At 38.3% G+C, this 576,716-nt stretch overlaps 5 protein-coding genes across 14 annotated transcripts; 3 read left to right on the top strand and 2 right to left on the bottom strand.

The window, feature by feature from the left end:
* The first annotated feature begins 24,969 nt into the window (after positions 1 to 24,969).
* VCL (vinculin) lies at positions 24,970 to 87,209 on the top strand. The gene is made up of 21 exons (XM_059821035.1): positions 24,970 to 25,230; positions 47,892 to 47,962; positions 54,276 to 54,426; positions 56,360 to 56,468; positions 59,966 to 60,088; positions 60,365 to 60,525; positions 66,348 to 66,438; positions 67,779 to 67,926; positions 70,035 to 70,188; positions 71,205 to 71,380; positions 72,574 to 72,764; positions 74,829 to 75,028; positions 75,529 to 75,657; positions 76,685 to 76,834; positions 77,394 to 77,502; positions 78,499 to 78,801; positions 79,247 to 79,371; positions 79,696 to 79,881; positions 84,917 to 85,120; positions 85,750 to 85,854; positions 86,578 to 87,209. Exons 1-21 carry the CDS (start codon positions 25,063 to 25,065, stop codon positions 86,722 to 86,724), a joined length of 3,201 nt encoding a protein of 1,066 aa, XP_059677018.1. The 5' UTR covers positions 24,970 to 25,062; the 3' UTR covers positions 86,725 to 87,209.
* Positions 87,210 to 91,256: 4,047 nt separating this feature from the next.
* Positions 91,257 to 108,836, bottom strand: AP3M1 (adaptor related protein complex 3 subunit mu 1). The gene is made up of 9 exons (XM_059820960.1): positions 108,797 to 108,836; positions 102,057 to 102,332; positions 101,160 to 101,331; positions 98,707 to 98,844; positions 96,681 to 96,766; positions 96,166 to 96,299; positions 95,289 to 95,496; positions 93,719 to 93,863; positions 91,257 to 92,410 (listed from the first exon to the last, which is right to left on the bottom strand). The coding sequence occupies exons 2-9, from the start codon at positions 102,327 to 102,329 to the stop codon at positions 92,310 to 92,312; spliced, it is 1,257 nt and encodes a 418-aa protein (XP_059676943.1). The 5' UTR covers positions 102,330 to 102,332; positions 108,797 to 108,836; the 3' UTR covers positions 91,257 to 92,309.
* Positions 108,837 to 109,260: 424 nt separating this feature from the next.
* On the top strand, positions 109,261 to 410,570 carry ADK (adenosine kinase). Of its 5 annotated transcripts, none has more exons than XM_059821173.1 (11): positions 109,261 to 109,340; positions 125,142 to 125,216; positions 146,005 to 146,058; positions 191,546 to 191,624; positions 248,959 to 249,131; positions 254,700 to 254,808; positions 325,753 to 325,923; positions 360,976 to 361,011; positions 367,910 to 368,024; positions 391,117 to 391,203; positions 409,865 to 410,570. In XM_059821173.1, the coding sequence occupies exons 1-11, from the start codon at positions 109,288 to 109,290 to the stop codon at positions 409,987 to 409,989; spliced, it is 1,077 nt and encodes a 358-aa protein (XP_059677156.1). In that variant the 5' UTR covers positions 109,261 to 109,287; the 3' UTR covers positions 409,990 to 410,570. The 5 variants fall into 5 exon arrangements, with proteins under 5 accessions (XP_059677156.1, XP_059677158.1, XP_059677159.1 ...); XM_059821175.1 differs by lacking the exon at positions 109,261 to 109,340 and adding an exon at positions 115,268 to 115,281; XM_059821174.1 differs by lacking the exon at positions 109,261 to 109,340 and adding an exon at positions 118,229 to 118,270.
* Positions 410,571 to 445,368: 34,798 nt separating this feature from the next.
* KAT6B (lysine acetyltransferase 6B) lies at positions 445,369 to 549,732 on the top strand. 6 transcript variants are annotated; one of them, XM_059821021.1, is made up of 16 exons: positions 445,369 to 445,989; positions 494,476 to 494,584; positions 500,857 to 500,972; positions 501,131 to 501,212; positions 502,221 to 502,353; positions 505,909 to 505,964; positions 507,760 to 507,881; positions 510,864 to 510,979; positions 513,005 to 513,146; positions 516,216 to 516,377; positions 518,876 to 518,969; positions 539,766 to 539,997; positions 542,158 to 542,317; positions 542,921 to 543,187; positions 544,439 to 544,742; positions 546,600 to 549,732. In XM_059821021.1, exons 1-16 carry the CDS (start codon positions 445,369 to 445,371, stop codon positions 549,089 to 549,091), a joined length of 5,208 nt encoding a protein of 1,735 aa, XP_059677004.1. In that variant the 3' UTR covers positions 549,092 to 549,732. The 6 variants fall into 6 exon arrangements, with proteins under 6 accessions (XP_059677004.1, XP_059677003.1, XP_059677002.1 ...); XM_059821020.1 differs by having other exon boundaries at positions 505,909 to 506,291; XM_059821019.1 differs by having other exon boundaries at positions 505,909 to 506,840.
* Positions 549,733 to 556,317: 6,585 nt separating this feature from the next.
* DUSP29 (dual specificity phosphatase 29) lies at positions 556,318 to 571,900 on the bottom strand. The gene is made up of 3 exons (XM_009817929.2): positions 571,716 to 571,900; positions 561,615 to 561,835; positions 556,318 to 556,565 (listed from the first exon to the last, which is right to left on the bottom strand). The coding sequence occupies exons 1-3, from the start codon at positions 571,898 to 571,900 to the stop codon at positions 556,318 to 556,320; spliced, it is 654 nt and encodes a 217-aa protein (XP_009816231.1).
* Between the last annotated feature and the right edge of the window lie 4,816 nt (positions 571,901 to 576,716).

Raw genomic sequence — 576,716 nt, 5'->3', positions numbered from 1 at the left:
TCATGAAAAATCATTCTGTACATTTCTTTTCATCAAAGCACCCATGAACTTGGTGTTGGGTGCCCTCTATTCATGATTCAGTTCTCTCAAGCTGCATGATCAAAAAAATTCTGTGCCTAGAAATCAAATAATCTCCTTATGTAGGTGTTATGAATATACAAAGACACACACATTATCAGACTGTTTGCCTCTTTTGCTTTAAAAAATGGGGGAGGGACAGGTTCAGAGCACTCCAGCTAGAAATGCTTTCTGTATATCATTGAATAGTACACTTGCACTCACCAAACTCAGACTGGCGATAAAAATAACCCTCTCTTGAAGAGCAGACGTTAATTTATCTACTAGGGTTTCCACCTGTTAACATTTTTCAGAGAGGGGCCCTGTCTGGAAATAACTCTGTATTTCATGACGAACTCTATGTGCTTTACTGGACAGAACCAAGATATGACTCATTGCTCTGAGATGTGTAAAATATTAAACCTGTTTCAGCCGTGGAGGCTTAGACTTGTCTGATAATAGACAGCAGTGGCAGAGATGAAAAGAGACCACAAAAATCTGGACTCTTGAGATTTTTATTTTACCCGAAAGAAATGTTGGCACTCTGAGAGTAATCCCAAGAAATGTCACTGTAAGGAAGACAACACTGAACAGGAGCATCAGGCTCTGCTTTCTAGAAGATAAGAAAATGTTTGCATCAGTCTACAGGACATCCTAGTGATCTTTAAGCCATGCTTCTCCCTCCTGATGGTCACAAGATCATACTAATGATCACTGGGAGAATCACATTTTCTGATCATTGGGGGATTTACTCATGTGTTCTTGCATTACAGGTTTTGCTCTTAGGCTCTTCTCAAGTTACCTGCAATAGTTTTGTGAAAGATTTCAAGGAGGGGAGGGAATGGATATATAGCAGGACATTATTTATTAAAGGATATTCCTATTGCCCTAACCATCATGATACTAAATCATCATATCAAATAAAGCAGAAGGCTTATTACTGAAACAGTAGTCAAAATCAACTGTTCCCTGTACTGTGCTCCCAGTTCTTGCCTGTCTTTTCAAACTTTTATCAACTGACAATTTTTAAAACTAAATGAAAAATTTTTTTCAAGTTTACATAAGGTTAATATTACATTCTCTGTCTTTTTCAGCATTATGTCATGACATTCTAGAATTCCTTGAGTCAAACTTGTCTGAATTTAAACATTATTTGGCTACTGGGGTCATAAAATCATGGCAGTTATATATCAGGGAACATATTAAGGGCAGAGATTACCATTATCATTGAAAGATAAGACAGGCAAAGTAACTGCAATATTTTGGGTAACTGTACACTAATTGAGGACTAGTATTTTTTTCCAAGAATCAGAAAAAAGGTGCAGTACAGATAAGCATCGCATGATTAGGTCTTGCTCCTGCCCTGATAATACTGCAGGTAAGTTAAATGTATGTATACAGAAGAAGAGCTACAGCAATATATAACCATTCATTTAGTGAGTACTGCTATGAAAGGTAACTGAAAATGTTTTGGTTTTCACATAAAAGATTCCATATCAAAGAGGATACAGTAGGGCTTGAGAGTGGGAAGAAGGATTTATTTATCTTAGGAGTGTGGCAGCTCAAGAAAATTTCCTAGCAGTGTACAACAGCAAGAATCAAGAAAATCACTAGACAGAGCATAGTTTAGCTGTATACAATTCAGTGAGGAAGACAGGAAACTAGATGGAGGGCAGCTTTGACTGTTAACAATTCAGAAGCTACACCATGACAAAGCGGAGATTGCACCAATACATGAGCTTAACCTTCACTCCTCATACACATACTGTTTCTTACAGTTACTAGCAGTCTGACCTCATCAACACTTGCTCAGCTTGATACACAGTGGGGGTACTGATCCATCACTTGTACAGAGCCAGTACAAGGTCTTAGCACCAGACCTATGGCCTACTGAGCGGTTGTGTGGTGCCAAGTCTTGTGAATTAAGAGTCAGTTCCTGAGTTATCCTCGAGGGCTCTATTCACTGTACCAACGAATCTAGGAATTGTTAACTGATGCCCCATTTCCCCACCTTCCATTTTCTTCCCTAAAGTAAGAAATAACCTGCAACCACTGTGACACACAGTAGCTGTGACAGATAAACAATTCACTTTAACGTACAAGAGACACTACAGCTCCAGCCTATAACGTTCTGGCAAAGATACTGGTATCAAGACAGCATAGCTTTCTAAATGGGACTACAGGCTATGCTGTCTCTGCTATTTGATGATCATTCCTGACCCTGAACTAGTCTTTAACATTGTAGGGAAAAATATTAGCAACTAAAACTTCAGAAAGAATTCAGTACTGATATATATACTCTTTCACAGGGACAGAGCATGTCAGCACAACAACAAACCCTGGCGAAGCTTCTTTAATAGATTAGCTTGAGAGAGATGAAAGCATCATATTTTTGTTAACAGATAAAGGAAAACAGGAACAAACTGAAATTTTAATATCTCTAGCAGCTATTCCCCCAAGGCTTTTCTCAGGGGCAGGAGAGTTCATTTGTGCATGTGCCAGTTACACAGCCAGAGATGGCTGAGTGAAACAGAGGGGAGAAAAGGGATTCTGCTCCATGTAGCTATCACACTTCGATGAATTGTCTTCTTGTATGACTTACACGGACAAAACAACAGAAATCCAGGTCTTTCCAAACAAACAATGCAAAAAGCCTCACTCAAGGAACTCTGAATCTGCCTTTAGTTTCCCACAAAAAAACAGCAGCTTTATACTTCCGGTCTGCATGTCTTATTTTAGATTACGGAAAGTATTTTCACAGATCACTTAGTGGGATGAAAAGTTAGGAATTGATGCTACAAGATCCCAAATCTCTTTTTTCCACTAAAGTAAAAAACATCTGATGGTCAAAACCTCACAGATTTAGTTGCTGTTAAACTGGATTTGATTTTGTTTTATAGCAATCTTCATCAGCCTTACAGTTTTTGAGTCCTTCTCCTATTTTGTGCATGACTGCTAGCAAGTTTGGATTTACAGATTTCAGAAATACAGAACAGTTCTGGCAACTATGGTATATCATGTTGTTATAACAGTTGGTGGTTTTCAAGAGGAAGCTTGCAATAAGGAAGCACTACACTTGCAAGAAATCTGGAAGAAAATGTTTGGTGAGTTGTCTACACATGTTGCTAGAATCAATGGTTGTTCAAAAGATTGTAGCAATCTACGGATTCTGTAAAATAACTCAGTGTCCTATGAAATTTAAATTACAACAGCCTCCTCATTGCTGATGCTCTATTTCAGATAGCTTCAAGCCAGAAACCGGGCTAAGTTTGTGTTTGAATACGCTACAGCCGATTTCCCGAGCAAAAGACACCTGGTTCTTTCTATACTAAGAGTTTCATCACTTCTGAAAGTGCCAGTTAAAACCCAAGCACATCTGTTTGGGGTTTTTGTTTGGTTGGGTTTTTTTTTTTGGTTTTTTTTTAAGGAATATTCCAAACCAGATTTATGAACACTGGTGAGAAAATTTGGCATCTTCTGCTTTTATTCCCATAGTACCTGCACATTGTATGCCACTCTGGGAAAGTGTTCTCTATTCTGGCTTCTGAATAGCTACCAAGGCTTCAGATAGACAGTCTTTACAAAGATTCTCATGTTGCAAATTTCCTAATGTACTTGAGCTCTTTACTGCAAGGGATTAATGAACAGGAAGAAAACCATCCCCTGGCTTTCACTTTCTAATCAGAATTTGCAGCAGTAGCTGTCAGAAATTGCATTTTATTTACAAACAGATGAGATTTGAGATAGCTACCAAGGTGCAAAGACAGAGCGTTGCAAAGCCACTTCATAATCCCTTCCCAGAGGCAAACTGCACTTTAAAACAGTTCTTTAAAAAGTATGAACTTTCTTAAACCACCAAATGGCCTGGCACTTCAAAGAAATATTTCCAAAAACCATCATAAAGATGGTCAATTGTTTCTACAGAAGTTTAGCCATTAGCTTTCCACCATCACACAGCTCCAAATTAAAGATGGAAAGGGTGATACAGCTTCCATGATAGTTCTCTGTAAGGGAAGCACCGTAGAACCTTCAAGGCCCCAACCAAAACCACGAACTCCTGCAGAGGGAGAGTTCATATTTATGAACTACAGCATCCTGGTCTGAAAAGCTCATTTCCCAATCTATATAAGGTATTTTCTAGGAGCCATCTCTGAGATTATTAAGTCTCAGAAGCAATCAGAGTACCAGTAACTTCCTTTGCAACAGATTTAGAGACATTATCCATAGCACAAAAATATTCAACATTAAATAGAGGAAAATTCTGAATCCCTTCCAAGGCCTGTACTGACCACTGATAAAGATTAGTCCAATGCAAACTAAATACATTAGTAAGCTAGCACATTTAATGGGGACAACAGAAAGTAAGTCAGATCCTGAAAAGTCATGTAGTATTGTAATTAAGTGTAGTGTTGTAATTAAGTGTTGTGACTCAAATTACTTTCTGGGATTTTAGAATTAGAATGCCCCATTTCTGAGGTTTTCTCCCCAAAATAGATATGGGAATTAGACATATTCATTTAAGAGTTTGTATACCATTAAAGAACTCAAGGCTAGTTCTCTATTAGTAATAGTAAGGCTAAGCAGAAAACTTACAAAGTTTTAGAGTGAGTAACGTTGAATGCTGAGTTAGTGGGTATTAGAAAATGACCTACACTGATGTAATGAAAGCAGGTTTTTTTCATCAGATAATAAGCAGACAAAATTATACCTCTCAAAAGAAAAGGCTAACAACAACACTCCAGCCTTCAAACAAAAAACACTACTGAGCATCTGAACACACTACAGTCACAGGGGAATTCCTTTAAAGCTTAGCTGGCTGACACTGAGGCTTGTAGGCATAATGAGATGAGTTGTCTGCATTAGTATTTTGTTTTAAAGTCTCTTCCACATCACCATGTCAGGTTCAGGAGAAAGCTATAGTCTAAGAAGTACAGATGTGGGTGGTGAATTTGTTTCAGACTGTGAGTTAATAACAACTAGATTAGCCAACGGGCTAAATGGGAGTGATGATACACACAGCGTGAAGGGAGCCTGTCTCATGACCTGTCACTGAATTCTCAGTGATAGCTATGAACTGTTCTAGTATTTCTGAACAGATTAAAGGTGACTGGTTTTTAAAGGGGATTTTCAATTAGCTTTCATACACATGATTAATTTTCACTTCTTTTTAAAAATCTTTACTCCATATTAAATAATTTCAACTGAGAACTCTTGTCTCATTCACAATGAGTTGCACACCTTGGGGTGTTGCTCTTCAAAAACTTGACTTCAGGTCACAGCCCACATTGTTAGAATCATAGAATTATTTAGGTTGGATGAAACCTTTAAGATCATCAAGTCCAACTGTTAACCTAGCACTACCAAGTCCATCACTAAACCACGTCCTTAAGAAACACATCTACACGTCTTTTAAATACCTCCAGGGATGGTGACTCAACCACCTCCCTGGGCAGCCTGTTCCAATACTTGACGACCCTTTCATTGAAAAAATTTTTCCTAATATCCAGCCTCAACCTCCCCTGGTGCAACTTGAGGCCACTTCCTCTTGTCCTATCACATGTCACTTGGGAGAAGAGACCAACACCCACCTCGTTACAACCTCCTTTCAGGTGGCTTTAGAGAGCAATTGGTCTCTACAGCTACCTGAGGCTCCTCTTCTCCAGACTGAACAACCCCAGTTCCCTCAGCCGCTCCTCATAAGACTTGTGCTCAGACCCTTCACCAGTTTTGTTGCCCTTCTCTGGACATGCTCCAGCACCTCAATGTCCTTCTTGTAGTGAGGGGCCCAACACTGAACACAGTCTTCGAGGTGCGGCCTCACCAGCGCAGAGTACAGGGACACAATCGCTTCCCTGCTCCTGCTGGCCACACTGTTTCTGATACAGGCCAGGATGCCGTTGGCCTTCTTGGCCACCTGGGCACACTGCTGGCTCATATTCAGCCGGCTGCCGACCAATAGCCCCAGGTCCTTTTCCGCCAGGTAGCTTTCCAGCCACTCGTCCCCAAGCCTGTAGCGTTACATGGGATTGTTGTGATCCAAGTGCAGGACCCAGCACTTGGCCTTGTTGAACCTCATACAATTGGCCTCGGCCCATCAATCCAGCCTGTCCAGATCCCTCTGCAGAGCCTTCCTACCCTCGAGCAGATCAACACTCCTGCCCAACTTAGTGTTGTCTGCAAACTTGCTGAGAGTGCACTCGATTGTCCAGATCATTGATAAAGATATTAAACAAAACTGGCCCAAATACTGAGCCCTGGGGAACACCACTTGTGACCAGCCACCAACTGGATTTAACTCCATTCACCATAACTCTTTGGGCCCGGCCATCCAGCCAGTTTTTACCCAGTGAGAAGTATGCCCATCCAAGCCACAAGCAGCCAGTTTCTCCAGGAGGATGCTGTGGGAAACGGTGTCAAAGGCTTTGCTGAAGTCCAGGTAGACAACATCCACAGCCTTTCCCTCATCCACTAGGCGGGTGACCTGGTCATAGAAAGAGATCAGGTTGGTCAAGTAGGACCTGCCTTTCATAAACCCGTGCTGACTGGGCCTGATTGCCTCGTTGTCCTGTATGTGCCACATGACAGTGCTCAAGATGATCTGCTCCATAACCTTCCCCAGCACTGAGGTCAGACTGACAGGCCTGTAGTTCCCCAGATCCTCCTTTCAGCTCTCCTTGTAGATGGGCATTGCATTTGCTAACTTCCAGTCAACTGGGACCTCCCTGGTTAGCCAGGACTGCTCATAAATGATTGAAAGTGGCTTGGTGAGCACTTCTGCCAGCTCCCTCAGTACCCTTGGGTGGATCCCATCCAGTCCCATAGACTTGTGGGTGTCTAAGTGGCGTTGCAGGTCGCTAACCATTTCCCCTTGGATTGTGGGGGCTTCATTCTGCTCCCCACTGCTATCTACCATCACAGTGGACTGGGTACCCAGAGAACAACTGGTCTTACTGTTAAAGACTGAGGCAAAGAAGGCATTAACTACCTCAGCCTTTTCCTCATCCTTTGTCACAGTGTTTCCCCCTGCATCCAATAAAGGATGGAGATTCTCCTTAGCCCTCCTTTTGTTGCTAATGTATTTATAGAAAAATTTTTTATTGTCTTATGGCAGTAGCCAAATTAAGATCTAGCTGGGCTTTGGCCCATCTAATTTTCTCCCTTGTCTTTACTGAGAGAGTGGTGAAGCATTGGAACAGGCTGCCCAGGGAAGTGGTGGAGTAACCATCACTGGAAGAGTTCAAGGAATGTGTGAACGTGGCATTGCGGGACATGGTTTAGTGGGCATGGCGGTGTTGGGTTGATGGTTAGACTTGGTGACCTTACAGGTCTTTTCCAACCTTAGTGATTCTGTGATTCTGTGATTCTGTGATTCTGTAGTCCTCCTGAGTTGCCTGCCCCTTCTTCCAAAGGTCATAAACTCTCCTTTTTTTCCTGAGTTCCAGCCAAAGCTGTCTTTTCAGCAAGGCCAGTCTTCTTCCCCACCAGCTCGTCCTTCAGCATATGGGGATGACCTGATACTGCGCCTTTAAGATTTCCTTCTTGAAGAATGTCCAGCCTTCCTGAACTCCTTTGCCCTTCAGGACTGCCTCCCAGGGGAGTCTGTCAACCAGTCTCCTAAACAGGCCAAAGTTTGCCCTCCAGAAGTCCAAGGTAGCAGTTCTGCTGACCCCCTCCTTACTTCTCCAAGAAGCGAAAACATTTTGTGATTGCCATGCCCAAGACAGCCTCCAGCTGCCACATCACCCACAAGTCCTCTGTTCGCAAACAACAGGTCCAGCGGGGCACCTTCCCTAGTTGGCTCACTCACCAGCTGTGTCAGGAAGTTATCTTCCACACACTCCAGGAACCTCCTAGACTGTTTTCTCTCTGCTGTATTATATTTCCAGCGGACATCTGGTAAGTTGTTGCAACACTGCAGATCATTTGAAATCTATGGCATTATCTGGTCTGTTCTAGCTACACAGAAACAGTAAGCCACAGTTGCAGCTTTTGGTGTTCCTGCACAAGGTAAACTCACAAGGAAAAGGGACAAAAAATACCACAAGCGGAGATTACTCTAGGACTGAGAAAAGCACAAGATTGCTGTCTCTCTTACAAGACTGGAGGTTGTACTGTTTCCTCTACATCAGTGTCTGCAGGCCTAATTTCAAATAAAGACAAGGCCTTTGTGTCTTTGCAGATGACAACATGTAAATAAAATCATAGTTTACACTGCTTTACTGACTTTTTCATGGTAACTATATACAATTTCCACTGCAAGAAGAAATACTTGTCTTTCTGCTAGCCTTCTGGTGTGCCCAGTTCTTCAGCAAATAGAAAATTAATATTGTCCCACATGAAGTGGGCAGACTATTCCTAGAATTACTAGGGGAGGGGGGGATAAATGATCTGCTAGGAGAAGTTTACAGCTCTACTCTGTGCATTGTGACAACTCTGTAAATTGTTAGCAAATGGGCAGCACTGCCTCTGACTGCAGTTGAGCCATTTCCCATCAGGGTTTTAAACATAACCAAGGGGATATGCTCACCTCTCAGGAGAATGCTAATAGCAGTTTTGTAATGCTAATAGACTATTGTTACCAAAAAGCATGTTCAATGTCACAGACTGTATAAATTCTGCCTCAGAGGCCCATATGAGCTGCTTGTCATCTCCCAGCATGTCTGAAAGCTCTGGAGACTCTAGAAGATGTTCTGGAAGATGTTAAAACTCATCAACCACACTCATGACTGAATGGGTATTCCCCAGCTTCCATCATAGTTACAAAGCCTCCCATACATTACTTATTCCTTTGTGGCTCTTCGCAAAGGTACCTCATGCACGCCAACCTCTGTGCAGTTTGCTAATCACTTTACTGCAAAAAAGGTGAGCTAGCAGAGACTGTGCACTATGTTTTACCATATTACTACTTATTGAGGTCAAACACTGGTGACAACATCTATAGCCAAGATAGTATCTGGAACTTGTATAGTAGAAGCAATTTATTTGCTGCAAGAAGCTGGGTTTAGTTTTAAACAGACTAAGTAATGTTCAGAGTGTTTATACACATAGTCCAAGGACAGCTTCTGCTCTACTTCACAGCTTCCTTTGCAATATCCAGGAGCACCTCTGGACTGTCAAGAGTTTAAGTCTAGACTGAATGTGTTTGGGAATAATGTGCACGAACCTAAACATATAATTCTGTTGCATTAATCCTCCAAGTTTCTTCAAAATGAAAAGCTCTGGTAATGCTGAAATGGGAAAAAAGTTTGTGGATTTTTTTGCAGGTCACATAAGTTCTTTGAAGTTCAGGGGTGAAGTCCTTGCTCTGTTAAAATATGTGTGAGTTCTGCTACTTAATTCAGTGAAACAACGATTTCAGCAAAGTTATTTCCTTGCATGCTTAGGACTTGGATAAAATTTTGCAAGGTCGGGATAAGTACTTAAGAAATCTGGGCTGAATCATAGCTTATGTAGAAATTATGAAAGACTGAGGTATAAGCTTAGCTTTTTTTTGTGTGTGTGTGTGTGTATGTATACAACTAGTAGCTAATATTAAGTATTCTCCCACATGTTCAAACGTTCCTAAAAGCATTTGAGAGACATGCAGATGTCTTACAATAGTATAATTACATAGAGTAAATAAATCATCCCTGTGTAAGGAAGCTATAACCATGCCAAACATTTCAGGAATGGGAATGTGGAGAAAAAGAGACTGTCAAGACATAAGTAGCATCACATCCTCTCTATCTGGAATCTAACATCTAAAGTTAAGAATTCAAGAGAATGGATTCTCGGCTGTGCATATTACTGGAGCTACAGAAATTCAAATAATTAGCTTGGGATATCCAGAATCAGCAGAAGAGAACCAACAGTGTACTCAGGTGCTAATTCAGCACTGTATCCAAGACCACTGGCTGAACCCCATAATAACATTAAACTGGGAAGCTAACTATAAGACCACCTCTTAACACATCTGAGTGCATTAACAGTAAGGCAACATTCAATTGTGTAATTACTGTGTTCATGTCAAATCACATAAAATAAAAGCACATAGAAACAGTGCTCTCAAATGGCTCAAAAACAGCCGTCCACAGACTAAGCCTAAAAATACCACTTAGCAATTTCCATGCACTATTAAAGAATGAAAAAATGTTTATCTTTAAACAGTTTCAGTTTCTTCTTTTCTAAAATAAGGACTTATTGTATGCCAACCTCAGAAAAGAGTACGACACATTAGCTAATATCTAACCCATCCTTTGAACAATACATAGTGCTGCATGAACTTGCAAAGAGCACCAATAGATATAAGTAATACCATTACTTGCGGAGAAAACAGAACATCGACAAATAGGGAGATCAATCTACCAGCAGATAAAGTGATATTACTGTTACTGCTAAACAATACTTTCAGTTACTTAATACTAGTAATTTTTGGTTGCAAAAGATAGGAGTATTTACTGTTGATAATGACAAATCATTATGTGTTGTAGCTGTATTTCTTATAGACTCCAAAGGGAGTGCGAGCTCAGCAGGTTTTTTAAGTCCAAATACTTCTGAATGTCATTTTGCCAGTATGTGAATCACGCAGCCTGTAAAAAAGACTACCCTAGTGGGATTTTCGTATATAGTGGCATGCATGCATTTAAATTCTGACCCAGCATATACTATTTCATGGCAGAAATGAGCTTGCTCAACCTTTCAGTTTACAAGAAAAGTAACAGGAGAAATTCACTGCCACATTACAGGGATGAAAAAAACCCCCACTCCCCTACCTTGGGTGGGAATTCCTAAGTAGGGTTTCTTACACCTTCCTCTGAAAGTGTTAGGACTGGCCACAATCTGAATGGACTTGACAGGTTGGTGGTCTGATCTATATGACAACTACTACCTTCCTATGAAAAGTCTGTGTAAGTATTTGTGCTCCTAGGAAGATGGAAATAGGAAGTACTTTCTATTTCTTGTATCAGATAAAAGTATCTTTGTTTGCTTCTGGAATACTAAGAAGTCTGAGCTCAGTGTGGCTGTAGGGTGCTAGCTGGGAATGAAAAAAGAGAAAAGAGAAACAGCCTGGAGATTTTCACGAAGCTCTGGAGCATTCCATGCATGTGGAAACGTTTGCAGTAGCATTAGCGGTAGTGCCAGATTACCTCTTCTCACTGCAAAAGCTATCTTCCAACCATAGCAACTGCAAGAAAATACATTTCTAAGGTGTCAGCTGCCATCTCTTTAATTTTGCAGGCCAGAGGGGCAGTGCTACATTGTTTCCCATGTATTGCCCTGCTTGAAATTCTGCCTACAGAGAGCAGAAGTGGAAACAGCGCAGTAGAAAAAAACTCCTTTGATTCTGGGTGGGGTGGGAGGGCCATATACTGGATATGGAGGGAAGAAGCACAGTTCTCCATTCCGCAGTACTATCAGCTGCATGGTTAATTCCTGGAATGCTCCTGCAGTGTCCATACATTCAAATGTAAGGTGAAAGTAAGCTGTAACTTAAGAGTATTTAACATGTTTTATTGCAGGCTCAAAGCTGATTGTAGGCCATTATCACCATTTTAAATATAACTCAACTTACGTTTGCATGTTACTTTTAAGTTATTGTATTATCAGTAAAAAAACAGTAATTTTATCATCATGGCTATTTCTTTCCTTAGGACACGTTTTTTGTCTCAGAGTTGAACCTTTCCTAAATGACTGTTTACAAATGAATGTCATTGTTATCATTGTTGTCGTCTTCTTTTCTACTCTTCTTCTTTTGTCTTTTCTTTTTTTCTTGTCTTGTCGTCTTCTTTTTTTCTTTTTTTTAAATATATATTGGCAGCTTTAGATGTTATCACAGAACAACCAAGCTCGGGAGACTATGGACAGGTGCTGGGCAAGATTCTTTACATAGCTCTTCTGTGACAAGGTACCTCAACCCTTGGCCTCTGGCACCTGTTGTTCTTCTGGTCCTGCATTTACCAGGGAATTCTCTCTGCTCTCTGCATGTCCACACTCTGTCTTGCTCTACTCCTGGGCCTCCCAAATTCTTGCCTTTATGCAGCTCCTGCAATTCCAATCCTGGACTGGAGAGACCCTGAGCAGAATCCAAGCTATGCAAATTCAGCGTATTGGGTTGTTTGTGGGTTAGGTGGGATTTTTTTGTTTTGTTTGTTTGTTTTTTGTTTTTGTTTTATTTGCTCTTTTCCTAATGTTCTCTTAGAGACACAAGCCAAGGTCAGGCCTGGGTTGCAACTCTACTCCTTTCCACTTTGTGCGCGATGGAGAGAGCAGAATGGCAGCAGCCAGGATAGGGTGTTTTCATTTCCTCCTTCCCTCTACAGTGGTGTAGGCCCTTGCATGATTCAGTATGACCTGCAGGATTTCAATGCAAAGGCCACAGACTCCCACTCATACAGCATCTCTGTGCTTATCTGCTTGCACCCACTATTAAAGGCTGTGTGAAAGAAGTAAACACAGGCCTCTCACTACTATAATCAGCATAACCGCTTTGGATTTTTGCGCTGTGTCATAGGTCATCTGTGATATTATTTCTTAAAAAAATCCTTGTGTTCTTTTTGCATTCACTTTTTTTTTTTTTTTTTTAAGAAGAGTAATGACACTTGTTTGCTAGTGTGGAATGGGACATAAATTTTCTTAAGTAAAGCCTATCTGCAAATACAAATCCACAAATCCAAAGACCGTGTTATCTGTTGTGTTCCCCAGCTGATCAGTGTTGTGGACATAATACTCTCTCTTTCACATTCCATGTAAGAAAGCCCTCACGTAATGCCCTTTGTTCTTGTACTGGCAGGTTTACTTTCTACCATAACATGTGGCAATTAACATTTACATCTTGCCTTGGCATTGGACATTTGACACACAATCAAAGGGGTCCCCAGACTGTTGGAACCAGGAGCTCTGGAGGCCCTTTCTATAACCACTTGAAAAGTACTTGCTTTTAGGGTTTAAGCCATGCAAATCCATGAACCATGACTCTCTTTGTAGTTCAGATATTAAACTGATGTTGATCCCGTATTTTGCAACTAGACAACTAAAAGGAGAACCAGACTCCAGTGTCCAGCAGTGAAGGTTACTGTGTTATCCCCAGGATTCTCTCAGCTGCAAGATTCGGAAAGCAACTCTGCCGACGTGATACGCTTTGTAGCCATCAAGTACTACAACCAGCCCTCAGAAACACATTGCCCGTACAGAGCTTTACTGACAATAGCTAGTGCAGCATAGGGCCTTCCCTGCTGATAGTCACATTTGGAAATACACTTAGTGATATTATTTTTAACTCTTCCTGAAAGCTATGTAAGTACTGGTTTCCTACAGGAGCTGAAGGAAGCTGATCTCCCAAGGGTTTTGCGCTGTGGATGCATAAACTGTATCAACTCAGATGTAAGGAGATTTCTTAAAATGTTTTGCTTCAGTTTAAACCCATATTCTTCCTCTCCTTTACTATTACTTTGAAAATAAAATATAGAAGGCATGCTTCCTTTGCTAAATGCTCATTGTCATTTCATGGACAAAATAACATCTCCTCCCTTCAAGAAAGCTCTTAGATACTCAAAGCAGTCCTCTCTGTAGAATGCTTATATGATTTTCCCAAAAGAAATTTTCTCCCTGTCTCAGTCCTTTGTTCAGAGTCTGTTTTCTTTACCTCATTTTCAGATCTAATTTTCCCTGGGTTTCTATTGCATTATGTTCTCTCTGCCCTCTCTCCCAGTCTCCAAGAGAAATGCAAACCTAATTAAAGACACATGGAATTTTTAGGCTATGTTAGTTAGAGACAGTTAGAAATTGGAAAGAAAAAAGGTTTGCATGAAGCCATGGGAGGTTGTTTCCAGGCTTCTTTTTTGGAAGACAGATGTTACAAGTTTATTCACAGCTTACATAAAGGAGATGTAAGGATTATATCTCACAGGGAGTGTCATAAGCATGTAAATAAAGTGCATTGGAGTACTCAAATGGGTATCTTTAATAAACATACAATTTTTTTCTCATAGCTCATGTTTTGAGTGTTAAAAGCACTCATGGCAGTTAGAGGTTTGTCCAGGAGGCAGTCTCTGCCACATGACCAGATGCAAGTGCACCCCATGACCTGACCTGCAGCTGTGCCTCTCAGATCACCGTGACCACGGTTGTCCATAGGGTCAGGATACGATGATGCAGCATGCGTTTTGTTTTCCCTCACATTATCGCTAATTTTGAAATAGGAACAGTGCTGTGTTTATACAATGTGTATCTGTGTTGTAACAGAGATGAGTCAATTCTAGCAGAAGAAAAGCTCAGTCACACAGAAAAGAGGAAGTAACAGCAACAGCAGATAACAAGCTACTTTCATATCACACATCATCATCCTGAAGTTTCTCATTACCCTGACACCAATTTCGGTCCTTCTTTCTTGATTTGAGGTGTTAGAGCAGAATCGTTTTACAGAAACAACATAAAGATGCACAGCGTCAGACCATGAGTGTCATCTAGCGCACCACCCCAACTCTGACAGTGGTCGACAGTAGATGTCCGAGTACAAAAGTGGGGCAAGAATAAAATAACAATTCCCAAAGTACACATGTCCAGCTGAAAAATCTAAAGCTAATGATCTTCTTGAGCTGGAAATAGTGTCTCTGTGTTTAATAGACCCTGATGGGATTATCTACTGTGAATTTGTTCAAATAGCTTTTGAACATTTTGGACTTTTGAACTTTGTTCCATATAAACTTTTGGAATTAATAACATCCTTTTATGACAATATAGTGAAAATATATCTCTATGAAGTTATAAGCACTTAACATTCAGAATCCCTTATTTTGTCATTCACAGCTATGGATAGCACATACTTAATTTTTTAATCTCCAACTAAAGACTGAGCAGTTTAAGCATGTACTGTGAGGGAGAGTCTTTTACGTCTTTGCAAACTGTTTTTTGGACTCCATGATCATGTACAGGGATGGAAGGTGAAAAGCAAAACCAAATCGGGCATTAGGGTTTAAACATTTTGAGGGGTAAAATACATCCTTCAAACAGCAGCCAAAGCAATGTCGTCTTACAGAATAAATTCCAAAATTTCTGCAGTTAGACAGAAACAACTTTATCAATGTTGCAACATTTCCTATTTTGGACAGCTCTGAAAACTACTGGTGCAATTCAGTAGCACTCCTGCTAAATCCTTCACTGATGGCACAGTAGCTTAATCACTATGACTCAACTTTAATATTATGATCCGAATTCGAAAGACTTGTGACTTGAAATTTAGGAGTTCTTCCCACTACAACTTGCACATGGTATCTTTATTTTGGCAGTAGTGGTAGAGGAAATGCATGAAGGCACACCAGAAGTTGTTTGGAACCTGCAGAGAGAAATGCTGATGCTTTTGCCTAATGACATATAAATAATATACTCTCATATATACCACCCTAAAGAAACTCTAATTCAATTGTTCAGATAGCAAAGTCAGTTTCAGAAGTTTGAAACACAGTGCAATCAAACCTCTTTTGCTAAGAGAACACATGATACGCCCTTTCGGCAGTATGAAAAGAAGATCAGAATCTTCTACCTCCACCTTCATCTTAACAAAGTCTCCCAGGATGAGAAGCACTCTATCTCTTCCATAACCATTCTAGCCTCAGCTATTTTTCTAGAAAATTCACAGCTGTTTCACAATGAGTAAAGGAAAGCAGCCTACAAATGATTTTCTGTCATAAAAAGCCCACCTCCATAATAGGGCTTTTCTAACGGCATTCCAATTCATAAGACATTGGCTTCATTTTCCTTGTTTCCAAAAGCCAGTTTTATACTCATCCTATCAAAAGGTCCTAAACTTTGGCTATAAAGCAGCCAGTAAGGGTACCACTTACAAAGTTTCTGTAAACAGTGACTCACTAGCAATGTGAACCACTTTGCAGCCCTCTACTCTGTCAGACTTCCCACTTGCCCTTGCTGGTTTGGCTCTGCACTCCTCTGGTGGGTAGACCACTGCTTCTCTATGTACTTGGCTGACAGGCAGCTACCGCTACTTACAGAAGTCAGAAGCCTTGGAAATCTGCAACAGCTAAATACAAGTGAATCTACCAACTACTAATTAGAACCTATTGTTCCTCTACTTCATGCTTTTTTAAAGGTCCTCCCTATGTTAAATGTTTATTAAAGGCTCGTGTTAAGCCTTTGAATAAGGATTTGTGGACTGTGGAGTCTAAATATTAGTAAATTTAGTTCTGTTCAGAGAGTCTGTTCTGGCAGAAATTCAACCAGACCTGGTAGCAACCCCCACTAATCTCACAAGCGTTCTTCTCATGATTCTTCCTGATAAATTTGCAAACCCAACAGAATGGTATTGGCAGAGTATGGTTACACATTTGGATTTGGGTCACGTGCACTATTACATACTGAAAAATGGAATGGGAAAAAATAGCTGCACTTCTGTTGTTCAGGCCATAGACAGTTAACATTCAACAATGCTTCTTTCTGCTATCACAGCATTTGTATTTCATTCCTTTATTCTGACTAAAGCACTACAGCAGTCACCTTTCTGAACAAATTCCAAGAAGGTTATGTACTCCCAACTATTTTGTGCTGAGGATGGCTTCCCAGGCTACTATGGCTGCTTCTCTTCTCCCGTATTTGGAAGTTGGCCTGCAGTATGGAGATCCCTTGTGGGTTTCTGTTTAAATTCCAGAGTCACTGTTGCACATTAGCATTTCCTTCAGCTGATGTAAATCAAATACAGTGCGAGTGAAAAATGTGAGTATAGGCTTGGCTAACTGCTTTGCAAGGGAAACTGTCATTAATACAGAACGTTTGTCTCAGGAGAAAATGTTTCACAAGCGCAGCATACTTTGCACGGTGTGACATTGCTGAGGCTATTGACCCTCATTTGGCAGCAGCGTGCACACACTTTACCACTGTATACCACATATAATTGGCAATGTTGACACAGTATGCAACAGTAAAGAATGACACAGTTGCATGGAAAATATTGTTGCCTGGTATCAGGGGCATTTTTCTGTGCATGGAGCCCCAAACCTAAATGGGAATTTCATTTCACCCGTGAAATTTTAGGGCATCTGCAGCAAACTTAGTAGCCCTTAATTTTTGCTTCTCATCTTCCAGCAGCTCCAAGACAGCAGAAACCAAACATCTATTAGTTTCAAAAAATGTTAAAATCTTTATTAATCAAGTGTTATTTTTTTGTCAGTGGACTGAATACATGATATCATATGGAACATAATACCTTAAATAGAAATTATTTTAGAATATTTTAACAGAACTAATAGTTTATAGCCAAGTTCCTTTAGGACAGGGTTTATGAACCTCTCATTCCTACCTCTGAATACTCACATGTGTAATCGGGCAAAAATCCAGTCCACTAACACTTGACCCCTACAGGAAAGTAAGGCAAAGCACAGGGATCTCCTCTATGAGTAAAAGGTTCACAATTTAATTCTTAATAGCTATGAATCTAGCTATAGAGGAGACTAAGAGAAAGAGTATCATGTTTTCAGTACACTTTAAAAAGACTCTAAACCAAATCTTATGGACATAACATGTCATCAGAACAGTTTTTTCAATCCCAGAAGTGTTGCATGGATCAATGTAATTCTGGATTCTTCCCTTTGCAACAGGATAAAACTCTCACTACAGTCCTAATGATCTTTAAACCTGTGAGTGGCACAGTGTTGAATACACACTGCCCTTTCTGTGACACCACTGTATTTTTATGAGGAACAGAACAAAATGTATACATTCACAGAGCAATCTCACAATGAGTCCTACTGAATTTTCTGCAAGTACAAGGGCCCATTATGTGAAAATAACTGTAGGTTCAGGATCTCAGGGCAGGAAGAAGGATGTATTTTTATATTAGGTTAATTTTCTTTCTTTATTGTAATTACTTGAAGCTCCTCTGAGGTCTGGGACACTAGAAGAGTTTTAGTCAAGATGAATTAATGAATATGGCACAGATAAACTCAAAAGTATGTCAATGTGATTTATTCTGAGGATTTGTATTTCCACTGTATATGGAAGGAGTTTATACATATATACAGAAATTTGGTGCTATCTAGCACTTTCTTTTTTAAGTATTGCATAATTTGGCCATTTACTACTTGCTGATAGCAGCAAACTCCTATATATACACTAATACAAAGTCACAAATCTTTAGCATGCATGCTAAATAATTATTTAAGCCATAAATAATCTATGCAAGAGTTAAAGATCTTCAAGGCTACCCAGTAAAAAAGCAATTACATACATGCATATATTCAAAGAGTTCATTATTACTAAATATACTATTATTTAATTTTAGCCAATGGCTTTTCCAGAAGTCTTGGCCAGTCCAAAGGCTTTGGCTTTGAGGTGAATTGGAACATACACAAAATTGCAGAAACCCCTGAGCCTGTGCATTCTGCAGTAGAGATATAAATAATTTGTGAGACTCCAAACCAGCAAAACACTTAAAATTTCAGACTAATCTTACACTTACCAATACACACATGCTTTAATACTTTGGTAAATCAAATTCAGTATGAGGAACTACCAGGAAAGGAGTTGATATATATAAGCACCTAATATTACATGGGGAAAAAAAGCCAGCAGAGCTGAAACAGGTGCTGATAAACACGTAGCCAAAAAAATGCAAGTATTGCATAGGTCATCTTATAGGCTGATTTGGATACACGGGTCCTTGAAATTGAATTGAACTTAATTACCTGCAAAAATAATTAATCAAGAATGGACTGAGTATCAAGATATGTTCTTGCAAGGGAGATCAAAAAATTTGAGAACTTACTGTATCTATCTCAGCTGAGGTATTTGTCCATTTCAGTGTAAATTAAAACAGGGAAGCTTAAACTGATCAACAAGAGTGATTTAAACCAACCTTCCCCTTTTTTAAGGAAATACACAAAGAACATACAAGAAGTCAGTTACCACATCTCAACTGGTAGATGCAACAGCTCTGTAAACTACTTGATCACAAGTCTTACTGCTCCCAAAAAGCATGTCCTTGGAAAAGAATCACAGTGCAGCAAAGGCCATTTAAAGCTGAATGACAATATCCACATGAGGTTTAATATTCATAACTTAAACACATGTAACATCTTCAGTTTATTTGCCTCAATTTCCCTGTGTTCATGTGTAGACATGACCATAAACTGTAACCAAAATTAATAGTGGTAAAATTAATGTCTCTGTTCAGATTGTTAAAATGGTCACATACTGTGAATAAAGCACTTGGATTGTTTGCCAGATAGTTATTTATATTGACAAGCTCTTAGCCAGAATACATATATGCTCAGAACACAAGTATACATCTCTCATTGCCTAAAAATTTTGTTTAACAGAACACTGCCATAATAAATGTAATACTTGGCATATATAGAAAGTGGTTTTTGGCTTCAATTCTTTTTTCCTTTTAGTGGTACTCATCTATTCAATCAGAGTCAAGCTCCTGAAAATGACCTATTACCTTTTGAAAAATCAAAGTCTATTGTAGGTTCATAGTAATGTTGCCACAAGAGTAGAAAGATCTTTTGTTTGCATTTACTTTGTAATTTTAACTACATATTCATTATCATACATGCTTTACATATACATGATCATATATTCTCATATAGAATTTTTCAGAAGAAAAGTAGGAAAATCTGTTTTTTTGAACCTCGTTCCTAGTTAGCAACTTGTAGGATAAGCATTCCTATATATATACAGATATATATTTAATATGCTCATCTTTCTTTTCTACACGTTTTATGTTCTTAAAAGCATTCCTTGAATTCTGTTGTTACAGTTGTACTACTCCATGATAAACCACTTAAGAATGCAGTGCAGTTGGCACAGTAATGAAGATGAAAAAATAAACAAAATTTGCACTCTTGGTTTCCCAGTAGGTGATACATAGTTGTGTAGAACTTCTAGCAAGAAACTTCTTGAAGGACATAGTGAATTGGTAGCAGCATTCTCTGCAGATCTAAGCTCTACTATGTTTTAACATGTCACACCTATAGAAGGGCAGCTAGGAACCAAGCAGCCTTGTGTGATGAAACAAATTTAGTATTCAGGAGATGACTGACAACTGTGATTTAAATTTTCCCATCCTAGATAGGCTGCTCCCATCTAGCTCAGATAGCGACCGGGGATGAGTCAGCATAGAAAAATCCTGAAGTGTTGGTCTTGTTGCAGTTACTAGAAGACAGCCAGCCAAGACCCAGAACTAAACAGAACCTAACTTAGTTTCATGACAGAAGTCATCTTCATAATGGCAAGGCGCATTGACAGACTATTATGGTGAAGTTACACTGTCATACCTCCTTAGTAATCTGCTCTTTCTTTCCCCTAGGTTGTCATTTCTTAGGTGTGAAATGTATTCTTTCTGTGCCAGTCACGTACACACTAGAGGTATCAATACAGTAATACCATTCTACAACCCATGACAAATTTAAGATTTATGTTTAAGGCAGACATTACCACAGAAAGAAAAAAAGTGTCTACTTTTTTTAAACTTCAATCATCCAGTGCTTACTCCTTGGATTACCCAAAGTTAATGGCTTGATAAGAAGGAGGTGCAGAATGCATTGACCTCACAAGTCTACGTCCACTGATCAACAGTAGCCTCCAATCATCCAGAAGACAATAAAAAGAGACTCTAATCCTTAAATTTGAACATATGCTTAAATCTTCATAGGAGCAAGACAGTAATGCAATCCAGTTTATGCAATATATGATATGGCATTTCTGTAAACTTTCTCAGGCAGCCAATCAGGTGCTACTCAGAAAAGTTAGAAGTTGGTGCAGTGAAAGAACAACATCAGATCATGCCAGGGAAAGTGATCAATCACAGCCAAGTGCATTTGGCTAGAAAACCTAATCCTTCTCTGCTGTGGTACATAATACTGAAAATAACTACTGTAAAATGTAGGTTAGCACTTGGAGCTAACCAGACACATGCACGTCAATAAAGTGTTCATACTAGCAAAACACCTTATAATTACAGACAACTCCAAGCTCACAAAGCTCTTTGAAAACAGTTCTATTCCACTGCTCCCGCCACTTGCAGCCACAGCGCCATGTAGCCCAACCGCTGGATACAGAACTCTCGGAAAGATACTGTGGAAGAGGCTGCATTGCAGCTACATTGTTTGTAAGCACGTGGTGTTCTCTCTTTTTCTACCAAAGCCTATTACTTCTGTACTCATATATTTCACTTACTTCAGTGGAAGTAAACAGAGGATTTCTTTGCTTCATTAAAAGACTTCATTATGTGTGAGAAAAGGAGAATTTGTTATCTGATCAGATAGACAGAAAGACATTATGGCCTTAAAGTCAATGGACATTTTTGTAAGCAGAAAAGCCTGCTGACATGAAGTTCTTAGCAGAATTGGGTTTAACTGGACTCACCTGAGTTCTTAGGAAATAGTAAAAGACATGGAAAGAGCATCTTTAAAGCTAATCCTTTCATTCTAACCACTTTAACTGATTTGAGATGCTAGTCACCACTGTTGTGCTACTAATAGATACTGCTTGTTAACAATGCTAAAATTCTGAGTGCGCGGAAAGGAAAGGAGGTTCAGCAGCTCTTTTTTTCCTCAGTGGGGAATCCATTGTTGCATGTGTAATACCATACTGGAAGAGCACAAAAGAATTCATACATTTCCACCTTGGGCTCAATAAACAGAAAATATTGTGATCAAATCTATCATTACTTTCTAACCATCTGTTAGGACCTGGAGAGTTAATGAAACTGTATAAACTGGAGAAGCAATCTCACAGCAGCAGCATCATTAATGTATAATTACAGACTGAATAGTGCAAAGGGCAAAAGAAACTGATTTTTTTAAAAAAGTACCTGCTGCAAAGCTGTTGTTCATATGACATCAGTGCGACAGATCTGAATACTGCAAAGGAAAGAGAAAACACTGTAAAGGTGGTACTTAAAAAAAACCAACAAGAAAAGCAGTGCTACATGTATTGCTGTTACTTGCATGGAATTTTGCTGGATGTGGCTTCAAAAGTTAGGTAGCCACAGCAAAAGCAGGCAGGGAATTTCAGTGATGGGCCTGCAGCACAGTCACATAGTACAGACACTAAAAATTGATTTTTGCATGGGCAAAAATTACACCAATATAACCCAAATAGTGAAACAAACTCTTAATACCAACACCCCCCCCCCCCAAATACAAACACACATATTTTAGCCCTATAGATAAGCAAAGTTTCAGAAGGCTACCAAAAATGTCCATCTATTCTGTGGTTTATTTTGCCAGTCGTAACTATACCTATTAGAGCCAACAAGACAGCCTTTTATAATGATAACACTTTTTTTCTTTAAAACATATGCATGCACACGCATATTTCAACCAGAACTCGGTATACAAGATCCCAGACTTAAAGCAATTATTTTTAATCAGAGAACTTAGCTTATTTGCAAGTCCCAGAAATGACTGAATACATGGTTTATTAGGTTTGCATACTTCCACAAAATGGAAGTTAGCAGATTATTAGCTCATAACATGGACTAATTGCTTTTTGTAATTCCCAGCTGCTGCACACTACTATCCAGAAGGATTTTTATGTGTGGACATCATTACTTATCCATAGTATGCTAAAGAGGCACTGCTGGGAATGCATATACTAGAAATGATAAGTACAATGCTATATAGCCAATAGCTAACAACATAAAATACTCTTATGATGCATAGTTCAAGTGACTTAATACAGTCATTACTGCTGAGAGGCTGAGGCTGATATTTTAAGTATGTTTTGAATGTCAATAACATAATTTGATCAGCTGTTATCAAGCCTACAGGTATACCTCTTTCCAAACAAAACTTGATTGTACAACATGGAAATTAGTCACCTGACCTCTACCATTGCAGATTGAATAAATACACACAGGTAACCACAATTCCCAGCATAATAAAAGAAAAGAGAACAAGAAAAAAAGAAATTCAGAGCTAAAGGTGTTGCTGAGATTTCTAATCTTGCACAAAATCTTGTTTTCTTAGCTCTTTAGGCCTACGAGTTGTAACTATCCCTATAGCTCCAACAATGACAACTCTGGTACTAGAAGTTATAAAGGCAGATCCTTTTGCACACCAGAAGCCTTACTGACCTAATTGCTCTTTCAATATGTCCCTGTGTCTGCTGGTAGGACCGGCTGTGTTCAAACACTGCACAGAAAGCATACTGTTTTCTCTGAAACATTTAGGAGTGAAAGCTAGTCTGACAGGAACATTGATTTATAGCTTAAAATAGCAGCACTAGGACAAAGAGAAAAATACCCAAAAGCCAGTAATTATTTTCCAGATCTAATTCTGTGCTCATGTTATCAAGGAAAGGAAGAAGTACAGACTGCAATCCTGTAACTCCTTACCCTCATGCTTTATTTTATTACCATGAGCACTACTAATGTCACAAGAGACACTGCACAGGCAGCACCGGAGAGCAGGCAACATAGCACTCTAAATGAGCTCACACCCTAAGTTTTATTAAGGCTGGCAGTGGTATTTGCAGGCCTCAGGACAGCACTCTTGTAACTAACAACGCTGTAAGGTGGCGGGGAGCGGGCCGCTGACCGTTGGTGGCAGGCGAAGCAGGCCGCCCCCCAGTACCGAGCAGCGGGGCCCCGGCACTTCACTCCCTCCCGGCGGAGCAGCCACCGGCCGCCGTGGTCCAACATCAGCGCTGCGGGAAAGCGGGAGTTTACGTTACTCTCTGGCTACGGTTTGTATTCCTTCTCCCAAAATCGTGTCGCTCACCTAAATGTATGTAAACGAGCTCCCGCCCGGGCCGCTGCTATCACCAGAGATTATAACGGTAAAAACCGTAAGTCGCGATTCACTTTCCCCTACTTGGCGCTCCCGGCCCGCCGCCGCCTCAGCGCCCCGCCGCCGCCCAGCACCGACCCCAGGCAGCGGGCCGCCTAACAGCTCTCCCGACCGAGCGCTGCCGGGGCGGCGGCCGCTGTCCCGCCGCGTCCCCTCAGCCTCAGAGGAGCGGCCGGCGGGGAGCGGGGTCACCCCTCCCCTCTCTCCCCCTCAGGCCAGCGCGGGCGGGAAGCCGCCCCTCCCTCCCCCCCCCGCCTCTTCTCCTCAGCGGGGGCGGAAGCGGTTGGGACAGCGCCTGGGGCGGGCCGGGCCGGCTGCGGACGCTCTGCGGAGAGAGCTGTGGGGAGAGCGCGCGCCCGTGCGCGGGGGGGGGGGGGGCGCGTGAGGGCGGCAGCCTGCGCGGGGGGAACAGGTCGCGGCAGCAGGGTGGCGAGCGCTCCCCGCGGCAAGCCACCCAAAACAGCGACTAGGAACAGGGGGGAGCGGGCGAGGGGCGCCACCTCCCCTCGGCCACCCCCTTCCCAGTTATACCCAGCCACACGCACCCCAGCGGGCGAGCTTGCCTCAGCCCAAAGGACCAAACTTCTGCCGCCAGCAGGGCGTGGCACAGGAATCCCGCCACCCCCCTCATCGCCCTCTCCCTCAGCCACTATCCCGGCACCCCGGCCTTAATCGTCTCCTTATATGGACACGAGAACGTCTGACGTCATCCCAACGCTGGGAAACCAGCGCCCGCGCAACCAAGCTTGGTTGGAAAGGCGGGTGGTGCGGTAAAGGCGGGGGGGCGGAGAGGGAGGGAGGCAGGCAGGCAGGCAGGCTCTGGAATGTTGATGGACGTGGCGTTGCGCCACTGGGAGCGGCGGTCCCGTCTCGGCCATTGGGCGAGGGCGGCCGAGGGGGCGGGAAAGCGTGGGAGGGGTAGGTTGTGGTGGTTGAAAAGCCGCCGCCTGGCCGAGGAGCGGTGCCAGTGCGGGGTGGGCGCTGCCAGGCGGAGGCAGGAGGGCGGCGAGTTCGAGTCCCGCCTCCGCGAGCCGCTTCTCCGGGCTGCTGCAGTCCGTTGAGGGGCGAGGGGAGGTCCGAGTGGTCGTTTGTTTTTTCTCTCCTTCCTCATTTTTCCTCCTGCGGGGAGGCCGCCGCTTTCTCTGTGGGGCGCCAGCCCGCAGGGACAGAGTTTGCTAGGAGTTTGTGCGGACTTCGGGCCCCGGTCCCCCGCCCCGCCGCCGCCATGCCCGTCTTCCATACGCGCACCATCGAGAGCATCCTGGAGCCGGTGGCCCAGCAGATCTCCCACCTGGTCATCATGCATGAGGAGGGGGAGGTGGACGGCAAGGCCATTCCGGACCTCACCGCCCCCGTGTCGGCCGTGCAGGCCGCTGTCAGCAACCTGGTGCGGGTGAGTAGCGGCGGCCGGCCCGCCTCCTCCGCTCCTCCTCTCGGGAGCAACTTCGGCCGCCGCGGCCAACTTCGAGGGGCGCCCGGCCGCCCCGGCCTGTCGCGCACAGGTGCGCGGGCTCCCCCGCCCCGTCCCCGGCCGTTGGCCGTCCGACCGGCGCCCTGTAACGGAGCGGCTTCCCCGGCGGTCCCGCCGGTAGCAGTGGCCGAGGCTGGGGAGGGGAAGGGGTTAAGTTGGGAGGCTTTCTGGACCTCTGCGGCTCCTGTCTGGAAGCCGCCTTCGGCTGTTCCCGCCCCGGCCGGCGACGGAGCTGGGCGAGCCGTGCTGGAGAGCAATGCGTTGTCCGGAACAGCGAGTTCTTCACCATCTTAATGGCTGAAGAAGTCTGCCTTTTCCCCACCCGAGGGACAACATCACGTTGAAGTGCTGTAACTGTTGCTGTTTATACCGTCCTCTCCACTCAGTGCGGAGTGCACCCTGAAATGTCTCACAGATGTCTCTGATACGCGGTCTTGGAAACTCCTGTTTTAAGTGTATGCACTATAAAAGGCGAAACACTTACTTAGGGTGACCCTATCCTAAAAAACAAAAACCAAACCCCAAACCTCCAAGGCATTTGATACTGATTTTGGTATTGGTGAAGGCTGGCAGTTCGTTATCAGCGCAGGAGCCGCGGAGGGACAGACCTGTGGTTTCTAGGCAAAGTTTGGAGTTGTAGTTTGTTCTGTTTTACATAGCCTCGGGTGTGAGTTACTGTTTGCTTGTGGGAAGCTAAAGGTGACTGGAAATCGGCTTGAACTTCTCGACTTCTTGAAAGCAGCTATACATAGCATGTCTCTTTAAGATGTGAGTATTATAAATACGGGCATTTCAGTCTGACAAGTGCAAATGACTAATGCATTTGAAATGTTTTAGTTGTATTAGTACTTTTCCTAACTAACTGCATCAAAGAATAGCAAACTGTTGCAAGGCAGAAATGTGTTGTTTGACCTAGAAAGCACTGCGATGTTGCATACTCCTCTTTTTCGTGAAGGATTACCTGGTAATGCTTACCTTACACTTCTGTTAAGTTCATTTACAGATACTCTGAGTTAACTTTTGAATGCCAGATGTTACTTGCTCACTTTGAATCCTGTAAAATTCTGAAGTAATTTGTGGCAAGTGGTATGCCTTGCCAGCAAACGTTACCTTAAAATGGAATAGTTAAATACAGTTAAAATATTGTGTCACTGTTAACTGATGTATTAACACACTGAAATCGTGAGGCTTGTAGATATAAGAAGCTGTCAAGATAACTAACATATGGGATGCGTTTATCAGATTTCAGCCTGTAGTACTTGCTACTGCTAGAATAACTTGCCACTTTAAAGTTTTGCAGTTCACTACAGTGTAACTGCAACTCTTGGTCCCTGTGCCTCCATGAATTTTACAGGATGTACTGTCTGGAATGCTTGTGCTTCTTGCTGACTTTAGCTGAAACTCTTGTTTTTATGAAGAACAATCAGTCTACAGCCATGAACTGATGTAATAGGTATATTGGCTGTAAGAGTGTGAAGTCTGAGTGTATGAAATACTTTTCCTTGAAAGGAAGACTTTAGAATTATGCTTTGCCTCTCTGAGCTTAGCCTGTACCACTGGGTTGTGATACAGTGATACACCCCTCCCACCCCCTTACCCCCCCCAAAGAAACCTAATCTGATAAAGTAGCATTTATTAGAGAAATACAGAAACAGAATTACTTTCTTTCTGCAGCTTGCTAATGCCAGCTCTTCTTTCATTTTGGACTGTTTTGAAAGCGTCTGGTTTTCTTTTCTTGCCTGCTAGCTAGATAAAAGGAAAGACTGTTGAACTATTTTTTTCTGTGTTAATTCACAAAGAGCAAATAGCAGTGGCTTAATCTGAGGTGGTACTTACAAGGAAGGTGTCCTGATCTGGTAAAATACAGCTTTGATTACATTAGGAAAAATACAGAATTAAAGTCCTGTTTCCTGTCTGGAGCTGTGTTTTCAGTGCATCATTTTGAAGTGTAAAGATGATTTGTGAAACTGCAGTTTCACAGGAGCAGGAATATTTGTGCAGACAGATTATCTAATTGCGAGCCTTCTGGTGGCTTCACAGGTGACAGCAAAGATGGAATTGTTAGTATAACCAAGACAGTAATGTAGCTGCTAGCTCTCTGTGTTGCTTTCTATCTGCTGAGGGTTCTTTGTGTAGCATGAGTATCACAAAGCGTACATGATAGTAAGTACTGACCAGCGGATAAGTTTTTCAATGGTAACTTGTCATACATGGCAGCACCATTCTCTTGCTCCCCGGTGTATAGTAAGGACTCCACTTTTGGACCCTAAGGACTCCACTATTGCACCATAAGGTGCAATATTTAATTCATGTAACTATTGCATCTGTAAGTAACTGCCAGTAGAAGTGTTGGAAGTGCCGAGACCCATTCTTGTGCAAGGCCTAGGGGAAGTGGGCTAGGAAATCAGAAATGGCTATGAGGAAGGAACCACATGCAATAACTTAAAAGTCTATTTTGTTGACATTACTGAGATGGAGTTAATGCAATGTACTATCTCCAAGATGGAACAGAGGTTGATACATATGAGAGTCTTAATTTAAGACTATTAGATGATTTGAAAGGGAGTCATTCTCCTACATAGCTTGACTACAGACCTCTATGTGAGACTTTTTCCTTCAATTTGCTATTCAGCATGCATTTCTGTATTTTCTGTCAGAAATGGATGTGCTGTATTTTAAGGTTTGCCTGAAGCCACCTTAAGTTTTGTGGTTTTTTAATGTAAGGTTTGCATACCCAACACCACCCACTGTAGGGATGCTTTCTTGCAAGAACCTAATTGTAAAGTAATCCTAGGTAAGAGAAAGTCCAAGTCATTGTTGAAGTTAATAAATAATTAAATCTTTACAAGTTAGTCTCTTTCCCATGGCAAATACCAAAGACTTAGTATTATGCACTTCTGTGTTAGTTCCCAACATGTAACAGTTTGATTCTACTGTGCCTTGAATATTCTGTTAGGGGATAGATTTTGCAGAACAATACTCAAATTGTTTTGAAGTAATTTGATGAAGTTTCTTAACTGTGAGATAAGGTACATGTTGCCCATGCAAAAATTTTGCATGTAGAGGTAAGTGGCAAAGCTTTTTTGCACAAAAATAACCTTTGACTGGAGTCAAGAATTTGAGGGAGAGCTTTCAGGTTAATATCACAAGATAAATAATGTACTAAATCAGTCCTTTTTTTAACTGAAGGTACTAATGTTTTTATTGGCTGATATTTGGAGTGGATATGTGCCTCTTATGGGAGGGTTGGGGTTTGGTTTTGTATTTCTTGTAGCTAAAGATGTAACACTGGAAGACAACAGAATTGGTTGGGGGGGAAAACAGTCAAGCGCAATAGGTAGGGAATAATTTGAAGCTTGCTAAATATAGTGTAAGTTTAGTGGGCAGTGAAATAGAATTCAGAATTCTAGCTGGTCAAACTTCACTGAGAGGAAATTAACCATATGGTGGTTTTCTTTTTTTAAATAAAACATTCATGAAACTTTTAGCCTATTTTTAAGAAGAGAGATTTTTATCAAAGATTGCTAATGGTGATACAGAAAACTTAAACCTATCACAGGCATTATATAAAATAACTTCATGGAGGAGAAAAATCTCTACTTTGCAGTAGTGAATTTACAAACATTTATGTTCAGAGTAATGTTATTACTGCCAAACAGAGAAAGCAAATTCTACTCTAATATTTGAAACTCCATTCACTTACTTTGTTGTACAGATTCTTGGCTTTCTGTTGATGCAGGCATAGCCCACTCTTGTCACTTTTCTCCACAGTGGTTTCGGACAGAACTGCTTCAGGGCAGAGTGGCTGCTGCTCTGCCAAATGCCTATAGTAGCATGGGTGAAGCTGCTGAGTTTGACAGATACGGGAGTAATTCTGTGCATGAGAATCAAGGTAATAGAGGGGAACCTGAGAGGGGACTTAAGTACATGTAACTTAAATACTGGAGCAGGATCAGCAACTCAAGGAGATGCTGGCTTTTCAGAGGCTGGGTTGTTGAACCAGGTCAATGCTCTGAAAGGTCTGATCTGCTTTACCTGAGACCAAATGCCTGACCATTACCCTGTCTTTCTGTCCTTGATTTTGACTGAGCTTGAGCCATCTGAGGAAAGTGACACTGGTGTACAATGCTCAGAATGAAAGATTTGTAAGACACTTAAGGTCACAAACAAAGTGGCTGTCATCTTTCGGAACAGAGATCTGCTCCGAAAGGCCAGCATTTGTCTAGGTGATGATGCAGCTTCTGCCTTTCCATTGTCCATGCTATAGGTGCTGTCCTTTTGTATTTGAATCTGTATGTTTCATAAGTCTGCATGCATCTGCTTTCTATTACATTATTTTTTATGGGGGAAAATTGCTTTACTCTATTAAATTGTTAACTATCACATTTCTCAAGAATGTAATCTTGGTGGATGTTGTGATATGCCTTTATTTGCCTACTGAGGTTTGGAGGCTTATGAAACTATACTGACATCTTTCTGCATCTGAGGCACCAACCACAACTAGCAGGTCAGGCTAATCATCAGTAAGGGTCCCTTAGCTTTTAAGCACTATTTTTAAAAGTAAATAAATGCAGTCTAGAGTAAGATTAAACTTAACTGGAGGTTGTACTTAATGAGAACAAAACCCTACAGCACTGGGTCAAACAGTCATTTGTGTAAGAGGTTTTTGTCACTTCCTAAAGTTGTGAGGTCAGTCTCTAAACTACCACCAGCTGAAGCCCACCACAACTAAAACCACACAGATTACTCACAAAACAGGTGAACTTTTATACCTGTACTTAGGCAGTGACATCAAGTTTGAAATAAACCAAACGAAAAACTCAACTGTGAAAGAGGTGCATTTGGTGTAGCTATAGCAGCTGTCCTATCTCATCCTAGTGAATTAAGTAGTAATTACCTGAATCAATTCTCATGTTCTGGGTGCGTATCCATGGCCCTCTGTCAAGTGAGAAGTTGCAGGGTCATGCAGAAAGAGCTGTGCATTTTCCCTGGACAGGCTATGAATTGCCTACCAACACCTGCAAACCACCAGCTTGGAAAAACCATCAGCTTGGAAATCACTCATACAAATGAATTAATGACAAATGCAGCCTGCCTTGAAAGCCTTGTCATGATTGCAGCAGAAGTCAAATACAGGGCTGAACACTTAGAATGAAGAGAAATGGTCTGACTGTTGTGGAAAGTGGATGGTAAAACAGCTTCCTCATCCTTATGTTTTCTTCTGGCGTAGCTGACTTGGCTGTATCTCGGGGTATACAAGAGAGGAGTGAGCTGTTGAGGACAGCTTAGTGTTTCTCTTTTTTGAGAGAAAAATTAGCTTACATAAATATTGCATCTTGGAAAAGGATAGAAAATAAAGGAAAAATGTAAGCTTTTCCCTTGCGGAATTTTCTGCACAGCACAAAAGATGGCTCTCAAGGGGTTGTAGTAACTTTCTGAATTTTTTCTTGACATTTAACTTGTCATGGGATATGTATAGATCTGTGCCTCCCCACCTCCAGTTTATTGTATTGGAATATCTTTAAGCTGAAAGAAATGGGTTGTTACAGCAGCTCATCTGAACTCTACAGAACTTGAAAACTTAGTGACAAGTGAATGAGAGTACTAGAAGAGCTCTGATCTCATCAGAGAGTAAGTCTTTCCATTATAGGTTTCTAGGTCTTGTCTATGTGTAGTAGAAACTTGTGAATAGTGTTAGCAGAGAGAATGTTTTTCAAATAATAAAAATTTCTTTCTTGTTTGAAATGGAATGTTCTACTTCAATGTACCTGCCATTTCTTTGGGGTAATTTACCATATTGTGGGAACTGTGGCCATATGCTCCAAGGAAGTGGATAAAACCCATTAGGGTGTGTGCACGGAAGGGACAGGGGGAAGAGTGATTAATGATTAATCAGACAGAAAGCAACTCTGTAATAACAAAAGCACATCATAAACTTCTTTCTTGCTTTTATCTGTTAGGAGTTGTCTTTACATTAAGTGATAAATCAGCTTCTGATTTGAATGGAATAGTCTTTGTTCTATTATTGTGTTTGGAGACTTAATTTATACCAGTCTATTCCATCAGCTTTAAAAGGAATCTTTTGTTCTCTGTTCCTTTAAATGTGCATAGAGATGGTAAATGCCTCCATTAGTAATTACATGCAGCTTGCTTTTTGGGCATAAAACCTGAGAATATTATTGTGGAATGGATAACCTTAAAGTGGCAGTTGGACTAAAAAATTCCATATGCCAACAATATGGTGTATACCACTCCTGCTCTGGAAAACTTGAAATATGCTTTCTGCTGCATAAGTGAATTACACCAGTGAGGGAGGAGTTGTTAAATCCATATTAAGGGCGAATGTTTAGCAATTTCTTCTTGTTCCTGACTTCTTGTTACTTTAGAGTGTCCTGTAATTTTGCTTTGTGCTTTGAAACAAGAAGATACTCTCGATATGGTAGTATTGGACTGTAGATGTGGAATTCTTTTATATTTTAATAAAACAACAAACCAAATAAAACACAGTTCAGTATGTTTTGCACTTAGAAATACGTAGCTTCAGAGCATAAGCAGGGTAATTTACAGGTGTTGTCCCTTTCCCAATATAGTTGAAATTTGGATTGATGAAGCAAGTCTTTGAGAGAACTGGGTGGGGTGAACCAAGCAGTGGTTTTAAAGATGTATTAGCAAACATGTGGTGTTAATACTAGTTACTGGAAATGATGACTGAAATCACTAACTGGTTGTTGCAAATGCTAGGATATGTTTCTTGTTCCAAGTCTGCTAGAATTCTTAAATAAAAGCCAAATGACACTTTTTGGCCGATTACTTTTCCAAAGGAAAGAATAGGCCAATCTTAGTCAGTCCTTGCCTTGAGTACAGCTTAATTTTGGTAGTGGCTTCACATATAGCTAAGACTAGCTTTTTATCCCTACTTCTGTTGTACAGCTTGTATGTGTTGTTCCTAAGCTCTTGTTTCTGACCGCGTTGTTTTACTAAGTCTTACCGGCTTTGTGTTTTTTCACTTCAAATATGAACTCAAAGTATCTACTGTTATTAATATCCATTTTCTGCTGCCATTTGTTACTCTGAAAAGCAAGTCAGACTGGCAAACTATACCTTAAACATTGCAGTGTAATGTTTTTTTTTTCTTCAGTGACACAAATTCTATTCTGTCACTTCCTCAGTCAAATGCTGAAAAGCAATTCTTGATACAGAATTTGCATCTGCAGACATGGTTCTTAATGCCTGCAAAATGATATCCTTCCTGGCATTTATCTTTAAACACAGCAATAGGAGCTCTTACTAGGGAGCATTGTTATCTAAGTTGAACACTAAAGTATATTCTCTGTAACTATGTAACTGTTCTAAGTGAATCCACTAAATTAATTGTAATGTTTAATTGTATAATTTCTTCCTTAATTTTTATGACATCAGGCAAGAGAGAATTAACCCTAAATAATGTCCTGTAATTGGAGCCTGAAGTAACCAACTTGTGTTGATGCATGGAAATGCACCTTAGATGAATGGTTATTCCAACTATCTGCATTTCAGAAGACACTTTGTGAATACAGGATGACTTGCTGCATGGAGAGATGAAATGATAAAGGCTGGATCTTCTTTTCAGTTACAAATATTTCACCAATAAGCATCTCCTCAAAACATGAGCCTAGCAGCTCAAAACTGAATTGGGGGTGGGGGGCGGAACTCTATGTGCATAATGTTTGGAAGTAGGTCTAGTTAGTCTCTGTAGTAATTTCAGGCCCTAGTGCATTTGTAAGAATATAAAAAACTGGATAGAGAATCAGTGGAGGGGACAAACCTATCCTTTGTTTACTTTGCCTAATAATTCAAGTCTACTGAGGTATGACTTCTACTTGCTCTTATCCTGAGACTAGAACCAAAGTTTTCTGTGAAAACATGCTGAACAAATACCTTATTCTGAAGTAAATAATCTTCTGATGCTTCAGAATAATTATTTACATTATGAATAATGATCAATGGATAACAATACTGGTTGTTGAAAAGGGAAGAAGGAAAAAAAAAACCCCTCAACTCCCAAAGGCTTTCCATGATTACTGAAACTGTCAGCTCGTATAGACTCTTAAATGATGATGGTCATTAACTCTTTCTCTCACTGAGAGAACATGTGTTGGAACAGTTTCCCAGTACCCTGACTTCATGGGTAGGGTAGGAAACTGATGATTAATGTCAGTGTTCTCCAGTAAAGAATGGAGAACAGAAACAAGCTGTTCCTGTAGAAAACTTGTGTGTCTTGTTGCTGTTGGCTTAGAATTCTTATGAAGAGACCTTTTGTAATAACCGCATTGCATTTTCCGTCAGTGGTTACACCCACAGAATAGCGACTGTAACCTGATCTTCTTTCACTGAAGGTAAGTTTTCCTTGTGCCAAACTTTCAGTGTGTCTTGGGGACCTGGGATTGCTGAAGGCAGATGTTCTCAGTAAGGATTGTGGTAAAGAAGGTATTGAGTACTCTGGCCTCTTCTGTGTTGTCACCAGGCCCCCCACCTATTCAGCAGTGTGCCCGCATCTTGCCTAGTCTTCATTTTTCTGCTGCTGTACTTAAACAAGCATTTTTGTTGTCCTTCGTCTCCCTCACCACATAGAACTCTAGATAGACTTGGGGATGGACCCCATCCCTGCATGCATGCTCAGGTAGCATCTCTGTATTCCTCCTGAGTCACCTGTCCATGCATCTACCTCTGTGTGCCTACTTCCCATGTCGGCTTTGTCAGGAGCATTCTGTTCATCTAGGCAGTCCTCCTGCCACCTTTGCTTAGCTTCCTGCTCATCAGGGTGAACCATCCTGAGTGAGGTGATCCTTGAAAATCAACCAGCTTTCCAGAACCTCTCTTCTTTCCAAGACTGTATCTCATGGGATTTCTCCACGCAGGTCCCTGAAGAGGCCAAGTCTGTTCCTCTGAAGCCCAGGGTCTGATTTGTCATGTTTCTTCCTTTCAGGATTCTGAATTCCACCATCTCATGGTCACTGCAGCTAAGGTTGCACCTGATCTTTGCATTCCCAACCAGTTCTTCCTTGTTTCTTACAGCAGAGTGCCTTCTCTCTTTGGCTTCTCAATCTGTATCTATCTACTAATGAAGGATGGTATTTAGAGCTTACAGTGTGTAAAAGTACAGTATTCCTCATTGCAGTGGAGGTAAGCAATTTTCATATTAAACTGATTTTCTGTGATGGCCTAAGAAGGTTTGACTTGAGCCACTGTCATACCTGGTCCTCAGGTAAATATGGTGCATAAACAAAATGCCAAATAACAGAACTAAGAAAAAGTACTGCTTTGGGTAGTTTTACAGGCTTAATGCTCAGGTATCTTCGTGTATGTGGCTTAAAATGTCTGGGTATGCTGCAACTGTTCTGGCCTCATTGCTCTGCAAACTACAGTTGTGACAGTTTTCATTCACTTGGTTAGGATACAGTAAACCCTGTATGGTAATTCCAAAATTGTCTAAACTTTTAACTGTCCTAAAAGGTACAGATTATTTCAAGGCAGTCTCAGTTCGGGTTAGCAGTGGGCAAAGACCGAAAGCCTTGTTCTGTAATGAATGTAAATGCATTTGCAGTTCATGAGGATATTCAGGAGTACTTGATATTCTTGTGATGGTGTTTATCCAGCATTGCATCTTTTTAAAGTAGGTGATGGAAAAGACTGCTTTTGTCTCTTCTTTTTAATGGACACACTGATGGCAGTACAAGACTGTTCTTTTCAATGTTTATCTTCTGTTTGTGGGAATAGCAAAGTATAATGGTATTAAACTTGAACTGCATTTTAGTAGCTGAGTCTTTGCATGAGCTACAGAGACAAGCCAGTCCCTCCTTAAATGCTGAAGCGTGCACAAGAATATAATTTCTTTAACAGGTGTAGTCACAGAAGTGCCAAAGTAGCAGTATGAGATGATGGTTATTTCTGTAACCCCTGAATTGATGACGAGCGCTCTGGCCTCTGCTGGGTAAGTCACAAGTGTCACCTTAGCTAAGGCATTGTGTGCTGGCAAACAGTAATGACTGTTCTCTTCAGTCTTTCATTTTTTTAAATTCTCATCAAATAGTTGCTATATAATGTAAGGAGCAGGTGTATCAAAATGTGAAGCTTATTAAATGCTGAACCAAGAAAGTCCATATCAACTTCCTTGCCCATTTTAGTCTTTCAGCCATTTTCTGAATATCAGCTCTTCAGCTGCAGAAGAGTCTGAAGATTCCTCCTGTCAAGCAGGGAAGCTATTAAAAGCTGTCATCTGGAACTTCAGTTATTCCAGCTGAGTTGCTTCCTCTGCTGTCTTCAAACCTTTTCCTGAGTTTAGAGGAGGCTGCATATTGCAGCTGTTTTTGAGGAGGGAAGCATTAATAAAACTTTCTTTTCTTATGCAGGCCTTGTTTTGTTTGCCTGCACAATACTTCCTTGGAAGGAGCAGAAGCAGTCTTCAACCAGACTGACAGTACATATGACAGCCAGATAACTTGTAAGCTGCAAGAGTTTTTGGGTGGATTTGGTTCCTGGTGACCACAAATTTGGTTAGGTTTTGAAAAAGTTGACTTCTCATTTACAAGTAAAATATCATTTGTTGCCTATGCACAGATAGGTTAAACTGTTAATCTCAAAATGGGATATAGTAGTGCATGACTGAATGAAACAATTAGTGCCAAGGTTTAGCTGTATGCAAGCTGGCATGTTCTTTTATTGGATAATATTTTATCCTATTTAAACTCTGTGGAAACCTTGTCAGTTGCTAACATATATCCATGTAGTCATCTAAGCTTGCTTAGGAGAGGTTTTTAATACTGAAGTGTGTCATGTACTGGATGTTTATCTTAAGTGTTATCACTATAAAAAGTGCTGCTTCAAGCATCCACTCAGAAGTTACTGGGAAGGTTACTTTTTTGGTTATCTACTTGCTTTTAAAAATCTTACTTTTTTGTAACTTTGCTCAAGATTGATCTCAAAAGATGTTTCCCATTTCAGCCTCCGAATGTGTGTCCATGTGTCTAAATATCCTTCAGCTAAGTCTTAAAGCTGATTTGGTTACAAAAAGGTCATAAAACCACTCAATACTTGCAATAAAATTTATTCTCAAGTGTAAAAACACTCTTAAATTACTGCATAACTTTTAAGAGGTTTTAGGTAAGAGAACAAGTTAGTAAACTGACTAGTGTTTGTTAGACTACATTAAAAATCACTTTAAAAAGCCCTGCTGTCTTTGCAGCTTTTACCGCATAATAGTTGTGCTGAATAACAGAGATAAACAAATGGAGTTTCTCTCGAACTCCAGAGTAGTGGTGAAAAGGTCACTTTATTTAGCTTGCCCTGATAGAATGACAAAAAAATTTGATTGTGAAGGGCTAGTAACTGCCAAACAACTGACTTAACTGTAGCAACTGAAGAAGTGCTGCTTGATTCTTTGTCATGCTTATAAAAAGTTCCCTTTTTCTCAAAAAAAAAAAAGGTGGGGAGTGGGAAGAATAGGAACGTCAGTAAATTTTAGTTGGGTTTCAGCTTGACTTCAATCTTTCCCTGAAAAAAAAAGGGTAATAGCATAGAATTCATTTTACTTCTCTTAAGTTAATGCTGGACAAAACCTGCATTCCTTAGGTCTCTGACTAGACTCCACTGGCACTTGAGCTGTCAGACCAGCTGAGCCCAGCCCACCCCCCATGTAGCAGGAAGGAATGTATTTTTCTGTTGATCTGATTATTTTTTATCTTCCCAGCTTGACATCAGTGATTATCGTAGTTCAAAGCTATAGAATATCAAGTGTTTTATCTCTCAATTGCAAGCTAATGTCTGGCATAACAATTTTGCTCTGACAATCTGGAAGGGGGGGCAGTTGAGGTCTCTGACCTGTGTTCCAACTACTCAGGATAGTGAAATAGTGAAGAGGTTTTACAACCCTGAAGCAGTTACTAACTGCTACAAACAGTTGTTGCTTAGCCTTTGTTGTGGCAGATTTTTACAGAGTTGTCTTGCACTTTTTTCTTGCAAAGAGCAAACTTTCCTGCACATGGCTTACTAGTTTTAAATATTTTGGTGATGCTGATAGCTAACCTTGTTACTGTGTGGCAATGGAGGAAGTAAGCCATGAGGGGGTTTGTAAACTTGATGGATCTAGCTTCTGCTTTCACAATTGGGTGTAATACCTCTCTTCAGACAGGCTTTCCAGACAGCTAGTTAGCTGGCCCCAAAACTTGTATTTCTGTTTCATATAGTATAATGGTGCTCAGCAGAGTGGTTCTCTTCTCTTCCATTGCTTTTAAATTTGGAGCAACTTCCTCAAATAGGACAAAATGTTGTTGGGAACAAGTGTAGCTTCCTGTTATAGGAGATGCTTTTAGTCAGATATGCAGCAATACTGCTGTTTCTCTTTTCAACCGCATTCTTGTAGCAGGTAAAGGAACTACATCTCTAAATGTGTTTACCTTACAAAGATTTAAAGGATTTTTCATTAATTTCTATTAAACTTATAAAAGGATTTAAACAGTTAAAAATGGTACCTATAACTTCTCAAAGTGGTAGCAATTATATACTATCAAGTGTTGGTAGCGCTTTAATATCCTTATTCTAATGCGGAGTTGATTTTGTCAAAGTTCTTCTAATGTGAGACAGCAATGGTCTGCTGATATATGTGGACTGCATAATATTATGTATTTGTACAGCCCATGGCACAATGGAGCTCTAAAATGCTAACAAATTCCAGTGAAAAAACTTCTGGTTTAAAGAAGTTGAATCTTCTGATATCTCCTTGTGATTCAGTTTCAGATTTAAAGATTAATTTTTAAGCCAAGTTTATAGAGGCTTAATTCTGTACAACTTCAAACCTAACAGTGACTAGGATTATTCCTTTTGTATGCAAGAGGTGAAGCTAGACTTCAGCCAGCTTTGCCAGTCATGGGAACTTAATAAAATAAGCCGTTTTAGCTTAGATACTTGTATGTACTGGATTGTAACCTTAAAGTTGCTTGCTTACAGTACCTAATCTTCCCCCTTTGTTTCAATTGAGAATAGTAGTAGCTTCATATTACAGAGCTACACTGAGAGAGTCTGTCCATCCCATCAAGCATGTTCATATGCTACTGTCTACAGTAAGAGCCAAACAAATCCATTGGTACAAAGAAAAGTCCTACAGGTTTCAATATTATGTGAACTAAGCTTTCTAGTAAGGACTGCAAGAGTAATGCTTTCATAATGCTTTAACTGGGTGAACACAGAGAAGTAGAATGTAATGTATATTAATGTTAGACCTAAGCTTTGGTTTAAAGTAGGCTGGCTCCAGCACTGTTTTGGGTGGAAACAGGTTTTAATGGCTGAATGTAGACTGTAAAAGTGGTTAAGAGTAGATGCTACTCAAGATGGCATGGAAGTCAATAGTTGTTCTGAGTGAGAATTTTGATGATTTAATTTATTCTACAGACCTAATTACCCAAAAGAACCACTGACAACTAGAAATTAGTTAGATTATACCACTCCTATTGGTTATGTCATCCTGTAGTAGAAGATTCTGACTACATTGGTAATGTCTGCTGCTGTGCTATACTTTATTAGCCTTTATCACTTAAACCTCTTCAAAGAATAATTTTCTCAGTTTGAGTCAAGAAATAAATAGCAAATGCTGTTGAAAGTAATTGTTTTTAAAGCCTTTTTGGATGTGAAAAGTAGTTTGTTATTTGACTGCACAGCAAGTTTTATTAAAAACTAATTTAAACAGCAGAGTAAGTCTTCATCTAACTCGGAACAGACATTTCTTTGATTTTTAATATCCTCTATCAGTTATTTCTACTGAGTGGCTACTTTGTAATAGTTTGCAAATTCTTTGTGATGACTCTGCACATAAGTGGGTTGTCTTCTACATGCTGAATTTCTTGCAGAGCTGATATAAGTGGTCACAAGCGCTGAAGGCAAAAATCAAGCTGGGAAAAAATCAGTTAAGAGTGTCAAACTAATATTAAGTTTTTAATGGTGCTGTAAATGAGCACTGTCCCCTGGAAAACAGCCCACCATTTCTAGTCCTTATTCTTATTAATGTAACTAAATATTGTTGTAGCAAATTAAGACGTTCTATTTAACGTGTGAGCAGTGACTTACACCATTAATTTACTGTACACTTGAATTAACTGTTAGTCAAGTAAATGAGACTCTTATGAAAGACAAATTGTCCAATATGCTACAGAAGGTGAATAATCACTATGAAATATGATGTTAGTACATATTTTGCTGGTGAAGAAACACTGTGGGAGGGCTTGTGCCAAAAAGTGACTGCTGCGAGTTTCTGTTGCTTCAACCATGTACTAGTGCAGACACGAAGATATTTTTAATATAATATTAAAAACTCAGTGAAAAATGTTACTTTATCAATCAAGCTAATTTTAGATGAGTATGTTTCCCTTGAGGCAAACACTAGGATTAAACGAAGTCAACGAGGGATACAGCTCTGTCTAGTTCCTGCATTTGCAGGTTGACTTAAGTAGATAGATTAAGGTAGTATCTCTTGTGTATTCCTTCTCTACCTCAGTACATTGTTTAGCACTAAACCCATTTAGTTTTTGTAACCCATCAAGGTAATGGAAGTCATACTCGCTTGACCGGGCTGCAGATAAATAAGACAGGCAGACGAGAACAAGTTCAGTAACTTGAACCTGTCATGGGAAGAGGTGGTGGGAGGTGGTGGTGTTGGAATTGTCCTAAGAATTTCAGAATTGCTTAGAATGAAGGGTGGTTTCATGACAGTGGCTTTAGCAGAATAGTTACATTTTATAATATGTTAAAACGCAGTGTCATGTAAATGGTGGGGTGGTGAGCATTCTTCTGTTTATCTACTGATAAATGTATTGTGCTTATCAGGTGCTAAAAGTGAGTCTCTAGGCTGATTTGTTGTGTCTTACAATCAATGACGATTTGTATTCCTCCTCCCACTGCTATCAGAGGTGTTCAAAACTGCTTTTTCTTTCTCATGCTTATAAATTTTGTCTTCCTGCAGGGAACTGTTACTGTCTTGAACTTAGAAAAAATTTTATTACTCTGGAACCACTGATGATCTAGGAGGGAGCTCATAAGGGAAGCAGTGCTGACCTTTCTTTCTGTGTAAGAGTGAAAATCAGTGTTGAACAGTCTGGTATTTAGAAGTCAGTACAAGTTTTCATATAACAAATAAAAGATACTAAAATTCAGTGTCTGGTAGCCAACCTACATTTCCAGTTGTGGTATATTAAAATGCCTCATGTAGTTAACAATACCTGTCAAATTAGCAGTGTTTTAAAAAAGTAAAATGTCTCAAAAAGTGACAACAGATTTTGTAGTTAACTAAATATCAAAGTGAAATTAAGGCATTTATAGTGGAAATCTGCCTAGCACCTGATTTAGTAGAATCTTAGAAACTTGAAAGGAAGAAACTTCTCTACTGTTCTACATCTGAAACTTACTCAAGAAGTAACAGAGAATACATATTAATTTGTCTTTTCTTTTTTCAGCTCCTTGAATATTTTCTGTGTCAACATATGGATAAGTGAAATACCAATTTAATAATATTCTTACAGAGACCACCTCCAACTTCGTTTGTCATTCTGATGAGTGGTAAAAAACAGCCTGGGGAGAAAGTCTGTTACTACCTATGTGAAGCTATAACTTGGGTTGGTTTAGAGACTCTGTGCAGTACAATATTTATCTCTATATTAGAAACACAGATTCTCACAGGCCACTCTGCTATATCTGGGCAGAAATCTTTCTTGCGCTTGATATGATTTATGAACTTCTTATGGTGAGACTTTTTATGACTCTGTTAGTAACAGAATCAAAAAGCCTTAATCCTAAGTAAGCTTTCTAGATACTTCTACTTGACTTAACACTTGGAAGGCTGGGGGGACAGGATGCATATCAGTTACTGGGGGAGGGGATAGGGTGGGATCCTTACCAACCAAAATTCTAACATGCAGATATTAGCAATTGTCAAAGATGATACAAACTTACCAGCAGCATCATGGTGTTGGGTGGTTGCTTGCTTTTCGGACAAGCACCTGCATAAGGAGAGAATTTAGCTCTATGATACCACATGTGTTATCTTTTAGTACAGTACTAATCTGTGTATACATCTGCAACAGATCTTATGTTAAGAGGTGCTCTTAAACTCTGGGTACATGGAAATGAACCGGAAGAGCTTTTGGAGTCTGCATGCAGTTTGGTACGAGGTGCTTCCTTAGACTTTCTTGTAAGATAACAGTAGCTAGTTGCAGCTGTGAATCTCGTTTGTAGAGGACAATTGCTGTATCTTATTTTTCCCGGTGAGTTTTCTATATGCTCAAAGGTCAGAGCTGACTTATGTTATTTGAATGGACTTATAATGTCTTAAGGTAGTTATAACTCAGAAGTACTGGTTTAGAAGAAGAAACTCTTCTCTTGATAAAAGAACTAATTTCCAAATTATAATAGTTCTGTAAAAAGTCTCGCATAATCATATGTGCTTTTGTTTCCTTTACATTAAGTTATGTGTCCTGTAATTAGCTAAGCCATTCAAGACTTAGCTCTGTACTGGTAACAGAGTTAGTAGACAATAGCAGTGTGAATAAAAGTCTTTTGGTACTCAAATGATGTCACTTTTTGGTTTCCATATGGTTCTTGTTTCATATGTATTTCACTTGGACAGCAGGATTTCCTTAGCCTCAAGCCAATTGAATTTGTCTTAATTGCCAGTGTAGACAGGTAGGTCAGTTTGCTGCTATTATGTACCAGATGGCTCGAGTGTTCTAATTTACTTGACTTATTGCCAGATGACTTTGAAATTACACTTTGCTATGCCTGGAATGCAGTCTCCGGAGTAATCATGAGAAAACCAGGAGCCAATATATGGCTTTCATATTAACTGAAAGGCAAAGTAGATAGGCTCTTTTAGGTTCATGCCTGGCTTGAAGGAAAAGTGGTCCTGTTGACTGATGTTACTGGTAGTATATGTGCATTGTTTGTTTGGCATAAACTAGAAGCAGGAGGAGAATTCAGCTGCGTATTTCTTTGCACTTATTTATCAGTCTCTGGTTGTATTGGCCTATTCCCCTACAGATAAATAGAAAAACTTACAGCTTCTTAGAACAGTGTTAAACTCACTAATTGCAAGTGACATAACAATCCCAATTATAATTCAAAGCAAGATGAGAGTGGAATGATGAAGAAATTGCAGATTTGATTTGTTAAATGCTTCCAAGAGAGCCTTTGAAGGAAAAAGATATTTTGTGTTTAAAAAAAAAGTTGTATTATTGTACCTTGTTATAACTGACTCTTTTCAGCCTTACTGGATAAGAAGGATTAGATTATGAGGAGTAACCTATAAACCTGTTCTCTTAGATTTTTCCAAAACACTTCAACATTGCTTGTCTCTTCTGTTCGCAGTTTGCATAAAGTTCTTTCTTTACTGGAAGCTGTCTGTTATCTGATGATGATTTTTGAGTGACATGTGAAATTTAGGCGTGACCAAGAAATTTCATGATGTACTCTAAAGCTGTTTGACTCGCACCTGGCAAAGTTTTATGCTTTGCTGCTATGCCAGGATGTATGCAATTCTGTTTTGCTAACACTTACCACATGGATTATGGTAGCTAAGAGTCAGGGCATGATAAAACAACATTCACTCAAACAGCTGTATTTCAGAGAAAGAGCTGACTGAAATAGCTTGAAATGCCAACAACTGGATCTGCTTGATACTGTAAATAAAAACAGAACATGGGTTGCAATCAAAATAGTGTCGCTGACAACAATGAAGGTAAATAGCTAAGTCCTGTTTGCTTCTCTTTAGCTGCCAGAGCTCCTTCCCAAGCGCTTTACATGTAATTTGGCTCCAATGACTGTTTCACAAAGGGAAAACTGAACAACTGTGAAGTAGTTAATGAGCCCATGCCAGTCTTGAACCCACTGAGACAAACTTGTCTCTGAACTCAGTTTGAGATAAAGGACCTGCTTTCTAGGCCTTCAATGGACAAGCCTTGTGGGGAGGGACAAACTCTATGAAAGGTATAAACCACAAAACTGGATACCATTAACTTCAGTCATCATTTCCCTTATATTGTCATGCGTAAGACTCCCTCAGTCTGTCACCTGAATTCACAATGCTTTCATGAAGATATAATTCTCTCTGCCTATGTTGTATTTTTTAGTCTGCCCTGAAATGTATCTGTGCCAGCAAGGAGTAGGCATAAATTTGGTGTAACTTTAGCTTGCTTCTAGCTCTGCTTGATGGATTGTTCATAGTCTGGAAATCTAGGCCAGTTTTACTTTCTCAAAATGCAGGGTGGGGGGGAAAGGACTGGCAACTCTGTTTTGAGATGGATTCTAGACATGGATATCCAATGTAGAAACTGCTGTCATTGTAGAGTTACAGCAAATACTTCAGTTTATTTTTTCAGGACAAACATCTAAAGAAACTGAGAAACAAGTTGCAGAGAACTTCATGGAACTGCAGTGATGTACAACAAATTTCTGATGTGATATTTAACACACTCCCATTGTCATGTCACTTCCTGGAAGCTTGAAAACATGAAAGAATGCATAAACCAGCAACTGGATTTTAATGTGAGATGGTTTATGGTTAAGTTGCTCTTATGCCATACAGACTAGATCACTTTGAGTGGTATGGAGATTTGTCAAGCAAAACTCAACCATAGCTTATTCCTTGGGAGAAACTTGGAGCTCTGCTAGTGTTACAGCCAGGGCTGTATGGTTCATTGGATGATGATGCAGGAATATTCTTAGGCTCCTTGCTAAAATGACAAATGTTTTAAATTAGCTTCTGGAATATTGCAAGAACTAATTCTTCTAAGATCTTCCTTTTTAACTGGGGAAATCATATAAGCTGCAAGAAAAATTTCTCTTCTGGCATTTGGCAAATTGTCAAATTGGTATTACCAATATAGGCATTCAGAAGAATCTTTCTTTAAAAAGAAACAAAACCACCCCCAAACAATAAACTTTGGACTCTCACCTTAAATATTTGAGTGTTTTATTCTATATGATATATGCAGTTGTATTTAACTTCTAGAAGTTAAGACACCTAGATATTACTGAGTGTTTGTAGTGTCTTTGTGGACCTTGTGGGGTGCTTGTGTCTTGTCTTTCCTGCAGTAGAAGCAGACATGGCAAAAAGTTGCAAAACTGGTTTTAAGGAAAAACCTCAGCCTGATCAGAAAGTTTTCCTCTTGCTTTTCCATGGAGAAAATACTCCCCAGCAGGAAGCTTTAAACATACTTATCTTCTACTAATCAGTGGCAGATAAGAGTAGATGAGACCTACAAGCAACATTAAAAGCCAAAAGCAGCAGGAAATCTCAATCTTCCCCTGGTTCTTCTAGCTGCATTCCTAGAAGGCTTTTCAGTGGCCATATATACCCTCTGACTTGTGTGTGTCCCATTTCCTCTAAATTTCTAGACTTGTCAGCCTCTTGTTCACTGTTGTTAAGTAGCAGGGAGCAAGCAGGGAAGTAGCTCATTCTTTATCTTGATTCAACTGATTTGCCTCTGATCTCCCAAAAAGTATAGAAATTAATGTGGATGGGTAGAAGTTGTAACTATGAAACGGTCTTGGGAAGTTTTGCTTGAGAGCTTCCCTTCCTCTGTGCTGCTCTGGGCAGGTACAGTGTTCAAGAAGTTATGGTCTCTTTACTGTGCTAACCAGCGCAGTTCCTTTGGAACCACGGGTAATGGCCACTTTAGTATTACTTAAAAGCTTCTATTCCATGGAGACTGTTGCTTCCCAGTTAGTTAGGGAAAAAGTATCTTAGGTAAGAATATCTGAAACCCAAGTAGGAATTCTGTTTTTTCCACATGTATACTATTGGATAGAAATAAAATGCAGGTTTCCCAAATAATTGTTCTGTATTACCATGAAGCTTGACAGCCTTCTGCCTGAAATAGGGAATGTGTAGATATTACACCTTAAGGAAAAAAACTTCATTTCCTTGGTATTGGAATATGAAGAAGGTAGAGGTGAGTGAATATCTACCTTGTGTTATACTGCAGCATGTCTGGAAATTGCTTAGCGTATGTAAAACTCAGTCTAAAGAAATCGGATCTTATTAAAACAAAGTAAGAAACAAAACAAAAAAAACCCCTAACCACAAAGCTAAAAAGGAAAAACCCACAAAACTCTCTTGGGGTTGTATATTTTTAGTAATGACTGTGGCTTTACGTTTTGAGACTTTGCCTGTTAAATGATATGTGAAGTACGTTCTTTACATTCCATCTCTATACCTTTGCTACAAATGCAAAGAGCAACTTCCGGAAAGGTTAATAGCTATATAAATATGAAATGCTTTTGTTTGAGCCACAAGGTTTTAAGTTGAAACAGATTCAGTGAGTGTGTGCTGTATTGGTGCTTAAAATATGGTAAAAAGTCCTTTCTTCTAGAAAGGTAGGGGATCTTTTTAATTGAGGCATCATGGGAACTGCCTGAAATCTTGTGTCCTGTCTGTGTGCTGTATGGTGCTGAGGATATTGGAGGAATGAGTATTTCTGCTTTTTGGTGGACTTGGAAGAGAAATGATCTGGTTTTGCGGTTTAGGATAAAGACTGTTTCAGGGAAGCTTTGAGGTTAAAACTCCCCACAAAAAATGGAAATGGGAATTTACTCATATTCTATGTTACTTTCATTTGAAGACTGAAGATCCTAGCTAGGCATAGCAAAGAATGTCCATATATGTGTATGTATAAATATATGAAGTGCGTATACAGTGTATATATATCTATAATTAGTTGATAATTCTTCTTTGAGTAGTGAACTTAGCTATATCATCTTGTAGAAGAGACCTCTGCTTTCCCACCTGAATGAAGAAATGCTTTTTGTACAGTCTAATAAAACTAAAAAGAACTTGCATCAAGTGTGTAACTTGAGCAGAAATTGTTTCTTGGTTGTTCCTGACTGACTGTTCAATATAAAATAGCAATAATGATTATTAGAATGACTTTCAAATTGAAGCTGCCTCCCCCATTGTAAGCTTTATTTTTCATGCATTCTTTAAAACCTGTATATCCTTAGAAATATTTTTTTAAATAAACTGAACTATATGCAGATTGGTACAGCTGCAAGAGAAATAAATCCTGAAAGCAATGGGTTTTTCTCCCAGTGGTTCTCTGGAAATAAAGTATTACTCTTCATTTTTTACCTGGTGACAGCCTCTGTCTGAAGGATGGGTAATCCAAAGTTTATGCAAATTACCCCTTTTCTGTGTCATCTTTATCATGCATGTCGTGCATGTGTGCATACAAACATGTGAGAAACAAACTGTTTCATGACTGCAGTGGAAATAATTAGAACAAAGCAGGCATAGTCTCTGGTGGGTCATGTAACCCTGTCCTAAGAAACAGGGCATAAGAGAGACTTTTATAAATGTGCTCCTGAGGCATTGCCATGAAGTTTAGGAGTCAAAGCAGCACTGCAGCACTGTGTACTAGGAGGGAGTATGGCTGTTAGTGAACCTACAATGATGATGAGAGACAGAAACCTGTCATAAAATTAAAGATCTTTAATGTCCTCTCTGCTCTTCCCTTCATTACTTATAAATATTTGTGTGACTACTTGTGAGTGTAGTACTAATAAATTAAAAAAACCCCCTAAATGTAGGCTAGGCTGACTCTGTGTTTGAACCAAATAAAATACTGGGGCAAATTTACTAATGTAAAGCCCCTCTGAAAAGGACCAGACTAGTGAGATGCAGTTTTTGGCAAAGGACATAATGGTGCTTCTGGAAGGCTGTACAGCATTAGAATTGGCAAGTGCTATGCATACTGGCACAGTACAACTTCAGTCAAAAACCAGTAAATCTTTAAACACCAGCTGATGAGGGATTTTCAGGGCTATCTTGTCTAGCTTGAGCAGGCCTGGCAGCTCTTAACACAAACTAGTGTCTGGGTTAAAGACCTTCTGCTTTGTGATGCCTTTCTGAATAGCTTATTCAGCTGGAAAATACAGTGAACAAAGGAGCTGGAAATATTTTGTCAAATTGGTGATCTCACAGTTCAGAGAGCCACTACCAATTGTAAAGACTTCTATTGTATAACACAAGAGCTAGTGTATAGAAAGCTCTAGATCTTACTTTATCTCTTTCTTTATTAGCTTCTGCATAATTACTTTTGCCTGAAGGGTGGTGTGAATGTGGATGGTGGGGTGTATTCTCAGTAATTAACCACACTTTTCTAATAGACTAGGTTGAATAGCAAAATGGGGGTAATTTTTAAACTTTGAACTTGATTTCTGACTTGTGGTGATTAGGAGGGACGGAAGCCTACAGAGTTCACAGGGATTAAGTTTACAGCTAAGTGTAGCAGTCAAATAGTATTGTTTCTATGGAGAGTGGGAAGAAGGAAAAGTGCCCCTCCCCAGTTAATTTAGTAGACATGTTGGTAGGAAACAAAGTATGATTTCTAAAGCATTAGAATAGCCACAGTATATAGTGGTCTCAAATAGATACAGCAACAGCAAACCTAGTGAAAGGAATTGTCATTAGTACAAATCAATTTTTTTGTTGCTATTTTGCTATTTGTTTTCATCTAGGCTTTACAGTGAAATTCTGAATCTTAAGTATGACTTCTTTCTTTCTCCTGCAGGTTGGAAAAGAGACTGTGCAGACAACGGAAGACCAGATCTTGAAAAGGGATATGCCACCAGCATTTATCAAGTAAACTCATTTTATTGTAAATCTTCTATTGTAGGTACAGGAAACCTGTTCCAATGATAGATCATTGTTATTCATTTCTGCTGTACAGATTATAAAATACTCTGTTTGAATAGTTCTTTGGGGTCTTGATGCTGACCTTCGTCAGGAACGACCTTTCTGCCAACAGTGACTTTTCCTGTTACAGACTATATATACGGGTACATATCTAGGGTATTTCTTCGTTTAAAAAAAAACAAACAGAGTAACAATGGTATTTACCTATGTGCAGTTGTAGTTTTGCCTAACAGTGTCAGAGATAACATAGTGTTCTCAATCTTTTCTATTAATTTTGTTGGTGGAAAGGTGTGAATTTGTCAGTGTAGGCAGCTGATGCATGATATAACTGCCTGGAAAGCTAAAACATTTAAAGAGGAGTGACTGACACTCTTAATTCCATGGCTCGGTGTCAAGGACAACTGACTTTATCCTTCTGCTGCCTTAAGTCTTAAAAATCATATATCACTTCTTGTTGTGGAATTGCCAAGCTTCTTACTGCCAGCTGACAAACTTTCACTGAAGTGGCTTTACCCTACAACCTACTGAATATAGTGACTGCTTTATTACTGTTGTCCAGCGTGTACAGAATGACTGAATATTTTACTGTATTCCCGAACACAGAACAGACAGATAGTTGCCTCAATGCTTTCTTTTTTTGACCAAGAAAATACTAAAACGGAGAGCAGAGATGATGTCTAAAGAGAAAATTTCTGTTAGGCAGTGAAAAAGGATTTAGTTTGTTGCATTGTAGGTTGACAAAATGAATGATAAAAAAAATGCCTAGGGCCAGGTGGTATTAGTGTAAGAGTACAAGAATGAAATACCTGAACTATTAGTGAAACACAGTCTCTCACTTGAGACCACCTGGTATGTCAATCAAGGTAATGCTACTGCCTGAGAAACTTTCTAAGGGAATCTGGGCAACAGAAGGTCTATAGGTCTGACATACCTTTGGAGCAAATGACTAAAATTCTGTACTAGAGAAGAGAATTAACAGATCCCAAATACGTATATGATTTGCTTTGGGTGAATTGACTGTGTTTCTGTGGAGGGAACTTCCGCCTTATAAATCTGTTGGTGTTCTTAGAAATATCACAAATAGGGATAAGGGTAATTCAGGTGATACAGTATATATTGATTTCTAAACTTCTTGGCAAAGTCTGAAGGCTTTTAAGATAATGAAGTAGCCACAGGGTAATAAGAAAAGTTCTTGTATGGAAAAGAAAATTGAGAGGAAAATTTACATGATTAACCCTAACAATGGTGGGAGGTAACCAGTAGGGCTCTAGAGATCTCTGCTGGGACTGTGCTTTTCACCATGCCCTGGAAACCAGGCTGAGCTGTGAATTGAAAGTACTTGCTGATGACCCGAAGCCCTTACACAGGGTAGTGAAATTAATGGATGACTTTGAGAAATTACAGCAGGACCTTATTAAACTGAGTGACTTGATATCAAGTGTGGATGAAATTATTTTGAAAGATCAGAAATGATGCTCACATGGGAGAGCAGCAGGTCTAGCTTCAGATAGGATGATTGACTTTGAACTGACCATTACCAATAGTGAGCAAGGTCTTGGAGCTGTGATACATTGGTGGAAGAATCCCTTATATGCTCAGTAGTGGTCAAAAAGTGAAATAAACGTTAGATTTATCAGCAAAGGATGAGAGATCAAAATGTCACTGTATATTTTTCGCCCACGCGTTGAGTACTGCATGTACTTGTGGTCCCTAAATTTTAGAAAGGCTGTAGTAGAACTGGAAAAAGCTCACAGAAGGACTTTGAGAACAATTGACGGTCTGGAATTGCTTCCGTATAAGGCAAAACTAAGTAGGCTGGAACTCTGCAGCCTGGGAAAGGTGACAGAGTGGATTGGGGCCCTGACAAAGGTCTAAGGAAATATGAGTTACATGGAGAAGATGGAAACTTGCACTTCTCTTCCTGTGCAAGAACTTGATGGGGGCATTGCTTTAAGCTAGTAGTCTATAAACGAACAATAGGGAGAGCTTCTTTGTGGTAGCAAGTTATGTAATGTTAAAATTCTTTGTATAGGTTTGGAGCTTAATAGATAAGTACTTAGAGGAATCTATTGTGGGTTATCAAACAGACAAACTGCAGGAAATCCCAAGAACTGAAAATAGCTGGAGGATTGGAGACCACCCAGAGGGAAGTATGATAAACGCTTATCCTGTTCTTAACCTTCCTTAGGCATCTACTTTTGGAGACAGGATACTGAGCTAAATGGGCCTTTGCTACAATCCACTACTGTGTTTATTTTGCTGTGTTCCTGGTGTGTGATCTTGTTTGGGTGTAGAGGGGTTTGATTTTTTTTTTTGAGGGGAGTATTTATGTATTGAAATGAGACCAAAACTTTTTTCTTGCCTCTTGATGAGTTGTATACAAACATGTAATTTTGATTGTGCTCATTTTCTAGGCTATGTAGAGTTTTTAGTTAATTTCCAGCTTCTTGTTCACCTAGACAAGTAAGGGATTAAGTAAAAGATATTTTTAATTGCTATACTGCAACCAGTCTTTGGTCAACACTTAACTATTTAAGTCTCCACAATCTGCTAAATTACTGTAGAAATGTGATACAAGCACTGCTGAATAGTACCACTTTATGCTGGGTGCAAGAACTTTTTCTGCAGCAATTCATGAGTGCTTGAATTGTGATACAATGAAAAATGGGAAACAAAGCTGTCTGTCACAGTAATGAAACCTACTTCACATAGTACTTACTATCCTACATGCAGTAACATGAGTTAGGAATATCATCGTTTATGGATGATAATCTATTGCATTTGTTGTTTCTGTGTTCATCTGGCGTTTATATCAAAATGAACTAGTACATGTTAATAGTTCCTTGTTAACACTATGGAGAGTATTGTCACTGATACCTGTGTTGTAGGGACAAGTGACAGTCATAGGTGAGCTGCCAAGGGAGTCTTACCTGTTCCTGCATTAAAGGGCAGGATTTGGATGCAGGAAGTGAAACAGATGAAGGTTGGCTTTTTTTCTTTCCTGAGAGGAGAGGTTTTTGTTTCTAAAATGTTAGTTCAGGAATTAGCAGTCCCTTAAAAAGGAATGTCCCAGCGGAACTTGTACTGGCACATGGATGGTGGGATAAGGAGCAGTGTGCATGTGCTAGCACTGCATTCCCTGTCCATATTTTCTCCATTCAAAAGGACCACCAGTCTTGAGGGAACCACTCTTGGAGGATGAGGGAGAAGATCTGTTTATTCTTTCAAAGACTTGGGTTTTGGTTTGCCTGAGACTGGCATTGAGGTTTCGTAATGAATATATATGATGGTAATCTGTAAAGTTTTTCAGTAGGACTGTGATTGTGCAGCAAAATAATTTGGCTGCTGAGAAGCTATAATGCATTTCTTTGCTTGCTACTAACATAAACCACATTGGAACTATTGACCTAGAGTTAAAAACTGCTGTGTTCTTTATCTTAATTGTCTTAATCACCAGGGAGTATGAGTAATGCATATAATTTACATCAGATGTTTTGCAATGTGTTCATATTGCTTGTTATACTTCTCTTGTAAAGAAGGAAAAAAGCTGTAATGTCTAGGCAAAGAATAGCGTAACACCTGATTTGATTACACAGAGAATAAAAATTTGTCTGTGTTTAACTTGCACATGCAAACTCATTTAACAAATCAAGCAGTAATGCTATTCTATATGAACATTATTTTGGTAGCCAAGCTGGAGCTGCATTGCTGGTAACTGTATTAACAAGTTAATGTTAATGTAAAATATCTGCTTTTTAATTTATATTTCTAGAACTGCATGTAATCTAAACTGTAGTGAGTAAACTCACTACAACCTAAGTGATTAGAAGTTGAAACGAGCATCATGCAAGCATCAAAGGCATTGCCTCGCATTTTTGGGCAGGCATCTCTGGGAAAAGCAGAGCTCAATCCTAAAACCTAAAAACTAAAATGGTAGTTTAGCATAAGCTAATTTTTTACCCTCACATTTCATAAAGAAGACACTAACAGGAATGAAGCTGATTGACTACCAAAAGTAGTATGGTTGGAAATATCATGACCTGTGTCTTTTCCACAAAGAATTTGGCTGGTGTTAACATAGTCTTATTGTAATCATGCCTCAAAAATAAATATACATTTTCTAATAAAGCTGGGTTTTTTTAGGTTGCAATATAATACAGGGATTAGAAAATTCACCATAGCAATGAACTTCTGTTAAAAACTTTTGAATGGGTTTGATTTTTGTGACAGAACAAGCAGTTCATTGCAGAGAATATTTTCAGTGGTCTTTTGTTTTTTTTAATTAAAAAAGTGGTTGAATTACTTTTTCCCCCAAATTCTAATCTTTTGTTTCCTAGCATGTATGCTTTGTAGGGGATGGAGAGTGTCTGGTTTTTAAACCTCACTCTGATTTTTTTTTTGTACATAGTGCACACTTCTGAAGTCTTTCAGATGCATTGGGAAGACATTGTACCAGTAAAATGCAAGTTTACCTTTTGGAGGTTCAACTCTAAAAACCGTAAAAGAAAACTTTGAATCTTTAGAAACTTTATTTTTGTTAATTATGGTGACTTCTGGAGTAATACACATTCATGTTAATTCCTTTGTTTACAAATGAAAATGCCAGCCTTGAGATAAGCATTAGTATTAAACAGATGACCATGAAATTGAACTGTAGGAATTTAAGTATTTCTGAGCCTATAGGTCTGAGATGGCTGAATAGGTGATTTGTTTAATCCCTTTCTTGGCACAGTTGAAAAAAATAAATTTGAGAAGCAAGCGTGGAAATCTTAATTTAGTGAAGTCAGTTGACTTTGATAATACAAGTAAGTACGTTGCGTAGTAATGAGCAGACCATTCCCAGTTTCTGCGTTGAAGTTCTGCTTTATTTTCTTACTCAGTTATGAGTTACCGCCATCTGATGCGCTGAGCAGATGTCTCACTAAAGAGCAGGTTATGATAAGTTCAGCTGGCCCAGTTTGATCTGCTCTAGGGAGCCATTAGCTGAAAACTTTACTTTCTGAAAAAAGTATGTTTTCCTGTAGTAAGTGTCTTATTTCTAGTATAGTTAAATTTGGATGTAAGCATTAAGGTCTGCCATTTGTGTTAACAAGGAATGTAGGGGAGAAAATGGGATAACTGTGCAACTTTGCAGTAGTACTTAAAGTATGATAGAAGAGTGTGTCCAAGTGGTCAGTAGAAAATGGGCTATATGACAAGCATGAAAAAGTTGCAATAAGAGATAGTATTGCTGTAATAAAAGGGTTGAATGTTTGTTGGAACCTCATGTAACTTGAATGAGCACATGGCACTCAAATGCATAGAGCTTATGTACTAGACTACACTTACATTTCTGTCAAAGAAATAGGAGAGAATGGAGGAAAGTCACAGTCAGTGTAGTCAATAACTACAATTATGAATAGCATAGCTAACATGGAAAGGAAGTCTGAATTTTATATTTCTCTAAGCTGTCATGAACTAATTGCAACAAGAGAACAAAACCAAAAGCTTTTCAGTGTTCCAGTTCTTGACATTTTAAAATTGTTGTGTTAAATGGCTCGATGGAACCTAATTTCAGAGCTCATTTGCTTATTGTAGTACCTTCTGTGTTACTGTAATTACATACTGTATTATCTTGCAAAGCCTCCTTTCTGTTTTTAAGTGTGGAATTGCAAACTGCATTAGAAATTCATACTTTATCACTAAATCTTGTGGCTATTTAAAATGCTATTTCTGTCGTGACTGTTAACAGACTCTGAAGAGCTGGACTACAGCTTCGAAGAGCAGGGCACAGTGTCTTGGTTTTCTTAATACTATGTTCTTTTCTCTTAATATGTAGCTATCATTTAGTATTTATTAATAGCAATTGCTTCTTGAATGACAATGCAATGCAAAGGCTGATAAAAGTTAGCAATTACTTTGATTGTGAAGTCCTAAAAGAATAATTGTTTTGTTTCCTGCCCTCGTCACTAGGAATGAAGGGTGTTTTTGCCATGTTGAGACCTCTGCTTAATTGACACTATATTGACTGCTGTACATGGGATACTTCAAACATGCAATCTTGCAATGTAGGGAATGACTTCTGAAAAACTGTGTCATACAGTTGCTGGTTACTTGTTAAAATAAATACAATAAATACTCTTGCTTTTTAAACTATAAAGGTGTAGAATGATCAGTTTGCTTGCAGTGCTTTAAGTAGCAAAGTTAAAAACAAATCTAGCACTTTCTCAAGTGTGTCAGACAAACTAATCAGTAAGCTTTGTCTGATGACTTCCCACAGAGTGGAGAATGCCTGCACCAAACTTGTTCGGGCAGCCCAGATGCTGCAAGCAGATCCTTATTCAGTACCAGCTCGTGACTATCTGATTGATGGATCAAGAGGCATCCTTTCTGGAACGTCAGACTTACTTCTGACATTTGATGAAGCGGAGGTAGGAATCCCAATGTGACTGACATAAGTATCTGCACAATAGTATTAGTTCAAATACCCACCCAGCTGAATTAGCTAATCTAAACTATTGAGTTAGATTAATGTGGTTTCGATAGTTTTAGCTTGATTGGAAGTATATTTTGCATTACTTCCTGTCAGAGGAGATTAGGCTTGTTGCTCTGCTTTGTTAAGAGCATCTTTGTGTGACATAATCACAAACGTTGCCTGTGATTATTCCTCAAAAAGGCCAGATCCCATCAACCCTGTCTTACATCATACTGACACTTTTCTGTATTCCCTTCACCATACCCATTATTGATCCTTATATTCTCTGTATCCCTTCACTGAAAAGCCCTAGGCCACTTCATAACACGTCTGCCTGACTCATTAGCTGTGGCAAATTAATTGGCTTTGTGGCACGGGAGGTAATGCAAATTTGGACTGTCTGGCTGGTTAGCCAGAAGATGTGTTCTGAGAGATGTAACAGTTGCTACATTTTGGCTGCCACACAAGCCAGAAAGTGGCTCAGAGGTGCTGTTTGTCCATCCTCAGATATACAAAAAAGCTAGAGTTGCAAGGAAACTTAAAAAGGAGGTTTTGAGTGTCTTACATTTGAAAATGTTTCTTTGTTACAAATCTCAGTTACTCTTGTGATCCTCTTTATGGGAATGTGGAGTCGTCTTTGTTTCTAAATAGCAAATATCATGCTACTATGAGGAAATGAAGGTCACACACTGTTAGAAATGCTGATGTTAATTGTAAATTTTACCCATGCAACAATCTGATCTATTAAATTGTGTTACTCTTCCTGCTGTTCTGAGTAGTCTAACGTGGCGTCCTTGTCTCATTTAATCAGCTCATGCTACTGTTAGCATGTTCCTCTGAAATGAGAATGCTATGGGATTTCTCTGTGGCACTTGTGATTACACATTATTTTAAGTGGTTTTTAATAGATACTATGAAGTGTTATAGGACAGAATTGAAAGGAAGTTAATAGCTTTTAATCTCCCTCCTTCCAGTGTTTAGGAAATGAGTTGACTTCTGTGGAGTTAATGCTTCATTGAACTAGTCTCTGACAACTGCATTTTAATGAAAAGAAAAAATATTATCCTGGCACGATTGACTTTTCACAAATACAAAACTTGGCATGTCTCTGTCCTACTATGTTTCAAGATAAAGTAACTGGGACAAAAATCAAATGAGTTTTAGAGGAAACTATGATCTGTTCTAGGGACTGAACACTGCATGTGATTGATACAAATTAAATGTTAATTAACTCATTCTTCAATTATATGTAATGGTGTCAGAAACAATGCAGTTGAGGAGGTTAGAAGATTGACAGAGAACTGTTTTGGAATCAAGTATGAATTGAAAAAGTTAAGCTGAGCCAGATGACCAGAGGTAAATAAAGTAGTCTTCACAGATTTTTCTGGAAAGCTTCAGATGTTGGATCTACCTTTCCCACTGGAATGCTGGATAATGCTTTATGCATACGTAAAGCTGTATGGTGAATAATGTTTCCTCTGAAAGCTTGGGAGTCTGCTTTCTATGCAGTTTTGCTTTGTGATTTAAGTTAAATATTTTTGTTGATGAAATTGCAATGAAAAACTTCAAGCATGCCAGCATACTTAAATGCACTTCCTTATAACCTATTTTCTCAATGCTATCCTTCATTTATCATACAAAGTGAAAACACTGGAAGTAGGATTTTGCATTTCTGAGTAGTGGGATGCTGATTAAATATTGTCTTTGTCAATACAGTACTCTTGAGTAATGGCATTGTGGGTAACTTAATCAGTATCCCAGAGCTTTGTGATTGCCGATATGTTGTGTTAGCAAATGTTATACCTATTCTGTTCTAATAATAGGCTTGCATTTCTAATTCAAGTGTAACTTAGCTTCATCTAATAAATGATGGAATGTTCCTTTTTTAGGTCCGTAAAATCATCCGTGTCTGCAAAGGAATATTGGAATATCTGACTGTGGCGGAAGTAGTAGAGACTATGGAGGATTTGGTGACATACACAAAGAATCTAGGGCCAGGTTTGACTTGCTACAGCCTATCATAAACATACTAAGTAGTCTTTTCCACTACCTTCCCCCCCACCCCCCCCAGCACCTTCCTCACCCAAGTTTTGAGTGCTTGGACAATGATAAAGCAGTTGCTTTGAAAGTGTCTGTTGGAAAGAATTTTAAACTAGAGGGTGAATGATTACTATTTTCTTATTCACATTCTCTCTTAAGAATGCAGAAGAGTCAAGGTGTTGGTAAACGATAGGTACTACACAGATGGTATGTACGGTACTTTTCCTATGCTATAGTATATGAGGGAAGTAAGTATGCATTAGTAAGAGTTAAACAAAAAAATTGAAAAAGCTGTGTAATTAAGCACTCACAGCTATGAAGTCCATTAAGCTGATAAAACGTCTGTACTAACTGAGATGGTTAGGCCTAGCAGGAATTTCTGGGAGTAGTATAAGCTACATATCATATACTAACATGTTAATGAGGTTGCAGAAATAGCTGTCTTGCAGTATAATACAAAAGCACAGCTGTGAAAAATTCTTTTTGTTTATTATTTGATGCTCCTTCACTACTTGTTACTTCATGGTGTTAACTCACACTTTCACTGGTGGAAGTAAGAGATTGGTAAGCGAAGCACTGGGTTGCTAAAGAAGAAACCTACCATTAATCTCTGTCATCTACTACTCCAAATGCTTCAGCAAGCATAAAGTAGTTTAGGTATTTTAACAAAAGCATTCCATTAAAATCTAGATGTTGTAGTGGTAATGTAGGAAGATGTTGGAATTGAAGTTACACTGAGCTAAAGAATGCTTAGATAAACAGAGCAGGAATCTACTAAGTGCTTTATATATATATAAAAATAAGAATACATATGTAGTGTAAGAATAACAAGCTCATAGATGAAATGACTAGCAGCTGTCATGGCACAGAGCGTATTTGTAGATTATCCTGTTTTTATTTAACGTGTGTATACTTTACCCTGTTTCTAAATGTGAAAAACTATAAGTTCCGTATGAAGGTATAGTGTTCTCTAAATGTTTTTTTACAGCCCGTGAGAAGTTACCTTCAACTAAATAGATTTTGACTCATTTTGAACAGGAAAAGATGAAGCAAAAAGGGCAATCTTCTCTTTCCGTGAAACTTGTTCTTTTACTTGGTGTACAATTTCAGTTTCTCTGTGGTCATTGTCTTCTGTGTCTTTAAAATGGAAGTTGCCTCAAACTTCAGTTTCCTCTATTTGGCTCAGTCACAAGCATTTGGGACTTTTCATTGAACCTCACAGACATAATTTGCTGTTACATGTTTATGATAGAGGTAGTAGGTGTTGGGCAAGTGTCTTAATTTCTTAGAAGTGAGATGTAGGCTTGCACCTTTATTGCAAATAATCTTCTCTAAACTCATGCTGTTCTGAATAAATAGCTAATCTTGTGCTTCTGGCATGCTCTAGAAGCACTGTCTTTGCCTGAACTAAATGTTGCTCGACACATACTGTCCATGCCCACAAAACTTTTTATGCCTGTAGTCCTTGTTCCCTTCAGCTATATCAGTGGACACCTGAACCTAACTGTTAATGTGAGCACTATATAAATAACAGGAATATTAGCATGTACACTTCAACAAAGTGCTTACAGGTTTTGTGTTGGAAGTAGAGAAAACATGATTACCTATTTAGGCTTTTGTCATTTGAAAGGAAAGGTGGTTCTGTACAACTTACTCATCTATGCTGTCAGTGCGGGGATTCTACTGCTTTTTAGTGTTTTAATTAAAGCTCATTTAATGTTTTTGTTATATTAAGGTGCCAACCAGAAGAAAAGTAATTCAGCCAAAGAGTATACAGCTTTCTTTAAGTTTTCTCCCCTGTGGGAGAAAGAGTGGAACCACAACAGCACCAATTTACATCAGCTTAAATTTTTATGAAGCTAAAAAATACCATAGAATTGTTTAGGTTAGAGAAGACCTTTAAGACTATCAAGTCCAACTGTTAACCTAACCCTGCCATGTCCACCACTAAACCATGTCCCTAAGTGCCTCATCCACAAGTCTTTTAAGTACCTCCAGGGATGGTGACTCAACCACCTCCCTGGGCAGCCCGTTCCAATGCTTGACAACCCTTTCAGTGAAGAAATCTTTCCTAATATCCAGCCTGAACCTCCCCTGGTGCAACTTGAGGCCACTTCCTCTTGTCCTATCACTTGTCACTTGGGAGAAGAGACCAGCACCCACCTCTCTGCAACCCCCTTTCAGGTAATTGTAGAGAGCGATAAGGTCTCCCCTCAGCCTCCTCTTCTCCAGGCTAAACAACCCCAGTTCCCTCAGCCACTCCTCATAAGACTTGTGCTCCAGACCCCTCACCAGCTTTGTCGCCCTTCTCTGGACACGCTCCAGCACCTCAATGTCCTTCTTGTAGTGAGGGGCCCAACACTGAACACAGTATTTGAGGTGCGGCCTCACCAGTGCTGAGAGTACAGGGACACGATCGCTTCCCTACTCCTGCTGGCCGCACTGTTTCTGATACAGGCCAGGATGCCGTTGGCCTTGGCCACCTGGGCACACTGCTGGCTCATATTTAGCCGGCTGTTGACCAACACCCCGAGATCCTTTTCTGCCAGGCAGCTTTCCAGCCACTCATCCCCAAGCCTGTAGCATTGCATGGAGTGCAGGACCCGGCACTTGGCCTTGTTGACCCTCATACAATTGGCCTTGGCCCGTCGATCCAGCCTGTCCAGATCCCTCTGCAGAGCCTTCCTACCCTCGAGCAGATCAACACTCCCACCCAACTTGGTGTCATCTGCAAACTTGCTGAGGGAGCACTCAATCCCCTCATCCAGATCATTGATAAAGACAGTAAACTGGCCCAAATACTGAGCCCTGGGGAACACCACTTGTGACTGGCTGCCAGCTGGATTTAACTCCATTCACCACAACCCTTTGGGCCTGGCTATCCAGCCAGTTTTTTACCCAGTGAAGTGTACACCCGTCCAAGCCATGAGCAGCCACATTTAATTCTTTCCACACTTCTAGAGCACTGAAATATTTCTAGCAGAACTGAAGTATAAATAGATACAGTTCCTGAACTCTGGTAAAACCTCAAGGCAAACAAATAAACCCCTGATGTTTTCTTTTTCTGCCATTCACAATTAACAGTTTCATCAAATTTTAACAGAAAAGGAAAAAAACCTCTGTAAATTAGCTTCCAGAGTTCATGAGGTGACTTCATGTCCTAAAGTAGTCATTTCAGCTATTTTCCTATTTTATTGTTGGGATTTTAAATCAAGAATCTTGAGGATTCCATTCTACTTTTCATAGTGGCTAGGTTTTGAAACAGTGGCTTCTCTGAAGCATCTGGAATGTGTTTTAAGTAACAGCTGCTAATATAAAAATTAAGTTTTAAACTTCAACATAGTTGTCATAACTCATAACACTTTGTTTTTGTTTAGAAAGCTCAACTGTTGCCAATTAGACTTCAATATTACATTTCCTTATTTATGACTATGCTCAATTACTTTAATCTTTAGGAATGACGAAGATGGCTAAAATGATTGATGAGAGACAACAGGAACTAACTCATCAGGAACATAGGGTTATGCTGGTAAACTCCATGAATACCGTGAAGGAGCTATTGCCAGTACTTATTTCAGGTATTTTCAGCTTTAATTTTTAGTATCACTCTGAATTGCTGTCTATTTTGAGCTGGAGTTTCAATGTCTTAAGTTTATTAAAAATAATAGCCTTGACATTGCTTCTGTACTGACTGCAAATAACTGTGCTTCTTGTATTACAACTACAGTCTCTTAGAAATAAAATGGTCCATGCAAAATAAAATGTACTACCTCTGTACTAATACAATAGGAGCTCACCTTCAGCATTGATTGTACCTTGCATGTACCTTTTCCTAATCTATGGTATTTTCACAGCTATGAAGATTTTCGTAACCACGAAAAATTCGAAAAGCCAGGGAATAGAAGAGGCATTGAAAAATCGCAATTTCACAGTAGAGAAAATGAGTGCTGAGATAAATGAAATAATCCGTGTATTACAACTCACTTCCTGGGATGAAGATGCCTGGGCGAGCAAGGTACGTTTCACACCTACATTTGTATATAGAAGTCTAATTTTTATCTACTGTGTTGTACACTTCATAAATTTGTGGTTTTGAGACTGAAATATGCATTTGTGCATCAGTTTTGTAACACTTTAATCTCATCATATAATCTCTTCAAGGTCAAAGAACATCTTCAAAAATGATTGTATTAATGTATCTTTCAGAACTAGCTTTCTCAATAAGCTAAGTTAAAGGAGTGTGGCATTTGAAGGTGGGTCAGTGGCTACATAATCATATTTGACAGAGGGAAGTTAGGTAAAAAGCTATTGTTTTATATATTAAACTGGTATTGTAGCTAGGTATTCATAAGTGTGATTACCTGAGATTTTTCTCCTAGATACTACTAGAAAAGATAGGTTGCTGTCATATTCCTTATGCAAAAGGCCCGAAGTTGAGAAGTTTTGGTCAATTTTTGGGGATCCCTCCTTGAACACTTCCTTCTTTTCCCCTGCCCCATTTTTAGTTTGGACATGGGAGTAAATTTCAAGTGTTTGCCTATCTCAAACAAATACATGTTAGATTGAACAGCCTTTCTGGATAAGTATGATGTCTGTGAAGCTGGCATATGGACAGTATTGGTTCCCTACAACTCAGTGTTAAGCTGTGCAAGTGACTGCAACCACCTACCTGGAGTTAAGTGATACCAGCTGAAGAGACTGAAATGTCTAGCAGGCCATAAAGCAGGTCTGATAGACAGAATTGTAAAAGTGTTATTGTGGGCTTACAAATAAATGTAACTGCATAACTGAAATTCCTGCCAGTTTTTTGAATACCTTGAAGTAAATTGCTGAAGGGATTTTTTTAAGGTTTAGTGCTATGAGCAACAAGTAACTGTAAATATAGTTAAAGAAAACATTGAGACTTGAAGGCAGACTTATTAACAAAAGAAATCTTGCAGAAAATCTAACATTGATGTAATCTAGGCATTAAAATCACTTTGGCCTATATTGTTTGGCACTTGACCCTTAGTTTTTCTTTTAAGTTATTTTGTCACCATCACTTCCTTATTATGACTACTGTATGCATCTTTGTTTTTGTTCTCCTGTTTCTTACCCTTTTCTCACCTTTAGAAGGTAAGCTTTCTTCCACACCCTACACCTCTACCTTGTACTAAACCCAAAAAAGCATGTATGTGGGATTTTGTGCTGTGTGCAGACTGTGTGCTGTGCAACTTCCTATTTGTGTGCCAGCTGCGACACCATACTTACGTATATACACACGGAAGTTTTAAAAGGATCTTAATAGCTCTGTCTAGCTACATGTAGAATTGGCTGTCACTAAGAGAATGGTAATTGCAAGCTGAACTGCATTAAGACTGTCTTTCTGAGTCTCATTAGAGTTAGCCCAAGATTTTAGAGCACATTCTTGCTGAATGCTTTTGTGTTAATTTATGTTACTAGTCTCTAGCTACAAAAAAAACTGTCCAGTCATGCAGGAGCAAGCTTTCTGCATGCCCAGAAAGCTTTATTAAATCACGAATTTTTTCCATTCCATAGTACTTAACCAGCAGCTTTCCTTCAGTTCAGATGGTTCGTGTTCTTCAGGTCTAGGACTAAAACTTCAGTTTTGTATGTGCATTTTTTCAGTTCAGTTTTATTTTTGGATTTAAGCATTCCTGTGTTTTACGAAATACAAATACAGTTTTGTTTTATTTTACACAACAAATTTGGAAATTTTTGTGGTAAAAAAATGACTTGCAAAAAGTTGGCAATTTAGTCTTAGGAAATTCTTGCTTCTCTTGCTAGTGAGGCAGATTAATAAAGGATTTTATAAGAAAATAGTTGGTGTATTAGCAGTATTTCCAAATGGAAAATATTTGTCATTGTGTAATGCATAAATACGTTGTGTGGACTAGTATAATCAAAGTATCATTCTGTTCTGAGTTGAGAACTTCTTAATTGTATTTGTTTTTTGAATTAAGGTATGCAGACTATTTGGAACTGTAGCACTGGGCATTAAACAAACATTTATGACAAAGAATTTGAGTTGCAAAATGCAGTGGGATGAAGAAGCAGGAACTAGTTTGCTAATGGCCACTTATTACAGACCTTTTCCTGTATTTGCGCATATATATATATATATAAAATAAAATGGTTGACTTACTCATGATTTTTTTCTGGGAGGGAGAGGCAGGAACTCTTTAATTCTACCTGAGATCACTGTTGCATACATTTTGTGCCTGGCGGTAAAGGGAAATATATTTTCCTCATGCTTTTCTGGAGCAAAGTAAGGTGTTTTTGGGGGTGCACAGCCTGGAATTTTTATCTGTGTGGTACATGCTACTGTTGATGTTGGAGTTTATTTTATGTTTTTATTCTATCTTGAATTGTTTATATGTTGAAGTATCACAAAATCTGCCTAGAGATAGTGGAGAATGAACAAGTGTATGGAGCCAGAGCTGTAGACTTTTTTTGTAAACTATTTTGTTGGTCTTTCTAGACTCTGAAAAGCACATTACTGTTACTAGATTGCAGTAATATATGCTTGCACCAACACTGGATTTTTTAAAAATGTATTCTGGTTTAGAATTGAAATACTGAGCAAATACCCATCTCTAACAAAATCTTGAAAAAAAAATCTATTTCTTCCATTCATAGCTTTGTACCTTTTTTCCTTGAACTTTTCATTTTACAGAGGAGTTTAGCTTTCTTTTGTATATTCTTAGATTATTTTTAAATAAACTTGAAGTAATACTCAATTCAAACATCTTCCATTTCCATAGAAATGGAGGGAGGTAAAAGTTGTAGGAAGCTGAGAAGCACTTAGTTTTTTGCAGGATTGAACCCTGGATGGTGATGAAGCTATCTATTCTGGCAGAAGGCTGGCTTTGCCTATTTCCTTCAACATTACCTTCTTTGGTAATGAAATGCAGATATCGCTAGACTAGACCACTTCATTGAGTCAGAGGTTGTGTTTTATATTCAACAAGGGATTGTGCAGGATTTATTTTGCTCCTTTCCAAAGCAGTGCCAATACCACCTGCTCCATGAATAATCTCAAAATTCTTGGTACTGGCAGAAGTGATGCATAAAGGTGTCTTGAATAAGTGCCCATTTGCTTTAAAACTGATTTGCAAAAAGCCAACTTGCTCTTTTCCCTTCAGACAGTGTTGCCATAATTGTTTAACTTAATTAACTTGTTTATGTCTTCTGGAAAGGTAATAGTGCTGCTTTTGTTAATGAAATTCCTTTTGCCAACAGGGGGACTGTGGGAAGAGGAGGGAAAGAACCCTTTTTTGCTGATAAAACTACTCTATATGAAACTCTTTTGCAGGATAGCTGTAGGATTTTTTCTTTTCTTGCTTTTAACTGATACTCTGCTGGCAAATCCCAAAGAGTAAAATTTTAAACATACTTAGCTATTTAGGAAGGAACAAAGCATTTAAACAGCTCCACAAATCGGGAATATCAAGACACTTTCAAGCAGTAAGACGTTAAGCAAGTTGCTTTGTTATGTTTAAATTTAATATTTCTACTTTTGTCTTCCTGCTTTGGTGGCACCGGAGTTGGTGGCAAAGTCCAGACATCTCAGGATTGCTACACATTTGTTCCTTGCCAAGTATCTGACACCAGACACAACTGTGGCAGAAACAGAAGTGCAGTACCAATAAACCTAGTTAAGGATGTGTTCTAACTTTCTATTTTAAAATTACTTGTCTCATTGCAATGAAAACTCCAGGCTGAAGCTGAGAGGGATTCATTGCCGGGGCAGTTTGAGCTGTGAAGATGGGAAATCTGTGCTTTAAGAATAGTTGTCCTTTAACACTTTGACTGCTACATTAGATTTCACCAGCTACTTTTAAATAAGAAAAGGCGACAGGGTTTTGCAAACATGAGTGCAGAGCCACATGGCATGGTGAGATATACACTGCAGAGCAATCCAGTTATATAGCCTTCGTATGATAGGACAGATGGATCCTGTTACTGCTTGGGTAGTGCTACCAGTTACATAATCATGAGTGTAGAAGCTAAAATACCCTTGATTTTTGTCCTCTGACATAAGACTTAAGATTCAGAAGCTTCTATATAGTTTTGCTGAAACTGAAACTCTGCAGGCAGCTGAGACAACACAAAAGCCTGCGTTAGTAAAAAGGCAGGGGCAAAGACAGTTTTCCCAACATTCTCCATTTCTCAGCCATCCCCCACCTATCATCTCATCAACACACTAAGCAATGTCTGTTGCCTTTTTAAAAATTCAGTTCTTTGCTTCATATTATTTCTGGATAGACAGGCCTGCAGCAGACCATTCATTCCAAACTAAAGTAGCTTCAGCCCATATATAAAACAGAAAACTGTAACACCTACCTTCACAGCTAATAAGGTTTTTATATACACTTGAATATTTAAATGATTATTTACTTGTCTCTTGTCATATATTAAATGCACAATTATCAAGCGATAGAGAAGATGACTTCTAAAAGAATATGCCCACCTCCCACCCCTAGCTGCATACCCTACCCTTTTGAAGTTTTTTTGATTAGGTTCTGACCTAAGCTCTGAGACCCAGTTTCTAGATTTGAGAATCAACCTTCCAGGTGAAAATTATTCTACTTTAGGTGCTCGCTCTCAGGCTGTGATTCAAGAGTCCTTAAAAATATCCAGCAGTGTTGCATGACCTTTTGGAAAGCTGGTTGCTGAATTATATTGTAGCACCTTATGAATAGTTGACAGACCAACATACCTGAATAAAAATGGCTTAGATGCCAAAATGCTTACAGTGATGTATCTTTGAGACTAAGCACACAGAATGAACAACTGCACAAAAATGTGGCAGTTCTTTAGTGTTGTCAGGATATCACATGCTGTGCCAGATGCTGATTGTTGATGCTAGTAGGCTCCTCTTCATCAGAGTTGAACATGGACAGTCCAGTGCAGTTAACAGTATGAGAGCCAGGCTTCTTTTCATCATCTGTGTACTAATCATGGGTTGTTAGATACATTTCAAATTATTTCCATGACGTGGTAAAAAGCTATTTTGGCTTTTTCCCAACTTTCTACTTAAGGTACTTGTTACTCTTTTCACTGTCTTTCATTTGTTTAAGATAGAAAACTTCTGGCCTCTAGTGGAGAGATGACACAGAACGATTAGCAGAGTATGCGGAGAAATGGGAACTGGGTGGTTTTATCTCCTCTAGTCAAAGAGGTGTTGGGTAATAGCAGCATAATAGTCAAAGAAGCAGCTTCTCTGATGCTCCTGGCAGAGAAGTTCTGAGTTGAAAACAACCACGTGTGATACATGTGTTTGTCTCTGAAGACATTAAACTCCATATTTGAGAATTCCAGGAATTAGCTGGCAGTCTATTTTTCTGCAAATAGTAGCTGTTGGACGTTAAGCTGCAAAGCAGGGGAAAAATGCAGATGTGTAACCTCTTACACAGAAGTAAGTAGTAAAATTCACTGGCCAGTTTCCATTTCTGAAAAGCTTACTCTAATCTCATTGTTAAAACTTCTCTACGTGCCCTGATGTACATTGAGGAAAAAATGGAACTAACTCCAAGATGTGTGCTTAGAGCTCTGACTTCGGAAATTAAAACACTAGTAAATAAAGGAATAGAAAAATCACTAAAATTGCATGCATATTTTCTGCATTTTGAGTGAAATGAAAATGTCTGTCTTAATTGGAAAGAAGTTATTATGACCTGCTAGTTTGAAAATGGGTTTTGAGCTGCTTATATGGATGTTTCTGTAAGTAGACTGTGCTTTATAGAACTTCTGTCTGCTGTGGCTGTGTTGACTACTTGTGCTTTGATCTTTTTTTTTTTTGAGAATCATTTTGGTGCTTTCTCTTTTGTAAAGGACACTGAAGCCATGAAAAGAGCTTTAGCCTTAATAGATTCAAAGATGAACCAGGCAAAAGGTTGGCTGAGAGATCCAAATGCACCTCCAGGTAATATTAAAAAAGCACAAAGTATTTTGATTTTTAAAGGTCTGAATAATTCTATTGTGTAAAACCCATATGTATTGGATCATTCAGAGGGAGCCTGTATTTATTTCTTTCTTTAGATACTGGAGTTTTATTAAGTTGTGTCTAATGACCTGGAAAGCTTTGCTTCTTTTCAGTTGTCTAAATTTACTCTGTAAAACATACATTGTTTTTCTTTGGATTCCACTAGTAAAACCAAAAAACCCATAAATTGCATTGAACAGTATTTAACTATAGTGGTTGCTAATACTTAAAATCCTTCCTTACGTATTTTCAAATTTGTGTAACTTTAGATTTGCCTAAGTAATCTTTAATCATTTTTCTTTCAGTCTTGACATAAACTTTTTAACATGAAAATCTGCCATAAATACTATAACAACAGTCACCTTCATTTATATAAAGGTTTTGCCTTTGTATGCATCTTTAAAGCAAACAAGACCGGATAGAGGCCTTTTCCATTTAGACTTTGATAGACCTTATTTGAAAGACTTCCTCTGAAATTGAAGCCGAAATAATACAGTTGTAAAAGTTGGAAGTGAATTGTTATCTGTGAAGCTGCTGCTTATACTATTTCTGACCTCATTCCCCTTGCCATGGTCAATTCCAGAAACCTCAAAATTATTTTCAAAGCCTTCTGTCATTGAAACTGACAATTACTGAAATAAACTATTAAAAATTCAGTAGCTAAGGACAAATGCAAAGATAATTATAGAACTTACTGCAAATCAGATTTTACTGGGTGCGCTACTTTGAACTAACCTCCTATGTTTGTCATCTTGAGTGTCCCTTATGGCAGGACTTCTTTGAGCAAATTTCATTATTTCATGGAGGAACTAGTCCTTTATGGGTGCTGGCACCTCCACTATCCATAATGCTGGAGGATGGGATCAGGGTGGGTTGCAAGTCAAAATGTTGTTCTTGCATCTTCTTTAGCCGAAATCAAGTCAGATTTGCAACTGGCTGAAGTTAAGGCTACATGAATCTTGCCATGTTGCTCTTTCTCTTCTTAGCCTGAATTACAGATTCTATAAATGAAGTATTTATGGAAATTAAGCTACGATAGCAGAATGATTAAATGACTTGAAGTACATGGCACAAGATGCACATCAAGGCTATGCTATATTGTTTCAGAAGTACTGTCCCATTATGATTATCACATTTGAAGTTTATCTCATAGATTTTGATAAATGTATTTTTACGGTTAAACCTAATGCAGTTAATGTGGTGGGTCACGATGAGACTAGCAGTTTACTTGTACATGTCAAGGAATGTCTTGTTTGTTTTACTAACTGACTGCATCTTAGGGGATGCTGGTGAGCAAGCAATAAGGCAGATCCTCGATGAAGCTGGAAAAGCAGGAGAACTGTGTGCAGGCAAAGAACGCAGGGAGATTCTGGGAACATGCAAAACGCTGGGCCAGATGACTGATCAACTGGCTGACCTCAGAGCTAGGTAAATCTATTACTTTTAATGGACAATCTTCCAGTACTATTAAAACAATTTTTCTGAACTTGCAGTTGTGTCGCTTCCTGACCTGTAGGAGAGCAGGCCAGTAGCTGTTTTCTGCCTTTTTTACTTCAATCTCTTCTCATGAGAATAATACGTCTTAATATGTGAAATCTTAATTATATAACATGATGAGCAAAATTGCTCAAGTAGAGAATTTGGAGTTTGTTTAATGTCGAATACATAACCTTCCTCCAAATTAGGCAGAAATGAAATTTTAAATTCTACTGTTAAGTCTGTTCCCCAAGAGGATATAGCCCAATGACTGTAAGGTACATGAATACTCTAGTCTTTAGGTGTTTGTTGGGATGTTAGACCACAAGCAGTAGTTGTTGAAGTTCTACTGATCTTCATGTGCATTTCTTGTATAGAGTTTTTTTAACCAGAGCCCTTTATCAGTTTTCTGCCTCCTGATTAGAAATTGGTTATTCTTTCACAATGGTGTTTTGAATTTAAGGGGTCTTTTTTAGGTAGCAGATGAGTGTTTACTATTTTCTTTGATGTTGGGTACTATGGCCTTTTGTTCTTTGCCAGAAAGTAGGAAGTATGATATTCCTTTGTGAAGGCATGAAGATGATGAGCTAAGAAATAACTATTCCATATAGTTCGAACACTATAGCCCAGTTTCCTTTGAGTATAAGGAATTTTTCAGCAGCTTATCAATGTAGTAGATAGTTAAGCTAGAGTGCTTTAACACTGGTTTCTTTATTTTGTTGTATCACACCTCCCCACCCCCAGAAAATACCCTACCTGGAAACCCCAGAAAGCTATTCATTGCAATCCTTTAGGGATATAGGTAATGGTTTCCTGGTATAATATTTTCTCTTAAATGTTAATGCGTCTTTCAAATTGTCAGAAAAAGCAATGCAAGTCAGGAGTTTTTTATTAAAAAAAAAAGGAAAAAATTAGATGTGTGCAAGCTTGGAATGTTTCTTTAACTTATTTCCATGAAGAGTTGTTAGTTTCCTATATAAAGGCTAAAAATCTTCAATTGGATTTCCAGCTGATTGACCTGAGAGAATGTAAGAGCTTCTTTGTGACAGTTTTTGCACAGAGCGTTAGAAATTAGGCTAAACTCTTTACTCTTTGTGTAAAGCAGTGGCTGGTGTCAGCTTTGTATTGTTTGAAATTTTTGGAGGTGGAGGAAGAGACAGGACTGAGATTTATTAACAAATGAGTTACTTACATGCTGGTTTAATATGTAAATAACCTCAACTCAGCCTGTGAGAAACCAGCTATAAACAAACATATTGAGACTCTGGCCTGACTGCGTAAATACACTTTAGCATCTCAGTAGCATGCTTATCATCCTTCCGCTTACTATGGTCTTTTTAAAGGTCGTAGTTTGGTAAAGTTAACATGCTCAGAAAGCTTTCCAGTAGTCAGGTTATTTTGGAATGGCGTATGAGATTTCTTATGCAAAACTAATGTTCTCAGGCATAGGTATTTGAAGTAGTCTTTCTATCCAACTTTTAACTCCTAAGCATTTGAACAAACAGTGGTAGTGCTGCAAATTGTTTTCTACAGTCCTGTAAATTTGTATCCTTTTCACCATTTTAAGAAGTCTTACCAATAGCTGGTAACATTTTATCTACTTTGTCAACATGATTGAGGCAACTAAGACATCTTATTTTCACTTACAGACTTGCTCTCCTCACTTAAGTACGGCAAGACATAAATCCTGCAGGTTCTGACTGACTGCACCAATCTATAAATGAGGAGATAACAGGCCTTGCTCTGGGTACTGTAATGGAACTGGATCCCCAGTTAGTCTTACTTTGTGACGCTTAAAATGTTCATTCTTCTGAGGATGCTAAATGTCAAATTCTGGAAAGGGGAAAATATGCTCATAGTTTTAAACTCTTCTTGTTGTGGTGTTCCTCCTTGAATTTGGTTTTTTTTATTTTCCCCAGGAAAAAACAATCTGATTAAATACTGTATCTCTTGCAGTTACTGCTGGGAATGGTCATAAATAGTTTTTGTTGCCTCTTCATTAGAGAAGAGCTTTGTTCAATCCTGAGCTGAATCTGTGACGCTTTTTTTGTCTTGGGCAGAGGACAGGGTGCTACACCCATGGCTATGCAGAAAGCGCAGCAGGTGTCACAAGGACTGGATTTGCTCACTGCAAAAGTGGAAAATGCAGCCCGCAAATTGGAGGCCATGACAAACTCTAAGCAGGCAATTGCTAAGAAGATTGATGCTGCTCAGGTACCGCTAATGATTTCATAAATACTTCAGAACATGAATACTTTACTTCTGTTAGAGCTGTTACACTGAACTATTGTAGGTGTTTCCAAACACAACACAGTTACTTCTTAGGAAGAGCATGTAGGGGATACTTGCTTTTACATGGAAAAATCTTAAATTCAGTTATTTAGAGTGCTGTGAGTTTTGCTACAGCTTATGACATTGTTTTTCATAATTTTTTTAGCATTGATAAAAATTTCAAGGTTGTGAAATTAAAATGCGGAAACACTCTAAATTTGGATATAAACTGATCTTATTAAAGAAGAGAGTAGAGGAGTTTCAAACGGCCCAGATTTACGTGTGGGTAAAATGAGAGCCCTTTCCTTGGGCTCTGCTTTGGGAATGGAGTTCAGGGTTTAGCATTTCATATTCATGACAACAGCAAACCAATGTTAACGAAACTACTTTTTCTTCTAGTTGACCCTTTATTTTTGTAACTGTTAAAATCTCCCTCAATGGTCAGCCTATTACCCAGTGATGATGGTCATCAAATAATGAACCTTCTGTATATACCTTATCTAAATGTGTATATAATTTGTATATATGTATGTATATAATGTATATAATGTGTATAATTTTATATAAATGAAATTATAATGAAACTTTTTAGGAAGAGCTCTGTAAAGAATGTGCACAAGAGCATCCATTTTCATTTTTCTTCTGAAAGGCAGATCATGAGTCTCTAAAGCCACTAGTTAAATTTTAGTTCTGAAAAAACTGTTGGCAAACACTGGGGAGAGAGAGAATGTAAAATCTTTGGGTAGACTCCATCTAGTTTGACATCTTTTTTTCAAAGCAGAAAATCTGCCAGACAATAGAAGAACTTCATGGTATTTAATAAACAGAAATTGCTTTTGAAAAGTATTTTCCCTTAAATAAAGTTTTGAAAGCTGTATTGATTTTTATTTTTGTTTAAAAGTCCTATAGAAATAATATTACTGTTCATCTTCACTTGTATGCAACTTCTTTCTGTTAAGAATTGGCTTGCAGATCCTAACGGGGGCAGTGAAGGAGAAGAACATATTCGGGGAATTATGGCTGAAGCAAGGAAAGTTGCAGAATTATGTGAGGAGCCTAAAGAAAGAGATGATATCCTTCGTTCCTTGGGGGAAATCTCTGCTTTGACAGCTAAGCTGTCGGATCTGCGACGACAGTACGTATTAATTTTATCACCATTAATTCATTTGAAAGACTTCATTTGCAGTTCAAAGTGCTGAGCAAAATCAGAATATTAATGATTAATTGGGGAATATATTTTCTTCCAAGAACTGGGAATGGACATCTTATACTTCTGAGTTTCTATCCTGCATTTAGTAAAAATCGAATGTTGAAGAGTTGTTCTGTTCCTAGGGGGGGAAAAGCTAACTTCCTAATGTCCTTTAAAAAATTTGATTTATAAAATATGGTATCCTTTTTAATACTTCAACCTAATGATTTATATTGCAAAGCCCAACTTTCCTCAAAAAAAAAAGTAACTAGAGTTGTATTATCTAGAAAATATTTTCTTTCTACTGCCTATGGAACATTTGACAGGCAAACTGAAGCCAAAAGTGAGCTCCTTTGTACTGTTAAAGCACTTCAAAGGAATGAAATAATGTGAAATTTAAGTTTGTTTATGCAGACAGATCTCATTACTGATTTTTGCTGAGCAGTTTACTAAATGGCAAGGTGGAATATCTAGCACTTAAATCAGTGTCAGTGTTCTAAGCTGTAACTGCAAACTATTGAAAAGATAAGACTTTCAGAAAACCATTACCTTGGGTTCAGTGGTCAACTGCAAATGATATTTTTGTATCAGTTTTGCAAAGAGAATGCTTGAGAATGGAAGCGGAGAAACAGTTATTGTATAAATTGTGATCTTCGTCTATGGCCACTTGCAATATGGAGATGAAAGTTTTTCTTTCTTCATTAGTTAGACACTTTAATCAAGTTTTCCTTGAGATTTAGTTGCTGCAGGTCTTAATGCGCTACCTCTTTTCAAGTTTATGTAGCCTTGGGTCTGTTGCTGCTTACTTTTCTGCTTGTAATCTGTGTAGCATTATTGCAGTTGCTCATAAGACAGCCATGAGTATGGGAAATCAAAGTCATACATCGGTATTATCAGTGACAGTATGATGCTTTCCCCCACCTCAGTGCTTTGTTGAACATGGGTAATACCCAGGTGCCACAGCAGAGAAGTGTGAGGTGGGGATTTATGGATGACAGATCTGCATTATTTGCTCTGAGACTCAAGTGTCAAATTTAACCTTATTTAGAAAGATGAAGTACCTTTCATTGTGTCTTCCTTTTGAATTTGGGACTAGCTGTAAATGATCTTTATGTGACTATACTTTTTTTAATCCTTAGTGGGAAAGGTGACTCTCCTGAGGCCCGTGCGTTGGCTAAGCAAATAGCTACATCACTTCAGAATTTACAGTCCAAAACAAACAGGGCTGTAGCAAATACTAGGCCAGTTAAAGCAGCTGTCCATTTGGAAGGCAAGATTGAGCAAGCTCAAAGATGGATAGACAATCCTACCGTTGCCGATCGGGGAGTAGGTAAGTGTTTCCATGTTTCCTTCCCCTCACAGTTTTATGGTTAAACTTGTAAGTAATTTTTATCACTGAAACGACTGATTCTGGGATACTGTTATATCTGAGCAGTGCAACTGATAACAATGAGTGGAAATGTGCCTTACAAGTAGTATAACTGCAGACCTTTAATACCTCTTTCTTGCACCTTTCCCTGTCTGTCAAGATAACTTCTGTTGTGTGAATAACCAATGACAGATCCTTGAATTAAAGATTTAGTGATGTGTTGACAGCTTATACACTTGTGAAGGGCAAATTTATATGCAATATTTTAAACAGAATAGTGGAGTTCTATGTTTTGACACTCTGATGAGCAAATTGCACACTGAATGAGATGACCAAGAGGGCAGTAATAGGTCTCATGAGATGTTTTGGCAGGGGCTGAAAACCTTAATTTTGCTGTTTCTCTTGAACATAGTAACCTGTGAGGTGGTTGGCTCAAAGAAGCACGAAACCTAAACTTCTTTTACAATTTTTAATTCAAAAGAAACAATGGTAACTTAAATCCTGCTTGAAGTCTGTAAGTGCCTAATTATGAGGCTTGCATACATACCGAAAGCTTGCTGAAGGAATTGAAGTTTCTCAACACTGGATGTATACTACAGTATTTCATAAATTGCTGTAGTAATACATACGACAAAAATGTGTGTAGAGATGCAAGATGTTGCATGTCCCATAACTTCAATGTTTCTAGTTTAATGAAGAAAAATTGTAGATGTAACACGATGTCATCGTTCAATTTTTTCATTTAAATGTCTTTCATTTGCGTTGTCCCTTGGCAGGGTGCTTATAGGAAAGGTATATTGAGAATATAAATCAAGGTTGTGCTCTCTTCAGTCTGGACATCACTTCTGGTAGAATTTAGCCTGGTATTTTCAGTGCTATGATAATGTCAAACTACTTCAGTGTTCTCTGAAGTAGTAATGACCATGTCACAAATAACTCAGTGTGTTTGCAGCACCACTTTGGTGGTGTTAGCTGCTACAAATACTTACATGCAGTCATATTATAATTTATCCTAGCTAAGTGATGGCTAAAATCATTATAATTGGCAGACACAAACTAGGCAAGATGTATTGACATACTAAACTGGTGTGTCAAGTGTACTTGCTTGGCTGCATTTGATTTATGCAAAACAACAATTAAAAAATATCTTGGGACAGTCCAGCAGCACCAAACTTAGCTACACTAATAAGCTTTCTAAAATGATGGTGGCAGTGCTGAGTGATTCTTGGATAGTCAGGTCCTGTGACAATTTCATTCTAAGTAGTTTTGAGCTTGATCATGAACTTGGATTACTTGTGTGTTAGCATTGGCTTAAAATGATTCTTTTGTAGGTCTTTAAAGGACTTTGTATATGATGACTTCTTTTAAAAGAATACTATTGTATTGAGGAGCATATTCTTGTGAAAGAACAGGAAGCTTCTATAAGTGAATGAAGGAAATCATCCACCCTAAAAATTTTTTTACAGAAAAACTTTTGACACACTGTGGAGGCTTAATAAGGATTCCCCCCACCCCCAGCCCTGCCCCCATCCTGGACACTTGACATTTGTTACCCATGATTTCTGGAATCCTGGGAGAGGGTATTCTGCTTTTTCGTTTGTTTTCTACTTGGCTTTTCTCCTCCTCTTCCTGCTCATCTTCTAATGACTTGTAATGATGTGAAGATGAATTGCAGTACTTGGAATTTGCAAGTGCTTTCTATTGAAATCAACAGATTAGTTATGTAGGAATACCTGATACCTGTAATGGTTAACTTCGGTCAGGCCACCACAGTTATAAAGGATGCATCTCTAACCAGAGTTGCTGTAATAAGCAAAAAGAAACTGGTGAGAGTTTAATTCCTCTATGGGTTTGAACTGCAATTGCTTAATTATAAACTGCAGAAGATCCTTTCCACTGCCCAGAAAGGTGTTCTTTAAAAATCCAAGAATTCTGAAATGTCACTTATTTCATAGTGCATCTGGTTTACGCTTTCAATTTTTTGTTCCACTGTATATTAATGCAACATGACTTCTTTAACTGTAGGCCAGGCAGCAATTCGGGGTCTGGTTGCAGAAGGTCGTCGTTTAGCTAATGTCATGATGGGACCTTATCGTCAAGACCTGCTTGCCAAATGTGACCGTGTAGACCAGCTGGCTGCTCAGCTAGCTGACCTTGCAGCAAGAGGGGAGGGAGAATCTCCTCAGGCCAGGGCAATTGCTGCTCAGCTTCAGGACTCACTGAAGGTAAAAATCTGCTCTTGTGCATTGAAATGCATGATATGCTAAAGTATTTGCACTCCTCTGATAAAGTGTTTGTGTGTGGGAGGCAACAATAAAAAAAGTGCAGCAAAAATCGCTGTTGGTTTAGCTGAAATGCTTAAAGCAAACTTTCTACGAAGTCCTTGATACCGTGCTGTAGGGATTACTTCTAAATGAACAATTTTCGAAGTTAAACCAAAGTCTTACTTTAAAATAAAGTAGTATGTTAGGATTGCAAATTTCAGGGGCAAGGTCTCAAATCGTGCTGTTCATAGCTTCTGATGCTGCTTCAAGGAGTGGTATGTAAGCTTCTGGTATTTCAAATGATGTAAAAAGTGATTCATTGATTATGCTTTTAAGATAATTTTATCTTAATGGCTGCCATTGTAATGGGCTTTTTTGTGCAAGATAAGTTTTTAGGGATTTGAATCCCTACAACCTTAATATTCCTGTATCATGTGCTAATAATTTTCCTTCTTTTTAAGGATCTTAAAACACGGATGCAAGAGGCAATGACCCAAGAGGTTTCTGATGTTTTTAGTGACACTACAACTCCTATTAAATTGTTAGCAGTAGCAGCCACTGCTCCTTCTGATGCTCCCAATAGAGATGAGGCAAGTATACCCAGGTGGTCTTTTTCCCATGTGACACTTAAGTTATTGCTTAATTTTACCTGAATTGGTATTTTGAAAAATGAATCAGTATTTTTTTTTTTTCCTCAAGCTTGTGATACATGCTTACTAATTCTGACAGCATAATGATTGTCATGCAAACTTCTCTGGACTCTTGGAGACTGTAAAATGTGCTGTATATGCCTGGAAACTGTATTGTCTCTGACTGAAGTAAATGGCAAAGTTTTCTCCCTGTGATGTTTGTACCATGTTGCCTTTAGCATGCTAAGAATTCTTGTGCAAAAATCACTGACACACTAGTTAGTGGATTGTATATATCAACATTATGTAAGCTGATTAAAATAGTCAAATTCATGCCAGGACTGATCAACAGATTTAACCTGTTCTCTTGCTGTGTAATGCTTCCTGAACTTCAAAGCTACTAGCTGCATGTGAAGTATCTGAAACTCTGTGGCTGGCAGCTCTGTTTGGCTAGTTGATTTGAACATGATCAAAATGATTCCCAAGGCCTTGGGGAATTTAGCTTTGTGACAGGATAGCTTTTTGTCAAAGTATTCTGTGCCTTGAATAACTAAGGACTGTGGAAGGAGGGATTTTTTTTCCAATGTGAAGCTTCAATTTTTAGGTTAAAACCCTGTATTTCTCTTCCAAATATAGTTACTTTTGGATTTGAGTTTGAAGATTAATGTCTATGAGCTAAAATAGTTTAAAGACAGTATTTGTTATAGCAGTAGTCATCAGGAAAGCAGTGTACTTAATACCTCAAAACTATGAAGTGTGGTAGTATCCTTTTATTGCCCAGAGGAGTTAGTGAAGAAGAAGGTCTGGTAATGTAAAGATTAAAAAAATTAAATAGCTTCAAAGCTTTTGTGTCCTGTTGTACCCTCTCAGGAGATGCACTAGGTGTGAATGTTATGAAGGTGTCTCTGGTATGTGACACTTTGAAGAAATCATGTGTTCTTTAGGGAAGTTATGCTTTTTTAATGTGTTTTTCTCTTCTGACAACTAGGTGTTTGACGAAAGAGCAGCAAACTTTGAAAACCATGCTGCTAGGCTGGGGGCTACAGCAGAAAAAGCAGCTGCAGTTGGAACTGCAAATAAAACTACTGTGGAGGGCATTCAAGCAACAGTGAAATCAGCAAGGGAGCTTACCCCACAGGTTTGCTTCCTTAGTCTCAAAGGGCTATTAAAAGGGCTGGGCATGACTTCTGTGGAATTTTCTTTATGCCTCTGCTGTTAGAGAAAGATGTTAACACCAGCAAGGAACATGGTGCTCACACTTAAAACGGGAATGGCAAATATTTGTGTATATGATACCAGGTAGAACAAACTGATTAAATTATGTGTCTTACTCTTCAACTTTTGGACAGAAGAGATAGTGACTTATCCTTGAAACAAAATTACTCGGAGGCTTAGTAAAATGTGTAAGTGCAAAAAATGCTCTTTAACGAATGTACTTTTAGTGCTTTCAAGAAGTGTTTTTAAATGATAAACACTTTTTGATATATAAGCATGTAATTGAATTACTAGAAAAAAGTAGTTTTGTCAGCAAATTCCAGAAGCATTGTAAATCTTCATGCAGCTAGATCTTGAGCTACAATTAATGAACTAGTATTCCAAATGACTTGTCCGGTCCTGAAAAACAAATGTATTTTCAGAAATGTGTGATGTCATTATATACTGATACTTCCATAATTAAAAATGCTTTCCATTGGCAGGTAGTATCAGCTGCTCGTATCCTCCTGAGAAATCCTGGAAATCAAGCTGCTTATGAACATTTTGAGACCATGAAAAATCAATGGATTGATAATGTAGAAAAAATGACAGGTAAAGTAGGAATTTTTGTTGAAGATTATACTTGTTGCTTACTAGCTGGTATAGATTTTTTCCCCATTCTGTTTGGATTGATAAAACATGCATAGGAGTAATGACTCACTAAAAATAAATTAAGAGAAGTAGGAATGTGCTCTGTGACTCCAGAAATAGGTATACGTTACAGCATAAACAAAATACCTTGCTTCATAGGTATTAATTTTGAACTGCAGGGGATCAAATTTGGCTTTAGTTTTTCTGTGGGGAAAACCGGAATACCGTTATTTTTTATTGTGATTGCTATTCTAGCAATGTATCACTGTAGCAACTTAATTTTTTTTCTACATAATCTTTGTATGTTGAATGAGGACAACTAAGTAAGTGCGGGCAAGAAAACATGTTTAAAATGATGTAACAGCGTGATGAAAGCAGTGAATAAAACAAAGCTACTGATCTACTGAATCTTGCTGAGACACTTAAATGTTTCAGTCTTTCCAGAGTGCAGATCCTTTGCACTGGTGTGCTAATCTCCTGACTGTATACTACCTCCTTTTCCATCCCCATAATTAAATTGTGGGTATTATAAATCTTACTGCCTTGTCACTATATATATCACAGCACAGCCAGAGGGATATTTCCCTTTGAATGAATGGGAGATGTACAAAAAGTACTGAATATGCTTAAAGAGATTTGGTGGGAGAAAGGAAGCTCTGCTGCATATAGTGTGTAAGCCAGTTCTTGACTCAAGCAACATTCCATGGTAGATGAGTAAGAGCTTGGGATGCCATTAATGGAAGCAAGCCTGACCACAGTTATTGTGATAGAGGTACCACATAATCAGAAATAAAACTGCAGTAACACATTTGGCCTGATTTCCATGCCCCCTTCTGCCCCTCCCCACCTCCCAGTTTGGAAATACTTACTTTTCTGGTCGTCAGCAGTCTCTGGAATACTAAATATCCCTTTCCACGGGTGAAACTAGAATACTAATGTGTTTAACTTTTATTCTAGGGTTGGTGGATGAAGCAATTGATACTAAATCTCTGTTGGATGCATCAGAAGAGGCTATTAAGAAAGATCTTGACAAATGTAAAGTTGCGATGGCCAATATTCAACCTCAGATGCTGGTAGCTGGTGCCACCAGCATTGCTAGACGAGCAAACCGCATCCTACTGGTAGCAAAACGGGAGGTTGAAAATTCAGAAGACCCTAAATTCCGTGAGGCTGTTAAAGCAGCCTCTGATGAGCTAAGCAAAACTATATCGCCAATGGTAATGGATGCTAAAGCTGTAGCAGGAAACATTTCTGATCCTGGTAAGGATTCAGTCAGCTGATTTCAAATACATTTTTTTTAATGGCTGAAGATGATGTGAAGTTGTACTTATTTGGTTTGTACAGCTGTATATCCCCTTTTATGCAAACTTTGTGTACACTTACATCCCAGAATGGTGAAATCAAGGTCACACTTATTAGAAATAATATCTAATTTCTTTTATTCTAAAAGTTGTTCTGGAAATTACTTTGGCTATTGATGGTGACTATTACTCAGCCCAAGCTTTATTTTTTACATGTTGCTTATGACACTAACACTTCAAACATGTAAATCCACTGTAAACATTTTGGCAGTTTTAAACATGGGTTTTTTACATATATATGTGTACTTGGCACAGTATGTTATAGAAGTAATTTTTTCTTGGGTAGTGTTGCAGTTCTAAATATTACAGAATGCTGTTAAACTGGTAATGGAATTTTTGTTCAGGTTTGCAGAAGAGTTTCTTGGATTCTGGATACAGAATTCTGGGAGCTGTGGCCAAAGTCAGGGAAGCCTTCCAGCCTCAGGAACCAGATTTTCCCCCTCCTCCTCCTGACCTTGAGCAGCTTCATGTAAGTGCAGCATAGTTCGTAATACAATACACAGTTGTCACTGACAACGTGTGCATTGCACACTGAAATTACGTGAGTATATTTTTATTTGTTAGAAATAAAATGCATTGTCTGGCCAGCCATGCATATAAGTAGCCTTAAGTCTAAAAAATACCAATCCAGCTTTTAGAAGAAGAGACTAAAACATGGTATTTCTTTAACACGGAGCACTTGAAAAACTGGTAAAAGGCATGAGCTCATGCAATCGTGTCTTGCCATGAGACCATCCTTTACTCAATCTTTGTACTAGTTCATTGCACTGAGTAAGGTTTTTCCCTTTCCTAGCTGACTGATGAGCTTGCTCCTCCAAAACCACCACTTCCAGAAGGTGAGGTTCCCCCGCCCAGACCACCACCCCCTGAAGAAAAGGATGAAGAGTTCCCAGAGCAGAAAGCAGGAGAAGCTATTAATCAGCCCATGATGATGGCTGCTAGGCAGTTGCATGATGAAGCCCGGAAATGGTCTAGCAAGGTAAGAAGTTATGTGTCTTGTGCTAAAAGGAATATATATGTTTTATTTTTTTTTTAGTATCAGTGTGTTTGGTCCAAAGTCAGTTGTCTCAATTACAGACAACAGTCTTTTATAAACCAAATAGTAAAAACACTGCTGTAGGAAGAATTAGAAACCGTTTCAAGTTTAGAGTGAACTAGGGTCAACTGTTCCAATACTCAGAATGGCTAGAATGCTTTACTAACGTAACTCTGTGAACACAAATGGGCTTTGTACGCTAAGATGTTTGTGATCCTTGATGCTAGTATTGCCTAGAGAGCCACTAATACTTATGCCTTTCTAGGCTGACAAGTTGATTGCTATATTTAAGTGACTTTGAAGATGTTGCAGATGCCAGCTGAAAGAATCATGAGCTGGTTTGTCTTAATTCTGGAAGGAGCCGCAAGTTACTTTGCAGTTAATCTGGTGCATTTATAATCGAGAAACTGACCATATATAGATGGCCTGGTCTCATTCTTTTTTTGTACTGAGTCACACTCGCTGTCAAGGCCAAAATCCTTCATTTCCTTACTATTTCAGTGCTATGACAAAGCAGTGTGAACTCGTCAGTCTTATAAATGCTAATATAACTTTTTTGCTTTCCCTTTTTTTTCCCCAAAGAGCTACATTTTTCCTCTGGCAGCAGCTGAGTAAACTTCTGAGAATTTAGGCTTCTGCAGGTATAAATTAAAGATCAGAATTTGGCTTTTAAAATCTCCAGTTTTTTCTCCACCAAATTAGGTGGTGAATGTGAAGATAAACTTGAATAGCTTACAGAATCAAATTCAGTGATTTGTGCTTAAGGAACATCTGTTTTGGAAGTACAGACAAAATACGAAAGAAAGTCTGCAAATCTGTTTGAGTGTCTCTTCCATAAAATGAAAAGCTCTCCTTTCCCCCATACTTCTGGATATACCAAATACAGATTTACATTACTAAATGGGTAGTGCTGGAATGTAGTAGTCATCTCAGAAGGTAGTTTTGAGGCCTAAAGCCTTAATTTCAGCTTCCTAAAAGTGTTTTGATGTTTGAATCCCAAAACAGGTAACTTAGCAATACACAGTAGCTAATAAAATGCTTTTACTATATACATAAAATTACCTATATAGACTATATACATTCTAAATTAAATAGTGCAACTGTTCAAATATTTATCAAAGCCAAGCAGCAGGCCTTAAAACTCCTTTCTGATTATGAAAGAGCTCTAGACTTAGTGTGTTTAGATGATAAAACACTGTTTTCATTGCTATTTCTTTAATTTGAGACCAACCAACCAGTAAGTTAGCCTAGCATTTGTCCTTCTAATTCTTTTTTTAGCAGTCCCATTTTTAGCAATAAGAGTACAGTTATTCTGAGACTTTGTTTTTGGGGGAGAAGTTTTAAAAACATTTTTGTAGTCTCTGAAGTCACTTACTGGGTGGAAGAGGGATTGATGGACAGTGCTATTGAGGAATATGGGTTAGACCTAGAAAGACAGAAATACAAGGTTTTGCTCATACTCAATCACAGTAGTCTGTGTGTCAACTGCTTTCTGCTTTTTTGCCCAGTTACATTAGTCTATTGGTACTTTACCATGTGTTACGCTTGGGGACGGAGGGCGGGCAAGTACTTAAGTCTTTAAAATTTTGATAACATTCTTCATTCTTGTAAGATTAAAATCACTTTGTTTTTTCTCCTCTACAAAAACACCTCTTCACTGAGTGGATTCTGGGCTTTTATGTAGTCCATTTTATTTTTGCTTTAGTCAAAGAAATAGTAAACTTGTAGAATGTTTTTGTATTGAAATGCTGATGTATTATAAATGTCTGTATTGTTATACCACTTAACCTCTTCCTTGTGATCTATCCTAACACAGTATATTTGCTTGAATACTCTTTTTTCTTGAAGGTAATGGATACAACATATTGTGGCAAAACAGTATCATATGCTTTATAATCCTTTTATTCTACTAATTCTGTTTCAGTCTTTTTCAAGAACTGTAATATTCACAGCACTCATAACATTCAGTATCGCCTCCTTTCATAATCCAGTTTTGTTCTTCATGTTATCTGTGGTACTTCAATACTCACTCTTACAGTGTCTCCTGTCCCACGTATTTTTTTTACTGTACAGCAAGCAGTGTCAATGATTTTTCTGTGATCCTGCTGCTATCTTTTCTTATCACATATGTGTGAAGGGTTTCAATACAAAGCTTTCTTTCTGCACAAATACCAGTCATCAGCTGCTGTGCCTGCTTCTATGCAGTAAAACCAGCTTTCATTGAAACAGAAAATTCATTCATTTCACCATTGTCTTGCCAGAAAAATGTTGTTCTGCAAGTCAGCCTCTGTAGAAGCTGTATGCTCAGATGAAAAATGTTGCTGCATCTTTGAATTGTAACTTGTTAATATTTTTGGTAACTTTGGTTCACAGGTGAAATGTTTGTTTCCTTCTGCTAATCTTGTATTCCTTCCCCTCCTCCCTCTGACCTGATCCTAGAGCTGTCTTGTCAGATCCTGAGAGACCAAGAGGATGTTTTGGTCACTAAAACAGCTCAGTTCATGCTTTTCTACCAAATTCTGCTTCTTGTACTAACTGTCCCCTGTTTCTCCACCCTTGCTGCCACCTGCAAAGCCTGATGTGACTGTGATTAATGAAGCGGCTGAGGCTGGTGTAGATATAGATGAGGAGGATGATGCAGATGTTGAATTCACTCTCCCCTCTGACATTGAAGATGATTACGAGCCTGAGCTGCTGTTAATGCCAACCAATCAGCCTGTTAACCAGCCCATTCTGGCTGCTGCTCAGTCTCTACATCGGGAAGCAACCAAGTGGTCTAGTAAGGTACTCCTGAGTTTCCCCGGGGACTGATCCGTGTGCATCCAGCCATTTGGAACGCTGACACATTTGCATCACTCTTGATCCCTGCTGGGCCCCGCCATTCTGAATGAATAAGTGTGTCTGCACTTCATTTTAAGGACTGAGAGTGGCTTCACAAGTTTGCTAGATCTGTTTGTTCAGTGCTGGATTGAAGCTTGATTTGGGTCACTTATTAATACTCAAAGGCTTCCTCTCCCTTTGCATCTGCCTGTTCTCCTTTGTTACGGCAGTTCTTAAATTGTAGTAGGGATTGCCTTCCATCCCCTCCCTGTTCTTTTTTCCATTAATTTGGGCTACCTAGGAAGCCAAAGTTAATGGTTTCTTAATGACTTCCAGATACAGCAGAGTATACAGCATTCAAGAAGTCATTTAACATGTCTATTATGCTTTGCCTCCATTGATGCCATCAGTTAAAATACCTTCCAACAAGGAATGGCTTTGTATGGCAGTGTTTACTGATGAGGACTGTCTGCTGGCTTGCACTTGGCTGTATTGTAAATGCTGGTCTTGAGAGAATTCTTTTATGAAGAAGCTGCACTGAATGCTGTTAGCTGCTGAATTGAGATTGTGTTTATATGAAACCAGTGGAAATCTAACACGAGGCCAGACATTCACAAGTAGCCTGTGTCTTCTGTCTAAGCACAAATGTTTGCAATACTGGTCACTTTTTTAGCATGCTGCAAAAAATAAGGTTGGTGTCCCATAACAGACAAAGGTTAGGGGGGTTGTGTATGTTTGTGTGTGGATATATTTATGTAAATAGATATACTAAACTATTTTAATAAAAAGGGCTTTAAAAATGTTCTTGTCCTTTTCAGATTCTGATGCTTGGATAACTTGTTAGAGGGCTTCGTAAATGACACTGGTCCTAATTTCTTGATCCTCCTACGTGAAAACATGGAAAACCTTTGTGTTATGTCATTTGCATCCTAACTGGTTATACTAGCAAACTGTTTAGCTGTTAGGTCACGGTAACAAATAGTTCAGCTTTTTGTGTTACCTTTATCTGTAAAATATCTGGGATATCTTCTTTAATTTGCTAGTAGTGAGTCATGGAAGTATGTGCAGAGGGATAGAGATTACATTTCCGAAGTTGGGTTCTCGTTGTGTACTCTTTGCTCCAAACTTCATTGGTCATTAATTGTGGAATCATACAGAGGAACGAGTGTGCTAATACTTAAACTCACTCTGCTAATATTTCATCCACACAGTAGGAATGCTTCATGGCACCAAATAGTTCACTTCTGTCTAACAATTTTCTACAAAGTTGAATCTAAATATACTAACAGACTACTAACAATTGATCATCTAGGTCTGCTTTTTCTTGCCCTAGGTTTCTCTCTGGAACAGTTTATAAGAAATGGTTTTGCCTTGGTCATACTTAATTGACATGTTTCAAATATTTCTCAAAGTACTTCTGTGACTGTAATTTTGATGTACTTACTACAAGAAATCTGGATTTTAATGTAAGAAATATCACTAGATTATCTTTTGACCTATCAAGTTCTCTCTTGGAAGCTTTATTTTAAAGGGAGAGATTTTGTCAAAAAGGAAGATTTATTTTCGAGGAATAACTTAAAAGAAAAAAAGTAACAGTTGCATCTCATTTCCATGTTACCTGTGACAAAAGTTTTGTATGTTAGATTCTCTTCCATTTGTCTTTTAGCATTATAGCAGCATAGCTGATGCTTTAACAACTTCAGTTTCAGATGCCACTGAAAATTTTATGCTCAACTGTTACGACTACACTATTTAACTTGATTTGGTTTAACAAGCTACCTAGCACACTTTTTTAATTTATAAAAAGCCTTTTTTAGGAAATCTGGAATTTCAAATGCTAATAACATGCTTTATTTTAAAACCTAGCCAGCAGAGCAGTAACTCTCATTCCATGGACAAACTAACACTTTTCTTTATCACTTCTTTTCCAGTTTTGAAGCAAACTTTTTTCCTGAGTGTTAGGAATAAAAATGACAGAAACATGTAATTAGTAAAGATCTTCCCTGTTCCTTGAAGAAACCTCTTCTGTGTTCACAAACGGTTCTTCCATCCTTAACTTCTTGAAAGGGTTGCTACCAAAATGTAGACTGCTGTTCAGTTGTGACTTCTGTGAAGCTTCTGTCCTGGCATGAATACTGACTCATGTTGTTCTCTTCAGGGTAATGACATCATTGCTGCTGCTAAACGAATGGCGCTGCTAATGGCAGAGATGTCACGCCTGGTGAGAGGAGGTAGTGGAAACAAGCGTGCCCTTATTCAGTGTGCAAAGGATATTGCTAAGGCATCAGATGAAGTCACTCGATTAGCCAAAGAGGTAGCAAAGCAGTGCACTGACAAGCGCATTAGAACAAACCTCTTGCAGGTAATGAGTTAACTTGTAAATGCCTCAAATACTTTTTTCCTTTGTTCCTCTCTTAGTGTGAGCGAGCACAGGAGTTATGGTAGTAAATCATGTGTATCTTTTCTTGGCTTGTAAAGTTTTGTCAGGTTCTATGTCTGTTTTTACATCCCATGGTTATATATATTTTGTAAAGTCAGGATTTGTTTACAGGTGAGTGGAAGATGCTAGTGTCCAGAGATGTTTTGAAAAATACTGTGCTATGAACACTGGTCTGTCCTAAGCTTGCACTGCTTTGTATTTCATCTACTCATTCCTTTGTATCAAAGAATAGTAGAGGAAATATAACACTCCTTAGTTTTTTCAGTCTCGGCCAAATGTACGTCATCCCATTCTTAACCAAGCGGGCCCTTGAGGAATATCTGGAGGAAAGGAAAAATATTGGCTCCATCCCAAAAATTCCTAAAGCAAGTAAAATAAGGTTGAAGTATCCTACCAATATTTGTCAGAAAGTCTTGAAGGTTGTAAGATCCCCCTATATGCTTATTCCTTATCTAATAGTAAAACAAAATCACAAAGTTTATCTGAAAAAACAATAGATAATGTATTGGTTCGGTTTACAATGTGAAGTGTTTTTTATCCCCATTCCTTAGGTCTGTGAGCGAATCCCAACCATCAGTACACAACTCAAAATTCTTTCCACTGTCAAAGCTACCATGCTAGGCAGAACTAATATCAGCGATGAAGAGTCGGAACAGGTAAGAGGTGTAAAAACCCATGGTAGTGTGGAATTGTTGATCGGTTTTATGGGGAAAAATATACAACATATGGTATCAAGATGTGCTCTGGAAACTCAATGTCTGGAAGCTTACCTCAGCTGTTTAGTGAAGATAATTTTAGTATAGCAGCTTGGTTTCTGGCTCAAAAGCTACAGTTTAATAGAGGAACATCAATCCTTCCCAAGCCAAAAAGCTCCTCTGGTTCAAATATTTATATGAAAAACTTCTTAATCTCCTTGACTTCACAGCAAGAAGCAAGCTAATGAAGGAACTTGCTTCTACGAAGACAGCAGGTTTGACATTGGAGGAGTAGTAGCACCCTCTGGTGGATCGTAGTGAAAATATTTATTCTCCAACAGCATCTTGAGTACTTGTCTTGCAGTTCTGTGGGCTTCCAAATGTGTGTTTTCAGTTGAAGTCCTGCAGTTTTGGCTTCTGAGGGAGATTATTCTACTTTGAGACACTAAGCTTGTATTCAGATTTTGCACAAAGATACAGTGAGAAATGGGAAAGTCTTGCTGTGAGTCAGGGTAATGCTTGCTAGTTTCCAGAGACTAGTTGTTTCATTTACTTCATAGTTTAAGTCAGCAATTGACTGACTTAATGCTTGCACTGGGAGTCCTCATGCATAATGGATTTCCATGCTACTGTCCTGAACATGGTATTTACTAATACATGGGAAATTTTTCATTTTCTTGACAGGCAACTGAGATGTTGGTTCATAATGCCCAGAATCTCATGCAGTCTGTGAAGGAAACTGTGAGAGAAGCTGAAGCAGCATCCATTAAGATAAGAACAGATGCTGGATTCACTCTTCGCTGGGTCAGAAAGACCCCATGGTATCAGTAAACACTTGTCACATAAGTATTGTTTTCTGTAACATAAAATGCCTTTTTTTGGAATCAGAAGAGATATGTTAACAGCAAAAGGTGCTGTATACATGAGCTTCAGATTAGCTTATGCTAATGCCCCATTCTAAGGGTATGAATTATAAAAGAATGCATTTCAAATGTCTTTGGGACGCATTTGATATCGAACACCTCAGAATTGCTTCCAACAGTAGACAGTTCTTACCTTTTATTTTGCTTTTGAAGATTGTCTTCATGAATTCTGTACTCCCAGAAGCACATTTCATTTATGCACTGTATATTCCAGTAGTTTCCATGTGACAATATAAAACATGGACCTCACTTTAAGTTTGTGTTGAGAGTCTAGGACACTATTGGTTACTTGGCAGTTTTTTAGGGACAATCACTGATATAGGAACATTCAACTTAGCAACAGGATTTTAGCTGGCTGTTCTTAAACCATGTGGAAATGATAGAAGGTGTGGGGTTTTTAAATAAGGTGGGGGGGTGGGCGGGGCCAGGGGCCAGCAGAACAGTTGTAAATTGACAATTAAAATTCCATGTCCACAATGATATTTTTGCTTTTGATTTTTGCCTCGCAACAGTACTTTAACAAAAACTGGAGCTGTCTTTGTCACCCTGTAGGTAGGCATTCCAGAACTCTTGTACTGTACTGAAATGCTTTGCAGTGGATGTTCGTGGCACACTGTTGACAGCTTGAGTCTTATGGCTGGAGACTTTAAATCATGGAATTCTTTCTTGCTTGCTCAGTTCAGTAAGGTATTGAGCTGAAAAGTCCTGGTTCTCTTAAGCTAGCTGCACGGCCAGGACCAGAAAATGCCACATGCTGGCTCTTTTCCTTTTGAAAACCAAATGACCACAGGCAACTATTTTTTTTTTCCTCTTCCCTCCATCTAATGTTATTCCAGCCACTCAAGGTAGAAGTTAGACGATATTAAATTAAAAAAGACCTTTTGCCTCAATGCCCTTGTTTCCAACAATGCATAAGCTTTTTGAAACCCAAGCACTACAGGGACATGAAACCCTTTGTAGGTAGTCCGATGGCTACCAGCAAATGGTGGTTCCTAATGCTAAACATACTAGGATATTTTTACTGTTTTGGACATTTGGAGTTTGGAGTCTCAAAATCTTTTATCAAGTTCTAGTAATAGTGACTTGAACAAAGTATTACTGTGTCTTCAAAAAAAAACCCCAAACAAAACCGCAACAATAAAAACCCACAAAATACCCCCACTCTATTACTAAAATAGACTTGGGATGCTTTTATCCTTCCATAATTGAACATGCCTTCATATATATATATATATACACACACACATTCATTTAATTGCTCACACACATTCATTTAATGGCTCCATAGTCTCTTTTGGCATTTGACAGAAGGGAGAATTACTCTTTTGAAGGAGTCTCTGTACATTTGCAAGGAACATTTGCAGACTTCTGCCCAGATCAGCACTGACCTCATGATGCCCTTTTAATTTACTAAAAATTGTTGCACGATGAAACCACCTTTAATACAAATGCTCTTGTGGAAAAACTGCTCAGTCTTAACAGCTTGAAGAGACACACAATATAATCAGCTGTCCTTTACCTGTCTGCAACAGCTATTGTACAGTTGGACTTTCTCCCCTCCACCCCCCCTCCTTTATTGCACTGTTATCTAAAAAGGGAAGTTAAACTGATTATAATACATCTGCCTCAAACTGACCTTAGCAAGAGAAAGCATGTGTTTGTCTTTAATTCACTCCTTGCGTCTGGGTATGATGAAATATGTGGTACTTAGGATCTTTCCTTAGTATTCTCTTCCTGTAATTACCTGCAACAGGAAGAGGAAGGAAGGGGTGCCAGAGCCTTAACCTGAATGTCTTGCATTTGGTTGGTTTATACCAGATTTTTAACATAATTTTAGTGTAGTAATTTCTATTTAATAGTAAATAACACTGAATAGGTAGGGGTTATTTTGAAGGGATTTTCTAAATAGTCTTCCTCTATTACTTTTCAATGCTCCTCACATTTCCTCCCCTCCCCCCCCCCCCATTCAGGCTTCTCTGTGAGACTTTTTTAGCGTCACTGTTTAGTTGCTTGACTGATATTAATGCAATATAACTAATGCCTTTAATACATAATTGTTCATGCCAAAGATCACTTTTTGTTTATTGAGGACTGTTTGCAGGAAAGTTATGAATCATGGTTGCCTTTGTTCTTCCAGAATGTTTGCTATAAGTCCTTGAACTGTTTTGTAGAAGCTAAGATACTTGTCCACCTTATGCAATTACTGCTTTTTGGAACACTATTGGTCTTCAGACCTGAAATGCAGCAAAAATTTGAAAAAGACCATGAATGTCACTTAGAAATGTTTTACCACTATAAAACTTTGTTTATAAACCAAAATGTATTGTCTAATGTTTTCAACCTTTCTTTGGTTCTGTTAAAACAATAAAAATGCATTTGTACAAATGTCAGCTTGTGAGTATTGATAACGGAGCAGTGGATAACACTGTTAACAACAAGAAGAGAAAAAGCTAAAGCAGCAGAAACACTAAAGCAAAAGCACAGTTGTTTCAACATATTCTGAACACAAAGTGCAAAGTTCCTCAAACAGGAGATTAAAACAAGTTGTTTCTGTCTTTTTGTGCCCATAAAACGAGTAATTAAAGACTTTACTGGAAGCTGTGGTCCAGTGGGAGAAAACAGGAGTTTTTCCAGAGGCCTGGTGGTCTTCTGTTCTAGTAGCACCGACCAAGGTTCTGAAAACTTGAAACAGGATTCGCCTGATCCTGTCAATAAGGGAAGAACTGCCCCTCTGGCCAACACATCATTAATCTGAATTTTACTTAACAAATTGAATGCAAGGGCGATTAGCATGGAATCACTGTCCTGTTTATTTCACTCCTTCACAGTAAGAATTTTTTTACAAACACTTTTTCTTGATAAAAATTTCTACCAGCACACATAATGTTCTGACTTTGTGAAACCAACGTTTACTGGTGCTGTAGGACTGAACGTAGTCCTACAGTGCCGGAAGGCATCTGGGATTTAGTAATAATAGGTAAAATTCAGATTTCATACTGTCCACACAGTTCTCTCCGTATCTGAGAGAGGATGAGAACCTGAGAGACTATCAGCTTTGTCAGCCCTCCCAGAGCTGGACACTTAGAGAAGGGGAGATCAAAAGTTGGCAGTACTAATTCCTCCATAATGACATCCGCTGATTTCTTAAGCTGTACTATTCATACAGGTGCTGGTGCAATTTTTTTAACAAGGAGAATACAAACACAGCCCCCCTTCTGCAGATTCTGCAGTTGAGTTTCTTGTGTTTGGAGAAATGGCTGGAGCCAGCTCACCTACAGCAAAAGGTGTAAGCCTCACGCAACAAGCACCATTTCCCTGACAAAAACCATCTTCATGCTTAGGGTGGTTTCCTACCAGGTGAGCGTAATTCTTCTTGACAGTGACATCTGGTGGTGTGCTGTGAAGTATGGATCAAAGCTTTTGCAGAGACACAAGCTTTGTGCATGCTTCCCTGGTGCCCGAGTGCCAGAAGGTTGGCAAGGCTTGTTCTGTAACATGCTTGAAGGGAAGTGTTGGTGTTAAGGCTAGCCAGTTTTGGTGTTGCATTATGTTCTGTATCAGTAATGGTGTCAGATGCAGAGGGCAGCTCTAGCTACTCACACTTAAGCTTAGGATGTTATCCGTTACATCCAAAGACAAGACTTTGACTAAAATTACTGTAACAGAAGGATGCCATTTGCTGAAACATGGAGCAGGACTGTAGGATGAGTAATGAATTAATGGATGTTTCTCTAGTTGAAAAAGGTAGACTAGAAGGTTGGTAGCTTTTAATACCCAGGGTTGTGTCTACACAAATGCAAGGCTTGCTTGTAAGTGCTGGTTCTTGGAAGTGCTGTTTTATCTAATATACTATAATTTCAGAAATTCAAAATGGTCATCGTTTGGGGCCAAGTTTACCCTACTGATATTACCAAAGTTACCAACAGAGAATATATGCTCATTTCTTTTCTTCCTGGCTTGCTGCTAATGTTCAGGTGGGTTCCCCTTCCTTTTTTCTGCCTGGATCATTTTTTGTCCCAGTATTTGAAATTGTAACTACTGAATGACTTTAGTTCCTATTCTTCATCTGAAGCAAAGTTAGCACTTATTCATCAATTTGTAAGCTGAACAGGTTAGGGAAACAAAGATTCTCCAGTATCCCACCCTTCGTCATGTCTGAACTTTGGTTTCTCAGCCTACTATGTACTGACGAAATGCGTGGTTTGAAACCTGATGGGTACTGTGGAGCATGTATTGGTTTATGGAGATAACAAGTTCATGCTGGTGTGTAAGGAAAAGTTTAGTCAGCTTTGCATCATCACTGTTCTGTCTTTGAAATGTCATAATTGAAACATTGATTGTCCTCCATATAAAAATAGGAAAGGAAGCTTACCTGCCATGTTCCGAAATGCCCTTTCTAAACTTTAAATAGCTGCACAGTGATCAAGTTCTGTAAAGATGTAGCAAATAATCATTGTTTAATTGTATATCAGATGTCTTCTGCCTAAAAGCATCATGAATAGTTTACAAGAGTGAACATTTCACAGGAGAAGATGCATTTGCAGTAGAGTTCCCTTTATTTCACAACAGTAAAGCACACAACCATTAAATACACTTGACACTTCTACTGTGCTGTCTAAAAAGCTACGCTCCAATGTACACATGGCACAAATCTGGTGGCATCCACTTCGAACAAGTGGAACATCTAAATCAAAGCAAAGACTTCACATAAAAATAGATCTTACTCTCTGCAACTGTATTCTTAAAAAAAAACCAAACAAACAATGATGGTGATGAGACTGAATGGAAAGAAAGGGGATTACTGAAGCAACAATCACCTCCCAGATGTAATGCAGAATGTTATTTTTATCAGCTCATCTGCAGATGGCACAAATGAAAGCTGATTAAGGCAAATGCTTCTTAAGAAAGGCTGTTTCTTGTAAACAACAAGGAATTTTTTTTTCTTCATCAAAAGCTCTTTCTCAGGAGTGACACTTGCTATGTCCCAGGCCCCTGTGGGACCCCTGCCCTCCTCGTTGCTGCTCTCTATTTCTGAAGGGATTACATGATGCTTTGAGGAATGCTGGCTTGCAGCTGGCTGTGAGAAGAGCTGAGCTTTCTTTGCAGGTGGCTGCAGCAGCAAAAGGTGCCACCACAAGACTTTTTCAGTAACCTGTCGGGCCTTCCTAATGTGCTTGGCCTCTGGGCTTTGGTATCTGACGGCAGTGTAGTGTTTGTGACGTTTTGTGGATCACCTAGATCAAACTACTCACCAGCACAACAATTCAGTAAAAAAAGAGTGAAGGTGTATTAGAAAAAAAGTACCTTATTTTAAAGCCATATTAAGAAAAACTAAGCTATGCTTTCATCTTAAGAGCTGCTGTGCACAAATGCTTTGATCCCAAACTAATCCGTGTCTATTAATTAATTGGCACCTAATTAATAGCAACATAAGTCACTAAGCAGTCAGTTTTTTTTTTAAGGGGAATTTCCTCTTGGAAGTTGAGCATCTTCTCATGTCCTGACTTGGAACTTTCCTGCTTTTGTAATATATTTGACACCTTTAAAAGGCTTGTATTTTTCTCCATACATGTCTAGGCGATTCACTTTCAGTCCTGAAAAATACAAAAACAAGTACAAAGTTAAAAGTAGAATGCTAGAAATCATGTCAGTCTGTTTAAAAGTCCTGCTTTCTTGAAGCATGTTAAGATCAGTTAGGAAGCAAATTTTCCTTCCTTTCACAAGTTTATCGGGTTTGAAACAGGAGAAAAGACCGTTCTTGTCACCTACTCTTAGCTGCCCTGGCAGAGTCAACAACTTGTTGCTGTTCCACTCAGTGAGCTAACATCCTCCTTCCAAGGGAGGAACTATGGAACAAATGAGTCTATCTTCCACGGCTCCTGTACGCTGCACTCATTTCCAATAACACAGATGAAGCAAAGGACAAGTTTTAGAATTCTTTTCACTCTAAATCATCATTGCAAGGACCAGCAATCCCTGTGCTATTAATTGAGGAACACCAGTAGCTATTAATTACCTAACAGTTTCAGGTTGTCCCCTGCTTTCTCATAGGTCCATTATCTCTGGCATCCAGCCACTGGATCCACTATGTTTTGCTAAATTTTAACTAGTGGGTTGCAAGTTTAAGAGGAAACTGCAGGTTTCTGTTCTTACACAAAGACTAACGATTATTTACTCAGCAAAGTAGTCTAAGAAGCGAAAGTACCATAGCTTTGTACCTACCTAGAAAGGTAGTACATATACTACCACCAATTTTCATCTCCTGCCTTCAGTCATCCTCTTTCTTTCCAGTCTTGGCTCTGTTAGGGTCTTAATCCTGCAAAGTTTGCTTGCAGAAGCATTTTACACATGGACAACTCGCATGATTTAAGTGTTCGCAGACTGAAGCCTTGTTTGCTTTAAATTTACTTTTGCACTTACCCTACAGACTTACTTCTGATTTTACTTGCAGATTGTTTTGAAGATGATAAACTAAGCAGCTCCAGAAGGAAAGAATAAGAAGGGCGTTTTTTAAAATTAATGGAGGGGTTTTGACCACTAGAAAGGGCTTTAGTGATATAAGGCTAAAGCAAGTCAAGAGTAGCACGCTAAATCATCATCCATCACTCTTCACTAGAAGGATAAATTTGCATGTTTAATGCACAAGTCAACAAAGAAAAATCCATTCTTCTCTATGCTTCTTATAGTCTTTCTTGAGCAAAACAATTGGGAATTCAGAATTCCCAGCAAGGCAGTCTTCCAGCAAGGGTAACTGTCAGGTTTGGGTAAATCAGACTTTACCTTCTTGTACCAAGCTGACTTCAGATCAGGACCTCCAATTAAAAGACTAACAGTTTCCCACTTCATTTCCTACTGCTACTCATTCCGTCAGTACCAACTTCACGTCACACCCCCCCACTCACCTGAAATTGCAAGCTGTTGTATCTTAAACTGGATGTTTAAACTTGGATTCTCCTCTGGCTTGGGGGCTCCAGACTGCAGGTTCACTATGCCCTTCAGGTTTGGTAGCTTTTGAGGGGTAATTTTGCCAACGTCCCATGTTAGCACCTTGCCAGGAAAGAGAGAATAGTAGCAATAGCTTTCTAGGACAGAACCTATGAGGTCAAGTTCATGTCAAGCTTTTAGTTTGCAGACTGGGTACAGAAAGTAGCCTGGTAGCTCTGAGAATTATCCCACTGGCTGGGAGATGGCATGGTTAGGGCTCCCGGAGGTATGGTGTCTTTTCTTCCCAGCATTTCTTTTGCCCTGTCAGTGCTCCTTAGTTGGTCTGTGCACTTAATACATCTGGTTCCCTTCGTAATGGTGATTGTTCCTGTTGTCAGATTGGGTCAGCTAGATCCATGAAGCAAGCAGAGTAACCAGCACAAAGGTTGTAGGAATTTAAACACAGGAATGAGGACAGGAGCGAGGCACTTGGCAAAAGGAGATGTTTCAGCTACAGTAACTTTCCCAAGGGTCACTTGTTTCCCATTGATTCTTACACTTTAAAGAAGATACATGGAACCAAGTTGGCCCTTTACTCACCCACAAAAGGTCTTACTTTTTTTGTTGTTCTTATGATAAACTGAAATGTGTTGATAAATGCAGAAGAACCTCAGGTCTCCCTACTTCTACAAACTTTTGCAGTTACAATCCACCTAGTTATCCCAACTCCTGATGAAAACACAGTATAATTTATTTCTGCAGAGAGGAAAGGTGACTTTAAGTGTTTTTGGTAGTAGTTTTGTTTTTAAAGGATCAAGGTCTGTTCTTTTTGAAACAAAATGTTACGTGGAGAACTTTCACTTACAATTCAGATCAATTGTTGACTGAGATATTCCAAGGGCAGCAGAAAGCTCAGAGCAGGGTGTTAGAGCCAGCAGAATGGTTTGGCTCAGACTGCCTTTCAGCAACATGGTTCCCAGCTACTAAAAAGCTTCAGGAGCTTTAGGAAATTTAGGTGTCAAACCCCAACTCAGAGGCACGCAAGCAGGACTCCCAAGACACAGTCTCTCAGACTGTTTGTTTTCCTTCCTGTGTGTCTTCAGGCAGATCTTATGGAAGAGTTTTTTTTCCTCATATCCTGCTCCCTGTTTTTCTGGCTACTTATTTTCAAGTCTACTGCATTTTCTCCAGATAAGTATGTTTTAAAGAACATACATAGGTTGGTATATACCATCGCTGAAACCACCAGCAAAATACTGCTGCATCCACTAAATAAAAGTATTAGGGGGGTGAAGGACCAAGGGAAAAGAGAGAAAGGAAAGGGAGAGGGGAAGGGAAGGGAAAGGAGACGGATAAAACCAGACATCACAACTGATGTGTATCTAAGTTTGAAAAAGTAAATTTTAAAGAGAAGATTTTAATTCATAAACACATGCTGAAGAGAAAGTTTTCTGTTAAGTGTGGAACACTGCTCCAGTGCTCTGCAGTATGTAAGACTTGTTCTAATGTTGCCTTAGATATTTAAATAAATAAAAACTTAAGACTTACTTTAGTAACTGGGTCAAATGTATAGCTGCCTTGTGTAGCAGTGAGGTTCATATTAAGTACAGCTTTTGGCATGTGAACTGTCATGACAAGGCCTTCTACTGTTTTCCCCATATTCTGTTTTGGTCCAATGGTAACATCAAATCTTCCTGAAGAACTATTTTCCTTAAAACTGATCATGTGTTTCACATATACAGGAATTGCCACCAAGCTGAAAAGAGAAGACAGTAGCTGAATGCATCCTGGCTACTTCTCTGCTCGTAAAAATACAGCTCTTTCTCATAAATAGGTCTTGTGTTTCTGGCAGGTATTCAAGTTAGAACCAGTTTGTTTCAAAAGTGAAAAGTGATACTCAGCTCTTCAACATCATTGCTGAAGTGATTTTATTAGCAGAGAAATCACAGAAAAAAAAGATTTTCTTCCTAATCACTTTACCTCCACCTGTTTATTTTTTTAAAAGTAATCTCATTGAGCCAATTCTCAGAACAGCCACTGGTCAAATTGGACTTAGTTTGCAAGTATCTGCAGTTTAGACTTTTTTGCTTTGTTCTTCTTATGAAGATCAGAGTCCTCTATGTATACAGAGACTTAGCCACAAAGCCATCTAGCAGCAACAATGACTACCAGGAAAGAATAGCCCTATATTACTGTCATGTGTTTTATCTCACTGAAAAACGGTTGCCGAGTATCAGCAGCTCACTGAAAAAATCGTTTTCTTGATTGAGTAGGGACAGAGCAACAAATGAGACAAAACCTGAGAACATGCATTTTAGCAACAATGGAAATTCCCCCCATAACAAGGAGAAATCTGCAGTTACTCAGATGGAAATGGTAGATGGTACATCTGATGGTACATCAGTGTGTCTAAACGCGAACGTACTTCTGTGAACTGACGCGGTAGGAGATCAATCTGAAATTCCCATCGGGAGGAATAAATGAAAGGACTCTCTCAGACTCCCAGCGTTTGAATCGAATACATGGATGGAAGCTGACGTCATCCAGCAGCCGTGGGTTCTGTAAGTAGTGGCAAAGTGGTAAGTGAAATCTTATCAAATATCAGCAATTTGAGCTAGCTACTGAACTCTACACAATTCCTATTTCTTAGACTCTAAGTATCATTCCTAGCCATTATCTGAGACACGTTACTGAGCTAGATGGATTTCTGGTCTCACTTGGTTCAGCAGTTCCTGTGAGTGTATTTTTATGTACAGACAAAAGCCATTCCAACTACTGAGCAATGCAGCAACTTCTACAATATAATGCAAAACTTGTTATGTTATTTTTTGTATGTGTAACACATGAAGTAGTGATTGGACTCTTAAAATTGTTCAACTCTGATCATTAAGAAAAATAAATCCTGCGCAATTAAAATTCCCAAATATATGCTAAATTTACCATGAAAGAAAGAGAAAGATCTGGCATTCCTGAGAGCTTAATACACGAATCAATAACACCTTGTATTTCTGCAAAGACTGTGGAACCTGTGTGGAAAAAAGAAGAGACACTTAACATTATTATCAAGGGCCTAACAAACATTGTGAAGTGCAGCTAGAGGGCATAGATGACATTTGCACAACGCTCAAGAACACGCCAAGCACAGACAGGAAAGGTCATTCCAGTTACCTGTGGCCTGGGCAGCTTGCTAAAATACATGAGCCAGAGCAAACAGCTTGTCCCTAATCAGCTAATTATACTTGTGCCAGCTGTTACACAGGACTTGTACTGGATGTGCTTGAACTGGTTGCCAGCAATGAGCAAATAAGAATTTCAGAATATGCAGACTCTGAATCTTCCTTCTTTTCATCCCTGACCCCTGTCTCCAGAAAACTATCAAGTTGTGTAGTGGTGCAGGGAAGTTGAAGCACATCACAAAGTCAACATCAAGACACAGTAAGTTTCTACTATAAAGCTCCAGATAACCTTGGCTTTCAAAAGCATGGCTTGTTTAACAGTGGGATTACATATTCATCTTGACGTTAAATAAATCCATAAGAAAAAGAAAACCACCCCAAAGCAAGAATACCAAGCATCTTACCCAGGAAAACATTTCCTCAAATGCTTTATAAGGACAGAAAGGCACGAGCAGGACTTGACTAATTAGCCCTACAAGCAAAGGTTATTTTAGAAGATATGTAGAAATTATTGCTGATCTAGTCAAGGGGAGGGAGAAACTGTGGGTTAATACTTTGCCTGAAAAGAAGGGATCCTGTTTCAGATGAAAGCAGTTAACCATATCCCTATGAAACAAGATAACAAGGGGAGCAACCTTATCTACTTTTGAGTCCTAGTGAAGGTTAGGAAGAAAGATTCCTGCATTGCTAGTCCCCAAGGGATCAGAGCAGAAAAGAGTAGCCATGACTACTGCAGTGGATCCTCAGTAGGAAATTTAAACACTTAGTGGACACTGATTGAGCTTGAAATACATACAGAAATACAAACATGGTCTTGATTGTAACTCCTCAGACTAAGCACTCATACTACTCTTGGGAATCCTGTTGAGCTAGGAGAGTAACACAGCCGTCAGGGTGTTCTGACTGTGATTGCCACCTTCTTTTAGTTTCAAGATGGCAAGAGTAAGAGCTGCACAATAGCTATTTATGACCATCGAGATCAACGGTGGCTAAAATGTTTGTCAAATTGGTGTATGGAACCAAAACAACATTTACAACAGCACCACTGAACGAAGAAATCAGAGATTTGCTCCCTGCCCCATACCACCACAAAATGGTGTCATGCAGTCTTCAGCTTTAGTAACTGATGGCCCCAATAATGAACAAAACAGCAGGCTCCTGTCCGCAGCATAGCAGTTATCTTTTTGGATCAGTTTTTTCTACTTCTTGGCACTGGCAACATTTACACAAAAGTTATCGGATTCCTCCTCAGAGTTAAATCTCAGATTAAAGATTTTTGTATTTGAAGATATCATGTTTCATTTACAGAAAAGAAAGGAGTATTATTATGCTTCATAATATCTGGCTCCAGTTTATATATAAGGAAAACAATACTGTCCAGCTATTTTGCACCAAGTTTTGTCTTGCTATCAGAAGAAAGCTTATGAAAGCTTTTGTCTTGCTCATTTGAGAGCCTACGAGGACCTCAATTGTCTCATGACATTTAAAACTTCAACTATTTTTTTCCATTTATATCTCTTAAGAGATAATCAATATACAAACAGAAAACATCTAAGTACAGAATATTTCTTGTGGATGTTCTTGAAACAGCCTAGAGCATGTTGCTATTTTAAGATGAACTGAAGAAATACATTTGGCACGTCATTTTAAATTGTATATTTCTATTTAAGGTATAGATTCATGTATATAAAACACACGCAAAAAAGTGGTTGGACTGTATTCTCTCTAAACATCAGCAGCTAAATATAAACACATTCAACAAACAAAAATGAGTTTGCAAAGCATCTTACCTGATTTGTCTATAATCGCATCAATTTCTTCAATGACATCAAAATAGGCTTCGTTGTTTGTGTATTTTACCCCTGCTCTGCGCCAGGGAATGTTGGACAACTGTCCGGTGGGAAGTGTGTCACCCACATTACTACTGCCTTAAAAATGTAAAGGAACTCAAAATCAGTAATGAATTACAAGAGGAATGTTTCAACTGCCAAAATTAAGAATCAAAGCAAGATTTGCCCTCAGGCACTGCAGCCTAGAACCTGGCCCACTAAAATGTCATTCATTAGGTGATGGGAATGCACTTTGAGGATGTGTCCAGACTTACTGTTTTCAGACTGTATTTTGCACAGCAAAATGCAAGGCCTAAGTCAGCAGGAGATTTGAGTGGGAGTAGGTGTGGGGCTAGATCCTGCAAAGGATTTCATCACTACAATTCAAGACATTACAGCTCCTTGTGAGGGCCTTAAGCATGCTTCCCCCCTCTCCTATGAGTTTTAGCTGGCTGCCTTCAGGGCTGATTTACTGTAAGAGTTGTTATGAAGAAAGACCTGGAAGAAGCCTTAGGGAGGGCTCCCACCCCTTTTGCTTGGGAGCTGGGCACCCTTGGTACCCATCTGAGCTACCTTGCAGCAACATGACAGCCACGTCTACACACCTGATCACGTGCCAAATCGATCCGGATCCTGGCCCATAGACTTGATTTTCTGGCTTGACCTGTCTTATCATGATGGACTTTCCTAGCGATCACTGAGCTGTAGATGACCCTGTTATCATCTGATCCCGACCCTGACCCTGACCTGTTGGCTCAACTTCTGGGCTCCTTAACACTGATGCCACTGCCCCTGCCTGCCTTGCCGTCACCCTCGGCTCCTGGTTCTTAATACCACCCAGTGTGAGAAAAGGGCTTCCTGAGCTACCTAGTTATAAAGTAAACTGATGATTCTTTAAAAAGGAAAAAAAAAAAATCTTATCACTTCTGGGGCTTAGGTGACTGATCTTGGAATCCCAATATAGTGGAAACAACTCCTTCTGCTCTAAGTAGGTCTCAGGACAGAGCCACAGCTCAGGCTTGCTTGTATCCTTTAGCACAATGAATGTGGTAGTGTGTCCTGCTGTGTGAGACAGCTTCTTTGAGAGGCTGGCAGGCAGCGATTATCATTTCTACACAACCTGCTGGCAGGCAGAAAAAAGAAGTTTTCATTCTTTTGAGCTAGTAAAATAACTCACACAGAAACCACCCCCCCTAAAGTCTACCCTGGTGCTATAACACATGGGGGAGGAGTTGCAACCGTTTCCTCACTCGCACTGCATCTCTGAAGGGGACCACTGGCCGTGGCCATGGCTTGTGTCCCTCAGCAGCCTTGCAGGGTGCAGCAGCGCTACACAGGCTGGGCTGCCAGGCCAGGTAGGCAGCAGAGCTCTTAGGCTGCCATTTCCCACCTGCTCAGTGTTGAGCTGTTGCCAGTGACAAGATGCCTGCCACCCTGGACAGCCACTTTAGTCTCCTAGGGAATTCTAATAAGGCTTTAGATAAAACAAGAGGGTTTGATGCTGCAACTCTTGGCTTCAGGAGTCTTAATTCCCCTTACACTGGTGCATCTAGTCCATTAACATCATAGATATTTTTCATAAGTATAACTACTACCATCCAAAACCACATTTAAAAAAAACCCAACGAAACCCCAGAAATTAAAACTGATGAGATTTATACTCAAAGATTAAACCACATGTGCTACCTCAAAGACCAGCTCCTCTGAGCACTACCTCTGTGTCGCCCTGCAGCCCACCTACTACCCTTCTCTAACACAACGTACAGGCGAACATCTCACATATCTCTGACCCCATGTGACACCTCATGGCATACTTCCCTTGCACCCACTTGCCAGACAAACAGATTCCACCACCTCAGCTGACAGACATTTGGCTCTGTCAGTGCAAGACATACCCATTTACAACAGCCTGAAACCAGCTCTGAACTTGATGGATGGTGGTAGGGGTGGGGAGGAGGCTGAGGACAGGCTATTTGTTTCTCTTCATGCTATCTGTTCCCAGCCAGCAAGGATTTAGTAGATATCTGTTATATACCTTTCTATAATGATTTCCTATAAAATGCATAACCTTCTCCAATGCCCCTCAGTTATTCAAGGCTTGGGGCTAGCTCTGTACCAATCCCAGAGCACCTGTCTCCAGTATGTGCTGTCCGTGCTGGGAACTGCTATTCCTGAGGGACTTCAGCAGCTGTGGCTGGGACCAGACAGTGCCACTGGGGATATCAAAGGGGCCAGGCATAAACTGCAAATAAGGAGGAAGTTGCTTTTATTCAACTCTTCATTGTGAGAAGTGGCAGTACAGTGGCCTCAGCTTACAGATTCACATCAATATGATACTATTTTTTAGCTATGAAGCATGATGGGGCTTTGTTTTTAAGCAGCCAGTCACCACTGAAAGTTACTTATTTTCCTACCTGTGATGGAGTTGACAACGGAGCGCAAAATTGTGGGAGGCTTAATCAGCTCCTTCAATATGTTAGATTCTGTTGCCAGTGGAAATCCATTGTCTAACATTTCTTCTAGAAGTTCATACACAATAACTACATTGTCCTTAATTGCAGTCTCAGAACATTCGCCGAAGTAATCCTAAACAAATCAGAGATTACAAAGGAGAGGACTTTTTATTCCTGTTAAAATGCTTTGCAAAAGTTTGTTTGTTTTTTTTTGCTTACAGAAACCCTGCAATATATCAAGGAATTTTAGCACCTAAACTGACTAGCTACTTCTATAGTCTGATTGCATCATATGTTAAGGTTACTTTTATGATCCAATTAGAAATAAAGACAGCGTGAACAGTGAAATTAATGTAATCTGGTTTACAAGTAAATATGTCTCAAAGGTTTTGCCACTTGTGAACATTAACATGTCTTCAGTTAGAAGACTCTTTGTAAAATAAGGAGACTATCTTTTGGCAATGCCAAATCTTCATAGAGGTTCCTTTATTTACAGTATCTGTGAAATAGGTTGCAAACTGACTCATGCTTTGCATCTCTTTCCTCTCTACAGAATGCTTCATGACTGCATGCTCCTTCTTGTTCATCTATATAACATGAACAGTACAAAAGCTTACAGAAAAAAGCATTTACAAAGTGGGATTTGGGTTTTAGTGCATATGCGCTGGTATCTATAAATCAAATGAATACACAAAATATACCTTTTTGTCCTTTGTACTCTATAAACGAGTGCTTGACTTAAAAATTGCAAAGGGGAAAGTCACTGACAGGAGGGTTTATTACCTTTATTTAAAAGAAGTTTATACAAAAATTCCCTTGGAATGATTTCAATTTTAAAATTATTTAATGGTGACAGACCTGGAAAGTATCCGCTACTCGGTGTAGAAATTCAATTACAAAGAGTGGTGGCACTTCTGTCTGTATGACAGACACAAAGAAGATTTTATCCCGATAGATGCTGATGAGGTAGTGATGTGGTGTTGAGATGACAGGAGGCACATTCTCAACATCAACTGCTTTCTCCTGAGCTTCAAAGAAATAATCACACACAGATTGGCTCACAACGCTCTTCCAGTGCTTCTCCAAGAATATATCACCAGAACAGTTTATAAGAAACAGGCTGTGGATCATTTTCTGTTGGAAACACATTCAAAGAAGTTAAAATAAACAAAAGGATATGAGGATTGACATTATTTCTTCTCCCAGATTCCCTTTCTTACAATGGTTATTTTTTATTAACACACACTGTGATTTTAAGAGAAAAGACCTGCTTTGCTGCTTTTCTTTAAATTGCATTTTCTTTATTTAGAGGAATGTTCCACCACAAAGTATTTCACAGTGGATTAAGTTGCTAACATATATCGCAATGTAAGCAAGAAGGTAGCACCTTTGATTTCCCCTTTCATCCCTATTTGGTATTTGTAATTTATTTCTTAAAGAAAAGCTGACTCTCATGAGTTGGCACTCACTTAAACATGTTTGGCAACGTGTAAGGGTAACTTATACATAAAGTTTCCTATGGCAGAGGCATTTGCGTAACATTTACACACATAACTAAGAATTGCACTATCTTAAAGATACAGCTCTTTAGCTTGTCAGCTTTCAGCTATTGAACTAGAAAAGTGTTTTTTATTTGCTGGCTGATTAGTCTTTTACTTATGATCTATGCCAAGCTGCACTTGGATAAAGGGTTGGAATTCATTAAAAGTACACAAAACCAGGAGTTTAAATCTGGTTTAATGAATAAAATTGCCTCAAATGTGCTTGACACACATGAAATATGTTTATATAAAATGTTTTACACTTAAAAACTACTCACTCGTGAAAAAGGGGAGTATGAACCGCAGATAAGGAATGTAACTTTTTTCTTATCTCTTTAAAGATTCACAAATAACATGCTTCAGCCACTGATCCTTCATTCTGTTCATGGAACAAGAAGCTTATCTGCCTTTTTTAAAAACTAATTCCGAATCTGTTTCTCAACTTTCAGGGAGACAATAAGTGAACTAAGTTGTTGATTCAAATGAATAAACTATTTTCTCCACACCTACAGAAGAGACAAATGCTATCAGACTTCAGTTTATCTCTTTAGCCTTTACATCAGACAGATATAATACTTTGGCTGACCTGCAGCATAACCATCCCCTGACAAAAATACAGTCCAAGTTTAAACTCGGGCTTAGAAAACAAAACAAATTGTAACCCAAGTACTGGCTCCTCACGGTGAAGTTGATCTGGTACTTATATCCTGCATAATTTCATTCTGTAGTTGAAGAAGCTGCCCCTGCCACTGGCTATTCATCCCTTTTGCCTTCCAGGTATTGATTTGAGCAGGTCTGTGGCTCTGCAATTACCTATATCAGGGAACAGGTCCAGCCATAAATTGACCCAGAAAAAGGAGTTTCTGGTCAGATCAGCTTCCTGATGCAAGTTATTACATTTCCAGAGAGTGCTACAGCTGGCGCAGAGGAGGTGGTGGAAATGGGCAGATGATAGCAATGGAGATATCCTGAACTGAAGTTTATTTAGCCTTTGGAAGAATTCAAACATGACTGGAAAGAGTTACTGGGCATCCACACCTTGAAACTGGAAGACCACCATCAACTCTGCATGTCTAAGAGAAGCCAAACACATCTACCAAAAACTTATCATAGTTTTCATTAATTTTAGGATGTTTGGCCAGGATCATGCCATAAAATGCAGAGAGAATTTGCTCCTTTGCTAATGTTAACTCTGGCACACAAATGTGAAGATGGCACAGAAGCATCTAGATGTAAATGACCCAGTCCCACAGAGATATTAAGGAGTATAAACACTGTATGATTAAGCCTCATTCCAAAATACTGGAATAAGCACTTAGCTCCATCCAGAGTGAGCTCTTGTTGCTGTGTCTGAATCTAAACTACCCAGAGTACTAGGCTGACCTCCCAACATACTTGTAACACTGAAAAAATGGTCTGGCCCTGTAGATCTTGACAAGACAGAAGTACTGTCTTCCAAAGCTCACCAGAGAAGGTGAAGAAGGGCTACTAAAGAAGGTAGTTAGCTGCTATTTCCCTCCACCTAAGTCAGCAGATGTGGGAAGGGAGCCAAGGTCCAGCTATTCAAATTCTAAACTCCAGCTGCTCCTTCACATGCATGACAGCGATGTGCTCATCTTCACCTGGGCCTTGCCAGGTCTTAGATACCTCCTGCTAAGAGCACACTGTCGTTGGTGGTAGACACAAAAAGACCAATAGTCAAAACATGGAGAGAAAAATCCAACTAAGCCAATATGGTATATAAGAGGAAGTTCTTTTGGAAACTGCAATTGCCAATTTGCTTAAGAGTGGGTAAGGAAAGAAAGCTACTAAGCATTACTGTGTGTTTCTACTGTATCTCTCTTGGACCAAATTAATCTCTAATTTAGTTTGTTAAAAAAACCAGACAATTTTAATACTGTGAGCACAGTATTCTTATAAAGGAGCCTTGACACAATTGCTTTAATCCAGTTTAACTAAACATGTTCTGAATTTAGCCAGCGCTGAACATTAAAACCCTCCAAAATCTCCTGGATAGTCACACAACAGTGGCAAATATAATCAACCACTGAATGTCAGTATTGTTCCACACCAAGGCAGCCCAAACATATGAAGGTGATCAGCTATGAAGCTTAGAATAGTTCTCTGTACATTTTAATATGGATACAATAGCATATCTGTTAACAAATGTAAAACCCACTTCCTAGTAAATGCACACAAAGCTGCATAGCAGAGTTTCAGTACAAGCAGCACCGGTAAGACTCCATTTCCAGAGGACTTGATCTACAGCCTGCTCTGGAGAAGCTATGCTGGACTGCAGGCAGCTTTGGACAATACTCTGACAAAGTACATCAGATACATGTGACTGAGTGTTTTTAAGCCCTTGCAGTTGTCCTGCTATTAACATTCATCCAGATTCTATTGATCAGAAAAGATGGCATTTGTCATGATATACTTTTAACAAGCACAGCAGTGCAGCAGGCCAACATAAACACTACCTAAATACATCAACCTCATTCTATTGCGCCAGCAGCAAGCTCCTGGCGCACGAAATGGCTGGGTTAGCAGGGCCTCTTCTTTTACCGCAAATTCCACTTAGGATATTAGACCATGACTTGATATGCAATTGAAGGAGGGCACGGGTAGCCAGGAAGGGTGGTAGCGTTGGACCACTGCCCCTGTTTACTCATCTGCCCCAAGCTGCCCAGGTACTGGCTGCGTCGATATGAGTGTTTGTGTGGCCTCGTGGTGAATTGGAGTAGCCAACCAATCCAGGGGACCATGCTTGTCAGATTACAGCTTTACAGTATCTGTGGGAACTGCGCAGTAAAATCCCACCTAGCCGACTACCCTATCTTCTGGGTAGGAAGACAGGGATTACAGGATTTCCCATGATACATCATTATTTTGCTTGTAGCATAAGTGTTGCCTTCAAAACCCCTCATGTACTCCTTTCCTCCTTCACAAGTTTTAGCAGGACACTAATTTGCTGCTAATTTGAAGTGCTCTGGAAAATTGAAGCGCTCTCGTTGCAGCTTAAGTACAGAGCAGGCAGACCCACAGACACAAGCCCTGCCCTGTCAGTCAATGGGCAGCTCAGTTTGGATGCTTCCCTGTGCCAGTGCTGACTACAGCAAAGAAGCTCTTACAGCAGTGGGGACATCAGTCTATTATATGCAAGACTAAGTAATTTGATTTATCCCCCACACTGTCAAACAATTGGCATCAGTCAATTAAAGCTGGATTTCATGTTGGGTATCTTACAACTGGTACTACTAAAAAAAAAATCTTATGTAAGCCATCATTTAACAAAAATTACTTAACAGTGCTCCAAATACTGAAGATTTCCCTGCTACTCTATTTTTTGCATACCAGATTTCATTTCAGACATGTAGACATCCCTGAATTCATTTCTCAGTATACTGCCGCCTTCTATCTCATCAGAACATTAGATTTGCAAAGAAAAAAAGATTAAAAAATGCTGAACATAAGAAATCAATTTAGTAACAGTAAGATTCCTCACACCAATAGGTCAAGTTAATACTTGTGGCCAAACAGCAAAGCATGTTAAGAGCTGCGACACTTTGAGGGTAGAGTTCTTGAATCAAAGTTCGTAAGTTTAAAAAAACAGTAGCAAAAGAACACCATCAAAATTTAAGAATCATGAAAGTACCTGTGCAGCAGCGTACACATACACCACTTTGAGATGGCAGCATAAAACCATTCTATGTAAAGTACTGAAGGTGTGCTTCTAGGACTATTTCAGAAGGACATGCCTCCCATCTCTCTGCTTTTAGACCTACCTAAGAAGCAGACTGAAGACATACATGGATTATTATTTGCATCTTTAGTCCAGATCAAGCCATTCAAGCTCATTTTCAGTAGGCTGACAGCCTTCCATACTACTGCCTGACTGAAAGGAATCTTACAGGCACTGCAGCAACAAGCAGCCCAGCAGAGGTTTTGCAACTTCTTCTCAGACTTCCCATCCTTGCTCTGACACACAAAACTCAATGTGATTCTTTGTAGCCATTTCCATCCTACCAGAATTTGAAGTCCTCACAGAAGGACTAAACATTACAACTAAGGCGCCTTCAATACCTTGTTTCCAAGTCTGCAGCTTTTCTTTTGACTAAATCTGGCTTTTGCAATGTTACTGTTTTTTCAATCTCTTGGCAGAGAAACATCTGGACTGAAGTCACAGCAGGCTCACAAGACAAAAGTGGAGCTCATTGGCAAGAGGGAGAGGCTGCGAGCATGGGAAAAAGACTGATTGCACATGCTTGTCCTTAGCTACAATTAAGTACTCGAAAACGTAATTAATGCAGAAATACTGTTACCAGCTGCTTTTCTGTAACACTGAGTTACAGTCAAAGCTCTGAAAATGAGGAAGTGAGGAATTTATCACTGACCTCTGCAATGCCCTTTAGAGCTAGTAATAATTACTAAAAATGGCTCAAAATGGGACCATCACTGGGCAATGATTCCGCAGCTTCCATGTTTCCTGCATTTGGCATAGCTACTCTGAAGAATGGAAGGATTAGTGGGGGTGGACTGTCTGAGCCTCTGTTATGTATTTGTGGAAATGAACTTCTAGTGACAAGCGAATGGAAAGTAATCAAATGCTTAAAGTAATCTGCTTGTCCCATTTTTTTTTTTTCCAAATCCAGGTTTGCTTGTGTTTTTGAGTTAGCACCCTGTAACATACCACAGATGAAATCCGAGACATTTACAGTGAGATACCATTCAGATTTTTTAAAAAAAAATAAAGGAGAAGCTATGTACAATTCAAACCTGCTGGGAACTGCCAGCGGAATCATCCTCATGGTTGGCATAGTCAGTTCTTTTGTAAAACATCGCTTCCATCATTTTACCTCTTGCATGAGTAATTTAATTTGCTTGTGTTTTTCTTGCAAAATAGCTTTTCCTCTCACATACTGCAGCTTGCCTTCTACGAACATGAATTTTCATTATTCAAGTAGAATTCTTTGCCTGATTGTTTACACAATAGCTACAGTAAATGGTGAAGCTATTCCTCCAGTCTGATCAACATCTAATGGGTACAAATCATTCATCATACAAAAAAGATGGTAAGTGCATTGCTACTTCAAAGCAGATTAGCACTGAAACAAAAGAAAAAAAGCAACAACCTCCACTCAATTGCCCTGTTAGGTACTGAACAAGGCAGAAGCGATGTGCAATGCACAGTGGTGGATGATAATGGATTAATTTCCAGCGCGTATTATGCAAATCTACAGTCACAGGGCCCCTTGCTAATAAAGCAAGTACAGCATGACCAGAACCACCATGTTTGCAGCAATGCTGATGAAGAAAGATTCAGGCGACCTGGGTGCTACACGTCCTGCAGCCCCCTCGGCCCCTCCCGGTGTGGCTTTGCTGCAGGATTTGCATATAGCCTTGAATGGCAGTTCCTGCACCATCCCTCCTGCAGGTCCTGTGCCATCTCCCCTAAAAACTAAATTAAATTACCTCCCTGTGCATAATCCCTCCTTCTCATCACTGCTTATCGTTTTAGAGTAACCTATGTAGATCCCCCTGGGACTGGGATACCGATCCCAGGAGAGCCCGGGCCGAAGGCAGGCCCGCCGCTTCCTCGCCCGCCCTCCCGCAGAGACCTCGCACACCCCCAGCTCTGCCAGGCGCCGGCCGGGCCTTCGCTCCAGCACAGACCGCGCTGTTCTGCACAAGCACCAAAGCCTAGAAAAAAAGGGTTTTTTATTCAAACACGGAAATAATTTTGTATTTAAATGGACACGGAACAACGGGAATGGACGCAGGTAAAACGGGAAGTCTCGGATTTACGGGGCAGTCTCCCGCTACTACTGCTGACAGGGATGTCACCCCTGTCCGACTCCAGCCACCCAGAGCCGCCGGCGGCTGCCTACGGGGCCGGGCACAGGAGGCTCCCGCCGGCCGAGGGTCCCGCGACTGCCGCCGAGGCGAGGCCCGCCCCGCCACGACGGCCGCCGCTTCCCCCGAACACGGAAACCAACGCCCCCCGGTGTGGCCTCCCTCAGCGGTGCGGTCCGCCCCCCCCACCCCCCCGGCCCCACGTACCTCCCCCGGCCCGATGCGGCCCGCTCGCCCCGGCCCGACTCGGCCCGTCCCGCTCGGGGGCAGCGGCCAAGATGGCGGCGAGGCCCGGCAGCGCGCAGGGCCGCCCCCCGGCGGAGGCGCGGGCGGCCGGGGCGCTGCCTGCGCCGAGTGGCGAATAACGGGCGCCCCCCCGCCCAAGCCCCGCCGTCCCACTGCCGCGGCCAGCCGCGGCCCACCGCCCGCCGGCGCCCCTCGGCCTCGGCGGTAGGCAGGGAACGGGGGCTGCCTCCAGGCGCTAAAACCACCCGGGCGGGCGGCGCGGCGGCGCACCGCTGGGCAGGAGCGGCGGGCGGCGCGGCCTGCCCTGCCCTGCCCGTCAGGCGCCCGGCGCGGCCGCCCGCCCCGCCGCCCCCGCCCCCCCGGTGGCGGTGCCGGCGCGGTCAGCGGGGCGGGCCGGGGCTGGCGGGCGGGCCGAGGTGAGCGGAGCGGGCCGCACGCCGCCCAGCGCGAAGATGGCAGCGGAGCCGCAAGCCAAGAAGCTCAAGCTGGAGCAAAAGCAACTGAGGTAACGGGCGGCGGGGAGGGGCTCTTCTTCACGAAGAAGCCCCAGCGGATACCGGAGGGTCGCTGGGTGCCGCCGGCGCTGCCCCCGGTGGAGGACGAGACACGTGCCGCCGCGGTGCGCGGTCAAAGGCACGCCAAGAGGGTCCCGCCGCGCCGGGGGCGCCGGGCTGGGCTCGCCCCGGCTGGGCGCGGGGCGGGGCGGGCGGCCCCGCCGCGGGACCGCGCTCCCTTCCCGGCGGCGCCGGGCGCACGTGGAGGCGGGCGGCGGGGCCGTCCCGCTGCGCTGCCGCCGCCGCGGCGCCCCGGCTCCTGCCGCCGTCGCCGTCCTGCCGGCCGTCCCGCGGGTACCGGTGCCCGGCCCCGGGGCTTGCCCGGGGCCGCCGCCGGGCTGGACGCCCCGCAGCCGGGGCAGCGGCGGGCGGGAGCGCTGCTGCCGTGCGGCGGGAAGCGCGGGGACCGCGCTTTGCCTCCGGGTCGGGGTCGGTTCGTGCAAACGCGCTTCTGAGCTCCTGGATGGGGTCGTGCGGTGCAACTGAGTGCTGCCCGCAGCTACAACAACCAGCGCTTGAAACAGAGCTTGGGTTGTCTTCCCCGGCTCTTCGTCTTTGAAAATGTCCTCTGAAAGCCCCGATTCATACCCTTGAGGGGGTCTCCGTCCCCGTGAGACGGGAGTGTAGTTATCTAAAAATCCTCGTCAACAGAATCATTTTCTTTAGGACGCGTGGAATATTTTTAAGTGTTTTCATACTGAAATTATCTGTGCCATTTGCTATACTTCCTTATTTGTGTGATCACTGTATAATACCACTGACAGAACACCATCTGACTGACGGTCTGCACAGAAACAAGTCATTTATTTTCAGATGTCATAGCAGAAAAATACAAGGTTTCTTCATGCAGGAGGCACGGTTAAAATGAGTACTGAGAGCGCTATAGCGGAGCTTTTGTTGGTGCAGTTTCTGGTTTGTTTTCTCGGGATTATTCAGACATGAATATAATTGTATGATTGCTGATCTCCTTCCAAGTATTCAGTATGTGAAGAGGATTAATGACATAAGGCTTGAAAGGTCCAAAATTACGTTGGCCATAGCTAATAACTTGCTCAAATATAGCATAAAAGAGATGTACTTTAGTACTGAGATGAGAGCAGTCCCTTTCGGTACTGATGTCCTTACTGAAAGAACTAATCCTATTAAATTTGTCAAAGTCAGGGTACTGGCTCCTTTGGCAGCTGTGCGACTTTTCAAGTCTAACGGTTGAGAAGCTCAGTTGCAGGTAGTGGCAGAGGAGAAATCTAACTGAGCTCTGAAAGCAAATAAGTGGCAGGCAGCAGTGTAAGGTTGTAATTAAAAAGCAACAGTTATTTCCACGGACCTTAAAGCAAGGTGGGGCAATAAACTGGCAACTGCAGTGTTTCCGTTTATAAAGCTTGTTAGAGGAAACGGCATTTTACCTGCTTCCAGCCGAAACATGAAAATTAAAAAAAATTGAGAACATTATTGGAGTACTGAGTTAAAAATGTAGAGGATGTTTACAATGGAATGAAAGGCCACATAGACATGCTCTGGTAACAACTGATTAAACTGAAAATAATACTTCTGTATTATTTTATGTACATGTATATAAAATGGGGAGTGTTGTTAGAACTTGTGTACTCTAATTCTGTTTCAAATTTTTTCTGTGTGAAGTGTAAACTGGATGCCAGCTCTGTTTCATAAGAGGAGAAATGCCATAATCAACTGGTGATCAAATAAAGTTAATGTATGCTGTGGGCCACAGGTTGGACTCGTGAAGCGGGTGAGGTGGTTGGACTAGATTTCGCAGACCTCTGCACTCATTTGCACGTAGTGGCAAGAATGCTGTGGGACTTTGTCCCGTGTTAAGAGCCAGTACAGAAGGTACCAGAATGGTTGAGGTTCCTTCGCTTTGTTGTATTTGTTCTGTTGTTAATGCAAAGCACTGCTGCATATGCTTGGGCGTATTGGAAACAGTTAACCTATGGATTAGAAAATAAATGAAAAATCACTTGAAAATTTTGGGAGATAATAACTTCATATTTGTTATACCAAGAATTAGGGGAGAATTCCTTGTTCTCGACATCTAGATCTGAGACTCTCCAGCCTCTTCAGAAGACGATGTCCAATGGACTCGACAAGGATGGTCTTGTACTTTACTTATTCTCCCATACGGTATGAACCTGAATCTTTCCTGTGACTACCACGAAAACTATTTGAATGTAAAAAATGACTTTAAGAATTACATTTCACTCTGTAATATAACCAGTACCTTGTCAACAATAACAAATGTTTCCTTCCCCTCTATTTTTTTTCATAATTTTCTCTCTCAAAGTGGCATCAGGGAGGTTTCATGGGTACTTTTTTTTTTTTTTTAGTCCATTTTGATCCTTTTAGGCAAAGGAAAGCAAGTATTGCTCTCTCATGAGGTAGGCAAAGCTGATCGGGTTCAGCTAAACTTGTTTGAAAGCAGTACAGGATGGCTGGCTTTTGCCACCCAGTGAGCAGAACACAAAACCCGAGACCCACACTAGCGTTCCTAGCTCAACAATGCGTTGTGCTGACATTAATCTGCTGGGCGGCAGGTTTTGCATTGTCTTTATTGACGGGTGCAAATCCCCACTAAAACCAACGGGCTTTAGGCAAGGCCATTAATGCGTGCTGCGTTGTTTCGGGCTTCTGACTACATCTCCGCTGTGTGAAATAAAATATCATTGTGTGTATAAACTGTACTGTTCGAACAGAAAATAGGCTTGCAAAACTGCAAACGGCTTGTCACCGAGTGGTAGCATTAACTTACTAGAAACATCATGAGGTGTTACTTTAAAGGAGAATTACTAAGGATTTGTGTCCTTTTATGTTTGGTTTGGTTTTATCTTGGAAGTCCGTAAAAACCGCAACCGGACTTCTCTTAACAAACTGGTACAGTTACGAAAGAATTTGGATATTCTCTGAGGAAATGTTTGAGCTTATATGTACATGTCTGTATAGAAATATGCATGCGTGCAGAAGAAAAAAATTAACAAACTTGTGAAATCCTCTGCTGTGAAGTCCCCTCTGCTGCATTATGGCCTTCTGGTCGTTCTGCAGCTGCTGTATTGATTGAATAGTCGTGACGTGGCTGGCTGTTTGGACAAATCAGTTTATCTACATGAAGACAATGTAAGCATTGAATTTGACAAATACTTCATACTAAAAGTACAAAGTACAATATTCCTCTTCTTCTGTTACTATTAGACATCTCTTCCTTTTCAGAATAAATTATCAAAAACTCTGTGGGTAATTGTTATCAGAAGCAGTCCTTTGTCATTACTGTCCTACTAGATTTTAGGCAGCTTGATACTGGTGACTGTAAAAAAAATAGTGCTAATTTAATGCATTTTTAATTTTCTTAATAAGCTGGCTTTTAATTTAGCTTATTCCTTCACCAGCTCTCTACAAATGACAGAAGATTCTGAATATTTTAAATTAGGTGTGACAAAGCTTTCAGTTAGAATTTAGTAGATCGTTTTTCTTTCTCTTTTATTATCTCTGGCTTTTGTTTTAAATGTCACCTCACTCCCCATTTGTATTCATTTCATTTTCTGTCTTCATGGCTTATACTTTTCTCACTTTCCAATTTCTCATATCTGCAAATATGGGTAACTTGTTCCATGTCAATACTCTTAATGGCCTCTTAGTAGAAAGAAAGATCTGAGACTCTAGCACCTTGCTGCATTTGCTCCCAGAAGAATAAAAGCAATAGACTTTTTCTTCAGATGGATATTTAGACCCTTGTAGAAAGCAGACAAACATACTTTTGAAGACACTAGCAACAGACTTTGCTAGTTTTGCTTTATTTAGGACATAACAGTAGCAACCTTCCTTTCAAAGTCCTGTTGACAGAAATATATCCAAAATGGGAATGACTTGCAGCATGGAAAATACCTCACTCTTACAGTTCAGGTGCTCATTTCCATTGTTCAGATATTTAACTCTCAAATTACTGTTTAGATTGACATGCATCTTCACCTGGCCTTTGATTTAATCTTGCGGGGTTTCTCACAGCGTGTGTCAGATTTCCACAGTTTTGTGTTCTTGTATCAGAGAAGCTTGTTATGGTGTTGTCATCCTTTTAATTAAAGTAATTCCTTGCTTTACGGGAAGGAGTGTGTAACCTGGGGAAAGAGGAGGTCGTGGGAAGGCTTTCTGCTCTGGACCATGAGTGTGGCTGATGTCTCTTTCTTTCGTTACTGATGTTACCTGCAGCCTACCTGGCAGAAGAGTCATACTGACAACGATAGTTTAGAGATAATAGTCTTTGCTGATATCCTGCAGAAACGCACGCCTCTGACTTGGTGTGCTGCCTCCCTGAAGTCAACAGGACTAGTCTTGTCCTTAGATTGCATGCTTGATTACCTGTGGGAGGGGAGCCAGTGCAAATATGCCTATTTCATCATGAACCTTGAAGCTCCTGTGAATTTTTCCGAGATTTGTGAATTCGTTCTTTTTCAGCTAATGAAACAGCTTGTGTAGAATTACTCATCTAATTGGATCTACTAATATTACTTATAAACAGATGAGGAAGATGCCCGAAAGGAGACTTGAGTAAATGTAGAGATAGTTGAATACAGTGTCAATGCAATAGTGTGAAATGCGTTTTCTGTAGACCGAGGCCTTGGCTTATTCTGTTATTGCTGAGGTATATTTGATGTGGAAATGTTTGAAGCAAAACTCTGGCTTGTGAGTCAAGGTTGTGATATTGAATTTGAGTTGTTGCTTGCACAGGCATTGTACGCAAGTATTTCACAAAACCAGTTTCAGAAGCAGGGAATGGGTTGCTATCTAAAGGTCATTAATTAGTATTTGCTGGCAATGTGTTGGAAAACCGTATCTTCTTGAAAAAAGTAAACTGAACTTGCAGATACAATGTGAACACTGTTTTCTCAAAGCTGTTCATGTTCTATTTATATTAATTGCTTCTTAAATAATTTCAATGTACATACTAATATTACTTATATAATAAATATCAAAGCATTTTGTGTGAAGGAGAGAAGTCCTTGGGTATTACTCAGAACTCAGCAAAGGGAAAGGGATTTTTTCCATTTTGAACTGTAATCGTTTCTGTAATGATTGTTTGACCACAGTCAAAGCTGTTCCACGCTTGAAGGATATGGTAACATAAAGCTACTTTCTGGCTTTCTGCTACCTTGGGATTTCATTTACAGTGAAAGATTTTTGTGGGTTTTTTTTTTCGTTGTATGTTCAGTGGTACAAAGGAGTCATAACTGTCTCAAGGGCTAGGCTATTTGACTAGAGTAAGATAGAAAAAAAGTATAGCTCTCTGCAATATGATGAAGACTTAGCAGATTCATAGACTTTCCTTTGCTCTTACAGCTTTGTAGTCTGTGAAGCTGCGTTAAAAGAAATGGGATTACGCTATGGAATTTTAAAATAATAAAAATATTTTTAATACTTTGCTAGTAGATCCATACAGAATAAAAATACATCTTATTTTATGTTGCAAAATATGAAACTCTCTCTGTAGAAAAGTTTTCAAAACAACCACTATTCTAGTAGAAAATACACACGAGCGCTGCAAAATGCTATTACTGAAAGAGAATTTGTGGACTTTCTGCTTGCTAGTCCCATTTTATAATGTCTGCTGAGGCTTTTATGTAAAAGGTCATCCTTCCGTCTTGCAGAGATAGAAGAGCGGTCAGTTTATCTAAGATTAACCTTAGTTTTGTACTTTGAAGAAACTGAGTGAAATATGAGGGTTAATGGAGACTTTCTTGTTTATGTATTGTAAACTGGATGATTTATACCAAATATTTGTGGTGTAAAACACAACACATTAGTCCAAGGCTAAGGCCTAGATTGCCTCTATCTTGGATACACAAGTTACAAATGTATAAAATGTATAGTTTCATGGATGACTTCAATAAAGTGCAATTTTAAAAGTTCTCACATGCTTACCTGTTGTTATATCAGGTAGGGGTGCAGTTCACTTTTAATTCATACGGTGCTTGAAAGGAAGCATTTTAGTGAAATCGTCTGAGGAATAATTGTTGATCACACGTAAAGGAACTCATATGGTCATGAAGATCTCTTCCTTACTGTATAGTAACAGAAGCAGTCAAGAAAAATTGTGGCTAGACCCTGTCAGGTGTGATATATTTTTAGATGCAAAAGCTGTGAATTCCATATTTCTCTCAGGGATTTCTGAAGCCAAAACATGTGTGAAAGCACAGGTCAGCTGCTCCACACAAGCAGAGCAAGTTTGGAAGGTGTCAGGGAGGCTGAGCAAACTCAGGCTGGCTGCCTACCTTGTGCTGTGACTACGAGTCAAACTTGTGGCACAAGCATCATAAAGTTAATCTATGAATGACCGTAAGCGATAAATGAACATTTTTGCAGGGATACCCTGGTTGCTGTTGCTTCACCTACATGTCAGGACATCTAGAAATTCCCTGGCAAGTGACCAAAAAACCCATAGTGGTAGGTGATGCCTTGAAGACGTCAGTAACAGTAGAACCTGCGGGTATGCGATAGTCCAAGCAAGATGATTGGGCACTTGGGAATAGTTGGAAGTTTATAAAGTGCTATTGACAAATGCTGTTGAGGCGTCATATGTGCTATTTCATGAAAGGCTGTTTAATTTTTTAGAAAAACACCCTTTTGATCCTATCTTGCTGGACTGGTCAAAAGAAACATTTGATGGGACCTCATTTGGACTCTAGCTTAATAGTCGTGCAGTTGTATGTTACAAATTATTGTAAGTATAGATCATGTTAATGTATAATACCTATTTTCCTTTATATATTCTTATGTGCTTGTTAAAGCCAGGCAATTATTTATGAGGGAATCTACATCTTTATGTTTTAAACCTGGATTTATTATTTAAATTACAGTGATGGGACCAACAAGACCAAGCTGTGTTACTACTGTTGTTACATTTGCCTGTGATGGGGTTCTCCTCTCCATTTTCAGTTACAAAACAGATGTTTGGCTATTAGGCACTGAAATTGTTAAACTAGGAATAATCTATTGTTCAACATGAATCAGGGGATATAGCCATTATAGATCCAAATATAGTATTTACATTTTATTAGAGTTCAAAATCCCCTGTCAGGATTTTGGGACCTGTTGTGCTGTGTGTTGCAAAAGTAAGGGAATGGATGTGTTTCCCACTCCAATTAGATTGACTTTTCAAAACCCCTGATACACTGTAATAATGAGAATTTTGTAGGTGGTGATTAAGTTTGGAGAACCTGGGGAATTTGTTCTACATCAGGTATTGAACATAAATGTTCCTGTTACCTTCAAGTGACACTATAGGTCCTCGGGCATCGTGAACGTCTCAAATTTTGGCATCTTTCTTCTGACACACCCAAAAATCAGCAAATAGTTGAAAATTTTGGCTTTAATTTTTCTGAGTACAATATTCCCATTTTGTAGATGAAGAGGAAGGGAAACTAAGGCTAATAACCACATGATTAGGAAGTTGTGAAGTTTAAATATTTAATTAGAGGTGACACAGCAGCACTTAACACAACAACGTGGGATTCGCTTTTGGCAAAAACAACCCCTTCTGACATCAGTTTCATGAATCAGTGTTCCTGGTGCTGGTAAGTGAACAAAGTAAGTGCCAAATTTGCACAGGGTAGCAGTAACTTTGACAGCCTAATGAAGAGCAAGCGAGTCGGATGAGCGAAGAATAGGAACCTGGCTTTTCCCTTACGGCAGTTCTGCTTGAATGTCAGGCAGACAAGAAGCAGGTTAGGCAATGAAGGGCTGCCCTTTTTTCCCTGCAAAAGGTGGCAAACAGCCCCACGTCTCATCGGTGTCTCCACTCTCGCCCTCTGGCAGGTTGCAAAGGTAGAGTCACCTCCGGTAGCTGCGTTCCACAGGTGGCTGCCAGGCGCTTCAGCAGCCGGGGAACAAAACAGACCTCCTCTCCGGAACGGAAGGGAGAGCCCGCAGCCCCGTGGCTCGCCAGCCGTGCCCCGGCTCCCGGCTGCGCAGGGACGCGGTCCTCTGCGGCTGCGGGGGCCGATGCCGGGCGGTGGCGGCCGAGGAGGAAGGCTTCACAGGAGGTCACCCGAGGCGGCGTTAAGGTCTGACCCAACACGCAAATAAAAAGAGTGAAAATGCGTTCTTGTCGAGCGTGTCAAAATCGCCTGTCGGGGTGGCGTCGGTGAGCAGCCGGGGAGGGCGAGCGGTCCTGGAGCGGCGGCGGGTGGACGCCCGGGGCGGGAGCGTGGCCGCTGCCCCGCGGGGCAGCCCCGGCCGGGGGCGGTCGGGGTCCCTTTGGGAGCGCAGCGTTCCCACGGCGCCGTGACAGCTGAGGGACAGCGATGCCAGGGGCTCCGCTGGCCATCTTTAATAGGCGCAACACGGTAGAACTCCGCACCTCTGCGATACCTCCACTGAACGTTTTTTTTGATTAGCACTGGCGACCATAATTGCCTCCTCAGGCTGGGGGAGGGAGGTGACAGGAGGAGGAGGTGTGTGGGAGGCGCGTGCTCTCTGCCCGTACCAAAGATGGCGGCCAGGGAGCCCGGTGCACCGGGCGGGCGGCGCCACCCGGTACCGTGAGCTTCCGAACCGGGGGGCGCGGCCGGCCGCCAGCGCCCCAAGGCCGCCGCCGCCGCCTCCCGGGGCTCCTCGCGTCCCGCCGCCGCGGAGGGCCCGGGCCCGCCCCCGCCGACCGCCCAGCCAATGGCGTGACGCGCGGGCGGGCGGGGCGGGGCGGTGGCGCGCGGGTGGGTCGGCCGAGCCGTGGCCGCTGGCTCAGTCGCGGCGGAGGCGGGCGGCGCGCGCGGTGGTAGGCGCAGCAGGCGCAGCTGCCGGCGGACGCCGGGCGGAGAGGCGACGGCGCTGCCAGCGGGGCTCCGCCGCGGGCGGGCGGTCGGGGAGCCATGCCCACCCTCAGGTAACGTCGAGCCCCGACGCGGCTCCCGCAGCCCAGCCTGGCGCCCCGGGGGAAGGGGCGGCGGGCGCTGATGGGCTCCTGCTGGCGGGGCGGGGGCGCCCGGCGCGATACTGCGCTGGAGCTCGGCTCTTTCCTCCTTCTCCACCCGCGTAATTTTAGTGTGTGGGGTACTGCGGCTTCGTTCCCTCTGTCGCTTCCTCGCTCCCTCTCTTTCCCTCCCTCCGCCGCGAGTTGGTTTTGCCCCTGCACGCTCCCGCCCCGCGACCCCGGGGCGAGGAGGGAGGGAGGGAGGGAGGGCCGTGCCGGTTCCCTCTCGGCCCCTCAGCCCGGCGGGCCGCCGGCGGGGCTGGGGGGTCGCCCGCTCCCTGGGCGCGCGGAGTTTATTTCTGGCGGGCAGGTGGGCGCGCGCCGGCGTCGCCAACGGTCGCCCGGCTGTGGGCTCGCGGCGGCGCCGGGTGATGCCGGCCCCGAGCGGGTCGCCTGTCCGTCTGGCCCTGGCGCAGCCGCTCGCCCCTGCCCAGGCGAGAGCCCCGAGGAGCGGTGCGCCGCGCTGGGCCGGGCTGCCGGAGGTGAACCGCGGGGCGGCGGCCGGGGCATGGCCGGGGGTTTCGTGCGGCGTTGCTGTGCGGCGGTGCCGCTGTCAAAGGCAGCGCCGGGGCGCGGGCGGCCACCTTCCGTGGCGGGGTCCCACCCCTGGGGGTGGGAGGATGGATGTCGTGGGACTCCGGCAGCCGCGTTTGAACCTTAAAGCATCGCTGTAGTGTGCCATGACTGGAACCTAATTTGAAATGAATCCCAAATAACGAGGAGCAGGGTAATAATAACAGGTTAGGCTCTTAGTAATCTATTGGAACTGTGCTGGTGTCAGTTTATCAGTGGTAACTGAAGAACGACAAACCCTTAACTTAACGTTCAGTGCAAGGAATTATTGTGACCGATTTTGCTTCCTAAAACGCTTCATCTTAAGACAGGGTGGTATTGTGAAGTGAACTGGTAACCTTCATCATGTAGTTATTTTGATCAGTCCTTCAGTTCCTAAAGAAATGCCTGAAATTACAGATCCCGAGTTCAACGAGCATTCAAGATGACTCTCCCGTCTCTTCTTTCCACCCTCAAAACTCAATGTATCAGATATCACGCTGTTTCTGACTGGGGAGTGCAGACGGTAACTCTCTGAAATTGCAGTAGTATCCCATTATTGGAGCTTGCGGAGTTAGCCCAGTTGCGTAAGGAGCTCGGTAGTGGTGGAACAGTTTTTTTTCCTGCGGCAGCCTTGCTTACATAAGGCCAAGGCTTTTAGGCTTGACTTCTAAGTTGGAAACTGTGAATGTGTCACTCTAGAAGACTATGAAAGTTTCATAATGAATGAGATCTTCACTGAAGATGCTCCTCTAAGTCAGTATGTTAACATGTAACTCCTTAGCCAAATATTTCCTTTACCTAAGTAAGGAAAGCATGTGAGCACTCCTACAGGCTACTTGTATGTTTAAGGTCTATATGCTGAAGTGATTTGCTGATGAGTCATGCAAGGGAAACTGTCTGAACTCTAGAATCGTGGAATAATAGTTCTGAGGTACTTAGTGTCAGACGAGTTATGGTTAACAGTAAATGTCGACTTACATTTATGCTGCGTAGGTAAGTGGGATGAGAGAATGATGTTCTTAGTTGAGAGCTTATAGCTGTTCAAATGCCATGAACCTGGTACGATTGCTCTTTTGTTTTAACTACATGTATAAATGATTTTTGTTAAATTCAAATATTGTGTTAGATGAGGTTTAGCTATGTTCCTTTGTGACCAAAATGTATATGCTGAGAATAAGCTTAGAACATGCCCTGTTTGGCCTTACTTTTACGGGTGTAATCAAACCCTATAGAAATACTAACATTTTAGATCTTATGAAACCATATCTTATGTTTGTAAATGGAAGACTAGGCATATAGCAGGCTGTCATGCAATTGGGACACCCAAATGTCTCAGTCATGTTTTATTAAGGCTTTCTGACTGTAAAATGTCTTAGCATAAGAATTTAATATTAAGTCTACACTATAGCTGCACAGCAGTATGGGGCTGTTATAGAGCAGTAAAAAAGGTGAAATTTTCAACTTCGCTTCCTTTACTGTTAGTTACTACTATGCTGATGAGAAAATTTTTGCAGCAATTAACAAGAAAAAATATGAAATGTTTTTTAAGAAATAATGGGATATAATTTTTTTTTTTTAAGCAAGACCATGCTGGTATCTAAAGGCTCAAAATATTCCTCGGTCTCTGTGCCAGTAACTAATAATATACTTTCAGTGATATTTTGATGCTGCTCTTCCACTGAAGTGCACAGCAGCATGGTATGATAACAATATTGTGTGATAGTTAAATACAGTACTGCTAATGTTCAGCAGCCAACTTGAAACACGACCGTATTTTTAAAAATGCCTGCAACAGTAGAGCATTAGTAATTAATAATCATTATGTTGGATACAGCTTTCCAGATCATTCAGTTACGGTTAATTTTGTTGACTTTTTAAAAATGATTGAAGGGGTAGCTCAGTACTGATGTGGCGTTTTTTTGTTTGTTTGGGTTTTTTGTTTTGTTTTTATCCAGTTTGGTTTTACTTCATTACTTCTGCAACTTGTGATAAGAGTAATATGTGAAACACTGACTGTTTGTGAAAAATCCATCATCTTGGCAATCTCCAAACAAAATGGCATAATTAGCAGGTGAAGATTTATTTATATTTAATAAGTTACATTGCTTGAACTTATAATTACATCTCATTCTTCATCTAGTCCAAAGTTAAATGACAAAGTCAAAATATATTGCTTGTTGTCAAGAGTTTAGAATGCAAATGCAGTGTACATCCAAGCTTTCTGTAAAGTAAGTTGCCGTTGTTCCTGTAGTTTTGCCCGCTAGATGGACAGCGTATTTCTGTGTCCGAACAAGTTTTAGATTTGTATGAACACCTTATTCTTAGTTCGGAGTTTAAAACATATATATACTGTACATATATATATGTACTATGTGCGTATGCATATATACACACACACACATATACTGACTGTGTATAGTCAACTATATGCCCTTAATTTGTGCAGGTAGAGGAGCTGTCGCTTGTTTCTTGAAGAGCTGAGCCAAATGTTCTTTTGCAGTAGGTTAGTCGAGTTAAGCAAGAACATCCTTCTCTAATGATTAGATAACAGTACTCCTGTGCAAGAGAAGGGACTGGAGAGAGTCAAGGAGGCTGTGGAGTACTTAAGTGTTTGTTCTGTGTCTGTTGCAGAGATGTATTTCCCAAATAACCTATGTATTGTGAAATCTTACATTTCTGGAAACTATTGCTGCTTCCTCACTATGTTTTACGTCTAGTTGGCCGGAAATAATCTGTGAAATTTTAATCAATGCAGGTGTCCAGTGTGACTGAACAGTAAACATAAGGCCAATAAGGTTCATGTGTGCTGCTGAAAGTGTTAAACTTGGTGAGACTGTAACAGTTTAATATCTCAGTTTCTTGCTCCGGAGACTTGTAAATTTAGCATTCTCCAGGATCCTAAATATTATGTTTAATTTTATGCTTTTACAATATGTGGCTTTACAAAGTATACGTGATTATTTTCTTAGTTTTTATTTTTAGAGGAGCGAACTGTAGCCAAGTAACTACTATATCTCATGTTGTGCCCCAAAAAAGCACAATAGTGTAACAGTGCAGATACTTTGCAGCCCCTCAAGAAGGGAAGGGTGATTTGCACTGCACTGAAATGTGGCCAGTTTTGGGTTAATCAGGTTGCACATGCTAAGGATTTACACAGCCAAGTCTTTAATAGTAGAAACGCTGGACTTTCCAGGTTGTGATTCACAAAGCTTGTATTAGAAAATGCTGATCACAGTGGTGATCTTAAATGTCTGCTTAAACTTGTTGAATTTTTAAAATTTGTGACTTGGAAAGAGATTGTTTAGACTCTTGCTGTTTTGCCCAGAAAGGTATTTTTATCAAACACAGTGTCAGTTAAGGAATGACAGAACTACAGTCTCCAGTATAAATGGAGTGTATGGATTTTTCTCCTTTTTGCCAATGGAATGTTAATATCTAGTTTTAAGCATGGAAGTTCTAGTACCTTGGGACTTAGTTAATACATTTAGCTGAAACAAGCAAAAATGTAGAAATGCATGTTAGTTGAAAACACAAGGCTAGCTATTTGTATGTATTAGCTCATGGGTTTAGATTATTTGCAAAAATAAGTTGAGTGTTATAACCTGTGTACCTCTCTCTTCATAGAAATCAAACAGTTAAGGTACTCAAAGTTTTATGTGTTTGAAAAGCTGTCACGTTCTGCTATCCTACATTTGGTTGTGAGAAACAACTATGCTGAAGTTGGGGAGAGTTTGCCCCGAAGTTTCAGGGGAATATTTCTGAACATACACTTACTAGTCTAGTGGTAGCTACCTGGGCTTTTAAAACATACCATCCCAGATGGCACCCTGCTACACAGCCTCTGGAATACTTGATGGGGATGATTATAAAATACTGTGGGAGAAGGAAGGCTTTGGGATGGAACAGGACTTGTTGCATGTGATGTTAAGAGCTGCCTGGGTTAAATGGCACTGAAAGTGCTAGTTTCTGCTGCTGCATTAGGAGTTTGTATGCATGCTATTGGCTTGCTAGAGCTTCTGTGTATGTTAAACCAGTACAAAGTTGCTCTCGTGCTGCTTGAAGTATATTGACCAGTATGTTCTGCAGCTTGTTAAATGTTTGGTAGCTTCTATTTTGCTTTTCCATTGAACAAGGTAACTTCTTCATACATAGTGACCTCAACATGTCAGCTGTGTTTCAAAGAGTTTTGGAAGTACAGCTGCTGTTCTCTGGCATACCATACACTTAAATGCTGATACTTGTCTTACGTAGAAGTTATCCATTATATGCATTGTTTTCGTAAGTATAGATATAAAATTATTGATGTGTAGAATTTCACAGAATGTGAGAATCAGCTAAACATCAAATACAGGAGCATACAGTTTGGGACAAATCTGCATTGAGCACTTTTAGAATTTTGACTTGTTCATTCATTGTCCTGCAATACTACTGATGAAATATTTAGTTTTTAAAATGGAAAGAATGTCCTGTCTTGGGGCTCCAACTGCAATCCCCTTTATCCTTATGTCGTTGTAACTGTCATCTGTCTCTCTTCCTTCTAGCTGGGTATAATTTATGGTTATGCTATTTAGAATAATTAATACTTCTTTTCATACTGACAAAAGTATTTAGTGAGTCTTACAGGTTTTTACTAAGCAGATGTTACCTATATCAGTTAGGAGCGAGCTGGATTTCTGGCTCTATCTTCACAAAGCAGCATCTTCCACATTTCACTTAGAGTGAAATGAGCTGTAAAGGCCTGTCTTTAAAGCTATGACAAAAATAGGATACTTAAAGCATGGTTCACTGTGTCTCAATATCAAGGTTGTTAATCATGTTTTCCACTTCTTCATTTCTGGACTTCAGAATTTAGCATTTAATGGAGGCTAATGTGGCATCATAAAGAGGAAGAAGTTTGGCTGTGTACTTTCGGCAAGTAGCTTCAAATTTGACAAATGTTTGTCAGCTAAGGGCTTTTCATAGCAGTTGTGAGAGGAAGTAAATGAATGAGTTTCCAACCTCTGTTGGACACAATTCATGAGATCGTTCCATGTCATCCCCTTTTTGCTTGTTTTGTATTCTTTTTTATTATCCTGCTGAGTAGAAATTAATGAAATCTATCATTTAGTAGGCAGATGTTGAGTCTCCAAAACATTTATCTTGCTCTAAATGGGCCAGAACAATTGAAAACTCACTCACTTTCTTTGAGATTCAGCTGACGCTGTTATGCAGCTTTGGATAAACTGCAGATAAACTTTAGCTCCAACTGCAGTGTTACAGTAAGTACTTTTTGGGGGATGGAGAGACAGGGAATATGCTTTCTCTGCAAATAGACATAGTAAAGAGGGAGGTGTGTTTGGTGGTCATACTGAAGCTACCTCAGTGGCTAGAGCAAGGGCTTGCCTTGCCAGCTGGAGGCAGCAGGTGTTAGCTTAGCAAGGAATGTGATGGGTTTGGATGTAGTTTTAGGCAGCCTTTGAGAACAGCTGCATTCACTCCTACTTGACACTAGGCCATGCATCTAATCCTTTCATATTACTGCATTATCACCCAAGTGCTGTTCAGGAAAATGTAACACATGGTTTCTGAATTAATCTTAAAAAAAAGTTAAAGCCAGCTCTTTCAGCTGTTTACAGTATCTTTGATGTCTTGTTTTTATGTGGCAGAAGTCATGGTAATGAATCTCAAACTGATTAAAAAGTATGTACATTCTTATCAGTAGATGGCTATGCTGTTTAAGATGGCTGACAATGCAGAATCCCTAGTCTCTTAGTTTCAGTTTATTGAAACAGACTTAATTGTTAATAATTGGTCAGTAGCAGAGTAAATCCAGCAACTAAGTCTTTTCAGTGAAATTCTTACAACCCGCTCTGATGCTTCCCCGTCTAAAATCTGGTATTACAATCTGAATGCAATCCTTTAAAACTACAGGATGTGGCATGCAGCTCTAATTCTTTATCTGAGTGAATGATAGGTGAACAGAATCTATACCTTTATACATTCTTGACTGTTTGCAGTCTGTGTATTGATCAAAGATGATTATTGTAGGATGATACTTCACTCAAATTTGACTCTCTGTCTGTATGCCAGGTCTCCATGTGACTGCTGTGCTGGGCAAAATGTGTAACTTTTTGTTCCTTAGCTGTATCGAAGAAAAACTTTTCTCTCTAATAAAAAATGTCTTCAACATATTATACTAGGAACAGTAAACTAATGCTAAGCTAACTTGAAATAACTGATTCTCTTACAGTGAAAATGTCCTGTTCGGAATGGGAAATCCTCTGCTTGATATCTGTGCAGTTGTGGACAAGGACTTCCTTGACAAGTAAGTCTTGATTTCTTTTTTCTTTAATGTCAGTTTTGTTTCCGGAACGATGCCTATAAATAAATGGAGGACTACCTGCTTGTGTAATGCTAAGTTTGTGCTGATCTCTGTTGGATTCTGGCCTTATGCTGAAAGAAGCCAACATTGTATCAGTGATTTGATGTTCTACTATATGAAGCTGTGATGTTGGTGTCAATGAAAGACTTAAGTGTTTTCATGTGGTTTTGGTATTTATTGTTTTCTGTCAATTGTTTACTCTAGTCTCTTCATGCTGTCTTTGCTAGCCTTTAACTGAAAGCAATCATCAATGTCAGTAAGATGTCGGTAGCTTTTTATGACTATTTGTGTGCTACTTCTGAGGTAATACTACAGCGCTCTTTTCTTTCTTCAGTGATGACTTTGGGGCAAATAAGCCATTTCTGTAACACGTCAAGAAAAGTTGTGCAAGTGTACCTTTTTTTTATATTCCAATTTATCAGTCAAGAACAGGACCACTTCTTATCATGTGGTCTGTTATCTTGCTTAAGCCTAGTTGTTACGCTACCATCCATATAACCATATCGCTGTATTGCTGTTTGTGTATTGCTGGTGGCATTAAGCTTAATCATTCTCTGATCAGCTTAGAGATATGTCTTTTCAAGAGGTGTAAAATATAGTTGCTCTTTTAAATCCTTCTGCATGAGCTTACTTCTAGTTGTTGTTGCCGCTTAGTTTCTCTTGTTCTCAGGTGATCAGTAAGTTGATTTCATCTTTCAGAGTGCTCACAATTCTTTCTTTAATTTTTAAAGTGTTAATAATTTTTTTCTGTAGTAGTTCTTTTAGTTATTAACGGGTATACTGGATCAAGAATAAATCTTACATCACCGAATAAAGAACAGTTGCAGAGTTTTTATTTGTGAATGTGTACTGTCAGCTACAAACCTTTTGTTCTGAAGCTTTTAATAATAATAATTTGTTTTGCAAGAGATATATTAAACACACCTTTAGATAAAACTTGAGTGATAAGTGAGAGCCTGAATATTATAAACTGGAGGCAAAAGACAAGAATGTAATGGATTGTATCAGTCTCAAAAACATCTGGAACTTGGAACACTCAAGGCATAGACTTGACTTCTGAAAAAGTAAATTATTCTGATGTAATTCTCTGCCTTATGTCTCTACTGAAATAACTTGAAAACCAGCCTCTGAACATAAGTAATGCCCCCGCCCCCCAATCCAACAATACCCCCCAACTAATCCTTATGAATTGCTGTCATAAGAGGTGGTGGGATCTATACTGCAGCAGTGAAATCCTGCAAGAGTGCATTGTGCTTTTCACTGGACCCGACAGGCTCTGCAGAATTTAATTTAAAAATTAGAGATCTTATGTACTCAAATTTGAGTCCTGTCAGACAAGTTAAATTATTTCCTGGAACAGCCTATGCTCTGTGAGCATTTCTTTACTGCCAAAATGCCTTCGTGGAGTATTGCGTCATTTAAAGCAATAAGCAGTCCTTCGACAATAGTTTCACAGGGCACCTGCTGGTGGTGTGATAGCTCCCTATGTGTAAGTGTATGCATAGTAGTCCATTTAACAAACAGACAAGCGTGTTTCTACTGTAAGTCCAACTACCTTTTGCAGTACTCCCTGAAATGGGAATTAAATCCCATGCTTCCTCAGCTTGTGAAGGGAGATAAAATAGCAAACCTAGCTATAGAACAATGGCTAGAATAAAGTTCTCTATTCAAATGCTGCAGGGAAGTGCAAGAACATAGATATTTCAGGACTGTGAAGCATTTGATAGAGAAATTGTTGATCATACCAGCCTAGTCTCTCTGTTTTTCCTTGTCAAACAAGACATGCATCCATCTCTAGCCACGTTGTGTCAGCTCTTGGTATCTTGGCAGTGATCAAGTAACTCTGGAGTCTGTGTCTCACCTCTTGAACTGGATGACTGGATGGGCGTGTTTAATGGGGCCATCAGGCCAACTGGGCTGACTTGAGAAGGTAGCTTAGCAAAACGAGGAAAGAGTTTAGGTAAACACCCATAAGAATTTTATACATTTTACTTCTTCAGTGTTTCTGTTAGTTTATCCTCCTCTCTTGTATAACCAGTATTAAGAGTAAATACCTTTGTTCAGAATAAAGGACTTAATGTTGCAAGTTTAATCAACGTATATTGTCAATGAAATGAGAGAGTATTAAAATGAGACCTGTAACCATATTATTTTTGTAATTTCTCTTAAGAAAATGTAAATGGAAACAGCGTAAGATTGTGTAGGAAGCCTCAAGTGGTCCTTTTAACAATATTTAAGTGGCCTACAATTCATCTTATAAATAAACCTGAAAATAAATACATAATGCAGTCCTACCCCATGCAGATTCAAAACAGCTTGCTGCCATGTAATACTGGTTTGAGGAAGTTAACAGTGTTGGAGGGTTGGGTGGGTATTTTTGGCTTGGGTTGTTAGCACAGCCATGTCACCTTTCTTTCAAGGTGGATTTTGGCTTAATCTGTGCTCCAAAGTCTTTTGCTCTCTTGACAATTTTGGAAAGCTTTAAGCCTTTCCTAGCCCATTTCTAGGAGAGGTGATCTTAATTTATATCACAACAGAACTTCACAGTACCCATCTGAGCTTTTTAGACGACATCAGCAGTTTGGTGTTACCTGAGCCAGAGAAACTTTGGCCTCTGTCAAATAGTTATGTTTTCTGGGTCACATTTCTTACCTCTCTTCAGGAAGACAGTCTAAAAAAGTGTTAGCGATGCTGATGGCACTGTTGAAAGCTGGTGATAGCCAAACCCGCTTCAATTTCTGTTCACAGAGCTGGAGAGCAGCCTTGAAGTAAATATAATCCATTGTATGTCCTCGGTTTTTCTGAGTATCTGCATGAAAGAAATACCAGAAATGTTTTTTTTGTGTGTGTCTCCTTTTAATTTGCATTACCTCCATAACCTAACAGTAATTATTTTTGTTTAATTTTTCTAGGATATAGATACTTGCTCAAAGAGCAGCTTTTTATGGGTGGGAGGGGGAAGAATAGAAAAAGGATTGATGCTTTGTGGGTGAATTGCTAACTATAGCTACGCTAATCTGTGAAAGTAACTTTGCTACCAGGTATTCATTAAAGCTTTTGGAGTACTTGGTTCTATCTGTGGCATTTAACAGGAATGATTCCTTTACGTATTGAATGTGCAACAGGCATTTAAGACTAACTTAATCTACACTACGTATAGTAAACTCTAATAAAGCGGGCAAAGAAATTATGATTAACATGGCAATGACATTTTAAGACACCATAGAAACTCAGTCCTGCTGACTCCTGTAAATACTCCAGTGTCCTGCTGTTAAAAGTTATGAGATGGCATCTTTCATTGCTCCCCCTAGAGCACTCTGTTTTGCAAATATTTAGCTTTTGACATTCATCTAACTATAGTTAATTTTTAGGCTGTAGAGACCTGGTCGTTATTTGTCACGTCCAGTGCAGTTCCAACGGTTGAAAACTGTGTATTCACAGAATGGACAAATCTTCTCTTGCTGTTGTCCAACACTTGGGTCTATGACTGCATGAACTGAGGAGGTGGAGGGAATCATTATTGACAAATTCATAATGACAGAATTATTGTGCTAGTCTTGGAACTTCTAAATATGTGAAAACCTTGTATCTTCCCTAATTAGCCAGTGGGAAGGTGAGGAAAATATTTGTAATTGCCAGCACCTGTATAAGCATGTAAATATTTTTCAGCCCATGGTCTTAAAAAGGAGTGTAGATATAGGGGAAATTATCATATGTCTCCTATTTCTCGCATCAAGGTTAAGGATGCTTATTGCTTTATTTCACTCTATTTTCTGGGCTCTTGACCAGAGCCATGATCTCATGAAGTGAGGTATGTTTACTAGTCTGGATGCCGAATTCCATTATATTTGTCATCTCCAGACTGATTATTTGATCACCATCATTGTCCAGGATTACAAGATGCTATTTGATTTACTTATCGGTTGTCAAAGCAGCCAAGTCTATTTCTCCTTGTGTGGGTGTTCTGTTTTTTTTTTCCTCCTTAAAATAAGGGTCTATGGCAATCTTTGCACAAGTTCGTTGAAAGCACTCAGTAAAGGTCTGTAGTTTTTAGTAGCTTTCATGCTCTGTATCATCTGCTCCTTAGTTCTCTTCCCTGCCTTCTCTGTGACACTGTTGTAAATACAAACTATATGTAAACCAAGAAATGGGTTTATGTTCTTTTTACTCTTTACTGGAAAAACAGGTTTGAAGAAATAGGAGAGGAAGAATGAATGGGGTCTTTGAAATGTGTTTGTGTTTTGGAGTGGTGGTGATGGTTAATGTATGAAAAGAGAATATCATCACACTGAAGGAAGAAATGCTGTCATTTTGATCTGTAATTTCACAAGTATGGGCATGGATCTCCTGCAGTGTGCTACCAACTTGTCTGCAGCATTGAAAGTGGTTGGGTCATTACTGGAGATCTACTGGAGATCCCAAGCTGCTTGCTCATTCTCTGCCTTACGTCACTGCAGAGTATTGTTGGAGGGTGATGGATTAGTTAGGCACAAACTTTACTAATAGAGCAATGTTGACATCTGGTAAATTAAACTTTCTTGTTTGAGGCTGTTTTAGTGCTCGCTCTGATGGAAGTGAAGATGATATACATATTCGATCTTTTTTCCACTCTTGCGGGGAATTTGGGTTGTAAATTAGGAAAAGGTTTGAGAAGCAGCTGAAATTAAAAACATCTGCTTACTTACATTAAATTTAGGCTGTTTCTGTATAGCTGTGGCTTTAGCCATTCTACCATGTGTTATTCTCAACGTTTTCAGTTTGTTACCTTTGCTCGTAGCTGAGAGAAGCCTTTGTAACTTCCCATAGCAAAAAAAAAAAAAATCAAAAAACCGCTCATGCAGTTAACTCTCATGAAGTGGTTAAGGGTCTAAATAGCTTTCACCCAGTTAGAAGTGATTCTTTGTTCACCAAACTCAGGTTTCAACACAATCGTAAGGCTTCAATAGAAAACAAGCCCTTCCCCCAAAACACATGCTGGAGTGAGCTTCAGGACTGAAAAAGATGAGTGGTGATTCTGTGCTAGGAGGTTGCAGTATTAAAGAATGCACAAGCTGCAGGTATGGACTTTGGTGCCAGATTTAAGTGGGAGACAAAACCCCCAGACTTCAGCTTTTTCAGTTTCACTAATGTGTTTAGTTTGACTTTGTGTGCTTCAGCAACCCTTTGGGACAGGTTAATGGGTTTTTGTATTGCTTTGAGTTGGGGATTGTGTTATCTGTCTGTACAGTGCTGAATGTATGGAAAGTACATAGTAATAACTTTAAAACTTGTTGTCCCTGAAAATTTACCTTTTTTTTTTTGGCGGGGACGGGGAGATAGTTTACTATATAATGTTCCGTTGTTTCAATAATCCTTGTGAAAGATGGCTACTAAAAGTATCTGTTGCATTGGCTCATTTGGCAGAGAAGCTGAACAGCTGAGGGTTCTTTATTACCTTGTGTTTTGAGCTGTACCTGTAGAAGTCAATTTAGCTTATCTCAGGGTCTGACCATAGAACATTGTTGAAACTGTTAGGCCAAATTGCATCATCTGACTGCTGGTAAATTATGAAAACCTTAAGTATTTGCTTGCAAAAACTTAAGGTGATGATGGCCGTCTTAAAAAGGTCTTCTCAGTACTAAAGTGCCTATAAATTTGGTAGCATTCCTGACAACATAATTAGAGCTTTCTACAAGCCTGATAATTTCTCTTAGTGTGTTTAGTTAAATGTGTAGTTTAAATGAGTGAAAGATTTTAGTTAAGCTCCATTTGGAAAAACCTATTTGAAAAACTTTTACGTGAGGAGCTGTGATGTTTTCAGAGTATACTGAGCTTGAGCAATGGTTATAGAAGAGCTTGTAACTGCTTATTTACCTGTAAAATAGGATGTAACATGTTAATGAATAGGAAATACTCCACTCCGTGTTACTTCTTCCCTTTATTGCGTGTTGTGTTAACTTTCTTAAATACTTAATAATAAACTGCACATTTTCTTTTAGTTTTCTATTTCTTCAGAAAACTTGCTAATTTAATACATGTCAGTAGAACATGTCTAGTTCTTGGATTAATTGTTTTCTTTAGAACAACCTTGAGACACATGACAAACTGACACAGACACACAGCTTATCCGTGTTTTCCCTTCAATCCCAAGTAAAAACTTGTTTAACAAAACTTTGGGAGTTGTGTTACAAGGCAAATTATGAAATACTGTGTTCCATTTGCATCTTCAATGCAAACAAGGAACTTTAAGTGAAAGAGCTCTGTGAATTAAGTGTCTCTGGTTTTAATTAGGCAACAATATTAAATGAAAAGACCCTTGCTGAAGATGTCTTTGATGGAAAAAGCTGGGTTTCTCAGTAGAGAACTGGAGTCGGTCTAAAACCAGATGGTAAAACTTTCTCTTTGGAAGTGGTACTTGCTGTTTGTACTGAAGAATTTTTCGTCTTAGGTTTCCTGATTGCACAATTACAAGATGGATTTTTGTTTACGATACAGTAGATAAAAATCGTGATTTGTGTTCTGAGTGTGGTTGCAGGCATTCTTTTTAATTACAGGGTTACAAGATGCGATTTTAATATTGTTTTCCATTCCCATCCTGCTTCTCCAAGCCAAAATTTCCAACAGCATAGGAAAGGCTAGAGGTTTTTTTTCTAGTTACTATAGTAATATAGTGAAACAATTCAATCGCTCGTGAACTGAAGAATAGAAAAGTCCAGTCAAAAATTAACAATTATTTGTCACATTCTCAGATTTTTTACTGTAGATGAAATTGATTTGACATCTCTTAGAAAAGACAACTCTTTAACTGTAGCATTTTGAAGTAGTTGGAATACCTTCAGCTTTTTAAAAGCTTCAGTTTTCAAAAAATTAGATATTTTAAGTAAATTATAATGCTCATTACTGCTTGATTGGTTTTGCTTTATTCAGGTCAGGCAATCTGCAATCTCAATAGCTTTTCTTCCCAAGTTTCATGTAACAAGATGAGAGGGATTCTATCCTTCCCTTGAAATTAAATACTAATTTTTAACATTTCTTTTTAGTAACTTGCTATTTCATCAGGCTATTCCTGAACAATGTGCAAATACCGTGTCAGTATTACTGTTAACTAACCTAAGTTACGAGGTGCTTATGCTGCTGTTGATCCCTGATACTATGCTTGTGCTCTGTGTTACATGACCACGTCCAGACCTGCTCTGTGCTTTGTCTCTTCTTGTCCTGTTGCTTTCCGGACTGTTGGACCTGTGGTCTCTGCTGTAGCCACAGGGAGAGGGCGGAGGCAGCCTGTCTTCCTCTTAATTACTGGTGTTCTTGTTTTCCTTTAGTCAAGGGCTGGAGAAGGGTAAACCAGCTGTTTAAGTGCTATTTTACTTTTTTTTGTCAGGGCAGAACCATCAATACTCCAAGTTACTGGAGACCAAGTCTGTCTTGTAGACTTAAGGATGTCATGAAGCCTGCAGTACCCTAATAAGTTCAGATTAAATGCAGAGCTGGGGACAAAGATCTTTCATTTCACAAACCCTTGATTTCCCCCCTTTAATAGGATAATAGAATATTTCAGTGAAAGTGTTGTGTGTTCTTTTTTTAATTATTATAATGAGATTCAATGATGAGTTCATCAGTCACTGGTGTAGATGTTTGTGCTGTGTGTCCTGCTGTGCTATTAGATTCATATTTTGAACCTGTGCCAAACCCTATAAAACAATGCTCTATCTTTTAGGACAACTCAAAAATTGCACTCAGAAAAGCTCTGTGTCTTTGAAAGCTGCATGAATTTTAACATAAAATTATCTTAATTTTTTAGTTCTACTTGAAACTTGTGGGTTTATGTCTGTCTTATTATCAGGTGAAGACTAGGGACCTATGGCTAAACAATTTCGGGTGATTATTTTTCCAGCTTGCTCCAGTGATTTTTTCCAGCTTGCTCCAGTGATTTTTCCAGCTTGCTCCAGTGATTTTTCCAGCTTGCTCCAGTGATTTTTCTTTTCCTTGCCTTTTTTTCCCTTGTCATGAAGTGACAGCAAAAGTGATTAAGTTTCAGTGCAAGAGTCTGAGATACACATGACAAAGCGTAAAGGGGAGCATATGACTGCCTAATATGACAAGCTGTAACAAGTAAACAGTAGCAAGAAGTTACGGAAATACAAAACATGGATGTTTTCTTCAATCTTGGTGGTGTTGAGGCTATCTATTTAGTGTTGAGGCTGGTTCTTACTCTTTTTGGGCAACAGGAGCTTCCCGCTGGTAGGAAGATAGGCGATAAAGATCACGGTGAAGTCATGCTTTTGCTGTAGTCAGGAAGCATACAGTCATCTTCCTTTATGAGAAGTGAAACTATGACCAAATTCAGTATGTGACCCCTCCAAGTAAAGGTGGCATGCAGTCTCAACTATGGGTACTAAGCTAACAGAAAAACAAAAATGGTACATTCTGATGCAGATGTTTCAATTCCAGTGTCTCTTAGGTGGCTTCAAGCTAGCATACCTTACGTATTCTTTTTCAAGACAAGAACTGTAGTTACAATGTAGATATTTTAATTTCTAATATTTATATTTCCCTGGCCTTCCAGTAGAAGAGACAAAGTGTTCCAGAATCTCATGTGTCTCTTGGGAACTTTTTTGTAGAGTTGCTGTGTGGAAAAGAGATTGAAGACCTTCCCCCAAATCTGATTGCTATAACTTCATTTTTGCAAGAGTGTGTTCCAGTGTATTTCAGTGAAGATATTTTGGTTTTGAATTGTGCTTGTAATGTTATGTACGGAAGTACTAAACAACAACTGAAGTACTAAACAGAATGCAGTTGTTTGTTGGTCTACATTAGGTAAGGTGTTTGGATGTGTATCTTGATTAGATATGGTTTCTGTTTCCATGTCTGTGGTATTTTTAATCTAGATTGCAATTCCACAAGCTTGGAGTTGTTGAAATCACATTTCAGAGGATTGTGGGCTGGGAATTAGCTATCTTCTTTCGTAAAGGGGGGAAAAAAGCTAATCTTGCCACCTTTGCAAAAGTTAGCTTGTGCAAAATTCCTGATTTCTTTCTTTTGCAGCTTTTGTGCTAGGGACATGGCTAGCATATATGACCTAAAGCAAACTGTAGAGTTGTATCAACATATTCCACCATTCAAATACCAAATTAATTGAGTAAGTTGCTTTAGTAATTGCTAGCTTTTTAGTGTTTTGAAAGCACCAACTACAAATTCCCCCTTTACTAAGAACATCTGAGGTGTAGCTGACTTGTTTTCAAAAGTAGGGCATTTCAAGTTTTACACGTAAATTGGGGTAAAAAGTTAATAAAAAGTCTAGCAACTTTACAAAATAGGAGGATATTTTGAATTTGAAATTCTTGCTGACTCACAAAATTAGAAATGCTCAAAATATCTTTTTCTACAACCAGCTCTGGAACAAAACTGTCATTCAGCCAAAGCAGGAGGCTCTTTTGGGCTGTAAATGGCAGGAACTGTCCAAATACCTCAGTCCCTTTTTCCTCTGCCAGATCCATGGATGTCTGGGCTTGACATTGCAGCTACCACTGTGGGTGAAGGGTTAAGATACAAAACAGTGGCTATGGCTAGAGGCGAAAGGGAGGAACAGTTCTTCCCAGAAGCAGTAATTGCTGTTCTCGGTATGTCTGATTCTCTAGTGGTAGCAGAGCAAGGAGTTTATCTCTGAAGAGCTCTTCCCTGAATCTCCATCTTGGTAATGCTCCTTCATTTTTTAGGATGAAATTAAAATTTTCAGTGTAGTTAAGAAACCTTCTCTGCTATTTTCCATATGCTACTTTTTTCCCATAAAGCTAATGCCTTTAGTGGCTTGGATAAGTTCCTTCAGCATGGCTGGAATTTCACAGTAGCTGCAACACTTGCCTGTAGCTTGCTGTTTGCTCTAGTCAGTGTTAAAAATAATTTTTAGAGCAGGCAAATTAAGGCACTTGCACTCCCTGACAATTCTCTGTTTAAGTTTCTGTAAGCTGAGCTGTCCTGTTAACAAGTGCTCAGGTGCAGAGACAGATGATGGAAGAGATCTAGCTTTTCGGCAGCATGAAGACTCATTTAGGTTGCAATAATAGTATGGAACTGATACTTTTGCCTAGCCTGTCACAAACAGAAAGACATCCATAAAGTTGTGTAACAGGGAAATGGAAGACATCTTAAACTATGTTTTTAAAAAAATAAGAAAAAGTTTTAACTGGTATGTAAGACTCGCTGTTAGTTTCCTTATGATTACTAAATGGAGCAATGCATTTTGCATTAAATATGATACACCAGTCTTTTTCTCTCTGTCCCTATGAATGATGAGAAGGTCAATTCTTAGCATTTTAAAGACAATAAAGTGTTCAACATGAATCAATATTCAACACAGCTTCAGCACTTCCAGTATCCTCCTTTTGGAGGATTTTATTGTTTGAAAGTAATATTCTGGGCTGACTTTGTGGTTTGAGTTCTTCACTGGAGAATAATTGTCTTTTGCTGTGTCTTAATTGATTTTTATTGATGTGGCATTTCTTTCTTTGTACTAGAGATATTAATTGTATTTTAGAAATTCTGTGTTTTTTTCTTTTAGAGATAGAGACAGAACAGATCTAGTATGATGACAAAGTTGTAATTCAGTTATGAAATGTATTGCATGTTGATGGAGCCTAACACTGTTGTTTTATGTTTTTAATGCTACTGTCTTTGTTAGTTTGTCCAAGGTATTAACCTGGATTTTATTATAGCAGTAGAGCCTGTTGAACTTCATCCTGACACCAAAGCACATTGCTTTACAAGTCTGCCTTTTCTATAGAAGAAATGATGAAGGATTCGTTTTCAAGTGCAAGGAAGCTCAATTGAGTAGCTGGCAGTGCAATTCATACATGGCATACAGAGAGTCTTCATGTAGAAGAAATCATTAAACTAATCTATAAATCTAGGCAGGAGAATCTCAAGGTTGCATCCACAACCACACTACTCTGCCTTCCCCAGATGATACTTTGTTACAATTTCCCTCTCAAAGCAGATCTCTTTATGTGGCAGTGAGGTATTCGGGGATTTTCAGTACTAGTGCTAACAGGATCTGTTGTAGAACTGGTACTAGTTGGTCCAAACAATAAAGTGATAATAGCAAGTAATTGTGGGTAGGAAGAGAACAGGAAGCCTTCAGTTCATTACTGTTTGGATTATGTACATGTTGCTTCTGTTGGGTTTTTTGGTAAGTTTTTATGCAAATGAAACTTCAATGCAAGAATGTGAAAGCTCGTTTGTGTTTATAACCAAAATGAATTCAACTACAAGCCAATGTTTATTTCTGGTTGAAGAAAATCAGTATGTAAAGGTTAGGTTAAGATTTCAGAACAGAAGCAATGCAAAATAAGTGGTATGACTAAAGAAATGGTTTAAATATTGAAGGCTCAGAGGAATAACATTAAAAGGATATGTTAAGGAGTTCAGTCTATAAGCAGAACTGCTTATAGTTCTGCACAAATGGAATTAATATTTCATTCCTTGATGAAGTTACATATCAACCCAGTATATTTCTACCCGTGTAATGAATAGAGAATTCAGAGTACTAATTTCAAAAAAAAGTACAGAGTGTGTACAGCTTTTTAAAAGGTGCTTGCAGTCAGATATTTCAAAAATTATTACTGAGAAAACATTTTTCTTTAGCTGTATACTGGACGTGTTTAGATGTCTTAAATTTTTAGCTCACTAGTTTATAGTTAAGAAAACTGTTTTGACAAGGCTACTACTACATGCTTAAGTCCAGAGTGATAGGGCTGACCCTATTAAATGATCATAGTTTTCCGCAGTCTGGTGATTAACAGGCTTTGAACTTTCCTGGCTTTCTTAATCCCTTTTAATCATTTAAACCTATTATTGTTTTGACTTCAATTTCAAAAGCCCATTAAATCTGTCTTACAATATTAATAGCTGATTAAAGTCCTGATTTCCAACCATATTATCAGTGGGGAGTCTATTTTATTACACTGAAATATTTAGAAACAACTATTTAGGAAAATGTTGGTCAAGGCGGGGGTGGGGGGGGGAACAACAAAGAAAAAACACCAGAAAAACTATACCTAGTAATGTTTATATTTAAATTAGTGATCATATCCATGCAAGAAATTGGGAAAACAAAATGCTTCTAATTTATGACATCAATAACTGTATTTCTTTTTTCTTTTAGGTTTCAGGAGTGTAATTTTAGGTTAATTCTGTGTTGAAATTTAAATCCATCTTTCATTTGCATAATAAGCATTGTGGTAAAAAAAAATATTTCTGCTAATATTTTTGGGATCCCTTTCACCCAGAAATTGCAGGGTTTTTCTTCTGAAAAAACCCGAGGTTTATACAGAATGTGATGCAGCCAAATAAAGCTCCAGTCAAGTAGTACACAGGGACTGGGTACTAATAACTGGGTAAAAATGAAAACATCAGAAATTCCTCCATGGGTTCTCCAAGATGGTCCTTCATTCTCTCAGCCCTGACATTTCTATTCAAGTAGCAGTGTTTAAAGTCTGGAATTGTTTTATAAATGAAGTGGCCAAGATCTGTGGTTTGAGTTGCACTTAAACTTTTCCTTAAGCAGATGCTTTTGTTTTGTTAAGCAGTGTAGTTCTCTGCCAGGACAATGCTACATGTTCTTTCCCTAGCTGGACTTGATTCTTTGCCATTGATAACTATGAAGTAATTTATCTTCAACAATCTTTAGATAGAAGTATCTTAGCCTTCTATTGCTGTTTTCTCATGTCTCTTTCCCATTACCACTAGTGTGTGCTTTACTCCTATTTCTGTTTCTTGTTCCCAAGCTAAATGTTTTAACTGCGTGTTTTTCTGTTTGAAAATGGAAGGGGATGAAATAATTAGTGAGGAACACTGCTCACTCTGCTGGGTTTTTTGCTCATTTTTTGTTTTGTTTGTCTGCTCTTTCCTATTTCTATATTAAAGTAGTTCACTGATGTCTTCAATGCTTGACGTAAGTTGGAAGCTCAGGTTGAGTTAGTTGCAGATTGACACCTGGTTTCCTCTCTCTCCAAGTTACTACTCTGTGGGATGCCTTACCCCTGCCCATATGTTTATTCTTTTTATTTACCTACTTGGCTCTGCATCTGTCTGTATTTTGAAGTTACGGTGTTTGAACGGGTTCATCTTACTGTCTGCTAGAATGTTCTGTTGTTACTACATATGCTTACCAGTCTGCTATCATCTGTGGATTTCATCAGTAGCTACTGTACTTAACTCTAGATCACTCATAAATGTGTGGTGTAGTATTGGGTTTAGCGCTGATCCATGTTGAAGTCAATCTGGGATGTGCATTCTCTCACAGCCCTAATACTTTCCTAAAGGAATGTCTGAAAAGTCTTCTAGGCAATTTCATCTTTTGGTATAAGTGGACTATTGCAAAACTTTTATAATTTTCTGGAAGAAGGTTTTCTTTGGGATTGTATTGCTATCATGCAGTCCCTCTTTAATCTTTCAGTTTTTCAAGGAGGAGATTCTGGACATGCATTTTGTATTTGGCAACAAAGCAGTATCTACTCAGTAAGGATTTTTTCTAAAATTGTCTAACCTGTACAAGGTCATTCTAGAGTAATAGTGAAAGATGATCAGCTGTCATTAAAACCAGAAATAAACATAGAAGCAGTCCCTGTTTTGCTGTCAATTTGAGGCCAAGAAAGAATGTGAAAAAGTAGGTGGGACAAGCTACCCTGTTATGGAATAGGAGAGAGGCTAAAGAGGAGAGAAATTTTGATGGAATGGGGAGCGTGGTGCCTTTCAGATGGTGAAGCTGAGAGGCTATAGCAAAGCAACAGAGGAATTTATGGGAAAAATGAAAAAGCAAACATATTAAACTTGCAGAATAAAAACAGTGCAAGTCAGGCAAGAGACTGAGACGTTTCAGGATATGAATCAAAGCCCTTTACTGTTGATGTTTTTTTTAATGGGGGGGAAAAAAGATGTTTTAAAACAAATATTTGGACTAGGATGTATGTATGTGCCAGTTACACAAAACTTTAATTTTGGCATCTTGTCTGTGATGAATTTGGCTGCTGAATTTATGTATAAGGTGTGGTCTGGATTGTGGTTTTTTGTTTTCATCTTGATTTAGAAAATGCTCAGCCCCTTGGATCTGGCTTAGCAAGCTTAAAGTAATGATCCAAACAAATACAAGTCATCATACTTACACTCCATATTTGTGTACAAGAAAATATTACTAAGCTAATCAGAAGAGTAAGGCTATATTAGACTTCACTAAAATTTCCAAGCCTCTGTAGGCTTGTCAAAAGTGCAGAAATACTGATTTGCTTTGAGTAGTATTTCACTACTGTAGGAAAAGCAGTTCACTTATTGCATTTGATCTCTGTATAGATCAAGTCAGAAGAAATAGTTAGCCATTATGGTAGTGTTACTCATTCTGTCTGATAAATCGCAGATGAAAGTTGAGAAACAGGCTGACCTTCTATACCCATTCCCCATAAATCCGATGTGTTAGAAATATTTTGGGAGCTTCTGTTGGGCTTGCTGTGTGCATCGGTCTGTAAACACTCATGAAGATGGACTGTTGTAGCAGGTTCACACATGGCTGGCTGTCTGATCCGAAAGATCTTGTGGGATGTGTTGACTGCATTTGGTAGAGAGCAGTCAATACAGTCTGAAAAAGGACATGTGAGCACCAATGTTCCGCAGGCTGGTTGTCCTAGTTTTGAGATAAATAATTAAGAAATATGAACAGAAAAAGGACTGCATTTCTTTTTTTAGAACAGTGAAAGTAGCCTTAACATCACTTGAAAGTTGAAGCAACAGAATTGCTGAATCATTTTTATGGAAACTTCTTTAGATTAATCTGAAATACAAGATGACTATACTGAAAGTCCTTAAGGTTTCTCAGTGGTTTTGTTGAAAGTTTATGAAGAAATGCTTCTGCAGAGTTCTCTCTTAAAAGCTATTTTCTTTTATTCATGAAGCATAGCCTAGTATAGCATAAATTCATGAAGCATAGCCTAGTATAGCATAAATTCTACTTGTCTTGTCCAGTTAATACAACCAACATGCTTTAGGTCTCTGACAGAAATCGCACTCTATTCCTTTTTTTGGATTACTTTTCTGCAAAGTTCAAAGAACATGTTGGAAATATACCCTTTCATACATTCCATTTTTTGTCAGTCTGGGAAATACTTAAAAAGGCAACTGCAGCAAAGCGCGTCAAGCTTATGGAATAGGAAAGCCCAAGTGCTTTTAAAGGGGAGCAAGGTTAGTCAGAGCCATGTACTGTGGCAAAAAGTTTGTATTTATTTGTACATCAAACAAGGCAGAGGAATGTCTGTACAAACGTATGTTTGGAGCTTCCTAGGGTGCTTTACTGTCACAAGTTTGTGTTACTGAAATAGTTTTAATCTTTTTTTTTGTGCTGACTACTCACATTGATGGTCAATGCAAAAGAATTATTTTCTCTCCAGTGTCTTGTTCCTTCACAAGTACTCTTGAAAATATTGATGAAAATATTACTCTGATATTTATACAGTTTTTTGTACCTCTTTGTTTCTGGGTAGTATGCATGATGGAGATTTTGTCTTGGCTTTTTGGGCCCAAGCAGCAGTGTATACACCTGTGCTGACTTTTTCGTTTGATATCTGTGCAATTTTTAGCTGTTGTTTCTATTTAAGTTTTTGCTTAGGTTGGTGGATTCAAGTCAGAAATTTTGAAAGATGAATTAAGTTTGAAGCTATAAAGATCTATTGCCATTTTTTAAATCTGTTTGCTCATCACCAGTTTTTATTTTGGGCCTTAGGGCAGGTGAGTTTAACCAGCTTTTCAGGAAACTCTTGTTCGTAGAGCAAGTCTGAACTTGATATTAATTTGGATTTTTTCACCAGTACATATTTAGCGTAGGCTGTGTTTTCTTCTTAATTTGGTTAAGGCTTTGTAAAATTGGATGCTGCCTGAAAGGAACCATGCCTTATGGCTGTTTGTTACATTAAGAACGTCATTGTAAAAATGCTGACTACAGTCCAAGCACATTAATTTTCGTACTCTCTCATATTAGTTGCTGGGAAATAAAGCGTTGAGTTGTAGGATTACCATTTCAGAAAGATCTTTAAAATGCATTGCACAAGTCAGAGTTGAACTTACAGGTTCTAGTATGCTTAAGAAATGAAAAGCAGACACTTAATAAAAATGTTACATTTCTGCAAAAACTGAAGTCGAGATGATGAACTTGTAGGTGAATGCTTGAGAAGTCGTCCACATGCAAGAGGAGAAGAGTATGCCGCCTTCACTGTTTTTTGTTTTGTTTTTTTGTAGCGCAATCACCAAATAGAACGTGTTGGTCAGAGTTGTACTTGTAGCTGTTACACACAGTAAAACTCTTCCAAGTGACCTGGGCATTTTTTTAATAGAGTATATTTAGCTGTACATACAGTCAAATTTCCTTCTCACCATTTTGTCTCTGTGTAATATCTGTCCTCAGAATGTGTGCAATAATCTGGCTCTGTGCTACTTCATTTTCAGGTTTGTGGAAAGGGAATATATTTAAGATGAATGTAGTTGTGAATTTATAATTAAAGTTTCAGGGGGCTAAGTTTGAAATTATGTATGTATCTGCATGTACGTAAAATTTGGTTCTGGAAACATAACAATTAGGAAGGAAGAAAATAACATGAAGTTCAGATCTGAATTCTGGTAGAGTTATTGTTTGCAGTAAACAAATGAGGAAAAAAGATTGAGAGCTTCAGGAAAGCTTTGTCTTGGGAAGTTGAAAATGTCCTTGATAATTACAATTCAATTTTTTCAAGATTTTTCTAATTGAAATATATCCCCAGTTTGTTAATGTTCAGAAGTTACGGAGATAGGGACTAATGGGAGGCATCCAAATCATCTTGCTCAGTAGGCTAATTTAGACTTCCTGTATCACTAAAGGACAGAGAGATGCTTTTGCAGAGTGTCAACTGGAGTTTGGTCTTTGTTTCTTCATGAATTGTAGTGGGATTATCTTGCTCATTTGTCCTGGTAGGTTAAATAACTAAACATGCTTTTTTGTAACCAGGTTGGAAAGAATACTGTTTACTCTTTTCAGTGTTGAGATTTTTTTTTTTAATCTAAAGCAGTGTGAAACTTCTCATTTAAATTGCAATTAGAAGATGGATGCTAGAATAATGATCTCTTAGCTCCTATCTGCAGCTAGGTCACTTGAGCTTTGATCAGAATAGGGTATGTTGGAGTGACTATCATAGGATGACATCTAGAGGTTATACTAAAAATGTTGTGGCTTAAGAAAATCCATAATCAACTGAGTTTGGGGAGAAAGCTGCTGTCTTCCATAAGTGGAAGTTTTACCCAAGGTACAGTCAGCCTATCAGACTGTCAGAAGCCGTCATCTGTGATGCTCAGAGGCTGGGGGGTGTGTATCTGGGCAGGCAGCTGCACCAGTTTGGTGGAAATATGCAGCTGTGCAGTGTGATAATTGCTGCAGTTGGGGTGCTTTATCTGTCCGTCTTCATGATTGTGTGCAGCTGCCATTTTGAAGGGGGTGGCTGGAACATTGGCTATTCTTCCAGTAGATTAAATGTCCGTGAAGGCCATATCAAAGTATTTAAATGTATAATTTTTGAAATGTACTACAGTTTGTTTTGACATTTACCTACGATCTTGCCATAGAGCCTTGCATATTTTTATTTTTAGGTCCCTTTTTTGAAATAAGATCTTGAGCAGTGATGAAGACACTACTAACACTTTGAAACTGTATCACAGTTTGGTACTGGATGGTTAAAAAGATTAATCATTATTTAATGTGCTAGGATGTGTTGAACTTTTGAATTTCACACAGCAGAAAATAGAAAAAAGTGGAGTTGTGGTCCCTTCAGTTCCTTTGCCCACTTCCATAGGATATTTGCTTCTCTTCTGCTTATTAATTTAATACCAGGCATGTCAATGTATAATACATGTACAGTATGTTGTTTTGGTTGCTTAGATGGTTTTAAATGTGCTTATTTTAAATTTTTTGACTGCACATCTTTAGCTTCAATTTTGCGTTTAGTATCCTTGGCTCCTAAGATGCTTTTTAGAGAAATTCTCCCAAATCTAACCTTCATCAGTTAGGAAGAGCCAACTGGTGCTTATCAATCTTGCCTACGAAACACATGTTGCGAAATATTATGTAAGCTGTTAACTGTGCTAGTCGCACATTCAAATTTATTAAATACTTCAGCAGCTGTGTATGAAATATAATATGCATCCTGTCTTAATGCATAAAGTACTAATAAAAGTTTGAACTCTACAAGCATGACCCTTTGTGGGAAATTTTCTTTGGCAAGTTGCTATCAAAGCAATATCTTTAGGGGTCATGGAAGAAAATTTGAAAAATGCTATTTTCATGGTGAAAGAAGGGGTGGTGGTGGTGAAAAAGATTAGGCAAGCTAAGGTTCACCAAAGGAATGATTCTGCAGACCTCGGGGATAGCAACTGTGACCCTCCTGCACCCCTCGTGGTATGTCAGCAACGTAAGCGAGGCGAAAATCACACATCTGTTAAAACAGCATTCCCATTATGTTACACAGTTAATGTTGTAGCTGACTTACTAGTCTGAGTAAGTAGTGAAGGGTTTTATTTTTTTTTTCCTGTAAATAACTGTGGGTGTCAAATTGTGGTTTAAAAAAAAAGTGAAGGAACAAGGAATCTGGAGGCTTTAGAAAGTTCAACTACAGGTACTATTTCTATATCCTCAGCAGATAAAATTGTATTCAGTTCTAACTGAAGTAGTCTGATTTCTGGTCAGAGGAAAAGAATGCAGTGTTATTTTTAGTGAAGAATGGTTGTGACTTTATGCGGGTATACTTTTTTAACGGGCAAAATGGTCTCCATTTACAAAAAGGATTGCATATTAGCCAAGAGTGTATCTGTCTACAACAGGCAGATCCTTTTAACAAACAACCTTAAATTTCATTTTAAGTAAGATTGCAAGTTGCGTAAGAAGAGTTAGTGTTCTTGAACTTCTGAAACATGTTCCTTTTTAGAATTTCCCGGTAGCCCTTAGCTTTTTCTCTGATATATTAGTACTTGCTATCAATTTGCGGGACATGGTTTAGTGGGCGTGGTGGTGTTGGGTTGATGGTTGGACTTGATGATCTTACAGGTCTTTTCCAACTTTAGTGATTCTGTGAATAAAATGCTTATTAAGACATGACAAACGGAGATATCAGGAAGGTGTAGCAGCATCATGAAGAGACTGATATTGGGCTAGACACTTTTTCATTAAGGAAAAAGAGCCTGATACTGTTCACTACAGAAAACATTGATTTGAAAGTAAATTAAGATCACCACAGTTAAAATTTGTGGCTTATAGTTTACCATCCTACCAGTCTTTAAAGAAGACTTGGCAATTAAACCAGGTGACCTGAATTTGTTATTGAACAGTGTGTTACAGTATAGTCTGCTTGCTGTAAGAGTCGAATGCAAACCCTGCATTTAGGAGAATGTGGGTGGACTCTACTGTATCCTGATTAGAAGTGACTCCATGAAGCACTGAGCAGCGAAGTGGGTAAATGGATGCAAGTCAGCATGGTACTATGGCAAATAACCTAAGGCAGTCTCTGTATATGTAAACAAGAAAAATGGGTCAGTCAGTTTGTGTCTTGTATGTTTGAATGCAGCACTAGTGAGCTTGAGAATGTGTCTGGGGTTGATGCTTGCATTTTAAATGGATGCTGAAAAAACAAGTTTCAGGGAGTATCACCAGAAAGTGCTATAAGGAATAGAGAACATACATTGTATCTGTTTATTTGATAAAAAAATCAATTTGCAAGATAGCTTGTGTGTAGTTGGTTGGTGACCAGAATCTTTCCTCAGGAGGAGTAATTTATAGTTCTGCAGTTGATTGGAGCAAGGAGCAAAAACAGAGGGCAAAGGGACAGTGGGAACTTCCTGCAGAATTATCAGATGGATGTTTGACTTTTAGCTGCTTATATTATGTATGACTGTTTTACAAACCAGTCAACCAAAAGAAAAAACCCAAACCCCACAGAAAACCATAGCACTTAGATTTGTGGAGTATTTTGAGATGGCAAAAGATGTTGCTCTGAGGCACAACAAAAGCGAGGTCACTTCCTAGATGTTTTCCAAAGTGAGTGACAGTACAGCCTGCAGCACGACTAGTAGAAGCCTGTGCTGGGGGAGACTCGGTTCCTTTTTTCCCTCTGATTCAGACAGTGTAGGCAACCTGTTCTGTTAAATTGCCTGTTAGGTTAAGCTGGCAAAGAAAGTTTCTTCCTTTCAAGCTGTCGCTTTCATCAGAACTTGCCTGTATGGATTGCAGAAATTTTCCTAAATGGCCTGTTGTTAATGTATATTTTGTTCTATAGAATGTTTTTGGTATTTATTATAACAGTTTTATTTGGTACATGGGGAAACACTACAGCCAGTTTTAGTGTTCACATTGTTTGTATCCCTCACTGTCATGTTTTGTCTGATCCAAATTACAAGATAAATGTACAGTTTATGGTATGAAGTGCAATGATTTTGGATATATAGCAAGCTAAAGTATCTGATGTCATTTGAAGCTGTGGTATAAAACAAAATTTTTCTGTGATGTTAAGTTTACTTTAAAAAATAATTAATGTAATAAATTTTTTTGAAAACTTTGCTGTCTTTGCAATACCTGAGGTACCTGAATCAACAAATATTACATAGTTTAATAATTTGCCACTTTGAAGCTATAAAACTACATTTATGGCTATATTCTCAAAGGAGTAACTGCTTTGTGTTTTGTGTTTTCCCCCCCCCCAAGGTATGGGCTGAAGCCAAATGACCAAATTCTGGCAGAAGAGAGGCACAAAGAACTGTAAGTTCTTTTACGGTGATATACATGCATGTTATATGTATTTACTTTTCTATGTATATACGTATCTTATTATTAAAGACCTGAAGCAAAAATTTTGTGTTTGCATAAATAGCTTCTGCTCTTCAGTATTGCCTACTATAAATTACACAACTTGTGTGAAAATTAATTGTTGCAAAAAAGATTTAAATTTTTTTCATTAATTTATTTAAAAAAATTTGTTTCTTAACTGTAGTTGGTACACATGCAATTTAAATGTCTCAGTGTTCATCCTAGTTGATGTTTTATGTATGACAGTGGTTACACTAACAGCTACTGCCTGCCTGCAGTATGTCTGTGTGTAAGTGAAATGTTTGTTTATATCTGGCAGAAATGAAAAGGAAGACTTCTTGTTCAGGTTCAGTGTTGATTCATTATTTTAATTTGCCTACTTGTGTGATCTCATGGCCATTCCCACCTTCAAAAATTCTCATCAACACAGTTGGGCTGTTGTGTGAAATGTAGCTAAGAGTCACCAGTGCCCTGTCAGTTATATTGAAATATTGCCTGTTTTGGCTAATTTGATTTTGTAGCCTAAAAACTCTTGTTCTGGGGGAAAAATATGATCCATTGTTGAATGGATCATTCTTTCATCTTACAGGAGAACTAGCCATAGGAAGCTTAATGAAACATTGTATTAACAGCATCTTCAATTATTTTGCTCCTTCATTAAAGACGTGCCCAAACCAAAGAAGCTTGAGGTTCACATTTATGGTGATTTTAGATAGTCTTCCATGTTCTGGCAAAATAGCCTTTATTTTTCATTTTGGCACACTATGTACTAAAATACAAAAGCTCTACATTTGAGTTGAAAGCAAATACTGGGTACTGTGCATAAGCATGTGTATATCCATTTGGAAAATGCAAAGTAAAAAGGTAGGTATTGTCTGCATATTATCTAGGTGTGGGGGAGGGGGATTCTGAGTTTGTATGCCTGGTTTTGAAACCTTCGGTTTTTATTATTTTTTTTTTTTCCCCCAGTTACGGTAGGTTTTAAAACAGATACTGAAGTTCTCCAAGTTACTGACTTTTGAACTGTATACATGTTTTGGAAGTGGAGGGGACTTACCAGAGCTTTGGTATGCTTTCTGTGGTGACTGATTAGTTCAGTCAAGAGTTACCATATTAAATGGGAGAAAAGTACTCACTAAATAAAAGATGGCACAATTGGAACTTTCCTGCTCACTTGTATGTGTAAGCATACAGGTTATATAAAAGCAATGCTGTAATACTCTTTATTTCACAATTTCATTTAAAAGTTCGCTTATTCTTAAAGCTCTTCATTATGTGAAGTAATTGTCTCTTTTATTACTGCTGGTTTTAATTCCTGCACATTAATACTACTGGCTGAAGAGCTATACTCAGTGCATGAACTCCAGTTTTCTTCTTGCCTCATTCACTCACTGTTCTCCATGAGCTGCCTGAAAAACGTTCTATGTAAATGTTCTCTCTGCCATCCCTCAAATCTGTATTATGTAACTGCTTTTTTTGAAGATAGATAGTTAGTATAAAAAACTGTAGAAAATGCTTCACTTGTCAGCACTTACATAATTTTATTCAGTGCCTTCTCCATGATGACTACTTCAATATTTATGTAAGAGTTGTACTTCCAAATAAGATACAGATTTTCAGGATTACTTTCACACCTCTTCCTTTTAGGATAGAGATAGTGGGGAATTTGGTCCCTTTTGTGTGCATCTCCATGTTTAGATATGAAAAAAAGGTGTTTTTCTTTTTTTCTATTTTAAACTTTCAGCTCTTGCACGTAATTGTGTGTTTCCATTATTACACTAGCATTGTTTTGCATTATTTCATAGTGCCCCGAAAGACTTGCTGAATAATATCTATAGCTGTCAGGTTTTTCCTTGTTAATAGTCTGGATATTTCTCAGTAAGGTCATAGGTTTCAAACAGTAAAAGTGTCTTCTGGTAATGAAGATTTAAATCCTTTCAAAAAAGAATTATTTGCTGAAAGCCTTAGTGATTGAATTACTAGCCAAATGAAATATCCGTGTTCTTTAAGAGAATGGAAAAAGACATTTAACTTACACTTGTACATTATAGTAATGTACCTGTGACACTAAAACTGCTTGAACTCCAGGCAAAAGGCAGGCAAAAGCAGTTGCCTTTGATCGGTAGGTAAGATTGGTTTTATGCAGAGCACTCTCTCTAACGACAGAGCACTTGTGGACAGCATAATTATGATTAACCCATTGAATGTGTTAGACCATTTTAAAAGATATAAGCTATAAGTATTAAAAGTACTAGCTAGTTTAACTAGGGGTTAAACACAAGTTAAATTACATATGGTCTGTATTTTGGACAGTACAAGTTGTACTGTGTAAACAAGCTTTATTTGCACAATAGATATTGATTAAACTGAACCTTTTGATGTGAGGTATTTCATTTGAAGTAGTTTAAACATACTAAAATTCTGTTTGACCTTTTTAAGTATGTTGCATATTACTTAATTGCATATTAGTTACTGACATGTTTACAGCACAGTCACTTCTTAAATGGAGCGTTGAACTCCTTTAATTAAATAAAGTAAATTTAGTAAAACTAAAGTTTTACATGAATCAGCTGCAATAGAAACCTTTCTTAGGTTTTTCATTGTTATAGCTACAGTAGCTCCTGAGATGAATTATATGCTGTTGGTTATAATGAGAGTTTGAACATGCTTTTGCCTTGACCTTGACATCTTGAATGTCTCTGGATACTTGACCGGGGAAAAACTCTCGTAGGTCAGTGTCACGTTGTTTCAGGACAGATCTTTGGAACTTTTCTAATATGATCTGTGCTCTTCTTCTTGGACCATGTTAACTGTACAGTACAGAACAAATTAAACAGTGTTGAACCTCAGCGTGATTTCAGTCCTTCAAGGTAAATTCTCCAATTTAACTTACAGATAAGTTTTAGATACTTAACTATCATTTTCTGATATTTAGATAGGCTTTCATATTTAAAAGCAATGCCAAATCTAGGGAATGGTGCAAGACAATGTACCACTAGGGTAATTGTCACTGACTTGGTTATAAACTTATTCTTAGATTCAGTGCCCTTATAACTAAAGGTATTCTCCTGAACCGGTCCTAATGTTTTTAACTCAAATACGAAGTTAGACTCTACATATTCCTGTTCAGTGCCAAAATGCCCCTGCTTAAAATACTTTATCTTCCAGTCTTTGACATGTCAGCAGCTTTTATATTGACTTACCTAGTAAAGAAGACTTCTTTTGGCATTTTTCATCTAATAGTACCATGATGATTTTTCTGATTGTCAGATGTCCTTCAGTTTCTTAGAGATCACTTCTAGTAGTTGTTCTTCATAGAAATGTAAATTTTATTCAGTAATAAATGCCTTATCTCCAAAGGTAATTGGGCCAGCTACACTCTGACTTGGCTTGATCCTGTTGTCCTTGAATCTTAGTTATCTGGAGAGATAAGTACAGCCACTAAGACAGACTGGAGTTGGTTTACAGGCATGGCATCGTACTTAACTTCTATTTTAAGAGCTAAGGTATGAAAGATCACTTTTTTCTGCTTCCAATTCACTTGGACTGTAGCAGCCTTTTAAAATTGTCTTTTCATTAGTGTATACTTTTTTTTATCTTAAAGGAATTTGTCATCACTGAAGTTGTAAGTTGATCCATATATACATTCTTTTCAGAATTCAGCTGGAAATATCTACCACACCCCCCACCCCCCCCCCCCCCCCCGCCCCAATCAACTCCTGACTGCACACCATGTGGAGGTCACTGTCCTGCTCAGCTCAGCCAGAGAGTGGAATGTGTGGAGGGTCCTTAGCCTGCTTCCATGTAAAATTAGCAGATGAGTGCAAACCATCTTAATTGATGATCAGGCCAAGCATGCCAACATTGTAGTGAATCAGATGAACAGTCATTTCTTTGCACTGGCGAGTTTGTTGTTCTGCAGTGAGAATAACAAAGACAGGGGAACAGTGGTACCTTCAGTTTGTGCAGGTGTTTGACAAGGTAGGCATACATTTGTGGCTGATGAGATATCCTGGAGATGCTTCCCACCTCCCCCAACTCAACTAATCCCCTGTAACTTTGAGGAGAGGGAAAAAAAAAAAAAAAGATTTTCATCCTGCAAGACTGCTGGGGAAACTTGGACATAATAAGGTTGGTGAGGCCTTAATGTTGCATATGTTTTTCCCCTTCTGAGAACAATAAATAAATATAAACTCTGAGAAAGATAGAAATATTTCTCCTGACCATTTGTATAGTCCTCTTACAAGAGTTGCTCCTATTTTTAATTCTCAAATTGGACTGAATGACTTCAATGAAAGGTTATATTAACCAAGTATAGACCTGTGTGTCTATAGACTTGGGTGCATGTGTTGTTGCCTAGGCTGATTTTTTTTTTTTTTAAACTATGCTTCCACATCAGAAGTGAGGAGAATAAATTTAAGCTAGCTGCAGCAAGCGATGGCGTGTGATCTAAGTTATCTTGATATTAAAGTAGAAACACTTAATTTGTTTACCCAATGCCCAATAGAGTCCATTTTCACTGTGTAGAGTAGTGTTGGCAGAGATGTTGGGCTTTTTTAGTAATATTCTCTTTTAGTAAAATATGGGCTGTAGCAAAATCCTGGTAGATTGACTATCTTGTATGAAAAAGTGACTATAATATATTCATTGTGAGTCTAAAAAGCATTGTTCGGAGTTTAGTGGTACCACTGAGTCTGGAAGCAATGCTTCAGGACGCTTGTTTTCATACAGCTTTGTTGGTTGTACAATTTTATAAACTCTTTTGTTTAAGCAGTTTTGGCTATGATGGAACACTTATTTTGGATGTTAGTTGAAGGAAAAAGTAGGAGATGTGGCAGTTACTTGGTGCTCCACAGCCACCTCTGCTTTCATAATCTATCTTTTTACAGAGATAAAGGCCATAAAGAAAGAGGAAGAAGATAAATATAAGCTTCCTTCTCTTCAGTCAGCTGTTTGTGTTGCAGTCAGAAGGGAATGCAGATATGTTGCTCTGCTGCAAATTTGCTGAGACGAATTTATTTAGGTATTTCATTCTTAGCTGCATAGTTGCTTTATGAATACTTCTTAAAGTGAAACTGGACAAGGTGGGGAGAGAGACTCTTAAGCTTGAGAACAGCTATTTGGGTGACTGAAGTTTTGAATTATCTGTATCGTCTGGGGTTTTTGTGTGTTCTGGTTTTGCTTAGCCAAGATGTATATAAATGAGTCTATATATAAGTGAGTATTGGAAGGGTGAATCTTGGAAACAGAGGAGGGTTGTTTGGGGATTAAAGAGGGCCTGTATGATGCTTGGGAACGAGTAGAGAAATTTACAGTAGGGGTTTAGAAGTAGCCTGGGTATGTTAGAAAGCTAGAGGATCCAAAAGGGATTTGAACCTGTTCATTGGAATTTGGAGTTTGCTTGTATTTGGGGGGTTTACCATGTGTAAATCACTATCGTAAGACTTAAGTACAAAAGCTAAGGGACTCAATCCCAAACCCATTTACTATGCAACCATGCCTTATTGATGGTTCAACGTGCAGTGAGAGAGGCGTGAATGCTGGGGAAATAAAGGGGTGCAACTGTCTGTCTAATGCTGTTTGGAACAACCAAACTACAGTATTTTGTGCCACTAGATGGTGTAGCATTTATTTAACAACACTTTCAAAAATCCTTCCGTATATATTGCTTTTAGGATTTGGTGTCCTGTTGGTGTGTAGTCTCTCTAAAATACCTTTGTTGTTAATCTACCCTGTTCCCCCCCAAACCTAAAAAAGAGGGTAGAAAATTGTTTTGGGGGGAAGAGATGCGATAATATCAGAAATACTAAGCTTTTAAATCTTTTGTTGGCCTACTCAACATATTCTGACAACATAAATGATTTGTATGGTTGGAGTGATGCATGAACCTGCTACAGACGTCTGTCAAAGCTGTTCAGTTACTTTTTATAATACACCTCACTTGTAATTACATTTGAGTGGATTAGTATATAATATGAAATGTCATTTGGCAATGAGGTAATGTGGAAAACTGTTATGGCAATAACAAGGTGCCCAGCTTTATGAAAAAGCTTACCAACTCTCATCTTTACACAACATTATTTTAGATTTCCTCCTCATTTTTTTTAGATCAAGCTATCATACTGGCCTGTTTCTTGGTGTAGAGGTTTGTATGAAAATGTCAATTAAAATGTCTACTGTAGAATTGATACGCATTTTTAGGAAATCTAATATTTTTAGAATGGCTACAAATTGGAACTTCTACTGTTTTTAATTAATAAATAGTAATTTAGAATGATCAGTCTCTTAAGTTGCCGCCTTCTCCCAAAGCAACTATAAATTCTGTTGTATATTGACACTGATTGTTCTGTGACATGTAATCAAGCACTTCTTTAAGCTTTCATTAAATGCTTGGGAATTCTGTGGAGAAAGAATCTGGACGATGTGCTGTGGATATTTGAAAGGCATGTAGATGTAATGGAAGAGATTGATGGTTAGGAAGAACTCTGTGCTGATCTGGAATGCGTTTTGTTAATCCTGTTCTTTGGGTTGTTGGCTCCCTCTGTAGAAATTACTTTAAATTGCAGTTTGATTTCTCTAGAATTGTTTTATCACTTCTGTGGTATATATGAAGGCTTGACTCACATGTACAAAAAGAATGATTTATGGTTAGCTACAAAATTTCTATTATAGATTCCTCCTTCTATTTTTCCCTTTAGTTCTCTGACTTCCCACCCCCCACCTAATTCTTTTGGATGCAGCACCAATGCAAATCAGTGTTAACACAAATAATCTCAGGAGTACTTGGTAACAGACAATACTGCATAAAATTTCCCAAAATTAATAATCTAAATTATAGCAGAAATGTGCTTGCCTTCTTTGATGGAGGCAGTCTTTACATCTGCTTAAATTTAGAATTATAAATTGCAAGTGTTAATTATATTGTATAATTTCATTTTGCATCCTGTTATTGATGATATGAAATAAGTAATCTGCAGGTTACTTATACAGGGTGGTAAACATTTTGGATCAATAATTTAAAACTGTGCTTATGTATCAATACAGTATTGTAGTTAAGCCTTCTGCCTCTGTTTACATTATTTTGTGTATATAGTATATTAAAGCAAAACTTTGCAATGTATCTTTATAGGCTCTGTTAGAATATTCTTTATTGTTAAGCAGCTCTTGGAATTTAGCGTTGATTCATTCTTATGTGACACAGTGATTATTTGATATAAAATAGAAGAAAACTTCTGATAATAGCTATGGTTGGCAGATAAGAACAAGGCTTATGTTCCTCTGGGGAACTTGATTTTATAGCCTGAGCTGTGCGATACAACGCTTTGATGGTAGTGGGAAGGAGGAGAGCTGGAGGGGAAAGAGAAGGATGGATGTGAAAGTTAATGGAGAATCCAAAATATTTTGTGTATGTGACCTATGAGAACCCAAAAATGAAAGGTTTAAAAAGAGCTGCTAGAGTATTGAAACTTAATATGCTTAAATCAAGTTATGGAAGTTCCTAATGTCAGATTTATTGTTCTTCTGTACTCTTGCTCTTATGCGACTTAATCTCAATATTAATTTTTCTTCTGTTATCTTCAAGAGATGTTTTTCAAGTACCTGTGTCATCTACTTAATCTATCACTACCCTATTATAAGTGGTACAGCAGAGATAGCAAAAGATCCACCAAGGGAAAGATGTTTTGGAATATTCCAAACTGTAATTCCGGCTCAAATTTGAGAACTTTCAGGAGCTCTCATAGTACTGGCTATTGAATTAAATTGATCTTTCGTAATCATTTCTTAGACTCTGAAAATTTATGCGGGAGTAGATGGATTGACATAGACTTGCCTGGCTCTTCTATGTAGTGAGCTAAGATGAGTTACTCTTACTCTTTCTGATAGTAACTACTTTACTTAGTATGTACTGTACATACTTTGTTTAAAGCAAGGAAATACATTTTTGCTTTTGCTGTCTGTTACTGAAATCACCCTCAAGTGCAGACTGAGCAGGTAGCCCATGGCACTAAACCGAATGCCTGGGCTTCGAAGGTTAAAGTATTCTGAACTCCTGTAAAGGGAGTGTTCATATCAAAGGCTTCACAAACAGCACAAAATAGTTGCGCCCTCTTTTTCCCCTGGGATTCATGTTTCAATAAATGCAGTTTGGGCAGTCAGTGAGGCATGATTATCAAGAAGGAGACTTTTCCCTCACCACTTCTCTCGACACTTTTATTATTTTACAACAAATTCAAAAATGGTGTGAAAAACGGTGTTAACTGTATTTTGCATTGACTCCTGGTATGCATAAAGTGCGGTTCTAATACGCTAGTGACATGACTGTGTGCAACCACTGACGTATTTGATTTGAATATGCAGACTAATTTTTCCATAGTGCTGCATATTTCTGTCACTGTATTGATTTCATTCAGATAGAGGATGGGGTGCATACTTACAATAAGATGCAATCTTAAGCTGCAGAGCATGCAAAATCTTCTGGGATTGCTATTTCTTAGTTAAGGTAGCTGGAAAGGTTTCTGAGTCTTTGTTGCACAGAAGTACACAATTTAGAATTGGTCAAAATCTATCTTTAGAGTATTAGTTTGTGTTATGCAATGTAGCACTAAAATTGAGATTTTCCTAAAATTTAGGAATGACTAACTGGTCATTTTACTAACTTGGAAGATATACTGTCTATCTTAGTGTCTCTTAGAAAGAGAATGTAAATAAAGATATTGCTGTGGGATGGTTTTGAGCTGTCAGAGTAATTAATTTATGCAGCTCTTGCAGTCTGTCTTGCAGCTTGAAGTATTTTGAGAGATAGAATGAGAGTTTAACTTAACACGGGATTTTTAGGTCATTCTTTTACTGCACTACTTAAATGTTGTATTTTGCTCTCAGTTCTCTGGAGACACCACTAGATGCAGGAAAACAGTTAATACCTGCCTGAGCATTTTATGAAATTACATTAATTTCATAGATGTAGTGTGTATGGAGGAGAATCTGTAGAAAATATTCTCTTGGAAGATCCTTTTTAAATTCTGGTTTTGTTCAGATTTTAATGAAATACACATCAAAGCTGTTGAAATTGTGGCAATGTTTGAACGGTCCAGAAAAGGGACATGTGGTCGGTACTGGTTTTGCCACAAGGTGGTGCTTTATGTAGTAGCTAGCTTTGTGGCAATTAATTGAAGGCTATAGTAAAAGATGTAAAAAGTCTAAAGCTTTTCACCACTTCAAAGTAATTCGCAGTGCACTGTTTTCTCTTTCTTTAAATACTTCTAAGCTTGGGATGAGGAGGCTTACTACTTTCATAGAGGCTATTTAAAAACAATGAAAGTAAGAAATGTACATGTTGCACATCATGTGCATGCATGGTTTGAGCTTGAGATAAGATGCAGCTGAGTATAGCAAGCAAATTGTGGGGTTTTTTTTGTAATGCAGACCACAAAAGTATTTGGTGTTCAGAATACTATGTTAAAAAATAATGTTATAATAGACAAAATTGCAAAACCCGGAATGATAGTTTAATTATCTCTTCTCTAAACTCAGTTTTGTTTTGTGGGTTTTTTCTTGTTTTGTTACTGGCATGATGTGGTTGAGGCGATGTGCTTCAAAATCATTCACGCGTTGCTGGTATGATTATCTAAAAGCTGGCCAGTGCAAAAGAAAGTAAAAATATGAATAGTTTAGTTTATACTCCTTTTTTGGATAATCCTAAGAGTAGATGGAGAATTTAATCTTTCAGTATTTCTGCATTTTAATGAAAAAATCTACTGTAACACAAGATATGCTGAAACTGAATTTTCAAATGAAGACATCTTTAATTTGATTTTTTTTAATAGGTTCGAGCTTTTGTGGACTCTTAGAGTTTTAAAAATAAACTTATTGCTTAATGGCACCTCTGTGTGCATGTTCTGTTTAAATGCATAAAGTATGTAATTTATTGTTTCTTTATAACTCCATCAGAGACATAGTCAGGATATAATGCCACTGTTTCTCCTAAATAATCAGGTAATGAGCTGTATTGTGGTGTAGTTCTGTTGTTCTCGGATGTTTGTGTGCTTTCCAGTGAATAACATGGCATATACTTTTCCTATGCAGGGACTTCAATTTCCTCATTTAAAATCTTTTTCAGTGAGACTGTTTAGAACTGAATTGCCAGAGAAATTGAACTGATGTCCTATTGTAAAAAATGCATGATCACATCAGATATTCCCTTTCCAAAGCTGCTAATGCAACATAACTCTCCACTAATTTAGCTTTAAAAGTATCCTCATTTACAGATGTAAGGCGCCTCAAATAAAAAAAATAATATAATAAGCTGTATAGTTTATCAGCAATTGAAAGACAGATATGTCTTTGTTGTCCCCTGCAGTCTTTTCTGGGTTAAGCTTAACCCCAAGAGTACCAATTAGTGCTCAGTGTAGTGGATTCTGCTATTTTGAAGGAGGTGATCATCTATGAGAGCAGATTAAATGGCTTGTGTGAAAATAATTTAGTAGCTGTCCATTAATTGCCTTTCCTTTCATAGAACTTTAGAAAAAGACCTCAAGAGATCATTTAGTTTCATTCCCCTAATCCAGCTAGAGATGCATCTTTGTCACTCCTGGCAGATATTTGTTTAGCCTCCTCTAAAGGTCTTTGGAAATAGTAAGATGTCATGTGGAGACAGTGCAATCTTACTGCATAATCTCTATTGGTGTGCTGCTTCATTCCCACTGAAAAGTTCCCCCTCCCCGCACTAAATCTAGGTTTTAATCTGTTCTGAATACAGTTCAGTTCTATTAGCTGTCCTATTCTCCACTGACACAGAGAACAGATTATTCCCTTCCTATTGGTTTTATTTTTATATTCTCAAGTTTGTCCTTTTCTCCTAATCTGTAGACTGGAAAATGCAGGATACCTGTCTTCCTGCAGCTCGCATCATCTCAACTGCTTTCCTCTGGTCTCCCTCCAGTTGTTTTAGGTACTTCATGAAGTGTCTTGCCAAAAATGGGATGCAATCTTCCAGCTGTAGCCTTGCCATATGTAGTGTGGAATTCTGAAGGCATCAAGTTAAAACACATTAAACTCAAAGCTGACAGAGTGCAGTATTCTGAGAAGGAGTATTGGGAGTGAAAATATTTATTTTTAAATTTCTGTATCACTTTGGAGATGCTGGTTGGTATGCCTTAGAACTAAAAATTAGTTTGTTATTAACATTTGGATTAATTAAGAAACAACAAAAAAAGCTTAAAAATCACAGCATCTATTACTTCATATGTTTAGGATTTAGTTTTTAAAGTTAAACAGTAACTGTACTACTAATTAACCCCTATTCAAACATGACTGACTTCCCCCCCCCCCCCCTTTTTTTCCCCCTGAGTGAATGAACTAAGAAAAAGAAAGTAGATACTTTAAACAGTTCAGATAATTGACTCTCAGAAGTCCTCTGGATACATTACATAAAACAACAACAAAATAATATTGCATGTTTAATTCCCAGGAGTGTTTCTTTGTGACTCAAATTTCTAATGCGGCTTCAGAGAATTGAAAATTGCTGTTTTGGAATGGCTGCTAGTTTGTGGTGGTGTTGGGAGTGGATCGTTCTTCTTTGCCTCCTGGTAAACAGGAGACCATGAGTTGAAGGCGGTTTGTCATAATTTTCAAATTGGAGTGATCAAAGGTATATATAATTTATTTACGAAGAACAGTTCTTTGTACTTCTGAAGTATGTTTTATGGATGAGCCTTCCTGTTACGAGAAACCACAGTACAAATTTGGCGTTCTTTTTCGTTACAGAAGTTTACCTGTGCATCAAATCTGCTGTAAGGGCATGAAGTGGCAGAGGGCTTGCAGGATGAAACACAGAACTAATGCCCATAAGTCAACTAAACAGCAGAGAAAGAACGGTGAAAAGGGAGTTGGATAGGAATGCATGGGAATGGGATGGGGAAAAAATGGCAATGGTTCTAAACTGGGGAGCCAGAACAGTGCAGGATTGGCAGGAGAGATTGGCGAAGAGAACGTGTGTATGTATATTTGCTAGGGTAAGGTTCTGGGCACCTATGCACCCTTGTAGGCAAAAACATAGAGGAGGCAGAGTAGCCTGTTGTGTGAAGAAAATGTTGAGACTTAAGCCATTTTATTAGTGTGATGGAAGAGAGCACTTAGAGTTGACTGTCTGATTTAATCAGGACATCTAGAACCCCCTGCTTAGCAGTGTAAGTATGTATGTCTGGTATGGATATGCGGTTTTACGTTTGCAGGGAGACAAGTTTGTGTCTTAGTGTAAAGCTGATTTGCATTCTTACTGATCTTAAACAGCCTTGAAGACTTGCCGGGAAATATCTCATCTTCTGATCTACATACTTATATAGCTCAGTAATCATTGTATATGGGTGTCTCAGACATTTAAATTGATTTGTTCTTGCAGCTTTCTGTTAGATAAGATTGTAATTTTATGGATTTCTGGCCAAAGCAAGTAGGGAACATAGCTGGCTCCAAATTGCATGGGAAACTTGCTGCAAATTCAAAAGCTGTGTGCCTTAACCACCGAGCCATCTGCTTATTCTGAAGGGGGTGTCCTGCCCTAATACCACACTGACTGTATGATCAGATGGCCTTGCTTTACAAGAAGTGGAAACAGCAACTGACACACACTGCAGCTTCTGTCCCTAAACCAGTGATCACAGATGGAGGGCAGCTGCTGCAAGGGATTCAGTGGTACCTTCTGGTCACATGAGTCAGCTGGTGCAGTTGCAGCTGCAGATGCCAGTGTCTCAGCTGAGCAGCTGAAATGGATATACATTATTCAGGCTGGTGCAGGAGCATGTGGGAGGTGATGGAGATAAACTTCCTGTGCCAGTCAAGCATCTTAAGCACCCTGCCCCCAGTACATGTGGCCTGGCGTTGTCTCTTTAACTGATGTAGCTGCCTCTGATTGTGAGGGGAGTAACAATAAAGCTGCAAACAATGAGAATATAAGGGTATTAATTAATGTCAGTTATTAATTTCTAATATCTGCATAAACAAAACTGAATATATACACACATTCTCCTGTCCTACTTGTCCTAGATTTAGGTCAGCAGGATGTGTGCAGGTCTTCTATTTGACTATCAAAGATGGGAAGATAGGATCACAGTCTTCCACTGTATTGGAAAAAGTATTTAGGGAAATTCAGTATTAGTACAAAAATGTGTTGGGTGTTTTAAGTTGAAAGTGAATAGTTAAAAAAGCTATGCAACTACAGTACTTAACACTGTGCTTTTAAACTGTAGTGACAAGTTACCTTACAGATTTTGGTGAAAGCTGAGATGGGCTACTCTCATTTGCTTCTGAACTCACTTAAATAACTTTTCTAAAATAGGTGATCTCTTCTGCTGACACTTCTAGCATTCAGCAACAGTGAAACACATCTGTATGCAACAGTGAATAAGCTTACTATTATGTTATGCTGGCACAGTCCTGCACAGGTTTCTGAATTTTAATAATTAAAAAAAATTTTAAATTTAATTTAAAAAAAAATGTTTTGGGTTATAGTCCCAGCAGCAGCTATAGGAATGTTTTGAAACAGCAGCTTTCTTAAAACCTCCCAGTGTGTGAACTTCCCACCTCACAATGAAGAGAAAATCATGCCATCATAGTTGTCTAAATACATGTGTTAGTGGTTGGTATTTATGGGAGTCTTTCTGAAGTTGGAAGATGTGCCTGTGTGAAGGATTGGACTGAACTACTAAACTGTGTGTCTCTATTGTTTCTATTCTGAGAAAAACACCCTGCAAATGTCTTTAAAACCAGTTCTTTATCTATTCCTGTCATATTGGTTACTGCAGATGGCAATTACTCTACAACAGCCTTTTTTCCCTTTATTTTCTTTCATGATTTCTTTCAGCTCTACCATGAGTAGAGGTCACCCTTCTGGTACCCGAAAATATAAAATTTTCTGTTTTCTGAGAAAATAAGACATCAACTAAATGAATAGCAGGGAGAAACTTAACTGAATATGAATTAAAAAAATAGAGGGAGGAATGAGCAGGCCTAAAATACACAGAGAACAGTTGTTTGGATTTTTTTTGGGGGGGGAGCATGTTGGTTTTTTGTAGGGTTTTTTTTAAATATATACTGAGAAGACACTGAATCATTTTCTACCTAAAAAGCAGTAAGAAGCTGCCTAGGTCAGGGAAAAAGCATTTTCAGCCTTCAGTGAATATATTAGTAGGATTTCAGCATTGGAGTAAACTTGCGTTACAGATCTTGTAAATATTACAAGTTGCAGAATCTTATATTTGATACTTGAAGTTCAGTGTTGTTTTTAGACAATTATTTGTATGTGCAGTTGTTCTTTTCACACTCTTCACTAGTACTGCATTTCCCACCAAGATCCCTATATTCTTGTGATGCTGGCTGCTCAAAAAACTGTGATTAGAAGTGGAAAAACCCTACTTAGCTGTTTTACAGTTGCTCCAGCAGGATCACAAAAGTAAGTGATGAACTTCTTAAAGGGAATATATTGCCACTGGGTGGTGCTATTGTTATGTTATTCAACTTGCATTCTGTGATAATGTGGATGGCATGAAATCTCCACCCCTGTCCTCCCCAAAGATTTTTGTTAAGATCTGTTGCAAGAAAATCCTGTGTATACAGGTCACAGTACCGATGGGAAAATAGTCATCCTTAACCAGTACCTTCACAAAGGTTGGGCAAGGGTAATTCTGTCTGGTGTGATCTGTATTTGAGCTTTGCAGATGAATGTTTAATACAAGTTTGGATGAGAGCCTGCTGCTAGGTGATACAGTTGTTTTTACGGAAGGTGATGTTCTTGAGGAATGAGATATATTTGAGCCAATCAGCTCTGTGAAATCTGCATATTCATAATAGATCTAATTATCCAGAAAGAGATGCTGAGTTACTGAAATTGTCACTTTGAATGGTTTCCTAACAAGGGGACTCTCTTTTAAAACGGCAGGGGTTACATAGTTAGCTACCTATTACATTAAAAAAAAAAAAGTTTTGACTGTTTTATGCAAATATACTGCATTACCTCGTATAAATGAGAAGGTAAATCAGCTTTTGAAAGCCCTTCATGTTTTTTGAGGGGGGAGAAAGTGAGTTCTTCTTATAAATTTGCATTTCAAGAAGTAAATAACTACTTGAAAAGGTGCTTCTTCTAAAGATTGCAGTTTGATAAGCTAGAGATTTGAGAGTTAAAATGGCTTTAGAAATTTTTGAAATTCATCTTTGACTATGCTGTGAACAATTGGAAATGTACTCCAATTTTCCTATAAGCTGGTTTAAAAAAGATTTTTTTGTGCTTGCTCTCTCTCCCTTTTCCATTTTCTTTCACATGTTTTGATCTGGCCAGAGCAATTGGAGTAAATTTTTTTTTAAAAGGCCTGGGAGAGGAGAAGAAGGGAAAGAAAAAAATATCCCCAGAACCTAAGAAAACTATTGCTGCTGTCAGTCCTGACTTCAGAAGAAATGAGATTTGGCAAGACACGATCTTGTGTATTGGTAGTTTATCTCTTTTACCAAATTAGCTATCCTATATCTGTCTTCTAATAGTTCTTAAGCTCAGTGGCCAATATCATAACCATATTTGACAGGGCAGCAAAAATGTGTAGTATAAGTTACTTCAGGTTTCAGGCAAGTTAGTGGCTTGATAAAGAGAGTCCCATGGAGGGAAAGGTGGGTAGAACTTGGAGATTATTTGCTCCCAGCAGCATCATGCTTAGTTGCCTGGAACAGCCTGTGGGTACTACCCTGTTAACCATGATGCAGGGAACCCCAAATCAGCAGGTCCTCCCTTTTCACTATCCAAACAGCTAGGTTGGAGGAGGTGGGAGAAGATGAGGGTGGGAGGGCACTGTGGTGGGACTTCAGGAACATGACAGAGAAGTAGGGCTATTGGGGTAGGAACTATACAATATGCTTTCTTAAGAAACCAGACTTCATTATTTCTCTGATCAAAAAGCAGGTTTACATTCAGCAGGTATACCTTTCAAGAGGCTACTTGTTGGATGTGCTCATTACTTATTGAAATCAGAAGCTGTTTGCTTGCTCCATCTGCACCTGGAAGACCTTAGTTCGTTTATGCTACATATGCTACATCTGTCCTGGAGTTTTAACTTTCATTTTATTACTTCTACTTTTCGAAGATAAAAGTAACTATTCTTTTTAAAAAAAAAAAAAAAAAAATTTGTTAGTTGTCAGACAACCTGTTCCAAAGACTCTGTTCTAGCAGGCATAGATTTCAGTCTGCTGCTTTTGGTGCAATTATTTCATATGCTTAGTGTTCATTCTTCTCCTTTCTGTCTCAACCCATTAACTTTTTTACTGTGTTTATTGTACTTGCTGTTGTAGCTGTTAGCTCTATCTAGCACAGACATTGTCGATGGCGACTTAAACTTTTGAGAAAACAGTAAGTATATACTCATAGAAGCAATGCTATGTATCTTGAGTTCTCTGAGAGAAGGCAATTCTCTTCCTAGACCTCTGCTCAATAACAGGTGTTGGGATGAGGCAGAATGAAGTTAGACTGTGAGGAGCTGGCCTGAAGGGCAGAGAAACTATTTCTGTGAGAAGTCTTGGAAACTATTCAGAGTCTTAGGGAGATGGTGCACTACTATTGGGTCTAACTGGAGATCCTTGGTGCCCGCTGGGGAGCAAGAGAAGGTGCAGGGAATCCCAGCTGGAAACTGAAGTGCAGCAGTTTGCCGGGAAGCTGGACAGCATACTTTGGAGCTTGGTGTGAGGGTTTTTACAACAGTGATAAGTGGTATTGATCTTAAAGTGTCTGTTGGGCTAAGGCTATGGGATGTACTTACTTGAAACAGGCTATCTATGTATAGCTATGTTGTGGGTGGTAGAAGTTGAAAAGAAATCCAAAGTATTAGGCTAAGTATGTCAAAGGCATAATATAAAAATAATTGTGAATTAATGCATCCACTTCTCTTGCATAGAGGGTTGAAAAGATGAAGAGATTTAATTCTAGTTGAAAATCCCCTTTGTTATTACTCAGTTCCCTGCATGGCAGCTGGTAGAAATGTTTAAATATTTTTAATAGAATATGTAACTCTTCCCATTCGATACAAGTGAATGGGTAGCTAAAGGTACTGTTATTTTTTTCAAATTTCCACTCTCCACTTAAGTTTCTCAAAATCCCTTGGCATTCAAAAAGACCTAAAATGCTTAAAAGTAAGTACAGTAAAGATCTTAACTAATATTAATATTATTGCATCTAAAGGCACAGCAATGTAAGCTGAATGACTCCTTTTAGTGTGATACATTTGTATTTCTTCATCTTTTGAATACCTGAAGATGATGTGTTTCAGAAATTAAAAATGAAAAAAAAAACACTTTGCATTCTTTGTGTCCATCTCCCTGGGACAAACTGAGATCATGTACAAGACTGAATACCTGCAAGAACCTGTGTTCTCGAAATTGAAGGTGGGAGGCCTTCTGTGGAATGTTTATTGGATGGTGTCATGTCTGTGCGAGTTAGTAATGAAATTTGATTAATATATTCTATGATTTCTTTGATCATACTTTGTTTTACATCTTTTTGTAAGATCCCTATAAAATAATCTGTCATTTAACGGGGGGAAAAAAGCTGACATTGTGTATCTCTAGATTTTTTTCAAATTCTTCATGTTACATGATAGAACCAAAAATGAATTGTCAATACGAAAAAGTTTCAGTAATTGTTATGAAATTTATGAATCACTGTAGCTAGGTACATGATTCCAGATACACCTCAGTTTTCCAGGTTTTTTTTTCCTTCTTGATTATCGGGTCTGCATGTGAAAGAGTGATTACATTCTATTATGTGACTGATACTATGCCCTCCGGCTTCTGTATGAAACAGCTAAGCAGAATTATCACTTGTTTGAAGGAGTATGAAATCCTAGATACATTCCCACATGGAAGACTCATGTTCAGTGTGTCATAGGTCTGTCTCACTTAAATTCTTATTACTAGAGATTCATTTTCTGACTGTAATGAGGTAACACATCACAAACTCATGTTTCAGTCAGTGTGATTGTGAATATAGATAGGGTGTTCAACAACCAAGATGTAGTAGTAGCATATGTCTTTTTAAAATTTATAATGTACAGTAGTCATCATAGATTTTTATAAAACACATTGTTTCAGAGCATCCAGCTTCATTTGGTAAATAAAGAGAATTCTTTAAAAGACACCATCTGTTCAGGCCTCATGTTTTTGGGTCCAGTATCTTAGCGTAGATTCATGAATCTTCTGATTATTAGAAGTCCCTTCTCCAACTTCTATCCAGCTTTCGGTTTATTTTAACCTTTCTTTCCCAACTATCAAATTTTTTCTTGTCCATTCTCTTACGTTAAAAGCAGTTAGAATTCAGGATTAGGCATTAGTGCCCCATGTTAGCTCTTTGGTCTCCTTTGCGTCTTGGGATACTATTCAAACTCTCTGTCTTGTAAGAGTGAGAATCTTTAATAGGTGCATTTTAAGGAAAGGCAAAACTGTAGCCTTTTATACTGCTCCTCTGATGTCTTTTTTCATGTATCCTGAATTCTTCTTCATCTATTCTCCATTTCACAGTTGAGTTAAATCTGTAAGCTGTCTTTAATTTGTTATCCTGTTGTTCCACTCTTGCAGAAAAAGATGGGGGACTGGAGTTGTCCCATTTCAGTCGTGCTATGATTGGTTCCTGTCTGTGGGAGCTCTGCCTTTCACTGTGGGGAGAGACATGTGCAAGTATAAGGGTGTGAAAACCTTGGAGTTCTGCCAGAAACAGCTTGCCTCATATGCCATCCTCTTCTTCTGGTGTAAAAACTTCAGTGTTAGAGGTGTTGTCCCAGACTTGACAACAGCCTACAAGTATCTTGATAGGGAGAAAATGCAGAGTGTTGGAGAGTGTTTTTTAGTATGAAAGAGAAGCAAACCAAGATTAAACCAATCTGGGAGTTTAAGACATGCAAACGGATCTAAAATGAAGCATGCTGAAATTGGCAAGCTGGTTGAATGAAGGAATGAAAATCCTGCAAGTGGTATCTTGATGATTATGAAACAAATTATTTTTCCTTTTTAAGTCCTTAATAAACTGAGGCAGGGTGGAAGCATGTGCAGATGTTAAATTTTGCATTAAACCCCTAAAGCTGCAATGAGAGGGAACACGGTATGTAAATTTCTCATGTTACATCATGACTTGTCTCTGAATACTTGGCGTTATTTAAAACAACTTTGCTGAATTGGATGAACTTTGATCCTAATGAAGAACATTTGATCATATTAAGTACAGACTTCAAACTGGTGTTTATCTTGAAGAAATGTTTGGAAGTAAGTATTATGTGTATATCCAAACAATCTAAAATTGCTATTTTTAGTGTATTATACGTTGATATGCAAATTTCTGTTAGTGCAAGGAGTGTATTTACTGCTTTCCAAATTGTGCTTGATGTTTCAGTTTCTTTTATCAGAAAGCAGCATTCATTTTATGGACTTTCTTTTCCTTCCTGCTTTTTCATCATGCAAATGCAGGTTTGGAATGAGCCTGTATAGGCTTGCCCTTAAAGGATGCACAGTGCTGTTAGCCTCACCCTTTCTGGTGCTGGTAGAGTGGCAAGTCATTTACTCCAAGTAACATAACTTGGGGACAGTCCCTGCTATAGCCTTATCTCCTCTGTGTACTCGTAGTGGAAAGGTGAGATTATGTCTGTGTTTTTGGGAGAAGAGAGTAAGTATGTGGTTGTCTGAGGTATAATGCTACAACAGTTGGTTACTACAGCTCTGGACATCAGTCTTGTTCGTGTAAATGCTGCTTTTTTTATTTAAGTAGACTGTAGGTTACCTAAGCCAGTCAGTGTTAGTACGTAAATGAAGGGTGCTTAATTAAACTGACTCATTGGATTTACATACAGGAATAGTAGTTGGGAAGATGGATGTTATATGTAACCCTGCTGTTTTTTTAGGAAATTAGCCTTTGAGGAGAAGACCCTTAGCTAATCTGGATACCGTCTGGGCAGATTGAGTTGATGTTCATAAATACATTTATGTTAGTGTCTAGTTTGGATTTCCTCTACTTTTGGATTGAATCTTCCAACAGTCCCCACTTACTGCACTTGGCTTCACATTGTAGAGTGGTCTCTGAACACGTGAACTGAATTCTTTTTGGGCAAAACAAAAAAGAAGGCATGCTCCAGGAGCATAGCTTATCTGCCCCAACTGCTGTGAACTCAGGCTATGGGAGTAGGCAAGAGCTGGTCTGAGATAGATAGAGATAGGTATATATAAATATGTATTTTTTATATACATATATATTTATATGAGCTTGAAATTATTTTTAGACCTAGGACTTCTTGGGGCAATGCACTGTCTGTCGAGCTATCTGCATAGTTATGATGGCATTGTTAAACCTTTCAAATATAGGGCTGCTAAGCTCATAGTGGTTAATGTACACAGGAAACTTTTGTGGTCTTTGAAGAAGAAGCAGGTGAAGACATGGTGAAGAGTTCATCACTTGGAAAAGAATAACCACTAATGTGGGGTTTAAAGATAAGAGAAAAATCAGGACTGGACTGCAATGCATGTACTGGCTGCTAGTAATGCTTGTTTGTTTGTTTAGGGATGTTGCCATACACTTAAGACTTCATAAAAAGTTTGCTTTTCATAAACTGGAGTCTGGAGTAGTAATAGCTGGTTGCTCCCCTTTTTGCAGTTCAAGATAAGTTTTACTTTTAGCCTTAAAGGTGCAGTTGAGAGAGTACCTGTTTTTTCCTGGAAGTGAACAGTATCAGTTTACCAGTCTATAGGGAAAAGCTGTGGGATGTACTGATTGGTGTTAGCTTATGTTTAATTTTGTTTGAATTATATTTTTTGTTACATTCCTCCAGTTCTTTAGGATTTTGCCTGCCTGCATGCAGGACAGACTTTCCCTTCATGTGTGTAACTTGGTTTTGCATATACATCTCTTAAACTTGTTGGAGGTAATGGTAGTGGTAATACTAGTGCACCTGGATTTGAGACAATATAAAATTTGAGGCAATGAGATACAGAAGAACTTTCTGAGTGTGGGTCTGTTTTGGTTTTCACGTTCTTGGGTGTTCTGGGAGATGGTGGAGTCCCCTAGGTCATCTAACACATTTCTTAATGTTGCAAGAACTTAAGACATATTTAATACCTTCCTTCTCCACCATTTTTTGTTGATCACTGATTTTTTTCCCCCCACCCCATCTATGGCAAACCTGATATTTTGTTGCTTTTGATAGGATACAGTTCAGGCTAACATTAGCAGGAAGGTATCCTAGTGTGGATTTTGGTCTGTGAAGTGTATGTTCTGTGGCCAGTCTGGATTATCTGTGGTTGCCTACAGCTATGGAGAGTATTGTACTTTAATTCAAATGGTCCACATATTCTTGTATTGTTTTGTATTTGCATTTTTGCCATTTAGTGATGTTTTGCTGCCTTTAATAATTGTAGAGTGCTGCTTTTAATAATTGGAGAGCAAGGCTGCCTATCACTAAAGGTACTGAAACAGAATTACCTTTGCAGAACATATTTTTAAAAACAGCACATGTAATGCAGATTTCAGGCTTATTTGCCATGGCAGCAATAGCACAAACTGTTTTTATAGAGACTTCAATATCATTGCAGGTTTTTTGTATCATTTGTATTTTTAACTTCATTTGCACAGCTTACATGTCAGAGTAATTGCTGCTTGCAAAATCAATTAAGTAAAACAAAGTTCACAGATACTAAATAGCAGTGCAACATGGAAAAAATTGTTCATGGGAGGAGCAAAAGAAAGAAATGGTATAGTTCTGTGTTTGTACCACCCAAGTTGTGAGTGAAATAAGCAGCCTTGTTTGGGAATTGCAGCCTTATGAACCCTTGACATACATGAGAGAAAGTGATGGGAGTTTTAACAGAGGGGAGGAGGAAGTTGTTAGATGATGCATCTACTGTCTTCTCTGAGGTTTAGTTTTTTCTATATACTTACTTTAAAGCCTGTTAATTCATCTTCAGATTTCTTGTACTGATAAACTACTAGCCTGTTCCTTTGGGCTTGGTTTTGTGAGTTCTGTTTTGAAGTTAGACTTGAGCATCTGGACTGAGGCCTGATTCTCTAGTGTATAGGATCTAAAACTTTTTGGATGACTGTATTCCTCAGCCTGAAATGGTTTTGTTTGTTTTGTGTGTCTAGCATATCTTGAGTTACCAGTGAGCTTGATTTTCTGGTGAGTATTGTTACTGTATCGCTGTTGAGTGAGAGAGAGAAATCAGTTACATTATTAAACTTCTGGAAGAAGTACCAGCATGTATGGAATTGTCAGTAGACCAAGCATGAAAAAATGGACCTACTTCTGTGGATGTGAGGACATTGATAGTATGTTTGGATCACTGTGGTGAAGAGCAGCACTTTGACCTTTTATGTGCTGCTTGTGGGTTAAGTTTCAAGAGGTTTTGGAGGTGGAGGTATGTGTCTTGGGTGTGGGGTTTTTTTTGTTGTTGGTTTTTTTTGTTTTTTTTTTTTTTTTTTAAACCTTATAGCTGAGTGTTCTTAACTTGCTTAAATTGCTGTGGTAATCATGGTGAGGTCATTGTAAAATCCATTTGTTAGCCTTTCAGGGGAAGGATGTGCATGCTTATTGTAAATTACATGCATCAAATTGATTTTGAAATTGGACCAATAGTTACATTGATTTAAAGTGCCAGAAAATTGATCCAAATTTCATAATTTAAAAATGGAACTAGTTTCTCTTACTTATGGCAGGATGATTTATTTAGAGACCAACTGGAGTATGAGTACTAGTATAATAAAGTTGATAATGGAGAGGCGGCAGTGCTGGGGAAAGAAGTAAAAGGGCTATCACAGTTTGTTCAGGGAATAATTTCAGTGTAACCCATTGAAAATCAAACATACCTGAATATTTCTGGATTTCTTGTTAAAATGTGTCTCCACATAGTGTCACATCTTTAACAATTGCATTTCTTCCCTTTTAAGTATGCTTTGAAGCTTTAGTTGGCAAGCATTGTGTCTATTTAATGAAACCTTCTAAATAAAAGGCGTTTCCAATTGTAATGAATGAGATGGTATGCTAGCATAATATATTCAGAAGATGATGTTGAGTAGGAAAATTCAGAAGTTTAGTATAAAGTAAAGTTTGACAAGGTGTCAGATACTACAGTTACCCTGAGAAGCAACAGTTGGGGGAGGCATGTGAAAGTAAAATTTGAACTCTGTTTTTCTTTCTAAACCTTTACAAATGGTGGAACTATTCTGGGTAAACTGTTAATTCTGTGGCTAGTTTTGTGGAGCCAGCAAATACAGTTAGGCCATGTTGAAATGTGCATTGTTTGTGTTTTGAATCAAACAAAGTGAAATTGCACAAACTTAGAGTACAGCAGTCTTGAAGCAATGTAAATAGCAGATTACCAAGTGTATATGACATGGACAAATACTGTTATGTTACAGAATATTTTTAACCACTTGAGGCAGTTAATTGTTTCCTCAGATAATCAATTAATAGTAAGAACAAATGTATTCATTTGTTCCTGTAAGTTGTGACCTCTGATCCATAGAGTCCTCTTAAACCTTAAACATTTCTGTGTACAACTGAATTTGAATGTCATGGTACTGAGCTTTTTCTTACTTTTCTTAGATTCTTACAGCTGTGAAGAATAGACCAGGATTTGTGAATGTCCAGTTTCTTACAGGGGACTCATGCTAACAGTAATACTATACCTTACTGAGACTAGAGGTTTCTTAGGACTGAGCCTTCTGGAGGTGCACAGAATAGCATCCTCCATTAATGGTCAAGGAAATGTGAGGGGAGCCTGAGAACTAATTAATTCTGCTAAATATTTTCTTGATGTTGAAGGGTACTGGTGATGAATGTTTTGAATTAACTTCTTATCAGTCTCATCATTTTGGTGTTTCATTTTGCCAAAATCATGTTTGTTACATGGGCTAATGAAACCAGATAGTTATTCATGATTATCTTAAACAGAAAACTGATTTTGTGTTTATTCAGTATGAATGGATTTGCTGAAAGTCTTCATAATAAGCATACAAAAAGTAAATCAGAAATGATCAATTGTGATTATTACTACTGAATTTCATCATAGTCTTAATAACTCATGTTTGCAGAGAGCAACACTGGTGCTAACCTGCATGAGTAAAAAAAAGTCTAAATTAGATAAACTGTTAGCCTATAAAAATATTTAGGAGGGACCAGTACAGAGTTTGAGGAGAGCAGGGGGAGGGGAAAAAAAAAAGATGATGGGGGGGTGGTGGTGTTGTACCTTATTGTCTTGAAGCTATTGAAGCTAAGTACTTTGATTCAGAGACTCAGGTAATGTGTGGGTTGTTAGACAAGTTATGGCAGTCCTAAACCTGAAACAATTTTTGAAATGGATTAAGATATACTCACTTTAACTTGTCCAAGCTAAATTTAGCAGATGTAATGAAAGAAAGTTATAGAAACAAGTGAAAATGGGAGCAAAATCTTAGATAGAGATATTGAATTTAGTTCTGATAATAGAAAAATACTGTAATTATTGATTATAGTAGGCAAGTAGGTGAGTTACATTAATGTGTTTGCTTAAATTTTATGTTTGTTAAGATTCTGTGAGAAAGATAGCAAGTATTTAGATAAAACCAGTGGAAAGATGCTTTAATATCAGTAGTGAATAAAAGCAAGTGTTGGGAGGGCTGGGGGTGGGGAGGACCAATCAATGTTATTAAAGCTTTTTGACTCTTCTTTTGTTGTTAATTTACAATAAAAAAAATTAAGGTTTAACTTAAAATCATGATTTATGTTTATCTGTCAAGTTGCCCACTGGCTGTTTCACTTCCCCTGCTTGGTATTCATTAAAATATATAAGAAAATGATTTTTAAAAAAATATTTCTACTGTTTGCTAAATTTTTTAATGGTTAAGAAGGTAAAAATAACTTGACTCAAAAATTTTGTTTATGTAGTAAATGCATCTTTAAAAAAAATAGCATTCTAACTTGCACTGTAAGTAGTACCATTAGTAATGAACATCATAGAGGGACCTGACAATGTATGAATTATTCACTGGTAGATTATTATATCTTTGTTGTTAGCATGCAAGATAATGAACATAATTACTGTGGCAGGGTACTCAGGGGAATGTGCAGTTCTTCCCTCCGTCTAGACTGGAGTTACTATCTAAAAGAGTATTAAGAAAATATGGATGAGGTCTGGTAGTTAAGTTGCCGCTGCTTATTTCCTTCTGCAGCTTTAGTGAATGCGTATGCTTTGTACACTTTAATCTTAAAGGTGTTTTGTGGGTTTTAGGTGGGTGTTTTTTTCATTTTTGAGAGTAGTAATCATCTTTCTGTTCTCAGTCTGGCAATATCGCATACTGACTAAAAGGATTTGATGTTTAATTGTAGCAGCATTGTAGATTTACCCTCTTCTATTAGAATGGTCTATTATAGTAAGTTAGTATAAACAGTCTAATTGCTTAGGAAATCCAGGGTAAAAGGTTAATCAGCAATTTGCCTTTCTTTAGAGGACTTAGCTTTTTATGATTTACTTGTCATAAAGAAATTTGCAAGGCATTAGTTCGTATGCCTCTCTAATCTATTGAAGCTGTCCACCTGATCTTAAGTTAAGCTTTTTTGATGAACTGAGTACTTCTATTTTCTGTTTTATATTATGATAAGGTAAATTATCTGTAATAAGCCATCCTAATTAAAGTTGGTAAATCTACAGCTCTGCTCCAATTACACACTAATCAATTATACACTAATTTAATTCTACTTAGCTTGATACAGTGCATCATTAATCAGTTTCAGGTTTAATACAACAAATCTACTGTATTAACCAAAAAATTGGTGCATTCAAATAGGGGGGAATAAAGGAAGACACAATGCCAAACAGTGTACCTAAATAATTTCTTATCATTAACGTGTTACAAAAGACTTCATTTTTCCTTGGGGAAGTATAACTGGAACTAGTTCGTTCTTTGTGAGCAGATTATTGTTATGAGCTGAAAACACTGATAATATAATATATTTAAGCAGATCATGGTGGTGGTTCTGAATGCTATATAGGCAATTGTCTCACTTCTAATGTTATTTAAATGATTAGTTGTATATTAAATTTGCCAAAAGTTGCAATGCCTTTGGTGGCAGAACAGTAAAAGCCAGTGGCCAAGTAGATGTCATTCTGTTCAGACTTCTAAAAGCTTTACCCATATATAACTTTTTGCAGAAGTTTAACTTACCTGCTGTTCTCACCAGTGGGACTGCCGTTTTGATGGGCTCTTATGTGCAGGAAGGCTGTCTGCATGCTCTGTTTTCCTTCTCCCTTTGCAAGGCCTAGGAATGACTCAAATCTGCCACCTGGAGAGTTTTCTAAACGTTGGTGAGTTGCAGGGTGCAGTTCACTTGAAAAATACAGATGCCACACAAAGCTAATACAGTTTCCAGAAGTGCTCACAAATAAAGACATTAACCAGACAAATAGAAAAATTTTAAAAATAGAAAAGACAGAGACAGCCCAGCAAACAAAAGGAGACAAGGTCTGCAGATGAGGTTACTCAAAAACCCATGTTCCTTTCGTAAATAGTTTAGTGTAACTGAAAAAGGGTTGAAGGGGAGTAAGGGACTTCAACAGGTATTTCATAAAATAAGACACTAGGTAGAAACTAAATTGAATAATAAATGAGGTTAAATTTTACTACTCAGAGGAAAGTATGATACGTTTTCAGATATCTTTGCCAGAGAAAATGCAGGAGGACAATTAGGTTGTGAAGAAAAAAATTGGAAACCATTACTGGAGAACAGGAATAAGAGAATACATGGAAAATCGTCACTATCCTCACGCCTGCTGTTCTGGATAACATGCATCTTTAGAAAGAAAGGGAACTGAAAAAGAACTTTTTGTGATTCTGTCTGTTCAGGTACAAAAAAAATCACCACCAGGATTTATTTTTCTCTTGCTATATATGCTCTTGGTCTGTCCATGTTCAAGATTTCTTCTGATTAAAATGCATATTTAATAATTCTTAAATCCAGATGGTTTTCAGTAAAGGCTTTGGAAAATATACTTATTTGTCTTCCAGGGTCTTAATTTGAGGCTTGTTTGTGAGGCATTGAAGATTGTCTGTCACTGCCATTGCTGTCACATTCCTGTCTTAAACCTACAAAGCATATTAAAAAAATCATGCGTTCAGAAGATGAGCAGCAGCTTCAGTTCACTTTCCAGGAGATTTGCAAGGCAGCGTTTTAAAGCTCTTTAATTTGTAAAGGCTTGATTTAGCTTAATAATCTTTGCCAGCCAAGTTTGACTTCTCTGTTATAGGATCTGAAACTGAACTGAGGTGGGGGAAAAAAGGTCTTTGAGACTTCTATGGATATTGTATATTTCATTTCATGTCTTCAGGATGTATCTTTGTCCAGTAATATCTTGTATTTACATTTTGGGGAAATATTTGTCCTTTCTACAAGTTAAGCTAACAAATGTGCAGTCAAACATCCGTTCCAATAACCATGTGATGATTGTCTATGAATTTTTTTTTTTAAACACAAGAGTTGGGGAGTGTTTTCGGTGTGGATGTGCCTAATTATTATCTCTGAAAGTGATTTAAAGTAGTCTGCCTTGTTTTATGTTAACACTGACCAATGACATTTAAACAGGCTGTTATCGCCATCTCCACTAAGGTGACAGTAACTATCAGCTGTGTGATTGTCTTAAATTCTTCAGTATTGGTAACAAGTGTGCATCTCTATGCCAGTGGTCTTTGGTGATGTGATCATACACTATTTTTTATGTAGAACTGTTCAGAGCACAATATGAAAAGAACAGTGGCTGTGTAATAAAAAGATGCCGTTGTCTATGGAGCATCATAGACTGTGGAGGATGGGATATGTGAAGATGAATGAGAAGAGAGATAGTGGAAAGTGAAGACCGTTTCTTTACAGCAGAATTGAATAATCTGCTGGAAGATTGTATTCAAGTCTTCTGTGTAAGTTTTCTAACTTTCACAGGTGATTTTTCTTCCAAGTGTTTGACTTGTGTTCTTAATGTGCTGAGTACATACAACTGTAAGTAGATGAATGGGAGTTATACTTCAAACATATTAGGTACTAGATAAACTTGGATACAGAAAAAAACTGGTCCTAACCATAACAAGTTGAGCACTCAGAATTACCATATTTTTTTACCTTTGCTCCCACAGAAAAAGAATATTGTTACTTTTAATCTCAGTGAGATCCTATGAAAATAAATTTGTTTATACCTGAATACAAGTGCTTCACTGTAGACACTTAGGTCGCAAAATACTGCTGAGAAAGTCAATAATTCTATCTTCATAAATGGGGTATATAGAAGGTGTAGGGCCACAAGCTGAATAGGAAGATGAAATAGAAAGCAGCAGACACAAGAATGAGCCAAAGTCTTATTTCCAGCTTTTCCTAACGTTAAAGTGTTTGACTTGGAACTTGAGTGATTTTAACATAAGGATTTTGTGCATCGCTAATACATATGTCATATGTTTTGTATAGCTCTCTTTAGGGTATAAACCCATTTTGCGTTGTGTGGTAATTTGAAACTTTAACAATTTGCTTAAAGTTCATCTGTTTCTACATTAGAATAGATCAGTCAACTGAGAAATCTACAGTCTTAAATCTAGGAAATAGAAATTAACTGAAATGTGTTGGATTTTTTTGTAGATAGATATATATATGTAATGTTTGAATCATGGGACATCTAATAATTGTGTAATATTACCTGTTGTCTCAAAATACATGTTACATATCGTATTTTAATGAATGTTTTTAACTCTGCTACTAATTAGTAAAGGAGAACAGAGTTACAAGTGCAGAAAAAGAAATGAATGAAAATCAAATTACTATATTTTATTAATGAGGTGATAATTTATAATGGTATAATTAGGTTCACAGTATATAGCTAGTTATTCCAGGAGTGGTTTTTTTTAAAAAAAAGCATGCACACATGCATAACTTATGCTGACGCTCTTAGGTATGTGCCACTGTGCATGAGAATATTCTGTATAGCATTCCAGTAGCTCTTATTGCAAGTCATTGAAAAGTAGCAAGTGATATGTCAGTTCCACAGTAGGAGTTTATATTTGTGTGATATAAAGGCAATAGATAAGTCATGATCTGTGCTAACTTCCTACCATCTATGTTTATGCAGTAAAAAAGCATATGTACTTACGTCCCTAGTTCTATAAGGAAGCAAAATCTTTTGTGAAGTCTGTCTTAGTTTTAAGTCGCCTTTGTGACTGATGGCTTGAAGTCTTATATTTTCAAAACAAGTATTTCTAAGTGTGTGAAGAATGTTACGACTGCTGCTAAAGTTTTCTTATGTTTTCAAGTATTTTATATTCACGTACGTTGTTCGTAATGGACTTCTATTTAAGGCTTAACATTATAATTTCCATCTGTAATGAATGAGAACCTATTAATAAAAATCTTTGTTAAAGGAAGTTTTGTAAAATGGACACAGTCCTCAACAATTATGGGAAGTTAATTCAACAGTTATGAAAAGTTACTTTTTAGAAATAAATGCATATTAGCAATAGAAGTATGTTTTAAGAGGAGTATAAATGTTCCATATGTTCCCAGAATTCACAGTTGACCACAATTACATATCACTGCTAAATTGTCTCCCCCAAAAACAAGTTCTGCAAATACAGTTGTGCCTTCAAGTATGGCACAAAGCCACAACACAGTCACTTTTAAACCGGAGGAAGAAGAGATCAGGGACATAAGAATGTAAGCTGACAATACTCTGAGTCTAGACCAGTTAAACTGCCATCTGTTGTTATAGATATATACACTGTAGCAAAAAACTGTATGTATTTTGGCATATATAATATACATTTTATATATATGTACACATATATACTTTACTCATGATACTTGTTTTTTTGTTTTTACTATTACTTCTGTTTATATTATCATTCTTGTATGAGTTAAAAATCAGAGTAAAGTGGTTTTGGAGATAATATTTGTTATTTCTGTATCAGCTCTTTAGATATTATAGAAGAATAACATCTCTCAGTATTGTTTGATTACTAGAATGCAGGCTTTAAACACAACTTGAATTTGGTTCTGTTTTGACAATAGAAGTTAATCGTGTATGGTTTTTGTTAAAGCACTGTTGAAAAAATATCTTATTGAGCTATTTGTGGTGTTTTTTTAAAAGATGTTTAATATTTCACATACAGTTTAACTGATCACAGATGAAACTGTAAATTAATACCTCATGAGTTTTACTGACTGCAGGGCATTGTTTGTAATGCAAAGCTGCTTTGTTCCTACTCACTAGGAAAAGTTCCTGTTCAAGCAAACAAATTAGAGTTCACTATGATATCAAACTATTGATTAAAACTGAAAGCTCTAATTTTGGATTTATTATTTCACTGTGACTTTTATAATAACCTATTTAGAACATATTTTTTAAAAGTCTAAATCCTTAGGAATTGAAATAAGAACCATAAGATTGGTTTAATTGTTGGTCTTAACCCACTTTGGTCGAAATTTTGTACTCCAAGAATTACACGGCATACAAAAAGAGAAAACGTTGCACGTTGCTTCAGTTCAACTTGTTCTTTGATCATATGCATTTCCATTCCTACTGACTTTGTATATGGTCTTGATACAAATAACACCTCTATAACAGAAAACTTGCAGGCATGTTTCCTGTGTAAAGTTTAATTTTCTCACTACCACTAGTCATTCTTGGCTAGAGAGTCTTTTTTGTCTTCTCTAATCTCAGAAAGGATTTGGAAGGAGGCCTTTTTTAATACTTTCTTACTATTTTTACAGTATAATTAGTGGGTAAAAATTGGAGAGGGAAATACTTTACACAGTTTGAGACATTCTTCATATGGTGAGACTAAGGCAGGAGCTCCTGCTAGAAAAAGATAGGCTTTGTCTGTGAACAAAGTCAAGCTCTTGCAGAGGTGTTCCCCTACAGAGAGGCGTATCCAAACTTACAGGGAAGTCACCCGCCATCTTCTGTTAGGTAGAGACACTTTCTTTTAAGCTCTCCACTCAGTAATGCTCTCTGTGGATCATCCCACAAGGCTCCATGCACAACAGAAAATGTGCTTGAAATGTGTTTGAATTGGGTAGTGTTGCTGTAAGATGGCGAACATCACCAGCCAGCCTTTGGCATAAGGGCCAAATGTGGTTTTTTTGCAAGTGGTTCAGCTGCACTAACATAAATGTAATACTCTGCCCAAGTCTTCTCAATAACAAACCAGTGTGTCATGATGACAAAGGCTACTTAAAACAGCTGAAATGGCTCATGTGCCTGTGCTTGGTATTATGTAAGAACATAGTAAGAACATCCAGTCAGTTCAAAGGCTCAATTACTAGTATTTGAGACTGGAGGGAAGGACTGTGAAATATAGCAAGCATTACTGAATTTCTATATTTGTGTTGAATATTCTCCCAGCTTCCAACAAATAATGTTTAGACAGTTTGTGAAATGAAGATGGTAGGGGTTTTGGGGGTGAGGTGGGGAGGCATTTTTCTTTATTAACAAATAACTTTTGCTAGATATTTTGTCCATTGATTTATCCAGTAATTTCTTGAATCTATTATGCTTCTGACATTCGTGGTCTGCTAAGGAAAGAGTGCCATAGCTCCACTGTACAATTTGTGGAAGTATATTCTTTTCCATCTTGGGAATCTGTCACTAGCTTGGTTCATTTATGCCCTTTAACTCTTGTATTATGAGATGATGTGAATAATCACAATCTATTCCACTGGTGAATTTATAGATCTTGATTGTTTTTCTCCATAGTTGACTCTTCTAGACTGTATTCTGGTCATCTTCATTAATGTGAAAGCATTTCCATGACTTTGATTATGCCTGTTGCTCTTCTCTGTACTGCTTCAGTCTTTAACTGTTTCCCTTTTAAGGTGATGAGAACCAAAGCTGCTTATGGTGTTCATACTGTTGATTTTCACTCCGGCATGATGATGTCCTCCATTTTTATTAGGACAAGCAGAGAACGATCGTAACACTGAGATTTTTCAACCTCGCCGATCTTACACATGAGCAGTAGTATTTAGGTCACAGTCCTTTATTGTTTTAGGACTGTTTTTACTTCATGCACACCCATACATCACTCAATGTAAGGTCTTGACATCCTCTAAAAAAATACGTTCTCTAAAATTGGTCTCTCATATCAACCTAAGGACATTCAGATTTGCCCTTGGAAACTCTTTCATTCTGGTCTTGTCTAGCTATCCAAAATTGCTCTTTGAGCTATTTTTCTAGTCTTTGTGGACTCTTGCATCATTCTTGTCATGCTTAATACTGGAATGTCTACAGATACTACAAAAAGATGAGTGGTGTGCGTTTTTTATTGTTACAGGTGTTTTCCTTTTTCTGTCTCCCCAACAGGAGATTTAGGTACAGATTTGAGTTTTGTTTTTCTAATTATTATTTTTGTAATGTTTTTATTTGTGAAAGGGAAAGCTAAAGAAACATTTCTACCACTTGGAGAAGTGGCTGTGATTGCTTTGAGTTTCTGTGGAACTTCATTACAGTTGCCTGATTTCTTGAACAGCTGGGTATTCTTTATCTTCTATGACCTTAATGAGAAAGATTATGTTTGAAACAAAATGAATTTTTCACTTTTGTTTTCTTCAAAACTGCGGTGTGTGGTGAGCTCCTCTGCAATCTCCTTGTATGTTGGTTTCTCTCCTGTGGGAGCTTTTGTGTTGTTAGTGTAAAAGATTAAAGGAATGTTCAACCTAGAGATAAGAAAACTGAGGAAATATCATTTGGTTTTCTCCTGTGCTTTTAATTATAGACACAGAGGGCTGATATGAGCCTCAAGTCCATTGTATAGCACCAAGCTAAACATATGTATCTGGAATATGTAAAAGTTTGTCGAACTGTTCTCAAAATGTGAGTGAAGGAGATTCTCCCTCCTCTATGTATGGTGTCTCCCTACATGTGGTTAGCTTTCTGTAATGTACAGTCGAAGTCTTAGTTAAGCTCATTTCTGCCTACCTGCAAGGGATATGAAGAAATGTTGTTTGATTTCTTTAAGAGTCATTATTCAACTGTCCATCTTGTTTCTAGACACTTCTTTTCTTGCCTAAACTCAATTTCTTCAATCTTTTCTTATACATCATGTTTTAATACCTCTTATTCTACTTGCCTTCCAATTAATTCTCCAAACTGCTTTTCATCTCAAAGTAGGCTACTGAAATTGGACTTGACAGTTGGTCTTCATTACTTTTGAGTAGAAAAGAGTACATTTTCCTTGCATCTAACATTTGTCATCCTTACTACTATATTCTAGGAAAATATATGCCCTCCTGCTCCCACAACTCCCCCATCTGCCGCAATACAGTTACGTTGCTGACTGGATTTTACATTTTTGATCCTCCATTACCTTCAGACACCTTCCCCCCCAACCCCCAGTGATACTGCTGCCTAATCCCCGTTACTTCCTGTTTGGTCCTTGTTCCTTAAATTTCTGTTTCATCAGTGTTAGTCCTCACTAGATTTCATTTTAAAAGATTTTGAATTTTTTTTCTTAATTGTATTGCAAATGTTGAGCAAAGTGATTTTTTTTTTTTTTTGCATCTGTTTAGGTTTTGCTAAGTTTAGGTGCCTAATAATCTAATAAATATTGACTGCAGAACAGGATAATCACATCTGGGCCAAGCCTGAGATGTAATTTGATTGTACAGAAAATTATAGTTTTAGTTGATGCTTTTCAGTTACTGGTGTAATAACTTAAGGATACTTAGTTCTATTTCATATTTCCTGAGTTTGCTTATGAGAATGTCACATGAGAAAATGCCAGGAACATTTTTTAAGTTGAGATATATTACGTCTACTTTTCCTCTGTTCCATACTAGGCCAGTTATCTTTTTGAAGAAGAAAATGCATATTGATTTGTAAAGAAAATGTTGTTGTCCAATTTAATGGTCACTGTGTGACAGTTAACTACGAGGTGCTTATGCATTGGTGTTTTATTCCAGCAGCTTTCCAGACACAGAAATTAACCTTCAGTAGTCTGTAGCTGCTGAGTTCCCACATTTCCCAGTCAATAACGTATTTCTATACTTCATAAAGACAGATTAATTTTTTTTTCCCTAGTTTTTGCGGTGCTGAGGGTAAGAAGGTAAGTTTCTTTCTTCTTCATTCCAGCCTTCTTGGGAGGGGAGATAAATTCTTTCATGCACAACTCCTGTGATGAAATGCTGCTTTTTGGAAAGACTGTTCAGCAAAAGAGCTGGTGTGATTCTGTGAAACTTAACAGCAGACCATAAGCTGTTTAATAATAGCATGAAAGACTAACACAGGGTATCACTAAACATGTCTTGTTAGTGTTGTAGTGGCAGGGTGTATACAGACAGGGGAAGTCACAATGACTGGACAGGCTGGATCGATGGGCCGAAGCCAATTGTATGCGGTTCAACAAGGCCAAGTGCCGGGTCCTGCACTTGGGTCACAACAACCCCATGCAACACTACAGGCTTGGGGACGAGTGGCTGGAAAGCTGCCCTGCAGAAAAGGACCTGGGGGTGTTGATGGACAGCCGGCTGAATATGAGCCAGCAGTGTGCCCAGGTGGCCAAGAAAGCCAACGGCATCCTGGCCTGTATCAGAAATAGTGTGGCCAGCAGGAGTAGGGAAGTGATCGTGCCCCTGTACTCGGCGCTGGTGAGGCCACACCTCAAATACTGTGTTCAGTGTTGGGCCCTTCACTACAAGAAGGACATTGAGGTGCTGGAGCGTGTCCAGAGAAGGGCAACGAAGCTGGTGAGGGGTCTGGAGCACAAGTCTTCTGAGGAGCGGCTGAGGGAGCTGGGGTTGTTCAGTCTGGAGAAGAGGAGGCTGAGGGGAGACCTTATTGCTCTCTACAATTACCTGAAAGGGGGTTGCAGAGAGGTGGGTGATGGTCTCTTCTCCCAAGTGACAAGTGATAGGACAAGAGGAAGTGGCCTCAAGTTGCACCAGGGGAGGTTGAGGCTGGATATTAGGAAAAATTTCTTCACTGAAAGGGTTGTCAAGCATTGGAACAGGCTGCCCAGGGAGGTGGTTGAGTCACCATCCCTGGAGGTACTTAAAAGACTTGTGGATGAGGTGCTTAGGGACATGGTTTAGTGGTGGACTTGGCAGGGTTAGGTTATTAACAGTTGGACTTGATGATCTTAAAGGTCTTCTCCAACCTAAATGATTCTATGATTTATCAGAGGGAGCCTCTCAATGTTGTCATATTTGGGTCAAATGTTTGGCTTTGTCCTTTCAATCCATGAATTGTTGTTCTGCTGTGGAATTAGCCTTTTAGTGCTGCTTGGAACACTGCTTTTTGAAATGATTTATGCCTCTGCAGCTTTTACGTAACTTGTGATTTTTTTTGGTGGGTTCCTGCCCTGCCCCTCCCTTCCCCCCCTTCATTGTATATGTTAATTTTCCCCCCAAAAGGTGACCCTCTGAGATTGTGCCTGTGGAGTGAAGAGATGGACTGAATTGTTACAGGCTGTGGGATGAGTTATTTTTAGCTGTTGGCATTTCAGGCTGGAACACTTCATTCTGTTGTGCCTGTTAATGACTCATCTGGAGAAAATGGGCTTCTTGCTTTCAGAGAGGGTCTGTAGCAAATAATAATAGGCTAATCTCTGCAGGAGATATTCTGTCAAGTAACTAAAGCTTCAACTAGAAAATACGTTGAAATGGAGACTTATCTCCCTGTAAGACTAAGCATGCACTCACTGTTATTGTATTATGATGTATATGAAAACCTCAAAAACTGGAAGACTGATGAAGAGCCTAGTAATGGTATAATAGTGAAATATTTTTGAGAAAGAAGGTTAATTGAAGACAGTCACCTTTTTACAAATAGAGAAGAATACATAGTTGCTGCCTAATTCAGAACATCGTTCACTTCCTGAGATCTAAATATGTTATCTAGTTCTAGGAATTTTTCCTAACTAGATAAGCCTTATATAAGGCTTGCATCCTTGAGAACCCCAAATTTATCAACATTCAGTGTATTATTTTTAAGGATTATCCAGCATCTTTGTTTTGGTACCTACTGAAGAATATATTTTAAACGTTTTTTTCTTTCTGTGTGCAATTAATAGTCTCTCCTTTGACCACTTCCCTCAATGTTTGAAGGTTTTGTGCTGATACAGCACAGTAGGCTTTGTTTTGAAGGTGAAAATATCACCACTGAAGTAAAAAACTTAATGTAAGGGTAATTAATGAAAGTTGTTAATCTGGTTACTTCATTTTTCTGTTATTCAAATTCCAGAATTCAGTAGTGCAAACGATTCATTGATAAAAAAACCTATGCAAATATTTAGGGAGAACTGTATGAAGGACAGGGGAAAAAAGACCCCCAAACTGTATTTATAAAGGAAGTATAGTATCCTAGAAGAATAGTATTAGTGTTGAGTCTCTTTGTCACTGTTGGTACTTCTAATGCCACTTAAAATCTATATGTTTACCTTCTTTCATTTACACATCTTCCTCTTGTAAAGCATATTACAAGTCTGAAGAGTCATTTCTGTTTTGGTGGCAAGAGGGTGTTTCATTTAAAGCTAATAATTTTTACTCTCCATTGATTATTTAGCCATTTGGGTTTGCTTTTTTCAGTTATCAATGGAATATTGAGATAAAAGAGAACATTGTATCTTACTTCATTCAGATAAATATTTTTGCATTATTAGCACCTGTTGACCCTTCAGCCTTTACTGTTTTAACCCATCTTCTCGTGTTGCTGTGATCACTGTACAAAATGCTTTAAACCAATCAAGTTTAATGATTCTGATATTACCAGTGTGTGCTGCTCCTAAATAACCCACAGGGCTTAGACTGGGTTGGTGAAGATAAATATTTTACATTTCAGAAATTTGGCATATATCTACATTGCAGACAATAGTGTTGTTTTCAAAACACTTCAGAAACTTATTTATAAGCTGGTGTAAGTATCAGAGTGAATTTAACTGAAGTAGCGTGGAAGTTTGCGTGGGAAAACTTAGCCTGTGTTTTAGTAGAAAGAACTTTTCCTAACCATTAGGCTGCTGTGGCTAGACTGCTTCCAAATCCTGATATCATTTGTTTATGGCTTGTTTGAGTACACTACACTGACTCTATAGGTTGTCCAGTAATTGTCTCCCTAGTAGGCAATTTATGCATCTTCTCAGGTAGCTATTTAAAATAACATAAGGGGTGAAGAAAAATAGATGTTTTAGCAGTGTAGTTGAATTGACATAAACTATTATTGTAAAGAACAAAAAATTGATTTAGATTGTGATTAACAACTGTCATCATTGTTTTGGACTTTGTGTTAATAGAGAATATTACTCAGAGAAAATGCTGCTTAATCTGAGTGATGTATGGAAACAATAAGTTTATAATTTGGTTTTGGAACAGTACTGTCTGCAAAACTTTCTGATATTTTCTTGACTCTGAATTGGAACCTGAATTTTGCAACTTGGTGAACTTATTTCTTACTATTTTACTGTTTCGATGTATTTATAGATAAAAGTACAAACTGTAAAGTTACTATAGTAAAATATTTCTCTCTGCCAGGTGTGAGTGTGCATATGTCTTTTTTTTGTCAGCTCTTTACAGGCAGCTTAATATTATTTGCACTACAGCTTTAGATAATCTAAAATGTAGCAAAGGTAAGGTCTAAGATCTCTTGATAACTGAATACCTTTAATATTAAAATATACTTGGCAAATACTCTATTAAGTTAAACAAATTTCACTTGGATGTGAGCTGGAGTAAGTTGATGCTTGTGAAACAGCAGTTTCAATTAGCATTCACTAAAGGTTTATTGACAGTTAACACATGGTCTCTACTGTGCCAAGTGGGAAGCATCTATTGCAGTCTCATATGATTGTTGCATAATTAGGATTGTGATCTCTAATTTGCTTTTAATTTTGTAAATATAGTCTTATTTTCAAAACCAGTCAGTGTTACTTGTTTTCCTGCATTTTTCTTGTAGGACAAAGTTATTGATGTTAAAAGGATTAAATATACTACTTTCTAATATAAAAAACTACTTGCCCTTTCATTGTTTAGTTAGCAAGGAAATTTGGACACGTAGAATTTACTGGTGGATCTAAGAAAGCATGTATTCTTCCCATATTACTTATGAGAAGCAAACAGAAAATGACACAGATTTTTTTTGGAAGTAGTATTCTTGTATACAAGCTGCTAAATCTATACTGGGAACATCAGGAGCAAGTGTAAATGTTTTTCTAATACTGCTGAGAAATAACAAAGGAAATGACCTTGTTCCTTAGTGCTCCAGAACATACTTTGGCGCATCCAAGAATGAAGAAGGTAAATCCTACATATTTTTCCCTGCCTGCAATGTCTTTTGACCCTTATTGGCTATGCATAATGACAAGGAGCTATTTCTGGCTACAGCGTTTTGCAACAAATACTATGGTGCAAATCCCTATATGTATCTGCAAAATTTTTGAGTCTTGGCTGATCATTTGGAAGATGATCTTCCAAAAACACAGTGGGGGGGGAAAAGCATGAACTTGTAGTGAATTACTGAACTGACGGAAATTCTCTAATAGTATTTTTGATTACCTATCCTCAGATGAAACTTTAAAAAATGTTTTGATTAGGAATTTAATAGAGGGAGAGAAATTTTAGTCCTCTTGACCTACACTATAGTAACGATATTTAATACACATATTTTAAGGTTTGTGAAGGTACTCTGTGTATATATAATGTGTGTATGTATTTGTAGTGTTTAGCGACAGTTAAAAGTTTACATTTCTGATTCTTAATAATCTAGTGGTATAGTTTTTCTTTTCATCGTCCTACAGCATTTTGGAGTATCAACAATAAAAATTGCCTTGTGGTGGCTGATGCTTCTGAGTGTAATCATGTACATTTTTGAGATAATGTAGAGGAGGAAGATATCCAGATAACCTGGAATAAGGGGGGCTTTTCAAGAACATTTGCATAAATTTGCCTGACTCTTTCCTGAGAAAAGAAAAAAAAAAAATTACTTTGAGAAATGTCTTTAAATCATGATCCTTAAGAGCTGATGTTTTAACCTTACATTTGAATGACTGTTACTTTTTCCATCTTGTTTCAATATGCCTAAATGCAAACACATGTGGAAAATGTTCTTTTGGCTTTTATCAAACTGACATTTAAGTGCATTTTTTTCAACCTCGCTAACATTTGTGGTAAAATATTTCAAAGCTATGAATCTTGCAATTTGCCTATGCATTTTTTTTTCTTCTTTCATATATTAACATTTGGTACTCATAATCCTAACCTGGTTGGAATTACTGGCTTTTTTCATTTGCTGTTTGTTTGGATGAGGTGATTAGGAAAATACTTTATGTGAAATTCTAGTTTGCAACAGTAAATACTTCCATGAAGAGTCACTGTTTTCTAAACCTTAGTAAATAAAGGATAAAAATATGATTATCTGCTGTATTCAATTGTAGCAATCATATTCCTGACACATTTAGCTTTCTCTTGTGTTATATGTCCATGATGCTAACCTGTCTCCAATACTTCCTTTTTAGCAAGTTTCATTCTTCCCCTCTGCTCCCCTACCCATTTCCAAGCTCTTTAATTCTGTGCCAAGCTAATAAGGAGAACAACTAGCTCTGGGTAAAGTCAGTCATTGCCAAGCAGCTGTTAAACAGTTTTCTCATGTACCTCTGTGACTGTACCTCATTTCTAAAAGGCAATATTTTTTGTTCTTTTAGGTCCCATTTTAAGTGAGAACAACCAATTATATCTGCATCTCAGTCTTAATTGGTTAGATGTCAAAGACTAAGGATGAAAAAGTTCATATATAACTATCCTTTCTAGGGTTTGAACTTTGAACACTGAGTTGTACAATTTAGAAAAATTAGGTACACTCTTTAGAGTTAAAAATATGAATTACTTTTCTTCTTACCCACAGTATTTGTCCTAAAGTATTCTCCCTTCTACTTCTGTTTAAAAGTAATACCTGGTGGTTTAATTATAATGTTTGAATCTCAACACTAGACCTTCTCCTTAAATCAGAATTAGATTTTACTTAGGATCAAATAATGAGGGCTTTAGCTTGCCTGCTAACACTGACCAGGGAAGGTTGTCTTTCCACAACATGTGCCCCATCTGCCTGGCAGTGTGGCTGCCTGCATCGTTCTGGCATTGGCCCAGGCTGTGATGAAACTGAGAATGTGACAGACGACAGACTTGTCCAGATGTATGCGTGACTACTTCTGCCATGCCCTGCAAAACAATCAGGGTGCAGGTTTGGCATTGTTTAGTTGTTTGTGTTGATTTATTCCTTGAGGGTTTTCTTAAAAAATGGAAATAATATTGGGGTACTTTTTGTAGTTTTTACTGAGCTTTTAGTATTATTAAAACAGGTTGTATAATACGATGCTCACTCTCGCACATATTTTTTTCTTTAATTTATGGAGTGATTTCATAGACATTCTGACACAGGTTACTTAATTTGAAGATTTAAGTAGATCTAAAAAAATGCAATTAAAAGGATCAAACATCTGACTGTCAGTATATTAGTCTGGTTCTCTTCACAGCTGAACGTTTAAGCTATTGCCATGTCTTAATATGACTACTTCTTGCAACTAAAAATAAATATGTGGGAAAGGTGTCAGAATCACCATTAATTGTGACTTTTAATTAAAATCTAATTAAAATTCATCCAATAGCTTGAAAACATACCAAATCCTAGTCTACCTTCCTCTCTAGAGGGATCAACAAAGGCTGCTTCCCCAACCCCAACTTACCTCCAAAGAAAAAGAAGTTACAGACTTATGTGCAACATCTTATTGATTATTTAAGAGATTTCCGTCTTAGTGTGTTGGAAGAGTTTTTATAACACCAAACAAAAATGTACAATCCACTGGAAATATTGTATTATTATGATACAAAATAACCAGATTTTTGTCTTACATTCAGGCTGTCATTATCTGGCATACAAAAGCTAAAAGGGCAAAAATTATTTTTCTCTCATCTCTAGCTGTTTTTGGCAGGTGATTTTTTTTTTTTTTTAAAGCATAGCTCCCTGCTGATGTATGCTATGGGTACATCTTAGGCAATAAGCAGATATATCAAAAGATATCCAGGGCAACACACCCTGCTGAAAAACAAGAGATTACTTTTCTCTACTTCTTGCAGATAAGTAGCTTCTGACATATGCATCAGAAGTGCTTTTTTTCCTGGTCTTCTCTCTGTATAAGGCAGTTAAATGTTGGTATTTTATGGCCATTTTACTCTTCAAAAAGAGTTTCTTTGTAGTCTACTGTAAGTTGTGTCCAAAAACTTAACAGCATTACTTGAATTGCTTTAATTTTCCTTACTGCAGCTCCATGGCCTTATGTTGTCTGCCTTCGGTTGTAGGGAATGTTTTATACGCTTATTTTTGTTGTCAGTGTGTTTTTGAAACCATGGTGAGCCGAACATGTCTGTATTTGTTGCTGTGTAACATAGAACAAGAAGATAGTCCCAGCTCAGAAGAGCCTCAGATTCTGTGTGTAAAGCGAGTTATGAGAGATGAGTATTGATCCAGGAGAGGAATGCCAGTCATTAGGCTGGAGAGTAGCCTTGGGAAATCACACAGCCTTGCTGATGACTTTTTTTAGACGTTATGTTGAAAGATAGTCTGAAGGAAGATTTAAAGTAGATTTGCTAATATTCAGAGAAAATTCTAGTAACTGGACATTGGACAATATCATGGGTTAGTGAGAGAGAGGGTATTTTTGACTGCTTTGTGCCCGCAGGCTGTTGTAAATCTGGATCTACTGAATGAAGGATGGTATATTCAGTGCCGTAACACTTTGCAGAGCCTTGAAAATGTAGAGAAGTGGCTTCTGCTTGAAATGACTGAGAAGGGGCTAGAAGAGGGGTATAGAGAGAGGCGAGCTGGTCAGAGGGATAGCTGACACATATGATCTTTGCAGCTGTCTGAAGGGATTAGATGTTAAGATGAGCACACTTATCTGTATAGTACAGGAAATCGTGCTTTTTAAGAGGTGCTATGAGAAGCAATAGTGTAAGGTTTAAACATAGTTTTGGTATGAGGACACACGGAAGATGAATAGCGATGCTCAGGTTATGAATAGTTTGAGAGACAAACAGTGGTGAAATTGTCAGCAGTGATACTTACTGGGGCGAAATTCTAACAGTTGTCTCCAGTTTGAGGTAATGTATGACATATGTAAGAGGGATCTGTGCCTTTTAAAAATAAGCCTCCACCTCCTGTAATGTAAGGGGTTGTATTTTTAAAAAGAAGTGTAAAAATTTTATTCCCTTTCTTATTTGTATTCTTTTATAAAATAGCTTCTTCCGTTACCACCTTATACTTTTTTTGTTAATAGCCATTTGATTCTGTCAAAAGTGAAGTTACTGAAAAGGCTCACCTTTCAGTATCAAGTTCAATTAGGAGTCAATCCTTTTTAAAAAAAGTGGGAGAAAACCCCCAGCAACTGACAGAGTACTATTGCCTTTAGTATAACTGAGCAAAACATTAACATATCCTCTTTGGTCAGTGTTAGAGTTGATCAGCAGTATCACAGCTGAAAACATGCTGCTGTAAGTGCAAACTTGTTTTTGTTAAAATACACTGTAATGTGGTGAACAAATTCATGATACCAAAAATAGGGGCCCCTCTATATGGTGCTGATTGTGGGATTTATTATTTTGTTATTTAAGGTAATGGTATGTTGCTAGGTCAGGAGAAGGGTCACAGTTCTCAGATATAGCACAGCCTTAAGAAATATTCAGAAAGACCAATAATTGCAGAATGTGAAACAAAAATATTATTCAGTCTTGCTCATAAGGTTCTAATTTTCTTGAATTATCCTAAGTGTGATAACAGCTTAGTCCTGAAGCACACACAGAAGCTCTGTTTAGCATTCCCAGGCCTCAGAGCAGTTTCTACAGTTGAACTTCCTTAAAATGGAGAGTTTTATAAAACCAAATACCATGTTTCTGAGGCATGGTAGAATGACAGAGTCTTCTCTTTGCAGGTCAGACATACAGCAAACAGTGACAAAGTCAGTGTTTCCAGGTTGCCTGTGCCATCTGCTGACGTTTTGAAAAATGTCCATCTAACTGTTCATTTTCTTAAGATAAAAAAACTGTTGGCGTTCTTAACTTTGATGTCATTCTTGATACAACTCAGTTGTCAGGCTCTTGTGGATTAAAACACAATTTATATAGTCCTTTTGATATGTCATGGAAAATGACCAGCAAAAATTACTTTTCTTGCATTTGTATGAACTAGTGTTCTATTTTATATAACAGACCTTTAGAGGTGTTGAGTTTACTATCTTAATTCAAAGAAAAAGAGTTATGTCTTTTAATGTTGAATCTGAAATAGTGAAAGACAGTCACAATTGTTTGTCTTATTCTATTAAGTAATTGTAAAATAATTTTTTCAGATTATTTCTTAAGATTACATAGCTGTCACCTTGAATTCTCGTAATATAGACGGTATTGTTCGGCTGTTTTCAATTTTTCCCCCAAATTCAGATACCACCTATTGTATTCATTCAAACTATGAGATAAGCATTTAAGTACATACTCATCTAGATTTAGAGCTGCTAATGTAGGTAATCAACTACAGTATACTAAGTTTATAAGGTTTAATGTGCCATTAAATAACACGGACACAGAAACATTAGATGCCTTTAGGTAAAGGAATTAAAATACCAATTGGCATGCTTGTAGATATACAAGAATACAAAAATAACCATGTGATTTGGGCAGTACACACTCAAATTGATTGAAAAAGTAAAATGTCAATTAAATTAAAGAAAAAATATTGCCAAAATACTTAATTGATTCATGATGGTTTGTATGTCTTTGCTTGAGAAGCAATTGTAAGGAGACCTGTTCTTTTTTGTTATTTTTTCCCACTCCCAGCTACTTGCTATCATTTGAGGTTTCAATTGCTTGGCATAGAATTAGTGGATAATTAATAGTGTGGATAACTGAAAAGCATATGTAGTAATTTAGTTATTGGTTCTTTCTAATTGTCTGCCCATTGGTAGTTTGCTAGGGTGAGTAGCTCATTATTCAAACGTTTTAAATTTGTACTGTAGAAATAAAAATGCTCTTATTAGTAACATGGTATTGAAAATCAAAACCTTTTAAACAAACAAGTCATTATTTGACAAATCTATCCCCAAAGCCATTGTTCACATACTATAAGGAGATTGAGGTTGTGAGGGGGAGAAGAAGGGTAGGGTTGGCACATAGCATTTAATTTTTCACTGTGTCTGAAATAGAGATATGTCACTCTCTTAAAAGATGCTAAAGGTGAATACAATAAAATATGTTGAAATACATCTAACTGGGCAAGCTTCTTTTGTTAAAGGTAAACATCTAAAGTTAATGGACTTGAAGGGTAAATCTATGCTATTAATTAGGGTTGACCTTGAGGTCATTTTGAACCTCAAATGTGCAAACAAATTTTACACTAAACATTTTAACTTGCCTGCAGGAGTACTTCCTTCCGAGTCTAATGTCTTCCGAGGTTGTAATCCTGCTGTTTAATCCACTCGTCTTGAAGTGTGCTTAGAACTTGAAGGCATGATCCAGTATTTGTACACAGCCTTCCTGCAGTCCCCAGAACTTGCTCGTTCTTGTTTCCTTTTCTGTTACACTTTTTAGTCCCAAGCTGTAGAAAATGGAAGTAGAGAGGTTAGTTCTTAAGCTGTGGTGTACTGTGATCACAGATGCAAAAAGTACCCTGGACAAGGAAGAGTGTCTCATAGAACTCTATCTGGGTCTTAACCATAAAGTTTGGTCTGAAATATGGGGGTAGATATTTCTGTTTAAATATTTGTTTTAACATTCAAACCTAATAATATACTACTGAATGTTACCAGAGAATGCTATGTTTTCATAGTGGTATGACTTAAGGGATTTGAAAGTTCATCTGGAGACATTTGGCTTTTCTGTTATCAGATTTTCTCACGTAATAGTAGATTTGTTCATAAAAATGCTTCACCTGTCAAAGTGTACTATTTGATATGAAAATTTAAAACATAGCACCGTTGTTAGGGTCAAATTAATTTTGAAATAGATACCAGATATCTTCTATCTTCTCACTTAACTTTACATTCTGTTTCTAGCTTTAATGAGCTAGAATAAGTATCTGAATGTCTTCATTTACATGATTTTTCTTCAAGCATGTATTTTATCAATCTAACAGTTCATTGCAATCAAGCTTAGGCTTCAGATACTATTTTTTCAGTTATTTACTCCACTTGCAACTTTAAGGTAAAGGATTCAAGTTTATGTCACACTTTGTTTTGTAGTTTGGACAAAATCTAAATAGATGTTTCCAACTTGCACCGTATGTAACAGCTAATGTGTCTGAATTTCTTGTTTTCAAATAACATGTAATCTACTTTTAATCTTCATTTCTTCTTTTGAAAACAAACAAAATTGTAGAGTTTAACTTTTTTCTTCTCCACCTTTTTTTTTTTTAACAGATTTGAAGAACTTGTGAAAAAGTTCAAGGTAGAATATCATGCTGGTGGTTCTACTCAAAATTCCGTTAAAGTGGCCCAGGTTTGTTCTTCGTTAAAGAATTATTGATAATTTGAAGTGTTGAGTTTGAATCAACTTGATGCTCTGTATTGTCTATGTTCATCATGAGCACTACTGAATGGGTGCTTGTGGTTCTGTTGTTCAGACTATGCTTGTATTTGTTGACATGATTTATTTTGAAGTTGTACTCTTTATTCTTTTCACACACGTTCTGTTGGGGTTATAGTTACAACTACAGTGCACCTAAGAGTAGAAGGGAAGGTTTTAAGCAAGAATGAGCCAGGGTCTTGTCAAAGGTATGCGGTGGAAGGGTAAGAGGCAAGGAGAAGGTCTCTAGCTGCAGTTAGGAATCTTCCAATGAGGAGGGAAAAAGTCACAATGAAAATGGATCAACAGAGAAGCTGTTGAATATCTGTGCTTGGAGATTTTCATAACTTACCAGGATGAGTTCTTGGGCAACCAGATGTGAGTTTGAGGCTGGCCCTGCTTTGAGTGGTGGGTTGGACTGGAGGCCTGCAGAGGTCCCTTCTAGCTTGCATTATTCTGTGATTCTAACCACATTTATCCTGTAAGAATTAGAAAGTTTGTCCATAAAACATTTAAATGTAGAACTTTTTTTTATACAAAGGTAATTTTTCTGGCTATGGGTGTGATGAAGAACAGTAATTATGAGTTGGGGTTTGGGTATATTAGCTTTTCTATAACTAAAGTATGCCTTTTGTTGCAATACTCTTTAAGCATATACCTATGTGTATATTTTTAGATTGTGATAGATGTACAAATCCTATAAATAAAAATATGCAAACTGTATTTATAACATTTTTGTTAATGATCCTGGCTTATTAACTTCCAGACTTCCTATATAACTAAAACTTACTGCCAGATAGCATTAAATGTACATTTGGAAGAAATCAAGTTATAGTTTAACAAAGGTTGCCCCCGCCAATAAAAAGGAAAAAATCATTATAGCAGTAATCGCTGCTCCCTTGTACAAAATAATTGCTGCTTCTTTACTAAGGTTTTCATTTTCTGAAACCCCGAAGGTCTTAAATATTTGTGATTAAAGTATTTCACAACATAAAGAAATCTAAGTTGCATGTATTTTATTGTATATAGCATTATAATTCTGAAATGATTGTTTTTTACATACAGACAGCTTTCAGAGCTTTTTTTTTTCTTCCTTACTATGTGGTCAAGCCAATTTTTGCTTCTGATATTTAAAAAAAAAAACCACACCCTCTTCATCAGGAGAGCTCCAGTTATTGGATTCATTCTGTGTCAATATGACTGTTGCTTGACCTGTGTGGATGGTGTAGAGGTGGAATACTGTTGATCTCTTCCATGACAGCTGATTAGGGGGTCAATGTTTTGGAGGGAGTTCTGCAACTGTTTATTACTTCAGAGGCATGAAATTCTGCTCCCATTCCTACATCTAGATGGAGGAGGTTTAGAAGCAAATGCATGTAGTAGACTTAGTGCTCCTAAACTTTAAGTGTTCAAAGAGCCCAGGATTGTATTTCCATCTCTCCTTGAAGTGACCACTTTGACATCAGCTAATTTACTAGTAAACTATGCCTCATACTTAACTGCCTCTTAATCTGTGAGTCCAGGTGTGTTGTTCAACAATTATACTGTGAAGTACACGGAACCTATATAGATTCAATGATAGAGATGAAATATAAATCAATGAAATGTAGGGGTTTCTATGTCAATACTCCTCTCTTATACTGATCGGGTTTTGTCAGTGAACTTTTCCCTTTACCTTGGCTCTGAGTTGAGAGCCTCATTCAGCTCCAGTTGCCATCTGGATTTGTATTTGTGTTCAGAATGGTTGTCATCTCCTGGTTTTTGTTTCAAATAAGATTGAAACTTCAAACAGTAGTGCATGAATAACATAACATCACTAAGAGGCTTTAAAAAGAAGGATGGAAGGGTGAGAGAGAGAGAAAAGAGAATTCGGGAAATCTTGAAAGAAGCTGTTATTCTGTAAGCTGTAGCAGAAGAAAAAAATGTGAGGATAGAAAAAAATAGCTTAAATGTAAACCAAAAATTAAACTAGAAATTCTATAAGAATTTCTGCAGCGATATTCATTGGCATATTGGAGAGAATAAGTGTATAAGTAATTGTAGATCTGAGTAACTTAAATATATATTTATTTGTTAAAAGTAACGGGAGAAAGCGAAGACTGATTCAGGAAGCCTTGACTGGTCGTTGAGAAGTAAAGGACAAATAAGTAAGTTCAGACCTCTGAGGTATTCATGCTATAAGTGACACTACTTGTAGTGTCTACCCATACTATTTATTTAGTAGTTACAGTACTAAGTGAATGTGGATTCTCTGCGAGAAGATGTGTGGGGGAGAAATCCTAAGAATACAGCTCTTATTAATTTTTCAACTTGTGTTACTTTATGGGAAAAGATTGAAAATGTATGCTAAAAACTAAGAGATAGAAACTAAAAAAGTTTGTTTCAACTGTCTAAAAGTTGGTGAGAAATAATGGCATGTTAAAGAACAGCATCCTTGGAAGCCTGACTGCAGTGGAATACAACCGAGTAGAAGGTCTGGAAATGAACAAATAGCCTCTGAAGTCTGGCAATTGCTTTTTAAAAGTTCATTTCTTAGTGGGAAGAGTGTATTATTAAGGAGTGTAGTAGGAAAATTGGAGAGCAATTAATAAAATGATTGAAATAAAAAAAGGAAGACTTTAAGAAGCAGCTCCATAAATAGGAGCAGCACAAAGGAGAAGAGGCTCAGCCTGGGGCTGTCACCCTCCTCAACCCCTGCTCTGCCCCCCCTGCTTAATTTCGGGGTGCCCCCCTCCCAAAAAAAAAAAAAAAAATTTGAATTGTTTGTTTCAAATAGTCTGCTTCTTTAAGGGTCAGAAAAGCAACACTATGTTGAAACAAAAAATACCCAAAGGCAAAACGGGTGGGGAAACTTACAGTATATAGTGTGTTAAAAAGGAAAAATGAAACTGTCCTGTGCTTGCTTACATGGTGTATGGTGATCCTCATTTCTGGTATACATGCTCATATATATTGGCTATTTTTTTGTATGTGTAAAGATAGTGAGATCTACTCAAGAAAGATTGTATCTCTGTTCCTGAAAAGGATAAGCCAACTTCTTTAAAAAAAAAAAGGAGGGGGGAGGGGGGAGAGAAAAAGTCTTAGAAATACTGTATTTATCATGTGTGAGAAAATTGAGATGTTAATCACAGAAAGAGGCAATGGGAAGAAGCTCTGAGTTACGAAGAAAACTGGGAAGAAAATGAAGCTTAAATCATGGGGTTTGGAAGTAAAAATTTAAAGCAGCAACTATAATGGAAATGAAGATTTTGGAAGTATACAAAGAATTAACCAGAATTGCAGTCAAGCTGTGAAGAGTAGAATTAGATTTATTTTTTTTCCTGGCATGTTAACAGAAAGGAAAGATCCGAAGTGCAGTCTTGAAGCAAAAATTTGGCAGGTACTAAAGGGAATTTTGGTATTTTTTCAATATTGTCTTGCAGCAGAGCAGAAGTAGAGAGTGCGGCACTGTGCAGGAGTGAGTGGTGGTTGGAGAATGTTGTGAGAATCAAAAAGCTGAATGCTGACTGCCCTAAGTGGGCATTATGTGGACAGGGTATCTCAGCAGGGTCAGAAAAAAGTCTGGATGTATTGGGGACAACAGAAAGGATTTTTTTTTTTTGAAGAAATACTTCTAATGTATGATGGAGATGACAGATTTTTGCAAAACAAAATGCAGAAGCAGAGTGAAAACATACATTAGAGGGAAAGCTCTGTGAAAGGAAAGGAAGGACCAAATGAAAAATTATTCTGTTGCAAAAGAATGTGGGAATAAAAATTGAGAGGATGAAAGATAAATGATAAAGCAGGAGAAACCTAGAAATACTACACTCTTACTTTGCAAAAGTGTATTAGATTAATACAATAATATTTTTTAAAAGTACCTAAAAATGGTGAAAGGGAGTACCAAAAGCAATATAAAAGTAGTAAAGAGCAGTACTGAAGCCAGTGAGATAGGTTGTTTATGGTCAAGTTCTCTGGGATATTAAAGTTGTTTGAACATATACTGATCTTGAAAAGAGTGAGGAAGTCAAAATTATTTTAGCTTGACCTAGCTCATGTTATCAAGTGGGGGGGGAAGTGATGTATTCTGGAAATGACAGTAACAGGCATAAAAATGGAAAAGATAAATAAATGAGATTAGTTTAGTCAATCCTTAATGAGTGTAAATTATTATGTCTTGGAAATAGTAATTCATATTAGGAGAAGAATAACGACACAAAAGTGAAGAAAGTAAAGACAGAAAAGCATGTGAGCGAAAAGACAAAACTGTTTCAGTGGGTAGGAAATAAGTAATCTGGAAACAGAAAAACAGTATAAAAATCCCAATGTTGCTCTGATTCTGCATACGTCACTGTCCCATCCTTGTTTCTTCCTTACTAATCTGCTTTTCCTTGTCCACTCCCATCTTTTTTGGGTGTAAATTTCTTCACCTGGAAGAGAAAAGATGGCTAACTAGAACAGATTGAGTACTTCTAAGGCCTTAAGGTGAAGTCTTACTGAAATAAATACATTTTCGTTTAAGACTTTAGTTCTGAGTGGAAAAATAGAGACAGACCATAAAGAATGGGGAGAGAGGAAGAGGGATAACAATAGAGGGTTTTCCTGAGTGCAGTACAATATAGAAAACAGTTGGAATCCAGATTGTCAGTGAAAGTGCAGGTAATGCACTTCTAGAGGTGCTATGTTACTATTAGACACAGTTGTTGGGATTTTTTTTTTTTCTTAACCCACCAGTAAGGGGTGTTAAAAACTTCAAACTTTGCTGGATCAAGCTGTAATTAATCAGGCGTCAATCACTGAAAATTGCGTGATAGTACTTTGGAAAATAAGGACTAGAGATGATGAACTGAATTGCAATCATTTAGTTTCTGGAATAGAAGCTAAGTTCAACTTTCCTGTTTGCTGTAGTGATCTTGGCATTGGGATTATCCTTTTATATGAACTTTTAGTTTTGCTTTGTGTTTAAAGTTGAAGTTACGATGCATGCTTAAGAACAGGGAGGAGAGTAGGGGTATCAAGTTGAAACTGCAGTGCTGCTCTGACCTTTACTTGTCTCATTAAATTTTGGCTTTATATCTAACATGATATGTGACATCTTGCTTTAATCTGAGGTCCTGCAATCCCTCCAAATGATTGGATCCATTATATTAAATCTATAAAATATGCATACATGTAACTGCATGCAGTTCATAAATAATGTATTGTTTTAGAGTTCTGCCAACAAACTAAAGTCAGATTTGTGACGACAGTATTATACTATTTCTTAGCTTCCTTCTGTAATTTTAATTAAGACTGTGCCTGTCTAGCAACAGACATTGATCTGGAAGGAAAAAAAATCTGAATCTTTTAATAGGACTTGTGACTTTAAAGTGTCTAAAACAGATAGCTTGCAGACAGGGCAAGTATTGCTGACCAGGCCATATTTGCATGATTTTTATCAGTATTTATTTTGACTTTGGAGTGCTGAGGTTAGAAATGCAAGAAGTAGTCTTTCAAGTTTTATCTTTCTAATTCAAGTGCTGGATTTCAAGTCTAATGATAGAATTTTATAACTTGGATTTTAAACAACACAATCTTGGCATCAGATAGCACATTTTCATTCTTGTTCTTCTGGAAGTGCATATAAAGAAGGACACATTCTTCATCCTCAGAATGGGTGCTCTTGGTTTATGCTCTATTTCTTAATAGCTTATTTCCTTTCTAACAATTCTGTTATTGCTGTGGATCAAACTTAGCAGTGAGAGAGAGCTGTATTCTATCATTTACTCATCCTCAGAAGAATTGCGAAATTCTCGTTACACAAGTTTTATTACTAGTGATGCCATGTGAACTTGGAAGAACAGAGCTTGACACATTTCAAGTTGAATTTGTAGGAGTGGCAGATAAGGGAAAAACATAAGTTACAATTCTCGGGAAGCTTTCATGTAGATTCTCTTGGCACTTCACAGTAATATTTTTATGATAAACACCTCAGAAAATCATCATGACTCCCCATTTTTTTTTTCTGCACTACCCCTCATTATCTTATAGTAAGCTTTTGGGTTTTTGTGGTTGCGCAACATATTTACAAAAAGCCTACATACTATTGTTAGATCCTTTAAAGAAGCTTGGTTGTAAATTAGAGTATGTGTTTGTTTACTCTTAATGTGTTGATTGGAGTGACTTTTAAATGAGGGATAACATGAAGAGAATAATATGATGCTAACTTATGTTGAACGTTTGTGTCCCACCATCTTCTGTATGTCAGGGAAGTAGACACTTTCCCAGTATCAGCCTCTATTTCAAAGGCTTGCAACTTCATCCCAGTTTTTAGTCTTCAATGATGTTTAACTTGATCTGTTAATCTAAAATTATTGTGCTTTTTAGCATTCTAATAAACTGACAAGTTTGAGAATTTAGTTTTGAAAAATGAACAGATTCATGCTTGTTCAGAAAAAGCAATATATGCTGAAGGCTTAGATGTCTTTTAAATTGTTACTACTTGTTGATGTGAGTAATTAGCCAAACCATGGCTTTATATTAAACATATGTGTCTACTGGGTCATGTCATGCTTAATACAAAAAATAGTCTGTAAAATTACAAATTTACCTATGAAAAATACTTCCAGGCAGAACTGCATTTTTTTAAGAATATAAGCTGTAATCTTGTAAACATATAACTAGCTTATTGCAACCGGTTCCATGTTTTTAAAGTTAAGTTTGTATGTATTTGCAAGGTAGTCCCTTGGCTTATAATATGTAATCTACGAAGTCAATCACACATTAGCGCTTCAGTGTTCAGTCATTTAGTGATTTCCTCCTCAAGTTCCTATCATTCTATATAGATGAGCTTATAACTGTAATGAATTACTCTTTTCCTCACTTGTGAAAATTCCTGGATTACTTCTATGAAATTGATTAGACTGAGGCATAGCAGGAAGAAAGGTTTGGCTCGGGAGCGGGCCTCAAAATGTTTTGAATATGCATAACTCGGAGAGAGGTAATGGAAAAGTTATCAGGGGGTCACCCCAAGCATGCTCTCAATTTTTTGATGTTGATGCAACTTTGCAGGACCTATCAATGTTTTATGGAATCCATTATGCTATCAACTAGAAATTATCTCTGCTCTGCTTATTGTGTGCTTAAATTCACTTATGCCACAAATACCTTTCTTCAAAAACTGTTTCTGGAATAGTGCTCCCAGAAATTGCAAACAAGTCCCCTAAACAACTTTTTCCTCCTACTTAGTGAAGCAAAGAACATTTAGCTCTGTATCTTTCTGTTGACCACAAGGAAACAGGTCATTTTTTTTCCAAGAGATGTAGGCTCTATGCTTTCTGAACCATTTGGGTCAGAATCTTAAATTCCTCAGAGTTAGTTTTGGCCTTATGCTCGATACTCCTTAGGCAGCTTCATTACATCCCCCTTCTCAGATGGGCTTGGTGGCCCCAGCAAACATATGTTTCCAATATTTTCAGTAGTTCAATCCAGCTTTCAAGAAAAAGTACGAAAAAGCTCTCTAAGCCATTTTCTGTTTGGTATGGTATAATAAACTTAGGGGTATAGCCTCACCTTCTCTGCCAGAAAACAATCCCAAGGCATGTGTTTTCCTCTATGCCAGCTCCCGCACGTTTCTGCCGTGCCATATCTGTAGCATTCCACCAGCATGGTCTCCTTTCAGCGACAATGCCGGCACCCTGTGCTGTCCTGCAAGTGCATGTGCCTGCTTCTCAAACCTATTCAATGTAAAAAAAGATAAAACAGAGAAAGAGTTAGGACTTACAGCTAAATTTTTCTTATTTATACCTTGCTAAAGTTTATATGCTACTAGCCAGTAAACTGAATCTCTTAAGCATCTATCCCCAGTGCTGTGGCCAGTCCTAATGAGTGAGACTTGTTCTTGATGAAAGAATAACAAAACATGCCTCAGTGCTGACAAAAATAGTCATTTACGTTTGTCTCTCTGGAAAGAAAACAATGGCTCTTCCGACTGTTGCAAAGATGATGTCCTATTGATAGTGTCAGAGCGGACAGTGTCAAGTGCCAGTGACATCAATTTCCTAAGATATTTATTCTCCTAAGGGCTCTCTATCATTCATGTGCATTTCCAAATTAGCCTATGTCAAACACCACACTGATGTGTCTGTGCTTCTGACAGAACAGACAGCCTTTCTGCTTCATAATTATAACATGCAGCTTGGGAAACTGGTTTAATGCCTAAGCTGATTGGTACAGATATCAGAGAAATTCTGTAATATTTGAGAGCTGCCTAGATTTTCTGAAAGCCTTAGAGAAGATTTCTAGACCTTTTATTCTGCTGTACCTAAGATCAATTTGAAAGCCTTGTTCATAGCTACCTGGAACAGTTCAAAAAAGCAACACAACCACTTTATCATTATGGCAAACTCTGCAAAAATCTAAGTAAATTTCCCCCAGGTTACAAAGCTGAGTACTACTTAAGCTTTTTTGTGCTTGTGAAGGAAGCCCATACATTGTTTCTATGGTTAATGGGTGAGATGTTGAAAGTAAATGATGCAGCAGTGTGCTGGAGGACCTAACTTTTCAAGTTTATTGATAGCGAGCCTTTTTTCTGCACACCAGTACTGGTTACATACTGGGAATAACTGTATACAACTCTCTGTGTATATTCATAGGCCTGGGAATATGGTTTCAGAAAATACCAGGATGGTCAGAAAATGAATCTCCAAAGAGCCTGTGGTATTTTTTCAGATTCTGCAATGCCAGATCCCTAAATAGAAAATGAGGCAGTTCCAGTTACACCATCATCAGGCTACAACAGCCTTTGTTATGAGACAGATGGTTCCTGTTAAACACTGCAAGACAAATGTCCTTATGTGCATCACTTTGGCATGGAATTGAGTGGCTGGCTGCTGGTCACATGGGCTTGCCTGTTTGATGCACCAAAACCACGACCACTTATTTTTTCAGGTCTTGTCCCTGGCCAGCAGCATCAAATAGAATTGTGGGAAGAATGTCTTTGAAATACATCATGTCTGAAATCACGTTAGAAAAACAGTAAAAAGAGTTGTACAATCACATTCCCCCTAAATCCATTCAGATAGAACCTTGAAGTATGCTCTTTCTCAGTGTGTTTGAGTGAGCTTCAGAGTGCATATGCAGTCTCTGTTCATCCATCCAAAATTGTAATTTATTTAAATGATTAAAAACTGTTTCCATATTCCAGAGTCATCAAACGTCAGTCACCCACATGGAATCAGAAGGTACTGTATAAATGGTAGCAGTTGGCTCTTCCTGGGAATGCAATTCAGCTGCCTGCTGCTTGACTCAGCTTCTATGCCTGTTTGGCTATGTTAGCACTGTGTTTTGGAGCTGTAAAAATTTGTCAGTTTTTTCAAAAGCAACAAAGGAATTTGGGCTCTGTCCCTAAGCTAATGTCCAGCTGAGTGAGTGGACTCAAACTTCATTAATTTTTGGTTTTGTTTTCCCCAGAGCCAATGTCATCTGTAACTTGTAAGCCATGCTATATATGAGAGTGAGATTAATTAGTACATTCCCTAATTTATGCTTATTCTGAAAATAAAGATGTTTCTAGGTAACACAATAATTGGTGGAGGCTGGGATTTGTCCTGAAGAGATAAGCTGCTGGAAGTATCAGTGAGCTACACTTAAGGGATCTGGTTCCAAGGGTGCCATGCTGTGAACCCTCCAACCTTTCTGTATGTGAAGTGACAATGGGGCTTTCTCGAAACTTTTCACTCTGTAAGGCTGTCTGTGCAGCAGTGGGCTGATGGCATTCTAATAGTTGACTGACATTTACTTGACTTGTTCCCATTAGTTGACACCGGAAGGAGAATGACTGCTTGATTTGGCAATCTCACAAGAGAGGGTAAATCCCTGTGCTTCACTGATTAATGTGGCATGCCACTCAAGTCTTGGGAGCTCAGGAGCTGTTTTTATCCTTAGCAGCTCAATAAGTTACATAACTACATCTTTAGCAATTAATTAATGTTAAGTGATGTGATACAGTGGGGAGCTAATTGCCCTGGAAGTCTGAAATGCCAAGTTACAGGGATTTCTTGCACATCTCTAGAATACTTCCTGTTGAAAGTGTACATTTAATTTTTCTTTTTCTGAACAAGGACACTGAAAATCTTGCTGTTAACTAAGAACTCTATGCAGGTTTTATAATATACTACACCTGGAGACCTAGTGCTTTCCTCAAAGTTTAAATATATTAGTATAGCTTGCACATTTATTAGATTTATTCACAGGTTTGTTGCGTAAAACCATTCTTTTCTCTCTTTCAATAACTTGTGCTCAATCCAAGTACATGCATGTCTGATTCTGTACTTTTGAGTTCTGGATTTGATTTTGCTGCTAACTTGCATTGCAGCCATGCAGTAAATTAGTATACTTTTCTCTTTCTTATGTATATGATGGAGATGGTAGTAGTTTATTAGAACAGAAATTTAATACAGGAATTTACCTAGTCTTTGTAAGAATGCAAAGGAATAAGGACTGGTAATTTGACTGGGTCATGAGGAGGTACAGTAGTGCTTTTTTTTCTAGGACCCTGGCCATGATTTCAAAGAAACATGTACGATTGCCTTATCAATCACATCAGCAGACTGTGTTTCGCAGGCCTTTGCAGTGACTAGCATTATGTGCTATTCTGTTCAAAGAAAGGATATGGGATAATGCAGTGAACTCCCAACAGGGAAGTCTTATCCTAGGACTACTCCATCAGTAGTTGACTTACAGCCTGACCCATTAGAGCTGGTCTGTAGGTATTCTTATTATGGGTATATATGTCTAGTCTTTTTTTAAAAAAGAACTTCCTAAACTTTGACCTCATTGAAATGTGTCGAGTTTCACAGTTCAATTATTCTTGCTGCAAAATAGTATTTAGATGGATTTGGCCTGTTATCTTAAACAACTGTAGGAGAATGTTTAGCAGAATATTTACTCCATATTGCTGGGGTTCTGTTCAAAACAGTCACAAGACCTTAAAGGAAAAATATGCCTCTTGTATACTCCAAATTTGTGTTAAAGCGCAAACACATATGCAGCAGCTCCACTAAGTTTCTTGTTATGTCGTACCTAGTAAAGCACTGAAAGTTGACAGTTTTGTATTCACCTCAAATGTTATGCTTGTGTTCTGCTTTTAACTCTGAGATGTTTTTCACTTGTGAGTGAAGGAAGGGTCCTGTGTGCGTAATAGCTAGATTCTGCATACTTTCCCTAGCTATTCATAGTATCTACCTTAGACTCTTCCCCCATGCTTACGTATGCCACAGTATTGGGACTAACTGAACAATGTTTCAAGTATCTTTGCATTTCTTTTTCCCAAATCGCTATGGTTGTGCCCTAGGAAACAAAATAAGGAACCTTGTTTGCTTCTGCACACACATTTTTATATTTTCCATTTTTCTAATGAGAAGACCACTCTGATTTACTAAGAAATCTTTAGGAGTTAGGTGCAGACATTTTAGAATTGAATAGTATTTACTAATAAAAGATATACTTTATATTATGTACTAGTCTGTGTAAGAAGAGTTTAGATATCCTAGTAAAATGAAATGACTACCCCCAATTACACTGAGTTGCCTCATGACGTTACAGTCTGACAAATAAATTAATGCATGAAAATTATTTACTCTCGTTCTGTCAATGCTAGCATTAAAGTGTTGAGATATATTTGTAAACCCTAAGAACACAAGTCTTTCTTTCACTGTCATTATAGTGGTACAAATGTGCTGTAGGATAAATTAAGCTGGTTAATTTGTCTTTTAAACATACAACCTGAAATCGCAGTGATCTCAATCTCGGTTCGTAAATAAAATAAATAAAAAGATTTTTTTTTTAAAAAAACAACTTCCCAGAGCTCACTGGGATTCTGAGATGAGCTGAGATTTTCTGCCTTTTTCATGCATCTTATGTGGAAGAAATTCTGCTTGACTGTAGATTAATTCCAGAGTCTACAGTAGATTATTATTAAACAAAGAAGGAAACTTGTTGACATAAACTTTTAATATTGTTATTATTAATTGTTCAAGTTTTAAAAATACTTTCTGTATGTGTAGAGACTATAGTGGGTGTGATTGATCAAAAAAGCTAACTTTTGTGTGGCCTCAGCAGTTCTCACCTATGATCTCAAGATGGGTCAGCTTATTCTGTAACAGCTGCTGAATTGCTGCAACCTGCAGGCCCAAATACTAAGAGAAAATAGGTGCTGGTTTATTTTAATTTACCAGGCTGTCAGCTGTGGTAGCTCAGTAGATATGTCATGAGCAACTGAATTGTTCCTGCAGTGAGGGCAAGGGTTCCTGGGAAAGGGAATCGGTAGTCTGCTGGTTGAACGCCACTAAGCTCTCCTATGGTAATCTGTTCTTGCTCAAAGGTCAGAGCTCTATGCCTAGATGAGAGCCCAGAAAATCAGCTCTTCCTTTCTAGAGGATACCCATTACAGAAATCTGTCTGGATCATTTTCAGTGATGTCCAGCTATGTTTGTGAAGGCCCCTGCCCTATTGTGAGAGGGAATTTGATCTCAAATTATTGCATCTTCACTTTATTAATATAGCTAGTGATAATTGCAAGGTAGTAAAAGATTCAGCATTAGTGTGGTTAGAGTAACTGAAGAATTTGGATCCCCAAATTAGTTTTACTAATGGTTGTCATATGTGAAGTGCAGATATCTTGATAACATGGTGATATGTATTACCTTTTAAAATTGCTGTGAAAAGTTGCTAAATACTGCTGATTATAACAATCCCTGCCCTTTTTTATATATGAGATAAAATGGTAATGCATCTGATTAACCAAATCTAAAAGTTTAGGGATTGCCTATTTAAGGCACTGTGAAGTTTTTTCAAATGTTATTTTTAAAACTTGATTGAATTTAAATATTCAAAATGCAAAGACGTTAGCCCTGCAGGAATACACTTATGTTACAATTGTACCTTAACACTAAACTGAATTATTATATAATTAATTGCATTTTTTAAAACAGTTATGTGCTTTTACAACACACTTAAAATCTGTTTTTCAGAATTGTTTTGATATGTTATTGCATTTTCTCTTGTCCAATGTTAGTTGCCCATAGGAGACAGGTCTTTGTGATGTTTTGGAACTGAAACGTCAACTTTATGTTCTGTTCCAGATCTGAAGAGCAAAAGGAAATGAGACTCATTCTTTTGAGGTAGTCTTAATAATAAAAGTGAGGAAAAGCGCATCTACCAAAGGCAAAGGAATTATTCTCAAATAATTAGTCTCAAATAAGCATTTGTCAGAGTATTTGCACATTTAGTTACGTTGTTTCTTCAGAACCACAATTAATGAAAAAAATTATTTTTTTATTTTTTATTACAAGCTAGTCCATGACCCTCTATCTAGGCAATTTATCAAGTTTTGGCATCACTATCGATGAAGATATATCTACTTTTCAAATGCTTTGCAGTAGTCCAATAAGAAACTACATGCCTTGTTTTTCCACTAGGTGTGCTCTAGGATCCAAACCATGATCTGGCATGAGCCAGGACTGGCGGGTCACAAAATAAGGGCAAGGTGGCAGGAATGAGAAGGAAATTTTCTTTTTCTGCTACCTTATTTTGGTATGGATGGATAATGGCTTTAGGTATGACAAGTATAATTTTTTTCAGAAGAACTAACTTGATTTAAAAAACTGCAGCAATAACAGTTTTAAAATTTACATACATAATGTAAATTTGAGCTTTGTGCTGGGAATGCTGCTGTGAAGTAGACCAAGTGTGATTTTTCTGTGACAATCTAACTGTGCTAGAATGTTAGACGAGATGACTCAAAGCTGCCCTGCTAAAAATAAAGCAGGTTTATGTTTTTATCTGAGCTGTACACATACAGAAATATATATGCAAATAAAAAAGTAAGCTTCTGTGTATGACAGACTTCTGATGGTTTTTTGTTTAACTCTGACATACAGTTCAAAGGTTTAAAGATCCTGAGAACTAAGGTACGTAAAAGAAAAGGTAACTGTGACCTGGTCATATGAAGCTATCTGTCTGAGAGATCCCTATGTCAATAGCTCTAACAGTTTTTACAAATAAAAGAAGTTGGATGCAGCAATTGCTGAGGCAACATAGGCTTGACAACCAGGTTTCCTTTTGTTAAATATTGTGGGCAAGTTACATTTTAGACTCATTTTAAAGGTTAATAATTAAATTCCAAAGCAACTTCGCTTATAAAACGGAGAATGGTATGGTATGGTATGCTTAATCGAAAATATTGAGGTATAGTAATTGATTATGTTCCAAGTCAAGCAAGCAAGAACATTTATCAGATAATTATTTTTTAATTGCAACATGATGGAGTGAGATGGCATTTTGGGTTCTCGGTTTTTCTTTTGGATATTCTCACTTTTCCCGTCCATTCCTTGAAATATATCGATAAACTATTTTATTAGTTCTATCAAGGTGACGTTTAATTATACTTTCATCTTTTCTAGAAGGTGTAGAAGGAGGGGAAGAATTAGACCACCATCTGACCTTGTGTTCTTGTCAGATTTTTTCATTTTACTAGCATCATGAGAAGTGTCTAGTATTTAGGATGCTTCTAGACAGCTGAAAGCAGGGTTTTGACTACCAAACAATAGATCTTTTGTTCAACCAAGAAGTCAAAGACACAAAAATTTTGTCTCTAACTCATGCTCTGAACTGCTGTCTGACCACTGAATTTGAACTTCTCTTTTATGGTGTGTCTGGCTTAACAAGAAATGACCTCTTCCACTTTCCACAATCCCCTTCCTTGCCTTTTTTGTGAGCTTGCAAAAGATGCCAAATGTTCCCAGTTCTAAAGCTATGATTTAAAATTAACAGACTCCTCTCTGAGAAGGAGTTTAGAAAGCAAGGGTGTCTACTCTGAACCTTGTTACTCAATGGGAGGGTCTTCCCTACTCTTTGTATTTCTTCCATTAGACATAAACCATTGTCCAAGTCTGAGACTAGGAGTGGACCTAGCCGGTCCTACTAAACCTACTGTTTACGAACAGTGAGGGTCTGGTGGGAGAAGTGAAGGTCGGAGGCCGTCTTGGGCTTAGCGACCATGAAATGATAGAGTTTTCAATTTTTAGCCAAGTAAGGAGGGAGGTCAGCAAAACTGCTACCATGGACTTCCGGAGGGCAGACTTTGGCCTGTTCAGGACACTGGTTGAGAGGGTCCCTTGGGAGACAGTCCTGAAAGGCAAAGGGGCCCAGGAAGGCTGGACCTGCTTCAAGAAGGAAATCTTGAAGGCACAGGAGCAGGCAGTCCCCATGTGCTGTAAGAAGAGCCGTCGGGGAAGACGACCGGCCTGGCTGAACAAGGAGCTTTTGTTGAGACTCGGGGGAAAAAAAAGAGAAATTACCACCTCTGGAAGAAGGGGCAGGCAAGTGAAGAAGAATACAAGGACCTCGTTAGGTCATGCAGAGAAGGAATTAGGAAGGCAAAAGCTCAGCTAGAGCTCAACCTGGCCACAGTCGTGAGGGACAACAAAAAATGCGTCTATAAATACATTAACAACAAAAAAAGAGCCAAGGAGAATCACCATCCTTTACTGGATGCGGCGGGGAACATTGTCACGAAGGATGAGGAAAAGGCTGAGGTACTTAATGCCTTCTTTGCCTCAGTCTTTAATAGTCAGACCAGGTATCCTCAGGCTATCCATCTCCCTGAGCTGGAAGACAGGGATGGAGAGCAAAATAGGCTCCCCATGATCCTGGAGGAAGTAGTTAACGACCTGCTATGCCACCTGGACACACATAAGTCTATGGGGCCCGATGGCATCCACCCAAGGGTGCTGAGGGAGCTGGCAGAGGAGCTTGCCAAGCCGCTCTCCATCATTTATCAGCAGTCCTGGTTAACGGGTGAGGTCCTGGACGACTGGAAGATTGCCAGTGTGACACCCATCTACAAGAAGGGCCAGAAGGAGGATCCAGGGAACTACAGGCCTGTCAGCCTGACCTCGGTGCCGGGGAAGATTATGGAGAGGCTCATCTTGAGGGCGCTCACGGGACACGTGCGGGATAACCAAGGGATCAGGCCCAGCCAGCACGGGTTCATGAAAGGCAGGTCCTGCTTGACCAACCTGATCTCCTTCTATGACCAGGTGACCCGTCTAGTGGATGAGGGGAAGGCTGTGGATGTTGTCTACCTGGACTTCAGCAAAGCCTTTGACACTGTTCCCCACAGTATTCTCCTGGAGAAGCTGGCGACTCGTGGTTTAGACAGGTGCACTCTTCGCTGGGTTAAAAACTGGCTGGATGGCCGAGCCCAGAGAGTTGTAGTGAATGGGGTGAAATCCAGCTGGCGGCCGGTCACAAGCGGAGTCCCCCAGGGCTCAGTTTTGGGACCGGTCTTGTTTAATGTCTTCACTGATGATCTGGATGAGGGGATAGAGTGCACCCTCAGCAAGTTTGCAGATGACACCAAGTTGGGTGGGAGTGTTGATCTGCTTGAGGGTAGGAAGGCTCTGCAGAGGGATCTGGACAGGCTGGATCGATGGGCCGTGGCCAATTGTATGAGGTTCAACAAGGCCAAGTGCCAGGTCCTGCACTTGGGTCACAACAACCCCAGGCAATGCTACAGGCTTGGGGACGAGTGGCTGGAAAGCTGCCCTGCAGAAAAGGACCTGGGGGTGTTGATTGACAGCCGGCTGAATATGAGCCAGCAGCGTGCCCAGGTGGCCAAGAAGGCCAATGGCATCCTGGCCTGTATCAGAAATGGTGTGGCCAGCAGGAGTGAGGAAGTGATCGTGCCCCTGTACTCGGCTCTGGTGAGGCCGCATCTTGAGTACTTGGTTCAGCTTTGGGCCCCTCACTACAAGAAGGACATTGAGGTGCTGGAGCGTGTCCAGAGAAGGACAGCAAAGCTGGTGAAGGGTCTGGAGCACAAGTCTTCTGAGGAGCGGCTGAGGGAGCTGGGGTTGTTCAGTCTGGAGAAGAGGAGGCTGAGGGGAGACCTTATCGCTCTCTACAATTACCTGAAAGGGGGTTGCAGAGAGGTGGGTGTTGGTCTCTTCTCCCAAGTGACTAGTGACAGGACAAGAGGAAATGGCCTCAAGTTGCACCAGGGGAGGTTGAGGCTGGATATTACGAAAAGTTTCTTTACTGAGAGAGTGGTGAAACACTGGAAGAGGCTGCCCAGGGAGGTGGTGGAGTCACCCTCTCTGGAGGTATTCAAGGAGCGTGTGGATGTGGCATTGTGGGATGTGGCTTGATGGGCATGGTGCTGTGTGGTGTGGGTGGGTTGTTTTGGTGTGGGTTGTGGTGTATTTTGTGGTTTATGGGTGGTTTTGGTATTTTTTTAGTGTGTGTGTTTTTGTTTTTTTTTTTTTTTTTATGGTTGGACTTGATGATCTTACAGGTCTTTTCCAACCGTAGTGATTCTGTGATTTATAAACTTCTATTAAAATCACTTTTGCCAGTATCCTTGACGGTGATACTTTAAGCGGCATAAACCACTCATTTGCGACATATGGGTGAGGTGGATTAAATAAAAGTTTAAAAACAAATCCCACCCTCTTCTGTTCTTTATAGGACTTTTTAAATGGTTTTGCCTGCTAGTTTGGGACCTTCAAATGGCTTCTGACAGTAGATAAACTCCGTGCAATTTCCTCTTCACCCCCAGACCTCTGCATGTCTTTATTTTGGATTTGTTCTCTAAATCAAACTCACTGTACATCTTAAGAGTCTGTAGTCTTCTCTTGTTCTCCAGCTTTCTTGTTGCTTTTCCTTTCTGTTTTCCCCATTCTGAACTTAAGAAGGGAGCATCCCTTTTTCCAAGGGAGCTGCTCCAGGTTGTTGTCAGGAAAGTCGAAATACCCCTCCATTTCTAACAGGGGGACCCAGAGTCCAGTGGCAGGATGTCATATACTAGAAGCTTTCCTTTTTATTTTGACAGTCTGCTTTAGGGAAGAGCTGGTGGCTCTTTGAATAGTACTTGGTATTTCATTAATACAGGATTTGTCAGATGCTGCTTGCTCTGCCAAGTGTTATGGTCATCACTGTCCTTATGCAAGGAGTACCTTACAATTAATTTCAAAACTGTTGCTTTATTGCTTTGGTTTTGGAGTATGTTTGGGAGTGTTGTTGTAGGACATAGGGTCCAGCCTGTCCTATAGGGTCATGCTTGAATTGTAGATGTCCGCATCTCTTTTAAGGAGACCAGCAGTGCCTTTTCTTTGATAATATACAACTACAAAAATGAAGGACAATTCAAAAAAATTGGCCCATCTTCTGCCATTGTTGTGGGTCTATTCCACTTGGTCCTTCCATTAGGTTGACTTTGGATGCAGGTAAGCATTCATTTAAACAGAGCTAATGTTAGGGGTATAATCAGAGAAGTAATGAAAGAAGAGATGGAGACAGCCTGTCCACAGTCATGTTCATTGTTTATTTTGCTCACAGCTCAGGGATCCAAAGGTTGTTGCTACTGTCAGTAGCAGTAATACCAAACTAAGTTTGGTAACTGTATGTTATGGGAATTGACATCTGTGTTGCATGAGCTGTCCTGTATGGACTCTTTCAGACCTTTGTTTTCTTTTCCATGGTAGTTAGAATTCACATGAAACCCCAGGGGGTTATCAGATGTTGCCAGTATGCAAGCATGAAATTGTATGTTTCCTTTAAGTCAGTGCAGGGAGCATCATCTAAAAGCTTCTGAGAAATCTGAACATACATGAAAAGCAATATATTGGGGCTGAACTTAGTGTAGAAGTGATACCAACGGAAAGATGAAACCTTTGCTAGAAGTTAGTGCTTAAAATATTGCACTTTGTTAACTATGTGCAGCTTATGAGCTTCTTCAGTCTAGGATAGAGCTTCTAAAAGTTGTTTTTTATTGACTACAAGTCTGTGCTGTTATTCGGACAGATACAAATCTTAACTTGGAGACTTGCATGCTTGATTACTCTTAACAATCGTGTACCTGGAAAATACCTGAGGCTTAAAATAACGCTCTCTGGTCCGGAATACAGCAACTTAAGTTTAGAACTGAGAGCTTCAGTTCTGAACTACAGGTGCTCTCCATTACATACTGAAACTGGCTCCAGAGCATGGTACTAAATATCAAAGCTGACTAGACTACCTAGGGGACTGTGTCTCCTTTAGCAGTAAAGATCTCTCTCACAGTGGCTGTCCTCCTCAGAAACAGAGGAGCTATTAAAAAATAACAGCTGCAAAATCTGGAAAGAAAGAGTCAAATTTGGAGATAGAAGAAAGTAATTTATAGGTATGAACTCTAACTTACACCTCCGAACAGAGAACAAATGAGTCAAGTCAATGTAAAGCAATATATTTTATGAGCATTTTATATAATTTTTGAATGTGGCCTAGATTTTTTTCCTGATGATCAGCCCACAGAAATTTTCTTCCAATGGAAATTAGTGACCTCAGATCTTACTGCCTTCTGAATCACCTGCAAACTTTCAATGGTGGCAATAAATCCAGGATGGATGAAAGAATGTGTGATTTGAATTGACCGCTTTAGTTTGTATGGATATACCGTAGTTACATGTGGCCATAAATACTTGAATTGGAAAGAGATTATTTTCACGTACAGCAGTCTGAGGGGAACTCTGAGTTACCAAGTTGGCACAAGTCTTCAGGGTCTAAAGTAGTTGCTTACCTTGCTTTGGCCTATGGCCTTTGTTCAAAATTATATCAGAAACAAGAATGAGACAAATACTTTCTGATTCCCGCTCCTTTCCTATCCTATTGCAGTGTATCAGTATCTGATAATTACTGTTCATAAGAGCACTGAGTGGCAGTGTATGGATAGTCTTCATTGATAAAGGCACGTTATAGGTTCTATCTTCTTTAAATCAGTCAGTGGCATCTTTTGGCCTGAATTTGTAGATGGAAGTGTATTATATGAAACAGTTAATGACTGCCTTAATTCTTAAGTCAAATATTTTAACTTCATGTCAATGAAATTATTTCTCTTAGGTTCTAAGGGTACCTAAAAGGATGAGATAACTAGATGCTATGCATTAGAAACTTTTAGTGCAAAATCTTCAGTGGTGGTGACTTCAGCCAACTTGGAGTTGTACTGAAGCACATGAATGTATATGTAACTATTAGCATGATTACTGCTGCTAGTTATGCTTGGGTTTTAATTTGCAGGAAGGAAATATATTAAAAAGTATTGGGATGAAAAAAGCAGCAGTGTGCTCTTTTGCTTTCACAAATAGTGACAGAATAGGAGGAAGCAGTATGCATAAATGATAAATCATTATTGTACCTTTGTGTTTATTTACTTCAACTCTTTTTATTGCGCTGTTTTGAATTCCAGACTTCTATGATCTTTTTTTTACTCCTCCATTTTCAGGAATGTTGATGCCTTTTCAGTAACTGTTTGATAATGCCATTTAATTTCTTGCTTTCTGTGGAGTAAAGTAACTACAGATTCAAGTGTAAGGCAAGATAAACGTAGTAAAGAGTTCAGGCAAGACTGTGAAAGAAAACTGAGGGGAAAATAATGACTCTTTATTTAATTATTTAGGTACCTTTAGAAATACTTAGCTCTACAGTTGGGCTAGAAGGTAAAAATAGTTGTTCCTGGGGAAGTGGAGTGTCTTTGGTGGAATGCCATCAGGCAGTTGTATTTTACCTACTTTCTCTTTGACCTTTTTTAGTCTCATTCTGTATCTGTCTCTCAGTAAATGAAGTTGCATGTGCACCCATTAATTTCTGATCAAGCTGATGGTGGGAGGGGAAGTAGTAGATGAGGAAAGTGAGCTTTTACTAGAAATAACCTCTTTCAAACGCTTCCAATAACTACTTAGAGAAATTAAAAGATTTACAGTTGGGATTGGCCCACAACACTGCAAAATTTCTCAAAAATGTGCCTGGGCTTGGCATTCTCCTTAAGCAGGCATAACACCATCGACTGACATCATGCGTGATACTAGAGCATAATTATTTAATCACAGTAGCAGCTTAACTTGCATGTACTCATATGTTAGGGTTTCTTAGGTAATGGAACAAAAAGTTGCGTGTTTTTATTCAAATCTATTGCTATCTTCACTTTTAAAACTCTTGGTGTTTCTTTAACAGGAAATACAATAAAACATCTTGAACATATGTAACAGATTTTCAGCGTGGACCTACTTGCTGTCCTCAGTCTAGTGTGTTGTGTCTAGGTGTTGTAACGATTTCACATCTGTGATTGATCTTGTACATGGCATGTGGTGCATTACCTAGACACCACTCAATTAAGGTGAGGCTTCCAGCTAGGATGTCTTTGCTTTTGTTGGTAAACTCGGGCCTTTAATGCCTGTTCTGAGTTGGGTTTTTTGTATCATATTTTCTTTGTGTGAGTAAGTTAAATCTCAGATCTTACGTATGACAAAATCTTTTAGGGATCTATTAAACCTCTAATTTAAAAGCGGTGATATTTTGGAGATTGTATGGGTAAACTGGATTTGAGGCAATGCTTTTGAATTACAGCAAGTCAGCATCTGCAGAAACTCTTAAATTTCCACTGGGACCAATATAATAAAAAAGGAAAATAGTTTTTCAGGATGCAAAGAATTTTATTATGTCAATACTTTAAGTGGTGGGGTTTATCTGAATAAATAGGAAATTATTGGTTTACAAATATGTGTTGTAAGAATAAAAGAGTTGTTATGCACCTGCTATCAAGTCTTCCCTCGTTCCTGTGAATTTCAGGAGCTATCACCTCATACTATACAAAAACATTGGTTTGAGATGTCATTTCTAAGAAAAATCCATAAAATGTAAAACCCCATGCCAAAATAGGAGCCACCTTGATCAGATACTGATTTAATTTTATTACTCCAGCCTTTCATGAAGGAAGTAATGAGTCCTAGTCAGCAGATACTACACTTCTGCTAGTAATATAACTTAACATGATGAATGTCAGAGCAAGGTTTTTCATTTTGGGGGCTTTAGGGTTTTTTTCTTAAATAAGAGTTGAACCAGCATGGTAATAAAACTGAAATGCAGAATAGATGAGTATTTAAATATGGCATTCTGAAAATTAACTGGAACATAAAATTTTAAATATCATCTCCTAATGGCAATGAAATTTGAAGTTAGGTTTACTTCAGAAGCCCTTTTTAGGCATTTTTAGGTAGCTTTTTATGTATTTCAACCTTGTTAATTTAGGCATTACAAGAATGGAACTTCAAAGATGGGAACTAGGAACTGACAAATACAGGGTTTGATTCTTCAGAGAACTATTTTCCCATTACTCCTCCCTCTGTATTACTCAGGGTTTTCTATCAGTGTAAAACAGTACTTCCCAACATGGGTCTAAGAATCATAAATGTTTTCAGACTTTGAAGTACCTAGTGTTGCTATTTACTAGAGGAAGACTGTTATCTCTATGGATTTGAGGAATAAAATATAGAGAAGCAGCTTTTTATTTTACTCTGTCATAAAAAGAAGTTTCACTGGTATTTTGTGACTCTTCATGCGCTCAGCTATGCCTTTGTCAGCAAATACTCTTTCCTTCCTATGAAACACTTAAAGATTTCAAGAGCCAACTTTTTCAAGAGCCTTTACCAACTGAGCCAAATTTGACAGGGTAAAAAAGAAATTTATAGGAGGATAAGCAATAGTCAATCCCGAGAATACTGAATTAGTCCATGCAGTCACTGGGATATAGAAAACCTGTATTCAGTATGTGCTTTGCCATTTCTCAACGCCCTAGTTATCTGATCTGCAACAAAACTCTTGGGTGTGCTCAGGTCTCTCTGACAAGGAAATGCATTTTCATCATGAGTAATCTTCCCTGACAAGAGTCTTGTCAAATAAAGATACCTTTCTGCACTGTGCCTTGGTTTCAGGGAGACAGTACTTTTTAAATGAGAAATCTTAAATGGAATTAAATTAAAATTCCTAGTCTACTGCATTGATGATCCACTTTCTTCTGTAATTTAAGATGAAGTGAGAAGAGAGGGTTCCTTAACAATGGGGAGAGTTACACAATGGATATTGGCATTTTGTGGAAGTTGAGTTAACTGCTAACGGTAACCAAGTGCCAGAAACTTGTCTAGACTCCAAGAATGAGGTGCATAGTGAAGTATAGTATAGTGCTGTAAATGGAAACATACCTACTTAGTACTGTAATTTAATATAAATCTAGCAGAGAGACTCTGTAAGCAAGGGGATATCAAAATTTTGCTTTTGTGAACTTAGTATTATGTCTGTGAGTTAGAAAAGAAAACATTTTGAGATGTTTTCTTCTTTTCAATACTTTAAAAACATCTTTACTGAAATGAATAAAAGTCTAAAGCGGTATTTTGTGACTATCTTGAAATATTTGTCAAGTTATGTTTACACTTAAGTCAGATTAGTTCAAACTCATTTTGCAAGTCTAAACTGAATTGCAATAGCCTTGCTAGAATTAGTAAAAGTTGTGTTACAATTCTAGTTTGCATTCTTTATATCAGAAGAAATTACAGAAGCATCTGAATATATGCTGTTAACTGGTTTTGAAGTGATATGCGCTGTTTAGAATATTTAAGTAACTAATGAATCAGTTTATAATAATTCTTTTGTATTTTCTAAGAGTATGCAAAATGAAGACTGATAAAAGGGATAGACTTTTGTATTGTAATCTCACATTTTATCATGCGTTTTGGAACTTGCATGCTACAAAAAGGAAGTTTTAATTTAAAAGTAGTGTTTGTGGATGCTCGAAAGTCCTTAGAAAAAACTACTTGGATGTTAACAGAAATTGGATCCTGTTGGTATTTTCCATTTCATGCATACTAAGTTAGAAGTGTAATATCTAAATATGCTACAGGGGATTATTAAAATTATACAGTTATTTTCTGGTGGAAACTTGAAATTATCTGCTAGCTTTCTTACTATAATGTAGTGCTTAAAAATGTGTATAGTTTAACAGAAATTAAAATTGTAGATAGTTTCCAACCTTGAAAATAATTCCCATTTGGTTGCAAATTCAATTGCAATTAGAAAAGGCCATAACAATTTTTAGTTTTAAAGACATAGAGGAGATCTGATTTCCAAAAGTGCTGTGTATCAGCAACTCTGAAGTATTTTAAATTCTAGCCAGAAGCGTAACATAATTGATATTTATTTTATTAGGTACAGCAGCAATCTCAGTGCTGTCATTTTGCTTGTAATTTTGTCCTTGCTTGTAAAATTGTGTCTTATTTATTATTTGCACTTTATTCTTAATCAGTTTTGCTAATGTAGTAAAAACATTGAAATGTTACTATATGATTAGCAATTTTCCACTATATTAATCCAGCATTACATTATACTGTGTGGTGACAATAATGATTTCTAATGTGGTAATGAGAGAGAGTTATTAACATGTCCCAATATTTAATAGTGTCTTAATTGCAAGATGGAAAAATACTTCAAGTTACCATAACCAGCTGTGGTAAGAATTGCAAAATGGTGGGATCTGGGCCATAAAAATGTAAAGATACACTTTGAATGGAACACTGTCTCCATCACCTTGAAGCTGTTTTTTTTAACGTTTGTTTTCAGGAATCATAGGGTATTTTTTCCTGTGTATTAAACTCAATATTGATAAATAGAGGAAGATTTCCAGATTTAATGCATGTTTACCAATGTGCATTAAACGGATATGCAATACACTTTTTTGAGGAAGGCAAAAAGTCTGTGGTATGCAGCTGGGAAAATTATTTAAAATAATTAAGCTATCATGGCCATGACATAGTATGGTAAAATAGCCATAGTACAAACTCAGAGCTGCATGTTAACAGGAATACAGACTCTGCTTTAGTGATTCACAACGAGCATAAAACAAATAAATACATATAATAAATGATATATCAAACTCAATATACTGAGTGGACTCTTATATTCAGTAAATCATTTAAGAAGTATTGGAGGCGCTTCAAAAATTGGAAGTTAGTAGTCGAAATGGAGCTTTGTGTTTATGTGCATGCATGGAGGGGACTGTTTTTTCTGTGTTCCTGGGTCTGTGTGTGTACAAAAATGTTACAAATAACTTCTTTGAAGTGTTTTTTAATTAGGCTGTGCAAGCTATTGAGAGTTTGCTTTCGTTTTATTTTAAACATGAAAAGTTTCACAAAAATGTATTTCCCATTTAATTTTAACAGTTTTAAAGATAACTTGAAAAATTGTTGCGAAAGAGTAAAAAAGGCGAAAATAATTATAGTCAGTGGGGGAAACAAGTGTATTGTCAGATCTAAAAGTATTATAACTACGTGTAAGATAATGATACAGTGTGTACTGACAAGTATATTGACAGAAAATCTTAATACAACAGCAGTGTGTTAAGCTTCAGATGGGAAAAGACACTGTAGAGGTAGAAAATATATAGCCCTATAGATAGCATTATCATCAATAATCCAGCCAGTACAGTGAAATGTAGCATTCAACCAGAGCTGAAAGTGGCATTACTTCTAGAAATTAAATTTCCGGAGAAGTTTCTCCAATACAGTGGTTTTGGTATTGGAACAGCAGCAAAGTCATACTATAAAATACTTTTTAAAAAACCTGCTATAATTTATATATTTCCAGTGTTTTCCTTGTAGCCCGTAAGTGAAAAATTGTTTAATTCTGAAGTTTCATATTTCTTAGCAATATTAATCAGGCATCGTGCAGATAAAAGTATGATCAATATGTTTTTGGGAGAAAACAAAATAATCTGTATACTCTTCAGAAAATTGATATTTGAATCTCAAACCCCAAATCTGGTTCTTAAGAGATTAAAATGCTCTGCATTGATTTAATTTTTGAACTTATTTATTTCCAATAAAATGTAGATATGGATGATTTATGTAGTTATTTTAAAAGACTATTTTTATGTTGAGAAAATTGTTTGTAATGTGAAGTGGATATGCTACACTTTTCATATTCAAAACGTCAGAGTGAGATCCTTGTTTTAAGTAACATCCTAGTTTTAAACCATAGGAGTATTGGATTGCTTTCAGAGCTATGCTTATGGGAGGCATGGTTCAGAGTCCATCATGATTCCAGTGAATTTATAAACACTTCATTGTACATTCCCCAATGTCTCAGGAGCTTACCTGGAACAGGCAAAGACTCTCCAGCTGCCACTTCGTCTTGCAAGAGTTCTTCTGGGCATGATTGGAAAAAATCATGAAGCTGATCTCAACTTTGCAGGAAGCTGTTTAGATTCCAGCTTTTCTTCACTATCTTGGACTCTCATTAAACTCTGCTTATTTCTATTTGCATAATCTCACAGTGTAATATTAATGAACTGATACTAGGTTTCTTCTTTTGTGTGTTCTCAGGTTTAGAAACAATCATTGTTTTCTAGCATCTATGTCTTTAAGTTTTCATGATAAAATGCCTTTGCTTCTGTTATTTTCGCCTTTTAATTTGGACTATTATTTCCTGAAAGATCTTAAGTTAAAAAAGATTGAATTTATTACTGTCAGCCTTATTTCTGCATTCTTAGGTGTAAATTGTCCAGCAGGAAGTGCATGGAGTTTTCCTCATACCCTTTTCAAATCAACAATTTAGTTTATGAGGTAGTGTTAATGACGTATTAAAGAAATTTATTCTACAGGTTCCGCTAGAGTGACTTGCATTTTATTACCCAATAAAAACAGTGAGGCTTCTATCAAGATTCTTACAACTGAGAATTTTGCATAATATAACTGTCACTTGAAGCCAGTATTTATGAACATGAGGGCAGTCCTGTAATAAGTAAAGGATGAGCTTTCACTAATTTTGCATCTGCTACAATTAAGAGATAGATTTAGATTCACTTCATGTAATGTGTTGTAAAACAGATTCTGTGAATGAAGCTGAAATGTTTAGTCTTCTTTTTATTACATGTTTAAATAGCATAAGGAAATGACATTTTCAGTGCACACCCTCTTAATATATATATTGTTCTCAGTAGTTAATTTCAATGCACTTCTTTGTCTCAGTGATTTGCTTCTAGCAAAAGTATTGTGTTCTGTTCAATTATTCTGTGTAAAATCCAGTGAAAACTTGCTCACATTCAAGTTTTCTTTTCAAAAAGAAACAGCAATAGACTATAAAAACATTGCAAATGCCAGGATTGCTTTCATCATTGTTGTGTATTAACTAGTTTTTAATCCCCAAATGGTTAAATTTCTACCAGCCTGCCAGTGCATTTTATCAGAAGAACAAGTTGTTCATACCTGTTTCAATCTTTTTTTAAGGGGTACACTGCAGCTGTACATTGAAGGAATTATTTCAGGTTATGGTTGAAATTCTATGGTGAGATTACACAATCTGGAATCATAGACCAAAAAATGTGTTTTCCTCTCTCAAGTAAATGAATAATGGTACTGGTATAGTGGCATGTCTAAGCCCCTTCTTCTTGTAATGCCTACTTTTTATGATGTATAATCTGTGTTACTGAAAATCCTATTAAAATAGCACTCTACTTGGACTTTTCCTCAAGTTTTGTATTATTTCAGGATCTACTTTAGATGAAAAGGCTTAAAGCAAGAGCACTGATGAGATTTGATGTTTAAATTCTGTACTGAGTGTTGAGATGTTGCAAAAGTTGAGATTACTCTTACTTATAGTCTCATATTTGAGTAATGCAGATTTGCTCCTGCTTCACAGCTTTATTTTGCCCATCTATATAGTTGACTGTGCATCTTATGGTGTTGGATTCCTAGTTGCAAAACCAGAAGCTCTTACAGAAACAGATGAGCTATCACTAACAGAATAAATGCTTATGAAGGTGCACTGTAAAAACATTATCTGCCTCATGGGTTTGTATTTGTCCCCTTGCCTTTCAAATGTTCCTCTGTTCTGACAGATGAAACACGGAATGCTATTTGCATTTTAATTTATCTCGAAGATAACTATTGATAAATTTTTGTTGTTTCTCTTCATGCATATATATTTTCCTTTTTCGGCCAAAAAATTTGTAATGCTTTTCTTTTGGATATTAGGGAGAAAAGTTAATTTGTCTTGTGAAGTTCTATAAACAATTATAGAATAGAATTGTCTATATAGAATAATTGTCTATAATACAGAATATATATGTTCTATAAAAAAATTAACTAAGTTTTATAACTGTATACATAATTTTCACCTTAATTTTTGCCTTCTGCATCATAAGTGACAACACTGCAGATTTTTGGATGATCCCATGGAAGTGTTCAGTTTCCTTTTCGGTGGTCTGATTGTTCTTGTATGTTGTGGTATTGTTACATGTGGGTGGACACCTTCTCTCAGATCTCATAGACAAGAAGTGAGGATGTTTGAAGAACAGGGTTTTTCCCCCCCTTGTGTCGAAGAATAATGTTTGAAACTCAACATCTTAATGTGTGGTTAAGAATACTTTGCATTTATTAATAGTCTGAAAAATTTTGAGATACTCGTACATCTCTTGTCTCTGTGGGTACCTAAACATAAGCTTGTAAATTAAATTGATTTGGTCAAAAAAAGTAGTATTTTCTCTTGCTTTTCAATATTTATTTTCTTGCTTAATTATTTCAAGTGGTTTTCCTCTTTGTCAAAAAACACTCCAACCCCAGACAAATCCATAACCAGCTTTTATTCAAGTATTTCTCAAACAACTTGATGACTACTTTGCTCAGGCCTGCTTTGTTGGTTTGATGGTTCTACATTTAGCTGTGCTTTACACTTCTCTCATGCCTTACAGTGGTTTGAGGGTTTTCTTTAGGTGGGATCATGCATATTAACAAACAGGCCATTTGCTCCCTCAAAGTTTTCTTCCCAGTCTAGTATCTAACTCTTCAAGAAATCTTTTAATTTATCCCTTCTTATGTAATTTATTAGAAAGTCTCTGATCATCTTCTCTATTCTTTGTGCTCAGATGCATTCTGAATAGATGCTGGAATAGGGAGTAGCTTGAAGATACTAAAGCTATAAAAAGTGTCTCGTGTGATTTTTTTTTTTTTTAATTTTTTTTTTCTCAACTGCAGCATCTGCATCAAAATGTTCCTAGCATGTCTTTTAGAGTGCCTATTACCTCAGTCACCTGGCTTTTGATTTTGTTAAATTTATGATGCTGCCAGTGACAAAGGAATATCCCCAGCTGTCCCATTATGGGTTACTTTTAAACTTTCACATAGAGTTCTCTTCTGCGAATTGATCTGTGAACTGTCTCAGGCCCCTTGAAGGAACTATACTAAATTTGTCTTTTGATAAAGACTTTTTCAGTTTCCTACTTCATGTCATTTATTTCTAATTGTTTCTCTTCTGGTTTTTGTGTATTGCATTTGTGTTGTACTCTACACAGCTGGTGGTCATTTGTCATCTTATTTATACTGATCTCCATGGCTATGTCAAACAGCTTTGTCTGTTCCACCACAACCAGAAGCTGAACAAAATGCATGCTATAGCTATGTTCATTTGTCCTGAAATGAAAAATAAGCAGTGAACCACATCAATTATAGAATTCTTATCTTTTCTTTAAGTGTTCTGTATTAATAAAAGGAATATCAAATCTGATAGTTCAATAGTCAATTGCCACCTTTTAAATTACAGGTATGTAATCTTTCCTTTGAACAAGTCCATACAGCCATCAGAACAATAGCAGTCTGTGAATTACAGCTTTTGCAGGAAATCAAGCAGGGAGCATGCAAGTCTCTGTTGTTTCTTTCTATATTCATCTTTGCAATAACAATGCCTCTGCTCATTTTCACAAACCTTAATTGCCATTCAGAGTGTCCTATTTGAGTTCAATTATATGCTCTTAAAGGGAAGGAACCCTGTTAATGTTTATCTGTAAAGCACTGTGTTCATTTATAGCACTCTGTAAGTAGTGATCAATTTTCTTTTATATTACGTGTTCTGGTTTGTACTAAATCCATTTTAGCAGGCGGTAATTTTTCAACACCAGTCCTTCTCAGTGTGTGTGTTACTGGTAATTCAGTGAAAAACTACGACAGTGGCATGCAGTTTTTACTTGCTTTTTATCAATTTTGTTTCTTAACTAACATGTTCAAAAGCAATAGAATTGCATATTATTTGAGAGCATTGCATACAGGTTAGGGTAAATATTGTTTCTTCCTTTTTTCCAAAACCAATATTTTTCATGTCCCAATTAAAAAAAATATATTGGTATATCTGTTTATGCATATAGGAAAGCTGTCTAATTATCTATCTTCTAGGGTGGCCATATTACAGATCAAAGTGAAGTGCATTAATTATAATGTCCTCATTTTGTTTTTAAGTACTTTTGTCTTATCCATTCTCTGTACTTCTAATGTTTAAGTAGCTTATTCATATACTTGCGGTGCAGAAGGAACCGAAGTGAGCCTAGGATCATATGTCTCTCTTAACTTTGCACTGAACATGAAAATGTGAAGAGTAGGGAGCCCACAGGCGTACCAGAAGAGACACTGTGGTTTTAACACTGTATGTTTGCCAGAATTGAAACTAACTCTGAAGATTCTTAAAGAGGAGATTTTCTTTTTTTCACTTCTGCTTGTAGTTACCTGATGTTACAGAAAATTATTAAAATACAGTTTTATTGGACTTTCTGACCTCAGTTCTTTGACTAAGTAAAAAGGAATTTAGATTCACACTAGATTGTAGCCAAATTGACTTGGAAACTTTTCTGAGTGGTTTTGTGATTTTTACGAAGAATGCTGACCACCTGTTTTGAAGAAGTAATTATTATTATGATTTAAAAGAATAAGACTGGGTAGCATACCCCAGAAATCTTCATGCTGGATGTTTGCTAGATTCCACTTAAGACATGTGTAGGAAAAGACCTGAGGAGTCATGGAGATGCCCATTTCCGCACAACAGGTATCTGACAAATAGGCAGCCTGCTGGCTAGCACTTCCCTGGCTTCCCTTGGTTTTTTTCTTCTGGTCTTTCCAGATTCTGGCTTAAGTAGCATTCTTGCATATCTGTGTTATTTGTTTGGTAGGTTTTTGAAGTGTCCACACCATTGTACAAGGGGATTTGTGCCATTTAACCCTTCTTCCTGTCTTTATTTTTGACAACTATCTTATGAACCATTTAGGTCTGTGTAGATCTGAGAAAACATCTGAGGTTGTATTTGGAATTTTAGATTTGTTTTGGGTGGAAAATGATTCTTGCATGCCCCTGTGACCCAACTCTTTAATAGTGAAGCTGAAAGAACCAGAAGCTGTTTAAATGAAAATCAAATTTTGTGATCCCCGTTCTTCAAATCCTCTATCCTGCTGGCAAATGGGAGATTGATAGAGCCAGTTTCAGCTGTACCAGAGAATAGGTTATACTGTACATGAGAAGAGGAGCTTCTTGTGAAAGATCTCATGTTCTCTTCTGGTTAAATGTTCACACAGAAACACTCAGAGCCACTGAGCACCTTGCTTTCACAGTAGACTTTCAATATTTTGTCTCTAATCAGTATCAATAGAAGTTGGAGATTTCTAGTACTGTTGAACGTGGAAGCCAGTATATTTAATAGCTAACTTCAGTGATTTAGGCATGTAGACTTGGAAATTTTCATAAGTCTTTATTCACCCTGAAGAAACTGTTCACTGACAGAAACTGTTTCTAGTGAAGGAAAAGCATTCTTGAAAGTTAAGTTGCTTCCTTCTTTTAAGGGTTGAAAATGTGGCTACAAAGAATTGTTACAGAGGTGAAAGATTGCTAGACATACAAACTGACAGTTTCTAAATGTTAGTTGTCAAAAAAGATGTTTCTTGTGTTATCAGTCCAAGTGAAATATAGTTGTTCCATGGCTTCTTAGCAGTTAAATATAGCTGATTTTTCCCCAAGGTCCTTTTTTCTTCTGACTTGCAGTGGGTTTTGGCTTATATCTGTTATGTATTTGCTTTTTTGAATTGTTTTCATGCAGGATGTTGTCAAATGAAGTATTTAGCAGAAGTATTGCTCTGATTTAGCAAGAATAAATAACACATCTGTACCTAGAGTATCCATTTATTCTCTTTGGAAACATAAATTATGGGAGGTATTTCAGCATTTTTTTGGAAGTGTTTTATCTAAGTTTTAAATTCAGGTACAATAAGCATGGAGATGCCCTGGCAGGCATTTGAGAAACTGATTGGTTATTTGTAGTTTATGGGTCAGATGGAACAAAATCCACAAGTGTTATGAGGATTAGGAAGGGGGACTTTTTGTGTGGTGTTTTCATTTTGTAGAATCAGGGGATAGTAAAAGCTTGCTAAGAGGGCACTATAGTAACTTCAAATTCTTACTTAACTTTGTAGTGGTCCATTTACATTGCTTAAAGTAGGGTGACTTCGAAAAGCCAACGAAGTGTACGTTGAATGCCAACATAGGTCAAATTTTTAAGTAATGTGTGAGAAAATCCTGCCGTTTCAAAATAATTACAGTGCAGTTTTGTGTGTTATGTGGACAGCTGCTGTTTGCAAGAGAGGAAATCTAGTCATAGCAGTTTAAAACTGCCAGATGAGAAGACAGGATAACTCCATAGAAAATGGTATTTGAATGTATTTCAGTAGAAAACCTAGAGTTTTAAATTGCCGTATGTAGAAATTTGGTTTCTTATGCATGAAACACTTTATAATGACTAATTGTTGTTATTCCATGCAATAAATTTTGAAACATCCTTTATTACAGTCATACACTAGTTCGATAACTTTTGGACTTCGGTGTTTTGTGCATTTTGTTCAATTTTTTGTGGTGTTGTTGGGGGTTGGTTGTTTTTGGTTTCTTTCAAGCTGGTACAAGTCATTAACATTTTCACTTCTCAAGGTATGTTAGTTAAAATATTACTAAGGTAAAAAAGGTAAGGGCTAACATACTTTAGTGGCCCCAGTCACAGTTACTTAAGTATTAAATTAATATGGGCACTTATAAGTAATTTGGCCTGTGGAGCCTTTGTAAGTTGTCAGACTGAGATCCTGTCATTCTCTGTAAACATCAAAGATTTCATGTGAAACACAGATTATGTACAATTTGCTCTTTGTTTTGGAAATATTCATTAGTTAAAATTTTCTGGTTAATTTTGCTTAAAGAAACAGAACTTAGTATGCTATTTAAATGTAAAGCTCTTAATTGCTTGAAGACAATATTTCATTTAATACAGGACAGGATTCACTGAAGTTGGGGCTACTGAAAGATTGTTGCACATTTGTGGAGACTGTAATAATGAATGCTCAATTGTGCACATATTCAATGATGTATTATTTCATGGTAGTTGCAGATGTGAGGTGTGATGTTATCTTTCTCTTTGAAGAGAAAGACCTAAAGTTGTCTAGATACCACAGGCAATTATGTCTTCTACTTCCCTTCACAAATTTGTCAGCTTCATCTAAAAACCATCTGATTGGTTTTCTACCCTCCTCTGCTTTTGTTTGAAAAGCTGTTCCAAAGTAAATAATGTTGTAATTTCTGTCCTGTTTTTCTCCTGGCTAATTTGCTTCCATGTCTGTGTTAAGATTCTCCTTCAAGTAGCCATTTTGCTGTTTACACAGAATTGCAGCATTGCTGAGGTTGAAAGGGCCTGCCAGTCCAACCCCCCTTCTCAAAGCAGGGTCAGCTAAAGCAGGTTGCTGTGGACTGTCAGGTTTTGAGTATCTCCAAGGGTGGAGTCTCCGTAGCCTCCCTCAAAAATCTCTGACAGCTTTCGACCACCCTCACAGTAAAAAAGTGTTTTCCCTATGCTTAAATTGAATTTCCTGTATTTCAATTTGTGCCCATTGCTTCTCGTCCTGTCACGGGGCACCACTGTGAAGAAGCTTGGCTCTGTCTTCCTTGCTCCTTCCCATCATGTATTTATACATCTTGGTAAGACCTCCACTGAACCTTCTCCTGGCTTAACAGTCCCAGCTCTCTCAGCCTCTACTCATGACAGATGTGCCAATCCCCTAATCATCTTGGACTCAGTCCAGTATGTCCCTCTGAGTAAAGGGGAGCAATCACCTCCCTTGACCTGCTGGCAGTATTCTTCCTCATGCAGCCCCAGGATGCTGTTAGTCTTTCTTGCAAGGGTGCATTGTTAGGTCATGTTTGACTCATTGTCCACTAGGACCGCCATGTCTTTTTTTGCAAAACTTCTTTCCACCCAACCTGTTCTGGTGAATGGGGTTATTCCTCCTCATGTGCAGGGCTTTCCAGTTATGATTGTTGCACTTCATGAGATTCCTGTTGGCCCATTTCTCCAGCCTGTCAAAGTCCCCCACAACCATCTGGTCTATCAACCACTCCTCGCAGTTCTGTATTGTCTGCAAGTATGCTGAGGGTGCTATCAGTCCCATCATCTAGGTCATTAATGAAGATGTATTGTCCTCAATATCAGTCCCTGGGGTACACCTCCAGTGACTGGTCTCCAGCTGGATTTACTGGGCTGACCGCAACCCTTTGAACCCAGCAGTTCAGATGGTTTTCAGTCCACTTCATTGTCCATGTATGTAGGCCATACTTCATCATTTGAGAATGTTATGAGAGAAACTGTCAAAAGCCTTGCTGAAGTCAAGATAAACAACATCCATTGCTCTCCCCTCTTCCACTGAGCTAGTCATCTCATTCTAGAAAGATGTATAGTCTAATGTATACAATCTTTGTCATCCTTTGTTTTATTAAGCTATACAAAACTGAACTATTTTAGGATCCCTTCATACTCTTCATTCTCATGATCTTACTGTTCTGTTCCACTTTTATTTTTCTGTTCTGAAAACAGTGACCAGACTGCAAAAGATATTCTGGTTGTGGTCATAACAAGGATTCTTACAATGGACTTAGTGTTCACTGTTCGTATTGGAAATTTTTGGGGTTTTTTAATGAGAAAGATAGTGTCTTTTAAGGCATCTCAGGGTGTTTAAGTCAGGTTGTGGTCAATTATTATGTCCAGATATTTCTCCAACAAATAAGCCCCTACCTTTAAATTAAAAAAAAAAATACTTATTGGACATTGAATATGTGACCTTGCATTTCATACTAAGGCATTTCATACCATTTCTGTTTTCACAGTTGAATAGTTCTCAAAGTCATTTGGTTCCTCTGGAACGTTTTCTACTGTTCCTCTTTATTGAGCTTCTTTGTAAGCAAATCTCATTAGCACTGTTCTGTGGTGTCTGTCATTAGGTTTTTTTGTAAGATCTGTTCTAGGGCTGATCCTGGAGGAGCGCAAGCATTAACTTGCTTGAAGCCTGATGATCCCTGTTTCAGCATAACGCATTGCCAGGCACCACTGCCTATTACTTTCCTGGGATTTGCGTACTACCAATTTCTATTTCTGCAGCTTCGTTAATAGTTTCCTCTACAGCATTAAATCAAATACTTCAGTCAAGTCCAGATCTATTAAATATCAAAGAAGATTTGTCTGGCATAATCTATGCTGAGGAAGTCCATGTGGCATTTTTCCCACTTTTACCTCCATGTGTTTCATTCAGCCATTCAAGAAGAGTGCCTGTAATCTTGCGTGATGTTGAGGTCACATTGCACATCTTCAGTTATCTGTATCATGTTTTCCCCTTTGTTAAATGTAAGAACTATTTCTTGCTCCCCATGTCTGCAGTACGTGGTGTTTCAGTAGTCAATATATTAGAATCATAGAATCCTTTAGATTTGGAAAAGACCTGTAAGATCATCAAGTCCAACCGTAAACCTAACCCTGCCAAGTCCACCACTAAACCATGTCCCTAAGCACCTCATCCACTTGTCTTCTAAATACCTCCAGGGACGGTGACTCAACCATCTCCCTGGGCAGCCTGTTCCAATGCTTGACAACCCTTTCAGTGAAGAAGTTTTTCCTAATATCCAGCCTCAACCTCCCCTGGTGCAACTTGAGGCCATTTCCTCTTGTCCTATCACTTGTCACTTGGGAGAAGAGACCAGCACCTCCTTTCAGGTAGTTGCAGAGAGCGATAAGGTCTCCCCTGAGCCTTGTCTTCTCCAGGCTCAACAACCCCAGTTTCCTCAGCTGCTCCTCATAAGACTTGTGCTCCAATTGTATCATATTGTATCCTATAATTTTTTATAGATGCCAGTTAATACCTGCAGGCAAAAAGCTGAAAGTCTCTTAGGCAGACATTTTCTGTAAGAAATGGTATTTGAGGTACTTGATCATGTTTCCAGTACCTGTGTTGAAAATTCTTTGTGCATATTTTCCATGCCCTTACTTCATCAACTATGTAAATTTGTAGTAGTTTTAATTAAATAACAGATTGATTGTTTTCCCTAGTAGAATTCTGCTATTTTTGTAGGGTTTATCTGGAACATAATTTTTATCCTGTAATGAGTTGTTATTTATTTGTTTTGGAAGCAAACACTTCCAAAGCTTTCCTAAGTGAAGAGATAAAAACTTGGTAGTGTGTGGTATAAAATCTTTACTGGTTTACTTAAGACAAATTTTAAGAAAAAAATCAAAAGTTAAAGAAATTATCTCAGGAAATACTCTAATTTTTCAGGGTTTGGGATGGTGGTCAAGAAGTTGGCGAGGCAGGTGAAAGTGTTTTTTATTTTAGAATGCTCATTATAAAGCAGCCACTTGAAATTATGTGCCTTCCTACCTAAAATGCTTATAATGCGGTGTTGGGATAAAGGTGGAAAACAAGGCACGTGAAGCGTAGGTGAAAACTAGTAGGAAAGCAAACTTTAGGCAGCTGTTGGGCACAGTATTGTGCACTGGTACTATGTAAAGTGGTTGCTGCTTCCCTGGAAGAAGCCCACGAAGCCCTTGCTGAAGTTGGCATGAGATGATAGGTACATGGGAGTGTGCAGCTAAGATCGGAGTAAGATAGGATGAGTGATGGGGAGCTGCTGACAATCCCTCATTGCATCGCGTAGACCTGCGCATCAGATTCCTCTTAGCCAACTTTTTCCATGAAGATGAGTAATTGTTAGAGTTAGTATATGCTGTGAAGTCTTCCAGAGACACCAAATTAAGTCCTTTGCTGTAAACTCACTATGCTTTTTCCCTTGTCCAAGAGGGAGCCTAGCCATTTTTCTTAATGAAAAGAGGGATTGATTCGTTTCCTTAGGTGTGTTCAACAAGGAGTAAAGTTGTCTCCCGTTCCTTTGGTGCCTTGTGTTTGAATATGGATTATCATTTTATCAATTTTTACATTAGTAAACATGCGTGGTACAAACACTTAAGTAGAATAAATATACATAGCTCATTACTACTCTCCTGTCTGGTCCCAATCAAGAGCTAATTAAGCACATGGGGATGATGGTGCTTTTGTGGGTAACAGATCCCTAGACTCTTGCTTCCTAACAGGAAGTTATTGAGAATTAAGTACGTGAAAGAAATAATTTTTTGCCCTGGGAATTTTAGTTTGTTTATTAATTTACTTACAATAGAAATAGAATCACAGTATCATAAATATTTAAGTCAGAGAAAACCACTGAAGACAGTATTTCCTAATGCTCGTTCATATTACAAATACCACAAAGATTTAAGGAAGCATTATTTTGTGAACTTTGTGACAGCATGTTAAACTAGTGTTTTCAGATTTTTAAAGTAATAGTTTTAAAATTAAACTTTAAGTTTTAAAATATGATTTTTATGTGAACAATTTTTAGTATATGTGTGTACCTGCCAAAAACAAACTCCTTGTATTATTTGAGAGTGGTCATTTTATATAATTTGTACTTATATTATCCTATATTATCTGACTAATTTAATCTCTTTGGTAACTCCAATGGATTTAAGGTCAATTTTTGCATATTTTTTTCTGGTTTATGATGGCACTGGCTATCATAATGATTCTGTAATCAACTGTTTTGCAACAACGTTCTGCATATTCTGAAAACAGTATTTTCTTTAAAAAATCTCTTTATTCTAACAGTTTAGAATCAGTACTTGAAATCTTTTTAAATATTGAAGGTACAAGCAAAAATGTAATAAAGATTAGCATACTGGGTAAAAATTAACATAAGTTATAAATACTGATTGTCATAAACATGTAGAGTTCTCATTTACACTGAGCATAGAGGTGTTCAAGGAACGTGTGGATGAGGCATTGTGGGACATCACTTAATGGGCATGGTGGTGTTAGTTGGTGGTTGGACTTGATGGTCTTACAGGTCTTTTCCAACCTTAGTGTTCTGTGATAATTACTAAACCAATAGTAAAAGTGAGTTAGAAACTCCAAGTTTTATTCACTTTTATGCAATTTAGGATCTTTTGGGGGATTTTCAAAGCTGTAAGTAGCTACTACATGTTAATTTCCATGCTTTTTGAGTGGACAGTCAACTGAAATTTTTAATATTTCCTATCATTACTAATGCAGAATGGACTATTTAAAACTGGATTCTTATGCTATCATAGTATCCAAAAAGCCACTCTTCAGTAAAATGTTCAGCACCAAGTCAATTGGACTTTCATATATATTTAACTGAATGCTTTCAAACAGCATCACAATCCAATGATAGTAAAAAGTGTATCAGTGTGAAAATAATACTGATTATATACCTTAGCAGACTGCTGATCTGGATGCATTACTTCTATAATTCTCTGCAGTACTGCAATTACAGTAGTAGTATATTTTATTTTGATCTTTCTAATGAATCATACAACACCTTTTGGAAAATCGGGTGCTGGAATACTTCCATCTAGAAGTCTTTGCCAAATGTAGTATTAGTATTACAAAGTAGGTGTAACTTCCTTTGCCAATCATATTAGTTATGATAGCAGAATGCGATGCCAAGTACTGGCAGCTGTTTGTTCTTTTATTCACTGTCTTTGATATCCCTTGCTTAGTCATTAGTTCTTCCACAAACATTTAGCAGGTTAATGTGTCAGCTACATATCAGCTATAAAAGTATTTTTGGCAGTCTTTCAAAGAAACTTTTATTTTGTAGCTGAAAGAATCCAGTCTTCTATTCCGTGTTTTAAAAATAACTTGAGTTTAGATTATACAAACTGTAGCTGTAAAATTGAACATGGGTATCGCAGTATTTATGAAGTATTTTAAAAAGTATTAGATTTAATTTATTCTGAAAACTTGAATTCAAGAAATCTAAAGCCAGTTTTTCACCCTGTATATAACTTTATTTTACTCTGCCCAATGTTCTAGATTGTAAAAATAATAAATTCACAAAAAGACAGGATAAATTGCAGATTAAAAAAAGGGATAGTTGCAGATAGGCTTGTATTAGCCAAGTTAAATTCAGTGTCAGACTTGTAAATTTAATTATTTTAGTGTGTAGAACATTATAACATCGTAATCTACTCAATGTTCTTTTCATATTGTAGACCATTGTGGCTTCTTCCCCCCAACACCACTTCCACCCCTTCAACAAGAAGACCTTATTCTGTTTGTACATTGCATTGTTGATTTGTTCCTCAGAACTGCAGATCTGCCCACCTGGAACTTTTGTCCCATCATATGTTTTTTTCCTATTCTTTAAAGTTACAATTTGCATTTTCTTAACACATGCAAAGTTAAGACAAAATTTCTCCTCTTCAGTGTTTTCCTCAAATTAACTGAAATTAAAGAGTTAAGCTGTTTAAAACAAGCCAACAGAAGTAATTCCTAACAGTTATGATGAATATACTCACTTTGAGTTATCTCTGGTGTGACTAAATAGTTCAGCTTCTGAAGCATACAGCTTTTCTGTGTTAGAGTTGGGAAGTACAGTATATTATCAAAGGATCTTCACACTTGCCTGCAGACTCTATACTGTGTATCTAAAAGAGTTTATTGTCACTGTGATAAAAATGCATAACTCCCATTAACATTAATGGGAGTCATGCGTGAATGTCAAGAGAAGAATAACTTCTTAATGCAGCAAAGGAATTAATTGAGCTGTGTTTGGTTCGTTGGTTACTGAAATGTGATCATTAGACTCAAAGGAAAAAAAAGAAGTATTTGACTGATGTACTGGTTTACTTTGTATTGTGCAGAAACTTATTGATTTGCCAAGGCAGAGCTATTAGAAGATCACTTAATCTTTGGATGTTTGCTGTAGGATTATGGTGACCGTGTAGCATGACAAAAAAGCAAAATTTTGTTACTGATTTGTGAGATGTACAAGGAGCATATTTTATTTCTGCAGTTAAATAAGGTGAAATGAGAGCTTTATTGAAGTTTGCTTGTAAAGAAAAATGTGACTTGTTTCTGCCAGCCATTTTGACATCTAACATGATTATAGTAACCTCATGAAGAATTACTCACTGAAATAGTTTGAGAACTTTAAAAGAACCACTGAGTTACGTCTTCAAACCCCTTTTACTGCTGCTCCATTTGCTGTTAAGTGTTGTTCATTTTTTCTGTTCTCTATGTTGAGTCAGATAGTTATGGGTAGTTGGAGTTCTTAAGTTTTCTTGTTTGGCTCTATTCTAGGCCTGACTATGGAACAGAAACTAGTTACTTATTTTGGTGGTTCTGAAAATTTTGTAGCCTGCTCTTCTCTTCATCATGCATCTGTTACTTAAGTAGTGTCTGAAAAAATGTGAATGTCTCCTTGAGTGCAGTGGTGATAATGTGAAGAAAATTGGGCTTGTAGACAGTGGCTTTTAAAAAGAAAAAAAAAATTTTTATACATTACGATATAACAGCCTACAATTTGTGCGGAAGACTGCAGCTAACTGGAGGTCCTGTTAGTGTGCATGTAGAAGGTTTCACTGAGGGGTCCAGATCTCAGACTGCATATTTGGAAGAAGTCTTTCCATTTTCCAAATACAAGGTGCAATTCGATGTTTACTGAGCCTTGTAGTAGACATTGTCCTCAGAACACAATAAATAGTACAGATAATACTGGTTGCATATATAGTATTTATTGCTTGGTTTAGGTGAATATTATTTTAGCCAATTTTGAGTAAGCAGAATCTTTTTTCTTTTTGGTATGATACTTACAGTATAGTGAAGTAAATGTTAAAGTGGTTTATTATCTGCCATCTTTTCTGAACCAATTTTTAGGCTTTTACTGGAGTTAGGTACAAAATATACAAATGGAAAATTGCTTCATAATTGCTTATCAGTGCTCACCTTTCATTTAAATTTCTAGGGGTATGCTGAAGGCAATTATTTGGTATATTCTGATGGAAGCAGCAAGGTTTTATATGCATACCTGGGAATGATTTATTGTGACTGACTGAACAAATTTTACCCACGTACTAGTAACAATAGCTTGGTTTTTCTTCCAAGTACATTCTTTTCATTACTACAGTTCAAGGAGACCTTGTCTTGGAATAATAGGTTGTTCAAGGGAGAATAGTTTGTGATTGCTTTCTAAGTACCTACAGGAAGTTTTTGGGTGATGTACTCTCCCAGACAGGAAAGTAGAATATTTACTGGGAAAATCAGCTAAGTGAATGTCATCTTCTGGTGACATGCCTGTAAGAGAGCAAAAAGTACTCTCCTACCATAAAGAGTTTGTTGTACAATAGTTGTGTATTACAATAAAGAAGGTACATCTTGAGATGTATTTAAGCTGTTGAAGTGACAAAATAAAATACTGAATGACTGTAAAATGCTCACACATACGTGTAGTGCAGTTATAACTGCTTCCTTATTTTAAGGTCGTTTACATCTTACTAAAACACTGGATTTTTCTTTTAATAGAAATTTCACGTTGAGTGTTCAACTCTGAATTGCATAAACCAGTTGGTTTCTACATACTTGATAGGAGTTATTAATGCTCTCTAAGTGGGATCCCTCATTGCACACTGCCAGTTGTCAGAATTCATCGCTGTGCTGTAGAATTCTCTCCGAATTTTTTTTCTCTGTTTTAGTTCTTCCTCAGTGTATAGGAATGCAATCTGCTAATCCTAAACTTGGTATGTACAAACTGGTAGTGGTGCGGACTGACACTGTTACTGGATTGTTACTGTTTAGTAACAATTTAAGAGGGGGTTTGTGTTTGGGGGTTTTTGTGTGTGTTTTTTTTTAAGGAGTCTAAAACATTTGAGGAATAAGCTTAGACTTCTGTATCAGTTTTTGGTTGTTGAGGGTTTTTTGAGGGGGAGGTTAGCTCAATGTTGTAAAACCTGGAGTTTGCTATGTGTGTGATCTTTGGTAAGGTCAGGGTTAAAAGGATTTTTACAGCTTTCTACATTAATATCTTCTGAATGTGCAGCCTGCAAAACTGTAGAGTTGTTATCTTTTTAAAACCTCTTTCCGAAACAGTCCAAGATATCTGTTTTGATGTATTTATAGCTCTCATTTTGTAACACTGCTATCTTTTGTTCAGACTTTAGCAATGGTTAAAATGGATTAGCAAGGAAATTAGATACAGTTCCTTGACTTAAGAATGATACTTCTGGCTTTTAGTGGAAGAAAACTTTTTTAAAAAGAAAAAGTTGAAACCATTATCGTATAAGTAATATTTAATTGTAGGAATGACTGTAACAACTTTGTTTTCCTAAATTTGTCACCATAAACTTTCCAAAATGTTAAAATACTGGGTTAGACTGGGATTTTAACAAATACATTTTGGAAAATAAAGTGTTCTCTTTTAAGTGTTTAAAAAAAAAAAAAAGCTCTAGAAGATGGTATGCTGATGCTGGGGCTCAGTTGTAGAGAGGCAACTCATCAAAATCATTGCTGCTAAAGGGTGAGCTTTTAGTACTGCTAGATCTAGAAGGAATCCTCACTATGAGCAATTATTTCTCTTCTTTGAGGGAGCAACCTGAAGAATTGATAAATCTGGATTTAGACACACCAGGCATGACACAGTGGTCTGTTAACAAAGGTTAGCTGTAAGCTGGTAATACTAGTTTCCTTTGCATAATACTTAATTTGCTTAATACTGTTTTCCTTTGCATCTTTCTATTGGTTTTGGGGTGGTGGTGAAATAAGAGCAGCTGCTGAAGATGTCGGATTCAAATAACTGAATTTGGGTTCATTTCTAACTTGCCCTTTGAAGCAGACTGTTGCTTAGTATTTGCCTTGTATTTGTCTATGAGTATTCAAGTGATCTAAAAGTAATCATGGACTTGTTAAGTGGTCTATAGAAATAGAATGAGAAAAGAAAATTCTTGTCTGCTATATGGAATCCGTATAGTGAACATCTAAGTGGATGTGCATTTCCAGGAAAAAACTGCAGAGGTCTGAAAACGAAAAATCTTGATTACCATGTTGCATTTCATCAGTAGAAATATTAGCCTTATTAGGCTAAATTTAAACATTGTAAATACTCTGAGAAGTTGATGATTGTGGTCTCGCTCCTCTGAAATTTCTTTCAATGTGTAATCTAGAGCATTAACAGATTTCAGCTTCACAAAAATCAGTGTATCCCTGTATGACACCTACATTTGTTTTCTGGAAAATAATAGTAAAATTAAAAATAGCAAAAGAAAGGGTAAATGAAAAATACAAAAATAGAAGCAATGGCAGTAATGGTAACTAGCCCCATGTCAGATGATGTGGAGAAGTGGCAGTACACAATCCATGCCTTCTCTCTGGAGAGTGAGACCCTAGACAGAGCCTGTCCTGGCTATCTCTCATCATGTATCCACAGGGCAACCCCTGTACATTGATACGTGGTACAATAAAGTGTGAATATGGGAATATATGCATTCTAAACCTGGATATCTACGAAGGTGGCCTGCTGCTACTCGCCAGTAGTTAGGGTGCTTTTTAGCCTTCAGTAACCATTTGTCCAGTCCTGTTTTACACTGTTTTAAGAGTATTTCGTTGCCATAATAAGAAGAATAATAACAAGTAAAGAAAACCTCTCTCTAGTTTCAATACCAAAAAAAAAATATTTTGGGATAACATGTCAAATCTCTACAGTATTTTCCAGAGAGTGGGTTATGTCATGTTAATAAAGGGACAAATGCTTTCAACATTGTTAAAATAATGGATCTGCATTAACACCTGGATGTTCTAACTTACTTTCAGCTTGCTCTTCTTAATATTAAATTGCTTATGTTTTATAGAAGTAGGTTTTGTACCTAAACTGGTAAAAAGAAATGTTTTTGTATTTGCTTAGGAACAAAAAGTGGTGATGTTGGCTTTAAAATCATATGCATAGGCAGTACTTCGATAACAGTGTCTAGCATTGATTTGATCTGCTCAGTTTCAAATTGCTTTACAGTTACTAATGAATGTCCTCACAGCCCACTAATAGAGGAATGTATTTGTATCCTGAGGACTTAGTCTTGGATAGTCATATACTATGTATAACAACTAACAATTTACCAGAATTAAGATAATAGGACGAAATTATCTTTTAATCCATACTGGTATAATCTCACTGATACCAGTCAGGTTCCATCAATGCAAGTATGAGCGGAAAATTGGCTTTTAGATTAAAAGTATCTGAAACACTTAGGAATTTGTTCTACAAAATTAAAAATAAGGACTAATGAGTTAACCTTTTATATTGTTACTTGTTAGCTTTTGCATCAAGAGAAATGGTGATATACCAGTTATAACTGGTGAGTGTTTTAATATTGATACTTGTCCTTATCTTTCAGTTGATTTATTGGTACATTCTCCTCTTAATGAAGTTTAGATGGAATCTTTTTTTGGCTTCAAATATTCTAATGTATTAGCATTTTTTCGTACATTCCCTGCCTGAAACATACATTCAGTGCCTGAAGCTAGTTTGCTGCTTCTGTTTTAAGTAGCATTTCCAAATCTTGCTTGCTGTATTACAAATACAAATTTGCATTCGATGTCATTTTATCATCTTGACAGCCTCCTAATCTGCTGTGTTCCTCTGCCTCTGTGGAGAATAAGTAGATGGAATTACAAGTTGTTATCCATGGAAAATCATGTAATGATGTAATTAACATTATTAGAACAGCTAACAATAATGACAATATCCAAAAACTCCAGAAAGAATCCTTAAAATTATGTTGCAGGTTTTTATCTTTCTGAGAAGGAAAATCTCCCAAGTTATTTTTAGTTTGAAAACACCTGGTTTTAGTTTTCCTTAGATGTTAACTTAAATAGATTTATACTTGTACACTTTTAACATGATGGATTTTGTGCTGTACAGAAAATGATTATACCAAATACCAAAGTAATAATATGATAATTTTAGATCCAAATTAATTAGCATATATGCAGTTAGAGTTTTAGATTAAGTACATGGTGTCTAATATGTTGGATCTTCAGGGTTCACAATTAGCATATCCTGCAGCCAGTGCAAACAAGAGATGGGGTTGTTGGCTTGCCTGATGCTGCTGAAATCAGTAAATGCCCCTGAGCAGAAAACAACAGAGGCTGTTGAATTACATTATTGCTTAGACTGTTTTACATCATCTTCTATAAAGCATACATAAAAATATTTCTTTAAAAAGTTAATGGACTATTATATGTGCTCAGATGGAGATATTTTATGACAGATTTATTATAAAGAAGAGCAGATAATTCTGGATATTTGGAATTGCTGATGAGGGGAAAAAAATCAGACTTTATAACATTTAATAAAGTGACTGTATTCCCAGCGCATCAGCTGAAGATTTGTCTCATGTAATAGCCTTGACTATGCTCTATGTTGTGTTCAGGCCAAGAGTGTATCACACCAACTTTTGACCACGAGATTTTCCATTCAGTTTTATACCTTTTTTTAACAGTTATTGCTTGTGATGCTGGTAGGAGCAAAAAGATCCTGAAGTATGTTTTGGAAAGCAGTTCCTTCTGGATATTTCTCTGAATCTTTTTTTTTGTCCTTTCTTCAGTGGTAGGCGATTCCACCTCTTGCCTTTCTAAATTAAGTTGTGAATTGTCATTTCACTCTTACAGTACAATCTTTATCAATAGCAAGCATTCCAAAATACAAAAAAAAAGTAAATAAGAAAATCCTAAATTTGTGAATTTGGGGGATAGAAGATAAGCACATTTTCAGAGATGCTATTTTTGTCCATATTTAAAGGATCTTGTTACCAGTAGGATCATAAGACTGAACTGAAATGCCTATCACTAAGTTAAGTTTTCGTAAGGGTCACTTGTCGTCGCTTAGTGGTTTATGGTATTTGAGTGATTTAACAGATGATTTACCTGATCTTCAGCAAATCTGGATACATAAGTAAGATGCTTAGGGAGCTGTTCCTGTAACATGAATATCTTGGGATGGTGGCTGTAATGAAAACATATTTTTAAAGTGAAGTTCCATTTATTATTTTTAAAAACATATCACTATAGTTTGTTATCCTTACAGGAATTCCAGTTTTAATTTATTCTTCGTTTGCCATGTTCATGGGGAAAAAAAGGAAAGACACAATACTCCATATTGTGTTTCATAAATTGTTGGCTTTTCAAAATTTCACGTTTCATTGTTGCCCATGCTTTAATGCAGATGAGGCATCGTTTCCTTATTTTACTTTAAATTCTTCAAGTGGTACTCTGTATCTCTTGCAGTGGGTGTCAGTCCTTGGCATAGATCTTCTTATCTTAACTATTATAGTTTAATAGTGGTCAATACATGCATTGTAGAAGATTGTATTAGGTAGTTTCATAAAACATTGAAATAATGAAGCTATACACACATACTTGCAGATACTCCTTTAGGTAAAATAAAAAATAAATTACCAAATGAAAAGATAATATATACAGGGTCATACTAGGTATGGATTTGATTTCATTTGCATCTGCATAAATCATGCATGATTCTATTGAAGTAAATAAATTTATATCAATGTAAAACTAAATTAATTGAGATCACAAGCGGGTCTGGGCTTTCCAGCTTCTCAGAGGAAACTGGAAAAGGAAATAGTTAACTTTAAAATATGCCGCACTCAGAGAATATTAACTGGATCACGGCTGTACAGTTGTCAGCAAAGCATTTTCTCCTTAGTGTTTCATGTATGTATTTCTTCTTTCTGTTAATTTTGATTTTAGAGTTTGAAAAATAAAATTATTCTTGTATAAAAGATAAGATAAAGTTCATCAGGTCTGATCCTGTGATTTTTTGAAGCCAACAGTAAAAGAGTTGACTTTTTTTTTTAATCAAAACCAGCATTCTAGTAAATGTAAGATTTCCCTTACCTTCCACTGCTGCCAAATGAGGTTTGGGAGTCAGTGCTGAGGCTGAGTTGATCAAGGGAGTCAAGTGTCAAGTGATTTTTTATCTAGTTGGTACTGGAATAAGCAGCTGAAAGGTAATTTAGAAATGTGAAAGTATATACTTTATCCAAAGTTGCTTGTTCCTTTCTGAACTGTTAAAGGTAAGGCACCAATGTTTGTACACATAGCAATAAACAATAATGGATTTGTTTCAGTAACACAAAACATTATATTTTTGAGGAAGTGAGTACTTTCTAGTGGGTATATTATGGCAATTACTTTTATTTTGTGGGAGCATGTATGAGTTCTCCTCCAAATCATTGTTCACATGCACACTGTGGATCCAGAATTCCGCTAGAATCTCAGCCTGCTCTTGGTGCCAGTCACAGTCTTCAGTGGACATAGAGCATTTCCAACTAAATGCGGTTGGAAGTCACACATGAGGAATCCAGAGGCTTTTCTGAGACTTGCCTGTCCTAAGGCAGTCATTTTTCAGTTGGTTCGTATTTTTCTTCCTTAGAAGAGGGGTCATTTCCTAAGAATATTGAACCTTGGAGGGGGTGCATTTCCATGTGGAACTGTGGATGGAGTATATGGAATAACACTTAGGAGAGGCCAATCCTGAAATATTAATTCCTAATGGGGTCGACTTAAAGTGTAATACCACCTTTCCAAAGTTCTGTCTTGGTCATTCAGAGGGCTCCTAGTCTAGTGAGAGAACGCCTTGAAGTTAGAGGAGAGACACCAGATTTATTTTTTTTTTAACTTCTGTTCTCCTAATCTCTTCTGGAGAAACTTCTTTATTAACTGTGGAAGAAATAAACTTATCAGCTTAGGTGAAATGCTCCACCACAAGAATATAAGCCTTGCTGTACATACGCAATAAAGTTTAGGCTGAATTTACACTCTTTGCGACTGGGTGGGCTTGTTGTGGGTTTCTTTGAAAAAAGATTTCGATTTAATAGTGCTAATCCCGTCACTTCTGAACTTGTTTGGAGTTCCTGGAACATTCCTCCTTCACACTCCTGTCAAAAAACAGTTAGAATCTGGCTAACTACTTAATTTCTACACCAATGCTGTTAGTGCTAAGTGACAGCTAATTAGTTGCTTTCCTGACTTGATTGTCTGCCTTTGTGGCATGGTGTGACAGGCTCTTATTTAGGCTCATGTTTACAGCATGTTCTGTTCCCTGTAAGCCATATCTTGACATATCCCATTCCTTCAGAACAATGAGGTACTCCTGAATAAATGCCATAGTGCCAAAAGTCAACACGCTCTCCAGAAAAGCCCAGGCATCTTCAGTGACATCTCCTGAGGGATGTCTCTGTCCAAGCACTTTGTAGATTTTTCCAACATGGAGATTATCTACCTTCTCCCTTCCCTGCCCACCCCTCCGTTATGCCTTTGGTGCAGCATCCGGGCATGATGCATAATTACACTGAGGAGTTTTAGAGTCAATGTCTTCCTACAACTACTAGGTAAACTTTCAAGGTTCAGATACTACTTGGAGTCAGCCAGTGTGGGAATGAGATGTGGAAATCGACCGTTAACTAAATAAAAATGGAGGTTATTTAATAGTAACTGAAAATTCTTTGAAATGTACTTTCTGTAGGCATGTTTGCAACCAGCACTTCTTTCTCTTTTGACCAAAAAGACTGGGATTTAGAAATGGAAGGGTGAAGTACACTTCACATTATCCATTACTTGTTGCTGTGGCAACATAGATGCATAATTTTGAAGGCAAGCATTTCTCAGCATTTGGGATAGATGTTTTTTGTGTCTTCTTGCTATGTAAGATTGAGAAATAGGATTATGATTCTTCAAATTCTTGTAATTATCACAGGTTCCCTAGAAATACAATGCATGTTGTGTTACGTTTGTAAAATGTTTACTAATTTATAAATTAGTAAAAAGGGTGATCTCTAATTGCTTGGGAATGCCTCATAAATGAAGGGTTTGCTATTACAACAGAAAACATAATATGTGTTACTGCAGCTTTGGTAAATAGTTTAATGCGTTGGGAATTCTTGACAACAGATAGATGAAGACCTGCCACTTTAAAAGCTCCCTTGCCTTAACTGCTTTCTAACTCCAGTAGTCAAAAGCTGTTAAGCTTTAAGTGCTCTGTCATATTTGTGGGCTTTTGTAGCAAAGAGTAGAGCAGACAGCAGTGATGATGGAAAACGATGGTAGGTAGACTTAAAATGCTATAAAGCATAGAGACAATTGTATGTAATGCCTGGAATTGAAACCTTTTTGAATGAAAGGATCGGCCATATGTGCCACCTTTATGGACCCTGTAAGAAGAAGAGAAGAAACGTACCCTATTGCTAACTGTGCATGAAATTGCAGTGTTAGGAGATATTGACCAGATGTTTCAATCTCAACAAATAGCTTGTTATGTGACTGAGTGAAAACCTCTCTGCTGCTTTGATCACATACACCTTAAAGGAAGAAGTAATTTAATAGAGGCTGTCAAAGTTCATCATTGTCAATAAACTTTGACTTGACCTTTGCCATCTGTTTTTGATACTGTTGCTGATAGAAACTGATAGGCAGCTGTTTACAGTTTGTGTGTTATGAATTCTGTGCTGCCAGACAATGAAAGAAGTCTTCACTTGTGGATTTTTTTGCTGTCATTCTGAGTGTGGGTGTATTCATTGAGACTGCACTTCATCTGGCAGGGGAGTGAGAGTGACATATGCATGCATTTTGAAAAGGAAGATTTAAGGTTATAGATATGCAAAATCATATGCGAAATATCCTAAATGTCACTTTGCAACAATATCAACTTCACTTATAGGTTAGTGCTTAAATACATATACAGTGTTTTACACTTGAGAATTTTAAGGCATCTTTGAGATGTTTATCAGTGCTAATTCTTTACAGGTAGAATAGGCTGAAGCACAGTTAACAGAAGTGTACACTTCCCAATGAGTCTGTCTGTACCCAAGTATGATATTCCATTTTCATGTTAATATGCTTCCATTAACAGCCTAGCACCACAGCTTCTAGCCACAGAGTAACAAAACTTTTTTATTGTACTTTATTTGCCACTTTGCCGTGTTTCTCTTGCAGTGTTCAACAGGGAAGTTAGTATCTTTGAGTTCTTTTAATGATAAAGGAACTCTTAAACCTTACCTCATGCATAGCTTTGTAATATCAGCAAATTTCGTAATAAACAGTTGTATACACTGAAACAGCTGCAGAAGAGTCCCAAGTAAACCTGGAATACTTACCATTGTGACACCCTTCATGTAACTGTCATCTGAGTGATGAAGAATTGGCATGACCAGCCCTGTTTTGTAGGTGTATCATCTTTTAATTGGTTTTGAGAAGGGACCGCATTAATGTTGTGGAAGGGGAAAGGGAGTGACAAATCAGATGGAACAAGGAGGTGATTGATGTCTCAGGTTCTGTGCTTCAAACGGGGAAGGGACACAAGGCCAGTTGCAGGCTCAGTTGTGTGCCTTGTAAGGTCTTGCAGGAGACATTCTGCCTTTGGCCTCAGATAACATACATTGAACTTCAGAAGAGAGGCTGCAGCATTTCAGATGTTTGAGGCAGAACTGTAGCATTATAAATACAGGATAAGAGAGTGATGGAGTAAGAAAAATTGGAATTAGGTGCCTAGGAATTAGGTGCCAATATTTAAGGGGTAGAATAAAAGAGAGAGCTAGCTTTTGGCCACACAGAAACTTTGGAATATGGCTATTATATGTTTAATTGACAGAAAATAAGCTTGTATTTCCTTGTACAGCAATAAGCTTACAAACTAGACTAAAAATAAAAAAGTGGACAAGCAGATAAAGAGCAAGAGGGAAAGAACAGGAAATGGGATACAAAAGAATACAAGCACTGAAAACAGCTATTTGGATTATAGATTTTGTTAAGAGGCAGTTTGTTAGCTATGTGTTTTTTAAATGTAGAAGTGAATGAAGTACTACTGCTCCTGGATGATTAACGTTTTGATAGACATCTTAATTTGAAAAGCTATAGCAAAATGCAACTTGTGGCGCCACACTGAAACGAATAGATATTCCTGTGCAGAGATTTGGATAGTACATGTTGAACTAAATCCTGGTAAGATGTAGATACTGGTCTCAGTGCAAGTCTTTTCCTTTAAAAAATATTATCACTTTTATCTCATTTGACTGGAAGTTGCTTGAGGGTGTTGTCATGCATTTTAACAATATCACTTCCTTATGCAAGGTTTGGCAGCTTCAGCTAATGGTGGAAGGATTACTGTACAGGACATGGGGCTCCTTTTTGCAAGCCTGCTTTTATAAAGATAAGCTTATTTTTTCCTTTTCTATTTTTTTCTTATGACCATTATGTGATAACAGCTGTTGCAATCTTTAAATGTTGATCAATGAAAAAAAGAAAAAGGAAAAAAGATTGCAAAGGTGTTGGAATGAAACTGTAGTATCTCATCTGTTTTCCAGGCTCTTGATGCTGTATTCTCATAACAATGATTCTTGAGTAGGTATACTGGCTCTGCTTGGGATGGAGTTGATTTTCTTCATAGCAGCCCGTATGGTGCTGTGTTTTAGGTTTGTCACCAAAACAGTGTTGTTCAACACAGCAGTGTTTTAGCTATTTCTGAGCAGTGCTTGCACAGCATCAAGGCCTTCTCTGTTTTTTCACTTTGCTGCCCCAGCAAGTAGGCTGCAGGGTGGGGAAAAAGGTTGGGAGGGGACACAGCCGGGACAGCTGGCCCTGACTGACCGAAGAGATATTCCAGGCCGTATGGAATGTAGTCAGCAATAAAACTGTTGGGGGCAGGGAGGAAGGGGGAGTTTTTCCAAGACAGCCATTGCTCAGAGGCTGGCTGGACACTGGTCTGCTGGTGGGAGGTGGTGAATGATTGTCTTTGCATCATTTCATCTTGAGCCATGTGCTTTTTTCTCTGTTGCACTTTGTAGTTTTCTCCCCCATCCGCCCAGGAGGGAAGATTGAGAGGGCGACTGGGTGGGGGCTTAGCTGCTGGCTGGGGTTAACCCACCGCAGTAGGGATTTTGAATTATATAGTATGTGTAATGGTAACAGAATATTGCATTCCAGTTGTGCTTGAGGTGTATCACATCATTAACAAGAAATAGGTGAGCTCACTTGGAACAGTGACACTGAGGTCTTTTTTTAGGATTGTTTTGCATATTGTCAGGTTTTCCTGGGTTTAAGATATAGATACATATTTTAAAAAAATATTTAGGTTTTGATCCCACTTTTTATCATTTTCTCTGGTTTTCTTAAGATGAGGTGTGGTTTGTTTTCTTTCAGCATCTAAAATATTCCTAAAAATGTTCATAAGAACTTTTTAATTGGTGATGTGAAATGTCCTAGGGGTACAACAAGACTGGTGAAACCCTCTGAAAAGTCTATGAACTAATTCTACAGTTCAGAATATAAAAATAAGAGACACTCCAAATAGCGCTGTATAAAAAGAAGCCATTTCTGTTCTGATTTACTAAAAAGCATGCTTCATGAATAGTTGCTAACATTGTTTAGTTTAGATTTTAGCAAGCATGTTAAGTCTTAGCTAATTTTAGGTCTTTAGAGTCCTCTCCTCTGTGAGCTGCAATTTAAAATAAGATCAGTTTTGACATACCATGCAGAGAAGTGCCCAGCTTCAAATAATGGACTTCAGATGTCTGTGTTCAGTGTTAATGAGTTTTGAAGATCCTTCACTGTGAAGGGACATAATGCTTCCTGTTGTGTTGTCAGTTCCTAGGCATTTAGGATTCAAGTCTACAGCTGAAAACTCCTATGTGCAGAAGGTATGTCTGTCTAAGCAAAGCTTTGTATGCTTTGGCATTGTTAGTTTAAGACAACTGACAGATGTGGAAATGCACCACTGGCTGCAGCTTTAAAAAAGAATTCGGGAGCTAAGGAGTTCAGATGGAGAACAATGTGGGACTGATAACAAGTGTCTTCGTCAGCCTCCTTGTTCTGATTATTGATGTTGTCCAGTTAACAGTGGCACTTACAGCAAAGCATAGAGTTGGAGTAAAAGGAAATAATTTCTGAAGGATCTTTGTTTTAGTCAGAGGGCTATAAAGCTGTCTTAAGCTTCATCACTATGATGTTTCTTTTTAAGTCTTATGGGGATTGTGTACTGAGACCCATCAGTAGCAAACTCTCCTTTTGTAAGGGAAGTATCTTTGCAGCTGGAGATAGTGAGGTAAATTAGATCAAGTGTTTAGTTATGCTGCTTTTTGCCTTTCAAGTAGAGGTTCTCCTCTACAGTCAACTTTGCAGAAACAGCAAAGAAAAGCTTTGAATACAGATCAAGTGTTGTGATATGGGATACTGGACTCTGCCCCTGTTGGCAGAAGCATGGCATTCTCAAGCTAAATAGGATAAGCTTGGGAAATACAAATCAAAGAACTGAGTTCTCTCCCTTTCTTTAATTCTTTAAGACCTACTGATTTTCTTTCACATAGTATGAAAGACATTTATTTTTTGGGTGTAAGGGACCATTCAGGAGACTGTCATCTCATCTTGAATATCGTTCTCAAAAGACAGCATTGAGTAGCTAATCAAAGTCAAGTCCCTTCTAGTGTTGCAAGAAGTGCTTCTAGAAGTGCGTCTGTAACTCAGAGGAAAGGTTGTTTCCAAAGCTGTTTTCTAATCAGACAAAAGTGGGAGATAGGTGTACCACATCTTTGAGTCTGAGGACGTGAAAGAGTGGGACATAGTTAAGTCCAAGCAGTCTCACAAAGTCACAATTGAGTCTTCAGAAGTTTTACTAGTTGCCAAGTTTTCTTGGCATCTCAACATCTTTCAAGAAAAGACGATGCTGTTCTCTGCAATTGCCACCCACTCCCTGGAACATGAAGGTTCTTACACTTCTCTGATAGCTGATGCATGCAGAAGAGTTCACCCTGTTAACTCTGATCAAGACTTGAACAGATACTCCTGCTACTGTGCGCCCAAGTTAGCCTCATGAAAATAAGGAGAGAAGTGTTCTGTCACTTTCTAGTGTATCCTTGAGGGGCCAGGGTGCTGGCCTCTTTTGGAAGTGCTGGCTTCAGTGTTTGATCATAAGGAATAATGTACCTGTAGGGATAGGGTAATCTGATAGTAGATGATGCTAATTTTGAAATCAGCCTAATTTTAAGACAAAGTTATGCTAAAGGCAATAAATAAATTTTTTAAAAAGTTAATATTTGGGTTTAGTTTACCAGGGTGCATACAATAAAAATGTAAGGAAAATGCAATCTGTTTAACTTAGGAGAACATCTGAAACGTGTTCTATTTCCCATGCTCCTTCCTCTGTCATGGATGCTTAGCTCAAAAGGTCAGGGCCTGTCCCTGTGTATACCTGATGTCCAAGCTGCATTGACAGAAGAAAACTTTAGGATGGAGAAACACATTAGATTTCATAAACCACTCTAGAATTTGAGTTTCCTTTGTGGTATCCCCCTCCTGAGGCGACAGCCTTCCTTCATAAGTTCCTACTTTTGACACTTCTGTCTTTGGGCCATTAACAGTCTCAAATTCCCTTGGGTGATGGTGAGGATTCATGATGTGGCCAGGTGCCAACCTCTCCTGACCAGACTGTCAATACAGTTAGTTAATAGCTGCCTCGCTGCCTGGCCAAACCCTAGATAATTAACTTAATATGCTAGTAGTGCCTGCTGAGCTGGGTCATTTTCCGTTTCTGTCTAAAGTCTTTTTCATTCAATTAAATCTTGTATTCCACATAAATCCATAAAATTAATTTGCAGTTTATATAACCCTATACCTGCCATTAATGCGTGCAGTTTGTTATTGGCCTTCAATTGATGTTAGATATAACGCTGCATGACTATTTCATGGTGATAAATGTCTTGTGATGACTGACCCGCATTGCCATTTAGAGTGTTTTAGCCAAAATGTTGCTAATAACAACCGTGTGTGAAGTAGCCTGCAGAAGCCTGGTTTTTTTTCTTATCAGGTTATTCAAAATTAAACTCCAATCCAGGGTCAAATGTTTTAAAAAGTGCTCCAGAGTCTACTGTGAAGATGGTACTTTGTCTCAGTTTTTTACATGTAGGCAAAAAATGCCTGCTGTGACTCATTACACTAGGTGCAACTTCAATGGTATACCACACAGATATTTCTAGAATTCTGTTTCAAGTTTGTAATGCGATGCCTGGTTTTTGCCTTTACTAATATGTAGCTTTTTAGCTGAGGTAAAGGAGGAACAGTTTGGAGGAGTTCTGCAACTAGCAAAACCTCACCACCATTATTGTGGGAATACGTGGAGATAATTCCAAGAAGCTAGGAGTATTTGTACCTGGAGATCTGTGATGAAAGGATCTTCCCAGAAACACTGCTGAACTACTTTTTCATCTTCCTCAGTGTTGCTTAACATAGCTCAGATGTTCAAATGAAAAGAGTATCTATATATTGGGAATATTCCCCCACCATATAATACCTGTGTTTCAAGTAATCATGAGTATGAGCAGAACCACTGCTTATGGAAGAAGTAGTCTGCACAATATACAGAGGTTCATCTCAAGAAATCCTAGATCGTGACTTCTGATTCTCAAGAAAAACTTTACTTACATTTAAAGTAAGGATTGTGACAGCTATATATGGCATGTATCACATCTGAATTCAAATTGAGCTGCTGCCAATAGCCAAAACTGTGATACTTGAACAGAAATTCTTTTTTCAGAGATGTATGTGAAATATTACTTACTAGTGCTCCAAATGTTGTCAGACTTTATATATAAAGGATGGAATAGTTATGTTATTTGATAAAATGTTGTAAGCCTAAGATGCAGTTTGAAGTCTTATGTTTTTTGAAGAATTGTTGGGGTTTGATGCTTTGATAAATGCTGTTCATAGTCATCTCCATTAATTCTTGTTATTTCTGAGAGTAAGGCATGCTTTTCAACATGGGACACAAGGCTTCAGGTACTTCTGTTCTTATCAGTGTGGAAATTTGGTTTCATATTTGCTTACAATAGGTCACATCATCTTTAGTCTTGTTAAGTACTTAAATATACCTCCAAATATGAAGGATTACTGTTCTTAAGAAGTCCTACAAGAACACTGTGCAAATTTGTATTATGTATGTGCAAATGTGTGTAAAATACAAGGATACTGTAGATAATTCTCTTGTTAGGGGTTTTCTTAATTGATATTAATTTAAAGTGATATGGAATAGATTAGCAGAGCATATGTAGTGTGCGTTTCATGAATGAGAGATTGAATGCTGCCACCATCTGACAACACAATCTTTCTTGTCCTTAAACTTTATATATATAAAATCGCTGCAGGAAAGAGGCTTTGCAACTTTTGTCCACATTTGCCTCCATTAATGAAGACTTTTACATGACTAAAGATTCCCCCCCCCCCCGCCCCCCCCTGCCCTGGAGCTGGAAGTAATAAAGATGTGACTAAGCATGTATTTGCAACTCAGTTACTTGACCTTTCTACAACCCACAGCTACCACTAATGCTGCTTTGTAATGGAGACATTATCGTTTATTTAAATCTTGATTAGGAAACAATTATAAGTAGGGCTTTAGTATAGCAGTAAATTGATGTAGCCTTTAATTCATACTAAAGATTGAGTGGATAAGCTTTCTGACTGTAATTAGAGTGAATTATAATGACTTCACTTGGTTGACTCACCACCAGCAGAGTAGGGCCTATGATTGTTTCTTCACATTTATTTTTTTAGTTCACTCTTGATTTTACTTTGCTGCTAAATGCTATTTTTTAACTTAGTACAAAATGGAGTTACATTTACAGTTGAATGATACATATTTTGTATTAATAAGAGATGTGCTTTATGAAATAACCTGGCAACACTGTGCAGCTATGCTCTTTCTTTACAGTTCAAGTGACAGAACTGCTCTTAATAAAGTTGGAGATAGATATTTTCATGTGTGGTTTAAAAATGTAATCGGGGAACATTTCCTTTTTTGCATATAATTAAATGGTAGATGCAAATGGTTATTTTCAGTGCTGTTTAGTTTTTGTATATGTTGTGAATGTTGCACAACATTTCTTCTTAGGTTTCTCAAAAGTATTGTTTTCCTTCTGTGCTATCTCTCTGGTTTTTGTGGGTTGTTTTGCATTTTTTGTTTCTTTTGTCTTGTCTTCTCTTTTAGACAAATTTTCTTTAAAGACCCCATACACTGCTTGATTAAATGTAAGTTTAGGGGCATCTCCTTTGAACAAGGGAACTTCTTTCAAAATACCTTTTAAAACACACTAATCTACTTCATTTGATAGTGAACTATGTGTATTTAAGTTTTACATTAGGTGTTAAACATTCAGTGGGGAACAGTAAGGGTAATTTTTTTTATTCTTTGCTGACTTTCCCTCCCTTGATTTACCAGATGTTTTTTACTTCAGGCATGGAAGAGTTCTGTATGTCACAGTGCTCTTGTAGACACAGAATTAAATATGGCAAGTGGAGAGAAAAAAATGGCCAAAAAAAAAAAAAAATCAGGCATGCTAACTTTGTTGTTTTTTTTTTTTTTTTTCCCTGTCAATCTGCAGTGGATGATTCAGAGCCCTTACAAAGCTGCAACTTTCTTTGGGTGCATTGGCAAAGATAAATTTGGAGAGATCTTAAAGAAGAAGGCTGAGGAAGCTCATGTGGATGCCCATTATTATGAACAGAGTGAAGAACCAACAGGAACCTGTGCTGCCTGCATCACTAGTGATAACAGGTCAGGGGCCTTTGACATTTTCCTAAGACATAAATGCAGTCGGCATAGTGTGTGGAGCCTAATTTGTTTGGAATATTTGGCCTTGAAAAATTGTGATTTGAATGATAAAGAAATTATTAGCGCTGGTTTGAGACAACACAGGACTGCCCAGCTCATAGTTTGGGGCTGGGCAGTATTAATACACTTTTAGAGAACAGCAGTTGTATTATGGCAGAAAAGTGTGAGATGATAATATACTACTACTTTCTGAATTTTATAGCTTCCAGTGGCTCTGGAGAGGGGAAATATATGGGAGGCAAAAGTTAGTTAACAAGTATGTTTATGCAGGCCATGTGAAAGCTGATTCGCATGTAAGGCATACACTTGATTGGCAAGTGAGGAATATACTTCAGGTGATAATGTTTTTAAAGAGGATAGGTGTCAGCATATAGCCTAATTGAAAGGGTTAATTTGATCTCATACAAGAGGAAGAAAAAAGTGGTTTTTTTCTTTTTTGTTGTTGTTGTTGCAGTTGTTAAGTTAATCTAATAACTGTAATTCTGTATGGCTACATCTTAACAATTTCTTCTGAATTTTGTCTTTCATGTTTTCATTTCCTACTTTTTTTAGATGGTCTTTGCTATATAAAAAAAAAAACAACTTCTCCAGAACCCTGTGATATATTCAACCTTTCTTATATTTGTAGACCATGAACAATAGTATTTGTGGTATTTTGTATCATTTCAGAGCATTCCATAAGAAAGAACCCGTTTATAGAGTGATTTATTTTTGATATTGTAATAAAATTAATAAAGCCAAGAATTCCAGAAAGAGATAATGAAGATAATAGGCATTTTACCTTGAGCATGTCCTTTTGCTTTCTTCTTTCTCCTTCCACCCACAACACTTATGTACTACTTCTTTGCTGATTATCTCCTGATGATTTTTTGAAGGTTTCAAAACCAGCCAGTCAGTTCTGCCCCTAACCTTGAGATGTTACCAGCACACACCAACCCTCCCTGATTTCTGCGAATATCTAAATTTTCCGATACTAGATATTGAAACAATAATGAAAATGGTATCAGTTACCCTGAAAAATCTTTTCTTTTTGACTCTGAGTAAGAGCAAATTATCTGTCATTATCCTTTTTGGTTTCCCTCTGTGGCTTTCAGTGCTGTTGATCCTGAGGAACCGCTCTTTCCCTTTCAAGCAATATCAGGAGTTAGTAGAATTCATTAAGGTAAGATAGCAGTCTGATAATTAAAATCCACACCAAGCTTCCTGAGAAATTGGTGAATGTTTTGGGTAGAATTAGAAAAGGCAATAGGCAGCAACATGAACTGAACTGAGAGTCAGGGAAGGGAGAATTTTCCATCTAACATGTAGAACCCTGGAAAAATTTTAGTTAGAGTGGACTGTTCCAAACCCCTGAAGAATGCAGGGCCAACTTCGAAGTTAGATCAGGTTTTTCAGGGTCATGTCCAGCTGGGTTTTGAATCTCCAAGGATGGAGGTTGCACAACCCCTCTGGGCAACCTTTTCCAGTGTTTGACCACTCTTCATGGGAGAAATTCTTTTCATGATACCCAGTGGGAATTTTCTTTCCTCCAGCTTGTCTGTTCCTTCTTGTGTCCAAGAATAGTCTGGCTCCATCCTCTCTGTAAACTTTCCTTAGATATTTGAAGATGGCAGGAAGGTCTCCCCTTAGGTACCTCCTCTTAAGGCTCAGCCAAGCCTTTCTTCATTTGTTAAGTGTTCCAGTCCCCTGATAATCTTGATGGCCCACTGCTGAACTTACTCCATTATGTCAGTGTCTTCGTTGTAACAGAAAGCTCAAAGCTGGACATGGAACTCCAGATGAGGAGTATATATACTGAATATATAACTTCTTTTGTCCTGCTGCCTGCATGCTTGCTCATATAGACCAGAACGTGATTAACCTTCTCTGTGCAGGTGCAGTGCTGACTCGTGTTTCAAACCTGGTCCACCAGCACCTCCAGGTCCTTTTCTGAAAAGCTGTGTTGTATCCTGTCAACATTAAGTCTATATTGTTGCATGGGAGTTATTCCATCCTAGCTGCATGACTTTGCATTTGCCTTCAAGTTTTCTGTCAGCCCAATTCTTCAGGTTTTTGAAGATCCACTGAATGACAGACAGCCCTGTCCTCCAGCTTATCAACCTGTGCCTCCCAATTTAATGTCATACATCATGTCTTACTCTCAGGAATGAATGTACATAGTCAGTGGAGGAAAGAAGTTCATTCATCTTCATCTGGAGTTTTGACATTAATTACAGCTACAGACTTCCACCTTCATCTCCAGGTTCCATATTCAGTTTTTCAAAGAGAAGACAAGCAATAAAGATGTTTTTGCTCTGTGATTCTCTCTCTCTCTCTCTCTCTCTAGTCACATAGTGTCTGTGTACGCATCCTGTAGCAATCACCATTTCCTAGATGACATGATGGGAAACTGAAGTCAAGACTGTCAATAGACATATATCACAAATTCAGGAAAAATAGGTGCATCTTTTGCCATGCATCTCAATGGAATTTAAAAGTTTAGGTAAACTTACTGATAAAAATGTCTGCAAGTACTTCTTTAACTTATTAAGCAGTATTTTTGGTTTGCTAACATAAAACACTTTTCACTCTTAATATCAAATGTTTGCTCAAATACTAGAGACAGTGGCTTCATCTCAATCGCTGTTTTAGAACATGCTTGAGAGTGTGCAGGGAGTAAGAGAGGCTTACTTCACTCCTCAGGAGACAGAGAAAAAAATGGCTCATGGTTCCTGCTAAAGGCTTTGTTGTGCAACCCCCCTTCTTCTAATGAGAGCAAGTTTGTTCTCACTCTTTAATTACCCTCTGATTGTTTCTGGGTTTTCAGCATTTTTTATATTTAAGAATCACTTCAACCTGGCCCCAGTTGATAACTCTATTTATTGATTAATCTCTTGTCCCAGTTGAGGTACGTGCTAACTTCCTTCTTCAGGTAATTCAGCTTTCTTGTCTCTTTTGGAGGAGCTGGCTAATAGCACTCCTGGTTTTCCCAGTAAGTGGCTGTGTATATTTATGTTCCAGGTGCCCTTATGTGAATGCTTCTTGTTTCTGCTAAGTCTGTGTAGCTTTTAGCAGGAAAGAGTTCTGAGCTAATTCCTGATTACCACTCTGAATTCTCTAACTTAGCAATACTAATACTCTTTGTTTTCTCACAGCTTTTCAAGAAAATCCTAACACATGATTAAAGTAGTACCTATACTCGGTCATAATCTCTGACTTTGATTTGTACATTCTGCTCAGAAATACCCACATGCACAGAGTCTCCATTAGGCTGTTTGATTTGAAGCACTCTGGCTGTCTCCAATTACTGTGTTTCATTGAAAAAAAAAAAAATCTACCTTCTCTGTCCCCCACATGTTGAACTCTAGTGCTGTTAGACTTACAGTTTTAATTTGGAAAAAGCTTGGTGCTTTGTCTTCAGTGTATCAATCTTTTATTACACATCATGTGCAGAGCATCTCTACAGTTGGATGTAGCCACAGAGAGCTAGGTTTACAGTTTCAGGGGCATGTGGTAAGTGAAAGGAAACATATAGAGAGTCTTTGCTTAGTTTTCTGGAAAGTAGTCGCTTTTCACTTAGCAACATACATAGACAGATGAGATTTTTCCAGCTAGGTCCTTGATAGATATTTAGGATTTGCCAAAACCGAAAGATTTAATTTGCTTTTTAAATTTGGTTTACAGAAAATTACCACAGTTACGCACATGTCTTCCTTGGATTTATTGGTTCTTCCGTGGATTTCTTGTCATTGAAATAATAATATTCATCAAGAATGAAACTTCTTGCCCTGTTACTTGTACTGCTGCAGAGTCTTGGTCTATTTGTTTATAAATTATTATTTTTTTAAAGTTTTCCAGATTCACATTCGTTCTTACTGCCTTTAGGCTTTAGAATTAAAGAGATAAGCCCCAAGAATATTCCTAGGATGAAATTACACAGAACTGTGTTAAGTATTTTGATTTCTTCAGAAAAAGTTAGTCTAACTTTTCGTTTTAATTTTTATATACATGTTCTGTTTAACTTACAGGAATTGTCAGTGATGAGTGCTTCAGGAAGTTTACAGGGAGACTTGGTTGCTGTCTTCATAAGAGATTCTGTCAGGCTTTTGTTTTGGGTTTATTTTTTTTTTTTATTGAATAGGATAAAGAGAAATGGTGGTAGTGGGAAGATGCTGTTTTGAGGTGGAGTAGATTTCCAAGAATTCCTAGTTTTTTTACTTCCTAACACCTGGACATGGTACTCAGTCTGGAGGCAGAAGCATAACTTGGTAGAAGCAGACCAGCAATTTACTCTGGCCCTTTGTCTCTGGATTGTAGAAGCAGTTATATGGAAAAGGATGATACGTACAACATCGATTGTACGCATGCTGGAGAAGGCAAAAGTTTTCAATAGGCATAGGTTGTGTGTGTAACTACAAATTATTTATCTGGCTAATGTACTTATATATGATAAAACAGTGATGTGTTAATATTAAAGTTGCATCCTATGACTATTAAATCTCGAAAATTAAATTTAAAACTGTATGCCAGCATGGAAATGTCTGTTTCCCCAACTCCCCTTCTCTAAATATTGGATGTTATTAAACATTGTCGTAATAAAATTGCACAGAAGGATTTGGTCATGATAGCCAGAGTGGAGACCTAGTTCATAACCATCTTTTTATGACCTGTTTTTAGGAGTACGTCTCTAAGTTTTGCGTGTTTCATAAGGCTGAATTGAATGGCTGAAGAGGAGGATCTAAAATAGAATGTATCTTACATGTAACAAAGTAAATATGATACAAGTATTTTTGTTCTTGCTAATGGAATTTGTGTCCCATGGCTTGTGTTATAATTTGTTAGGAAAGAATTAAGTACAAATGAGTTTTTGGTAGTTTTCCAGTAACGCATAGCTAACCCAAAGTTTTTTTTAACAGTTCATCATCTAAAAGTAGCAATGTGACCCTTTTTCATTTGCTAAAGGAAAATATGAACCTAATGGGGGAAGAAAAACCCAAACAAACCCCTTTTTAAATAATGTAACTGTTCACTGGAAAGTGATAAAGGCAAGTCATACATATCCATCAACTTTTTTTTTTTTTCCTAGTGAGGGAAAATAGTTTTCAGAAGATAAACCGGGGGAGCTACTTTCCTTTAGGTGTTAGGTACTAGAAGAATTTTAATGAAAACCTGTAGATGCTCTACCATGCAGAGGAAGTTGATCACAAAATGCAACAAAGGCTGATTCTAAGCAAATGAAGGCATGTGAACAGTATAATAGTGATAGGTTACATAAACTATGTAGCTGGATTTAAAATACATTATTTAATATATGGTTTAAATTTAAATCCTATTTAATATATGATTTTAAATATATTATTTAAATACTATGAAGTGGTCAAATAAAGTATATGTGTGTTATGGTGCTTTTTGTTAATTGCTTTTATGTTCTGTAGGATCTTTGATTATATTTGAGAAATTTTGTTCTTTGCAATAAATTTGCAGTAGTGTTAGTTAAAGAGGATCTAATGCCAGGTTTTTAATCACTTTCAGGTCTCTTGTAGCCAACCTCGCTGCTGCTAATTGCTATAAGAAGGAAAAGCATCTTGATTTGGAGAAGAACTGGAAGTTGGTGGAAAAGGCCAAAGTTTATTATATAGCAGTAAGTTGAGCTTCTTTCAAATTGCTAAAATTTGTATTACAATTTTGTGAGATTTAAGCAATGAGCATGTCTGTTGCATATGTTTTAGGATGATTTCATAGAAATACAATGAAAGAAAACTGCTTCAATTTCAGCATAGTTTGATTTTGAATTTAAATGTACAAATATAGAAGTATGTTTTAGTTGTGTGCTTTCTTAAATTAGTGGGAAAAATCATAAGAACTAAACATTTTCAGAGCTTTTGTAGTAGTGCATCAAATTTACATTTCACATTTTCTAGTAAATTGTTGTGAAGGATGCACAAATTATGTAGAAAACCACTATTAGCATAATTATTCACTGCAAACAGTTTGAGCTTATTTGTGTGAACAAACTTAATTGCTATTTATTCCATAGTAATTACTACGGCACCTTATAACTCAATATTTCAGAAACAATGATCATGACAAATCTCTTGAATGTGGGTGGTGGGGCAAACTGATTTTAATGATGAAATCTTAATTCTGGAATAAAGGGGTTTTGAGGATGAGGCATTAGTAGATTCACAATTAGTATTCTTTTTTACTGTCCAGAATGAATCAAGCCAGATTAGTGTATTTGTGTAGACTACATCTTGGCTAAATATAAGTAGTGAATTTGGTTTCATCTTGCTCTCAAGTTGATATGACTGATCAAAATTAGCAAACATAAAACATCTATGACAGATTAAAACTTCATAACATGCATGTAATGTATGGATTCTGTATGACAGCTGCTTCCATTCTGCTACCTGAGCTATGTGGGAACAGCTGGTAAGAAGTGTAAAAAATTGATTATCCAGGAGGAACAAGTTCATTGAAAATACAGTTATTTCTTTTAGCTAGTGTTAATGTCTCCTACAGCCTGTTAGTGTGCGCTGCTGTAGGCTTTACATGGTTGTTATTGATTCTTGTGTATGGCCAAGACTGCCCCTTTATAACTGTCAAAAAATACTTATAACCTTCTCAGTATACAAAGAAAATACATCCCACTGCTATGACCATATGTTTGTGCTGCAGTTAAAAAAAAACATAGGTGTATTGTCTACTCATTTTTTATTTTTGTTTTTCAAGTAGTGTGAGTTTTTTATTTCCCAATAATTATACCTCAGTCTGTTCCAAATGTCATGCTTAGGAATTAATGCTATTGGCTAAAATATATTGAAAGGCTAAGAGTATAGTTTAAATAAAGAAGAATGATAAAAGTTACCAAAAGCTATACTGCACTAAGTTGTTGGGTGTTTTTTTTTTTTGTTGTGTTTTGTTTTTTTTTTTTAATTTTACCATGCTTATATATAATTACCAATGAAGCTTCCAATGTACAATTTAGAAAAATTCAACTTAGTGGAGATGCTTCAGGAAAAGTGGGAAACGTTACATGAGGAGAAAAGCAGGTTGGGTTTTTTTAGATATAGCCTTCATCTTATTTTAGTTCCGAAGCCACTCTTCTGTGTTCAGTCAGTTTGATCACTTAAATTTTGATTAGGTGATTCACTACACTGATTTTCATATATATTAAAAGCTGCTCTTCAGATGCCAGTTCTACGACATCCAAGCTTTGACTAAGAGACAGAGAGAGAATTACTGTACTAAACTGTAAATAAAACCCAAGATGCGCATATGTTAATGGATAAATAAATAACACTGAATTGCTAATAAATTGTATTAGATACTTGCAAAATGGAATTCACATTAGGGAAATATCTGACTGCAGGAGGAGAGGTGTAAAGAACCTGGTTCACATCTGTAGCAAAAGCACTCAAGGATGGGTTTGTCTAAGAGATTTCTAGGACTGTGTTATCACTTCAGGTTACAGATTGCATGTGTAACTTTACTTAAGGAAAGGAGACAACGTGTAGAACCATACACGTTCCCTCATGCTACAGTGCATTCATGCCCTTTTCTTTCATTTAGCTTCCTCACTCGCAGGTTTGCAGCAGTTTACCAGATTAAATAAAACCATGTAGTGAACAGTTACCACTCCTGAGGTATAGGGTAGCTCTCAGAGTCATTAATTTGTCTACTGTTGTTTGTCTTCACTTTAGTCTTGTTACCTTCCTTGGTTTTGCACTGTGCATGTGTTACTTTTCATTTCCTTCTTTCTATCCAACTGTCACCTATTTCTTGGATTGTATTAGAATGTATGTTAGTGACAGATACTTATTCTGGAAATCTGTGTCCTGAGATTATCAAACAATCTATTTTCCTGGCAGAGTAGGGCAGTTGTTGCTTTAGGACAGATCTGTGATATCCTGTGGTCATCTGTATGTGCTTCCTAGAATAGATAATATGCTTTTCAATGCAGCATTCAGCAGAATGGCCCTCAGATGAAACTTAGCTCTGAAATCTAATCAATTCACAGAGGGAGGAGTAGGTACAAAGGAAAAGATAGCGAAGCTGTGACAGAACCCTTAAAGACAACTTCTGTTACCGTGAATGAACACAATACATTTATTTTAGCCATCTGGTAATCAGATCTGGCAGATAAATTGGAGAAAGACTAGCAAAGAATAGGACCCTGTAAATCACAAAAAGAAGCAAAATACAGAGGCTGCCCCAACGTCTCAAAGATGGTAAACTTTAGAGGTGTATTTTAATCCTTTAATATTACTCTACTTGGTATCATTTAAGATAGATTACATGTACTGTCAAACTCTATGCAGTTTCTTTCCCTTCTCCAGATATAATTCATATACTTGCAGTAATTTCTACTAGTGACATCATATCTTCGAGTCTGTCATATTCATTTCACTGTGGATCAGCTAGCTGTGCTGCTGGTGTCTGATTAGAATTCACTGTGAGGGATTTTATTTGGTGCCTACTGGGGCTAGAAAAATGTCTCTTCCTCAGACATTTCCCTTATTTCAGAATAAGTTGAGAGTTATAATAACACTAAACATTGTCATTCTGTCTCTGAAATTGTGAATGGGACACAACCTGACATGAAAATAATCTTAAGTTCTGTTTTGTGTGTGTGGTTTTTTCTTTTTTCTTTTTTTTTTCTTTCTGTGAATCTATGCTTTCTGTCAGGACTTGCATGTTAACAGTTGCATCTTACGAACTTGGGTGATAAAACTCCATATTTGGGCACCTTATTTGTCTTATTTTTAGAGGCATTTAATAAACTGATTGTAGTGCTGTATTTATGAAGGCATCTCTAAGAATTCTATAACAAGTATTGGGTTGTGGGTTGTGTTGTGTTTTTAAGATCATCAATGTCTTTAGTGCCAACTGAAATCTATGGCAGTTGCTGGTACTCAGTTTCTTTGACATTGCACACAAACATTTTAACATTTTTAATGCAACTTGCAGGATGCTGCTATTAATTTTCATATCTTACAAAGACCTGGAATGCAAAGATATTTTTATTGTCAATGTGTTAGATTAAAAAATAATCCACTGATAAGAGTTACTTAGAGCAGAAAAATGGAGGAGAATTTTAGTTGTCATTTGACTCCAATTAGCACCTCTCTGTACTATATGTGAGTATGGAATTTTGCACTTGTTCTTTCATAATGGGAAGAAAATGGAAAAGGAGAAAATGCATGCCTTCATTAAAAGCTGCACTTAACTTTGTGAAATCTTAACTCTGTGACAGCTGATAGTGCTTGCTCATACAGACAGCTGAATTTTAACTTTCTGCCTGTATTTGAACATTATTGCCACAAGTGTGGTGCTTCCCAGATGTGTGTTTTCTCTTGTTCCAGTTAGCCATCCTAGTTTCTGCCAGTTCTTTAGCTTTACTCAATTTGTTCTTCAGTCCAACACCTGCATTCATTTCATGTTTGCAGTTGAAGGCATTAGGTGGGTGAAATGCTGTCATTTGATGCTAAGATTATCTTGGTGCTCAAGTAGTAAATGTGTTCTTGAAAGTTCCTTCTGTGCTTCAGTTTTTCTTTCTTTTTTTTTTTCCTTAAATACTTTCCTTTCCTAAGCATATGAAATGGCAGTATTGACTGCAGTTAAGTTCCCAATCTGTAGTAACTTGAGTCTTAGCTCAGAATGAATCAGTTAAGTAGCTCTCAAAAAAACCAAACAGATCTTCATTTAATAAAATTCTTGGTCTTTTCTGTACAAAGGAAAATAGTAGATTCTTGTTTAGGGACTGTATTTGAATTTGTATTTTGTGGATATAGTTTGTGTGCTTAAAAAGCTTTTCTCAGTAGTATCTACGTAGACTACTTGCCTAGCCATTTCATATAGGTACGGCATTGCTGATGCACATGCTTATCTGTGTTCATTAAAGAGATGTTGGGACCATTTTTACGCCATACTGTATCCATTATGACCCCTTGCAGTGCCTGAAAGCTTCAGTTCCTGTGCTACCTGTTGCAGGTAGAGAGTAGAGGAGCCATGAAGGGGTGTTTTTGTAGCTCTAAGACTTATTTCTATGCAGCTGAATTTTGGGTTGCTCACTTTAAGTATTGTCGTACAACCTTTTATTCAGAGAGATAACACACTCACTCGGTCAGCTTTGCATGGGCTGTTGTTATTTCACAATCCAGAAAAGTTTAAACCATTCCATTCTCTAGCAAATAATAGAGATTTCTCAATGGTCATACCCTTCAGTTGTACCACATTAAGTAGAAATTTTTCTAATACTGCTTAGATTTGTTAACCCACAGTAAAATTACGTTCATCACCTTCAGCATCTCTTTTGTGTTTAGAAAGTTAATGGCAAGCGTAGTTTATTTTGATTGTAGTCCTGATCAAGACCAGGTTCTCTGGTCTTAAGCCGAGTTTCAGGTAGGAAATGTCATGTGTTGCGGCATGCGATAATGAACCCAAGGTAACATACCTGTCTGATGGAGGAGAAGTTTTTAAAGCTCCAACCACCCTGGTATGTTTCAACAAATACTGTGGTATTTTTATATTTATTTTCTTTTAATGCCTAAGTGCTTGTCTAAGCAGAGAGATACTGTGGTGGTGTAGTGGGCTTGATGGCTGAATTATCTGGTTTCAACACGAGTCTGTCAAAACATAAGCTTGATGTCAGCGATGTGTAGCAAAGCTTAAATAACATTCTACAGTATTTTACATGGAGTTTGGCTATTCTACCTGAGAAAAAAATGCTGATTATTATAACAATGTAAGTATAAATGAAATTTCTTTTGTGCTGTCTCCTCCTTTCAGAGGTGTATTCAGTGAAGGCATTTTTATTGTAATTTACTGCTATGATGAGTATGATAATTTACAATGGATTGTGATAGGTTTTTTCTTTGAGATGTGAGGGGTCTGTGTGTACATCATGGGGAATGAGAAACGTAGACACTGGCAGGAATCAAAATATCCCCTTATTTGTTTGAATAACTCCACAATAGCTTTTTTCCATTGAGAACTTTTGCAATAGAGCGCTGGCATCAGTACATATGCCGTTTGACATGCAAAACTAATTCTCACAATAATGAATAGATTTTATGGCCAGGAAAACGCCATTCTGAATGTCTTAACCATAAAGAAGAAGCTGCAGCTAGCAACAGTTAGTTGTGGCCTTTTTTGCTGGCCTGGGATAACATCGCCTCCCTGAAACCCACCATCTTGAGGGATTGTGTTTTCTGGAAGTTACAGCTGAAGTGTGATGCATTCGTTGTGGAGAGATGATAGAGTCTGTCTTTAACTGGGAAGTAAATCTGCCGTTTACTGGCTTCCAAAACAAATATGGGAAAAGTACTTTCTGTCTCATAAGTACAGAAATTCCCAGTTTTATTTCTTTGATCAAAATGCAAAAAAGAGCTTTTTCTAAACTGGCACCAGCATGTGTTATGTCATCCTGTGATGTATTTAGGGTGTGGTATGCATTTCAGGTATAACTTCTCGTGCATAGACTATTTTGCCAGTGTTTTCTCAAGTAACTTACGTGGAAAAGTGAATTAGAAACTTTTTTCTTATTTTTTGCGAAGTTTGATCCTCAAGATGTCATTCTTGGAAGATGAATGCTTTGTACTTTATGCAGAAAAATGCATCATCAACTTTTAAGATAGGTTGTACCTCCTGTTCCTGTAATAGAAAATTATGAGAATCTGTCTAAAATGGTCAAAATATTTATTTCTAATTGTTCACCTCTGTGTTATTAATTCTATTTATTTATATGAAGAATATACATGTTTCCTTTCCTGTCATTCTCCGCCTACCTCAGTAGCCTTTAAATTGCAGATAGACTTCTTCAGCACAGTAATTAATGAAGCTCAGTCACTGCTCCTTTTATCATGTGATTTTTGGGTGTTTTTTAGAGGAATGCATTATTAGAGCACTTACACAGCCAGTCTAGCTGCAACAGCCAGGCGGCAATAGCAGTGCCATTTTTCACAAAGAAAATGTTGAACAGGAGCCAAATGTTTGGTGGCAGAGTCTGTTGCTAGGAAATCAAGTTCCTGAGGCGATTAATGACAAAGCAAGCAATAACAAGAAGGCAGAATTACGGATTTAAAAGAGAGGGAGAAAAAAAGTGGTTGGTGTTATAATTACCCAAAGAAATCCGTACTCATTAAATTGGCTGTTTTTATGATTGACTTTAATTGGAGGTTAGCTCAGATATTTAGCTCCTTTCCCACCCCTTTAAACACACACATGCACATAATCTGTAGAACTGCAGACTTGTTTTTCTAAGCATTGAGAGGAGCTTGCCCTGTAATTTGATCCCCACTGACAGATGCATTTTCTATGCTGCCATTTTGAATTAACCTATTGTGCAACAATTTTCCTCAGCTCTGTTGAATAAAACATCAAGTCTTATTACCTCAGATGGATTTGATAGAGTAAAAGAATGTACTTCTAGCTGAAGTAGACTATTTGCAATGAGTTCAGTGATTTGAACTCTGCCAACAAGCACCAATAATTTGTGATGTATACTTAAAGAACGACAGAGAGAAGAGCCACGTGGGGGGTCTTTTTGGCTGTATGAGGTCCAAACGCAAACCTCAGAGTAATATTGTTGCTGTGCTAAGGTTATTCCCCGAGATCAAGCCTTTTTAGATAAAGCATGTTAACTAAGATTTTTACGATTAAGCAGTTTGGTTTTGAACCAGAGATTCTCTTACCCCAGTGGTTATCCAAACTGTCAGGCTACTGTGGGATTAGGAAAATAAAAATCAATACCCCCCTCCCAGAAACCCCAACAGTTGCATTTTACCTCCAAGACTTCTTTTGTGAAGAGAAATTTTCCCTTGTAAAGTTAAACTGGAATAAATGATCTTTTTAAATTACTTTAAGTTCCAGGTACTTTGTATCCTGTGGTAAGGAAAGAACAGGCTTTCAACTTAATCACTTTTCTTCCCAATTAGAAAAACTTACGCAGTCAGTTCAACAAAATTTTGGCACAGAAATGGGGAGGAAACTGACCCTGACATTTAAATCCTGTCATGTTTCATCGATCATGTTCAAGACAGTATTCCCTACTTGCAGCAAGTGATAAGTGAGAAAATATCCTTCTACAGTGACTGTAAGTGAACATAGAGAAGCTAACTATAAAAGCTAAATGATGCCATAGCTCCCCAAATTCCTAATCAAACAGTGAAACAATAGAACCGTGCGTATTCTGTCCAACAATACCCACATTACTAATCAGATGCCAATGCCAAGCTGTCTGCTTTGTTAAATACCCAGGTTCCCTGAGGCAAGAAGACAGCTGCTATAACTACTATGAAATTTGGTAGCTCAATCTATTTTTGCTACCCTTGGGCTATCAAGCTACTGTTAATTCAGACCACCCCAATTGGTACACTTTAGGGATTATTTTCAAAGTGTTTGTAATTAAAATGATAAAACATCATTATTACTCCAAAGATGTTGTGTGCGCTTTGCATTGGACAGATACCTACGGAGATAAACCCAGCATGTAATTTTCATTGACATAATGGTTGTGATTGCATTACCCTTTTAAAACTATATTGCTTTTTAGGAGGGGGGTGGGGGGAAGAGGGGAAAGGGCATGCTTTTATTTCATTAGTAGAATTTGTAAATCTGTTGAAATACTAAATCAGTCTCTTGGTTGCAAGCTACTTGCCTGCAAAGGCTGAATCGGGCTCTGTAGCAGACTGGCGAGCGGTGAGAAGCGGCATTCACCAGGGCCAGCTCTGTCACCAGGGACAGGGACCTGCCATGTCGCCCGTAGACGGCTGCAGAGACCTCTGCTCCCAGATGCCTCTGCCTTTAGGGACACTGAGTCTCAAATCATATGTAAAGTCTGGGCAGACTTAACACACTATTTAAATGTAAATTAAAAAGGGAAGCCTTCATACTGTAAGGGGTGAGGCGAGTCAATTTGAAGGGAAATTTTTACCGCAGGTCCTTTTGCATGTCAGTCTTTATTAGATGCTCACTTTATGAGAGCACAAGAATTTTGTCTGTTACCATGTCAACTTTGTTAGAGCAAAATCTCAAAACTAAAGCACCAGCAAATCAAGGAGTTAGAAGCTCTGACTGAAACAGTATTGGTTCTATCTTGAATTACTCTTTTGTTTCAATACTTCTCTGGTAAGGTTTAAAAATAATCATTAATTTAAGACTGTTCTAAAGACTAAAACTTGAAACTTGTGAATTTTTCTAATTTGAGGTAACTTGCTTATTTTCGATGCTGACTACCAAAATTTCTAGTAAGTTGGTAGTCACTACTCTGTGTGCAGTTGATTGAAATTTGGTGTTCCACCTTTCTTCCGAAGGAGTTGATCTCATTAACACTTGGAGATGTCGTAGTCTGCATAACCCTGGAATATGTATTCTTTGTGTCTGTCATCAACTGCCACATTAAAAACAGCATATAAATACTACAGCAGTTGTGCTCTGTTTTACATAAAGAAGGTTAATTTTTTAACAGCAAAAACTATGTGCATGTGTGTAACTTGAGAGCTGAGTTAAGCTATTTATGGTAGCCCATAACTTGGTCTGAAGTTGAAATTATAGTTTCATTTATCGTTTACGTGTGTAATAGGGACAGTGCAGTTCTTTAAATACAAAACTTTTTTCTTGAAAGAAGTTATGATTAATGGTTCGCTTCGAAATGAGCACTCTGAAATGATCGCATTTGTGCTTGTCATTTCAAAGGCAGTAACTTTTGCACTAAAATTACAGAATGTTAAAATATATGTACGTAGTGTAAGGGGATTCATATATGCTTCCTCTTAGCTCAAAAACTGAACTGTACTGAATGGCATTGATCTACACTGTAGACTACAGGTGTTTTGAAATACAGGGGTGGCAAGCAGGATAGGAACCTGAAGGCTGCTTTTTGATTCTACAAGTAACAATTATTTGAAAAAGTAAAAATGTTTTTACAGCATAGCTAACCAATATCATAAAAATCTGTGTCAAGTAGATTTTAGTATGGTACATTGTGCTTACCAATTGTGTACTTAAAGAAGTATTTTGCAAAAATGCTTCTGCACAGTTTTACAGTGATAACGTATTAAACACGTTAATAGTAAGACTTGCAGGTTGGGCTTTTTACAACTTTGTGATAGGTTCTTTAGCCCTTCAGGAGGCAGAAGGGCTGAGTCCAGGCAGCCTTGTTTGTTATCAGGTTAATTTGAAAAAGGAATTGACTGATTCCAAGAACAGGCTCTGGAAGTTCATTTGAAAGAGGCTACAGGACATAAGACAGATCCTGGACTGCCCTTGGTGCAACAGAGGAAAAGACCTTTCCCCTTTCTCAGGGGACATCTGCTTTAGTTGAGATCTTCATGGTGTTTTCTGAGTTTCTTTTTAAAGATAGAACTGTGCGCTAAGGACGGGGCTGAGCAGGTTTTGTGGTGTGGCTTTAATCCTTCTAGTCATGGAGCTAAGGCTCAATCGGCAGTGCGCTGGGTAACCTGCTTGGTAAATGTGCTTCAGACTGTCTGGTTTGGTCAAAAGAAAGAAGATCCTCCTCTTTTCTTTTCTTTTCTTTTCTTCTTCATTTAATTAGGGGTAGAATGCTTAAGGAAATACTGAATTTTCTGAGTAAGTAATGATTGCTATTTTAGAAGAAATTTCTAAGTTGGAGAAATAGAGGTAGACACTGTTTCTTTCTAAGGCATATCCAGACCATCATGGTAGGAGGTAGGGCTTGACTGATGAAACATCATTTTAGCAGTATGAACAAGATAAAAACACCAGTACTAATCCTTGCAAAGGTTTGATTTAAACAAAAGCTAAGGGCACTTAGATTTTGTCCACAATAGAAGGATTTTGCTGAAGCAGCTGCTGTGGAAAATCCTCCTGGGTATTTACACTTCTCTCTGGCATAAGCACCCTGATGTGGAGACAGTTTATAACAGCTGCTATACTAGCAGAAATGCTCTCACCTTCCCAGACTAATCATACTTGCACCAAAGTTTTTATTGGCAGGACTATGTTGGTTAAGGACAATGGGGCTTTTTCATGTTTCTAAATAATGTAGCTGCTTGGGCAAAATACCAGCATACTCAGACCATAGTCTGAGTCCATAGTCCATAGATATTGCAAAGCCCTTTAATAAATCACAAGGTTTCCCATATGTAGTATGTGGCTAATAATGTCTAGCCTTTGAAGATCTGTAGATGAGAAGATCTGTCTTGTTACTACTTTTTATGCTAAAGTTACTGAAGTTGTTTTGCAGAATGCTGCTGCTCCTAATAGTTTTTTGCCAACTATACTATTGCCAGATGCAATATAACAATGCTTTCCTGCAAATTTGAAAATGGTGGGGAACAGCAGTTAACAGTATTTAGCATGAAATATGCCTCAGCATATGCCTCTGAACATGTCTTTTTAAGACCATATGGAGTATAATTGGTGCTGAACAACATTGAGGTGTTTTGTGAAAAGTAAAGGCTAAGCATTATAAAGAGTCATAAAATCTTAAAGAATGAGACAAATGGAAGAAATGGGAGAAAGAAGGGAGGTACTGAATTTTCTCTCTCACTCTGCATAACCTGAAGTGAGAGACCGCAGTATTTTTAATAGATTTCTCTTCACAGTAGTGTTAAAATTAAGAAATTCAGCAAAACAATGGTAGGTAGTGGGCATGGAGGATGGTGTGAGTAATTGGAATGAAGCGGAAACAACCTTATCATCCACTGAAAGCACCCAGGGGAATATTGGCATTTATAGCTGGGCTTACTATCATTGGCACTCTTTGTATATGGAGTTCTTAAGGCACTTGATCACAGAAAAGTAAGGTAAGAATGAATTTCGTCTTTAAATATGAATTTCCCCTGTCCTTGGAGGACTAGAATCAAAATTTAGAGGCGATAATATCTTATATATAGATGTTATAATATCTTAAACATCTTATTTCCAAGAGGCGATTTAGAATTAGTAGAGCAATATGCTAAAATTAAAATTCCTCACCATTTTATTGATTTTAATAATGAACTGTAGCTGAATGTAGAAAAAAAAATTACAAACTATAAGTGACTGAAAACTTTCAACAATATGAAGGATCCAATTTTCTTTGAAGAAAAAGAGACATTTTCAATGAGCATGCATATAAAGGATAGCAAGTATTCATTCCCCAGAACTAGTGCTGTCCCTAAGTGCTTCTTTATACTGCTGAGAATGGGCTGAAGAGAGTTTCTGCTGAGGGCTGTAGATTCTTATCTGCCTAATTGAGCCATCATTTGTTGACAGGAGGGAAATCCTGTGACCTGCCTTTAATGCATTTCTCAGTAACAGCATGAATGTAAAATGTAGTTCATGGAAGAGGAACAGAAAATGTTAAAATTTTTTAGAATGGCCTCCTATGTGGAATGCTCTGAGATTTATATTGTTTCAGAATCAAATGTTTGAAAGTTCATACAGTAAATACGTTAAACAAAATAATCAGATTCTAATTATTTTGAAAGCATTGAACTTCTTTCTATTACAAAGCCCCCAAACCTTCAGAATATGAATTTAGTAAGTTCTTAGTTTTATCAGTATGATGATAAAATTATGTCAGTCAAATTGAAAGCAGGTGTCATCTTTCTTTTCTTTTGAGCAAAAATGTCCACATAGTAATCTGCCCAATTGCAGAGTTGGTACCAAGTGTTGTACAGTGGTAAAAGGAACAACAGAAAACGTTCAATATTATCATTTAGTAGAAAAGTATCAGAAAAGGGTGTTAAAAAACCCCCCTGTAATTGGAGGCACATCCTCTACTTTATTCAGTCCATCTAGCACATCAATTTAATAGAAAACTTCAGTCATGCTCCCTAACCAAATATCCTATTTTATAGAATGTAGAATTACAGGCATGCTGCTGTATTTTGGAGAAATCTGTTTGCTAGAATAGCATTTATTTTTTTTTCTCCAACACTAGGTTGAATTGATTTCATCTGTAAGAAAAGTTAATTTCAATTTTGTTTTTAAAATAAGCGATTACTGTCTGCTCTGTTGATGAAGTGATATCATAGGTTGGAAGACAGGGATGCTGCAGGAAGAACACTGTAGAGTGATACGTAGAAATCATGTAACCGAGGAACCTGAGACTGGTATAACTCTGGAGGTTAGCTTACCAGTGAATAGATAATCTGATTGCATCTGCTAATTTTTATATCACTGACAGTCATGTCACCACTGACCTGACAGGGAAGAGTATCAGAAAAGTACTTGAGTCTTTCTGCAACTGCAGATCTTTGTAGGAAATCCTCTAAGCTGAAAGTAGTTGGCAGCTGGAAGAGTGTTGTATGTGCTTCCCTTGTTTTACTCTTGTCTAGACATCCCCTTGTGGTTGCTGTTGGGATGCAATACTGGACTAGGAGGACCTTTGAGCTGATAATTTACTATTGCACCTTTTAAATTCAAAAAATTAATGGTTTGCACCTCTCATTCTTGATTTTTGACCTAGTGAGAGAAGAAAAATGTGAACAATAATGAAAAGTAAGACCAAAGTGTCAGAGGTGAAAAAAAAATGTATAAATCTTCAGATGTTAGGAAAAAATGCTCCTGGGCATGTTATAGCATTGTCTGTTACATTTTTGCATAAAAAGAATACAGATACTTTAATGTTTTCTTATCAGAAAAATTGTGATAATATGAATACAATAGAGTACAGCTCACACACTTGCGAACCATGGGAGAGCATTTACTGTGTTTTCCACAGTGTTCAAGCTATTGGTTTTAGATTTGAAAATAGTTCTTGTTAAGTCATAATTGTCTTAAGCCTGTATTACCAACTAGAAAGAGGCTCAATAGTTAATACCTGCCCTGAAAGCAACCTTTTTAATTCTGACTGTACAATGTAATAACATGTAAGTAAGTAGAAAATTCAAGGGTGGATTTAGACTTTCACATGTAGAAGGCAATACCTAGCATGCCATGCAGGACATAAATTCCATTTTCGAAGCTGAAGGCTATAAATGGCTATAATAGCTAAAAAGCTATAATTGAATCGCAGTCAATATATATTTCAGCTGGAGCCAGAGTCATCCTTGCCTCCTCTTGTTTCCCCATTTGGGAGAATAATTCATACCATTTGACAGAGTACAGGGTATTTTGGTGCTGAATGACATATTGGCAGGAAGGAAGAGCACTGCCACACTTCCTCCCATTCTCTTCATTTCAGCCCAGTTATATTAGAGACGAGCAAACCTTAGACTTTGTTCTTGCTTCCTCCTTTCTACTCATAACGTAAATGTATTTGTGCCTATTGCAACTGGAGCATCAGTGGGGATTTGGAAAGTCATATTCTCTGCCTCCTAACAATAATTGAGCAGGATTATTACAGCCAGTAAGATTTTTTCCAAAAATCTAAGTTCAATCATCGTCTTGTCTTTTCATTCTTACTAGTACCATATATATATTGTAATGCTAAAAATAGTCACCTACATTTTATTGATAAATAGATACTACTTAACATTGCATCAGTTTTACAATACTGTATTGTCGTCTTCTTACAATTCAGCTAAGTTTTCAGTTTTTATAATTTTAACAGTAGGTAGGTTTTAGTTTTAAATTAATAGAAAATACATAGCTTTATTTGGAACTCACGGAAGCTGCTTCCGCTGGTAGCTGGAAGACTCTTTAAAATAAGAAAAACAAAACCAAAGAAGTCTTAATATTATTGAGTGTATGTGCCTTTTAGGTAGCATATGTGTGTTCTTGGTTTTGCCAATTCAAACTGTCCAATGGAAATTGATTTCTGGTTTTAGTACAACAAGAAAAGGGGGATTGAGGTAATAAGAACGTTTGGTTTGTTCATATGGGCACTGGCAAAAAATCAGTGTTGCAGAGTGACTCATCTGTACTAGAAGGGTAACAGCAGCCCACAGCTAAATGAAAAGAAAAATCAGTTACATTGTGTGTACTCTTTATGTTTTCTGTATGTGCCTTAATTATTTTAATCGAATTACGATTAAATACTTATTATGACATCAATAAACTATAAATTTGCATTCTGAATTAGACAAAACCTTAGAGACAATCCTGTATAGGTTTTTGTGCTAAATAGAGAATGTGTTTATAGTCCCTTCAAGTTGAAGAGCTCTCACTAAGTATGGAAGCTTTGAAATGCATAAAGCATGTTAGCTGTAAATTCTACATGAGTAATATTTGCTTTGGAGTTCCGTTTGCCTTCACTGATAAGTTTGCCTAGCAATACTCAGAAATTATGATTGCCCTGAAATGGATGATGGTTCAAAAATAAGCCCTGTGCAAATTAGAAGGAGTTAATATTTGCCTGATAGGACAAATGAGTATGAAGTTTTAGAGCAGACGTAAAAGCAGTTCTCATATGGAACTCTCTTGTTTAAAAAGAATGAAAAGATTTTAGAAATCCTGTGAAACATTGTGGGTTCATCCTCCATGTCAGTAGTGTTTACTGCCACAAGAGCCACAAAAGTTTGAGAATATATTGTAATAAACTACCCAGTTCTACCCAAATGTCAAGGATTATTATCAATGACTCATTTTGCTTTGTTACTGACATAGACCTCTGATAAGAAGACAGCTTTCCCAAAATTTCTCAGTACACTGTTTTTTATATTGAACTTTATAGTTTAGAAGCTAAAATGAAGCTAAAAGCTTTTAGTTTCTAATGTCTGATATCAAGTATTTTTTTGTCTGAGATGCATTATAAAAGGACACGCATATGGTTGATCTGTCTTCATCTTATTTTGTGTAGCCTTGTTTGGCATAATGTTTCAAATAATGGAACACCACAGATCCTCCAGCCCCAAAATACTCTCTGCTGTTTTGGTAATAATGGACCAGAAAAATTGGATTTAATTCTTCTGTCATCTTTGTTCCCTCTAACTTGCCACATTAAAAAGATTACTGCCATGTTGGCAATAAAATGCTGGATTTCAAGTGTATGGAAGCAGAGGAATTGTGTTGCAAAGGTGGTTGGTTTAGTTTCCAGAGAGATATCCTTTTTTTAAATCACCTTAGATTTCAACCTTCTTCATGATAATGTTCTCCATACTTTGTCTTTTATTTTATAGTTTAATTTACTTGTGCCACATAGCAGACTTCTGTTGCTTACTGTAATTTGATGTAGAATATAAAAACTCATCTTGTCATTCTCAGAATCTCTTCTGTGGATGAGCTGCAGGATTCGGTAGCCCACAGTCACGTGGGCCTTTAAAACTGAGTCATGGACCTCATAAATCGTCTAAAAGGCAGTAACAGTACAATCTGCAGCTGTTGTCATACATAGGAGGTGTGACTTTTTTTCACAATATGGAAGGAAATTAAATGAGAGAGGGGGCAAAGAGCATGTTATAAAGAAGTTTAGTGCACTGTAGGTAACACTGCTCATGTTTTTATTCAACATACTTAAGATACTTTGTTAGGATGTGGGATACCCCATTTGGTTTACAGTGTGGTTTTCCTGAAAGGGTAGCATTAATTAAGCGCAATAAAGCAAACAAATAATTTTCTCCAGACGTATGTGGTTGAAGTTCAGTGACTGTTGGCTGTTAAGAGCCCCAGACGAGTGGTGGTTGGTTTGCCTTGCGCTAGTGTGAGTGCATATGGTTGGTGGTTCAAATGTAGCAGTAAATCTACATGTAATTTTTCTCCAAATTTGCTCATATTTTTGTTCTATACCTCACAGATTTTTATAAGAGATTGTTATATGCTAGTAAGACCACCCGATAAGTTTAGAACTAAATATTGGATGCATTGTTGACTATACTGTATACTTACTAATTAAAATTTTGTTAAACACTGTCGTATGTTCATGATGGATATTTGAATTTTTCATATAAATGTTACAGTGGGTTCCTCTTTTAATAAAAAGATAGCTTGTCATCTGACTTCAGCAAGCTAATTCTAAAAAAAAAAAAGCAGAAAAGGTAATTTCATTTCAGAAAATAAATTTTCAGTTACTAGCAAGTCAAATGCAAAACTAAGCAGACTTTCAAGTTGCTGCTTTGTCAAAATGGATTTAGATTTAGGGAAATTCCTGTGGATTTAAGTGAATTCTCCCAAGAAGTGTACATGAGAGAAATGAAGAAAACTGCTTAACTTGCTGTGAAAGGCACAACACTTATTATCACTTTCAAAACTGGTATTGCATGCATTTGTAGCTGTTTACGACTAGCTTGAAAGCGGTGGGATAAGTTCTGCTTTCAGAGATAGCCATGCTGCTCCAGCTGTGACATAGCAGGAGTATTGACAGTTGGTTTTAGCTGAATGGGAGTTGAACTACTTAGAGCAATGCTTTGTTTAGTAGTACTTTGTGCTCTGATTGATCTTGATAGTTTAAGGTGCTCTCCAAAGTTATAGGGAGGTTGTTTAATACAACTGTTCAGGCATGGGTTGGAAAAGTTGTATTGTCATGAATTTTCCTTAAGTTCAAAATTAACCTCATCCCCTCTATTTGCTTTAAATCAATGACGTTGATTTAATCAAACTCCTTTTTTTCTTTTATGTCACTCTCAGATATTTAAACATATATAAACCTGGGATTTAGATACTGTTTATTTTGTTTTAAAATACTTTGTTCAACAGAATAAAAAAGAGAAATAGAAATGAGAAGTAAAACTATGGGACAAAATAAGAGCAACATTTACAACTCTTAAGAGACCGAGCTGATAGAGTAAGACAAGCGCTAAGGGAAGAGTAGGAGATCATGGCCATGGTATAGGGAAGTGTGCACAAAGTACTCTCTCAGCTTTCAGTAATCCGCAGCTCAAGGTCTTCCTCTGGTAAAGGTGGTAGCATATTGCCCAAGAGTTCTTGAGGTTTGTGAGTTTTTCCCAAGTAAATGTAAATAATAGTTTTTTGAACTTCTGCATTTGTGTCATCCTGGAATAACAAGTCATATACTTCAGTAGTGTATGTATGAAGTATATTTTCTTTGTTTTGAACTTGTCACCTGGTAGTTTTATTTGATGTCCTTTAGTCCCCATGGTATGAGAGACACCGAGCAATTGTTTCCTGGGTCTTTCCTGACACTAGAAGCTAGCTGTTTGTTCTAGAAAGGGGGTGTTCATATGAGATGGTTGACGTGGAGTGAGCAATGATGTGTATGTAGAATGCCAGGCTGACCCCATATGGATCTCATTAGTGTGGGTAGGTTGTGAGGAAACGCGTCTAACTTTTGAAGTGGAATAGGCTAATGTGTGCAAAGGCTTTAGAGTACTAAGCCTTGCCTGCAGAAACTAGGAAATAGCAAGTAAGAGTGTGAGTACTCTCATACTGTACTTCCTTACCAAAAACATGGATAAGCTCCTGGTATAGCCTTTCCATAAGTTACCATGGAGTACATACTGTATTACAATCTAGCTTACCGTATATTTATTTTCTAATGTGGTCAAGCCCAAATACAGCACGTGTGCATAGATTTCCATTTTCTTTTAGTAACTTTATCCTTCCTTTTTTTCACTCTTATATTAAACATAGGATCTCTTCATTTTGTGAGTAATATTTGGTTTTCACATTTGTGGCATTCTGGCTCTAAATTTCATGGTCCCAGTTTTCTTACTCTCTTTTCATATGCTGGGTCTGCCTGCAATCGTGGAGACACGCTTCTTGCTCCCAAGAGCTGAGCGGTGTATTTCAGATGAGGATGTATGATTGTAATTTATTCAGAATTATTTCCTAAACTTAATGTGGATTCTTTCTTTGCTTTTTTTGGTAGTTGCTGAGCAATGAGTTTTTCTCAAGTAGGTAAACCTTGAGGGAGTATTTTTTTCCTAGTTCGAGCCCCTGATATTAAAACAGAAAACTATTCTTTACTTATTTCAATGGCTGTGGAAGACCTAGGATAGAATGTGTAAATATTCTAGTGATGGAGAATTGGAGATTAAAAGATATAAGAAAAAAAGCCCAATAATCTAGATTTTGGGAGGGTAAAGACAAAAGGAATGAAACAATTGACAGCATGTGAGAATACTACCTGTCTCGAGGCCTGAGTCTGTAGGTCTGGTTTGGTGCTGCCATTGAAGAAGAGGACAAGATGAAGAAAGACTATATGCTTCCCAGAAATCAGTTTGCTATTTTGTAAGTGATATCTAGATAGATTTGGTTTTGTGAAGTTGAAAATCCCACCTGAAAAAAAGAAAATTGATGTTGCTTACACTGTTTTACCCCATTTTTGAGTTGGCATGCAAAGCTTTTTTTAAAAAAAAAAAAAAAAGTTGTTGTTTTGTGGTTTTGTTTTACGTTGTTTAGGCAACTCAGAGTTGCATAAATGGGTATGTATACTTTCTCCCAAGAGTGTAAACTTGTGCTGCTTTAAAAACCTGATTATTGTATATCCAGTAGCAGTAAGTTTAAAAAACAAAACAAAACAAAAAAACCCCCACAAAAACAACAAAACAAAACTTGCTAGTTATAAAATGTGGGCTGCTACACATGGCTTAATGCCAGAACAGTCAGTGATTTGCAAAGAATCAGTAATATCCTGAAAAGAATGTTATCACAGTGATGCCCTCCTACACCTAACCCTGGCAATTGCCTGTAGGTTTGCTCAAAATGATGATATAAAATCAAGCTTACAAATCTTTCCATGTTTTCATAGCAGCAAGTATTCTTATTCATACAGGCTGTTATGCAGACCACTTACGATTTGTAAGGTTAGTTTTGTAGTTAAGCATAACAAAGTAATCAAAAAATAATTGAAAAAGAAAATAGTGGAAAGTGGAGGAGGACATCATGGGTGTGCAGTGGGGCCTTGTGGCATGGTTTTTTTTGTGGTATTGCTGGTTTCTTAAATAGTCTGAGCATGGCTTTTGTGAAGTGTGAATGGGCTGTATTTCTGCCCAGGCCTCAGAAGAGCATATGTGCCTTCAGATACCATCTAACTTAATTTCTTTTTATTTTTGGATATGGTCTTAGTGGCACCACAGTATAAACAGTCCAGGTGTTTTAGTCTGACTGGCTGCTCTGAGATCCTGTTCTAGAATTGTTGCTGTACAGACCTGGTAATCTGTTTTGCCCCCAAAAAACACTCCCACCTTCTTTATGTCTGTTCTTTAATTACAGGAATACATTTGTCAGTATAACCTGGTAGTAACTCTACACACACAACCTGGTACTAATAAATGTTAATGTAGAATTTTTGCACTCAGACTGAGAGTGCTCCCTAAAAGGGCTCTGTGTTACTATGCAAGGACAGAATGTACATTTACACTGTGGAGCTAGGTCAGGTTTTCTAAGCTCAAATCGACGCGCTGACATTTGCTTATCTTGAGTGAGCGTGGATGCGCAATGTGCGAAATAGCACTTCAGTTACTATGCATACCCTGGCATTACTGTACCTTGTGTGTGACACAGAGGTTCCTGGGGCTCATCCCAGGGTAAGCTAAATCACTATCCCATATGTTTCCTAAGCAGTTATGTTAAAGCTAATCAATCCTTTTGGGGCACATAATTGTATGTGGCAAAGAATTAGAAGTCTTGCTGTGGAGCTTGTCAGCAGTTAGAGTAGTTACGTTAGCAGGAACTGAGTTGTTCTAGCTTGAATTTTACTGTATATTGCGTCATAATGGGGTTTGCTGTGGCAAAATGCATCCAGCTGACAGTCTTCTCCTTCCCTTGTAGGTTACCACCCACAGGACAACACTCCAAAAGATAATGTCCATACTTTGAATTGAACTCTGAAAATATAAAAAAAAAAATCTGTCCATAAAAAGGGCTAATAGCTAGCAGTAACGTTGCCACCTCAAGGATTGTGTTTTCCCCTGAATCATTGTTCATGATACAACAAGCCTTCTCGTAAATACCTAGTATATGTTTTCAGGGGAATATCTGAAGAATATTTTCTTAAATATACCAAACAAAATGAGTATTCCAGCTCTCTTCTTTTAAAACAAATATTTTCTGGAAGACTAGTCTCTCACAAAAGTGGATATTGATGTGGTATCCATGTGGGACAGGAAAGGATTGTTTGAGCTCACTCAAGTGAAGTCTTCCACCCCTTTTGTAACAAATACAGGCACCAGTAGATGAATGAGTGTTACAGCTGGTGCCTGTCACGATCACATGTTCTGCTTATGGATCTTGTCTTACTCTAGACTTGATGTATTACAATAATTGAAGTAATAAACTTCACAGTGAAAGATTCAAGAAGTAAAAGACACAGCTTCTACTCAGACTTGAAATGCCTCCCTTTATTAAATTGAGGGTTTGAAGTTAAGGAGGGCAGTATTTCCATGGATCTTTTTTTATGAAAAGACTGAAATGTTTGCTCTATTTCTAGTGAGTGTAGGTGGAAGAAGGCAACATTTTGTTAAACACATGCAAATATAACAACATTCTGACAGCAGCAATGTTAATTTATAAAAATTTCCTTCACATGTGAATAATTGATAAGGCTAAAGTCTCCCACTGAAGTTTCTACGTGATGGATCCATTTAACAAAGGAGCTTAATTCTTTCATAGTGATGCTTTTAACTCTGATAAAACAAATGAGTGGATTCTTGAAATGTGCCTTTTAGCATTGTGGTGTCTTTCATTCATAATTTTCCATACAGAAGATCCAAATGTTTCTTCATTCAAGTGACCTGTGTAGTCTCAGTATTTTCATGTGTGGTCTTCGGCCCATAGCAGCAAGAGCAATGGCTGTGCTGTGGAAAGAAAGAGAAAACTAACAGATGTCTGTGAATGCAAGGAGGTGTTGTAGAAGTAGAGATGGGGTGCGGTGCTATCTGTAACTTTGTAGAGACTTCTGTGGAAACGTGACACTTCTGGAGAGCTGGCGTCCCATACCAGTGTCTCAGAGCACGATGGCTGCCTCATGTAGGAACCCTGCTTGTCAGCAATCCCAACACTGAGCTAACATATTTATTTGTAGAAAATGCAAGGTGTCAGATTCAGTATGTCTTCCATAAAACAAATCAATCCCTCAAAAAAAACCAAACCCGAAACCCACTAAAACAACCCCACCAAAGAAATTATTTTACCTATTAGTTTATATTTCTTACTATTGCTTTCCTTTTTTGTTTTTTGTTACTGTAATAGTCTACCTTTTTTTTTGAATAGTGACTAGCTTTTTCATATAATTGCCACTTATTAGAAGAAAACATTGTTAATTTGTCTTAATTTAACTTTCTAGTGAGGTTGATGCCCTTAGTATTATTTAATAATCCATCAGTATAAAATATTTCTATAGAAGTTAGTGGACAAGATTATATTCTGCTCCATAAGGCTGTCCAGATAAATATGCAGGTCTGATATTACGTTTTCCCTTTGAATCCTGTGGTTTCCATGTGTCTTATGAGTAAAACATTGACAGGAAAAACACATACAGGACTAAAGCTCTAGTTCCATCTGTGTAACCATTTTCATCAATCATTATAGCTGTTAAAGGAGTTAAATGCCAGTGATGTGTTGTTTAGCCAGATTGCTTTATCCTAGAAGCAGGTAGTTCTATTGTTGCATTAACTGGTCCCATGCGCTTACAATTCCTTACAGGGCAGTTGGTGCATAGGACAATTTTAGTACATGAATTTAAATGTAGTTTTTCAAAGTACTATCTTACTTGAGTAAGGCTGGTCTGAACTACTGCATTTTCCTGGTGCTAAGCTTGTTTGTCCCTGAATTGCAGTATGTTTCTGCCATAGCATAAGGTGTTCGGGAAAAAGCACTTGATCCTGAAGACTTCTAAGCAAAAAGAATACTGGTAGCAATATTGCAAACCTTCCAAAGAATCCCTGAGAACTGTCTATTATGGATGGATTTTGAGGACTTTGAGGTGCTGGAGCGTGTCCAGAGAAGGGCGATGAAGCTGGTGAGGGGTCTGGAGCACAAGTCTGATGAGGAGCGGCTGAGGGAACTGGGGTTGTTTAGCCTGGAGAAGGGGATGCTCAGGGGAGACCTTATCGCTCTCTACAATTACCTGAAAGGGGGTTGCAGAGAGGTGGGTGTTGGTCTCTTCTCCCAAGTGACTAGCAACAGGGCAAGAGGAAATTACCTCAAGTTGTGCCAGGGGAAGTTTAGGCTGGATATTAGGGAAAATTTCTTTACTGAGAGAGTGGTGAGACACTGGAATAGGCTGCCTGGGGAGGTGGTGGAGTCACCATCACGGGAGGTGTTGAAGGAACATGTGGACATGGCCTTGTGGGACATGGTTTAGTGGGCATGGTGGTGTTGGGTTGATGGTTGGACTTGATGATCTTACAGGTCTTTTCCAACCTTAGTGATTCTGTGATTTCATATGTGGGGGAAATAACAGGCATTTAGGGTACAATTCATAGTGAGGGGATATTAAAATGGATTTCTGAGGGCTTTTTTTTTCTATTTCCTGGACTTTTGAGCATACTGTAAGGTCAAAGGTGGAGTTGTTGTCTAGATGGTAGATCCTGCTGTGGTGCTGGTTTATTTCAGCATGCAGTCATATTACAGAAAGAACTAGCAGAATAATGTATCCAGTTATAATTTGTGAGAAGCTCAGTTAAAATCTGCTAAGAAAAGAATCTGGTTTGTTACAGTCTTCCTGAACATTTAAACAACGGTGTGCGTGTTTCAGCTTCAAGCTGATCTCTCAAAAATGTGTAAATGCATGCTTTACACAATTCTGTCATAAAATTTAGTTGGTTGCATTACTTATGTGCCCTTTGCACAGCATTCTCTCACCTCCCACTCATCTTTAGCAAACCTCTGTAGTTATTCCTACTGATTAAATCGGTGCTTAGAGATGAGTAGAGAGCTGCAGGCTATGCATCTTGTGGACCTCATGTGATCTTTGAAAACTGATGGTGATTTGTGGATGGGCTTTTTATTTACCTGTTTAAACCTGGGAGTAAAGTTGACATTCAGAAATAGCGTGCAGCTCTTGACATGTAGCATGGAAGCATGCTTACAAGGAGATAGCTGACCATCCCTTTTGTGCTGTTTTAGATTTGTGCTGGTCAATAAACTTCCTTTCCTGTTTACTGTTTCAAAGTAACAATTTTGATTCATGATCAAATGAAGAGTTCCTTTGCACAGGAATAAACACTTAAACCCATGTCTTTGCGCTAGTAATATTACAGAGGTGAAGTTTGAACAGGGAGGCAAGACAGTAAGTGCTTTTTTCTCCAACTGCAAGAATGTACTGAGTGCAACAAACATAAAAGTCAAAAGGGATTACATGATCCGTAAAAATGTTGGCCCAAGTAGGCACAACTCTTGATCTAGTCAAGAAACAAATAGGTGGAAATCACATATATTATCTTCCTCAGATTCTCTGACTCTAAGTTCTGAGTATGTAAATGTTATTGTTATTCAGTACTTAACTGTAAAATTTACTAAGATATTTGATCCTGGGTTTCTAGTGATGTGATATTCCAGGTGTTCAAATGTATACCGCATGAAAAAAAAAAAGTGACTCTTTAGTATATACTGTTTGATGGAAAAGGGAACTAAAGAAAACCTTCCCTATCCTGCAAACTTATCACAGAATTCCCCGAAGTCTGCCTTTATAGTAATATTTTGTATCAGACTTCAAGTTCTCTTACTATAAATGTGAAGTTATTCTTAGAATGCCTTACATCTTTTATTGTAAGGCTATTTATATCTAAAGGTGTTACTGAATGTGCTGCTTGTTGTCCATTTTCAGAGTTGAAATTCAATTTTAAAGCTTGAGATCAGCATTTTTCAAAGTTTGCAAAACTGTAATCCTTGAAAAATATTGTACATAAAATAGCAAGCTGTTTTGTATTTGCTAAAAGCTGAGAAAGTTATTACTTCGGCTTTTGCCAAGTAAGATGACTAAAAAAAGAGAAGTTTATCAGAGGGGATTATGGAAGGAACAGATTTATGGCAAGTGTCTGATATATACCCAGAATCCTCATGTTCAACTAAACCAGACTTGCCCTGGGCCTTTTCGAGCACAATGCCCTTAGCAAGTAGCTTTCGACAGCTTTTTCAGGAAGCAGTATTTTTCTTCAGAGAGAGGGTCACTCCACTGTTTTTCTTTTTCCTTCTCTCCTGTCTTATCTTTTGAGTTCAGGAAGTATTTTAAATTTACAGCCAGCTTTGAAGGCATGAAGCAAGTTCAGCCCCAGAAGTATTTCCTGTTATGGCATTAATCTAATTCCATGAAAGTAGAACTGATTATTCATCTGTAAAGTAGATAAAGTGCCTGGAGCAGCAGACCATTACTCTGGGTTATCATGATAAAGAGGCTTAGTTTTGACACCAAAGTGTTTATCAGCCTAACCAGGGGAAGATTTCATCCTTTTTGTTGAAAGAGATATTAATGGATTATAATATTTCTTTGCTTCATGGAGACAATGAGTTCATACTGAAAATGTTGACCCGAAATAACAATGTTCCCATAACGTGTTATAAGTTAATTTATCTGGAAAGCTACCACTACCTGGGGGAACAGGGAAAACTAGTTGTAAAATAATAATATAGTGGGCAAGTATGTCGTAAGTACATGATAGTGCTAATTTCAGAATTATAAAATGGTTTTAGAGCTCTGGCTGGAGCTGCTGTTTTCTTTGTGGCTTCAGTGGTGCCTGTGAGTGATTAATCTGATCTGCCTCATTTTAAGGATGTTCCAAAACATATTACATAATAGCACTCAGATACTGTAGATGAGAACAAGTTTCACACTTCTTTTAGTGGCTAAAATGATGTTGCCTTTATATTTCTAACAGTGCTTCAAGCATTTTGCGTTTACCTAGAAATGTGCAGCATTTTATACCTTATTCCTTTTTTGTAACACTGCCTTCTACAGTGTTTAAGATTTTGTTAGTATTTATGTTAGAAAGAGCTAGTTTGAAGATAATACTTAAACTTGTCCATAAAAACTAGTGCCAACTTAAAGCTTTAACGGTATCCCAAGTGCGTACCCGTACAAACTACATAGGCAAATCTGTTTCAGATGACGGGAGCTATAAGAAATCTCACAGTGAACTTCTTCCCCACTCCAGTTCCAGTGTCTGTATTTCGGTGTCATCTCCCCAAATTAACATTCATCTCTGTATTTGTTTGCTGTCACTTTAGAGCTAGGGATAAACTGTATTCACTGGTCTTCTGAATGTTAATATAACAGTAATTTTTACTTCACATGTAATGAATAGGTTTTGGTATGTGGGCTCCTGAGGACTAGGAATGATGCATTTTTTTCCTCACTGACCTCTTCGAAGTGTTGCCTTTGGTTTGCCTGGGAAGGTAGGAACCTAGATAGGTCCAGCCAGTAGAGAGGGGCATGCCAAAGGCAGCTGTATGGGATGGTGGCTGAAACAGATTTCTGCTAGCATGGAAAAAACTAGGGATGCACAGGCCAAATAAGCAGTAAATACACAAGGTTGCAGGAATCCCCAAAAGTGACTTCACACTCCAAAGAAACACTGTTAAGAAGCAGGCATAGAAGGAAACATCATTCTGAGTCTGAATCATTTTCAGGGATGGCAAAGCCTGAGCCTGTGGCTGGTGTGAAGGACCGGAGCCCAGCTAGGGCAGTGGGAATTGTCCTGAGGATCCACTGGGCTTGAAAGTCTGCTAGCTGAAAGGGGTGCACAAACATCCTGAGGCCAAGCCAGGGTGAGGGGATAGCAGTGCAGCCTGCACTTGTTTCGCTTCCATGTCTGCCACCAAATGCGATAGGTGGTTTGTTGCAGAAAAATGTCTGCACCCACCTGGGCTAATTTTCTTACACCTTCAGGCCTTAAGCTATGAATTCTGCCCTGATTAATTTTGTCATTTGGAAAAAAAATGGCTAAATGATTGAGTGTGGTTGTATAACTATGTGCAAATTCATTATTTTAAGAAAGTGCTTACTACATTTCCATGACAGACAATATAGTCTTAAAGATAAATAAGACAGCAGTGTTTCCGAATCTCTGTATCTGAAAAAATTTCAGGCAAGGATGTCTGTACATTTCTTGTGGAGGGTAGTGTACCCAAATGTGTTCTCCCTGTCCTTTGTGTCTTTACTTGTGTAGTATTATAATCTATTGGGCTGCACTCTGGATTGAAGCAGGGAACTGAGCTGAGTGAAAAAAAGGAAAAAAATGTTTTGTGTTTTTTTTTTAGCTGATCTCTTAGCAACCTAACAAACAGTTCTCCCATAAAACTGGCTGTGGTACAGGGATATTAATGAGCAATTGGGGAAGGTGGAATTACTTGCCTTAGCACTGCTGATAATAAAAGTGAGCAAGCAGTTGTGGCCTAACTCTGTCTACATCACATTTACATTTTTAATAAAGGAAGAAGGGTATACGTGAGGCATATTTATTGAGCCCCACTTCTCATACCATTATGCTTGTACGTTATTATTTTGGACTTCCAAGACATTAATGTACTACTTAGTTTTAAAAATATCCTTTTATTTAAATATGCCTAGATGGTGTTGTAGTAGTTGAGTAAGAACTGGTATATACACAGAAATTTAAATTTGAAAGATTTCAAAGAAATGTGCCTATTCTATTTTTTTCCTTTTGCCATTTGGCATAATGAGATAAAAATTACATGTTATTTAGGTTTCTTTTTTTTAAATTACTTGTAAAATTGGAATTGCCTTTATTTATGCAGTGTCTGTTAGGGCAGATCTGTAGTGGTGCATTCATTCTGTAGTAGATCTTCAGCTTCAAAGGCAATGTAACAAGCCCCTCGAGCCACTTTCCCCCATGGCTCTCCCAAACTGCAGCCTGGAAGTCTGCTGGGGGAGGGGATGGGAGCATCTGGGCCTGAAAGGATGGAGCACTTTCAACTCTGTTTTCTGTGCTGTAGAACAGCTGTTGAAAGAAGGTAACCACCATGCGTTAGAGCAGCAATTAGCACTGCTCTGGCATATGTTGAAATGCTCTCTCCCATCCCTTGGGAAAGTGAAAAATTATGTGAGGTGCAAAGGTAGACATCTCTTCTCTCTTGTATCTCCTGTATGATGCCTTCCTGAGATGGTATTATGTCTTTAGTCTATTAGTTAGATTTCTGTCTTGATATTTTGGGGAACAGGGAGGAGAAGGGAAGGAAAATGGTGGTTCCTCTACTTATCAGTAGATTTTTTGCATATAATCAGTATTTTAAAACTTTCTACTGAAGACTGTTGGCTGTGAATTTCCTATAGTTTCCTTGGAGGAAGGAAGGGGGGAGTTGTGTGTTATTACAGGAAAAGTATGTCTTGCTCTAAAACTGCACCTATGGTTTCAATTAGTCAACTCTCAATTATAATAATGTAATGAGGAGTAATGAGGACGTTGGGATAACCTGGGTAATTGCAAACGTGACTAACACAAAACATATGTAAAATTAGATTGCAAGAGCCTCCATTGAGAGCTTAATGGAAATAAAAGTCCTATGATAACAGTTGGTGCGCGGAGATGATCTCATCCGGTTAGGTGCATGGAAGCAGGTAGATGCTTACATTGCAGCGAAGAAGTAGCACAGTTGTGTCACTCCTGTACACAGACAGCTCTCCAACCAAACCAGGCTTAACTGGACACTCCAATGATGGATGATCATGAGTAGCATGGAACTGCTGGGAACAACATTTTAGAAGCAACAAATACCTTGTCTTTGTGAGTAAGGGAGTATTTATTGGAAAAGGCCTTCTGTGAACTACTGAATTGATTTTTCAGAACTGTTGTTAAATAAGCCTTTTGGTCTTTTTTTCCTTAAGTATTGATAACTGATAAATGTTATCCTGGTCACACATATTTGCTTCCGACTTTCTCAGTAGCTTTGACTGTGTTTAAATACCACGTGCCTTCAAGCTGCAGCTTTGTGGCAATCAGAGATGATGCAATTGTATTTCATCCTTCTACCAGAAAATGCAAGCTTAGTATGTAGTGTGGTAGCTGAAGAACAGAGATAAGTTTCTCCCGTCCTGAATGTTGATGTAGAAGAAGTGTACATGACTCTGTTCACATCTATAGCAAATGCTTGTATTTGTTCAGTCATAGGCCTACTTCAAAATTTTTTTAACAAAAGTAATTGGGGGGGGGGGGGCCAGAAAGTTAAAAGGGAAAATATGCTTAAGGTACAAAAATATTTTCTGTTGCTTTGATTGGCAACTCTATCTATTACCACTTTTTCTAAGGCCAAGACAGAAATATCTCTATCGTTTCCTTTCCTTGAAAAAAGGAGTATGTTTGTCTTTAAAAAAACATTGTCTGAGGATTCTAATCATACACAAAGGAATCTCTGAATTAATATTTTCCCTAGCAAGTATTTAAACATTTTGGTTTAGATTATTAGAGATAATCCTGTTGCTCAAGCAATCTCTGAAGTTTCTAGGGAATTACAGGCATGTAAGCTGGAGGATTTTACCAGGCAAATTTAGTAGAGACTATAATAAAATAGAGTTAATGAATGCCTGGCTAAATATAGTCTGCTTGAGAGAAGTCAGTATGGCTTCTGCAAAGGGAAATCCAACTTGTGGTGTTTGAAGGACTCAGTAAACATGTGGGTAAGGGTTATCCAACTAATACATCCATGTCTACATTAGGAAGGGGAGTGACATGCAATAGGAGCAATCTTCAAAGCAAAACCATGCAGAGGACCAGACACCCATGTTACATTTGGTGCGGGGGAAGCAGAGGACACTTGGAATAGTGGAAATCTCATATGGCTGGATGGACCACAAAAAAACCCAAAACAAAACAAAAACCAACCTGCAACAACCCAAATGTTAGGAATTATAAAGCAAGGACTAGAGAACAAGGCACAAAAGACAGAACAGAATTAAGTCATCAAAGAAATCCACACCTTGGATACTGTTTACAGTTCTGGTTCTGTCAATTCCAAAAGGCTGTAGTAGAACTGGAAAAAAGTTCAGAAAAAGGCATTAAGATAAGCAAAGATAAAGAATGGCTTCTGTATGAGGGACATATGAGTCTTGCCTGGAGAAGAAACAGCTGAAAGGAGAAAACTACAGAGGCTGAAAAAATCAGTACTGGTATGAGAGGATACATTAGGATCAACTGTTCACTATCTCTTCTAAGGTGAGACTTCAGTGTTACTTAGTCAAGCTACTAGAAGACAGATTCAAAATAAATACAGATAGTAGACATGTAGCACATTTTGCCAAAGGTGGTTGTGGTTGCAAAATGTTCACTTCCAAGACAAGTTCTTGGAAGATGGATTCACTGAGTATTGCCTTATAAGACAAACACAGCATGCTCAGGAAATTTTTTGAGCTGGAAACAGTTGGAGGCTGAAAGATTACGTGGGGAAGGTATGATAAATGCATGTCTTGTTCTTAGTTTTCCCTGTGTGTGTCCACTCATGGCCAATTATTAGAGGCAGGACACTGGACTGGATGGATCTTTGGTTGAACAAGTAGAGGTATTGTTATGCTCGGTATTGGAAGTGGTGGCTTGGTTTCCTGAGTGTACTGAAACATTAAAAGATTTATAAAGAATTGCTGTTCTACAGAGAGACTTTTTTGGGGTATAGAGCTGATAGGAGCAACTGTGCTGCTCCTTGTTTCAATTTGCTACTTTTGCCTTTGGTTTTGGTAGAAGTAATAGGTTTGCTAAGATAGAGCTGTGGGAGGGACAAGTTCTGGCAGAATAGTACAGATGTGAACACCTGATGCTCAGCTGATGTGGGAAAATATAAACCAACAGCTTACATAAGAACAAATGGAGAGCTGCAGACTTCCCTTTATGTGAGCCCTGTTATTTCATCCACCAGAGCTTCAGTTGGAGTGGAATATCTATTTTTGCAGAGTAAGTACAATTAGTAACACTAATTCAAGCCGTATATATTGCCCATCAGCTCTTGCCAAAAAAGATGATTGGAAAAATCTTTAGCACAAGAAAGCTAAAATCTGAAATGAACTTCAGATGTTTCACTCTAACAGCAACATATCACTGAGCTTTGTATGGGTTATGCAAAAAAAATTTCTTTTTCTGTATTACTACTAGCATTCTTCTTTCATTGCACCACAATTGTTATTGAAATAAAAATGATGTGGGGTGCCCTGGACTTGTTTTTAAAAGTTTGCAGGAATACAAGTAAAGTCCCCGGGTGAGCATCTGCCCGTGGCTTGCCTTTAAACATGTTGTTTTGAAAGATATCTATAATAGCTCAAAGTGAGACAGCATCCCCAAAACAGTGAGTAAGGCATGTTTTAAAGTGTGTTTCTCCGGTAGAATTGTCTGTATATGTGAAGCTATCATTACTTGCTGGGCTTGCTATTTTTATCAGTCCTAGTGTCTTTGACCATCAACCACGTAATACTAACTCTATTTCATTTACTGTCTTATCTCAACTCAGGGATTCCAAATCGTGTGGGCATGGGAAAGAGTCTTGATGAGTGCCTGTTGCTCATCTGATGCTATCTTATGTTGGGGTTGGGCGGGGATATTGCAGACAGTGAGAGAGATCAGTGACCTAGTCCCACAAGTATGCGTTTCTTTCTTTAAAAAAATAAAATCTCTTGTGCTTCACACATTCACGGGTTTCTGTTAGAAAGTTTTAACATGTTTTTAGCTACAGTGCCTTTATTATTGTATGTGTGCTTGTGTTGCACTGCTCACACTCCATTTATGTCCTATTTTTGAAGGGGGAGATAAGTATATGTATTTATTTCTGCAAGGTCTCAGGTCAAGGCAAACTTCTCTGGACAGTTTGAACACAATCTTTTAGCCATCTGTTAGCCTTTGCTCATCACGAGGATTTTTTTTTTTCCAAATAAAAAAACCAAACACCAGAAAACCCAACACCACAGAAATTAATGTTTGATAGATATTCATGATGCTTGTTTTCTCTCATGGTGAGAAAGCAGCTTAATTATTTTCAAGTAAAATTTTACATTGTTGGATTGAAATTTGAATCATTTCTTCAGAAGTAGAAAAGGGGCATACTGTTTCTCTTAAGATAATGACATGCATGTGCTCATGACGGATTCAGTGTTTTGATCTCAGATGCTCTGGACATCTATCATCTAGCTACTGTCATATAAATTACACATTAATATCACTAAGATTTATTCCAGCATCTGCAGTAGTGGAAGTTCCCTTCATGATAAAGTATTAAAAATATTATAGCATATGTACCATATTATTGGAAATTTAATTTTAAAAAAACCAAAACCTACCTAAACATACTAAGCAGCTACATCTCATTCAGCTTTCTGATAAAAACATACCACTGATTTAACTGAAAGGTTTGGAAACCTTACAGAAGTATTCATTTCATAAAGAAGATAAAATAGTCTTAATAGGTTAGAATCCAGTCCTCTGCAGTTGGTAAAAAATATGTGATCCAGCAGTTATAAACTCCTGTCTGATATTTTAAGATACTAGTGAAGATTTCCCTCATTAGCGGGATTAACTCACGAGGACACTTGTTGCTTTCATATGGCTGTTACAGAAAAACTTGTTTAAACAAAGCCCTGTCATGTGTGCAGGTTTCAGAGCCAATGGAAATATCACTCTATGTATCAAATTATGTTGGGGTATTTTTGTGTTCCCAATCCTTGAACTTTGTTTTCTGTTTCCAGACATTTGTACTGTTCTATAAATGTTGGCTAATTATTTAATAACAAAGGCAGAAAGAGGAGACTTGCAGACAGGTATCAGGAGCAAGGAGGGGCGGAAAGGCGAGGAAGTGAGCAATACAGGGGGTACATTTTTAACTTTAAATATGAAATCACACTGAAAACATTCATTGTGATGAAACTGACACTTATAAACCATTCAAACAAACCCATTATGTAAGAAAGAAGTATAACCCCTAAACAGCTTTTAGGGAGGAGGATATGCCCCACAGGGGCAAGGCAGAAGAACGTTCTTTAGGTAAGACTATGTTCAGAAGACACAGCAACACCTGGCTTAAGTCCATAGTTTTGAACGACCGATCACAGCATACATGACAGTAGCCATCACTCCTCCTTGACTAGGAGGAGGTAGATGGAGCCACTAAAAATCTGTGGGAGATTTGTACAGCTAGCCATGGGAGGAATGCTATACCAAGTAAGCCGAGCAGTTCCGAGTCAGTGCAGTATGTTTCTTTTTTTCTTGTAGCTAAAACATGAAATTGAGGAAGAGACATAATTATTAAGCTATTTACAGTGGCTGAGGAGGAAATGGAAAGGCAATAGTGAATTTATGGAGGATATATAAATAGCAGGTAACTAATAGGAAGTTTGTCTGTGATCTTAATTACTTTGCTTGTACCTCCTATCACATTCACTTGTATTTTTTTTTGAAGTTAATATTTTAGGGTAGGAAGTGAGTCAGCCTTTATGTATAGATCACCTGTACTATAATGAAGTTGCAGTCTAGATCAGAGACTCTGAATATTACCGAAACATGAATAAATAATAAAACAATATTAATAAGAAACAGCAGCCATCTGCACAGGATGCACAACCATCCTGAATTCTATATGTGTCAAGTGTAGATGAGTTGCAAACTTCAGATTTCTTGAGGTACTGCACATTTCCTGTGTAGAGGAAATTTCCTTAATCTATAAAAGGCTTTGTCATTAAGAAAGAACTAGTTTTGTATGCAAATGCCTATTAAAAGAAAAAACATGTATATTCTAACACAGAGTACAAAGTATCTGGGTCTAGCAGAACTTCCTGCTTTTGAGATTTTAAATTATTAGACTGTAAGCATTCCAAGACAGGAGCTGTTGGGTCGTTTTCTAATTGTAAAGCAGTAGCACAATGAAATCTGAAGTAATACTCATGACACAAAATAATTTACTCAAAGGTCTTACCTTCCTTTATGTTCCTTGCTGTCTTGAAATGTGAAGATATCAGGCAGATGACAAAGGGAAATATCAGCTGTCCATGGATAGAGACACCCTAATAAGCACTTAGCAAGATACTTAATGATTAACTGTGTGCATTAATTAGTTACAAGTGTTATCTGTCATTAATAAATCTATACTTAATTACAATATTAAATACCTTATGTGTTTTATGATTCATTCCATAACTAAAGCAAGCATTTTCATGTTTGTAAATAAGTGATGATTGCAGAGTAATTATCGTTAAATTGACTAAAATGAATTGTTAACTGTGTCATTGTAACCTGCTCCTTTCACTCAGTCTAAGAATGAATGAAACTTGTGGGTGGGGGTGAGGGGCAGGGGGAAGATTTGCCACCTTATTTGTGTATTTGCATAAGAAAATTCCGTGCTGTAATTCCTCCTGTGTATTTTCAGGTTAAGAGAGATAATGTAAAACAGATTCAGAAACAGCAGCCTGTTTTTAGCAAAGGTAGATGAGACTCAGAAGTATGTTAGTATATTCTTTTTGCAATTTAGTATGTTTCTAAATGAATAAGAAAAAAGTCATCCTGATGAGTACTTGGCAAAACGTTGTCTATTTACATACAGTTCCTTAAGAGTAAGAGAATAGTTAAAAAGCTATGTGAATTTTATCTTCGTGCTAAAAGTGATTATACAAAATGTGCCTTACGGTCTGTTTCTGTCCTATTGAAAGTTGGACAAAATTAACTTCAGCAAAATCAGACCATTATTGTTCTACACATAAGGAACTGGTTTAGTGGCTTAAGCTACTAAAATGCAATTGAGAAAACTGCAGTTTCTTAGAACTATAAATTCTTCATCCTTTAGAAGCAGATGACTTGAGTGCCCACTAGTTTTTTTTTTCAAAAAAAAAAAAAAAAAAAGCTGGTCCTTTCTATATTCTTTCTCCTATTCAGTTTTCTAAGAATGGTAAGAAGTTTCATTCTTATTCAACAAGTTTTTTTCAATACATGCTCTTCAGTCATTTTCAGTTAGTATCTCTGGGCTCACTTTGTCCGATAGATATCGGAAAATGCCATGTAATTGAGAAAGCAATAGGAAGATGTTTCACCCAGACTTGTTTCTGCTATACCTCTTGCCTCATCACTAAAAAGCTTAGCTTATTAGCATACTCTTAGGTTTCATTTATGAGAGAATAATGGGTTTCATTTATGAAAAAATAATGCTGTCTTAAGTAGAAGAGTTTCTTTTTATCAGCTTTCTGTTTCTGGATGCTAACATCATCCCAACATTCAAGAAAGGTTTGCTGTTATTGCCACTGTCATAACAGATGGGCTTTCATGTTGACAGCTTATCCATCTGACTAGTTGCAGTTTTTCCCATGTATCATTGTAACAGTAGAGAAGGGGCTGTCTAGGCATGGCCCTGTCTGTACCATTCAGGGAAATTAAGGCGGACAGTGGTCTTGGAATGCAAAACAATACTGCAGTTTGTTTCTCTTCCTCCGTAAATTATTATTAACTTTGTGGATGGATGTGAATTTCAATGGAATTACTAAACTTGACTTTCTCCTTGTTTGAATGCTTTTCTAGAATAAAAGTGCTCTGTTAACATCACTTAATAGGCAAATTGAGAAAGAATAAGGTGGTTTTTGTTGGGAGGAAGAAACCTCCCAAAGTGAAGAAGAATCATCTCTATTTCACACATGTTCTTTAAATTCAAGCACATTCTCTAGGTTTTTTATCTAAAAGGATCAGGAATGACATGGGCTGCAGTAATGACATTTCAGTCAGCTGTCAATGAAGATGGAAGTTTTCTAAGCAGAGCTGGTGGCCAAGGCTCTTTGCTGACTCAAGAGATCACTACTGCATTATTTAACAGTTCTTATTTTTAAAGTTATCACTAGTACCATGAGGGCTAGAAATATAGGCCATTTTTACAGTTCTAAACCTAGTTTCTAAATTATGTCATAAGGTAATGTATTTTGCACAAGCCCATTATGATATTTGAGAGCTCTAAAAAATTTAAATAAAATGTGTTTCCTCTTCAGGATGGCCATCACTTCATAGTAGTAAAGTTTATGATCCACTTTTACTAAAAAGAGAATTATCTCACTGCATTTCTCAATGCATATACGAAGTTCTCACAGAACAGTACTGGTGTGATATTGGTACTTTCAATATGACTGAATATTAAATGACAGATTGTGAGAAAGATGACAAAGCTGGAAGCAAGTAATTAATGTGAATCTTATCTTGATTGAAAAATGTATCCAGGACTATTAAGAGGAAGAGAGGGAATGAAAGAAAGTTTGTCTTTGAGGTGAAGATACTGAGTCTGGAGCCATGAAAAAGGCCTTGATTCCAGGTTGTGCCATTCAAATTTTTTGCAGAACCTTGGCTTGGAAGCTTGCTGTTTGGTTTAATTCAGTAGCGCCTGTGAAATCTTCTGAGCTTCTGTTATAAGCACAAAGTATTAGTATTATTTGCCTTGTTGTTGACAATTTGCCCCAGGGATAACTGCTTCAGCCAAGTATTTCCATTTATATTGACTAGTAGTTATATATATGATATACCCATGGGTCCCCTCAGTCCCTCTTATGATTGTGATGTTCTCAGAAAGGAAACTATGAATTAAATTTCTGGCAAAATTAGAGGCATCTTCCAAGAAAATTTTCTGTATTAATCCAATTACATATAACATTATTAAAAATCGAAATTCTGCTTTGCTGTCCCAAGTCTGACTTGTTCATTGAACAATGCTTCAAAGAGGAGATGATTCTATGATAGATGTCATTTTCAGGAGCGATCGGCCATATAAGCAAGAGTATGGAGGTATTATATGCATGTGCACAGGTGTACACAGATACATCTGTCTTTCTGTTGTCACTGGAATCCCTCACAGTCTCAAACTTTATTTTTTCTAAAGATACCAGGCTTGTATTTACATTATCTAGTTCACAATTTGTTTTGCCTGTAATTCCAAATTTTTCTTTATTATAGTGTGTGATTGCGATTTTTAAAATAATTTTTCAGACGTGAGAAATAACATTCATTTTTATCTCAGGATACGTTTACTCTAGAGAAGGTTAAATTTGTTATTCCCAGACTTTAAAGTACTCATAGAGAAAGTCAATGCAAACTGCATTTCCTGGTCACACAACTACCCTTAGCACATACTTTAGATAAAAACAATAAAAATAATAGTAATATATAATATGTTATCACCAAAAAAATGCATCTTTTATCAATGCTGGGGTTTTTTCAGCAGCCAACAGAACTTGCAGAAGGCCAACACAGATGCAGAATTGCTGCAGGACATTATTGATTTTACTCTCTCTCATCAATTGCAAATTAATTCTGCTGCAGTTTATAAAACACTTGTATTGTTCTAGCTCTTGTTCTTAATAGCAGATGAAAATCTCTAGTTCAACTGAATTAAACTATTACAGCATTGTGAGATAGAGCCAGAAATGAAATCTGGCTTGCATGCTTAAGTATTGGAAGTCATTCTTTTTGGAAAGCAGCCCGTAATAACTTAAAGCTTATGTAATTTTAACTCCTTGGTATTCTTTAGATGCTCCAAGTTCTCCACTGGAAGTAATGGCCCAGATTCATTAACTAAGGTCTGCCAAAGATGTTCTGCCTAGTATTCCCAGCTGACTGCCTCTCTTTCACAAGTGCCATACCCAACAGGACACAGTGAACGCAGGGTTTTGCAGTTTAAACAGGATGAATCCAGTCTCACTATGCCACCTCTGAGAAAACAGTCAAAATAACTGAATGTTTAACTTTTTTTAAAAAGTACAGATATCTATTTTAAGTAATAATGGTTTTCAAGAAGCATGTTTTAAAGACTAATTAGCCATGCTATCTTATCTCCTTACCTTATCTTCTGGTTCATGGCCTGTTAATGCACGAAGATTGTTGTACTTCCCACTACGCTGCTTCTCCTAATTATCTTTTTGAAGATGTTAAAAGAGGAAAAAGCAGCCAAGCTTCCACTCCATCTTTGAACAAAGCTATGCTGTTAACAAAGTCTCAATCCCTTCTCTGTAGCATCTAATTATTTTTTTTTGTACAGGAGAGAACTAGAGAAAACCTAAGTTTTGTAAAAATTATTTTTTTTCTTTTTAAACAAGAGATGCAACTTCTTTGGGGAAAATACTATAAAATTGCCTTTCATTTTGGCAGCATACATCAGATACCTAAGAACGGTACAGCAGCAATGTAGGTTTGGAACGGATATTTTAACATAATGAAGTTAAAACATTTTCTAATGTTCCAGTCACAGACAGGATGCAAGACTAATTTGAAGGCTTTCTTATGACTTGGTTGCTGCAGTTCTTTCCCTGGCAGGATGTATAACTATGAACTAGTACAGCTACCATCATTTTCAATTGCCACTGGATTCTCAGTGCATACCACTTTTACCAAGTTCATAACAAATACCGTGGGAGGTTATTCTGCACTCAAAATTATAAAATCACTATGTAATAAAAATCTGGGTAAATGTGTTGAAATACCAAAAGAAATCAGGTGACAAGTCCCTAACAGGGACTATGGATTTGTGTCATAGTCCACATGGTCACAGAGTGAGCAAGAAAGGTTTTGCAAAGACTTTGAGTGCTAATCTGCTCCTATTTACACAATAAGAAATAATAGGAATTTTTTAAAAGTGTCTATTTTTAACTGCATGTCATACTAATAATATAATAAATATTTACTGTCTAGCAGTAACTTAGAATCTGACACACGCATTCCTTCTCCAGTCTTCCTTCTTCCAGTCCTCTTTTTTCCCAGTGGAAAATTGCATGTGATACACCTCTGTTTTTTCATCACCTTTCTTTGTGTTCTCTGTGAATTGCTGAGTGTTTTTACTGGTAAGACAAAGGAGAAGACATGTACTGAGGCAAAATGGTCATTCTTGAAATACAAGAACCACCAGGAAGATGCAGCAGTTTCATGTTCCATATCTGCAACATACTTTATGTTTGGAACTGGTGCAAATTTCGGTATTTCCAGGGCCAACAGGCCATCTTCTGTAATTCTGAATGTGCATCTAGGATTTTCATAGTAAAAATCATTTCATTGCAGCTTTGAGGAAAATACAGGATGGCATTCATTCATTTATCATGTGCAAGGTTAATGTGAGACTTTAGACAAAAATTCCACAGTCCAAGAGATTAATTTGTTGGATAACTAGTATAAAAGCCCTCATTTTCAGAGCTGAAAATCTGCTATGCATGATAAATCATTTAAGTAATAATAAATATAGCCCTTCTGTTAGAACATTTCAGTACATGTTTGAAATATTGTGAACACGTAAAAGACAAAACTTACATGACAGTCATGACTGGCCAGCTAATCCATAGCAGACCTTAAAATTAAACCCAATTTATTTCACACTATTACTAGCCTAGAAATGGTAGTGTTTCTCTCAAATGAGCTTTAAATGTCTATTAAAACTTTCAATTTTTCACAGTAATCTAAGGAATTCAATGACAACCATTGGCCTGTAGACAATATTAAAGTCAGCTTAGATCAGGTCTTTGAGAGTTCATGCTGCTGTTTTCTGCAATAGCTGCAATCTTGGAACTATGAGCAGTACAAGAAGTAACTGTGGAAGAATACTGAAGCATTACATATTCTGCTGAAGTCAGACAGCAATTATCACTGGCCTTCTAAAGGCACGAGAGGGAAAACAAATGTGAAGTTACCCGAATGAAAATTTTGGTAAACTGGAAGAAAAGTTTAAGGGTTCGGTATTCAAAGCTACTTGTGTGTCTGGTAATACTGATGGTCACCAAGAGTAGTTTCAAAAGTAGTTAGTGTCTTACATGCCAGCCCTGCATAGGTTCTTTTTAAAAAAATGCTTAAGACCTTGTCCAGTGTTACAAGGATGAACAAAAGAGTTTGTTCTTCAACTTTTCTCTTTTTCTGTCTTCTCAAGCCTACTCCTTTGTTATCCTGCTCTGCAGTTTGATGAGTCAGAAAACATGGCACATTTAGACATCATATCCCCAAAACTCCTTTACTGTTGAAGTATTTGTTATGTTGAAATGAGACTAGTAGTTTTCATGCTGTTGAGGTATGTAAGCTACTGTTACCTTGAGCTTTGGGGAAAATGTATTTGGATTTTTCCAGAAAAGCAAAGTAAGTTATGCTCCTCTTTGTGATAAACTAGCAGTTGTGTACTTTATGGGTGAGGATTTCTACAACCACTAAAGGGCAGTGCATGCCGTCTTATGATTTCTCTTCTGCAGCTGTTGAACTGTCCTTGCTAGTAAGCAGATTGAGATAGAGCCAGTTGCTGGGCTTTCTCATTTGAGAGTTTTGAGAGCTTCATGCAGTTTTTAACACATAAGATTAAAGGTCTAATGTTGTAAGCAGGACATGAAGAGGAAAGTTCTGCCCTTTTCCTGTTCCTATTCAGATACCAGCTGCCATGTGTCCGTAGTAAGTAAAAGAGCTGCTTGTTATTGAAACATTTTTGTTGGCCAAAAATTGGCTTATGTTGTAAGAGGAATCATAATTTCAGTATTGGTACTGAAACAGAAATACTATGCAGATCTAAAGGTCTGATAATGCCAAACACAATGTGTGGTATTTACTGTGCAATTGAAACTCTTAGCTTCACTAATAAGTAAATATGATCAGGTTTTGGATTAAGCAAGTAAACAAACATAATAAATGAAGATACTTGAAATCACGTCTCTTATTCACAATAAGAGTGACAAGTATACTTTAATTATTGATCAAGATGGCAGTATAGTAAATATGCAGTTGCTTACATGAAAAATTCAGCATCTTTCAGTATTTAGCTAACAGTATCCATACAATATTCTTTGTGATATGGCTCTTTTACCACTACATGGCACCTGTTGGACAATGTTGATGTCTTTTTTTAAGGATAACTACAACCTTATAGTATACTGCATAAAAATATCATCTTAGCAGAACAAGACTACCCTGAGCCATTGCGCTATTATATATGACAAGTATTGACCAAGTACATGATATAAGCAAGTGGAATATCAGAGCTGCGCTCAATGGTTCTTGGGTTAGTAGTTTGCTTGGTCTTTTGGCTTTTTTTTCTTTCAATTTTCATGGTATACAAATTTGGGGTTCTATTAAGAGGAACTGGAGAAGTTGTTACTCTAATGACAAATGAGAAATATATCTTTTCTTTCTATATTCAGTGAGGGAATAAAATTCTATAATGATCTGAACATGTTCTCCTGGACAGTTTTTCATAATCTGAAGGATAGCTTTTACTTTGATACCACTGTATTTTCAACCAAATTCTAATGGCAGGAAGAATGAAAAAGACTCTTTTCTCAGTTTCGATATGCAAATGTGAAATAGATAAAGTATTTCAGAGAGAATATGCAGCCTGACGACTGCTAGTCCCTCAGTCTCAGGTCTAATTGCTTAGTAGGTCTTTATAAAGCATTCCCATGTTATGGAGCCCCATGGCATCTAGACTGACGGAATATTGTACTTGACTCAGGTTTTTTTCTTTAGTTTTTCATAAGAAGGGTAGTATTAGAACTAAGTGGTTCTAATGAGTTCCTTTTCCAGCAAATAGGAATTCCAAGAATCAGCTTCTGCGTATGGAAGAGTAAATGACCAAAGGAAGCAAAAGGTTTGTGCATTCTGTACCGCTCTACTTAAAAGGAACAGAGAGTTGTGAAGAAGTATCAACTCCAGTATGTGGCCTGTTTCTTTTAAAGCTGGTTCTTTTTATTGAATTACCTGGAATAAACTAAACATGGCCGAGCAGTAAAGACAGGCTATTTCATTATATATTTTAATATGCTGAGGTTTTTTATTAGTGGATTGAGCAGCTGTGTTTTGTTTTTTCTTTATAAAAGATTTTTGGAATTTTTGAAAACAGTATGAAAATGTTTAGTATTGAAAATGAAAAAAGGAAAGTATTTACAACAAAAACTGGGATCATCCATGTAAGGAAACAAGGCTTTGTTCAGTGTCCTGCTAAAAGGTGGCTGTTTGGTGTACTCTCTCTTCAGACATTTTCTGGACCAGATTTTTGTGAGAGAAACATCTGCAAGATGGTACTGTAGAGGTGACTTTCTCTTTGGAAAAAAGATTGCTAGACGTGATCAAAATTCATTTCTCTCAGGCTTAACTATTTTAAAAAATATTTTAGCAGCACATTGGGATAAAGCATAGCCCTCCCATGTTTGTCATCCTATGGAGAAATTAATTCAAGTCAGATCTACTGCAATACCTTCCTTTGATTTCTTCTGCTTAAGATTTCCTGGAAAGATTATTATCTTAGCTTAAGGAAGACATCCAGCACAGACAAATTTTTTGCCCAAATGGGAAGTTTCACGAAACTGTGCACAACTGAGAACAGTCTTACAATTGGAAGTATGAAATGGCACTGAAGGGGAATTCCTGAGATAGGAAATTAAGTTCCTGATACGAGTTCTTTTTTTCCCGGGGGCATTTTACAATTGTGGATTGAGGTCTTTTACATTTCACCTTTATGCTGTCATTTGGGGAACTGATTTGGGGTTTTTGGAGTGGGGGTTTTTGGGCATTAGTCTAGTAGGTAAAGATATTTAGTAAATGTCTATCAGAAACACCACTTCTTTGTGTGAGGAGATTAGACTTGACACATGCAGTCCCCACGTTCCTAGTTGTCACAAAGGTTGTATGTCCTATCAGTAATGATTTTGCTTGTTGATACAGATGTAGATTTTATGACTGAAGTATATCCAGTTTGCAGGGATGAAACTGTTAGCGGTTTGGTCCATGTCTTTCTGGGGAATCTGGTAAGATTGCACAGTCAATATTTCTAGAAGATGCCATGTTCTGTTCTTAGATAGATTTGCTCAGTGTCCCAGGCAGATCGCTGACCAAGCATGAGCCACAACAGAAGACGCTGCTGTCAGCCTAAGGTCTTCTCGGCTCTGGTTGCTGGAGGAGGGGGGAGCCACACTGTGAGATCTCAGCGTTACAGGCTGGGCTGTTAAGGAAGCAGCAGCAGTTAGCCGCCGAATAAACTGCCTAAGTGGCACCAGCTCCAGCAGATGGGTCTCTGTGGCATCCGTAGTGGCGTGAGCTTCCATCCCCAGTGGACTGACATTAATCTTCAAGGACTTAATACCTAGGGCGAGGCTGAAGAGTTTTAATAAAACAGCAGGCACTTCAGTTTCACACCATGCGTCTTTCTCTCCATTTACAGTCTGGTGTTTTACACTGGTATAAGCCTTAAAGCGTAGGAACATGCATGTTTTACAACTCCATTTTTACAAAATATCCATAAAAGTCTATTTAGAAAAACTTTCAATGTTGAGAAAAAGCTTTTAAAGTGTATTTGTATATGTTTATTTTTTAAAAAAATTAATTACAGGAATATGTTACTACTGAATGGTGTATAGCCTTTTAAAGAAAGAAAAGAAAAAATCACTGCTGACTGCTGAACAGCTAATTCACTCGATATAAAACAAAGATGCATTTCTGTAGGGCTAATGACATGCATCCCATCTCCTTGACAACTGCTCTAATTACCTCAGCTTGGACGATCAATATTTGATCTTTTTCCCACCATACAAACATGTCACTTCAACTCCATAGCTTTCTCTTAGCTTTTTGATAATTTGCAGCCAAGTGAAAATGGTCCTTTCTATTTGTTCTCCCTGGCTTGAGGCCAAGGGTTCTCTCAATAGTATAATGCAGTTCATTGATATGAATTTGTTGATCTCCTGGGTAGTTTTTCACAAATTTAGGGCAATTAAAAACCTTTAGAAAGCATTTCAGTTGGAGTCAATAATTTTGCTTTTAGAAATTACTTCATCATTTTATGATCATTTTTGCTTCATCTGTTCATAAAACAACTTCAGAAGAAAGACAAAGCACTGTTTTATTGAGTAGTTTATATATACATAAAAACCACAGCTTTCAAACTTAGAATTAAGCAACAATTTAGAAATACTTTAATTGGAATGTTCAATTTGTAAGAATAAGAAATTTTTAGTTCTGTTTTGGACTCTGAAAAGTAATTCTCTTTCTTTTCATACAAAGATAACAAAGCTTGATGAACTTTAACAATAGTTATGGAAACTTTCTAAATACATTTATGTTATTTAAGGTACGAAAGGAATCCAGTGTTGGGGTGGGGGTTGATTTGTGCATTTTGTTGTGAATATTTTTTGTTCAGAGAGGTTTTTTCTCACTAGGCTGTTCCAGAGATATTTTAGGATTTATGTGTATTACAGCAGTATTATTTAATCCAAAAAGCGTTTTACAGAGGCTCAGAAGTTTTTTAATTTATATAACAGGACATATATAAAGGGGTGCCATGTTTAAATATTAGAAAAGTCAGAAAGGCTTTGCAGTTTCGTAGTGTCTTCTGCTGCTTATACAGATCTTCAAGTAGTATCATGTGAGTTCGAAATACAATACAAGTTACTGAACTTCTTTTAACACCTAGGTAAGGAATATAGTTTCCTTGGAAAGAAAACAGGATTTGTGGGGTGAAACCAAGAAAGTAATGGTCACATACAGCTGGAACTTCAACATCCCTTTGTGGAAAATAGGGAGGGACATTTTGGGGTGAATGGTCTGAGGATATTTACTTTGAACTTCTTGTAGCTGTTACACAGGTAAATATGTTGTCAATGAGATGCAGAATAAAGATGGTGAAAATAAGTTAAACAATTCTTTAAAGATTCTAATGATGCCTGAGTTGACAAAAAATGGTGGGATTTTTTGCTTAAAGATAAGCATATGCTAAGATTTCAGACAGCTGCACCTTGCAAGGATTTAATGGAATACTGAGACATCTTACATTTGATAAAGAGAGCAATGACATCCATAAAAGTAAATTAACTATAGCTGATGATGTTTGAAAGTATGCAAAACGTTACTTGAATTTTATACCCAAAAAACACAACAGAAATTCCCCACCCTGCTTAATTTTCTACACTAAATTAGGAAGTGATCCTGTGAACTAAGTGGTTCTTTCACACAAAGACCTGAGAAAGCTTTAACATGTGATAATGGTAATAATATTGAATATGCAAAAAGAACAGAATTAAGGTTATGTGGGATGATTTTGATTGTGGTTTTCCTCATCTTGGAAGACTTGCATTCTGCAACTTGAGGAAGATTCTTTGACTGCAGAGGGTGTTAAGGGGTGATGAAGTTGAGTGCATAATAGTGAAAAATGCAGAATGTGCATGATAGAACTACCGATTGTCGTCCATTATTCACAATCTTCCGTGAACAAAAGGAATATCTGCTCAAGTAAGCAGACGCGTGTTCACTCTTTGTACTCCAGGCGCATGCAAGTTTATTGTGCCATGTTCTGATGTGTCCAACAGCCATATTTTATACGGCACTGAGCCTATCTTAATGTACCTTTTTGCTGAGATGCACTTGCTAACTAACTTAGGCTCAGCACTGCACTGACATAACTTAGCCAACTCTTGATTTTTGACTGTTCTTGCAGACAGTTGGCCCAAATCATAAGCATGCATGTGCCTATAAAGACTGTTCAAAATACTATAAATCTAAATTAATCCATTTGACTGTATCAAACACATATGTCCATACCAGTTTATGATAGCATACCATGCTTTCTTGCTGATAGTTGTATTTACCATTTCAGAATGGATTAATGCAAACCTGAAAACATCAAACTCATTGGAAAGGAAAGTCACAGCTGAAGTACAGCATTATGTGCCAAATAATTTGGTTAAGACATGTTAGGTGTCAACACCAGACATGTCAAGATGGACTGATCATGCTTCCAGTCAGTGACCACTAGTAAGTTGTTGAGGTTTGTAGAAGTGTTAATACAGAGGAGATGATACTTTACAGTCCAAAAAAGCTTTGTGACCTATTGAATGTGGCAGATCAGAAGTAGAAATAGTGAGCACCCAAAATTCAGGCCATGGAATGAAGTGATTTAATCAGGGTAAATTCTTTTTTGTCACATGTTTTATTTACTCATTTTGTTTCCTTGCTTTTTTTCTCATGTTCTCATGGGTGGGAATCTATGTTGTTGAAAAATACTAGGATTACCTCGGGGTGGACAATGCGAGATTTTTTTGTTATCTGGAGTTGTATTGTCATCTTGTTATTTTCTCTTTAAGGAATTACTGCTAGCTCTTGGTGTTTTATGGAAGAGTTTAAATACTTTGTTTAGTGCATGCTGTGTTTATTAAATAGATACATTGTGTTGAATTATAATCCATTCACAGAGTAAAAGGCTACTATGCCCAAGGATACATTAAAATCTTTCCAACTGCTCATATCTGCAAAACAAAATCTATTACAGTAGATCAGGGCAAAAATCCATCTAGCCAAGTACCCTGTATCTGACAGTGGTCAGATATTCCTTAAATATTTAAGGAAATGGAGGAAGAAAGAGTCTGTCTTCTGTGGTTATCCTGCTAGCTTGTGGCTATCAGCAGTTACAGACTTCATTGATCTGAAGTTGAATCTCCTCACTCAAGAGCATCATGTTCCCATCATGATATTAAACAATTCATTAATCCATTTTAAGAAAACTTTCATTTGACATAATAGGATGGTTTATTGAACTTGTTTTTATATTAACACTGTCAAATTTTTGCTTCTACAATGTTAAGTATTTTAATACAAATCCTGAAAATCTTGGGAAAGATTGCTAGTATTCAGGAGCTACCGAACCTGTAATTTGGAACAGAGTAAAAGAGTAAATCATTCAGGGCCTATACCAGACAAGCTGAGTGTTAATAAGATGACACAAATTCACTGAGTGTAGAATCGTCTCCTTGAAGGCAAAAAAATAATTTCCCATGAAATACCTTCTTTACTTAGGCTAATTAGATTCATATTTGAAAAATCTTCACATTTAGCAATGGCCTAATTATTTAGCCAACTAAATATATTGCTTAACTAAAGAGACAGTCAAAAGAGGAATTACATCCTGTTATTTGTATGAAGTGCATTTTTTTAACTACTGCAAGAGTTCGGGTCCAGCTTTATTACCACAGTTACTTCTGTGAGAAAGTCCAAATCCGGAAGACGCGTAATCCTCAGGGAAGAGGAGGATGTTGAGAGAGGGGATATTAGAATGAAAAACTGTGTAGAAAAATGTAAAGGCTAAACCATTAAATGCAGCATATCCTTACATTTTGTTCCTATATTGCCAAAGCACCATTTTCCATAACAAGATACATGGCATTGAACTCTCGAGCTTGCTTTTCTTCTTGCTTTTTAACTTACACCTATGCTACTTCTGAACCAGATGGGTCACTTTCTTGCTTTTTGTTGTAGTTACAGAAAAGGTAAAGGCTAGATGCAGAAAGTATCATTGTGGTTTATGGTTGTCAAGTACATTTAGATAAAGCAATAGCTAATTTTATCATAATGCGTCTAATTACTAACCCAGTCTCTTCAGACAGTAAAATATTTTCAGGGCCCATTTCAGTATAAGCATTGTATGAAAAACGGTGGAATAATTTTCATGCACCTTATAATAGTTTGTTAATTAGAAGTAAATAGGGCTTTTAAGTGGAAAATGAAATTATCCCATTGCTTGAAATACCTTGATGCAGTTTTTATTACAGGTTGCATATGGTATCTGTTAGGAATTTGAGCATGGGTTGGTTGTTGAATTATTGTGTGGATTAGCTGTAGCATTTGAAGGTTCTCGACTTTAAAAGCATGTGTCTGTTTTAAATCCTACATAAATTCCTCACAGTTTTTTAGAACAGTCTGTAACTCTAACCAGGGCATTTTTAACACCACAGCTTCAAACAACAGCAGGACCAAATCTAAAACATTGCTCTGCGTGGTTTCATAACATCATTAAAAGATTTCATTTTAATTAGATAAATTCCCCCTTTCTTTAACTTTTCAACCTTTCTCTCCTAAGTTCTATAAGGCAAAGGGTGAAAAGACTAACTGAATTTAATTAAATATTAAAACATTAAAACTGGCATTTTAGAGCTCATGAGGAAAAGACAGAGGAAAAAACTCATGAAAAACATAGATTTCATGCATATTTTAGATTTTTATTTTAAGACCCTTCCAAAACTATTATGGATATTCTTAGTAAGAAATATTATAGGCTGTGTTGTCTCCCAGGGCAGCTAAAGTTTCCAAAAGGAAGTTCAATCTGTAATACATCTTTCACATGTTATTTTAATAAAAAAGCAAATACATTTGTGTGTTTCCACTGTTAAATGGAGTCTTATTGTTTGGTCATGTTTCCCTACATCAGCAAATATATTCAGAAAGAATAAAGTAAACTTTTTTTCAAGTTACACTGATGTAAAGCATTACGTCTATGTTACAGTAAAAGTGATTTGAGGTTGAATGTGAAAATAGCTTAACTGGTGTCTCCCTGTTTGTGTCTCTGTGTGTCCAGGGTTTTTTTACATTCATGGATTCATTTGCATGTATTTACATGTTTGCAACTTTTGATGTTATTAAACTCTCTTATTTCTCACCACTCAAGAGCAGAGAAGCTTTATTGGTAATCAAGTACTGTGATCTACAGAAGAGTAAATGAAAGAGAAATTACATTTACTTAGTTTGCTGTTACCATTTTTCCAGAGCAACTTGTAATTTGTATAAAGTCAAGGGAAGCTGTTCACTGCGTGTAAGTATGGATCTGCATTGTAAAACCAATAGCTCTTTCACTATTGTGGGTCATTAGTCTGGAACATGCTGAAGGAATTATAACAAGTCTTTGTAGACTTTAAATGCTCTATAGCATGAATGCAATTTGTCTTACTAATGTGTTGTCCCTGGTATTGGTAGAAAATTGGTCAGTCCCTTTGATGCCTTGTGAAACACGGTATCATAGGCAGCATATGTTTATCTTGTGTGTTTATCTTGTTTTTGAGACACAGTGAGCACTGACTTGTTTAAGAGCATAAATTTGGTTCAAACTCACTTGAATGATGAGATCTAGGTTTGTTAACAATGTCAAAGAAAAGCAATGTTGTAACTAGGCTTCTTGACAAAAAGGCAATGCTGTGTAGATGGACCTCGTGTAAGTTTTGTAGGCTAAATAAGAAATTCACTGTTCCTATCTGTTGGTTAACAAGGGGAAAAGGTAGCTGCCAACTAGTCTTCATTTATCAAAAACTTTCGTGTAGAATTCTTACGGTGACGTCCAGGGGCCTGTCTTAACTAGAGCTAAATTCATAAACAGTTGTATATATACTAAGAAGGGTTTATTCCTTTTAATAAACAATCAACGTCAGGAAGAAACATTCTGCTGAAGTTACATCCATGCCATTTTTACTTCTGCACAAGAACCATGTGCCAGTCGGCCGACTGTGTGGCTAGGGATTACGTACACTGAGGACTTCACTGTGAAAGCTCTGACAGCCTTTGGAAAGGGAGAGATTGAGGCAGCTGATTTGATGCAGGTTTAGCAGAGTTTACTCATCAGTGCCGTATAGTCAAGAGAGGATTTTTTTTGCTGAAGTTGCATCATTGGTAATTGCGCTCTGGGAGTCCATTCAGTCACAGTTATAACACAGAGGTTCGGGTGATGCAGCTGCAGTACAAGAGTGGACATCACTTCCCTGTGCGCCGGGTCTGAACTTCCCTACTGGCCTGAACAAACATGCGTCAGGTTTTTGGGCCTAACGCCCAGATGTAAAATCAGAGATGGGGGTTTAAAACAATGGGAACTGGGGCCATCTTCAGGTAAGTTTTCCTATTGGTTATTCAGGCTGTAGACGACAAAAGAGTTACGGGACAGCTCCTGCATGGAGATGAATATTTTACTCATCATTCATTTAGACGTATTGTTGCTTTGCTTACCCACATAGACAATACATTCTTGTCCTCTGAAAACGTTTTTCTTGTTTCATACGTAGACTCAGTGCCTATGACTGGGGAAGTACTGTGTGTTGGAGGCACCCAAGGAGAACACTTAGAATCATCAGTAATTCTGGTCATGGTCTTGTGTAATCTGTTACCTGTTCATGGTTAGAGCGCTATTTCTTTTTCTTTCCCCCGTATGTAACAATAGAAGATTTTAAAGGATGGCTCATGCCATTCTGCTGGTCAAAGAATCCTGGTTTCTGAGTTCAGTTCACAGAGGCCTTAGTTGTCATGACTAACTGAGGGAATAGAAGAATAATATGAACAATGGATACTGGGTTATTTGACTGAATCACAAATTAAAAAATGTAAATAGCAACAACTTAGGTTTACCAAGTCTGTGAGAGCCGGCAAGAAGTCCTTTGACAGTCAAGGTCTTTTATTCTACAGTCAGACGTAGAAATAAAAGTGACTTGTTCCCTTTGGGGATTATGTATGGTTCAGTTTTATATATTGATCAGTGGTTTTAAATGCTTTTAAGGCTTTTAGATCAGGTGTTATTTGAGGAGTCAGTTTCTCTCGTCCTTTGTGAGCTATTAGAGTGCTAGGGTATTACTGAGTGATTGACAGGGCATACTTCTGGTTTTGTCACCTACTTTTTATTTAATGCAAAGAAGTAAAAGAGAGCAAATATAGAAAAATACGTTTATCAATTTTTTTTAGTTTTGTATATTTATTTGTAAATCTCCTTGTTTGTTTTATTTTCCTAATGCCACCATAGAAACTGCAGCCTATTTATGAGGAAATTGAAGTAACTTTTTTGAAAACTGTGTTCTGGAATTAATTTTTATTTGGCTTTTATTTTTTAGTGGACTCTGCATGATTTGCCAAAATCTACCAGTTCTTTGTTGACTTATATTAACTTTTAAAAGTTGGGGCTTTTTAAACTTTGCACTACATGTTATTTGTTAGGGATATAATCTGACATCTCTGGTAACTTCTCAGGCAGTCTCAGAGCACTTTCTAGATGACATAATTGATACATCATATAAAGAATCAAAAAGAATGAAGCTGCTCAATGACTCACAACGGCATTATGTGATAGTTTAGGACAGGAAGTATGGAATAACTATGTGCAGCTGGATCTACAGGATGAAATTAAATAGACAGGAAATACTTAACCAAGCTGGAATTTAACCACATCCAAAGTGGAATTTGATGTGGAGAGCAGCACCTTTAATTATATGAAATTTTTTTCAAAGGAAAGCTTATCGTATGTGGACGCAATCTTAATTTTCTTGTGCTGACACTGGCATTTAGTCATTGATTGAATCAAATTTTACTTCTCTTGTGAGAATGTCAGGTTTCTAATTGTCTTTGGTATACATCCCTCTTCTGTGCAGTATTTCATCTTTGAATGGAAATGCATTTATGATTTTCCAGGATCAAATTATCAATCAATAATTGATTTTCTTTTTTGCTGTTTAACAAAAGAATTAGACCTATCCCCACTCCATGTCTTCTGTTGTTTTACTGCAGTTGCGGAGTGTGGACAGGACTGACTTTGGTCAGTATTATGTGAGAATGCATGAAGTAAAAACACAATCAAAACCCCTCTCCTCTCTGTCCCTGAAACCTTCTCTAAAACCTGTCACACAAACATAACTTTTTGTTTTTTCATTCTATTATTGTATTGCCTTGGAGCCTTAATGACAGACCCAAGCCCCACTGGTGTGCTACTCAAAGAAGTATTTCCTGTTGTAGAGCATGCAGTGGGGAAACCACATAGAAATAAGAACATAGCGGCAATGTTGGTCTGAGTATCCCAGAATCTCCAGCGCTAAAAGTTTTATAGTGGCCCTGGAAAAGGAGAGGCTTATGGGAAGCACTTTACCTGCTTGTGAGACAGAATGGGATAAAAGCAGATAACTAATTGTTTCAAAAGTGAAGTAGCAAGTGGTGAATGCTCACAGATAATCTGGTTTAAGATGGCTCCTCTTCCAGGCTTTTGTACCCAAGCACTGAATACTTGATGCAGTCAGGAAGGAGATGAATGGAAAGTGATCTGATTAGATATGGACTAGAAATTACTTCTTTTTCAAGGTCAGTTGGAATAAGGTGATGTCTGCTCAGTTTAAGCTGTATGACTAAAAAGTAAAGGAAATCATCACAGAATAACTAAGGTTGGAAAAGACCTGTAAGATCAGCAAGTCCAACCATCAACCCAACACCACCATGCCCACTAAACCATGTCCCACAAGGCCACGTCCACATGTTCCTTGAACACCTCCAGGGATGGTGACTCCACCACCTCCCTGGGCAGCCTGTTCCAGTGCTTCACCACTCTCTCAGTAAAGAAATATTTCCTAATATCCAGCCTAAACCTCCCCTGGTGCAACTTGAGGCCATTTCCTCTTGTCCTGTCGCTAGTCGCTTGGGAGAAGAGACCAACACCCACCTCTCTGCAACCCCCTTTCAGGTAATTGTAGAGAGCGATGAGGTCTCCCCTGAGCCGCCTCTTCTCCAGACTGAACAACCCCACTTCCCTCAGCCGCAGTTATACAGAAACTATTAGAAGAATTAAAGTCAAGTCCTAAAAAAGGTTTGAATGTGATATGAAAGTGCGGGTCTCAGCTTGGACAGAATAAATCAGGACTCTGACAGAGAGAGAAGGAGAGAGAAAGGTCTTTCCACCATCAGCTTAAATACATGTTTGGTAACAAGATTACCCGGCCATAGGCTAGAGCTAGAGGTAGTGTAAAGATGTCTTAAACCAACCTGTAGAACCATGTTCAGTAACACGGAGGAGGATCTTCCAAATGATGTGCCAAAGGAGTTGTTAGAGAGATAAGAGCATCAAAAAAGGGAAAAGTTATGGAAGTCGAGAGAAAAAGAACACTTCAGAAAGAAGAACATGGTCAGTTCTACTATAAGATGATTAATGAAGAGAAAATAGGTACTTAAGTTTTCAGAGTTGGGAAGAAGTTTTTAGAGACTTTGATTATGCCTTGGTGATGCAAACTTGCATATAAGATTTACTGTAGCATAAAAGGAGTGGGAAGTGTATTTGGGTTGGAGGTTGGTGGCCATATTATGGAAAAACAGCGCAATAGCCAAAAAGATAGGAGAGGGGAACTTGGAAAGAATCAAGGACCATTATCAGTGGATGAAAGGGCAGGGTGATGTAATAACCTGTTATTTTTATCATACTTTTATCATCTAGCTCTAATCCTTGTGAATTATAGCATAAATCATAGAATGTTCTACTAGAAAATTAGATATCTTTATCATAAATTCTTTTCCGTTGTCTTGCCTTCTATACCCATCTTTTCCTTTTCCTTGTTAACTTGCTTGTTAGCTTGCTAAGTTGCACATTATGTCATTGGTACATTGAGGCACATGTATCAGCACAGTTCATAAATGGAAGCAGCTGGTTTCCTCTGCACTTAACAGAATGCACAAACACACAACCAAGATCTTCAAATCCTCTGTATGCTTTGGATACAATTCCTATCCTGAAAAGCCATGCTGTGATTTCAATTAGTGCAGATGTGCACCAAGCCACCTTATTGGCTCAGAAAAGAATTCTTTTGTTTCAACACTTGAACTGCTAGATCTGGTTAATGTTACCAAATGAAAAAAAAATAACATCACACCTATGGTATTAGTCTTATACTACAGTATCTGAAAAAGCCTTGGCAGGGGGAAAAAAAAAATGTTATCATCTCATAGGGAAAAGCTGAATTCATGCACAGGAACTGCAGGATTACTTCGACATTTTACTAGTCCCCTGTAACACCAGCAAGTCCCATAAATGCCTAATGGAAAAACAGCAGAAAATGAGATCTGCAGCAGGCCTTTAGAGATCAAATTTATGTTGCTGAACACTTTTTTTCAGGTCAGGTTTAAAGGTCAGAAGAAAGTGGATAGATTAAATTTGTTGATTTTGCCATCTTTAAAGGCCCCTTTTAGAGGTTTTCTGTTTCTATGGAAAGCCTCAATATGCTTTTGGATAGTTTTGTGCAAGAACTGAAATGTATAGAATCATTACTGTATTTTTCTCATTTGAGAAAGACACTCATATAACAATACGTAGTTATCCCCAGTGTGCCCTTGAGCAGCATCTGATTTAAATCCAAGGTATGTTATCATCTTGAAGTAATTAATTTTTCCTATTAATAAAGTTTTTATTGTATATTCATTTCATATGCAGACTCAGACCCATCTATCACAGGGCCAGCTGTGACACCACAGTGACAAAAATAGTTACCCCAATTCATTTTCACACTTCTGTTAAAATTTATCTCCCTGTTTCTCACACAATATTTTTCCCTTCTCTATCACCAAGCAGAAAAGTATCTCCCACTGAGCATCACTAACTTTTACACTCTGTGCTCCTTTAAGTGTGAATAGAATCAAACCATAATATCCTCAGTTGAGAAGGAAGAAAGTGCAACACTAAACTTACCGCAAATGATATTCTAGATCATCAGTCTCTGCAAACATTAGTAACAAAATGCATGACTGGGAGCGGGAGGATGACTGTTGGACATATCTTCAGAATCCTAAGTAATTTGGGCATAATGCCAAAAATGTCATTTTTAGAAACAAAATACCCTCTTTTCTACAGGGAAGTAATACTGCACAAAGACAAGTTGAATTAGAAGCTTAGTTTCTGTACATGAAGCAGTGCAGAACAAACAGTGTGTTTGTATACCTGTATTTTGTTTCGTGGTTTTACTTACATGGAGTTATTTCATTAGTCTTTAAATGTTTGAGTAATTCAGTGCAAGATCATTCAATATTAACTGAATGTCAAGTCTTAATACTTCCCAATTCAAAACATTTTGACCTAGCCTACTCAGTGTGTCCCCTTAGGAAAATCTTGAATGTGTAGCATCTGCAGTTGTTCCCTCAGTGTATATAAGTACTTGTAAATTATCGTGCTTAAATTCACAGCAAATATTTAACTCAAAAAGACTTCTAAAAATTAATTTGAATTGCTACTTTTTTTAACTTTTCTAGTGGATACTTTTCTACTATGTGGTGATTTTTAGGGCATGAGGTTTTCAGAACAGTTCAAAATATTATTAATATCCAATTCAGCAAAGACCACAGACAACTGTGTTGGCTTTCAACTGTGTGTTTCCTATATACTTTTTAACATCAGGTACGTCTTTAGAATAGAGGAATTAAGTGACATCTGTAAGTACAGGTTTACCAGTATCTCCATAGTTTGAGGTACATTATTAGCCAGTCATTTAGGAAAAGCTTTTCTTTCGATATAAAACTATAAAAACTAAAGAATGTTATTCTTACAGTTCAGTTCTTTTGCAAAGCTTCTGCTAGGATTTGAAGAGCTAGCTGTGATGAGATCTTTGCATCTTGCATGTAGTCCTGTGGGAGGTTTTGGTGTTTGAACTCCCCTGCTAGCTATGATGATTTTCAAACTCAGCCAAAGTGGGCCTAATAATTCCAGTTTCAGTGCTAGCTGAAAAATTTACTGAAATGTGAGCCCAAATATCCGAGCACTTTTAGTGAAATGTGGCTGTCTCTTACAATCACAAGCACAGAAGATTGTCTGACCAGATATGGACTTTGCTGAACTAAATTAAATAAAACTTAAGGCTTGGGTTTCACCTTAGGAACAACTTACCATGAAACATGCACAAACTCAGGGTAAATTTGAAAATTCTCCTTTCAGAATGGAGCTGATGGGACAAATTTTAATAAAATTGGATACATCTGCAGTGGTATCATATATCAACCAAGAGGCAGACAAAAGAAGTAGGAATTTATTGAAGGAATCCATCTGACTTTTCTTGTAGGCAGAATTACATCTGGCATTTGTGAGGGTGTGCCATTTCCCAGATCTTCACAGTATGTTGGCAGACTATTTTAACAGGCTTGGATGTTCGTTTGGGAGAGCATGATCTCTGAATAGATACATAATTCACTGTAGTAAAAATAAGGCACAAATCTCCTCAGAACTGACTCCTTTGCCATAAGAAGAATATCCAAAGGCAAATACAAATTTGTAACAGGCAGTCAGAAAAGCAGACAAAGTATTACTGTATCAAAATGCCAGACATTCAGAAGATGTTTTACAGAAGTTTAATTTTTGAAACAGCTCCTTGTCATCTGTATCCTCTTCTCAGAACATAGAATGATTATGATGGTAATTGTGGAAAATTGCTAGTCATCAGTGCTATTAAATATCTAAATTCTAAAATGTATCAAATTGTTGAATATTTTCCAAGGACTGTTATTCACAGTGAATATTCTGAAGTTCCTTTGCTCTGAGATTAGAGTGGACAGGAATATGGCAGGGTATGTGAGATATAAGCAGTCATCGTTGCGGAGAGTAGATGCCAGAAAAGCAACTTCACAGGAAGACTTTTGCAACTCGTGTGCATCTGAATGCAGTTTATCAGGAGTAAATAGGGTCAGAAGACACCCCAGACTCTGTTTCTTACGCGTATGCCAAAGTACTGCTGTGCTGCAACTTATTCGCTGAAAGCTGCTTTTTCAGCAGCCTGAACAATACCATGGTATTACTCAGAGGTTATGGATGTGCATTAGTTACTAGAGTTCAGTACTGTTGGATTTACAAAGTTAAATGCCTGTAGCTTCACAGGTCTGAGGCTCTCATTCCAGGAAGAGTCATGTAATTTCTCCGCTTGCAGACAAGGCCAGGGTTGCAGTTTCTAATAAGTAACAGTAATTACCTCCGGCTAAACCTAGCAGTTAGGTGACATAAACATATTCTCCTATGATTGTGTATATCAATTTTAAGCTAGGAAGGTGTGGATGAAGCAGACTCTTAAGTGGTTCTAGTTCACACTGGAAGAAATCAGTTGGATGCTGGCAATAGAAAATCTTGACTCTCTTTGTTGGGTGTTAAGTGGCTGAAGTACTCATTTGGTCAAGCTAGAGCCTAAAACCTAAGCTAAATCATCATATTCAGAATAAGTTCTTTCTATTGGAGCAGATTTGTCTGTTTTGGTGCCCGGAACAGAAACTTCCCATCAGACTGCATGTCAAGGAAGTAAATTTCTAAACTCACGTTCAGCAAGCGTTACAAAGTCAGGACCAGTTTCACTGTTGGCACAGTGGTGTCCATTCGCAAAAGCTAATGTAAAGCCTATGCCAGCACGAAATTTATTCTCCTCTTCACGTTGCAGTTTTCTGCCCTGGTGACTGATTAAAAAAACCTATCTTTTTCTTAAGTCTTGGTGCTTCATAGCATCCATGGAGAATAGGTGTATGGGTTGGCACGTTAAGGATCAAGTTTACCTTCACAGGAGGCACTGTCCTACAATAAACAATTTTTCAACTAGTGTCATTCACAACTTTTATGAAAATCTATCAGTGTCTGTTTCCGGTACGGAGCAACTGTGCTCATTATGCTCAGAGCTGGAGGAGTTTTGCTGTAGAACTGCAGGAGGAGCTGAATGTGCCCACGTGGTGCTTTCACCTGAGTGACAGGTCAGAAAGAATACTTCCCCAGCCTGCATGGTGGCTATTTGGGCATCAAAACAATAAACAAGCAATCCATTTGTTTGTGTATCTTGTTTAAATTATTGATGAGGACAGGTAATATTTTATAAACCAGTTATTTCCAGTTCTACATTTTTTGCATTGTGTTTCATGGACTAAGATTTCCTTACTACAGAAACATAGAGCATAAAAGGAAAAGGACTGAAAGGCAGTTTGTGCTTCGAATTAGTACATCTAAAGTGAACAAAGCCATCCATTGTGTTGCTTTCGCGTCACTGTTGTTAGATATTAATTTGATAAGGACAGAGTATGTTAAAATGGGGACTGGAAAAAAATGTGGAACCTTTTTTTTTTTTTTCCCCTGACTGCTTTATCATACATTATAATGTTTATTGTTGAGATTAAGTACTCTCTACTCAAGCAGTAACAAGTTTCATAGTGGAACAAAAGTAAGCAGCACTCGCAAAATTCATTTTAACAAAAAGTATGAACAGAAAGATATGAAAACTATTGATTATGTTGTCTGTGGTGACATACAAACAAAGTGATAACCGTTCACATCTTTAAAAGTTGAAGAATGGCAATGTCAGATTGTGCAAAGATTAACACAAGAATCTGACATCTTTGGTGAAAATTTATAATTACATTTGACACTTTGGTAGAGTCTGGAATGAGGGTGGAATCTTGTCATGTTTTTTTTTTTTTTATTGTTCATGTCATTACCAACTACTTAACCCTTTGATTAACAGCAATTATTACTATGGATAAATGCAACTATTGGAGAGGGGAATATGTTGTCCTGTGATTTACAGGAGTATTCAAACATCTTTTTGAGAAGGGAGCCTCTTAAGCTTAATTTTGTTCTGCAGAAGATGTTCTAAGTAGCATCATAGAGATAATGCTCTCCAGGGAAAGTTTTCTGAAAAAAGCTGATGTGTGTCTCCACTGCCCTTCCTGAGGAAAATTAGAGCTCTAAGTATCAGAAAGTTGAAGAAACGTAAAATATTTATCCATGGCTTCTGAACTCTGGATTGGAGGTACCATCATCACTTTCTTTTCCTGTTATTTGTAGAAGTGTTTGATGCCACTTTGCCAGTGTTTGGTTTCTTACTAGACCCCTGGACTGGGTTGGACCATAGATGTTGATGAGGAGCTGTTGCATGGACAGGAATAAAGAGAAAATCCTTGATTTCCATGGTTAGCTGTTTTGAAGAGAAAGCAAGCTCCAATAAATACCAAATCATCAGGCTTTCCTATAAATGAAGGCATGTCATTGATACAGATACATAAAAATATATCAAAAACTTGAGACAGAGACTTTCCATGTTTGCTTTGAGGAATGCATGCTGCATTTTACTTCGACATGGACCAATAATTTTCGTTTGCTAAAATGAGGTTATTTATTATACAGTTCAAAATGTCTAGTTTGGCTGTTTAAAAAGTAGAAATTATGTTTATTTAGCATAAGGAATGGATTTAAGCTCTCAGAACTAAGGAGGTGATTTTGAGAGATCTCAACTTCCTTTTCTTATAAAAACACTGAAATATGAGATTTTAATGCTGATTTAAAAAGGAGTGCTTTTTCTTCTGTCTTTATTTATGTGTCCAATATGTCAAAGTTATTCATTGACATTCTAATCTAGAAAATCATGGTTATAGTGTATAAGTCAGCATGCAAGTTAACACTGTTACATACATTGATAGCTTTAGTATCTATTTTTCTTATTCACTCTGTTTTCAAGGACACAAATTGGATGAGCAGAGATTCAAGTAACGGGCGAAAAAAAGAGCAGGGAACATTTTTTCATAATTAATATTCTTGTAGCAGAACTCATTCCTGTCCAAAGGACTGTCTACATATAGGGCTGTAGGTATTATTAAGATCTCATTGACTTCATAATTTTGGATTCAGGGAAGCTCCATGTGAAGTTGAAGGGCCACAGGAGGACCTTAACCTCTAAGGTGTTATTCTACTCCTAATGCATTTACATGGTTCATTTGCAAAGTGTATTCATTTTGTGATATTTATTTCAGGGTAAAATAACTGATTTCTTACATGATTTGTTAGAGGTATATGTAGTATCTGGGATGCTCTGCTCTGAAATACTCTCTTAGAAGCTGATAGAACATTGGAGGCTATATGCTTTGTCCACATATTTTTTTTGGTCCATATTTTTCAAATACACACAGATCTAGTGTATCATCGACTTCTAGAATAATTCAGGTTGGAGTGGACCACTAGAAGTTTGTTAGAGGAGATTCAAAGTTTACACAGTTGCTTTATGTTCAGTTGTTTTGAGTATTTCTAAGGATATTCTGATGTTTGACCCCTATTGTGAAAAATCTCTTTCGGTGTGAAATTTCTTCAAACATTGTAAGTCACATGAGTTTCAAAAACGGTTTGTTTGAATTATATAATTTCAAATACAAATTTTTAAGAATGCTATCTCATATAAATATCTTTTCTTTCTCCTTGTACGCTTCCACCGTTTCAAGAATAAGCAAATTTAATTAAAGCAGACAAACTAATTTGGGCACTAACAAATAGGAGAGACATTGATTCAAGGGGTTAAGCTGATCTTCCAAAACCAGAATTGCCATGTTGGAAATACCTCCTTGAATGTAACTTTGTTTCCATAAAGTAACAGTTTTGGAGGCTTAAGTGAGTCCAAAGAAGTCACTAATTACCAGTTACCAGTGATTTTTCTTAATTGTTATTTGTATTCTGCTTTGTTGTTCTTAATCTGTAAATTGATTTGGAACTAGAAATTCTTGTTTACATAACAGTTTATTAAATACATTTGTCTGTCATACATTAAGCAAAAAATACGGCCCATATGTTTCTATTGTTGGAGAAAAAAGGTATAACATTACACAGTATTCTTAAAATCAGTAGCATGTAGTCCCACCATCAAAAATTGCATCACAATGTCTCTATGTGCGCAACATCATTCAGTATTTCCAGAATTCCATTTTGTAGACACTAGTGTTTTTAATGGAAAATCTGTGATTTGCAAGTGTTCCTATCAGAAGCTGTACATCATGTGAACATTTAGTACTAAATACATAGTAACACCCGCAGAAGGGACACGTACCCCGTTGAACTTGGATACCTACTTATGAAGACTGAGAAGCTGCATGGGTACATTATACTTCTAAGGTGCCTAAAAGGGTGTTGTCACAGGCCGCGCATTCTTAGGGAACAAATAGGTATTTGCTCACTGAGTTTCAGGGGTTTCCTGTTCTCAAAATCATTTTATTTGAAAACTCAGAGGTATTCTGCATCAAGAAAGGTTAGTTCTCTGCCATAGGCTGACCACCTAATTTGATCTTTTATGGATCTAAAACTCTTTTTAAAAATATTACACATTCTAATTAAATGAAAAAAAAAATGTTTGCTCAGTCATATTCCTTTATCTGTAGTCTGATTTTCTGTGAAGGTAGGCAAATAGTGGAGGAGCAGTGGAGTCATTTTCAAGTAGAGAAGTACGGAAGATATTCAGTAGAAAATTAAAACTTGTCTAGAATATTCAAGCATCTTGAATAGCAGTGCAAATTGAAGCCCCTACTGAAACCTGCTACTCCCACAATAATATGACATAGCAAAAAATAGTGTCTTAGCAGAGAAGTTTCCCTTCAGGTTGTAAGATCTGGGAGTAAAAGGCTTAACACTACTCTCCCTGGTTAGAGTAGTGGTCCTGCTATTAAAAGTGGGTTTCTGAGGTGTGAGCTCATGAGTTCATTAGAAACAGGAATTTAACGTAAGTATTATTTGGCTCTAAAAAACTAATAGTTAGGGGTTGTGGTGGGTTGACCCTGGCTGGATGCCAGGTGCCCCCCAAAGCTGCTCTGTCACTCCCCTTTCTCAGCTGGAGAGGGGAGAGAAAATATAACGAAAGGCTTGTGGGTCCAGGTAAGGACAGGGAGATCACTCACCATTACCATCACAGGCAAAACAGACTTGACGTGTGTAAATTAGTTTAATTTATTACCAATCAAAATCAGAGTAGGATAATGAGAAATAAACCCAAATCTTAAAAACACCTTCCCCCCACCCCTCCCTTCTTCCCAAGCTCAGCTTCACTCCCAATTTTCTCTACCTCCTCCCCCTGAGCGGCACAGGGGGACGGGGAATGGGGGTTGCGGTCAGTTCATCACGTTGTTTCTGCCGCTCCTTCCTCCTCACACTCTTCCCCTGCTCCAGCATGGGGTCCCTCCCACAGGAGACAGTTCTCCACGAACTTCTCCAACGTGGGTTCTTCCCACGGGCTGCAGTTCTTCACGAACTGCTCCAGCATGGGTCCGTTCCACGGGGTGCAGTCCTTCAGGAACAGACTGCTCCAGCGTGGGTCCCCCGCGGGATCGCAAGTCCTGCCAGCAAACCTGCTCCAGCGTGGGCTCCTCTCTCCACGGGTCCACAGGTCCTGCCAGGAGCCTGCTCCAGTGTGGGCTTCCCACAGGGTCACAGCCTCCTTCAGGCATCTGCTGCTCCAGCGTGGGGTCCTCCACGGACTGCAGGTGGATATCTGCTCCACCGTGGACCTCCACGGGCTGCAGGGGCACAGCCTGCCTCACTGTGGTCCTCACCACGGGCTGCAGGGGAATCTCTGCTCCGGCGCCTGGAGCATCTCCTCCCCCTCCTTCTTCACTGACCTTGGTGTCTGCAGAGTTGCTTCTCTCACATTCTCACTCCTCTCTTCTCTGGCTGCCATTGCACAGTTGTTTTTCCCCTTTCTTAAACGTGTTATCCCAGAGGCGCTACCACCATCACTGATGGGCTCGGCCACGGCCAGCGGTGGGTGTATCTTGGAGCCGGCTGGCATTGGCCCTATCAGACATAGGGGAAGTTTCTAGCGGCTTCTCACAGAAGCCACCCCTGTAGCCCCCCCACTACCAAAACCTTGCCACGCAAACCCAGTCCAGAGGTATTTCCCCCCCCACCCCTTGAATTTGAAGAAAGTACTAATTCAGACTATAAGTATTAATGCTAAGCACTTGCAAAGCTTGTTGTATTCAGTGTTCTCCAGACAATTATTATTACCCAGATTAATTTAAGTGAAAATATCTTTGTTTAGAGTTTAGCAACTGTCCACATTTCAACTATATTTCTTAATTATTAGAATTAGCATAGGTCCTGACCCTCATTTATTTGTGTATTCAGAAACAAAGTCATGTAACAGTCTTTATATAATGAAAATGAAAAGGCCAAGCAATAACATCAATGTTCCTTTAAATAATTAATTTTAATGTGTGGAAGTGTGAGCAACAAATGTTTTATTGTAAACCCTGATGTGGTAATTAATCCAAGTGATTAGGACCTAATTGCATGTTCATAGTAAATGTTATATTTGCTGTGAAAGAAGGTTTTTTTTGGAATTGTGGTTCTGGGGCTAGAGTTGAGAAGAGTGATATTTAAAGGTAGATGTTAACGCGCTTACTTTTAAACTTGGCAAGCCAGAAATTGAAAGAAATACATCTTTATTATTTTGCCAATTACTTTTTTAGTTCTTCTGAGCATTTTCTTTTACTGTGCACTTAATTTTTGCAATAGTGGTGCTTATACATTAAATTAAATATATCATAAGGATACATAGGCTGTTTAGAATCAGCTAGCAAATACCTTTGGGAGCGGGAAAGGGTATTTTGGTTTATTAGTCATCTACACCTTAATATACAAATAGCAAAAGTCCTATTATTCCATAAAACTTGACACTACTTTAATGCAAAGAGTAAGTCATCCTGTGAACAATGCTAGTTTCAGGTGTACTGATTGCACTTCAGATAGCCCTATGGCACACCAAATGAATTCAGATCTCTAGTGAAGCTTTAGAGAGGCTCTGGATTTTCAGTGATACAGTTTATGGAGTTTGGATCCTTGGGGTTTTGTTGTGGGTTTTTTTCCCCCCAGCAAAATTACATTTTGTAAATACACTGTATGCTTCTGTGGTTCTATATAGAGCTCTGTTTTGCCCATGGTGAGTCTGCTTTACTTAAACAGTTAAAGGATGAGTTAGCATTTCAATAGTGCAATAAGCTTCAGGAATCTTTTGTGTTACCTCTTGATCATTTCTTTTTTTCTCTTCGTATCTACCATGCTACAGTATCAGTGTAGTCTTTCTGATGATACGATCTTTACTAGTGAAATAATATGCTCTTTCTTTGGGGCTCTTGAAATATGTTCTAACAATGATGGTAATGACTTTGATTAATATTTAATCCCTGTGCTGCTATGTTCTTATAATTTACAAGATCTCAAAGGTAGTTGGGGAGAGGGAAGAAAGGCTTCTGCTGAAGTGTTTCAGTATGAGAGTGCTTAGGGGAAAACATACCTATGTTTTATTATACCTTATATCTGTTTTCTAACCTGAATTTAAGTGAAACCTTTCATAGCATGACCACATTGTTGACAGGGAAATCCGTAAGGTATAGAAGTCATGCTGAAGTTGACTTATTTTTCATGGCATTGGACTCATTCCTGTGTTTGTTTATATTACGCAACAGTCGCATTCCTCTGCATCACCTGGGAATCCTGACACTCTGAGGGCACAGGTATAGCAGTGTATTCTAGTATAGAGCAAGAGGTTGGTGAGGATTTTTTTTTTCTTTCTGTGTGAGCAGGGGAACTAATAAATAGAGTAGGACAAGCCCAAATTAGTTTCCCCCTCCAATCCAAAAGTCACAATATTTGTGTGCATAGTCACATAACCAAAAAGCCTCTTGCATGTGCACAGCAGAAGAATTGTTATGATTTTCAGGCCATGGAATATTAAAGACAAAATTCTTAAGTAAGCAGTACTGATATGCAAGCTTTGAACGGTTCTCCACAAGACTGTACAACCATGTAAAAAAAATCTGCATTTTTACAAGATCTTTTGACACCCAGTCAGTCAATGGCGATTATCTGCTGATACACCAGTGGTCAGTCATTGTTTCAGTCTTTTGAGTGTTTTACCTGTGTTTCTAAAATAAACCGTTGTGCTGGTATAAGCACATTTAATTAAAAAGAAACTCGTATTTGTTCTCGTCTTGTTCAAGGCTGTTTGAATACGCAAGGAATAGGCTTGTTTAAAATGTTTGCTTGTAGAGCTTTCAAACTGAGGATTAACTGTCCAGACAATTATAAATTCTCTATGCATTTGTAGTTACATAGATTCTCTCAATTTACTAATGTACTGTAAATATTATGTACACACCAAACTTGAATGAATTCAACATATGGTTGATGTTTACATAATTAATGAGATGCCAAATTATATTAATGTAACTAGCCATACACAAAAAAGCAAATGTTGCACAGTCATCAAGGGCCTAAATGAACCATACCTTACTCTTTACTTCCTGAAATGCTTATTTGCCAGGACAGGGACCCTGGGGTTGTGTTCAAAATTGTGGAAATTAAGATGGAAAATCAATTATCTCATTGTTCCAAACATCATAAATAATATAATTACCAATTTTTAGACTTCTGGTTACTGTTTCATAAAACAATAATTGGTATTTCTGAGTCTAATTTTTGGTCTAAACACAACATTATCTTCATATTAATAGATGGGTTAGGTAAACCTAATTTTGATAAAGAGTTATTTTAGAAGGATGAAAAGTGAAAGAAACAGTTTCTCTCTTTAATCAACAATTTAACAAGTATTTTAAGATGCTTTGCTTTCTCAGTAAGGATTAAAATGGTTTTCAATGAAGAAAAAGTGTAGCAAAGTGGTTTTGGGCTACTAGGAGAAAAGAAGAAAAGTGGCTTGTTCTTTATCATAGCTTGTTTGATTTGCAGCTTATGTTTTATTGATGGTAATACCCTGTACTTTATAATACCTTTCAACACAGAATTTCAGTCATTTCAGTAATGTTAAGTAATCAAACCTCCCACTGGTTCTGCCAATGGAGGTGTATTTATCATTATAACTATTTTGCAAGTGGCTAAACAGAGGCAAAAAAGGTTGAATTACTTAAAGTAATAAAACCTTTAGGCTCCTGCCTCCCAGATGGTGTTTAATACTTCCTCCAAAATTTTGTTATAAACTCAGTATAAATAAAAATAGACATCTCACTCCCTGAACTTAATAAACTCACGTAAAACCGTATGCTGAACTTCAGAGAGAATATAGAGATTTTTTGCTTCCTCACAGAGGGGCAGACTTGAGGGAGCAATGTCAAACCATCATCTTAAGATCTTAATTAATCTTCCTAAAATGAGCTTAACTAACTTTGTGGTTTCCGGGGAAATAGGAGAATTTTTTATTTGGGATGACATTTACCTACACCAAAACTAGGTGTATTGCTGCTCTCTCGCACATGTATGTACAGCTCCACCTCATTGTTAAAGTTCTCATCTCTACACTCTGTGAGTATACCTCTCATAAGTAAAGTCACACAATTATTTTGTCCTAAATAGGGCTTGGAAGAACTTCCTGGAGAGTGCTTAATTTAATCAATAGTAATCAGAATTGAAAAAGATTTCCAAACTGTTTAAAACTAAAAAGAAATTGCTAATATATGCATAAAATAATTATTTTCTTTAACATATAATGTCAAATATTGGAGGTTTTCTGCTACTGTTGTAATCTGATAGATACTAATATGGCAGCAATCAGAGTTCACTTCAGCAACAAAGAAACTGTTCAAGTCTGAAAGCAATCCTCTCCTCCTGACATGTTGGCACCATCATAGAGGAAAATGTCACAGTCAATATAAGCACATTTACTGACAGTTAGGTTTTTTCCTATGTTACTGAAAACTGTTTGAAACTTGGCTTTTATCAAAAACAGAAACACTGGCCACTCAGAATGATAAAACAATAGTTTACAGCTTAGTCATATTCCAGTTATAAAGCAATACTTTCATTAAAATAAACAATGCATACAGGAACAAGCCAAAACAATTACTCAGAGAAATTGTTGCATTCTTGCTGTCCTTGCTTTCTGATTTAAAACAACTGTCTCCAGTAGGAACTGGACGAAAAGCAGCGGGTTCTGTTTCATTAAGTAACCACTTGCTGATCGCTACAAGATAAAATATAGTTCCAAAATGCAATTGATACTGCGTACCTACTTTCTAAGTTCCTAAGTGACCTATTACATGACGAACAGGTACATAGATTAAAATAACGTCCACGTATTTCACCAATTTACAGACTGAACATTTCACAAGTGGATAGTTATATAGAGCTTTTGTCCTTCCTAGAGAAAATAAAAAATTACTTAAAGCACAAACACCTTCATTAATAATGGTCATGTTGTTTATTTAATTTGTGGGGTTTTGTTAATTATTTCTGGAGGGTTTTTTTCCACGTTGTGAGTATTTTACTATCTCTATAATTTGATACTATTCTGTCATATCTCAGTAGGGAAAATAATTTCACATATAATTGCAAGCAGGAACAGGTTGCAAGTATAAATGCTCAAAACTGAGAGGAAGAGGTAAGGGGTCAGTAAGTCTGCTAACTTGACAGTGTTGCACGTTCCAAGTGTTGTGCTCAGATATTTCAGTGTTAAAGATTGTTTTTAAATTGTTCCCTGCTCTTTTAAACTCATGTAAGTACTAAGACAGATGAAGAGCTTTTGCTCTAACTTTCCAAGAAGATTCCTTCTGGTTCCTGTTCTAAAGGAAGATGATTTCATTGCCTTGTCTCACAGTGGGTGGGACATGGACTGCACCCAGTCTGTGTCCCATGCAGTTCAGAGGCTGGAAGACGAAAGTCTTTCAGTCTTTTCTGGTTATAAGAGCACCTGGAAGCCTTCTGTAAGTTCTTCTGTCTGGAGCAGTTACCTAGTGGTTCATTCTCCATCCCAAGAATTGCCATGTGTTGCAGCCTCACTCCTTCCAAGCCCTGGTATTTCTGCTAGACTGCAGCAGATGAGACTGATGGCAGAGCAGAGCTGAGGGAAGTCTCTTCTGCCGAAGTGTGTGGCTTAAGTTCTCTTTGCGTACAGAACATAGGAAACTTAACCAGGTCCAAATGCTCTGCCTTGGTTATGTCTGTCGTTTAACAGAGCAAGTTCTTTTGGCACCTTAGCAGTCTCACTCTTTTACTGAAACTGCCAGCATGCTTCAAGTTGGATGATTTCTGTAGGGCTTTACTGAATCACCGTATTTCTCAGGACTGTCACTGCGTAACTGTCAAACTTTCTATAGGCCTGAAAAATTCCACCCTTTAGATGGATGAGAGTGTGATGTCATCATAATTGCATTTTTATGTAAATGCTTGCTATAAAATAATTTTGGATTAAATGATGTGTTCCTTTCATGTTGGCAGAATATAATTTGTCTTAAATGGCAGCAAACTGTTGTATATGTGTTTCTGAAAGTCAAATATTTTGATTCACACTTGCGATTTATTGATTTTACATTGTTACCAAATGGCATTTCAAAATCAGCTCAGAATACCGTGGTTCAAAATCCTGTCACTCATATGGTAAAGTTATTTTCATGTAACCCACTCAGCAAATGGAAGTGGTGGGGAAAGAGGAAGAGCTAGAAAGAAGAGGGGGCAGATGCATTTTAGTGGGTTTGAGAACAATCCTAATTTTTATTATCTCTGTATGTTCTTTTGCAAACATTGCTTCTGTGCTATTAAACAATAATAAATCCAAAACTGCAAAGCTGTTTGTTATCATCTCAGCCTGTATTTGTCTAAATGTACACTAGGTCACAGATTTCAGTTTTGGTTTTAAGGAAATACTCACTGGCTTAAAAAAAAAAATCTTGATCCTCATTGTGCAAACGTTACACGTATTGTAATCCAGACGAATTCAGTGCAAGCACATTATTTCATGTGAACAAATGATGGCAAGACTTCTCAGTTTGGACAGAACATCTTATACAGAATTACTTTCACCAAAGCCAGAGTTGTTCTGGCATCATGAAGTCCTTCAACACCCTGATTCTGTGCTGCTGACACTTTTGACACCCTTAATTTGCTGCCCTCACATCTGCCATAGCTAGTCCTGTATGAGCTTAGTGTAAGTCAGAAGAAACCTTTTGAGTTTGCGTGTGATAAAAATGAGAGAGATGACTTGTGAAGACAAATTGCTTGTGTGTAAACCACCAAATCCTTCCGGTAATGCTATTGTCTATAAAAAAAAGACTTGAGTGTAAAAGACTATCCTATATCATAGAATCATAGAATCATTTAGGTTGGAAAAGACCTTTAGGATCATCAAGTCCAACTGTATTCACAGTACCCTGGCATATTTTAAAAGGTGCATCAAAGAATTCCTGAATATTGTAAAAGTGACATTACTATGGTATTCTCTCTTGACTTTGTCTACTGCTGTGATGTGCATCTTAATATTGAATTTTAAAAGCTCTTTAAGTTACAAACAAGCCACTGTATTTCCCATAGCCATGTGTCTGCAATACACAAGTGTGTTTTTCTTATTTCTTCCTTTTTGTTTCTCTTTCTCCCACAAGGAAAATGTTTTTCTCCACAAAAGGATGGCATTTAAACAGAAGGACTGCTTACAGTACATAAGAAAAGTATTGTGTTTTGCACGTGTGTACATGCAAACATGCATATAAATAATTCAGTCTATGATCCTATTTTCCTGGTGTATGTATTAGTTCAGCCTTGCTCTCTGGCTTGTGGTACAATGGTATCTTCCTCCTGGCATAGAAAAGAGGCTCATTACATTTTGAGCAACAGAAAATGGTGGCGCATCATCAAGCAGTAACATCTGGTATACTCAGTATCAATCAGTGCACACCAAAGGAATACTGTGTGCTGCTAGTATGTCTGATAGCTTTTAATGTTTAATAGGTTTTCTTAGTACAATATTGCTGCTTTTCACTTTCTTCGACTGCACTGTCCAATTATCATATGTCCTTCTATGTACAACATTCTTTCACAAAGATAGATACGTACACAGTAATTTCATTTCATATGCAACCTAAGTTTCCCAGGCTATTGGAATTTCTGTATATTAACTAAGTGTCTCATCCTTCGATTACAGATATTTTCCTCATAGTTGTTTTAAGCTACCTTTGGGTTTTGAGGGTAAAAAGGATCCCAAAACCCTCAAAAGTAGACTGAGGTGTTAGGTGGGTATAGAGTATCTTCTGAAGGGCCTCTTAACCTTATTGTTAGTGGAAACAGAACTTCTTACTAGTGAAATACAAAGTCTTTTATACCAGGGATACCAAGATAAGCTTGTTCTCACACTCAAAGCTAATGTTGGCTAACAGTTAATTATTAGAGTAGGTAGGAGTACTTGACTTAGGCATTCCTTTCTATACATCTGTCTGGACCAGCAGTGGCAGCTGCAAGAGCATGTGGGCTGTGATTCTAAGGAAGCCATGGAGTGACTTTGTTGTGAATCCCAGTGAGATATAAGAAAACCTGTTTGTTTTAGTGGAGTTCATTCCTGTACTAAATTGTAGCATGCTGTAATAGCGTGGTCTGTGGCTTACCTAGTTGTAGTTTAAACTTAGGAAGCTGGGTTCCTGTGATTTTACTGGCCATAGCTGTAGTTGGAATTCCACTAAAAATAGAGACAAACTCAATTTAAATAGGAGGGGTGTCTAATTAGGTTTCTTTAAACCTAAATCTGTTCAGATTTTATACATTTTCTTCCTACTTTGTTAATTCCATTGTGTGAATTGTACTGCTACAACTTTTTTATTGCTATGACTTTTTTTTTTTCAAATAAACGTTATACTTAGTAAAGTTTTAACAAGAGTTCTCATACACAGAACTCTTAATTTCTAGATGTTTTAAAGTCAAACAGTTATTTAAAAATATTAGAAACTCTTGGAAGAATGCAATTAAATGGCAGAAGTGATTTTTTAGGAAACCCAGAAGACAGAGAGCTGTAGCTGTTGAGAGTTCCTGGCCTTTACTTTGCAGGATCTGAAAAGCAAGCTCTCCTATCTGTATCTCAGTACTTTTATGTTGCCTTTCCAAGGAAAAGCGAGTTGGATGCAGGCCTGAGTTAGATCTCACGGGGATAGTGTTCTGTACCTTAAATTACAATCAGATGTATTTTAGTTCAGATGAAGTTTTCAGCCTGAAATTGGTAAGAAGCCTAATTATTTGACCAGGTTACTATTTACGTAGACCACTGTATAGCAATCTGTGATTTATCCACAGCTGGCAACATGTTAGCCTTGAAAGGTTTTTATTTTGTGTTTGGAACAGTTTTTAAAAAATCCAACTCTGTTCATTAAATGAAAAACTAAAAGATGGTAGAGATTGCTATGGAGACAAGATGTTATATAAACCGTTCATTTTAATTCCTCAGAATGTAAAAATAGCAAAGAAGCTTGGATATTTACAGGCTTCCAGTCATTTAACGTACTGAATAACTCCACAAGATGCAAAGCATTCTTGCGCCCTTTGGACTTTTATTGTCATATAGTGAATCGTGCCCAGATTTTGACATCAATCATGTATTTGTTAGACTGGAGAGCATGGAGTAAGGAGAAATAAATAGAAAGACTTTCTAAGTAGCCTTTAATCTGTAGACTCTTCATTATATTATTTTTTCCAGTGGGTAGAATGCCTAAGATGATCTGTTAGCTGAAGTATGCAGGATAAAAATACAGATATTCTATGATCTGAAGACATAATAATATGGATAAAAACTGGAAAATAAGACTGCTTCACTATGATACCTTTTAGAGTGTCATGGTGGTGATGTTACAGATAGGACTGAGATGGTGTTTTATTTATCAGACCCCCCTCAAAGTTGTTTGTTACTGTGCCTTAGGCATTATCTCTGACCTTAAATTTAACACTTGCTGCTCTTGCTTGAAAATTACTATTATTCACTGAGTTTTGAGAACAGTTAGTAAAATTGCTTTTAGGATTATAAAAATGAAACATACAAAATTTGTTTAATTAGTGTAAAAACTAAGCCTTTATCTAATTAGTAGATTAATGAAACTGTAGGGGATCTTTACATAACTCCTGGAACACATGCGGTTGACGTAACCATCTGCAGTGCTAAATTCAAAATGGCAGCCTTGAACTGTTCATCATACAGGATTTAAATTGGCATTCACAGTTTAGTAGACAAATAGTCATTTCTGGTTGAGTTCTGTTTATTTTATTTCGCAATTGATACTTACTTGAATGTTCAGAATAAAGAACAATACTTTGGGGGGGGTAAATAAAATACACGTGTGGAAACGTGAAAACCCTAGGTTTTTCCTGCAAAACAATAACAACTACTACAATGACAGCATACTCAACATATTTATTATAAACAAGGTAATATTTTTTTCAGGCAAGGGATTTCATTAATCTCCTAGCTGTGTATAGAGCCATCGTACTGTACTTTGGAATTAAGCAGCACAGTCTCATTGGCTATTACTAAAGAGGGGCATTTAGAATTACAATATATCACCTTTTAAAATACGAAGATTAGTCTTAGCTGCCATGGGAAAGTGTACTACACGGCATGCAGACGTAGGGAGTTGTGTTGAATTTTGGAGGGCTGTGATTCTAGGCATATGCACATTCTTTGTCGCCTCCGTAATACCTTAATGGAAAGGCAGTATTTTCTGGAAGTTTTTATCTGTGCACGTGTATGACAAAGGTGGGTTGGGGGACACCTAGAAGCGGCATACTTCATGTGGTTCCTAGTATGAAATTAGTAACATACATTGATTTGTTTGGATGCTTGCAGGGATTCTTCCTGACGGTGTCACCAGAAGCAGTATTAAAAGTGGCTGCTCAGGCTTCTGCAAACAACAAGATCTTCAGCTTGAATCTTTCTGCACCATTTATTAGCCAGTTCTACAAAGAGCCTATGATGAAAGTCATGCCTTATGTCGACGTCCTTTTTGGAAATGAGACGGTGAGTCCTATGAAAGTAATTGAAGTATTTGTATCTTTTGCACCTAGCTGTTTGTATCTAGGAGCCTGCTTTCTGGTTCTCTGTTATTTATAGAGAGAGGCTGACCTTGTGAAGTGTCACTAGAAAATGAAATCCACGGTCACAGGACTGTGATATTTCAGTAGGTGCCAAAGATGTCACTTGACCTGTGAGAGGTTTACAACTTGCTCATTCTAGTGTAGAGACACGTGAACAACTTACGCTAGGTTAAAAGAGGAAATATCCAATGCATAGGCTGCTTTGTAGTAACTGTCCATGTGCATGATGTACTCACCCAGAAGTTAACTCTCTACTGGAAGAAAACATATGAAGGGCTACTGCTGAGCTGCTGAGGTTTTGTAACTTGTTTCCATACCCATGCTGCTGCTATTAATAGCATTTTCTGTGATGAAGAACACTCTTTGGGGAGAAGTGGGAGGAGAATACTAAGAAACGGTTAATTGGTTCAGAAGGTTCTCATTGATTTTATGGTAGAGGGACTGGCAGTCTATGTAAGGAAGCTTATCTTTGGTATGCAACAGTTGGCAAACAGATTGCATGAAATTCTGCCTGTAAGTCCACGGTAATAGGCCAAATGAATTCAGATTTCACTCATTGTAGTGCTGTCACTTTTTGATTTTTTTCTACTTCAGAAGGTGCTCTTAAATAGCTCAGCAGAAAAAGGTTAGAAAAACCTTGGAAAGTGTGACACACCTAAATGAAGTGTGGGCTTGTCTCTCAAGATAACTACATTAGTACAGGAAAATTACAGAAAAGTGACTTAATTCTGTCAGTGGTTATTCCTGATTGTGACACAGGGAGTTGCACCACACAAGTCAGTATTTACGCTATTGTCCACATGTCCACATTGGGAGCTAGCATTGTTACAGACCTAGGATTTAAAAAAAAAAAAGTATTTTTAAAATGAAGAAAATTGCAATGGTTTTAGATGCAGTAGGATAAGGAAAACGTTTTTAACTATTGTTAATGATACAGAAGTAGTATTTTCCAGACATTTTGCTGCTATTGCCAACTGTTATACCTTTATTCTGTCTTTCGCAATACAGTCCTAACAAAGATGCTACTGAATATTTTGATTTAATAACAGTATAATCTCAACAAAAAAATCTTGTCAGATTTCACAAATTAAGTAACATCAAATCTAGTCAATGTTTGGGTGGAATGGCTTCATAGAAACTTCTGGGATTAAACGCTGCTGGTCTTATATAAATATTGCCCCATTGACCTATTAGGAGAATTCAGATCACAGTGGTTCATTAGGTGCTGTTTTTCAGAAGATAAAACATAGGTTGTTACTTTTTGTATATTTGCACACTTTATAAGCAACAGTCCACTATACTGGCAACATTCCAACTTTAGAAATTACATGCAGACTACCTTAATTTCCCCTGCCATTTCAGTTTGCTATGGTATTATTCACCTGCTGTCATAAAATACTGTATAGGACTGTTGTGTGTATTAAAGTTGAAAGACTCCCTGCATTTTTTCTATATAATTTCTGAAGCATTTTGGTGTCTTTCAGGGTAAAAGATACTACTTAAACTTAAGTGATCATCCTTAAACTTTGCAGTACGATATGTATATATATGCATTTCAAAGTACCAGTCTCTTATGCTTTGTTACTTATACTAATCAGTTGAAACCCTGGTCATTTTTTAGTCTCTGCTTTCTGCTGTATAAGCTGGCCATTGCTGCTTTTGAGTTGTTGAAATGCTATTTGCAGTGGTTTATTCTCTTGTTTTTCTGTGTGACTTGAAAGCACGCCCTTGGCATGGTGTACTTCTAGCTTTTAGTAGCTGCTGTATCTTCTGATTGTCAGTATTTCTGCTCTCTGCATACGGTTAGTGGTAAAGAGAAGTTGCAAAACTCAAGAGAAGCTCATTCTGACATGTTCTGCCTTTTAGTAGCTTCCTTCTTTCTTGGTGGTGTTTTTTTTTCTTTCTCCTATATTCATTTCATCTACAAGTACATTCAGGATTTTTTTGTGTTTGTATGCCTTGATGGGCAATGAACCACTTCAGCTAGCCAACACCAAATTTCTGCCCATTTACTGTGATTTCCTTTTGCTTTTTGCTACATTTTCCATCAGTTTGGCTAGTTTAGTTAAATACTGAAAGTACAGAAGTTAATATATAAGCAAGGCATAGTAAGTGCTGTGGTTGTTACTTTATTAGTGCAAACAATACTCTCAGCCACAATTTTTATTCTTCCCTATATTTATCTTCACTCCACATTATAGACCAATACAATTTTATTGTTAAGCACTGAGCTGTTTATTTTTTGAGTAATACAAAAACATCTAAGAGCAGCAAAATTCCAAATTGCTGCCATTCCTAAACTAAAAACAATTGGCAAAGTGATTTTAAATTACATCTTGTACTTAAAAATTTACATCTGAATGGAGATTGGTTATTTCAAGTTTGAGCCAGATGGTAATTAAAATGGGCAAGTTATAAACCTCTTGAAATAAATGTTGTAGTTTAGAATGTAAATGCCAGCATACCCTTAATGGCAGTGGAGACGCTGAATGCTGTGATAACAACTCAGTATAGGTATCAGTTTCAGCATTAGTTCAGTGACCACTGGTGTTTTGATCATTTATTTAAAGCCCTTTTATAACTAGCCAAACATCTTGTCTTGGACTTTTGATACTTGTTAACTGTACTTCATATAATAAATTTAGTACAGAACATTCAGAATAGGAATAATTATATGTTCATTGTTGCTAACCAATTAGGTCCATTCTGCAGTCATTATTTAGCCATACATGACTGGAGAACTTGATTATTGTCATTGCTTTTAATTTTTATTAAATTAAGGTTTTTTTAATAGTGTCATTTTGCAAATGGTTCTTAGCAATAATACCTTCCAAGCTACCATAATCACTGGATAATTAACCTGCCAGGATTAAGCACACTCTACTTTGCCTCAGGTTGCTTAACTCTCAAATAAGGTCAATTATCTCCTGATGATAACTGCTTTGTCACAAGTTGCTGCTTAATTCGTCTGTAAAAGCTCACCTTAGAATACATATTTTACAACTCAAAGTAACTTTCAGTAACAGAATGGTCAAAGGAGTGAAAGCTTCTAAAATTACATCTCTATATAGACTGATGGAATGCTTCGGGCACAGCAATTACGCTGAGCAAGTAAAGGAGCCTAAACTGGCATATGTTTCTTTCCCAGACCTCTTTCCGCTTTCCCAGTTAGGGCTAAAGCTTGGTGTCTCTGGTGGACTTGACCCATCGAAGTCAATAATGGGCACAGGAATCTGAACTCAATTTCCAGTCTCCCCAAAAGATGTGAGTTACAATGGCATCTCCTCAGGGAAGGAACTACTTTGGGGAGGAGAACGTTCTGTGTATTTTGGGACATGCAGCTGGATAACAGTTTCTTTTCTGTGGAGGTCTTCAGAATTCAAGGGACACTACAAAGCTTTCCCATGATTCTTCCCTGCATATGGCAGTCATTCGTGACTCAGAGGAATATTTATTAAGGTATTGATGTGGTAAAGATCTTCTGGGTTCTCTTCCTACATGTAGTCAGGACTTCACTGAGAAATTTTAGATTTTAGAAACTTTAGAATTACAGACATGCTGAGCTCCTCATCTATTGCTTTACCACAAAAACCAAAAGCAAATAATTTAGCTTGCAGTATACAGTGTATAGTGATCAGTAGAAGTTGAGGTGGTTATGTAGAAGAGAAATCGTGGATTTTTCTAAAGCACGAATATAATAAAGAAAACTAAGGTAACAATTATTCTTGGAAATTAGATCCTCTTCTTGTCTAGTGTAACGAGCTGTTACTTCTAAACACCCAGTCTCTGAACAAATTAATTACAGGATTGTAAGCTGAAGTTCTGCAAAGACAAGATGCTTCTGCAAGCTCATTGAGAAGTTGATGCTGGTGTGACAGTAAATGTGCTGAAAAGAAAGAAGGTTGCGTGCAAGACTTCTATGTTTTAAAAAGCAATGACAATAGCTGTAGTGGTGGTTCTGGAGTTATGAATCCTGAGCTTTAAAAAGATGGGTGCCTTTGTGTGCAATAAGATATCAAACGGATCTTATCATCATTTCGTCTTACAATTACACCAAAATGGTACATTGTGCCTCCTTAATTTAAAATGTTTTCAAGTGAGGTATCAAATACTAATATAAACATCCCTACAAACATACGTAGTTTGGGCACAGCCTCTAAGAACCTTTATAAGCCTTTATAAAGGCAAGTTTCTTTAATGACATGGAAAATTCTCTTTAATGGCAAGGAAAAACAGTAAATCTAAAACTGATTAACAGTGGTTAACATGCTTCTGATTTTGAACTTGCAGTCAGTCTCTAGTTCTGTGCTTGTTTTAACCAGGGGAGTGAATGGAAATACTGATAAGTTTTCTGGCATAAAAACTGTGTTCAACACACTAGGTTTTACACCTAAAGGACAGTTTCCAAACAAATTGGTCTATTCCTTTTCTGGTACCTATAACACATGTTTGTAAACAACTTTCACTCCATATACTTTGATATATTACATTAAGACATGACACTTTGGACAACCTTCAGTCCTGCCTGCAAATTTCCTCTGCTGGAGTATCACCTGGGACCAGATTGATACCTGCAGGTTTAGGAATCTGCCCACAGCTCACAAGAATCTTGAATGAGACATAATCACTTTTGTAAGATAAATGAGCCTCATGGTGATTCTTTTTAAACTAGTGTGGATTCATAATGACATAACTGAATTGATCTGAATTTACACCAGTGTAATTGCTACTGTTTATAGACATAGCAGATATTTTTCCACATTACCTGAGTGTGCTTTTACACTGGTGAATTGTCCGATTCTGAGGAGACGATTAAGAGACAGGAGAAAATCAGGTGGCAGATTGTCGTAGTTTAACTCTACCCAAGCCAGAACCAGCACACAATTTGGTGTGTGGAGGAAAGGAAATACAGTTTGACTTTTAATAAATAATGAAAGGAAGACAAATATTTCAGTCTGTTCTTCTGTATCAGATGGGGCCAAGAAGTAAGGAACATAGCAGACAATGGCTGGTCATGCCATAGACATCACCAAATTGTTGTTTCTGTTTGAAGTATTTTCAAGTAAGCATTTAAAATTATTTTTGAAGGTTTGAAATTATTGGTAAATGTCAAATACTAGATCATATTTGAAACTGAGTATCTTGAAGAGGCTCACTTTGCTGTATTGCTAACTTGCATGTATGTTGTTATGTAAAGAGCCCTTAAGAGACCTTGATTCTTTCTTTTTAGCTTACTGTAACTGGTTCATATTGAGAGGTTATTTTCAGTCAGTGGTTGTTTGCAAGCTATCTTCCTTATGAGTTCAACCTTTACCTTCAGCGTCTACATCTTTATTCATTTTGAATTAAGTTTTCAGAAACATTAATCATCTTAAATGAAATTAAGTTGGCTGTCAGTGTTTTGCATTTCAATTTATATGCCAATATTTTCCTTTTTGTTATGCTTTCAGAAGTTCTCAGAAACTTGCCCCACAGGTGAGGGTAATTATCTTCATTTTGTAGGCTGAGTGAGAGACTGAGGTTTGCACAGTCCCCTACAGGGAGTCTGTGGTTAAGTTAAAAATCATAGTCAGATACTCTGACCCAGTTTATTAAATACACATGGGAAAAAATTTTGTAAGGAGACATCTCATCTTCTCTTCTATTTTAACAGGTAGAGGTTTTTAAGGTCAGCTGCTGCTGGTGTTTGCTTTTCTAAACTGCAGTAAACAGATAGCAATTTCTTTTTATAAATCCTACATTTAAGATTGCTGCAAAGTCTTTGGAGGGAGCCTGGGAGTTAAAAAATTGTAATTTTGAATAGAGGAAAAATAAATATTATTTTCCTTTGATGTCTTTGTAGAATTCTGACACTTATTTCCCAGTACAGGTGTTGTGTTTTCAGTTATAGAAAACCTGTGGCATTGTAATATTGCTGCTTAATTCATAGAATTAACTTTTGCAGTTTTGGAATATCTAATAAATTGTGGCCAACTGAAAAATGAGAGGATCTCTAGCACAAGGGAGGTTGATAATGTCAATGGCATGTTGTAAAGATGTGCTGTGGGAAGGATGCTGAAACAGCCCAAGGCTATTTCAGCTGCAGACACTGAATCGGCTTCTCCCTCTCTCTTCACTTTTTTTTTTCCTCTTTCTTCCCTCCCTTGTGAACTGCAGTGGCTCTCTAAGATGAAATGCTTTTAAATCATTTCCCAACCTTGCAGCCGTCTTTGATAAAAGCCCTGTTATCTGAAATGATATGAATCACTGTGGAGTTAATCATACCTTATACAACAACATATTTTGTTGTGATTCATTCTGTTTCAATTAATCATCTTATTTATCTACATTGTCTCAGCTGCTGCACTGAAATTCATGAGTAATAAGCAAGTAATTATTTTAGTACAGTTTACCTAGTACATTATGAATGAAAGGAAAATTGAGAGCCAAGTATTTAAATTGATATTTAGTGCTGCTTTCAGCTAATGTCTAGCTATTCAAGCAATTTAGGAATCGTATCTCAAAAATGGCTTTCTTTTTTCCTGTTATGGAATGCAAGCAGGTATTTAGAAGAGAGGCATATACTTTACAACAGGCGTTGCTTCTTAAAACTAAAAATATTTTCTGGTAGGCTCTCAGAATGCTTAGGGATATTTATCCTTCCTTATGCTATACAGTGTTGAGATACTTTTAAGATTACAAATACTGGTTAAAACGCAGCACAAGACAGAACCTGTCCTGTGAGGAGGGAAGGCAGATTTCACTGTGTTTCAGCAGCTTGTGTTCTACTGACGATGATTGATAACCCTTTTCACTTTGTAGCACTTCCCAGAGTGTCTCATAACACTTCATAAACATTAAAGCTCAGAATAAACCAATAAGGTGGGTGTGTAGTCTTGTCTCTGTTTTACAGGTGGACAACTGAGAGGTTGTTTGCCCAAGGTCATACAGCAAGAGCAGAGCCAGGAGCTAGCAACATCGAGTTCTAACTTTTTTTCTTCGGTTAGTGTCCTGAAATGTTGTCAGCTGCTGGATACAATTAGGGCAAAAGTCACCTGGCTGGAGGAAAAGACCTGCAGAATTTGGCTTTCAGTTTTCAGTGTAATATTAATACATGTCTCTGAAAACCTTTTAAAGGTGAACTGCATGTGCATTTTCAATAATCAGTACTAGGGCAAAAATGTATAATACATAATACAAATATATAATGTAAGAGCTGCAAAAATGAGAGTATGAATAAAATTTAGTTATATAGTTGATAAGAAGTAGAATGAAGGCAGAAATGTTCACAAAAATGTCTTTAAATCAGTGTAAATCCAGAACAATTCAATTTCATAGAGATATTTGCAGATAACAATGCAGGTAAAATATATAGGTTTCAATAAAGGTTTTGTTTTCTAGTCCAGCTAAGGTCTATTCAGTGACTCCACATTTCAAACCCGATTTGGGGCAGATGTAGCCAGTTTCTGATTCAGAGCATTGTTAGATAATGCTAAAGCCTTTTACACCAACATATACTGGGATGTGGCATTGTGGGATGTAGCTTGATGGGCATGGAGCTGTGTGGTGTTGGGTGGGTTGGTTTTTGGTGTGGTGTGGTTTGTTGTTGTTGTGTGGTGTGGTTTGTTTTGGTTTTTTTTTTTTTGGTTGGACTTGATGATCTTACAGGTCTTTTCCAACCTTAGTGATTCTGTGATTCTCCCCATTACAGACCTTGCAGTGAATTGGAAGGCTGCAGTTCCATGTTATCCCCATGGATAACATCTAAATGTGAGCTGATGCAGTCCTTTCTCACCTGCTCTTACCATGTGATCTCATCTGCCCTCTTTAGTCAGATTTAGCAATTTTATGTCCATAGCAAGAGTAATTTCTGCAGGCTAGATTACTGTTGAATCACTGAGCCAGTCCCGTTTTCCCAGGCAACAGGATCACTAGATCTGACTAGATGAGAGGGTAATACATGGTGGTACAGAGGACTTTGAAACAGAAAGCCTGACAACCTCTCTGTTTCATCTGATCTAACCAGTCTATACTGTTATGGTCTCCCAAGCAATATAGCAAAGAAACACAGCTGGGGACATTGTCTGACTTAAAGATTTTATTTCTGTAGTATAGTATGTACAGTGATATCCTTTTTAATTCTGACTTACGTTATATATGCAACCACTCAATATAGTTTTATCTGCAGGTATTTAGTTGAATGTTATTATGCAGGTATTAGCTGTAAAGTTCTTGGACAGAGATTTTTATATAAGAGAGCTTATATTTGCCTAAGGAGTATGTATTGATGCTTCCTGTGTTTATAGATTTGAGTCTGAACAAAGGGTACTTGAAAGAGAAGAAAAGGGAAGGATAGTCAAGGAGCCAGTAGTAAGTCTGTGATGATGTTCAAAACCCTGTGATCATGTATTGTGGAGAGATCTGGAGGCTGCTCTAAACTAAATTTTTCAAGAAAATATGCAATATAATGTAATAAATGCAGAGACTAAAAGCAGATGTGTTTTTCAGTCTGTATGAGTGCAAATGTTTTAGTAATTATTTTAATACTGAAGCTGCTTAAGAAAAATACATACAAAATGCAAACGTGTAGTTGTACAAAAGTAAGTTGAAACTGCATTAGAATGGCTTTTGATTTTTGTTTTTAAAACTGTTTTACAATTAATTAATCTTGAAAACATCGTTTGGGGGTTTTGGATAGAATTGGCAGGATCCTTATTATGTTAACATATTTTTCCGTACTACTACATAGCACTATTTTGTCCAAAACTACAGTTTCAACCTTTTTTTTTACCTCGTGTTATCTTTCTCTATCCAAGCCTTCCTTCACCCTGCTTATGTAGCTCAAATAATATTTGTATTCCATCAAGAGTTTTGCATCTGATTACAAATCTATTAGGTAGTTTCATTTTTCTGACTTTCTTCAACAAAGAAGAGCAAAACCAGGCATTTGAACCCTCTCTTCTTTCCAACTAGTTATATAATCTTCTGTCACTGGGATTCCTACTGTTTGTAGATATGATAGGAATAAATGTAACCCAGTGGTGTTTCCTTAAGACTACTGAAAAGGTGCTATGTATAGGTAAACAATGCAAAAAGATTTTTCCTTCCTCATACGGTTGCAGCGTACCTAAAATACCTGAAAGATAGATAAAAGCATCCATGGTTTTCCCAAAGGTAGTAATTGATCTTTAAAACCTTGCCTTATTTATAAGCATAAGCCACCCCATTTCCAACAGCCTTTGGGTGATAATTTTGCAGCCACATGAAAATCTCTCCTTAAGCTATATTTTGAGGTTTAGTGGTCATATTCTGACTTACGATACCATTTGTTTAAATACTGACCTCCCAGGGAAGCAATGTGGAGAAATTTCTTTGCTGTAGGTTTTTGTTCTTTTGTTCATGGAACTCATCTTTCCTAGTCATTACACTTTTTCTTTTTTTTTTTCTTTTTTTTTAATTCTCCACAGAAATGATCCACTAAACCTTTACTTTGGTAAAAGTACTGCTGACACATACGTGATAAGTAACAATGTCAAAATGTTGCTTATTAAGTCCTCAGACCCTCATTTGACACCTCATATTCCATGTCAAAACCACCAATATATGCAGACACATTAGGGGAACATGCATGTATGAGTCAGTTTGCTTTCCATGCTAAAGTAGTTTCCAGGTGAAGGAACTTTCCTCTAGAGGAAAGAATTGTAGCAATCTAATGGCTGGGATAGTAGAAATTTTGAAATATGTAAATCTGTCTGTTTCTTGGTTATGTTTGTAGCTGTGCAGAGGGGGACCCCTACTCTGGATTTGAAATTCAACAAACAATTGTATTCATAATCCTCAAGTTATTTCATTCAGAGACAGCAGTTTCACAAGCAGAAACTTTCTTCTTCCCAATCGCAGCTAAGGAGAAGGATGTCCTCACCACCCTTACAAAGGAAGCAGCCGTCGGTATCTGCTTCTCGCCTGAGTCTTAGAGCTCGGAGCCAGCTGGTTCTCCCTGCTCCGTAAGGCCACGGGCTGTCCTTGTCAATAAGCAAAACACTTGACCATTTGAGAAACTCACTTGAAAACAAGTGGGAAAGTGCTACACATTTCAGTGGAAGACCCTTAGGAATCCCCAGCTAATCTGCCCTTAGTGGTACTTTTCAAGCTGTCCGGCTGTTGTCAAGTTATAGCCCTGGTAGTTGAATAGGCTATTTGAGGATGTCCCAAAAATTTCTGGATTAGGAGTTTTATTTAAAGTTTTTCTGATGCTGAAGATTGATGGATCAGGGGAAACTCATTGTTTTTATTGAGAAATTCTGCTTCTTCATTTTGATGTTATTGTCCTTTGAGTCTAAGCCAGGTGCCAGGTGCAGGTGCCAGTCAACAGCATGCTTATTTCTCTTTCTCTGTGGCTGTCCTTCTGAAGGATACTATTTTTGTAACTCTGAGAGGCCAAGCTATTAGCAGTATCTTTGGTTCCTGGCAGGTAAGAGACCTCACAGAATTAGGTCCTCTTCAGGATCACTTTTAACAAAGCGTCTTTCTGCTCTGGAATTCCTCTGAGAGACCAGGGCATTTTTATCTTGTCTAGTCAGACCGTTGAGCTCTCCAGGTTGTGCAACATTCTTTCGTTTTTAAAAGAGCTGGAATTTTCATGAGAAATGAAGTTCACAGAATCACAGAGTCACTAAGGTTGGAAAAGACCTGTAAGATCATCAAGTCCAACCATCAAGTTGTAGCCATAAATTGTGTTGTTGGGGCAGTTCTGATTGCTCTGAAAGGAGGACCTTCCTCCAACTGGAAAAAAACCTGCAATTTCATGGAAATGCAGGTATCTTTCGCCATCAGTTCACCTGAACTTTTTTCCTTAACTTTTATTGAAATATGTATGACCTATGTGGATGGGCAGTCAGATGGCCTTAACACACACAATATTTAATATATGTGTCATTTTAGAGCAACTATGATTAACATGTCTTTTTCTTCTCACTGGAATTTCTACTAGACGGGCAGGTACTGGTTTCAGATAAATAGATCAGTCAATTTAAATTCTGCACATATAGTTGCCAAACACTATGCATCTGATTTGAACATCAAAGTAAATACAGATTTGAACGAAGCTGCATCTTGGTATATGCGAATTACGATAATGAGTCAAACTACTGAATCTAACTACTCAAAAAAGAAAACTCATCATGGGGAACGAAATTCATTTCTTCTAGAATCTAAACTGGTGAAAAGAACTGAAGAAGTACATAGCCTTATGCTGGCTAGTTGTAGCCCATCTCTGAACATACGTTACCTGAGAGGTGGGTGGACACATGTATGACTATTCTAAAGGTGGGAGGTGGACCCATTATTTAGAGTACGCCATGGAAACCATAAGTTTCAGGAGTCCATATTAACTCTACTTGCAGATTAGTTTCTTTCATATTTCAAACAAGAACTTTGTGTCCCAGGATGAGTGGTGCATGTATGTATTTCAGGTAGAACCAGCTAAAATCGAGATCAAAATGTTTTGTGTGCTAACATCATCTTCAGCTGTGTTCTTGGGACAATTTTTAAGCAGGCATGGAATTGACAATGTAAGTCATTCCAAAGTTATGTTTTCATTTATGGTAAAGATACTAAGTATTTTAAGGAGGGGTCTTCCTTGTAACAGACTTCATTCAAAGCATACCTATTTATTTTGCACCTCTTCCATTGGAGTTGTTTTTGTAGGAAGTTAAATGTCAATTATCTCTTTTGAACCAACCTTCACCTCTTCTATTCTTAAATAAGAGTTTCTCTTTCTTGTTACTTGGAACTTAAAAGTGCATGGTATAGAATACTGCAACACAAATTAACAGAAGTTGGTTACTTACGAGGGCATTTGGACAAATCTAGAGTGAGAGAAGAGTATGTAATAGGTCAACAAGGAAGGTTATCACACCAGGAAGGTGCTTAATTCAGGAGTAAATTATGCAGACCATTCTTTCTTGTGGTTGTTATTTAAGGTAACATTTTTTAGAATAGTAACTCATGTAATGAAACGCAAAGCAAACCCCCTGATTTTCCTGTTTCAAAATCTGTATGTTCAATGATACAGTAATGATTTTGCATGTTAGGTGGATGGGGAGAATTGGATAATTAGACAATATGGCTATCCACAGTTGATATCCTTTAGCACTTATTTTTCAGGGTAAAAGCCAACTCTTTAATGAGAGTTTAAAGGAAACCAGACTGTTCTGTAAACTTGCTGTTTCCTTCAGTTTTCTTTGCAGCAGTTGTCCAAAGACAGGGTCCTGGATGAGATAGATTGCTGACCTGATCCATTATGGCCAGTCCTGTGGTCCTTGAACAAGGCTATTTCTTTCAAGAAAGGATAAGCCAGACAAATAGAACTCTCGCATTTTACAATTTATGCAACATGTGGAAAGTTTCCTAATGGATTGTTTTCTAATTAGAATTGAACAACTGTTTTCAGTGCTACTGTTTTGTTCATCTGTTAATAAGACCTCTTGCAATAAATCCTTGTTCAGGATAATGAATAAGAAAAATTGCACTTCATGTAGATAAAATTCCCAAGAGTAGATTTGAAAGATATCCAACTCATCCTGCAAACTGTTTGAAATGTAACTAATTTTGTCTATACTAATCTGTCCAAACCATGTTACTAATTTAAATCAAGATCATAACAAGTTATGATGCTTACCTTTTCATAACATTTCCTTAACTACTTTTTTTTTCTTGTATATTTCTTGCATTCCATTTTTCTGGAATCAAACACATCATACCCAGCAACAGCCTGGGGTTTAAATTTGGTATAACTGTGCAATGTTTTCCCATTTTAATTCCACATTTTACAAACACTTCTATGGATCTTATGTTGCCTGTCTGAGCTATGTGGAAACTATAACAAGGTCTTCAGTAGTACTTATTACTGAGCGTAGTTACTGTTCTCTCTCAACAGAGCCAGTTTCTATGCTCTGAACTACCCCAACTAGCCATCTTTCTGTAATAAGCCACCCCTTGAAAACCCTTTCCATGTTCCTGCTCCCAGTAAACTCCCTGCAAATATGAAATGCCTCCCTAATATACTGGCTAGAGACAAAAGGCATGCAACATTCAGGCCTGCATCAATATCTTTGGTCCTTGCATGGCTGTAAATGGAAGATCGACAATATTGTAGAGGGGAGATCCCCAGCTTGCCAGCTAAGACACATAGAACTTACTGCCTGCCATTGAAGGCCTCCAGGATATTAAGCCTTACATACAAGTTTACCATTTATCAGTAAGCTATTATGGGATAACTTTAGAAGATTTCTAAAACATTTTCCCCTGAGCCTCATACAACTTCCTGACTTTACAGAGAAAGGCGCATGAAAAATTGTATCAATAAAAGTTTTAAATTCTCTAAAATAGTTTTCCTCTGAAACATGTCATGTACAGAATATATGATGGCTTGGCATGTTAAAATGGTTTTGTGGATCCTTTTCTAAGGCAACTTGCATTACTAGCTTGAGAATTGACCATTAGAGTAATGTGTCCATCCCAAGACAGCTTTTCTAAGAAACCATCATGTGTTCTTTTTTCTTGTCTATCTCCTATCCTTATTATTACAGCAGTTAACTTTATAGAAGGTGTTTGGAGTACTATACACTGTACAAAACAGAGTAAGAGGCATGTCCTGTCCTGAGAAATTTACATTTTAAACAGAGATAACAAACAGAAGGCTTGATAAGTAATGACCAGAGAGAGGTGAAATGTCATAACAATGATCATACACTTGCTCGGTGCCATTACCAAAAATGTAGCTAAGGTTTTCACCCTGTAATCTTGTACATCAATTTTTAGAAGAAATGCAATCAATGGAAAAGAAAAAAATAATGGTGGGCTATGCTCAGTCTAGATATATAAGTCCCTTCACTATAGATTTTTTAGTAATTCTTTTGCAAGTTTTTTTTTTGTTTTCAGTCTTAAATGTCATGCAGAATTAAAGCAGTTCATGATCAGTTAAAATTTTAAATATTTAAGAAAGCAGTATTTAAGATTAACTGTTCTCCATTTACTGACCGTTACTTGGAACCAAAAAAATCTTGTATTTTTGTAAGCATAGTAAGCTACACTGTTTTTCTTTAAACTTTAGGGTATGAATTATATTCCTATAATGACAGCTGCAGGGTGGAATGTTTTAACACACTGGAGTGAGATATATCTTGGACACATTCTTGGTATCTTAAGTTCAACATGCTCCATATGGTGCCACTGAGCCAGTGATTTTGAAGAAAACAGTCAAGGACTGCTGAAACAGCGTAAAATACAAATTAGTCTTTGCTATATAAGTAAAAAAATTCACTGTCAATCTTTTCAGCTTTCTGCATGAATACTTCCAGCAACTTTTAATAGCAGTCCCCATGTTTTAAAACAACTGTTGAATTCTAGAAGAACAGAGTAAAAGATTGTGGGCTAAGAATGCACGGTCATTATTAACTGTATTATGCCTAAGTCTTACACAGGACAGCAAAGGGAAAGGAGGTTGGGCTTCCCTGTATTGTCACATTAGTCTTTAACACGGCAGCAGGGATTGTGTGTTGCAAGATTTGAGAAGTAGGTTGCTCTTTGTTAACTTGTTCCTCTGTCAGCACAAAAGAGCCATGAAAGAGCTGTGTCTTGGGGAGGTGTCTTTTCAGTCCTACTATTGAGAATAGTAATGATAGGGTACCCTGTAGTAAAACTATCTAATAACCATTGTTATGACTTAAATATTTTAGTGTTTGTGGTACTGCATTAGCTGGGAATTATGTTTTCAGGACTTTGGACTTTTTTCATGTTGTGTTTTCATTCATAGTATTGTGACAGGTAGGAGTTAATGCATGAGTAACTTGCTTGTCTGTCTTTTATCTTAATGTGATGGGATTTTTTTTGATATACACTTAACCCCGAGTTTCCTGAGTTTATATTCATGCTTATGGATTTCAGAATTCTTACAGCATACTTAACAGTTCTTAATACTGAAGTTGTTGGTTTATAGCCCGATTTTAGCTCTATATTGACCTGATGTAAATTTTTAGTCCTGAATTATTGTTATCATTAGGGCTTTTTTAGTGTGTCATACACGGACTTCAAACAAGAAACCCAAGGATTACACAGCCGTGCAAAAGTTCCGTCTCTTTCAAGTAGTATCAGCCTTAATCGTTTTGTATTGATGTTGACTCTTAAGAACAGATTTACAAATATAACAGAGCATAAGAAAAAAAGCCACAGTACACCAACCTGTTAACGTATACCTGTGTACCTTTTCTATCAGCAGAGCAGCACAATGAAATGAGACCATTACTGATGAATCAGACTCTTAAGGTGATGATTTGCAGAGATATATTAACGTGAAGTTGCGCATTACAGCCTGAGTTGACCTAGGAATTTACTGCTTCCTGATCTCCCCCTTTTCAAACTTGTAGCTTCTCTCTCAGGTTCCCTCTGTGCAGTGGGGCTAAGGCAGCAGATACATGGGGGATATTTTAAAGAAAAGGTCCAAGGAGGTGTGGCCACATGATTTTTGAACAAGGATGTAATTTGAGATAGTCAGTCTAAAAGTGAGAAACCAAAACACAGTCTTTGAGCACCTTCCCCACTGCTAAATTGTTACAATCTATAAAATCATTAGACAAAGACTGACGGGTAACTAGCATTTTAGTAATCCCGTATTAGAGCTACCTGCACTGCAGTAGTCCCTCTAGATATAATTAGATAAAACAATCATCAATAGTTTGTTTAAATTTTCATCTTTAAATATAGCCTGAATGTCAAATTTCAAATTATGATTACTTAAGACATGTTTGTTAAATCCTTTGGGGTACAGCCAATGTTGATATTTGTGGTAAAGGACCTAGTTGCCAATGGATTCATAAATAAAGTTATTTTACTCTCTCAGTACCTTCAAAGCATGCAAGGTCTTGATACAATATTTCTCATAGTAATCAGAGGTCAAATCTCTGCTTTAAGTGAAAGCAGAACTTAATATTGGTGTTACAGACATGACCAGAACATCAATGATACATTAAGGTGGATGCTTTCTCCTCCTTCATAAAATATAATTAGCACCTTTTTTTTTCTTCTTGCAGCAGCTGGATTCTCTAGTTTAAAAAGATATGTGTTGATGTTCACCCAGTCACTGGATATACACTGGTATATGTTGTGTGAAAGACTTATTCAGCTGTACCTCCCTCATCAGTAATAAGTGTGTAGGCCTTCCAGTCTCCGTGGCCATCCTAATCCATTTGATACAACGATATAAAGCAGCTGTCACAAAACACTATCCCCTCTCTTTGAGAAACATAAGACTTCCAAGCCATACGTGTAATCTAACCCAAGGAAATGATCCGAAGGGGTCCACTTGGCCTTCATCTTGTGCCATGGGTAGACCAGTCCCAATCTGCTCAGCAGGATTACAGTCACTGTCTAGGTTGGAAGACAACTGTGCTTTCCTTCTCTGAGTATGTGTGAGAAGCTTGTCTTAAGCTATGTGTTAAGTTTGCACTTAACTGTTCCAAAACAAGTTTATGTATGAAAGGCCTAACAATTGTGTTACATGGCTTAGCTGGGACGAAAGGAGGACCTCCTTAAGCCAAACATTCTTTATGATAAAGAGCAGAGCATGAAAGGAGACCAAAACCTCCTCCTGCACGTTACTGCTGTTTGCTAAAGGAGGGCGGGGTCCAGCCTATTCTTTACTAACTCCACGTTGCAGCCGTTGGTGAACTATATGAGGAGAGGAGGAGACGAAGAATGAGGGGAAGACTTGAGAAAATCAGATGGACCCCTCTACCTGAAAATGGCTCTGTATTTCCCAGAGATGGAGAAATTTCCTTAGCCTTTCAAATGTTCCACAATGGCTCAACCTTGCCTTGGTGCATTAGGGCCTGGGAGTGGTTTTCTTATCATAGAATCATAGGATAGTTTGGGTTGGAAGGGACTTCCAAAGATCATCTAGTCCAACCCCCCTGCAATGAGCAGGGACATCTTCAACTAGATCAGGTTGCTCAGAGCCCCATTCAACCTGACCTTGAATGTTTCCAGGGCTGGGGCATCTACCACCTTTCTGGGCAACCTGTTCCAGAGTTTCACCACCCTCGTCGTAAAAAATTTCTTCCTTGTATCTAGTCTAAATCTACCTTCTTTTCGTTTAAAGCCATTACCCCTTGTCCTATCGTAAGACACCCTACTAAAAAGCTTGTCCTTATCTTTCTTATAAGCCCCCTTTAAGTATTGAAAGGCAGCAATAAGGTCTCCCCAGAGCCATCTCTTCTCCAGGCTGAACATCTCCAACTCTCTCAGCCTTTCTTCATAGGAGAAGTGTTTCATCCCTCTAAACATTTTTGTGGCCCTCCTCTGGACCTGCTCCAACAGGTCCATGTCTTTCCTGTACTGAGGACTGCAGAGCTGGATGCGGTACTCCAGGTGGGGTCTCACCAGAGCAGAATAGAGGGGCAGAATCACCTCCCTTGACCTGTTGGCCATGCTTCTTTTGATGCAGCCCAGGATACGGCTAGCTTCCTGGGCTGCGAGCATGAATCGCTGGCTCATATCCAGCTATTCATCCACCAATACCCCCAAGTCCTTCTCCGCAGGGCTGCTCTCAATCCCTTCATCCCCCAGCCTGTATTGATACCGGGGGTTGCCCTGATCCAGGTGCAGGACCTTGCACTTGGCCTTGTTGAACCTCATGAGGTTTACATGGGCCCACTTCTTGAGCTTGTCCAGGTCCTTGTGGATGGCATCTTGTCCCTCAGGCATGTCAACTGCACCACTCAGCTTGGTGTCGTCTGCAAACTTGCTGAGGGTGCACTCAATCCCACTGTCTATGTCGTTGATGAAGATATTAAACAGTACTGGTCCCAGTAGGGACCCCTGAGGGACACCACTTGTCACTGATCTCCATCTGGACATTGAGCCTTTGAGCACTACCCTCTGGATGTGACCATCCAACCAATTCCTCATCCACCAAAGAGTCCACCCATCAAATCCGTATCTCTCCAGTTTAGGGTGTTGTGGGTGACCATGTCAAAGGCCTTACAGAAATCCAGATAGGTGACATCTTTAGCTTTTCCCTTGTCCACTGATGCAGTCATTCCATCACAGAAGGCCACGAGGTTGATCAGGCAAGACCTGCCCTTGGTGAAGCCGTGCTGACTGTCTCAGATCACCTCCCTGTCCCCCATATGCCTCAGCATAGCTTCTAGAAGGTTCTGTTCCATGATCTTCCCAGGCACAGAAGTGAGACTGACAGGTTGGTAGTTTCCAGGGTCCTCCTTTCTACCCTTCTTAAAAATGGGTGCAATGTTTCCCTTTTTCCAGTCAGCAGGGACTTCACCTGACTTCCATGACTTTTCAAATACCATGGAGAGTGGCTTGGCAACTACATCAGCCAATTCCTTCAGGACTGTGGGATACATCTCGTCAGGTCTCATAGACTTATGTATGTTCAGGTTCCTCAGGTGGTCACGAACCTGATCTTCTCTTACAGTGGGAGGGGCTTTGCTCCCCCAGTCCCTGTCTTGTGGTCCATCCACTTGAGAGGTGTGGGAAGAGAGGTTGCCGGTGAAGGCTGAGGCAAAAAAGTTGTTGAGTACCTCGGCCTTCTCCTTGTTCATTGTTACCAGTTTGCCAGTTGTGTTCATCAGAGGGGGTACGCTTTCTTTGACCTTCCTTTTCTGGCTGACATACCTGTAGAAGACCTTATTATTATTCTTTACATCCCTTGCCAAGTTCAGCTCCAGCCGTGCCTTGGCCTTCCTGACCCCATCCCTACACAATTGGGCAGCATCCCTATGTTCTTCCCAGGAAGAATATTCTTCTGTTCCCTATATTCTTCCTTGTTTCCACTGCCTGTGCATTTCCTGCTTGCCCTTTAGTTTGACCAGCAGGTCTTAGCTCATTCATGCTGGTCTCTTGCCTTCCTTTCCTGATTTCTTACACCTGGGGATCGAGAGCTCTTGCACTCTATGGAAAGCATCCTTAAAGATCTGCCAGCTTCTTGAACAGCTGGAAGTTTGCTTTCCTAAAATTCAGGGACCTGTCTTTACTCTTCACCTGACCCATATCCCACAGAACTGTGAACTCCACCAGCGCATGATCACTGCAGCCCAGACTGCCTCCAATCTTGACATCACCTATTAGCTCACTTGTGTTGGTGACAATCAGGTCCAGTATCACATCCCCTCTGGTAGGGCTGTCTATTACCTGGCTTAAAAAGTTATCCTCAATGCGCTCCAGGAGTCTCCTGGATTGCCTACAGCTTGCTGTGCTACTTTTCCAGCAGATGTCGGGGTGGCTGAAGTCTCCCAGCAGGACAAGAGCCTGCAAGCATGATGCCTCCTGTAGCTGGAGTAAGAAGGCTTCATCAGTAGGCTCCCGTTGATCAGGCAGCCTGTAGTAGACACCAACCACAAGGTTCCCTTTGTTGCCTTGGTCTCCAATTCTTACCCATAAGCTTTCAACCTGCTCATGGCTATTCTTCAGAGACAGCTCTTCACAATCTATCTGTTTCTTGATGTAGAGGGCAACCCCTCCACCCCTCCTTCCTCGCCTATCCCTTCTGAACAACCTGTAGCCACTGATAGCCACAATCCAGTCATGGCATTCATCCCACCAAGTTTCAGTGATGGCAACCTTCTTCATGCAGGCCAGAAGCCTGTTCATACTTTGCTATTTGCAGGCTGATATATTAGTTCTCCAAAAAGTTCCTTTCTTGATAAATCAATCTGCTCATGTGTTTGCACTATATTATGTAAGAGAAGCCTTGTCATCCTATTGAAATAATAGGACATTGCGAGGTACCAAGTATTTATGGCTAGATTTAATGATTTTAAAGGAAGCAAATTATTGCAGTTCCAGAGCAGCAGTAACTTACGTAGTGACAACTTACACATGTTTTATGTACCTATTTACTTCAATGTTCACTACAAAAGTATAGTTACCATAGCAATGACCATGTCACCAGATTTCTTTGCTCGTTCTGAAATACAGAATACCCATATGCCACCTGAACTGTGATTATTTTCTGCACAAGTACTGAAAGTAGAAGTTGAAAGTGTCACACACTTCTCTAAACAAACAGTAACACATTGATTTACAGAACATTTTATGGTGAAAAGTAATTGGTGCAAGTGGATCTCAGGTCGCTAGCATTCCTAGTATTGTAAATTCTTTGCCACTAAGCTGAAAGAAAAGCTTCACTGGCTTCACTGGCAGTAGAGACTCCACTAGTATATACTTAACCTTTAGTCTTCTGTGAAATACTGGTACTTACATGCAATATTCCAAGAAAATAATGTGTAGTATTCAGGAAGACATTTTCTCTGATTTTTAGTGTGAGCTCATAAACAAAGCCATCTTTTAGCTATTTACAGCTTGTTAATGTTATATAAAATAGCATCACAAAAAGTGGTGGGTTTTTCCCCTGCTGCTTCTACTTTAGAAATGGCAAATTTGTGAAGAATTTCAGTAGTGACCTTGTACCCCTTGGGATGCAGCTCACTAACACCAATAGACATGAGAAGCCAAGTACTAGATTTCCCAAATCAGCATTAACCACTGGGGCGGTGGCAGGCTACCCCGATGTGACTTGTGACAGTGGGCAAATAAAAGGTGAAAACTCTTTTACCACAGATGTAGACTTCTCCTTCTTATAGCTGAGTTATGTTTTCTCACATGTAGACAGTGTGAGATAACCTGAATACATATAAAAGCTGTGAATACAGATATTCGAAGAAAAGCAGTTCACTGGACTGCAGACTTAATCCACCATTTCAGTCATTCTCCTTTAATAAAGAATTGTCTACACAGGAGAATTAACCTGAACTGAGACAGCACATTATTTTAAGCACAACAGCTTTAACTCAGATCTGTATTGTGTCCATTTGTAGACAATCTTATGCTGGAACAGGAGTGGTATGTTCCTATTTAACTTCCTTTGAAAATGTGTTTAATTAAAGAGGAGCAGGGCACATGAATTATTGAACAAACATATCAACACATGGAGCCAGCCATTAGCCATTCCATGTGAAGATGCAAAAGTAAAATTGATCCACATTCATGTAATGGTTGAGCTCCTCTTCCTCGCATTATGCAATGTCAGAATTCTTCCCATAAAGAAGGAATCTCACTTTGCTGGGTAGGGAAGTAGACATGGTGCTGTTAAGTGTTAAGTTTATCTGTGTGAGTTGTAGGGAAGAGTTAGGAAATTACTTTAGCTGGGAAGTTTGATCCAATCTCCCTAAGTCCTTGAACAGGAGGTGGAGACTGAGTGGTTCAGATTCCAGCTTTACGTAGCAGTGCCACCACTTAGACTCTCTAAATCTGATCAGAGACCCCCAAAGGAAAATGAAGTCTTAAATTAGGAAGAAGGAAACTTTTTTCCACAGCTTCCCTGTTGACTGCAAATTGTGTAAAAGGATCAAAAAAAGCCTTTTTCATTGTGTTATAATTAGTAATCATTAATAAGTAATTCTAACTACTTCAGTTTTTATTTGGATTCTCTCCGTTCTCCAATATTACTTTCTCAGAAGAAAAACCTCAGTATTTTTATGTTTATCTAGGCAGTAAGTGGAATCACAAATAATCCTTTAAGAGCATAGGTCTACTCTTCAAAGACATTTGAACAGACCCTGGACATGTAACCTGCAAAACTAGACGATTCAATTTGCCGGTGTGAGTGCTGTGCTTCAGGAGTACCTTAAGCTGTGTGTCTCTGTGTGCATTACCAGCTCAGGTAGTTCTGAGATCTCTGTGATGCTCCACTGCCTGATATAAACATGCCCAAAGACTTAAATTGTCTCTGACCTTTGCACAGATGTACAGGTGCTAGTCCCTATATAATTTACCGGATAGCCTTCAACAGCGACTTACCTGTCGTAAGGGTAAGCTCCAGCAAGTCAATGGAGTATGACCAGTCAGCTTCACGCTGACGGGCAGGTATGGTGGGAAACTCGGTCCAGAAAGCCCCCTCTCTCTGCAGCTGATCGGCTGTGTGATAGTTCAGGTCACTCTGTCTATGTCTTTCCACTGCTTTCATACTTTTACCACATACTGCTTTCATAGTCAAGAGTGTGTTTGTTCCAGCTGTGATGTTAAAAAGTGTAACTCCATTTACACCTCCAGGAATAGTCCGGCCAGAGTGGTTTTTATCATTACTGGCAAATACAGTCACTGCAGAAGCACATGCATCTTGTATATGGTTGAAGGTATAATATACACTCATGTTTGCTGGCACTGCAACAGACTTGGGAATAAATCTGCCTCAATTTCCGGATGAAGGCTGTCTTTCTCCTACTGAAATCTGACATCCAATTTTTGTTCTGTAGCTACTCAAGTATTGTATTTCTTCTCTGTCCTCTTGCTGGTGCAGCCACCCAGTCTGAGGTGGATTCCATGTGTGTGATGCTCACACACATGCTGCTCTCCTGCCAGGAGCAGAGGACCTAATTTTTTATCACATCAAAAGAAACTTACTGGTACAGTATATTACTAAATGTTAGAGACTTATTTCGTGAAATGGGAACACCGCAGGGGAATCTGGCAAGGAAGATGTGTTTATGTAACTGAATTGAGTGTTGCAACTGCCATCACTTAGTTCCCTTGGCTGCAGTGAGCGAGTTGTGAGAGAAAAACAATCCAAACAGAGATCTTCAGACACTGAGGGCAGCTCTAATTACATACAAATAATTAATAAATATGAAATGCAATATTACTAGAAAACACAAATACCATTCATTTTCTTACATGATCATGTGTACTGAGCTCGTTGGTAGGGACAGAAACACCCAGGCTTTTGCACTTTTATTTGAAGTACATATTCTTCGGGTGTCTTCAGCACATTCTGATATCCCAGGGAGATTCATGACACAAGAGTAATTGCACATAACGTAAACAAGAACTGCATTAGTTGGCTCTTTTACTCAGAATCCCTTTCCAAGTCCAGATGTGTGATGTGTAAATGTTAGGAGAACAGAGTCCTTATGAAGTAGCTTTGTCAGATGCAGCTAGTCTTCCAGCAAAATGGAGAAAATATAAATTAGAGCTCAAGACCTTGGTCAAATCTGGTGCATAAAATTTTATAGCGATATTTAATGTTCCATATGTGCTTTGGACAAGTGCCATGTTTGTAAAGAACTGCTTCAATATTGTTTTTGAAAAGCGACACTTTTAGCACAGTATCCTCTGCAAACTGCTGCTCACCATGTAAGCCAGCCAGACTCCAAATAAACTGTTTTCATGGTCTAAACCTAAGGTCAAAATGCCTTTTAGAGCATGGTGATTTTCAAACATGGCATGGTGGATGTCATATGTGACTTTTCAAAGCATAACTCAGAAGAGTTGATTAACTGGACTGAAAGAGGAGAGTGTGTGATAACAAAAATCTGACAAGAGACAAGGAATTAGGCAGATATATACATGTCTGCTACTGCTGAATATCTGTTCTAGCTTGTTGTTTATAACATAGTTAGGTTTTACTATATTATATGAGCATTGCATTCCTCCTAGCTCCTTTAGGTAAAGCAAACATCAAACCAAAGGATTCTTCAAATTTGTACCACTTTTCAGAGGTCCTAGCCTATTTTTTTCCTTCATTTCCCTAAATCCCTAAATAGCTGTCTTTTAAAAAAGCTTCCAATGCAGCATCTGGTGTGCTGTTATTGCCACTATTTTTGCTCTGAAAGCATAGCACTACTGTTTTAGAATGTTCCCATTCATTTGTTGTCTGGTATTTGGCAAAAAAATTTATTCCTAATATAAGAGAAAGAAGTAAATTTTCAAGAGCCCAAATCAGAATGCAATCTGAATGAAAGAACAGCACCACTTTGACCCTACAGCTCTTTTCAAATTTTGCATAGAATGGAAGAGACACAGCGTCTTGGAAGAAATCACAGGAATTCTTTGTCTTGGAAAGTGTGAAGGAAACTAAATAGATTGAAATAACTTCTGTTATATTTAAACACAAATATAATGCTAGAGGCAGAGAAAAAAAGATTATTTACACTTCTGAGCACTCAGGAGGTGTGAGAAATCTGTAGTGAAGGGCTTTAGCAAGTACTTAGCTAAAAATAACCTGTCCAAAACTGAATTACTACTACTATTACTACGACTACTAATTTCAGCTTCAGAATAATTTGCAGTCTTACATTTGTCATGTAATAAGAAATGTATCAGGTGTAATTTCAGGTTCATTTGTAATATGCTAACAAATACTAAGGATATAGTAATGGTTAACAAATATATAAATGTATATTAAAATATGTCAATCTGTTATCTCAGTAATTAAAAAATACTTGTGAGACAAATCCTAAAATAAATTTAGCATTTTAAAGACACAGAAGTAGAGGTTAAAACGGTAACTGTTCTGAAGTATAGCTGAGGATTAAAAAATGTTCTTTGAGTCTGGGAGTATGTGGAGAATGTGCATATGCTGGAATCAGAGAGGTTTTTGTATGCTTATGTACAAAATTTATAAAGCATTATTGCTTGAAAACTAAAACAGTGAAAACATTTCAAAACTTGAAAACAAAACATTTTCATGATCCTTTAGAATATACAACTGGTGCCACTAGGAGAGTGTCCTTGCTTGGCAGAGATTTAGAGAACTGCTCTTGTAAAAAGAGCACAGTTGAAACTCAAAGTTTTCTTTTATTCAAATATAGACCGAATATTTCATTTCTCTTCTGTGTGGCTTGAGTCCAAATTTTACTTTTCAACTTGGCTTTAAAAGTTATCTGTGTGAATTTACAAACTGAAGAACAATAGTACACAGCAAATTGTACAACAGCCTCAGTCATTACACTGTAAGAAAAACATATTTGTACTTTTATATTTTATAGCTAATGAATGTATCAAATTATATTTTTAAGAGATAATAGATAATAATTCATTGCAGCTATATTAACAAGGTAAAATTACTTCATAGTAACAAAAAGATACATCAGTACTATTTAAAATGAATGGTGATGCAACCAGTGTATCTCAAACTATAGCTGCAGGTCTTCATAACCTTCAAGTGCTCAGAAAACTTGAAAGTGCCGCTGAATTGTGGTATTTTAGTGGCTGTGATTCCATTGCAGGCAGGTTGGCTTTTTTCACTAGTTAGATGTCTAGTGAATAAAAATGCTTGTGAAAACCATTGATTTAACCAAGAACGGTTTGGAGAATGGGTGCATGTAGGAGAAGATTGAAATACAGAAGGTTTCAGAGAGGGAGATCACCTTTGTTTTGTCATGAGCTATATATGCATTTGGGAAAGTTGTGTGTGTATATATATGTACATAAAGTTGCTTTAACAGGGAAGGCAAATGCCTGACAGACAAAACCACTATGGATTCAGTTTCTTATCAGTATTACTGCTACATATCCATTGCATCGTAGAGCAAATGATCACACTGAAAGAAAGGGGTTTGCATACAGTTACCCATGTAATAATGCATTGGTAAACTATGCCCTTTTCACAAATAAGTTGTTGTCATAATTACGCTGTTACGTATTAGGTGAAAGATTACTGATCTTTGATGCAGGAATGTAATTTTCCGTAATTAAATCATATAATTTTGAAATTTTTTTCTGTAGAAATTCATACATATTCATACATCATTTTATATTCTTTTTTGCATCTTACTCTTTATCATTTTCCTTTTTTTTGATGAGGGAGTGGCGTTTTAAAAGTAGAAAGGAGTGCTGAGAAAGCTTATCGTTTGCTTTCTGTAATAGGAGTTCTGAACCCCACTTCGTGAAAAAATGTCACTTCCATGTTTGAAAGCATAGTAACAAAACCAACCAGTAGGCTAGTCATGATTTTTTTACCTAAGCCAATTTTTAAAGGAAAAAGCAATTATGATGAAATGAGTGTGATTTGAATGCATGAAGCAATTGGTTATAGTTAATTTGAATGTCTGCTGCCAAGCATATTATAAACCATGTGAAATAGTTAGGTGAAGTTCAGTGGTCCAGACATTAATGGACTTCCATGTTTTCTTTGTCTTTGGTGTGCTGTACTGATGCCAGCAGTCCTTTCGCCAGCAGAAGCTGGATGAAGGGTTTTTCCTAGTTTGAGAGATACTGCTTATTTGTCAGAGCAGCTTTTTCTGACGCATTTCTAGACCCTGACTATCCTCACCTGCTGCATGGCTGTGGTTAATTGCTTGGTTTCTTCAGCTGTTTCTTTTCCATCCTAAAAGTCATCTAACTTTTCTGCATATATCAACAAGTCTTTGACAAAGTCTTTCCCTGTCTGCCTAGCCCCGGCATGGATTTTATCCCGTGCTTGGAGTCAGTAGCTACTATCTTAACGCAAAGTATAATATCAAATTTTAAAGACCTTGACAGACTGGAGAAATGGGCCAACAGCAATCTCATGAAGTTCAACAAATGGAAATGGCAGGTCCTGTACCTGGGGAGGAATGTTGGTCCCAGGACAAGCTGGGGACCAGCTGGGTGGAAAGCAGCTTAGCAAAAAAGGACCTCAGGGTCCTGGTGGGCAAAAAAATGGATTTCATCCAGCAATGTACCCTCACAGCAAAGAAAGCCAACAGCATCCTGGGCTGCATTAGGAAGAGCATTGCCAGCAAGTAGAGGGTGGTGATCCTTCCCCTCGACTCAGAAGTGGCAAGATGCATCTGGAGTGTTGGGTCCAGTTCTCGGCTCCACAGCACAAGAAAGACATGGACTTCAAGGAGTGATACCAGCAAAGGGCCATAGAGATGATTGAGGGTTTGGAGCATCTGTCGTATGACGAGAGGAGACAGAGAGCCTCAAGAAGAGGAGGCTCAGGGTGATCTTATCAATGCATATAGATACCTAATGAGAGTTAGTAAATAAGATGGAGCCAGGCTCTTCACAGCAGTGTCCAGTGACAGGACAAGAGGTGACAGGCACAAATTCAACTACAGGAAATTCCCACTTAAGCATAAGAAAAAACCTTTACTGTGAGGGTGGTCAAATGCTGGGACAGGTTTCCCAGAGAGGCTGTGGAATCTCCATACTTGGAGAGACTCAAAACCCAATGGTCCCGGGCAACCTGCTCTAGCTGACCCTGCTTGAGGAGTCGGGTTGGACCAGATGATCTTCAGAGGCCCCTTCCAACCTCAACCACTCTGTGGTTTTGTAATACCTCTTTAAAATACGTTGGAATTTGTGATCCCTCTAATTTCATTACTTGACTTTTCTTTCAGTCTCTGCTCTGTCTTAGCCCATCTCAGGTTCAGGTTGACTTCTCTTAGAAAAGGAACAAACATACCAAAAAACCACTCATCCTCAGACACTTACTGGTCAGAAGCAGGTAAATTCTAACTTTTATAGGTTTAAAAAAATTGGTGCAAGAAATTAGCAACTTGTCCAAGGTGACAAATAGTGCCTTAGTTATATCTGGAATTAGAGCTCATGCTCTTCAGCCAGGACCACAGTGACCTAACCGTGGTCAGATTTAAATTTTGTTTTTCCATGCAATGACCATGTTGTGAGAAAGAGCCACTAGTACAGACTGAGAACTAGGTTTTTCCTTCCATAAAGCAGCTGCAGTAGCTAAAACTGAAAATACAAGAAAAAAAATGTATCTTGAATATTCATATCTTGAACACAGGTAATGCATCATCAAATTAGCAGTAAATAGCACAACAAACTCCAGTAAGAATCTTTATGTCAGCTGGGTTCAAACTTAATTGGAAGGGAAGTACTAAGATCAGTTAAAAAGTTCATGTTATTCTTGGAGGTTGCAGAGAACAATTTTATTTTCTTGCTAGAGTTAACAAGCAGTGCAAGCCTAGCCCATGAAGAGAGTTACGCAATGATTGCTCTTTACAGGGTTCCCAATACCATGGCCTTAGTTATAATTCTAAATGGAAATGGCTGTACATGACATCATACCAAACAAAGTATATAAAACAACTCAATTTCACTGCTAAAAATGTGTTAACCTTTTAGCTGGACTACAGACAAGTCCTGCTGAATCCCAGCACTTCTAGCACAGTATCTGATTATTCTCTTCATCTGAAATTGCTAGATGAGAATATCTTGTCAGTGATTTCAGGCTAGTCTGAGTGGTTGCAATCATAGAAGGCCTTGTTGAAAATGATGCAATCTTTTATTTCTGTTTGTCATCCTTCAGCCAGAAAGTTAACACTAAGAGCATCCAATGAGCAGTATTCAAGACTTCAAAAGACCCCGCACATCTTTCATTTTTATATGCATATAAAACTCTTATCTTCTAGCTATTAAATTAATTTTAAAATATTTGTTTTCATTTTATTCTCCTGATTCAGTGATGGTTAAGGAAGGGGTCTATTTTTTCTTCTCCCTCTTTTCTGATCATGATGCATCTGTTCTTAAGATAGACACATTTGTGTAGAGAGGTGGTGTAAGGAAGTAGGGTTCACTAATTTGATGCTTGTAGTATGTGAGGAGAGAGACACATACAGAGTCATAGGGAGTTCAGTTCTTTAGGTAAGGATGTAAGGTAGAGATGTAAGTAATAGCGCTTTATCCATCATAAAATTTCAAAATGGCTCAGAGGCATATCACTGCTGCAGCTGTTGCAGACCCTGTAATGGCATTAAGCTCTGACTCAGGGTGATTTTTTTTCTGTAGAAGATTCTAGCAGGAACTATAGTTCTGGTGATAACCTGAATAGGAGAATAAATAACTTGAATATTAATGAATTGTACGTAATACAGATGCTCCAGGGTGCACCCAAGCAGGACAGGAAATACATTTCTTTCTCAATTCTTTTCACACTAGGCTTTTTCAGACAAAACCCTCTGGTACTCTGCCAGAACCCCCTCTGAACATTACAACTTTAACCCTATATGGTACTTATACTTGTTCTGATTATTCACTTGAACTATTACTATTTTTATATTTTCACCTCCTGGGTGAAGGCAGTGTAGATATATTTACTGGTATCTTTAGTACTACTGGAGCAAGCTGAAGTAATATTTTAGGATATTGTTATCCTTTATGATGAAAAGCAATTTTGGGGTCTGGCACTGCTCATGGGAAAAGTAAAGAGGGAAAAAACCACCTCGGTGTTCCTTTATGATAATCTGCCCATCCAATTGGTGCCAGCTGTGCTTTCTTCAGTAATAACCAGCGAGGGGTAGATACTTGCTCAGACACTGCTGATTCTCAGTGTTGATTCTCAAGCTGTGTGCGGGGTCTGTCCATTCTGTGACCAGCTTTTATTGATCTTCTCTGAAACGTGAACAGGTGTACACTACTGACTGAATCAAAGATTAGTCTTCTGTGCTTGTCAAATGAAAATAATTTGGAAGCATTACATCCATGTAACACATCCCCAAGTATGCACGTTTACGGGCTGCATAAAATACCTGGATTTGATACAAGAACACCCTACCAACTGTGTTGTGAAGTTAGTAGGTATATGTATGATAACTTTGTTATAATTCAAAGGCAGCAACTGAAAATCCGGTGTCCTGTCAGTGCCTTAAGCCACGTTTCCAGGGTCATATTTAGTGTAAACTGGCCTGGAGCTGGAAGAGTGGAAAACATGGCATGGCATAGCTCACTAGCCCCCCTCCTTACAACCTGGCTTAGCTCCTGCACTGTGATGAGTGTTTTATGAAGGAAATACCAAAAGGAGGGCACATGGTCATCTTGACAGTAGTATTCTTCATGACTTATCTTCTGACAAAAAAAAGAGGGAGATTTTAACAAAAGACATCTTTCAAGGGCCTGTATTCAGAATTACTGGGCACAACAGATACTGCTGAAGTCAGAGGTTCTCAGTACCTATAGAGTGTATAAAACTAAGGGTATAAAACTGAAAGCAGAGAATTTTATGAGCAAGCTCCTTGTTAAGGACAAGGAAAGATGACAGAAGGGACAGAGAGATAGGAAGGACAAATGTGCCTACCTAAGGAAAGCTGAAGTGTTTTCAATTATATTATAATGAAGCAGAAGACTTTCATGCCTCTCTAGTGCAGTGAGACAAATAATACATGAAATTTTGTTTGTGTTCCTTTTTTTTATTGTTATTCTTTTAGAAAGCTTTACAAGTATACTGTCCTTTAGGAAATCATTATTAAAAACGTCTATTTCAGAAATAGAAATCTTTAGCACATATCTCTAAGAAAGGGGATTGCCAATATAATACAACTTCGATTATTTGTGTCAGTCTTCTACAGAATGAAGTTGGAGATATCAGTGTGCATCACTTGCATGAAAGTCTTCCCTATATATTCATTTGCTTATTTTACTTTGTTGTCACCCTTTTCATTTAGATAACAGGGGTTTAATGTTAGAGAAAATTTCTGATATTAACACTTTGTTGGAGCTAACAAGGCAAGCCGTAGAAAAGCAAGAGAGGATACAAAGAACACAAAGTTATACCAGGTTTAGAGATGAACTCGTGAGTGGGATTGATAGTACTAAATGATTATACTGAAGAAAAAGGGAGTTAACTGAGGGAGATAATCGTAGCCTTTAATGTGTTCAAGGAAACAATGTAAATGGAAGAAAACTAACAATACATACTTCTTAGAAGACAGACATACAATGGCAGTAGCCTGAGGCTGAGGAAGGAAATGTTTAAGATTTATTTTTTATAAGATTTTAGCAGTTTAAAAAGTCTTGTAAGGTATAGTGGTGGAAGTACTATTCAAGTTATAATCAAACATGGTTGGCACCAGTAGGAATGGTTCCATCAAATGCAAACACTAAGTGGATGGTCCTCATAGTCATTTACTGTTTCTTATTGAGTGAGTCCACTCAAGTTTGCTTTTTTATCTCTTTTTGTCATTATGTACTCTGATTTACTGCAAGGATCTTCCTCTGCAGTTACACATGCTGTATGTGTGCGTGCGGGCTTAAGATTACATTGATTCATGGGCTGGGCTGAACCTACTAAGTCACAGATTTGTTACGCAGAGGAAGAGGATGATATTCCTGAAGATGTGAATAGGGCTTGTTTTGGGCTTATTTGGGGTAAGTCAGGAAGTTTTCACTTATCACAATAGGAACTCCCTCAAAACCTGCGAGTAATCCCCCAATTAAAAAAAGTTCATCAAATCCGATTTTTTTTTCTCCCCTCAAGGAAAAATAGAGAATTAGAGAGAGCTGCACAGGGTAGTACTGTAATATGTGAGTTTAGGTTATTCTGTGAGATATTTCCTCTACCAAGAATGATGGAAGGGGAGGGATTAGCTTCAGTGTCCCCTCCATTTGCTTTCTTGTGTAATTACGGGAAATGCATTCAGTGTGCAAGGGTATCATTGCTGTCCTGCTGTTTTATCATTTCTTTATGAGATAACTTTGATTTCAGCAATGAAATGCAAATTTAGTTTACAGTGCTCCTTTTATCTGTATAAAGGTTAAAATGTATATTGTAGATAATACTGTTGGTGGTGCTTCTGAAAGAGTCCTTGTCAGCTAATTTCAGCAATATATGGGTTTAAATGCTGTTCAGTGCAACTGCATGAGTTTTATGTTGGCCTATATGAGTTAAATGTAACCCAACATGCATGTTGTTACCATTTTGGCTATAATTTGATCAAGTTGTAAAACCTTGGTACCATCAAAAAAAAAATCTGGATGTGTCAAGAATATTTAATATATAGTGTGCCTTTTGTGTGTTATGGCAAATCGAACATAGAATTCTTGAAGTTGAGCCATCTTAACTCTATAATCGTAAAATTTTTCTAACACAGGGGGCTAACAAATACTCTTAGGAATGCAGATGCTAATGAACTCTGTGTTTGGAGGGTATGTTTCTGTTTACTTATAAACAAATAGTTTGTATTGCTGGTGATAAAAGGGCTCAGAATTTTAACAAGTCCTGTTACAATTAGCCCCAGTGTAGATTATAGAGAGCTCCATTTACTAAATGCTGGGACTCCAACAGCAATAAAATACATGCAAGAATGGAAATAGTTTTCAGCTAGCAAGCGAGTTCTAACATAACAGCAAGGCCAGTACTAACGGAAGTTGTCTTTTTTTATTGTTATCTCTTTAATTTATCTCGCTTTCCTGTGTAAACTGCTCACTATTGTGCAAAGAGAGGGTGTGTGTTAACTTTGGTGACATTGTGTTACTCCCATTAAGTAACACTGTACACATTTGTTTTCAGTGTGACTGTACTTAGGTTTTTTTTTTTCCCCGAACTGCACAAGCCAAATAATGTTTCATAACTAATAACAAATCCCATTTCTACTTTAGGTGGTACAGCAATAAATTCGCTGTCGTGGTTACTAAAAAGATAATACAGAAAAAGGAGTATGAGTTTTTAATATGTTTAGTATGAAAGAGTAAAAAGGTGGGAGAGAGGGTTTTATGAAATGAGGTGTTCTGCTATAGACAATAATGGAAAATAGCTCTGAAAATGCTGAGTTGGAGTAATAAATGAATAATGTGTAAAGTTTATCAAAACTGAAAGAACTCCTGATGTGAAATGAAGCCTCCTAAGAAAATTCTGTTCTGTCGCTGTTTTGCTTTGCTGTTGTCGCCTGTCACGCATGAATGAAAATGCTGCATTCTCCGGGGAGCCATAAAGCTTCTGTGTAGGTTGTTTATTTCCTTAATCCCTCCTTCTTCGTGATTTCCAATGTCAGATATAAAATGGAAAGCCCATAAATATAGTGATTATCATACTGATTATCACCTGCATCAGGGAACGCCCTGGCTGGCCGTTGTAACCCTAGCAGTCTCCACATGTTACAGCCACTCAGATTTTAACCTGACTACTTTATTAGAGACGTGAAGCTCACTATGAGGTGCCCTAGGGCTGCACAGATGGGGTCTGCTTGTTTCCTGTTCTCACTGTTATTGTGAATAGATACTAAAAGGTTCTCATCGCTTTTATCTGGTTAATTTACTTTGAACTGTCCCTGGCATTCAGGGCCTGCCTCACATTTCTCACCATTTTGCAAACACCAAAGTGTAGTCTCCAAACGTGTGTTTTGAGCTTTATTATCTTTTTTACTGGAAGGGCCTTAATTCTTTAAGGGGTGTAATTCTGAGAGGCTGATTCTTAGGGGGCTGTAGGCGCAGTCCTTACTGAAAGAAGCTGCTCAGGAGTTACTCTGAGGTTTGGTTGATAGGAGAGAAGAAAATTAAAATTGCTGCTGTTCCTTGGCACGTTCAGACACCCGTAGATGAGAGGTCAACTGCAGGAAAATCTATGATTGTATGCTAGCTACCATTATTCATGTAGCCAGGCAGCAGACCAGGCTAAACGATGACGCTCTAACAGGAAAATCTGAAGATGAGATACTTTTTAACAAATGTGCAATCATTTATCCTTTCTTGTGGAAGGGCCCGGTCTTTCAAACCACATGTGCTATGCATGGGTGCCCCAGTACGGAAAATTAAGATGAATTCTCTCAAAGTCTCCCACATAAGGAAATACTACTTAACTAGAGTAGTTTTTATTTCACAGATGTAAGAATGTACTGGTGTCCAGTTTCCTGGCCAAACAATAGTTTAACACAGATGTTAATGTCCTGCTGCATTGGGACATTAAAGAAATCCCCTTAGGACAGATCACTGTAACTTCCGATTTCAAGTGCATGACCAAAAACCTGAGGTTAAAGAAGTAATTTGGCTACAGTATGTAATTTTTAGTCCTTTTTCTTGTTCTCTGCCCCCTTATGACTCCCTTATTTTTCTTATTTTTGTTTTTTTCTGTGTCCCGGTGCCATTTGAGGCTTTCTTGATTGTGTTGCAGTTCATTGTAAGTGCATCACTTCAGAGTGGAAGCTTGCAGGCTCCTTTTTTCATACGAGCATAGCCTTTGTTAATCACATGCTGGTTTAGGAAAACACTGCATGATATCTTTGAACCCTACACTCCTTCTTGACAGCCGGGCTAGCAAATGTCATTGACTGTGCGATGTACAAGAAGGAATTCAATTGTAAGTAAATTGTCAAAGTGGCTAACCTTGCCCGCACCCAATTGTCAGGACCATGATTCAGTTTTTCTGTCAACATCAGCTAAGCCTAACCCGGTCAGCCTTATGTTTCTGCAGTGAAGCAGCCTGAGGAGTTGTGCTTTTCAGCTTATCACATTTTATTAACCCCAACTTACGGTTGTTATAATGAATTGTACCCACTTCGAATTCTTGTATTGCCCCCAAACTCGCAGATCATATAGGTCCACAAGTATGTATTTTCTGCAGCACTAATAGCTGTCGTAGGGACACTGGACTTAAACGGTTCAGTACGGTAGTTATTTTTGTTTAGTTGGATCAACTCACCATTTTGGCTCAAGACTTATCCCTCTATTAATTTCACTTGGCAAAGATAATCTGGAAGAATGCAAGTAAAAACATAAAGTCTTTGAGGGTTTTCTGCAATATTTGCAATGTTAAGGTAGAAAGTAAGGGAAAAAAACATTGCTATTGTCTTCTGTCTCCTTGCTTTTATTTCAAAACAGATTTTAATTGCTCCAATTAATATAAATAAGAAATCAGGACATTCTGATACCCTGATGTTTCCTCTGTTCTTTCAGGAAAAGAACATAGTTAAATTGCCTAAAGCAGTGATTAAGACATCAGAGTATTTTAAAATGCTCATCTGATTCCACAGATTGGTTTGAACGCATTTTGTGATCCTGGTTTTTTAATGCACTGTAGATGACAAATGTTTTTTTTAAAATGGCTTGATAACCTGTATCCCATGAAGTGCCATACATAAATGGAGATATGATACAATTTCATGTAAAAATATGTCTGAAGGATGTTTGTCTGGATTTGAAGTACTGGTTTCCTTGTCAAAGTCCTATCTCCAGAAGTAACTTTCCTTGCCTGGAAAAAACATATTGTACCTTCTTTATTTGAACTTGTGAAGTGTGTTGACATTGTACTGTTGGGCTTGAGGGAAGGAGGGGGAAGCTTTTGGTGCGACTATCAGAATGGAACAACTGTATATGGGTATATTGAGATAATCGTGTAAAAGGAAAACTGGCTGAATGAGTTTCAAAATGTGTTATTTCTTCATTATCTAGCACTTTATAATTAACTGTTCTTTTTTTATTATTTCAGGAAGCTGCCACTTTTGCTAGAGAGCAAGGCTTTGAGGTGAGTTAACCCACAATTGCACACTAAACAGATCCTAAAGGGTTTTTTTCTTGCTGATAATGAAGTTCTTTTGGACAATGATTGATGTGCTATTATACTCTCCAAGCCTCGCAGCGGTTGCCATGGAAACTTGGCAGTCGTCATGGTTTCTTTGTTCTGCCAGCTCAGTGTTATGACGCACTCTGCTAGGTCTGCACCCAACATCGCCTACAGATGTTATTTATTGAATTTTGAAAAGCCTCTTGGGAAGCCGAGAGGTTGGGCACGGTTTCAAGCTGCCTCTGCAGATATGGGACCTGTCAGTTTGTTCAGTTAAAAAGCTACCTCATTAGCTGCATTACACTCCATAAGGATTCACTGCTAAAGCAGTGGTGAAGCAAGACTAAATAGTGAAATATAACAACGCTCAAATAACTTAAACCCTGCCATATGCGGATTATCGTTATGCAAATGAGTTTTAGAAAGGTTGTATATAAAATTGTTAGGTACTGATTAGCGTAAACCATGCTTCAACAAACAGCTTCTTTTAGAAGGGCTAGTGTGGAATTTGTGCTTCAAAACATATTCGAGTTGGTGGTTTTTATCTGTGCTCTAAAGATGTACGATCCTCTATTTTCTTGAAATAAACACTGTTGATTTTACAGTGATTTTCAGAGCTTTTGATTTCGTCTTCTTGAGGCATTTATTTGAATAGTATCTCCCATTGGCTACATTCAGATAACTTAATCTGGAGAGCTATCAGCTATTGGTCTCTAGTGCTGAATTCAAATAGGCAGGTTTTAAATACTATAATTAATGTGACAGTGGTTGTGCTAATTTTGCAGATAGTAAGTGATCTTACTGAAATCTAAATTGCAGAACTGAACACACAGAAATCCTTTTACATGTTTTTTCACTGGAATAAGACCCACCTTAATTGATTTGTTTGCAGTGTAAAAGAATAGATAGGAGTTTGACTGCTCAACACCCATTTTGCATAAATAATAAAAGCCGCGCAATTCAAACCGCATCGCTTTAAGAACATGACACTTCCGTGTGTGGATGGTTGCATATAAAAAAAGAGGGAAAGACTGACAGCTTTTGTTCTACGATTTAGATTTCTTTAGAACCACACACCAGCAGGTACATCAATGCCATCAGTGTTTTAGATATTAAAACTGTGCGTTGTCCTATTTCATTTTATGTTTCCCAAATTCATGTGGCTGCTTTGTAGAAATCAAGACTTTTTATCACTGTCAATTTTCATTTGTATAATCTGTATTGTTAGCATAAAAATACACTTTGAGTTTATTCTATCAAATGAATGAATTTCACAGACGCCTCCAAATGTAATACGAAGCATAACAAATTATTGGTACCCTCTGGTAGCTAGACAATGAAAAAAGAAAGGAAGTAGTGTATTAAGTCTACCCATTCTATATTTTTATTGCCCCCTTGAGCTAAAGACTTTGAATGTGCCTGGTTTAAATTCAGTTCTAGTGACAAACTGCTTTTGCTGGTGTCTGCTAACTACCATCATATTAACCTTTCCATTAGTGCTTGCTTAGAGATTCTAGCACAGTTCCTTCTGAACATCCTAAATCTGCCACATTTGATTACAGCATATCAGTAAAGTGCACAATGATTATGATCTTGTCTCTTATTACCCCCTTGCTTGGTAACAACTCACATGTCAAGTTTACCGACAGAGATGTGTAAAACTTGATAAGTGTCCACAGTCTTGTTTTCCCATTGTGCTGTGGAGGCAAAAAAAAAAAATCACACTACTAATAAAGTATCTTAGGAGAAACTTAGAGCTTCAATTAGCCTTTCAACTAAAAACAAGAAAAATTTCCAGCAACTCTCAAAAGCTTGTAAAACGGATTCTGCAATTTATATTGGGAATAGAGAACTGGTGAAACACAGAGGAGTAAAGCAAAGGACTGGAGTCACCAGAGCAAAAATCAAGAGGATATTTCTCATAGAAGTGATGAAAAGTTGCTGGTAGCTGAATTTTAATTGCAGCCTGGAATATTATTTTTTAACAAAAATCATCAGAAATCTTTTAGCATGGAGAATCAGTTGTGACTAGCTTTTTTTTTGCTTTTTTTTCTTCAATCATCTCCTTTTCTGCCTTCCAGTAATTTCAACAGTTTATGTGGACTAAATGCATCTTTTAAATATAGATTGAGTTAAGTATATCTGAAAAATTTTTTTAAAAAAAACAAGTACGATCAAGTCAACTTCAGGAAAAAATGCAACTCTTCTGAAGAAATAAAATCTTGTCATAGGCAGGAGAAAACACTTCCATGACACAAATTTGGTTTTTCTTTGTAAGAGAAACCATGTTCAAAGGAATTTTTATGCTTTACCTTACCAAGAGTTAGTTTTCCATTGTACTTTGCTGAAATATAAGGTATTTTTGTAAAAGTAATCACAATATTTGAAGACCATTATTTCCTTCATTTTATCTCCTGACCAACACTTACCTGTAATAATCAAAAGTAGAACATTACTTCTGATGCAGTCTCTTCCTGGAGTGCATCAGTGTTTTCTTTTTTGTGAATTTCGTGTTCTGTGACATTTAAAAACTATTCAATAAATAGTAAATTCACTGTCTGTGAAGACAGTGCTTCATCCTAAATGTATGTTGCAGTCATCTCAGTAATACATTATAATAGTCACAGTTTTTAACCCAGGGAAGCTCTTGGACTTGGTTCCCCTTGAAGTAGTGGAATGGTTGTCAGTATATTTTAACTGGATGTTTGTAATATGTTTCAAATAATAAAATTGCCAGGACAAAGGTTTATGAAGTTTTGTTTTTACAAAATGGTAACTTGCTGTTTATTCTATGTAGGAATTAGGAAAACTCAATCCTACTTTAACATAAAACTTAAGGTTTAATTCTGTCTGTCAACCGAAAAAGTAAAATGAAGTGAATGGAACAGTATGTATCTAAGGGGTTAATAGCAGCTGCCATGCAAAATATTTTTTCCTATTCGAGGCAGAGGTCCCCTCCTAAGTATGTATTGGTTTGGGAACCAAGTTAGAGAGTTTTGGTACCCTAGGCCAAATTTAGCTCTTCAAGTTAATGAGGCACACTGTACAGGTCCACTACATGCCCGTTTAGGTCAGGGCTATGGTAGTCCCAGCTATTGTGTATCTGTTCAGAGGCAAAGATCAGAAGACATAGTTTGACTAGCAGTTTTAACTGTGTGCAGTTTTTCACATGCTTCTATTTGGTCATGGGTGTACTGTCTTTACATGCGTATATTCCATTTACTTGCTGGAATGAATGCCACGTGCAAGGTTTTTCAGGTGCAGCATCAATAGGCAAATCATGCTTTTGTGAGATTTGTATGTCAGCTTTGTTAAATCAGATTCAAGTGTGTAATTGGATATGTGTGAGTATCCTGTGAATTTAGGACACATTGTAGAGGCTTTAGGACCACAAACCAGTACAGTCTTACCATTCAGCCATGTCTGTAGATACAGGATGTATAAGAAAGTCTCAATAAGTGTGCAAGTACAAGTCAGTGCAAAACAAGTATTATTCATATCATCTATTTGAAAATACTATGTATGTTCTGAACAGAAATAGGAGATGACAACATTTCATGATGTTTGCCTGACAATGAAATGAAGGGCGTAGTACCTCTGCAGTCTTAAGCTGTAAATATTCACGTATTATAAAATGTCACAGTTGTACCTTCAAAATACAACATAATGGTAAGGTGAAGATATACTGTGGAAAAGGACGACGGTAGGACAAGGGGCTTTAAACCAGAAGACGGTTGATTTAGATTAGATATTAGGAAGAAATTCTTCACCATGAGGGTGGTGAGGGACTGGAACAGGTTGCCCAGAGAAGCTGTGGATGCCCCAACCCTGGAAGTGTTCAAGGTCAGGTTGGACGGGGCTTTGAGCAACCTGGTCTAGTGGAAGGTGTCCCTGCCCATGGCAGGGGGGTTGGAATTGGATTATCTTGCAGGTCCCTCCCAACCCGAACCATTCTATGATTCTATGACGAAAAGTTAAAGCCTCCTCAACACTGAGATTGCAGCTCTTCCACTGTATAAGCTCTATTTTATTCTATTCCTTTGAAAAATTTTAGTATAGAAAGTGATTTTGGGTAAAAATGGCCAAGTTAATTCTCACAGAAGATGCTATTCAGTTACTTTTAAAGTCTGCACAATCAGACGCAAGTCTCCAAACCACTCTGTTTTAAAATTTCTGCTTTTCAAAAAATTGCCTTTTTTCCCTTAAATACCTTCCTTCTACTGTTATGTGCTTATTATATATTTAATTCTTTCTGAAAACATATGTGCTTTTTACTTTCTTTCACTGTCTACTTTATTTCATCCTTTACCATCATTCTTCACTAATCTTTTTCCTCAGGATCGTCTTTCCCTCATATAAGTTCATCTTTATTCTTCCTTAAACTGAAGAAATTGTCTCTTGATCGTGCCATTTTCTCCTATTATAACTTCCTCATTTTCCTTTTAAAATCTCAAGTGCCTGTAAATACATTGCACAAATATCTTCAAGCTCTTTGATTTCTGTGCCTGCTTTGCTCCACTGTAAACGTGCTTAATAAAGTCACTAGTAGACACTTCCTACTTAGCAAAAACTAAACACCTCTCTCCTGTTTCCTTTGATCTCCATGATGCTTTATTGCATTTTCTAGTTCACGGATCTCTTAATTATCAAGGCCTAAAATAGTTCAGAATTTAGGTGAACCTTCAGAAGCCTATGTATTACCAAGCTGGAGGGCTGTAATTCTCCATCCATCCCCTATTCAACAGCTTGTGCCACCAGCTGATACCTACTATTTGCAAATCTCTTAAAAAGACATTTCAAAACAGAAGAGCAGCAATTTCAATTTTTTTCTGTGGCATCTTTAAGGGACTCCTCGCCTTTTGAGAATTAGGGATAAGATGGCCCCTGTTCACTGTCCTCAGTCCACGCAGAGGGGTTCAATGTTCTTCTCTTTCTTCTCTGGTGGAAGACGTTGCCTTCTAAAAGCTATATTAATAGTCTAAGCAGGAGGAAGGAAGAAATAACACAAATGAGACTGTAGTATATGGAAATGAAAAGTATGAAAGAATTTAAAAAAGAGGTAAAGAGACTAATAAGTAAGGGGAAATTATTTTCATGCTTGGCAAATGTGTAAAAATCAATGAGCTCACTGACTACCAGAGTTGGGGGAGAAATTAAAGGGAGGCTGAGAGTAGAGCTAGATAATTTTCACATAAATAGATACTATATAGCTATATAGCCCAGGGCATGTAGCCCTGGGCTATATAGCCCAGGCATATTCTCTGTCCATAATAAAGGTGAAGTGCTTGAAGATCAACAAGATTATAAAAAATCAGCAAGTAACCAGGACTGAATGGTATACAGATTAAAGTTCTTCAAGTGTTTAACTGACCTGCTGATGAAAAATAATCAACCTCTTGTTAAAATCAGCAGCTGCAGTCAAAACGGCACATACTGTACCTGGGTTTCAAAATAACACTATATGCTGATTTTGGAAGATAAAAATCAATTTATTAATATTATAAATTAATTGTAACAACTCTGGTAAATGACTTGAAACCACTCTGGACAGCTTTATAAATTAAGTCTATTCATTATGTAATTGTGTTAAAAAATTAGTTGGGAATCATAACGAACAGGATGCAAAACAATGCAGAAAGTATTGTTATGTCTTCATATATTCAACACTAGGCCCTCACCAAATCAGCTGTATTTCACTACAGTTGCTCGTACACAAGAGGAAACTGGGGAAAAAACTATGGGGTTATTTAACACAGATATGAATAAAGTGGGACGTGGTAAGTAGCACAGAGGATAATTACAGTCTTTCTTACTTTTTCTCATGTTAACAAAATAAAAGAAAAAAAGTATAAATGATGGCAAGAAATAGGTTTGCATATACCAAAGTTAATTTGTAGAACTTCCTGACTTGAGATAAATCTGAGAACAAAAGCTTCCCGCATAAAAGGATTTGATGCTTGTACAAATAACAGGAATACCTATATTTGGATTAGATTGAAAACTGAGTAAATTAGAAATTGCAATCCTTGTGTTTCAGATCATAGGGCAACTATGAGAATAGGAAGGATAATACTCTAATGACAAGTTGTGCTGTTTGGATGGATGAGAGTTTTGGTTCAGTATGCCAGTTTCTCTGTTGCTAGCTACCTGCACTATGGTCTACAGACAAAGTCCCTTTAAATCAAAGATTCCGGAAATTTTTGCAGCTTAGCCTAACTTCATAAAATCGGGGGTGTTCTGTACCCCACTGAATATAGCCTTCACCCTTCGCTTCCCTGCATCTCAATTACGCAACCAGCTGGGGAGCGCAGAGCGTATTGACCCGGGCCCCACACCTTCTGAGGGGCTGCAGGGTACAGGCGGTTTACTTGCTGAGATCAGTTGCTGTAGGGAAGTTAGAGAAACAGTATTTGTAATCCTGCTGAAATCAGAGGGATTATAGTACTGTAAAACCTGACTAAATTGGATGAAAATCAGGCTCAGAGTTTATCCAAAGTATTCTCTTACCAATTTTATTTTTAATTTTATGATAGGTAAGGTTAGAATCCAGTCAGCAGCAAAGAAACCCACTAATTGCTCATTAGGAAATGCTCTGTAATTCCTCTGTTAGCTTTGCAGTTTTGCAGCAATTGGAATAGCTGAACTATCATTATCAAGATTAAAAACAATGTTCTCGTAGTACCATGTAAACCCTTAGGAGAATGAAGTATTCCTCCTTCTAAAAATCTTCCTCTACTGACAGTAAAGTCTATTTTATACCCAACCATAAGAAAATAAATCTTTGATCTGCTAATAAAGTTCTAATCCCTCACCACTCTAGTATGCTGGTAACAAGAATTTTCTTTCTCTCGATTAATAGACTGAAGACATTAAAGAGATAGCCCGGAAGACACAAGCCCTGCCAAAGGTGAACGCTAAAAGGCAACGAATCGTAGTCTTCACCCAGGGGAAAGATGACACTGTAATGGCTACAGGTATATTTTTCAAATCTCCATTGTCACTCACAGTAAATATTCTAGTTAATCAATTACAAATTGTGGTTTTACAAATTATAACTGTTAAATGGTAGTCGGAGCGTTTGCTTTTTGATATTAGTCTGTTTTTCATCTGTTATGCTTTTAATTGTTTTAAGATTCTGAATTTGAGAAGTTAATATTTCACAGGAATGCCTGAGAATTTAGTTCTGAACATCTTAAGTTCTTTTTTTATAACGTAGATCTAAAATATTGATCCAGTTGGTTTTACTCAGATTTTTATGACTTGAGATTTTATCTGTGTAGCCATCTTTGCTGCAAACAAGAACACACTATGCCTGCTGAGAACAGCTGTGCAACAGTATAGTATATTTAAACATTTGGGAAGAGGAGGAAGTGAAATCCAGTACTAAGTGAATTTCCAGGCTTTTTTGCTTTGAGCAGAAAGTCTCACTTTAGCTTTTCTCATCTGTCTGCTCTTCTATTCTCAAAGGAGTACGTGGGAAAAAGGTGTTCTAGCAGGGATACAAGTAGTTTGTGCTGTCTAAATTGATGATGTACGATGCACAGATTTAAGCATTATAAACATGACTGCCTACCTTTTGACAGTCTCTTTAATTCTGTCCACCTATGCTTCTAGACTAAATAAAGCTATTAAAAACATGTGCTGTGGCAAGCCATTTTAGTCGTTCATTCTTTCACAAGGTAAGTCAGGGCTGAATTCCTCCTTTTGAAATGAAGTGAAGTTGAGGAAGCTTTGCACCTCAGGGACTGGTGCTTACTCATATGATATTTGCCTCAAAAGCAGAATTGGCTTCAGACTGTGGCTGCAGGGCCAGGCACTAAGTAGGTACATCACTGTAATGTAGATCATTCTTAGCAGCAGTTTGAATGATTTCTCCAATAGTTTGCTTCTTCCTTTCTTTTGTTAGCTACAAACTGATTTAAAGGAAATAGAAAGCAGTCATTGAGAGTTGGGTATGTCTATCTCACTGAATAATGATGAAAGCGTTGCTTCCAGAAAGTTACTTCTTTACGTGTATGGCCCATATGGAGGCATTCCACTTGAGTATTGTACAGTTGGCTGAAAAATAGCAGTATAAAAATGTTTTTATACATGAGCTAGTAATAACAGTAGTAAACCTAAATCTTATATGTAACCCTCCTGTGCTCTTATTTAATTTTCACAGTGTACTTATTTTATTCTTCAAACTGGAGTTGTTAACAAATCCATTAATCCCTTCTTTGATATTTTTACAACTGGGAGCTTATTTGAGGACTGACACTTGCTAATCTTAGCTGTTTGTTCGCTATGAAATGAACTTAAATTAGAGAATGCACTTCATATGCATGATAAATGCAAGATGGATAGAGAGTGTATGCAATGGTGTCAGCTACAAAAGCAAACATGATAAATGTTAAGGCAGTTTTGAGCCGTGGGATAAGCTATTCAGTGCACAAGCATAGCTGAATCTCTTTGCTATGTTGTTATTCATGGCAGCCAAATAAATGTCAATAATAAAAGAGAATTAAAGATTTTCATTTCCCAGAGGCAGTCCTCTAATACAGCTTGATCTTTCATTTCATTTGTAATTCGTTCTCATGTCAGGATGCAATCATTCGCCAGGCTCTGTGTGTCATGTTAAGTCATTTAATAATGATTAAGAACATAAAAATGTTTGGCCTGTGGGGCAGTTCTTGAAAGAGATACCAATTTGTTATTGTTTTTCCCCTTTTTCCTTCCTTTGGTGTGGATCATCTTTTTCCCACCTCCTCACATTAAAATAATAATGAAAGAAGGAAAATGTGTCCCTTAATTTAGCATATGATGATACCAGAGATTGGCATAGAGTACTGCTAACGCACTTATTTCAACACTAGTTAGGTCTAGTTGTGCTTTGAAACCTGCAGTGGAAAGTGTAAAAAGTTTTGAAATGATCTCTGGAAGAATTGCTGCATTTAGGAGCAGTTGCCAGTATAAAATTCATTTCGTTTTTCTAATGCACAGAAGAAGAATAGCTTTTTTTTTAAAAAGCAGGCTGTGTAGTTGTTTATCCTGCCCTTCTGAGAAAACAATCTATTCTCAATATGTTAGTGCCTAGATTAAAATAGTATTTGCAAAGTCAGCTATGGATTTGGACATGCTTGTAGGTACCTTCTGCTTTATATTTTGTCCATAGTAAGAACATGTTTATTAGTTGAAAGATGTTTCTGTCACTAGTGACTCAACCAGAGGCCATCAGTATCCAGGCAAAGGACTCTACTCTCCCTTTCTTTCCTTGTACTGCTGCCTTTAACCATTCTTCATCAGCTGTTGGGAGTATCACATATTCCAGTGATCTCTGTTTACATCCTCTGAAAGAGCGCAGGATGGAGCTGGAGCTTACAGGTGTGACAGTAAAAGACTCCAAGGTGAATTTGGCCTTTGTGGGTTTTCTACCTTTTTTCCCTCCTCCCCTTCTCCGTTTTCCCTACGGAAAGGTCTCTGCTCTCCAGCATTACTGTGAGCCATGGGAGTAGAAGTGAATGGCTTGGATTGGGCTGCGCTCTGTGAAGAGACACCGCCAATGGCCACCCCTGCTTCTTTCCCTTCCCCCTGCCCACACATGGCAAGATGAGAAAGGCAACACTGAGGCTGTGAGAACATCCTTAACAGAGGTCCGTTTCCGCTGTCAGATAAAGCCTCTGCATACTGGCGAGGGCAAGACAGCCATGGGGCTAAGTTGAGAGGGACTGGGTTATGAGAGGAGGAGTGCACCTCTTCGATGAGTTATGTGTAGGTTGAATGGGGGATCAGGTAACGGAAATAATGAGGGGATGCACTTTGATACAGCTCTGGCTGGAAGGAGAGGAAATAAGATGGATAAAAGGGGTTGTTGCAGGTTGCCAGCTCATTCTGAAAGGGCACAGAATTATATGTGCTGGAAATTAGATGTGGAATTTCTTGGGGTTTTGGTGGGATGAAGAAGGCCAAATACAGCCCATCATTACATGTGGACAGGACTGTGGCGACAGTTGTTGACTCCTGGAAATTCCAGAGAATGGAAGTATCAACAGGTATTTGAGGAGTAGAGCATAGGGCAGAAAGGTGCAGTTTGTTACCAAAAGGAAAGAAAGATTGACCAAAAAGTTCTGTGAATATAGCTCTGATAGATGAGGGAGAGAGCTTAGATGGAGACAGCTAAAACATCTACTTCCTCCAACAATCTGGCCCAGCTATACCATAAAGACGTTCAGTCAGCTTATGAATTGCTGCAGTTTACACAACATTGTTTTAATGCCTGCGAAAAACACTGGTGGCTCACCTCCAACAGATCATGAGCTGTAGACACTCAGGCACGGATTGACAAGCAACTTAGAGATCCATGCAACCGGAGCAGATCATGACAACGGTGAGAAGCAATAACTGCATCAGCAATCCCAACGTAAGCCATTCCCATTTGTCAGTCCACTTTCTTTGGCTGTCTGAATTATTTGTGTTCTCGGAGGAAAAATTTCTCTCTCTTTATCATGGCGCGCATTGGGTCTTTCTACTGTCTGTTCATATCTCCTCCGTCACAGTACTCCAGCCCCAAGGCCCCTTTTCTCTCCCCTTCCTTCCTGTTCTCTGTCAGGAGGAATAATTGCAAGGAAGAAGCAAGCTCAAATTCAAGCTGAGTGTGATCAGCCTGTTTTATAGGGAAGGAGAGGAGTGTTTAGGATTGGCACACAGGAGCTGTGGCAGATGAAATGTTGACTAAATTAACTGTCGGCTTCTAATAAGACTCCACAGAGCATGTGCAAATGATTGTTGTCTGAAGCTTTCCTCTTCATGTCATAGAATCATAGAATGGTTTGGGTTGGAGGGGACCTTTAAAGGTCATCTAGTCCAACCCCCCTGCAGTGAGCAGGGACATCTCCAACCAGATAAGGTTACTCAAAGCCCCGGCCAGCCTGACCTTGAATGTGTCCAGGGATATGGGGCGTCTACAATCTCTCTGGGCAACCTGAGGTGCATTTTTCTATGGCATCAAATTTTATCTTTTTACTGAAGAACTTGGAGGCATTGGATATTCTCAGTGACCCTAAGAATTAGCATTGACAAAAGCGTTGTAATTTTCTCTAGCATCAGTCCCCAACACGACTCAATTTTGATAAAACTCTCTTGAAAAAATGTAGTCTGTGAGAGACACCTGTGACAAAACCTTTCAGTACAGAGGATTATGGTTTGGGAAGGGTATTGGTAACTGAAAATAGGATCTGTGGACTTGCTTACCACAAAAAGTTGTTTGAGGAACAGTGTTGGGTTAATTCCTTGTGCGGAAGCTCCTCGTCCATAATGGGAATTACTTGGCTATCAAGACTCTGGTCCTACTACCACAGCCTTGTTCCATCATATCCCTCTTCCCAGGCCTGAGATTCTGGATTTGACTTAGGGGGTTCCTGAGCTTATGGGATACATTCATTTCATGTTTCAACACTTTTTTCTGTAACCACAAAAAATACATATGGGGGGAAAGTGGGGAGAGTTAATGAATACATGCAATCTCCTGATTCCAGCAGCTGGAGCTTTTAAGAAACACCAAAAATCACAAGCTCTGGCAAGTACATATATGTCATATCTATATGTGTGCTATAACATTTGTCAGAATCAAATTCTGTGAAAGCTATCCCTTTTACAGAGTTGCTCATAACATTTTTAAACAAATTACTTTTAGTCAGATACATTTTATGACTGGTCTTGGCCCAAAGGGAAGTCTTCGGAAAGTCTGAGCAAAATCAGTTCAGCAATGGAAAAACATACTTTTATATTGAAATATTTGCATAATTCAAAAACAGCTGAAGCTACAAACTTTAAACTTGGCTTGTTTTATAGCTTTAATAGAGGAAAGAAAAACAATCCAAATTTAAAGAAAATCACTTCAACATTTTTCAAGTTATGAATGATGAAATCTGGCACGTTCAGGCTTGAACATAGAATTTTCCATTCTTTTTTCCCCTCAATGTTTGCAAGACCACCTCTGTTAAGGGCACATTTCTAATAACCTCATTTGTTAGAGTACGGCGGTAAATACTGTTTTTTTTTTTTAAGGATTCGAGCATTAAAGCCACCTCAGGGCTTACTAACCATGTACATCTTCAGTTATTGGGATACATTACTTGAGAATATTTCAGGAAATGTATTAGCAGTGCTGGCGAATGTGGTAGCATGAGAAAGGTCCGTCTTAAAAATTTCTTTGCGCACCTACCACATAGTACATACTGAAATAGTTTTGTGAATTTCTACTTGTTATTATTACTTGTTATTTAATCTATTCCTTAAATTAATCAGTGTGTGCAATATAGCCAAATTAATATGTCGCAATAAAACTTGCAACATTACCAAAATTTAGCGCCTACCTACCAAGCCTTGGATGTTGGAGTAATACTAGGCATTTGCCTCTACCTGTTATCTGAAACAGGATATTGAGCTAAATAGTTGTTGGTGTCACCCAGTACAACCATTCTTAAGGTAATATATGCACATATGTTCATAAATTTGAAGTTTATGTGTTTGGATAGAACCAAAACCTGAGCTAAATGAAAATAACAACAAAGGTATGGATAGTATGTTTTTACGAACGATGAAGCCTCTTTTACTTTGTAAGGATATGTCAGACCTTAAATAGTTTAGAAGGAGAGTTTTTAAACCATTTGTTTTAGAAGGGTTGTCAAAATTGTGGAAACTAGAGAGTTTTTAAGAGCCATTCTTAAATCTTAATGGCATGACACTGTATGCTTTTTGGGGGAATAAAAAGGACTGATGTTCAAGCATACAACTTACTCTAAGCAGAGGTCAGTAGGTTTTCTTTGTCAGGTTGTGCTGCAATCATAGACCAGCATGTAACCTTGTAAGCCTCTCTATAAAACATAGAAGTATTTATTACTATTGACACTGCTGACATTTTATGGTGGGCCTGTTTGCAGCTCCTCTTTCTGTAAGTTACTGAGTATTGTGTGTTCTCCTCTAAGAAGCAAGAAGAAGCGTTATTTTTTTCCTTACTCCTCACAGCTTTCATCCTTAGCCTTCCAGACAGGAAAACCTTGACTAGCTCTTTTTATCAGACAGCCTTCCTATGTGTTTATGCAAACAAAAGTAGTGTCTTGGACCTAGGGAAATAGTAGTTGGGTTATAATACAGTGTGTACTCTTTTTCACAGGATTACACACTTTCACTGTTCCCTATGCATTTATATTCACAAATGGAAAGAAAAGTTTAAAAAACAAAAATGGATTCAGGAAAAAAGGAAATTTTAGTCCGCTAATGGCATAACAAATGAGCCAGAAAGCCCAACAGAATTATTTTTAGTTTAGTTGTGACTTAGGAAACCACAAAACCTAAATTAATAATGAATGTTTGTTGATAGCGATTAATGAATAGCAAAACTGGTAATATCTTTTTTGTAACTGAGACCATTCATGCTTTCATGCTGTGTGGGAGAGGAGGTCTGAGCATTTTATTAGACAGCTGAAACACATTATTAAAACCTAAGTTCCTGGATACTGGTATCTTGACTGGACTTAAAACTGTATCAACTGTTACGTCTCCAAGAATGCATACACATATATATAAATAGATATATGTATATATGTAACGTGTGTGTTGCAGTGATTTCATATCGATTTAAGAAAAGGATGTCTTTTCTAGTCTAATGTATTAATGCACTAGTTTAGCCCAGAAATTGAGAGTGAAGCTGGGAAATTCCCGTTTCGTGTATAATCGCTAGTAATAAGGCAAAACTGTGCCTCTTATTAAACCTAGCCTGAATTACAGGTACTACAATGAATTTACATTCTGTCATTCTGAGGAAAAATTACTCCTTTAAGCTGTGAAAAATGCATGTTTGTTGAAGGACAGTAAATACGGGCCCCTATCCCATTCCTTAGGACTAGGCAGTATTCCTACACAGAAGAATTTCTATATTTGTTTCTCGGATACAAATACATTTAGGAAGACAGGTTTTGTACCATAATTCTAAAAAGGATTCTTGGAGGCATAACTGTTAATATACAAATCTACTGCTTAGGTGGTAGAAATTGCATGATGTTGGAGAGGCAATATAGAGTGAAAGAGTGGGAGCAGGACTGAGGCAGACCAAAGGTCTGTCTAACCTGGTATCTGCAACAGTGTACAGTAGTGGATGCTTGTAAAAGAGGGTAAAACCAGAACAAATCTATAATGATAGTTCCATGTTACACTCTCCTAGCTTCCAGCGATCTGCAGCTTGGGAATTTCTGAACTAGAGATGTTGTCTTGGCGCTTAATAGTCCAAAATAGGATTTTACTATACATAATATCTTGTGATAATAAGTTTCACAGACTGTGTGTTATGTAAAGAAATACCTCCCCTTATTTGTTTGGATTCAGCCACTTAAGAATGTTGCTGGCTGTCTCCTGCTGCTTGTGTTGCACGGCCAGTCCATAATCATTCCACATACAACGTCTTGTTACTTTTGATTTTGCAGAACTCTTGTTTATCTCCCCTTCACTAGTCTTCTTTCCAGACTCTTTTCCCATTCTGTTTATTTGTTCTTTGTTTGCTCCATAATTCTGACACCCTGGCTCACCCCTCACTATGCCTTTTTTCAGGTCTGCTATACACTTTGTGAACTGGGGGACCAGAATGTTCAAGTGCCTGAGAAGTTTACAGAGTGGTTTAATTCTGTTGTCTCCTTTGTTCTGTATTCCTCTCTTAATAATTCCTAACATTTTATTTGCTTTTCTGGCTGCCACCGATGATTGATCTGACATTTTCATAGAATTATCTGTTGTAACTTCAAATTTTCTTTATGGTGTGGTAATAGGTGGTTTAGAGCCCATCATTGTGTATTTAAAGCTAGAATTGTTTTTTGTATGTGCATCTTTTTTACATTGATTGGCAAAGAATTTTATAGCCCATTAGTGTGAGACACTTTTGCAATTCTTCACACTCAACTTTTGGGTTTACTATCCCAAATGAGTCTAAATGTATCACAAGAAGATGGCACACAGGACACTGAAGAGCTTGGCTCAGAAATGGTATATGTAGCCTAGACATGCCCCCCATAACAGGTAGGCACAGTTAACATCAAGACTGGACTTAGGCAGGGGGATTTCAATAAGGCCACCTCTTAAATCACTTGAGGTCTGTCTTGCTTGACCCTGGAGAGCCAAGTTGAATGAATTTACAGTAAGATACAGATTCAGGTGCCATTAAATCTCAAATGCACACTCTTGTTCAGGAAAGAAAGTACCTTAGTACACTGTAGTTTAATTTTTTTTTCTTTTGGAGAAATGAGCCCTTCCCTGTGATATTATTCCTCAGTTAGAGCATCCACACAGACTTAATTTATCATAAGTTTCTGATGCCTCCTGTATACATGGCTCTAGTATTTTAAAACCGGTACCATTTTACTGGTGACCTGAGTGAATTGTGAGGTGGTTCATACAGAAAAAATTACATCGGCACCATGTTATTGTTTTTGCTCAAACCATGAAGCAACAGAACTACCTACCAGAAATCCTGAGAAGAATGGTAGTAATTAAGCCTTATGGTTACCAAGGCAGGCCCCTGCTGTTCTGGGCCATCCGGGAAGGGATGAGGATTCACCTTATTCATTCTGTGGCTACATAGTCCTCAGAGCATGAGAGACTGAGACTTGGGTCCCTGGCTGTTTTAAAGTGATAGAAAAATCAGAAATCACTGACTCATCCTAGGACACACATTTCCATCCCCTACTTTTCCCCCATCCTTCCAGCACGTCTCCGCCTGCATGGTGAACCAGTTCAGCAGTCCACACAGACTGGCAGAAACCTGCTCTGGAAAGGTAGTGAGGTCTCTGAACCAGCTCATTGCAGGGTCCAGGTGAGTACTAGTGCCAGCATGGGAGGGCAGAAGGCAGGGTTTGCAGTAGAAGGAGGCAAGGATGAGACTATAGTATCTGCAAACTATAGTGGCTGAAGCTGCTATGGAGCCTCACTCTGAGGCATAAAACATGATGTTTTCTTTTGAACTTCCATCTAGCAACAAAGACTGTAGTTCCGAAGTTGGAAGGAAAGTTGGTCCAGGATCAGCTGGTAACATTGTAGAATTATGTCTGCAAAGCAAAGAGCAAATAAGGGGACAGAGCCATGAATATACTGTCAGAAGGGAAACCATCTCTTTGACATCTTATATGCTGAAAACCAACGATTTTATCATAGAACTATATTAAAAGAATGGTGAGACAGCAGAATTGGTCATTCAGTACTTGGGAAGCACTGGAACTAATGACAGACTTCCAAATTTAATTTGTGCTTTTCACGTGTACGTGTAATTGATGCAGCTTTGACAAGGTTATCCCCTATTTTCTGAAAATGACACTTGCCCTTCTCCATGTACATCAAACATGAAATTCTGGTGACTTTTAGTTTTTCAGCAACTGTTTTTGCAGCTACAATGCTATATCAGTCTAAATATATCTTCCTGGCTTCATGAACCAACTGAAGAAAATCCAAAACTACAGTATTCTGTTTTGTTTAAAATAATTACCCTATAAACTTTTCATTAAATTTATGCTTTAAGTTTAAAGTTCAGCATTGTCCTTTTCTCTACATGCATTCTGTGTTGCTGCAGTATTCTGTATTGGACGCTACCCATTTCTCCTTAAAAACATATGGTTTAATGAGTTGAAATCTGAAACCCATGCTTTAAAGGTTTACAGTGCATAGACTTCTCACCTCCTGACACTTAGGTTCAAATCATACTAAAAGGGTGGCTATTTTATTAAATCAATCAGATAGTAATTTTTTACCAATAATCTTTAAGAAATATATTTTCTATGTACCCTAATTTGGTGTGATTATTTTTTTCATTGTAAGAAATTAGATGTATGGCTTGTTCAGCAGGTTTCATAATAGATCAATAATTTGTTGGCTTAACCTTTTTTTTCCTGTGGAGATGTGGGATAGATCAATGTCTGTAGTGCCCTAGGTCATGATCAATACTTTTAATAAAACTTCCTTTTTTTCCTTTTTCTTTTTTTTTTACCTTTGTATGGTTTTGCTTTTATTAATGAGCTTTTCCTTTAGTTTCAGACCATTAATGGTTTTCAGATAATGTCATACTGCCCAAGGTCAAGGCCAGTTTGAACTTATAACTCTATTTGTCAGTGATTAAATCTATTGGATGGGCTTAGATGTGTTAGAAGTCATAAGAGTTTGAAGCACTGCTTTCTAGAGGCTCAAAGTTAAAACAAAACAAAGTCTCAACCTTTTGGGAGGATGACATATTCAGGCTTTTTTTTTCATTTCCTTCTTACAAAAATAACGATTGTCTTACTTATGGATCTCATATTGTCATTAACATTGCAAGTAACTGCTGTGGCCTTGACTGCTCTTCAATTAAAGATATTAAATGCTCCGTTTTGAGTTTTGTAATGGTATATTGCTCATTTTGCAAAACCAGTTTGAAATAAGATAACGCATCTTTTGTTCATTGCTAAAATTCTGAATGGGAGGGTAGCAACTTATCAAAGTATGTGTTATCAGCTGGAGTGCTTGCAGAGAATGTGATATCGTCTCTGGGGCTCAACCCAGTGTCTTTTGAAATCAATGGAAGATCTCATTAACTTCATTGGATATCGATTATGGCCGTGGAGAACTTAAAACATTCATGAATATTAATGGTTTATCCTGATCCATGTGTCTTTTTGTGTGTTGTACCTTGTCTGCAATCTCTGGTTCAATTTTTGTAGGCTACCTAGAGGTTATACAAAAAGCAAACTTTATGTATGCTGAAAGATTTGATAACACGTTTTACCTTAAGGTATCTTCTTTGTTGTCTGTTACAAATGAGGTGCATAAAGAACTGGACCCTTTGACCACTGGCACCTAGGCAGAATATCTTCTGTAGAAGATCTTTTTTTTCCCATTATTTTGGCAGTTTTAGCCTTTTATTAGGCAGCAGCTCACTTCATAACAAATCATCACAGAGGAGTTTGAACAGCAGAATCTCTGCTCAGAAGGTGCCCTACAGACTCTGATAGCCTATCATCTTTAATTTAGAGATTTTATTTCCCATCTTGTGATTACAGTTGAATGAACATTGTAGAAAAGTTTAAATTGTAGCTATCCATGTCATGCTTTTGCCATAAATGATGGAACTTACATTTTTAGGCCTCTAATCTTCAGCTGCTCAAATAGTCAAAATAATTGCACAGAATGGAAGGAGAGTAAAATGTGGGTATGTATGGTGACCCTGGACGAAAGTTAACTGGAAGAACTGACCCTTTGATTAGAAGTTTCTCTGCTGTAGCATCCAGTTGCAGGCAATAGAAGTTGTGGGAAATAGGTGGCTGAATGGAAGAGAAATCCTTACCTCCAGGAGGGTCAGAGCAGTGATCCTGGCTAGTGGAAAAAGTGAACAAAAAGGAGTCTTGAATGGATCCTGCTTCACCTGACTTTGGGGATTTAGGATTCATTTTGTTTAAGAGGACAAAACATCTGGAGTTAACGTTGGGGGGAGGGGAGGTTAATTGGAGTTCTCAAAAACGGTTAATTGTCTAACAGTGGAATTGTGAGATTTTATGATCGGTTTGGCTCAGTGATTTCCACAGTAGGTTTTACAGATAAAGCAAAGTGGAAGCGGTTTAAATGCCATATCTGAAAAGTAGTCTGTGCATGTTACTCATATACCGATGACCTGACCTTGACACACCTGAGCGTAATATAGAATATGAAGTGGCAGTTTAGAGATAAACCTCTGGATACCACAAAAATAACGTTTATGTAGTTGATCCCATTTGAATGAAAGCAGGCTCCGGCTTATTTTCACCACAGCTATTTTCTTTGTTACAAATAATAAAGTCAGTAAAGTAATCAGACCTGACTTAAATTATATACAGACAGCAGATTTAGTGAATACAGTAAACATGAACTACTTTTATATTGTTAGGTTTTGGCTATACGTACTGAACGATATAATACTAGTGTTTGTTTAAAAAGAATACATAGAGTCGTCAGAAACCAGATTTCAAGTTTGGAGGACTGCTTACATTGATTTTGTTTGCTGTACCCTGCTACCCTATGCCCCCCACCGCCCTCCTAATCCATCCTGATTCCTCTCCCTGCCCCAGTGATTAGCAGTCAAAACTGAATCAGAGAGGAGTCTATGGAACCAAATATTTATGTCCCCTGTAATCCGACACTGTGATATTGTACTGTGAACCTGAAAAGATGCCAGGCCAGGCATTGTGGCTAATAGCAATTGATCACGAATGAAACTGCAGAACTCTGCTCCGAATTGTTGGCTTTATAAATTTGATAATAAGTACATTTCCTGACAGAAGATAAAAGTGCAATAAACTATGCAAGTCCTCTCTTTCCTCCCCACCTGTCCAATTGCAGAATGGTGTTTGTACAGTATATTGTTGTTGCTGACAACTGAATAAGAATTTTTAGGAGCAGTTGGCTATCAAATGATGGCAAATTTAAAGGTTATGCAAATTGCACCAGTACAGCCCAGCTTGTTTCAGACCTCTTTTCTCTATTATCATATCAATTGAGTCAGCTCATAGTAGACAAAGCAAGGTTATGGGAACCACCTAGAGCATCATGCACCATTAAACATCAATGCAGCATACATGAACATCTGCAACAACGATCTTATTAACAGAGGGTATAACGGAAGGCAATAAACAGCTTTCTTAGTCACTTAATTGTAAAAAATCTAATAACCTGATACTTGCATTATTTATCAACAGCAAGTTGGTCAAAAATTATGCAGTTGTGGTGGATTAGATTACAATATCTATTGCACACTGTAAATTACTACAAAAACATGAATATCCATTTGTGAGCAGTTAAACACTGTAGTAGAGTGCTAAAGATGCAATTTTCTTTTAATCTCTGGTGCATCATGGAATAGAATTATCTGCTTTTTGCACTGACATTTTAATATTTGGCTAAAACCAAATACAAAAAACCTAAAAATTGGTTTTGGATTTCCTGCTTAACTAGACAGCTTAAACATTTCAAAAATCAAGGGACAATTTTTGTGAAAGGTAGAATGCAGAAACCATAAAGTGGTCTTTGTGTGTGCAACCAAAACAGATGTTTGGAGGAACAAAAGAATGCATGTTAGATGTTCATACTGGATATTTATTGTGTGTTGGCTTCTGGGGTAGTCACTACACTGGTCTAGAAGATGAGAGCATGTGAAGCTGTGATCTCAAATGGCTTAGGGAAATGAATACAGTAATTAAAGTATGTTAGAAATCGATGTTAAAGAGAAACGACGTTTGGTTCTTCTAGGCAAAGCCAAACTGCTAGGGATAGGCTAAGGTTGGAGCACACTCTTGGCTGGACAGCCCTCCTCTCCTTGGAGTCTGGGGGCACTGGTGGGTTCCCTGGTTTTGGTTAACAGGGAACTGGAGGCCTACTCATAAAAGGTTAGAGCTACAGGAGGAAAGCACCGCTCTTCCGATTTCAGCCTGAACGTGCAAAATGTACAGGCATTTAAGAATAAAATCAGAAGAAGGAAATAAGAGACTGGATGAGTAAAACAGTATGGGCTCAAAGGTCGAGTTTGACAAGTGCATTCAGCAGAAAAACCTGCTCCAAACGTTAGTCTGCTCCCAAGCAGCTTTGTTCCTTCCTGGCGCCCTCTGCTCCCACCTCTGCTGCCGCCGACTAGCAGCTATTGGATCAGATTTGTATTTGTATGGAAAAAGAGTGAAGCCTTCTAAGTTTTTGTTGGCATAAAAATCCAAATTGTGCTAGGATTGTTGGCTACAATCAGCCTCCAGGTCACCAGTAGACACCTCAGTCATTTCTGCAATCGGTAGGAATCAACAGGCAACAGAGGAGGATGGAGGGAAAGAGGATGAACGAAAAGACAGTAAACAGCAAAGATGAGTAAAAGCTTGGTACCAGTACAAATTTGGCAAGTTAAACATTACAGAAGTTAATTTTGTTTCCATAAGAACAGGAAAGTTTTTATTCAAAAATGTTAACTGGAAAGTATTAATTTCTTTTCTTAGAGGAAATAAATCCAGATTAAAAGATGGCAAAAAGGCAGGCAGTATGTCTAAATAACTATTAAGTATATGTTTTTTTACTGAAGTGATTTTAAAAGGAACAAGTAACAAGCATTTTCCAATTTTTTTCCCCATTTTTAAGTTTAAATTATCTCATCCTGTAGTCTAACCAGAGTTTTTTCCTGTGTATCTATCTGTTTTTTAAAGTAGTACCTGCTTCTTGCCTTTCTTCGTAACTTTTCATAATTCATGATATCGTCAGAGTGTCCACATTTTATTTATACATATCTATTTACTTGCTCACCAACCTTGGTTTTCAGATTGGAATCTCGTCAGAGCAGGAACCTTTTTGGTTTGTTTTTTTTTCTTCTAATATATATCTTGGTGGTCACCTTGCCTATAGGATAATACAAATTAGGTTTAAGTTGAACTTGGCTATATGTGTCAGCTAAAGTTTTATGATTTTTAATATGTTTTATTGCTTCTAAAAAGAAGATCAATGTGTTGGTTTGGTTTTTTAGGTTGAAATAGCTTAAAACTGAATGATTCAGCAATTTAATACTACAGAAATAAAACCTTAAAGAAAAGTAACTGAGAATGACAGGCGATGGTAGGAGTTTGACAAGGTTCTGCAGATCTAGAGGCTGGAAATTTTTAATTTGTCTGCTGGGTTAGTTATTTTGGTTTCGTCAAGCAGCCTGCTTTTATAGCGTTGGGGTTTACTTTAACTGACAGTAGGGCGTGCGCTGTAAAACCTGTTGTGTTACCTTTATGAGTGCCTATATGCTACTGCCATGCTTTAAAGGGCTTGTTACACAAACATACGATTCAAGAGCTCTTGCTGGAAACTGTCAAAACTGCTATTATAATAACTGTATCCAAATGAATTTTGTTCACTATGTAGTCAATATTGTATAAATTCAGGGTTGCATAATTTACATTAAAATGTGTGGTGAAATTATTTAAAAGGTGGTAGATTGACCATCCTACTTACAGCAATGGTTAGGTAATACTTTTAAACTGGTTAAGTGATACTGCAGAGATCATAGTTTGGGTTATTTAGTTGTCTAAGGAATTATCTGCAGCTAATTTAGGGGAAAAATAAACTTCTTCATTCTCTTTCTAGACTGGCATAATGCTTAAAGAAGTCCATTAAAAACAGCGGAGTTGCTCTGGTCTGAACTGGCATTTTAAGAGCAGAATATTTTCCCATTGAGATTAGAACAAATTTCCGCTTCCACTGCAGTGACATCTTCTAATAGATTTGAAACCTGCAAAAGCCTGAGAAAATTCATTTAGCAAGCATGTTTCATTCTTCAAAAATAAATAAGTAGTCTAGGGAGATCTTAATTAAAGGTAACACAGAATTTACAAATACAGCATGAGAAGAAAAAAAAAGTTGTAAAAATTCTAGATCTGAGCCCTGAGTTAAAAGGATGAAAAATTAAAATTTCTGCATATAATTTGAATATTTAAAAGCAATGCTATAGAATTTCTATGGTAAACCTACCTCAGCAATGTCCAACTAGTATCCAATTAATTTTTTTTTTTTAGGGAAAAATACATATATATCTGTACGTTAACTTATTTTTAGTAATGTTTCAAGGGAAGGCTGTCTCTTTCATTCTGATGGACTGATTGTATTTATGAAACTAAATATAAATTCTCCCAGAAGAAAAAGCTCCTTCAGAACTGCTCGGTAGTGACCTAATGCTCACTCCTTCTCTTTTCAGTCTTACTGATGCTCAAGTAAAACAGAAGTGCCTTGGGCCCATTTCTGCCTCCACTGACGACCCATGCTTCTCAGATTATCATGTAGCATAAACAAAGCTGTCATGTAACATGGCATTTATTTAAATGATGTGATTTCTGTGTTCACCACTCTGAAACTGAGGTATAGCTAAGAAAGCTTGCAAGTTTTGACAGGTGTGTTTGCCCCGCTAGGGCAATATGCTTAATGTATAAAAAATGTGAGGCATAATACAGTTTTTGTCCTGCTCAAAATCAAATTATAATGTGTTTTTCTCCTTCTTTTAGCCAATGCCCTGATAAGCTTTTGGGTGGGAATTGCTTTGACCTGATTATAGGTCGATATTTGTCAGAAAATTCTCTCATAGGATAGTGTTTTGATGGCCCAGCTAGGCAGTGGTTTAAAATATGTCTGTAAAATACCATGAAATGGAGTACAAACATACATGCATTCCTGCTACTGTGTGGGTCAGTGCAAACAGTAAGTGAAGTGCATGGTCTGCTTTCTGAGCTGAAAGGTGATTCATTTTTTGCACAGTCCCCATAGCCAAGTTTCAGAAGGTTGAAGAGCATGTATGAGCTAGAACGTATGTGTTGGTGTAACTTGGATGTACGTATGTGATGTGTTCTTTACATTAGACATTGACATTCCAACTGTCATTATTTGTGAGGGTTTTCCGTTCTCGAGCTACCTATTTACGGATAGAAATAGATTTGTTTGTATTTCCCATTCGCATATACAGCTCAAAAAATAATAGCAATTGGGGGGAGTTGGCTTGGTCTTTTACATGTAAGGATCAAATAAGATGTACAGTGGCCAAACCAATACATGTAGGATTTACAGTGCAGGAAGAGAGATTTATATTTGTTAATATCCAAGGCAAGATCTGGTTTTGTGTCACCCTGTACTGTCACTGGTGTGGCTAGGCTCACTGCAGTAGAGCATGCTCTCAATAGAGACTAGGATCACACAATTCATGGGTTTTGTTTATTGTAACCCATCTCTTCTGTCTTCAGGGCTGATTTTGATCTGAGCACTTCATAGTATTCCAAGACAGTCATTGTGCTGTATCAGTGAAACATCTGCCGAAGCTTTCCTTAATTTTGGTGCCTATGACTTCACACCCTTTGCCTTTCCTGAGTCCTCAACCCCTTTCCCCGTCCGGACAGAGATCACAGGAAAAGGATTTAGCTCTGAACACTACCTTATGTCTTCAGCAGCCATGCCGAGTTAGAGGAGTGCGTTTTCTGGCAGTTCAGTGGGTGCAGTTTCAGCTCCCTCTGAAATCGGTGCCTAGCGGGCAAATGGCAATGCTCTTGTGTGCTTGGAAAGGCTTTTTCAACAGAGTTCATTGCCATTTTAAAACTTAAACATTGTGACACATGCCAGAAAAATTCAGCGGCTTGTTCTTTAGGGCAGTTTTTCCATATATGTATGCATATATATTAAAAAAAAAAAAAGTTATATTAGCACCAAACTGAAGCAAAACTAGTATTTTCTGTTGACCTCTTGCTTCCCCATCTTTTACACACATAGTATTTTGTTTACTTGTGCAAACAAACAATTATTTAATATGAGAAATAAAGTAGAGCTTCAACTCATGGTGCTAGGAAAATACTGATGTTTAAGTGGCTCCCACACCTTCTATAAAGTAAACAAAACACATTTGGGCCTATAGAAGCTATTCATGAGTCATTAGTTGCTGCTGTTACATTTTTTACAATTTTCGTAACTAGATACAGAGTTCTGAGTCTGATCTCATGCTGGTGTAAATCGAGAGTTATCTCAAAGGACTGGTGTTGAACTAACAGGAGCGCAGACAGAATCAGACGTAGGTTCAGAGGATATACGCTGGGTGCAAAAATAGTGTTTAATTTTACATCATTGCTAATAGCTGATGTGTATGAGTGTACAAGTTCCTTTGGAGGAACCTTCTTTCGTCTATTAACTCTAATCCTATGAATCACACTTTAGTTAGATGCTGTCTGTGAATATGACTTCCGAATAAAAAAACACTTGACTAGATAATGGGACAATGTGTATGTCTGAGGAGAGCTATAAAGAGAAGACAAGTCTCATTGAACATCTTTGGATTAACTTTACCTCCTAGGAGAGAGGGAAAATGGGGTCTGCACACTGCCATTTCCCCTACAGATATCTATAGGACCGTGAACGGAGCCACAGAAGAATCAAAGTCTTTGGAATCATATTCCTTCTCTGTTTCTACTGAAAATTAACTAGCTGCCTCTGAAAGACAGTTCTTTGCATCCTGGTCAACGCAGCTATAAGGACTTACTTTTGCTTAGCAAGCTGCAAGGAGAATTTTAGCCTAATTGCACTATTTTGATCTTTTATTATGGAAATAAATTAATATTTGTATTAATTGTATCATATCATAGACATATAAATGTGTTATAAATGATAACTACTCTATAACTTGTTTGGGGTAGCTTTTTTTTTATCGCAATAAAGGCTTAACAACTTTTCTATTACTAGTTATAAAGTTTTCTTGGCTACATATTTCATTCATTAGAATACAGCATCATTTGTTGTGTATTATTAAAATATTTGATTAGAAAGATCCCAAAGCACATGGCTGACTGGCCTCTCATTTGTTATACTATTTAACTCCACTGAGTTGCACAAATAAGCTCCTTATTTTTCTGACAAGCCCTACATGGCTACAGCACCAGGCCAAACGATGCACAGAACTAGATGGAGGAGAGAGGAGATGTTGGCATGCAAAACAAGGCAAACTTAACATGTACACAGAAAGTGCCAGGGGCCTGGAGTGTTCATCCAGCACAGCTATCTGAAAGTCCCAGCCTGAAAATGCAGCATCTCATTCTGTTTGCTTAGAAATGACAGGTTGAATCAGCAGTCCCAGGTTTGAAATACATCACCACTGGAACTCTCAAGGATTTCTAACCAGGGGTTCAGCGCACAGTGCCCTGCCCCACGTTGCCTTATAACTTTGGACAGTGCTGTGCTGATGTGGTGGGAGAATTGTGGTATCTACTTGATTTCCGTTATCGAGTGTGGTATCTTTGTGTGAAGTACAGCAACAACAGCATTTTTTACTGTAGAAGAAACAGGAGAATGTGTTGTTATACTAATGATTTTTAAAAATGTATTAGTGTGCTGAAGAAGGTGCAGAGACTTAGAGCCCATAGGCTTCTGGGTTTTACCTTCTGGAAAGAGGTAAGAGCTCAGAATCATCCTGTCTGACATGGGCTTGTTCCAAATACTTTCCTCATTACTTCTTACCTTACAGCAGCCCAGAGACATTTATAGGTTTTGAGTTCAGGTTTCTATGTTCTGTTAAGTTCTTCCTGTCTCTTTTTTCTTTATCCGTTCTTTTTATCTGGTTTTGGCCCCCGATCTAAAGAAAATTAGAGAGGATGGAGGTGGGGAGGAGATGGGACAGAATTCTGTTTCACAGTTGTTCCTTTTTTACAAGTTAAAGCTCACAAAAGAAACATGAATGTGTCTCCATCTTGTAAGCATCTGTACTACCACTACCAGCCCACAGATCAAAAGCTTATTTGAGGAAATAGCTAGATGTTTTTGTGTATATTTTAGGGCTCCCTTCTTCCTTTTCTTTTATTTTAATATGAAATTAAGGACACTCCAACATGTTGCCCATAAGAGTTCTGTTACAGGTAATTAAATGTAAGTTTACACATTTAATCTACTTTTAAGAGCAAGAGAGACTGGTAAATGACCCAGTTAAGGAAAGTACTCAGCCTAATTGGATGTAATGATTGCTTGCTGGTGTTTATTACTGTACTAAGAGTAGACGTGTAGTCTGTGATTCTAATTTGGTTTAAAGACAGACCTGTAGTATTTGTAGCTATCATCAGAGTTCGATTGTTTCAGTTAACATCACGAAATAGGCTTGTGTGCATTTGGGAGCTTAAATGTATTAGAATGGAAGGAGCGCTGTTTTTTCAATTAATATTGCTCTCCAATTATTATCTCTCCAGACTGTTTTACCTACAAAAATATTTTAAGCTAGATGTGCTAGTGCATATTTTTGCCTGAGGAAAATAAAGATAGATTTACATCTTTATGTACATAACGCGACAAATTAACAGTTACTAAATTTACCAGTGAGCTGATTCATTCTGATTTATCTGTGAATATTGTCCTCAGCCTATGAAATCACCACATTAATGTTTCATTTTTGTTATTTCTATATCATTCTAAAACAGTTGAGTTCCTCACTAATATAAAATCACTGAGCAAGGTGAATCAAAGTCCCAAAATTTCAAATTTCATTAATGCTTATTACTAAAACTTCCCTAATTATAGTCACCTTGTTGCAATTTGCACTCACAGTTCTGGGCTTCCAGGAAATGATATCCAAGTGGAATGTATTGTATTCCAGGGTGTTTACCATAGAAGATACTTGTTGCTTAAAAATGGAACACTGGATTTTATGCCCAGAGGAGCAGCACTTGGTCTTCAAAACACCTCTGTAATTATTCTTTATTTCATAAGGGCTCAGAATGATACATGAAATCAGAACTGACTTTGAAAAGCAAAACCAGTGATGACCACTTAGCCAAGGTGTCTCTATGTTTGCTATGTTGGATTTGGGAGTTTTATAACATAATAGATCACACACAAAAATGAAGCTAAAGCACCATTAAAGTCACAAAAGCAAGGATATTCAGAATGGAGTCTTCTGCTTCATCTTAATTCACCCTGTTGTGCCTAGTTGTTCCAAAACACAGATCAGTGAGAGATGTTAGCTATTTTTATGCTATTACACAGACATAGCAAGGTAAATTAATGGCAGCTTTAATTCTAACTGACTTCATTTATTGTGAAGGAAACAAAAAAAAAACCACACCTCAGTATTATTTTGTTGTGTCTTTCAATATGTATTATTGTTAACTATAGTTTAGTAGACTCTACTATGCTAGTAGAAGTTCTCCTAAGGTTAAAGAAAGGTAATTTGCCTATTGGATGTGTGCAGATGGTAGTAGCTTTATAATGTAGCATGTGCTCCAAAGCCATGCTAGCTGCTTCTGAAACTCCAGTACTGCAAAATATGAGATTATTGTGCCTCCTGAAAATATGTAAAGTTATAGAGACAGAATGTGTCACCCAGGTAGAGATGGAAAGCTGTGATTGGGGAAAAAAAAAAGATTGTTCTCGTACCAGCTGAATTCCTTGATGTGTTTGGGGTTTTAGACTAATTCAGTTACTTACAATTGCATCTACTGCAGAAAAAATAGAATAAGAGCTCATAGTGCAATACTTACCTGCAAGTACTAGAGGGAGCTGAGGGAAGGAATCAGGACAGAGGAGGAAGAGAAAGGAGAAAGATGATGGTGAGAACTTTCATTTGTGTTAGTTTGCTTAATAGAGTCTTATTTGATGCCAAGCCCCATTTAAAGCATTCAAAATATAATGCCTGTGCATTATTCACTCTCTGTGCCCAAACACATATATTTGTATGCGTATGCCAGTGTCTACTGTGTATTTAACATAGAACATCTGTGTGTGCCCATGCACACTTGGGAAGGAAGCAGGTTAGTTTATTACAATGTGTCTTCAACAGAGTTATCACTTTGTTCATTGTTTTAGTATTATCTAGAGTAAATCATATATACCTTCTTATGAAATGGATGAATACACTCTGCTCATCTGGCAGAGTTTAATGTAAGACTTCTCTTTCTTGATTTCCAATTCAAATGAATCCTGTTAAAATTACTAAAAAACATTGCTCTTGAAGACTATCTTAAGAGCACAACACAGCATTGAAGCATGTTCCTAAATAGCTTTCTTAACAGGATAGAAAGCAGGATGCACCGAGAACTGACTGAAACCTGTTCTTTAATTGGAATATTCATCTTATGTTTTTCATTACCCTTTTTCCTTTGCCTCTCATGGATGGTTGTTGCTAATGCTCCCCTCCCCTCCTGGTGGACCAGCCAACGGTTCCCTCTGGAGGCAGCATCATTATATCTGCCTGGTTCACTTAGTAGCAGATGGTGAAGAGCAGTAGAGCTGATACACTGCATTTCACAGAAACCAGGATCCTTCTGGTACCTCTGCAGCATACACAGACTTGCCTGATTTGAGACTGTGAATTCTTTATATGCCTCCCAAACTAGATTTCCTTGTTTGCTACTGTCTACGTCAGTGTAAGAGTGATTTTTATGATCTGCTCTGTTGCCGGACAGTGAAGAAACTACTCATCCCCAGCTTTCAGTACTGGGGGATCTATTTCCCATTTTATTTCTATTTTTACCAAAAATTAAAAGAAAACAGCTCTGATGGTTTTCATTTTCACTGGTTGACAGGCTTTTCTCCCCCCCCCCCAACCTTTTTTTTAATTCCTGCTGTCTGCCAAAGGACAATCTGTTTGCTCTGAGACAGTTTAATGCATACTGACTACCAGAGGCAGAACTTCCATTGGCTGTGTTACAGGGGTAATTTACACTTTAACAAGGTATTGTGACAAGGTGGTAATTATATTTTTATCACGTCATTATGACATTACCACCTGGAAAGCCATAGCTGATTAATTAGTGGCATATATTAAATTTATAACCCTAGAACTCTAAAGTTATCATACCTAAGTGGTGTAATTATGTTGAACTGTGGTGTGGCAGTGAATTAGAGGTGAAGATGCTGAGTATCCACCTATTGCAATAGGTTTAACGAGTGCCAGTAGAGGGCAGGGAGCTGCGGAGAAGGAATTATTTCTTTAAAAAGAAATACTAAGGAAGAGGGTGAAGTCATTGAAACCTTGAAACCAAATCTCGTCAGATGGCACGTTTCAAGGCTTCTTACATATATATGTTTTTAAAAAAGATGTAATTTGAGAGCACTTTGATTTACACTAGTTCCTGCTTTTTATTTCATAGCTTTATTTTAGTTAGTTCATGTGCATTTTGGTTTTTAAAATGCAGCAATTTCTGCTGAACTTTGGAAGCTTGGACTGGCCATTCTGGAGGCTACATCACCTCTCTGCAACTAATAGGAAGCACTGTCCGTATGCCCAGGTGTTTTATGTTGTTCCTCCTGATTTACTTTTTTTCTCTTGCCCTTAATATTAGGAGATAAAGAAAAGAAATTAAGCTGGAAGTAATTAATGAAAATGTCCACAACAAATAGCTTGAGCAAATGTGTTCCTGTATCCCTATGCAGTAAATACAGACAGAAATATAAACCAAATCTATTTTTATCCAAATTATTGTGTTAAAGGTCAGAGCTCCAGTTTTGAATTGTTTTGATTTTCATTGCTTGTTGTGCTTTTCAAAGTCGTATTTGCAAGAACTCATGTTTTATTCTCCCCTTCCACTATAGAAAATGAAGTGACTACTTTCCCTGTGTTGGTGAGTGATCAGAGTGAAATTGTGGATACCAATGGAGCTGGAGATGCATTTGTTGGAGGTATTCCTTACTTCTTTCTCTTGTTTGGACATTATCCTGTAATTCTCTCTGTATAAAATCTACCATTTTTTCATTCAACTGTCCTTTAGAATGAGCTTCATTCTTTTAGAGCTTTTCTCTGCATCCTGAGGTTATATGATTTAATTAAGTTCTGATTTTCAAAGGGAAAGTGTGTTCTATTACTTTAAAAATAATATGCCATTATGCTGTACTCTGGTCGTTTTCATGAGATTAATTGTATCTGTCAGACTGTTGCATAAACAAGCTGCATCAAGTACTATATAGTGTACAGAAATCCCTCCTGGCTTAAATGTTAACACATTGTTGTTCTTTAAAACAGGTTGCAGTGAATATTAAACAGTATGTTAATAAGTGAGCATAATGTCTTCTGATCGTGTCAATTTTGGTAGAACATCTGCTTCCAATACAATTATTTGGACATCAGAAAAGAACACAAAGGGTTAATTTGTTAAAACAAACCCAGAAAATATCTGGCATTGCTTAATATCCATTTGCAAACTTACTATTTTTTTTGGCACAAGCTCTAAGGAAAAAAAGAGGATGTTATGTCTATGCCTGTTTTAATAAATGATTCAATATAAGCCAAAAACCAATCTAATCCAAAAGTTCTGTCATTCACTGTAACCTTCATACATGTAGTTCTGTAATGCCCTATTGCATCCTGAAGGCTCTAATATCCAGTACGTAGTAGCTGTAAGGAGCTCCATTAGTCACTAATTTACTGGAAACATTACCAAAGAGACTTTATAAATAGAATTGCAGGACTCAGTCTTGTAGCTGTGAAGGGGATAACAAGCAGTGTGTTACCAAATTAAAGCTTCAGAATTGTGTCCTGCTTCAAGAAAGTATTCAACATAAGCTTAATCTTAAGCATGTGAGTAATCCCGTCCTTACTTAATACGTCACTTAAACCAATGGTAAATTTTCAGTATATGCTTAAATCTGGCTGAAAATAGGAATGTTATTACTCATTGCTTTTGTGAATCAAAAAGGACAGAAATGGAGGGAGACACGTTAGGTCATATTATTCATACACCTTTTAGTGCATGCTTGTCACTCTCTATTGTTCCTAAATCACAAAGAAGACTAAATTTGAACCAGTAAGTAACAGTGATTCTAACGTAAGTAAGATCATCTTCAAGTGCTTGTCCTTGTATAAATGTGCTCTGTGTATCATGTGTCTGCCATGTTTATCTCAGGTTGTATTTATTCTCAGTTCTTCAGATTTTAGGCATTTTGAAATCAGGACTTTTTTTTTTAATAATCCTACTTTTGTTCTTTCCTAGTTTAGCTGCAGGAAGACTATTGCAACTAAATAATCAGGTTTTAAGAACTGCCTGGTCTCTCATAACCTTTCCTCTTGCAATTATATCCTTTTCCCTGGTACTGCCATAGCTGCTGTTTTTCTGTAGAAGGGCTAAAACATTGACTTTAGTAATTATTCAGAACATCCTGAATGGACAGGCTGATATAAACCACATCAGACTCTATTTCAAGCTGCTACCTTCCACCAGCAGTGTAAGGAGTTCAGGCATATCTTTTCAGGCTGGTCTTGCATCGGTTGTGAGATTCCTTTCTCCAAGGGGAAAAACGATGTGGAAAATGCTAAACTCCGTTGGGAAGGAAGGAAAGAAAGAAAATAGGTCTTCTAAAAGATCAACTCACTTTTCTCATTCTAAGTCTGTTGAGATAACATGTCTGGATACAGCAAGCTTCAGTGTATTTGGAGTAATCTTAAGAAAAGTCCTCTGTTACTGTTTATGGACATATATTATTTTCCTCAGTTCCCTCACAAATAGCACTGAGGCATCAGATGCTTTTTGTATGGACCACAAGTGCTATGCAGTCCAGTGGTAGCATGGCATTGTACAGTTCTCCCTCAATACCAGGGAAGGAAAGGACCACAGCTGGCTTTCCCTCTGTAATGGAAGTTGGCTCAGCAGTTGCAAATCTGTCTGAAATCTCATTGCAGTTGGACACTTACCTGAGTATCAGTGTGCGCGCTTAGGTTCTTGTTGCGCCATATTTCTCTCTGCTATGACTCACAAAGCAACATGAGCTTTAGAATATCCGTGGTTCTTCCATTAGCTTCTGAGATATCTTAGTTCTCCTCTGTCACTCCATAAATAATAAATTGGTTGTTTATTCTCCTCAGAGAACAGATTTTCCTGAGTTTAGTCCAGATGGGAGATTTGGGAGTCATAACAGTCTAGATACACAGCTGATTCTAGTCTCATATACTGTGGTCTCCCTTCTTCATGGAGTCATTTCATTCGCCTTCCCATATGTAGGAAATAAGATACTGGACTGGATAGGCTTTGATTTGGTCTGTGTTTCATTTGGGGGAAATGTCTGTATTTTATCTATATCACACTTTTCATGTGTTTTCAAAGTACGTATTTGCAACAGGAAAAGCTCTTTATTGTCTCCTTACCAGAAAGCCCTACACTCAACATATGTATCTTCTGTTGATTCTAGCATTGAGCCAGATGCAGTGTTATTGTCCTGACAGAATTTTTATAATGGGAAGCATATATTCTCGTCAGTGTTTTTCTAGCTTCTTTCTTTGATTGAGGTTTTTATCAAGTTGCTACTACCTAGGCAACAGTACATATAGTATTTTAATTTTAGTGTTCTTGAAGTAAAATGTTTCAAAATTCATCCTTTAACTGGAAAATGCACTCAGTGTTATAATACACTCTCCTGGAAACGTAGTTCCTTTATTCAAACAGCAGAGAACAAGAGTCCCGTGGCAAAGCTTTCCATACTTCTCTGGGACTGGTATATTAACATGACTGAACAGTGGTTTTGTTGGAGCAAATGTCTTGGCTGAGAGGGGAATGTGGGATAGAATGAGAACTAACCCCATCAAGCAGGATTTATTTTACATTAGGAGGTCAGGTTTGTTAGACTCTATCATACTTTGAAAGGTCTTTCACAGAGGCACTCTCTTCCAGAGGTATAATTCACAGATTGTAAGGAAATTCCTTCTCAATAATTATGCCAACTTGGCAAATCACTCCTCATGTATTTCTCCATGTGAAAGTGGAAAATAAGAGATCTGTTGCATTTTTTTTCTAGGACCTATCTAACTTCTGAAGGTCTTGAAACCTTCAAGTCAGGAAAAAGCTTAAAGACACTAAGTTTCTGGGCACTTACAACTCGGTGAGTTGATTCATTAGTTCAGCATTTCTGAACACGAAGCCACTGGCCTCCAAGAAGAACTAGCTCACTCCAACAGCTAGCAACAAGAAATAAACTGCATTCTTCAGTTGAAATGTGTTTTTATTAAGTTGGCACCAGGAATATCTCTGAATTTCTTGCCTCTTACTGCAGGCATCAAGTCACCTGCCATTCAGGCTGGTGCAATGCATGAATGAGAAACAGGGTTTTTAAATTGCTGCAGGTATCCTTATGCTAAAAACACTTCTCTAAACAAGACTAACAGAGTTCTGCCTTTATTGCTTTCCAACAACACTGCTACCTTTTAGAAGTTTAAGCAATAAATATTTACTTTGTAGCATCTCAGCACCTTTTGTGGATTTCAGGGGTACCACAGTTTTTCAGTTTTAAATCCCTGAAATACCCATAAATTAAAGTTGCAATTCCACCACTGGGTTCTGATAACGTTGCAAATCACTTGAGCTTTGCTGACATGGCTTATGTCACAAGAGGCCTTTTAATGGAATTATAGCCTTCGTTTGTAGAGTTTGGGGTACATTCTATTACTCGTTAAATTAACATTTATTTGTTACTAGTCAGCCCCAGTTTGAACCTTTGCAATAATCACACAGAATCACTATGGTTAGAAAAGACCTGTAAGATCATCAAGTCCAATCATCAACCCAACACCACCATGCCCACTAAACCATGTCCCGCAATGCCACATCCACACGTTCCTTGAACACCTCCAGTGATGGTGACTCCACCACTTCCCTGGGCAGCCTGTTCCAGTGCTCCACCACTCTCTCAGTAAAGAAATTTTTCCTAATATCCAGCCTGAACCTCCCCTGGTGCAACTGGAGGCCATTTCCTCTTGTTCTGTCGCTAGTCACTTGGGAGAAGAGACCAACACCCACCTCTCTGCAACCCCCTTTCAGGTAATTGTAGAGAGCGATAAGGTCTCCCCTCAGCCTCCTCTTCTCCAGACTGATCAACCCCAGTTCCCTCAGCTGCTCCTCATAAGACTTGTGCTCCAGACCCCTCACCAGCTTCGTTCCCTTCTCTGGACACGCTCCAACACCTCAATGTCCTTCTTGCAGTCAGGGGCCCAACACTGAACACAGTATTTGAGGTGTGGCCTCACCAGAGCCGAGTACAGGGGCATGATCACCTCCCTACTCCTGCTGGCCACACTATTTCTGATACAGGCCAGGGATGCTGTATTCACACTGAATCCTGAGGATACCTGGTCTGGCTATTAAAGACTGAGGCAAAGAAGGCATTAAGTACCTCAGCCTTTTCCTCATCCTTGGTGACAGTGTTCCCCCCTGCATCCAGTAAAGGATGGAGATTCTCCTTGGCTCTCTTTTTGTTGTTAATGTATTTGTAAAAACATTTTTTGTTATGCCTTATGACTGTGGCCAGATTGAGCTCTAGCTGGGCTTTTGCCTTCCTAATTCCCTCTCTGCATGACCTAACGAGATCCTTGTACTCTTCTTCAGTTGCCTGCCCCTTCTTCCAAAGGTGATAAGCTCTCCATTTTTTCCTGAGTCCCAGCCAGGCCAGTCGTCCTCCCTGCTGGCTCTTCTTACGGCACATGGGGACTGCCTGCTCCTGCGCCTTTAAGACTTCCTTCTTGAAGAAGGTCCAGCCTTCCTGGGCCCCTTTGCCCTTCAGGACCGTCTCCCAAGGGACCCTCTCAATCAGTGTCCTGAACAGGCCAAAGTCTGCCCTCCGGAAGTCCATTGTAGTGGTTTTGCTGACCTCCCTTCTTACCTGGCCAAGAATTGAGAACTCTTATCGTTTCATGGTCGCTAAGCCCAAGATGGCCTCTGACCATCACTTCTCCCACCAGACCCTCTCTGTTTGTAAACAGCAGGTCAAGCAGGGCACCTCCCCGGTAGGCTCCCTTACCAGCTGCGTCAGGAAGTTATCTTCCACACACTCCAGGAACCTCCGGGACTGTTTCCTCTTGGCTGTGTTATACTTCAGGCAGACTTCCAGTAAGTTGAAGTCCCCCACAAGAACAAGGGCTTGCGATTGCAAGACTTCTGCCAGTCGCTTGTAGAACGCAAGAAGCAGCATATTTAATGGCAATAAACAGCTTGAAATATGGACAGTTTTACCATCTTATGCTTTCCTTTATGCCATCCTCCTCCCTTTAGCCAGAGTAGTCTGCCTTCTGTTTGGACTCCCCTTTGTCATTGCCACTGTAACTGATGAAAACAATAAGCATCTTTTCTGATAGTTACTGCCATTGTTCCCTGCAAAATCTCTCCCCTAGAATCTGTCTACTCACTAGAACTGGGTAGAGAGTTCATAATAAATGAATAGCAGAAAGTGTAAAATCAATATTTCTTCAGGTTCTGTCAATATAAATATATTGATTTAGTAATCTACTATGATTTAGTCGTATACTGCATGAAAAGTACTAGAGTATGAAATGTAACCACAAATCATTTTGAAGTAGCATGATGAAGTAGTGACAGAATGATCATAGCAAGTGTGTATTACTTATCACCATGCTATAAAGATGTTATACCATTCTCAAGGAAAAGAAATCCCAGGATAGAAGGAGCTCTTCATTAGGCATTGCACAGTGCCAAATACAAGCTGATAGCAATTTGCCTCTGTCGGTATCAAAGCTGAGGTCAACGGCTCAAACCACCTGTCAATTTAAAAATCCCGTTGGCAGCTTTCATGTACCAAGGAATCTCATAAAGCTGCTACCTATAGTTTGAAAGCTACATTCAGATTTTTTTTGGTGCACATGCTTACAGAATAAGTAGTTCTCTCTCACTCTTGTGAAACCTAGCGTGAGTCTTACGAGATGGCCAACTACCGTCTCAGCTATCAGAGAACTACTCTGATAGAAGACAGGGACAGCAACAAAAGAGGAATTGTCATCTTTTATACATGTCCTTGCATGAGCGTGCCTCGTGGCATCCTTATCTTTTCTTTAGAGATCACAGGGCTTAGTGGCGATACTTCCCTCCTTTTGTTTCTGTTTCTCTTGCCAAACTGGCTGAATAAAGCCATTCCCTCATCTTTAATATAGAGGTTAATTCTAAACATTATTTTTCCATCTTAATCTAAATGCCTCCACAAATTAGATAAAGACCTTGGAGTCTAAACTCTAAAGAGTTTGCGTAAAGGTCATCACATTGTTCAAATTCTAGCCTGTTTTCATGAGGTAAATGCAAATGATTTTCTATAGATTGACATTCAGCTTTGACTTAAAGAGCTAGGTAATATTTGGTATACTTCTACATTATTGAAATGTTAAAATATTATCCTTAATGTGAAACATTCTTTGAATATATTATACATATACGTATGTTTATAAAAACACAGCACAAGAAATATGAATATAGGTTTGCAGAGAACCCATAGTGCACAGAATAATTGCTCATCATTACTTCTGTACTATGAAAAGTTTGATTCAGAAACCTTTTTTAATAAAGGTCTGGTTCTGTTTTCCAAACACACTAGTATAACTTTGGAATACCTTGACTGAAGCCGGTGGATTTAAACAAGTATACTATTGATAAAAATGGAAACAAAATTGAATCCAGTATAATAATTCTTATGCTGCTGTTGTGCAGAATCTGTCATTTATGGAAGGAATGCAAGAATCTTTGAAATAAAAAATCTTCTAGGTGGGATTTAACATGATCTGAGTTGGCCCTGCTTTAAGCCAGGGGCTGGAGCAAGTGACCTCCAGAGGTCCCTTCCAAACTAAATTGTGCTATGGTCCTATGAGTTCTAATCCTATAGGACTTAGGTTCCCAGGTGCCATTTCCTGCTCCTCTGAAAATCCAGCCTCAGTCATCTTCAAAGGGCAGTGTTGGTGGCTAAAGAGTAGAAGCTGACTGAATTAAAAAAGGAAGTTTATACAATGGGAATTCCATCTTCTCACAATAAATCTGATATAGGGCAAAGATGGACTGTATTTGTGACTTTGTCTAATAAGTCCCTTATGTATTTCATGTGAAGGAAATGTGTGGATGGAGGCATGTGCACGTGTGAGAAATTAAATAAGTTCTTATGGATTATTGCTATATGGCTATACCAGGAGTGCTAAACATGCCAAAAAGATCTGATAATGCCTTCAGCAGAGACGGGTGATTTGAATGGTTTGTCAGAATACCAAATTATGAGTGAGCTTGTGACTATGTTAGAAAGAAAGTTCCTTAATGGATTTATAGGGCTCTTTAAGATTGTGGAAGAATCTGTTTTCACTAAAAACACTGCAGAGAAATTACATATTCCTCCTATTTGTTGTATTTTCTTCTCTGCGTGAATGTCTGTTGTAAGAGCTGCCCTCCCTCCAGTACTTGCCACCCCTGAAACATTCTAGATTTGTTGAAACAAGAGTTCAAGGAACTAGGAGCAGTTCTTACTGAACAGCAGGAGTGTGATATCAGAAGCTACTTAATCCACTTACAGTGGTCTTTAATTTGTATAAGGTTTTTATACTTGTTTAAGATACCTTGGGAAGTTGTCATCATTTTTTAATCAGATTTGGTAGAGAGAAATACAGTGGATAAAATACCACTGCTGTGAAGTACTGCCTTCTAACACCACAGCTCTGAGATGCAATTTTATTTGCCAGCTGGGAGCGAGGGGTATTTTTTTGGTGATATCAATTAAATATGTATGTGCATGTAACTTGTTATGGCTGATTTTTGCTACAGAATCTATCTGCACGAGCGAAGAGACAAGGGGATACTACTTTGAATTGTTCTGTCTTTTCTTTGAAGTAAAGATAAATGTTGTAACAGACATCAGCACTCTCTTAGCCACCCATGTTGTATAAATGAAGACTAATTGCCTCTGAGCAATCCTGTTGTTACTGAGATCATGGCTGATGAGATACGAAGCTTTGAAAAAAAATACTTTCCTAATGTCATCAGCATTTTGGATGGACTGACAGGCCATCTTGCCCATCTTTAATACTCCTGTTTTATAAACAGCATACATGAGTGTAATAGCTGAGCTGCAGATAGGGCATCAATCTTTGCTTGCTAGAGGATAACTTGTCAACATGTTTATGTCTTACTGCCCATGTGTTCTGATGGCATTCGTAACTCTCTCAGATAAACATCACATCTAAACCTAGGCTATTAGATGGCCACGTTATCTCTGTAACTGACCTTCTACAACCTAGGAAATGACCAGATTATATGTTCCTAGTTGATTTTTCTCAGTCTCAGCTAGAGGCACATCATTATTCTGATCAATAGTGTAGCCAGTCGCTAGTAATTTCAACATTAGTACTGGCACAATTTAGAAATTTGCCACAGTTTGAATTGCAGCTACTTAAACAAAAACATAAAGATAGATACCACTCAAGAAAAACATGGAATATTCCTCTGTTCTTTTTAATCCCCTACTTCACCTTTTACCAATTTCCGTTCAAAGTTATTCCTTTGGAAATAATACACTCTTCTGTGCTGGCATTATACTTAAAACTGGTAGCAAGTGTTGTCCAAGTATAATTTAATTGTGATCCAATCTGGTTTAATTGTTTTAATTGCTACCCTTCTCTTGGTTTCTAACTGTTCATCTTAATTTTATTACACGTGTATTTTTTGTCAAAATATAGTAACCTAAATATCGTAATTCACATTTTCACCTATACAATTTAAAGGCAATCCAGAAAAATACATGTAATGTATAATGTAAGGCACAACATCAGTATACTTGCTGTCATTTTTTAAATAACATGTAGAAGTGGGAGATCCATTTAAAAGGATCAGTGTATGGAATTAAAAACCCTCAGAAGTTTCTAATTAGACTGATGCAGGACCTGATCCTTCTAGCCGCTGTGTCTCTTTCCCTGTCAGTGACACTGTCAGCGTTAAAGGAGCCTCAGTACATGGCAAGAGGATTAATATTTTGCAAAATTGGGTTTTAAAAGGCCTAATTTACCTCACCGTAAATTCAGTGACATTCTGGACAGGCTTTGTGAGAAATAAACGTCAAATAGGTTGCGTACATTTTAAAAAACAAACCTACTGTGTTAAAAATAGATTTTCAAAACCAATTATGAAGTTCCAATTTTTGCTGTAATAGCTATGGGACAATTACAAATTGACTTAACGCCTCAAAGCAAATCATCACCATTTAAAATACTTTGTCATGCCTAGTATCCCTATCCTCATAACATTTCATTTTATGTTAATGTGTCATGTGTTAGAAAATCATGTAATGATAAAGAAAATATTCATGTGGAAGGTTAGAAATTACTTTAATGAGTTATTATTACCTTGCTCGCAGACTGTTGGTAACATTTTTGTGTTATTTTAATGTATTCTGAGTAGAGACAGAGGCGCTAGTCAGATTGGATCATCAAGAACATTCCCCTGGGAATCAGGGCAGGATATAGTCCCCTAAGAAACCATGTGTCAGATTAAGCTGATGCCATATTCGCAGGAGATATAACAATGAAATATAAAAATATACTGAAATATGTTATCTATTTCACGTCTAATATGACTTGGTGTGGTGCTATGGAGATTGATAGAATGACCATAAAGGTACTTCTCAGGCTTCGGTGTTAGCTAGCAGGATCCCCACTCACTTGCTTCTATTATATAAAAGGATGGTAACGTCTCCCATAATTCGTTCACTTCCCACACACTGAAATAGGCTCATACTTGAAGTGGGAAGATGGCAAGATTGCAATAAAAAAGAAATAAAAGAAAAAACATGGTCCCAGTTGAAAGCAGTGGTAGTAGCAGTGCTTGTAGGTTGGTTTGACACTGATTTCCAACTCTGCTTGAAGGGACATTACTGTTATTGGTGATCAGTAAGTGATTTGTATCAATCCAGAACTGTAACAGATATTTAAAAAGGCAAAAGATTAAATGCCACTGTATTAAAATAGGAGCATTATGAATATAATGCTAGGGTAGGCTATTTCAGCCCACAAAAGTAAAAAAATTCATAGGCTGTCTAGCTACTGCATTCCCACTGCATTGGATGTTGCTTTTTGATTCTCTTTGCATACTGCTGGCTCGATTGTGTGGAAGTATACCTGCAAATAAAACCTTACTGAGAGATGGTCTCTCTGCAAACACAGCTTCAAATCTCCTAGCTTTTGTGCATGTGAATCTCAACTCTGAAGTTACAGTCACATAACCGTTTTTATACTTGAATATGTTAAAAACCGAATAGAGGATAGTACATAGTATCCCATTTTGTTTTGCTTAGAACTTCATTATTTCTACATTAAATTAGTGAAATTCTCTTCCTCTTATCCCAAGCAGTAGGTGTTGTAATCTGCACTATTTAATGTCAATACAACAGATCTGTTTTGAGGCTCAGAAAACTTCCTCAGGTACTAATAAAAGAAAGCTTATTTCATTCTGCTGTTTCAAAAATGGCTAAGAGAATTTTAGCTTTTGAAGAACACTTCTAGGAAAAGTTTTTAGGAAAAACAAAAAGAAATATCAGCCTGAAAAGCAGGTTTTTTCAGATAGTTAGAGAAGATGCTTCCAATGAAAATACCTGTATTTGGTTTGGCATACACAGTGCCTTTGAATGTTCCTTGTAAGCTTGGAGGGTTTGGTTTTTGGCTGTTGGAGACAAGCCAAAGCCACCAGATTCTGATCCAAAAGGGAATTTCCCAAAGTTTATCGTGTGGACTTAAAAATGAAAAATAGGACCAAACTATCAGAAGTTATAACTTTGTTATCAGTTTCCTCCATCACATCTTTCTTGGAGCATATTGTAGACTGAAATGATTCTTTTCTTGGACAACAAGATGAGCTGGGGAGTTTAATAGAGGTGATATGCAACAGGCTATAGATAAGAGTCTGCCGAGGATGATTAATGTGGAAGGTGTCACAGTATAAAATCCTTAAGCTTCTCCTCCGGCTTTGAGCTGTTCCCCCTCAAAGGGTGGCCAGTACTCAGTCAAGGCATAGGCCAGTGATAGGAAAACTCCCATCAAGCTCAGTAGGCTTCAAATCAGGATCTGTGTTTTCTCCATCCATTGCACAGCCTTCAGGACCAAACCACTCTAGAGTTACAACCACCGTTCCTGCTTGCACAAAGGCATCAAAGAAACAAGACCACTGATTTTCCTTAGAGAGAGTCTCTGACAGGCCCAAGCATCTACACAGGCCTTGGAAATTACGATGACACCTTATTCTATGAGATGCAGTGAGCTGGCCCAGTAGGTCCAAACAGTGGTAGTCAGGTATGCAATTCAATAAAATTATTCAGCCTTGAGTAACTGATTCCTAATGGAATAAAAGATACATAGTGGAGTTTTATTTTGGGGGGTTTTTTTAATTGTCATATTTTTGCAAGAATCTTTCATTAACATTTTCCACACGTAATGGTTTAAAGCATTAGAGCCTGAACACTTTTTTGCTTTCTGTATTCAACACCTCCTCTCTATTGCAGGAAAAGGCTGCTAAACTGAAAACACTCCTTTTACTTATTCATAGTTGTCTAGTAAATGCAAAGTTGTATTATTTGCATGTGTCCATAAACGACTGTATAACCTCAGACTAAGGAAGACATACACCCATCTGAGTGATCCTTACAGAAATTCAATGCATTCAAAACGTGTCCGTAAATATAAAGAAAACGAGGGGTAGGGACAGCAATACCAATACTGTTTTTCTTGAAAATATGCTTGGTTTAGTATTCATGCTGGTAATTAGAAAATAAGAAGTTTGTATAAGAGGGTTGTACATAGACAGTGAAATGCTTTTAGCACGTGACCATTTTATAAATTAAACAAATATAGACTTCCAAAACATTTTATTTGTGATCTCATGGTTTTGTCATTCTCTGGAAGTAAAAATATTGACATTCACCAGGCTGTTTGTTCCAGCTTTCTGATCTCTTGCAGTTTATTTTTATAACAACCTTATCGATGAGCCTCGTACTCAGCTCTCTAGGTTTAACTGAGTGGAGTCGATTTGTTACCACAGCTTCAAGTAGCTGTTACAGAACAAGCGAGACATCCTAATAAAGCTGTAAACGTGTTTACTCAAACATGGTATTGATTTTACTTGGAGAGGGAGAAGCTAGTGCTTAGCATGGTGTCAGGGAGGATGAATTTAACTGCAGTTTTTCATTGTCATCTGTCATGGTTGTGAAACACTAAGTGAAGCCACAAGAGGATAATTAGAATTGCCAGAAATTTAGCCCCTAAAATCAGTTAACCACTTGAGATTTTTGTAGTTTAATTAGTTTTTATTAAAACTTTCCTCCAGTGGTATAGTCAGGAAGGGTTTTCTCATGTTCTTTTCCGTGACAGTGAGATTGTAAGATTGCCACTTGTTAGATACACACCTTAAATGACTGTTTTTCTGGAAAGGTTGGTAACCTCTTTTCTCTCACTTGTAATTAGCGTGGCACTACAGTTCTGCAGAAGCACAGAGCCATTTCATTTTAAAAGAGAGGGAAAGATGCTTGTTTGTACACATACACATTTGTACTTAATAACATATATGTGCATGTGTGAAATAATTCGTACGCTATATTTTGAGAGAGAAAGTGCTAAGGTGCGTGAAGGTTGAAAGAAGTATAGTGTACTTGAAGATGCTTACATTTAATTTGTCTTATATATTGTAAGTTTAATGTGTCAGACCACAGTGCCAAAATACATGAAGACAGAAGCCAAATCCCACCCTTAATCGAAAACGTTTCCATTTAGAATAGCCAACATTTGGTTTGATAGCAATGGGCAGGGCCTCTGGCTTACCACAGTTCTTGGCTGTAATATCCACCATCTGCCACAAAATTAAAAAAGGAGAAACCTCAGCATGTTGACGTACTGTCGTTCAGTGACTATATTATAGAATCATCTGATGCCAACATCTTTTACAAAATCTAGGTTGGCTGGTTGGCTCCTGGCACCAGCGTTGCTAACCACCTGATTACAACTGACCAGACTCGTGCTACCACAACCTTAAACAACTCCAACAGCGCTAAAAGACATCCATAAAAGCCTCAGTCATATCAGCTACAAGGCTTTAAATTGCTAGGGTAATGTTTCTTGAAAACTGCATCTTCCCACACTGCTGGCCTGGAAAGCTAGTGGGATCACATAAAAATAGATGAGCGTTCGAGCAACTGTGATAAATGCTGTATACGAACAAGAGTGTGAAAAGGTGCTTGCAACTGTCCCCCGTGGGGGAATAACACCATTTTTAAAAAGGCAGTTCACAAATTAAGCTGTAGAATCTTTAAATACAAAAAAGAGGAGGTAGCTCAGCTGTTCATGATCCTTTCTGTGGCTGGGACAATTTTGCTGGTGAATGGCCTGGCTAGCATGGATTATAGTAGGTGCTTCAGGGTTCAGCTGGAAGAGGAGGATTGTCTGGTAACATCACATTGCAAAAAGGTTTTGAGGGGCTCTGACTCAGGGTCAGCCTGTAATTGTTTATAATTAATGCATTTGATAATTGCTTTTTTTTTTGGCTTTTCTCTCTTGCATTTAAAAAAAACACATTAATTTTGCCTTGGGCATTTTATAAAGGTTGGAAGTGTGAGAGAAACTGCAGAAAGACGAGTAGTGGGGGAGCTGGGTGTCGGAGGCTATAAACGGATTTCCAGCCAGCATTAGTAATTAACAGTCATTAAAATTAATTGTCAAGTGTACAATTTGAAATGAAACATTTGGCTTCAATATGAGCTGTTTTTAAGTGTTGTTAAACCATTACTGAAGCAGACCAGAACTGTTTTAAAATCTCTGCTCTTGAACTCCAACATTCCTCTCCAACTGCACTAGCACTAGGCGTTCATTCAGAATTACCACTGATAATCTGGAAATAAAACTTTCAAAGAAATCACTGATTTCGGTGAAATTGCCTCTGAAATGTCTATTTTGCTGCCCACAAGAAAATGAACTTGGTTCTTCTTTAATGATTTTTAAGTGCTACTCAGCTCTTAAAAGTAACGAAGTAAAGACCACACCTTTTCTGTCAGTCAGTGGACTGTCTTGCTGTGTCTTTTCAGACATACTGACATCCCCAAAGAGATTTGAGCTGGTTTCAGTGATGGCCTTGGTTTGGGTCTGGATTTTGAGGCTCAAGCACCACTTCTGGCACTTGGCTTACAGAACTTTTCATTTGGTGGTGAGCATGAAAAGGAAGAAAGCAACTTGACTTTTCCATCCCTCATTCTGTTTGCAGACCTAACAATTCTAGATGTTGTCTTTGAGCATATATAGTATGGAAGCTGGAGGTAATAAAGATTAACTCTCAATTATTTCAGGCGTACTTTTCAGAGCAAAGTGATTTCAGAGGCGCTTTTCTCTACTGAGCAGAAAAGAAATAATTACGGGCCAAAAATAGCTATTGGTGCATTATTATCACTTCTATCACCTGGGAATGCAAATACATTTTGTACCACTCTAAGGTTTAAAGCAGCTTTTGAAGCAAAGTTATCTTTGCTTTCTAGGAAGATGCTGAATAAGTGGGATGAATTGGACACAGTTCCAAATAAGTTCTTGTCATGATTACGTACAAGGTGGTTACTTGGCTGTCCATGCGTGTGAGGGACAAAAGGCATCCCAAGACTACTCTGAAGGCTTACTGAGATGGCTAATTACAGCAAGATGGCCTACTAGGCATCCTGCAACTGCCATTTCTCTTACTCCATAAGCGATAAACACTTTGGATGTCAGGGCAGGAGGCAGACAAGTGGGAGAGCCTTGAGTTTGGTTCTTGCCTTTGTGTTCTGGTATGAAGAGGGTGGTACACAATGCATGTAACACCAGCCACAGCTTCAGCAGAAGAAATGCTAGCGCAGAACAGCTGCAATTAGAAGAAGATGGTAGACAGTATTGCCTGAAGTTGTTTTGGTACAATATTTCAAGTGAGGTTGTCTTGGGTAGCCAAAATATACTACTGCTTTCTGCACTCCATTCCAATGATAGCCATGGCAAAAGTTAAAATAGTTGGTGAGCTACTTTAGTATGTGCTAGGATGATCTAGTTCTGTGAGCCCAGACCCATGATACAGGATCAGAGTCCAATCCTTCCCTTTCTGTCTGTGAAATTGTAGGAGGAGTGTGAAGTAAGTCTGAAGCCATGTTCACTTACCTTCTTGCATTTCCAGTCATGGCACCTTAAACAGATTACAGCCTTCAACTGCTTATCATCTTCCCTCCACCGCCCTGCTCGCTGGTAGAGCTGTTTGAGTATCCACTAACCCACTTCAGTTTAAATCAGCTGGGTTAGCAAAGACCTACTATTCAATAGCTTACTGTTTAAACTAATCTGGATCATTTTGACAGAGTATCAGGTTATAAAAGCAGCAAAGAAGGGTGGTGAAAAACAGATGGGGCAGTAACTTCTTCAGCTGGAACTCGAAGATCTGAATCCATGCCTTGAGAGTATGACTCATGGGGTTTGCATCACAGTACCTTATACACTGGAGGAGAGGCAAACTCTCAATTATATTCTGACCATGTTGCTTTTTACTGCATTAACTAAAAAGAACATCCTGCAGCTAAGGCAGCCAACCTGATAGAACTCTGTTTCTCTGCTCAAACAACAGTGCTTTCTGGTGTTCCCTCGGGGTCTGCCTTGCCAACTGCAAATTCTTAGTATCTAATGTAGTTCTGTGTTTGTGATATGTGTGTTTGTATTGTCATTCGATGTGATATTGTGTCAGATACTGCTGTTTCTATTTCATCTATGAAACACATACCTTTTAAGAGAAACTCGACAGACAAGAGAATGGATTGAGGGCAAACTCCCCACTGCAGTTTCTACATATCTCATATATGACAGCTGTACTTAATGTCATTTCTCCACCACTCTGAAATCACAGAGCTCTCTCATTTCTATCCCCAATTAGAACAGGATGGTTTTTCACCTGATTCTGCTTTCACTTAGATCAGAATAAATAAGCAGTAGCTTCACTGAAGACAAAAGATACATACTAGCTTGAAACCACAGTGAGCCTGGGAGGTGATGACAGTCAGTCTAGTTGGTATTGAAAAATAATTCATGTTTTATGGTCCTTTGCTCCTTGGATTTTCTCATCTTCATATATGTTTGATGCCTGGATCATAAACATAGAGGACAGTTGTTCTTTCTTGTATAAACCCCTCTCTGAATTCAGGCTCTGCACAAAACCTAGCCTTGTGTTTGCCTTTGGAGGCCCGCCCAGTGCATCTTAGATACTTACTGAGTCAGAAATGGACTGTCTTAGCCTCATTTTACATATGGTTACAACTTGCCTTCAAGTTTTAACCACCCAGAAGCACACTGGCAAGCGCCTGCCTCCCAGGCAGTTTAAATTTAATGATTGACATTCTCCACGTATCCAAGAAAGTTTCTCCTAAGAATGCATGTTAATTTAATGGAGAGCAGACCATTTTCATCTCGTTATTCAGAAATGGTCTGATTTCTGCCAGGCATGCTGTTTGAATTTCTCAACTGTTCCCCAGCTATTACAGCTGGACCATCCTGCCACAGTTGTGTTGTCTGTCATCCCCTGAGTGCCATCAGTGATAGCACTCACAGCACAATTTCTTCCTGTTTCAGATTCTTATCTTTGTATACTGTAAACTCCTGTCTTCTCTACTTGTGCTTGTGGACTTAACTTTTGCTGGTGAAGCAGTTATTTTTTCCTAGCTAGTGTCAGTCAATATCTGTGAAATTCCGGCTAATACATAGTTCTCTAGAAAAGCATTGATGTCAGAAACATATGAGTTTTCTCCTAGTTGTCACCTAAAATGCCTACTTTCTATGGTCTCCCTATTCCAATGAAAAGTATTTGATTTATAGATTTAGTAGTTTCAAACTCTTCTCCCATTCGGTGCAGTTTAGAGAAAACTATACATCAACTAGGCTTCTTTTCACTATCAGTCATGACCAAGAAGCCAAGATAGAGCTTGGTAATTCATGAAAACGGGGTCTTTTGCTCACCAGTATTATCCTTCATTAACCTAACCTTATTTTTCATGTTTTACATGATTTTTAATCTTCAAGGAGCAGACATTATTGCGTAGGATTAAAATATTTTTGTCATCTTCTAAAAATATGCTCTAATGTGCCACAGAAGGAAATATTTAGAAAGGGAACACAGGTTGAATGAGAGCATCACAATATAATGTAGAGTCTTTGTTCCAACAGTAACCAAGCTGAACAGAGAAAGTGTATTTGAAAGCAAGCTAGCAAAACACACCATCTTTGAATCAAAATTTGTAGTATGTCAGAAATTGGTACCTATGAGCTACGTAGTACTTATGAGGGACATGGTTTCAAGACTAGATGTGGACTGTCAAGGCCCAAGGCCTGTCAGAGCATGACACAGGAACTTGAAATGGTGGATGAAAGCTTTAAAAAGAACATGTTTCAGCTTGCTCGAATTCTGATTTTCCTGGGCAAGTCTCACTTTCCTTCTGTGATTGCATGAGGAAGAGAGATACATCTGAAACATATTAAAAACAGGATAAAAGTGAATAAAATATTACCTCTAGAATGACAGAGTAGAGTTTTAAATTATAAGATACTAACTTTACTTTTCACATCTTGAAAACCTCTTCCAAATTTAAAATACATATTTCACCTCTGCCATAAGTTCTGTCATGCTCTCGATCACAATAGTTTCAGCCAAGACAAAATGTTTCAGAAATGAGGGACTCAATCCATAAAATTTCTGGTGCCACTTGTACTTAACTTTTCCAAGTATCTATGAATAATCTCCTTTTTAGGACTCTCTGCTTATATTCATTTAAAGAGGTGCTCTGGTTTTCAAAGTGCTCAGCTCGCAGTGATTTCTGGTTTTCTAAGCCATGCATGATAGGGCGTTGTTAGCTAAAGCAGTTAACCAGGTGCCCCAATTCTGAGAGGTGCTTGGCCTTCCATATGGTCTGCTGGTTACGTAGGTATCTGAACATGCTAAGAGGTACCCACTGTTTGAAGTCTTAGGTTAGATTTCCCATAATCAAGAGCAACAAATCTAACTTCCTTCATCAGGTAAAAATTTCTCACCTTCTTTTCATTGTGAGCACCTGTAACTGAGAATATAGATAACGTTTATTTCTTTTGTGCCTTTCTCTTTTTTTTTGAGAAGAGCTTGCAGAGTGACAGTTGTGTGGCGCTGTAGCCAGTATGAACAGAAGGAGCTCTCTTCAGCAGGGAAAACTGCTGCTTTGTTGTTAAAATGGCATTTGAGGAATCAGGGGTTCTCTCTGGAAAAGGAGAGAGGAAGAACTCAGGTAAAATCATTTTGAGGGCACTAATAAAGATCAGTCTTCATCATCTTTCATTTACTTGAAGCTACCAAATGGAGACTTCAGGTAGAAATAACAGCAGCAGCACTCCAACTCCGCAGGTCACTCAAGCACAATACTAAATTTAAACTAGCCAGGCTACCGGTGTACATACAGTTAGGACAGTATTTCAGTGCTTTGCCTTGTGACAAACTGATACACTCCAAAAAACTAATCTAACAATTCTCTTCCTCTCTTTCTCTCCCGCTTTGTTCCATAGGCTTTCTCTCACAGCTCGTCTATGACCGGCCAGTGACCGAGTGCATCCGGGCTGGACATTACGCAGCCAGCGTAATTATCAAGCGTTCAGGTTGCACCTTCCCAGAGAAGCCTGACTTCCACTGATACTGGCTAATTGGAGGGATCAAGAGTAACTCCCATGTTGCCATGGGATTGCTGCCTAAATTTTTCCTCCTTCCCTTTCCTCACCTTTCCAATTACCTGCATCAACGCTTCTGTACTTCTGTTCATTGTATTCTAAACAAAATATATATTTCTATGGCATTTTCCTTTTCATCCCACTACAATGTCTGAGTAGTCTTAACTTTTGGAAACAGTGCTAAGTGAAGCTTATTCTCGCATCCATGAGGAAAAATTGTTCTATTTACACAGTTTATAAGGAAGTCCCATGTAAATGATACTGCTGATTAACACCGTTAAAATACTTCTGTTGAACTATCTAGTTTGTACCCAGCTGTGGCCAAATCCTACTCAACTTACGTGAAATCAACAGACCTGACTTTATTTGTCACTTAACCTTGTAAACCAGTGGAGTCACACTAGCGTCAAGAGCCATGTAAATGTCCCAAGAATTTCCTTACACATTTGAGTGTGCAAGATCTGGCCGTCAGATCCAGCCCAGCTCCCATGAAAGCGAGTAGCTATTTTGTCAGTAATTTAAGGACCTGATGCAAAGCTGATGTCATGCATTGTCATCTTGCACTGATGCTAGTAGCTTTGGGTCTGGCACTATGTGAGAGCAGGGTCTGGCCACTCTATGTCAGTCACGTTCGTCTGTCAGGTGAGCTAGCAGATAGGTACTTTCAGTGATTTCAGGGCAGATGGATGAGTTGGTGATGAACGTAAAGATACAGATAGATCCTATCTCTTCCATGTCAGCTTTCTAGAGGCTGTATTTAATTAAGGTACACATAGTGAAAATGAGGTACAGAAATATTTATGCAGGATATATTGACAGGATATGCCAAACGGAATCTCTGAAACGCACATTTTTAAACTTTTAATTTACTTTGGATAATTAAGCAATATGGTGGATTTTGTTTGTATTTACAGTATTCAAAGGGTGATCTGACACTGCATTCATTACTTTGCTATGTAATTTGATACTGATAAATAAAAAATTGTCATACAGTAACTCCTCGTTTTGTATTGGTATGTGTCTGGCTTTCTTCCACATGTGGTACTGAAATGGGGACAGGAAATGGGTGCTTAACCCACAGCACATGCTAGATCTCAACATTTGATACGTGAATTTCAGTGTCTAGGTGGGTGTTTGAGGGTGATCTCAGCAGTAAAGAAGGGAAGGAAGGAACACCAGTTTGGTGTTTGTACCACAGGAGAGATGAAAAATTAATGGCTAGGGTTCATCAAAGAATGTTAAGTCAGTGCAAGCTTTGCACTTTACTGCGTATCGTGGAACAAGGGACGCACAGAGATTAAATGTTGTTATTACAGTTTGTGTATTGCAAAAAGCATTGGGAGAAATCAAGGCTATGATCCCAATTCCCTTGTTTGGCCCAGTATCCAGTCTGATACATTGGACAACAGACTTTGTCAGCTTAGAGATCACCTGGTGGGATCCCTGCAAGTACATCAAGGAGCTTCAAACCAGCCACTTCTGAAAATCCTCATGGGGCCATGGAACTCCATCATCGCAGGGCGCTGCATCTTAAGTAGGGTCTGTTCTCCAAGGACTCGGGCTCATAGTTTCTATCTGAAGAAGTTGCATGTACAGGCCTTGTTTATCTGTGGACCTACTCATGAACAGCTTTGTGCAAACAAGACTTGTCTGGTGCTACTCTTAAAAGAGCTTTGGACTTTACATTTCTCATGTTCTAGCATAGGAGAGAAGAGGAATGACTATATTGGAGTGAAAATGGAACTGCAAACAAAACTGAAAGAGGCTACAGTATGCATGGTCTTCAGGCTTTATGGGTTGATCAGAAGAATGTTATTTTTTACATCTCATGGTTAATTTTTAATTCTTTAACTTGATGTATCCATGCAATGTATTTTAATCAACAAAAGCTGACAGGCCGAGGAAGAATGTGTTGCAGTCCCTGCTGTATGGTCACATATGCCACACCACACTTAGTTCATGAATTTGGCTGTCAGTAAGGAAAACCCCAATGGTCTAGTGATTAAATTTGCTGTTCCCTTTGCTCTGCATTGGTGGAACTTCCCATTCCTTTTGAAATAACTTTATCAATGTCCTGGCCAGATAATTATGGCCCATTTAAAACAGACTATAAATATGTAAACATTCTTTACTGTACCAATGAAACTACAAGAGAGCATAACTACTGTAAAGGAAGGGAGGCTATGTAAAGGAAGGTAGTCATTACATAGCGGGAGGTTCTTTCTTTCTTTCTTTCTCGAGGCTATTCCTTGTTTTCAATTCAGGATGCAAGAGAGTCAAGTCAGAGGTTCTGTTCTGAGCTTTTCCACTGACGTGCTTGGTGAGTTTGGGCTCCTGACATTTGACTCTGAGTGTCAGCTACAAAGCATAATTTGAAGCCAGTGGGACCAGCTGAGGAATAAACTACTACCCAATTCATGGAAGGGCATCAGTCTGACCTGCTCTATTTAGCCATTCATTATTTCTTCAATATCTGTCAATGGATATTCTTGGATGATATATAGATGCTTAGAAACATATTGCCAAACCATGCTAAATAATTTCAATTTGTGCTGTCAAATTGCCTGATGATTTCATTCTGGATTCTTTTCAGGATCTGTATTTCTTTCCTGCTTCTCACTGATGAAGGGGTTTTTTATCTATATAATGGATAATGGTGCCATCCTTAATAGTCTCTCTCACAAATATTCTTCCTTTCTCTTTGGTCCTCTACCAGCTTATTCCACACAGAGGCATGTTAGAAAACTGGGCTTCCTGAAAAACGTCATTTAAAGGGTTGTCTGTCAGTGACATGTGCCACTGTCTCAAATCCCAGATGGGATAACTGAAGTGAGTCTGTCACTGATTGTGAACCATCATTCAAACCCAGAGTTCTTACCTGGTTTACTTTCAGGAAAACAAATATCGGAAATCCGTTTCCCACTAGCCACCAGCCAAAGCATACCACCCTCACTGACATAAAACTCTTCCCTTTTCCTGGAAATAAGACTGCATCTCCTGTGCCCAGCATCATGCATTTTAGGCTTGTTTTGGTACCACATAGTGGGTGGCAATGCTGCTGAGATTAACAGGCCAGGAAATAGGCCCGGTATTTAGAAAGCCGCGTGCTAAATAGCTGAGAAGAATTAGGAGCTGGGAATCAGGAAATAAAGGTTGTGTTTCCATTTCTGCAGGTGATCCACTTTGTTACTTCAGGCAGATGACTTTCCTCTCTCAATCTCTTTCTCTCTCTAAAGAAGATGGTAAGCTCAATTAGGTGGAAAACTCAAGAGATGAAGGTGGTAAGAATTCAAGTAGGGCACTGTCAGCCACATCTCTGCCTGTACTCACTGCCGGTCTTTTGATTATTTGAATTTTCCCTTTTGTACATGAACTAATTTAAAACTATTTGTTTACCCTTAAAAAATAGTGCTAGCTGTTACAACTTGTTTGAGGGTTAAGGCAGAGAAGGCAAAGGAGGGGAAAGGAAAGGAAAAAAGCTTTACTTATAAAGTGAAGTAAAATATGCTACATGAAAATGACAATAGAAATGCACACTGTTTTAAGATGACAAGTCTGGGAACAGTCTTTAATTTAAAGGGTCTTATCCAGAGTTTTCATAAAGGAATGTTAATTAAAAGTGTGATGACATGTTTGGGATTTAAAGGAAATCATTCTGCAAAGGATTTATAACAATCACAGCTCCAGAGCATTAGGATTACAGATCCTTCTGCTGTTCCTTTTCAGTGATCATGTGATTGGCCTGCTGTTAAATATAGCTCCCATTTAGTGAATTGAGACAGGCATGGGAAAGGTAGGGATAGTTTCCCTTTAACCAGCAGGATTTCAGAGGTGTTGGAGATTATACAATTCATTAGTTTTTACATAAGATCAAAGCGAGAGAGGAAGTCTTAATTTGGGCACCAACTGCTACTGTCTGAAAGTCTTGCAGATTAAATGAAAAGAGAACATGTGCGGTACTAACTGCTTGTATTAGAGCATGAGCCTATTGTTTTATATCTCACTAACTCATTGTTCTCTTCCCAGAGATAATTCTCACACTTAAGACCTTTGGAGATAGTTATGTCTATTGTGACTAGTTCAGCAACCAACTGGCTCAGAGGTTATTGCCTAAGCATCTTTCCCTTGGTCTAATCCTCTGCAAGGTTTTTTTCTGAGCAGTGTTGTTAATCTAAAATGACTGCTAACTGACTCCCATGTCAAACATTATTCATTATGTGCTTTAAATGCTTCCTGCAGAGGCCAAAATAAATTTTGCTTTTTAAAAGCGGGCCACAAGGAGTGCCTATGTAGGATATTTCCTAAAAGATTAGACTCAAAATGGCAGTAAAGATGATGAGGGGAAAAAACTGTGCTCAAAACAAAGCTTCACAATTTAACCAGGGACATACAAAACGGACAAACCTCAGTTACCAAAACTGACTTTTTATATAGAATTACCTATAAGCTGTTCCTGGAGAGAAAACATGCACCCTTGCAGGGCAGGAGAAACACTTTCATAAAGACATGGAATAAGCGACCTTATTAGAAAACGAAGGCCAAATAAACAAAATTTTTCAAAGCAGTAATTCTTTTGTGTCTTGTTTTTTTTCAGGTGTCACTGGTGTTGGCATAAAGTGAGAGGGGTTTTTTGTGTCAATGGTACTGACAGGCCTTGCATGAGTAATGACACTATGGGAAGAGAGACAGACAGATAGATTTGAATAGCAATAAGGTGGGTTTTCTTCCAGTGTGAAAAGCGCCTGGGATTCATGTGTACTGAGATGAAGTATAGCCTTGCTGCACAGTGCAAATATTTAATGCTGTTCTAACTATCCCTTGGTTATTGGAGTGTGACAGTTAATAGCCGTCAGCTGCCAAACCCAGTGAACAGTTTGGTTCCCTAAAAAGAAAATGAAAAGTTAAAAAATGAAGCCAAGTCAGACTAGAAACCCGCAAATCATAAATGTGTTATAGCTTAGCAGGCAGATCATCTCCAAAGTTCAGAGCCATGTCGACCTGAGCTGCTGCTCAAATGAGAGAAGGATCGAGTACATCCATCTTCTAGTCCTAGCTTTGCCAGGTACTCACAGGCAAACTTTGGCTGGGCTTTCTGCCTCCTGAGGCCCTGTTACTCCCTTGCGATGTTTGTAAAGGAGATTGAGTAAAGGCTGGAATGAAGAAAAGCAAAGCATTATCATTATTCTGGATCAAATATCTCAAGTCAGTGGTGCAGCGTAAATGCATAGAAAAATGGAAGAGCTCCTAAACTGAGTATGAGAGAAATTGTGTGCTTGGAAGGCCTCCCTGTCTGTGGTGCCATGGAGTTGTTAACATTGGTGTAAAATACTGCCCTAAAAGAGGCATTACTGTGGAATAACAACAGCATACGAGAGAGTATTTCAAGAAATAGAGTCAGCTTGAAAATCAGCTCTCATTCTACATATTTTTCTTATTCATGTTAGAAGTAACACTTCACTGTACTTAAAAATTGCTCTATTTTGAACATACCTACTTTTTGGGTCTTTGGGAATAGTCACATTCCCTTTTCCCCTGTATATTTGCTGGCTGTTCTTATGTGATGGTAAGTACCAAATGTAAGTGATTAGAAGGCTGTGCTCTCCAGGCTCTCTGTGTAGCCACTGGAGACCATGCCTCCAGAGGACAAGCTAGAGCAGGGAGCTGAGCAACAGCTCCTGAAATGCTCTGCAGGCACCTCTGCTGGCTCTAGAGAGAAGGTAGGATGGGACCTACATACTCTAAGGCTGTTAGCCATCTAAAGCAGGAGCAGAGAGGGGGACTGCTCTTCCCTGGCCTTTTCCCTTTGTTGGTATTGCACTTTTCACGGAAAGGCAAGAGGAGGGAAAATAAACAACAAACAGGCAAGTAAAGCAGCAAAGTCTATAACCATCAGCAAAATGACTCACGTTTAAATTACCTTGATCTCAGTTTCTTAAAGTTATTTGGATTGCAAGTTAATGATGATTCTTCTAATCTCTCCTTTTCATATTAATCCTTGTGGTAGATATTGCACAAAGCCTCGTTGTTCATCTGCTGCTTGGGCAGCGCTTCCTGTACAACCTTTTGTTTCTATAGGATTTAGCTCTCTCCTGAAGTATTTCCCCACAAACCCACCTCCTGCCCTGGTTAACTTCATAAAAAGAGCAGGTCTGGGCTTTTTTAAGGGGTGAGGCAATTACCAATCACAATAGGTTTTCCCAAAGATGAGATTGTTGTCATATCTGTGGATCAGTGAATTACAAATTAAATCATTGATGCAACTTCAGGATTCATTTTCAGGGATATCACCTATCGGTGGGACTATTAATGGCACTCAGATAACTTGCAGAATTTCCAGAGTTCTTCTATCAATGTCTCACATGGGCAGACCTATTTTAGTCTGGCCTGTCCTAAAGCATAGCCAGCTGCTGTGGCTGTCTTGCAGGGTAAGGACAAAGCACTTTCCTATTCATCTCCCAAGGTCAGTACAATAACAAACACATTTTATGTCTGATAGTGAAAAGCATTTATCAGTGCAACTTTTGCATTCTGTAAATAGCCACAGATTTCACAAGATGAACACGCTGGATTTAGGGAAGGTTGTGCTCCAGATACATGGTGATCTGTATGTATCATGAATACGTACATGATACATTTCATTGCCTAAAATTAGCAGTAAAACAGCCTCTTCAGGCTTGATGTTTATTATGCACCACAGTATTTCAGGACAAAGCATGAAACAAGATTTTAGCACATAACCTGGCAAATTCAGCTTGGGAAAGGAAGAAATTAATTTGGAATGACTTGTCATAGTATGTTTACTATAGAAATTTATGCCAGCTCAGAAGTTAGCCCTTCTACCCCCCAGCAGCAGCAGCAGCAGCTTAAATTGGGCCATGGGAGTCTCACAGAGTAGGAAGATATTTGAGTTTCCCTGAGGCTCAGAGTTCTGCCCTGAAAAGAAGCCTCACATATTGTTGTCTAAAATTAAAAAGATAAATTGTAGTGTGCTTGGGTGTTAACTTGCACAGTATCAGCTACAGCTTTGCCGTTCGGGTTGACATGCAGAAGTACTGTGTCATCCTTTGCATGACATATCTGCACACCTCTGCCTGACACAATGTTTGCTTCTCCCTCTTGATCCTGCCTACAAAGTCACAAGTAGCATGTTTTATTTATCCTAGACTTGCAACTTTTTCCTAATGACCTCATTTTTCTAAAAGCAATGAAGAGGGGGCAGTGATGTGGAGGACATCTCTCCTGTACCATAGTTCACACCTTCTGAGACAATCAGCTTCCCTGAAGACTCACTCACTCTTTGCTGAACTGATGATGGAAGAACTAGTCTGTACTAAAAAGGCCAGTGAGATTTCTAATGATCCATTGCTGCTTATGCCTCTTCCCATGTTTCATGCTGCAGTGAGAAATCAACTCTTTTGAACCAGCAGGCAGCCCTACTAGAGGACTAGCCTCTTTTCTTGAATTGGCTTTAAGTCCTGTTCTTTAATTTTCCTTGCATATATCCTGCCAGTGTACTAGCCCATCCTGATGCTGTGATATCAAATGGGATCAGAGCATAGGGCATTTGACATTGCAGCCCCATATTGCAGCTGGATAAAGTTGAGTAGTACACAGAGCAGTAAGGATCACCAGGGGCTTGGTTTACTTCCCCTCCAAACACTACTGGCAAAAACGAAACAGACACAAATGCCTGTTGCACAGGTCTTTTGCCTCTCAATTCTGCTCATTTAGCTCAGCTTAATGATTCTTTTTGGCTGCCTCTTCCCTTCCAAACCATAGCTGTGAATATTCATCTTTAAAAGTAAAGCACCATAGAAGTGGGCCTTCATACAGGACTCTCACCGGCTGCCACTCCTGCTGACAAAAAAGATTGCGAGAAGCAAGAATTTGAATAAAGGACAAACGTCACATATGCTGTGTGCTATGGAGGACAAATGCTGAATACAAAATATGTTTAATTGCTGAGTTAATTATCTCACTAAAGTCTAAATGTTGTTTTTCGGCACTCCTCCCCCCAGTTGTTTACTTTTATCAGTTAGAAAATAAAAAATCAATGTCATGAAAAACATAATTATATTCCTACTAATCTGGAGTGTTTTCTCATTTGAGTACTGCAGTCTGATGCGTTTTATCACTTTCCATCAGATTATAGCACTGGAAATTGCCAGCTAAAAGCTATGGCTTTAAAACAAAAAAGGGGAAGAAGAAAACCCACCCCAAAGCCATGTGCCTTGCCAATCAAATCTTATTCCTAATGACAAAGCTTCTGTGATTTCCTTTCTGACAATACATGAATAGCTAGTGAATAATTGGTTCAACAGGAGCTTCATTAAAGTCCAAGAGAAAAAGCAGGATCTTTCATGTGAATAATTTGGAATGATTGGTAAAGATGAAGCATTATTATAGGATTGCCTTCTGCTCCACAGTGAGAAATATGCAGGCTCTTCCTTGCTGAAGTGTGAAAACATTTTGTAAATAGTTCTAGCTACTCCCAAGTGGCGGATGATCATGCTACTTAGTGAAATGACTTTTTGGTTGCCACTGTTTCTGGATTAAATGCACCCATTCTCTACACAAATGGAAAGTAACTGAGCTTTGTCAAGGGAGCCCAGCTGTGGACACATCCTCCCATGCCCAGCTTGAACAGGTTTTGGTGTAAGCCTTGCGTGCTTCTCCTCCACCATTGCAGTGCGAAGGGTAGTGACACTGACCCACAGAAACCCAGACCCTGTGACTATGTGCCCCTGCTCACCCCACCACACTGCTTCAATCCATGCCATCCAGTCTGGGTGGGAGAGTATAGACGAGGTAAGTGCACCAGCCTGTCCTCAACAGCTCTACCACTACAGTCCTCCTGGTGGGCAAAAACAATATAGAAAGCACAGCCTGGCCCTGGTCAGCAGAGTGAACGTTACCCATGAGAGTGACCTGTGGTCATTTACTGGAGCAGATGAGTCCACATCAAACAGCCACCTCAACGTGAACCACTCTCTCCTCCCAGCACTCTTACCATGATCCCCACGTAGCAGGGCAGCGCAACACAGCAGAGTCCTGCCAGTAAACCACATAGATGCTCATGTCACCCTCCTGGCAAGTTAAGTAAAGGCAAAAGGAGCAGAGATGAGCTCGGGATTTCAGGGAGTGACCCAGCCCTGGGACTGGGAGCTGACACCCTATAAAGACAGGCCCATTTTTGAATTTCAGATCTGGGCTCTCTCTTCCGTGACGAGAGCCCAGGCCTGCCCAGCCCAATATTTCTCACTAGAGCCACATGCCCCTAGGTTTGCCATATGGCATCCTAAGCTCTTCATATACCTCAGATTTTAACAATTAGCCATTTTTTTAAAGGAAGGACCAGTTAGTTTCTTTACCCTGCAATAACAGATGCTTCACCGCACATGAAAAATCTTGCAGTGATTCTGGCAGCCCCTGAGCTGAGTCGCCTGACCAGCTATCTTGGATGTGACCTCAACATGGGGAAACTCAGCAGTAGGGCAGCTGTCTCCTTGTCTGTATCCCTGAGGATAATGAAGCCTTCTCCAGTATGTAATCTCAGGAATCACCTGTGAAGCTTTAAAACAGTCAGTGAATGCATTAAAATATCACTTTAAAGATAATCTCATAGGGTCATTCACAGTCTTGAGGTAGTGCTTTGTCAGTGATGCACAGTGTCAGGGTTTAGGGGTTCAGAGTTTCTTACTGTCTGTTGAGTCTTTTCTAGGTCAAGTTGGAGAAGGCCTTGAGCAGTAACAGCATGGCTCTAAGAAGTGCCCACAAGTAAACAAAACCGCATCCCAGCTGGACCCTTTCCCAAGAGGTTCAGCAAGCTGTGGCAGGACCATGGTGTAAAGGCAGGTCTCAAGGAGAGCATATTGGATGAACATCTGGTGAGAGTGACCATATAAGTTCCAGTGGACACACATGCCCTCCTGCTCTGGCCTCTGCCTGTTTAGACAGGAGCCAAAAATCAGGGAATTGATTTTTCACCTAGTGTACCCACTATAGCTCAGCATAGTTATGCTAATATACAGAGACATACGCTACCTGCCAGAATTTGGTTAATTCCTGCCAAATTAATGACTGTAATAAATAACAGCAGCAATGTTGAACATGATCCTACTCCTCTAGGCAGTGAATAAAACAGCCTTCCCAACTCAGAGGCTGTGGCCTGATGTCAAGTGGCTGCAACCCAGCCAACTCAGAGCAGCTGAGGAGGCTACATATACTGGAGGAGATTCACTGCAGGGTAACTTACGGAGGGAGCAGTAAGTTTCATTTACTATGAGTGCTCATTTGCACAGACAACAGTTAATCTGAGCTGTCCCTTTACCATGCTGGGGCTCCTCACCCCATGTGTGCTTGAAATGTGGAGCACCACACCATCCCTGCAGGACAGAATCTCCAGAGGGTCTAGGGCCTTGGCAGACCTTTCTCTGCAGTTTTTGAGTTTGCAGACAATGTCCATGTTAATTTTCATATCCTTACAACCTACTTTTAAACCATTTACCCTGTTTCTTTCTCTTTTCACAGGTCTTCAGGTGGCTGGTAAGAAGTGTGCATTGCTGGCATTAAATAGCCCTGTCTGACAGATGAGAACTAATAATATCAGTATTGATATATGAAAAATATCAACAAATTCAGAAACAGTGAGCGGGATTTCTGTGAACAGTTTTGCCATTCATTACCAAAAAGAAAATATTTATCATCGCTCTTCCCCAGAATGTTTTCACAATGGCAGCTGCTACCTGAGCTGGTATTTGGGTTGCTGAGCAAGTGAGCAGCATCCTGAGGAAATAAACACACAGGCAGGTGTGCAGCCATCCTCATTTGCTGCTTTTTGAGGGCAGGAGAAGGGTGATGTAATTAGCAGACACTTGTTTAAATTTTTAATTAAGAGTTTTAATGGATTATTCACTGCCTACCAGAACACACATACTCTTACTTTCTCACTCCTTTAGGCTGGGTTCCTAAGGAAACCAGGCTTAGTCAGTCATGCTGCCTGCCAGCCAGCCAGTTGAACTCTTTGGGGTTCACGGCAGGCAAACACCACTGTTGTGGTAAAACCATGACTGCATCACAACACAGTGGTAGGAAAAGGTCTGAGCCACTGCTGCAGGAGTTTAGCAATAGGCACAAAAAGACTTCTTCCAGGAGCAGGGCCCAAGCCTCCAGTAAAATCAGCTGGGGCAGAGGGAGGAAGACATGAGAGGCTGGCAGGGGAAGGAGAAAAGAGCATCCTGACACGTTGACCACAGCTTCTCTGGAGTCCCTCTGACTTACTGTTCAAAGAGGATTTTTTAATATTTTTTTGGTCACACGACACTTGCTGGTGCGGTGATACTCTTTGTGGTGCCAGTGTGATACAGGTTGCACCTGAGGTCGGAAGGGCACGTAACTGAAAGATCCATTGGACTCCAAAAGTTGTAAGTGCCACTGCTCACACGAGTTGTTTCCTTCTAGTTCTGAATGAATGGCATTTATTTCCAGCATGTCTCTATACTTTGGGTAGAAAGAAAAAGAGTTCCCAAAGTTTCTAGCCCTGTCTTCCTGTCGCTGAGAGGGGAAACAATGTAAGACTATTAATTTTGCTCCTTCCATGGTTCAGTAGTACAAGTGGTAGGTTTCATTCCTGTCTGAATCCACCATTTCTGTTCTGTGAAGGAAAAAGGGTTGACATTTTTGCTGAGATCATCAGTCTTTAAAAGCTGTGGAGATTTTGAGAGGAACAGTCTGTCCAGGAGCAGCAAGAGATGGCTCTCTGCAAGGGAAGGTGAGCTGGGAGCTGAGCACAGTAACACAGCTAGCAGGGCAGGAGCCTCACCAGTCCCACAGCCCCCAGCTGAGGCAAGCAAGGCAGGTCCAGTGAGGGTAACAAGGATCAGGCACAACCAGTGAGCACCAGGCAGGTTCACAGTGATAAAGCAGGTTTGAGATCAGGCTGGAAGTCAGTTGCAGGTCAGGGTCTAGGTCCAGAGCAATGGGCCCAAAGCCAGGGACAGACATGGCTACAGCACAGCAGAAGCTTTAGCTCGGATGGGGACCAAACGGAAGGGGCTTAGATTAAAATCAGGTGCCGCAGGAAGTGGTATCAGCCCTGGCTGAGGCCTCCCTGCAGCGCTGTGTCCAAGGCCAGCAAAGGAGGCGGGGCAGCTCTCAGCTGCACTAGCTCCAAGTTGGCCCTGAGCCCAGGCAGCCAAACAGCCGGGGGGGGATGCTCTCAGGGCCCTTAGACAGTCGTCTCTCTCTGTGTTTGCTCTTGCTGAAGCATGGAGGAATAAGTTGGAAAGTTGCTATGTGATGTGGAAAGGTCCCTGATGGCTTTAAAACCCATAATCTTCCCTTCTGGATTTAGGCTTGCCAGATAAAACTGCTGCTTGTTGCCTGGTGGTCCAGCAAATGGTTTTTCCAACCCTATGGAGTCTGAGGAAATCATGAGGCTGCTCAGAACCTGCTGGTGAACATTCTGGTGGATACGGGATGGAGAGGACCCTGGCCCTAAGCACAATGTAAGATGGATGACCACCTGGGAAGTCCAAGGTGCAGAGTCACAAATACTAAGCCACAGAAGCTGAACAGCCAGAATTGAAGCACATTGTTACAGCTGAACAAGTATTAAAAAAAAAAAAACCCAACAAAAAACACCAAACTCTTTCTGTATGTGCACAGTTTAAGCGGGAAAGTGACTTCACTGCATCCATGTAGCAGGGGTACACAGCTGCTCCTGTACTCTCAGAGCTACATAAACTCACCTAGCAGATAGAATGGGGTCTTACTTGGGATCTGAGCTCTCAGCCAGTCCCAGCACAACACAAAAACTGAGTGTTACAAAGCAAACTGCCAGGGAACTCCTAGCACCAAACTACAAGAAGATTCTTGTCCTATAATTGGGATCTGCATATTTGTTTTGATTGTTTCACTGCAAAATACCTCAGTGAAGCTACAAAGGATATATTTGACATCTCTTGCTGACAGGTTTTTCTACACCATTCACCAAAGCAACGTTTTGTGTTCCTTCTCTTCTGTTCTATTTACTACATGAATTATCCATGCATTAACACAGTTTACAATCACTTTCATTTTTGTTACTGTTGCATTCTCACTTAATGGGTAACCTTGTTTATTAATTCCTTTCCCACCGACTTGCCTGGAGGTAATGCTTTGTTCTGCACCAGCACTGCCCTGCTAAACTGCATCATACTCCTCTGAAGAAGGTCCATACTGTTAGCTCCATTTGCAGAATGGCCTAGGGAGAGATGAGCAGTTGTACTGAGCTATCAGTGTCTATTGGAGGTTCTGCTTAAATTCCAGGGCACAACATATCCCTAAAGGACTCTTCCGCATTGGTATCTCTGTCAGAGCTGCTGTTTGAATGGACATGGTGAGTCTCTTGTTCAGACTCAGCACTTGTTGCAAAAGCTGCATTTCCACTTCAATCAAACAAGACCCAGCCTGAATCTGGTTGGAGAAACAATCTTGGAGCCTTAGGATCTTTCCCCCCTCCCCCAAATCTCTTTCACAGATAAATTAGTGAACACAAATGTTGTAGGAGCAGAATGAAATTGTTCAGGTTATGACTCTCTTCTCAACTTACTTGGGGATTATAATTTTGGTCTTAATCTTGTTACTGCACTTTTTACTGGCAATCTGCTTTTTTTTTTGTTACTTTACATTATTTTAATAGCCTATATATAAACCCATTATAACATATCACTACACTAAAAGTATGTGTGTATACACATGTATGAGCATGTGTCTACAGTTTTATATAGCTATGAAGTAATTTGGTTTTTAATATAGAAGTTGTCATCTTGGATTTTTAAATGTGGTGCCAGCTTTTCAAGGTCCTGGCCTAAAATAATTGTATTAATTTAGGAATAAGATTGTGTTGGACTTATGAAAGAATTTTAAGACACAACTGCAAAATGCAACATAGAATGGAAAATATAGGATACATTTTGGCTTCTTCTGTCCATTTTCAAAACATATGAAATGGAAAAAAATCTGAAATGAAAAAAAAAAATCAGAAATCAGCAGCTGATAGGAAAAAAGTGTTGTTGTATAGAATGGAAGTATGGACAACTCTTCCATGCTGCCTTTCAACAGGAAAGCATATATCAAGGACTGACGTGAAAGAGAATGGAAATATTTGGCTGGACTTAAGGTTGGTTCTAATAATGATTCTTCCAAAAGACTGTTTGAATTCTCATAGCCAAAAATATTTGCCACTCTTTTTCCGTGTGCAATTTTATAAATCAAATGGCAATGGATATTGCAATAAGTCCTGAAAGTATACAGACGAGTTTTCCAGTGAGCATCCAAGAAAACCAAAATATCACAGACCCTTTAATTTAGCCTTGCTAGCACCAACACAGCACTTTCACAGAGTAATGCCTTCTTTGGAACTGCTCACATACTCAGATATTTGCAGCAGCATTTTTGTGCATGGCAAATTCTTGCAATACGGAAGGTTTTCTTTTCCCTGGCAGTGCAAGATGCAAATACACTCCACTGATGCAAAACTGAGCCCACTTAGTACAGCTTATCATAATGAAATAGCCTCATCAGTGCAAACACCCAGCATCCTCTTACCCAGGCTGTAATAAGAGCTCAATGACATATACAAGGGTTTGTAGGGTCAGGTTATTATTTGTGTAACATTAAAGTCCTCTTCTATGTGGCAGGCAGATGCATGGCACTCTTCGTGGCATTTATTTATAAAGAAAACTTGAAAACACAGTGCATCTATATATCAGGGCATATAAACATTAATGGCCCTGACTAGCCTCACCTGGGGCCTCCCTGCCACCCCTGCCCAGTAGCCCCATTTCAGCTCAACCCTAGGCTATCTAATAGGAGTGCTGGTTTCTAGCTTAGCTGCAGCCATGCCTGTGCCTGGCCATGGGCCCTGTTTACCCAGACCACAGCCCACAGGCTAACTTTCCAGCTTGACCTTGACCTTGACTTTGGCTCTGCCTCATCACCATGGTCCTGCCTGCTCATCACTGTACCCAAAGCAGATCCTGACTTGCGGATCGACTGCCAGGCTTGACCTCAGACCTGCCTCGTCACCACAAACTTGCCTGGTGAGCTTGACTTTCAGTTAAACCTGGCCCTGATGTCACGGTCCACCCTACTCTGCTTCCTCACTGCCAGCCCTGGGATACCACTCAGCTCCTGAGCCGCAGGGGCCAACTGACCCTTGCTGCTCCCTGATGCCATACTAACAACTCATTATGTGTGTCCAGAAACAAGAAAATGAAATTAAGAGATGAGTTACAAACTCAAGAAGACTTGTTAATAATGATGATTATTAACAGTTAAAATGGTGACTCAGCACCCTTGCCACCATTAGGATGTGCCACATGAAGGTTTTTTTCTAGTGTGTCTCAGACCCTGCTTCAGCATTATGAAATATAGATCATTAATTAATTAGAAACAATTCCGTTCCATGACCATAAAATTGTTTTTCTTTCCATGAACGGATGGAACTCATCTGCCTCAAGTGCTTGAATTTGTCTCTGAATTGGACTTGGGGCCTCCCGAGTTTCAGATTCTCCCTCATTAGGGATTTTAAAATTATGCATGTGGTTCTGAGAACTTCAGTATTTTTTGGGTTTTAAATCTATCTAGCAATGAGAGATAATAATTCCACCTTCTTAAATACAGCCATAAGTCTCCCCATGTACCAGAGAAGCCTTGTACCTAGAACAGTTGACAGGCTACTTCTGCCCAGCATTGCAGCAGGGGACTAGGTAGAGCAGAAGCAGAACCACGGGCTGGGGGCACAAGCCCTAGGGAACCTGCCAGCTTCAGCTCTTTCTCCGTTCTTCTGACGCCCCTCAGTTGAGCAGCACATCACACACAGCCTCCCTTTCCGCTAACTTGCAATGACTACTGTGCTCCATTGTAATTCATTGTGAGAGAAGAAGACAGACTTTTGTTCCCGGCAGACGCCCGTCTGTCTTGAAGTATATGTGCAGTTTGGAGTGTCAATTTTCTGGACTCATGCTAAAGACACCTTTGTCTAGGGGAATCTGGTATGTAGTGGTGCTTCTTGGTGTGTATGGGGGATGGTTTTATTTCTTCACTGCACATCTTGTGGCCTGTCACTTCTTTTGATCTAAAAAAAAAAAATCCCATACTAAGCCTCAACAGTTCATAAAGCTGTGTTGAAAAATGTAAGATGCTGCTGAAATCAACTGTTGTTTAAATCCACATGGATCATGTAATGTGTAAAAGCTTCTTTCCCCACAACATGGAGGAGATGAATTTAAAAAACAAACACACAGACACCCTGCCGCAGTTCTGCCGAGGTCAACATATAGTCATTCAACTCAAGCAGTCAGTCCTGCCTGTAAAGAACAATGCACTTAATATTGCTAGACTCATGATGGAGATCACAGTGGTGTCAGTTCTCAAATCAAAGAGAAATAAAGGTTCATGTTCCTGTCTCAAGAGAAGGCAATTGGTTTTGAAGGGTTGTCAATCTAGAAATTTCAAATACAAACATGTACATGTGCCAGCAAAGTCAGTCTTCTGAATGTATGAATAACCTTTCTCCAGACTGGATAGTATAGCACAAAACCCTTTGAATGGCAGTCTTTGGCACAACTGAATGCGGTGGTGTTTGTTTGAATCTTTCAGCTAAAAAGTATTTCAAACCAGAAAGATAAGTGGCTACAGGTTGCTTAATTGGTTACTGGTGAGGAATATGGCAATTGCTTACCCAAGATAACCATTTGCAGTAAACACTAATAAAGGAGAGGAACTGATTGAGGACTATAATTAGAGTTGCAATGGCTTAAAACCCAGTAGAGAAAGATTGAGACTGAACATCAACAAAAATTACCTGAAAGCAGCAAGGTGTTTATTTTATGAAATGCTGGGGAGGTATTGAGGGAACCTCCACCAAGATCACTTTAAGATAGCTCATTTAGAGAAGTGCACAACTGAGTTCCACATTTATTCTGGACTTTCATTTGCAGGTTGTCTTTAAATCTAAGCTCTAAAGAACACATTTTAGGGAGTGATCCTGCTAAAGGAAATTAAATTTGCCAGTTTTTCCTCATTTGGATCTATGTTCTTTGCTTCCTTTCTATGACCCTGCACTTGGAGCATTTGAAGAACTAAATCATCAACCCAAACCAAGTAACTCCTTTCCTCCTACCTTCTCTCAAAAAGAAGAAAAAAAAAATTAGAGAAATTACAAAGAGAATTTTAACTAGATAAAATCAAGGAAATTTCAAATTTAAGTAGGCCCTCCTGTTTAAACAGTGGTTAATGCTGTTACTGATTAGAATCACAGTAGTGCCTAGATGTCTTAGCTGACATTGGGGGGGGGGGGAGTTATGTCACTTTCTTTATACTCTAGGTTAAAAAGACAAAGGAGGTATTAATGTCTCTATACGATAGAAGATGAAACTCTGAGAGGTTAAGTGAGTTACTGATAGGAAGTCTGTAAGAAAGACAGAAAACAAAGCCAGAGCTTCTGAGTTTCATTTCGGTGTTTTATTCCAAACTCTTTCACTCTGTCAGAGAGTTTTGTTAGGGTAGGGCTCCAAGAAGGTTTGCTGTTACTTGACCAGTGTGTTGCTACCTAAGCAGAAAGGGAATTACAGCGCTTGGATCAGATGGGCTTTATGGCAGAAATTGGAGCCAGTTAACGTGGCTGGCTATGGGTTAATTCTTTATGAAATGAGATTGTTGTTCATGTGTGTCATGCAACTGCACTCAAGAGACCTGATTTTGATTGCTTGCATTACCAGCTGGGAAGTCAGAAGTTTGTAATTTTAGAAGCAAAAGGAGAAATGTAATTTCCTGGACTATAGATGATTCTTTTTAAAGCAATTATCCAATGTCTATAGAGTCAACATGTAAACTCAGTGCTAATTCTTTTCTAAGAGGTTAATTGTTACAATAAGAAAAAACCTCATACGCAGCAATTGAAATTGAGTGGGTTCATCATTATGTTCAGAAGCCCCCTCCCAAGCTGAACATGTTCTCTCTAATAATCCCAGCATTTATACAGACAGGAGCATTTCTAAGCTCTAAGTCTGCTTCACCAAGACAGGTTAATATTTTTTCCTATTTAACAAACAAGAAAACTGTAGCAAGGAGCTTTCAGCAAGACTAGAGACAGTACCATGTGTTTAAAACTCAAAAGATCCTGCTGCCCACTATTGTATTTAATCTCTTCAGCCATATTATTTTCCATTAGACTATTTGCCTCTGAGAGCTCTGGATAGCTGTGGATTTGAAGCCAAGGAAAGATTAAAAAAAAAAAAAAAAAAAGACAAGAGAAACCTGAAAGAAACAAAGGACATGTAGGCTCAGTGGGCAAAGGGATGGGAACAAGAATGTTCTACTGGAAGTTTCCGGTTTTTAGGAATATGTTGTTACTAATTTCTCTGTGAGGATGTCACTGCTATTTTACAAATAGTAATGATTTATTTTTACAGATTCCCTCTGCAGAAGGTAAATAAAAATAGCTTATTTACTGTCTTTCCTGAAACGGCTACATGTAAGCACAGAAATTCAGGGCCTGATTTTCAGAGATGACAAACTAAAAAAAGGTCAGGCTTACTTTTCCTGGATCTAATGAAGATGGAATTATTTTTCTTATATTGCTGAATGTTCTCCATTTACAGATAACTATTCAACTATGTTTATGTTTTAATTTTAAACGAATTGTGGTGTTGGATTAAAAAGTCAACATTTGCTAATAAAAACATTGAGTTTATTGTGAATCCTCATTCTTTGAGATGCTGCCTGCATTCATAAAGAGAGTTTCTACCTCCAGAAGCTTACAATGTAAATGGTATTTCAAATTCTACCACATCCAATTCTTAGTATAAGGAAAACCTGTAGGATAATAGATAATTTGATAATTTCTAAAAAAAAAATGCCAGCAAGCCCCAAAATTAAAAAATGCATGTTTCCAAATGTAAATAATTTCTCATTTGCTTACTCACTTTTACTACTAATTGAATGGTCTCCTATGTGTCTTGGCATTTGCAATGACAGCATTTGTGAAAAAGTTATTTTTATGATGTAATGTGGGAATTTATTACATATATTTGTAGATTCTTTTCCTGTTAGATAATTTGGTATTTGCTTTCTTTTTGATTCTTTTATGTATCCCTTGCTTCCCAGAAAGAGCACTGAGGCCACAGATGAGCTCTTTATTTAACTTTAAATTATTTTAATTTAGTCCAAAGTTTCCAAAGATTAATTATTTTGTGCACTCTACTTCAGATTGCTTAATTTTCAGGAAATTAATGTTCAGCATTACTTGGAAGTGAAGGAAAATGAACAGATCATTTTTAAAAGTCTGTCTTTAATAGCATATATATATTTTTCTATTCCTAATGATTGGGATTTTAAATCAGCCCTACAAAATTAAGCCCAAACATGCAAACACTTAAGGTATGATAGTGAGCTCATCAGTCAGTGGAAACCTTTCATTGGTTTTAAAATTTGGGATTATTCCCCGAAGCAGGTGTATAATTTCATAAATAGCACGCATGAGTACTCCCACTAAAAACTTGAAGACTGTTCAGTTGCAGTCACATCTCTTTTTAAGACTACAGCAAAGCTGGGTGAGGGTTGAGTGAGGTTTTTGTACTACCCACCTTCTCTCCCCAGACCGTCTGTTCAGGCATAATTACATCTGTAATCACTCCCTAACCCGATCCAGTTTAGCTTATACACGTTTAATGGCAGGTCATTTCTAGGTCTGAAAGTTCTCTGCACCTTCTGTGGGGCTGCTTGCATGTAGGCGAGTGACAATCCAGGGGATGACTCACTGGATCCAAGTTAAGCACCCAGCTCCTGTCAAAAGACAGTAAGAGTTGATCAACTTCCAGCTGAGATTTTGAAAATATCCAACGTTGCTCTTAGGCCACCTTTCACCTGAAAATAATGCATAGAGTGCTACTGGTTGCAGTGGAGCAGAATATTCACCTTCGTTCTCAGCTCAGGCAGCACAATATCTCACTTAGCAGCAATAAGCTGTGTAAAAAAAAAAAAAAAATCTGGCAGCCCAGAATTAACAGAGTGGGTGAAATACTGTAAGGTGCAAGAGAGACAGCGGTGGATGTTATGGAAAGACACAGGGTCTGATTATCCAGGCGTTGAGAGAGATGGGGGAAAAAAAAAGAGGGGATGTTCTGCAGCTTAATTAATGGAAAGAGGCTTGTGCATCTGACAGCAGCCCCTCTGCAAGGTGAATTCTTTCATAAAGAGCCTCATTCATGAGTTGCCAAGACATCCACAACCTATTCTTGAATTCACACAAAAATTAAAAGAAAAACAACTGACTGGCTAATTTAGCAACTTGCAGGATGCAGCTGGTGCTACTGTTTTCACAAAAAAAAAAAAAAAAGCTTTTTCCCTTCCACCTCCTAACCATTCCAGTCTTCTTCCCCGCCCCCAGCTATTTTGTATCCTGCTGCACCAGTGAGGAGTGTGACAACTCCTGACTTAGCTGGCACTGTGGGATATCGAATAACAAAGGGGAATAATATCAGGATAACAGGGGGGTTCTGGCCAGTGCTAAGGAAACAATTCTGACAATCTCACTGCCTGCCCAGGTCCTGCCATCAGCTGAGAGGTAGAACTTCCTTCTTTATTTTTTTTTTTATGAAATAAACAAAGGACTTCATTATGCTGGATAATGCAACTCCTTCCCTGGCATCTTGATAAATCACCAGCTACCTATCCTATGTACCACTGAGGAGACAGTCTGTGTAGTTCAATGTGTATTAAGAAGATACTTCGTGTTTCCAGCGCTGATATATTATTACCTTAGCTCGTCCTAGTTACACAGTAGTTCACTTTCTCATATTACCTGACACAGAAAAACAAGTCTCTCCAGCCCCCCAAATCCCTTTTCACTCAAATTTTCCTTCCCAAAGGATATTTAATACAAAATCCTACTGTGCGTGACAATAATTTAACAACCAGAGTTAGTCAGGTTGGGACCCCTAATACAAGCAAACCACTGGCTATTTTTAAAGCAGCATTGAGCAAATCTAAAGGTTTCTGAAAGGTATTTGAAATGATGTGGTATATTGCCACCTGACTCTGACAGGCCTCCTAGTCTAGCTAACAGAGGTAGAGTTGCTCTAGTACCGGTAGCTATGGGAAGTGACTGAAATAAATTGTTTGTGCAGTCAGAGCTTTATTTAGCAAGGGAACCTCAGAACTAATGCTGCCAACAAAGAAAGTAAAGAAAACATCATACAGACCTAGCTAAAACTCCAGCTGGAGATAGCAGTTTGGTCCTTGAGACCAGCCAAACTCCACTTGGTTCAAGCTGTGAAAGGAAAAGACTAGAGTGGAGGTTGCTCAATTTTCAAACAATACAGAGCAGACCTAAGGTTCTTCTAAGCCTGGGCTCAGCAAATTCAGAGCTGGTTTGTCACATGGGTTATTTCCCAAACTCCCATCCTTTATGAGAAGGTGGGTGTGCCAGGAGATGCTGAACAGAAGTTGAAAGGGGAAGTGCTCCAACCAGCTCTGCAGTAAGCGAGGTTTTTCACTGTCCGTTGAGTCTGAAATGTGATGGGTGTGCCTTTCAGTCCTATTTCTTATAGCTCTGGCTGCTTGTCTAGTGCTGTTGTACACCAAGGGTTGGGCAGCATCAGTATAGTCTCCAAACTATGTGGCCAGTAACAGCCTCTCCTGTCATTTCAATTTCTTCAGCTTATTAATAGGATTTTAGAAAATATAGTGAAAACAGGATGAGAATAGGATTAACAAAAATATGGTCAAGCTCTCTCCTCCCCCTTTTTCTCCATGTTTCTTGGCAACGTTTGAACAATAAAAGACTGCCAACAACTTCAAGTCTGGAAATTTTCCCCTGGCTAAAACTGAACTAGAATGTAGTACACCCACATCACAGTTGGAAGTTGTGAGGATTCATTCAGTTACATTAAGGACTGTCAGGATCCTTTAGAGGCTCAAAGTAACCTTACTTAGCAAAACTGCCTTTGCAATCTCTTTTATTGGCTTCTAAGCTCTGAGGATGGCTGCCTTTTCATCTGAAGGGCTCAGCAAGTGTGATGCCAGGCTTTTTGGAGAGGCTTTTTCTTCCTCTCTCTCTTCTTGTCCAGTTGGCTCTGGAGAAAGTTATAAAAGTAATGTTCATTAAAACAGGGAGCAAGAGAGTATTCCAGCAGTTTGGAGAGCACAAAAAGCTGTTGGGAAGCTGTGAAAGGGATTTTATGCGAACACTAAAAAGAATCCCCCCCTCTCATAAAGTGACAACCCAATATCCCCAAAGGGAACCGGGGAGGGAAACCTAAACCTGTAGACAAAGTCAACCGATAATGATTGGAGAGTTAATTACTTTAAAGCTCACAAAGACAAGCTGAGGTGTTAAAATGGCTCCTGCAAACACCAGCATCCTTCCCTTTCACCTAGACTAACTAATCACAGCAGGACGGTAGCCAGAAGGACCTGAGCAGCCCCTGATTATGGCAGCTTTCACTAGCTCTGAGCAAACTGATCTTTATTCTTTTTCAATTCCATCTTTCATCTCATCAGCTACCCTCACAAAGTATTACCGTAAACATGTATAAAAACACAAAGCTGCATCAAGTTCAGTGATGCTGGTTGATACAGAGTCCTGTGATACCCCAGGCCTTCCTCCTGGGATTAGCCTAGAAAACACTACTCTTGCACACAGCAGCAAAATGCTTCCTGTCATATCAGTGCGTTTTACATGGCAAAAGGAGAAACCTAAATCCAGTATAGCTATAACTAACAATTTACTGTGGAGCCTAGGTGCTAATCCTTTTTTCTCCAGCAAATTTGTTTTGAGTCACACTTTATATTAAGATTCCATTTGTGAGGTTTAACACAGGATTAGCAGGTGTTTCTATGTAAAGTGTATAGTGTTTAAATACATCGGTAGGGTGTTTCAGACGATGATGAGCTGTTGTTATAAAAAACCCTATTGACCCCTTGGACTCATAACAATTGATGAACATTTATTAAAACACCTATTAATCACTTACTAATCCTTTATCGTGTGCATAAATAGAACCTCTGTATGCGGTATTGTGAGATACTGTGTGTATGAAAGACACCATCTTATAGGACACTGTCATGTGTAAGAGCCACCTGGGTTTTTTTTCTTCTTTGCTTTTAGACTTTTCCTTTGCACTCCTAAATTCTATTCATCCTGTTGCCCTTTAGCATGTATAATAGTTAATGCAGCAAAAAGACATGCTCCTGCTAAGGTTCCAAATATGCATTGAGGCCACTAGTTTCTCCTCTGTGACTAGCACAGCTACTTCACAACTCGATCTCTTGTGGCTAAAGCAGGGCCCTTGGAACTCAGGTGGCCAGATTTTTGCTTAAGCTGGCATCCTCTTCTAACCACTTTGCTCTATGCTTTTTATCTCTAGTTGGAGAACAGGAAGAATAATACACATTCACCTAACAGAGCTCTTATAGGAACTAATTAATTGAGGATTGTAAAGTACTTTGATATAGCAGTGTGGTATATTTGCCAGAGTAGAATGGAACATGTGGGATTTATTATAAAAAGTCACTGTCTCCTTCCCTGTGGGATGACAGCTGATCTACCACAAACACTTATTTCCAAATTACAGTATTATGCCAATTACAACTCCTGAGTTGAGTCTGTTATAGCATTTACCTTACAATCTGTTAGTTTCAGGAATTAAAAAGCCCCCAAATCAGTAACATGGCAGCAGGAGATTATTTTATACTATTATTCAATTTTATTAAATGTAATAGATGAGACAGCAAATTATCAGAAAATATGCCCACAGGTTATTCGCTTTGTGTATGTCTGTGTATGTATAAATCTGTGCATGTATATATTCATATAATCTATATTAGTATTTATTAATAATGCTTAAATTGTGCAGTGATGCTCTTGTTGTGTGCAGCAATGCATATCTTCATACATAAACCAAGAAACGTTCTGTTTGTATTCAGAGGGGTAGACTTAGTTACATGGATTGATCTTTCAGATTAAATTACAATATAAAAGGCTGTAAAAAAACCTCGTAAGTGAAAGTAGAAAAGGCTGTTCTAATCCAGAAGGAATATGAAGGTTAGGGTTACAGGGAAGCTGCTGAACCCATGGCAGGTGAGCTAAGTGGTATAGGTAAAGAATGCATGTGTTCAGCTAATTGGCAGGGACACACTCAGGATGACTGTAGAGGGTGGGAAGAAACTCGCTACACTCTTAGGACGACTTTTCTCCCCAAGGTCACCTCTTTCAACAGCGTGTGCCGGGGGAGGCAATTTCCAGGTGACTGTAGTCATATATGTTGTTAGGTATGGTAATAATAGAAGGAACATCCTGGCTTTGTTGAGGTCATAGGAAGTTTTGCCAGACTTTGATGGGGGTCAAGACTTCACCACCTAGCAGCTCCAAAGATAAATAGGGATCCGTCATCATACCAACATGGACAACAATATAATTGTTTCTAAGTATGTAACAGCCCCACTAGTTCTAATGGAACTGCACCCGCGATTAAAGCCCTCACAGGGAAATTCTTATGCTTATATATGGCAGTAATTTCATGCACAAGAATTTTCTCACTGATTTCAAATGAATGTTTGAACTCCAGCTTAGCATTCTTTTTTTGTATACTGATGAATTTGGTCTGCATACGGCTGGGCTTCATTTAAGCGGTAGTCTCCAGCTTGTCTTACACCACTGCTATACAAAACAGCAGTTTTAAGATTTTTATTTTTGAGAACTGAATTTAACTCAAACCACGTTCAGCCTTTAACTTCTTGCTTTCTCTCACCTGTGATCCAAAAATAGCAACCATACATACATTTTTAGAATAATCCTAAGGACTTTTGGAGAGAAGGATATGCTTACTACATACACTACAATATAGCTGTGCAATCAAATATATTTTTCCACAGGGGGAAAAAAAAATATCCTTTAAATAAGGATCTTTAAACTATAATTAAAGCAAGGAGATTAATGGAACAGAGTGAACTGGGCCGTAGTACTTCTTCCTAAAAGCAGATGAGAGGCAGGGGTTTTGATTTTAGATACTTTTTTAATATCAGGGACATCTTTTTAGCAGATGAAATGGGTGTATTCAATGTGTAGGTATCAAGGCACCTGTTACTGCTCAGGGGCATTAAGTGTTGTACTTAGCCAGTTTTGCAGTGGCTATGGGACAGTAAATCCCCCAAAGTCTGACAGTAGAAGACATGCTAAAGTGTGAATTTCATTGCTTACACTAACTTTCTTGATGGGCTTATAACTTTTCCATGGGTATTTTTAATGTAGTTTTAATGGGTTTTTTTCATACAATAAACGAAAAACATTTCTTATCTAGATCACAAACCAAAATACATGCAACACATTCTCAATTAGACCCAAAGTGTTTCAGGTACTTATGGCTTCTCTGTGTAACATGCACTGCCTCAAATTGAATTGCCCTAAATTCACATGATGCAATTCTTTTGAAGTCATTATATTGGGAAATAGTATAATTGACAGTGATAGTGGATCTAAGTTCGCTGGAGGATGATTCATGTATAAAGAGGTTCATGTGCTTAACTTCACAATTTACATAGTGTTAGGTACACCTGTAAATGTCAAGATCCGTAGGAGATTCTCTTCGAATAAAAGGTTCTGGAATATGTTAAAAACTGGAACACAACACCCAATGACATATTGTCTTGTAAAATTTATTTTTAGGAAAATAATTAAATTAAGAAGAAAGAATGAAAGTATTTAAACCAGAAACTTTTATTATTTTTCTCTGTGCTATTACTTATATCTTCAGCACACTCGTAATTTCAAAATGGCCAAACAGATTGTGGAGTTTTTCCAGTGTTTTGTTTCCTGAACTGGGATGTGCCATGCCAAGTTTCAGTTTCAAGAGATTGTTTTTCTGTTTTACCACTAACCAAGTTGCAAATTTCCCGGAAAGGAAAAAAAAGAAGTTTATAATGGAAATGTTGACACAACATTCAGAATAGTGTTGCAAATACGACACTCTTCTACAAATTGTGCTGTAATGATTTATATAGTTTCCAATAATTTGAAGTCCTGCATAATACATGAACCTTGAAGGATTCTTCAGCAAATATTAAGCCACTACACATTTCAATCTCCTGCTCTATGTTTAAAAGGCTGCATCTGGCAGTTAAAAGACTAAAACCTCAGTCAACAGGTATGGTGTCATAGATACATGCTGGAATATTATTTTCACCTGTTAGCTTTCCATAAGTAGGTCATTCAATTTTACAGTACTCTAAAACATCACCAAAGAGCTTCCTTATACAGTATCTCCAGCAATTGACTCTGAAAAAGTTGCATTAAACCTTAATGCTTAGTATTTTATTACGGAAACTTTGTTCGCTTGCTGGTCTACATGCACTACATGATCTAAGAAAGACCTTCTTAATTTATTGTAGAAGGTCATTTTCCACCCACTCTAAATGGAGATTTTTTTTCCTTTTATCTTTATCTTTTCTTCTTCAGGATCAGGTATTTTTAGAAAACTTTGCAGACAGGCACCTAACGCAACACGTCACCCACAAGACATAGAAAAAGAGGATGTCTAAGAGACCTCTGAGATGGGTCACGTTTCAGATTTGGGAAGATGGAGGTGTCCAGTTGGTGCTTGCTTGAGTAAATGCTCAGGTAGGTAAATTACCTTTTCCTCCCTTGTGTGGTACCCTATGGTATATACCCTGCAGTATCCTGTCATGCCATACTTCGGTGAAAAGTGGTGTTTGCTAGCCATAGCTGAGAAAACCATCATGAGTAATATTAAAACTTTGACATGGTATGTGGCCTTTGGCAGTATGGCTCTAGACAGCGTGGAGAAAATGTTTAAATGAGTTTTAAGTCCATAGGTGTTATCACCTTGTCCTTGAAAATATATTCCTCATAACATCTTGTTACATTTACAACAAACTCAGTGGGAGGACAACATCTGTAATTTGTTCACCCTCCTTTCATCCCTCAGACTAATTATGGTTGCCTCAAACACAGCCCTCTTCCTCCAGACGGAGGAACTGTTCAAGCCCTTTAGGAAGGATTTGCCAAAGCCTGCCTGTGGTGGTGCTTCCATCGAAAGATTTTAAATCGCCCCATATTAGACGAAAAGCCGAACCCAAACCCCTGAGGACGGCGTGAGGGCCCCCGGGACGCGGCGGTGACCACTTCCCCTCAGGCCGCCTTCCCGCCCAAAGCGCCCCGCAACGGCCACCCGCGCGCCCCGTCCCTCAGCCCCAAACTGCCGCCGCGCTCGCGGCCTGCCGCCGCCGCGGGGATGCGCCTCCCCCCAAACTTTATTGCCTTTTTACCCCTTTCTCTCCCCCTTTTTTTTTTTTTTGAGGGAAAAAGGTGGGGGGAGCTCTATTTCCCACTTGCCAACAGCAGATAAAAAAGTGGGGAGGGACCTCTTCTGTCACAGCCTATGTAGATTAACCTTTCAATTAGCTGTTATCAGGTCCTGTGTCTTAGCACCAGTCCTCGCAATCTGCGTCCGCTCGACATCAGGAAGGCTGGCGGTTTGGGGTGGGTTTCTGTTTTAATTTCTAAATTAATGATAATTGTTCGTGTGGTTCCCCTCCCCCGCCGTGGGCTGAGCGCTTGTGTCTGATCTGTCCGTCCACCTTTTAGTATTTTGGAGTGAGAAGAGGAGCCCCGCGGAGGAGGAGGAGGGGAGACAAGGTATTCTCTCTGTATTCATCTTCTTTTTTCCCCTTTTGCGAAGGGGCTTAGCGAAGGTAACTGGTGCAATCAATCCGCTGGCTGGGGATTCCCTCCACCCCCTCCCCGGCTCGTCTGGCTCTCCTGGCTGGGTCTCTTCAGTGTGTATGTGTTTGGGGAAGGGGGTGGGGGGAGGTTGTGTTGTTGTTGTGTTCCTGGCTGTGGTTGCAGCCAGGAGAGAGAGCGAGCGAGCGAGAGACAGAGAAGGAGAGAGCGAGCGAGAGAGAGAGAGGAGCCGCGATCGCGTTTCAGGGGCAGCACATTCCGCAGGAACCGCTGCTGCAGAAACACACACAGGCAGAGAAAGGAGGTCATTGCAAGCAGAGGGGGGAAACCTGCATCGGAGGTTAGATTCCCAGGAGTTTATGTGGGGGATAATAGGGAGCATGCGATGGGTTTTGTTTTGCATTGGGTGACAGGCTGCAATTTGGCATAATAACCCCCTTTCCCTCCCCTCTCTCAGTGCAGGGGGCTTGTCACTAGGCTGGGTACTTTTTTTTCTCTTTTGCATTGGAGGCTGATGCACGTGTTTGCAGACACTTGTGCTTGGTAAATGCGTTGCAATGCTCTGCGTTTTGCAGGGGAGGGGGAGCAGCAGCAGGAGGTGATGGCTGGGTTGGATGGGGTGGGGAGAGGGGGAATGGAGTGGCGGAGGGAGGCAGGGGATGGCTGAGGTTTTTGTGTTGCATGCTCCCACCCTGTCTTTCTGAGGCGGCAATTGTTCCTTCGCAGGCGGGGTGACAGAGAAGTCCCTGTGCTTCGCATGGCGAAACTTGCAGGGACCTGCATGTGGCTGTAGAGCTGGGAGTCATTGTCGCCGTCCCCGTTCCCACCCCCTCCTCCCCTCCCTTCGCGGTGCGGGGTGTGTGTGCGCGCGATAAGCGGCTGCCAGTGCCAGGCACCTTGGGAGGGTTATGCTGGGAGCATGCTGTTCCACCTCGCCCGCCCGGGCGAGTGGCAGGATCTGAGGCACGCGCGTGACGCTCAATATTTAAGGCTGCTTATTATTGTGTGTCGCGCGCCCGCCCGCCCTGCCGGGCTGGTTCGGGCGGCCGCCGCCGGTGTCTCTTGCTAGCGATCACCCTCTCGAACAAACTTCAGGAGCGGGTGGGGCGGTGGCGGGTGGGGGAGGGTAGCGAGGCCGGGGCGGGGGGGGTGTGTGGGGGGGTGGGTGGGAACCAGACGGACGGCAGTGGTAGCCAACGGGAGGGCGGGCTTGCGAGAACTCCCGCCTCCGCTTGCAGCGGGTGACCAATCGCTGGCGTTCGAGGCCCAGCAATGAGGCGGGCCGGGCTGTGTCGGGCGGGCGGGCCGTGCGGGTGTGTGGCGGCAGTGGCAGCCAATGGCAGCCTCCAATCCCGCCCTTTCTCACAGGTAGGCGGGGTTGCGCGCAGTGGGAAGGGGCGTGCCTCATGATTGACACGCCCTGCCTTCCAATGGGAGAGACCGGCTGGTTGCTGGGCGGAACAGGGCCGGTGTGGGCGGTTGATGGACACTGGTCCGCGGCCTGTGAGCGTGGAGCGGCGTGCGCAGGACGGCCCAATGGCGGGCGCCGGTGGGCGGGGCGCGGGGGAAGGTAAGGTTTTAATGAGACTCCATTGGGCTGTAATCAGTGTCATGTCGGATTCACGTTAAGTACAACAGGGCGAAACAAAATGGCGGCGTAGGTGAGCCGAGCCGAGCCGCGGTGGTAGGCGGAGTCGCGGCGGTCGTCGGCTGGGGGGCAGCGCAGCAGCGGGGGCAGCCGCCTCGGCGCAGCCTGGCAGCGGGAGCAAGGGAAGAGCCGGCAGCAGGGGGAGCCGCTGCGGCGCCTGGAGGAGGCTCCTCCCACCGCGGCCCCGGTCCCGCGGAGGTGAGTGGTACCGGGGAGGGGGGGGCCCTCTCAGCCTGCCTCCCGTGGGCGCGGCGGGGGGGCCGGCGCGACCGCTTCCCCCAGCACGGCCTGCCCGCCGCCCCCGTGGGGTGGGTGCAGCTGCACGCCGTCGCCGTCCTCTCCCGGCTGCCCTGTCCTGCAGGGTTGCCGTGCCCCGGGGAGCAGAGCCTGCGGGCTGGGGGTTTCTGCCTTTAAAATGAAAAATCCCGGAGTAAGGCTTGAAGGGTTCAAAAGCCAGCCCCGGCTCGGCCCCTGTCAAATACAACAATGCCTTGGTGCTAGGCACTAGGCGTTGCAAATCTCCATGGCTTGGGTATACTGCAGAAATTTTAAGTAAGTTAGGGAGGGGAATATTCAAGCCTCTAAAGTCACGTTTTGGAAGTGATGTTCACACCGTATATTCTGTGCCCAGACCTCATCCTTAGCATTCTGTCACTGAGCATTGAAAATAATGCGCTCTGCAAAAAGCAAACAGGTACCACTTATGTTGAAAATCACTATCCCAAGGAGAAATGTTTTCGGTGAAATCCTCTTCCCAGGTTAACTGCTGGCAGTGAATATTACCTTCCCATGCTCCCTGATGTTCTCTAGTACCATATTATCAAATGCTCAGAACTTCCATGCTAGAGGGTGGGAAGGGTGAATTTGGGTGATTTTGCTGTTTTCATGTTGTGCTGCTGCTGTTTCGTCTGGTGGTGTTTGCTGCTGTCATGTTGTGAACTGCTTTTTAGCATATGGTCTTAAACTAGCTTGTGGGGTATCGCAGAGTGCAAGCTCTTCATCAGTTTGATTCATATGTACCACTCCTACTCCCCACACCCCCAAGTCTTTTGGCATAGTTTTGAAGTTACTATAATGTCTCCTCATCTGCCTGTTTGAAACATGTGCAAGTGTCATTGCCCTTCCTTGTTATAATTGAAAACTGTATGTTGTATAAAGAATGTTACAATAGCTGGCTTCATGGTCTGAGTAATTTTAGGAGTGTCATATGTGCTGGGAAGTCCTTGCCAGGATCTGCTTTCTCTCTGTCTCTTTGTAGGTGCATGTATTTTCAATGGGGAAACAAGTATCTTGCCTCTTTTGCATCATTAATTTGAGATGGGGATGGAATACAGAGTTGATTAGCTGCAGAGTTCTAAGTAATGGCTTGGAGGAAGGAAAAATAGCAAAAAGCTTACTGAATGCAATAGCAGTCTTCTCCTCCTCCTTCTCTGCTGCAATCCTTACCTGACCCTGATGCTGCAGCAGAGAGCTGGCCTGCTGCTGCTTCTCCTGAGTGTGTGCAGAGCAGGTAGGAGGGAGCAGAATGAAATTGTCTCACAGGTCACCGGCAGGTTGCACAAGTTCCTGTCATCTCTCCTCTTCCCCACTGCCTCCCGCCCCCTTTTTCCTATTTATTTTTTTGGTTAACCTCAGTTTACATTTACATTTAAGACAGCGAAGCGAATTTTTCATTAATTTCTCAAAAAAAAAAAAAACCAAACCCAAAACTTTAGATTGTATTTTGTGAAATGCTTTTGGATGTGTGTGTAATAACTGGTAGTTTTGTTTCTTAGGTGGGGGTGGGAAGCATAGCTAATTTTTTTTTGTCTTTCTCACTACACAGCGTGTTTGCACAATCTGGATCACTTGGAAATAATTCCAGATACTAGTTCAGTCTAAAAAAGACCTTATTACAGGATTATACGATTACTGTTGACACCTAAGATTGACGTGTTCAGTCAGTGCATTCTTTAATTAGAATCAGCTGTACAATAGGTGTGTGCTTTATAAAGGACATATTTGCATTCATTCTAAATCCCAAGCTGCAATTTAGCAACTTCTTTGTATTTGATAATTTATAACTTAGTTAAAGGGACAAGCCTTGACTAGAGATGGCTTTTCGTATTTTAAAGGTAATGTATTGTACTTAACCCTCTGAATGCTCATGTTCTGCAGCTCTTCAGTAGCAGAATTGTTAACAGACTTGGTCAGTAATGTAGTGCAATCAAACTTTCTCAAATGTTCTTATTTTCAAACTAAGATACCATAGTGTATAGAAGGTGAAATACGACATAGAAGGTGAAATACGACATAGAAGGTGAAATACGACTGTTGCTTTAAAACTTGGAAGTGGTCCTGTGCACTTAACAGTCTGGAAAATCTAATCTGTGATTGGATGGGTACTGTTGAGGGTTTGATTAAAAGTTATTTAATTACAAGGGGAGGAAAATTAATAAATAGGCATGAGTGCCTGCTACTAATTTATAATCACTCTTAAAAAATCAGTATTTCCTCAAAATCTGGGTAGGCATCACCCATATATTAAATGATGTATGACCACTTTTTTGTGGTTTTGGTGAAATTAAGTTTTCAACTTAGAAACTTGAATGTCATTTTGTACTTCCATGCATTGTCTTATGTTGAATCTGTAAATTTGTTTCTAAAGCAGTTTGTTTTGTCTTTATCCAGTCACTCAGCATGTTTATGTATATGTAAGTGTATTGCCAGTCTTGGATCGATCTGTCTTAACTTCATTTATGAAAGACCTCTTTAACTTAGAGCTCCAGGATCACTAAGCTGAATTATATTGCTGGCAAAGATGTTTGTTATTAAGAAGTTATTCTGAATCTTATGTATGGTAGACCTTGTCATATCAGTTGTGGAGGTCAGGGTGCTACACTTCAAGTACATATGCAATCAAAGTGGCAGAATAACAGAAGCTCTAGGTTGTGGTAAAACAATTCCAAAACTGGATTGGATGAGCTTTGCATGGTGTCCTAAAGCAAAATGAACTTAGATTCTGATGGAAGGTGTGAATTTAATATGTCTTGATTTTCCTCTTGACATATCCCACCCCGTGTGTTGGAAACTCTATGCTCCCACTGATACACTCAACTAGTGTTGATTTAGTAGGCGCTAGTATGCAGGAGGTTGTATTACACATAGGGATTTTTAAGTAAATAAGTAAAAATGTAGTTCTGAATGTATATTGCTGTGAAACTCCTGTACCACGCAGCAGACTTTACATGAAGATATGGGTTTATGCTCACCTTTTGCCACAGTCATTGGCCAATAAAAATTCCTGTAACCCGCAAGTTACAGCATTTATACTGAAATGCTCATTGGTGTCCAGGTGCTTGGAACAGACCCTGCACTGTGTGTTCTGGAATTTAATGGAAGTGATGTGGTTGCTTGTATGAAATTTAATATAACAGTACTGCAGTAGGTTTAAAAACGAGGCAAGTACGTCTGACTCAGCAAATGCAGTGTTCGGCATTTAATTAAGTACTGACTATCTTCATGACGACTCACAGTAGAACAGCTTAACTAAGTAACTTAAAAGTAGCTTTCTAGGAATCTGGGGCTTTATATGTAGCTACAGAGAACTTTGAAATCTGTAGGCAGAGCGTATAAAATAGTCTCAATGTGAGTGAGCCTCCACTATTTAGAGAGTTCTGCTTTGTTGTATTATTGTATTTTCAGTGTCAGAGTTATGAGAAAATTTGTAGGATTTGTAGTACCATGGAAACTTTTTTCTTCCCTATATTTGTCTGCATTTTGCAGCTACAGTGTTATTTTGGAGTGATGTGAAAACAGTGACTATAAACAATGCTGTTAGGGAAAGAATGGCTTTTGCTAGCTGGATTAAATTAAAATGTCTGTTTACAGAACAAGTTATTGTTTTACTACAAATACTTGAAATAAACAGAACTCCTATCAAATATAACTCGCATGAGTACAGGCTGGAAGCAAGAAGATCCAATCTATGTAGATCAGTAGGGTTCAGTATGAGAGCCAATTAAACATTCAGGCCCTGCATTTGTACCAGGCATGTGTCTTTTCATTCTGGCAGTCAGTTGAACTTTCATAGTTGTAAATCTGACAATGCTTAAGCTTCAATCAAACCTAAAGAATGACAAATTCATAAAATGAATTTATTAATATTTCTACTATTTGGGTATAGAAGAATTTTATATTTACAAATAACCAGCTGCTCTTTTGTTACTAATTCCGTCACGTAGGTTTAGTAATGTGTGAAACGTGATCTGGAGTTTATATTTAAAGAGACTTTTGAGGGGGTAGAGGGAGGAGAAGGTAGGGGACCAACAGGTTTTTTTGTACTCATTCTCTTCACAGTTGCAGAGGAATCTTTTTAACAAGTTGAAAATAATTTAGATTAGTGCATCAATTCAGTTTTTTTCCCATTTATAATTTACTCAAGTTTTAAACATGATTGAAATGCAAGATGACTTGAATAAATGAATAAAAAGGAGATCCAAGACTTGTGTAGTAATAGATATTATTGTTATTATAGGCTGCTTGCCATACTTTATAAATGTAGTTTCAGATTAACTCAGTTCTAGATTTTGCTGTGAAACTGGTTGACTCTTCTACTTTACGAGACAACCCATTTATTGAGAATGGAAATTTTCCTCTTCTGTTTATTTATTTTCCTTTGATTTGAAGTAATTATACAATTCTGTTAATGTCTTCAAAAGTTCTCTTCACATTTCAACTAGTACCTCAAATATATTTATTCATTTGGTGACTACTGTCTTAGCTTAATTTGTGTGGCTTTTATCTTTTTTTTTTCTTCCATATATTGTCCTGCAGAATGAACAAGCGCCCGATCAGTGTGTTCTTTCAGGTTTCTTATATAAGTTTTTGTAGCCACCAAACTTCCTATTGGAGTGGGATATTCCATAATAAGTAAAGAAAATTGTTTGTTAAACTGTAAGACACCAAAACATATTTTTCCAATGTGACCTCTTCATATGTCTTGATGTTGACAGTGTATTTATGTGAAAATGCCTACTGTTACCTCATTTTCATTTCTGTTCCTAAGAGTTTGTATCAAAAACGTGTGCCTTTTTACTGTACACCTTAGAATGAGAAGTGCCTTTGTGATTCCTTTCTGTATTGTAGGGGGTACCTAGGTATTAATGAAGGATATAATACTAGTAACTCAGGTCTGATGTTTTCTTTTGTTTTTTGAGTTGTATAATCAACATATGGCATGGCACTTACAGACACTGTACTGTAAGAAATGGCAGTGGTTAGTAATTGGACTTTTATTGGTTGAGGATTGTTTTTTGGTGGTGTTTTTTTAATGCATGTATAATCCATGCAGATAGTAATTTTCCTATATCAGTGGGTCTGGAAAAGATTTGTAGGCAGTTTTAGAGAATATTTTCAGATCTGAATGGAAATTGTCCAACAAGTCAGTAGCAGATTAAGTGTTGGGGTGATGGAATTTAGGAAAACTGAATCCACTGAATGTTATGAGAAGTGGAAGGATTTTATGATGACTTTTCTGGTGTGGGGTGGGAATTGGCAAACATTTCATATAATCTCGCAAAGATGTCTGCACACTGCAGTATCTACAGCATGAATGCATATCTGAATGCATTCTGTTTCTTTTTACTACTTCAGCATTAACTGTATTTTCTCTTTGCCTCTTCTTTTTTCTTTTTAAAGGTTGCATCAAACTTTCTTGCAAGGATGTACTGGTATCATCACGAATGAATCCTTTCTACCTTTCTATAACAGTGAAGTAATTGGAAGTTTGTCAGCAGATCTTTCCCTGCCTCTTCTGACTCCTCAGGATGGATATTTTTGAGATACATCCAAGCAGCCTGTGGAATCCTTTGGTTTGTGTTTGAGGTGTGAACAACCTCTGAAAGATCTGCTAAAAGGATAAGGAGGAACCTCTATGGGTAACCCTTGGCTGGAAACAATTACTGGTCAACCATGGTAAAACTTGCCAACCCTCTTTATACGGAGTGGATTCTTGAAGCTATACAAAAAGTTAAAAAGCAAAAGCAAAGGCCTTCTGAAGAGAGAATATGTCATGCTGTTTGTGCTTCTCATGGATTAGATAAGAAGACTGTTTCGGAACAGTTGGAACTTAGTGTTCAAGATGGTTCTATTCTTAAAGTTACCAACAAAGGCCTTGCATCCTACAAGGACCCAGATAATCCTGGACGGTTTTCATCTGTTAAACCTGGCACTATTCCTAAATCTGTTAAGGGATCTAGAGGAGCTTGTAATGAGCTTCGTAATGTGGATTGGAATAAACTCTTGAGAAGAGCAATTGAAGGGCTTCAAGAACCAAATGGCTCCTCCCTGAAAAACATAGAGAAGTACTTGAGAAGTCAAAATGACCTAGCAAATATATTCAACAATCCTGCCTTTCAGCAGAGGTTGCGTCTGGGGGCCAAACGTGCTGTGAACAATGGGAGATTACTGAAGGATGGACCTCAGTATAGAGTGAATTATGGCAGTTTGGAAAGCAAAGGAGCTCCAAAATACTCCAGCACTTTCCCAGCTTCTCTTCCACCTGTCAGCCTTCTACCCCATGAAAAAGACCAGGTAGGTCTGAAAAATGAGAGCAAATGTAGTAATGCAAAAGTGATTGTTGTTGTTGTTTGGTTATTTTACCTAATGCAAAAATAATGATTCTTCTTGTTCTTTATTTACCCATTTAAACGTATATAAGTGAGGATGTATGTCAAAGATCCATGCAGAATCAGTTCTGGTAAAGGAAGTTTACTTAGCTCCCAATGTCCTGCCATTCTGTGCTGGTTAGTTTGCTCTTTGGATTTTCAGTAGATAAACAGAGCAGCAGGGAAGAGTACAGCTGTATCCTCTCTTCGAGGTGTGAGATTGTTCTGTCTTGCCTGGCAGACTGGTGTTGCTGAAATCTGCAATGTGATTTGATTGTGGCCTTTTACCTTCATTTTACGCTGGACGTACTGATTTTCTTGTAGTTTGAAAACCATCTGAAATACTACTGGTAGAACTCTTGATATTTAAGACTGTTAGAATTATTATTTTTAAAGGTATTTGTATGTAGATACTTAGCTTTAAAACTACAGTTAATAGGAACTGCAGTTAATGTAACTATTCTAGGAATATAAGTGAAGTTGTCAGAGTGACAAATGGAGCTAAACTGCAGAATCCTCTTCCTATTTCAGTTCTGTTGGACTTCCTACTTGGGTTTATTTTTGCTATTACTTGGGCCTTGTTTTCAGGTTAATTATTCATAGGGTTTAAGCCTTGAGGGAGAAGGGGGTGTCAATTAGTGTTTTGTTTATGAAAAGATAGTGTCAAAGACATGTCTGTAGGTGTTCTTTGATCATTCCCCATTTGGTAAGGTGAAGTGTGTTTTGACTTTTCAGTGTACCTGGAAAAAAAGCTACCTGTTCTACTTGAATTGGGTTACTTAGAATGTTTGTAAGTTGGTGGTTTGGTTTTGGGTTTTTTTGCTTGTCAGTGGTAAAGTTTGGTGGCAGTTCTTTTTGGCATGGCATAACCCAGACAACTTTGCCATTGTAGAGGTGCCATTAGTGTCTCCTAGAAACTGCATGATGGTTTTCGCTCAGCCTTTTCCTTCAGCTGATTGTAAAGTGCTGGAGGGTACAGAGTAGAAAGTGCTTGTGTTAGAAATATTTTGTGAAGTCTACAAGAACAGTTGTTTGCGGAACTGTCAGAGGTGACACTACAAATGTTGGTAGCTGTAGGTTGATTTTTGTGAGCTTCTCTAAATATATGTTAAATATATGCTTTTATATGTGGATATCTATCTATTTCTGTCAAATAGGACTTATTGGGTATTTGAAGGATGCATGGAGCTTCACACTCAACACTTCTGAATTTCCTTTTTGATTATTGCTTACTGTGCGATTACTGCTGTAGCCATACACTGTAAAGAATTAATTATTAGTAGTGATAAAACTGTCTGTTGTTTAAGTACTTCCAGAGATTCTTCTGTAATTCAGATACTCCAGCTGAGTATCGGAATGGCTGGAGCACTGAGCAACCAAAGTAGATTAATACTATGATGCTTCACATGAATTCTGTGGAAACAAAAATCTCTCGTTAGGTTACCTACTAGGACTGGCATCCATTGCAAGGAATGTTAGTTGGGTCACAGTGCTGAAAAAGCCGTTACTGCCATACTAAAATACTGGTATAAGGATAAATCTGTCTTTTAGAAGTTAACTAAACAAATCTGTTCTCTAGCAAGTGCTTTGGCAAGAAATAAGCTTTCATTTGGGTGTCTCAAAATTAGCAGTGTGACTTGCTTGTTTAAAAATTGTTCGCCATACACTTTTCCCTGACAAAAATAGTTTTGATGTGAGGTTGGTGAATCAGCAGTTGCATATCAGTGTAGTGCACTGCTTACTTGTACTAGGTGTGGCACAGGTTACTGGGCAAATATATACAGACTTGGTTTAAATATGGGATTTTTGTTGGTCTTCAAGCTGTATGGCTTTAAATACACTTAAAGGACAGTTCTGAAAATAACTGTAAATAGGTGTTTCTATTATTGGGATGTGACTGCATGTTCATTTGAAATTGATCGTAATTCACGAGTAAGTAGAACGACACTGCGGGAAAACAGTTAGGATATTTTTATTTGAAGTATTTAAGTGGCAGTATGGGGCATGTCAAGATTATTTATTGAATTTTATACAATATAATGTAGCCAACTAGCACCTCCCAGGAATGGCTAGTCTTTGAAGAGATTAGTGTATTTTAAAGTTTCTTTGTCTGTTTATATAGCTACCACAACTTAGAGCTGCTTTTTTGTTTGGGTGGCTCTTTTTGTTTGGTTGGGTTTTTTTTTTAAATATTAGAGGTGAAGTTCAAGTATCTCTTCTGTTGACTTTCCTTGAAAACAGAAAACAGAAAGAACAGGAACATGTGCAGAAGTCTGTTTAGATGACTGCAGAAGTGACTTCTTTAATGCATAATTAACATTTCATCAGGATGAGACAGTTAAAAGATGTAGTGCATTAGAAGTGCATCAGAGCTCGCTCTTTGGCAATCTGAACTTTCACACTCATAATGCCAAATGCAGACTCTGAACCTTTCTTACTGAGTGAGTAAAAGGTGATCAGAAGAGGTAGAGTACTGCCTGTGTGGGGTGGGGTTTTTGTGGTTTTTTGGTTTGGTGTGGGTTTTTTTCCCTTCTCCACCCTCTACTCTTCACCCCCTGCCCCCATTGTGTCCCTGTCGTCCCTGTCCCCTGCCCCCCCACCCCCCCCGCCCAAAAAAAAAAAAGCATCAGAGATCAGAGTATCTAGTGCACTGAGAACATAGATACTATTGCAGTGCCCCTGAAGTTAGTTTTGCAGTCCTGGAGCCTTGACTACCTTATGGGGGTGTTGAGTGTTTTGCATTTGATGAAATAATTACGTGGAACAGGGAGCTGGAAGTGCTAAATTTTCCTCTTGGTGATGATATGAAGCTGCTTTTCTTGTCTTTGTGTTAACAGGGTGATCCAATGCAACTGGATATAGTCCTCTTGTTTCATTAGGTGTAGAAATAACTGCAGTTCATTACAGAAATACAGCTCATATTGCCATGTTTCCTCCTGTTATCCATAGGCCTGGAAGGAAGCATTTGTGTAAAACTGGTATGTTTCCTTCAAGTGTTATCCTGGCTCTTCTGGATTTGGGCAAAGGTTTGTCAACTCCGAGTTACAGGAGGAGGAAGTATGCAGCGCAAATGTTTAAATCTCTTCCTCCACCCCTTTCCATTCCCTAGTGGGTGTGGAGGGTTGCATTTTCACTTCTGTATGAAGAGATGCAAGCACAAGACTCATAGGAAGGACTGATTCCCTTGGAAGGTAAGTAGCTGTCATCAGCTATATGGTGTCTAGGCTGCACATCATAAGTGTAATGAGTAGTATAAATTACACTTCAAAAGGACATCCCAGTTACCCTAAATATTCTGGTGGTTACATTTAGGTAGATGCTTATTTGATGTGAACGGGTAACTTGAATCAAAGCACTTCAAAAGATGCCTGTTTTAAAGTGTTAAATTGGTGTGTCAAAGGACCAGCCTCCAGCCAGAGGTGGAGCTGCCTTAACAATAAAGGGAAACTGGAAAGAGTGGTGTCCTTTAGCACGATGACTTGCAACATTTTTTTTCCTTCCTGCAAATAAAAAACAAAAACCACACACAAGAAAGCAGAAAAAGAAGGAAATTTGTTGCTCAGGAGTTTGATCTTGTGCACTTCACTATGCACAGTTAGTTTTAACAATTTAACCGCTCTTACGTGTTCTTCCTTATGTTCAGAGCATCTTGCATAGATACCTTCTCTCTTGTGCTTCACACCTTCTCTCACCCAGCGTCTTCTGAAAAGGGTGGTATGAGTATGTTAATCAGAAAATGCAGTGTAAAAACTGATAACATAATAGTTTGATGCATTAAAATGCACTTCTGGAAATGTAGCAGTAAAGTGGTATTTAAGTTATGGTTAGTCTTTAAACAGATGTTTAAAGATGTTATCTTTAATGGTGTCAATTGTAGAATGGCAATATTGGTGGTGGTTTCGTGTGTGTGCACTGTGTTGTTCCTTGTTTTCCTTGTCACTTGGACAAGCATTAGGAAGGTTCTGCAGTTTGGGAACTGCACAAAACCTACTAAGTCTTAGGAGTTAGCCATCTCCTGAGCAAAAATGCCATGTGACTATAAACCTGAAGAAACAGATGTTTGTAGGCTTTAGACAGCACTTTATTTACTTATCCTTTTAAATTATGTTTAAAAATAAATCCAGCTTTAAAAGGTGAAGAGGCAATGGCCATTGTAACATTTTCAGAGGACTGTGGGAATGTGTAATAATCTCAGTGGTTATATCTTTGCTATGTTCAGAATAATTACTACTTAAAGTATACTTCAAAAGATGCAGTGCAAATGGAGATGACTTGATCCATATAGTGTTTTCTTGGTTCTCCTGAACACTCTCTTGAACAGCTCAGCAACTGTATTAATAGTTGTTTCCATCTGATTTTTGGCATGAAAATTTTGATTAATCCCCCTTTCACTTTCAGTTTGTCTTTCTAAGCTGACTTTCATGCAAAACCAAACTTGTTTTATTAATTTTTCATACTCCGATCTCCTATGTAATTTTGTTTTCACTGGCCTACGTGCATTTAGCTTTTGCAAGTGTGACTTGGCATCGGTGGAATTTCAGTTTTCTGGTATGTAGCTTGTGCCAGTGCAGACACTGGGTGTTCCTCCTTCTGTCTTTCAGGCAAACGGCCAATCTATAGAGAATTGCTTTTTTGGCATCCAGGCTCCTCCCTGCTCAGTTTCTCAGCTTCCTGCCTTTCTGTGGGCAGGCAACAAGAGACTGTTGGCTGAGATTTCTTTGCTTGCTCTGCCTTATTCCCTCTGGCCTCTAGACTTTCCACTGAGCAGAAACAGAAAAGTTAGGCAGAAAGGAAGTGCAACACAATGTATCTTACTGATTTACACATAAGGGGATATTCATAATGCCTAACTTTGGAGCTGGCTTTACGTGGAGTCTGTGCTCCTGCGGGTGAGTCTGAGCACAAAAATGCAGTGATAGGTAAGCTTCTGTAAGAGAGTGTCTGCAGTGCTGCAGTTGAAGAGACTGTAGACAGGGGTAAGAAAAGAAAAATGGTATCTAGGCTTGAACTTTGTCAATCCCTAAAATACTACTGTCTTCGCAGACAACCTGTGTTTCTCCCCTCGTGACATCTTTGTGGTGATAAAAGACTGAGGAATGTTAGCGTTACTTGACAAACACTAACTCTCATGTTTGTGCTTATCAATATCACAGTTCACAAGATACCTTTATTTCTTGGAAGGGTGGCCTGCACCTCAGTGCATGTAGCTCTTGTCCTTGAAGTTCTGGGATGATTGCTAGGTGCTGCTGCTCTCTCTCATTTCTCTGCTGTCCCTGTAGTTTCTGAAATGCTAGAAGTACCAACTCCATGCATAAGCCAAGTGAACACTTACAAATAGATCCTATTCATACTTCAGATACTGGAGCTTACCAGAAATTGAAGAATGACTTAGCCCATCTTTTGAGAATTTAAAACTGAAGTGGAACAATCTTGTCATTCCATATCGTGGAGAAGCAGCTCATACCACTGTAGATAGATATATGTTAGGTCTTTTTTGTGTGTTACGATTCAGCACATTTGGATCAAGCCAAGAAGCATGCCTGTAAAAGTTTTCTTGAATTTGTATGCTGGGAGGGAGATTAGGAAATAGCAGTTTTTGTTAGATTGGTGTTCTCCTTCATAAGGTGGGCCGGGGGTGGGGGGGGAGGTTGGGTTCAAATTTCTGATGCCAGTGACTTAATTTCTGCAAACAGGTAACCTGTTCACAGTTTCCTGTAGAACCATCAGGGAAGACCCTACTCATCCTTTTTTCCCCAAGCTGGGTATTTTGGAACATAGTTCCGCATGGTGTGCTAATGATTCTTGTTTACTGCAAGGAGTGATTCCAAACCTTATGCTGCAAACTATTTAATCCTAAGGCTTGCTACAATTTGAATCTCTTGGTAGTTTCTCTTCAAAATTAATTGGTGTGATGTACTGCAGTGAGTTCTGTATTGAAAGTGACAGCAGTCAGTTAAAGAAATCCTGTGTAGTTCCAGCAGTTCTGTTTGTGTTTGTTCAGCCATACTATTTTCTGTGAACTCTTCTGTCTTAACTGGGAGTGACATTTGAGTCCTAAACTACAGTTAGAGGTTTTACTCTTTGCATTTTTCCTCCCAGATTTTCTTTAACTACTCAGTACATGGATATCTCCTTTGTGAAGATTCCTTCTAGACTATAGAAATACTGGAAGTCTGCCTCAGATATAAGGAGAACTAGCTTGCATATTTTCTCAGTGCCATATTCTTACCTATCTTTCCTCTTCTATGTTCAATAAGAATGATAGTCTTGACTCTTGGGTGTTTTTTCTGTGGGAGTTGAAATGTGATAACAAGTCAATGTTCTTTCTTTTTGTTGCAGGAACTTTGTCATAAAACAGGTGAGGAAAAACATTGATAACTTGCACTTGAGCTTGTCTACTATTTTTTGACAGATTATTTTTTTTTTTCCTCAGGAAAGATCCCCACATGTAGATCAACTGCTAAGCAACCGTAGTTTTCCAGTTTGGTGGTTGGAAATGGCAAAAGACTGTCACTTTTGAAAGAATTTCAAGCTAGCATTGAGAAAGTAATTACTCAATTGGTATAAAAGTCTTCTTTACAACTTGGAATCCATTTATGGTCCTGCTAGCATCTTCTTTCAAAGGGCAACTCTATTCTTTATATTCAGGACTATATTTGCCTGGGTATAAGGACAGACGCATAGTTCCTATAATTGTGGGGGCCTGTTTCAAGTCAGGACACTAGGACTTTCTGGAACCAAATGGAGGGAGTTGCTGTTCTGTACTAGGAACAACATTATTAGGGCTCAGACTGTGGCTGTGGAATTTTGAGGATGATGTACATCAAATCGGGCACCACTTAGCTGACAGATCGACTGCTGCCCTTTGTGGTTACCTGATAAGGGACAAAAAAATTTTTAACTAGTATGATTTCCTTTGGTTGCCAAATCACTTGTTGTTGTTGTTGGTCTTTTCCCCTCTCTGCTTATATCCCTTCTCATTGAGGGAAACTAACTGGTGTCACCTAGATTTTTTCCATGGGTTTTTTTTTCCTCTCCAGGTTCTTGCAGAAGGGCTTGTAGTTTCAAATTTGCAGGCACAGACAGCCTTCTTACAATGTGAATGGTGTGAACTGTTAAAGGGATGTCTGTGTAGGCAACTCCAAGGCTGCTGCATTTAGTTCTAGGTTTGTGCAGATTATTGTGACTTCAGATTGTGCTGTGGAGAAGATGTTGCGTAAAGAAAAAGTCCTTGAGGGGAGGGAAACTGCAGACTTGTAAATTGTCAACTCTTGTGTCTTGTCTCTGCAGTAATAGATACACATGTACAGGAATTTCTGCTTTCTCAAGTGTTTTGTCTCTAGAGCGACAGAGAGTCCCATTTATCTCCCCTTGTGGTTGTGGTGGTACAGCCCATCAGTTACCAACTTATGCAGCACTAGATGGAGTAGGCTTGAGAATACTGTTTTTAATTGCAAGCAGGACTCTGGCACAGGAGAAAAGCTGTGTATGATCTCAGCAAAGTTGTCTGGCAGGCATGGTTGATGTTTCCTCATCTGGGAAGAATCCTTAATAGAAGTGTGAGCTAGCATAAGCTGTGATAAGTTTGCCACACCTTTTTCCACATGCTCTTCAGCATTTAATTTCATCACCAGTGGTGTTTTGAAGTTGGCTTCAATTTCACAGCTCTGTTTTTTCCAAAATGGTGAAAATGACTGACTGTAGTTTTAGGAATTAATTTGTATGTAATGTCCACGTATCCATGGCAACATTAACTAGCAGTGTTTACATTTGGCTCAATAAGAGACAAATGTCGGTGGCACCTGTGTTTCAGACATTGAGTTCTTAACTAATAAGTAGTTACAAGTCACAGTTGAAAGGAGTGTAGTCAAGGTAAAATTATCAGATGTGTAGATTTTTTTTTTTTTTTGTCTTTGTGTGGGACTGTTGTGTTAAAGCACCTCTTTCAGCATTATCTATTGGGTCATTATAATGAAGATGGAGACTGCTATTTCTCAGATGGCAAAAGGATGAGAGGTGACTGGCACAAGTAGCAGCAAGGGAAATTCCAGATAGATGAAGGAGAAAATTCTTTACAGTGAGGATGGAGAGACATGGAACAAGGGCTCGGAGTGGCTGTGGAATCTCCATCCTCAGAGGTGGTCAGAGCTTGACTAGGCAAGGTCCTGAGCAACCTGAGGGGAACCCTTAAGTCTGGTCTTGTGTTGAGCAGTAGGCTGGGGTACATGCTCCAGAGGTCTGTCCCAGCCTAGAGTATTCTATTTCAACTTGAATTGAAAGTTTGTCTGCTTCTTCTAGCTGTTGGCTAAGAGAAAGTATAGTTTCTTTATGCAAGACTGTGATGCTAAAGATTTGCAGACAGCTGCATCAAATAACCAAAGTGTAAACTAAAGAAGTTTTAAGAGGGATGGAAACTTCACCTGGGAAAACCATTGCTGGAGAACTCGGTGTGTTTATTTTTGGTTTTTGTTGTTAAAGTTTCTTTCATAAGTGCGTTTTGTGTGTGTTGCTTTAAGAGTAGTGAACACACTGATTTCTGCTTTCTTGGCACCTCCTGAAATGTGGAAAAATAAGAACTTAAAGTTGCTGAACTTTTAGCTTTATATGCCAGACCCAGGAGGCTGGGTCTGAAGCCTGCTTGGCTTTATTTAAGTTCCACCATTATGTTGTGTGGATACCTTATCTGGAGCTGCTTGGAGAACTGTTGTCCTTTATATTGACCTGTAAAAATGTGAGTGATGCCTAACTTGAAAGTACTGTGGAATTCTCTAAAGTGCTTAAGATTAGTGGATAATGAGCAGCAGTTAGCAAAGGGGTTACAAAAATACAGTTAAATACAGTGGTGAAAAAGGCAGTGTTTGAGCCTAAAAAAATTCTCAAGACCAAAGTAATCTTCCATTATAATCACTGAACTTAATAGTAGTTAATTAACAAGTTCTAAGTGTATAAAGGCTGCTGTATCCTTCCCTTCTGTTGCGAATTTAAGATACTCAGCTTTCATTTCCTACTTTGTTTTTTCTCTTTTGTCCTCTGAATGCTAGTATACTTGCTGTAGGAGTCAGGTTAACAAGAATATGTTAGGGGTAGAGGAAGGGGACAGTGTATTGACTCTTGCAAGTAAGTATTTGGTTATCAGTCAGTTTATAAATATACACATGGAGATTTATGTAATAAACAATGGGGTTATACATAAACATGGTATTTTCTAATCTGAATATGCTTGCTCTGCCTTGAACTGTCCAGCTTTCTTCCCTTCCCTCTTTATCTAGTTGTGAAAACTGAATCTCACTGAAAACTTGTTAATGCTGTTTTATGAATATTAATGCTGCTTTAATACTGGAAAATGTATTTACTTTGACATGTTTGGCACACATTCTGCTGATTTAGCAAAGCAAGCTTTCATTCAGATGTTACAGATGTTTTCTGAAGGTCTAAAAAATTATAGGTAAGTCAGTAAAGAAATGACTAGAGAAAACCAAGCACAGGGTAGATTCTCAAATTAGATAGCAGCACATGCTATGTGCATACAGAATAGTCTGTTGCTATGCTTGTGTGTTATGTTGTATGTTTATGTGTATGTTTAACTACATCAAAAAGTATTGGAGCCCACACTGTCTCAGAAACCAGTGACTTGCTCTTCTCTGGCCATTTTAAAGAATTCCTCTTGTTGGGTGGCTTGACATGCTTGTCTGCCATAATCTTGAGGAAGGAAATTATTGGTACTTATGTCTATTAATGGTTCTATATGTTCTTAAAACAAATTTTCAACTAGTACTTTTGTAAAGGTGACAGCTTCCATTGCAGTCAAGCAATTCCTTCTCTTTACATCTATGCATTTAACTTTACTCTGTCACGATTAAAAGTCAAAGATACTTTATCCTGGATAAAACATGGAATGCAGTAGCTGTTTAAAAAAAGAATATTGAAAAGAAAAAAAAATCCTGGCTTTAGCTAGTTCTCCAGCTTTACATTCATTGAAAACTTATTTAAGACCTGGGAATCTGAAAACGTGAGTTCTGTTCTGGGCTTTGCCACTTGGAATTTATGTGGTGATGGGCAGTTGTTTTCACGTTACGCATTTGTGCGCTGTGTTTAAAAAACAGTGAGTAGGTGCTCATCTTGCAGGCGTGTTTTCAGCTTTTCAGTAGAGAGTTTCAGAAGTCTTTTCAGATCTGAACATGAGATGGATGGTAGGAGTCTTTTATTTGGAATAATAAACCACTGGAGGAATCTTCCCCTGTGTTCCAAACTTTCTATACTGCTCTGAATTCAAGATGGTACCTCAAATCTGCCTGCGGATTTAAGGAAATAATCGCAGCTGCTATTCAGCCCAGGATTGACAGATTTTAGTTTTATGTCTCCTAGAAGATACTAGTGGTGGGAAAGGGATGTACTGGAGTTTGGTTTGGTACCTCTCTTTCTCATTGATATCTCTGCCTTCTTCAGTAATGTTTTGAATATTTATTAGGCACCTTCAGCCTGTTATGGAAAAGGTATTGATAATTTTCAGAGTTAGACTAGAAATAAAACTGATTTATCTGTTTTTATGTTTATAAACCTGCTGGCATTTACTTTATTTGAGAAAATTACTTTGACAGCTGGCAGCTCTATTCTGCCTAAGAAAACAAAAAAAGCTGGATGTTCAGGCTTCATTGTGTGAACATGCCATATTTAATTTTCTGTATGTAGTTCTAAACAGAACTGCCCATAATCTGCTAACATAAAATTGTATCTTAATGATTTATATTGTTTCTTTCTCAATATTGTGTTTGGATCTATTTTGATGAGACCTCTGAGAGATTTGATTTCTAGAGAAGAGCTACTAATATAGCTGAGGCCAAGCTTTTTCCCTTTCCTGATCTCTGTCTGGTGATAAAATTCTAATTTGCTTAATATTTTGCTATTACAAGTGCGTTTCGCTAAAACAAGTGAACTTCATTTTTTCTTAGAAGTTTTATGTGGAATTTACTTATAAAGCTTGATGCCTTAAAATGTTGTGTTTTAATTTAGAGTTAGTTAAGATATAATTATCTTCGTGCTCTTAAGTGGAGAAGAGAACAAAGGTAACTTCCTCACCCCTGTGTAGCAGGGGAGGGAATCCTAAAATAGTTTTAGTAGGTAAAGTGGTTTTAACCTTGAATCTCTTACTTCGCTTTTCATCTCAAAAATCTTTATTTTAGTTTTTAGCAGACTTGTGTCTTACCTTTCAATTTCTGAAAACAGCCTTAATAGCAAATTTTTTCCTCTCCTCACCACATGTTTTCTTCACTGTTACTGATATCATTGCGAGGCCAGCAGCTTTAAATAAGGTTAGCTTTTGTCTTTTGTGTGCACAGCTATAATGACTCCCATTGTTATTGCTTTCTTAAGCCATGACAACTTTTTTTAAAGTATGTATTTAATAGATTTTACCAATTAGAGTAGACATCTGTTTGGAGATCAGTAGCAGTCAAAATCACTTATGAAGAAATTGTTGGCTCATGATGCATCTAAAATATTTCTGGAAGTTCGGCTTCTTTTTAGCTGTTGCTAAGAGATAAATTTTCATTGACATGAGGGATGTGAGGACATGTCAGCATGCTACCAGTTGTTTTATAGGCAGTTAGCTCTGCCGCCTTGCAGATGGTTGGAAAACTCTTGATTGTGGGTAAATGTGTGCTGATTATCTCATTGAATTAAGGTAACCTTTTGTCATTCATTGAATTCTGCAGACCAGGCACTGAGCAGCTGCTCTACTGTTGAATTCTGGATTTAGTGACTACAAAGATTATGCTAAAGGGTATTTAGTCCTGTTACAGGTACTGAGCATTGGACCACTGGAAGAACTTTTTTATTTAATGCTACCTTCAGTGTGTTAGTAATCAGGGCAATCCAATAAGACAGTATTGTCAATATTTTGAATAAACTGTATTTTCCAATTTTGTTGTCACCACATGCTCATTGATATTTTAAAACTTTGGAAGTAGGTCAGAAAGAGAGATTGCAAAGAGCCATTGTTTTTTCCTCCCTCCTATTTTTCTCCCTCTGGCTTTTTTAAAGTGGTGCAAAGGGAAGTAACTCTTGTTGCTGCCTGCTTTTTGTATTACTAGTTTTGGGTTGTGTTTTGGTTTGGTTTTTCCCCCCACTTGAATTCCAATTTGATACTAGCTTATGTGGCAAATATCACTTAAAACTGGTCCTAGTTTATTGATGAGACTTGCCTCAAAAACAGTTTAAGCAATCTGATAATTATAAAGTTCATAAATACATCTGTTGATCTATTTTGCATGACACTTGTGAGTGTGCATCTCATCTACTGGCGGGTATATTTAAAGGTGGTAGTTCACTGTCATGTTAAAACTTATTTATAAACTTGTTTCCCCACCCTTTTGAAAACAAATTATTCAGCAGAATTAGGTTTTCACTTCAGTTGCTTTTATTAAAGACTATTTTCAAGATTTAAATAAAATATTTAGTTTCTAGAATGATTTTGGAAAGGGATTGGGGAAGGAATTGGAGCCTTCCCCAGATAAAGCTGAAATTATTTGGACTGCAGAAAGCAAAAACACTTCTGGATTGTTAGACAGTGTTTACAGACTTTAAAAAACAATTAAGGTTTTCAGAGCAGCAAGGTTTTGTCCAAGAAAGTTCTATTTTGTAAGGATCTGAAAGGTGGGGTTTTTCAGAAATACAATGGGTAGAATGTAACTACAATAAGTATTGTTATAGCAGCTGTATATAAAGGGGTATCCTTGTATACTGTGCTGCATAGAATGGGGTAATATACTCTCTTCTGTAACATAGTAATGGATTGAGGACTTAAGGGATCTTCTAGAGAGCTGCTTTCTCAAGGCATTATGGTCCTCTCAGCTGGATTTAGAAATAGATTAGAAGTAACAGTGTTTGGTATTACAGTACCTCTTTTCCAGGGTAAGAGGTAGAGAGGAAGGCTAAGAGTTTTAAGGGTCTATGTTTAAGGATCACTGTCTAATGGACCTTACAGGAGAAGGTATTTCTGAGATCAGTTTAGGTTCATCTTTCCTGCCCTGCTTAAGTGTAACTTTGACTTAATTCTTGAAAGTGTGGGGGGTTTATGTTTATTTTCTTACCAAGTATATAATGTTTTAATGGGTTCTTACATTTCCTTCCAACCCTCAATGCAAATCATATGTGCTGATTAGACTGCTGCCTATCTTCTGTGCAGTTTCAAGAGTTACTGTTGGGCTGTTTCTGTTGAAACTACATTGTTCAAAAACTAGAAAGTCTATTTTGATGTCAGGATTATAATGAAAAAGCTGATTAAAAATCAGTATTTGAAGTATAGAATTTAGAAATTAATCTTTTTTTAAGGTGAATTAATTTTATTTGTTACATAAAACTATAGTAAGATGGGCATATCATATTCTGAAGAAATCTTTGCAGGAAGCCTGGAGGCTGAAATGTTTTCCCTGCTGTAAAAATACCATAGTCAAATGATACATCTTTGAAATTATCAAAAAAAGGAAGCGGCTTCATATTTGTTTGATTATCCCCAATATATTTTTGCCCTAATAATCAAATTGGTTTCCATTTCTGAATACAGTGTTAACACTTAAGTGGAATACATTCCATCATAAATGTTTGAAATAGCTTCTCAGACTGAAGAAATCGCTCTTTACTTGTACCTAGTAGAATTTTTTTATAGGCTGCTTTTTCCTCCCCTTCCAGCTTACTGAAATGCTTACGTCTAACTCCAGTACACTTCCAAGAATTCCTCTCCACTTCTGTTAAGTATCTAACAGGTTCCTTCATGATCTGGTTCATGTTTTGAAAGTTAATCCTGTTCATAGGGTATAAAAATCTGAGATACTGTTATAGAGAAATAGCTTTAAGAAATGGTCTGCTTAGAATCTGTGTGATTGCCCCAATGTTAAAACTGACTATTGCATAATAGTATGTATGAAAATCAAGTCTTTAATCTCTTAGCAACCTTTCCTAAAATATATTGGGTGACTAAGGTAAACTGATTATTAATGCTTTCTTCAGGCAAACCAGACCAAAATATAATAGCTCATGCAGTGGTATCTTTCAGTTGTGAGGGACTGTGGCCTCATTGGAGACAAGTATGAAGATATGCAGGCTGTATGATAACTTCAAAAGTACCAGCTTCTAATACCAGAGTTAAAAACGACAGTTTATGGCACAGCCTTGGTCACAGCACTGTTGTTTATTGGTGGTGCTATAACGTGGCCAAAAATAGCACAGATAAGCATTGTGCATACTTGTTACAACTTGGGAAGTTTTACTCAGTTGTGTGATCTAGCAGTTCCATTAATCTCAGATCTTTAAGTCGTGTAGTGAAGGGTGCTTGCTTTTGGGTAGCTTTTTAAAATATTTAAATAAAATATTGCAAAATGTGACAGTTGGAGGAAAAAAACCCCCTGACTTATTAATATTAAATTTAAACAATTTTCTTGGAGGGAATTTCACCAGAAGGAGGTATTGTATATTACAGGGAATATTGTATATTACCTTATTATATCACTCTTTATTGAAAACAGGCTGTTAGACTATAAAACCAGTAAGCGAGGGTAATTAAATTCTTAATTTGGGCCGATAGTAGCAGAGGTACAATAACAAATGTTTTGATACAAGCAAAACAGCAACAGGGAAGCATAACTTAGAACTGCGTTTCAAACTAAGACAGCAGCTGTTGCTTGTAAAGAGCTATATGAATGTGCATTGGTTCTCCCGTAGTCTGTTGATATGTTGACTTTTAAATCGAAATAAAAATACCAGCTTTGCAAAGAGTTTTTAAAGTAGTACTACAAGAAAGTAATGTTTATATTTTATTTGCAGTTTTAACTCATTTGCATTCACAAAACAATAAATACTTAGTCTACAGAAATATTTTTCATAGTAGATCTATTAAATTCCATCACAGATTTATTTGATACATCTTATACTTGCTGTCAGCACCTATTCCCTTTGTGGTTATTATCACAGAGGAGAGGTTTGGTATTTATGCTGTATGCCTGGCTTTTTGTTTCCTAGGTGTGGGGTTCCAAGTACTTTTTGGGCTTTTCAAAGAGCGTCATAATCTAGAATAGATAACCCACTTGGTGAAAACAATAGCAAAACATAGGAGGGTTTTGGTTTGTTTTTAAAAAATGCTTTTTATGCTGACTTCGTAGAAGTGCATTGAAGACATTTTTTGAGATTGGTGTTTGTTGTTTAGCCTCACCAGTGTAGAGCTTGAGGGAGAAGCTGTAGTAAATACTTGATTAGCAGCTTCCATGGAGGTACTAAGTGTCCTGTTATGCAAGTGGGAGGAAGTAACATATAATTTATATAAAACCTGTTCACACTTTGTACAAATTAGCTAAATTCTCAGGGTTCTTTTGCCCAAATTACCAGTTTGTATTCAGACTCTATACTTCTGAGGTGTTATCAGCATCAGTGAAAACAGTATACTGTTGGTTTTTGTTACTTTTGTAGTCAATTTGAATGCTTCTCCAGAGTGCTAATTAAGAAGTCACTAATATAAATAGCAGAAGTAATAGACGAGGCCAAATATTGTGTCAAGATGGACAGATTTCATTTTTCATCTTCTAAATTTGTGGCTAGTTCAGAAACTTCAAGCTGAGCAGTGTTAATTTCTTGGTACAGCTGTTCCTGAACTCCTCCCATGAGCGGACCTTAACCGATAAGATCTTAACATGGGTTTTGTGGTTTCACTGCTCCTAATTAGGGGAAGGGAAAAGCCAACTATGATGTGAGTTTACCATTGTGGTACAGGACACAGTATCGTTCATACTGTTTCCTGTCATGTCATAATCTTTATTAGGTTCTTTTGCAGAGTTGACTATTTTAATACTTAGCTTAAAATAATTTGGGGAAATGGGAAACGTATATGGTAAGTGTTGGACTGTTCATCTGCTGAAGGAGGGGGGAAAAAAAGTATTTCTTTTTCGCCTTTCTATTTCACTGGCACTAGCTTCTCCCACCCACCTACCTGCCTTCCAGCATCAGTTCACACAGCTTAAAAAAATAGCTGGCTTGAGGCCCTGACAACAATGTATGTGTTTCTTGACTAGCGTAGAATTGACTAGAAAATGCAGGCTTAAGGCAGGGTTTAAGTTTCCAAAGGCTTGGGAAGGGACTGAGAAGTCCTGTCTATGGTATGTTGTGCTGCAGGGTGTGCAGTGGTAGTAGCACAGGTGAAGCTTTAGAATAGGGCTATCTTGTGTGTTAGCTCAAGAGCTCAAGCTTTTATAGCTGGATTAAAATAATCTTTCTTTGATCATGAGTTATAACACAGGATTAAATTGTGACTAAGTTAAATAATCCATTAGAGTAGAATCAAAAGACCAAATGACTGCAGTGAAGATAAGGGGTTTTTTGTGTTGTTTGGTGGGTTGGTTTTTTTTAGAGCCTAATGCTTAACTATTCTGACCTGGGAGAAGATTGTCTTGAGAGAGGTGTCATACAGATGTTTTTATTTGAGGATGGAAAAGCTTTTACCTAGATTGTAGGAGAGAGCTGTTCTGCAAAAAATAAAAAAAATGGAATTTTGTTAACAGAACATTACTCAGAATTGAGTAGCCTGATTTATCCTGCAGAAGCACTTCTGTAGTACTGTATTTTTTTTTCTGTTTAACGTCTGAAATAATTTACTTGATTTAAGAAGTTCCTAACTCTTCTCCAGGGTATAACAAGTTATAAAGTAATGTTTTCTTATAGAGGACCAGGCTGTTACCCTCACCTTTATCTGTACATGATCTTAACTAATGTATGCTGGTAACTAACTTGGAATTCATTTTGTGGTCACTGATTATAAGACTAGTCTCACTAGCAGCCTTATCCATGTCTAAAGAATACATTTTTCTTGCAGTTGTCTTGTTTGAATTTGTGACTGGAACACAAATATTCAAATCTCTCTAATGGAGTGCTGAAAACTTCCTGGTTTGTGCCTGGCATTCTACCACAACTGTCAGTTTCTTTGTCAAAAGTTAGAGCATACTGAGATTGTAATGCCATATAGTTAAAATACTGTTCTTTTGCTGTAAGGCTTTGCTGTTGGTTTGCTTTTGTATTTGTAGCAGATGAACACATATATGTGTCGTAATTGATAACATTGATAGTTGATAGATAAATGATAAAACATTGGGCCAGAAGAAAAGAATGCTGTGCTACAGACCTGTTGTACTGCTGTGCTGTTGTATCATGTGGCCATCCTGTAGAATTGGGTGAGGTGTTTGCCTTGATTTTTGAAGACTTCCTGGATTTGGTCAGTACAGATTTTAATGTGCAAGATCCATAGTGACCTTAAGTATCGCCATTCTTTTATGGGGTGAAAACATGAAATCTCTTTAATGGTGTAAAACAGGAATGCCAAATCAAAACTTAAGTGCAGTGTACAGGTTTTGAGGTGGAATCTTCCCTCCTTCTCTCTTTTCCCTTTCCCCATGGATTATATAGCTTCATTTGAACAGACAATACAACCATACCAGCAGATGCTTGAGACAACTTTTCAACTGTCATCAGTACTGATGGGCACCTACCTGTGAAAACTTCTGGAGACATTTGGCTAGTGTGTTATCCTTGGTAAAATATGTTCTCTCTGGAGGAAAATGTCCTGAGTGCTAGCAGGCTTTTCTGTGCTGGATGTCGGGGTTGACAAGTGACGCATGTTAAAAGGGCAACAAACTAAAAGGCAGAGTCTTTTGCCTCTTAACAGAAGGCAGCTTTGTTACTCTTTGTTATATTATTTTGTTATTGTTCCTAGTAATACAAAATAAAATACTTTAAATTCTCTGAAATTCCAAGCCATCATGAATATACCTGATATGAAAACAGTATTAACAAAACGCTAAAAGTCCGTAACAAAAAGCTGTATTATGTTGATAACAGGTGTTGTTCTTCAAATTCCAAGCAAGATGCAAAGAAACCATAAAAGGAGTGTTACTTACTATCATGCTATAAAATGAAGGGTAGAAGTGAGGGGGGGGAGAATATTCCTTTCCTATGAAAGTTGCCTTCTGTGTGTATGCACAGCAGTATACAAACTGTTAGATTTTGAAAAGCCTGCTTTCCTCATTGCTTTTTTGCTTTGTAGGGATAAAGGGTACTATACAGTACAGTTGTAGGCTGTTGAATCCTATCTTTCTTTTCTACTACTGCTTTCTCCTTTGATTCATTGAAGACCATATATGACATCTGTTGAGGGCCAATAAGAAAGGGCTTCTAGGCTTTCAGACTTCCAGACCTTTTATGCAAAACAAGATACAGGTATTTTCTCAGACCTTCTTGTTCCTGGAGATACAGATTTCGCAGAAGTAGATGAAAACGTCTTAGGATTTCTCATGGCTATTTGAAATTAAATACCTATTGAATTGTCCGTTGTCTTCCATGTCTATACTACAGGGGGTTGCCATTTCAAGCTGTTTGGGTAGGAGAAATTCTGAGAACATGCATTCCAGGTTTACCCAGAAGGATTTAGGAGGATTTAGCATGTTGGTCACTAATTGAGATTTGAGTCAGCTAGGACACTTCCTGCTGACTGCTAGTCCAGGAGTGTTTCTGGCATGGCTGGACCTGCAGAACTTCCATCTGCATGTCTTATACACTGCTGCAATCAGAAGTAAATGTATTATTTTCTAGTACTGGAGATAAATGAATCTTGAGCTGCTTTTCAGTCTCTAAATAATGAGTCTAATCTATTGCAGTAAAAGCTCTACCAGTCAATGAGTGTGGTACTTTAAGTAATTCTGTGGTTTAAATCTAATTATTATACAGTGCTTTTTAAATAAAACTTTTGCTGACTGCAGGGCAAAGCATCTTAAGCCTTGTCAAACTTAAACTGTACATTACGTGGGATCATAGTTATCACTCTAAAAATAATTCCATCTTGTGCAATGTGTTCTGTATGTACAAGAGAAGAAGTGGAGCTGTTGAAGTTGGTCAATTATATAGGAAATAATGGGATCGACTGTACTGAGATGCCAGAAAATAATTGAGTGTATAAATGAGAGCCAGACTCATTAGTCTGTGACATCATATAGTAAATGCAAGGTTTTAATGATAAACTAGGTACTAATTATGAAGCTTTTTCTATGCTACAAATGAGCTAATTTATAAACTGCCAACACCTGAAGAAGGAAGTATCTTAGGGCCAGAGGCTTGTGTATTATAACATATTTATTGGTTTGATAAAAGCTGTATTGCATTATCTGTCCAATTTAACCAGGAAGTATTTTTCTTATAATTTAACTGTAAATCTCAAGAGGAGAAAACTGTAGGAGTGTGATTTTTACATTCTAATGCTGCTTAGCAGTAGTGATTCAGGAATTGATGCAAATAACTGTTTTAAATGGCTTCCAGGGAAGAGAATTATTTTTTTTCTTCTGAGAAGTGATTACTTTGTGCTTTGGGGTACTCTATTTTTACACATATCTCATATTCATACACAAATGTACATGTATATACATAAATGTTTTACTTGCATCACCCTCATTTATGGTGATTTACCAACCTTGTCATCTTGTGAAGACTGACGGATTTTGATTTTAAAAATAGAAAAATAGGGTGCAAGATCAGTGAGGATGGAAGGAAAAAACAGAAGACTACAGGGAGTGAAAAAAAGGTGAAAGAAGAAAATACTGTGTACTGTTAACTTTGTAATGGTGACATTTATCATTGAGATCAGCTTCCTTTCTGCAGGTACTGTCAGCCATTCAGCAGTGTTCATGTTTTTCACTTGTCTGTTCAAGTTAGTTGAGTAACTTGGTGATAGCTGCAGCCAGCTGCAGGTGCTTGGGCCAAAAGGTGCAGGGTTGCTGTAACAAATGGCATGGCACCATGTCCCACTGCAATAAACCAAGCTTTTATTACTGACATATTGTTTGATGGCCTTCTGAAACCACTAGCAAAATTGTCCTGGAACCTGTAGTATCAGTGTGTTCCTCACTTGTGAGATAATTTTATGACAGTCATGTGAGGGGTGGAAGAAACTCAGTAGGACAGCCATTCAGGTGATTATGGATTCTTCTTTTTTGTCATAAGAACTTAAGGAATGGTCTTTGCACTATCACACTTCCTTAGTGCTTGTTTATGGAATAAGTGGTAGTCACTTGAACATCACTTAAATAACCCTGTTACGATGTCTGGTTTTGGAGGTGGGCAAGGATTTCTAGGTACTTGAATCCCAATTCAGAACTCGGAGCCACAAAAGTATACCAGACTAAGCTTTATGGAGGGTTAAAGGTTATGAGGAAGACAAACTTGTTATGTCCTTCCCTCTTTCTTTTGGTCTAGTATTTGTGATTTCTGAAGTTACGTGGTTACCTGGAACACCTTGAGTATTCTGCTGGTTAAAGTGATAGAGTATTAGCTGATGCTCTGTGCATGCTCTCTGAGAACTTTGAGTTGTGATTGTCTCAGTACCTACCTGTGATGCTTCACTGAAATCTTTAGATAACATGTCAAGATCGTAAGTAACCAGCTCTGATTATCAGCTTACCGACCGCTGCTTTTCCTTCACCTTCAAATTCATTTTATGCAATAAAGCTTTGCATTTACTGAATTTTCCCTATTGAAAAACTAAGCCTTGAGAGATTTTATATTCCTTGCAGAGCTGGTCCTTGGTTTTCTGGTCCATCTTAAGTGCCTTAAATTTCAAACTTAATCTGCTGCCAGAAGACTTTTCTCCTGCCATCCTGGCTTGTTGACAGCCAGCCTTCATCAAGTGTCTTCTGTGTGCTATGTTCGTAAGAATCAGAACTCTACATTCCCCATATTTAGTGCTGTTGCTACTGACATGCAAATGGCATGGAGGAGCCAATGACCTTTTCTGTTCTAGTTACTAGTGCAAGAAGGGAGTAGCAAGGCTGGAGGGTGGTGTCTCTGCCTTCAGGCTGTAAAGAAGCAGTTTGTATTGTGTAAACTGCTTTTCAGACTATTCCTGATGAAAACCATGCTGTAAAGCTGCAAGGATCAGAATGTACTTTTGAGGGGATTCTGCCCACTGGCATGTTTTCTAGCACTTCTCTCTGTTACTTGTGTCCTGCATCTTGTCCTGTATTTTATCACGCAGAGTAGTTTCATTGCCTGCGTGTAATAGTAACTGTGATTGGTTTGAAAGTAGAGTGACAAAATAGCTTTTGATGGTCGTAGTTTGTTTTGAAGAATGGGAAAATCTTTTTCATAAGGACTCAGGGTGAGTGGGGATTTTTGCTTTTTTTCATGGCTAAGAATACTGTTGTGTTTCATGCTAGGTTATCCCCCTCTTCCTTCCCACCCTGGTCTAACATGCGACTGCTATTTACACCTCAGTTGAGGTGTAGGTATTGTACTGTATCTCATATTAAGGCCTGAAATTACATGGATGCATGTTTGTTTCCGAAAGAGAGGACGTGGAGGCATAAACTATGCATAGTGAAAGCAGGGGAGGTGGGACAGGACGCAGCATTTTCTTGGGAAGATAAAAACTTAACGTGTGAACTTCTCCACCTCTTGAAATCACATCAAAGATTTATCCTATCTGAAGTAGATGATATGTGTGCACTTCGAGAAAATACGCATCTTCACTGGATATATCAGTTTACTCATATCATCTAGGATTTTCTTTGACTGCCTACCTGAGAGCAAGCAGTCCCTTTGAATAAAGTCTACTGCCTGTCTTGTCTTTTAAACTAGAACAGGGTAGAAAGGTAATTATGTGTGGAAGTGATTGACATTCTGCTCTTGAATTACTGCACAAGTCTTTAAGCACACTTTTAGTGTAAGTATGTCTGTTTTGTCAGAAGTTTTCATACTGTATTATGCAGGCATCAGGGCTCATGTAATAATATGAAGTGACGATCGTGCCCTGCCCCAGAAGAGACTGGAGACATGCCCAGACTGCTGAACTCTTCAGTGTGTCTTGGCAGCTATGTATGGAGCTGTGATTGCTGCCACCTTTTTCAGGTTTGCTGCTGCTTATGAATTCATGTAGAGGGGACAGTTGGTATAGTTCTTAGCTGGATTTGTCACTTCTGTGCAGTCAGGTGACTCTGCACAAGTTTCCCCAACCTATGGATGTGATGTCTCCCAAACTAGCTTTGCACAAGCCACCTGTTGCTGCTGTTGATTTCCAAGCCAACTAAGTCTGGAAGCCGCAATGCTAAACCACATCTGTGCTAGAAGAATGAAACACAACTCTTAAAACAGGAAGCTGGGAGGTTGTCATAATAGCCCAGGCTTCTAGACACTTTATTTTGGTGGTGTTCTTGCTATTTGTCAGTGTGAGTTTTTGTGGTCAGTAAGAAAAGAGTATTCCTGTGCCTCAGGAAAATGTATTGAAAGCAAGTAGATCATTAATGTTGGCTTTTGCTCAGATCAAATGTAAATGCCTTTATTGTATTATGTATTAATGGTCTTGGTTTGTTTGGGTTACTTTATAATGCACAATTATTTTACAGGAAATGAATCTTTTTTGACTTTGTTCAAATACACCAAGCTTAATGAAAAGCAGTTCAAACTGGATTGGTTTAATGAGGCCTGCTTCTATCAAATTTACTGCTTGAAACCCAGCTACAAATAAAGTGAATTAAAGACCAAATTATTTCAATATAGATGTGCATTGAGCCAGAGTGTTATAATGATTAATTTCCTCAAGTGTTTAATTCCCAGGAGGTTTTTGTGTCAACAGCCAAAAAGGAATTTATTGACTTTACATTAAGCATAGTTTGGTCTAGTTGATTATATTATTCAAGTGTAAATTAGTGGGTGGTAGAAGACTGTGTTGTGTTGGAATTTGATTTTTGTCTTAAGCAAATTGTCGCATGCCTTATTAACTACCAGTGCTAAAAATGTATAGCTCTGACTCCTGGAATAGATGCTAGGGCTTTCAGAAGTGTTTTTAGTGAGTTTCTCCTATTTATTATGTAAGAACACCTGTATTCAAGCAGTGTTTTCCCCCTCCCCTACCCTAAGAAAGTGCTGTTAAAACTGCATAGTAAGTTTGAATGTTTTGTGGCAAATTGACTAGTTGGGGTTTTTTTAATTTATTTTATTTTACAAGTGATAAGATGTTTGGGTTCAATTTCAGTGTATACAAATTTACAGACCACTTTCTCATTTGGGATAAGCATAGCTTAGACACAAAACCCTTTTCAGTTACGTCCTTTTCAAGTCCCGTCTTGTACATCTGTTGCTCTAAATAGATGACTTTCATTTGTCTCTGTGCATTTTATGGATTGCAGTCAGGAAACATGATTTGACTAATGTCTCCTGTCTCATGCAAAGATAATGCTGGAGGAGTAGCTATTTTTTTGGTTGTGTTTTAAAGGGCAGCAGATGCCATGTGGTGTAGTTAATACAGTGTATTTATCATTGTCAAAGAAGTTGTATCCTGAAATGCATTCTCTTCTCCCATACCCTAACATGGCATCAAAGTATCATTAGAAATGATAGGTGTTGAAATAGATGATCCTGATAGACCTTTATATGTTTCAATTAAAAATTGTGTTGTGCAAATCTTCTTTAAAAGCAGATTTCTAGTTGAACATGACAGCCCTCCAGTTTTAAAAATAATTACTGTTGGATCAAACTTTCTGTTCCATGTCTGTTATCAAGTTATCTATCAAAGAAAATGAGATGTGTGATTAAAAGGTTCAGATCAAAGGCAACTGATTTAGCTTCACTGGAGGCTCCCATCTTTTAATTTAAAATGTATCTAAGTCTAACTGATTACCTCTCACATTTATAAAGAAATATTGACATGCTGCTAAAGTATGCAATGACCTCACTTCTAGCTGAGTTGTGTAGGTTTCACTGCAGGCACTCTGAAAGCATTGATATTCCTGTAACCTTTTGAGGCAAGATGTGTTTAGTGTATTAATGAGCTGGTTGAAGTGATGTACAGTAATTTCATCCTTGGGTAAAAACAGATGTGAAAGATTCTGTTTTAATATTTAATCAAGCTCAAAGCCTCTGTTGGCTTGTTTAAGTTGACCTGACAGCATTATACCTGGAAACACTTTGAATTAAACCCTGAGTGCTTGACCTTGTTCAAACAGTTGTAATTTAATAAGGCTGCTGTCTTTGTGGAGATAGTGCGGCTAATGGGGAAATCCTTTCTTGGCTAGGATTGCTTTTTATTGTAGTGGAAAAATTTCCTATCTGCTCTTAAAAAGATTTTAATCAGATGAAGTAATAAAAATGAAATAAATAGCAAAAGAAGTTTTTGTATGATAGTTGCTAGTCCTAGATTATAGTTAAAGAAGAGATTCCAGAAGATACCTACTTTCTTCAAATGTCTTTCAGCATTCTCTCATGACAGGTCCCTGGCAATCACTGTACTGTAGCTCATCTCTTGCCAGAACTTTTCTTAGGGTTAGGAAGCTATTTCTCAAGTGGTATATGTTGGTTTGGCCTCAGTAAAGTCAGCAGACCTTGCATCAATTTAAGGCAAATGGAGTGCTTTCTTTTCTTCCTGCTTGTGCCTGCAAAACAGTTTCTGAACTTTGGTATGTTTCTCAAAACAGTGGGACCCAGGAAACAAGTGCTTGAATGTTTGTGAACAAGTGTCACTGTATTAGCTAAGATTTTGTGAAAAGAGGTGGCAATGGAGTAGAAGAAAAATAATCAGTGAGCATTAAAGTAGGTTTCAGCGTGGTATCTGGGATCTAAATGAATCAGGCTATGTAATATTGAGAGAGAGAAGTCCTGAGACACAGGAGTTGTTCTCACTCATTAAATTTAATCACTGAGCTAGGAATGAAATGAGAGATATAAAATTGTCTATCGTGTGCTACTAAATATGATTTGCATATACTAAAAACTTGGTCTTTTTTCTGGTCTCATTTTTTCAAAGGAATTGGACCTATATGTCAGTTCAAATTCTACAGCAACATTTAGGTCAAACATGGAGAAATACTCTGTAGTATGCATGTACATGGGTTTTCCCCCGCCCATGTTTTCTGCTTTGCTTACACTTCCACAGAGTTTTGCTTGTTTATTTTTAAGGTATATCGAATAATGTTCTCAAATGACTTTAAAAAAATAATAAATAAATCTGTCTATGGGCAGTCTGAGTAAAACTGGAGGTGGATTGTAGGTATAGGTTGAGCATTATCTAGAGAAAACTTAAGGTTTAGATAGAGAAGGAAGAATAGGAGATGAATGACAAGGGACTGCCAGTTAAGAAAAATGGAAGAAGTTGAAGTAAAGAAATTTAGGTGGTTACATCATCAGGATCCATATCTCTCTAGTTCTGTGTGTATATTCAAAGGCTTAATAACGCTGTCAGACTTATTAAAGATTGACTGGGCAGAACTCTGCTGCTGTTCAGATTTGCCATCAGATCTGCTATTTGACAGTTTATTTGACTGTCTTGCTTCCCTAGATTAACCATGTTTGTTAATAATGTCAGAGGCTACATAGTTTAAATAACAAAAGTAAAATCAGAATTAACTTGCAATAATTTTCATTCTGAAATATAGCCACACTTAATTATGCTACAGTGTTATTATAAAACATCATATGGTTGTTGCTGAAGAATGTTAATATAATTTGAAAGTACATATTGGCAAGGACTGCATATACTCACAGGAAGCTACCACATGTTGTAACAAACGTGCCTCACAATGCCAAACAAAATAATAATTCATCAAAACCCCTTTTTCTCACTCTAGCAAAACGTGACTTTCATTCTCAAGTTCACGAAGATAATTGCAGTTTTAATGTAATGGAATTTGCTTTGATGTAAGACATTACATTACAGCTCTCTTCATTTTTCTAGGAGGCAGTTGATAAACATGATATATATGGATGCATGCATTCAACACTTCTGTTCTAGAATCGAGCAATGGATCAGGGTAAACTTGACCATGCATTATAAAGAATGGCGCTAATACTGACTGATGCCCCAGAGTGGATCCAGCACACTGTGATGTCTTCAATCATCAGTTTTTTCAAAGGCATTAGAAGGAAATAGCTGTTCAGAGTTCTGCTAAACTTCACTGAAGCACAGCTAGTCGTGGGTGGTCTTTGACTGACGTGGGTGAGGAAAGGAAAACAAATTCTAAAATAAGTGTTTTTTCATCTAATAGTTACTTGCTTGACACCTTGTGTTCAGGGATTTTAACTGCTTCTGTGGTTTGAGAGCTTGATAATGATTTGTCAGTCTTGAGTTTGCTTCTGTGATCTGTCATCACCGTTGTTTTGTGTAGTAGCCTGCTTCTTCTAAAGCTTGCATTTCTACTAAAACTATAGCATGAGTGTAAGGACAACAGTGATAGGAAGCGGCTGTCAACTCTGTGTTAGTATTGGGAACCTCTGGCAACACTTTGGCTTCAATTTCAGTCTGTGTTTTTGTGGATCTTCTTCAGATTCTGCTTTGGCTGTTGAAACGTTAGCTGACAGCATTTTGGCAGTTTATTGTTGGTTGGTTTTACTGTAGAAGGCTGACATGATGCTTTTCACCTTCAGGTGACTATTTGAAATATGGTTCAGGCCCTTTACTATGGGAGGTTTTCTTGGCTACTTGCAGGCTTGTGTAAATGACAGGGAGTCTCAGTCCAGTTCTTCACGAACAGGTGTCCATATTAGACTTAATCAGGGTAATTTCATGGTCTTGTGAGTTTCAGCAGAGTCTGGGCTATTGATTTCCTGTAGCGTAGGAAATATATGAAGTTGTTGCCCTTTAACACAAGTCAACCCGGTTTTGATTTCTTAGAATGTGTCTGAAGCCATCTGATAAACACATTTGAGGAAGCTTCATGTACTGTACTTGTTTTACATGCGAAAAATATATAGTCCTTTTCCAAGGGCTGTTACAGTGTGATACCATATCAAGCTGGCAGGTTTCTTCTGTTGTATCATTTTCTTGGTAGGACCTGGAGCCTTGCAGGTGGCTGCCTGTTAATTGCTGCTTGACTCATGGGGACAGGTGTGGCTGCTTCTTAGACCCAAGATGTAGAGGTAGGATGCACTTTTGGGAGATGTATTCTGTAGCTATTCATTTCACTAATACAAGGAGAGAGGCTTGAATTCAGGCTTACTTGATTTGGATGTGATTGAACCACCACCCCGCTTTGCCCAATCCCAAACCAATAGAACAGACTGCTCTCAAGATGTAATTTATCTTTTTTAAACGAGTGTCTGATGGGTTTTCAGACTGCTTGTTACTAGTTATCTTTTTGACTATAACAAAAGGGGGAACACAGGCTTCACTGTCTCAAAACAGGCTCATAGGTCACGAAGATGCAACACTGTTTAAGTTATTAAATGTTTTATTAAAAGTTCTTTACATGCCTTTGTAGTATATGAATGCTGCTATTAGCAAGAATGTTCTTAATCCTGTGGTTATTAAAAGCTAGATTAACTACATTTAAAAGTTGACAGCTTGCTAATTCTGGGTGTAGCGGAGCCTGAGGAGAAGGTGTCCAAGTTTTGACTTGTGTAAGGTTGTTTTAAAATGCAGCCCAGTAAAACTAGGCAGGAAAACAGAACAAAACAATTCTAGTGTTGTAGCAGATTTACAGGTTTTGTTTGGATGGGAAGTCTCTAGTTTCTATGCATCTTTCAACAGTGCTAGTTTCTTCTGAAAAATACCTATCTTGGATATGTACTGCTGGAATCAGTAGAGATGAGGCTGGCCCAATGTACGGGAGAAGAAAAAGTATTAGAGCTAAAATTTCCGTGAGGGGAAAAATGGTACATTTGGCAAGGTTACCTGCTTGCTGGTTTACTTTCTGCTTTCCTACATTAAAAGAAAAAAAAAGTTGCATTACGCTGCAACTGCAGTCAATGTCAGTCAGATGTACTTTGCTGACCTTCCCTCAGTAAAGTTTAACTTAATGGCCAGTTTCAAACAGTTAGCTTGTACTCAACCGAAAATGGCAAGTATGTTTTACAGAGATTGAGAGCGACAGGGAGATGCCTTTGGAAGCATTATTGCTGAAGGAAAAGGAGGGACAGCTCTATCTACATCTTTGTCGTTGGTATTTCAGATAATGGTAGAGGTGGTAGTCAGCTAAACAATTCATATATGATACTAGATTAGATGTGGCATATGTTCCATCTTGGTAAGCTGGAGACCCAGGCTAAGTAGAGAGGAGGAGGAATATTGGGGATGTGAGGGATATAGATAACTTGGAGATCAAGAGGTAGTGGAGGAAATACAAGATAGGTAATCCAGTCAGAAGCCAGATTGCACTAGATGTGTTGTTCTGGGAAATGAACTGTTCATAAAGGTCCAAAACTCTCGATTAAACTAACTTTGTTATTATGAAACTAAATACTTTCAAAATCTCATGGGTTTAAGGGATATTTCATAGCCTAAAATAAAACAGGAAGTCTGAGTGTTGTTTTTCTTTTATAGCAACAGATGCAGATTTCATCATCTTGTTTAAACGAAGGATCTGCATATTCTGTCCCTTAGCATAGGCTGCGGAATTAGCCTGCTAGGATAGCCAGACATAGTAAGGAAAAATACTGTAATTTCTTCGGTGTGATGTCTCTGCCCTTTCTGTCCTTTTCTCCCATCCTGATCCCATTACACAAAATTGGTTTCAAGAAACACATTTTCCTGTTTGTGTACCTTAATGGAAGATGCAACAAAGCTAGGAATTGCTTGATTTTATTAAATAAGATGATCCAGGAGTCAAATGTAAGGTGCTCTTTTTTTTTTTTTTTTTTTTTTTTTTTTTTTTTTTTTTTTTTTTTTTTTGCTACAGTTAGACTGAATACAAAATAGACAGCCCAGTGAGTGGATTTTGCTTTGGTTACAGTTTGGCATGTATTCTTAAAAGATTACCCCTGCAATCTCTTGTATATACAACTCCCCCGTCCTCGTAGAACTTGTGTAATGTAAGTACAAAACATGATTCTTGTCTGAAAAGTATGCAGTGATATTTTTGATTTGCAGAGCTCTCCAGAAGTTGGAGAGTTGTAAAACGAGTGGTATGCTTTCCAGTGGTTGGGATGAAAAGTTTGAAAACTTACTTATGTAGTACTGATTAGAGAAATGCACTTGCATTATTTTGGTGTAAGCTTATCCATTTGCTTTCCCTTCCTGAAAAATAAATACATGCTTGTGTAATCAAACCAGGACTCAGGCTAGGTTAGTTTCCTTAGTAGGAGGTGCAAATAATTTTACAACTTGTTTGTCATGACTACAGCTTTATTTTCTGAAGGTGCAAGCAATTAGCTGTGTTGATTTAGCTGTATACTTGGTATCAATACCCTGCACTGTGCCTACAGAGTGATCAGTGTCACATTGAGTGCTGCATGGTAGGATCTATCTAACATGGTTCTGTAACACCAAGCCCAGGGGGAACTAGCAGCATGAGCAGCAGTTTGCTTTTGACAGCAGAATGTCCTTGTTGCTATTGATTGGGTTGTTCAGTGAAGTGAAAAAACATTGATCCAGCTTTAAACTGGTAGTTATATGATAATCCTGGCGATGAATGAGTATCAAGTGAAATACTGCTGGGGGGACGTGGCATGGGGGGAATCCAATACTAGTTTTTTGTGTAGCTAATAATAGGCTAATGATACTTCAAAAATAGATGCTTTATTATATAGATCTACACTAAATTAAATGCAACTAATAAATATGAAACATCTTTCTGTACAACAGATGTAAATGTGATAAAAGGACATATGTCTCTTCTCTCTAATTCCCAAAATAGTGGTTCTCTGTGTGTCTCTCTAGTCTGGGGCACTGTAGGTGATGCTGATATCTTCACTGGTGATGCAAGGTGGGGGCTTACTCTTCCAGTATTTTGCTGTCTGATTGGTGGTTATGTTTGGCGCTGAGCTGCTCTGAAACAACATATGTATGTCTTAACAGCCTCTGTCAGTTAATTCATGTTTGAGTCCCATCTCCCAGTCCCCATCTCATCCCCCTGTTACATCTAAAGCTATCTGAATCATGTTACTTTTTCTTTGTGAAGTTAACTTTTTTCATTTCATTTTTTCTGAAATGAAGAATCTTGGGACATTGGGGGGTGGAATATTAACTTTGAGCTGACTCTTCCAACACTTGATCTCCCGATTCTCAGATATTATCAGGCTAAAATGGATGATTGAGATGGCATTGCTGGTGTTAATGTTTTCTGGGATTTAAGTCTGCTTTGACTTTTGCACTCTAATCTTTTTCTTTGGGGTAGATGCTTCTTACATGGCTCACTCGAGGAATGGGACAGGCATCTTGAATTTGGGATGGGAGGGCTCTCTTCCCCAGCCAGTATTTGATAAATGTCAGTTGAGGGGAGGACTAAATGCCACTGTTTTATTGCTTAGCCTATGTTTTGGCAGCAGTGGTGGTGAATGGCTGCATCTCTACATTCCTGGCTACCTGAGTGTTGCTGGTGCTTGTTCAACTTGGGATCCAACATGATTTAGCTTCATGAGGAGTGACAGCACCTCAAAAGGTTGTGCGTGCAACACTATCCTCATGACTCCTTGTTACCACTACAGCTTACCAGTTTATAGGGTTGTGGTACTAGGGGGTAGGATTAAGGGGCTTTCTGTTCCTTGCACTCTGTACTTAATTTCTACGTCCATAAAGCTATACAGTTGCACACACTTCTATAAAGACAGCATGCAAAGATCCTACGTGGAGATCTTAATTTCTTTGTTCAGTGTGGTCCACAGAGCCTTCTCCAAATAAATGTGTGAACTGTAATTTACATTAAGAAATTATATTGGCAGAACAGACTGCAGGTCAGGCTTTCAAAAATGCTGAAATCCATCCTTCTTCCCCATCTACTTTTGCCTTTCCCATACCCCTAAAAGATTAGTCTCTGAAGTGCTTGAATTGTCTACGTGCATGAGATTTAGAGATAGTGAAGTAACTTTGAAGAAAACTTATTTATAATCTGTGGTTTTAAAAAAAAGAAAAAAACAAACAAAAAACCCACCTCACACAATATAGTCTTCAAACAAATTAGTCAACTAGTGGTGGCATATTTTTTTGTTGTTGTTTATCTGTGGGTAGGGGTTGCTTCAAGATACAACAAGCACAAACTCTCTCCTACAAGAATGTTGCAGCCTTGGATTTTCAGCATTGTAACTTACTTTGAGCAGGTCATGTTAAAGATAAACCTACACAACTGGTGAAGAATTTTTTTATCCCAACTTGGACCTGGTTTCTTCAAACATTCAAATGGTCCTTAGTGCAGGAGATCTGATAGCTATTACAGTGCAACTGAAGGGAAGCTATCACAATGCTCAATGCACAAGCTAAAAGTTGGGGAAGAGGTTTTTGATCTGAGCAGTTGAAAATGGTTTGATTACATTTTATTTCAATGGCTTATTTGGAAAGCAGGTGACTTCGTAATATAATATGTGCTCCTGCATATATTGTCAGAAGGCAGTTACTCTGATACATCCAGCAAAACTAGGGAAAAACTGGAGTCACTCCAGATGTTAGTATAGTAAAACTGAGTGTACACCAAAACCTACCAGGCTCCTCTTATGGATACAGAGGGTAGGGAGGAAGAGGGGAGACCACGAACTGCAGCATGCAAAATTGTAGTCCAGTGGGCTAGTGAAGCAGATGCTGGTCGTATCTGTTTCTGTTGGCAGCTGGAAAAGGGGATTTGAATTTCATTAGCTGGACTATGCCAGTAACTTCTGGCAAGCGATGAAGTTGATGCCGTAATTTAGGAGTTACAGACATGAGCACTCGCCTGGTTTAGTTGCGTAAGATGATTGTGTTCTGTATCTGCATATCATTGCTCCTTTTATCCTACTGAATGTAGCTACCAGTAGGGATGACCAGACCAAAGAAATTGGTCAACTATCTATTGCTTTTCCTAATAGGCTTATAATCTCAATGCTTTAATTTAAACTTTTAAAATGTTTCATTTACGAAAAAGAACAACTTGGCTTTGACAGTAAAGTAAAATTGGGGTGAGAAATAGGTCTAGAAAAGAGCTGAATGAAAGTAATATTGTCTAATATACTGTGCATTTATTGGGGTTCTTGGAGCACTTTTGCATAAAAATCTGCCTTACAGTTACTCTTGCATTCAATTTTTAGACAATTGACTATAAGTGAGACAGGTCATAGGTTTTACTGCAGTGCTTGTATCCAGGATCAGGGTACATATTAACTTGGTCCCATATTTTCACATCTGACACCATCTGTTTCTTTGTGTCATACAAAGATTATTTATCTGTTTTCAAAAATATCCCATCCTAATAATAATACAATTTTGTATTAAAAACATACTTTTACTATTAGTCTTGCATTGCTTCCTGACCAATATGCCTTTTAAGTAAAATAAGTAATAAAGAAACAAAAGGCAATGATAGCTACTTATTAAGAGGTTCTTCGCTTTAAACTGTTACTTAAAGATGCATCCAAGAGATGCATCTTGTCATTTTATTAGTGGCGTGTTTGGGGAGAGTTGTATTTGTGTTAAGTTGAATCCTCCTTACTTTTGCAATACACTTAGTACCATTAATTTCTGTATGAAGCTACTAAGCTTTAAAGAGGCGAAAGTGATTTCAATACTATTCCTGTTTTATAATGTTGACAGGGAAACTCCCCCTCCGCATGCACACCCCCCCCCCCAAACGTTAATTATCCTTGAATTTACTACTAAAGCATGATCATTTGCTGATCTTGTTTTACATTTATCCTTCAATCTTGCTTTATACACTTCTAGCTTCTCAATTAAGTACATTATTATCTGATCACAAGAAGTGGCAAATCACTTTAAGTGTTTGGCTGTAGTTGTTGTCCTCAGTATCAAAATTGTGATGATATTGCAACAGGACCTGGTTGCATCAGTTGCCTCCTTACTTTTCTTGCATACAGAATTTAAGTGTATGTACCTGTGTAAACGTTTCTCCTCTCCCCTCTGCCTCCCTGCTAATTTGGATATAAACCAGTTCTGTTGCCCATGTTGTATATTTTCTTGCTCCAACACAATTTGTAGTACGTAGTTGGGGAATTTAGAGTAACATTACATTAGATCAATTTGGTATAAGTTAAGCCTGCACATTCACAGAATTTGTTCAGCTGTTTTATTTCTAGCATTGTTAAGTATTGTAACTTTTGATTTGTGATTAGATTACTGGTGCTTAGACAGCAGTGGTAAGACTTTGCAGCTCTGGCATGCTGTTCCTTTTGCAGAGCTACAAGTGAGGAACTACTGGGAAAGATGTAGGATTAAAAACTGTTAAGGAGGCAAAACGATATACACAGACTTCACAGGGTTTTGTGGTTTTGTGTGTGTTTTTTTTTTTTAAACAGTGATACTATAGTCAGCTATCCAAAGCTGATTATCCAAACAGGTCCAAACCAGAAGCTGAATCTCTTCATTGAATTAGTATTCCAGCAGCTGTTTGTAGCTTAATTCAGATGCTTTCAATTAAATGGGATGTTGAGAAAGCTGTAAAATGCCCTGGTACATTGTTTGGTATTGTAGTGGAAATACAGTTAAGTGGGGGGTTGGGAGATTAACTACTGCAGTAATAAATTTATGTCCCTGTATAAACAAAAGTTGCAACTATGGCTCTGACATCTTATGCAACTCTGTCAGGTGGTACCATTGTGATCCGTTTGCTGGTAGGTTGTATATGATTCTTATTTCTGTTTGAATTCAGAGATTTCAAGGTTTTAGAATGTGAATTTGTCTCAGTCTTCTCTGGACATGCCATAGAAGTTCTTTGTACTTCCTTACAGAGATGATTCAACAGAGGTGTGCTGGGGAAAAGACAGTGAACTTAGGAGATAATGGTTTCAGGAGGCTGTATGGATTTGTATGGGAAATACCTTTTCCCTTAGCTGATGGCTTCAATATTCCATCCTACTTCCACTCCACCTTTCCCTCCCCAGGCAGTGCAGATGCTCTAGAGGACGCTGTGTCAGCAGATTATGCAAATTCTGATGAGGAGGGCAGACGCCTTAGTGAAGGTCTTGATTTTTTTTTTTTTTTTTTTTTTTTTTCCCTAGAACGTAGTGCTAGAGTAGTGACTGTACTGCGTGATTAGCTATGATTATGGGCAGAACAGCATTTTTTTCCCAGGAAACAGAAGTCTTAGAATGTAGAAAAGGACTCTTGCAATATCTTTTCTCCTGCAGTTGTAATGGAGAAGATGACAAGATGTGAAAAAAGTAACAAAAAAGTAACAAAAAAGAGTTTGCCAGATGTCCTAACTTTTCTACTTCTTTCTGTGCTTGTGGCTATTACCTGTAGGTGTTCTGAAAGAGTAGATGGTGTTTTCTTTATCAGTGGTGTGTGGGGTTTTTGTGGTTTGTTTTTTTTTTATTTTGAAGAGATGCAGATCTTAAAGCAGAAATTTATGCATTTTTAGTCTAAATTTTCCAGACCTTAAATGTTTTTGTGTTTAAAACTGAGTATTTAGGAAAACATACCTAGTTGTATCCATTCTTCCTTTTCCCTATCATGCATAAGGCAACATTTCATATTGTGAATGCATGAAAGATCTCATAATTAATGTTGATTTTTTGGGGGGATGTTACAGTGCAACTTCTTTCCCCTGAGCTTCTGGGAGAGAGATGTTAGAAGCACTTACAGAATCATGATATTAACAGCAAATTTGGCTTACAGCTGCTGTTTTCTCTGCTGGTGGCTTCTGGTATGCCATTTGCCTTATTTTTTTAATGTGGCAAGTGATATGGCGTATAATATGTAACAGAGTTATCAGTTTTCATCAGTCTTTTCCAGCATACTTTGAAGAATAAACTTTACTTCAGTGAATAACTGTTAAACTTATAATTGTGCTCATATGAATGCAGAATCATTATATACCTTTTAATTATATCATTGCAATTTAAATCTGCAGGTTGTGTGGGCTGTCACTGATACGGGATTTGAAGAGAGACCTTTTGAGAGCTTTTTTTTTTTCCTAACAGTAGAAATTCCTGACTCTTCCAGGGTGAGGTGGGTTTTGTTGGGGGTGGGGGGATAAGTTTTTTTACTCTGCTGTCACCAGGAGAGGAGGGACTGTTACCCCCACTACAAAAGCAGAAACTTGAGAGACTGTAGTAGTGTTCTTCCTGAGTGCGTTTTAACTGTATTCTTATTGATTCACTGATGGACAGGAGGTGGAAGGAAGAGAGGAGAGTTGGGTTTAGTAGTCGGTAGCAGCAGAACTACAACTCAGAAAATTTCCCTATCAGAAGGAAAGGAGTTGCTGTCCTGAAGAATTTAGTATGTAGCAGAGAAATTGCTAAGAAACCTCCTGTTACCACAAGCTCGTTAATTTTGCCAAATAGCAGCAGTGATAACTATTATCTTGCAGATGTTGTACAAGTGCAAATTAGTTTTCTCAAGTATAATGAAACTTTAAAAGCATTTTAAGAGGAATAGACTGTGTAAGCCAATGTCATAAACCACTCACAACTCGACTTGTCTTTCAAGGAAAATCCTCTTCAGAATGCATTACTTTGTTCCTTAGTGTGCAGTTTGTTTTCTGGCTAAACAAACTCAGTCTACATTAACTGAAATCTGTACTGAGTGGCCAGTAACATTTTAAGTGTTCTGTCTGTTAAGAAAATAATATTTGTTGTGATGCAAAAGTGCTTGTCCATTCTGCCTGCTCTCAACTCACTCAGTGAACAAATTGTGGAATTGCTGCTGCAGTGCATCGGAACCTGGCACATTATGTGTGCAGCCTTCAAGTCACCCCGCCAGCACCAAAGAATGGTGGTGTTCTCACTGCATAATCGGAGATACTGAATATAAGAGTAGTAGAAATATAACACCTTTACGGATGTCCTAAATGACTGGAAACATGCCCTCTTCCACCACCCCCCTCTCCCCTTTTCAATGGAGGAAAGCAAACTGATCACTGTATAAATGTGTGTATTAATACGTAGCTGTTTCATAGATGTACATTGTGTGGTTTTTGTGCATCATGGAGCAGAGTCCCATATTTATATGTCTATGTTGTGACTTAGGTAATTAGGTAGCTGCTGTAAACCCTTGGAGGAGTTGAAATTAATGCTTCTAGAATATCAGTTTGATTTTCGCCCTTCTCCCCTTCCTCCTTCCTGCCCCACCTCCTCCCCCTCCTCCCCTCCAACTCATCTGTCTGCCTTTATGGTCATTATTTTATCAGTTAGAGTGCCTTGGCCATTTGGGGAGTGCCTGGGCCATCAGAGGGGCCTACAAGGGGGATTAAAAATACGTTACCAGGAAAAATGGATTTTTGGCTTTCTTTATGTCTGGCTTTCTTTGTATATGTGTTTAACATAAAATTTGAATTAATCACATATTAATTTATTGGCAGGTTGGAAATGTAAATCTGAGACTGTTTGGCTGAAAAACAAAAATGATCAGTGCTTGATCTGAGCACTACTAGATCTATCCCAAATGAGAAATAAACCCGCTGTTATTTAGAAGGTGTCAGAAGTGTCACAGAATAAGTTGCTTGATTTAGGTTTGTGTTTCTGAAGTTCTATCAAACATCATTTCAAGAAATAGTCTGTCATTATAAAAACATAAGAAAGATTAGAGCAAAAAGTTATTTTCAGTTTCTGGCTTCGCTTGATTCATGTATTTTGGCTTTTAAGCTTTGCTATGTTTTGAGTAATAAAATTATACAGGGGTTTTTGTGCAACATAAATACTTTACCCTTCGTTTCCCCTCTCTTTTTCTTCCTCTCATCATGTTTTGTCACTGTCATCTCTCTTCAAGTGTAGATTTATTTCTCATACAAATTGTTATTTTCTTTGGCAGGAGCTACAAGCAAGTCTGTGTGAAATTATGTAATGTCTGAAAAGTTATATTCATGATTAATTAGCCTATCATGAAACTATTTTGGTGTGTGTGGAATAACTAGATCATACTTTTCATTTATTTGGCAGTGGTAGAAGGCACTCTGGTCAGATCAATTAACTTCAGAGTGCTTTGTATTAACTATTATATACATTACCTGATTACATTTGGAATGTGAAATGTATGTCTTTTTTATTGGTCAGTTAATGCAAACCTCACATTTGGGTTCAAATAAACTTTAAAGGAAAGTAGTTTGGGCTGCAAGTATGTCTTATTTCCCAAATAGTAAAATTTATAGCTGTTTGCTTAAAGCTGAGCACCCTTTAAATGGCATATTCAAAGAAAAAATTGCAAGAAGTTAAAAAGTGGGAGAATGATATGTTATATCCGAACTGCATAGACATCAGTGGCACGGCTCAGATGGCAGTGGAGTCAAGATCTCAACCAGAATTTTAAGTCTGGAGAGGACTTCCTGTACAAATTATGCTGCAGGGGGGTGTTGTGTTTTGTTCTGTGTTTTTTGAGGTCTTTGTTTTCAAGACATCTGTCCAGCACAGTTAAATTATGTTCCAAAAATGCCAAGGTGTTGACGTTGAATCTTTCAGATGTTGACGTTGAATCTTTCAGATGTTGACGTTGAATCTTTCAGATGTTGACGTTGAATCTTTCAGATGTTGACGTTGAATCTTTCAGATGTTGACGTTGAATCTTTCAGATGTTGACGTTGAATCTTTCAGATGTTGACGTTGAATCTTTCAGATGTTGACGTTGAATCTTTCAGATGTTGACGTTGAATCTTTCAGATGTTGACTTGGTTAGCAAGACTTCTTGTTAGTTCTGAAGGCTTTTAGGTTATATTGTAAGCATCAAAGTAGAGAGGGAGGGAGAAAGGGCCTCTTCTGTGGGTTGGCTTATATAGAATTCTTTAAGGCTATTACTGAAGTGATCTGTGTTTTAGACAAGTAGTTTTCAAAACCTTTTCGACACACTTTAAAAATTCTGATTTGCATCACTTGATATTTTACAAATGCTTGCTTTTTGCAAAACTGAAGGAGGTACTGTGCTCATCCTAAATGTTATTAATTATTTAAATTAGCTTTGCTGTTAAAAACCTCCATATGTAATTTCTTGTTTTCACTAACTTGATGGCATTCTTTCTTATACAACTAAGCATCTATGCTTATAGCAAGCATTTAAAATAAATACTGGGGAGTTAAGCAACCAAAGGACAAGAGCTGTAAATAATCCTTTGATTTAAACTGTTAAGAAGTAGTGGTATAGCCAATCTCCTTGCTTGTGTCTCAGGATCCACTGTCTACTTGCTACTTCTGACTGGTTAAGGGAGAATTTTCTCACACTAGCCTACAAGGGAGCCTAAAACATGTAGAGTCTGTAGGGATCAGAATTGCAGGCTTCCTTGCAAGAGATCAAGGTCAGAATTTTGTTGTATTTATCTGCTAGTGCTAAAACAGCTCAACAGTGAGTACATGGAGTGAAAAATTGACCTACTTGTTTACTTGTCCCTTGGCCTTACAGGTTAATCTAGTCCTAAAGGCTGTTCAGTGAGTTATACCGGGTAGCTCTTGTCATGCTGCTTCTCTGTTTCCATTGGGATATCACTTTTTCTCCTGTATGTGAAGGAAGAGGCAAGGGAAAAATCTCTGCACAGAAAATTTTTCTCATGAAGTGGATTCATCCAGTATGTCTTACATGAGTTTATCAGTCTGTCTTGTCCCGACCATGCTCTGCACTCATTTGGCATTAGATCAAAGAAAGTGTTTTTGTAGTTGCAGTGCACAAGAAAACGTGCAGTGGAAATAGTTTAAGTATTACAGATAAGACTTTTGTTTTAATGGGCAGTGGCCTTCAACTGTGGGTGATGTTGTTGTAGGTACAGGTTGTTTCATTCTTTAGTTCTGTTACTGAATGGAAGTGAATAGGAACAGCTTCCTGTTGTGTTAAATAATCCTATCAAGTGATGGAAAGGGGTTGATGCTAGAAGACTTCAATTTCAAACTTGGGCATGATCCAATAGTATTATTAGATTGATTTGCTAACTGATAAATTTTTAATATTCTTTCTTTCAGTTATGCCTTTTTATTGGAGTGGAAGTTTCTTACTGCCTTCTGTAGGCTATCAGCAATACAGTTGCCTTTTTTAGGGCAGAGCATAACCACCTTGAAGTACTGTTTAAAAATCCCTCACAGTTACAGTAAGCAAGCTGCTGGCTGAATGAACTTTGCTATGACCCTTCTCCTATCCTTTTTTCTGTTACACAAATTCTGATTCTAGGACTCGTACACTTTCCCTGAGTAGTATGGCAATTTAATATTACTGGTAGGACAGAGAATGGCCTCTTGGACTTCATGGGTTTTGTTTGACTGTATAGACTTTGAAATAATGTAGAAGATAGATTAAAGCCAGGGTTTGAGAGCCTGACTAGATTTGTTTCCAGAAGCCATACAATACAAATTGCTGCAATTTTATTTTTTTTTCCAGCTTAAATGTAATAGTTGAAGGCAAATCTCAAGCCCGTTTCTTTCAAGAGACTTTCATTTAACTTTATTTAATAGGCCTACTTGGAAACCTTTCTAAGAAGAGCTGGTCTTCTGTGAAATATTTACTGTTTTTTTTCTGAGCTGTTTGAGCTCTGGTTTACATAGCATGGCTAGTTAACAGTGCTTTGTTATATTCTAATGGAGATAATTTTACTGTATTTGTAAAATGAACTACAGTGATCTGCGTTTTCAATTACAAAATTACTTTTTTATTTGGGGGGGTTAATTTCTTTACAGTATGTCAATATTGAACATTATCTATATATATATTAAATCAATAAAAGCAGGGACTAATAGAGCAATCTGAATTTGTTTGAAATGCCAGTCTCTTGGGTAACTTCTTGGGGAGTAGGGTTACTTTGCCTATTCACCTTTATTATCCCTCTGCCATGGATTTCAGCACTTGATCAAGTGAAAAACTGCTATTCTCCTAGGTCTTGTATAAAATACGCCGTATGTACTTTACGGATCTGACAGATTTTCAATGGCATTGTGTCTTGAGCGATGGCTTGTAAGGTAAATGCCTGCAAGAGATTTCAGTGACTTGGCTGTTGAATAAAGTGCTTTTCTTTTCTCAGGAATAAAGTTCAGTTCCTGTTTGGGGGGCGGGGCAGGAGGGCAGGGAATGAAGCTGTTAGCATTTAATCAGCTATTTGTCCAGCTTTCTCCCCCTTCAGAAAGGAGACTAGGAATGACTTCATTTTAAAATAACTAAATAAATGAAAAATAGTTTTTTACTTGTATTGCTCTGTAGCTCACCTGGTAGAGTAGTATCTTAGTGCCAGTGTTTTTACTAGAGAAGAACCAGTGACTCAGCAGCAGAAAGGTCAATGGCCTAGCTGCTGTCACTTGTTACCTGTAGGAATATAGGTGTTTAGCAATGTTGGTTCTCTACTACTTGGGCCTCAGTAAGAGAAGTGACTGTGTTATTTACAGTGACATTACTTGTATTGCATCTGCTCTTAAAGTAATTGTTCGAGCAGGAAGGATGTCAAGTTATATGCATGTGTTAAAACTAAATCCTTTTTTAAAAAAAACAAAACACGCACAACAAAACCAAAACATAGTGCTCCCTATTTAAAGCTTCCATTTCATAATCACATCAGTGGAAGAAATGTAAAGAAATCCTTCTTTTGTAATCCCATATCAGGTTCTGGAATTTGCAGCCTTTATTGTTTTGCTTTCGTCCTAATTTTTTTCCCTTTAGGTATGCGAGGCAACTAGGCAGGTTATTTCTTGACTTTGTGCAGAAATTCAGCTGCTTCATCTTGAAGTAGAACCAGGGCTCTACTTGTTTTATTTAAAATTGCATTTCAAACACTAGCTCAGTTTCCTAAAGCCCTACTTCTGTATTTAGTATAGCACTACTCAAATCTAGATAGTGCTGACAGTAAACTTGCCCCAAAGAGTAAACTAAATAAAATATGCATATGATCAATTTAATATGCAATTAAACATTTTCCCTGAGCAGTTAGCATCAAGACAACTAATAATTATCCTGTGCCACGCTGCAAACATATTATACACATTTATGTAGGATGGCTTCGGTAATAAGTTATGAATAAAAATACGCATATATACAAACATCTGAGTAAACATAGTATTATGGCAATGAAGTGTGTGTTCTTCATACTGGAGTTTATCTAATCTGCTTTAAAAGCAATACTTTTCCCCAAAGAATGTAAAAATTGACATGCCCATGGCATCGTGACCTGTGAATTATGCCACTGCTTACCTGCTTATGATTGCATGTGTCATCTGCTTCATCCTAGTTGCATTGCAGTAACAGGTAGATTTTGGAGTTAGATGCAATCCCATTCAAACAACTGTATGTACATGTCATTAAAAACAATGGATTCCATGCCAAAAAGTTTGTAAATCTCCTAAGCATATGAAGAAACAGATATATGAAGAAAATGTGAAAATAAGAAGCAAGTGATGAGCAGGATTGTAGAAAGCTAGATACTTAGGTAATTAAGTTTACCTCTGAATGAATACTAGAAGTGTACTTAAAGGTGAGATTCTCAAAACAGTTACATACTACTGATGTGGATGATGTGTTGGGGTTTTTTTAACTACATGTTGTCAAACACAACGGATGGCGTTGTGGTTGATGGAACAGAAGTTGAGGTCATGATGAGGATTATAATGATAGGTAATTGTTTTAAGGCTTATGTGCATCCTTTTTGTGATAGGGTACATGGTGAGTAGCAGAAATATGTTAGGCTCTTAAGACTTCAAGATGGATTTAAAGGATTGAGTTTTAGGGAGGTATGAAGAGTGAAAACTCTTACTGTTCCCTTTTCAATAAAATTTGCCTGTCTATCCTGTTAACCCTGAAATTACTTGCACGCTGTTTCTGTTCATAGGATAATAGAGATCTAGTATTTGTGTATCATGCATAAGGATGTGTCTTCCAGCAGGATGTCGGATGATGTTGGAGTGTTTCTGAGAAGGCATTGAGACAGTTACAGATGTGAGCAGTTGAGGTTTTTGGTTTACTGTTCAAACTTAAATTTCTTGGGAGTGTGTGTGAAACTTTTCATTTCTTTTAATGTGTGTATAACATTGAATGAGACTGGCACTTAAAACCGTAATTCTGTGTACACAGCTAATGCCTAACAGTTTTCAGACAATCTGTTTAAAGCTTCAGAGTGCTATAGCAATGCAAATAGTAATCTCCTTGCTTTCAGTGGGATTTATAGTTGTGGGTAACTTTGCATACTCAAAAATAAGACTGTTCAGGCCTTAACAATGTGACTTTTAAGGGGGCAGGATGTTAAACATGCTAAATGCTTTAAGAATTTCATGGGAATTATAAGTGTAGTCAGATGAGCATGTAAATTGCACAAGCACAAAAACTACAGTAGGAAAAAAATTGGTATTTTGGGCCAGAGTTTTGAGACAAATTCCGGCATAAGCTAACAGAAGTCCAGCTGAATTTTTACCAAGGATTCATTTTATGCAGTGGCAAAGCCTGTTAGTTTCTCAGAATAGATAGCTGTGATACATTAAAATAAACAAACTAATTTACTGGTTGCATAAATGACTTCTAAGTCTTTGCTTAAATATGGGAACTGCACTAGTTTAACTAAATGCTAACAGTATGTTGGTATTTCTAAATTGGTATGATTGTGTGGGCCAATATCAGGGTTTGCACTATATGTGAAGACTGAGAAAGCAATAAGGATAGTGGGTCCTTAATGTTTCAGAACCTGGGAACTATACTAAATAGTTGAAACTCATGATTTTTGTTTGTTGGTGTTGTTTTGTTCTGGTTTTTTTTTTTAAATCAATTGCAAAACACTTCCTGAAGTCACCAAAACCAGTGTTCTGCATTATTTTTAGTCTTTATCTGTAGCAGAAACATACTAAGCATGGTTTTTCTGGTTGTTTTCTGAAGTGACTGATATGATGAAGCTATAATCAAAATTTAGTGTACGCACATTCGTATAACTTTTAGTGAAAGAGGTCTTAAGTATTAGGATAATCACAATTATTGTCTAAAATGGGTTTAAAATGATAAATGTTATGAAACTACATTTTGGAGGTGTACTTATTCTAAAATTAAGATTGGGGTGTGCGGGAGGAACCTGAACCTCTTAAGCTAAGGTTGCAGTAGCATCTAATGCGCCACTGACATCTTCAGCACTATAATTGAGCCCTTGCCAGTCTGTGGACATGGGGCTAGCATCCTTCTTAGGCCTGAAAACCTCACAGTATTCCTTGGGTAGCCCGTGTTTTTGGGGTTTTTTTCTAATTACTGCAGTAACCCAAATCTGAAAACACTAATCTCTGCTCTTTAATTCCCTGTTCTTTCTGCTCTGCCAGATGTTAAAGTTGGATGATATTTTAGATTCTTTATGGTAAATGATGTCACTCATGCATTTTCTCTCTTCTTTGGTGGTTGCTCTTCCTTCCTTTTTCTACCCTGTATCAAATGCATGCAAGAGGATGAGCTGTGATGCTATCCTTCTCCACCTCACCTGCTGCACTGACTTAGTCTCCCCTTGCCCTCTCCACCCCTACCTAGATCCTAATGATTTGTTCTGCTGTCATGGTTTAACCCCAGCCAGCAACTAAGCGCCACACAGCTGCTTACTCACTCCCCCCCAGTGGGATGTGGGAGAGAATCGCAAGAGTAAGAGTGAGAAAACTCATGGGTTGAGATAAAGACAGTTTAATACGTAAAGCAAAAGCTGAGCACGCAAGCAAAGCAAAACAAGGAATTCATTCCCATCAGCAGGCAGGTGTTTGGCCATCTCCAGGAAAGCAGGACTCCATCATGCATAAGGGTTACTTGGGAAGACAAACACCATAACTCTGAATGTCCCCCGCTTCCTTCTTCTTCCCCCACCCAGCTTTATATGCTGAGCGTGATGTCATATGGTATAAAATATCCCTTTGGTCAGTTGGGGTTAGCTGTCCCAGTTGTGTCTTCTCCCAGCTTCTTGTGCTCCCCCCAGCCTACTCACTGGTGGAGTGGTGTGAGAAGCAGAAAAGGCCTTGACTCTGTTTAAGACTGCTCAGCAATAACAAAAACATCCCTGTATTATCAACACTGTTTTCAGCACAAATTCAATAGTCACATACTAGCTACTCTGAAGAAAATTAACTCTATCCCAGCCAAAACCAGCACACATGCATTCCTGCTTTGCATGGTGGGCTAACAGCTCAGAAATCTTCCTTCTCCCATCACTTAGGTTGGGGATATGTAGGCACACTGAGATGAAATCATTACTGGGTTTGCATTGTCCTCCTGATGAAAGGCAGTCACTTTGAAACTTGACCATTTGATGGTCTTCAATCTTCCTCTCTAGACACTTAATGGCGGGCACTTGAACGTGATACTTGTTCTGATAGTTTTGGTTTGTTTGTGAAGTCTCTTATGCAGCACACAAAAAAACCCCATAGTATATATGTTATACCAAATTTTTATTGGGAATAACTGAGCTGCAGACCTTACTTCATCTTCTTAGTGCCTTTTTTAGGAAGGTGGTGCATTTACGAGATCAGAGCAAGGGTTTATATAATGCCTAAAGCAGAGACACTGACTGGGGCCTGCTAAAGAATCTGTGATACTCTTTTTAGTAAGCCAGTCTCTTGAAAATGTACCTGCATAGCTCTTCTTGTTCATACAGCTTTTATGACAGTGTTCTGATCAGCTGTAGTCAGTGGTTGTTTATAGGAATAATTTCACCTCTGCATTTTTGCCTGAAGGGACGGGGGGGGATACATTTAAGACTTGCTATTGTGAACGTTAAAAAGAATGCGTGGTTTAACGTTTGTACTGTATGTGTAGCTGGATAAATAGGTATCTCCTACCAAACTCTAATAATTAATTTGTCAGTGTAAAGCCATACAGTCTGTTTAAAATTTGTATATATTTGAGAAATGTATATACTGTATTTTACAACATAATCCTTTCTTTCCTACTTATTGTAGGAAACTAGGAATTTAAACTTGGGCAGATGATCGCAGTGTGTGGATCACAAGGGTTTCTGAGCCAAAATTACTGATGAGAGTAAAAATATCATGATATGGTACTTGGTTTTTTAACGCTATTTAGAAGATTGATGGACTGCAGTGGTTGGATGTATGATGTTTTAAAGGATTGATTGACTGTGACAGTTGGATGTATGATGCTTAAGTAAGTATTACTCAATTTCTAATTGGAAAGTAAAATAAAAAGCCAGCCTGTTTACAGGTACTGAGTTGATGGTCCGTTATTGCTCTGTGGTGTATAATATATTTAAAAAAAAAAAAATCCTATTGCTAAACTGCTTTTTGTGAAGCTTCCGTTTCTGAACGCAACTGCATGTTGGCTTAAGGTATGAATTTTCTGCAAATTTGCCCCTACTGCAGTCAGTTGGAAATACAGTTATTTTAACAGGGCAGCATTTAAATTTGGATGTGCAATTTCTAGTGACCTAGAACACTAAACCCTTGTGAAAGTTGTAATTTACCTTGTTCCCAAAATTTAAGGAATGAAAAATTCTTCTCAGCTTATTAGCTCTGAAGAAATAATAGTATGTTACTGGATAAGTGTTATTCAGACCTATTTTCAGTGACAGAGCAGACACCATAATCTTAAAAGTTTTTGTAACACAATTATTAATGTGGTTCTTAAATATTAGGTGAAAAAGTTTATTTTCCTTTTAAACTGAGGTTGAAAAACAAGAAAAATATTACTGGTTCATCTAGTGTAAAATACTGCAGTGTTGAATAACTGGCCATACTAGTTGCTGTAAGACATGAAACGGAATTAACCTTCCTGGTGACTAATCGTTATCTTCTGAAAAACAATGATACTTGATTGCTATATTTTTAGAAGAGAAACTACATACAGGTAGGAGATGTATTTCTGTTCAGATTATATTCTGACCCAGTCAAAAAAACCCCAACCCAAAGCCCAAATAGTTTATTCTAATTGAGGCAGTTGTGAGCCAGAAGTAATAATACCAATATGAATATAGTTTCTCTTTGGCTGTGCAAGCTAAAGCAATATGAAACTACATTTTGTTTACCGTACTGACAAGAATGTGTGTATTCTTAACTTTCAGTAGCTCAAAGATCAGACCCAGTAATACAATTAATGTAAATGGCTTCAAAATCTATACTGGAGCCTATAAGTTTCTTGAAAACTTGTGTGTGAAGTGATAGGATTTGCAAGGTCTCTATTACTAGGTTTGGTATGGGAACATCAGACTTTGTATCCTGAACTGCCAACAACCTTTGTCCTTTATTTTACCTTCAGTTAAAAACAAAAAAAAGGGGGGTGGTGGTGAAATAAGAAAGTAAATTAATGTTGGCTAATGGCCATGTCTTTTCCTAGAGCAAGAAAAAAAAAAACTTGGAAAGATAAATGAGGTTGTGGACCTGTAATGTTTTGTAAATTATTTATCAGAGCGAGCCTTTCTGAAATGGCTAAAGCACTGTTATGTCAAAGGGAAGGAGAATGGTATGGTTGCCAAGAGGAGATTTTTACTGGATTCCACTAAAAGAATATTATCTTTCTTTTTTTAGATTATCTGTACTAAACTTTAAGTAGCAGTTAAGAAATGTCCGCAAGATGCTACAAGTGAACAGTTGTTGTGTTTGGATAGCACTGAACCATTTTTCTGCTGCTGATTATTGGTGCAGTTTATGTATTTTTTTGTTAATGTCATTTTGCTCCAAATAAGTCTGTTTAAATGGGACAGATTTGTTGAATTATGATATCTTTCTGGCAAGAATAGTAACTAACTCATTTTCTTTTATTTGTATAGGCGTTGTTTTTAACTTGCAAGTGAAAAATTCTGTAGCTAATTGGTATATCCCTTCCCACCTATAGAATTACTGATTTCGTTCAATGCCATCCTGCCAGAACTGACAAAGAATATAAATAAATTTTAAAAAAAATTCTTGAAGCATCACTTACTTGGAAATCTGCCAGGTTTATAACTTCAACAATCATTTTTGTCCAGGTAGTAATTTAATATTTCAGCTATCCATGTAACGCATAATGGAGGTCTTAGGAACTAACATCATCTGCAGTCCTTAGTCTTACTATTAGTTATAAGAAAGTAATAGTGCAGTTCCCTTTTGTAGTTTATGGAAGAGAACAGACATCTCCATACTTACGAAAAGTCTTTGGCTGTGGTCTTCTTTTATGTATATTCTTTGGGGTATACAAATATGTCGATATTCCAATAACTGGATTGTGAAGACTTGAACAGTGAGCAGACTTTCTGAGTACTAAGCTTTCAGAAGAAGTACTGTGCCTCAGGGTATGTTTATATGGAAGTGGTTGTAGGCTAGGGTAAGGATATGTGTGTTCCTCTTGGCTGGGTAGAACAACTTTACCTTGCTGGTGTCAGTATTCTTTGGAATCTGCTGCTTGATTTAAGGTGATCCTAAAGCTCAATAATATAAATGTAGTTTCAGTATTTCTGTATTATTGAGTTGAGATATAAGGGCATATCTACATGGAACTGATGCCTTCTCAAGAATACCTGTAAAAACAAGCATTCCGCACTTCCCAGAACTGTAATGGAATAAAGATTCATAGGTCAAGTGAAGATAGCATGTCAGCTTTCCAAGTATTGTGGCATAGAGTGGAAATGTAAAATTTGAAGGTGAAACCTACAAATAATTACTTTGATATCAAAAAAACTAACAGCATTGCTTAGCTAAATCTGGAAACTATGAATTTGCAGAAGAATTTATCTTAATTTTTTTAATTGTTGTGACAGTAGCTGCTAGAAGCCAGTCTGGGAAGGTACTCTTATTATTTGAGTATCCCACTTGAGAAATAGTTGCACTTCATTTTATTTGTTACAGGTCTGTTTACAGATACTTCTATGTAGGCATTAATTAATACATTAATATTTTGGGTGATGCAGGTAGGTAGTTTCATTAAAGCTCTAAAACTTACTACAGAAAGTGTTTTGGGGTGTTTAATCTCTGATAGTTTGTTACGTAGCAGAGTAGGAAGATCGGGAAGTAAATTTGTATCAATTCTTCAGTGGTTCTCTGAAGAGTTCTGTGCATTGCTTCCAGACATTGGAAGATTTGCATGGGGTTTTTTATTCCAATTGTGTATCATAGCTGATAGGACTCCTCATACTGGAGTGGATAACTGTTGATCTGTTGAATCCAGTGTTTTTAACCTAACATGGTTTCACAGGGGGGTGTGAGTTGTATTGGATGGAAAAGTAATAAAGTATGTCTTAAATTTGAGAGGTTTTGTAAAAGTTCCTGATTTTTCTTGTGGAAAGGTACTATATTAATCTGTACTAAAGAACAGTTTGTGTCTTAATCTTTGAGTACTATTACATCTGAAGTGATTGTGTTCTGGAGTTGAAATTGTGTGTTCAAGAATAGTGTCCTAAGTTCTAATTTTTCCTCATTTTTGTTAACACTAGTCTTGTATTGGAGAAGTTTACATGGGTTAGTACACAAGGTTGCTTATTATAGGACAACTTAACATTCGTGAAATAACATGTTAAGGTAATAAACTTTGTTATTCCAAAGTTAATAAAATGGACGTTTGTCTTGGTAATTAATACGTGATACAACAAAATGTCAGGTAAAATTGAAAGACAAGACCACTGAGGTGGTTTGGGTTTTTTGCTAGCTAACTCTGTCTGTTTATTTTTAAATCTAGCCACGAGCTGATCCCATCCCGATATGTAGCTTTTGTTTGGGAACGAAAGAATCAAATCGTGAAAAAAAACCAGAAGAGCTGTTGTCTTGTGCAGACTGTGGCAGCAGTGGTAAGTTGGCTGAATTTACAAATACTAGGAATGTTTATGTTTAATTCTGTTTTTAAGGTATTAAAAATATTTTAAACTTCTGAATGTTATCCTCTCTTTGGACATAGATTGAGAACCGAAACAAAGCAGGGAGTGGAAGAGGCATAATTTTTTTTTTACTAAAATTTTGTCATCTGGATAACTGAGAGGTTTGAATTAATCTTTATGCCAAAAGTATAGATATGCTGAGTAAATTAATATGGAAACCACATTTGTAAAATACAGGAAATCTGTTATTGCTTGGGATCTATGTTTGATCTGAAAACTCAGTTTTGCATTGTGACATCAAATGATGATCAAGAATCTTGCTTGCACAGATTTGCAACATTTCGGAAGCGGAGGAATAATCATAATAATAAAGAATGTGTAGCAGTCTTTGCTGTTGCGTAACTTGTGTATGCAATTCATTTTTTTATAAAAATTTTGGTAACCCAAGTGGGAATTTGAATAATATTTCAAATAACATACTAAAGCTGTTTGGCACCTGTTACTTGTCAGGCACAAGATAGTGATTCTCCGCTGATCATTGGTACCTTACTCCTGTGTGTTGCAGCAGCTCTAGCAGACTCCATGTGGCTGTTCTGAATGCAGGTGCTTCCCTTGAAGTGAGCAACTGGGTTAATTTTGAAAACAAAATACTGTAGCACACTATTGCTTTGTGCAGTGCTTGTGTATGGATGATACCAAATGTGTTCTTGGCCTAGGTTATTCCTGACTCGCAGAGGGATTTGGCTAATAAACCTGGGCAAATCTCTTTAGCAACTCTATGTCATAAAGCTTTTTCTGGCGCAACTGTGGAGTTCTGGATGTGCAAATCCTCTGAGCAGTTTAGCTATTCTGAAAAAATCCCCTGTGGAAAATAGCTTTATGCTGGAAGAGGAGTTATTTGGCCAGTATAGTTTGAGTGGACTGCTTTTGTTTAGCTGTGCCAGTAAAAAAACTTTTGCTCCCGTAAGCTTACAGCTGCATTGGGAAGTACTTTTGGTAAAGCTTTGCAAAGTAGACCATCCCATCCCAGCTCAAAGACAATATAGCAGTGCTGCTTAAAGTCACAGGCTGCAACATCCAACTGCTTGGTGCTACCCCTTTGTGCTGGCACCTGGTTGCATACAAACTGTATTGAGGAACAAATGTAGCTGAAAGACAGCAAGTTTGATCTGTTCCCCAGTCCAGTTCACTGCAGAGCTATGCCAGAATGAAGAAGAGAGAAGTGCTCAGGAGGGAAATGAGTAGAGAAGCGGTAGGGTCTGCGTACACCAGCACTGCTTTTGAGAAGGCTGGAAGTGAAAGTATTGTTTTGGTGTCCTTGAATTCAGAGTCCATGTGTATCATCATTTTGTAGGTGTGCTGAAGATAGTCTGTCTTGGATACTGTGATAGCTGCATAAGTACTGGAGTAAAACCAAAACAGTATGGATAAAAAATGGGTTTCCAGTTTATCAGGATATGCTTTTGATTGTGTGCCTCCGAGTCTGTCACCCCAGACAGATTCTTTGCGGTTTAGCCAGTGTATTTTTTCAGTATATTTAAGTAAATTAATGAATAGTGAAGTAAGGAAGTGGCTTTTTTACCCTAGTACGCAAAACCAAACCCCATAGTTTTTTAAATTGTCTTCCTTTAATGGTTTACAGGTTTTCTGTTTTTTCAAATCTGTATTCTAATGTTTGGAAACGTAATAGGATGTGTGCTTGGTTAGACTCTGGTACATGGAGTTTATATTAATCAGGTGAGCTTAGATATCAGCTACTGTTCTGTTGTGTAATAATCCCCTGGTAGGTCTAAGACGCTTTAGAACTGGAAGTCTTGACTTTCATGGATCAGCTTCCTTTTGAATTAACACTGATACATACTCTCTGCCTCATTAAGACTAAATTATTTAATTAGTTCCTCAGATGTATCAGATACAAAGAATGAAATGTTGAGACTGCCAATCAGATTGCTGGATGGTTAAACTTTAGCTACTGATGCCTAACTAAAATAAAAACCAATCTCAGTGCAATTTATAAGTAACAAAACTTCACTCAAGTGGAGGTTCATTGTAATTGGATCTGTAATTTTGCACATTGCAGTGTATCTCAAAGTTTTGCTGTCTAACAAACATAAAAGAAATTGCATGTTGCGCACAGCAAGCAAATAGTTCAGTTGATCAGAGATTAAATTGCAGTGCCCACTGCTGGCATGTCTGCTTTCCTTTATGTTTTTGTGTCAGTTGCTTGTGTCTTTTCAGGTAATGTTTCTGTGTTCTGAAAGCAGAAACTATCTGGATATCTGCACGTTTCATTGATTTTACTCTTATTTTGTGGTATTTGGAAGGATAATGTATTAGGACAGTGGAAATGAAATGCCCTGCTATGTCACTTTGTACAGGGCATTGTCTAAAGGAGTAAGATGAGGGATGTCAGATGTGAGAAAACAAACCCTATTACAAAAGCAAACATTGCTCTTTTTTCCTCCTTCCCGCTTTTTTCCCTATCTTTTTGATTTTGAAAAATCTATAGACTTGAAACTGGAATTGAACTCTACTTCTGTTTTCCCAGTTGCTTCCCAGAAGCAATTAAACAGCTGCTGCTGACATATTTTAAAAGGGAGTTGAAGTCTTAGTAAGAGGAGGAAAAAAAGCTGAGTTACTGGGCAACTATAATAAATACTTTAAAAAAGGGGGGAAAAAATAGTTAGAAGTAGAATACCTGTGGGTACTGTCCTTTGAAACAAATAGTATGTTAAGCTGAGAAGGCAAGAGGGTTACTGATCGAAGATGGGTAAGGGAGGCCGGAGAGCAGAACAACAAAGACATCAAAGTCAGGTCAAGAGGAGTAGGGACAGAAAATGTTTGGAAAGGACTGTGCAGAGATTGCTTTATAAAGGAGATTTAGGGTACGCTTTAAGAATAAGGGAATATGGGAATTGTCTTATTATTGCTGTCTGTGGGAGGATGTTGACTAGTTGGATAAAATGAACTGCTAAGAAACCTGCAGGTGGAAAAACCTACTACATGCCCAAGAGAGGTGCACTGATCCTCTCTGCTTATAGCCAAAGTCACCCTAAATAATAATGCTTTCTTCCTAAAAGGTAATCAAACACAAGGGTTTTTTTTTTAAATTATCTTACACATTAGTTCCCAACATTTGTTTAAAAGTTAAAAATAACTGGAGATATTAGCATATCTAATTTAGCACTGTACATAATTCTTGTCACTGATACAATGCTTGTTCTTCTAAAAGACTATTTGTTTTGTCAAATCCTTTGAAGAATAAACAAGGCCGAAATTTGCAACAAGAAAACAAAAGTGGGCAGGTTAAAGGCATTGTCTTCAGTCTCAAAGGAGTGAGACGTTCTGTTTTAACTTCCTGATCTCACCTATTTCTGCCACATCAATGTATTGCAAATCTTAACCTTTTCTAACTGGGATGGATAATAATGGATTTTAAAGCCTTTAATTTTTAATAGCTTTATTTTAAAGTAAGCCTATATGTATTCCTGGTGGAAATGGCCAGCTTTCAAAGGTCTGAATTTCCAGTAATCTGTTAAACTTATGTGCTGCATGAAAATATCGATGCTGCTGAGGTTTAGAAGAAAGTCAAGTGATTGAACGAGTAGAAACTACCTCTGAAACACTTCAAACTGGAGATTGATCAAGTGTTGAAACCCTCTTGGCAGATGTATCAGCTTCTGGATATGGTGAAGATAGTATGTTCTCTATTTCAGTTTAGATCAGTTAGAGCTGATCTACTGTGGGTTTTGAAGCCAGAAACATGCTTTCCCTCTTCAGCTCTTCCAAATGTAAATAAACTAGCTGTAAAATCACTGAAGGTCCCAGTGACTTGGTTCAACTGACTACAGAAATTTGTTAAACTATGAAAGTACTTAAACAGAGTCCCTTTTTAAAAGTGAAACCTGTGTTGATTACCACTTCATGTCTGGTAGGCATTACCCTCTACTTGTTACTGTTATATTTTTCACTGTGTCAATCTGTGTCCAAAATGAAGAGTGTAAGTAGTATCAGCTATTAAAGAACAATATCATATGGTACTTCAAAATATGAAAATTTCTGTGCTGGCTCTGCTAAGTGCACACCCAGGAAAGACAGTAAAAGAACATGGTAAATGCGTAGTGATGATTCCCACTTGTGCTCTTCCAGCCTCTAGTTATTTGTGGCTCAAGGATTTGGAGTTGCAGGCAGAATCTTCGTATTTAATACAAATGGATTTTTTCTTGAATTTTTGTCAGATAGATAGTAAAATCTAACACTTAAGGATGTTAACAAATAGATTAAGCTGTGTAATTGCTTGAATGAGAGATATTTTAGTTGGTAGATAACAGAGAAATAAAGTAACCCTGTTACACCTAATCTGTGCACAGTTACGAACCAGTGAGAGTGGACATTTATGTTTATACTTCTCAGTTATTTACTTAAAGCAAAGTTAAAATCAAGAATTTAAACCACAACTTACTTGCTCCTTGAAGTAAATCACTTTTATGCAGGGTAGATAACTGGAATCAAATGTACTTATATGGATGTAATTGGTTTATGATTACACTTTAATGTGTTAATATAGTTGTTAAGTCATGGTTGATGAAACAGGTCTTTCTGTGATATTGATTATTAATATCAGCCACTCTAGGGAGCTTTTTTCTTACTTCTTAGCAGATTTTTTTAAATGAAGCACTTGTTAAGCTTTATTGAAGGGAACAGGGTAGCATTGAACTCAACTATGCAGTTACAGAATATATTTGTCACTTTCAAGAAAAATAGTCACTTTAAGTGCATACTTGGTTTTAACCACAAAAATTTGTTAATGTATCTTAAACTGTATGGTAAGAATCAAATGGCAGTGCTTTTTCAATATCTTTTGGTTTTGAAACTACTCTTTGAATTTATTATTGATTGTTCTTTACTAATAGATTATATTCCTGCTTTTTATTTTGAGAATATGCTATATTTACACAATTTAAGTTGTCTTTTAAAGTCTAACAAAAAGTGGATTAAGCCTTGGGTACATACAATAGAAGGAAATAAAATCTGAAATTTGCACTCATTAAAGTGGCTTTTTCATTCCATCAGTCATCTTTGCCATTCATGCCTCAGTCCATTACAAGATGAAAATATCAAATGCTCATGATTAGCCTGTATTCTTATTTGTGCTGGTTTAGCTCAGTCTTGGACTGAGAAACAGCGGATGGAGAAAGTCTGAATCACCATGACTAGACTGTTACCTGGGAAAAAGCACGTATCCCGACTCTGACAGTGAGAAGAAAGCATCGTCATGTGCATCGCATCACTGCAGCGATCTATAAGTGCAGCATGGCATCAGGGATTCTTATCTCTCTGACAATTTGTGGGTTGATGTTATTGATAGTCTCTGAATATAATACTGGCAAGAAGTGTGTCCCTGGGAAGGCTTATCCCTTCCTATTTAGTCGTGCAATCTTTTCTGGATTAAGGGTACACTCTAAGGTTGTTGAAGACATGAAAAGTCACTGCCAGTATTGGCTAAGGTGTTGTATGTGTTCAGTTGTCTGATGTCTTGTATTAATTGGAAAAGCCATGTAGGCCTTCTAGGCTACCATGAAAAGAGGATGGTCCCGCTAGGGAATAAAATATAGTTTCATGGGAAGCAGTAGTTCAGCTACTCCTCCCGCAGTGTCCTCCCCCCAGTTTTACATCTTCCTTTGCAGTAAGCTTTTCTTGTGCCAATTGCCTACTTCATTTTTTTTTTTTCCTTCTTACTGCTCTGAAATTGTCCTTTTGTATTTAATTAAGTAATAAGTTGAAATGAAGAATACATGTAGTTTGACTATTAAGTTTCTCTGGTAGATACTTAGTATATTTAGAAAAATAACTAATACAGTTTTATCTAAAGACTTCCTCTGTTTATGTTGCACTGCTATGAAAGGGGAGTGGGGTCAAGTTCGTAAAAATACTTTTTTCAGAACCAATGGCAGTTTAATATGCTATGGAAATAACCTAGTGAAAATAAAAATTCAATTTCGGGCGCTTGTGTAGACCTTTCACAGGTGTCAGTTACAGTAGAAGTTCACTTTCTACCTCTCTTCATAAATGAGTTTGGCAGTTATTGTGTATCTTTGTATGAAGTAGGTGAGTTAAATAATGTGTTGCAAAGTTCTGAAAACAGCTGGTGTTTGCAGGGTTCTGGTGGTGCTGGCTACATCCTGTTGAACTTAAGAGTTTTACCAATCTTAAATCTCAAGCTTTAAATATTTTGGTTTTTTTAGGACATCCATCATGCTTGAAATTCTGTCCTGAGTTAACAACAAATGTGAAGGCCTTAAGATGGCAGTGTATTGAATGCAAGACATGCAGTGCATGTAGGATCCAAGGCAAAAATGCAGTAAGTTAGACTGTTGAGTATTATCTGACTTTTCTTTGTTTACCGTAGCTCTATACTTAGCACATGTGCAAATACAAATCACTGATGTACAACTTCAAGCAATGCTGTATTAAGTCTTTTTTTCCTCTTCCTCTTCCTCCCCCGCCGCCCCCCTTCAGGATAACATGCTTTTTTGCGACTCCTGTGATAGAGGGTTCCACATGGAGTGCTGTGACCCACCACTTTCCCGAATGCCAAAAGGTGATAATAAAAATCCTTTCAATGAAAATACTTTCATTCACAGTCTTTTCTAATATTAAGTGACCAAAAGCTCTTGAGCATGCTAATTATTTTTGCACTGGTGAACAGTATAATTTCCATCATGTCAAAGCCAATACTTTACTTTTCTTTACTTGAATTTTTTTTTTCTCAGGAAAATAGTAAAGGTTTGTGGTCAGTTGACCAGATGAATTCACTGTGTATTGAGTTGTTGGCCAATTTATTGAAGGTCAAGTTTTACAAAGGCTGTTAAAATGTTTGGAGTATGTATACTAACAAAGAAATCCTTAGAGCAGGTGAAAGAGCCTGCTTCTTCATGCCTTTTGTAAGAGTAATTTAAAAAACAGACAAACAAAACACCTGTGTCTTCAGGTCTCTAATCTCTAGATTTCTGGTAGCAACTCTCACTTCTGCTCTCGCATCTTTATGGCTTTCCCTATTTAGTCTTAAAGTTACACTAAAGACTTTTTCCAGCTTTTTTTTTTCCCAAAATGCTAGCCTAACCTATAATAAATAAGTGTTCAGACATGGTCATCTATTGTTAAAAGGATGTCAAATTCAAGTTGTTGTATATTGAAACAAACATACCTATGTGTGATGTAGTATTTTTCTTTAGTGCAGTCTAGCCTAGATTGCTTTGTAATGCACATGTAATTTTTTTTCCTCATCTTAATTGTGTCTGAAGAAAGATCTAGGTAGTATAAGGAGGGACAAGCTAGAACAGAAATTCTTCTAAAAACACACTTGCTCACAATCTCTTTCTGTGATACTTGTTGCCTCTTTTTTTTTCCCATTTCCATGAGCACTTTGCTTTCCAAAATTTCAAAGTATGTGTAGAAGTGGATTACTTCTCTCTGTCCACTTCCCCTTACCTATGTCCTGTTCATAAGATAATTTGTTGACTTCGCGTACTTGGCGTTTATCTTGGTAGACACCTGCAGTACAGATTAAATAAACTGTGTACAATTAAACTTTTTTTCCTTTATGTAGGGATGTGGATTTGCCAGGTCTGTAGACCAAAGAAGAAAGGGAGAAAGCTACTTCATGAGAAAGCTGCCCAAATAAGGCGACGATATGCAAAACCTATTGGACGACCGAAAAATAAACTAAAGCAACGAATGTTGTAGGTTTCTCTTGAATTTTTTTAATGTTTCTGAGAATGTAGTCAGATAAGAGTTGATGCAGGTTCAACTACAGTTTTAAACTGTATTTCAAGTTGGGCAAAGGAGGTGAAGAGTATTCTACTATATGCCTTTCAGCCCAGTGGCCAGTAACTTCTTCATTTTAGTGGGTGCTTTTTGTGTCATGTCAGAAGGTGATGAAAAAAATTCCTGTAACGTACTTTTCTAGATACCATAATTTTTTAACAAAACTTGTACCTATAGAAAATGCAAATAAAAGACTGTGTGATAACATATACCACAGCTATCTCTTTAAATGTAACTTCAAATAACTGAAGTACATACAGAATCTGTACTAAGTGGATAACAGGGAGTTACTTATATCCAACTTCAGGAGACTGTTCTGCTCAAAGACCTGTTCAAAAGTTGTATAAAAATGACTTTATTAGTTACTATCAGTTCACAAAATCCATTCCAAAAAGCAAACTATGCAAGTACTATGGAAGTTCTGGTTTCAGTGGTACTCTGGAAAAAATTGTTACTTGAATTCTGCTGTTAAGCTGCCACTGGTTACTAGGGAAGGAGGTTGCAATTCCTCTTGCTTCTCAGGAATGTGTTTATCTAAAAGAAGAGAGCACTGTAATTCTTCTGGCATCTGTTTTTCCAGGGAACACTGTAGTTGGACATTTTAAGGCTTGGTTGGAGGATTGTATAAGTAGCGTTCAAATGCTGAGTTGGCATTACACTGAGTGTTAAAACAGGAACAGATTCTGGGTTAACTCTAGTAGCATGTTGCCCTCCATCACATGTTCCTATCCACATACGCCTTTCTTCCCCTCGTATTTAACTATCTGTTTGGCCATGTCAACTCAGCAACTGAAAAGCTTTCTGGCTCTATCTACTACTCGTTCTGTCACGTGGCTGATACCCAACCATTTTTCTCTGTAGTCTAAACACCTGTTTGATACTCTTCAGAATTGCATGGTAGCTGCTGTAAAACTTTGCATTTTGCAAAATAAGGATTTCTGGAGCCAGTGGAGCTAACATGTAAAAATAGAATGAAAAAAAATATACTCATGGTACTAGAGTACAGCACACTAGCCAAGTTGATGTACTTGCTGCTGTGCAGCTTGCTATATTCTCTTCCCCTCTCTGCCAGGATCTCTTGTCTTGTCTTTCTGGTCCTTGTCCTAAAGTTCATTGTATGTTGCTCTAGGAAGGTAGTACAGGAGAAGAATGAAGTGTGGCTCTACATGAAAGTAAAAGATCTAGTGGCTCATGAGAGCATGCTGTTAAAGGAAGAGTGGGTGAAACATTCTTTTACTTCTCTTGACTAAATAACTTAGGAATTTGCAGGTCATTGAAGTAGCCATACAACTTCCAGTGTTTTAATTGAAATTCCTATATATCATTGTGTGTGCATAATAAAAATATTCCCTATATCTCTAGCTACACTTCTGCTTTTTACCCCTTTGAAAAGTCCTAATCCTTCAACTGGAGGTAGGGGTTCTAATACAGTACTGCCATCTTACTTGTCTAAAAACATCTCCCTGATTTGGGTTCCCACAGTGGATTTAGCAGGAATTTCTGTCTGACACAGTAATTCTGCTTCTCCTCCTTCCTCATACATGTAAAAGGAAGGTTGTAAAGGTTGTGAGAGTTTTACTGTTACATTTTGCTAAGGGGATTCTGAGCTGCAACTTGTAAAATAAATGTTGTGCTAAAGGATGCAGAAGTTCTCTTAGCATTGGATAATGATTATGAATATTTTTATGAAGACTTTCTTTTCTTTGTGGCATGTGAGCCACATGAGCATGTTAGAGTAGGGCTTGATGGGGTTCTTTGTATAATAAATATTTGCAGTACTGTGGGCACATTTCTATTACTTCTGTGTCAAATATAAATATATTAAAAAAACCAAAGTAATCTTGTTTTGGAAATATAGTGATCAGGAGATGGGATAAGAGAAGAACCTCTTCCTCATGGAATCCTATTTAAAAATGATCATTGGGTACGGAAGATGACAGTGTCGTACATAAGTCTGTGGTCACATGAAATACAGGAAGGTTAGATAATGTCACTTAGTTCTTTTTGTGTAGTAGAAAGAAAATACGTCCAGTAGTACTGGAATAATTTTTTGCCTGTTGACCATCTGTAGGAAGCCCTTCACACACAAATTACTGTGTAGGATTAACTAAAACCAGGTGTGTGTTAGCCTCTGGCACTGATGGTGATTATTACATCTGGTAGTGAGAATAGATCTTGTGATGGACATAAGCTTATGGCACCAAAGGATTCAAAACACTTTAAAAGTTTTTGGTTTTGTTGCGTCTTAGGAGCTAACCAAATTTAAGGATGTGTAAGTGGAAAAGGGGCTAGTTCTTAAACTGGTGAGCCCTTGGAGTTCAGTACACCAGATGGTAGCCCCAGGCTGTTCAGCCTCTAATTAGAAGTGACCTGTTGGAATTAATTACTTCAGCATCTCAATTAAGAAGGCAAAATCTGTGGAAGAAAACTTTCCGCTGCAAAGTAAATAAGCTAACTTCAAAGATCAGGATGGAAAAGGGAATGGAAGCATTTGATGCAACTGTATAGCTTTGTTTGGATTTGCAATTTGATCGTGCCTCCTGATACCTATTTCTTCTATTGCAAATATTTGTAGACGTTCTGTTTCTATATACTTAAAATATACTACTCTTCAGCGTATCCTTCAGTGTTGCTCCTCTCTTCAGTCATTAGAGACCAGCTAAACCTGTACTTCTGCTGTCACAAATGTTGGCTTTCAGCATGCTGTTTTTCTTCCTAGCATTTAAGTGACATTCACCACTCTTTCTTCTTAACACCTTCCATGTTAGGCCTGATTGGTTTATGGCTTTTCTACAAATACCACTTGGTCTTACAGTTTTGCTCTTTCTTCTCCTTTGCTATTTTTGTTTTTGCTACTGTTACAATTTCTAAAGAAAACAGAGTCTCTTTCTTCGGTTTTGTTCTAATGCTCTTCATGAACTACTTCATTTTGCTTTTAAGTCTTTGGTGGTAATTTTTACTACTAGTGTTGACATACATAATCCAATGAGAGTGTGGAAAAATAGCAGTTTCTTGAAAACTGACTGTATTGCTTTAAAGGACTAATAGACTTTGTCTACAGCTTAAGCAAATGGTCTGAAGTTAAGTGTTTTGATATGCAGTAATTTATTAACACAACATTTGCATTTTGTTTGTGTGTACGATAAACTCTGTGATGATAGAGCAGTTATGGTACTCAGACACAGTGCATTGACATTTTTCTCCAAAGAACCACACTTTTGTGGTGGGGAGGCTGTCTACTTGGGAGATCTTGTTTATTGCAGCTGCTTCTATTTGTATGTTCTGTGGACTATCTTTTAAAGAAGGGGGGGAGGGGAACAAAAAGAAAAAGGAAAAATAGTTGGATGTTATAGTGTGAAATGTATTTCCAAAGTGTACAGTGGCATAAGTAACCTGTATAAACTGTAGCACTATTTGGCAGTAGTTACAGATTTTTAATGCTGATTTTTATTTTCCGAATTTTTGCATAGGTCTGTAACCAGTGATGAAGGATCCGTGAATGCATTCACAGGAAGGGGGTCACCTGGTAGGGGTCAAAAGACTAAAGTCTGTACCACACCTTCATCTGGTCATGCTGCATCTGTGAAGGATTCAAGCAGCAGATTGCCTGTTACAGACCCCACTCGGCCTGGTGCCACCACCAAAATCACCACCACCTCCACCTACATATCTGCCTCTACACTTAAAGTTAACAAGAAAACCAAAGGGCTCATTGATGGCCTTACTAAGTTCTTTACACCATCACCTGATGGTCGCAGATCACGAGGTGAAATAATAGACTTTTCAAAGCACTATCGTCCAAGGAAAAAGGTCTCTCAGAAACAGTCATGCACTTCTCTTGTGTTGGCTACAGGTACCACACAAAAGCTAAAACCTCCACCTTCTTCACTTCTACCCCCAACCCCCATCTCTGGTCAGAGCCCCAGTTCGCAAAAATCCAGCACTTCCACTTCTTCTAACTCTCCCCAGAGTTCTTCCAGTCAGTCAAGCGTACCCTCCTTTAGCAGCCTTCCTAATAACAGTCAGCTAAAGGGACTCTTTGATGGACTCTCTCATATCTATGCCACTCAGGGACAGTCTCGAAAAAAGGGACACCCAAGCTATGCACCACCCAAGCATTTGCATCATAAACCAGAATTACCTTCCACATCAAAATCTAATAGCCATTTCTATGGAAAGAAAGAGGTTAGAAGTAGGTTTATTTCTCATGCCTGTACCTCTGGATGGGGTGTGTCTAGAGGACATGCTTTTAAAGCAATTGCTCACCTCAAGAGAACAACTTTCCTTAAAAAGCACAGAATTCTAAGCAGATTAAAGTATAAAGTGACCCCTCAGATGGGGACCCCCTCACCAGGGAAGGGGAGCTTGGCAGACGGAAGGATTAAACCTGTTCAGAATGATGGTAAGCAAAGGTCAAAGCGCCAACCAAACCTGCGTCCCGTCCAAAACCAAAATTCTTATATTGTCACATAGGTCTTAGCTATTTCTCTTGTTCTTACTTCACTTTCATACAAAAGCAACGAAACTTTGACCTTTTATCTAATGCTGACTAAATCTCCAAAATGTGTGTGGGGGGTTTTTTGTTGGGTTTTTTTTTCCTGACTAATATCACACCACCTCTTTATTTTTTGCATCTGTAGTGACACTAGGAGCCCCAAATGCCTTCATAATGTTGCTTATGGCTGTGTAGTACCGCATGAGTAGCCACTTTTCATGCTACTTCCTTTTCTCTGGCAGTAGAGCTGTCATCATGATTGTGTGCTGTCAGTGCTTATAATGGTGGGCATTTCAATTCATTTCCTTCTGCTCCATTGCTTTTTCATGAACAATTCCATCCTGCTACAGTCTCCACAACACTTGATCTGTACTGCTGTGAACTACCTTTTTTATAATTACTTTTATTTAAGAAAAAATATGTTTGAATGTAGATTTAGCTTAGCATTGGTCTCCAGCTTTTAAGGGCAACTTTTTTCTCTAATTTTTATTTTTGCCTTGTAGAGTATACTGGAATTTATCAGGTAGCATAGTTCTAGTGATAGAATATACTACATTTCATGAGGTTCAAAACTAATTCAGTAGAACTGGACTGTAAAGGCTTATACAGGCAGACAAGCAAGTGCAAAAACAGCTCATGCAACAGCAAACTATAAAACAAGAAGGGGGGAAGGTTTCATTTCTGTTACTTAGTAATCCCAAATTTAGTTAAAATGGGAAGTCACAACAGCCATAGTTGCTACAATCCTATGTAGGAGTATCATTTTGGTAAGGCACGTGTAACCTTCATGTCTGTGAATAAACTTTTTGCTGGTTTTAAATAACAGATACTGAAATCAAACTAAGCATCAAACAAGAAAATACGGATGTATTTCTGGTGGGAAGCAAGGACACTGTTACACAGGAGGATTTGGAAGTATTTAAGCAGGCTCGAGAACTTTCCCTGGAGGTAAGAATCATGTTGCATAAAATGTAGTTATTTCTGTAAATAAAAACTCAGTTCATTTTCATGTGTCTACTCATCTTCATTTTTAATATACTACTTTTTATCTGGTATGTTGTGCCTGCTGTGAATTTAATGTGGGAGACACCATATATACACTTACATTCTCCTAGATAGGATGCAAGGCATCACACTGGAATGGGTCAGATGATAAGTGACACTTGAGATAGATATTTGAAAGATATACTGGAGCATTTTGGACACAGGACTACCACTGATTAAGCATAGAGATTGAGCACAGCTGACATCCTGGTCAGGACTGAGAGGATGTTGGTCAATAAGAATGTACCTGATGATTTTCCTCTGCGGATAAAGCAACCACTGTGAAAAGTTAAGTCTGTCCTAGCAAATACTGTTTTGTAGGAAACTGGGTGTAGTGAGTTCGTAACTTTGTTTTACCCAATGATTTAACACACTTTTTGAGTTTAAGTACTATAGACTTTATCTAGCAGTGAAAGTACCTGAGCCAGCATGACGCCCATCTACAAGAAGGGCTGGAAGGAGGATCCAGGGAACTACAGGCCTGTCAGCCTGACCTCGGTGCCAGGGAAGATTATGGAGAGGTTGTTCTAGAGGGCGCTCACAGGGCACTTGCAGGACAACCAAGGGATCAGGCCCAGCCAGCACGGGTTCATGAAAGGCAGGTCCTGCTTGACCAACCTGATCTCCTTCTATGACCAGGTGACCTGCCTAGTGGATGAGGGAAAGGCTGTGGATGTTGTCTACCTGGACTTCAGTAAAGCCTTCGACACTGTCTTCTCCCATAGTATTCTCCTGGAGAAGCTGGTGGCTCGTAGTTTAGACAGGTGCACTCTTCGCTGGGTAAAAAACTGGGTGGATGGCCGAGCCCAGAGAGTCTTGGTGAATGGAGTCAAATCCAGTGGGTGGCTGGTCACAAGCGGAGTCCCCCAGGGCTCAGTTTTGAGGCCGGTCTTGTTTCATATATTTGTCGATGATCTAGATGAGGCGATTGAGTGCTCCCTCAGCAAGTTTGCAGACAACAGCAAGTTGGGCGGGAGTGTTGATCTGCTCGAGGGTAGGAAGGCTCTGCAGAGGGATCTGGACAGGCCAAGGCCAATTGTATGAGGTTCAACAAGGCCAAGTGCCGGGTCCTGCACTTGGGTCACAACAACCCCATGCAACGCTACAGACTTGGGGATGAGTGGCTGGAAAGCTGCCCTGCAGAAAAGGACCTGGGGGTGTTGGTCAACAGCCGGCTGAATATGAGCCAGCAGTGTGCCTAGGTGGCCATGAAGGCCAATAGCATCCTGGCTTGTATCAGAAATAGTGTGGCCAGCAGGAGCAGGGAGGTGATCGTGCCCCTGTACTCGGCTCTGGTGAGGCCGCACCTCGAAGACTGTGTTCAGTGTTGGGCCCCTCACTCCAAGAAGGACATTGAGGTGCTGGAGGGTGTGCAGAGAAGGGCGACGAAGCTGGTGAAGGGTCTGGAGCACAAGTCTTCTGAGGAGCGGCTGAGGGAGCTGGGATTGTTTAGCCTGGAGAAGAGGAGGCTGAGGGGAGACCTTATTGCTCTCTACAATTACCTGAAAGAGGGTTGCAGAGAGGTGGGTGCTGGTCTCTTCTCCCAAGTGACATGTGATAGGACAAGAGGAAATGGCCTCAAGTTGCTCCAGGGGAGGTTCAGGCTGGATATTAGGAAAAATCTCTTTACTGAGAGAGTGGTGAGACACTGGAATAAGCTGCCTGGGGAAGTGGTGGAGTCACCCTCACTGGAGGCGTTCAAGGAACGTGTGGACGTGGCCTTGGGGGACATGGTTTAGTGGGCATGGTGGTGGTGACTTGATGATCTTACAGGTCTTTTCCAACCGTAGTGATTCTGTGGTTCTGTGAATCTGACCTAAAACTGTTTATACCAGGTGGTGTTAATCTTCTTCTTTAAGTTATGTAGTGGTAATCTAAAGCTTGGACATAGCAGCTGAATCTTCCTATAGCAAAACAGACTTCTACTGTTCTGTGTCTGTGAAATGAGCAACCAGTGTCTTTAAGAACCTGGGTCAGAAGGGAGGTGCATGTAATATTTCAACTGTTGCTTTTTATAAAATTGCATTATAAATGAGTATGTCTTGTACTTTTTTCAGTAATGGAAGTCACTTATTTTTTTTCAGGTTTAGGATACAAGAACTGACATTACATGCTATGGGTCAATGCAGTGACATTTTTGTAGTCTTAATTCAGAGTGTGTTAACCAACAAACTCAAACCGAGTTTAAAGATTCAACTTCATTATTAGTTTGTACTTCCATTTGCTTGTGGAAATGGTTTCCACCTCTTCCTTTCTTTGTCTTTCATATGCAGTCCAACAATGTCAGGTGGTAAGATTTCTAAAATTTGTGGCATGGTGATGACTTTCTTCCCCACCACCACCTTTCTTCCTTTTGTGTATTTTGCCAGCACTTTGGAGTCTAGCAGTCATTTTCTGAATGGCTCAACTTCAATATGATAGCTGAGATTAGTGTGTGTTAGTATACTGTTGACTGTAATGATGTAAATTCCAAGGGCTCTGGAAAGGTTCTGCTGATGCCTTCTCCCTCATTGTTTTGACAAAAGGACAACTTTGAGTTTGAACCAGAACTGTAGAGAAGTCCTCGCACTAGATGCTGCAGGAGAAGAGAACTGAGGCAGTGTGCCTCTTACTTGGCTGGGCCATGCACCATCTATTTGTATGCACTTACTTGTAAGCACTGCTCACTTCATGTTTAGTTGCTTGGCACCTTGAAAGACATTTTCACTGTTTATATTTGGCTGTTTGCAGACTCTGGCCTCTGTCTGTCCAGGTTGGAAGAACTTAAGCAACTGATTTCAATACTTCAGGTTCCTCACCCCCTCAGTGGGTGAAATTGATGCTGTAAAGCTAACTTTCCTTTTACTTTTTTTATAACTAATTTTTTGCTTTTATTACACCTGACAGAAAATTGGGTGTAAAAACACTGGTGAAACAAGTGGGCGATACCCTTCAGTGATTGAGTTTGGAAAATATGAGATCCAGACCTGGTACTCTTCACCTTACCCACAGGAATATGCAAGGTAGCGAGTTGTCAAGATTGTCATACATTGTTGGATTTTTTACTAATGTGATAATTGTAATTTATTTTCTTACCTTTTTGTAATTTTTTATAATTTATAACTTTTAAAAGTAAATATGCTTTTGTAATTCTAAGTGCGAACAAGGATTTGTCTTGTCTTTTTTTTTTTAACTAGTTCTAATCAAAGATGCATTACAAAGACTGATTTCTAGGTCTGCGTAAACATAATCTTGCAGTGTGTATTGGTGTGGTTTTGCTTGGGGTTTTTTTTGTTTTTGTTTGGTTTTTTGTTTTGTTTTGTAAAATGTTACAACCACGTATGTCCAACTTCTGGCCATTTAGAGCAATTAATCTTGTTTGTCATGCAGAACTTGTTAACTGCCTTTTTCTAGGGACAAGGGAGAAGTTTGAACATACTAGATAAATAAAGTCAAAGTGAGCAAGTTGTGGCAACAATGTCTCACTTCTGGCCACCTTTGCCAGAAGTCAGGCAGAGAGCATGAACTAGTATGTGTACTCAGCAGATCTCTGCTGATTTTGCATGTGCTGAAAATAAATGATTGATGAATCCATTGGATCTGTGGCACACATAGATATTTTCAGAACTGTATGTTTATCAAGCTTTACTACTATAGCAAGCAACCCAGTTATATGGTCTGTTCCAAAATGCCTTTGCATAGCGTTATTATAAACTACCTTTTCTCACCATCCTTCTCGTTCCTAGATACAGTCATCTTTGCATGGTGGGAATGAGGGATATATAGTGAATTGGTAATACAAAAAGCAAGGGCTAAAAAAAGTGTAGAGAGCATTTCTATTTCCTCTTATACTGCTGCTTTTATAGTGTTAATATTTTATTTAATTTTCTTTTTTATTCCCTCAATTTATATCATCTTCTGAAAGAGAGAGCTACCTGTTCCATCAAGTAAATTAATCCCAGGTAGAGGCATAATGATGGATAATTATTAGTATGAGGCAAGAGTGGGATGGCATCTCTAGGAGGCAGTGTGGTTCTTGGCTCTAAGCGCAGTGGGACTACATCATGGAACAAACAGTTCAAACTACTTTTTATGTTGTTGATAAACTTTCTTAGAATACTGGAGTAGTGTAAACCATGGCCATGATCCCAACGTGATCCCAGGATGTGCCAGTAGCTTCAGAGCAGATAAACATTGTCCTCTGCTCTAAGACTTTGTAGACTAATTAATGTCTGCAGCAGTCTTCCACTGCCTCAATAATTTAAAAATGAAGGTAAATTCACTGTAAGGAGCAGTTTCTGGTATTTAAAACACTTGTCAGCATTGTCTTAAATGGGGCATGTGGGTTACTTGTATGTAGTCTGAACTGAATCCTTCCCGGAGGAGTACAATAGTCTATGTTGCCTGTGTGGTGGAGGTGTGTGGAAGGGAGACATTTTGCCTACATGCAAACTATTTGGATGGGCTTCTGTGTTCAAGTAAAGTGGCAGTTTAGGTGGAGGTCAGGGGGTACAGTCCTACTACAGTTTGCTTTCCCCCCCAAGTATTTTGAAGGCAGTGGAAAAAAAAAATAATCTCCTAGCCTTCCCCATGTAGAAAATAAGGAAAATTAAAGGGAAGGAGATTCCCCATATTCTGCTGTGTTGCCTCCTTTGTCTTTATTGGAAGAAGCATAAAATTTGAGGTATGACTCCAGTGTGCCTACTTTGATAGAGACCACAGCAAAAGCTTAGGTGGAATGTGGGAAGGGGGAAGTAATTGGGATCTGCCAGAAGCTGGACCACAAAACAGCTGACCACAGTCCAACTCTACTGAATTAGGCTCATTGGGATTGACTGAATCTTATTGTTTCTTATCTTCCTTTTGTAATGGCTGATGTGTATGTTTAATAATTCACTCTAATGTGATCTCATTTATTTTAACTTAAGCAGCATTTAGTCATAGTACCTTATATTTGAAAGGGGAGGGCCTTTTACTTTGTGGTGACTTTTTTGTTTGCAGAATTTAACAATTTTTTTGTACAAAATATCTTTCTAATTTTCATACAGATTACCAAAGCTTTACCTGTGTGAATTCTGTCTTAAATACATGAAAAGTAAAAACATTTTGTTAAGGCACTCAAAGAAATGTGGCTGGTTTCACCCTCCAGCCAATGAAATCTACAGAAGAAAGGACCTTTCAGTATTTGAGGTAGGTGTATAAAAATCAAAATTTCTGAAAGCCAACTCATTTGTAGACATTACAGACCAGTTGTAGAACTAGTGAAAACTTTAACATTCTTAAATACTTCCTTGGAAATTCTTCTTGTACTGCAAAAACAAGTCCATCTTCCCTGTCCTGTTTCCACCCTGCCATGTTCTCTCATAATTCTTACTTTCTTTATTTGCACTTCATGCATTACCCAACATCTTAAGATATTTTGTGTAGCATGCATCTTAGATGGGGACTGCAATGGAAGCTCTTTGACTGGATTGCCTTTCCCTTCTCAGCAAAAGTACCTCTTGCACTTACTCATCTCTGGGTATTTGAGTGTCTTGGGTATAGGGAGAACACTAATCATAATGTAGATGCTTCCAGTGTATAAAAGCAAGCAAAGCAGTTTCTTGTGTATTGCTCTAAAAAACCAAATGTAGCTACTAAGTGCTTTTACCTTCCTTTTGGATGTTTGAGAAATTTGCCCTGAAACATTCTGGTTGGGTTACGGAGGTTCAGTCCAACTTTGGCCAGAACACACTGCCTTTAATTTAGAAAGTCCAGAGTTGAGCTTGTGGATATGCATTCTTTTATAATCTAAATTACTCTCTGGGAGATGACTTCCGTTAAAGTTTGGGGTTTTAAGGATATCCTGGACAAGAGAATTCAGTGTTTCAAATAGCATGCCTGCAGTTACTAAAGCTATGCATTAACCTCCACATTCCTGTGTTTCAAGAGTTGTTACTGATTGCATTAACAGAAGAGACTGCCGGGGTTACTAAGACTTCTTTTGAGGATGTTTATCAACAGCAGTATTTAGATGTGTGTATTGATAACTTCTTTTTAATTGCAGGTATCATAGATTCTACTTGAAACTTGTGTTTTCATATTGTATAAATGTCTGTCGTGCTTGGTAATTGCAATTATCTATTCAAACAATGGTAGACACAGTCTTGAAATCCTTGCTTAAATTAGAACAAGATCTTAAAATTTGGTTCGCTTGTTTGTTTTTGTGCTATTTAAAAAAAAAAATAGCAATCTGCATCAAGATTGCTTCCTTCCTGACTTGGGCAGGTTTTTTTGAAGATTGTAGATCTGCTAGCAAAACACTTAAGCTGTAAACAGACTTAACTCTTTTCCTATCAAGAAATAAAATTGTTCTAGTCAGTCCAAAAAAATTTACATTTTATTAATTAGCAGGTGTTAAGAGCTGTGCAGCATACAATAGGCAAATCCTGCTTTTCTGTTTATTTTCATTAGCTACTGCCAACATGTGAATAAAAAACTTCTTAAAATGAAGTACAATACAGCTCGGAGAAAGAGGGGGTGGGTGAGCGATTGACACAAAAAGCATATGGAAAACAAGGTGCATGTGAAAGCAATGTCCCGACTCTTTCTCCACTGCTTTTATTCCCTTTCTGTATTTTAGGTGCTTCAATAAGTACTTATGTTAAGACTTCTGAAATAAAGCGGTTTTTTTATTTTCAAGGTTAATGTTGGTTGTTACTCTAACTGTAGAGGCTTACACAGCAGTTGATGTCCGTCCTCACAGATACTTTCAGCAATTCTGTGCACCTATTTTCTGCTTCATAGAATGAAGGGTTTGTGGTTTCCTTCATTCTTTCTGTTTTTGAAAGAAATAGAAATGGGTTTGGCATTTAAGATTTATGTACCTCTTCCCATAGCATGACTTTGACAGATTTCAGGGAAGACTTTGACATAGTTTGCTACTATGCTGCATGCAAGAAACACTTGTCAGATGCTTGCTTTTGAAGTTGCAGTTCCTCTTTTTTTTTTTTTTTCCGTCGCATTTAAAACTGATGAACAAGCTGTGTTTGTCTGGAATTTAAGGAATTTTTTACATTTCTGTACAAATGTTCTTACTGAAAAAGATAGCTTACATAATTTGGGGTTTCAGGCTTATAGCTTACCCAGTGATGATTTCTACTTGGTTAATGTTTGCATTTTATTTGCACACTTGCTAATAAGTGTGAAAAGGAATAAAAAGTATCTGGTCAAATGGAGTGAGTTGTATGAGAGCTTAATGTATTTGATAGGCTCTCGAGTGGTAGCTGTCCATTAAATGTTTTTTCTTTAATCCATATAATGCAACTATACTACCAAAGTCTCCTTGAAATCCCAAAATATATCCAAAAGGTTGGGTTTTACTTGTATTTGTAACTAGGATTCTTACTAAAAATGAATTAGAATAGAATATGGCTTCTTGTTCAGTGTGGTGTGCATACCATTTGGCTGTCTCTGTGAATGAAATACAACGAGTGACTTTATCAAAGAACATCAGTACAAGTGAACCTTTCCATTAAGAAGATTATTTCAAAAATGCTGTTACATTTGACTGAGCCATCCCTTTCAGGGAGTAACTAATTGATCTAGGAAATCTGTGTCTGTGTCTGGTTTTTCTGTAGCTGTCTGAGTCACAGCTTGACTCTTTTACACTCCTAACATACCTAGAGTAACTGTTGTACCTAGCCTGAAAATTTACTTACCTTGCTCAATAGTATTTTAGTCTAGCATAGAAATTTTGTCTTGTCTAATTTATCTAAAACATTGCTGTGATTGATATGTAATTGGCAACTCATTCATTGGCCTTACACCTTAACGATTCAATGTAATACACCTCATTGTTTTGGTTTTATTTTTTTTTTATTGTTGTGCACCCCTACCTTCTAGCAAACCACAGTTTAATGTAGTTTTAACTAAATGTAGTTTTAACTAGTGCATTTCTGTTGTCTGCCAGTCACTCATTTTCATTCCAGGAATGAAATGAAAGAGGTAAGTCTCACTTGAACAATTAAAAGGTGAAGTTACTTTGTTTAATAAATCGGGATCCTCGGAGGATACTTAAAAATGTGAAGTAATTAGTACTAACTGGAGAATTCTTACTTAACAAGAAGCTGGGGCATTTCTCTTCTGAACCGTAACGTGGTTTTTTTCTGTAACACCATCTTGTTCATGTTTCTTTCTAGGATATGATTGATTCAAGAAGTTGTTTCGTCCTCATGTGTTGGTGGCATTGAAAATAACTGCATCTGTCTTGCTTTCTAGGTTGATGGAAATGTGAGCAAAATTTATTGTCAGAATCTTTGTTTGTTAGCTAAGCTCTTTCTGGACCACAAAACCTTGTATTATGATGTTGAACCATTCCTCTTCTATGTCCTTACAAAAAATGATGAGAAAGGCTGCCATTTAGTTGGATATTTCTCTAAGGTAAAAAAAAAAAGTGTCTTGTTTGTTCTTTTTTCTTTGATATTTGTAATTTCCCGCTCTCCTTAATATTTGTGCCAACAGCAAAGAAAAACAATTCAGAAGGTTGAAATCTTCTCTATAAATCTCAACTAGAATATGTATTGTCTCAACTACACTCATACTTTCTTGTCTCAAAGACTGATGCAAACTGAGAAATTTTATGTCCATTCAGCCACACGCATTGGGGTTTTTTTGTTTGTGTGTTTTTTCATTTTGGTTTGGGGGCGGGGGGGGGGGGTGGGTGTTGTTTTTTTTTTCCCCAGAATGTGTTGTGGTTTCAGTTGAAAATTAAATCTTTTTCCTCCCCCTATCATTTTTGCAATAGTATACCAAGTCTTAAATTCTGGAAGTGCTAGGTATTGGGAATGTTGATCTGTTTTCATGGGTTTACGGCTGGCAGTTCAAGCTGGCTGTTTAGACATAAATGACCAGCTGTGTTCATCTCTTGCATACGGTCTGATCTAATGCAGTTACTCATTGCACTGAGTGTAAGAATGCAGTGCCTAACTTTATGGTGGATGCCTTCTTTAGAGTGGATGTCTTTTTATTGGTTGTGGGTTTGCTTTGAATTTTAAAGCAACAAATGGCTGCTGTAGAAAAAAAATAGTACTTACGTGGACTGTCTTGATAAAGGTGACCAAAAATAATGGTGAAGTATAATTAGATGTGTCTGCAACAGGAGAAGCTTCCATCAGTCAATTTATCCATAAGAAATGTGAGGAATTGGTCTAGTTACTCAGAAATTCAGTATTTCTTGCCCCTAGTATCACCACCTCCCTCAGTATATAATTTTTTTTCTTTAAGAAGTGATTTTTATGAAGATATTTTAAAGAAGTTTAAAAATCATGTCGGAGTACCTGCATGTTATAGTTATCTCCTGGGGGTCTGACCAATTCCTTTCTGGGATTAAAGTAACGGTGAGATGTGTAGGCGTAATTTGCCCTGTCTCTTATGTCAGTTGGAAGTTTTTGTGGCATACAAACATGTCAACTCTGATATAGGCAAGTATTTCTAGTAGATTTATTTAAGGTACTGCAAGTGTTAAGATGAGTGTCTCTTGATGTTTGTTCCTTCTTTCAGCAAGGATGCATTTTTCTTTCCCCGCTTCACCCCTGTTGGTTTTGGCCGGTCTGTTTGTCACATCTGATGATCACAAATGTTTTAGCTACCAAAACTAAGGAAAAAAAACTTGATCTCAAATTCCACTGAAGTACTGAAATTATTAACTGAATTGCATGTGTGTCATCCTGCTCCTCCCCACCCTCCTCCCGTCCCAGCTTTTTTTTTTAAAAAAAACATGTGTGTGCACTTGCTGGCAGAAATACTCTGGCTTTTCTTCCCTTATTACAAATACGTTGCCAGGATTTGAACTTTGTACTAGCAGCGGTGTTAAGAGTTTGGGAAGCCTGTACAGAGGAAATACTTCACCATACCATAGAAACTAAGAAACCTTGTGAAATATGGCATGGGTATCTGCTCTCACAGCTGAAGAAATGTTTGCAAACCAACATACTGGCATAGGATCGTGTCAGTGTCATCACTGGTCTGGTGATATCTTATGTGTGGAGGCTGAAGTGATAGGTGGTGTCTTAAACTATCCATGTGCTTTCCACAACTTCTTGTCAGTTTTGCTGACCGGGATAATTTTGGTTGATTTATTTGGTCTCCCTCAAAACTACCTAGTGCTGATTTTGGGGGGTTTTTTGTGTGTCATCTTTTAAAGGTAACAAGGCTTCAAGGCTTTTCCATTTTATCAATAGATCTGAAAGAACCTATAACCTTACATTGTTAGAACAGCTTCCTAGTTTAGATTCTTTCTTCTGTTGTCTTAAACAATCAGAATAATATTTGCCTCCATTGCCTGTATGTTATATGACTTCATTCCATCTGAAAGAGCTCTGGCTTCTGAGCATTCTGCCTTAATTTGGATTCAGGTGGAAAGCATTCTGCTTTGAAGAAGTTAGTATCCTTCAAGTAAGACTTCCTAGTTCTGTGGGTATGGGGTTCCTCCCCTCCACCCCAGTCCCATATTCATTCAGAGACAGTAGACAAAATAAAGATGGAAATGAGCAGGCATTTAGTGTAGCAATTGCACAAAATGAACTTCACCATGGATATTATTTTCCACTTTTATATCCTTGACAGAATGGTCAGTGGAGCATGAAAATATTTCCTTCTTCCTCCTGTCCTCCTTTATAGCACTTAAACTTCATTATGCTGTTTAGACAATGTATTTAATCTTTAAGATGCTGAGTAGTTAACTAATAAAAATATTTTGAAGGGTATGTTTGATACTTCCTTCTTAGAATTAAATATTAATGTGGAATTATTTGACTTTGGTACTGACCCCATGCATCTGTTCACCTTATTGGGATATTTTACAAGGACAGTGGCAGGTGCAGGCAATTGCCCACTTCAGCAGTGCTTTGACATACTTGATCTGTTTCTCCTTCCCACAGGAAAAGCTTTGCCAGCAGAAGTACAATGTCTCCTGCATAATGATCATGCCCCAATACCAAAGGCAAGGATTTGGAAGGTTTCTCATTGATTTCAGTAAGTGAAGTGTTTTATTTAAATTTGTGATCCAGGGAGCTGATGGCTGGTATAAGAACTTGTTAATGTATGAAACTTTATTTACCTTGCTTTGTTGTTTTTATCAATAGATAATGGGATTTCTGTTTATGTTTACATAGGATAGAAAAGCTCCCTGAAGTGAAAAACTTACTGCTGCTCTGCTGTTGTACTCAAGGAAATTGAGAATGAATCTCTCAGCAGTAATATTAGTTCACAGAGCTATTACCCTGAATGAATTGTCTAAATTACTTTCCATTTTGCCTTGCTCATTAGTATAAGAACAGGCAATTATTTGTGATTAAAGCTAAGAAGGTGTTAGTCCGAGGCATTCTCTACATTCTAATATTTCTAACTTATATCATCTTTTAGCTAAAGAACTGTTTTAGCTGAAGAATTCCTACATAGAAGGAATGTATTTTGGTTTTTGTCTTAAAGCTCATAGTTTCCTGAGTGGAAATTTTTACTAAAAAAGGCGTAGGTGCTCATGGTTGTATATGTATTTGCTGCTTTATTTTGCTGAGTTGTCTGACCTGTTAGAAAGCTTCAGGCACACTTATTTAAATACAGATTTATTATTTCCTGAATCTTTAATCTACAATGAAACTCCAAACAAAATCATCTAAAGAAACTTCTCAGTTAAGTGTCCTTAGTACTACTGAATCCAACTTTCTACTGTAATTTAGACAGAGGAATTAGTGTACATTGCATGTGATTAGTTTTCATTATTACTTACGGTTTTTAAAGCACTGAACAATTACATGACAATAGAGATAGTTAAGATAATAGGATTCTTGCCCTAGAGATGTATGCAAGAACATTAAAATGCAAATAAAAATACATTGCAGTATAACAGCAGGACAAATACAATGGTTTGTAACTGTAGAGTTTTAAAGTTCTGTGTCTTGTAGCGTTCTACCCGGCATGACTACATGAGAGTTCATAAAGATACTTTGTATTTCTCATCATTGTATGGCTTTATAAACAGTCTTCACTATACCCCTGTGAGTTAGGTAAGGATGGTTCTGGACCACTGTAATCCACCATTGAAATGTAGCCATCACTGGAGCGGAACACAACAGCTGTTCCGTTGCATGCCTTCTGCAACCTTTTAGGAAAGGCAATGAGACGTAGCGCGTATGTCTGCAACTGCGGAGTGAACTTTAAGCTTATACTTAGGTAGAAATTAGCCCTATTTTAGGTTTAGTATCTCTTCGTGCAAAAGGAGATGAGGAACTCTTACTGGGCACAACTGGTAAGTACTTCTAGGCTTTTACTTTGGTTTTTACTCTGGTGTCTTTCAAAAAAAAGTACTCTCAACAAACATTATTCTGGTTGAGTTTGCAATAGTTATGTCCACAAAACTGATGGCATGGCTATGAAACCTGTGGATTCCACAGAAGGTTTGGATATGGATATGCTGTGTCTCTCTCGACCTGTGCTCTCTCTGTTACTGTGCCATGTGCTACTTAATCTGGAAAAATCAATAGGGCGTTCTGTTCCGCTTGTCCTTCTGGAAAAATCTGGAAGCATATTGGATTGTTTGAATCATTAGGATTTTTGTGATGACTTGCAACATGACCTAATGATATCCTTAGCTTGAAGCTTATCTGGGGCTATTCTTATGCCTTTCCTCTCTGGAGACATGTTCATATCACAGGTATAGGCTACAGCTGGATGCATGCTGGGCATATTCCATGGACTAGCTTTAGCTTCTGCTGTAGCTGAGAGAATGCCCACTTTGTGAGCACACAGTCAGTCTTTCAGTACTAAACCACAGTGTTTTCCCTTTGTTTTCTGGACAGAGGTTCCCATAACTGACTGGGAATCGGACTCAGTTCTCAAATCTGTCTCAGTTTCCGACAGAAGGAAGAACGAAGATGTGACTGAGAAAGTCTGGCTCTGTAGTGAGAGTGAGGTACAACCTAAATGGAAGGTAGTGAGAGAACTGCTTGTGGCTGTTTTTCCCTAGGTGTAGAAAGGGAAGTAAAACTTCAAGGCTTGTTTTTCTGGGTTGTATTTATATCCTTTTGCAGGATGGAGGCTGAATGCTATTAAATGGGGCAGCCAAGACCCTTGTCTGGATTAGCGAGTCCAAAATCTGTCTTCACACAAAAAAACCTCAAAATCAATTATTTACTTTTTTGTGGAAATTTATTTGTGTTTCTACCTCCTATATTGTAATTGACTGACTACCATCATCTTTGTACTTCACCCTTTCTGTTCACTTGTGGTCTCCTGAGAATAAGTTGCTCTAACTGGCCTGAGAAGATGGGATATAGCAAAACCCCAGTTATTCTGAACTTGAACAGAGCAAGTTTTTAATAGTTTAAAACATTTTTTGCCAGTAACCATCTAGATTGTCATGTTCTCATAAAGTTACTGGAAGATTAATCTTATGCTCTGAATGTTAAGTTTTCATTTGTCATGTGGGTAACACATCTAACCTGCTTTATTTTGAATTCTGTGAAGCAGTCACTGGTACTTGTCTTTTTTTGTAATAGTAACCAGGACAGTTTTCAGACTAAAATGATAAAAATGTAACCGAGCAAGTAATTTTCAGAAAATGATAGTTACAAACCACAAAAGGGAAGGTTTCAAGAACTGTGTGCAAGCAGTTGACTGCTTACATTACTTTGTATGTATCTTGACATCTGACAGCTAGAAAGGCTGAAAAGAATGCAGCCCTAAGGCACTATGCAACTTGTGCTTTGTCAGCAGTCTGGTGAAAATGTAGTTTGTGGTACAGAATTTGCTGCTTTTTCGGTAAGTGAAATGCGTTTGTTTGTTCAGATTGTGATGCATTCTTTTGTCTTGAACTAATTTAATCTTTACAGATGAGTCTATGTGGTCATCCTATTAACTTGCAAGGGAAAATAAATTATTTTATTTTGCTAAAAGAAGAATGTGTATTTATTGTCTGACCATTGATTTTTTTTTTTTTTTTTTTCCAACTTAACTTTTTGCTAATGCTGAGGAGCAAAGCCTTGATAGCCTTTTGTTGTTTATCTTGAAGGGTGTTTCTGGTCCAATTGATTGTAGCAGTTCCTTCCTCCCCTTCAGAATTCCTTCTTTTCATTTGGTTTATCTGTTCATTGTGAAAAAATTATTCTTACCTGAGAGAGGAAACCTGTTTTAATGATGCTGGGTTTCTGTTTGGGCTACACATGTTCTTTGTTTTGTTTTGGGTGTGTGGGGTTCTTTGTTTCACTTGTCTGTATGTTTGGGAAAGTTGGTGCTGAATTTTTGACCTGTTGTATCATTTATTGCGTGCAACTTCTAATGGCTTTCTTTTCCATTAGCTTGAACTAACCCCTGATTCCCTTCTGGCATGCGTAGCTCAGTTTTTTTTCTGAGGACACCATGAAAGGGAAAGACAATTCAAGCCTGGCAGTGGAAGAAACAAACAGAATTTATATCACTTGAGGAGTTGTATTCTGGTGTAGGAAAAGTGGCTCTGTTAAATGTCCTTGTTAGCGCATTTCCCCAAATCTGGTATCTGTTCCTTGGTCAAATATCTTTCTTCTTGTTCCATTCAAACAGGTGAGTAAATCTTCAAGTCCTGATTTGCAGAAGCAGCAGAGTACCAGCAGTAGCAGCACTTGTGCAACAGCTAATGTGTAACACCAGGGAAGGCAAGTTTCCAGGGGATGAGAGGAACAAGAAATTGGCTCTACAAGTAAAGGGAAAATTAACTGTTTATGAAAAGTTATGTCTTTCCTCCTGAATACTTTTAATGAGTAAGCATCAGAGCAATTGATAAAGGAGATCAGTACTGATATTTATAAATTGGTAACAGAGAGAGTTTCCCTTTTTTGCTCAGTCAGTTAGATTAGTGGCAATATTCACTAGCCTATATTGCTTCTCAGTAGCAAATGTCTCAGCAAAGGCCTGTGAACAAGATTTGGTGGGGTGGAGTGTTCATTTGCTGTTTACAGCTTTGAAAAACTTGACTGAAGATCTGGAACTACAGCCTGTTTCTTGGATCTCACTTCTAGTCCTGTCTTCTCCACTGCAAATTCCTTCAATCACTTGTCCACATGCAACTGTGTAGGGGCTTTTGTGCACAAAAGCTGAATCAGTGAAATACTCTGGGCTAAAAGTGGGTGGGGAGTAAGGACAGATATCCTCCAAGGTGTTTGTTACACCCAGATCACATAATGATACTGTATGCACTTTCATTGGGAAGTAAGGGACAGTGATGGCAAAGAAAGGATTAACGTCTTTGTGAAGTGCATTCTTGAATTCTTTCCAGTTTGCACTTGTTTCAGGAGATCTGCATCTCTCTATGCAAATGTGGAAGATCTTAATTGCTTATGGCTCAGTCATGCAGAAGTGGTAAGAATAGTGGATTGAGTCCAAGGAATTACTTGAGGCACAAAAGCTGTCCCACAAGCATCGACACGTAACAGACCTGTATTGACAGTGGGTTTATTTCTTATTGCCAGCAGTTTTGGGACAGTTTTGAAACCAGCTGAAAAAACTGCATTGCATGAAACCTAGGATAGTCTTCAGGCACAATTTAAGGAGATTGTGAAAAGTATGACATTTTCTTCTCGTCTTCAATGCAATTTTGTTCTCCCTACAAATTTGGTAAAGAGGTGGTCTGGCCTGTAAAATCAGTTTTTCTGTGAAAGGGAAGAGTTTTGGTTTCTGCTAAACTTGAAGAAAAACATGAATATTGTTCAAAAATAAAACTGCTTGTTTCTGAATATACTCAATTCAAACAGCATTTTCTCTTGTAGGATCAACCAGTGATTTCAAACATCGTCATGGCTCCAATACTTCCAAAGCTCTGTCTTCTGATACAGACAAAAGCTTATTTTTGATTGAAAATAAGAATTTCTTTTGGACAATCTTGGGCCTAGTTTTCTTACTCATGTCCATTACTACGTCTTAGGTTTTTGCAGTGTCTTCAGAAGGAGTCAGGGTTGAGTTTTTCATGGCTAGTTGCAGTTTGGACAGTGAGCTGCTCTTCTAGTTCCATCTTCCACACTGGTTTTGTGGTGCTTGGTATATTAAGAAGGTTTGGAAAAGCTGCTGTGCCAAAAGATTGATTTCATAACTCGCTTTCTCTCTGGTTCCTGCTATAGTGTTTCTAGGTTTTTTGCTTTAACAGCAAATTAGGTTACTCCTCTGTGGAAACCTGAAAAGCAATGACTTTTTGTGAAGTATCAGGTTTGTGCAGTCATCCAAAAAAATCCAAGTTGAACAAAACTTGAAGCTAGTAATGGACTAACATGTGGCCTGTCATTTAGGGCAACATATGGCTGATGGATGATACTAGCATTTAAGAAAATGTCATCCCTCTTTTGAAGATTAGTAACTTTTTTAAAATACAAGAACTGTGTTGAAATTTAGTGGTGGAATAGAGTAAAAATGCTGCTTGAGGTTTTTACCATGGCTCTGAGAAAGTATTATATCAGTAAAGAGAAGAGCCTTGGAAAAGGTGACAAATTTTCTTTACTGAAGGGCTTTCATTTTTTGGTAGGAAGCTGGAATGAGGCAAATAAGCAAAGCCATTACAGTATGGAAATGGTGTTTTTTCTTTTCAAGATTACGTGAACACAATGACAGACTTTAATAGAAGCACTAAAAGGGCAAAAGAAGGCAGAAGTAATGAGGAAACATACAGTTTTCTTCATTATGATGAATTCACACAGTTTCTTTTGCTGTGTAGCCTTAGCTTGTGTTGTTTTAAGTAGCTGCATAGACTTGCCTTGTAGTAACAGGTTGAGAGGGAGTAACTGATTTAAAACTTTGTATTCAGCTGGAAACAAGACACAGAACCTGAACTGAGAAAACTTCTGTTCTTTATACTAATTCATAAATTAACTTTTGGAAGACAAAGCAGACTGGAAAAAAGTAAAGGTGGATGCTGTAGTGGAGCAAATCTGTTAGGAGAGATCAGAGGAAGTGTGTTCACATGTGTGGCATGCAAGTTCTGGTATGCTTATGGAACTACTTCTGATACTGCCTGCTGTTTAGAGCTAGACTCAAGCTGCAGTGGGCTGTAAGTGGTTGGATCTACTTCTTTGGTATGTGTTTATATAGAATTGATAGTCTAAATCCCTTAACCTGATCATGGGAAATAATGCATTGGCCAGAAAGTAATATTTTGGAAAAACTAACTCAAGAAAATCAGAAGGAATGTTTTTTTAATGTATAATTACTTTAATCAAATATGGATATGAAGTGGAAATAACACTTAAATAAAGAGGATCGCTGTGGAATGATGAACTCTTTCTATAAACACCCTTACACTGTTCTTTTGCAGTTTGGTGTTAAGATGTTTACAGTTTGCTGTAGCAAATACTGAAATATAGCAGAAATACAATCTAGGAATAAACACACTTTAAAAAAAAAAAGCTGTTTACAGTTATACTTAGCTATGCTCTGTAAACAGAACTGAGATGGGGATGAAGTGGGACCATATATTTTTTAAGATAAAATTTATTTTAACAAAGAGCATTTCAGCGTTCCCTTTCCTTCATTACAATCCCGAAAGAACTGTTCTTTTACTGCTGAGGGTGTGGCAAACAATGGAGGGTGAGAATGAGAGGCTGAGGGTGGAGAGGAACAGGATTTTTTTTTTAATAGGCTTTATTGGAAAAATGTGTTCTCAAAGTATGATTACGAAGTCGTCACAACATATTTGAGCATCTGTATAAAACAAGCCTGTGTCATTTATTACCTGTGGCAGCCCATATTGAATCATTCTGGGCATTTTTACTACTGACTGACTGTCGTGTACTCAAATACAGAACACTGTGTCAATCTTCTGGTCATTTTTGTTGGTGTGTCCAAAGGAAAGGTTGAATTACCTGCTTCTTTTCCTCTTTTTCTTTAAGAGGGAGTTGGAAGTGTCTGTCTGTGGGAGCTGTGAATTTGTGAGGGAGCCTGAATGCTGCTGCTTATTTTATATTCTTTTCTTGATGATTGATTATGTTGCTGACCTGAAGGCATGAGTTTGGCCGCTCCTAAGTAGCTAATAAGGAACATTCTGTCAAGCTGAGATTTAGATGAGGAGGGAATAAAGATGGATTTTGAATCAAGCTTTGTTGACTTAAGATTATTCCAAGAAAATCAGCCTCTTGGGATTCCTTGGCATCGCTTTTATATAGCTTCAAGACACTGTGCATTTATCAGAACTGCAAAAGAAATCAGGCATGTCACTTCAGATACAGAAGCAAAGACTGTTTTAACTGAAGATGATCTTTATTTCAGATAGCATTGAAAACAGCTAAAAGGCAAGGCCAAACATGGTAACAATGGTACAATGAAAGCAAGGTAACAATGAAAACAAATGTTTGTTGGACAAAGCTGTCTTCACATGGTATTAGTGAACAGGAGAAGCCATCTGCTGAAGCCTGGTCACTGAAAACAGATTTTAATTAAGTAGTGCATCTCTAATGATCAGGAATTTCTACTTTTGACTGCAGAGTGTAGTTCTGTTGCAGCAAGTCAGTGGACAAAGTTGGGTATTTTGTAGCCTGTAGCCCTGTTGTTGAGGCATAGTGAGGGATCTCACTTCAATGAGAACCTTAGCAGATTGCCATGTCTTGGGCTTAGCTTTTCGAAGTGTGCTGTAATAGATGGATTTTTGTGTTCAGTGCTTGGTAGATACCATGTGCTTTTTTGGTCATGCAGTTTCTGTATCTACTGGCTAACTAGGTATCACGATGAGATTATCTAATAACCTCTTTCATCTGTTCGTTCATTCTTCTAAATCTTACTTGGTTAATTCCTTGTTCTATAGCATGCTTTAGTAGAGCAAATGAACAACAATGATGTTTTGCTGCTCATGTAAGACAAAAACGCAGTTTGCGTCTTTTGTTGTGTCTTACAAAGTACATGTGTCGTGACCACTTAACTGAGCAAATACAGTATTTGCAGTGATTTCCTAGATGTGCCTTTTGACTTCTCAGTACTGACTCCCCATTTTGCTTTTGTTCATGTTCCTTAGTACTACTAGGCTATTTTTTGTAGGTATGAATAAAACAGTGATACGAAAAGCTCTTGGGCTCTGGAACTTGGTTATCTACTCTAAAACTGTTAAAACCATCCCTGATACAGCTTTGGTCCAGGGCATCTGTCACTTCCCAAGTGTGATAACAATTTCCCTGAGCCGTGAATCTGGAAGAATTAAGAGCCAGGTTAACACTCTAGCTGAGAGTCAGAGCTTAATGGTATGGATGCCATCTGTCTGTGCTGGTTGGCCTTAGTGCCATGTAAAGGTTCCAGGCATATTCAGTTTACTTGTTATATTAGGCATAGCCACCTAGGTCCATGTTCTGGTCTTGTTAATTGAGCCTTGTAAAAGTATGTAGAGCCTATAAGTAGGCAAACAGGTAGTATTTTCCAGTGAGCACATTTGATATATTTTTAACAATGGTATTCATGTGCTGTCAACATTAAACACCAGAAGGTAATGCAGTTCTTAAAGGAAATTTATTCAACAGTTACAGTTGTGTAAACAATTTACTGTTCAGTGTTACTTAATTATTAAAAAAATGTAAATTTAAATAATAACTTCAAGATTGCTTATAAAATCGAGAACAGTCCAGCCTTGTTAATGATCTTCTAAACTACTTAATGTACTGACAAATTTAGTCATCCAATTGGTAGTCAGGACTGATGCGCTCTGTGGATGCAAGTTTTGCTTTTAAGGGTACTTCAATTCCTTTTCTCTTGCTTGTGCTTTCACTCTGCTTGTAAGTAGTCCACTTTGTACACAGAACCTCCACTCAAGGGGTTTATTGGCAACTGGCACAGGTAAAATAAGTGTTAGCCAATTAATTCACTCAAAGAGTGCCTTTTGTTGGTCTGACTGTAATGCAGTCATCTTTACCTTTCCCTTCATGAAGGGCATTTGTTTAGCCCTAACCTCTTCTGTGAAGCTTTCTGTAAAGGAACTAAAGGTTTTGGGCCCCCTGTGTTGAGTTTACTTGAGGATGTGGAGAGGAATGAGAGCTGGCATTATTTCTTGTAACAATAACGAAAGAATCTTTGGCTTACTCTGTTCATCATGAAGAAAGCTTTTCTTTAACCAAACAAAGAAGAAAAGAGAATGTAGCAGGTTGTTCACTGATCTAAGTATCTCAAGTTACAGCTAGTCTGTTTTTTTTTATAATGTTTGTGTGGATCTTGGCGTTAGGGTCCTTTGAAGCTGCCTCAAAAGTGCTTTCAAGGAGGGTACTAACACCCATTTAAAGTTCTCTATCTTTGACCTTTCTGCTGTTGACATAGATAAGAACAGTTCAGAGGCACACAGAATAGTTGTGGAAAAAACAGTAACATGAATTACAGTTTTAAGAATCTTAAGTCTTAATAAGCTCACACTTTCACCTTACTTATTATCTGCCTTCCACTCATGGTCATACCTCCGAACTTGGAGTGCTGAGCTGACCTAACTACATTGAGCTGTCTTGTCTGATTACTCAGCTATTTTTCCAACTAACCCTTTTGAACCTGTGTCTTCACAGCTTGTTCATATAATTTCAAAACAAAGTATTTGATGTTTTGTAAGACAAAAGGAAGTTTTTTAGGATAACTTGAAATGGTGGTTTGAGGGAAATCTTAACTTTAGATACTGGTGTATTATAAAAACAGTTACTAGCACTTGCTGTTATTTCAGATCTCTGGTTTGATACAGAACATAGCATGAAAACTTAAGAGTTCTTCCTTTCCGTATTAAAGGAGTTGTTTTACTTGGTTATGTTTCAAACAAAGCACAGTTTAATGGAAAAGTGCTTGATTCCATCTGTCCCCAAGTCTGATAATTCATTTGTGGGGGCTGGCCTTTAAAGAGACTGAGAAGAACTCAGAACATGCAAGGGCAAATGGTTCACTGGTTGCTTCTTTTGTTCTGGATAGATTCTCATGAGTATGTTTTCTTCTGACACAAATATCAACAAAACATAAATAGGAGCTGAACAGTGCTGATTACATAAGGGCAATCTTTTGAGCACAAACTGTTGCTTATGACTTTCAGAAAGGTTCTGTTTTATGACTTGGGGACTCTGAGAAGTAGATCTCAAGCTGTTTCCAACTTCTGGCAGTAGTTTGATTTCATTGTGGCTCTCTTGTCTGCTCAGGGTTTTCAGCAGTGCATTGGCATCTTTAACATGTGTATCTGGAAAGCTTTCATAAGTAACTCGATTCTGTCTTCTGTATTAGAGTTACTTCAGTGGTGTTGGGATACCTTTGCTGTGTGTGGAAGCATATGTAAACGTTTATATGTGTAATTGTGATGTGCATGCATAACTATGAACCTGAGATTGACAAGTTTAAGTTGTACAATGCATGAGGAAAAGCTATTAACCTTATAAATCAGACTGACATCCAGAATGCTAGCGTAGCATTAATTTCTCATTTTGCTGATGGAGTGTGTATGTTTCTAAATGGACTTCTGCTGTGAAGGCTACATTCAGTCTAAAATTGGGGAAAGATCAGTAAACTAGAATCTGTTTTTATGATCCAAGCAACCTGCTCCTATTTGACTCCCATTTTCATGACATGAGTACACTGTTCCTATGCCTTTGCTGCCCTCCAGCAGTTCTGGTGAGTGGTGATGTTTTTGATCTGACTTCACTGGCAGATAGACTATGTCAGTGGACTTCATTGCTGACTGCTTAAGTGCATAACATGATGAGGTGCATAACTGATATGATCCAAATGCTTAATTGCATGTATTGTTGCTCTAATTTGCAATTGCAGTTAATCTGTACAGCTGGTGCAGAGGTGCACCATGCATTTAAGGACCAAATGTTCCTATTTATTATGTATAGTTGAAATACCTGTGACTTTGTCATCTGGTATTTAAACAGCTGTGTGTATATATAGTTTAGAGGGCATATTCATGCTAGAGATAATACTTCCTGATAGGAGAATGGTGTTTAAAATGGGCAGAAATACATCTACAATGTTAATATAGAAAACACAAAAGTCTTGAACCTTACTCAACCTTTGTCTGGATACAAGGTCATAGATGTGCTCTCCAAGATGAATCCTAAATAATAGGAGAATATATTTGCTTCTTGGTGAAGTTTCTTATAATTGTCTATCTTAACACTCCATGGAGACCCGTACTTGTTTAAAGTATTTTTTCACTTTTTCGTAACAGTAGAAAAATATACAAATGCAGTGACCTTTGCTGTAGACTGAGTACACTGTAAAATATGAGAGAATATTTGTATTAGTGTCTTGTACTGAGCGACATTCAGACTAAATGGTAGGAAATGGAACAAGATACTGCATTTTAGAGCTGTGTGATAGTGGTTAAGGAGAAATAAGTTTGTGTACAACTAATTTGGTTCCTAATACAGTATGAGCATTTTGGACCACAGCATAGAAGGAGGGAGCACGTTGATGGATCCTTAGTTCAGAAGGTGATTGAACTATGTTTGGGAACCAAAGGACAGCAGGTGAAATTGCTTGTCAAGTAGGACGTCTTGAAGCGAGGTGGAATAGGCTTGTGTCCAGCTTCTTATTTAACAAACACATGGATAGCACCAATGACCAAGATGTGCAAACCTGTCAGTTTAATGGAACAGTTGGCCAATAATGGGGTGTCCTGAGAGTCCAGAGAGCTGTTTGGAGTTGGCACAACCATGATGGTGATGTGTCACAGGCACCAGTTGGAATGGCCACAGTGGCACGTCAGCAACTTAACTTGGACAGAACTTCTAGGGGAATAAGTAGCCATCCAGGTCTTGGGCTTTTTGGAGAGTGGGGTTTGCAACAGACAATGTGATTGGGTTGAGTAGGGGAAGGGGGCCCTCTCGCACTGTGTTTGAGATCCCATTATTCCAATTTCTCAAGTCTTGAAGACAAAAAGGAGGAATTAGAAGACTGTACTCTGTCATAGAGCTGTAACCTCATTGGGGTTACAGAGATGCAGTGGGGTAGCTCAGAATATTTCACTGCTGCAATAGATGGGTAACAGTCTCTTCAGGACGGACAGTCAGGGAAGCCAAGGAGGGAAGGCTGTGCTCTACACAAAGAAATGACTTGGAAGCATGGAGCTCTGCTATGGGATGGGTGGTAGGCCTGTCAAGTTTGTATGCCTCAGAATCAGAGGATAGGGCAGCAGTCATGAATACTGTGGTGGGCATTTGTTATAGACAGCCTGATTAAAAAAGGAAGAGGGTGAACCTTCCAAGCAACTGGATGACATCTGCTAGTGGAAGGCCCTTGTTCTCAAAGACTACTTGAAACATTCTGCTGGATGGGCAGCACAGCAGCATACAAGCAATTCAGCGGATTTCTGCAGGGTGTTTGGGACAATATTTTGACACAGATTTTGGAAGGACCAGCTAGGGCAAATGCTTTGCTGGATCGGCTACTCGCAAATAAAGAGGAATTGATCAGGGAGGTAATAGTCAGTGGCAGCCCAGGCTGTAGTGGCCATGAGATAGTAGGGTTTCAGATCCTGAGTGAAGTGAGGAGGGCAACTAGCACACTAAGATTTTTTTTAATTTTTTTTTTTTTTTTTTTTTTTTTTTTTTTTTTTTTTTAAATTTTACCTTGTTTAGAGAACTGGTAAGTGGTGTCCTGTAAGAGGCTGCTGTGAAGGGCAAAGGAGCATGTTCATGAAAATAGCAGGCATGACAGTAAGCCTGTTAGGCTGCAGGAACAGCGCCTGACTTGAGCAAAAATGAAGTCTACGAAAGGTACTGATATTCTTACATGTGCAGGAATGGAATTAAGCCAAAGCTTGGTTGGAGTTGAAATTGAGGGATGTGGAGGGCAACAGGAGAGCTCTTAAATATGTGGACAGCCAAAGGAAGAGTAAGCAGAGCATGGCCCTGCTGCTGAGTGGAGTAGGCGTTGTGTGACAACATGGGGGTGCAGTGGGGACCTCAGGAACTCCACACTTTCTCTGCTTTGGCTTTCACTGATAGGGCCTGTTCTTAGGTGTGGCAGAATTTAAGAGGCAGAGAGAGATGCCTTTCATGGTAGAGAAAGATCAAGTTACAGAGTACTTAAGTAAAAAGGACATATACAGACTCTTAGGACCCAAGGAACTGGCTGACACGATTGTGAGACCTCTCCCTATCGTCTTTGAGAAGACATGGCAATTTGGGAACATCCTCAGTAACTGAAAGGTGGCAAGTGTTACATGCATCTTCAAAAAAGACAAGGAAGAATGGACAACTACAGCAATGAGTGAAATAAATGGATTTGTATCATCATGATATTACAAAGATCGACCATTTGACTTGGTATAAGTCACATAACAAATGCTAAGTTGCTTCTGGATCTGCATAAATTTTGTCTACAGGTAATTCTACATATGCTGTCTTCTGAAACTTCTGCTATTATCATTAGATTAGCTCATGGTAGGAGAACTTACTTTGGAAGTAGATTTCGGGAAGTTTGGAAGTAAAGTGCTGTCAGCAGGCTGTCATTTAAGTGCTGTGTTGCATAGGTGCATTTAGAACTGGGCTTGATGTGGTACTCAACACTGGCAGCTTTCTTCAAGCTTATTTATAGGGTCAGTGATGTACTACTATTGCTAGTATAGCTGAACAGATTTAGAGGGGTAAAATGGAGTTTAGTTGTGCATTGACAGCAATTCTGTGTAGCTCTTCAGATTAATTTGATTGCGGTGGCCTTAGTGCACAGCTGGAGAGCAAGCATGTCTCTTAGAATGGCAACAGTGCTTCTGTCTTTGTTGTCTGTCTTGTCCTTGATTCACAGGCAGTTAAGCCATTTACAACTCAGCTGCTGAATACCAGTATATACAGATGACATGTCTTGTAGGCAAACTGAAGCTGGTGACAGTTTACCTTATTATGATATGCTGTATGTTGTAGCAGCTCAGTAGCTGTTTCATGACTCTCTGAGAGCTGACAACCTGACAGTTGTTCTAAGCTATGTCATTCCTGTTTGTGAGTTGAAACCTGTTTTTAAAATGGGCTTTCTATGCAGGCGAGGCTTGAGCAAGTTTGGAAGCGTTTAAGTTTGCTTTTGTGTTTTACTAAAAGGTGGAGAGTCTTTTTCTTCCATGTAAATGATGTAAAGATTCACAATAGAAATTTTCCTCTTTGAAGCGAAGTACCATGATGATGATCAAGCAATTTTACTAGGAAGCATGGAAGGTGATAGCCTAAAAAGCACGAAAGGAAGATGTCTTGATGAAACCTTGCTGAACAGAATAAAGATTTCCTATTTGCCAAATCCACTGCTGTTCAAAGTCCAATAGATTATAGTGGCAGGGTTACTGGTGAAAGACTCTTAGGAGTTATTCTAATCTAGGGACTTCTGCTACGTTGCATTTTCTGTACTGTTCTTGTGCTCTGTAAGAGTTGCTTCTATTCAAGAGCTTTGTGTGTTATGTTTATTAATAATTCTGTGAATGTGGAGGGATGAAACAGGATGTAAACATTTCTCTGTAACAAGTGTTTGCAGTGAAGCAAAGCTCTGCTGCTTTTCTTGCATTAAACTACCACCAGTGCCGTTCTGCCGTTTGACTGCAGCTTTTCTTTAATGTTAAAGCCAATCTAATCTGGGGATGATTTAAAAAAAAAAAAGGTGAAGATCTAAGTCTGAATTACCAAATTTGAGTGAAGAGTTGTGTTTTCTGGAACAGCTAGGATGATCCAAGATGAGGACTCTGGAATACTCAGGCAATACACATCCTAATTTTAAGATGTTTGTCATTTTATTTTTTTGTAAACTGAGTTCTGTCTCAGTTACAAGAACATAACAGACTATCTTCACTGGTGTTTGTAACATTCTTATTCAGAGAGATTAATATTATTGACTTCCTAGAAAGTAATATTGAATATGACTTCTTAAATAAAATCAGAACTGTCTTTTATCTCCAGTGTGTTATGTGATTGATACATAAATCTGTTTACTACATCATAGACTCTCAGATAAATTTCTTTCAAACTTTTCAGTGTAAACTATTCTTTCCAGCTTTTTGTAGCGAACAAAAAATCTATCCTATAGGACTCATGAACCCCTATCCTCGGAGTCCACTTTGAAGACTCTGTTTCAGTTTTTAACCTGCATAAGTGAAAAACAAATACTTGGGTTTGTTGCTAGTAGAATAGGAGAAAGGAACTGTGATTTCTAAGTACTTTCTAAGTACTTATATTTTATTATTTACAGAATAAAATTCAGTACTCTATTTGCCATTTAGGCACATTCTTGCTGATTTTTATCTGTTTCTGCTGAAGACGATGCAGTGCATTGCAATGTGACGCAATGAGGTGAAGGATGTGTTCAGAACAATAGTTAAACATCATACATAATGCTCTCACAAGAGTGAAGTGCCTCTCTTTGTGGCACTGTTCTCAAAGAACCTGCCTACCTGTAAGCAGTGAAGTTCAAGGGGCAGGGGAATTGTGTTAGATCAGCACAGTGTCCATTGCGTATGGCACAGTGTCTGTTGCGTGTGGTGAAGTTGATCTGTCAGATGCTCTATTAAGGGAGCATGTGGATATTAGAACACAGGAAATGGTACTAGAGATTCAGCTGGTGGCATCTTCCAGAGTAGATTGCATTGATAGTGCCTCAGGATGCTGTGGGTGGATTGTATTCTGACTATGTTGAATTTTCACTAAAATGTACAGTTGTATTGCCCATTGGAGATTGCAAGAGATGTTGTCATACTTTCATAAAAAGAGGACTAATAAACTTACTTTACAAGCCAAATATAGCCCTCTATTTCACTTCCTTAGAGCCTGCTTTGCTACAATTCTTTATTTTCCACAGTGTGGATGCTAACCAACCGACTATTGCTTACTCTTAAGCTAAACAAAGTAATCTTTGTATTTAATATAAAATAGAGCATTTCTAGATTGTTCCAGGTTATGAGCTTTTTAAAAACAGAAATAGTAAATATAATTACATCAAAAATACTTGTTCAAAACCTTTACATTAGCTAAGTTCTCTTGCTTCTCAGGTGAATAGGAAAACACTAATGAAGTGTTCATTCAACCCTGTCCAATATGCATACCACAGTTTAACTACTTCTGTGTGTAACTGAGGCACAGTGTGGCCATGCTCTCTTGGGTGCACACAAACAAGTGTAATTCAAACACCTACATCCAGGTTGCAAATGGGCTGGAGGGAAGGGAGGACAAGACTGGGGTTTTTGGTTTTGTGGTTTACTTGAATCAAGTTAAATTACTTAACTTACTTGAAAACCTAATGGCTTTGTAATGATTGTGGTCAGTCTTAAAAGTACTCAAAGAAACGGAACTTTTTTAGCTAGGTCTCTTTTCTTTGACCATTCATCAGAAATGAAATAATAAATTTATATGTTTGTTGCTATAGAATATGAAGCATGTATAGAGAGCACACAGATTGCAGGAGGGTCCTTAATATCTTCAGACTTCATTTGACTTCCTTCTGTAAATTTTAGTTTGTTCACTTGATCTTTCTCAGTATACCAGTTCAATTGTTTAGTGTCTGTCTTTGCTGCTTCTTCCTATGCCACTGGCCTCTATGTAATCTTCATCTCTGTCTTATTACACCTTTGAGGGCTAGCCTACCTTTGCTACCATGTTAAAATCAAAGGGACAAGTCTGTATTTCTTCAATAGACAATAAAATTCAATTCAGCTGTCTCCAGCTAAATTGTATCTGCCTTATTTAAAACTGGAGTGATTTATGCTTAATATGAGAAGGCTAAGGTAGTGAAGTTTGGAAGTGTGTGTGACAGGGAAAGAAGGATGTGTCTTGGGGATCTGGAGATAAGAGACTTAGTAACGAAATAGCTGCTTATGGCATTTTGTAACTTGAAGTATGCGTAAAACTGCTTTCACACTGTAGGACTGAAAGAGGGCTGATACGATCCCGATTTTTAGAAGACTTTCAGGAGGGAGCTAGGGAGATGCAAGTCAGTTCACCTCACATCAGTACCAGGTGTATTAGTGGACATGACAATAAAGACTAGTACTAGTGAACACATAGGTGAACGGAGGATGAAGATGGACTCTGTGCTGCTTGCAAAAGACAGTGATACTTTACAAATCTTACCAAGTTCTTAGAAAATGCCAAAAAGTGTGGGGATGATACACATCTGGCAGGTTCCATTTGTTTGGACAGAGACAGCCTAATCCTGTTTGCATGTGAGTTTCACAAGATGGTTGCCTGTTGTAGTTCGTCCCTTGGATTTTTCTGTTGGCCACTGTCAGAACAGGGTACTATCAAGCTGGACCTTTGATCTCACACTGTTTAATTTGTTTTAAGAGACAGAACTGAGCATACCAAAATCAGTAGTTAACTAACTGAAAGTTTCTGGAGACTGACACAGATGTGTTAAAGTTATTGTTTTCACATAAGTGAGTTGTGGGCTCTGCTGAAGTTATTTCAGGGGAGTTACATATTAGGAATGTTGTAGATTGAAACTACAAGATACTGCTTAAGTTAATTTCTTTAAATGTATGTTTTAATGTCTGATTATCTCCTAAATTTATGTTGAAGGTATAAAATCTATGTATCTTACACTAACTTTCCCTTTCTTGGATCGAATTTCTTCTAATTGCTTTAAATCTTGAATAAGATAAAACCTTAGTGGTTCTGGGGAGGGTTGCATGACGAAAATCAAAGGCTGTAAATCACATGTGGCATGTTGCTTCACTATGAAGGCTAGAGATAAGGCAAGACATAAAAATCATTAATGGCATTTTGGCTGTTTAATTTTGTGATACTATCACTCATATGCCCAGAAGATAAAATAGACAACTCGTTGTTCTTCTAGATTAGGTCTTATATTTTGTTGTGGGGTTTTTTTGTGTAACATACAGTCTGACTGTTGGGGGGTGGGTGGGAGGAGCTATATTTTGTCCTCTGAATGTTGCTGTTGTTCATAGGCTCATATCAGAGGTTGTAGTTTAAGAAAGTTCTTTCAGGTTTCCACTTTGAGGCTATCCGTTATTAAGATTAGGTAGACGCAATGACACTGGGGGTATCTGTTTAACAGGGGCATATTGTACTCATTTCAGATGCTTCAGGATAGATACACGAGCTACCAAGATCATTGTTTTTTATTTACCTGCAACTTAGATCAATTATTTGGCGTCTCTTTGGTAAGTTTAATTTAATAGATGTCATTCAAATCACAGAATCTGTTCAGAGAAACTCTCCATTCAGTGCTTGCTACACGTAACTGAGACTGTTACCTCTGATTTATATTTTTGATCCTATAGAATGTTAGTATTTTGGATAAGCATAGGTTATTTTGTAGAATGGCAGGAGAAGAATACCAACAGATATTATTGCTATGCAGGTGAAGTTTCACTGCTTTAATGTAGAGTGAAAATATGTGAAAATAACCACTAAGAACTAGTTTCAAAGTCCCCAGCCATTGGAAGGATCTGATGAGCAAGGATATTCTAGTAAAACTGTAAAGCTAATTATGGTTGCCTAATTAATGGTTCTAAACTCTTGATAGTGGTTTCTTACTAAGCCTCATGAGATGTTTACCAAGAAAGTATAGTTACAGCCCTGTGATGTATGAGGAAAACAGAGGAATAAAGTTCTTGTCAAAGTAATTTTGAGGTATAGTGAAATACAAGAATGAAATCCAGGTCTTGCAAACACTTCCTATTAGTGCCCAAGTTTTCTTCAATGTGAGGTTGGTAGGTTAAACTCTAAAGGTACTTGAAGAGACTGTAAGTTCTCCTCATGGATTTATTTTAAAAATCTAGGTTATTCTCCCTCTCTTTTCCTATGTTGAGACTTCTATAACTACTTGTACTGCTGCTGTTTTGCATGTTTTTCTATAGGCAATGGTGTCTTAGTATAAAACTTGTCTTTATATGTTGTAAACAAGCTGATCCAAAATTCTTTTGTGGTACAGGTGAAGCTTTGTCTAAAACTATGCAGAATAGGCTATATGCTATAGGTCTCCTTTTGTGCAGTTGGTAATAAAACAACAATTCTTTACCTTCAAAGTATTCAAGATGCAATCTCGTTTTGAATTTGAAGTTTGGCTTTTCCTGTCAACAGCAGTTACATGTAGTACTAATATGTATCATCTAGTTATAAAAAAATTTAATATGCTGCAACTTCAAATGTTAAAACACTTTCCTTTTCTTCAGTTTTAAGGTAGTGTTTCTTCTGTAAAATGGAATAAATTTACTTGCTGAGTTTCCAGTGGTACCATGCAGACGTAGGCAGGCTTTATGTTGGTGTCTGTGTGCTATGTAGAAGTAGGCAGATATGGGATGGTATTCCTCCTGAAGCTGTGGCATTTTTATCATAAATCATGGTAATAAATATGAAGGGTACACTACTTATTTCAGTATCTATGTTTGTTACTGATCACTTAGAATTTAGTAGGATGTCTGCTTCTCTGTGTAAACATTTTTATGCAAACTGGAGGTTAGAGCATGATGACCAGTGCATATGTATTTTCTAAATTCTGTTGTGGACATTTTGTATTGCCCCTGAAAAAGGGAAGACCATTGTTTCCAACTGAATAAATATACATATATGTATGTGTGCATTTCATGTTTTTATATATATATATAAAAAAATAGATGTGTGTGTACAGTTTGTATATGGTAGAGCATACAGCAAAATAAGGAAACAGCCACTGCTTCCCTCAAAGCTGGATGTTAATCATGTGTTTTTAATTTATGGCTAACTTGATGAGGGGAAACTTTGTGAAGAAGTCAGGAGTATTTGTTTAGCAAAAGTGACATGGCTGTACTAGATATGTTTTAAAGCAATCTTTGAAAAATAGGAGCAATTCCAACCTCAAAAAAAAAAAAGTGTTTAGGAATATTGGAAGGCAAAAGAATCATGTATGTTGGTGGATACCAAATGACTTTGAATAACGTAATTCCATAAGCATGATGTCCATGCTTATGGTGGACTAAGCATTTTGTAAGCCTGGTGTTTAAGGCCCGTGTTTTGGTAGTGTTTGTAAAGTCACAGTGCAGAATATGAATCATGGAGGGATGAATTACTGTGAAAGGATGTATTTTATTAATTGTGTTATTTTTTTTCTCCTGAATTAGTTTTAATGGTGGCAAATACCAGACTTCTTCTGTTATCTTGAAGCAGGTGTGTTCTACGTTAAATTCTAAAAGCTTCTTAAAGCTGAAGAGACTTAAAAAGGACTTACAACATATATAGAATATAAAATGATGGTGGTGTATTGTATAATAGCTGATCGGTTACTGTCTTGAAGACTGCAAACTGGAATTATGTGAATGTTCTTATATATGAATTAAGGGATATAATTTTTTAATTATTTCTTCTACGTATTTCTCCTATTAATTCAACTTGTGAATTATATGTCACCTCTGAAATACAGCAACTAACTTTAATCAAAAACTTATGTCACCTGGGGCTTCTGGAAGAAAACTGACTTAACTGATATTACCATGACAGTTCGTCTTGAGATTCTTCTGAAAATTCTTGGCTTCAGTGATGTAACTCAGGTGTAAAAGTTTCTCAAAAGGCCAGACAGTTGTAGTTCTAAATGAGATCGTGTATGATGAGACCTGTTCTGAAACGTGTTGGCTTTTTCTTTCCTCCTTGCCTTATGATTAGAAGGGGGGTTTTGGTTAATGTTTTATTCTCATGACATAAGATCTGAGTCTCTTACAAGGATTTAATATTTTTCTATGTCACTATAAGGATGAAAACCAATCTTTTTTGTGAATAGGATTTCTTTAATTGCAAGAGTTACGAATAATGTAATCAGTCATGCTGTTCTTTCTATTAATACCAACTTTCTTACAGGGTAGTTAAAATTTTTTAGTTTTGTTATCTCCATAAGGTATTCTGTTTCTTTTCCTTCTAGGCTATTTACTTTCTAGAAGAGAGGGTCAAGCAGGATCCCCTGAAAAGCCCTTGTCTGATCTGGGTCGTCTCTCATATTTGGCTTACTGGAAAAGTGTTGTATTAGAATACCTTAACTGCCACCATGAAAAACAAATCAGCATCAAAGGAATGAGTCGAGCTACTGGAATGTGTCCACATGATATTGCTACAACCCTGCAGCAACACAGCATGATAGATAAAAGAGAAGATAGGTCAGTGAATCTTTTTAAAAAAAAAAAAAAAAAAAAATTGAAAAATACTGAGACAAAACATTCACTTTCTCTGCTTACAAAACAGTTGATGTGAAAAATGTCTATGTAAAATTCTGACTTAAAAGTGAATGATAACCATCTTGCTGAAGAAGTCAGTACAGCTGGGTCTTGTTAATGGGGTCTTACATAAAGAGTTTTTTGCCCTAAACAAATGGTGATTTCTTTGGATCCTCTTTCATGTTAATGGTTATTAGAAGGGCGTGGCCAGCTTGAAACATTTTCAGTGAAGAATTTTGTTTCATTCAGTATCATCTTCTGTAAGTACAATTCCCGACTCTTGCTTTGCAAATACCTTGCTTTGAATACCAATGAGGGAAAAATTTGGATTTGTGGGTGGCAGTCTCTCTCTCTCCGCACCCCCTTTTTCAATCATTACTGAATTCACACAAGCCATGGGATCAGAACAGCATTACATTAAGTCCTTCTGCCCAAGGTACTGGGGAATGCAAATGACTTTTTAAAGTTTCTATTTAATGTTATGATCCATGTTGAAAGTTAGTGTACTGGGAAGGTTAGTTCCTGTTTTGTGAATATCTTTTCTTAATGATCTTGACTGATATTTTAGATTTTAAGTGGATTGTTTTTGTTGTTTGGGATCTTTTTTTCATAAAATGCCTTAAATGACTTTGGATGGTATTAGTGTTTTTGAAGAGCTTCTTAATTCTTTCTGGATATTCCAATCATAGAAACTTTATAATTAAGCAAAACTGCCTTACAAACAGTGGGTTACCAAAAAATAAAATTGCTATCAGGAACAGCTCAGCCTCAATAACTTTTATGTGCACTAACATTAGTATTCAAAACTAACAAGTTTTGAACTACTAAGAATGGAAGTCTTCAAAAGGAGATTGGCTTACAGGATGGTGTAATGAGAGTAGTAACAGGAGTGCTGTCATTGCATCAAAACCTCAACTTTCTGGGGTACTTACTTATGGACAACCTGATGGGACAAATGCATTTTAAGGGAGAACCAAGTATGTACTCATTACTTGTACATATGCAGCTTCTGCCCTGTCACAAGTTGTTACAGGCCTTGAATACTGACACCCAGTTAGAAAATAACTTTTTTTCATCTATAAAATTCAAAATGCTTTATGAACAAGGTCAGTTAGTCATTTTTCACAGGTAGTAAAGCTTAGACAGGGACATGAACTGACTTAGCTAAAGGTATCCAGAAGGTCAGTGGCTGAGCCAGGAAAAGAAACCACATCTTTGAAATTCCTGCCAGCCACTTACCTTGGGAATCAGCTAAGGCTTCTTATGATTTCCTACATTTTGTTAAATTTTCTTACATGAAGTGAAGTAGAAGTTTGTCACAATTCAGTGAAAAGGGTTCACTTGGATCTGATTATTTTTTTAAAGCATTCTCTCAGTGAAAAACAATGTTGTCACTTAACCTACCTGAATTTTACAGCATTTGAAGTCCTTGCTAAAAAAACCAACATATTTTTTTGTTGTTTAAAACTGTATAGTTCTTTGTAACAAGGGACTTCGGGATATGTGCTAGTATATTAGCATACTGTGCTATTATGTTAGTCTTTACGTGCTTTTTACTATGAAAGGAAGTAGCATATCAAAAGTAGTTTTCTACTGCATCAGCATAGGACAAAGGTACATTTTTATGCTTCATTAGAAAACCTATGTTTCTAACTTGATTTCTTGTCCAGTTAGCTGCCATCTTCAGTTGTGAAATTAACAACTTTCTCATGCTTTACTTGATGATCCACAGCATTTTCTATTTATGCTTGTATGTCATACTAAAATTGGAAATTGTTCTGGCAGTGACTGAAGTGCCAACACTAAACCTCTTGCATGGATTTAGAGTAGTCAACTATAAAACCTTTGCTTTCCTCTCTGTTGACCTAGTGATGTTTAGTATTGAGCTCTCACTTCATAAACTGTTTTTTCCTCACTTCCTCTTAGTAAACAGTCAGTAATGTAAGCGTGTTATCTGTGTGTGTCAGCTGATACTTTTAGTTTGATGTATCCATTTATTTACCCATCTATTTTCACAGGTTATTGTGCGAAAAGATTTAAACTGTAGGAAGGTTGTTTCAGGTGATCACTTCATAAAATAAATTGCTGTTTATTGGATTGTAGATTTGTAATTATTAGAAGGGAAAAGCTGATTTCAAGTCATATGGAGAAACTGAAAGCGAATCCACGTATCAATGAAGTAGATCCTGAAAGCTTGAGATGGACTCCTTTGTTAGTTTCTAATGCTGCAGTTTCTGAAGAAGAGAGGGAAGCAGAAAAGGAGGTAATAGCTGAAACTTCTTATTCTGAATTTCCCTTCCTTTGGATTTCATCACTTTGAATATTCAACGTTAGGCTGTCTTAAATAGAGCAGTTTTAACTTTGACCGCTGCTTAATGATAGAGGATATTGATATTATTGTAATGCACAATTTTTGGAAGCTGTGCAGCAAGACATGGTAACTTTGGGGGGATGAATATGAAAACTTGTCATGAAGCTGTATTTATCACTCTTGAGGTAGTAGAAGAGCATGTAATCAGATCAATTTTGGTGCAGAGCTCAGGGGCTGCAGTGTCAATCGATTCTTTGTGTTATGAACTTGCTCAAAGTGATCCATGTCAGTGGGCATGTAATGTAGTGCTAAAGTACTTAAATCAATTCGCTGCATCATTAATAGTGCTAAATATCCCATGAAATGCAATCTTCTTTGGTTTGTTATCCTAACTGTTGTAAAGGAGCTACTAGATGATTCAGCTGAAATGTTGTTGCTAGGTTAGCCAGCAGTGCTAATCAGGGTTGACTTATTGTAACTCTTTATCTGAACGTAAAGGATATGGCTAAGTAAATGCTGTTGCAGTGACCCGTTATTTTAACCTCAACCCTTCAGGCTGAGCGTCTGATGGAACAAGCTAGCTGCTGGGAAAAGGAAGAGCAAGAAATATTCTCCACGAGAACTAATAGTAGGCAATCACCTGCAAAAGTACAATCTAAAAATAAATATTTGCGATCTCCAGAAAGTGTGGCAGTGGTGGGGGAGCGAGGGCAATCCACAGAGCAATCTAAGGAAAGCAGCGAGGAGGATGGTGGGGATGAGAATCAACAAAGTTCGCCTCCCCGGCTGACAAAGCCACAGTCACTGGCCATCAAAAGAAAGGTGTGTTACTTCAGAGGTTTGGTTTAAAGTCATTCATCTCTGATTTCAATCAAATCGTTATCATCAAAATAACAATCTGGGTTTTTACGACCATTTAATAGACTGTTTTAATCTTTTCCGTATTGTTTGGATGCTGAAAAACTCCCGTCTTCTGTTTTTTCCTCTCCGTCCAATTTTTTATCTTTTTGGATTTTTCACACAACTGTAAAATGCTAGTGAGACAAAAAAAACAGGATTTCCTGTTAATTTTTTTAAACTAGTGATTGCCCTCTGCTGTTTGGCATTGGTATTGGTTCAATGTTTTAACGGTTCTTCCTTTTTTCATTTTAAGATGGAGTCCAGCTTGTGTGGCTTGTCTTTTTATTGTTTTTAGTATAGGAACTCCTTTAAAGGGGAATACTGTTTCTCAAAAGCAAATGCTGTTAAAACAAAAGGGTTTTTTTTTACCCATATTCTTCTAATTTCCAAGAGATGTAAATGTTAAATTCTGATTACTGCAGTGTTTACATAATTCTTAATTCCATTGAAAAATCAACTATTTGAGTGGTTTAAATTAGTAAACTAAGCATCCCAAAACTTTAAAGCACTCACCTTAGCATATGTATTTAGGTGTCTCTGGTGAGAATTAGGGAATTTGAGTGTCCCTTTGTTTATACTTTAGATAAGCAAACTTAGAAGTAACTATAAATCTGTGAGAATGCATAATAATAGATATATAAACTGCTGAACAGGTTTTTTTATTATAGCAGCCAACTGTAGAATTCTTTGAGTGTATTGTTGAGACCCATGTGAAGCTTGAGGTGCACTTCCTTTGCTGTTATCTATTTTTCTATATACATACTTATTTCTAAAATAGCAGAAACCAGAAATGTAGAAGAATAAACTTTGATACTTGTGAAGGTTATTGGGGAATTTATGAATCTACAGAGGAAAAATGTGTAAGTACAATTTATGTAATACTGCTATGAATGTTATTTGACAGAAGAAAGTAAGAGTCACTACAAGATGAAGAAAATTCTAGTCTTAATTTTCACCTACAGAAAGGTTTTTGTGCATGTATAAATACATACCTATTTTAACTGTTTAGACATTTTACTTTAGATTCTGTCTACTTTTGAATTTGATGCAATGTAAGGTATTTTTTTGAATTAGTAAATAGATTATTATAAACTTTACTGTATTTATTTATGTCTGGAGTCAGCTAACAAACAGGAATGTAGGAAGAGTTATATTTGTGTAATTATTTTTCAGAGACCTTTCATACTGAAAAAGAAAAGGGGCCGTAAACGCAGAAGGATTAATAGCAGTGTTACAACAGAGACAATTTCAGAAACAACAGAGGTGTTGAATGAGCCATTTGATAACTCAGATGAAGAACGTCCCATGCCACAGCTGGAACCTACCTGTGAGATGGATGGGGAAGATGATGACTTGAAGCCTGTGATTAGAAAAGCCTTTGAGTATCAACCTGGGCAGCAGAAACAGGAGAAGGACGAAGAGCAGAACAAGGAGGAGAAAGATACTCGTCGTTACAGGAGTGATGACAGTTGTACAAGTAAGCTGAAAATGTTCTTGTATCTTGACAAAATTAATTTGTCGGGTGGCCTTCAAAGGAAGTGTTTATTTTTGTCATAAATCTGGAAATTTTTAACTAGATATATTTAGCCATTTTGGTCTTAAAATCTTACAATCTTAATAATGCTTTCTGCTTAGAGGTGCTACTAGAGCCATTAATCTCATGTAGTTTATTAGAATTCAGTGTTGGCTTCAGATTTTTTTTGTTTTTACTTTGTGTTTACTTCTTCTGTATTCCTGACCCATTAATATTATAATCCATTTTTTGTGTTCAGAGAACAAATGTTTTCCAGTCTGAAGCACTGCAGTCCTTGTCATGTTGCCAAAACCAACTTTTATGTCCCTGCAACAGGGCATTTCATACTCAGCAGAGCAAGGGTATCACTGGAATACTGTCTAATAGTGTTTTTGTATCCTTGGTAAAGGATACAAGCAAGAAGTAAGATTTGATTTACACAAATATCTTTCTATTCAGCATTGTTGGTAATTCAATGAAATGTTTGTTGTTTCTGGGACACAGTATGTCCTCAGCACTGGGGTCCCTGTTTTTTTCCCCAAAAAATAGAGGGATAATTTTAACTGTGTTCTTTCAAAGCTTCTTATCTAGTTTGATTTCAAGGATATTTCCTGGCAGAAAAGCTAATGGATGGGTAGTGAAACTACTAATGAGCTATTCTAAACATATATTCATTCCTTGACCTCTTGGCTCTCAAATACACTTATTAATTTTAATTCCAGAATGAATGACTGGATTCTCAGGTCTATATATTTTCTCTAAGAAGCCAGTGGGTACTATTTTAGTGTTTTCATAATTGCATGGGAAGTCTTAATCTAGGCGATCAAGATTGCACAGATACATTAGACTATTACTGCTTTTTCCTGCTTCTCAACAGAAATTAATTAAACTAATAGTAGCAAATTCAGAGTGTTCCAGCTATGTCCCAGTGGTCAGGCTTGCACTGCTTTAACTAGACTGATATTCTGTATTTGTCCATGGACCATGTCATCACATTAATTGACTATAGGAGTGTTATAACACTACAGTGAGAGGCAGAACTTGGCAAAGGAGTATCGCTGAAGCCTTTACACTCCCAAGTGCAGTATGTTATATCTTGAGACTTCTCCCTTTTCCTGGTGTATATGTAAGTGGTATCTGGGGAGAGAGAAGAGGAGACGAGTGAATGTGTTTGAGTCATTTTTTTATAGTCAATGGATTAACTTAGTGTTCTGGTGCACTCTGTGTTTAATTTCAATTACCTTTTGGCTTTTGTCATGTATTGTGAGCTGTGTCATGATATACTGCCCATGAGAAGATAATAGAATGGACCACCATTTTTTCAGTGTTGGTACCAAAGCATGTTTATATGCATACTATGGCTTGTCCTCCAGAATGGTCAAACAGGAAACTCCAGACTCTCATGTTATTACTGGGGGAAAGGAAAAAAAAATGCGTTAGATCAATGTCTATATAAAGTGATGGCATACCTCTATTCTAAAAACAAAAGGTTGATAATCAAATATTTGGACAGTATTTTTGCTTTAGTTTACATGTCTTGTGATTTAAATCTCTGGGATTCTTCTAGTGTATAAATGGTGTTTCTGATGGTCACTGTTAAAAGGCCACCAACAAGAAGAACTTTACATATCTGTGTAAATATGTTTGTGCTGTAGGTATTATGTCATTCTATTGTGGTTTGAGATCTGTTTATAACTCTTGTTCCAGAGTTTCTTAATACATTTTGAGTTTATAAATTACTTTTGGGTTTATGTTTGAAAATACTGATTAGTTTATGCAAGCTAAGACTTTTCTTTTGTCTCTATTTATTGCCTCCCAAAGATAATACAGAGGATGTAGCTGTATTGGAAGAAAGCACTAAAGACAATCTTGAACCTTTAATGAGTAAGCAGGGTTGGCCCAAAGGAGTTAAGCGCGGTCCATCTAAATGGAGGCAAAGCAAAGAAAGAAAACCTGGCTTTAAGCTTAATTTGTATACTCCACCCGAGACTCCTATGGAGCCTGACTATCAGGTGCTGGTGGAGGAACAAAAGGAAGTAGCTGAAGAAAAGCCCTGCTCAGTTCCTGCTGTTACGGAGGAAGTGATTAAAGAGCCTGTTGAAGTATTAGCACCACCAGATGATCATGAGGTAAAAGAGGTAGAACCTGAACCTCTGCATCCACCCAGTGAACTGTTTGAAAAACAAGAAAATGATATGATGAAAGCTGGGGAAGAAAGGAATGTAGAAGAAGGTAGTGGAATCAATTCAAAAGATCAAGAAAAAGACAAAGCAGAAGAGGTGTTTCTGCAAAAAGAGGAGTCCGTGCATTTGGACGATCAGGAGGAGGAGGAGGAGGAGGAGGAGGATGAAGAACCTTCTCACAATGAAGATCATGATGCAGATGATGAAGACGATAGCCACATGGGTTCAACCGAAGTGGAGAAGGAGGAATTGCCTGGTGAAGCTTTCAAAGAAATGCTGGAAACACAGCAATCTTTTTTAGACGTAAATGTTCAAACTGGTAATTCAAATCAAGAGGACTTAATGGATTGTGGTGTTGACCTTGCAGCTGATGAGTGTGAAAGTGACCAGAAAGAACTTGCTACAGATTCAGACCCGGTGCCTGAATCTGATGATGATCATACAGATAACCTGGACCAAAAAGCTGGTGAAGAATTACATTCCGATTTCAAGGGAGAGAGTACTGAAACCATGGAGATTGATTCAGAGACAGTTCAAGCGGTACAGTCTCTAACCCAAGAAGCAAGTGAACACGAAGATACGTTTCAGGACTGTGCAGAGACTCAAGAGGCCTGTAGAAGTTTGCAAAACTATGCCCATAATGACCAAAGTCCCCAAATGACCACACTGGATGATTGTCAGCAGTCTGACCACAGTAGCCCGGTTTCATCTGTGCACTCTCATCCCAGCCAGTCAGTTCGTTCTGTTAATAGTCCAAATGTTGCTCCTTTAGAGAACAGCTATGCTCAGATCAGCCCAGATCAAAGTGCCATTTCTGTGCCGTCTCTACAGAATATGGAGACCAGCCCAATGATGGATGTTCCCTCAGTTTCTGATCATTCGCAGCAAGTTGTGGATAGTGGGTTTAGTGACTTAGGGAGCATTGAGAGCACAACAGAAAACTATGAAAACCCAAGCAGTTACGATTCTACAATGGGTAGTAGTATCTGTGGAAACAACTCTTCGCAAAACAGTTGCTCATACAGTAGCCTTACATCTAGTAACCTAACACAGAGTAGCTGTGCAGTGACACAACAGATGTCTAACATTAATGGAAGCTGTAGTATGATGCAACAAACAAACATCAATTCTCCTCCCACTTGTAATGTAAAATCTCCCCAAGGTTGTGTTGTTGAAAGGCCTCCAAGCAGCAACCAACAGTTATCCCAGTGCAGCATGGCCGCTAATTTTACGCCACCTATGCAGTTAACTGAAATCCCCGAGACTGGCAATGCCAACATTGGATTATATGAAAGAATGGGGCAGACTGAATTTGGGCCGGGGCATTACTCACAGCCATCTGCCACCTTCAGCCTTGCCAAACTGCAACAGTTAACTAATACGCTTATGGATCATTCTTTGCCTTACAGCCATTCAGCTGCTGTAACTTCCTATGCAAACAGTGCCTCTTTGTCCACCCCTTTAAGTAATACAGGGCTTGTTCAGCTTTCTCAGTCTCCACATGCTGTTCCTGGAGGACCCCAAGCACAGGCTACCATGACCCCTCCCCCCAACCTTACTCCTCCTCCCATGAATTTGCCACCTCCCCTTTTGCAGCGTAATATGACTTCATCGAATATTGGAATATCCCACACCCAAAGACTGCAGACTCAGATGGCCAGCAAAGGTCATGTTTCTGTAAGAACCAAATCCACATCTCTGCCACCTGCTGCTGCAGCCCATCAGCCACAAATTTATGGGCGTGCTTCACAGACTGTGGCCATGCAAGGGCCTACGCGGACCTTAACAATGCAGCGTGGTATGAACATGAGTGTAAATTTGATGCCAGCCCCAGCTTATAATGTCAATTCAGTGAACATGAATATGAATACTCTTAATGCTATGAATGGTTATAGTATGTCCCAGCCGATGATGAATAGTGGGTATCACAGTAATCATGGGTATATGAATCAAACACCCCAGTACCCTATGCAGATGCAGATGGGAATGATGGGAACTCAGCCATATGCACAGCAACCAATGCAGACAGCACCCCACAGTAACATGATGTACACTCCTCCGGGGCATCATGGTTACATGAATACAGGCATGTCTAAACAGTCTCTTAATGGATCTTACATGAGAAGGTAGGCCCTTTGGAGAGACAGACTACCAAACTGGCATATTGGATTGATCTGCACAAATACCTTTTGGAGAGTACGATTTCAAAACCAGCAATTGGTGTGAATGCAAAACATTTGTTGGCACCATTTAAAAGCTGTATGCAGCAGAAAGCCTTATACAAATTTTTCCTTTTTTTTTATTTCTTGTTTTGTTTTTTGTTTGGTCTTTTTTAGCTTTGTGGGGTTTAACTTTTCTTCTGTTTTCTTTGGGGGGAATTAGGCAGTTTTCCATTTTTGTTTATTTCATTGAGCTTGAAGTTCTCTGGAAAGGAAGAACTCTTTCTATGAACTGCAATTACACAGCAGCTGATGGTTCAGAGCCATTTTATGTGCCTGCTCCCATTAAAAATGTGGATAAATAGACTCCAAAACTATCAGACAGTACTGGATCGTGAGCTTTTTCTCTCTCCTTTCCCCACATGTAAATGCCTTTTAGCAGTTCTTTTATTGTATTATTTTGTTTCTGAAGGTGACACTTCCGCATGCCGCTAATGTCTTTGTTAGTGACAGTGCATTTTGTAGTACTGTACAAGTGTTGTGCTTAACAGTAAGCCATTTCTTAATTTTTTTGCCTTGATTAGGTTACCCTGGTTTGAGGGGTAAAAAAAACAGAACTATATTTTTGTTAATTATAAAACTTGTAAAAAATAATAAAAGAAGCTGCAAAAGCTATTCACATTTTGGTTAGTTCAAGGGGTTTTATTGCTGTATGTTTAGTGTAAAGCTGAGACTCTTTTCCATTTTTGTGACCAGTTTCCCTGGGGCTGGGGTAGGAAAAAAAGGCAGCTTTCTGTTTTATAAATACTGTTATGTTTTTTTGTTGATTGAAACATCTCAGTGTTTATTTGTCAAGTTTTGAAACATTTTCATATATGTCTAAATACTTGGCAGGATTTGAAAAAAAAGTAGTGAATTTGGTGTAAAGTTGCTATTTTATGGAAATGCCTCTAACTTTACATTTTCATTCCATCTGTAGATTTTTCTATCTTTATAAAATATTGGAGTTATTTTTTAAGGGAAAAAATAGAGCAGTAGCGTGTGAATAGCTCAAACTAAGCTTACGGATCGCATGTAAAAAGGCAAAAGTTATTTGTGTCTGTTTATATTGCTTCCTTTTTTGTAGCCTTTGTACCTGTACAGAGTGACTGTAAGGCCCGAACAAAAGAGGCTTAATACATGTAAAAATAGGACCCAGTGACACTCTTGTATTTATCTGTTATCTTTTTAGTCAGTCACTTAAAAAAAAAAAACCCACAAAAAACCACCCGAGAAACAAAAATAAAAACTGCAAAAAACAACTCCCTCCCCCAAGCTGTACATTTTAACATAAAATAAATTATGATGAGCCATTTTTAGCCTCTTGTGTCTTGTCATAGTTTGATGTTGCATGGGAATTACCTCCTAAAACAGTGTTTGTTACAGTGCTCTCACATGCTTGATCTAAAGCCCATTAAAGTTGGTGGGGTTTGGATTAGGCTGTTAGAGTCTAAGTGTAGATTACTCATCATAATTGCATACACCTTGTGAAAATAAAGAGTATCTAAGATTATTTTTTTAATAATCTTAATAAAATATTGAATAAATATGTATTTAATACACTACAAGGTTGTCAATATTTAATGTATGAAACTTCTTTCCTACAGAAAGTGTTAATATATATGTAAAAGGGTATATGATAGTAACAGACATGATATTTGGACTGTATCTTAATGATAGAATTGTAATCTCTTTGTCATCGTTGCTGGATTACAAGACAATGCAAATCTTGTGTTGAACTTCTGAGTTCTGTGTATATGCATGTATATGTGCGCACACATACATGCACATATGTGAACACTTCTAATATAGCAATTTAAGGTCTGTAAAAATCAAGAAGGCTGTCTATACATGGAGCTTGTGAATGGACCAAGTTTAAATTAGGTGTGTGTGAAGCTGCACCAGAAAAAAAATCCTTGTAAGAATTGTTCAAAATGCTTCTAATGCGAATGTTGCCACTGAATCCCCCTTCTAGCCCACTAACACTGCAGGAAGGTTGCTAGCTAAGGTGAAAGGACTGGTCATCTTGATTGAAAACTCTGTATGTCCCCATTCCAGTGTATAAAGCAGCTTTATAGATGATATTTTATATGCTCAAAAGTGAGAGAAATGTGTATTTCTTTAAATAAAACCCTTAAAGTGTGTGGTGTTGCCAAATCAAGAAGTTGAAACTACAGATTTATGTGCATAACCTGTTCAGTTTTAATATGATGGGGCAGTAGTCTAAACCAGTGGCTCTGAATGGGAGCTAAAATTGCTGGTCAAATGGTAATTTGGAGTAACTTGTATTTTAGGAGTTCAGAATGCTTGATAAGGAGAGCACAATACAACAAAGATCTTTGTTCATGCACTTACACTCAAATTTGTTTTTTGAAGGCAGAGGGTATTCAGAGTACTTAAACTATATGTGTCTTTTGGCTTCACAAAGTCACTAGTCACCTTTTTTATGCTTAGGAAAAGGGAAGGTGAACTCAACACAGTTAATGTGCAGCCTTTAAGTGTGTATAACTAGGACCTTGTATCTTTGTTGCATAATTGCATCTCAAACTAGCACTATGTTTTGTGATTATTTTTTTTTGTATGTTTTTACAGTGAGTGAAAAAGGCACCTGGGTTTTTATCCACTGCTGTTCAGTTTCAGGTTTCCAAGCCCGTAATGTACAGGCAAATCAGACCTTCTTGCCATTTCAGTATGTGCTAACCTAAAACAGAGCACCCTGACTCCAGCATATTGCTAAAATTCTGTATTTGCAATACATAGATTAAAAATTGGGTGGAAAATAATGCACTGTGTGTCCACAACAGGCAAGTTTCAAATATTTTTTTTTTATTTCAGAATTGAGTTCCTTTCAGGAGGACAAATGGCTGTCCTACATCTTTCCCGATAATGACTATTCAGCTGTGAATTGCATTAATGCATTAAAACTTATGTTTTATAAGGCGTCTGTCTTTTCCTTGACAGATCTACCTGTTCTATGTATTGTGTGCCCATTGCAGTGTCAGTTTTGACTGTGCTCTATGCTGTCCCAGCTGAGAATTAGTTCTTTCTTTTAGTATCTCAAAATAATTCTTTACAGAGTTGCAGTAGATGAGTCTTCTGAAATGCAGGAGGTTTCCCTGCCCGTGCAAACTTAGTCTTTGGTTTCACAAATAGGGTGCCTCATACCACTAGTGATTTGCAAGAAGGAAATAAAATTGTTTCATTCTGCATATATGTGGCTTGCAGATCTGGCTTGTAGGTGAAGTCAGTGCTGCTAACACTTGTTAGTTAGCTAGTTAGCAACTTGAAAGGGTTGCCTACTTTGTGGAAGCTACATGTTCCAGAACTTTGCTTTTTCTGATTTAGTCTCATTGATTCTGGGAGAATGGTAGGGAAAAAAGCGGGAAAGTAAATAACTGTCTTGACTTCAGAATTGCTCAGTTAGCATAGCTGTACCAGCAGAGTGCTTCGGGCAAGACCTGGTTCTAGGGAAGATACTTGACTTTGAAGCAGAACCTACTTCACCTGGAAGCTGCCAAATCACAGTACTCCTGAGACCGGCACTCTAGCCCTTTAGCAAAGATAGGAATGGTAAGTGTTGTCTCACTCTGGCTACCTGATTTCCCAGCAGTGGACAAAATATAACTGATTTTTGACTTTGTAAGAAGCTGCGTGATATAAGCAGAAACAGAGGACTTCTAAATGTATAAAACTTCCATGTTAGATCACTCTTTATGTGTTTTAGTTTTATAAGCTGTCCATCAGGCAGGGTAGTTGATGGAAACAAACTCCATTTATATACAGTGTGGTAAATAAAAAGAATGGGCCTAGCGATTATCTGCAGTGCTGAGGGTGATGCTGTTATAGCCTGTTCTGTAGAGACTGACACCTATAGGAGCAAGCGAACTGACCAATGTAGTAAAGACCTGTGACTTTTTCCTCCTCTTCCCTTTACTTTAATACTTCTCTGTATTACAGCTATGTATTTTCAGCATTGTTTATGACCTATGTAGTAATAATATAGGTCAGTTCTTCCATAGTGAAGCTCTGGGGTATGCATTGATCAAAAGCTGTTGTTTTGGGCTTTGTGGAGTAGGGAGGGACTTGTAAGAAGGCACAAGGTAGGATTACAGTTTTGGCTTTATCATAACTTTAGTTGAGTAATTTAAGTTCTTGGTAGGTTTTTTCCCCCATCTACTAAATAAGAATAAACAAGCTTATTTAAGCAGTGTTTAAGGCCTTCAAGTAGTATTTGTAGAAACTGGAATATGGGGTTCTATTGATTTCCTTCTTGAGAAATCAGTTTTGTACTGTTTTTCATCTCCATGCAAGAATAGCAGCTCCTAGTTTCTGAGTAGCTTGGACTCCTGTCCTTTGAAAATTGTCGATACATTCTTCTATTGCAATGTCAGTGTTGCCATGTGCCAATTTCCTAATCTGCTATGCAGAACAAAATGAGTGGGAACTACTGAAGAGTTCTGGTATTTTGCTTTCTGTCAGTAGTTGGGAGGCTGCTGTTCAAAAGTTTTGTCGGTCTCCACCAAAAGCAGCTGGGCCTCAGGAGATTAAAGTTTTTCCTGTGTATTTGCACAAGTCTCAGACTGCAAGAGAAACACCCATCTCAGGCCCCAGAAAACCTTGTTAGAATACAATTCTGCATGTAAATCAGCTACAAATCCTCTTCCAGTTACAGCAGTCATCAAGGTGTTATGCAGGATACAACCTGTAACTTGACTGAGGGGAATCCTGTTAGATATTTGTTGTATTTTAGTAGATCATTTGGTACAGAATTCCTGTCTGCAAGGCTAATGCTAAGAAACACACTGTGCATATAGGTTAGAAAGCTGGAAGAGCTGTTGCATGTCCGAGTTGTGAATTAAGTTGCAGTAGACGGTGAGAATCATAGCAGCATAGAATGGTTTGGGTTGGAAGGGACCTTAAAGATCATTTAGTTCCAACCCCCCTGCCATGGGCAGGGACACTTTCCACTAGACCAGGTGCTCTGAAAAGGTGTATTTGAAGGTCTATGGAAGTAGATGGAAAGATTTGAGGGACCCCTTCCAAAAATTTTTTGACTCTTTAAACCCACATTGTGACTGCTCATTTATTTTTGAAGTGTGAAGTGACTTCCTTTGAGTTTCCTTTTTATTTCTGTTTTTTCTAATCCAGGTGTAGGGATACTTAATTTGCTGTAGTCCCAGAGTTTGTGTATCTCTACCATGAATATTGTTCACATTGTGATGTCTAATTTGTTTTTTAACAGTAGTCTAGCTGTGTTTATTGTGTTCTGCTGTGTCTGAGAATTTGAAAATAAGGTGTTTATTATATAGACATACAAATGGGAGGTCAAAAGCATTGCATTATGGGTGCCTGCAGCCTTGGCTACAGTTACTGTTCGGAGATGGATGATTTACTGGGCTTTGGGCCCCAAAAGGTAGTGAAGGAATAGGGAAGCCTTCACACTAGAGATGCTAAGCCTGTAAAGAGCTGTTAACATCTACAAGAAATGGTTTAAAGTTGTGCTCAACTCTGCTTAGTTTGTAGCATATACTCGCTGTTCTTAGTGGCACATTTCTGCCCTGTGTTCTTTTTTTTAAAGTATCCGAGACTTCTACAGTCCATACTGCACTGAAGTTACAAAATCGTTGTCAGCTGGTAAAGACCAAGATAACTCTCCTGTGCTGTTGGTGGCTAGGTTGTTCCTCTCGGGCATTGAGGTGGTAAATAGCTCTTACCTGATATGTTGAATTAGGCAAAATTCCAGTAGGGAGAGTGATGACTTGACCTTTTTGCAGATGCAAAAAAGGTAAACGTGGCTTAATTGTGATCCTCCTCTACAGTATATTTTAAGACTATCAAATACTGCTGATGTGACAAAATTCTCATTGTGTCAAAACACAGTTACTGATAATTTGTATCAAATAGAGTAAATTAAGTAAGTTTAGGCAGAAAAGTAGATCTAGTGTCCCCATTTGTGTATTTGGACTACTTCTGTCAACAAATAAGATTATTACCGACTGTATTGGAGCACAATAATGTATTAAGGTGACTAAAGCTGAGATAGAAGGAAACATTGGGCAGTGGTAAATAGAAACAGTGATGTCTGGAAGCACAGCAGCAGCTTTCTCCTGGTTAGTCAGGTCACTGTGAGATATTTTTTAAAGGTTTCACCTGTGTCTCTTGCCTTTTTAATCAAAACTAAAATCTCATTAAAACTGGTTATAATCCATGATTATTTAGGGGGTTATTAGGGCTGCACAAGTTCAGTGTTGAACTTCCTCTTAGCAATGTAAAGGACATCCTATTTTTCTTGTTTATTGTTCTAGCTGTTAGTTTTTCCAAGTCACAACACATAATTTTCTTAGCCTGTTTTTTTTTTTTATGGACTAGTAAATGGACTTGGATCTAGTAAATGGACTTGGATACTGTATGTATAGGACCTTTTAAAACTCAGGCAGTTGAAGCATTTAGGAAAAACAAGTTAAAACTGAAACTGTGCTAAAATGTCATGTGTATGTATCTCCTTGAATTGTTGTCTGTTGTATCTGCTTATGCATTTGATCTTCTCAAGGGTCTTGCTTTGTTTCTAGTTTGCATGGTCTGCTACAGAGTCCATTGTGAAGACTGGGTAGGTGATCCTCATCTGGAGGCTCTCGAAATGCTGTGCTGCCCTAGATTATTACTGTGAAAGAAGAAATGGAGATGCCAGAAACAGCACAAAAAAGCAAACTCCTGCAAAATCCTTCAGGACTCTGGGACTAAGCAATTCATCTGTGCTGCTACCATCTCCGGTATTTTTCCTGGAACATTTCTTCAGGAATGCCTAGCTCCGCTCTTTTAAAGGCCGTGTGCTTGGGTTAGGATCAGGATTTTCAGGGTAGTCAGCTAGAAGAGGGTTTTCTTTTAAGTTGTGCCTGCTTTTGTGCTGTAAAAGCTTTTTTTACAGAGGGTAAAACTTACTTGTTGATGTCGCAAAGAATTCTGGTAAGGCTGGAACATTCTAAGAAGATGGGTTTTAAATTTGGCTTCCCTTTTTTCTCATCTTGACAGCATTTGAAATTACTTTGTTTTTTCTTCCAAATAACAAATGATCCTTGTGACTGTGTAATTAACTACACCTTCCGCTCCCCTCCTTCTATGGAGTTTCTTTCCAGTAGCACAACCCTGCCAGAAACGATACTAGATCATGGTGCTGTTCTCGTCATCATCAGATGGTAGGCTGTTTTTGGTGTTCCTCCTCTGCAGCGCCAACGCTATGTCCAGTTCTCTCAGCTGCTTCAAGAAGCCCCGGTTTGGCAGGATGCATCGGTGTCTTGATACTTGCTCAATGGCATCCACCACTGTCATGTTCTTGTAAATCATCAGGTAAGCCAAGACCAATGTGGCTGACCGGCTGCGACCCATAGCACAGTGAACCAAAACCTTGTCTGTGGAAACAAAGATAGATGATGCAGAGGTCACACTGGGTAATTTCTTTTTTTGACAGGGAAGGTTTCTGTAGTGCCTCTGCTCTGGTGGTTAGACTACCCTTACCAGCACTTTTGTAAGGCCCATCTTTTTACAGGTGGGGAAGCTGAGGCTGTAAATCTTACTGTAGTAACTGAACACCATCTACATTGGAGATTACCCATTTAATCCTAAACCAGGTATCTCTGAATTTATTTGTGAACAAAGGTTGCAAAGAAGGCCTGGGGGCTGCAGCCTTGCATTAAGTAACATAGGAAGCTCTGCTGCAGCCTAATCTTGCATGTCTCAAAAGCAGTGTGTGTGTAATTCTGTGTTAGGGCATAATGACTAAAGCACAAGCATGTAGGGGAGAGTTTGGTATGCTGTCAAACCATCTTCCATGAGGATAAATGGGGTGCACAGAGGTGCCTTTCTCAGTTGTACCAGCTAGGCACAAAAGCTAACTGAATTTGATTTATTTTTTGTTGTTCTGACAATAGTGTCCTTCAAGATTTAGATTGCATCACTTCATGCCCAAATATTTCATTTGTAAAATATAGCTAACAAGGCTTTTTAAGGCTCAGTGATATTTTTGAGGGCAGAGGATAAGAAGAGCCATAGTAGGCATATAACCAGGGGATAGAAAGAAACCACCTCTTAAACTGTAGAAAAGCTTCTTTAGAAATCTCTGGCTAGTCGCCCTTACCCTATCATTTTGAATGAAAGTAACGTTTCCCTACCACTACCACCTCTCTATTTTATATGATCATCTCCTTGCAGTAGTGGCGTGTCTTGTATACAGTGAATGCAGAGTGTCTGCTAATAATTCTCATCTCTAAATAAATTTGCCTCAAGATTTAGTTTCGTGACATTGCTTGGTTTAACTTCAGACTTCCAGAGGCAGAAAGTCCTTGGCTTCAGGTACTAGCAAGGATGTAAGCCAAAGTGGCACCTTCCCCATTTGCTGCGTCTGGGGGAGGTGGAGGAAAAGAACAGTAAGTGGGTTCAGGTCTGATTGACAGGTTTTGAAACACTTCCAAAGATTTCAAAAAATTATTCAAAGCCCTTAAAGGGGTCTCACAAAAGGTTGAACTGCTGAAGGAAGTAGATTTGGAGCACTGTCTCTAACACCCTGCTAAGCTGAATTGCCCCCGGAAAAAAAAAATCCTATCAGGGCCAATAATAATTTATTTCTGTTAGCTATGCCTAGTGAGAAGTGTTGGGTGCAAAGCCTTGACTCCTGCCGATTAACTCCTTTGCTTCCAGGCACAATAGGATGTCTTGGCACAAGTAGCATTGCTGTATAATATCAAGAACTGCCAACACTAGAGGATTAATGGTTATAGTCTGCATCCTAATCCCAGCAGATAGTCTTAGAGGCATCTTGGCAAAATTCCAGTCTCTCTGATAACTAAAAGTGCCTCTTCCTGTTCTGGAAAATGATAATCCCTTCTATTACTGCTGCAAATATTTGAAATGGATGAAAACTCTCATTTGTTCAGCCCTTCATGCTTCACTTTAGTTTCCCACTTTGTAAATGGGTTGCTGTTGATGTGATAAAAGAAGTGATAGGACAAGGAAGGCTTTGTTTTGTGTGGGTGGCAAATGTAGGGGATCTAGGAGAAAATATACAGTTCTATATTGTATTAACAAAGGCAAAAAATGACCGTACAATTTTCTGAAATGCCTTCTGATTGTAGGAAAATGAAGCCTGTTCTTTCTTGTGTGTGAATATTCAAGATCTGACTGCCTGTTATAGCAAAACGCAGGGCCCCGTCCCTTCTGTACTAGTTTGTAGTCTCTTCAGTTCTGACATAAGGACCAATCTGAACCCTCTTTCCCCCAAAGGGAGTCTGCTTTTGCAGTCTTTGATTCTGACCACTTATATCCTTCAAGGTGTGGCTGAATATAAAATACCAGTGCACAGAGCCAGAGGTCTGCTGAGTGGTGACAGGTCCCTGAACTATTTTGGCCACTTGACTTGGGCTTGTGTTTCTTGAAAATCTGTCTAGACGCAGCACTCCCTTTCCAGAGTCAGATGAAGTGATGAATGTTGAGGTGTCTTTGGTCAAAGGCCTTGGGTCTTTGTATCTGTCTCATGTTTCTTCTCACATTGCTTTTATCATCTCAGTCTTCAGTATATTTTTTCTCATGACATCTTCACATGAAAAGAAAATTATATTCCCCTGTGCTTTACATTCTGAGGAACTAAGACACCAAGGGAATGAGTACTAAATCTGTAGCACAGAAGGGAACTTAAAAACTGCTTAAAATAATGTCTGCCTTTCAGGTTAATCAGGCCTCGCTGGTATAAACTTTAAGCTGTCCTAGGGTCTGAATTGCATGTTTTGGGAAATCTTTATGCACACTTGAATGATAGCACGCATAATTGTGAACAGTTTGCCCTTGCCTCTAAAATTTACTCTTATAACTGAGCTGTTTTCACTGTTCTTAAGTCCATCTGCCCATGCTTAAAGTCTGCAAATACTGCTCTGATCAGGGAGTTTCTTTACCATCACAAAGATTTTGAAGGTTAAGTCAGAATTACTGCGTTAGGACTGTGTTTTGACAGCATCCAAATTGCCAAGCTTTCTGGCCTGTTGCAGAAAGAGAGAGGCTTCTTCATTTGCCTGACAACTTGTTTCAACAACTGATTATCGAGCAGCTTCCCAGCGAACAGCATTGTATGGAGACATTAGTTCAATGAATTTGATCACTTGGCTCGCTGAAGGTCGCACCTCAAACAATGTGATACAGCCAAAGCAAATTCATTAACACATACATTCTGGTCACAAAAGTCAAAACTACTTTTTCCCCTTTTTCCTCTCTTGCATTTGCTCAATTCTAATGCCAAGTAGCAAATGAGTTACTGATCAGAAGTATTTAGCACCATATACTGAAGTCCCATGTTACTGCCACTAGAGATACATACTTGGTTACTTACTATAAAATCCTGTTTAGGAATCTGGATGCTATTTGTCAGGAAGATGCACGCCAATAGTCCTTTCATTAAGGCACTTGAAATACATAGCACCTTTCTACACTAGATGGGTATTCACAAATAACGCATTTATGTTGTTGAGGAGGGCACTAGTTACTTGTCTCTAGTCTTTTCTCCTGTAAGTGTAAGAGACATCAGTCTAGTCTAGTTTCTGGAGTCATTCTGTTGTTCTGTAAATTTGTGTTGGAAAGCTATTGTCATGCATTCAACCTCATACTCTTCGTGGGCCATGCATATGTGCCTTTATGCATATCTTTGGCTGGGATAGGAGATGTAAGTTTAGTGTTCTTTTCCCTCATGAGAAAGTTAAGAGCTTGCTCTTTTTCTTCATGAGTGTAACAGTAATTCTTCGTTTTATTGGTCTTCATCAGAAAAGATCCTAGCTATCTTGTTTAAAAAACACGTAAATGTAGCAGGCAGTGCACAGCTACAGAAATTATTGCAGTTGCTAGTACCTACTTAAGTGCAGATTTTTTTTGTTTGTTTATTTCATAGTTCATCCAGTCATTCTTTGGTCTTGTTTCAGTGCTGGACTGGTGCTTGATACTGTCTCAGAACTTCCTGGGCTTTGTTGTGGTTATGAAACAAAAAGATTGATACTCCACCCTCCCCCCCATCCTTCCCTGCCTCAGTATTTATTGGGATGCAAGTTTTTTGTCTAGCCTTTGCTGCTTCCCTTGCACTTGTTTCTTTACCTCCATGCAGTAGACAAAGGTGTTACAAGAACAGGAGGGTGATGGAAGTGAGGAAGTCTGCATTTCTTATTTCAGCTACTCCAGTCTGATACTGACCTCTGGCCTCCAGCCACAGCTAGACACAGGTGCATGTTAGTTATTCACTCATTCCCAAAGGCAGTGCTTCAGACATACTTTTTTGAAATGCCGGGTACCTTTCTTCACAAGCAAGTAAGCTCCTGAAGCAGTTTCTCCTGCTATTAGGGCTTTGATTTTTTAAAACTGAACTGCTTTCAAGACTTTCCCCTGAACAAGGGAAGGGACTGTTGCTGTAGACTGTACTTGCTGAAAGGATACAATTGTAAAGACCTGGCTGGCTATTGGGGGCAAGCCAGGTATTAGCTGGCTACAGCTGAGCTAAAGAGCCAAGAACAGAATCTGACACGAGGCTAGACACTTGATATGTGACCCTCTGATATTAAGGTCTTTGTAGGTCAGCAGAAAAGTCTTAAGTTTCTCAGCTGGTTTCTGGTAAAACACCCTGTAGAGATTTTAAAAAAAAAAAAAAAAAAAAGCATGGGGGGGGAAGGAGTAAGAGTAATATTGAAAGCCAATGTGAGGCCTAGGCTGTAGCACTTCACATCAGTGTAAAGTTCTGATAGAACACTGCTAGAGGTCAGCAAATAATGAATTGTAGTAATCAAGCTGAGAAATTACAAAGGCTTTAATGAAATGTTTCTAGATCTCTGCTGTCAGAGTTGTTTCGGTCCCCTGCCGCTTGGAAGATGGCAGAGAGATAAATCTGTTGTAGCTTGGGGTAGATCTGATGGCCAGGTAGGAAGGTGGTTTTTATATTTGTAGAGTGAATCTAATGCTGCAGAGCATGAAGCTGTGGAGTAACAGCCTGCAATCTCTGCAGAGCCCTCGTGTTCCATTCCCACCACTATGCAACCAATATTCATTAAACCTTTCTTAACAGGGAATAGTTGGAGGAAGAGACAGCTAATTCATGGAACTTATGCATTGTCTGATTGTCTCTGATGTGTTTATGAAGGAGTCAAAACAACAACAAAAAACCTCTATCAGACAGGAGACCTTAATGCAAGCTGTCATGTGGACTTTTATCAAAGTGCTTGGTAAGGGGCTCTTGGTTTGGTAGGAGCTCTGCAGTGAGAAAGGTCCTAGTTACATCACTACCTTCTTTTAAACTAGTTCCCTGCTACTAGTTTTATATTCTCTATTAAACTGTATTGGACTTGTTTCATTCCCACAAAGTTGGATGCCGTGGAACTAGGCTTATAATCAGATGGAGTAAATACTGTACTGTTTTTAACCATTTTCAGCACCCTCCTTACTTCTTTCATCCTGAAGCGCATTATCAATGAATTTAGAAGCGGAATAAAAGAACTGGCTGAGCTTGAAAGTGGGGAGATCGTCTGCTTCCACTCCATGGTACTCCACAGTCATGTCGTGGTAATATTCTGGTCCTGTGTCCACATTCCGCTGACCATGGGCTGCATTGAGGATGTGGGTGAAGCCTGCCTTCTGAAGGCTGTAGCGATCTAACGCAGTTTTCCTGTTAAAACAAGAGCTGGCATGTAAGTGAAGAAGCTTCTTATCCAGCAAGCCAGGAGGGAAAAAAAAAAAAATCTCTGATTTGCTATGTTCTAAATGTTAATGAAACTGATAATGCTTTAAAAATGCATCATTTACCATTGTAAAGATCTTAAGATACTGTCATTCAGAGTGAATGATCCTTCTGGAGTTCATAACTATCTCTCCCAGGTCCTTTGAGTACCTTAAAAATGAACTTATTTTCCTGGCACCTTTGTAATAGAGGCAGTACTGGCTTCTATCCATCTTGTACAAGAAGAAACTTGAGATGCAGAAAGAAATAGAATTAATTATTTGAAGTCATAAAAGCAAAGCAGTGGCAGAACTTGAAATAGGACCCGTGAATGCTGCTTTTTCCTTCTGCCCCATCAGTTGGTATTGCAGAACTAATAAAAGAGTCAGTGATATGTGAGCAGTAAGATCATTTGGGCTTCAAAAAGAAGCTCTTCATCCCTAAAATAAGTTACTGAGTTTTTCTCCATTTCTATTTTAAAAATAAAAATAATTTTAAAAATCACCCTTCTGTGGTCACAACTGCCTATCAGGTTTTCTTTTACTGTCATGTTTGGTTAAACCAGAGGTCTAAAGCAGAAAGAACTACGTATGGAAATGGGATATTAGCCTTCAGTGAAAGCTGAAAGTCATATTTAGCCCAATATTCTAATATATTCTTGTCCTCTTTTCCCTTGGACAAGTGAAGTCAGATAGGAGAGGAAATCCTAGATTTTTATGTGCCCAATACCCACTCCTAAGTGCTTGCCAGCGGACTGAAATTCCTTAAAAAGTGCAGAGTTTGTGGCCATGTAAAAACTTTTTTGTTCCATTACAGAAAGCTTTTAAAGTTGGAAAGTTTTGTTCTGGAAAAGCTGTCAAGTTTCATTATTGCCTAGGAAGACTACTGAACTTCTTGCAAAAAATGGCATAGGCTTTATTCTGTTAATATATTTTCACATAACTACTGCTGCCATAAATGAATTAGTGCATGATGTGAAACAGCTTTTTCCAACCAAAAATACCTCTCTCCATGAATGTTTCCTGAATATTTCAATGTGTAAATGCAGCTGCTGTCATACAGGATGTTGTGGTGGGCTACGTGTTGTGTTTCATAATTCTGGTCGTGACAGCTCAGAACGGCTTGAAGTTGACTCTACCTTCCCAGCCTCTGTCAAAGTCAAAATCCCCCTTTAAGCAGTCAAGAACCTAGTGATTAGAGCATTTAACTGAGATATGGACACTGAAGGTCTTGCCTATGCTCTTTCTGATTTAAATTACGCTCATGGTAATTGGCTGTTCCGAGTAGACCTTTCTCCCTGCAGGAAATTCCTTTCTGGTCAGGAATGATAATGTCTTGACCCTGCTGGCATTTTTGCTGTGGAATGATGTTGTAAGTCCCCTATGCGATGATTTAAAAAATAAATAAAAACTCCAGTTAGTGTGGTGATGTCTGCCTAAGCTCAGTAGACTCTGGAGGACAAAGAAGCAGCAGGATTTTGCTGCTAGTGCTGGGACTTGTTACCTTCACCTCAGGTTAAATAATGCTCACTCCTTCCGTTTGTATTCTTGTTGCAGTCATTGACTAGAAAGATGTTTCTCTTTTTTTCCTTCCTTTTAGAAGACTCATGCCTTAGGATTCTCTTCACATGGATATGCTCTATACACTTTGCCAGCAAAGGCACTTCAGTTCTGGACTATAAGGATGGCCAGTACTTAAACAGATTAAATGTCCTGGCCAAAGAGTAAAGGTGCAGTGAATATACTGCTCTTAATTTTGATATGCCTGAGGTGACCTACAGATTCTGCTTTCAAATTAAGTCTGTTTTGTTTTGCCTCCCTGATGCTAGGATAGAGAAAACACATTTTCCATTCACCAGACTTAGCCCAAATGTATCCAACAAACCATGGAAGACTGATGGTTTCAGGTCAGAGATCTGTGCTCACCTAGAACCCCTGCAAGTGGAGACTTACATGCTGAATAGCAAGTAGCACTGCAGTGTAGTTAGGGTCAGTGGAAAAGCAAAGTTTTTGATGGACAGTAGATACTACCAAAGTTTGGTTTCTGCAGGCACTGCTCAGGCTAATAAATAGCATTTGAATTAAATTATTAAGTTGTTCCAAGCAAGGACAATGTCAAACAATAGGTCGCATGACAATCATTAACATTTGATACTTACATTCATCTGAAATCCAATTTTCCTGTTTCCTTGATTAGGTTCTCGGGAGATTGCCTTTTGACACAGTGGGTGCATCTAATGCATTTGTTTCTGAGAGTTGCACTTAGTCTTGTCCTGTGTCTTAGGATCTCATTTTTAAGTGTTCAGTGGCCCCAATCTTTCAATAGGCATTCAGAAAGAAGGGATACTGTCTTTCACTAACTGCATAATCAGTCGGCTCAGTCTGGCCAAGCTCCTGGGAACTTCCCCCTCCACCTCCCAGTCTTGCCTGTAGCTGCATACTGTGAATTTGGGGCCCAGAATGGAATTAATCCTCCTCCTTTTTATTTAATCAATTAAAGACAAGGCAGTTAAGTGGTCATTTTGCATCACAATTTGCATTAGCATTGTCTGGCCCTTGGCCTGTTGGAATTTGGGAATATGCACATTGTTACTCTGTTAGCTCACTGTGTTTCCCATGGCTTGGGCTGGAAAGGGAGTGAGAAGCAGCAATGAATCAACCTTGAATGCTGTTGCAAAAAGCCCATCATAAATGCTCAGATGTAACTAAATCATCTTCTGTGAAATCTCTTATTTTTCAAGTAAATTATAAATGTACCAAGGAAATGCCTAGAGGGTTATCTACTCCACTGTTTTTGGCACTGAAGAATTTGTGCTATTTTCCTCAATGCTTGGAATAGGCTGATTTTAAAATGTTACCTGCTTTTTAATTACACTTGATATGTAAACTGATTCAGCAGTATCCTTTTGGACTGAATGTAACCTTGCCCAGTATGATCTTTTTCTTTATAATATGGATGCACATTTTCTTCTTTCTACTGACATTGCTAATCTAGAAAAATTAATGCTTAGTGTTGAGCACTCAAATTTGTTAAGATCTCCACATTTTCACTGGAATAGATACTCAAACTGTGCTGTGTGTAGGTTGTGTAGAACCTGTTATTTGAAGCAAGAACTAAAATATTAGCCTTGGCTAAGTGGAGCATGGTCAGTGTGGGTCCTGTGGGTATGTGGCTTGTGATCTGCATCTAATACATAATGTTGTGTAGAGATCTGAGGAAACAGTTACTGTGCAATACAAAGTAGGGTTCACTGGACTGCAAGAGGTGCCTGCCTTGGGCTTTAGAATCTGCATCTTCTGAAGAAAGCTGAAGTAACACATAGTCTTTTTCAAGAGCAAGAGTGCTTGGTTTCAAACTTGATATGGAGGTCAGGAAGCACTTAAGCCCTTTCTCTCCATCCCCCCAGTCTTGCACTTGATAATTATGTTTTCATAAAAGGTATCTCTACTGTTCTTTCAAAAACTTTCCTCATTTTTTTTCTTGTAAAGCCTTTCCCCAAAAGCTAGGCAGACTGCCCAGTTGGACCACCACTTGCCACAATGATCCCGGTTTGTCTGCTTTTTCACTCCCATCAGCTGTCTTTTTACCTTGCCCATTGATCATAAATTCTATTGGGCAGGGATGGCCTGTGCTGAGATTGTCATAATACAGGCAGTTAAACTTGAGGTCATGCTGGGTCTGCAGCATGTTGATTGCCAGTTAATAGAGAGCAAGAAACAGGCTGTTAAGCCCTCATACAGGGGGATCCATATGCTTGTAAATGGAAACGTTACTGTGCCCCTTGACGTGTTTGCTTGGACTGGCTTTCGCCATCAGTGAACTCCAGCTTTGTATGAAGGACTGGCTTGTTTTCCAACCTCAGCTGAATCTGTGGTGTAGATGTTGTGGAAGCATCCCTCATTATCTGTTTACTTTAATCAGAGCCCAATTCTTGCTGTTTCATCATGCATGATACTCCTGGTTACGTCCCAAGGGGGGAAAGCTTTTGGTCTTCCTTGCAGTTTTTACCATTCCTGAGGTATCAGTATTTTAGATGAAAGGAGGGAATAAATCAAGCATAAATATCTGCAAATAGCCAATTGGTTGAGGTGACTAATAGCATAGGATCATTTAGGGGTACATGAATCGTATACCTTACTGGAGGATTTATAACTCTATTTCTAACTCACTTTCAGCTAGAAATGGCACAGATTTTTTTTCCCTTCCAATTGGCTCACTACCAGAGTTTAATAGTCAAGCTAACAATAGTCCTCTTTTTCTGTCTTTGGGTGCTGCTGTTTCCCAATAAATTGCAATTAATTATTTATTAATTATTTTTGTGGTTGAATTTTAAGTAGCCATTGTAAAGAAGAGTTTGCTACAAATGCCAGTGTAGGTGAAGCCATAAGCATTTGACTACTCTTGCAATTGTTTTCATTTTGTGTATCTCCACCATCTGTGCTATTAGCACTTGATTTCCTTTTACACAGTGCAACTGTGGTCTCCAGTGTCTGCCTTGAAAGTGTTCCTATGCAGAGAAGGTGAAGTGTGGCACTGGGAGATAACAGTGAAAATTTCAGTATAATTCAGTTTAATAAGAGATGAACTGGGCAGATTGGTCCCATGTAAAAACTCATCAGCTCTTCAATTCAGAGCACATAAACATATGCTAAAAGTTAAGCATACCCAAAAGTCCTTCTCTCTATAGCAAAGCATGTTAAGCAAGCAAAAGCTCAGTGCTTTGCTGAATCAGACCCTGCATTTACTGTAGGACAGATGGACTCATAAACATGTTTTTAAAGTTCTGAGGCAAGGGGGAGTACTTTGATATGGGAATGCCACTTAAATGGTGAAAATTGGAGATAAAATCACTTTCACGTAGGATATATTGATAATAACAGACTATCACCAAGAGGGAGAACTGACCTAAACAAAAATGTCATCTATTTTCCAATGGTTCCCAAAAGACTATTTATATCTCTTGGGTTGTGCAAGGACAAGTAAAGGGCTTGTCCAAGACTAACTATGCCTGCTGTCTGTTTGAAAGCTAAGTTTCATAGGATTAAAAGCAAGCGTTGTAGCCAACTCTGCCTTTTTCTGGAAGCAGCAATGTTTAGTTAGAACGTGAAAGAAAACTCTTCCTTTCAAGTTGCTGTCTCCAGTGTACCAAATCCCTTCTCTCTCTTTTCAAAAATACTGTCATAATGACCTCTAGTCCCAGCTGCTTTCATCAGGAAGATGCCCAAACCAATGGAGTTGGAAGAGAGGGGGAAAAAACAATTTGCAGGCACTGCAGCCTGCTCCTCCACATCAAGTATTGAGTATATTAAAAGCAGCTAACAAAGGAAAGAGAAGGCGGCTCATGATGAAAACCCAAGTGCATCTGAAGGAAGTAATCCTCTGAAACACCTCGTGAGGCTGTGGACAGAGCAGCTTCCTCCATAGGTAAGTCAGTACCTTATAGCTAGTACTGGTCATCCAGACGACTGGTATGCTTAGAAGCTCTAAGTAGAGCCAAGTCTCTTAAGCTTCATGTGAAGGTTGAGCAATGCAAACATGTTTCAGTATAGATTGTTAAAGCCACAGATTGACATGACCCAGATTGACAAAACAGAAGGAAATCTGAGGCAATGTGTTACTAGAAGAGGAATTGTCTCTCTCAAACTTTCCCATTTTCTTAAACTCTGAAGGAAAGCTTGATGCAGGATGATAATGTACCAGATGGTCAGTGTCAGAAAGAAGCTTCCTGAATATAGGCAATACTGACACTTTCTTAAAATCTGGCAGTTCTCCCTCCTGAGGAGAGATGTTGAGAATTTCCAATAATACTGACCCAATTTCCTTTGGTAGCTCCAGCACTGAGGGAAAATAGAGATAGTGTAGCGTTGTATCCCCTTTTCCTTCTGAGGTGTTGCTCCATTTCTGTGGATACCTCCTGTTCAGTGTGAATTAAAAGAATTTTTAGGTACCACTGAAAATACTGAACAGGATCTTCATAATATGTGGTAGAAAAAGATTTAGTAGTCCATTTTCCTCTAGTCCAAAATGGTGGATGTTGTTGTTGTAGATGATACAACCTAGATACAGGAAATACCTCTCTGCTTTCTATACAGTAAAGGCATCAAACACATGTGGTGTAGTCAGTCAGTTACTGGTCTTGACCAGTCACTCACCAAGTGTTAGAAATCACCTACAGACAGAGACGTTGTTGTGTGGGGACATGTTACTTGCCTTGGAAACCGTTGCTGCTTTAAGAGGTTTATGGTCCAGCATTACAGATCTGATTTTCTGGATTGTTAAACTGCTGTTACAATTGGCAGATTCTCACACTAACAGAGTTGAAACTATGTCCTCAAGAGTGTTGTTATAATCTAAATCTGCATACACTCCTATTTTTGTATGATTAATACTGATGTAGATCCTAGGAATTCATAATGCTAAGCAGTGGGAGGTAACTATTTGCTACCCTAAGTAAGTCCCATCTGTTTTCTTCTAGATCAGTATAAACTGTCTTTCTACTTAGTCACTTGGAAAAAGCCATACTGTATTGTTTTTCTGGAGAAGGTGAAGAGGAGAGAATGAGTTTTAGTTAAGGATATATTTAAAGTTTAGTTATATATTTTAATTATCATACACTCTAGTATGTAGGTTTGAGTTACTTATGTGTCATCTTGAAACTTATGTGTGTTAGTTCACAAGACCATAAGCCCTGGGGCTCTACTGGACAAACACAGACCATAGCTTTCTTGAAGTGCAAGCTCAGTTGAGCTGTATATCCAGAAAAATATTTTTCATATTTAACCTGTAAGGAATTAGAGTCCAGAAGACTTCTTTTCCTCTGGGAGTAGTTTGAGAACATAGAAAGACCTGAAACTGTGATCAGGCCTTAAATCCTAATGAGAGCTAGAGGATGGTTAAGAGGAAAACAAAATCTTGGGAGGCCTTTGTCTTCAGCTAAAATATTCTTTGAAATTCAGAAATGTGGAACCATGAACATCATCTTGGGTAATAAGGCAATCGCTGAAGAGCCACAAGAAGAAACTACAAGCTACGTAACTGGCAGAGGTTTTCCATGTGATTGTGGTGAGCCAAGCAGGTTGGCCAGTAAAACTGCCCATGCAAGCAACCTGGTGACCAGTGTTAGAAAGGAGCAAGACAAAGCTGCTTTCTATCCCTTTAGAAGGCTCCTGGATGTGATGAGTATACATGCAAGGACTAATCCTGGTAGCAGATGAATCAAAATCTTGGCAAAGCATGTTTTATTCCTATCACTGGGCTGTCTCCTACAAGTTCCAGTGTCTGGTCTTTAAAAGTCCTTGGAACTTGCTGGAGGAAAATTTCAATTGGAGCTGAACACAGCATGTTATATTTTGAGGCTTTGATTATTCTGGGCCTGACAGGCTCATGGAGATTTCATTGCCTCTGGGCAACATCTGCAGCAAAGCCTTGTAACAAAAGGATTGAGTGGCCTCACAGGGCTCCTTGATAGCCTGTATTGCATTAGAAAAAAGATGTGGTTACGTAGTCAGGGTAATTAATTAGCATTTCCATAAGCAGTCACAAGTCCTGTTAACCTTGTAAATGCAGGAGGCAGGAATGAAGCACAGATGTGAAGGCTCTGAGGATAAACCCTGCATGTGTGTGTTCACTTGATTTTGTTGATGAGCTCCACTAAATTCTTTCAAGATCAACCTTAATTTAGCATGGGTAAGGATGCAAATACACCCAACATCTGTTCATGTCTCCATGGCAGCTCTTTGGCGACCAGTGCTACAGCAAGATCTTAAAATAAAACAATACAAAAAACCCTGCCACACTGAAAGGGGAAGCTGTTGGTCAGAAGTAAGATGTGGAGCTGGCCAAGCAAAGATACAGAGGTCCCTGGACTTTGCCTGTGTCAAATCAAATTTTAGTTCTGGTAATGAAAGCTGCATCTTGCCTGCAGACCAGTTCTCGTCTCAGATTTTCTGATGCTGGATGTCAAGTTTGCCCTTATCCGGCTGACAATAGTCACTCTCTTGCAGGGAGTCTCATTTTCTGATGAAGTCTTACTTCTGTTCACCCTCTGCCCTGTGCTCCCCACTTCTTTTTCCTTCTCAGTTGGCTTTGTCATTCTTTTGCCCCAGTCATGTGGGAGACTTGTTTCCCCTTGAAGCACCATTGCTTTTCCTCCTGACTTAAGACCCGTCCCCTGCAGAAACAAAAAACTGCCCAGCATAAGTGGGTGTAGCTCTAACTATCTCTCAGGAAGCTTGTTTTTCTCTTCCTCTGGTTAGTTTGTACAGAGTGCAGGTGTGTATTGTATTGAGAGTCACACCTCCTGGCATTTGTTAAATACGAGGTGTAACAAGTCACTGCTACAGGAACGATTACATGAGAATGAGTGGCTGGTGTCCTGGGCTTAGAGACTGACTGTCCAAAGACCTGTTGTCTTGCTAGATCGCTTTGCTCAGAGGGCAGAGCTGTAGCTTCATCACAGACATAAAAGGGAAATTATTCTAATGGCTTAATTCAGAATAATTCTGCTGGTGAATTTGAACGAGGAGGTAGGAAATAAATGCTGGAAGAGATGGTTCTTTACACTGAATCTTGAGTTAGAAATATCTAACAAGAGGGGCAGGGTAGGATGGGGAGAGGACAACTCAACCCCCTTTTCCTTCTTGCTAAGTCATTTGGCCAGGCCCATGGCTTTTTTTTTTTTCTGTCTCTAAAAGTGGGAGCCCCAGCTTGGTTAAAGCCCAGAATGCTTGTGTGTCTTTCTGTTGCCTCTGGTGCCACAGAAGTAATTGGTCAATGATATTAGGAGTCTTGTAACTTTCAAGGCTGTATATCTTTCCTCTTTTATAAGCTGGCAACAGATGAATTTTAGGACCTTTTAAAAAAATTATTGAGAACTTTGGAGCCAGTGGGGCTCCTGCTTGTGCCTTACAGTGATGATGTAAAAGAAATATCATGTTAGAGCAGGGCGTAGAGGAAAATGGGAAGGGGACCAATAATGCCTAAGGGGTAAGAAAAGCTCCTTTGCTCTGCTTAGGGTTTGGGTTGGGGGATTTTCTGATGGCATGTCTCCCTGCTGCAGCAGTCATCTCTGCTTGCCAGAATGGGCTGTTTCTAGCTTAGTCCTGTGCTCAGCAGAGGTAAGTCTGTTTTGTTGGTTTGGTTTTTTCCCCAAATCACACTTGGTCTGATCAGTGAGACACATCTCTACAGCTTTTGCTTTCCACAGGGTTCTATTTGTTTTAATCTCTTGAGCAATTTGGAAATGCAGAGTACTCCATGTACACAAGCACAGGCTTGGAAATGCAGAAATACAACTGCAGGTTGAGCTGTCTCTTCAGTCACTTTTCAAGAATTACATTTTAGGCTTAAACAAACCTAAGCCATGGTCCTACGCATCTAGGCCACGCTCTTCTGTCAGTGTAACTGTGGCAGGACTTTGTCAGAGATAAATGACAAACTACTCCTTGAAATGAGATATTTAAAAATAGATCGTGACTAGCTTCAACCTCTGCAGCCTATGCTGGTGCCACAACTGCTCCTACAGTCTTTAACGGTAGAACCCGCTGCGCTTACCCAGTGCTTTCTTGAAGTAGCAGCAACCAACACTGCGTGCCTATATCTGTAAGGGCCATGGCAGGCTCCGATTGCTCTGTTGAACTCTGGCATCTGTCAGTAGCTCATCAAATCACATCATCACCGCTAAATACTAGCGAATGGGTAGGAGGAGGAAAGAAACACCCTGCTCTGTTGGTGAGCTGTACTTGGTACAGCTTAGTCATCTCCTATGTAGAAGAGATGTACTATGTACGCTTACTCATCTGCTATGTAGAGGTACTATGTACACACTTACTCATCTCCTATGTAAAGGTTGGGCCAAACTTCATTGACATGAGTGTACTTCGGACATCCTTTCCAGAAGAGTCGCTCCAATTCAAATGCACCTGGGGTACAGTAATCCTCATCAGGATCTACTTTGATTGCTGTGTATGCATTTTTCCTCCCAGCGTTCAAACCTGCTGATGACATCTTGTCCATGGAGTAGAGTGCTCAGGATGTGCAAGAAACTGGAATGCAACCAAAACAGAATGTTAAGCACAAAGCAAGTGAGTTCTGCTCCGGTTGTGGGACACCGGGAGCAGCACTGACCAGGTGTGATTGGACATGGTGTGAGATGGATGTACCTGCTCTGTGCCAGACACAGATTCGCACCTGCATTTCCACTTCCCTGGAATTAGGCGAGAAACACTTTGTTGGACGAGCTTACCAGCAACAGGAACAAAAGCCAAAGGTTTGTGATCACAGAAGTTCGGTCTCCACTGGGAATTTGTTTCCTAGAAAATCCACTGGTAAGAATTTGGTAGGTCTAGCAGCCTGATCCAAGGGATCTAGAGAACCTAGGGGAACTGGATGGGGGAAATTTAAGATGTTTCTTTATCATTAATTGTCAATCTCCTAAAGGCTTCTCCTTTTATGTGATTTTTCAGCAACTTGAGAGATTAAATGTGTCCATTCAGGCAAACACTGGGTGTACCTGTTCTACTCTTTCAAGATCTTAATGCAGCCCTGCACACTGAACCTCGCAGGCTGTTTCCAGCAACGGGAGTTTGCCTTTTTGTGGCACCACTAACTGACTGACAAAATATTTTTTTAGCCAGGATGGGCTCAAGGACTTCCATCTTTTCAGGTTCACTCTTTTTTTTTTTTTTTTTAACCTAAATGCATACATGCCAAGTGGGTAGGAAGAAACACTGATGAACATATAGTATAGAAGGGAGCAATGTTATCCAGTAGCTAAAATCAGAGTATCATTACTGTTGCCAAAAACAAGACCCTTTGCCTGGCCATGTCATCAGAGCTGTGTCGCTCAGAACTGACAGCCTTAATGTCATGTGTGTTTGAGCTATCTGCTAGTATTGAATCCTTTGGTGTCAGCTTTACACGTTTCTTGAAGCTCCAGATTCTCTCCAGCTTGCTGTGACTTCCTCAGCTGCTGTCCTGATTTAGACTTTCCCCTGTAGAGTTTGCTTCCCTCAGCTGTGGAGTCAACAGTTACAGCCCAGTTAGGTGATCTACCTCCTCCCCTGCTTCCCCAAGGCTATGTTTTACTTAGGAGCTGGGCACTGACCCCACGAGCAGCAGGAGCTCAGAAGGCAGCCTAAAGTTTTCACAGAGCTGGTGAGTGAAGTTAAAGGCCGGAAACTAACTTGAGTCTCAATGCCTCCCTCATCCATTCCTTTGTGAAGACACTGCCTCAGGACACAGCGGGTTAGTTATATATTTGCAAGAATATTCTTGTTTCTTGGACAGGTGTGTTTTTTGCATCCATGCAGCTGAAGTATCTCAGGTAAAAGCCCAGCGCAATACATGATACAGAAACCCTTGCACCAGCAGCAACTGTACTGACTGCTGCAGGTGCAGTACAGCTGCAAGAGCGCAGTGCTGTGCTCCTTAGGCTCAGGTGTGGCACTGCACTGTCCTGTCAGAGAAGTCAGCTGGTATCCCCACACACAGTGTTGGGTGTATTTAGGTCAAGGGGTTTTCAGATTATTTTTTATTTTAATTTTTCAATTACTTGAAGAAATTTTTGTGGGGGAAGAACTAAGGTATGCTACATCCATGTATTTTCAGTAAAGAAGAAGAAACAAGGGAGTGATTGATAAGTGATAAAGGTGTACATGAGAGCTTTTCAGTCCAAATTAACAGCACTGGAAACTCTGCACACTACCAGACAAATACTCATGTCATAGATCCAGGCACAATGTCAGAGAAGGATTATTGTGAGGGACATGGGTGTTGTAATGTCTCCTTTGGTTTTCATCTGTGGATTTGCGCATTTCTGAAGGCAAAGCACGTTTTGTTCTGCGAGTTGTCAGCAGAAAGTTAAAACCGCTCATGCAGCTGATCATTACGCTACAGCAAACCTCTGGGAACTAGAATCTGGGGCTGGTCACATGCCTGATCTCCTGTTTACCCTGTTGCCAGTTGTCACTTAACCATCTTCCCCTCTTGTCCTCTGAACACAAGTTTCCCTTTTTTCCACGTTGCCAGCCTTCTGCTGCAGACTTTCTTGTCTGCTCCATTTCCCTGCTGGGTCTGTCTTGTTTCCCCTGCTGCACTGCCTGATGTCTAAGGGCAGCAGTTGCTACTGTCTCCCATCCCCTTGAAGGGAGAAGTTGAACCTTGCACTTCTGTAGGAGACTTGTAACAAGAAGAGGTGGACTTGGGCTTGATCTTATGAAGTGTGTGAGTACAGACTGCCAAAAATCCACCTTTCTTGCAGGCAACAAATCCTATAGTGGCTCCCACAAATTTGTGTTGGCCGCTGGTGACATTTGTGTCCTTTTATTTACAAAAATCTGGCTAGTGCCTTCGTGCAGCTGTTGTAGAGCTCTCCTGCAAGCAGGATGACCATTTTTCACTGACATCCCACGTACCCATGGGGTTTGTTTCCTCAGTTCAGGCTCTTTTGTGCCTGTCATGTTCTGTTTCTCTGCAAAACTTGAAAAAGCCAAATGATTCGTGTTTTCCTAGTCCAAAGCTAGGCAAGATTGTGGAGTCGTTTTTTGTTTGGCACACGTACACCTTTGTTCAAAAATTGGCTCGCTTTCACTGGCAAGGGGATCTATCTTTCAGCCAAGCTTCCTAAAACATGATGATGATGTCTAGCTAAGTAGTCCTCTGTTGAGATTTGTAAAGGGCTCTGAGAATTCCAGCTTCTAGCAAATTTACCTTGGGCTTGGTCTTGCATGCCTCTGAGTAGCACCAAGTCCCATCTCTGTGCCCCCAGTAGCCATTCCCCAGGAGAGCCTTTTTGCTTCCCGTGCCAGAATTATGCTAATTCTACGCACAGACTCAACAGTGTAGATAATGTTAGATTGTCAGAGATACAAAACTAATACAGTCTGACTTTGGGAGTGAATAGGGTGTCACCTAGAATTTGGTAAGAACTGCTATTTGTCTAGTAAGGAATTATCTTAATTTGAGAGCCTGTTGCCTTGATGCTGAAGGACTGACTGTGCTTTTATTCATGGCTCCATAAAATGGAAGGGGGAGGAAACAAAGGGAAGAAGAGAAAACAATGTAATCAGTAATCATGTTCAATGGCTACAGTGAATTGGTTTATTGCACCAATAGGCCTGCTTGTAGACTGCAGAACTCATACCAGGGCAATTAAATCTGCAAATGATCGTTTGTGGTACTGTAACACCATCTCAGCTTGAAGCTTAGTTAGCACTCAAAGTTAGACCTCTGCTGAGAAATACTCGTTTCTGTCTGTCCTGGGAAGCCATATGGTCCCTGAACTTTCAAGTAAGCTATGTTCTTTTATGCCTTGCCAATGTTATCTGCTGCGGGGATTTTTAAATTGAATTAGAGCACAGGAAAGCATCAGTTGAAATTCCTCTAATAAAACATGTATTTCAGATTTGACTCTAGACTAAGTAAGAAGTAACAGAGTTTAACTAGGAGGAGGGGAAGGGGGAAAAAGGGGCTGGTTTGCTACTTGAGCTCTGGAATTAATTGCTATGAAGCATTTGGTTGGGGGGAGAAGGACAGAAAGGCTTGTCTTTTCAGGAGCCAAAGATATCTAGCCTCATCTCTTACTGACTGTTCCGTGTACACCAAATGGAGTGGATTGGTTGTTGGTTTTGGGTTTTGTTTTGTTTTGGTTTTTTTTTTGTGGTTGTTCTTTTAATGCTGTTGTGGATATAAGCATGACTGTCTATATAAGGATGACTGTCTAGCACAAGCCCAGGCAGGGAAAGCTCAGATTTCTTTTGCAGACCTCTGGGGAGGGGAGACTATCCCTTGCAGGGTGTTCACCCACTGCAGTTGGAAGGCAGACAGATTATAGGGTTACCCCTGCACAGGCTCATTGGAGCAGTCTCCCACCCCTTGCAGTGCTTCATTTGGGCTAAAATGCTTTGCTGGATAGACCAGTTAGTGCGGGCTGAATGATGTGCCAGTGCAGCTTTCCTGTACCAGCTTGGCAGTCACTTCATGGCACCATACTGTGCTGAGGACACACAACCTTGAATGTGAAAGTCCTCTGGAGTAGAGATGGTCCTTGTGCCCTTTGCATAAGGGACTCCTCACCCTGCTTGCTCCTGGAAGTGCTGCTCCAGCACAGGAGAGCCCTTCTTATTTCATGGGGGAGGGACGAAAAGGAGAGTTAGCTAATGGGAACTGCTGTCGTCCCAGAGACGATGAGCCCAGCTTTGGGGCGTAGTGAGGAATGGAGCCCTGCCTCTGGGTCCTGGAGTTCCCTTTCAGTGAGGCAGGGCTATCTGCAGGTTGTCCCACTCTTCCCCCGTGCCCAAGCCACAGCTCCTCTCTTGCTCTCTGCTGCGCTGTGCTGAGGCCAGGCTGTGTGAGCTGCTGAGACCTTCCCATTCCCTCTCTGCACCCACCCTGCAGTGGCTGGTGAGCAGCCAAGGGCCAGGTCCACTTCAGTGGGTCCAGGGTCTGATGCTCAAGCCTGTGAGATTTTTGTCTGCCAAGCCTGACATCCTGCAGGTTCTGTTTCTTAATCCAGCATGTGACTATAACTCTGAACTGCTAGTGCTTACCAATTATGCTGTCATGGACTTAAGTGTATTATCAGAACAAGGATGATAAAAATTCAGTCATCTGCATTTTTCTACCCTAATATTTCTCTTCATAAATAAGACCAAAGTGCATGTTATCTAATGAATTTTATTTGTTAATCACATGGATGGCTGGAATATTTCTCCCCCTTGGGTTATATGTATATAAATGAAAATATTGTTAGTGATTTCACAAAATGGTAATTCAGAATAATGGAGAGTTAATCCTCTTTTCATTAGTGATCCACTTCAGGACATACACTGTG

The sequence above is a fragment of the Gavia stellata genome, chromosome 9 (assembly GCF_030936135.1).
Source record: "Gavia stellata isolate bGavSte3 chromosome 9, bGavSte3.hap2, whole genome shotgun sequence".
Classification (NCBI taxonomy): Eukaryota; Metazoa; Chordata; class Aves; order Gaviiformes; family Gaviidae; genus Gavia; species Gavia stellata.
The sequence above is the reverse complement of the archived record's forward strand: the minus strand, read 5'-3'. Positions and strand labels throughout refer to the sequence as shown.

What these genes read in the sequence shown, in the direction of transcription:
- VCL (XM_059821035.1), top strand. Translation starts at nt 25,063, where the DNA reads ATGCCCGTCTTCCATACGCGCACCATCGAGAGCATCCTGGAGCCGGTG. An exon ending in AGAAGATTGATGCTGCTCAG is followed by an intron (nt 70,189 to 71,204) that starts GTACCGCTAATG and finishes CTTTCTGTTAAG; the next exon opens with AATTGGCTTGCAGATCCTAA. An exon ending in CAAGGGAGCTTACCCCACAG is followed by an intron (nt 76,835 to 77,393) that starts GTTTGCTTCCTT and finishes TTCCATTGGCAG; the next exon opens with GTAGTATCAGCTGCTCGTAT.
- AP3M1 (XM_059820960.1), bottom strand. Translation starts at nt 102,329, where the DNA reads ATGATCCACAGCCTGTTTCTTATAAACTGTTCTGGTGATATATTCTTG. An exon ending in CGTTGTCAACTCCATCACAG is followed by an intron (nt 98,845 to 101,159) that starts GTAGGAAAATAA and finishes TACATTTTTAAG; the next exon opens with GCAGTAGTAATGTGGGTGAC. An exon ending in TACCGCGTCAGTTCACAGAA is followed by an intron (nt 95,497 to 96,165) that starts GTACGTTCGCGT and finishes TTCTCTTTTCAG; the next exon opens with CTTGGTGGCAATTCCTGTAT.
- ADK (XM_059821173.1), top strand. Translation starts at nt 109,288, where the DNA reads ATGGCAGCGGAGCCGCAAGCCAAGAAGCTCAAGCTGGAGCAAAAGCAA. An exon ending in TCCTTTTTGGAAATGAGACG is followed by an intron (nt 325,924 to 360,975) that starts GTGAGTCCTATG and finishes TTATTATTTCAG; the next exon opens with GAAGCTGCCACTTTTGCTAG. An exon ending in TGGAGATGCATTTGTTGGAG is followed by an intron (nt 391,204 to 409,864) that starts GTATTCCTTACT and finishes TTTGTTCCATAG; the next exon opens with GCTTTCTCTCACAGCTCGTC.
- KAT6B (XM_059821019.1), top strand. Translation starts at nt 445,369, where the DNA reads ATGGTAAAACTTGCCAACCCTCTTTATACGGAGTGGATTCTTGAAGCT. An exon ending in TAGTTGGATATTTCTCTAAG is followed by an intron (nt 516,378 to 518,875) that starts GTAAAAAAAAAA and finishes TCCTTCCCACAG; the next exon opens with GAAAAGCTTTGCCAGCAGAA. An exon ending in GAGTGATGACAGTTGTACAA is followed by an intron (nt 544,743 to 546,599) that starts GTAAGCTGAAAA and finishes TGCCTCCCAAAG; the next exon opens with ATAATACAGAGGATGTAGCT.
- DUSP29 (XM_009817929.2), bottom strand. Translation starts at nt 571,900, where the DNA reads ATGGACAAGATGTCATCAGCAGGTTTGAACGCTGGGAGGAAAAATGCA. An exon ending in AACCTTTACATAGGAGATGA is followed by an intron (nt 561,836 to 571,715) that starts GTAAGTGTGTAC and finishes TTGTTTTAACAG; the next exon opens with GAAAACTGCGTTAGATCGCT. An exon ending in TGCGCTTCAGGATGAAAGAA is followed by an intron (nt 556,566 to 561,614) that starts GTAAGGAGGGTG and finishes TTGTTTCCACAG; the next exon opens with ACAAGGTTTTGGTTCACTGT.